This window comes from Lontra canadensis, unplaced genomic scaffold, assembly GCF_010015895.1.
Source record: "Lontra canadensis isolate GAN:19392208 unplaced genomic scaffold, GSC_riverotter_1.0 scaffold15, whole genome shotgun sequence".
In the NCBI taxonomy this organism is placed as follows: Eukaryota; Metazoa; Chordata; class Mammalia; order Carnivora; family Mustelidae; genus Lontra; species Lontra canadensis.
Window position 1 is genome coordinate 21,035,515 of NW_022631009.1, and position 533,914 is coordinate 21,569,428.

General features: G+C 39.8%; 3 protein-coding genes and 1 pseudogene across 5 annotated transcripts; 2 read left to right on the top strand and 2 right to left on the bottom strand.

Moving 5' to 3' along the window:
• The first annotated feature begins 14,658 nt into the window (after positions 1-14,658).
• On the top strand, positions 14,659-290,150 carry STK3 (serine/threonine kinase 3). Of its 2 annotated transcripts, none has more exons than XM_032858619.1 (11): positions 14,659-14,884; positions 62,033-62,113; positions 72,746-72,874; positions 83,918-84,032; positions 108,703-108,867; positions 109,371-109,538; positions 170,626-170,763; positions 176,448-176,573; positions 210,918-211,110; positions 225,476-225,651; positions 288,752-290,150. In XM_032858619.1, exons 1-11 carry the CDS (start codon positions 14,859-14,861, stop codon positions 288,908-288,910), a joined length of 1,476 nt encoding a protein of 491 aa, XP_032714510.1. In that variant the 5' UTR covers positions 14,659-14,858; the 3' UTR covers positions 288,911-290,150. The 2 variants fall into 2 exon arrangements, with proteins under 2 accessions (XP_032714510.1, XP_032714511.1); XM_032858620.1 differs by lacking the exon at positions 14,659-14,884 and adding an exon at positions 56,198-56,240.
• LOC116868361 lies at positions 37,818-38,259 on the bottom strand (annotated as a pseudogene).
• Positions 290,151-308,527: 18,377 nt separating the features above from the next.
• Positions 308,528-315,540, bottom strand: KCNS2 (potassium voltage-gated channel modifier subfamily S member 2). The gene is made up of 2 exons (XM_032858622.1): positions 315,184-315,540; positions 308,528-314,541 (listed from the first exon to the last, which is right to left on the bottom strand). Exon 2 carries the CDS (start codon positions 314,496-314,498, stop codon positions 313,065-313,067), a length of 1,434 nt encoding a protein of 477 aa, XP_032714513.1. The 5' UTR covers positions 314,499-314,541; positions 315,184-315,540; the 3' UTR covers positions 308,528-313,064.
• Positions 315,541-432,216: 116,676 nt separating this feature from the next.
• Positions 432,217-502,523, top strand: NIPAL2 (NIPA like domain containing 2). 2 transcript variants are annotated; one of them, XM_032858623.1, is made up of 11 exons: positions 432,217-432,433; positions 451,904-451,972; positions 453,001-453,172; positions 470,425-470,484; positions 477,857-477,978; positions 485,752-485,848; positions 493,113-493,248; positions 495,100-495,188; positions 499,684-499,747; positions 500,871-500,965; positions 502,312-502,523. In XM_032858623.1, exons 1-11 carry the CDS (start codon positions 432,326-432,328, stop codon positions 502,422-502,424), a joined length of 1,125 nt encoding a protein of 374 aa, XP_032714514.1. In that variant the 5' UTR covers positions 432,217-432,325; the 3' UTR covers positions 502,425-502,523. The 2 variants fall into 2 exon arrangements, with proteins under 2 accessions (XP_032714514.1, XP_032714515.1); XM_032858624.1 differs by lacking the exon at positions 432,217-432,433 and adding an exon at positions 441,693-441,731.
• The last annotated feature ends 31,391 nt before the right edge of the window (positions 502,524-533,914 follow it).

Below are 533,914 nucleotides of genomic sequence, written 5' to 3' on the forward strand. Positions count from 1 at the left end.
TAAAACTTTCAGCATAAAGGAAGTGTCCAGTTTGTGTTGATGATGATGGTGGTGGTGATAAGGGTGATGGTACTGACCGTGGAGAAGCTTTTAACAATAAAATGGGGGCTTTGAGGGAAAAAGTGATTATTTTCCATTTCAAAATATTTCCACTTTCCAAAATATTTAGACTATGCCTGAAATTTCTTTCTCCTTAAAGAAAAAAAAAAAAAAACCTATGATGTATCCGTAGTCTGTAATGATACCAGAGATAACTATAACTGTAAGAGTACTCAAATCTTTCTTAAATCTATTTATATTTTCAACCTACATGATTGCCTGGATTTGTGAATTCCTGTTATAAAACATTAGCACTTTCTTTTAGTAATACTAAAACATTGCCTCTTGAAACTTGAAGGGGCATCCTCTCTTGCTAATATTCTTGTATTTGTGGAGTAAATTTAAATGAACCATATCCATCATATCCATATATCTGATGCTTGCCATGACTTTATAAATTAAAACATATGAGGCTGTTTGTTTCCTTCTAGGCACTATGCCTAGAATTTGGTGCCCTCAGGTAAGTCGTTGAGCTTGGACACGGCTGTGTGCCAAAAATGAGGTTTCCTCCAGCTGTGGACAACTAAGGCTTACAGCCTAAACTTTTCCACAGCTGTATTTTTCCTGCAAAAATAATCACCCCACAAAGTTAGAATTGATATTAACTAGCTACTAATTACCAGATCTTAGGTTTTAAGGAAAGATGAAATTCTACAGAAGTTTTTAAGATATGCCTAACTGTGACACCATTCAGTGTCTCCCTGAATATACATCAATGGCATGGTGGTCAAATCTAATTGTTTTGTTTTAGTGCTCCACTAAGTCTTTCCTTGGAGTCCAGGGACATTTGGAACTTATATACATTTCCAAATCTGATTCCAACTCTCTCTGTTTTCGTATTGCCTCTTATAGAGCAAGTCTTGGAGTGCCACCTTTCCAGCCCAAAGAAGCTTATCAAGATGTTTCCCTAAACAAAGGTGTGATTGTTTTCATTCTACCTCACTAAGTTCTCTATGAAGCTTTGCCCCACAGTTTACAGCTTGTCTTTCATTGGCTTCCTGAAGTCTTGAAGCAGACGTACATTTTTTTAAAAAGTTTTTATTTATTTATTTGACAGAGAGAGATCACAAGTAGGCAGAGAGGCAGGTGGAGGGAGAGGGGGGAAGCAGGCTCCCTGCTGAGCAGAGAGCCCAATGTGGGGCCCTGAGATCATGACCCGAGCTGAAGGCGGAAGCTGAAGGTGGGGGCTTAACCCACTGAGCCACCCAGGTGCCCCAGATATACATGTTTTAATCTTACACATTTGATAAAGCGAAGTTGCTCTCAAGGTCCATCATATCCTCTCTCTACTGCTGTTCTTCCTTCCTCCTTCTACTTCCCCCTCCACTCCCTTTCCTTTCCCAAATGGATGACTTATTAACACAACTGCTTTATCTGCATGGTCCTGCTTATTGGTAGAGTTGAGCATCTATTCATGTTTACTAACCATTTGCATTTCTTCTGTGATTTTGCAAATTTAGATGTTTTGCCCATGTGTTTAGATTGTCTTATCCTAATTAGTTTCTTTATGTCTCATTGTATTCTAGATATTAACTCCTCATCTCATACATATGAAAATAATTTTGTTTCATTCTGTTAGGTTATCTGCTCACTTGGGTTATTATCTTTCTTCTTATGAATGTTTTCTTTTTCTTTTTTTTTTTAAAGATTTTATTAATTTATTTGACACAGAGAGAGAGAGAGAGATCATAAATAGGCAGAGATGCAGGCAGAGAGAGAAGGGGAAGCAGGCTCCCCGCCCAGCAGAGAGCCCGATGTGGGGCTCGATCCAAGGACCCTGAGATCATGACCTGAGCCGAAGGCAGAGGCTTAACCCACTGAGCCACCCAGGCGCCCCTTTATAAATGTTTTCAATTCTTATGTAGTCAAATCTGGTCAGCTTTTTCTTTCTGCTTTCTGAGTTTTGCATTTTTCCTATTAGATCTTCTAGCTTGTGATTACAAAAATACTCTCTTTGTTCAATTTTAATTTTACTTAGTTAACATACAGTGCCATATTGGTTTCTGGAGTAGAATTCTGAGATCCATCACTTATGAACCTCACCCAGTGCTCATCACAAGTGCCCTCCTTAATACCCATCCCCCATCTAGCCCATCCCCCACCCACCTCCCTCCCTCATTCCTCAATTTGTTCTCTATTATTAAGAGTCTCTTATGGTTTGTTTCCCTCTCTCTTTTTTTCTCCCCTTCCCATATGTTCGTCTGTTTTCCTTCTTAAATTCCACAAATGAGTGATATTTGTCTCTCTGACTGACTTATTTCACTTAGCATAATACAGCTCCATCCATGCTGTTGCAAATGTCAGGATTTCATTATTTTTGATGGCTGAGTAATATTCCATTCAACATCTTTATTCATCAGTTGATGGACATTTGGGCTTTCTCCATATTTTGGCTATTGTTGATAATGTTGCTATAAATATTGGGGTGCATGTACCCCTTTAAATCTTTTTTTTAAAGATTTTATTTATTTATTTGACAGAGAGAGAGAGATCACAAGTAGGCTGAGAGGCAAGCAGAGAGAGAGAGGGAAGTAGGCTCCCCGCTGAGCAGGGAGCCTGATGCAGGGCTTGATCCCAGGACCCTGAGATCATGACCTGAGCTGAAGACAGGGCCCAATGAGCCCCCCAGGTGCTCTGAAACTGTATTTTTGTATCCTTCTGGTAAATACTTACTAGTGTAATTGCTGAACAATAGGGTAGTTCCATTTTTAACTTTTTGCAGAATCTCCATACTGTTTTTCAGAGTGGCTGCACCAGTTTGCATTCCTACCAACAGAGCAGCAGTATTCCCCTTTCTCAGCATCCTTGCCAATGTCTGTTATTTCTTTATTATTTTTAAATTTTTTTTCTTTATTATTTTTTTAAAGATTTTATTTATTTACTTGACAGACAGAGATCACAAGTAGGCTGAGAGGCAGGCAGAGAAGGGGGAGGGAAGCAGGGTCCCTGCTGAACAGAGAGCTGGATGCAGGGCTCTATCCCAGAACCCTGAGATGACGACCTGAGCTGAAGGCAGTGGTTTAACCCACTGAGCCACCCAGGCACCCCTCTTATTTCTTAAATTAAATATTAAAATATTCTCTTATGTGCTCTCCTAAAACATATCTTGGAGGTCTTTAATGTGTTTTAAAATGTTTTTAAAATAAACTTTAAATCATAGAATAATTTTAGATTTATAAAAACATTGTGAAAGTAGTACACAGTTCCCATATACCCCAACACAATCTCCCTGTATGTTAGATGTTATTAACATCTTACATTAGCATGGTATATTTGTCACAAATCATGAGCCAATATTGATGTTATTATTAATTAAAGTTTATCTTTTATAAACTTTATAAACTTTATAAAGTTTATAAACTTTATTTGGATTTCCTTAAGTTTTTACTTAATGTCCTTTTTCTGTGATAAGATTCCCAATGTATTTAGGATACCTCATTGCATTAATCTTTATTTCTCCTTAGCCTTATCTGTCTTGTGACATTTTCTCAAACTTTAATTGTTTTTGATGATTATCTTAATAGTTTTGAGGAGTACCAGTCAGAGATTTTGTAAAATATCCCTTACTTGGAAATTGTTTGATGTTTTTCTCATAACAGGACTGGGTTTTGTGGTTTTAGAAGAAAGATCACAGAGGTAAGGAATACTTCATATCACATCAGATCAGGGTACATACAACCAATATACCTGTTATTTATTTATTTATTTTGACAGACAGAGATCACAAGTAGGCAGAGAGGCAGGCAGAGAGAGAGAGGAGGAAGCAGGCTCCCTGCTGAGCAGAGAGTCCGTTGTGGGGCTTGATCCCAGGACCCTGGGATCATGACCTGAGCAGAGGGCAGAGGCTTTAACCCACTGAGCCATCCAGGTATCCCATGGCCTGTTATTCTTGATGTTGACCTTGATCACTTGGCTGAGGTTTTGCTTCTCTATTGAAAAGTAACTGTTTCCCCCCGCTTTTCATACTGTTCTACTCTCTGGAAGGAAGCCACTATGTATAGCCCACACTCAAGGTGTGAGGAATTCTGCTTTGCTTCTTTGAAGGTGGAGAATCCCATTTGTCTATTTTTAACCATTTGGCTCTCTAGTGCATCTGGAATTTATTCTGATGTATTATCATAGTGGACATTGAGCTATTTCTCTTTTCCCTCTTTTGTGCAACTGGCATATCTTCTCATTTGGGGCTGTCACAGTGGAAATTGATAGATTCCTAGCTCTAAGAGAGGGCACCGCTATTTTAGACCAAAACAGGGAATTTCTGTCCAGTTTTCCTCACTGACTTAGTAAGATAAGCCAATCGTTTGCTTCAGCACAAGCCAAACCATTGCGTGTTAAGGAATGGTCAACCTGAGCGCTTGAGCCAATGTGACGAAAAGGGAAGTTGCAAAAGCGTTCTGGGAAAGGAGATTTCTCCCTCTTCAATGGGGGATACCAACAGATGGTGCTTTTTCTCCTTCTGGGCACCTGGTGTGTAGATTCGAAGCTGGGAACTTTGGCAGCTACTTAGCCTCAGGACAAAGGTAATGTTACAGAAGTCAGAACCCAGACACAGAAAAAGAAATTGAAAAACAAATAAACAAAAACCCTCAGTGTCTTTCATGTGAGCACTGAGTTAAATGAGCCCTTTGTTGAGTGAGGCAGTTTGGGCTAGGACTTCAGTTGCTTGCAATATAAAGAAGCCTGACACAGAGGGATATAAAGAGAGATGTAACAATATGTACATATGTATGTATATATTTATTTCATTTTTTTCTTTCAAGTCATCAGTTGTCTCAATACAGTTTATTGAGTCACTCATTCTTCCCCCTCAGAGGTAAAATGTTGTTTTATCATGAACATTTCCACATAAAAATGGCTCTGTTTGGGCTCGTTATTCATTACATACATTAATTTTTCCATGTCTGAATTAACACCACACTGTTTTAATTACCATAATTCTTTTGTTGAGGTATAATTGACGTATTAGCTTCAGGCATACAACATAATGATGCCATATTGGTATGTATTGTGAAATGATCACTGCAGTAAGTCTAGCTTATCTCACATACGTAATTATAAAATGCCTTTCTTTTTATTTTATTTTTTTAAGATTTTACTTATTTGACAGAGAGAGAGATCACAAGTAAGCAGAGAGAGAGGGGGAAGCAGGTTCCCTGCTGGGCAGAGAGCCCAATGTGGTGCTCAATCCCAGGACCCTGAGACCATGACCTGACCTAAAGGCAGAGGCTTAACCCACTGAGCCACCCAGGTGCCCCAACAAAATGCCTTTCTTGCGATGAGAACTTTTGCAATTTTTCCTCAGCGACTTTCAAATATGCAATTTAATATTATTAACTCTTGTCACCATGCTGCACTGTACAACCTCATGACTTATTTATTTTATAACTGGAAGTTTGTATACTGTGATCCCTTCCCTCATCCCCTCTTCTGGCAGTCAGCAATCTGTTCTCTGTATCTACGAGCTTGCTTTTTGTTTGTTTTGTTTTGGATTCCACATGTAAGCAAAGTCATATGGTGTGGTGTTTGTCCTTCTGTCTGACTTATCTCACTTAGCATAGAGCTGTTAAGATCTGTTCATGTTGTTGAAAATGGCAAGATTTCATTTTTTTTATGGCTGAATAATATTCTATTGTATTTATACCACATTTTCTTTATCCCTTCATCCATTGTGGACACCTAGGTTTTTCCACATCTTGGCTATTATAAATAACGTTGCAATGAACATGGGAGTGCATATACCCTTTTGAGTAGGTGTGTTCATTTTCTTCAGTGAACTATGCAAAAGTAGAATTGCTGGACCATATGGCATTTCTGATTTTTTAATATTTTAAGCAACCTCTATGCTATTTTTGCAATGGCTGCTCCGATTTGCCCTCTCACCAACAGTGTACAAGGGATCCCTTTTCTCCCTATCCTCACCAACACTTGTTATTTCTTGTCTTTTCGTTACTAGCCATGCGGACTGGTGTGAGGTGATAACTCACTATGGTTTTGATTTGCATTTTGCTGATGATTAGTTAGTGATGTTGGAGCCTCTTTTCATGTAACTAGTTACCACAATTTATTAAGTGTTTTGCCATCTGGCAAGCAAATCTCTATATTATTCTTTCTTTCAAAAACTTATGGGTGCTTTTATGTACTTTCTCTTCGATTGGAACTTGACAATTTGCTTTTTAAATCCTATTAAACATTTTTTTTGAGATATTTAACAAATTGGGATTACATTAAATTTATAGATTAGATCTAGAGGTGACCACCCTTGACCAACACCTTGGCCACAGTCTTTTGAGAGACCCTGAGCTGGAGGGTCTTACTAAGTTGCATGAAAGTTCCCGACTTACAGGAACTAAGAGATAATAAATGCATGCTCTTTTAAGTTGGTATTTTGGGGGGAAATTTGTTATGCAGCAATAGATAACTAATATGGATAAAAATTAATGTTATGTTTATGTTTTCAATGCTCTTACTCTTGATTTACATTTTAAAAAATAATTTCAGTTTACTAGGCATAAGCCTGTGGTATCTAGAAACTTCTCTATTTCTCTCCCTCTCCTTCATCTGTGGCTAAATATAAAGTGGTAATCTAATAGTCCTCTGTCAATGGTGACTTAGTAATAAGGTGACTTTAAGATAACTTTTTCTAGTGCCTTTGACTCTTCGTTTCAAGAGAAATTTTAGAAACCACAGTCATCTTACCTTCTTTCTCAGTGAAGACTGAAATTTAAATCAGAGTTTAAATGCTTGAGGGAAATTAACCATGTAAAGGTTTTCCATGGCTAATTTTTGTAAAGTAATCAGCTCATTAAGCAAAAAATTATCTTTTGTAAAGTAATCATTCCCTTTGGAAAAGAATCCAAAAAAAGGAGTATGGGGAAGCTTATAATAGGAAAACCCCGTAGTTTCAGGGTAAGAGGTCATACCTCACTGTCTGTGCCTGGCAACTTAACAAAAAAAAAAAAAAAAAAAAAAAGTTGATTGAAAGAATGTTTGATAGGAACAAAAATATTCGTGTTTGAGTATTCACAGTCTTTTTCTCTTTTGCTTTCCCTGCCCTTTTAAGGAAGAATCCTTCATTTCTTGTTTCCTAGAACTATGTTGTGCTGACAAAGCTAAGTAGAGCTAGAACAGCTACAGAACTGAAGAGAAGGAGGTCAGATTATTCTCAGTATGAAAAGGCCCAAAGTAATAGCAAAGGGAGGTAAACTGCAGGAGAGAGGGAGAGGAAGTGTGAGCATGCCCAGAGAGGGAGAGAAAGAGGGAGGGAGAGAAGCACTGTAGGAGTTTGGTGAACAAGCGAGAAGCAAAATGGATGGCTGTCATGAGGACTTGGGAGAAAGGGAGAAAGACGGGTAAAGATTTTTAGGAAGTTGTGCTGTGTGAATATGCCATATATTTCTTTCCTCAGCATTTCCATGAGAGTTGGATTTGATTGTATCACATACCAAGACTGGCTTAAGGATGTCCCCTTTTTATCTATCTCCCCTTTTTATCCTGTTGCCCTAGGTCTCATTGTCCAGTTTCCCAGTAGTGTTAACTGCTGTCACCTCAACATATTGGGGGCTATTCTTGTTTTCTTAACTTTCCTGACCTGGAAGTAAGCACATCATCTTTCTGCTTGGTTCAATCAAGACCGCTTTAGAAAGTACTCAGAGACCATATGCAGGTATAGAAAGAAATTAAATAAATAAATATATATACATATATGTATACACACACACACACATACATAGAAATTATGAACACATGGAACAGAACTGTTTCTAGAGCTTAAGTTCCGGATATAAAGATAATGAAGTCCAGTCATGCAAAGACTCTAACTGATGGAGATTGCCAAGGTTCTTAGCATTGGCTCTTCTTTTCCTTAGTTCTGTCCCCATGTTCAGTGTCTTAACCAATCATGGCTGTAAAGATTTGAGATATCTTCAGCTTATTCTAGAGCTTATCTTTGTATATAACAGAAACATGTTATAAGGAGGGTGGATTTTGTAAATGGAAGGCATTATTGTTTGGCTGAGCTCTAGACCATATTAATTTGAACTATAGCACTTTTCTGAATGACAGAATTTATTGATCATATACTACATAAGGTTTAAATCGTTTTACTCTTTTTTTTTTTAAGATTTTATTTGTTTATTTGACAGACAGAGATCACAAGTAGACAGAGAGGCAGGCAGAGAGAGAGATTGGGAAGCAGGCTCCCTGCTGAGCAGAGAGCCCGATGCGGGACTCGATCCCAGGACCCTGAGATCATGACCTGAGCCGAAGGCAGCGGCTTAACCCACTGAGCCACCCAGGCGCCCTAAATCGTTTTACTCTTATACGAATATATACTTTATATTATCAAGGAAACTGTATTCTTAGCAAGGACCATATCTTCCATAGCTCTTCCCCCATAGATCCTAGGTATTGCATTTACATGTAGTTAATGTAAATCAGTGGCTTCCCAAAGTGTGATCTGGGTACTTCTGGGGATACTGAAGACCATTTCAGGGTTCTACAAAATCAAAACTATTTAAAAAACAATACTAAATGTTTTTTGCCCTTTCACTTTATTCTGTCATGAGTGTATGGTAGAATTTTCCAGAGGCTACATGACATGTGATGATGTCATTCCTCTGATGGCTAATGGAAAGTGTACTTGTATACTCTTGTGCTTTAAAAGTTTCTGAGTTTTAGTTTCTTAATATAGATAGGTGTAACCCACATAAACAAAAGTTCTTCAAGGTTCTCCATAGGTTTTAAGATTGTAAAATGGTCCCAAGACCAAAAAGTTTGAGAACTGTTGGTGCCGATAATTATGTATTGAATTGAAAATAGAATCAATCTGATTTTTATCATTTCTTTCCCTGAGTTTACAGTTGGCCCTGAAATTCTTTGCTATCATTCTCTGTATGGGTCAAGGTACAGTCTGATACAGAAGCCACAAGAGACAGAAACCACATGGTTACTTGAATAGAGAAAGTTTAATATAAAAAATTATTAACTGTAATGTTAATTACATTAATCCTTTGGAGTAGCAAAGGATTGGCTAGTAAGAGACAAAGAGAACTCTAAAGAATGTAGGAATAGTAGAAATCAGGACTAATCCCTCTGAGACTGAAACACAGTCCCCAAAAAGAAGTCCCCAGGGCTTGAGATATACACGTTGTTGGAGAGGACACAATTTTGTCTCGCTGAAGAGCAGAGAAGTTGCTGTGGTGCCATGCTGGTGGAACTTGCTGGAAATCTGCCCTCTGGAACTTTCCAGAAACCTTTCTCTTAGGTCGCTGGGGAAAACTTCTCATGGTGAGGTTTCTCACTGGAAATACTCTGCACAGAAACTGCTCAAGGGAGAAGCAAGTTTGGGTGGGGAGAGAGCCTGCTGACCACTGAGTGCTGTGGCTGCCTTGCCCTGCAGGAGCTCACTACGGAGAAGCCTTGCATCTTGCAGGATGCCGAGAAGCAGTTCTCAGGGCTGGAATCTGCCAATGGAAAACATACAAATCAGAGAAGAACACCCTTTTGCAATGTGTCTCCATGGCTCTCTATTGACAGAGCTTAACATTATTCTTTCTGATAAAGAAAAAGATTTGAAGGGTGTTTGGGTTATGGACATTGGGGAGGGTATGTGCCATGGTCAGTGCTGTGAAGTGTGTAAGCTGAATGATTCACAGACCTGTACCCCTGGGGCTAATAATACATTATATGTTAATAAAAAATAAAAAATTTTAAAAAATTAATTAAAATTTAAAAATGGAATCTTAAAAAAAAAGAAAAAGATTTAAAGAACCTAGTTTCATTTTAACAGAGCACCTAATGAAGGATGAATTTGGAGCTGAGAGGAAATAAAATGACAAATGGCATACTTAACTTTCACTTAATAAGTAGTTTATCAATTACCTATGTCCCTTAAAATTTCTGATGTTTTTGTTGCATGGAAAGCCATTCATTCATTCAACAAACATTTATTCAGTGACTATAATGTTCTAGGAACTTATAAACATAAGCAGAAATTGTAGGCTATTGCCTACTAACAGTTCCTCTATTTTTTCCCTCAATAAGAGAATCCCAGTTTTGTTCTTGTCCCTTGCCATAAGCTTCAAGGAAGTCCATTCCTTATCTCAGCTACAAGCCCAGCTCCATGGGGTGAATCACTGTTATTCTGAATAGATTTTTGTGGTCCCATTTCCTTTGCCAGCAATGGTTTTGTGACACAATTCTGACCAAAAGGACATGAAGGGACATCTGCAGAGGGGGTTCTAGAATGTTTTTTTCCACCGTCTTGAAAAATGGTATTCAGAAAGAAATAACCCTCCTCTGTTGCTGGGCATTGTCATGTCTTCATGTGATGCTTGGAATTTGGCAGCCATCATTTGAGGGGAGGGTGAGAGCCTGCTATGCATAGCAGAGCAGGAAACGGAAGTAAATGAAAGAATTAATCAAACCTAGAAACACCTATCTCTAGGCTTCTTGTTTTAAAATTCAGTTGAGGGGCGCCTGGGTGGCACAGTGGGTTAAAGCCTCTGCCTTGGGCTCCGTTCATGATCTCAGGGTTCTGAGATCTGGACCCGCATCTGGCTATCTGCTCAGCAGGGAGCCTGCTTCCTCCTCTCTCTCTGCCTACCTGTGATCTCTGTCTGTCAAATAAATAAATAAAAATTAAAAAAAAATTCAGTTGAAGGTGTTTCTTGTAGTTACTGGATATGCCAGACTTTTGAGACAACATATGCAAAAAAGATACTGTCCTAAATCCTAAGAGGCTTATGGTTCTGTCAGAGAAACAAGTAAGTGAAATAAAAGATTGCTATGATAAAAGAGAATAGTAGTTGAATTCAACTGTAACATGCTAGCTCCAGCTCACTATAAAATTAGGTTAGAAAAGAGAAACATTATCAAGGGAAAATGTTTTGTTAAGTTGCCTCTTGAAAGGAAATATTTCCAAGTTTCCCTGCAAATAGAAAGTTACATAATGTAATATATTTGATCAGAGCTTTGTCTCTGCCCCAAACTCTTCCCAGTAATAGTAGAAAAGATGAACAGTTGTCAAGTAGTATTATTTTTCAAATACACATAAAAATGATTAAAAAAAAGAGTAACATAAATCCAGTTTCAATAAAAAGCAGCAACAAGTATAACAAGGAAAAAATCTTTATGTTAATATTTTTCTACTCATAAAACATCATGGTATGTGTATTCGGTGATACAAAAGCAGTTTTGTTATTCCAAGGAACGAGGTCTCAAATTCCAGATTTCTCTTACATTTCTCTTGGAACACCTAGTTGAGAATTCCGGTGATCTCTTTGCTAGTTTAATTAAAGTGTGCCCTTAATCTCCATTCCAACTGGAACTGTTGGAATCAGAAACAAATTACGCTACTTTCATAATTAAGTGAAGCTGAGTGACCCTTTTGTACATCTCAAATTTTCCTACAGCTTTCAATTGTTCATAAAGGCTTCTGTCTTTTATTTGCAGGTTAAATGATAATCTCTATGCTTTCCTTCCTGGAATCTTCAGATTGGCTTTGCATAGACAAATTAAAATAGAGAGTTGAGGTATTTTTTTGTTTTGTTTTGTTCTCTGAGTAATTCAGGAGAAAAACAATTCTTTTTATTTAATAATATAACACACCAGGCACACTAGCCTCCAGGCCTTACCACTTACTGTTCACTTGGCCTCGGGTTTCTCTTCCCTTCCCATCTGCATGGTGCTCCCCTGACTTCCTCAGTCACCTTCTTGCTGATGCCTTTACCACCCACCCTATCTAAATTTCATCCCTTTTCCTCCACATTATTTCCCATTTCCCCATTTTTCTTTTCTTCCTTGCCAGTTTTTAATACCAAATCTTATGAATTAGGTACTTATTTCTTTTACTGTTTCCCCAACCAGAATATAAACCTCACGAGGACAGGAATTATGGTCTATTTGTTTTTATCACTGAGTAATTCCCAGCACCTCGAATAGTGCTGATATACATAAGAACTAAGTGAACATCTGTTGACTGATTTACAGTGGGATAAGAGAATAGTGCTGATATACATAAGAACCTCGAATAGTGCTGATATACATAAGAACTAAGTGAACATCTGTTGACTGATTTACAGTGGGATAAGGAATTAGAAAGGCCTGGGTTAGAATGTAGTTATTTGGGGAGCCTGGGTGGCTCAGTGGTTTGGGCCTCTGCCTTCAGCTCAGGTCGTGATTTCAGGGTCCTCTGCCTTCAGCTCAGGTTGTGATTTCAGGGTCCTGGGATCGAGCCCTGCGTTGGGCTCTCTGCTTGGCAGGGAGCCTGCTCCCTCCCCGCCGCCCCCTGCCACCCCCACCCTCTGCCTGCCTCTCTGCCTACTTGTGATCTCTCTGTCAAAAAAAAAAAAGAAAAAAAAAAAGAATGTAGTTATTCTATTTGGCCTGGGGGAGCTCCCTTTTACCCCTTTGAACTTCAGTTTCTTTACCTATAACATGGATGTGCTACCATACATGGTAGTTTTAAGGGATTAGTGAGATAATGTACAATTGCTAGCCCTCTTCCTTTTCAAAGTGAGGGAAGACTTCAGAGCTTTATTTTCTGATATTATTCCTCTTCCTTCCACAAATCTTCTTTATGGGTATCTCAGTCAGGATTCTAGTAGGAAACTCAAATTAGGATCATTTGAGGAGGTTTGAGGTCTAGGTGAACATAGGGAATAGAGGAGGAACCCAGGGAATAGCAGAGCGATCACTACCTGTAGGCCCAAAGGGATGAGGGGAAGAAAGGAGAGCTGGGCCCCCTGGTGACCTCACAGGAAGGGAACAGGGAGAATAAATAACCTTATACTCCTTTCTCCCTCAGATGATCTCTTGCTGGGTCTCCTTATCTTCAGACCCAATTATAAGCAAGAGAACTGAGAGCTCAGTGATGTCGGCCATACAGGTCAGCCCCTAGGGTACGAGCAGATGGGAAAGAATGGAGAGTGAATCTGGGGGGCCAAAGAAACCATCCAAACTTACTATATCCAAGATACTTGTTTTGTGAAGGATAGAGAGGGTAAAAACAAGGTCTAATTCTCGGTAGACTCATGGTTAGGATGACCAGAACTTCAGTTTAGTGCAATAAGCATCATACAAAAGCCAGCACAGTGTGTTATGGGCACATGGAAGAGAGGTATCTCTTTCACAACTTAAATGTCAGCGATAGTGTGTGGGGGGGTGTGTGGGAGGGGGTACTGGTGGTTTGACTCAGAAAGGCTTTCTGGAGATTAAGATTGGTAACTTAATTCAGAGACCATTTTAAAGTGTAACAGTTTTTTAAGAAGAGATGATGAAATGTTGTTCTCTGTAAGAAAATTTTCTGATGAAATATAAGAAGATGGGACTAGGGTATGGAAGTGAGGATGAGACTGAAGGATAGAATGAAATAATTTCAAAGGTTTTTCCTGGATTTTATGTTTTAATAATTAAGCTATTTGTTGTCTTGTTACTTCTGAACTGTTAGACTGTAGTTCTTTAATACATGAAAATGAGTATAAAATTTGTAATAATTTCTCTTGTTTGCAGAATTTGACTTCAGGTTTCAACCATGAATAGTCTTAAATTTAACATAACTAATTTTAGAAGGGAATATGGTGTTCTGAGAATAAATCATGTAAGTTTATTACATATTGAAACAATGCAAAAAAGAAGAAAACAATATTAATAAACAAGTCTGATTTGGGTTAATGTTCATAAGGTTCCTTTATTTAACATTCTCTTCATAGACTGTTCTAATCTTCAAGAAAACTCTATGACTCTACATCTTGATCACTTCCAATGAAAGCAAGCAAACTCATTACACATCACCTGCATATGGTCATAAGAAAGATATTTATATATGGAATTTCAGGTTCAATGATAACATAAAAAAGATAGATGCAGGCAGGGATCAAATGACAATGAGCTAAGGGCCTTGGGAACCAGTGCGAGAGAGAGGGTAACAAGAAGGAAGAAAACAAACTTTTCTTGAGTACTTTTCTGTGCACCATAATTTGTGATGGGTTTTCCAGGTTACCCAAGTGAACAGCTGGCAAGACCACAGCGCATTTAAATTGGTGCACTGAGAGATCTCACTGCGGTAATTATTTTCTTTGTAATTAGACGTAATTACAGTGAAGTGTAGTGAGGAGCTTGTCCACAACCAACATCAAACAAGAAGTTCCAGTGGTATCCCTAGTGCTATAGCTACAAACGTCAGATGGCGGGGGACAGAACAGCCAATAATTATAAACAACTAGAGAGGGAAGCGTGGGCAGTTAGTAACACTTCAAAAGGCTGCACAAGATGCTTGGGATGTTTGGGAAATCCAGAGAAATGAGTCAAATGGGATCGAGGCAAAAGCAATGGAGGCAAAAGTGGAGCGGCAGCTCTTGGCCGGCTCAAAAGAACGTGCCCCCGGCCCAAACATACAGGCTCTGAGTCCTAACTAGGCTTTTTTTCCACTTCCAGCTCTGTGGCCGGCGTGTCCCTCCGCCTCCGACCCCGCCCACCCCACCAGGGCCTGGCTCCGCCTACCAAGCCTGGCCGCGGCTCGCTCCGCCCACTCTCCCAGGACTGCGGCCCGCGGCTGGCGGCCGAGGGGCGGGGCGGCCCGGACCGGGAGGAGCCGCACTCCCGAACGGGAGGGGGATCCGCCGCAGAGTTACGGGAAAGTTGGTCCGAGTTCCTGGAGTTTCCCCCAGTGGTTCCCGGCGCTCTGCCGGCCGGTGCCCCGGCTCCTTTCCTCCCTCCGGCCTTCACCGCCCACCGCGTCCCTCCTTCTGTCCTCGGCCGCCATGGAGCAGCCGCCAGCGCCCAAGAGGTAACGAACGCTGGGAGCGGGGCGAAGGAGGGAGGCGGCGCCGGCGGCCGCTGGCGGGGGTGGCTAGGCCGGGCCGGACCGCGACTCCCTCCGCGACTGCCGGGCCGGGTCCGGGCGCGCCGGGCGTCGGGAGGCGGGATCGAGTGCTGGGCCGCGTCTGTCCACAGGCCGAGGGGCCCGCGGGGAGGCCGAGCCTCACCTCTCCCGCGAGCCGGGCCTGGCGGCGTGGAAAGTCGCGGGGCAGCGCCTGGCTCCCCGCGGCCGGACTCCCGGGCCGGGCGGACTTTTCCCTCCTGGCAAGTTCACGAAGCCCGGAGATGGGGAGCTGGGAAACAGCCATGTAGGCGTTCTTGTCAAATGTTTGTCATAATACTGCTTTTTATTTGAGAAGATGGGTTATTTATTAACAGTTTAAAGAATTCAATATTAATAGCTACACAGTGTGTAAAACTTGTGCATATACTGCACTGACAGGTGTTCCTCCCCTTACGCCCCTCAAGTTCAAAAGTATTTATGGATTTAAGACAGTAGGAATCTTAAATTAGAGCCCCTCCCCCATATAGGTTTTCTTTTTTCTTCTGGCATATAAAAATAGTGATGCTTTAATATTTACTGTTTATATTTAATCTTTAATATGTTGGAAGAGTAAGAATACACAGTGGATACTTTCAAAGTAGTATTTGAAATGGTCATCCTAAATCAAGGCTCTCCATAGCTTTAAGTTCAAAATGTTCATTATTTCCCCTCCAAGAATGAATCAACATCAGTTAAGGTGGTGTTTAAAGCATTTAATCTCAGTCTTTCATTTTTTTATGAAATAAAGGTACTACTCTTTCTCCCAGAGAGTGCTGTTGTGAAGATTGAGGAGTTCCCGTGTTCTGATGCTTAGAGATCTTTAGATGAAAGGTGATATATTCAGGGACATGGAATAATTAAAAAGGTAGGAACTTTGTGAGCTCTTGTGAATTGTGTGACTAGGCACATGAGCCTTGAAGCCTGGAAACCATCTGTTCAGGTGAAAAAGGGGGGGGGTTGTGGAAGGGTTTCCAAAAGAGACCTGCTATCAGAGACTTGATAGTTTTTATCTGGCATTTTGTGTTGAACTCTAGTATTGACTGGGCACCCAGTTTTCATACCTTAGAAAAAAACTGGAGACTTTTTTTTTTCTCTTCTATTTTGGAAGAACGGTAAGGGGGCATCTCTGAGATGATGCCCTAAGGTCAACTCGAACAACTCCCAATTGAAGTAGAAGCGGTCTGTTCTTTAGCTCTAAGTTATCAGAGTTTCTTATAGGTGTAAGAGATCCCCCCATCCTTGCAGGGACTTTGGAAAACCTAGAAGGGTCAGGGGGACATGTGGGTGGCACATATAACCATTCCATGTCCTTTATACTTTTTCAAAGTGGTGCTTGCACATCCAACAGGCTTATTTTTAGTTCTCTTTCAGAGAGACTTATGCTGATCCAGGGGGGCATTTCTGAAAAGCAAGATATGTGTCATTAAGCCCATATATTCGAGTATCACTTAAAATTTTTTCATAGCATTTTCATTTTCATAATATCATCACAGAAGCCCTGTTAAGTAGGTTGGATCACAGGTATTAATCCTGTTCTGTAGCTGAGGACACTGAAAGAGTTTGCCACATGGAAGGCTATGACAGGGATTACTGACCGTGAGTTTTTGTGTTCTCCCTATGGATCATTACCTTCTAATAATAAAATATAGATGCCATTTTTGAGGTCATTTTGGTTGCCAGGAATGTTGTATATACATTCCTTTATTTTATTGTCTTAAGAAACAGGAATCCTGGCTCTGCAGCTTATTATGCTAGTTCTAAATTTAATTTCTTCATCTGTAAAGTGTGTTGTGAGGATTAAAATGGGTCATGTGTAAAGCACTTAGCACAGGGCTCCGTAATGTGTTCAGTGATGTTAAATGTTAGTTTATTCTTTGCTTATTAAATGAAACTCAGAGAGGTTAAGTAAGTGGAGGGGATGCCAGAATTCTGAGTCTGATTGGCTGCAAAGGCTGTGCACTCACACCATATACCGTGCTACCTCTTTTTAAAGACTCACTTTCTTAGCCTTCTGTGATATGGTGGTTATTTCTTTGCACAATCCTCTGGGCCCTCTTCTTGTGCTTTTCCTAATCCCTGTAGGAATGTCGCTTTACTTTTCCGCCTTGAGTAGCACTTCCGTATGGCTCAGACACTTTTTTACATGGTCACATTTACGCTGCTCATGTTCAGATCTGTATGACCAGCAGCTGCTGTTTGGTTGGTATATTTGATTTTTTCATGCAGATCCACACTTCCATTATTCCGTCTAATTTGTCACTAAGGCCTATTGAATTCTCCATTAAAAAGTCTGGATTCATTTTCCTTTCCCTTTTTCATTTTTGATACGATTACCCCATTCTTGGGTTTTATGACCCTCATACTTGATTTACAGCAGTGCCTTCCAACTAGGTACTTTAGTGCAGTGGTTTTAAAAAATTTTTAGTAGAAAGGCTCTGTTTGGAGTAGAGGCAGGGGACTAGGACCTGGTTCTCAGTACCTTACCTCCTTCTGTTCCCCTTTTGCTGCCCTACAGAACCTCCTAATGATCCATAGGAAACTGTTTGCTTTTGTGTGTCTTGCAAATGGCTTCTGATTTGTCAAAACATCACTTCCACCACGGTATTCCTTTTTAAAAAAATTTTTTTTGGGGAGGGGGATTGGGGCACACTAGCCTACTTATTACCCAAGACCCCTAGCACTTGTTCTTAGATTTAATCCCCAGGCTTTTGTTACTCTTCTCCAAGATGAATCTGTCCTCCTGAAGTTTCCCTTTTATTTTTTTATTTAGATTGTAGGCCATGGATACTTCTAACTTTGCCTTTGTTAATGCTTTTCCTCTAGAGAAGTTTCTGTTATTTTTTGCTAGTAATCTGTGTTTTATTCTTCCTTTAAGGCCCGTTTCATAAAGTATCTTATTTGAGTGCTTTCTAGGCTAAGGTATTTCTCTGTATTCCTAATATGATGTCAGTTTGACTATATGCCATCTTCATATTGTTCTTTCTTCAGTTACAAGATTTTAGATATTCAAAAGATAATAGGAGCTAATTTAGTATTTATGTATCCCATTACCCAGCTTTAGAAATAAAATATTGTGAATATATTTGAATTTTCTTAAGTATATCTCTTCTCAGTTGCTTTCCCTCCCTATCCCCTGAAGGATTGTCACTATTCTGAATTGGGTATTTCTTATTCCCATACCATACATGTCTTTGTGTTTTTATCATGGTGTTCGTATATATCTGACCTAGTGTTAGGCTTGGGTATTTGTGTCTGCCTTTGCTCTTGGGTGTCATTCTTTTCCTCTGGGAGCTGGAGATTCCCCTTTGCAGCCAGATCTGAAAATCATGACTAGAGGATCTAGAAGGCCTTTCTTACCTCACATCATTGACTTGGTCTCACCAACAAGTCTGTGTTAAATACAGACAATGGATGTGATCACTTATAGTCACTGACTTGAGGTATCAGAATCGCTTTAATAGTCCTCAGATTTCCTTAACAGGTCTGTCACAGAGGTTTTCATAAGTCCTTATGAAAATAAGTTCCCTCTGGGAATGGAAGTCCATTAAGTAGTTGTTAATTATTAGTGTTTCGGTAAGTTGAGTTTCTCAGATTTCTTTGTAGGGGATGAAAGAAAAATGACCACACAATAGGTAAGTTTTAAGAGATAGAAGAGGAAGTGAAATGATCAAAGCATGAGATCCTCACCAAGTAGAACATTCATAAAAGGGGAGATGGGTCTCTGTGATAGGTGGTGGGTAGCATGAAAACTCTGGTTATTTGAAGATAGATTGTTATATAGATAATATTTTTAAAGAGAGGACAGAATATCATTGCTGGAGAGGTAGACTTTACCAGACAGGCCTTGTTCCTCGTTAGATTATAAGATTAATAGATACTTAAAATTTAAAATTCATTAAGGTATACTTGGAGGAAAAGTTGGGGTGAACAGTGAAAACACTGGAAGGATAATAAGGGAGTAAGATCCTGAAATTGACTCTCGAGACTGATAAGGAAAGTTCTTTGATTTAAGCCATGGTTAGAGTCTTTGCAAATTTCTTTTTTTATAGCGTGAAAACATAGTTGGGGGAAGTAAAATTGAAGATTCAAGTTAAGACGTTAGGGTTACAAAGTTCATTCACACAAATGGAAAGTGAAGGTAAGAAAACAGTTATTTCTCAAGGGAAAGTGTTGCTGTGAACAAATGGAGTGTTGGTCAGAAGGTAATTAAGGAATGAAAAATCAAAAGTAAAAGGACGAGGATATAGAAGGGTGAAGTAGAAGGTATTTATAGGTTCCTCAGCATGAACACCCCATATCTACCTGTAGTATCAGCAGCCCTGACCTTAGACCAGAAATTGGGAATGCAGGTAAACAGACAGCCGGGAACTATCGACTCTTAGAACTGAGTTGTGTGGGACAGAGCCACAGACCAGATAAGCAGATAGTAGGGTATGACGAAAATCATGAAGGCAGTGAGAAGAGGTGTGGGCTTCCTTTTGTGTCAATATTACTAATTCATGTGCCCTTGGGATCAGAATTCTGTGCTTACTGCTGGAGAGATTGACAAATGGGGAGCTAGAGTTTTCTTTGAGACGATGACCTGAGGACTGTACAAAACAAAGGCAGCAACCTCAGGTAGTAGAAGGCCCTAGGGGACGCTCCCAACTTCAGAGGCAGGCTAGGGGAGAGGTTCTGAGTATTTCAAAGGGCAAGAAAAGATTCAAGCAAACAGGAGCATCTTTTTGCATTAACCACTGGGTCCCTAAAGCATAGCGGTTCTTCTTTTGGCTTTTCTTGGTTAACTGGGGCTGGCACCAACTCCTTTAAAATTGATTTAGGCCCTTAGGATGGGAATGGTCAGTTGGTTCTTCTTCCTAAAGACAGGGAGGATGACTGTAACCTCTGGAGCAGGTCTGGTGAGCAAATTTCAGTTGCACATTAAGACAGGAGATAAGCTCAGTTTTTAGTCCACCCAAGGCAAAGATTAATTTATCTTTTGTTCTTTAAAGGACTGAGATATAGTATATATTAGTGCTAAAGAATTTGTTAGAAATATAAAGAAAAAGGTAAACATGTATTAAACTCGGCTAAGTTGAAACTTGTTTTTCTAAAGTAATCTAAATGTTCATTGGAGAAGTGTGCATCAATAAAGCTTTAATAATAAAAGGTTTAAATTGAGTATTTCTTGTTTGGATTATAAGGAGAGGGGGAAGTGCTTTGAATTTAATTTTTCTGGGTTCAGAGAAGTCTGTGTTGAACTAAAGGTCCCGTCACTTTAGGCCATCATGTATTAGTGGCTCTGAAAAAATTAAAAAAAAAAAAAATTGATGGTGAAACCCAGCACAGGCCCACATACATATAAAACTAAACAGAAGTTTCACACAATGTACTATGTGGGATGTTTTTGGTATTTTTCTCTTTTCCTTTATGTTCTGTTTCATTGAAAAACTGCTGGTCATGAGCCACCAAATTATTTCCATGACCTTCTAATGGGTTGTGATCTGCAGTTTGAAAAGACATTGTCAGCATATGTAGTAGTGACAGTTAAGAAACTGACTTCATTTCAAACTCTGTCCTGATCCACAAAAGCTCAGTGATGGCATTGACAGAAGGATCCAGATGGGTGTGAGTGTACCTACCTATACACACAATAGGATAGAGGTGAAGGGGAGAAAGGAAACTGTTCTCTAAAAACTACAGTATTTTGACTGTACCAGGACAGTATATCGTTCCCGATTGAAGTATGGGAAAATGGACAATGATGGTCTGTGATGTCTGACAGAATTCACAAAAGAATATGTGATACATAAGGGTTGCTATTAGGCAAAGGCTCGGGTCCCTTTTCGTGTGGAATGACCTCGTGCAAAGCTATCATTATGATTGCCTCAGCTTCTGAAACCCTCCCAGCTGCACCCTTTCGAAGGACCAAAGGTCTCTAGGTTTTTCTGCTAAAGAGAAAATTTATACTATCTGATAGAAACTTTCTTTTGTATTTGTCCCAAGTCTCTTTCTTGTTATGATTTTATTTGAATTGCCTCATATGTTAGGATTATTGTAATTTCAGTTCTTAGCTCTTGGAACAGAGTCTTTATTTCAAATGTCTTTTTATAACTGTTTTTTCCACAGAGTCTGACATTGAACAAATGAAAGTAACAAATATGTAAATAGACATGTATGAATATTAAAGATAAGTTCATTGTTTGCATGCCATGACTATTAAGGTGCTGATTACCTTGAACATCTTAAAAGTATATTAAAGGATGTATCTTACGAAATGACTTGGTAGCAAAATGAGAATTACAGAAAACTGTTAATGTTGCTGGTAATTAATATGTGTGTACGTGTGATAGTATATGTGAGTTCTGAATTAGTTTGTAAATTTTACATGAATCAGGGGTACCTGGGTGGCTCAGTTGTTTAAGCATCTGCATTTGGCACAGGTCGTGATTCTGAGGTCCTGGGATTGAGCCCCACATTGGGCTCCCTGCTCAATGGGGAGTCTGCTTCTCCCTTTCTCTGCCCCCGCCAACTTGTGCTCACTTGCTATCTTTCTCTTTCTCAAATAAATAAATAAAATCTTTAAACAAAATGAAATAAAACAAAACTTTATGTGGTATCAGACATCTTAGTAAAGAGGTCAAATAGAGTAACATTTTCAGATAGTTCCAGATATCTTGATATAAATATTAGTATCTTGGTGTCCAGACACAGACACACATGCATATGTGATTCCAAGGATGAGGTAGTTTTTATATTCAAAATATGGAATTTATATTCAATATTCAAAATATGGAATGTTACTCTCTGTCCAGATCAGTTTTCATTTTTAGGATTTTTGATTTTCTGAAATCATGGGACCCATAGTTGGAAAGGAATGCAAGTTAAAATTATTTTTGTAATTTGGGTGAACCCTCTACATATTTGAGGAAAGCATGAATTAAAGATAATAGGCAGCTAATTTCCTTGACTTTTTCTCTCTGGAGCCAGATGATCTCTCCTGAGTCTGCAGAGTTGCCCCATTTGCTGGTTTCTTTCTAAAAACTGTCTTTCTAAACCACAGACTCTTAACTGTAGAGAAGAAACTGAGGGCTGGTAGAGGGAGGTGGGTGGGCAGATGGGCTAAATGGGTGATGGGTATTAAGGAAACCACCTGTTATGGTCAGTGCTGGTGTTGTATGTAAGTGAAGAATCACTAAATTATGCTCCTGAAACCAATATTACACTATGTTAACTAACTGGAATTTAAATAAAAAGTTTGGAAGAAAAAAAATTAAAATTGGCTTTATTTACTCACTGATCATTAATCATGGCAGAAATTAGATGTCAGCTTTGAGTTCATTCATTTGCTCATTTATTAATACATTAAATTAATTTAATTGATCAATAAATTAATATTTATTAATTTATTCAGTAATTATTAACTGCCTTTCAAATGCTAAATGCTGGGTATGTTGTTGAAGGAAGCGGTTGAGATCTTTGACATCATAGGACATACACTGTAGTTGGAGCTTGAACTATGAAGGATAGGAGTAGCACATACTGATAGAGAAAAATGGTGGAACCTGTTTGATAGGGTAGTTGGACAGAACTTCTCTGAGAAGGTAATACTAAAACTGCGATATGGGGTTGAGAAGTTATCCTTGTGAGCAGCTGGAAAGAGTATTCCAGGCAGAGGGAAAGCTTTGAGAAGGCCTTCAGATGGAAAAGAGCATAGTGTGTGGGAGGAATTGAAATGAGGCCACTGTGGCTGGATTGTAAAATGGGAGAAAGTGGTTGGAGATGAGGTCAGAGAGACGGGCAGGGATTCAATGATGCAGGCCATGGAAAGGAATTTGGATGTGAAAGTGCAATGGGCTGTCATTAAATGGTTTTAAACAGAATTTTAAGCAGTTTGTTTTAAAAGATCATTTGGGTTGCTTTCGGAAGAATAGATTGTAGAGAGTTAAGAATGACAGGAGGGGAACAAGTTGGGAGGCCATGGCTGTGGCTCATGGTTAGATGGTGGAGTCAGTGGAGATGGAGAGAAGTGTGGACAGATGTAAGTTATATTTTGGAGTTGGAAACGAAGGACTTGCTGATAGACTAGATGTGGGAATTGGGGAAGAAAGAGAATTGTGGCTCCTGCATTTTGTGTTTGAGCAACTTGGGGGTTGGAGGTAGACTGGGAGAGGAACAGGGTGGGGTATCTCATAGTCTCTTTCTTAGAATTTCTCGACACCCAGGAAAGTGAATCTGTTGGGCCCTGATTGTGATATTAGGTGGTTCCCTTAGAAGAGGAAGTGGGTAGGAGGAAATGATGGGCACTGACTTCTTTTTTTAACCTCTTATTTTCACTGCATTAGTCTAGAGAATGGGAATCATACTAAGCCTTTGTTAGGTGTTTGCAACATTCAGGTGTCCTGATAACCTGCTATTAAAAAAATGTTTTTATTGCAAAATAAAACATCAGTAAAAAATAAACATATGGCGTGATGATTACCTTAAGGCAGACACCTTTGTAATCGCTAGTCAGGTTAAGAAATAGAACTCTGCTACCCTTCCTTCTTAGTGTTCCATCCTAGTCATAGCTGCCTTTTCCCATAAGTAATTCTTATACCGACTTCTATAGTAATAACCCAAATGTGCATTGCTAGACACTCTAGGTTAGTCTTGCCAATTAAAAAATAGTTTTTATAGGAAATGTCACTTTTCATTTTACATTAGTTCTCTATCCCTTTTCTTCTCTTTTACCTGTTGAAGAATGCAGGACGTTTGTAGTTTCCCACAGCTTGGATTTTGCTGACTACTTACCCAAGGTGCAGTTCTACTGTTCTTTTGCCCTCTGTACCTTTGCCAGTGAGTAACTGGATCCAGACACTGGAAGGCTCAATTTCGATTCCGTAGTCTTTGTGATAGGTGGTGTTTGGCAAGACTGTATCAGTCACTTAGTATGTAGTTATCTCTCTTTTTTTGTGTTGTTAGCAGCTGTTGATGGTTAGTGCTTATTTCTGGTTATTCACTGGATGTTGCAAAATGTTGAAATTCTAAATACATCATTTTGTTTTCATTTGTTATTTGGAATGTTTTTTATAGAGTCACCTCCCTCATCTTTTGTTGGATTACCCAGTGGTACAGTCTATAAAAGTAAGATAGGATAAATGCTTGATTCTTCCCCTTTACCTGTTTTCAAGAGAATGTATTAGTTCCTTATTTTTCTCCAAAGGGCACCAATTCTTCTTCTTCTTTTGTTTTCCCCCAAGATTTTATTTACTTATTTGATAGAGAGAGACACAGTGAGAGAGGGAACACAAGCAGGGGGAGTGAGAGAGGGAGAAGCAGGCTTCCCACAGAGCAGGGAGCCTGATGCCGGGCTCCGTCCCAGGACCCTGGGATCATGCCCTGAGCCAAAGGCTGGTGCTTAATGACTAAGCCACCCAGGTGCCCCCTTTTTTTCTTTTTTAAGTGCCATTATGAGCCAGTGGATTTAAACATATTTGGTGGATTTTAATCCATTATAGTTCTTGCAGCTGAAGCTCAAAGTGGCCCCCCATCTTTGGTTAGTGGGAGGCCTTTCAGGGACAATGTGACCCATAGCTTCCTTGTTGTCTGCTGTGAAAAGATATTCGGGGCCCATCATGTCCCTTTCCTATTCTGGATCTGGAATCAACCATTTCTCCGAGAAGTACTACTTTCTTTTTATGAGAAATGGTATTTCAGGACCCCATCCTGTATGCTAATTTGTTAGTGCCACTTTAATTTTAAATAGTGTTTTTTCATAGGTAGAAGAACTGACTCATTCTTTCCAATGGTGGGGTACTGTGTCAAAAAATGTGATGGCATTGACATTTTCTTCCTCTGGCTAATATCTCTATCATACCTTTATGTTTCTAAGTTTAAGTCAGAAATTGGGTGTATGTAGACAAATTCTGTGGTAGAGACCATTTTGAGTGGACTTTTACCTTCACATTCCCCCTCCCTTAACTTTGGTTACCCTTTGGTCCAGTGTTATCCTAATATCCAGCTTCACTTCTTTCTCACCTCTGAATGTTTCAGGTGACCTAGTTTCTTCTTAAACAAAAAGATACAGAAAATGAAAGAATCCGAGACAAAAAACACCACTAGTGATAAGATTAGATTTCAGGCCTTATTTTTTAAGGTAGACCTTTTAGCCTGCTTTGTCTTAAATACATAGAAGTGTATCTATGCATAAACAAAATTCAGGGGCATCTCGAGGCTGCTTTATAAATCCAGCCCTGTCTACAGTATGATGAATTGCAAAATGAAGCATATCGAAATCTTAAATGCCATATGTTATTCCTTTTTAGTTTTGATATTAGCCCCTCTTGTTAAGCTTTATTGTACTTTCAAATAAATAACATCAGGTTTGTCTCAGTGACATGGTTGGCACTTTACGTTTGATGCTATGTCATGTAACTTTAGAAGGAATTAGTTTTAGTGTAATTACTTACTGTATTAATTACTGCATTGGTTATATCTATAAACTGCTATGTGAATTAGTCCGTCATCTTGCAGTTAAACAACAAACAGTAGCCATTTTCCAATGATCAGCTATTTAAACATTTTTAGCAATCAGTGAAATTTGTATCATAGAGGTTTGGATCACAGAGAAATGATTGGTCTGAATAAAATCTATAGTTCATGTAATTTCTAAGAATTATAAGAAATAAGGGTCAAATTAAGCAAGGGAGCCTCATGAAATTCTAGGGGAAATTAAAAATATACAAATTAAACTCTTGAGAAGAAAGTATTTTGATGACTCTGTTTTCCCGGTAGAATGAATTTTCCTTCTATGAGCTTTGCTTCTCATTGTATACTTCTGAGCTTTTTGTTTTGTTTTTGTTTGCTTTTTCCTCATAGAAGAGAATTCAGGTACTAGGCAAATGATGACAATGGGATCCCCTCCCCGTTATATAGACTCTCAGCACTTGATTAGATAGCTTTAATTAATATACACAAAACACTCATGTGATTTCAGAGAGCCTGCCAAAATAGTGATATGGTTATACTTTATATTTAGCATCATTGGCCAGTATGATATACCATGTAATGGATTTTTCCAAGTAAATGAAGTAAACTACTTTAAGCATTATATTTTTAAAATATTTTACAAACACTTTTATACAGCCAGTTTTGATGGAAATCATTCCAAAATGAAGGCACTTGACCCAGTCTTCTGAAACTAATAAAGAAAGCAATGATCATACTTGTTCATGAAAGCAATCATAGAAACAGTTCATAGAATTGTTCATAGTTTTAGTTCATAGAAACAGTTATGGGTGCTTTTTTGATGTTTGAAGCTTTGTTGCTATATATATATGGCTGTTTTTTCCTTAAACCTAGTCTTGTCTTTCACTGTTACCTGTCATTCTCATTACTGTGTCCTTTTCTAAACTGCTACTTATCTTAGAAATAATTACCTGACCTGACAGTCGCTATTCCTTTTCGAAAGTAAACTACATGCTCTTTGTGTCAGTTTTTGCTTACCAGAGGTCTTTTTCTCTTCTGCAGGGCTCATAGTACATCTTGAAATGATCTTTTGACTTAAGAGGAGGAACATCATATGCAGTGAAGGGGAAAAAAATTATTTCAACTTCCCTGAGTTTCTAAGATTTAAGATGAAAATAACCAAAGTTTTTGCATCAAAAAAGGAACAGGATTTTATCTTAAGCCCGTGGAATTCCTAAGCTAAAAAAATTTTCTGTCATTTTGGAATATTATATTTTGAAGACTCATGGTATTATTACCAAAGTGAATTGGAGTCAGTTACACCTGTGCAAATACAGTAACACTACACTTATAGTTGTTTATTTTTAATTTCTATGGGTAAAGTATTTAGACTATTTATCTTTCATATAGTGATTACATTTTTTTTGTTAGATATAGTTGAAATTTTAAAAATTTTATTTTTATTTCTAAAAAGAAAAAACAAAACCAAACAGGTAAAATTCTCCAAATTTAAAAAAGCAAAAACATTTTCACAAAGCACTATAATCTTCTTAATTTGTTTACAAAGAACCACAGGGAAATACTGAAAGTGGCTTCATATGTGCTGTTACTGTGTAATAAAACTGTACTGAGAAATCAAGCAAAATAATGTCCGTCTGTGCAAATAGCTGAACTCAGCGAGTTTCCACAGCCCCCATCTCTATTTATGAAAACCTATAAAAATTAAGCAGAAGTCAGATCATGGAACTCACTGAATGATACACATGTTAATATTGTCAGTTTAAGGTTTCTCTGAAATGACACTTTTGTTAATGTACGTATATCTTTAATTAATGTATTTATGTTTGGGATTAATGCAATTAATTCTAGTATTCTAGGGATGGAAACGAGTTGTGAGTGTACAGAGACTAAATGCTCATATTTTGTCTTCAAATTTGAGATGTAGGGAAATAAGTGAAGAGCAAAATATATGAGTAAACCTAGTTATAAAGTGTAGGTAGTGTCTTTGGCACAAATTACGGTAGATTTTTCTGTATGGCAGGTACATGGGTAGACCTTGGCAAGTTTCCTCTTTTATTTTTAATCAATTAGAGATTCTGTTCTCTTTTTTAGTTCTCAAATCTAGGTATGGTTATTGAGTATTTAGAAATCTTTATAAGGACCTGAATTAAAAGTTACGACATTTATAACTGCATATTTCTTATTAGATTATTTTTAATCTTTATTTTAGCAGGAAATGAATATGTCAGAGCATTTTTAAATGTGCTGTTTTATGTTTGCATTTTCTGGATTCTTTTTTTTTTTTAATAGTTCAGTTTATTAAAAAAGTGAATGTAGTAACACGTCTTTAAAGCTAGGGAGTATGTTCCAGCATTTCTTAACTTTGAATAGGTTTGTTAGAAGAAATTAAAAGGAATCCTGTCACTTTCCAATTGAGGTAAAATTAAAAGATTCTTAGAAAATAAAAATGAAAGACTCTAAAGGGTGAAGGAAGGAGAAAAATCTCAGCTTCTTTTCCTTTAAAGCTCTTTGACAGGAAATTATAAGTTTAGAGTACTTTTGGGCAAAGAGCCCAACTTGAGAGGAAATGGTATGATAGAGCTGAAAAATAAGACTTTAATTTTAAATAGTCTTCTGTCTATTGTAGAGCATCTGTTTTCTTAGGTGGATTTCATCTCATTCTAGTGCCAGTAATTAACTAAACCCTCATACATTTTAAAACAGTTTTATAAAAAGTAAATCCTCTATGAGATCATGAAATCACATCTATTTTACTATTAAAACAGTGATACTTACAACCAAACAATTAAAAGCCAGAGCTCTAGAGTCAGACTTTGGTTCTTGTCTTACCGCTGCCATTTACTCAGTGCAGTGGTGGGCAAGATAACTTTTCTAAGTCTCCATCTTGCAAAATGGAGGTAGTAATAGTTCCTTTTCTTTGGGTTTTGTGAAGATTAGAAGAAATAGTGATTGTAAACCATTTGTCTTGGAAAATATCTTCTAAAGTGTTTCAGAAATGTGTCTGTCACTGTCAACATCTTCTGAAGAAACACATAGCTTTCCAAAGAGATAAAAGGACAGCTTTCACTTGGATAAATATGTTCTAGTTGAGTTAAAAAAAATGAGTTGTATTACTTTAGAGCTAAACATCTAAATATTTACAAAGTGTTTGGCCTTTAAAAAACAAAAGGGAACAGAAAAAAATGATCCTTAAATTTTATGAGTTTGAGGTAAAAATGTACTTTCTGTGGTTGAAGTAGAAAAGATGTTTGATCTTCCTGGATTCAAGACAGAGTCATTGTTGTATAAATTAAAAATATTAGTTAAGGGACACCTGGGTGGTTCAGTCAGTTAAGCATCTGCCTTCAGCTCAGGTCATGATCCCAGGGTCCTGGGATCAAGCCCTGCATCAGGCTCCCTGCTCAGTGGAGAGTCTGTTTCTCCCTCTCACTCTACAGTGCCCCCCTGCTTGTGTTCTCTTTTGTGTGCTCTCTCTCTCTCTGTCAAATAACTAAATAAAATCTTTAAAAAAAATTCTTTAAGGCTAGTATTTAGACTGACATTGCTTGATAGTGGAATTGAAAGACTGAAGAATGAAAACCTTTCATGTGTTTTAAAGATGTTTTACTTTTCTAACAGTATTCAAGATGAAACTACTAGGGTTGAAGAGAAGAACTTATTTTTATTTTACTTATTTAATTTTTAAAAAGATTTATTTATTTTAGAGGGAGAGAGAAAGAGAGTGTGTGGGGTGGTGGGGGGTGGCAGAGGGAGAGGGAGAGAGAGTCTTACGCAGACTCCATGGTAAGCATAGAGCCTTATGTGAGGCTCAGTCTTAATGACCCTGAGATCATGACTTGTGCCAAAACGGATGCTTAACCGACTGCACCATCCAGGCACCCAGAGGAAAATTTTAAATTTTTTTTTTAAGATTTTGTTTATTTATTTGAGAGAGAGAGCGAGAGAGAGAGCATGTGCACAAGCTGGGGAGGGGAGGGGCAGAGGGAGAGGGAGAAGCAGGAACCCTGGGATCATGACCTGAGCTGAAGGGAGATGCTTAACCCACTGAGACACCCAGGTGCTCTGAGAACTTAAACTTAAATGAGGTATTGCATGTAAGATGCAACATAGTGCTTAGCATATGGCAGCAATAACAGTATGTTAATAAAGGTTCTGACTTACTAGATAGCTACTATTAGTGGTAATAAAGCTGACAATTGTGTGATTAGTAAAATATAGGGAAATTTGCCATGAAAGAAAAACATACTGAAAATTACAGAGCCGAAATGAGGTGGAAGGATCTTTAAAGAGAAGGGTACCTCTGTTCTTGCAGAGTTGGAAGTTCTTTTCTTCTGCCGGACTTGCTCTCTAACTAGGTCCTCCTCTCCATGATTAGTTTCCCAAGAGATCTAGAAGGCATATCCTAATTATTCTTGACAAGAGAGCTAGGAGCAGCAATGTAGAAAGCCTTCATCTGTGTTCTTCTTTAAAAGTATTTGGCCAAACTACACTCCCCCCCCCCCCAAAAAAAATGGGCAAAGGACTTGAATAGACATTTCTCCAAAGAAGATATAGACAGTAAGTCTGTGAAAAGAACCTCAACATTCCTCCCCATTAGGAAAATGCAAATCAAAACCACAATGAGATCATGTCACACTGTTTAGGATGGCTATTTTATCTATATATCTATAACTATATCTATATTTATATCTATATCTATTTCTAGAAAATAAGTATTGTCTTAGCTTCTTTTCCTTTAAAGCCAGAAAATAAGTATTGTCTAGGATATGTAGCAATTGGAATTCTTGTACCCTGGAATGTAAAATACTACAGTCACTGTGGAAAACAGTGTGATGGTTCCATAAAAAAGGAAACGTACAATTACCATATGATCCAGCAGTTCCATTTCTAGGTATATATCCAAAAGAATTGAAGGCAGGGACTCAGAGATGTCTGTACACCAGAGTTTATTTTCAGAGTTTATTTTCAGCATTATTCACAGTAGCTAAAAGTGTCCACTGATGAATGGATAAGCAAAATGTGATATATACATTCTGGTATATTACTCAACCTTGAAAGGAATGAAATTTGTCATACATGCTACTTACAACATGGCTGAATCTTAAAAACCTGCTAACGGAAAGAAACCAGACACAAGACACATACACTGTATGATTGGAGTTCATCAAGACACAAAGTTGAAAGGTGGTTAGTTCCAACTAGGGGATGGGAAAATAGGAGGTCGTTGAATGGATAAAGAGTTTTAGTTTGGGATAATGAAAAGCCCTGGAGATGAATAGTGGTGATGGTTGCCTAACAGTGTGAATGTACTTAATGCCACTTAAGTGTACACTTAAAAATAATTAAAACAGTAGGGGTGCCTGGGTGGCTCAGGTGGTTAAGCATCTGACTATTAGGTTCAGTTCAGGTCATGATCTCAGGGTTATGAGATCAAGGCTTGGGTTGGGCTCCATGCTCACCGTGGTCTACTTGAGGTTTTCACTTTCTCTCTCCTTTTGCCTGTTGCCCCGCTCGCATGCTCTCTTTCTCTCTCTCTTTTTCAAATAACTAACTAAATAAAATCTTTAAAAACATAGTTAAAATAATAAATTTTATGTTATGTATATTTTACCACAGCTAAAAACAAAACAAAATAAACCTTTAGCCCGTCATAAGCAGCTAGCTGTGCCTTCTTTCTTCTGAAGTTTATTTCCGTCTCTTCAAAGCTAAAGAGACGTCCTTAGCAGAAGTTACAACCTGTCTACAAACTTGTAAACCGCTGCTCCAAAGCTGGAAACAGAGAAAAGAAAGAAGGATTAAGTATAGTCCTTTCTTTCTTTCCTTCTTTTTTTTTTTTTTTTTCCTACCTTAAGTCTTTTATGACTGCTCTGTTTCTTGCAGGGAGCTAGTTTGGTGTTATCAGACTTTCAGAAAAAGCTGTTAACTCCTGACTAGCGTCAGAGCTCCAGTCCCCTAAATTTGCACTCTCTTTTTTTGTCCTACACTTATATTTTCACGTAATATTGCACAGATTACTTCATCTACTTTGTAGAGAAGGTTGAAATTCTGTGACTGGCAGGCAGAAGAAGTACCTTACATTCGTTCATCCTCATTTCATGTGATTATTGTTCCTACATAATTTTTCTTGTATTATAGGAGGGCAATTTCCTCTCGTTCTAACTTTCAGGTAACCATTGAACACGTCCCTTCTTATATTTATATATATTTATTCTTATAGTCACATTTTTGTTCCCCAATTCTAGAATCTTTAAAAAATCTCTATTTGTAAGGCTTCATTTTGTTGAAACATGCTCAGGCCTTGTCTGTCTAATGAAACTGCTTTAAGGTAGCACGTTTTTAGATATTGCTTGGGGAGATCAGAAACCTTTTTTCTGTTCTTATCTCTCTTATCTATCTATCTATCTATCTATCTATCTCTCTTTCTTTCTTTCTTTCTTTCTTTCAAGGTTTTATTTATTTGAAAGAGTGGATAAGAGAGCAGGAGCAGGGGATGGGGAGGGGAGGTAGAAGCAGACTCCTCACGGAGCAGGGAGCCCAGACTTGGGCTTGATCCAGGGACTCCAGGATCATGACCTGAGCCCAAGACAGACCCTTAACGAATTGAGCCATCGAGGTATCCCTATATGTTTCTGAAAGCTTTCTTTCTCTCTGGCCTTCTGATTTTTCTATTGCTTCTGTTTCTCCGTTTTAGTGCTCTTCTTTCCAATTCATAATTGGCACTGACCTTGCATTGACATGGCCTTCCTCCTCTTTTTTTTAATGTAGTTATTTCCTTGGTGAGTTTATCCACTCTTAAGTTTTCAACTTTGATCAAAATGACCCACAAATACATACCTTTAAGAATCAGTCTTTTGTGGTCAGTGTTACTCAGTATTTTCAATCTGCTAGATAACAGTTGACTACTTTGCTGTCTCTCAGAAGTAATGTGTTCACAACGGAATCCCTTCCTTCCATCTAACCTCTCTACTGATGAGTGTCGTCACTCTTGTACCAGTTTGCATTTGGTGTGTGTGTCTTCCTTCTGCTTAGTTTCCTGTAGTAGTTACTCTGCTCCTTAGGTCCTTTAAGACCAAAAGGAAGAGAGATACATAGATTGTCTTCAGTGATAGAATTTTATTGCAAGGATAACTCAGGAAATGTGCATGGGAAGCATGGGAAGGTGCATAGTCAGCTGCTTGTTCCGTATGAGCTTCAGTGTCTCTGATACTGGCTTGTGGAATTTGCTCCAAAATAAAGGAAGTAGCAGCTTAGAGTCACTTGGAAAAATGACGTGAGCTCCCATGGCCTTTGTCATCTTTGTTCACGTATCATTCATACTTTCTGAAACCTAAGGTGAATTGGGCCATTTTGCACATGAAATTTGGAACATCCCTCTTCCAAAGGTTGGCCATTTCAACCTTTGGGTGGATGTTTTTGGCCTCTGGATCAAGTCCTAGCTATATTTAGTTTTTATTGCTGGGGTGGTAAAGCTGATTTAGTTTGAGGTAGCATGTGATGAACCGTAACAACTTATACAGGAAGGTAGGTTTTTCTCTTTAAGGGCACTGTGTGACTGGCATTTTGAAGTTCCATAAGGTCTCTAGTAGTTAGCATATTTTTTTTTCATTTGTTTATTCTTTTATTTGTTGAAGAAAAGTAGTGTGTGATTCTGCAGATATGAGGCTGGATGAGACATGATCCATATCTTCATGGAATTCCCATTTTAGCTCTAGTGATTAAACTCATACAGTAAATAAATAATGAAAGGAATAATGATTCAGTGTGCTAAGTGCTATGGGACCATAGTTGACAATGGAATTAGTTCTTTGTGTTTGGATGCGTAGGTGGGTAGGGATGGTGGTAGAGGACAGAAGGCTATCTCTGACGTCCCAGAGAAGACTTTTGAGTGTATCTTTAAAGAAGTGGTTAAATGACAAGATCAGGTAAGAGAGAATGGACATATAGAAGTATTACCTCTGTATCTTGCATCATGTACAAATAACTATACAAATCTGTCCTTTGTAGTACAGTGATTATGTGATTTTTGAAAAATGTGTGATGTGAAAATTCAGGATCTTGAAGGAATAGCCCATTGGGTCTAGAGTGTAGGTTATGGAAATTAGGTGATTGAGTGGATATGTTAGGTTCTGTCCCATCTTTTTATCTTGTATGCAGTAAGAAATGATGATTCTTTCAGAATTCCTCTTGAATTTGTTCTTTCCTGTCATTTACACTGTTAACTTTTTAAGCCCGGATCCTTGTGACCACATTTCTCGGTTGCAAGAAACAAAACCATGCCCTAGTTTTACAGTTTTTTAGTTCTCATCTCCATTATGGAATTTGGCTTGTAGGACATTTAGAAGATTGGGAAGAAATCTCTGGAGGAAGAGTATGTTGTTTATCTTACACAGTTTGCAGTATTCTACCGTTATCATAATGACCATAATGTACTTCAGAACTTCCTCTCTTTGGTTCCCCCATACCACATTTCCTAAAACATAATTTAAATTGCTATTTGCCTAGACCATCTATCATCTCATATAATATGGTATGGTGATTTGGAATTTAAGAAGCACAAAATAAGCTAAAAGTTTATCTGTTTAATCTCTTGAGTGCATACTGTAGCTTTGGGAGAAAAAATGAAATTGCTAAATCCTGTTCTAAGAGATCATATTTCGTGTCTGTAATAGTACATTTCAAAGTAGAAATAACTAATTAATTTGAGGATGAGAAATTCCTGGGAACACTTATAAAAGAATATTCCCCCTTAAAAATATGGTACTTGAGGTAGTAATAAATGGGAATTAATGAGTGTGCTTTCATATTTCCTAGCTTCCTAACAGTGAGAGGCTCCATACTATCTCTTGGACAGATGTTGGTTTGATTTCGTTTTGCTATTTATTGACTTAGTGCCTGGCAAAGTCACTTAACTTCTTATTTTCTTATTAGTTTTCTTATTAAAAAGTTTTCTTATTAAAAACTTTTAGTTTTTAGTTTTCTTATTAAAAACTGAGAATATTTTAACAGCTACCAAAAAGGTTGTTACAGAGATTAAAGGAGAAAATGCTTGTTAAGTGCTCAGCATAAGGCCAATAAAAGCCCTAATAAATGTTAACTACCTTTATTATTACATTTCGTTTAGCTCTTTTTTTTTTAAGATTTTATTTATTTATTTATTTACCAGAGAGAGAGAGAGAGAGGGAAAGAGAGAGGGAGGGAGGGAATGCACGTGCGTGCGCTCGCACAAGCAGGCAGAGTGGCAGGCAGAGGCAGAGAGAGAAGCAGGCTCTCCGCTGAGCACGGAGCCCAATGCAGGACTTGATACTAGGACCCCGGGATATGACCTGAGCCCAAGGCAGTGGCTCAATCCACTGAGCCACCCAGGCATCCCATGTTTCGTTTAGCTCTTATGTATCTGTCTTTCCTACTTTATTAGGAGTTCTGGGTTGTCATGGGCTGTATCTTAACTTTCTTTGCCTTACCCCAGCATGTAGCTTATTGTCTACAAATTCAGTAAGTGTATATTAAGTGGATGTAAATGGATGAATTTTTAAAAACAGTTTGGTCAGTTTTTTACCCATTATGAAGATGCACTTTAGAAAGTTTAGTTTTGGGGGATGCCTGGGTGGCACAGTCAGTTAAGCAACTGACCGACTCTTGGTTTCAGCTCAGGTCATGATCTCAGGGTTGTGAGGTTGAGCCTTATGTCAGGCTCCACACTGAGTACTGAGTCTACTTGAGATTCTCTTTCCCTCCTGCTCTGCCCCTCCCTCTCATGCTGTCTCTCTCTCTCTCTCTCTCTCTGTCAAATTAAAAAAAAAAAAGATTATTTATTTGGCAGAGAGAGAGAGAGCAAGTACAAAAGTACAAATGGGGAGTGGCAGGCAGAGAGCAAAGCAGGCCCCCCGCCGAGTGGGTGGCCCTATGCAGGACTTGATCCCAGGACCTTTGGATCATGACCTGAGCCAAAGGCAGACTCCCAACCCACTGAGCAACCCAGGCATCCCAATAAATAAATAAATCTTAAAAAAAAAAAAAGTTTAGTTTTTCTAAAGATGGTATTTTGTAAGCAGTTGCAAAATTCACTCACAGGAGTAAGACTGATTAACAGATACTGATTTTACTAGTTCTGATTGTCATGGTTAGTTTATTAGTTCAGCCTATATAAAGAGGCCTTTCTTTTTAGTGTATAAAATGATTTTATGGAATGCATTTCATGAAACAATTGTTGAGTCATGCAGAAAAATTTTAATTTTCTTATAAGATACAATTTTAAAAATTTCCCTCAATTATATAAAAAAATGAATATTTATTTTAGAAAACTTATGAAACAAAAGCATAAGATAGAGTGACACCCCCCCCCCCCCCAAATCAAACCTTGGTGCTTGGAATCCTAAAAGATTTACCTGCAGCAAATATTTGAATTCCTCTTATGTCCAGAGCACAGTTTTTGGTGCTGAGGATTATAGCAGTGAACAAATCAAAGTCTACTGGTAGTTTGGTGCCATTGTGTTTGTGTGAATGGATGTATGCAGATACACCTGTGCTTAAAAGAAAACATGAAAATGATTTACTTCTGTGCGCATTATTTTGTAACCTGCTGTTTTTTCTTTTAGCAATATATTTTTCAATTGTTTTGTTAGTGAGTTTTCTACAGATGATTTTTAGTGGCTACTTGATAATCTCATGAATAGATGTTCTATAGTTAATTAATAACATATGTTCAGGCATTTAATTTACTTCTAGATTTTATTATAATTTACAAGGAATATAAATTTTTTATTTCCTAGACCAATTCATTTAATTCCTACCATTTACTCTTTTTTTTTTTTTTTAAGATTTAATTTATTTATTTGACAGACAGAGGAAGATCACAAGTAGGTAGAGAGGCAGGCAGAGAGAGAGGAAAGGAAGCAGGCTCCCCGCTGAGCAGAGAGCGGGATGGTGGGGCTTGATCCCAGGACCCTGGGATCATGACCTTAGCCTAAGGCAGAGGCTTTAACCCACTGAGCCACCCAGGCGCTCCAACCTACCATTTACTCTTAAAAAATTTTTTTTTATTATGGAAAACTTGAAATAGTTTTGTAAAGAAGAGAGAATAAACCTCTGTACCCATCACCGTTGTTGAACAATTTAGTACATCTGGCCAATCTTACATAATTTATGTTTCCATACATGTCCCTCACCCTTTGGTATTTTGAAGTAATCTCAAGATATTATATCTTATCTTTTTTTTTTAAAGATTTTATTTATTTATTAGCATGTGAGCAGGTGTTGGGGGAAGAGCAGGGGGAGAGGGACAAGCACAATCTACACTGAACACAGAGCCCCAAATGGGGCTCAGTCGCACGACCCCGAGGTCATGGCATGAGCCGAATCAAGAGTTGGATGCTTAACCAACTGAGCCACCCAGGCGCCCCTCATAGCCTTCTTGACTAATTCAGTATGCATCTCTAAAAGACAAGCATATTAGACAATATATCACTGTAAAACTCTTATTTGAGGTGGAATTTTTTGCCAAAGGCAGATGCTTAACAACTGAGCCACCCTGGTGGCCCTGGTGTAATTTTTTGTAACTTATTCTTGAGTGATAAAATACTGAGGAGAATGCGGAGAAAACTGAAATTAGTGAATATAGAATGATTCCTCCACCCTCCCATTGAAGATGTAAAAAACTTTGTATTGGGACCTTGGAAAAAATATTAACAGAAATTCCGGAGTGAACAGGAAACACAAAAGTGAGATAAATAAATTTGTAGATGAGGGTAAGATTGAAGTGGGCATTTGCATACTGAATTACTAGAGAAGTTGGTTGTAGCTAAAAAAAAAAAGAATTCTAATGTCTGAAAACAATGTGGGAGAAGACTGCTTTTCTTTACGGTATTAGCAACAGCAGTATAATAGATTATGTTCTCTCCTGCTTTATGAGATAGAAGTCAAATGACAGGAAAGGAAAAGACAGTATTAGCTACTTGTTTGTTTTTTAACTGAAACAGTTGACAGTTTTATTTTCACATTTCACAGTAAAATGAAAATCGCCTTTTTTTTTTTTTTTTTGGTCACTACTCCCCTGCAAAAACTATTCTCTCTTTGATAGGAAGGGGGAGCAAGTTTTCCTTGTCATGTCATTAGAAAACACCCAGAGTCTCAGCACCATAGTCTGCTGGGGAAGTAGAGCGAGTAATATAAAATGGATATAAAGAAGTTCCTGTCGGGGCACCTGGGTGGCTCAGTGGGTTAAAGCCTCTGCCTTCGGCTCGGGTCGTGATCTCAGGATCCTGGGATCGAGCCCCGAATCGAGCTCTCTGCTTGGCGGGGAGCCTGCTTCCCTTCCTCTCTCTCTGCCTGCCTCTCTGCCTACTTGCGATCTCTGTCCAATGAATAAAATCTTTAAAAAAAAAAAAAAGAAAAAAGAAGTTCCTGTCTCTCCTTATCTGTCTGGTCGAGTCATTCCTGGCCGCATGGGCATCGTCATGGGATGGGCAGGAAGTCTCATCATTGGGGGCCCAATTGTCATTGGCATGTGGCCTCCTATAGGCAGTCTCATTCCAGGAGCAGGTCCCTCCGGCATCATCCCAGGAGGAGGAGGGCCCCCCATATAGGATGCAGGCATCATCCCAGGGCCAGGAGGACTAGGGAGACTGGGGGGAGGTAGGATCATTGCATCTGCAGGAGGAGGAGCAGAGGTATTTTTCCATATTGAAATGCAGGGGTTGTTTTGTCGCTGAAGCTCTGAACCTACTCTTCCATCAATTTCTGACAGTAGTCTTCACATTATCTTTGTGTTTCCTGCCTCTGCGTGTGTCTTTCTCAAAGACAGAAAGTCATGGGTGAGGCGTGAGTTATCAGTAGTCACAATAAAGCTTAGGCATGTTGCTCTGCAGGCCAGTGACCACTCTGTCCCATGCCACCAAGAAATGACTGCCACTGACTTGTTTTAATAAGACAGTTCTGGGGTATGTCTGCTTACGTATGTAATAAACCCTATCTAGCTAGTTCCATAAGAGAAATCTCTTGTGCATTACTTGTTCTTCACAAAATTCCCTCATACCTGGGATAGTGTGTGCTCTAAAGGCACTAGTTAAGAATTTTTTGGACCTCTGGTTAAAAACATAGAGTTAAGATGAAATCCCAAGATGTTAAAAACCACAGTATGTCAAGTTTAGATGAAATTATGCTCATTATATTGTGTTTGCCAAGGCAATAAAATAGGAAAATGTGTGTGTATGTGTATATGTATTTTAAATTGGCTTTTAATTATGAGGTTTTTTTTTTTTTAGCTGTAAGGGTTTTCAAAGCAGACAAATAAAAATTATTTAAAATTAAACCATTATTGAAATGATTAGTTTTCACTTAAAACACCAGAAAGGGAAAGAGGAAATAAAGACAAATGACATAAAACAGGAATTGTTTACCAAAGTAAATCATGTGTTTTCACTTGACAAACACCCCAGAGACCATCTTTTTTCCTCAGTTACACTGGTAACATTTCCATTGTCCAACATGTTGAGAAAATGAGACCTGTGAAGTAATAGAAAATTCTTATTAAGTGTTTACTGGATTCGCTTGGAGAACCTATGACTTGTTTGTTTAAATTAAGCCAGATTAAGAACCTGCTTTATAGAAAACTTTTTTAACTTCTGAGGAAGTATGTAGTGGTTGGATTACCTTTTGGCTTAGTATTAAAGAGAGTTGTTAGTGTACAGCTGTCTCCCTCACTGTGTCTTGTGCTTGGCTCCTTTTGAGTTCCTTGTGCTTGTTCAGCCGTGAAGGACATGAAACACCTTTGCTTTCTGAAGCATAGTAGTGAATATTTTTGAAAATTTAAGAGATTGACTCTTTTTCTAGTAGGAATATTATATGGTTTTTGGTTCATAGTATCTACTTTTCTCTTTCCCCCTGCTTATTAGCCCCTTCGTATTTTTCTTTTTTTTTTTCTTTCTTATCAGGTCCATGTCTTAACCATTCTTTCACCAGTATCTTTAGTTCCTTTATGTCATTGTTCTTCTGCAGCATGTCTCTGGCAAAATGCCTGATTCCACTATTTGCTTTTTCCTTACATACTTTAAGACTTGTGAGCAGTGCTGAAGAAAATACGAAACCTCGACGATTGCCATTTTATTTATTTATTTTGTTTTTTAAAGATTTTTATTTATTTGATAGCAAGAGATAGCACAAGTAGGGGAAGCAGCAGGCAGAGGAAGAGAGGGAGAAGCAGGCTTCCCGCTGAGCAGGGAACCCACTGTGGGGCTCGATCCCAGGACCCTGGGATCATGACCAGAGCTGAAGGCAGATGCCCAGCTGACTGAGCCATCCAGGTGCCCCAACAATTGCCATTTTAAATGGATGTTTCTCTAACAAGGCCTCAAAAAAGCCTGCAGTGCTATCTAGTAATCCTTTTAAACTTGGTGAGGTGTTTTGTTTTGTCTTGTTTTGTTTTTTTCTCCACTCTGGCTATTTCAAATACAGTCCTGTATTCTCAAATCTTAGATTTTAACTTCCTCACTCACAGTAGATGAATATCCCTCTGGCTTCCTAAAGCAAATAGAAGTCAGTATCTAAGAGCTCCCTTAGATTTCTGCCATTAATCTACTGTTTAAGTCTGCTCATCCTTTTGTCCTATTATAATGAGAAAGGTGTCCCCAACCCTTTGAGGTTAAGTCAGTTCCGACCACATGTGCTTTGGATCTCGTTCCTTCCAACCTTTTCAGGGACATGCTTTGGTAGTTAACTCTTCTTGTCACTTGTATTTTCAGTTTTCCTTTACGAATTCATTCAAAACAGCATCTATAGTTATTCAGGCATTTCCAGTGGGTTTTTGTTTGTTTGACTTTATCTTCTTTCTTAAACTCCTGTCTCCAGTCACTTACCCTTTCCAGAAACTTATAGTGGAGGGTGATACGTAATTGTTGTTACTTATCCTTCACTTGATTCTGTTGTGTCATACCATTGCAGTTTGGCTTCTGCCTTTACCATGCCACTAAATTGCTCTTGCTATAATCACGAATAATTTCCTTACAACTACATACATACATACATTTATTTATTTAGTTAGTTTTTAAAGATTTTACTTATTTATTTGTCAGAGAGCTCATGCAGAGGGAGCAGCAGGCAGAGGGAGAGGGAGAAGCAGATTCCCCACTGATCCAGGAGCCTGATGTGGGACTCGATCCCAGCATGCTGGAATCATGGCCTGAGCCTAAGGCAGATGCTTAGCCGACTGAGCCACCCAGGCATCCCTCCTTACAACTACATTTAGATACTTTTTTTTTTTTTTTTTGGTAATTGTTATTGAGATGTAATTCACATAGAATAACATTTACTCTTTTGGTTTGATTTAAAAAAATTTTTTTTTGGCTCAATAATAATCATTTTGAGATTTGTTTGGGATCTTTGTAGAGGTTTTTGTTTTTTTTTTTTTTTTTTGCCAGTGAGATGGGTGGCAAAGAATTGCACAAAGCACATAGCAACAAGCAGGACAGAATTCATTCACTCTCAAAGGGAGGAGAGAGGCCAGACATCAGGAGAGATGTTGGCCCTACGTTTCTATTAGGCTGGGCCTTTTAAGGGGTTTTAAGGATGTGAGAGGGTTGTAGCTGTGCCCCTGGGGGAGGAGGGTGTGTGAGGAGGTGGTCAGCTCTTGGCCAGGTAGAGCGGGAGGTGACAGGTTTTTTGGGGGACTCTGTTCGTGGCTTATCTGGGGTGTGGGTTGTGGTCCTACTAGAGAAGAATGTGTTTTGTGATGGTCTATTTTCTGAGAAGGAGGGGCACCATGACCCGGAAAAACAAAGCATTAGGGCCAAGTGCAGACACCTATGAGTTTTGTCTGTAAGCTTGGCAGGGGAGGGGGCTTTGACTAGAACCCTTTCAGTATTCTCCTCTAGTGTATGGATTTACCATAGTTTGTTTATTCACCTACTAATTGATGGACATTTGGATTTTTTTTTTTCTAGTTGTTGGTTGTTTTGAATAAGGCTGCTATGAATATATGTGTACAAGTCTTTGGTGGACATTTTGTTCTTTTCTCAGGTAAATGCCTAGAAGTAGAATTGTATAAGTGTGTGCCAATAAGTTTAGAAGAACTGCTCATCTTTTTTTTAAAGTGACTAACTTTTCATTTCTAATATCAGTGTATGAGAGATCCTCTTGTTCCATATCCTTACCAATACTCAGTATTATCTTTTTAATTTTAGACATTTTGGGGGGTGGTGGTATCTTACTGTAGTTTTATTTTTTATTTCCCTCATGAGACAATATGCTCATTAGCCATTTGTTGGTATTTTTTCTTTTCATGTGCTTGTTAGCTATATGTATATTTTTTTGTGAAATGTCTGCTCATATTTTTTGCCATTTTTATTTTTGGATTTTTGTCTTACTATTGATAAGAATTCTTTGTGTATTAGGACACAATTCCTATATCACGTATGTGCCTTTTTTGTTCCCCCAGAGGCACTTAGACTAGGCAGTTCTATATCAGTTTTTGTGTTTGTGGTTGGGGAGTGGGAGACTGTCTGCGATTCAAGTGGAAATAATACAACATCTCCAAAAGCAAGAAAAGTGATTCTTTGTCAAAAGATAAAATAGTCTATCAAACCAGACCCAGAGATGGTCCAGATGCTGGAACTATCATACAGGGACTCTGAAGTTACGATGATTACTGTGTTAAAAGTATGTGGTGACAGGGGAACAACACCTGTGAAGAGTTAGGAGAATTTATGAGAGCAATGGAAATTATTGAAAAAAATTATATAAATAAAGAAGCTAGAAATAAAAGATATGAAATAAAGAGCTTAATTGGTTGATAGTATTGTTTGTCTTCTATATCCTTACTGATTTTTTTCTAAACTTACTGTAAACTTTTTTGTAAACTTACTGTATCAATTATTAAGAGAGGAGTTGAAAGCTCCAATAATTATTTTGGATTTGTCCTTTTTTCTTTTCAATTCTTTCAGTTTTCCATGTTTTTATAACCTGTGTTTTAGGGTTCTTACATGTGTAGGGTTGTTATATATTCTGGTAAATTGATCCTTTTATCATGAAATATCCCTCTTTATCTGCTGACATTAATTTCTCTGCAGTCTTCTTTGCCCGATATCAATAAAACTACTTCAGTTTTGTTTTGATTAGTTTCACATGGTATGCATTTTTCCAGTCTTTTATTTAACCTCTTTGTGTCTTTATTTAAGGTGAGTTTTTTGTAGATACCGTGTAGTTGGATCTTGCCTTTTTAATCCAATCTCACAATCTCTTTTAATTAGAATGATTTGACTCCATAAATATATATACTTTTTCCTTTTTCCTTTTGAAGTCTCTTCACATTTATTTTTCACATAATTTTATAAATATTAAACAATAGCTTCAATTTAAAAGTAAACATCCTGTTATTTTTTATTTTATAGGATTTTGTATGTTAACTATCCATTTAGTTTTTTCAGATCTTCACAGTTCCTTTAATACAAAAGAGCTTCTGAATCATTTCTATTCCAGCAATGCATAAGTTGTAGAAAAGTTTGTGGCAACTGACATTCTATGATTTTTTAAAATTACTCATTAGTTTATGGACAGTTTAACTTAATCCTTAAAAGAGAATTAGGAATGTATTATTTGCTTCCATTTGTATGCTAATCACAGCAAGCTATGAATTCGGGTTTAGCATAAAGTGCTCAATTACAAAGTAATGTGATAAGAATTTAAATTCTGATCTAAAAGGAACTAGGAAATAGGAACTAATTATCTGCTTTCCACTTAACAGTTCTTACAGTGGTGTTGACAGTAGCTGAAGTCACAGGGTGGAGGGAAGACTGTCCACTGAATTTTACAGAGTAAAATAATAAATTAATTACTCTTTATAAAACACTGGGGATTTTTGCTTTTATAGTCTCTAAAAGAAATCTGGGTGAAAGATTCCTTTCAGGTGAATAGATCCAAACTTGACAAACAATTAAATTAAATGTCCAATTCAATTGATAGAAAGTTCGAGATTTTTTTTCCACTGAATTTATCATACTTTGTTTAAAATTATTTTTTATTTTTTCTTTAAATTCAATTAATTAACATATAATTTATTAGTTTAAGAGGTAGAGGTCAGTGATTTATCGGTCCTATACCCAGTGCTCATTATATCATGTGCCCTCTTTAATGTCCATCCCCCACCCACCTCCCCTCCAGCAACCCTCAGTTTATTTCTTAGGATTAAGAGTCTTATGGTTTGTCTTCCTCTTGATTTCATCTTGTTTTATTTTTTCCTCTCTTACCCTATGATCCTCTGTTTTGTTTCTTCAATTCCACATATGAGTGAGATCATATGATAATTGTCCTTCTTTGATTGACTTATTTTGCTTAGCATAACACCCTCTAGTCCCATCCATGTTGTTGCAAATGGCAAGATTTCATTTTTTTGATGGCTTAGTAGTTGTCCATCACATATATATATATATTTGTACCACATCTTTATCTATTCATCTGTCAATGGACATCTCGGCTCTTTCCATAGTTTGGCTGTTGTGGACCTTGCTGCCATAAGCATTGTGCAGTGCCCCTTCAGATCACTACATTTGTATATTTAGTGTAAATACCTAGCAGTGCACTTGCTGGGTCATAAGGTAGCTCTATTTTCAACTTTTTTTTTTTTTTTAAGATTTTATTTATTTATTTGACAGACAGAAATCACAAGTAGGTAGAGAGGCAGGCAGAGAGGGGGATGCAGGCTCCCTGCCAAGCAGAGAGCCAGATGCAGGGCTCTATCCCAGGACCCTGGGATTATGACCTGAGCTGAAGGCAGAGGCTTTAACCCACTGAGCCACCCAGGCGCCCCTATTTTCAACTTTTTGAGAAGCTTCCATTCTGTTTTTTAGAGTGGCTGCACCACCTTATGTTCTCACCAACAATGTAGGAGGGTACCCCTTTCACTGAATCACCACAAACATCTGTTGTTTCCTGAGTGGTTAATTTTAGCCATTACTGACTGGTATGAAGTGGTATCTCACTGTGGTTTTTATTTGTATTTCCCTGATGCCAAGTGATGTGGAGGATTTTTTCATGTGTCTGTTGGCCATTTGGATGTCCTTTTTTGAGAAATGTCTTTTCATGTCTTCTACCCATTTCTTGATTGGATTATTTGTTCTTTGGGTGTTGAGTTTGATAAGTTTATTATAGGTTTTGGATACTAGCCCCTTATCTGAAATGTCATTTACAAATATCATCTCCCATTCTGTTAGTTGTCTTTTGATTTTGTTGACTGTTTCCTTTGTTGTACAAAAACTTTATCTTGGTGGAGTCCCAGTAGTTCATTTTTGCTTTTGTTTCCCTTGCCTTTGGAGACATGTCTAGTAAGAAGTTGCTGTGGCCGAGGTCACAGTGGTTGCTGCCTGCATTTTCCTCTAGGATTTTGATAGATTCTTATCTCAGTTCGAGTCTTTCATCCATTTTGAGTCTGTTTTTGTGTATGGTGTAAGAAAAGTACAGTTTCATTCTTCTGCATGTGGCTGTCCAATTTTCCCACCAACATTTGTTGAAGAGACTGTCTTTTTTTCCTTTGGATAGTCTTTCCTACTTTGTCCAGGATTGGTTGACCGCAGAGTTGAGGGTCCGTTTTTGAGTTCTCTATTCTGTTCCATTGATCTGTGTGTCTGTTTTTGTGCCATACTGTCTTGATGATTACAGCTTTGTAATAGAGCTTGAAGTTAGGGATTGTGATGCCACCAGTTTTGGTTTTCTTTTTCAACATCCATTTGGCTATTCAGGGTCTTTTCTGGTTCTTTACAAATTTTAGGATTATTTGTTTCAGCTCTGTGAAAAAAGTTGATGATATTTTGATAGGAAATGCATTGAATGTATAGATTGCTCTAGGTAGCATAAACATTTTAGCAATATTTATTCTTCGAATCCATGAGCATGGAATGTTTTTCCATTTATTTGTGTCTTCCTCAATTTCTTTCATGAGTGTTCTATAATTTTCATGAGTACAGATTCTTTCTTTGCCTCTTTGGTTAGATTTATTCCTAGGTATCTTACAGTTTTGGTGCAGTTGTAAATGTGATTGACTCCTTAATTTCTCTTTCTTCTGTCTCATTGTTAGTATATAGAATTGCAGCTGATTTCTGTGCATTGATTTTATATCCTGCCACTTTGCTGCATTCCCGAATGAGTTTTAGCAATTTTGGGGTGGAGTCCTTTGGGTTTTTCACAGAATATCATGTCATCTGTGAAGAGTGAGAGTTTGACTTCTTCTTTGCCTATTCGGATGCCTTTTATTTCTTTTTGTTGTCTGATTGCTGAAACTAGGACTTCTAGTACTATGTTGAACAACAGTGGTGAGAGTAGATGTCCCTGCTGTGTTCCTGAGATTTGTTGTGGGCTTTTTATATATGATTTTTATGATACCGAGGTATGTTCTCTCTATCCCTACACTGTTAAGAGTTTTAATCAAAAAAGGATGCTGTGGGGGGAGGAGTCAAGATGGCAGAGAAGTAGCAGGCTGAGACTACTTCATGTAGCGAGAGATCAGCTAGATAGCTTATCTAAAGATTGCTAACACCTACAAATCCAACGGGAGATCGAAGAGAAGAAGAACAGCAATTCTAGAAACAGAAAATCAACCACTTTCTGAAAGGTAGGACTGGCGGAGAAGTGAATCCAAAGCGACGGGAAGATAGACCGCGGGGGGAGGGGCCGGCTCCCGGCAAGCGGCGGAGCAATGGAGCACAAAATCAGGACTTTTAAAAGTCTGTTCCGCTGAGGGAAATCGCTCCAGAGGCTTAACCGGGGTGAAGCCCAAGCGGGGTCAGCGTGGCCTCAGGTCCCGCAGGGTCACAGAAGGATCGGGGGTGTCTGAGTGTTGCAGAGCTTGCAGGTATTAGAATGGGGAAGCCAGCTACAGAGACTGTGCCGAGGAGTGAGCTCACAGCTTGGGGTTACCTTGAACCGGTTGCAGGCTCGGTCAGCTCGGGGCGCGGCCAGAGGCCAGGGTGACGGGAGTAATTGGGCGCTGTTCTCTGAGGGCGCACTGAGGAGTGGGGCCCCTGGCTCTCGGCTCCTCTGGGCCGGAGACTGGGAGGCCGCCATCTTCATTGCCGTCCTCTGGAACTCAACGGAAAGCACTCAGGGAACAAAAGCTCCTGAAAGCAAATCCGAGCGGATTACTCAGCCCGACCCCTGGTAAGGGCGGTGCAATTCCACCTGGGGCAAAGACACTTGAGAAACACTACAACAGGCCCCTCCCCCAGAAGATCAACAAGAAACCCAGCTAGGACCAAGTTCACCTACCAAGGAGTGCAGTTTCAATACCAAGGAGAGCCGCGGAATTCCAGAGGAGGAGAAAGCAAAGCACGGAACTCATGGCTTTCTCCCCATGATTCTTTAGCCTTGCAGTTAATTTAATTTTTTTTTCTTTTTCAATTTTTTTCCTCTTCTTCTGCTAAATTTTTTTTAACTTTTACCCTTTTCTTTTTTAACATTTTTTAACTAGTTTATCTAATATATATATTTTTTCTTTTTTATATATTTTCTTTATTCGTTTTCTTTTTTTAATTTTTTTTTTTTTTCTGAACCTCTTTTTATCCCCTTTCTTCCCCCTCACTATTTGGGATCTCTTCTGATTTGGTTAAAGCATATTTTCCTGGGGTTGTTGCCACCCTTTTCGTATTTTACTTGCTCCTTCATATACTCTTATCTGGACAAAATGACAAGGCGGAAAAATTCACCACAAAAAAAAGAACAAGAGGCAGTACCAAAGGCTAGGGACCTAATCAATACAGACATTGGTAATATGTCAGATCTAGAGTTCAGAATGACAGTTCTCAAGGTTCTAGCCGGGCTCGAAAAAGGCATGGAAGATATTAGAGAAACGCTGTTGGGAGATATAAAAGCCCTTTCTGGAGAAATAAAAGAACTAAAATCTAATCAAGTTGAAATCAAAAAAGCTATTAATGAGGTGCAATCAAAAATGGAGGCTCTCAGTGCTAGGATAAATGAGGCAGAAGAAAGAATTAGCGATATAGAAGACCAAATGACAGAGAATAAAGAAGCTGAGCAAAAGAGGGACAGACAGCTACTGGACCACGAGGGGAGAATTTGAGAGATAAGTGACACCATAAGACGAAACAACATTAGAATAATTCGGATTCCAAAAGAAGAAGAAAGAGAGAGGGGAGCAGAAGGTATATTGGAGAGAATTTCCCCAATATGGCAAAGGGAATAAGCATCAAAATCCAAGAGGTTCAGAGAACCCCCCCCCTCAAAATCAATAAGAATAGGTCCACACCCCATCACCTAATAGTAAAATTTACAAGTCTTAGTGACAAAGAGAAAATCCTGAAAGCAGCCCTGGAAAAGAAGTCTGTAACATACAATGGTAAAAATATTAGATTGGCAGCAGACTTATCCACAGAGACCTGGCAGGCCAGAAAGAGCTGGCATGATATATTCAGAGCACTAAATGAGAAAAACATGCAGCCAAGAATACTATATCCAGCTAGGCTATCATTGAAAATAGAAGGAGAGATTTAAAGCTTCCAGGACAAACAAAAACTGAAAGAATTTGCAAACACCAAACCAGCTCTACAGGAAATATTGAAAGAGGTCCTCTAAGCAAAGAGAGAGCCTAAAAGTAGTAGATCAGAAAGGAACAGAGACAATATACAGTAACAGTCACTTACAGGCAATACAATGACACTAAATTCATATCTTTCAATAGTTACCCTGAATGCTAATGGGCTAAATGCCCCAATCAAAAGACACAGGGTATCAGAATGGATAAAAAAACAAAACCCATCTATATGTTGCCTACAAGAAACTCATTTTAAACCCGAAGACACCTCCAGATTTAAAGTGAGGGGGTGGAAAAGAATTTACCATGCTAATGGACATCAGAAGAAAGCAGGAGTGGCAATCCTTATATCAGATCAATTAGATTTTTTTTTTTTTAAAGATTTTTTATTTATTTATTTGACAGAGAGAGATCACAAGTAGATGGAGAGGCAGGCAGAGAGAGAGAGAGAGAGAGGGAAGCAGGCTCCCTGCTGAGCAGAGAGCCCAATGCGGGACTCGATCCCAGGACCCTGAGATCATGACCTGAGCTGAAGGCAGCGGCTTAACCCACTGAGCCACCCAGGCGCCCCGATCAATTAGATTTTAAGCCAAAGACTATAATAAGAGATGAGGAAGGACATTATATCATACTCAAAGGATCTGTCCAACAAGAAGATCTAACAGTTTTAAATATCTATGCCCCCAACGTGGGAGCAGCCAACTATATAAACGAATTAACAAAATCAAAGAAACACATCCACAATAATACAATAATAGTAGGGGACTTTAACACTCCCCTCACTGAAGTGGACAGATCATCCAAGCAAAAGATCAACAAGGAAATAAAGGCCTTAAATGACACACTGGACCAGATGGACATCACAGATATATTCAGAACATTTCATGCCAAAGCAACAGAATACACATTCTTCTCTAGTGCACATGGTACATTCTCCAGAATAGATCACATCCTCGGTCCTAAATCAGGTCTCAACCGTATCAAAAGATTGGGATCATTCCCTGCATATTTTCAGACCACAATGCTCTGAAGCTAGAACTCAATCACAAGAGGAAATTTGGAAAGAACCCAAATACATGGAGACTAAACAGCATCCTTCTAAAGAATGAATGGGTCAACCAGGAAATTAAAGAAGAATTGAAAAAATTCATGGAAACAAATGATAATGCAAACACAACGGTTCAAAATCTGTGGGACACAACAAAGGCAGTCCTGAGAGGAAAATATATAGCGGTACAAGCCTTTCTCAAGAAACAAGAAAGGTCTCAGGTACACAACCTAACCCTACACCTAAAGGAGCTGGAGAAAGAACAAGAAAGAAACCCTAAACCCAGCAGGAGAAATCATAAAGATCAGAGCAGAAATCAATGAAATAGAAACCAAAAAAACAATAGAACAAATCAACGAAACTAGGAGCTGGTTCTTTGAAAGAATTAATAAGATTGATAAATCCCTGGCCAGACTTATCAAAAAGAAAAGAGAAAGGACCCAAATAAATAAAATCATGAATCAAAGAGGAGAGATCACAACTAACACCAAAGAAATACAGACAATTATAAGAACATACTATGAGCAACTCTACGCCAACAAATTTGACAATCTGGAAGAAATGGATGCATTCCTAGAGACATATGAACTATCACAACTGAACCAGGAAGAAATAGAAAGCCTGAACAGACCCATAACCAGTAAGGAGATTGAAACAGTCATCAAGAATCTCCAAACAAACAAAAGCCCAGGGCCAGATGGCTTTCTGGGGGAATTCTACGAAACATTTAAAGAAGAACTAATTCCTATTCTCCTGAAACTGTTCCAAAAAATAGAAATGGAAGGAAAACTTCCAAACTCATTTTATGAGGCCAGCATCACCTTGATCCCAAAACCAGACAAGGATCCTATCAAAAAAGAGAACTACAGACCAATATCCTTGATGAACACAGATGCAAAAATTCTCACCAAAACACTAGCCAATAGGATTCAACAGTACATTAAAAGGATCATTCACCACGACCAAGTGGGATTTATTCCAGGGCTGCAAGGTTGGTTCAACATCCGCAAATCAATCAATGTGATACAACACATTAATAAAAGAAAGAACAAGAACCATATGATACTCTCCATAGATGCTGAAAAAGCATTTGACAAAGTACAGCATCCCTTCCTGATCAAAACTCTTCAAAGTGTAGGGATAGAGGGCACATACCTCAATATTATCAAAGCCATTTATGAAAAACCCACTGCAAATATCATTCTCAATGGAGAAAAACTGAAAGCATTTCCGCTAAGGTCAGGAACACGGCAGGGATGTCCGTTATCACCACTGCTATTCAACATAGTACTAGAAGTCCTAGCCTCAGCAATCAGACAACAAAAGGAAATTAAAGGCATCCAAATCGGCAAAGAAGAAGTCAAAGTATCACTCTTCGCAGATGATATGATACTATATGTGGAAAACCCAAAAGACTCCACTCCAAAACTGCTAGAACTTGTACAGGAATTCAGTAAAGTGTCAGGATATAAAATCAATGCACAGAAATCAGTTGCATTTCTCTACACCAACAACAAGACAGAAGAAAGAGAAATTAAGGAGTCAATCCCATTTACAATTGCACCCAAAACTATAAGATACCTAGGAATAAACCTAACCAAAGGGACTAAGAATCTATACACAGAAAACTATAAAGTAGTCATGAAAGAAATTGAGGAAGACACAAAGAAATGGAAAAATGTTCCATGTTCCTGGATTGGAAGAATAAATATTGTGAAAATGTCTATGGTACCTAAAGCTAATCTACACATGTAATGCAATTCCTATCAAAGTACCATCCATTTTTTTCAAAGAAATGGAACAAATAATCCTAAAATTTATATGGAACCAGAAAAGACCTCGAATAGCCAAAGGAATATTGAAAAAGAAAGCCAAAGTCGGTGGCATCACAATCCCGGACTTCAAGCTCTATTACAAAGCTGTTATCATCAAGACAGCATGGTAGTGGCACAAAAACAGACACATAGATCAATGGAACAGAATAGAGAGCCCAGAAATAGACCCTCTACTCTATGGTCAACTAATCTTCGACAAAGCAAGAAAGAATGTCCAATGGAAAAAAGACAGCATCTTCAATAAATGGTGTTGGGAAAATTGGACAGCCACATGCAGAAAAATGAAACTGGGTCATTTCTTTACACCACACACAAATATAGGCTCAAAATGGATGAAGGTCCTCAATGTGAGAAAGGAATCCATCAAAATCCTTGAGGAGAACACAGGCAGCAACCTCTTCGACCTCAGCCGCAGCAACATCTTCCTAGGAACATCGCCAAAGGCAAGGGAAGCAAGGGCAAAAATGAACTATTGGGATTTTATCAAGATCAAAAGCTTTTGCACAGCAAAGGAAACAGTTAACAAAACCAAAAGACAACTGTCAGAATGGGAGAAGATATTTGCCAACGACATATCAGATAAAGGGCTAGTGTCCAAAATCTATAAAGAACTTAGCAAACTCAACACCCAAAGAACAAATAATCCAATCAAGAAATGGGCAGAAGACATGAACAGACACTTCTGCAAAGAAGACATCCAGATGGCCAACAGACACATGAAAAAGTGCTCCATATCACTCAGTATCAGGGAAATACAAATCAAAACCACAATGAGATACCACCTCACACCAGTCAGAATGGCTAAAATTAACAAGTCAGGAAATGACAGATGCTGGCGAGGATGCGGAGAAAGGGGAACCCTCTTACACTGTTGGTGGGAATGCAAGCTGGTGCAACCACTCTGGAAAATAGCATGGAGGTTCCTCAAAATGTTGAAAATAGAACTACCCTATGACCCAGCAATTGCACTGCTGGGTATTTACCCTAAACATACAAACGTAGTGGTCTGAAGGGGCACGTGCACCCGAATGTTTATAGCAGCAATGTCTACAATAGCCAAACTATGGAAAGAACCTAGATGTCCATCCACAGATGAATGGATAAAGAAGATGTGGTATATATACACAATGGAATACTATGCAGCCATCAAAAGAAATTAAATCTTGCCATTTGCGACGACATGGATGGAACTAGAGGGTATCATGCTTAGCGAAATAAGTCAATCGGAGAAAGACAACTATCATATAATCTCCCTGATATGAGGGAGAGGAGATGCAACATGGGGGGTTAAGGGGATAGGAGAAGAGTAAATGAAACAAGATGGGATTGGGAGGGAGTCAAACCATAAGTGACTCTTAATCTCACAAAACAAACTGAGGGTTGCTGGGGGGAGGGGGGTTGGGAGGGGGGGTGGGGTTCTGGACATTGGGGAGGGTATGTGCTATAGTGAGTGCTGTGAAGTGTGTAAACCTGGCGATTCACAGACCTGTACCCCTGGGGATAAAAATAAATTATATGTTTATTAAAAAATAAAATTAAAAAAAAAGGATGCTCTGGGGTTCCTGGGTGTCATTAAGCATCTGCCTTCGGCTCAGGTCATGATCGCAGGGTCCTAGTATTAAACCCCACATCAGGCTCCCCACTCAGTGGGAAGCCTGCCTCTCCTTCTCTGACCCCTCCACCCCCACCCTGCTTATGTTCCCTCTATTTCTGTGTCTCTGTCAAATAAATAAACCAAATCTTTAACAAAAACACAAAACAAAAGCAGAAAGGATGCTGTAGTTTGTCAGATGCTTTTTCTGCATTTATTGAGAGGATCATATGGTTCTTGTCCTGTCTTTTATTAATGTGTATATCACATTGGTTGATTTGAGGATGTTCTACTACCCTTGCAGCCCAGGAATAAATCCTACTTGGTCATCGTGAATTATCTTTTGAATGTACTGTTGGATCATATTGGCTGTTGACTTGGTGAGAATTTTTACATCCATGTAAGTCAGGGATATTGGTCTGTAATTCTCCTTTTTTGTGGGTTCTTTGTCTGGTTTTGGGATCAAGGGACCTCATAGAAAACGTTTGGAAATTTTCCTTCCATTTCTATTTTTTGAAACAGCTTCAGAAGAATAGGTATTAATTCTTCTTTAAATGTTTGGTAGAATTCCTTTGGGAAGTCATCTGGCCCTGGACTGTTGTTTTTGGGGAGATTTTTGATTACTGCTTTCGTTTTCTTGCTGGTTATGGGTGGGTCTGTTCAGGTTTTCTCTTTCTTCCTGTTTCAGTTTTGGTAGTTTATATGTCCCTAAGAATGCATCCATTTCTTCCAGATTGCTTAATTTGTTGGCATATAGCTGCTGGTAATATGTTTTTATAACATATTTGTGTTTCTTTGGTGTTGGTTGACTCCATATATATTTAATGTAATTAACCAGTAGAATTTTGTTAACTACTTTTCCCCCAGTTTTTCCTTAGTAATTGCTTTAGGGATTTAGAGTAACTATAGTTGTCTAATATAGTATATCTCTTTATTGTGATCAACTTTGGGTTGACTTAATTCCAGTAAAATATAACAAATTTGCTTTAATACAGCCCCATTTCTTTACTCTTTCTTTTATATCTATGTCTATATTTATATATGTATATATAAATATATCATACCTAAGTATGTTGTAATTTCAATAATATAATACTATAATTATTAATATAATCTTATGTTTTCCAAGATAAGTATATCTTTTATGTTTATGTAAATATTTGGCATCTCCTTTAATTCAGAAGTTCTTTATTATTTTTTATAAAGAAGGTCTGCTAGCAACAGATTTTTTCAGTTTTTGTTTATCTGGGAATGTCCTTATTTCCCCTGCATTTGTAGAAGATAAATTTGCTGTATTTAGAATTAGAGATAGAATTAGCCCTTTGAGTGTTTCCTTTCACTATCTTTGGACTGGCCTGGTTTCTGAGGAGAAGTTGGCTGTTAATCATATTCTTGTTCTACTGTTCATGAGGAGTCATTTTCTCTTACTGCTTTCTTAAGACTTTTTGTCTTTTAGCAGTTTGACTACAGTGTGTCTAGATGTGGATCTTTTTGTGTTTATCTTACTTGGGATTTGTTTTTCTTCTTGCATGTTGTCAAATTTGGGAAGTTTTTTGTCTTTTAAAAGATTTTATTTTTTTATGGGAAGGAGAGAGTGTGGATGTGCATGGTGGGGAGGAGCAGTGGGAGAGAGAGAAACAGCCTTTGCTCTGAGCAGGGAGACTGGTGTTGGGTTCAGTCCCAGGACCCCGGGATCATGACCTGAGCTGGAGGTAGAGGCTTAACTGACTGAGCCACCCAGGTGCCTCCAAATTGGGAAGTTTGCAACCACTGTCAATTTTCTTGATGCACAAACTGGTTGATTTTTTTTTTTTTTTGAAGATTTTATTTGACAGAGAAAGCACAAGCAGGGGGAGGCAGAGACAGAGGGAGAAGCAGGCTTCCCACTGAGCAGGGAGCCCAAAGTGGGACTCATTTCCAGGAACCTGGTTCATGTCCTGGGGCAAAGGCAGACGCTTAACTGACTGAGCCATCCAGGCGTCCCAAAATGGTTGATTTTGATGATATTATTCAGTGTTTTTGTTTGAGGAGCATTTGCCAACCTCTTCACACTATCATAACCAAAAGTGGGGAGTGTCCTGATGTATTATAGTTTAAATCTAAAGTCTTGTCATTTTTTTCTACTTGTCACAATCTGTTTTTTGTTCCTCTCTGCACTCCCCTCCCCCTTCTTGCCTTTTTGGATCAGTAGAGTAATTTTTACTTCATTTTATCTCCACTGTTGATGTATTCATGTTACCTCATTGATTTTTGTTTTTAGTGATTTCTCTAAGGTTTGCAATATGAATTTTTAACTTATCAGAAATCTTTCTTAAATAATTTTCTATCACTTCACATATAATATGAGGCCCTTATAAGAGTACAATTCCATTTTTCATCTCTTTTCCTTTGTGTTGTTTTGTCCTATGTTTTACTTATACATATGTTATTTAGCTCCTCATTAGTTTTTATTTTTGATTTAAACAGTTTTAAATAAATGAAAAAATGGGGAAAATTTTCTTTTTTTCTGTTTTAAGTCACTAAGACCTCTTTAAAAACTGTGGTAAAAGAGGGATGCCTGGCTGGCTTTGTCTCTAGAGCTTGTGACTCAGTCTTGGGGTTGTGAGTTCATTAGGCATGGAACCTATTTAAAAAAATAAAATTGTGGTAAAAGAAACATTAAATTTTTTGTTAAATTCATTACCTTTTGATAGGCGCCATCCTAGTGGGTATAAGGTGATATGTTGAATAGTTTTGATTTCTGATTTGTTGAGTGTTGTTTTATCATGGAAGGTTGTTGCATTTTGCCAAATACTTTTCTGCATCAATTGAGATGATGATGTGGTTTTCATAATGATTGCTTTTTTTTTTTTTTCCGAGAGAGAGAGAGAGAGAGAGAGGAAGAGAGAGTGAGTGTGAACTGGGGATGAGTGGCAGAAGGAGAAAGGAAATCCTAAGTAGGCACAAGCCCAGCAGGGGTCTTGATCTCAGTGACCCTGAGATCATGACCTGAGCAGAAATTAAGAGACAGATGCTTAACCGACTGAACCAGTCAGGTGCCCCTAAACTATTACTTTTTATTTGTTGAACTATTATTACGTTCCTGGTATAAATTCCACTTGGTAATGGTATATAATTCTTTTAATGTGCTGTGAATTTGGTTTGCTAGTATTTTGTTGAGGATTTTTACATCAGTACTCATTAAGGATATTGATCTGTGCTTTTCATGTTTTATTTTTGTATCATAGTAATGCTGGCCTCACAGAGTAAGTTTGTAAGTGTTCCTTCCTCTGAAGTTTTTTGGGAGAGTTTGAGAGTGTTGGTGCTAATTCTTCCTTAGACGTTTGATGTTTGATAGAATCCTCCAGTGAAGCCCTTTAGTTCTGGGCTTTTTTGTTGTTGTTGTTGTTGAGACGGTTTTGATTACTGCTTCAGTCTCCTTAGTAGTTACCGGTCTGCTGAGATTTTTAATTTTTTCACGATTCAGTCTTGGTAGGTTATATGTTTCTAAGAATTTAACCATTTCTTCTGTGTTATCTAATATGTTGGTTTATAACTATTCATAGTAATCTCTTATAATTCTTTATATTTCTGTGACCCACGAATTTTTGATGTCCCCTCTTTCATTTCTAATTTTAGTTGAATTCTTCTTTCTCTCTCTCTCTCAAGTCTAGCTAAGGGTTTGTTAATTTTGTTGGTCTTTTCAGAAAACAAACTGGGTTTTTGTCTTAGTCTGTTTAGGTTGCTGTAACAAAACACCACAGACTGGGTACCTTATAAACAACAAATTCGTTTTTCACAGTTCTGGAAGCTTGGAAGTCCGAGGTTGAAGGTGCTGGGATGGTTATATTAAGGTAGAAGCTTTCTTTCTTGTTCATAGTAGATACCTTGCGTGTCCTCAAATGGAGGAAGGGGCTAGAGATCTCTTTAGCACCTCTTTTATGAGGCAGAATCATGAGGGCTCCTTAGTTGTTTAAGGAGTTAGACTTGTTCTGGTATGCAGTTTAAGTTACCTTGTGGATTGGCTCAGTGTTTGTAAGACTTGTTTTTAACTTCCTTTTTGTAGAATGCAAAGTAGAATTTATGTTTTGTTGATGTAGTATCCTTTCTAAAACAAGGTCATTGAGGGATCTCTGTTGGTGACCTTTGTATTGTGAGAGTTCTCTTAGCTTCTCTTAGTGGGAAAGATTCTCAGCCGCATGGGTTCTCCGGGAGTTGTTCTTTTTCAGCTCCCTTGTAATTTTTTTTCTTAAGAAATTGATTTTGTTAGGTTTTTTAAATGATGCAGAGATTGGTATTCAGCTAAATAGCTAAAGGAGTTCCCATGTAGATTGCTAGGGATCTTTTTCTGCTAGCTCTCTTCTCACAGGTATTCTGTGATGCAGATTTTATTTGCATTACCTCCCAAACTCCCATCTCTGTTTCTTCATCTCAGCAAAGTTATTGGCCTGTGTTTGAGTTTACCTTTCCCTGTGTTATAATCTGGGCATAGCCTCTAGATCTAAAGCATGGGTGACAGTAGGGCTTATCTTACATCTTTCCCTTTTCTTAGGAATCTCAGTCCTGAAATGCTTGATATCTAATGTTTGAAAATAGTTGTTTTCTATGCTTTGTTGAGTTTTCTAGTTTACTGCAGATCGATAATTCTGCATCCTGCTACTTGCTTATGGTTGGAAGTGGAAATTCTGTATTAGACACTTAAAATCTTGAAATTGTTTGAATTTTCAGTAGCCTTTAACATGGCTGGTTACTACCTTCTCGTTCTTTGTGTCCGGATTTTGTAAATATATTTTCCTGAGATCTGTTTTCTCTTTGACCCTTGTTTCTTAGATATTTCATAATCAAATGATACTTAATCAAAACCAGTTTCTGTTGATAATGTCTCTTTAATATGTTGAATAATTTCCCTTCATTCTTACTGCTAATACTGTATTCTATGCATCCATATTTTGAATCTGCTCCTAACTACAGTTTCTCTTCTCACTTTAGCTTACTGTATATCTTTCCACTGCATTAGAGGAGAAGTGATTTTTTTTATTTTTTTGGATATTGTTGACACATAGTGTTACATTATTTCAGGTGTATCCATAGTGAACATAGTACACATAGGTTCACATAGTGGCTCAGCAAGTTTATACATTATGCTGTGGCTACCACAAGTGTAGCTATCATTTGTCTTATATCACTATTATATCATCAACTATAATCCTTATGCTGTGTTTTTTATTCCCATGACTTATTCATTCCATAACTAGAAGCCTGTATTTCCACCCTGTACCACCCATTTTGCCCAGCCCCCCACTCCTGTCCCCTCCAACAGCCATCAGTTTGTTCTTTGTATTTATAGGTCTGATTTTGACTTTTATTTATTCATTTTTTTGGAAGATTCCATATATGAGTGAAATCATGTGGTATTTGCCTTTCTCAGCCTGACTTGAAATAAGTTAGCATGATAACCAGTAGGTCCATCCATGTCATCTGAAATGGCAACATCTCAACTTTTTTTTATGGTTATGTGATATTTCTTTGTGTGTGTGTGTGTGCACACGCGTGTGTATAACACATATTCATTACCCATTCAAAAAGTTATAAACACTTAAGTTGCTTCCACATTTTGGCTATTGTAAATAATGCTGTGATACACATAGGAGTACCTGTCTTTTTTTGTTTGTTTATTTATTTGTTTATTTATTTAAGATTCTGTTTATTTATTTGACAGACAGAGATCACAAGTAGGCAGACAGGCAGACAGGGAGAGATAGGAAGGGAAGCAGGCTCCCCGCTGAGCAGAGAGCCTGATGAGGGGCTCCATCCCAGGAGCATCCCAGGACCCCGGGATCATGACCTGAGCTGAAGGCAGAGGCTTTAACCCATTGAGCCACCCAGACGCCCTGCTCTCTTTTTTTGAATTAGTGTTTTCATTTTCTTTGGGTTAATACTCAGTAGTAGAATTACTGGATCATATGGTATTTCGGCCATATTCTTTCCAGTTCTCATTATTTCTTAAGTTTTTGATTTTAGCCATTCTGGCAGGTGTGAGGTGATAACTCATTGTGGTTTTGATTTGCATTTCTCATGATTAGTGATGTTGAGCATCTTTTCATGTGTCTTGTTGGTCATCTGAATGTCTTTGGAGAAAGGGCTGTTCAGATACTATGCTCATTTTTAAATCAGATTGTTTGTTATTATTGTTATTTTTTGGTGTTAAGTTCTTAAGTTTGTATATTAATACCTTATTGGAGACATCATTTGCAAATATCTTCTTCCATTTAGTAGGTTCTCTTTTTTTGTTGTTGATTTGTTTCCTTTGCTGTGCAAAAGGTTTTTTATTTTGATGTAGTCCCAGTAGTTTATTTTTGTTTTTGGTTCTCTTGCCAAATTGACATATCTAGAAAAATGTTGCTATGGTTAATGTCAGAGAAATTACTGCTTATATTTTCTTCTAGGATTTTTATGGTTTCAGGTCTCACATTTAAATCTCAAATCCATTTCAAATTTATTTTTTTGTATGGTATTAAAAGGTGATCTAGTTTCATTTTTCACATGTAGCCATGTGGTTTTTCTAGCATAAATTTTTGAAGAGACTGTCTTTTCCCCATTGTGTCATTTTGCCTCCTTTGGCATTGATTAATTGACTGTACAATTGTGAGTTTATCTGGGCTTTCTGTTCTGTTCCACTGATCTATGTGTCTGTGTACTGTGCTGGTACCATTATTGTTTTGATTACTACAGTTTTAAAATGTATAATTGTGATATCTCTGGCTTTGTTCTTCTTTCTCAAGATTGTTTTGGCTATTCAATGTCTTTTGTGGTTCCATACAAATTTAGGATTATTTGTTCTAGTTTTAACAAAAATGCTGTTGGCATTTTGATTGGGACTGTATTGAATCTGTAGATTGCTTGGGATAGAATGGGCATTTGAACAATATTTGTTCTTTCAATCCATGAGTGTAGAATTTTTTTCTATTTGTGTCATCTTTAATTCCTTTAATTAATGCTTTATAGTTTTTGAAGTATAGGTCTTTCACCTCTTTGGATATGTTTGTTCCTAGGCATTTTATTCTTTTTTGGTGCAGTTATAAATGGTGTTTTCTTAATTTTTCTTTTTGCTACTTTGCTATTAGTATATAGAAATGCTACCAATTTCTAGGTATTAGTTTTGTGTCCTGCAGGTTTACTGAATTCATTCTTACTTCTATTAGTTTTTTTATGGAGTCATTAGAATTTTGTATGTACAGTGTTTATGTTCCCTGCAAATAGTGACAATTTAACTTTTTCTTTACCAATATGGATGCCTCTTATTTCTTTTTCTTGTCTGATTGCTGTGGCTTGGATTTCCACTACTATGTTGAATAAAAGTGGTGCAAGTGGATGGATATCTTTGTCTTGTTCCTGATCTTGAAGGAAAAGCTCTCAGTTTTTCCACTATTAACTGTGATGTTAGCTGTGGATATTTCATAAAAGGCCTTTATTGTGTTGAGGTATTTCCTTCTAAGCCCACTTTTTTGAGAGTTTTTATCTTGAGTGGGTGGTGAATTTTGTCCCATGCTTTCTTTGCATTGGTTGAGATGATCATACGATTTTTATCCTTTGTTTTGTTTATGTGGTGTATCGTGTTGATTGATTTGTGAATATCGAACCATCCTTGCATGCCTGGAATAAATCCTACTTGATCATGGTGAATGATCTTTTTAAATGTATTGTTGTATGTGTTTAATATTTTGTTGAGGATTTTTACATCTGTGTTCATCAGGGACATTGGCCTGTCATTTTCTTTTTTTGTATCGTCTTTGGTTTTGTTATCAGGGTCATGCTGACCTTGTGGAATGTATTTGGAAGCTTTTCTTCCTCTACTGTTTCTTGTGATAATTTGAAGAGAATAGGTATTAACTATTCTTTAAATGATAGAACTCACCTGTGAAACCATCTGGTCCTAGACCTTTATTTTTTGGTAATGTTTTGATTAAATCAGGTCAGTTTTGTTCCTAGTAATTGGTCTGTTCGGATTTTCTATGTGGGAAATGATCGTTTTTAATAGAGCTCTTTAACGGGTTTATAAAACTTTTTAAAAACCTGACCCTGCTTACCTTTATATTCTGATCACTTTTTCTTGTTTATACTGAATTCTTTTGATTCTTCATGCATGGTGTTTTATTTGTATTGAATTAATTTTGTTCTATCAAATATACTGTGATTATTCCCTTTTACCTCTTGATTCCAGTTATCTGCATATGCCATACATGTAGATGATTTTAAGAAGGCAAAACAAAATGAAAACACATTTTTTTACAGCAATCAGTCAGATAGAGTATAAAACTAAAACCTCATAAATGAAGTCAAAATACAAGTGAAAATATTTGCAACTTAAACAAAAGCCAATATATCTTATGTACAGATAAGAAAAAGACCAAAAAAAAACAGTAGAAAAATGAGCAAAGGAAATGCATAAATGGTCTAGTTTCATGGTAATGTTAGAAGATACTGTTTTACTCATGATAAGAGAGATGAAGATTAAATTTATTCTGAATAACAAATTCTTAGCTAATATATGACTAACACCCAAATATATAGTTAAGAACTTTGTTGGTGGAACTGTAAAAAAGAGGCTCTCTCATCTACTAATGGTAGGAGAATAAATTGGTATGAGCCCGCTGGAGGGCAGTTTGCTAATATTATCAATATACATATATATTTATATAACATACTGTTATAGTAGATAAAATGTAGAATGTAATCAATAACTTCAGTAATTATTATATAGTTATTATAGTGATTTTGTTAGTTACATTGCATTATTTGTTATGACATACGATTATGCCTATAGTATATATACCTATTTGTCAACATATATGCTTCTGTATTTTTTGTGTGGGTGTATGGTGTGGTCTCTGGACCTCACAGTTTCACTTCTGGGATTTTATCATGCAGATATACTGACACATGTGTGAACTGACTTATGTACACATTTATCTAGTACCGTGTTGTTTATAATAGAAAAAGGAAACTTAGATATCCATAAATAACTGATTGGTGAGTAAGAGATGCTACATCTTTGCAATAGTATAGCATATAGATGTAAGAAAGAATGAGGATGCTTTCTATGTACTTCAACATAGGCTACATGTTGTTAAGTGAAAACAGCATAGTATTTAATAGTGTGGATAGAAAAGAGTGTGTATAAAATGCCATCTTGTGTGTTAAGGGAGAGAAATAAATATATATATTCATATTTGTATAAAGATTTCACAAGAAGGTAATAAAACTAGTTATTTCAGGTGTTTCTGGGCAGATTAAGAAGAGGCGTTGAAAGGGGCTTATTTACCTTATTTTTAAAAAATTTGGGGTGCCTGGATGGCTCAGTGGGTTAGGCCGCTGCCTTCGGCTCAGGTCGTGATCTCAGGATCCTGGGATCGAGTCCCGCGTCGGGCTCTCTGCTCAGTAGGGAGTCTGCTTCCCTCTCTCTCTCTCTGCCTGCCTCTCCGTCTACTTGTGATCTCTCTCTGTCAAATAAATAAATAAAATCTTTAAAAAAAAATTTATTGTTTATTTTTGAACTATGTGAACATATTGCCTCTTAAAAATAAAATCAAAAATTTTACAAAAGGTCTTAAGGAAAATATTTTCTTTCTATTTTTTTTCTCATCAGTAAGCTGAAAAAGCTGAGTGAAGACAGTTTGACTAAGCAGCCTGAAGAAGTTTTTGATGTATTAGAAAAACTTGGAGAAGGGTAAGTACAAAAAATACAAAAGTAGCCTTAGGTAATAATAAAAAATTTATAAAATACTATATAATCTTTCATTAGAGTATATTTTCTTGAGTTGAATATTAGTAATATAGTGGGAAAACACCTCAACATCATAAAGGTCATATATGACGTGTTCACAGCAAACATCGTATTCAGTGGTGAAAACTGAAAGCTTTTCTCTAAGATCAGGTGTATGATATGGATGAACACTCTCACTGCTTTTATTTAACATAGTATGGGAAGTCCTAGCTAGAGTAACTAGGAAAGAAAAAGAAATAAAAATATCGAAACTGTCTCTATTTGCTGATGTCATGATATTATATATAGAAAATCTCAATCCATCAAAAAGTTGTTAGAATTAATAAAATAACTAATAAATGCATTATAGTTACATCAAAAAGAAGGAAATACCTAGGATAAGTTTAACCACAGAGGTGAATGATCTGTTTACTGAAAACTGTAAGACGTTGATGAAGAATTTGAAGAAACAAATAAATGGAAAGATACTCTGTGCTCATAGATTGGGAGGATTCATATTGTTAAATATCACTGTTACCGAAAGCAATGTATAGATTCAGTGCAATCCCTAACAAAATACCAATGGCATTTTTCACAGAAGTAGAACAAACGGTTGTATAATTTGTCTGGAACCACAGAAGATCCCAAATAGCTAAAGCAGTTATGAGAATGCAGAATCAAGAGTGCCTGGGTGGCTCAGTGGGTTAAAGCCTCTGCCTTGGCTCAGGTCATGATCCCAGGGTCCTGGGATTGAGTCCCGCATCGGGCTCTCTGCTCTGCAGGGAGCCTGCTTCCCTTCCTCTCTCTCTGCCTGCCTCTCTGCCTGCTTGTGATCTCTGTCTGTCAAATAAATAAATTAAAAAAAAAAAAAAAAGAATGCAGAATCAAGCTGGAGGTATTATGTTCCCTGATTTCAAAACTATATTATGAAATTCTGGTAATCAAAGTAGTATGGTATTGGCATAAAAGCAGATACCTACATTAATGAAACATAATAGCCCAGAAATAAACCCATGTTTATATAGCCAATTAATTTAGGACAAAGGTGCCAAGAATATACAATGGAGAAAGGATAGTTTCTTTAAGAAATGATGTTGGGAAAAATGGATAGCCACATGTAAAAGAATGAAACTGGGCCTCTGTCTTATACCATACCTAAAAATCAGCTAAAAATGGATTAAAAGAGGGGCATTTGGGCGGCTCAGTGGGTTAAAGCCTCTGCCTTCAGCTCAGGTCATGATCTCGGGGTCCTGGGATTGAGCCCTGCATTGGGCTCTCTGCTCAGCGGGGAGCCTGTTTCTCTCTCACTCTCTCTGCCTGCCTGCCTCTCTGCCTACTTGTGATCTCTCTCTCTGTCAAATAAATAAATAAAATCTTCAAAAAAAATGGATTAAAGACTTGAATGTAAGACCTGAAACCTAAAACTCCAGGAAGAAAACATAGGCAGTAAGCTCCTTGACGTTGGTCTTGGCATGACTTTTTGGATTTGACACCCAAAGCAAAGTCAACAAAAGCAAAACAAAACAAACAAGTGTGACCACATCGAACTAAAAAGCTTCTTCACAGTGAAGAAAACCATCAGTAAAGTGAAAAAGCAGTCTCTGGAGTGGGAGAAAATATTTAAAAGTGATACATCTGTTAAGGGGTTAATATCTAAAACATATAAAGAACTCATACATGTTAATAGCAAAAATCCAAACATTTCCAAAAAATGGGTGGAGGATCTGAATAGATGTTTTTCCAAAGAATACATCCATATGGTGAGCAGGGACATGAAACATCACTAATCATCAGGGAAATGTAAATCATAACCACAATGATATATCACCTCACACTTGTTACAATATTAGTATCAAAAGACAAGAAATAATAAGTATAGGTGAGAATGTGGAGAACAGGAAACTGCTGTGCACTGTTAGTAAGAATGAACATTGGTGCAACCACTATAGAAAACAGTATGGAGGTTCTTCAAAATATTAAAAATAGAACTATCATATGATCAGTATATAAAGGAAACAAAGTCACTGTCTTGAAGAGATATTTGCACCTATGTTCACTGCACCACTATTTACATGGAAACAATATAAGTGTTCTGTTGATGGTTGAGTGGATAAAGAAAATGTGGTATATACACATAGTCCACAACTTACATGGTTTGATTTATGAGTTTTCAACTTTATGATGGTGCAGAAGTCATACACATTCAGTAGAAACCATATGTCGATTTTGAATTTTAATCTTTCCTGGGCTAATGATCTATAGTATGATACCCTTCTTGTGGTAGTGGGCAGCAGAAATATGCCACTTCTCTTATTTAGCCATGCAAATGAAGGTAAACAATTGATACGCAACAATTTCGTGCTCATATAGCTGTTCTTTTTTTTTTAATTTTTAAAATTTATTTTCAGTGTAACAGTATTCATTGTTTTTGCACCACACCCAGTGCTCCATGCAATCTGTGCCCTCTCCAATACCCACCACCTAGTTCCCCCAACTTCCCACCCCCCGCCCCTTCAAAACCCTCAGATTGTTTTTCAGAGTCCATAGTCTCTCATGGTTCACCTCCCCTTCCAATTTCCCTCAACTCCCTTCTCCTCTCTAACTCCCCTTGTCCTCCATGCTATTTATTATGCTCCACAAATAAGTGAAACCATATGACAATTGACTCTCTCTGCTTGACTTATTTCACTCAGCATAATCTCTTCCAGTCCCGTCCATGTTGTTACAAAAGTTGGGTATTCCTCCTTTCTGATGGAGGCATAATACTCCATAGTGTATATGGACCACATCTTCCTTATCCATTCGTCCATTGAAGGGCATCTTGGTTCTTTCCACAGTTTGGTGACCGTGGCCATGACTGCTATAAACATTGGGGTACAGATGGCCCTTCTTTTCACTACATCTGTATCTTTGGGGTAAATACCCAGTAGTGCAATTGCAGGGCCATAGGGAAGCTCTATTTTCAATTTGTTGAGGAATCTCCACACTGTTCTCCAAAGTGGCTGCACCAACTTGCATTCCCACGAACAGTGTAAGAGGGTTCCCCTTTCTCCACATCCCCTCCAACACATGTTGTTTCCTGTCTCGGTAATTTTGGCCATTCTAAGTGGTGTAAGGTGGTATCTCAATGTGGTTTTAATTTGAATCTCCCTCATGGCTAGTGATGATGAACATTTTTTCATGTGTCTGATAGCCATTTGTATGTCTTCATTGGAGAAGTGTCTGTTCATATCTTCTGCCCATTTTTTGATACGATTGTCTGTTTTGTGTGTGTTGAGTTTGAGGAGTTCTTTATAGATCCTGGATATCAACCTTTTGTCTGTACTGTCATTTGCAAATATCTTCTCCCATTCTCCCAAATATCTTGCCTCTTTGTTTTGTTGACTGTTTCCTTTGCTGTGCAGAAGCTTTTGATTTTGATGAAGTCCCAAAAGTTCATCTTCGCTTTTGTTTCCTTTGCCTTTGGAGACATATCTTGAAAGAAGTTGCTGTGGCTGATATCGAAGAGGTTACTGCCTATATTCTCCTCTAGGATTCTGATGGATTCCTGTCTCATTTTATCCATTTCGAGTTTATTCTTGTGTATGGTGTAAGAGAATGGTCGAGTTTCATTCTTCTACATATAGCTGTCCAGTTTTCCCAGCACCATTTATTGAAGAGACTGTCTTTTTTCCACTGTATATTTTTTCCTGTTTTGTCGAAGATTATTTGACCATAGAGTTGAGGGTGGTCCATATCTGGGCTCTCTACTTTGTTCCACTGGTCTATGTGTCTGTTTTTATGCCAGTACCATGCTGTCTTGGTGATCACCGCTTTGTAGTAAAGCTTGAAATCAGGTAATGTGATGCCCCAGTTTTATTTTTGTTTTTCAACATTTCCTTAGCGATTTGGGGTCTCTTCTGATTCCATACAAATTTTTGGATTATTTGCTCCAGCTCTTTGAAAAATACCGGTGGAATTTTGATCAGAATGGATTAAAAGTATAGATTGCTCTAGGCAGTTCATATAGCTGTTCTGTTTTTCACTTCCAGCACAGTATTCAACAAATTGTATGAAGTATTCAATACTTTATTATAAAATGAGCCTTGTGTTAGACGATTTTGCCCAACTATAGGCTGGCATTAAGTGTTCTGAGCACATTTAAGATGGGCTAGATTAAGCTACCATGTTCAGTAGATTAAATGTATTAAATGCATTTCTTTCTTGTGATAGTTTGAATTTGTTATGGATTTAGCAAGACCTAACTTTTATAAGTCAGGGAAGATTTACATATATAGTGGAATATTATTCAGTCATAAAAGGGCAATATGCTAAATGAAATAAGTCATAGTAAAATTCTGTATGATATCACTTATGTGTAGAATCTAAGAAGCCAAACTCATAGAAACAGAGAACAAATTGGTGGTTGCCAGAGTGGTGATAATGGGTGGGGGAAATGGGTGAAATTAGTCAAAGGATATAAACTTCTAATTATAAGATAAGTAAGTTCCAAGGATGTACATGTATAACATGGTGACTAGTTAATAATAGTATGTTAAATATTTTAATGTGGCTAAGAGAGTAGGTCTTAAAAGTTCTCATCATAAGAAAAACTTTTTTTCTGTTTGCTAGTAGATGTCAACTAAACTCATGGTAATCATTTTCTAGTATATACATAAATCATTTTGTTGTACATCTTAAACTAATAAATGTTATATGTCAGATCATCTCAATAAAAGTGGAAAGAAAAAATAATAGTAGTAGTAATTAATATACTTTGTAGCAGTCAGTATGGATTTAAAAAGACTGGATTGTGTTAGATCTGGTAATAGTGTTTTTCAGGGAAGTAGGATATATATATGTATATATATAAAGAAAGGCAGGAAATGTGTTGTAAAGTGATTCACAAGAAGTTTATGAGTTCATTCTGTATGATATTAATAAGCTTGAAAGATTTTGACTTTTTAGGCATGTGAACATAAGGGCATCTTTCAGGACATTGGGACTCATTTTACTTGGGGAAAAATGAATAATAGATTTAAATAGAGTGTCTCAGTGAGACAGGAATAGTTGATACGATTTTAAAATATAATTTAAAATAAATTATGAATATGAATTTAAAATGTTTCATTTTTAGCACATAGGGGCATTTAATAAAATGGCAGAGTATAGAAGAACATTCAAAACAATAAAAGGCATAAAACAGAATTAGAATGGTGTAAACCAACAAGAACAAGGAAAAAGAGAAACAAAAGTGTGAAGTAATAAGCTGAACATAAATTGGAAGGAATAAAATGAAATATATTTTTCACTAAATGTCAACTCTCCCATTAAGGGCTCCTGGGTGGAGCAGTCTGTTGGGCATCTGACTCTTGGTTTTGGGATCTCGGGGTCATGAGGCCAGGCCCCCTGTAGGGCTCTGTGCTTAGCATGGAGTCAGCTTGGAGTTTCTCTTTCCCTCTCCCTTTGCTCCTCCCCCTGCACTCTCTCACTCTCTCAAATAAGTGGATAAATCCTAAAAAGAAAAAAAAAATTAGTAGGGTCAATTAAAATGCAAAATCTAACAATATGCTATTTATAAAAGATGTGTGTAATACAAAGGGTGGAAATGTAGGGACATTTCCTATTAGAGATACCAGATAAGAAAGATAATCATACAAATAAAAATAAAAAGAAATAGGAGTAGCAATATTTATATCCAGTAAATTAGTTAAAGTTAAAAGATCTCAAGTGAATAAAGAGGGGTTAATATCCAAAGAATAAATAGGGACATAAGATAATGACTTAAAAGATAATTTATATGAAATATGTAAATGTCAGTCACCGGGACAGTTAAATTTGTGAAGGAAAGTTATTAGAAATGTTAGGAGAATCTAATAAGAGTTTATTCAGATGGAAGATTTTCATATATTGCTTTCAGAATTGGATAAGATTAGCAGAAAAAAAAGGACAAAGAGGGTATAAATATTATAATTGATAAACTTGATTATATATATGTATATCTATAACTACACATATTTTGGCATTCCTTTTTTTTTGGTATGTTCATGGAGCATTGATTAATGAGTTCTAGAAAAAGATTTTGCATGTCTCATTTTTGATTATATTCTTAAATGAGAAAGGTAATTACAATATGATAAAATCCATACTTATTGGAAATTAGGACACATAATCTGAGGTAACTTATAGACTGAGGAGGAAATTACTAATTATTTAGAAAATGAAAAAGAAATCATACCAATATCTGTGCAATCCATAGAAGCTATAATTAGGGGGAAATATTTAGTCTTAAATAACTTCATCACTAAAAAAGACCAAAAGAAAAGAACTTAGTCCTTATAAATGAACTTAGAAAAAAAAATAAAATGTACTAAAAAAATTAGGAAGAGAAAGTTCATAAAAGAAGACTTTAAAATTAATGAAATGGAAAATAAAATTTAAACATGATAAATACAAAAGCAGTTTCTTTTGAGCAGATCAATGAAATAGTTAAATCTCTTCTGATTTTGATTAAAGAAAAAAGAGCAAAAATAAAAGATTTGGAATGAGAAAGAAGATACAACCAATGATAAACAATTTGAAGAATTAAGAGACCACTATATGCTGCTGTAATGATGACTCATTTAGTAATTGAAAAGTTGATGCTTTCATAATAAAACTTAAATTGTATAAATTGACCCCCAAAGAAGTTAAAACTTAAATAGAGCAATTATCATGGAAAAGATGGAAGGACAGTTAGATATCTGTCTATGACTTAAAAGGATAGCATTTCGAGGTGCCTGTGTGGCTCAGTTGGTTAAGCATCCTTAAATCTTGATTTTGAGTTAGGTCATGATTTCAGGGTCATGAGATTGAGCCCCGTGATGAGCTCAGTGGGAAGCCTGCTCAGTGGGAAGCCTGCTGGAGATTCTCTTTCTCCCTCTCCCTGTGCCCCTTCTCCTGGTTGTGTGTGTGCACACACACTCTCTCAAATAAATAAATAAATCTTAAAAAAAAAAAAAAATAGATACCAGCTCATAGCACCAGTATTCACAAGAGCCCAGTGTGGAAAAGTCAATCAACGGGTGAATGGATAAAGTGTGATATATCTGGACAATGGAATAATATTTAGCCATTATATGAATGAAGTACTGACATATGATACAGAATGGATGAACCTTGAGAAAATTCTGTTTAGTGAAAGAAGCCAGACACAAAAAGTTATATTATTACATGATTCCATTTATATGAAGAATCCATATAAATGTATCCATAGAGACAAGAAAGCAGGTTCCAAATGATTTGGAACTCAACAGAGGTAATTGTTCTACAACATTGAGAATGCCTAAATGCCACTGAATTGTATACTTTAAAGTGCTTTAAAATGGTGAATTTTATGTTATATGCATTTTACCAAGAAAAAAACCCAGCAAGTCTTTTAGGACGCATCATCGCAGTTATTTTTATGAAGCCAGAATAACTTTGATATCCAGACCTAGATGTATAAAAAGAAAATTCAGCCTTACTTGGGTACCCATGATGATTACCATGCCCTTTTTATCTCTGGTGGAAAGATGCTGCTAGTTCTTTGCACTGCCTTATGGTTCTCATCCTTCATTAAAATTGAGGAGTCCATTGCACTGTTGGCTTCCCCAACCTGCACTGCAGAACTTCCAGTAGTACTAGGAAAGGGAGTATCCTCTGGATCCTCTCAGTGAAGATAGTTAGGGGTTTGGTGAGCAATGATGTATCCATTACAGTATTCGATCTCCTTGAACCTTTGGTCTCCTTCCTCTAATGTATACCAAGGATCAGTGGCATTTCTACATAGGTCACTGTAGAGTCCAGGTTTCAGGTAACTAGCTGGGCATACTGTGAGGGACACTCCCAACTGTTTGAGATAACACAGAGTCCAGAATTTCTGGTCTTACGTCCCTATCAGTGAATTCCTTTCTCACTGGAAATCTTGGAATCCATTCCCACATATATTCTTTAGAATTTGGTGATAAAAACTGACAAAATCTTCTAACTTTTTTGGTATGAATAGTAGGTGTTCTTGCATCAGATTTTCTATTCATTCTCCTGGTATCTGGGGATTTGAGCGCAGTTCTAGGACTGGAAGCAATGCAAGGTGGTGGAGGAGGGGTTTACATTCTCCTGAAAAGTGACTGCCTCAGGTGAGGTCATTATGGAGTCTTCAGGCATTGTGAGGTTCATCTTCTTGGACTGGGGAATAGGGTTGCTTTTGTTGGCAAGGGATGCTTATAGGACTTGGGGGATTCAGGGTATTCAGATTAATAAAAATCTACTTAAATGTCCCATTACCAGTTCTCTGGGTACCTCTCTTTATAGTTAAAAGCCTAACTTTAACAGAATAGAGCTGGAGATGTGAATTTAGCTTGCAGTATAATTCAGCTTCCAGCTTAGATTAGACCTTGAGCTTGTTTTTGGAAGTCTCAGCCCTGTGCCTACAAGAATTAAGAAACTCAGCGGAGAGCCTGCTTCTCCCTCTCCCTCTGCCTGCTGCTCTGCCTACTTGTGCTCTCTCTCCATCTCTCTAATAAATAAATAAAATCTCTTACAAAATTAAAAAAAAATTCTCTTGGGGCATTCAGAAGTTTTCGGTTTCTCAGTCTTGAGCTGGAAGTTTAAGCTCTGAGTTTGTTATTTTTGTTACATAACTTTTCTGGTGTAGGCCAGAGCAGCTAGCCTGTTCTATAGTATTCGTACTCTTATTTTCACCATAGCATTCCTTTTTTTTTTAATTTTTTAAAGATTTTATTTATTTATTTGACAGCCCGAGTGAGAATGAGCACAGGCAAGGGGAGTGGAAGAGGGAGAAACAGGCTGCCCACTCCCCACTGAGTACTCTGTGTACCTTGGATATATAGAGTTTATTATAAAATTAGGAGCTCAGGTGACTTATGGAAGGGCCACAGAAGCAAAGGTCATGAAATGGGCCGCTGAAGGTCGCGGAGAAGCCAACAGTGAGTATCTCAGCCTGAAACACTGAAGTGTTGTTTCTTAAAAGCTCACTGGGGGTCTGCTGGAATCCTTGAGTCTTTGCAAAGCTCCCGCCAACTATCTCATTCTATAGCAGCAGTGTGGTTATCAAAAGCTCAGCAGGAGGCCTCTGTGTCTGTCATCCCCCAGTTCATCTGCTACAACCACATCTGAAGAATGATGGTTCTCCTTAACTTTTTGCCATTGAGATTTCATGCATATTCTTCTTATTGTCAGACTCTTAACTAGGATCCATTCAGGGAAAGGAATCTTCTCTTTTGCTGTGATGAGGCTTTAGAAAGGAGTGATGGTGTTGCTTACTTCATGAGAGAGAATCCAGCACTGAATTCTTTATTGACTTTTGAGGGAATACACACACACACACACACACACACACACACACACACACACACGGGTTTATATACATACATATGTATACTTACACACATGACTTTTAAGGGGATTTATGTGTGTGTGTTTATGTGTATAAATCAGGACTATACACACAGTATCTCTGAGTATCAAACTAAATTACTCTGGAAAGTTTAAAGAACAGGATGGATAAAATTCATTTTGTTACGGTAGCTGTTTTATTACTGATTTTTCACTTATTTTAAGCGATTATAAATGTGAAAGTAACTTTGCGTGGTTTTCTAATATTAGGAAACATTCCATGTCTTCCAATGGCTTGCTCTTCTTTCTCTTCTGTAGAAATGATGTAGTGAGACGTATATGATCCTTGGAATCCTTATATGTTTAAATTCTGTCCTTGTTTTGTTACCACTATTGAATCTCTGTTTCCTCATCTTAGAAAATGGTGATGGTAGTATTTTACCTCATAGTCGAGAGGGTTGAATTTGATAACACACATAAAACACCAGTCCTGGTATCTGACTGACAGAACAGTAAGTGCTAGCAGGGTTTACTTTGTCTTCTAATTCATACCAAAGTATACATGGCTTCTCTCTCTCATTGTTTCTGCTTTTTAAAAACACATAAACATTTACTTGGCAAAGTTTCAAGAGCTATAGCAGAGATGCTTTTTGGGCAAGTGGAAGTTAGATCCCATTACTCATTTTATTTACCTGTCATCATGTGGTCTTGCTCTTGAGGAGGAAAAGGAGTGTTTGAGAAGATCTTGGATGTGTGATTTAGGGGAACCACATTCCTTGCTTCTCTAACTTTGGTAGGATGTGGTCCTCAGCTGAGGGTTTCATGTGCTTTTATGTAGTCTGAACAGGCCTGGGACTTTGATATTCTGGGGATGATTTTGCTTAAGGTGAGATAAGCCTAACTTGAGACTTTGGCTGTTTTTATTCTACATTTCATTCTTTTAATTTTCATTTATATCTTCTTAATGCTGCATTTGTTTGAGTTGACAAACCGTAAGTCTGTTTCTTTCATTCATAAGAAAAGAGCAAATCTTTATATATTAACTTTTTGATTTTAGTAGATTTTCAGTATATATTTGAAGCATTAAAGCTAAGGTATAATTCACTTTTCTTATTTGTTTACTTTGATTTATCACCGTTAAGTGTTTTAAATTGGAAACGACTACATGCAAAAACTTGTAGATTTTTCTTTAATACTTTTGATGTTTGAAAGGAAAAAAATAAATGTCTTGGTTTCTTTTAGGTCTTATGGAAGTGTATTTAAAGCAATACATAAGGAATCTGGTCAAGTTGTTGCAATTAAACAAGTACCTGTTGAGTCAGATCTTCAGGAAATAATCAAAGAAATTTCCATAATGCAACAATGTGACAGGTATGAAGAGATTTTCTTTCTTTATTTACCTTCATTTTGATGAATTTTGCTAATAATGTATAAGAAAATATATTTTTTGGTCATCTGGTTAGTTTTGTGACTTTGAATCTGAATTGAGACTAATCTTTCTTGAAGATGAGGATAGTTTTGGAAGGTTGTCTTTAGGACTAAAGCAGAAATGATGTTTTAAAGCAACATGCAGTGATAGAAAGCACTCAAGCTGTTTTCCCATCTTGGGGGCAAATTTATGGGTGGAAATTATTTTTTGATGTTAAGGGGGGTCATTTAACAGTCTTTTTTATATAACTCTTTCCACTAATTAAACACAGCCATGTTTTATGTAACTCTAATTCATTCAACAAACATCTACTGAGCTTTCCCAGTGGGCCAGATACTGTACCAGGATCTAGGAATACCAAGAGAACTAAGATACTGTTTTTCTTCTTGAGGAGCTGCTAACCTAATTGGGAAGACAGATCCTTAAAGAAATAGCTGTGCCACAGCACAGTCGCTCTGCTTACTGTTTGCAAGGGTTAATGTGAGAGCTGGGAGGCAGGGCACCTCCCTCAGCCAAGAATTACGAAGTCTGGCATGCTGAGGAAGAGTTTATTAAAATTGGGTAAAGAAATGGAGGGACCAGAGAGAGTAAAGAGAATTACAAGTAGAGAGGTGAAACAGCACACTGGTATATGCTGTTCTGACAAGGTTTAGAATTACTAGAGTGGAAGGTGTGAGATGGAGTTTGGTGTGAAATGATTTGGGATAGGTAAATAGAGCTGATCATGAAGGATCTTTTATGCCCTATTAAATAGCCTGGCCAGGGATGCAGAGTTTATACATTAAGACTATGTTTAGCCTCTAGTTACTTAATTGAAAAGAGATTTTGTTACTCTCTCTTTACAGAAAGTCTACAGGTAGCAGCGACAAAGTGACAACTGTCTAAGGCTTCTTTTCTCACACTGTGCTGTCCTTACTAAGGCCTGCCCATGCTTATTGTCTCATGGTTATAAGAGGGCTACTCTTGCTCCAGCCTTACGTTTATGTTCCAGGCAGTAGGAAAAGGGAAAAAGCAATAAAGGGCTTTCTCAGAAACCCTCAGCTTATGTTTTATTCATTAAAATTGATTGAGTCACATGGTGTCTTATAGCTGATGACTTAGGGGATCTGGACACACTGTCACCCCTAATCGAATCAGGGCCCCATTAGTAAGAGATCTATGAAAAACTTTCCTTTCCAAAAGTGTATAGAATCCATATATTACATGTCCTTTGGCTAATGAGGTGACTGAATAGTCCTAGAGGAACTTTTTGTTTCTTGAGTTTGTTCAGTTTTGCTTTTCTTTATTGTATGCTATATATTTAGATTATATTACATATTTTTTATAAAGATTGTATACTGGAAATTCAAGTGGTTATAGAAAAAAAAATTATACATTCATCAGCTCCCAGATCAAAATATGTCATTCTGAGATTTTCCCAGACCTTGCTGTTGATTTGGTTAATTTGATAAGAATGTGGTTCCCACAGTTTGATGTAGAAAAGGAAAGACTAAGATAGAGTAATGTTAGACCTATCAGGTACTTAATATTTGTGTGTTGTTATTACTTTGTTATTATCACTAAATGTAGTTTAGGGACTGGTGTTGTCCTCTAGAGATTTTAATTGAGTGTGCTCTAGGAAAGGCAGAATCTCAAGTACTACTTACTATACATGTCTTCCTCTGACCTTGGTTTGTCTTGAGACCTATCAGCTCTTGCTCACATTTCTTTCTCACCTTCCTATTTGTTCACCTTCCTTTCATTTTTGACTCCTCCAACTCATTTTCTGCCCTGAAGCTAGAGTGATCACTCTAAAATGCAAACCTAAAGAGGTCATTCTCAGTTTCAAACCTTAAGTGTCCCATTGCCTGGAAAGATCCAATATCCCAAGGATGGCATATAAGACCCTTCATATTTATGCTTATGCTTCCAGTCTTTTCTCTTACCTGTGTTTCTCTTTTAATCACATGTTTACTTGCATTCTGTATCAGCTGACTTAAATTCTTTGAATTTGGGATTATATTTTACGAAGTGCCTTTGGGCCTTGCCACGTAGTGGTTATTCAAATACAGGTATTACTGATTCTTGTCTGGGTGACTCAACTGGACCATATCCAGAAGGGACTTTACATTTAACATTCTTAGATCAAATTTTTAATTGTTGCAGGCAAGCCTCTCAAATTCCTGCTCTGTTCAGGGCATCATCATCTACGTAGTCTTTCCACAACTAAACTGAGAGTCGTCTTTGTTTCTTTTTCTGGTACTTCTGATGACACTGTGTTTTAGATTCTCCTTCTGCAATGTCTTCACTATCTTTATCCTTCCTTTCATTCCTTGAGAAAAGGAATCCTATTTCTTACCACATATGCAATGCCTAGCACTGTACTTTTTTATTGATTGAGTGTGAATGGATATGGTATGAATATGGAATATGGAAGAGCATTATAGGTTGAGGAAACCATTGGGAAAATTGGTCCTTGTTCTTGTTACATACTTTAAATTACTAAGGGGAAGGAAAAGGAAAGAATAAAAGGGGAAGAAAATGTGAATGTGTTTTTAGAAATTTGTACCACTTTATAGCAGAATGCTTTGTAGGTAGTAGGGATATCTCAAGTATTTGTTGAATGAAATAAGTAGATGGATGAAACAATTACTGGTAAAAAATGGCTTATGCCTTTTGGATTTTACTTTCAGATTCACTATTCATATGAAATAGTGAAGGATCAGAAAAATTAGTAAGTTAAAAGATCCTAAAAATGCTAAAAGATAGGGCGAGTGAAAAATAAACTAGGAAATGACAGAAGCAAGCATTACATTTTAGCTATGAATTACTAGTGTTAATGTAGATGTGTTATTGGGAAACTGGCATAAAAATGATTTGCAGGAAAACAAACAAACTGAAAAATTCCCACTTACAGCAGTGGAATTTGGTTAGAGAAAATGAGATTTGCATTTCTGAAATTGAAAAAAACTCTATTTGGCTAGTTGGGCACTTGGCAAATTGTCTTGCTTTCTACACTCCAAAAAGAGACCAGAGGGTGTTTAAATTTTTTTTGTTCATTTTAGTAAATATTAAACATGTGTTTAATACTGCATTTTGGCATAAATATTTGAGGAAGCCCATCTGCGTTGTTTATTACAGAATCTTTTGTGTCTAGTCCAGTGCTTGGCACAGAGTAGACACTTAATAAATATTTGTTGAATATATAAATCATAGAATGTTAATGCTAGACTGGATCTTATTAGTTTAGAGTTTTGCAAACGTACTCTGCTCTAAGGAGGTGGGGGTATTTTCCTCAAACAGTGAAGAATTGAGCAGAATGAGAAACTGTAGTCATTGCTTTCATCTTTTTTCTATATTGGGACTCATTCTAAAATTTTATTTGAGGAACAGGCTCCTGGTACTAAAGCATATTTTAGAACTATTTTACAGGTACAGAAAATGAGACTTAGAGATTTTACGTGGTTGTTCAGGATCACACAGCCAGTTAGGGCCCGGGATGCTGAAAAATCCCACATTTGCTGACTTTAGGGCCAGTGCTAAAGAAAGCAAAGTCTACAGAAAAGATTCCAGCAGTTCAAACTGAAGCACTCTCAACGCATTGCTGGGGGTAGAGGCAGGAGCTAGTCAGTAATACTTGGGAATACTGTGTCCTAGATAATGTGGATCTAAGGGAGCCACAGTTGACACAGCCCCTATATTCCTGGTCCCTACACTCCTCAAGGAACTTCTCATATGTTAACCAGGAGAAATGTGTTGTCACCATGCGTCAAGGCACACGCTTACCCACTTATTTATTCATTCAACTAATATATATTGAGTACATACGCCGAGGGCAGCCTTTATGTGTTGTTCACAGGAGATGCAACGGGGAGTGAGTCTTAGACTTAGAGGGACGTTCAGTCAGGTAGAAGAGGCAGGTGACTGACTGTGCTGTTTTAATGCAGTGTGGAAATCGCTGTGATGAGGTAAATATGGGGAACTCTGTGGGCTGGAGGACATATCTAACATCTCAGCATTGGAGACTCAGGGAAAGCTACCGCGGGGAGTCACACTCAAACTGAGTGACTTTGGATGGCTTAGATTTGGGGGGCAAAGAAGAGAGGAGATGCATGTGTTGGGGATAGCACATTTTTAGTGGGTCTGCTCAGAGGCTTCTGCCAGTATCGTTCCTCTCCTACCCGTTCTATTTGCTGATGTTTCTGGGTAAATTCCATTTAAACATGGTTAGTGAGATGCGCAAAAGTTTGAAAATCACATCAAAGGATTTGTGATGAATTTTGGCAATTTGTATCAGTTCATGTATATATATATATTCATTTTTGGATGGACCAAGAAGTGACTTGCTGTGATTGAGGTTTCTTTCTTTCTTTCTTTCTTTCTTTTTTTTTTTTTTTTTAGATTTTATTTATTTATTTGACAGAGATCACAAGTAGGCAGAGAGGCAGGCAGAGAGAGAATAGAGGAAGCAGGCTCCCTGCTGAGCAGAGAGCCCAATGCAGGGCTCGATCCCAGGACCCTGAGATCATGACCTGAGCTGAAGGCAGAGGCTTAACCCACTGAGCCTCCCAGGTGCCCCAGTGATTGAGGTTTCTGTTGGGGAGAGTTCAGTTTCCATAAGAGAGTGTTCATATTGCCTTTGTGAAAGCATTGTGTTACCCCCTCAAGTTTAGAACACTATTAAGGTTGTAGAAGGATGTTCAGAAAACTTATGTAATGAAAAATAGCCATTTCTTAGTATTGTAATTATCACATGCTCATAATGGGAAGACTTTAGAAAATGTTTGCACAACGTTTCTGTTAAGGACTTTTTTCCAAAATATACAAAGAATCCTTAAAACTTAACAAGGATACAAACAACCCAGTGAAAAAATGGGCCAAAGACCTTCACAGAGACCTTACCAGTGCAGATTTGCTGATGGCAAATAAGCACAGGAAAAGATGTTTCACGTCCTGTGTCATCAGAGAAATGCAAATTAGCACAGCAGTTAGATACCACACTACACACCTGTTCAAATGGCCCAAATCTCGAACACTGACAATGCCAAATCCTGGAGAGGATGTGGAACAGAAGGAATTCCAGTCATTGTGGGTGGCAGTGCTGAATAGTACAGCCCATTTCGAAGTCAGCCTGGTTGGTTTCATATAAAACTAAACATACTTTTAACCATATGATCCAGCAGTCATACTTCTTGGTGTTTACCCAAAGGAGCTGAAACTTATGTTCACATAAAAACCTGCACACGGATGTTTATAGCAGCTTTATTCATAATTACCAAAAATTTGGAAGGAACCGAGATGTTCTTCAGTAGGTGAGTGCACAGACTGTGGTACATCCCAACAGTGGAATATTATTCAGCACTAAAAGGAAATGAGCTATCAAACCACGAGAAGACAGCGAGGAAACTTAAATGCATATTATTAAGTGAAAGAAGCCAGTCAGAAAAGCTACCACTCTATGGTATTCTGGAAAAGACAAAACTATGGAGGATCAGTTGTTGGTAGGGGTTAGGAAAGTGGGAAGGATGAATAGGCGGGGCACAGAGGATTTTTAGTGTAGGGAAACTACTGTGTATGATGTCTGTGTAGAGTAGATTCTCAGTTGTGTGCTCAGGAGGGGCATGTTGGTGATGGGCAAAGCTATTCTTGTGTGGGGACAGGGAGTGTGTGGGAAGTCTCTGTACCTTTCCCTCAATTTTACTGTGAACCTAAACCTCTGAAAAATAAAAACTATTAAAAATACCTTTAGCAATACATGGTTATCTTCAATTACAGTGAAATTCAACTTAGTATAAAAATGTTAGTTACCTTTTTGGCAGTAAAAATTAACATTTGAATTTCCATAAGAAGCTTAAACATAACAATTCACTACAAATAATTTGTACCACAAGTAGTGTTTATTTAAGGTGCAAATAGACCATAAGAGTTTGTAGTGCTGCTTCCACTTTTCACTCTGGTTTTTCTCATTTCTCATTTTATACTCTTTCTATTTTGAATTGTGATACTGGCAGAAGACTGGCAGGATAAAGGGTGTAGAGGAGGTGTGAAAAGGAGACAGGAATGGAGATGATATGGTCATTAGTCATGCAATGAGAGGGAAAACCCTCCCCCCGCAAAAGTGGGGAAAGATGATACGTAGTTTCACTGGGTTGAAGGTGTTAAACAAGGGAAGGGAAACGAATACATAGGACAGGAGAAGGAGGTGGTGGGAGATGGCCTGGGAGAAAGGAGTGGAACACGGCTCATGATTGCCACCCCAGTTATCAAGGCATCACATTTCACCTTTGCTTCCTGGTGTGTGCAGTAATTTGACTTATATCTTCCTTGTGCCTCCTCCCAATGGAATTTTCTAAGTCATATTGAACGATTTAGCTGTGCCAAAAATATACAGAATTGCTGGGTTCTCATATGTCCTGTAAGTCCATACAGTGGCTTAGTCAAGATTCTTAGGAATTACGGCTGAATTAGAATTTTGTGTGTTGCTTAAAATATGCTTATAAATAACATAGAGCTTGTGTCTTGAAGGAAACTCTGCCTCCTTGCTAGCGTTCAAGAATCAGTGTGTGGTTAAAAAATAGATATTAGGATATCTAAATAACCATACAGTTAGTTAACTGGCCTGCTGAAATGAACAGTGTTACCTTTGGCCCCTGACAGTCTCGCATGTGATAATCCTCTTTAAATGCTATTTGATTGTATTATTTTCTTGCATGAATTTCTTCAGGGATTCCCCATTGCCTTGACTGACATTTCTTGTCACTAAAGTCTACCCATTTTTCTCCCTAGCTTCTGTCATTAGGCCATAATATGTTGTTCAGTGAATGCTGATTATTTTAAAATGATACTTGAATGAATGATGAATGAATTTGAATGAACGATGTGTGTCAGTGGCAACAGCCTGAGTCAGAAATCCCAGGTCTTGTACTCTCGCTGAACATATTTGTATCTGTGTATGTAATTTTTTTTAATTACAGCTTTAAATTTTAATCTTCATTGGCCAGTCTTAAGCTTATGTTCAGTGTGCAGTTGAAGGGAGACACAGTGAATAAAGCCCTGAAGACTTGCTTACTAGCTTGCCAGTCTCTGTTGTTATCAGTTTCTGCTGAATGTTACCTTGCAAATATCTCTGGAATTTGTTCTCTTTTCTGGTTTTTTTTTTTCCCCACTCCCACTCCAACTCACCACATGGCGTTTTACAAATGTAGGTTTTATTATTATTTAGGTATGGTGAGATAAATTGTTATACTTCCGGATCCCAAGAGATGCGAGCCTATCATACAAGATCTGGTGAGAAGAGGAGGGAAGGCTTATACAGGGAAGCACCAGGGTCAGTTAGGAGTCAGAGGAAGAGAGCAGAAAACATGGGCAAGAGCCTTTGTTATAGTTCTGTGGGAAGGAATGGATGAGATAGGGTAAACAGGTTTTGGATTGGTTAGTTCGAGTGATTTCAGTGGGGTCAGGGGTGTAGGGCAGTCCCTCCTTGTCTGGTATTTGGCTCTGGGTTGATGAGGTTAGGGAAATAGTGGCTCTGGAGGTGGTGGTGGGGGTTTTGGACTTCTAATTGGTTTGATTGCATATGAAGGGAGCACTGCAGGTGCTGATCCTGATGAGCGACAGTGGAGGCCTTGTCAGCAGGTCTCAGATGTCAAAGCATCACAAATACAGAAAATAAAAAGATAGTCCCAGAATGCAATCTCTTGCATGCCTATATTAACATGATTTTCTAATGTTCTACCTGTGTCCATATTTGCTTTCCTACAATCTAGCTTTGATGCAGCAGCCAGAGAAATCTTAAAAGTGTAAATTAGGTCATCATACTGCTCTGCTTAAAATTCTCCTCAGATCTTCTTTTACATATCTAATAAAGCCCAATTTCCTTACCTTGGTTCTGAGGCCCTTCATTATCAGGCTCCTGCCTCCATCTGCAACTACATTGTATTCAACAGTAGTCTTCAGTCACTTAATTCTAGGCAGACTCATCTTTTGACTTCTTAAGGATGATTTGCTCTTTCTCTCCTCAGGGCCTTTGCACAGAAGTTCTCGGTGCCTGGATGCTCTTTATCTGGTTAACTTCCAGCCAACCATTGAGTCTTGCCTTAAATATTATTCTTTTAGGGAGGTCTGCATTAGGTCCCTTCTGTCAGTTTTTCTGTGATTATTTCTTTGCTCACTTATTCACGGCTTTTTTGGGTACATACAAGAAGGGAGCTACTGAGGCTAAAATGGAGAGCAAGCCAGACTGGCACCTAACCTCATGAATGCAAAATAAAGTCTCAGCCAGTTTATCTCATGGCAGCCCCCTCCCCTTTTAAAACTACAGTTAGTAATTGTATTTTTCTGTGGGTTTACTTCTCTAATACCAATGTATTTCATGCTGGCGTGTGCTCTTTGAGTCAGAATTGTGTTTATGTGGTTCACCACTGCATATTGAATATCTGGCTTAGGCAGAGGGTCAGTGAATGAATGCTGAATGAATGATAGAAACTGTATCATGTATGCATCCTTCATGTGGCTGTCTAGCCCTATCTGCTTGAATACTTCTCTAGGTTACCATTATTGAGACCATGTTTTATGATACAGAACTATTGGACCTTGATCCATGGACTTGATTATGTGTTAGAATGGACCACAAAGTATTTTTTTAAGAGAATTTTACCTGTCCCCAAAGCCATTCTCTTGACTCACCCCTAAAGAGAAATAGAGTTGCTTTTTCAGGTAGCCACCCAAGTTAGAATCCCTAATTTTCATAAGGGCTGTCAGTCCTACCCTTAGAACTGCTGATTACTCCACTGTATTGCAAGATAAAATATATGTTTTCTGTGTGCTTTTCAGTGAATATAATTGAATTTATTGGTACTTAATACTTTCAAAATTTTGAATGAGAACATTAATATTGAAAGAAGCTCTTTGAAGACTGTTCTTCTGGAGTGAGGTTAACTCTGGGTCTATATCAGAGTCACCCATAGAGCTTTTAAAAGACCTGCTGGATTAGAACCCCTAAGGTGTGGGACCTGGGTCACAGGTGTTTCTGAGAGCAGACTCTCTGTAAGGTTTCTACATAGGGACTCATACCCTAAAGAAATGTATGTAAAGAAGTCTTTTTTATGTTTCCCGCAAATTGAAGTTCTGGGTGTGTAGATTGGTTTCATTTGCTTGTAAACAAGCACTTTTCTTCTGTGGTCCAGTGAATACTTGGGAACTCCTGGTATTTACTTTCCAATCTCAGCACCTACCGAAGTTGAGTGTGTCTGCAGAATAAAGGTGTCAGATGGGGAGTAATGAGCGATGTGGGTAGAGAGATAGATTTGGAAAGCCCTATATGTGATATGAAGCATTTAAGATCTTTTCCTTTCAGTAATGGAGAGCCATTGGAAGTTTTGTGGGTTTTTTGTTGTTGTTGTTGTTGTTGTTTCCTAATGGGAGAGCAATATGATCAGTTTATTTTACTTTTGTTTTAAAGGAAGGTAACCTTGTCAAAAACACAGATTAGAATGGGGGAGAAAACTGTGACAAGGAGACCAGTTAGGAAGCAAGTCTGTACTAGGTAACGAGGAGCAGAAGGATTAGAGGAGTGAATTCCAGCCTTGTAGCTTTCTTTTTAGTGTGAGTCCTTAAGCTTCAGTCTGCTCTACCCTTGATTGACAAGTTGGCTAAAATTAAAGTGAGAAGTCTTCCCTGACTGTCCTCTTTGACCTCTTATTTTGGTAGTCTCTTTATGTAGTCTATTACAATACTTTCCATTTGTTATTTTTCTTGCTAATTTGGTTCTTGTGTCTTATTTATTGCCACTTTTCGTGATAACTGCTACTGGATAAAAATATCTTTTGAACAGGTTGTCCTCTAATTATGCCATTCGTATTTTGTCCTTTCTATTTTGTGGCCTTGCTCATGGCCTTTCTTTTTTCTAGAATGTTCTTATCTCTTCTCCACCCATATTTTGAAGTTTTAACCTTTCTTTCATAGCAAATCCCTCCCTTTCTACAAATTCTTTCTGCTGGCTCTACCATTTCCTTATTTTAGTGCTTATAGCATTTAAACTGTCTACTACATAGTTTATGTTACCTTGTTTTTATTTTTTATGTATTCTGTGAATATAGATACTCTGCCTTTTTGAGTTGGGCAAGATGTTTTACATATCAGTATATATAGCTTGCCCTTAATAAATATTAAGTAGTATTAAATATTAAATAAACATGTGACTATTTGTCTCTAAGTCTTCCTAAAAACAGGCTATAAACATAGTTTATTTTGCTCTGAAAGGCATAAAACTTCGGTTCAGAAATATTTTGAATTGTTAATTTTACTTATCTGAATTTAAAGCAAAAATAGTTGTAATCGGGGTGCCTGAGTGGCTCAGTTGGTTAAGCAACTGCCTTCAGCTCCGGTCATGATCCCAGGGTCCTGGGATCAAGCCTCACGTTGGGCTTCCTCCTCAGTGGGGAGCCTGCTTCTCCCTCTCCAGAGCTTTGCTGCTCTGTCTGCTTGTGTCTCTCGTGGTCTCTGTCAAATAAATAAATAAAGTCTTAAAAAAAAAAAAAAACACACAAAAAATTTCTGGAATTTTAAAGGTCCAAATAAAAGAGAATTAAAAATAAATTTTTTGGCTTCGTTGAATTAGAGTATTTTTAAAGTTGAGTAGTTGTATTTGACTGAATGCAAACTCCTTGAAGATTTATATTTAAAATGCTTTATTAAAATATCTTCATTTGTTCCTTATGTTATATACTAAATCCTTTGCCAAAACAAAGCCTTATTTTCTTGGGAATCACTTAAAGCATTTGGGCCTCCTCTGCTTTGTAATCCTGTTAAATTTCATCCATGAATTAAAGCCTAATTACACACTGTTGCTGAACTCTACATATAGACAATTTGATGTACAAAGATATTTACTCATTAAGTTAACTTATTGGGACAGTATGAAATGTTGGAAATACTTTGTATTGGGATTAAGAAATAATTTTCTTTGGGAATTAACTAAGTTTAATTGTCTGTGTATTTTTCTTTAGCCCATATGTTGTAAAGTACTATGGCAGTTATTTTAAGAACACAGACCTCTGGATTGTTATGGAGTACTGTGGAGCTGGCTCTGTCTCGGACATAATTAGATTACGAAACAAGACGGTAAGTATTTTTAAATTGTTTTGCTAATCTCATTTCTAAAGATTCATACTTTAGAATCTGACTAGGTAGTATTTTGTTACAAAGGAAATATCAGTGTGAAAAAAGAAGAGGTTTTACAGTGTAAAAGGATCTAGTACGAGGTGTGAGAACCAGCCATATGTCTTTGTATGGCAAATTTGAGAGTCATATAATTGTTTGATTTATTTGTTAGGAAATTTTTGGTAAATCACCGAGAATCTACCATAGTACTCCACTTCTTCATTTAGAATCAGTATGTAAGTTATGGCTAGAATTTTATTTAAAGTTCATAATATTTAATGGTACTTCTTTAAGTTTTTTGTGTTATAATCTATGTTTGGTAAACACCTGGAGTTTTATGTTTCTGAATTTTAAAAAATAATTGAAAACAAATTTTGTCTTTATTTTCCCAAATATTGTCAGGAAATTGGGAAATGATAAAGCTAGCTCGTAATTGTGTGTGTGTGTGTGTGTGTGTGTGAATTCAAATTAGTGAAATGTGTTATTTAATAGTACCTTTTTATGGTTATGCTTTAATTCTAAGTAAAAGTTATTAACAAAATTGTTTAATTTATGCTAGAAATGCATCTAATTTACTTGGATAATTCATAAGGTCAAAAGTGACCTTTTTATCTGTGAATTTAGAGTAAGAATGAATCAGTGAAATAATTAGTAATTCTGTAGAACAGTAACCTAATTGCTATATGACATTACTGTATGATGTCAGACGTATTTCACTGAAATACATTCAGAAAAATATTTAACTACTTGAGTCAATTTGTGGTTAACCAGAATCATTTTAAAGTTTGGTGAAATATGTTGTAAGTTTATCCTACTAATTTTTTTTTTCCTGTTAGAGAAAATAAATAGGATTTCTTTTAAAAGAAGTGAGATAGAAATTAAAATAATCCCTGTTTTGACAGAATGAATTAAGTGATTTGTGACATTCTAATTATATATTTTAGAATTTCTATGGCACTTAACTAGTATTTATGTAAATCAGATGATTCTTGAGTGGCAGAACAATGCTTTAATTAAAAATAATTATACTCCAGTTAGAGAAGTGTTTTAAAATTATTTCAGAGCTAAACTCGGTGCATTTGGTATTTTAAATTGCCAAGTATTAGAAATATGAAGTAAAAGTGTGTGAAATGGAAAATCTGTTTTTTTTGATTTAAAATTTTAATATTACCGTTGTGAATAGATAGGAAACATTGGATTCAAGTACTTTATTATCTTGTTGCCAATAATTACAAACTGTGAAGGTATGCTGTATTTCTAAAATACAGATATGAATGAGTCATTATCCTCAGGAATCTCCTTTACCCCTTATCAAAGGGAATATTTTACCCCATTCACATTCTTTTTTTTTTTTTTTTTTTTTTTGGAAGACAGAATCTCCTGAATATACTGGGGAGTCACACATTTGGAATAGTTTGTTATTCTCACAGAACAGTTGTCCTTGGGTGTGGGGTAGCATGGAAGAATCTGATTCCCAGATATGAAAAAGAACTCAGAGCAGCTCGGGATAGGATCAGGAGCTGTAGGTTTATTGTCTCCGGATACTGCCTTCGATAACAGTTCCTGTTAAATCTCTAGAATATTTGCATCCTGCTTTTCTTTCATTTATGTAGTATCAGAAAAGAGTTCCACTATTGGGAGGATTAGTAATATAAGATTTGTATCCTTCCTTTTTTTTTTTTTTTAAATGCCTGGACGTTGTAAATATTTGATCATTTTATAGGAATGATCACTGGAGTGATAATCCTAATTATCTGAATTTCAGAGGTGTGGCTGTTACCAATTAATTGGCTGGCTTTCAAAAATGTGACCAGTGAAACAGTTGTCCTTGATCCATTAAAATTCACTCTAGTAGTTAATTGTTTTCATGGTCACAGAACAATCACTTTTTTCCTAAGGGTATGGGAACTTTTTTTTTTTTAGAGTTTATATTCTCTTTTGTTTTTTGTTATATGCTTTGTTGTTTCTTTTAATTTATTAATTTAATGTACCTATTCAGTACATTTTAAACAGCACAAGACATTCTTATTGCTTATATTGTCAGTGTTTATGCTTTTCATCGTTCCTTATTCTTTTCTGCATTTCTCAGTTGCTTGAAGAACACATCCTTTAGTGCTTTTATGTGGGTATGATGGCGATAAGTGAAAATGTTATTTCACTTCATTTTTGAATGATGTAATTACTGGGTAAAGAATTCTAGGTTGGCAGTTTCTTTTAGTTTTTGATTTAAAAGGATTGACTTTTGGAAGACCACCTAAGTAACGTCTTTTTGTAGAATTGTGCTTGTCTTTGAAAGAGATCTCATTAGGGATAAAGTATTGCTGATTTTTAATTATCAATTGCTATCTGGTTTTGATCAGATGTTTCCTTGAAAATTAAAGATACAGGAAAAAACAAATCTGATTAAGTTACATACTTTTTAAAAAGCACTTAAGTTTAATCTGTTTAGCTTGAAGTATAACATTGTTTGTGCCTTACCTCCTTCTTGTCTGTACAGTTTTATAACTTGTCACTTTTATTATGCACTTTAGAATAGAGATGGCTCCTAGAATAGAAACTAGATTCATATATTGGTGTTTTTGTAAATGTTACTGCCTTATCCTCTCCTCCACCTTTGAGTGTTTCCCTTACCCTCAGGCTTTGCCTAGTGAATTTTCATCCATGAGGGACCATCTCACCTATCATGTCCTCTTTGAAACTTTTCCTGTTTTCCTGAATAGTTTCTTATCTAATTGGTTCATTAATTAATTAGGTAAGTCTTTACTGTATATTTACAAGCATAATAAATTCTAACCGCTGTTATTATTATAATTTTTACTATTGTTATTGCTTTTTTACATATTTTAACCAGTAGGTAGACTTTGCACCTTTTTTAATGTGTATTAGCTCTTTTATTCCTCTTTGTGCTTATCTTTTTGTTATTGTTGTTGGCATTTTTCTTACCAGTTTTCAGGATTGCCTGACAGTTTGCTAATAGTTAAATGAGCCCTTCATATATTTTAAAAGTCATGAAACCAATTATCTTATTGTCAGAATAGATAATAAAGAAGGAGCTTCGAAATACATCTTTCAGAAGTTTTATACCTTGACCTATACTTTTTCTTTGGGAAACATCTAGGAAAAGATGAAGGCATAGATTTAGGTTTAAGACTTAATTAGGCATATTCCAGTGACTGGAACTGAGGCGGAGCAACAAAGGGTTAGGATTGTATCTATTTAAATGTTCCTCCTTAACATGGGGCAGATCAGAGAGTTGGCATTTGAGCTGATAATGAATGATGATTGTGGTAATTGCTTTTCCTCTCCCACACCCCTTCGTTGTGTTCCTGCTAGAAATAGGATGAAGTTGAAGCCTATATTCCAGTGTGTGATTAGAGTTTCTCTGAATCTCCTGGTTGCATTTATGAGTAAATGAGATGTTAAGTAGATGTATTCATTAAATCTTTGCTATATGAACATATAGTTAGTATTCATTGAATCTTTCAACTTCTGAGTGTTGGGGCATCTATAAATATATGTGAGTTAAATTCCTGATTTCTGTGATCAGACTCACAAACACAGCTCAAGCCCTAATGTCATGTATTTTAGTAATTGACTATTTTTCAAAATAATCACAGTGTTTTGAACTATCTTTTAAGTGTGATGAAACCTGTGTATAGATAACTCTGCTGTGGTATCTAGAAAGCACACTTAATTGGTCAGCTGTTGGTGTTTAGAAGAAGAATAGTTGCAGTTGCCTTTTCTTAGTGTAAACCACTCAAGGACTGACATTTTTATGTATTCATTTTGGAAATATAAGTGCCTGGAGTAGCTTCTGGCATTTAGCAAAGATTTGATAAATGTTTGTTGAAGTGAAACAGGATCCATTCCTTGGCTGCTTGTCCTATGTATATAAAACAACTCTCTCTATTCAGTGTTGTATTTTTGTAGCTAGGTTATAATTTGCATGGCTACTTCTATTTAGTTTTAATATTACTGGTTATTGAACAGATACATTCATATAACAAAGAAAGGCCATAGAAACTGTGTTTACCAGTAACCTTGGAATGCGTGAAATAACAGAATCTATTGCATTGGTTTCCTTATTTTTATAGAACTTATGTATGTATGTGAATATAATTTTATGCTTTAATTTGCAAATGTGTATCTTGATAACTTTAACCTTAATACGGTTAAAGTTGGCTGATGAAGAAGAAGCCTCTTGCCTTTTTTTTGTTATTAGTGGAAGTTCATGTAAGCATTACTTATTTTTAGTGTTTTCAAGTTTAAAAAGAACAAAAAGTCTAATATTTATGGGAATCTATAAAATACATTTATGGGAATAATTTTGAAGATTTCCTTGTCAGGAAACATTTAAAAATGAGTATATTTTATATCAAATGTCATCTAACATCTAAACATTTATGTGTTTCAAGTATTATATACTGCAAAGTAGAAATACACAACTCTATGAGATTGAAGCTTTTTAAAAATAGATTATATTTTTGGTTAGAAGCTTTCACAATGGTCTTTATGTAATTGTGAAGCTATGGCTTGACATATGGAAGAAAGAGAGTCCATGTCTTAGACATTTGTTGTGTACTTGGAAAAGTTCTGAGAAAAAAAAGACCAAAAGTTATTCTCTCCCATTTTGGCCCATTCTTTTATATGGCCGCTAAATACTTAACCTAAGACTGTGGATTTTAGTTTTGGCTCTTTCACAGACTAGTTTTATGATCTGAGCAAGTCATTTACCTGACAGGGACTTTAGCTTCTTCATCTGTTAAATAATAGTTAACATCTATATTGCTTTACATTTTACTTGGCAGTTTTTATTACATTTCAGTTGAATGGAAAGGTTAAAACATTTGTTGATCTAGGCACAGTGCTCTGCAGTAGAGGTACAAATAACTAATAAATTTTCTGTTGTTACATTGTTGAGGTAATAGCTATATAAAAACTGAATTCAACTCTATGAAGAGTTAGAATTCTTTAGGAGCAGTAAAGGAGAAGATCTTAGCTGAACACAGAAGTTCAGAGAAAGCTTTGTTGGAGATAGAACCCAGTAGCAGATTCTTAGAAGAGGGGTTGTCATCTCTTGTTAGAAGGCAAGTTCCACCAGGGCAGGGTTTTATCTTCTTTGTTTACTGCTTTATCTCCATTCCAAGCACAATGCCTGGCATGTAGGATGCTCAGTAAATATTCGTTGCATGCATAGATGGATGGATGAATGAATGAATGAATGAATGAGTGAATGAATGAATGAGTCAGTGAATCAGAGAAGGGAGGGCAAAGGACATCTTGGAAGAGGAAACAATGATATGCTAAAATTATATTTCCTTCTCTAAAAGTTCAGTGTCATACTTCTAGGTCATCTGAAGGAGGAAGGTCCCAACATCTGGTTTAAATGGATTTACTTTTTTCACACATAATTGCGCAGAATTGATGCCACATTGTACTTTGATGGATCTATGTTAGGATCATGTTGTTGCTATATAATTTTTTGTTTTTCCTGGAGGTATTCCTTTTGTTTTCCCCCCACCCCCCACCCCCCACCCTTCGTGTTTAGAGAAGCAGCATATGCCATCTTTATCATTTGCTAATGTCTTTTGCCTTCTTATTCATTTTATCTGTTTCCTGGAATTTATGTGATTCTTCTTTGAGAAGACATTCTTTGGAGCTTCCTGATTTCTTGTTCTAATGTGGACTCATTGCTTTTTAGGTCTGCTGTACAGCTGCATCCTTGGAATTTCTTTTCACTGGACTTTTGGGTTAGTGCCATCATTTTCTTGTATATTTCCTATTTCCTTGGTTTTCACCCTTGTTTTGTAGTCTTCCTAAACTGTCTTCTTCATGGTACAAGAATAAGAGGTCAACTATTTGAGTCCTTGCATGTCTGAAATGTCTTTATTTTACTTTCACAGTTGATTGATAGTTTGCTTATGTAGAAATTTGCATTGAAAATTAGTTTCTCTCAGAACTTTGAGAGCTTTCGCCTATTACCTTCTAGCATCTGGTGTTGCTAATGTTATAGCTAATGCCTTTAAGAGTTTTATTTATTTGTAGGTTTTTTTTACCTGCCCACTTGCCACTCCACCACCCCATATCTGGAACTTTCTAGATGTTTCTGATACTGCATGTGCCTAGGTGTGAGTCCTTTTTATTAGTTATGTTCAGCACTCAGTTCTTTTCAAGTAAGCACTTGTGTCTTTCTTCAGCTTTGGAACACTTTCTCTGATAAGCTCCTCATCTGTTTTTTTCACTGGATGGTAAATCTCCTGAATATTACTCTTTTTTTTTTTTTTCTCCTAGATTTTTTTTTTTTAATCTTTTTGCCTTTTGGGGAGCAGGTAGGGGATGGTTTCTTCTACTTTGTTTTCTAACTCTTCTAACTGAACTTATTATTTCAGTATTTTTCATATTATTATTTCATATTTCATATTTTAATTTACAAGAACTCTTTCATTTTTGATCATTCCTTTTTTGTAACATCTTTAGACTGAGACATGGATGCAAAAGGTTTTCTCATCACTCTGAGAAAAATAAGCTTTTCAAAAAGTTATTTTCTATTTCTAGAATCATCTCCACTTTGTGGTGGTTGTTTCACTTGTTTTCTTTGTTCTGGTCTTGCCCATGACAAGGCTGAGCAGGAGGAAAGCTGAGCGACTCTAACTGGAAGTATTGGACAATGCTTTTTGACTAGCAGGTATAATTTTAGGGTGAATGGGCTGGAGCTGTCTTTTAGGGGAAGGGCCTACAGAGGCAGTTTGTTCAGTTTCTTGTTCAGTTTCTTGAGAACCACTCCCATGTGGGGGTCAGTGCCAGAATGCATGTTATCTGCATATGGGCATGGGGATAGGGGTAGAGTAGGGATTCTATTTTCTTTTCTTATTCCATTTTCTTCTTTTCAGCTTCCATGGAAAAGCTAGCCACCATTTCCATCCCTTTCTTACTCCTGCCCCCCCAACCAGTGGTGCTAACTGGAGCCCCCTGGGGTTTACCTGGCAATCACTCCTTTTGTTGCAGAACCCTTCTTTGCCTGCTCTTGGCTGTGGCTCTTTCTATAGAATGCTTCCATATTCATTCTACTCTCCTGTGGTGATTGTTTTGTTATTAGCTTATTTATTTTTGAAAGTCTCTATCAGCTTAATGAGGTTTCAGGAGGAGGAGAGGCAAGTAACTAAAAGTAATTACAAATTTAGGTTGGCTTTTGAACTTGAGTCAGTGATAGTCCCCCTTCGCCTTATGTATATTTTATGTAACTTTCATATTCTTAGGTATTTGTTACAACTACTTTGAGGAGTAATTTGATAATCCCTTATAAGTTTGAATGCATATGCACTCTGGGATCCATCCAACAATTCTCTTTCATCTGTACTTAGAGAAATCCTAGCACAATTGTACAGTGAGACATAGACAAGAATGTTGTCACAACAGAAAATTAGAAGCAAATTTAAATCTTGACCAGCACTAGACCTTGGACTAGAAGATTGCTATTGTTCTTTCTGTTTCCATAATTCTCTAGCTCTTTAGGAAAGGCAACTGTGAGAGTAGTAATCTGGCTGAAACCTTTCAGAATACCTAGTACCCAGCTGTCCAGATGAGAATGACATTAAAATATCAAATAAATTTTGAGTCTTGAAACGTATATAAACATTTATCTTGGTATATAAGAGAAATTTTTAGTATTTATCTTTACCTGAATGGTATTCATTTTTGTGATACTGTGTGTGGGGGGTGGGAGAGCATTTGAGGGAACAAAAATAGTGGAGGAAGTTCCAGACTGTAGAAAATCAGCTCCTAAGTTATGTGTATGTGTTTTCCTCAAAGCTTGTGTGGGGTTTGTTGTTTTATAATGGAAAGAATTGGGAAAGCCAAGTTTTATTTAGACATCACTTCTTTAGAAGTGTGAAGGCCACATGAAGACCATTCTGCCTGGTAAATTCTCACTGTTAGTTTTATAACCGTTATTCTCAACTCCAGTGATAGATTTTTGTAAGATATTTTATGAATAGTTATTTATATAGTATTGGTATGTGTCAGGCACTGTTCTAAACACATTGTGTATGTTTTTACATTTAATATATATAGATATATATATATGGATATATATACTATATATATAACTATATTATATACTATATTATTACTTTATTACTATATTATTAATAATAATAAGTAAGAAATATTAATTCCCATTCAGATGGGAAACTGAATCGTAGAGTGGTCAATAGATTAGAGGAAAGGAGCTTTTGAAATTATATCTAATTACTGGGATGAATTATAGTAGTTAAGAGCACAGACTCTGGAGGTGGGGTATCTGGGTTTGAATTCTGGTTCTGCTGCATACTAGCTGTGTGAACTTGGGCAACTTTCTTAACTTCTCCGTTACTCATTTTCTTCATCTGCTAAATGGGATAAGAAGACCACCCTATTTCTTTGAGTTGTTCTGAAGATTAAATATATAAAGTACGAGGAATATCACCTAGCACATAAAAAGCCCACTATGTATTTGCTCTTGCCACTGTCATCATCAGCCTGTCACCTCACTCACATATGTAGGAATGTGGTTGAGCAGAATATACTAGAGGACTGTGGAACCAAGAACAGAATCCTAGTATTTATCATGGGTACTTCGAATTATCTTTGTTAATAAGGGAGGTATAGACTTGATAAGAGAGCTGCATTTTTAGGTACAGTGAAAAGTTCTTTAATAGAATCAGACATTGGCTATTCACAACTTACTAGGGTGTGTCTTATCTTAGTTCCCTTTGAATTAGTGCCTTATACGTAATAGTCTTTTTAGTAAATATTTGATTTATTGTATTTAAAAAACTATGTTCTGTCTTTATTTGTATTTTGTATTACTTCAAATAGATTTTTTTTTTCTTGATGAAGGCATACCAGTTTCTTACTGACTTAAGATTTATTTGGAGTTTCAAGTTTAATATTGTTTCATTGCTAATAATAGACATCTTTTCCATTTGTATGGATTTCTGTTCCATAAAGTGCTTTTCATGGGTTTATATTTGCCTCTGTGTTATTGAACTAATTCATGTTTGACTTCCCTAATCACTTTGTTGCATGCTCCCCCTTTGTGTAATAGATACTGGTTCATACAGGATTTACAACTCCATATATATTGAGTGCTTTTCTGTTGTCTTCTGATCTCTTTTTCAGGAATCTTTTCATGTGGGAAAGGATTTTAAAATGTCTGCCCACTGACCATTTTCACAGTAGAGTATCAGTTCTCTTTCTCTTCAGATCAAGGGATTATAAACAGCGTGTATATATGTATATTTACATATGGTGTAAGTAGTGAAAGCTTTCATTTTGAATCACTAGTTGTGGGACTTTGTGATAGATTATTAATCTTTTTTTTTTTTTTTTTGCCAAACATCTGCAAACCAGATTTCATAAAAGACAGCCTCTCTCTTCCCTTTTGTATATAATAATGTCTAAAATATTCTAGTTATGTTTTCTAATGTATGTACTTTGTGTTAAGCAGATTTGTGTTTTTCTGGAAGAATCCCATAAATTTTTTATTATTTAAAACCGTGGCTATTTTATACCCTCACTCCTTCTTTTTTGGGTGGGATGAGATAGAGTGGTGAGGGGTGGGAGGGAGTTACTGAGTTGCTGTGCTGTTTTTCTCAGTGTTTTTCTCATGTTGAATACCTAAGAGCCCCATTAAATGTGTGTATTCTTTCTCCCAAGAGAGAAGGAGTAAGAGGGGAAGAAATTTTGATTGTAAAGAAGTTGGAATCTGAGGCTTGATGGATGTTCAGATAAACTCTTACATGTAAGCTTCAATATTACGTTTGAGACTTAGGTATTTCAGAGATCGCTGCTTAACTCCTCAACTTTCTCTAAATTACTGATTTTTAGCAATGTGTTTGGTTACCATTTTATATGATTATATCATGTATGCCATAAAAAGTAATGGGCACTGAAACATTCAGGGAGTTCTGTAAAAGAAATCTAAATGTCATATTAATACGATTTGGAGTAAGCATTTATTAGCTGAGGGAAGTGGTACTAGGAAATGAAGGCAAAAAAGACTTGAAAAACTCCGCATGCTCCTTTAAAAAAAAAAAATGCTTATATTACTTTCCCTGCTCCCGATAGCGTATTCCTGTTTGGGGGCAGAATATAGAAATCAGCTTCAGAGATCTCATGCAGTTAAATATCTAGAATAACCTTTAATATTTTTAGAGTGGGTCAGTGGTTTGTGCTTTATACAAACCTTTTTTCTAGGAACGTCTCCACTTTTTGGTATCAACTTCAAGTTTACTGTGTCAGTTTTAACTCTTGGTTATAAGTTAAAGAAGACCCAGCCTAAACTGGCTTAAGCCAAAATGGGAATTTATTTGTCCACATAATTAAAATCTTTGCAGAGCTAGTTTCATGCATGGCTGATTTAGGATGAATGGAATTACTTGAATTCATCTTTTTATTTTGATTCTTCTGTATTGATTCTAGTCTCACACAGATTTTTTGCCTCATAGTTGCAAGATGGCTGCCAGCAGCTACTGGGTTTTTTATACTTTCTAGTCAAAATCCAGCAACCAGTCTCGTGCCTCACTGTCTGAATGGGTGAGGTGCCTTTCCCTGAGCGTATCATTGTGGCCAATAAATGTGATGTGATGTGATAATTGGATTAGATCTTGGTCTGTGTCTGACCTGGAGCTAGGATAAAGCTGACTACTAGAAACACATATTCTGAAAACAGGGAGGTAGTGATTTCCTAAAGGGAATCAGAATATATTAGCAGGAGAAGAATGAATGGTGTTAGATTGGCAAAATATAACAGATAATTCTATATATTTACTAAAACTAGAAACAGAACAAAATATATCAGGAATAAAGTACAATTTAAGAAAACCCTCCTCTAAATAACTCCAAAAGTGTTAGGAGAGGTATTTATTGACATTGGGAGTGGAAACTGGGGGTCTTCAGCCTTTCTGCTTCTGTCACAGTAAGGGATGGAAAAGCTGGTATCTCTGGGAACCTGTTTCTGTGGTGTCAGCAGTGAATGTTTGCCGTAAGACTTCTCCTGGAAAGTCTGTTCATCAGGATAAAGACCCATGGTTCCTTATTAGACCAGGTGGCCTGACCCTGGTATTAGTTCTGGTATCCAGGACGTCTTTTCTTGAGAAGAATTTTCTCAGCCTCAGCAGTACTACTGTTCAGAGCTCTACTAGAATCTTAGGAGAATGGGTCCTTTGGTATGGAAAGTAATTCTTCATCCTTATTTGGTGTATTCCACAGAGTGAAACTGAGTTCTAAGTATGTCACACATGCTTCTTAAAGTTCCAGGCCACAGCATTAACATGACCATGCACTATAGGATTAGACCTTTCAAATTTTTCATAGCAATTATGTGCCAAGTCTTCATCTCTGATTAAATACATCATACACATTACGCTCCATTACATCTTTCCTAAATCTTTTGATTGGATTATAAACTTTTATTTATGATTTTTTCACATTACAATATAGTTCCTCCAATAGACTTTCTCTTCCACCTTAACTAAGTAAATTAACTTTACAAAGGTATTTCCTTGGCTGCCCTTACTGGTAAACCACCCAGTCTTCACCTTAGTTGCTGTTCTTCTTGGCATTTCTCCCAGTTCTGTTTCCTTTTCATCAGTCAGGCCCACCTTCATACACTTGATTTTTATATGGTACATTCCTTGCCTGGTGGACTGCCTGTTAGTGCCAGATGGACCGTAAGCCCTCCCTCCCTGTCTTAAGTCTGACCTTGAGCACACGGTGACAATAATTATTTGAAGTGATAAGGTTTAGTGGAAGAACTCTTGGACAGGGAAACAGAAGTCCCAGCACTGATTCCTGCATTGTTACTTAGTAGCTGTGTGACCATGGGTACATTGTGTAACTACTCTAAACTTAAGATGCCTAAGCCTAAAATGGACCTAATATCATATTACTTGGTTTACCTACCTCAGTGCTTTCTTGGAAGGAACAAAGAGGATGAGTGTCAGAGCATTTTGTAACCTGGAAAATTCTGCACAAACTTAAATTGCCATTTTACTACTATCAAGGCAAAAAGTTTAAAAATGGTATATAATTTTTAATTAATGATTTAAGATATTTGTTGAAATAGTGAATATTCTCTAGCATTAGAAAAATATATGAGAAGATTTTTGTGTCTTATCCAGTAAAGTCTTGGTTAATCTTAGGAAATCAAGAGATGTTTGTAAGTTAATTTTACAGAAAATGGGAATTTAGCTCCTTAGGTGGCAGCTCTCTAATTTTAACAGTTATATTTTATTTCAAGATTTTATTTATTTATTTGTGAGAGGGAGTGTGTGCATGTGAGAGGGAGAGTGAGAGAGAGAAAGAGAAAGAGAGTGTGCGCAGGAATGGGAGGGACAGAGGAAGAGGGAGAAGCAGATTCCCCACTGAGCAGGGTCCCTGGGATCATGACCTGAGCCAAAGGCAGGTGATTAACTGACTGAGCCACCCAGGCACCCCTAAATTTAACAATTTTAGATAATTTAGATTCTTACTGTATATAGGTGTTCTATACCATGTCTTTTTTTTTTTTTCCCCCTTAACTTCTGATATATCTTAGTTAGAGATCTTCCTATACTGTACATATAGGTCTATGGGTATGTAACAAAATACATTTTTTCTCAGTACTTTGGATAAAATGAGTCCCAGCTTTTCAGTGTTTGTTAATATAATAAAAGCTGCAGGAACTTTTGTATTGGTTTATTGGCAAACTTATGTTATTATGTCCTTTGGAAATATTCTGAGAAATGGCATTACTGGGTTAGAGGGCAAATTCATTTTTAGTAACAAATTTTTTTTTTTTTTTTTTTTTTTTTGGTTGAGAGGCTGCTACTTAAATCATACACGATTTTTTAGTGCTGAGGCAATTTCAGCTTGGATTATGAAAGAAGTATGGATTTTGTTTTCAGTGCCTTCCTGCTTCTCTCCATGCTCTGATTCTTCTTCATCTTCCCTACTTTTGTCTCATTTTGCTTAAGATGTTCATTATTAATTTTACCACAGATCACCATTGGAGTGGTAAGCAAGTTTGCATACTTGTTAGCTGCTATGGCTGCTGCTCCTGTTCTATGACTATTACAAGTGATTTTACTACTTATCTCCCCCCACACTAGCTTTACACACTAGTAGACTGAGCATCTGCCATCAGAGTTTTCTTTCTGAAAGTTCAGATATGTTCAGATCATCTTACCACGTAAAAATCTGTGAGTATTCAAGCAGAGTTTGGCCCTAACCTATGTTTGCAGCTTGCCCTATTTTTCCGTACACATTACTTCAGACACAAAGGAACCATTCCCTAGTACGGGACTTCATATATTTTTATGCCCGTTGCCTTTACACATAGCTAGTATTTCCTTCCCTCTTTGGTCACCTGACAAACTTTGTTCGTTCTTCAAGAGTCAGCTCAAAAGTTACCTCCTCTGTGGAGGTTTCTTGGAGTAGGGAGATTGTGTGGTGAGATTGGCAAGGCTGGTAGGAACTGTATCGTTCAAGGACTTGAGGGTTAAATGATATGGTTTGGATTTTATTTTAAGAGTACTGGTTGTGATGCATAATCAACTTTAGGAACTGCTGTCTTAGAGTGCCCCTATAGGTAAGCCTGTTGCTACCGGCATTACCTAATGTCGTAATTACTTATTCCTGTGCCCTTCCCTTTCTACTAAATTTTGAGCACCATGAAGGCAAGAGCAGTATAACAGGCCCTCAATAAATTCTTGTTAGTACTTCCTCCCACAGTTGTGTTTGGTTATTAAGTGAAATTATGGCTGTAATATGGCCGGCATAGTTAAATCTCAGTAAATGTAAGCTATTGTCAATATTATCACTATCATCATTGGGTAGGCAAACCCTGACTTGGGGAGCATAGGGTGGTTTCTTGAAAGAGGTGAGATTTGATCCAGGACTTAAAAGACTCTTAAAAGACTGGTGAGTTTTCATCAAATGGTGTTCAAGACTTTATGAAAAGTCACTGTGAAAGTTGAAACTTAAAATTTTATAATCAAATATAGTTAGCTGTCCCTATAGTCCTTGAAAGGGAGAACTATGTCTCATTCTTTCTCATTTTCTAAATAGATCATAGGAACTAAATAGAGAATTAATGCATTATTTTATATAAATAATTATGTCAAAAAGGTAAGGTATAGGTAAGATTGTCAAGATTCATTTTTAGAAAATTAAAATTCTTCATTTTGTATGAACGTACAAAAGCTCACTTAAATTTGTTTTTACTGACATAAAAACATTAAGGCAGTATGTATATTTTAAAACAGCTTGTGCATGTGCCCTTGAGACAATTTGGTGGGTGCATTTTTATCAAAACCATATATGCAGTGACATATTAAATGTATCATATTATTATACTAATCATATGACTTCAGAAACAAAAGTAACCAGAGGACTAAAGCCTATCAAAACCATCTTTTTGTTTTTGTACAATGAGATTCTTTTTAAATTTGCCAGTGAATTCATACGAGTATTGAAACCAGATGTAGACTTCCGTCTTTTAATGTATTAGCTCAGCTATAAAAGTCTAATTTCCATCCCTGATTACTGAGTATTTCATTCATGGTTTATGATATCTCTCCCACCTTCCTTTATTTATTTTTTAAAATAGACTTTAAAATGTGATTCAAATGATTTTAAAGTGACATTGCCCCATTTACTTAGTGGTAGAGATAAAATTAAACTTGTATTAAAGATAACCTAATTAAATCCACAGATGAAGGACTCTCTTGATAAAATTTTTCATTGGAAAGGATTTTGACCGATACCACTAAATGAAGTGTCAGCTGTGGTTTGAGAAAGGATCTAAGAGTTTTCCATCTTAGAATTGAAATCTTAACATAGCTACCTCCTTCAGTATAAAGTAAGATCCTCTTTCCTGTATGGCGTGTGTGTGTGTGTGTGTGTGTGTGTGTGTGTGTGTGTGTGTGTTTTAAGTGTTTTTAAAATAAAACTGACCATTTTGAAATAGATGGATGTGGTCTCTCTGAACTGATGAAAAGTCTTAATTATAGAAATGAAAATGATGTTACTTTAAATTTTATATAGTTCCCTCTGTTGCCAAATAGAATTCTAGTCACTTTGGTAACTGGCTATGTTTATATATAAATGAAGTTTCTTATACTTAAAGGTTGTTTGAGAACAAAATGCTATTTAAGAAAATGACTATCAACTATCTGACTTCCTGCCTTCTTTCCCTACTTTATAACAAAATAGTGTGTTTAAAGGACATGAAATAAACATTTTGTTCAAGATCTGTTGTATAGTGTCCATTAAATAAACACAAGTTCCTATCTCATTCTTCTTTATTAGTGCCACAAAATGCTTGTAAAATGTTGGTATAGATACTGCTTTTATCCAGAGTTCATTTGATACCATTGACATTTATTTAAAAGAGGCCAGGCAATCATTTATTCCTTCAAATTTCTAAGATTTACCTGCATTTTTATACTTAGAAGGCTGAAATTTGGCCCTTTACTTTTTTTTTTTTTAAACCATTTTTCTCATCTTAATAGAAGCAAGAAAAATAGGCCTTACTTGATTTCTGGGTGCCATTTCATAACTATTATACTATTCTCCAGTTAATTTTTTGAATTATTCTTTTGAAATATTTTTCTTGATTGTGAACTACTTTTTTTATTCAGAGTCTAATTTTAATGCCAATTCCACTTTCTTCCCTAGTTAATTGCTCTCCACTGTGATCCCATTTCACTTTGAAAAGTGTTTTTTTATAATAGTTTGTGAGTTTTTAAGTCTGTCTTTCATGCTAGATTAGAGCCAAATAAGGGTAGGTTAAAGATTTTTTAAATTCAATGTAGAGCAGGTGCTCAATAAAGTGTTTTTCAGTGCCTGAATGTTATCTAGGGCTTTTTGGAAAATACTTGTACATTCTTAGATCACTTTCACACATGCTTTATATTCTTCCTGTCTGCCACACATGTGCTCTTATCCTCAGCAACATTGTGATCCATATGGGATAATTTTATAATTGATACCTCATTGTTTTAATTTGCTTTTCTTTGATAATTACTGAAGTTTAATATTTTCTGTGTATGTTAACAGCTTTTTTTAAGTTTTTGTATATTTGTGAATTGTATATTTATTTCTTTGCCTATTTATTTGTTAGGTTTTATTGTTTTTCTGAAGGAAGGATTTATGTGAGCTCTTTATGTTCTAAATCTATACACTAAATATCTTACTACATTTTCTGTATTTTTCTGTTTTCTAAGCTTATAATTTTTTTTAAAGATTTTATTTATTTATTTGAGAGAGAGAGAGAGAGCACAAGCAGGGGGAGGGGCAGAGGGAGAAGCAGGCTCCCTGCTGAGCAAGGAGCCCAGTATGGGACTCTATCCCCGGACCTGGGATCATGACCTGCACTGAAGGCAGACAGATGCTTAACCTACTGAGCAGACCAGGGGTCCTGCTTATAGTTTTTATGTAGACAAAGCTAGCAAATTCACATAGTTTTTTTGTTTCCTTTCTTTGATGAGAAACTATTCTTTTCTGCCTACTGATTTGATACTTTGATTTTCTTCTATTTTTATTTATGTCATTTAAAAATGTTTACATTGTTGATCTGTAGGTTTGTTTTAATGGTATTAAGCACATATTTTCTTTTTTTAAAAAAGATTTTATTTATTTATTTGACAGAGAGACACAGTGAGAGAGGGAACAGAGGCAGGGAGAGGGGGAAGAGGGAGAAGTAGGATCCCCGCTGAGCAGGGGGCCCAGATTTGGGGTTCAGTCCCAGGACCCTGGGATCATGACCTGAACCTAAACTAAGGCAGATGCTTAACAACTGAGCCACCCAGGTGCCCCTAAGCATATATTTTCAATAAAATACTCATGAAGTCACTTATGGTGTCCTCAGTTAAGAATACTTTTCAAGCCAAGTGAGAGTGCTTATTTGCAGAATTTAACAACAATATACTTGTTTTGTTTGACTGGCACACCATTTAAAATAATCTGCATTTGAATGCTGGGATGAGGCAGGCATTCTGCCCTAATACTCAGCTTTACTGCTTGTTTATGTCTGATAACTGTTCTTAATTTAACCACTGGTATTATGGCTGGCGACTCTTTTGATTAGACATTGCCTTTACTAATTGTCAGATATTTTGAATATCATCCTTGGAGCAAGCCTTGCAACTCTGTGTTTTCTTATATTGAGACCAATTCATATATGCATGTTTGTGTAAGCTGGAAGACGTGGGCTTTGCCAGTTAATATTTGTATGATATTTGACAGACCACTTTATTTCTTTGAATTTGTTTCCTCATCTAAAAAAGGGATGATGTGTTTCAGTTTACTTCACCGAGTTGTTATGAGACTCATAAAATACTCCTTATAACCATGAAGTAGTATAAAAATTTAAGATAGCACTATATCTCTGTTCTAGAAAATGTTACTGTTTATTGTTGTTTAAATGAATTTATTGAGGGATAGAAACCTTTCATTTCATAATTGAGTTAAAAGTCTTAATGTGTAGATACCTTGTTCGAGCTTTAGTATTCAAATGGAGTGTTAAAATAGTACTGTATCACAGATAATTTTAAGATGTATCCGTGTACTAATATGAATGATTGGATATTGTGTCATTTTTTTATTAGGGCAAGATATGAGGTGACCCCTGAAGTGAGGGGAAGAGTTAATTACAAAGAGAGAAAAGCATAATGAAAGAGGGACTTTATAAACTTTACACATTTGCTTCAGGTGTTCCCTCTCCACTTTTAATCATCTGGGGCCAAATACAGGCCTTGCCCTTGGTATTCTTAAAAGCTTCATAAGGACTGAGACTGTCTGTATCCTCACCGTCAACATGTAGCACCTTTTTTTTTTTTTTTTTTTAAGATTTCATTTATTTATTTGACAGATCACAAGTAGGCAGAGAGGCAGACAGAGAGAGAGGAGGAAGCAGGCTCCCTGCTGAGCAGAGAGCCCGATGCGGGGCTCATTCCCAGGACCCTGAGGTCATGACTTGAGCCAAAGGCAGAGGCTTAACCCACTGAGCCACCCAGGCGCCCCAACATGTAGCACCTTTAACAGAATCTGTATTGAGAGAGTCAGTGACGTAGATATTTGTCAAAAGAATAAAAAAATGGATGTCCAAATTAGTGTGAATTTATTTCTGTTACAACTGTTATGAAGATCTTTTGTAAATGTAGAATCATAGAATTGGAATGAACCTTTGAAATCATCTAGGAAAGCTAGACAGTTCATGAATCAGTGTAATATCTTTGGCAAATCTTTAGTCTTGCTGTGGATTTGTCTAGTGGCAAATTTTTTACAGCACTAAGTCAGATCTTGAGACTTTGAAGTATACCAAGTCTATTTAATCCTGAACTTTCTCTAGTATAGCTCTGTAATACAGGGCACAGATGCAGAGGTAACAAGTGAAAGAGTAAATGAAGGATTAATGACTTGTTGGTTGGAAATAATGGAATGTTAAGAGGATGAAAATTGAAGTCTAGGTAACTGAAAAGGTCGGTATTGAAGTAATTAAACATAACACAGTTTTATAGACTGGTGTTGCTTTTGTTGCACCCCCATGTTCTTTAATTTTTATACCAGGAGTGGGGGGAGGGAAAAAACCCGGGCGCTCAGGACAGCACCACCACCTTGCACACCTTCTGTACTGGTGCATCGCGGTGGCCCTTAACAGCACTCCTGTCTCCCACTCTCCCACCTTGGCTGTAAACCGCTAATTTAGGTGGTATCGCTTCTCTTTTCATAACTGCTGTATCTATTCACTTATTATTTATGAAGTGCTACCTATAGCCAGGCAGAGTTCCAAGCATTGTGGGTAATCAGTGAACAGAACAAAGATCCCTGCCCTTGTGGACCCTTTCTCAGTGCGGTGTTGTCCGACAGAAACATGAAATGAGCCACAAATGTAATTTAAAATTTCCTGGTAGCTGCATTAAAAAAAGAAAAGTGATAGGTGAAATTAACTTTTCACCTCAGTGGCTTAATAAGCCTCTGCCTTCAGCTGAGGTCATGATCTCTGGGTCCTGGGATCCAGCCCTACCTACATCAGGGCTCTCTGCTCTCTGCTCAGCAGAGAGCCTGCTTCCCCTCCCCCCTCCACCTGCCTCTCTGCTTACTTATGATCTCTCTCCCTCTGTCATATAAATAAGTAAAATCTTTAAATATATATATATATATATATAATATATTAGTATATAGCACCAATATTCTATTAAATAATATATCTAATACTTATGTTAAACATTAATACATTTTATAATAATATTAATATATAAATATCATTTAAAGGTATAATCAGTTCAAAAATTATTAATGAGGTACTTTATCTTCTCTTCTTAGTACTAAGCTTTGAACTTTGGTGTATATTTTGGATTTATAAGCTAACTCATTTTGGGCTAGCTCTGTTTCACATGCTCGGGAGCTACTGTATTGGGCAGTGCAACTTTAGAACATAGTGTCTTCTTCCTATGGACCATCAAGTCAGACCATCTGGTCTAAGGCAGAGAACAAGTTCCTCATAGGACTAGAATTTTCAGATAATCCAGGCTCCTTACCCATGGTGTGAAGCCTTGTGTGATCCGGCTCCCATGTGTCTCCCAGATCTCATCTGGAGCTAGTGTTTTCCTGACTCACTATACTTGAGCTTTCTTTCTTGAACTCAAATATGAGAGGCTTTTTTCTGAATCATGTTTTTTTTTTTTTTAATCTTGTTTCCTTTGTGTAGAATGTCATGTTCCCAGATAGCCAATTACATGGTTAGCTCTCTCGTGTCATTTAAGACTCCAGCAAAAATGGCTGTCAGTCCTTCTTTGATGGCTTTTCATTCTTGGTCAGTAGCTTTCTGTTTTATTGTCCTGATAGCAGTCATTACTGTTTTCTTGCCTTGCCCTATTTTCTATTACATTATCATCAAGTTGTCCCTTCTTTGTAGAATATACGCTCCATGAGGGAAAATACACTTCTCGTTTTATTCACTGTTGTATCCCCAGCAACTGGGGTAATTCCTGCCATGTAGTTGATGCTTGATAAATATTTATTGAATGAATAAAAGGCATTCTGGATCAGGGATCTTGTACTAGAGTGGATTTATCAGGTAAGTCAGATCCTTACATTACCACTGAGGAGTGTAGGATTAAGAAATGGTTTAGTCTTGGGGTCTTTTAATTTGGAAAGGATTAAGGGAAGTTGGCACCTCAGAGGTTAGGAGAAGGAAGTCTGGGTTGTTAGTTTGTTTCTTTTTTCCCTTCCTCCTTCTTTCTTCCTTTTTAAGTTCCTTCTTTCCCCTCCCCTCCCCTCCCCTCCCCTCCACCTTTCCTTCTCCTTCTTTCTTTTATAAAGAAAGCAGACTTATCCAAAGCCAGCACATTATTCAAGTACAAATAAACATGTACAATACATTTATGACAAAATATATTAAGGTTACGTGTAAATATAAACCACCTTCCAATTTGTTTAGGAATTTTAACATGGTTAGGATTTTGTTTTTTTTTTAATGGAGATGAAATTCACACAACATAAAATTAGCCATTTTAAAGTGAACAATTCAGTGGTTCGAGTGATTCACCACATATAATCACCACCTCTAATTTCAAAATATTTTCATCACCCCAAACCGATTAAGCAGTTAGTTGTACCTTGTTTTCCCCATCCTGCTTCAGCTCCTGGCAACCACCAGTCTGCTTTCTTTCTCTAAGGATTTATCTATTGTGAATATTTCATATAAATGTGTGCTTTTGTTCTGGCTTCTTTTACTTACGTTTTTGAAGTCCATCCACATTGTAGCATGTGTCAGTGCTTTATTCTTTTTTATGGCTGAATAGTATTCCGCTGTATGTTTATACCATATATTATTTATCCATTCATCATTTTTTGGGGGGGTTACTTACATATTTGAGAGAGAGACAGAGGGAGAGGGAGCATGATGGTATGAGGTAGGGATTCACCTTCATTTTTTGGCATGTGAATGTGCAGTTGTCCTAATGTTGTTTATTTCCCATTTTTTAAGATTTTATTCATTCATTTGAGAGACAGAGATCACAAGTAGGTGGAGAGGCAGGCAGAGAGAGAGGAGGAAGCAGGCTTCCCGCTGAGCAGAGAGCCCGATGCAGGGCTCAATCCCAGGACCCTGAGACCATGACCTGAGCTGAAGACAGAGGCTTTAACCCACTGAGCCATCCAGGCACCCCTCCCCAATGTTGTTTCTTTTTTCTTTCCTTTTTTTTAAGATTTTATTTATTTATTTGACAGACAGAAATCACAAGTAGGCAGAGAGGCAGGCAGAGAGAAGGGGGAGGAAGCAGGCTCCCCGCTGATCAGAGAGCCTGATGTGGGGCTCGATCCCAGGACCCTGAGATCATGACCTGAGCCGAAGGCAGAGGCTTAACCAACTGAGCCACCCAGGCGCCCCATCCCAATGTTGTTTCTTTTTCTTTTCTTTTTTTTTTTTTAAGATTTTTTTATTTATTTGACAGAGAGAGAGAGATCACAAGTAGGCAGAGAGACAGGCAGAGAGAGAGGAGAAGCAGGCTCCCTGCCAAGCAGACAGCCCGATGCGGGACTCGATCCCAGGACCCTGAGATCATGACCTGAGTCAAAGGCAGAGGCTTAACCCACTGAGCCACCCAGGTGCCCCCCAGTGTTGTTTCTTAATGAGACTTGAGCCACTGTGGCATTGGTGGCAGTTGAAACAAACGTCTTCCAGTAATCACTTTCACATTCTACAGTCTTAAAGCAGTTTTTTGTTTGTTTCTTTTTTAAAAAAGATTTATTTATTTATTTTAGAGACAGAGATGCATGTCAGGGGTGGGAGGGGCAGAGGAAGGGGGAGAGTGAGTCTTAAGGAGACTACACGCTGAGTACAGAGCCTAACACTGGGCTTGATCTCACAATCATGAGATCACAACCTGAGTCAAAACCAAGAGTTGAACACTCATCTGTGCCACCCACATGCCCCTTCATAGTCTTTATATATGTGTGTCTGTTTAAATATATATGAATAATTATTCAAGTGTAATTAACATAGTGTTATATTAGTTTCAGGTATGCAATATAATGATTCAACAATTCTCTACATTTCTCAGTGATCAAGATAAGTGTACTGTTAATCCCCTTTACCTATTTCACTGATCCCCACCCAGCTCCCTTCTTAGAACCACCAGTTTGTTCTCTATATTTAAGAATCTGTTTCATTTGTCTCTTTTTTCCTTTGCTTGTTCATTTGTTTCTTAAATTCCAGAGATGAGTAATTACTCATAATGGTATTTGTCTTTCTCTGACTTATTTTACTTAGCATTATGCCCTTTAAGTCCATCCATGTTGTTGCAGTTGACAAGATTTCATTCTTTTTTTTTTAATGGTTGAATAATATTCTTGTGTGTGTGAGAGAGAGAGAGAGAGCAAGAGAGAGAGAATGTGTAGATGAATGGACACTTGATGCTGCAATAAACATAGGGGTGCATATATCTTTTTGAATTAGTGTTTTCATTTTCTTTGGGTAAATATGCAGGATTGGAAGTACTGTATCATGATAATTCTATTTTTAATTTTTTAGAAGACCTGTCATACTGTTTTTCACAGTGGCTGTAACAGTTTGCATTCCCACCAACAGTATATCAGGGTTCCTTTTACTTCACATCATACCAATGCTTGTTGTTTTTTGTGTTTTTGATTTAGCCATTCTGACAGGTATAAAGTGATAATCTCATTGTGGTTTTAATTTGCATTTCCCTGATGATGAGTGATGTTGAACATCTTTTCATATGTCTGTTAGCCATCTGTATGTCTTTGGAAAAATATCTATTGAGCTGCTCTGCCCATTTTTAATTGGATTATTTGGGTTTGTGTGTGTGTGTGTGTGTGTGTGTGTGTGTTGAGTTGTATAAGTTCTTTATATATTTTGGATATTAACCCCTTATTGGATGTATCTTTTGCAAATATATTTTCCCATCAGTAGTTTGCCTTTTTGTTTTTTTGATGGCTCCTTTTCCGTGTGAAACCTTTTTATTTTGATGTGTCCCAATAGTTGAGTTTTGCTTTTGTTTCCCTTGCCAGAGGAGATATATTTAGGAAAATGTTTCTATGGCTGATGTCAAAGAAGTTACTGCCTGAGTTTTCTTCCAGTAATTTTATGGTTTCAGGTCTCACATTTAGGTCTTTAATCCATTTTGAGTTTATTTTTATATATGGTGTAAGAAAGTGGTTCAGTTTCATTCTTTTGCATGAAACTGTCCAGTTTTTCTAGCACCATTTGTTGAAAAGACTGTCTCTTTCCCATTGTGTATTCCTGAGTTCTTGGTTGTAGATTAATTGACCATAAACATTTAGGTTTATTGCTGAGCTTTGTGTTCTGTTCCATTGATACATATGTCTATTTTTACACCAGTACCATATTGTTTTACTATTTTGATTACTACAGCTTTGTAGTATATATATATATATTATTTTTAATTTACACTGTATCTTTCTATTATCCCCTTGTTGGGTATTTAAACTAACTAACTTTCTTTCTTTCTTTCTCCTTCTCTTACAGAAGAACTTTGCCCTTCCGTCAGCTTATCTTAGGGTTATATTTGCTTGTGGTCCTTAGAGCAAAAGTAGATGTACTATTAGGAACTTCTAATATCACTTGGGTATATTTAAAAGCTAAGAGGGTGCTTTCAATAAAAATAGAGGCTTTCATAGATGGCACTTGAACAAGGTTTGTCAAGAGAGGCAGTATACAATAGTGGTTAAAAGCATAGATTATAAGAAGACAGAATTCACATCTTGGTTCCATCTTGTTTGTGAACAGAGGAATTTACTAAACCTCTGAGCAGTAACTTTCTCATTTGACAGATGGTGGTAATAATAGTATCTCACTTGTAGGGTTGTCTTCAGGATAAATGAGATAATGCATGCAAAATGATTAGCACAAGGGCTGGCACAGATAACAGTCTCTCTATTTCCATAGCTACTAAGAATGTTTCCTTTCCTTCTTCTCACTTTGGCTGCTTTTCTCCCTCCTCCCCCTTTTCCTTCCCCTGACAACCTTTGTTTGTGTTTCCATTTTCCTAGTCTTTCTCTGGAATTTTCATTTTTGAGTTTTCATTCTCAGGGCCAGCAATCCAGGATTTGGGTGGGTTAGGATGACCTGGCCAGAAGAGAAGTGGTATGGGCATAATCGCTTCATGCAGGAGACTCTTGGCAAGCCATCCTTGTTTCCTTTCCTTTGTGTAAAACTTTTGAATTTCATTTTCATCAAGAATTAGTGAAATCTCAGGGAAGAATGTCTGAATTTACTTTCAGGATGGATAGCTGTGATGTTACCTCAGCGTCAGAAGATGTGGGAAATAGTGATTTTGGGGGGTCGTGTTGATTCTTGGGATGGGTTATGTGCTTTAGGAATGACATTGATAATTTTAAAGAAAGAAGTTTAACACTGAATTTTTTTTTAAATCAGTAAAATGTGTCATAAGAGTGACACATAATATTTGTGAGGAAAAAGAAGTTCTCAGTTTGTTATCTTTTTAGCCTTTTCCTAGAGGTTTAGTGGTCATTAGAAAGAAATGTTTGCTACCAGAGCTCTTTTGTTAAGAGTTTATCTAGCATGGTTTTTCAATCTAGTTTTAAATCTATTTCTTTCCAGTTAACAGAAGATGAAATTGCAACTATTCTTAAATCTACTCTGAAAGGACTAGAATATTTGCACTTTATGCGAAAAATACACAGAGATATAAAAGCTGGAAATATTCTCCTCAATACAGAAGGACATGCAAAATTGGCTGATTTCGGAGTGGCTGGTCAGTTAACAGTAAGTGTAATAATTTTGGACCTACTTGTGGGCTGTATGTCCAGGTTTGTGACTGAATGTTGATAACCTTTTGGAGGAGGTGATAGGAAGAAATACATAACTACATTGTTCTTGGAGAGAAGGAGACATAATTTCGTATTATTTATTATTTTTATTTACAATTTAAGAGACATTAAATGAATATGAAAAAATGTTATTGAAATGCTTAAGTGTTTAAAAAAGAAAGCTGTCTTGATCCATTTCTGTAGCTTTTATTGTTACAGTACTATTTTTAATGACTATCTTTAATGAAGATAGTGGAGATAAGTTACTTGTGGGCTCTTGCTTTTTACGGAATTCAGAATTCTGAAATAGGTCATCAGTTGGGTTGTAGGAAAATAGTCAATATTTTATATAATCTGTAGTATTTGAGGGTTTCACTGTACAGTTTAATGAATATGTTGGCAAACAGAGTCCCTTAGTGTTTTTGTAGTATTATTTATGTCAGTGTAATGTTTTTGCAGGATACAATGGCAAAACGCAATACAGTGATAGGAACTCCGTTTTGGATGGCTCCTGAGGTAATTCAAGAAATAGGCTATAACTGTGTGGCTGACATCTGGTCTCTTGGCATTACGTCTATAGAAATGGCTGAAGGAAAACCTCCTTATGCTGATATACATCCCATGAGGGTAAGAAAATGATGGTTTGCTAAAAACGTTGATGTTATGTAAGTTGCAGTTTTGTAATGTCAGTGTAAATAAATAAAGTAAATTAAATAAGTTGATTTGAACTTAGGTTCTGTGCAAAAAAATAATAAAATTATCTGTCAGAGGTTAGTGATGTTAACTTTTTTCCTCCCACATCCTCAATTATGAGAAAAGAAGTGAAGGCTGTATTTCTCTTTATAGTCACTGTTTTTCTCCCCCCAAAATATACCTGTAAAATTTCCCCTTGCTTTTCAATAGAAGAAAGGATTGGTAAAGTCACTGTATTCTTCAGTTTATCCATCGTTTTCTCAGTGTGGCTGTAGAGGCCTTGGGAAAAAAATCAATTCTCACTTTTCTACCCACTTTGTAAATTCTACCTTTCTGTGTTTTCGTTTTCCTTTTTTTCTTCTCTCATCCGAAGCTAATATTTTAAAAGCCTGACTTCTAACATTGGTACATACCAGTAGGCAAATTAATTCTATTTCTTTAGTTGGTGCTTAGTGAGAAAATCAAATTTGCATTTTGAACACTATCATACACTTCTACGAAATCCTTTTTCCAGAATGACGTTTTTGAGTTTGAAGTATGTGCCTTACATATTCAAGTCTAACTGCCTCTCCTTCAGAGTTTGTGATGATACAGTTTTTAGGTTTCGTAGTATGTGAATCTCAATTCATCATAGATAAGGACATCTGTCTTTGTGAACTTATTGCCCTCTAGTGGCTAGAGCCACCTCAAGAAGAAAAGAGAATTCAGAGAGGAGAGCAAGCAAGCAAGCCAGCGAGCCAGGGGGTGTGTGTGTGTGTGTGTAGAAGAGAAGATGGTGTTAGGGTGACTGGAGAAATGTGTGAAGTAAATTTGGGAGGAAGGAGAATGCAGTATTTTGGAACATCCGAAGAAGAATAAATTGGAATTCTTTCTGATAATGCTGTTGTGGATTGAATTTCAGTAATACAAGTAATGATGTACTCTACTGAAAATATTCAAAAATCTGCCTGCCACTTCAAGGAGAATTCCAAGTTATACAATTGAGTATAATATGTATCATCTTCCTTGTGTATATAAATTCTTTTTGCTAAAGTGAAAAATAACAATGGCATGAAATTTTTGTTTGCAAAATCACATGAAAAATCTTAATGTCAGCATAAAACCAGCAACACAAATTCTTATTTCTTCTCTGATTATTACTTAGCTTTGGTATTTTTAGTTATAATATTTTAAGGTGATCCTCAAACTAGGTGTATTTGAATTTGAATTAGTGAGGTTAACTGAATTATCCAAGGCATCGTAGCCAAGTGCCAGAGCCGGAATTTAACCCAGGACTTAGATTATTACTCTTCTGCTTCCTCCTTGTGTTAGATCTTATTTTTCCAACCACATAGATCAACATATTAAATTTGACCCTGAGGTAGTCTCTCAGGTAGTCAAGAATTGTAGTATGTGGTTCCCAACTTTCAGAATCTTAAAATATCACTTGACAGTTTAAATTCACACATATGAAGTAATAAAAATATACTTGAAGATAGTATTTTTCTTTAAAATTCTATCTATCAATTATCTATCTACCTCTCTAGCAGCATCTTTCTATCTCACTCTTTTTTCCCAGCCTAAATCCTACTCATTCAAGTCTCAGGTCAGATATTATTTCTACATAGAGTTTTCCTTGGTAGCCACCACCTAAGTAAATTTCTTTTTTAAAGATTTTATTTACTTATTTATTTAGTGAGCAGGAGGGGGAAGCAACAGAGGGAGATGGAGAGAAGCTTAAGTCTGCTGAGTCTGTGGTGAGCGCAGAGCCCAATGTGGGGCTCGATCTCTTGACCCTGAGATCATAACCTGAGCCAAAATCAAAAGTCAGACACTTAGCCGACTGAGCATTCCAGGGGCCCCTAAGTAAATTTCTTTCTTTCCTCCCAACTTGTGTATAGGCAATTCTTAGCCCTGCAATTCTTTGGGCAGTTTATCAAGTGTTGCCTTCTGCATTTCCAAATACAGTAAAGTTTTAAGTTGCTGTTTAAATTATGTTATCAGGGGCGCCTGTGTGGTTCAGTTGTTAAGTGTCTGCCTTCAGCTCAGGTCATAATCTCACGGTCCTGGGAAGGAGCTCCACGTCTGACTCTCTGCTCAGCGGGAAGCCTGCTTCTCCCTCTCTTCTCCTTGCTTATGTTCCCTCTCTCGCTGTGTCTCTCTCTGTCAAATAAATAAATAAAATCTTTTAAAAAATTTATAAAAAAATAAATTATGTTACCATTATTTTTCCTTTCTCATGTTTGTGAACTGCTTTATACAAAGTCGAGTATGAACTGCAAGTATTGGGAAACTCTTGAGGTCATGTGACATGTTATACAATTTTCTCTTGAAAGCTCAGATTTTATCATTGGCAACAAATATGATGGTGTTCCTTGGAAAGGCAGAGTCACTTGGTTCATTTTTGAGAGAATGTCAATCAAATGCCCATGTCAGAATAACTACAGTTTTTCTGACAGTCATTCCTTCAAGTGAAAGTGCTGTTCCTTGAAAAACGAGGTGCAGCTTGGTCAGCTGGCTGTTCAGTCACACAGGTGCTTTTCCTTGAGATAATCCTTGCTGTTCTGTGTGCAGGGCATGTGCTTTGTGTGTGTTTCTCATTTTATCATAGAGAATGTTAAAAAGATACGCATTCCAGGGTGGACTTTTAATAAAATTAATTATATTTCCTGCTTCAGCAAGGCTTACATTCATTTGGCGGGTGGTTAGATGGGAGGATAAAAAAAAGGGCTGTCCAAGAGAGAAAAAAAGGGAGTTGAGGACGCGGCTAAAGGGAGGACTGTGTTGTCGGCAGGGGCAATTCTTTGCTCTAGCCCTGCTCTAGCCCTGCTCTAGCCCTGCTCTAGCCCTGCTCTAGCCCTGCTCGGCAGTGGAGCGCACTATTCTGGCCTTGATCTCGGGACTGGGTTTAAATGAATGTCTCCGAACGACAGGGCTACGACGCATTGAAGGATGCTGTCGAGAGACTTGTTTGGCGGTTACCAAGGGGGTATAGCCTGGAAAGAAAGGAGAGGCTATAAGGAATGGAAGATCAGGGAGCTAGGAGAGCAGTCTTCCTTCTTGCTGCATAGCAGTTACCTGGAAAGCTTTGAAAAACATTGTGGTGACAGAGCCCTCCCCCAGACCAGTGATTTCAGAATCTCAGTGTTTTCAGTGAGGTTAAAGAGCCCATGGAGTGGTAGTAAAGGTATGACGGTATATCCCAGGGATGAGCTGGGAGTATGTGAAACTCTGATTAGTGAGTGAAATAGTGAAGTTTTCTTTTTTAGTTTAAATAATTTTCTTACTTTAACCACTCTGTGATATAAATATTTCAATCTCCATTTTAGTGAGTGGATTGGGTGAAATGGATATTTAAAGAATTATGTTTTCCACAACTTGGAAGTGGCAGAACTGAGTTAGGAACTTGTGCTAGTCCATTTCTTGTCTTGACAAAAAAGAAATCTCTTTTGTGTTTATATGTCAACTGTATGTAAGTGAAGGAGTGGCTAGCAAAATAAAAATTTGCAGGCATTTTAATCTCATAATTTTAATTATTAATTTAAAGTACAAACCTAAATTTTTCTGTTGGGAGAAATATGGACAATTTTTTTTTTTTTTTTTTTTTTAAGAGAGAGAGCACGTGTATGCATGAGTTGGCAAGGGGAAAGGGGCAGAGGGAGAGAGCGAAATAGAGAGAGAATCTTAACAGTCTTCACACCCAGCGTGGAGCCCAGTGCAGGACTTGAGCTCATAACCCTGAGATCATGACCTGAGCTGAAATCAAAGTCGAACGCTTAACTGACTAAGCCACTAAGGCACCCCAATATGGTAGAATTTTTTATGTTCCACTCATTTTTTTGGTGGTTGGGGGGGAAGAGTATACCTTATGAGATAACCGATAGTTTACAAAGTTGTCACAGTGGAATGAAGATAGGAATGATGGAAAGACCAGTATAACAGATGGAAGTAAAGAATGCTAGTTTTTTTTTTTTTTTTAATATTTTATTTATTTATTTCGCAGAGAGAGACACAGTGAGAGAGGGAACACAGCAGGGACAGTGGGAGAGGGAGAAGCAGGCTTCCTGCTGAGCGGATAGCCCGATGTGGGCCTCGATCCCAGGACCCTGGGATCATGACCTGAGCCGAAGGCAGATGCTTAATGACTGAGCCCTCCCCCAGGAGTCCCAAGAATGCTAGTTTTTTTAAAGTAAAGGGTATTATATAATTTACTGCATATAGATGGCTATCTGGAAGAGGAGGCTAAGTTAAGATGTGGTGGGCCAGCTTCCCTAGCCTGCCTTTTTACATTCTAATCCTTCTGAAATTCTCTTTGGCCAGTGTTACAAGGTTGTAGCCCTTCTGGCCATGCCTACCCTCTAGATGTATGTAAGAGAAACAGCCCCAGAACAAGGAAGCTGACTCCTAGACTGAGTTTCCTAGTCATATTCTCAGATATACTTCTTCTTGTATGGCCAGGCTTCAGGCCTGCTCCAGACCTATGTTTTGCTTAGACCAGCGAGAATTAGGGTCAAGAAGAAATGCATCAGGCTTGGATAATTTAGAATGGGGTTGCTCCTGCCTAAATAGTTACAAATTAGTATTGTGAATTTCACTGACAAGCTTTTTGTTGGACATATACTTTGAGTGTCATTAGAAAATGAAAGTGATTATATTGGAACTTGGCAGTGAATTGAAAATGGGTCTTTCGAAAGTGTTAAGGCTGAAGTCATTTGTTTTAGTTTATCATTTATCAAAGATTGATACTTTGTTTAATCATTCCTCAGAGAGAGTAAGAGGTATTTGGAATATAGATATTCAAGGAGGAATTTCCTAATAAAAAGAGCTATTAAAAACACTCGATTTGTTTGATGGCAAGGGATAAAAAATTTTATAGTTTTTTATAGCTTTCTCTCTCTCTTTTTTTTAAGAGAAACTTGTGGTGTGTGCAAACTATATCTTTGCTGTGGTGAGAGTAATAATTATCTGTCTAGTAAAAGGCAATCATGAAATACACATTAAAACATGTAAAGCTTTGTGAACAGGAGAGGGATGAAAATGTGCTTATAAATTTACATACAGCTAATAGATTAAAATAGATTAAGGAGTAATGACAAAAAGATTAAGGAATAATGACAAATTGAAGTAAGTCTGCTCAAAATGTTAAAAGAAACAAGTTTTATCAAAACCCAATTTATTTTAAATGGTTAAATATAAGGTACTGAATTAATTTTGGTCAGTTAAATATAACTAAATATAATATGTAACATATAATATAAATATAATTTTGAAGTCAGTTAGCCACGCACTTTTTTAGAGATCTGCCTGTTTCTCAGCCCTGTAGGAAATAAAATTACCAAAAAAAAAAAAAAAAAATCAGGAAATGAGTGAATAGTATCATTTTTCTAAGTATCTATCCCTGTCCCTGCCATCAAACCCAGACACATTCTTTCTTAGCACTAAGACCGTACTGATTCTTTTATTTATTTATATATTTTAAAAAGATTTTTATTTTTATTATTTATTTGTCAGAGGTAGAGAGAGGAAGAACGAGCAAAAGCAGGGGGAGCGGTAGGCAGAGGGAGAAGCTGGCTTCCTGCTCAGCAAGAAGCCTCATGAGGGACCTGATCCCAGGACTTTAGGATTATGACCTGAGTGGAAGGCAGATGCTTAACTGCTTAATTGCTTAACCTACTGAGCCACCCCGGCGTCCCCCCTATTGATTCTTTTGAAAACAGTTTTTGTTCAGTTTTCTTTTATTTTACAAGCTTTTGTGTTTGATTACACATTGCCTGGTGTGGTGGAAGGGATAAGGACAGAAGTGTTTGAGTCAGAATAAGGACTGTTCAAGACAGCCAGCACTGTGACGGATTGTTTGGCATCAGCTGAAGGAAAGAAAATAAAAATGAGACTAAGAATTTCACTTCTGAACAATATAATATGAATGTTTATTGCCTTTTAAAAATAAGATGTTGAAATATATTGTATATTTTGGGAAGATTTATGTCAAATGTGACTTGAGACGATTGGAGACATGTAAGTGGCAATTTTCTGGAAATTCAAGTTCTATACAGCTTGACAATCTCTGTTTAAGAGTAAATTAGGAGTTCCTTTAAACTAAAAAAAAATCTCTGTCTGTCTGTCTTTATATGTCCTCACATCACTTACTTATGAAGAAAAGAACCCTGTAGATATTTTCAACATGGAAAAGGTATTTTTGATGAGTGTTTTTGAAAGTGATGTTATCTTTCTTTCCTGAAGAACTTTTTCCTTAACCTTGCTGTTTTTTCCAGCTAGCCTCTTCACCCCCATCCCTTTGGGGGAAACAATGCATTTTAATAAGTGAAATAAATGCTTCAGTACATGCAAAGTAAACACAGGCATTAGAAAAAAAAAATCACTCTTTGTACTGCATATTAAAAAAGTAAAACACACAGTAGCTTTCCCCTATCTCAAATCACATGGTGCTGCTCCTTTCACAACCAAATGTATTCCTAATCCAACAAGGCATTATATCCGTGTCTAAGGAGTGAAAATTGAGTTATCCATTTTTTTATCAACTAAAACTGAATCAATGACCTCCTTCCTGCCCAGTTAAGGATAAGATTTGGTTGAGAAATCCTGGAAGACTGGGCTTGAGTAGAGGTGGTAGTGGAGTGATATCACAGTCAATGTAGTTACATGTCTTCCAGCTCCTTGTCCCTACTCTGTATGGCTTGGTAGACACCTGGCCTGTCTTAGTGTGTGTGCATGCAGTGCCTCTTGGAAGATTCCTCACAGGCATTTAACATGTAGGACAATAGACAAGTATCTTTAGTTTGTCTGGGGGTGGATGAGGGGATGTGGGGGTATTAATTCGCAGAATTAATATTCACTTGTAGGAACATCCTGGATGAAAGCCTCTGTCTACAAGCCTAAGATTACAGGGTACTACCTTCTCTGCGGTCTGCCCTATGGACATGCTGGCCCAAATTCCCCATTCACTGGGCCAAGAGCCTGTAGGCAAACCTCATACTTACCCTCCCCTGAATGGGGTGGGAGGGCAGGTGGCTTCAGCACTTTGCCCTCAGCTCTCGTGTTCGTGGGCCTCATGTGGGGCCAGGGACTGCTATGGCTTAGTGGTGAAGCCCAGATCATCTTTTTCTCTTGGGTTTCATAGATAAATTTCGGCTTGAATGACATCTTCTCTGATTATAAGGTCCACTTCCTTACTTTTTATCTTTTTACCTCCATAATAGATTCTTAGGGCTGTCGTAACAATTACCACAAATTTGGTAGCTTTAAGCAACAGAAATTTATACTCTTACAGTTCTGGAGGCCAGAGGTCTGAAATCAAGGTGTTGACAGGATTGCAGTCCCTCCTGAAGCTCTAATGGAGAGTCCATTCTCTGCCTCTTCTGGCTTTTGGTAGCTTCTGGCAATCCTTGACATTCCTTGGATTGTAGCTGCATTATTCCATCTTGGTCTACATCTTCACATTACCTTCTCCTCAAATTTCCCTCTGCCTTTCTCTTAAAAGGACACTTGTCATTGGTTTTAGGGACCACATGGATAATCCAGGGTGATACCCTCCTTTCAAGATCCTTGACTTAATTACATCTGCAAAGACCCTTCTTTTCCTCAAATGAGTTCACATTCAGAAGTTCTGGGGATTAGGACATGGCTACAACTTTTGGGAGGCTACCTTTGAGCCATTATACCTTCCATAATCTATTTTGTCCTTCTAAATTGATGGCACGTGATGTGATGAGCACTAGATGTTATACACAACTGATGAATCATAGAGCCCTATATCTGAAACTAATGATGTACTATATATTGGCTAATTGAATTTAAATTAAAAAATAAATTATCTACAGTTTAAGATTAATAGTGACTAATATTAGGACATATCTCTGCCTTTATGTCCTCATTTTTTAATTGTGGTAAGATGTGCAGAACATAAAATCTGTCATTTAAACCATTTTTAAGTAAACAGTTAAGTGGCATTCACTCACATTGTTGTGCAACCATCACACTGTTTGCAGAAATTTTTATCATCCCAATCTGAAACTGTGCCCATTAAACAATAATTCTTTGTTATCTCCTCCCCACATTTTGTCACCATCATTCCACTTTTAGTCTGTATGAGTTTGACTGTTCTAAGAACCTCCTATAAGTGGAATCATACAATATTTGTCCTTTGTGTCTGACTTCTTTCACTTGGCATAATGTTTTAGAGGTTCATTCATGTTGTACCATATGTCAGAATTTCTTTTCTTTTTAAAGCTGAATAATATCCTATTGTACGTGTATACCTTACTTTGTTTATCTGCTCATCCATTGACTGACACTTGGGTTGTTTCCCCATTTTGGTTATTATGTATATTGCTATTGTGAACATGGATATACACTTATTTCTCCAAGACTCTGATTTTTTTTTTTTTAAATAAGATTTAATTTCTTTATTCTAGAGAGAGAGAGAGCTCAGGGGGAAGAGCAGAGGGAGAGGTATAAGCAGACTCCACACTGAGCTTGGAGCCTGACATGGGACTTGATCTCAGGACCCAGAGATCATGACCTGAGCCGAAACCAAGAGTTGGGCACTTAACTGACTGAGCCACTGAGGTCCCCTGAGACTCTGCTTTTAATTCTAATGGGTGTATACCCAGAACTGGGATTGCTGGATCATATTGCTTATATACAGTTTTGGGGGGAACCTCCATACTGTTTTTTCACAGTAGCTGTACCATACCACCAGCCACATACATGGTTCCAGAGTCTCCACATTCTTCCCAAAACTTATTTTATGTCTTTTTGGTAGTAGTCATCCTGGTGGGTGTGAACGGTTACCTCATTATAGTTTTGATTTGCATTTCCCAAACAACCAGTGACGTTGAGCATCTCTCCATTGGTATGTCTTTGAAGAATTGTCTATTAATTGGGTTGGTTTTTTTGTTGTTGTTGAGTTTCTTTTCTCATTTTTGTTGACTTTTCTCTAGTATTAATCTGCGTTTTTCTATTTGCTGATTTAGATCTCCTGGTCCTTTGATTTTATACTGCCTCTGTTTATTATAGTTCCAGCTGTCCCCCATCATTCTTGGCACCCCAAGCCCAATACTCTAAGTCCCTTTGTAATTCTCCCTTTATAATTAGTCCATTGGGAGGTCTTTGAGTCAAAATGTTTTTCACTTCCTGTTTATATGCCAGTGACTTACTAGTCTACAAGTAGAGGATTGTTTATTTGTATTTAATTATATATTACTTTGCTTTATGCAGTAGGTATGTTCTGAAGAAGTTGTGTAAATATTTAATAGCTGCCAATCAGCATTTAAAATCTCTGGTTTTGGGGCGCCTGGGTGGCTCAGTGGGTTAAGCCTCTGCCTTCGGCTCAGGTCATGATCTCAGGGTCCTGGGATCGAGCCCCGCATCGGGCTCTCTGCTCAGCGGGAAGCTTGCTTCCCTTCCTCTCTCTCTGCCTGCCTTTCTGCCTACTTGTGATCTCTCTCTGTCAAATAAATAAGTAAAATCTTTAAAATCTCTGTTTTTTTTTTAAATAATTTTTAATGACTCCTTTAGTAATGAGAGTAACACTTTTCAAATTTATCTGCCTTGTAATTGCGTATATTTTTTATGATGGGACATACCCATTTTAGCAGTGATACAAAATTTAATTGTTAATATTAACGTATTTTTGATTTGGTATTAATCTTAAAATATAAGAGGTGCTTGTTCTAATGTGGAGACAGGGAATTCAATTTTTGGACCAGCTGGAGAGTATATCCGCTATACTACATTGTTTATATTGTGTCAGAGAAACTAAATGTTGTCTAAGTGTGGGTGTTTGTTTTTTGAAGAAAAGTACCTTGGGATTTTCTTCCTGTATTCTTTTATTTCTATTCTCTTTTCCTCTTTTTCCTTCTACAGATATTTAGTGCACATTTATCACTTACTGGTTGGACTTTGAGGATGTAGTGGTAAACAGCAGAGGCATGTTTCTTATTCTCTTGGAACTTCTGGTCTAGTGGAACTAGCATTCTAATGTTAGAATTATTTAGCTTTCTGGGGTGGTAGGAGAGGGGGAAGTAGATAATTATATTCAGTTTAGAGTTTAAGACCACACACTGTAATAACTTTATTCACTTACATATATGGATATTACAAATTATATAGGATCGTGTAACTATAAGAGTTTTATTGTCATTACATACATTGCTTGCTTTTCTCCTTTGAACTCATCCTCATCTTCCTGTTTTTCTCACTGTTGCCTTTACTTCCTTTGACTGTTCTCTGTCCCTGACAGTACATGCACTCCACTGCTCACACAGTCCCTCCCACCTCTGCTTTGCTTTTCCCTGCTTTTCTTTTTTTTTCACATTACCTTTCTTCCTCCCTGTCTGTTCCCTACATTTTTCAGAAATAGCCAAGGATCTGGAGGAGTGGGGCAAATTGGATCATTGGAGAATTTCAGTGCTACTTCCAGGACATATGGTTTTTCACTCTATTTGAAAGTTCGAGTTCTTCTGCCCTATGGTTGTATCCATGTGGGAGTACCAGGCATTCCAGCCCCTAAATTGGGGATTAAGGTTTATTACAGTGACACTTTCAACATATTTCTGTCCAGTCAGTTATTATTCTTGAAGAGATGAACAAGCAAGGAGAACAGAATAAACAGATCTCAGCTTTTCTTGGTTAGGCCTGCTGGGATCATCCCTGAGGGCCTCCCAAGGAAGACAGATTCCCACTGTTAATTGACATTTAAATCTTGCTGTTGGTGTTGTGTTGCCAAGTGCTCTGTAAACACGAAGGGTTCAAAGGGCTCGGTAACTGTTGAGGAAGTTTTCCTACTGACATACGAATTACCTGAATATGAATTGTAGTTTTGGGGACATGTTTACATTAAGCGTTGCTTAGAGAAGGAATCATGGAGAAAGACTTATACTAGAAAGAATTATGTGAGAATCCATCTTTTTAAGATTTTTAAAAATTATTTTTATTAACATATAATTATTATTTACCCCAGGGGTACAGGTCTGGGAATCATCAGGCTTACAAAACTCTCTTATGTACTCTCACCATAGCACATACCCTCCAATGTCCATAACCCAACCACCCTCTCCCTACCCCTCCAACCCCCCAGCAACCCTCAGTTTGTTTTGTGAGATTAAGAGTCTCTCATGGTTTGTCTCCTTCCTGGTCCCATTTTATTTCATTTTTTCCTTCCCTACCCCCCACAACCCCCTACCCTGCCTTTCAAATTTAAGATTTTAATATATGATACTGACAAAGGCAGTATCTCTCTGTATTTGTATAGGAGTGTTTACAGGACACAATTTAAATTGATTTACTAATAATTAAAAGATGGCATTTACATTTGACACTTTTCTTTGACTGTGATCCAGAGGATAAAGTGTATTTTGCATTGTGACCCGTTTTGCACATGCATAGGTAAGTACTGGTTTATATAAGGTTTGTTTCAGTTGTGTGGGTCTTCTCTTCTACTTCCACCTTTCATTCAAAAAAAGAATAGGTAGTCCAAATCCATTACATTGGTTTAATGACTCAGAATTGGATTGCAACTTGTATGTATAGAGCAAGAATCACTGTAGCAGATTTTGGATGCCAGATGCTTCCACTGTTGCCACGTAGTAGTGGGTGTGACCTTGTGTTGGAGAGACCTTGTGTTGGGGACTTGTGAATCCTGACGAGTTTTGTTATCTATGATTAGTAGAAATGGACTCTCATCTGTCTACTTTACATTTATTGTGAAGATCAGATAAGATAATGTAAATGAGCAATACGTGTAAAATAGTAAATACTATAGAAATATTAGGTAGCATTATTAAATTAACTTTGAAGTCTCATATTGAGACTCTAAGTTCAAATTCTTGCAGGAGGTGCTGTATAATAATATTTACCAATGTCACTTAAGGAGCTTTGGCTGTGGAAAGGCTCAGACAATCCTGGCTTTATTTTAGGGAATCTAGTAGGGTTGGAGTTATTGGGGGTCTTACACAGTACCCAAAGGAGTTTACTACCAGCCGGGTAGGTTCCAGAAAGCTTTTAAGCCCTTGCCGAGAAGACCTTTGCAGCCTCTACTGGAAACCATGCAAATGTAGGGAGCCCATGAAAGCTGGGGTACATGTGCATCCTCCTTTCTGCCCTCAAGGTAGACTGATGTTTTCTTCTTCATTTTTACTATATACTAGCTCAGTCATGGAAACCATGATTTGTAAGAGCATAGAATGAGCTGCTTTTCTGGGGCAGGGAATTCATATCATCAGTGGACCCCCTGAAATTGCACTTAAATATTGATGTTTGTTCAGATGTGTGTTTTTCTGCTGCAAGTTCATAATTTTTAAGTGACCCAAAAAGGTTCAGAACTGTGGGTCTCAGTAGTAGTATCAGTGCCTCTCAAGCGAGTTTGTTATATTGTATATTTAGGATATGATTTTGTTTACTATTCATCACAACATATCACTGTTCTGTATTTTAATCTGGAGCCAGTAAACAGATCTGTATATGATTCCTCCCCCCACCATAGTCTTTTATTACTAGAAAGGTTTGTTTTAGGTATGTCTAGTTACTGTCCAAATTTCCTCATCACTGACTAAAAAGATATTTTATTTCTCTGAATTCTCATCACCTTTTCAATGACCATCTTGTGGAACTTTTAACTTACTTTGTATTATCATAGCTAGTATGTAATTGTCTTATTCCCCCTACCAGATGTCAGTTTGAAATGCGAGTGTGTTTCATCTTTGTGTGTCTAATTGAACCTAGCAGAATGACTTATACATGAGAGCATCCAATAAATATTTTTGTTGAATATGTGTTCAGTTCCATTTCCTATCTCAAAGGTACTTCTGTGGTGTAAATACTGAAATCTGGCAGGCTCAGATTCTACTTTCTTACAATAATAAATGTACTTATAACTTAGAATCTAAGATTCAGTGAAATAAATTAAAAAATGAAACTAAGTAAATGCTAATCAAATGCAACTTGAAAGACTTATCATTACTTATAGCTTGCCTTAGTAAAAGCACAGTTTATTTATTTAAAATTTAAATTTTAAATTGTAATTTTTTTGGTACTTTAGATCCTGTTTCTTTGTTGAAGGAGATCAGAAGGACTTAACTGAGCACGCTTAGCCTTGGCCTCTGAACAGTAGTTTTGGTTTGCTAATGGGAACGTAATTGCTAAGCCTTATTGAAGACTTATGTCTTAAAAGCAGTCATATAGATATACTGTACAATTATAGTAAGTTTTGTTTTGTTTTGAAACCAGTCAGAGAAACCATTTAGGCTAGACACCTGAGCTAGTATTAATTTTAGAAGACAAAAAATGTAGGGGGGGTGTTTGTGTATGTGTGTGTGTTGGGAGGTTGGGAAATATCTGAAGGGGGGAGGTATTGACTCTGTAATTCAAGTATATAATACTTTAAAAGTTCATATTTTTGGAGAAAATGCTATCTATAGCAAATTTGCTTTCAGAATTATGACTGGACAGACATATTTTTGAAAAATGAAGATAGATAAGCTATAATTGACTTAAAATATATGTTTTTTAGTTAAATTCCTGCAGAATGGAATTCTTCAGCTGTCCTAGAGGATTGATTGCAGATTAGATTTTTATATTAACTCATACTAACTTTGTTTTCATTATAACTTTTACATAAATAGAATCATCTTCATTACATCTGGGATCATTTAAATAGCAGAACTACATGTAGTTGTGCTATATATTGAAAGGTAAGGGATAAATGATCAGAGATAACTTTATAAGCATTGTAGTAAGTGACTTACAAACTGAAGGTCACCATCTTAATTGGAAGGTTTGTGAATCTCTTAAATTCTGTGATCAAATGAGTGATATCAAAGAAAGAAGCAATTTAACATAACAATTGCGGCTTACACTGAGCATATGTTCCTGTTAATAGGTTGCATTATGGTCTTTAAGGACTTGTATGTAGTTAGTACATTTTGGTTCATTTGATACCCACAGTTTTTCTTAATTTTTATTAGTGAGTTGTTACAGTGGTTAACAAGAAATACACAGATTTAAGTTGCAATAGTTTTCCCAGGGTTATATGATCTAACTTCACAAGCTTCCTGGACATATGTAGATGCTTTTCTATTTTGCTTTAGTTATGACATACAATTGATATAGGCAAGCATGAAAGCTTGGGCAAATTTTCATTGCTTTTTCTGGATCTTGCTCGGGTTCTGTGGTATTTATGTAAAGCACAATTTTGTTACTTGGGAATGCATGTTGAAATTATCATGTGCACTATTTTGCTGTAGGCCCGTTGGCACTGCCACAAAGGTAATACACTGCCAGTAGGCCATTTCCTTGTCGGCTGCATTTACAATTTAATAGAAATATTACATGACTTTTTAAACAAGTGTTTTGGCAGGGAGGAAATGGCAGATTCCATACAAACAAGCATAGCTTCCTTTCCTTAACCACACTCCAGCTACTCAAGAAATTGTACTCGGTTTCACGTGTAGGGGTTTGGGGGTAGAATGGGAAGTCAGGTTGAAACTGGAATGACATTGATATTTACTATAAAATAGTTATGTATTTTTAACTGCTGGATTTTATTACTATGTAGTTTCAGTGAGTAGCAACCAATATATTTCTGAATTAGAGCTGAGGTTATTTTTATGTAGTTTACCTGGCTGGGAATGTCTGGTTTTGATTGGTTGAAAAGATCAGGACCACCGGATAGGCTCTAAGATGTTAGTATTGCTTTTTATAGGTTTTTATTGGTGTGGGTTTGCTGTGTAAATTGGGCCTTTATGACATTTGCATAACCACTACTTCTTTCATATCAACTGTGGTTGTGTCCTAAAGATGAATCAGTTTGGGGGTTAGAGAATATTGAAAGAAAATTTGGGAGACTTCTTAGTGCTGATATAAAACAATGGATTCCCCGCACATCTTTTGGTCCATTTATTTTAGTTCTCTGTTATGTGTTTCAAACTTGAAAGGTCACATTTACAATTTTTTAGACTTGCTATTCCATCCTATTTTTTTTTTTAACATACCACTCCACTCTTATTTTATTTAGTTTTTTGGATTTTAAATCCCTTACAGTTTTGGATAAAATGCTGACCTCTTTAATTCTAAAATATTTTATACTTTTGGAAACTGTCTATATCAAAATAAATTAATTAAAAAATTTATAATTTTCAGCACTTATTGTGGCTACCTTCTATATTTTGTGTAGATCCCAGCTCTTTTTCTGTAGGGAAAGAACAGTTTATAGTTAGGCCTTTCCCCTTTTCTTATTGCTTCCTACTTCTTAGCCAGCCTACCCTGGCATCTGTAGTAAGTTACGCCCCTGTGGTGTGGTAGAGACTGGCATTGGGTGTGTTCTTACAGCCATCACAGCATTGGCTTTTGCTATTTTCCATGTTTCAGTTTGTTGGTAATGGACATATGGACATCATATGTTCCACAGAGTACTGTACGAAGCCAATTTGAACTGTTTCCATTTGCCTCAAGTCCAATCATGATATTTATTTTTCCATGGCACTTACCCAGATTATCCATACCTCCTGCTTAGCTTGTGTCACTGCCACCACTGTATTTCTTCTGATTGCCTCCATTTTTTCACAGTATCTAATTGCCTACTCCCTCTTAGCTTTCTTTGCACAGCATTGATTGATGTTTATGGAATACCCAAGATCTTTTAGATAATAGATACTCAGGTGCATAGTAGTACAATATTCACCTTGTTTTTTGTTTAAACATAAGGAAAGTTTTATATGCAGCCTCATTGACTGGAATTGAATATTCTAGTGGAAAATTTAGAAGAGTAACAGTATGGTTTCAGACAATATTGCTTGCTTTTTTTTTCTAATATCAACAGTAACAGCAATATGATCTCCCCAAGTCCCTTTAATATATTAATTCAGGCCATAATTCTATTCCTAAATTTTGAAGGGAAGATCCTAGATGCTTCCTTTTAGGCTTGAGAAAATACAACTATGTTATTGTTTACCATAGCTGTTCTGCAGCTCTCTAGCCCTCTGTAAAGTCATTTTAAGTGTTGATTTTCAGAGTATGAATAAATGAGTTGCTGTCATTCGTGACATTTAGCACACCATTACTGCGACTGGGAAGCTTTGCTTTTTACAGGAGTGCATTTGTTCATTCATTCAGATACTTATTGAACACCTGCCATGTACTGGTGACTGTTCTAGGTGTTGAGGATGTAGCAATAAGAAAAAGATGAGGGACACGTGGGTGGCTCAGTGGGTTAAAGCCTCTGCCTTCGGCTCAGGTCACGATCCCAGAGTCCTGGGATCAAGCCCCACATCAGGCTCTCTGCTCGGCAGGGAACCTGCTTTCTCCTCTCTCTCTGCCTGCCTCTCTGCCAACTTGTGATCTCTGTCAAATAAATAAAACCTTTAAAAAAAAAAAGAAAAAGATGAAAATTTCTCCTTATTGAGCTTATATTCTAATGAGGGAGAGAGATAATAAAGAAGAGAAACACAGCATCTATTATGTTAGATAGCAAGAAGTCCTACAGTAGAAAAAATAAAGAAGGGAAGTGAGAGAGGAAATCTCAAGCGTGGTTGATGTGTTAGGTTTCCTCATTGAGAAGATGACATTTGAATACAAACATGAAGGAAATAATGATATCTGGGTGAGAATATACCAGGTAGAGGCAACTAACTGCAAAGTTAGTGTTCCTCAAGTGGGAGTATCCCAGGCAACTCATGGCACAGATTAGACACTTGAAGATTCCAGTAAATACTTAGGCTTTCTTTTGAATGACATGAGAAATCACTGAGGATTTCTGTGTACAGGAGAGACATAAGGATACCTTGAAGAGTTATGAGGGTGGAATCACATAAACTAGTTTAGTGGGCTTATGTAAACCAACCAAGAGGTGGTGGTGGCTAAAGAGGATGGTAGAAGGAGTGAAGATAGTAGGAAGTCGCTGGTTTCTGGTATATTTTGAAAGTGGATGAAGAAGATTTGTTGATAGATCAAGTACATGAGAACATTGGCAATGCTAAAAAGCCACTCTATATAGCTTTTGAAAATGGCCCTTTTCCACTCTGTCAAAAATGGCAGAAAATTGGATGGAATAGAGAGTTTATTCTTCCAGGAAGCTCAGCTACAGCTGTAATGCACACGTCTGTCGTAGGAAAGAAAGAAGAAAGAAAAAGGTAAAACACGTACACTTGTTACACGTACAGGTTTACAGTTAACATTTTTATATATGGTATTCATATTGGCTTTGCATATATATATATATGCCCATGAGAACATACTGTTTTTTAACTGAAATTGAAATCATGAGATCATGTTGTTTTGTTATTTTCATTTTCCATTTAGTGCTGTGTCTTGGTAACTTCCCCATATCCCTAAGTTTTTTGAATCTTAAAATATTTGAAAAATTACTTAAATACTTTCTATACATTCTGCTTTTGTGATAAAGCTTTAAAATGAGTGGTTTCTTTTTTTAAGGCAAAAGGGAACAACTTAGGTGAAGAAGCCATCCTCAGTCAATAATCCTGAAGTGGGGGGCGCCTGGGTGGCTCAGTGGGTTGGGCCTCTGCCTTCAGCTCAGGTCGTGATCTCAGGGTCCTGGGATCGAGCCCCACATCGGGCTCTCTGCTCAGCGGGGAGCCTGCTCCCCTCCCGCCTGCCTCTCTGCCTACTTGTGATCTCTCCCTCTCTGCCTACTTGTGATCTCTCCCTCTGTCAAATAAATAAATAAAATATAAAAAAAAAAAGAAAAAAAATAATCCTGAAGTGGGTAGAAATGTCCTTGGTTTAAATTTTTCATACTAATATTATTATCATTAATTATCATATATTACACTTTTAAAGAATGTATTATGGCAACTTTTAAATTGAAGTATAATGTGTCAGTTCTCCATGGATTTTGTTTTTCTGTTTCTTTTTCTACAAGTATGATTTCTATATAGAATTTTTTAAACCTCTTTTAGAGGAAATTATTTTTTGAGTTAAGAAGCTGATATTTATATTGCAATTTATAATACTGTCTTTAACTTTGTATCAGTAAGCAGTCTTAACCAGCTGGATGATTGTATCAAGCCTAAATAATTAACCATATCAGAAAACATGCAATTAATAACGAACAGATTGTTAGATACTTCCTGCTAGCAGTACAATCATTTAAAAAAGAAAACATTCTAAATGTTTTTTTCATTTAAAATGTATTTTACCTGCCAAAAAATACAAATGTGGTTTTCTTAACCTTGAACACTGATCCATGCATGTGCAGTAGGGAAGCATTACTCTTATAGCCAGCTAATTAGTTCTTGAGGTAAGTGGAATTATTCTCCAACTACCTGACTCCTTCTGGTATCTCTTATGTTTTTGGTGTTCTGCATTTATAAAATATTCTGCAAAGTTTTGAGAAGAAAAGTTTTGAAAAGTTGAGGAGAGAGGGTAAAAAAGTACCCCTACTTGGGGATTTCGGGGAGGAGGGTAAAAGAGAAGTCAGGGAATAGGAGAAGAATTAGGAGTTTATGGTATCTCAGGTAAGGGACAAAGTTTCAAGAAGGTGGTGATTGATGACTTTTTACAAATTCTTGTCTTTTTTTTTTTTTTTTTTGCCAGTATGTTGGGTAGCATGAAAAGGCTATTAGATTGGAGGTCATGATTAACTTTCAGGAATGTGGCTCAGTGGAGTGATGGGGCAGAAGCCAGTTTCTAAGAGATCACAGGATGGATGGGGAGAACAGAAGTGGAAGCAGCACCAGTAGGAGATTCTCTTTGAGGTATTTGGGAGTGAAGGGGGAAGAGAGAATTTAGAGAAGATGTTTGAGGGTGTCAGGGTTATAGAAGGTTTTAATAGGATGAAGGGGCTTAATCTGACTTCAGAATGAGATGGAGGATCCAGGGAGAGCATTAAAGATGTAAGGAGTGGGGCCAAGGTTGATAAACAATGAAATAAGGCCCTTGTGAAGATAGAAGGGGATGTGATTGAAGCTATAAAAGCAGCCATTAGCCATGGGGAAAATGGATTGAAAGTATATTCTGTTTAAAAGTTGACCATCGGGGTGCCTGGGTGGCTCAGTGGCTTAGAGCCTCTGCCTTCGGCTCAGGTCATGATCCCAGGGTCCTGGGATCGAGCCCCGCATCGGGCTCTCTGCTCAGCAGGGAGCCTGCTTCCTCCTCTCTCTCTGCCTGCCTCTCTGCCTACTTGTGATCTCTGTCTGTCCAATAAATAAATAAATCTTAAAAAAAAAAAAGTTGACCATCAAGTGCTATATTTTTAATAGGTCATCACTTATTGCTGCAGGAGCAATATAAACATTTTGTAAGGTTGCCAGACTTGGGCAAGGCCAGTAGGCTGAAGGGCAGTAATATTTCTGCTAAGCGTGCTTGGTTTAAGAGTGCTGGTTAGCTGTCTTAATGGTTTAGTTGCTTACAGAATATTCAGAAACCTCTTAGCAGGTATATTCTGACCTGCTGTGAAAGTCGATCAGAGTGAAACCAATTTCTGAAGGACATCTCCCAACTTTTTTTTTTTTTTAAGATTTTATTTATTTATTTGACAGGCAGAGATCACAAATAGGCAGAGAGGCAAGGCAAAGAGAGAGGAGGAAGCAGGCTCCCCGTGGAGCAGAGAGCCCGACGTGGGGCTCGATCCCAGAACCCTGGGGTCATGACCCGAGCTGAAGGCAGAGGCTTTAACCCACTGAGCCAGTCAGGCGCTCCACATCTCCCAATTTTTGAAAAAACAATTATTGGAGAATATACAGAACATAAAATTTACCATTTTAAGCGTTCATAAGTGTACAGTTCAATGACATATATATTCACCTTGTTGTACAACCATTATCACCATCCATTTCCAGAACTTTATTTTAAAGTTTGTTTCCTTTTTTATACCTTAAAATCCATGTAACATAAAATTCAGCATTTTAACCATTAAAAAAATTTTTATTTAAGTAGGCTCCACACCCAGCGTGGAGCCCACTGTGGCTTGAGCTTACAACCATGAGATCAAGACCTGCACTGAGATCAAGAGTTGGATGCTTAACCGACTGAGCCACTCAGGCGCCCCTCATTTTAACCATTTTTATTTATTTTATTTTATTTTAAAAAATATTTTATTTATTTATTTGACAGAGAGAGAGAGCGAGCGAACATGAGCAAGGGGCAGCGGCAGGCAGAGAGAAAAGCAGTCTCCCCACTTAGTGGGGAGCCCGATGTAGGGCTTGATCTCAGGATCCTGGGATCATGACCCAAGCTGAAGGCAGCCATTCAACTGACTGAGCCTCCTAGGCGCCCCATTTTAACCATTTTTAAATGGCTTTAAATATGTTCACTTTATTCTGCAGCCATCACCACTGTTCACCTCTAGAACTTTTCATCATGCCAAACTGAAGCACTGTACCCATTAAACTGTAACTCCATATAACTTTCTCTCACCAGCCCTAAGTAACTACCATTCTGCTTTCTCTTTCTAGGAATTTGACTATTCTAAACACCTCATATAAGTGGAATGATATAATATTGCCTATTTGCATCTGGCTTCTTTCACTTAATAGAATGTCTTCTTCAAAGTTGATCCATGTTGTAGCACTTGTCCAGATTTTGTTCTTTTTTAAGGCTGAATAATATTTCATTGTATGTGTATACCACATTTTGTTTATCTGTTCATCTGTTTATGAATGCTTGGTGTGTTTCCCTCCTTTGGCTATTGTAAATAATGGAGCTATAAACCAAGAACATGGGTGTACAAATACCTGTTTGACTTTCTGCTTTTAATTCTTCCAGATATATACCTAGAATTGCAATTTCTAGATCATATGGAAATTAATTCTGTATTTAACTTTTTAATATTGTTTTCCACAACTAACCCAATTCTTCTGGTATTAGACATACAGGTTGGAAGGCATGCAGAATGTATAATTTTTTATTCAAATTTCACAGAACTCCATGTTTAGGGTAAATCATATTTAAATAATTCCAGGAAGTTAGCTGACTTATTTTCATAAAGATAACATTTAAAAAAATAATAATCTTTATAGTCATGAAGTTCTTTCTCATAGCACATGCGGTGTAATGCTGTTAGCAATGTTGATGTGTGATGAAGAATGTAGAATGCTTTATTTCCCACAAACCTTGTTCATTTGAACTATTTTTATTCATAAAGCACTTAATATGTATTTTTCATCATTTGTTAAACTTTAGCTATTTAAAAAAGCTTGACCTAAACTCTTCCTTTTGAACAAGTAAAGGTCACATGTGTGATGTCCCAGTTCTTTGACCAACCTCAAAGTATAATAATTGAAAGTTTATTCCAATAATTTAACTTCATATTAAAATTATTTATGGCAGCTTTCTTTTGTGTTTATAAATGTATTTTTGAAATACAGTTGTCATTCTCAACAGAAACCTTTTGTAACACATTGAATGGAAATTTGTAAGATAAACATTAGGCATGACAAAGAAAACAAAAAGCCTTCTAACCGTAAAGAAAATATGTGAGGCAAAGAAGTGGAAAATATGAACTATTCTCTTGCTTTTGGAATATTTTATGGTTTTTCTTTAGAGATAGATTAGAAAGTGCCTCATAGTTTCTCCTAGTAGCTTTTTATTTGAGATGAAAAGTTTTCAGACTTGATGTCTTGCTGCTGTTATAATTGATAGTTTGGGAGCTGACTCTAATCTCATTTATTGACATAGTCTCCCTAAACTAGCATAGATCCTTTAAGTTTGGAACATAGAATGCTTTTTTTCTCTACTCATATCTTTTTTTTTTTTTTTCTTTTTTGCGTTTAAACAAGAACGTGAATTAGTGATCTCTGATAGCTACAAACTACAGCCTTATGAATTAATGTCCTTTTTAAATTTGCTTTCCCTGGGCTGATCTAGTTTTTAATTCCCATTTTGTCTTCCATTATGAAGAATTTTTCTGATTTATTGAAAATAAATTGAAAAAATGAATTAAAATAAAATAAATTGAAAATTCCATTGAGTTTGTAAATATATGTGTGAGTCCTTCAATGGCATTTTACATATAATATTATTTTAACATCTTGGGTATAACAATATATTTATAATTTGTGGGCTAAAATTTACAGTATGTTTTTTCAGTTGTCATTTTATGTGTATTTTCTTACTAATTTAGCTCCTTTTTCCTAGATAGTTAAACATAAAAGTACTGTATGTCAAAAATTACACTTGGGACACCTGGGTGGCTCAGTTGGTTAAGCAGCTGCCTTCGGCTCAGGTCATGATCCCGGCGTCCTGGAATCGAGTCCCGCATCGGGCTCCTTGCTCTGCAGGGAGCCTGCTTCTCCCTCTGCCTCTGCCTGCCATTCTGTCTGCCTGTGCTCGCTCTCTCTCCCTCTCTCTCTCTGACAAATAAATAAATAAAATCTTAAAAAAAAATTACACTTACAACTTGGATAACATGAAATAGTAAATATCCACAGTAATATTTTAGTTTCCTTTTTTATATATGTATTTTCTGTGTGAGTATATTTTTTGGCAGAAATAAGTTCCTGATAGATGAATTATATAATTTCATGCTAAAATTAAATGCAATAAAATTGTTACAGTGAATACTTAAAAATAAACATAAAACTCTAAGCCAATATATATAATTTGAATTTTTGGAATATAGCATAGTATCCTATATATTTACTAGTTTTTGTGGCATGGATAATAATTATTATAGCTGCCATTTGTTGAACTTCTCAATGCCTATCAGTTTTAAAGGTATAAATAAATAGTTTATTAGGGCACCTGGGTGGCTCAGTCATCAAGCATCTGCCTTCGGCTCAGGTCGTGATCCCAGGGTCCTAGGATCGAACCCCACGTCTGGGACCCTGCTCAGTGGGGAGCCTGCTTCTTCCTCTCCCACTGCTGCTCCCACTGCTTGTACTCTCTCTCTGTCAAATAAATAAAATCTTTGGGAAAAAAAATCATTTATTAATTATTTTTAAATACAAATTTATTGAGATGAAATTCATGTAACATAAAATTAACCATTCTAAGTCGAATGGGTCAGTGTTTAGTATGTTCACAGTGTTGTGCAACTACCACCTCTGTGTACTCTAAAATATTTTCATCCCTCCAAAACAGAACTCAGTACTCATTAAACATTTTGTCCTCATATACGCCTTCCTCCAGACCTTGGCAGCCGCCAGTCTGCATTCTGTCTCTGTGGACTTACTTATTGTGGACATTTCATGTGAACAGAATTGTGCAATATATGTAGTCTTTTGTGATAGGCTTCTTTCATTTAGCATATGTTTTCAAGGTTTATTCGTGTTGTAACATGTCAGTACTTTGTCTTTATGGTTGTGTTCTAGATATTTTATATGCACTCATGTTTAATCCCCACAACGATCCTATGAAGTAAGTGTTATGGTTATCTACAGCTTCTAGATAGTAACATTAAGGCATTGAAAGATTGAATAGTAATTGGAAGAACTAGGATTAGAATCCAGGGAGTGGACTCTAGGTCCTTAACCTAGATGTTAGATAATACTGCATTCATCCTTGCATGAAGTAGACCCTAAGTATTTACAGAACTAAATTGAAAAGGGAATTCTGTGACAATTGGAAAAATTTAAGTAGTATAACTGAATGTGTGGGCCCTGAGAAAGCTTAGAAGCCATACATGAAATTCAAACTTTAATTATGGATATTTTCTTCTTGATACTTTGGTATTTGGGGAGCTAAATAATACCCAAAGTCAATTATGTATTGTGGTTTTTTGTTTGTTTTTTGTTTTGTTTTGTTTTCAAGAAACACAACAAAGTGTGGTAGCTGCCTCTTGGAACTCTGAAGCATTTTACAATTATATGGCTTCTTTTTATGTAAAATTTAAGCCTGCATCAAAAGTTCTCCAAAAACGTCATCCCTCGCCCCCTGCCCCCCAACAGTAATAGTTTGGTGATCAGAATGTGCCAGAATTTGGCAGTTTCCTGGAATTCTGATCACTAACCTTGTTACCACCTAGCTTTCCACTTTTTTGTTTGAGAAAAGTTAAATTATCTTAAATAACCTTTTACTCTTGAATTATATGGTTTGGCTAGTAGAGAAAGCATTCTTTTGATCTACTGAAGTAATTGCTTGAAACCTTTGGAGAAATAAGGATTTCTTTTATAGGTCTTTACTCTTAACTGAATTTTGAGTACAAGAAAACAAAACACAACTCAGACCTTTTTCTTTTCTAAATATGCTAGAGCCTGTGGAAGAGATGGTGACATTGTCTAGGTAAATTAGCTTTTCTTTCCCCCAGATGAATTTAAGTGATTGTTCTAGGTACTAAGTAAAGAGCCCTTCTATTCTTGCAGACCATCTTCTAATTTCTGAGGTAATGTTTCTGAAAGTCAAACAGTTGACAGAAATTTTTTAAGACATGCTTCCCATTCCAGAGAACTTTATTATACAGTTTCTAATTTCATTTACCTTCTTGATAATACATTTTTTCATTTTGTACATATTCTTTAATATTGACTGATTTTTTCACATATTTATTTAAACACAATGTTGACTGGCTTAGATTTATTAAGCTTCTAACTGAGGCTAAGACTAAGGCTTTGACATTAAAGCTTATGATTCCTATTTGCATCTAGATTGTTACTTCTTATCACAAGTCAGTACTTTTTATTTTTCTTTTTTCATTTATTTTTTATACATTTCAGTAAGTAATAATTTTCAAATATTTGTCAACATGAAACCCTTGTAAAGGGTTGAGACATCTGTAACTACAGTTATCTATTAGAGATATAGATGGAAGGACTTAATGGTTGAAGGATGCTGGGATCTAGAGCCTTCTCTGAGCATCTGTTTTGCCAGTGACTTATTTCTTCTCTCATGTGAAAGGCATCCTGAATCTTTTCTGTCTTCAGATGTCTTTGCAGGGCTAAGCCATAAAAAGAACAGTGTATGAGGAAGGAGATAAGTGAAGGAAAGGAAGGAGTGGGAGATTTATTTGACTCATGTGTTATAGAGAGTGGTACTGAAAGTTCGGTTGTGCAGACATGTTCCTTGATTCTGTTGTAGGCTCTATTCTCCCTTACTTACTCATGGATTTTTGGGGTGGTTCCACTTGATTATCTGTGTGAAGCACTCTAAGAAGACATGGTAGAAAGTTCGAAAAGTGTTCTAAAATTTCTATCATCAATTTTTGGAAGATTGCTGCTTTTTTGGCAAACAAATATTTTAGTTGAATTTATTTTCTTTACCTTCTTACTTTTTGAAAGGATGTACAGAAAAATGTTAGGTTATACAAAGGACAAGTGTTCCTGCATTTGAACCAACCAAATACACACATCTGAAACTTAGCTAAGGGTATTTTGTGAATTTGACATTATGGTCATTTACTACTAGAGGAGTCTTTCTCAGATCACAGAACTTTAGGATACTTTATGATTGGGTTGCTGTAACATACCCTGGTTTTAGAAGGAAGAGTTACTTCTAACTCTTTTGGGAAAGTAATTCAAATCAGAAATCTAGGCCAATAGATTTGATGTGTTTTTATGAGATAGTAGAGAATGTGAGAAAAAAAGTAAAAAATTAGATCTCTAAAATTTGAAGAATGAAGTTGAAGTATTTTTCTTAGGTAATGCATTGCTTAAGAGATTAAATAAACCATTAATGAATTGAGGCTACTTTGTTTATGGTTAATTTTTTTTTTTGTTAATGAGCTCAGATTCAGAATAAGATGTAAAATACCAACTAGATAATCAAATATCCAAGTCTTGATTTTAAGTCTTCTTATATGAATCATAAGAGAAGATTAATTTTAGCACGTGTAATCAAGTAGCAGAAACAGTTTGAAAGCTGGACACAATTGAAATATAATTGGAATTAAATAGAAAACATTTACTTCATATTTCTAAATGAGGTTTTAATTAAAGTAAAATTGGCTCATCTTTTTTTGACATTTCTCTGAGAAGGAAATTTGAAACACACTTCAGTTGATGGTTGGCTTTCTCTGACTTTGATTAATCACTTCCAAAGTAAGCAGTAGACCAGTACAGTAATTTTATAATTATACACAAGTGAGATTATTTGAAACTTTAGCTAACATAACTGTAAAGGAAGTTTTATATTGGTCAACTTTATATAATACTGTGTATTTTTCTTTTATGATTCAAATACAAGTGCTGATCTAAAAAAAGATTCTATTATTTTTGCATATAATTTCATGGGGGAGAATTTTAAACTAGAAATACTAGTTTCAGAGACATTTAACTATTAACAGTGAAAACTTCAAGTTTTTCAGAAAACTAGCTGATAGAATACTCAGCGTGGTTAAATACTGGAAAGCATTCAACTAATGAAGCTCACTGTAAGCTGTGTTTACACACTAATAAACCAACTTATGTTTCTGCAGAACACTGCTAAAAATAAAATGTTCTACTATCTGGAAGATTTGAAATAACAATGGCATCTGATTTATTTATAATCAGAATAAAAGAACTCCCATCCATGCACGATGACATGCCCCTACAAGTTTAAAAACTTTTCAAGTGTCAAGACTGATACAAAGACAAATTATTTTCTACTTAATACTTTAGAATGTGTATCTCATCTTACCTGTATATCGAGAGTTGTATTTGAGAACAAAACACTTAACTCTTTCTGAAAGGCTTAGCGATTCTTATCAAGCTCATCCATCTGTATGCAATATTACCTATCTAAAAATTTCTTACAAGCTCATTTCTTAGAATAAAACTTTTAGCAAAATAGGGGCACCTGGGTGGCTCAGTCGGTTAAGCATCAGACTCTTGATTTGGCTCAGGTCATGATCTCAGGATTGTGAGCCACCTGGGTGGCTCAGTTGGTTAAGCATCTGTCTTTAGCTTGGGTCATGATCCCAGGGTCCTGGATTGAGTCCTACATTGGGCTCCCTGTTCAGCAGGGAGTTTGCTTCTCCCTCTCCTTCTGCCCCTGCCCCCTGCTTGTGCGCCCTCTCTGTCTCTCTCTTACACTCTCAAATAAATAAATAAAATCTTAAAAAAAAAAAGAACTTATCAAACGCAATACTCAAAAAACAAATAATCCACTTAAGAAATGGGCAGGAGATGTGAATAGACACTTGCCCAAAGAAGACTTCCAGATGGCTCACAGATATACGAAAAGATGCTCAGTGTCACTCATCATCAGGTAAATACAAATCAAAAACACAATAAGATACCACGTCACGCTTGTCAGAATGGCTAAAATTAACAACTCAGGAAACAACAGATGTGTGTAAGGATGCAGAGAAGGGGGAAACCTTTTGCATTGTTGGTGGGAATTCAGACTGGACTGGTACAGCCACTTTGGAAAACAGTATGGAGATTCCTCAAAAAGGTAGAACTAGAACAACTCTATGACCCAGCAATTTCACTACTAGGTATTTACCCAAAGGATTTATAAATGCTGATTTGAAGGGGTACATGCACCCCAATGTTTATGCCAGCGCTATCAACAACAGCCAAATTATGGGAAGAGCCCAAATATCCACTGATGGATGAATGGATAAAGATGATGTGAGATAGATATGTGTGTGTGTATATATATACACACACACACATATATATATGTATACATACGTACACACACACACACACACATTGGACTATTACTCAGCCACCAAAAAGAATGAAATCTTGTGATTTGCAATGACGTGGATGGATCTAGAGTATATTATGCTAAACGAAATAAGTCAGAGAAAGGCCAATATCATGATTTCACTTGGATATGGAATTTAAGAAACGAAACAGAAGAACATATGGGAAGGGAAGGAAAAATAAAATAAGATAAAAACACGGAGGCAAACCATAAGAGACTCTTATATAGAACAGACTGAGGGTTGCTGGAGAGGAGGTGGGTGGAGGGGGCGGTAAATGGGTGATGGATATTAAGGAGGGCATTTGTTGGGATGAGCATTGGGTGTTATATGTAAGTGATGAATCACTAAGTTCTACTCCTGAAACCAATCTACATTACAAGTTAACTAACTTGAATTTAAATTTTATATATATATATAAATATATATATATATATATAATTGGATTTTTTGCAGAGAAAAACTTCATTCAGTTCTTAACAATAAAGCTTATACCACAAGTAGGTTTATGAGGAAAAGTTAAGCTTTTCATAATTTTATTAATTATGAAACTTTTTTCCTTACATGTTATGAATTTAATTTTTTTGTGCTTAATTTTTAGTTTTTAAAATCGAGTAGATTCAAAACAAGGTAAAATCTTTCAGAAAAGACTATCCAAGTTTATACTTGCTCTGTTTCCTTATTTTGACTTGCCTTTTATTATATATTTATTCCATTTTTTAAATGATACTGCATATTTAATGAAAGAAATTTTTTTTAAAGGAAGTGTTGCCAATCAGTCTAAATTTGTTACAGTTAAAATTTGATGGTCTACAGACAATTTATAATCCTTTTCTTGTTATAATATATTGTCAAATTTATAGTAGTATCAGTTAGAAAGTTTATGGAAACATTGTTTAAGGTGGTTTAAAATAGAACTAAATCTTTAATTTGAATTTGATGGCACCTGTTTTCATTTTGTTCCCCCGGCAACACCACTGGTACCAAAATTGCCCATAGACCACCCTGGTTTTTGAGAAGAATGAAATCATTCTGAGTTTTTTTTTTTTTTTAATTTCATCTTTTTACTGACTAAATATTTAAACAGAGTTATAAAACATCTGTCAGAGTTTGTGAACTCACTTTGGAGTAAAAGAGTTTAGGACACACAATTGGAAGTTTTGGGTAAAAACCCCTGAGTAATTTTAGTTTGTCTGTCTTAGTTATGGTAAAATTTTTATTAGAATTAGAAATTAGAAAAGTAATTGACAGCAACAAGAAAAGAAGTTTCTGGACTTAAAAAATCATCTTGGGAGGCTATTCTTCCTTTCGTTTATTTACTGACAGTTGAGTTTTTTGTTTTTTGTTTTTTAAAGGCAGCGTGATTTTTTTTTTTTTCTGGTAAGTTCTGAGGAGTCAAGGTATGTGAATTAAAATTTATACTATTGAGACTCCTATGGGAGTGAGGGAAAGCTGACACAAATGTTACCTTTTCTGATAGGGTCTGCATTATTTTTTTTTTCCCCACAGTATTGTTAATTCATGTGTTTGGGGTGTCATGAAATATCATTATTCTATCTGTTTTGGTTGTGAGTAGTTGAGAATTACATGCAGTGAAACAAGGGGCTGAAAGGAATTAATTTTATATGTTCAGAGAGCAGAGTTAAGTGTCTTATAATAGGCAAACTAAACCAACTATGTTAGTTTAACGTGTATTCTTTTGGCAATTTCCTTGATCAAGTGGGATTTATTTCTGTATTTTCCAAAGGAAAATTCGTATGGGAAAATTTTGGTTTGCTTTGAAAGAATTGGGTGTACAGACCAGAGAATTTTTGTTTTATATAAATTTGTCTTTTTTTCTTAATAGGTTCTATCTGGCCATGGAAATAATAGAATTTCATAATAATTATAGTAATAATAATTAGAATTTTTACTAGCATGAAACATGAATTCTAGTCCTTTCAACAGTCTTATGAGGGGGAGCTATTTGTGCACTTTATTTTGTACGTCAGGAAAAATTGGATCTGAAGGAGAAAGTACTACAGACTAAGGAACGTTACCCCAACCTTAGAAATACAACTGGGGATATTATACATTATACATTTTTAGGTCTACTGGAAGTTTTGTGGTTTCAAGGCCTTTTTAACATATTTGCAGGCTATTAATAATTGAGTGTTATCTCAGCTTTATGTTTGCAGTTTAAAAAGTTCAAGTTTCCACTTTTTAATCTGTAACTTTAAAAAATCCCCCAAATATTGTTAATTTGTACCGTAAGATGATACAAGTTTAGTATATCTCTCTTTTCTACATGTGGAGTAGAGGAATCATAGGTCTTGCTGTTTAATTTACTGCAAAGTTACTTGCAGATTCTGTGTCAGAATATGAAAGAAACTCATTTTTTGATTGTAAAACTTTTGGGACCAGTCTCCATGTTTTTTCACTGGGCCCTGCTTTATTGTAATAGAAGAAAATATTTTGGAGAATAAGCTACGAAAGTTAAGAACTATATTAAATTGTTATTTACTTATTTTTCTAAAGATTAATGTTGGCATTTCAGTTTTATTAGATTATTAATTCAAATATTTGATTTGGTTTTAGAAAACACAAATTGAATGGCTTCTCCATAGTCTATTAATCTACAGTGTGCTTCATCCTTTAATACATTTTTCACACGTTTATTAACCACTAATTGCCTACTCCATGCCAGGCACAATGTGTAAATGGAGGGATAAAAAGAATAAAAAGACAGTCCTTGGGCTTATATAGGAGTGGTTGTAGGTTTAGTTGTTGAGTCTTGAAGAAAAGGAGGTCTTTGCTGGAGTGGAGATGAGGTAGTAGTATAATGTCTAATTAGTTTTTCTAATTAGAAAAGTAGCATGTGTAAAAGTAGAATGTGTAAAAGGAACCATAGAACATTCCAGGGTGCTGAGAAGCTCCCAAGGGCTATAGTAATGGAATGTGGGTATAGATCATTTATATATGTGGTGGTGCTAATGCTGGAGAGAAAAATAGTGATCACGTCATGAATTTTATCATGGGAACTGCATTTTATCCTGGAATATTAGTTTCTTTTTCCTATTATGAGGAGCCATTGGAAAAATTAAAGCAGAGTGATAGGATCTGATTTTTTTGTTTTGTTTTGTTATATCACTAATGGTGGAAGTGTAGGAAGTGGATTAGGGTAGAGTGGGACTAGATTTAGGAAGACCAACTAGGAAGCTCCTGATAATCAAGGGGAGAAATGATAACAACTGAGATTAAGCTATTAGCTGTGGTAATGGAGAAAAAGGGACAGATTCAAGAGATGTAAAATGACTAAGACAGGTTAGTGTTTTAAAACCACATTGAGTCAAGGGGCACCTGGGTGGTTCAGTTGGTTAAGTATCTGCCTTTGGTTCAGGTCATGATTTTGAGGTCCTGGGATCAAGCCCTATGTCAGGCTCCCTGGGGATCCTGCTTCTCCTTCTCTTTCTTCAGGTTCTTCCTGCTCCTGCCCTCTCTCTGTTTCTCAAATAAATAAATAAAATCGTAAAAAAAAAAACCCAAAACACTCAAAATATCAAATTTTAAGTATAACTGTATGTCTGTGATATGTAACACATAGAAGTATAGTTCATCCACTGCATGTTTTAAAGTATTTTATTTTCAAAGTGCCTTTATTATATTTTCTTTATCTCTTCATTGTCTCCATTTTAGAAGTGGAATAGAAAACCCTCAGTGGGTTAAAGCCTCTGCCTCCAGCTCGGGTCATGATCCTGCGGTCTTGGGATTGAGCTCCACATTGGGCTTTCTGCTCGGTGGGGAGCTTACTCCCCTCTCCCGCGCTTCTCTCTCTGCCTACTTGTGATCTCTGTCTGTCAAATAAATAAAATCTTTTAAAAAAGTAAGTATAATTAATATACAGTGTTATATTAGTTTCAGGTATGCAACATGGTGACTTGACAGTTCTATACATTACTCAGTGCTCACCATCATAAATGTCACCATCTTTCACCATACAACATTATTACAATATTCTTGACTATATTCCTTATGCTGTACTTTTCATTTTCATGACTTATTTATTTTATAACTGGAAGTTATAAAATAATAATACCTCTTAACCCCCTTTATGTCTCACCCATCTTCCCATCCATCTCTCATCTTCCCATCTTCCCATCCATCTCTCCTCTGTCAACCATCAGTTTGTTCTCTGTACTTAAGATTGTTTATTTTGTTTGTTCATTGCTTCATAGATTCCATATATAAGTGAATCATATGTCGTTCGCCTTTCTCTGACTTATTTCACTTAGCATAATACTCTCTAGGCCCATCCATGTTGTCTCAAATGGCAAAAATCACATTCTTTTTTATGGTTGTGTAATATTTCAGTGAATATATATCGCACCATCTTTGTGTGTTAGTGGATACTTAGGTTACTTCCGTTTGGCTATTGTAATTAATGCTGCAGTAAACACAGGGTACATCCTCTTTTTGAATTAGTGTTTTTGTTTTCTTTGGGTAAATACCCAGTGGGGGAATCATTTTTAGAAATACTATTTTCCACAGTGGTTGCACCAATTTACATTCCCACCAACAGTGTGTGAGGGTTCTTCTCCACATCCTCACCAACACTTGTCGTTTCTTGTCTTTTTGGCACTAGCTATTTTGACTATTGTAAGCGTAATATCTCATTGTGGTTTTGATTTGCATATCCCTGATGATTAGTGAAGGAGAGCAACTTTTCATGTGTCTGTTGGCCATCTGTATGTCTTCTTTGGGTAAATATCTTTCCTTCTCTCCCACTAAGTTTCTTTATCTCTAGAGTTTAGCTTATTTAGGGCTATAAAGCATTTGTCTGATTTGTTCTTTGGAAGTCAGATTAATGGTTATGTTTTATACCTGTTTTGCTGCTATATTGCTAATTTATGTATTGCTATATTAATTATACATTTAGAGACCTTTGAGTTACTAGTTTCTTTAGATATTTAACTGATTGGACATTTTAAAAGAACCTGGCACTTTACCAGCTTAGTAATTACCAATAATGAGGCCAATAAATTATTTTCCAGTGGCATACAACCTACACTGTACTGGTTTAGATTACAGCACCTAACGTCGCCTCAGGGCTTATGACATTATAACTTTTCAACTGAGCAATGCTTAATTTGTTATGAAAGTGAAAGAAAAGTTAACTAATTCCATCAAAATGTGCTGCTGACATCTGTTTCTGATAAAATTTTAGTAATATGATAAGAATTAAAAGCACTGTGTGATTATTGGTATCTGATTCCCACGACAGTAAACTGTCAATGACTTGTCCTTACTTTGTAAATCATTTATATATGTGAGATGTTATTAAATCCAAATGGAAAAGAAATATAGTGCTTAGGGACACTAAAGCAATAACTGAGTTTCTTTCTGACGCTAATTTTCTTGTTAAATTTCTTAAGCTATATATCATTCCTTGAATTTTGTAAAATAATTAAAATTGTATGAAAGAATTTTAATATTTTATTTAGGGCATGATTTTTCCGAAACCACATAATATTTTAACATATATAGATTGGTATTTTCATCCATTTTTCACTCTATAACATATGCTGAGTTATTTAAATCTTCATTAAGTTACTGGTATTGGAAGAAGAGATAATACAGCCTTTGAGATCAAAATTTATTTGGAGATAATATGATAGAGATGAATATTCTTGAAACCAGGCTCTGAAGAAGAAGAAAGCAGTTTCAAAGGGAGGTACTTGATAAAGGTGATGGAAAGAAGAAGAGCACTATTAGGGAGTAATCAGAAAGAGAAAGAGTCAGATAGAGAGGGAAGAAAGATGAGTGAGGTGGTTAACAGAGGATGAAGGTAGTTTCTGTTGAGAAAGGAGAAGAGAATGGGAACCTAGAGGGAGTCGGGTTCTCCGCTTCTCACATGGTTGAGACGATTGCCTTTGATCTGTCAGAACCAGGAATAGCTGTTTGATCAGGCATTTTAGGATTGCTTTAGATTGCTATTGTTGCTGAGCAACTTTGTCATTGCTGTGTCCACTAGGGTTATCGTATATATAACCCTGTAGACACTGATCTCAGCAACACATGCTTTTCAGTTAACTCCTTAGCTTGGTCTGCTTGACTTGAATTAAACAAATTTGGCTCCAAAGCCCATTTTCTTTCCATCGCACAGCCTAGCTTCCATTGGAAAGCACTTTCCTGGATTTATCTTATATCCTACAACTCTGCTGAATTCATGTATCATCTGTAGTAAGTTGATATTCATGGCTTTGTCAGTTTATGATCGTGTTGTTTGTACAAATTCATCTTTTTATTTCTTCCCACTTTTTTCCTATTGTGACTTTAGGTAAGATATTCTCTTAAGACTTCACTTTTCTCAGATATAAAATGGACAGAGTAGACTTCCTGGAATCACAGGCTTACTGGAAGAATTCAATGAGAGATTGTTTGTAAAGGGGGCAACATATGGACATTTTAGGCTTATTTCTATTTCTGTTATTTTTAAAGATTTATGTATTTATTTGAGAGAGAGAGAGCGCATGAGCTGGAGGGGTAGAAGGAGAGGGAGAGAGAATCCAAATCAGACTCCGCACTCAGCGTGGAGCCCAATGTGGAACTTGATCTTATGACCCTGAGATCATGACCGGAGCTGAAACCGAGCCAGACGCTTAACCAGCTGCACCACCCAGGCACCCTTCATTTCTATTTTTATTGAGAATATGTCTGTTTCTTCATTTTGTGTAATTCTGGTGTTTAGTTTTAGAAGCCTTTTTAAATCACATTAACATATTCTCAATACCTTTTTTTTAGCATTTTATTTCTGAACACTTTAATTGATCAATTCTTAACATTTTAATGAAAACATTTTTCTATAGATGTGTAGAATTGTTTCAGCCACATATTCTAAGATTGAATCTAAGGCTATAATACAATTTTTATTTTAATACTAATATTCTCATAGAGTTGTTTAGAATTAGATGAGTTGATACATGCTCAGTTAGCACAGTATCTGGTGCTTAGAAAGCATTGTATGTAGATTAATTGCTGTCACCACCATCATCATCACTGTCATCATCGTTAGAGGTCCTTTCCGAATACTGTCTTATCTGTGTGTGTGCATGTGTGTGTGTATATGTACACACATGAAATAGCACTTACTCTACTTCATCATTTTCCTTTCCCTGCCTTATTATTTTTTCTTAGCTCTTAATAACCTTTATTTATTTATTTATTTACTTACTTATTTTCTGTCTCCCTCAACTGTAATGTACACCCTTTAAGGCAAGGACTCTGTTTTTTCCGTGATTTATCTCTAATACTGACAACAGGGCATGTTCCACAGTGTAGATTTTTGACGAATGAATAAGTGGGCCAATCAATATCCCATTTGCCTGTCAGAGTGGATGATATTTCAAAGATTCACAGAACATAAGTCTGTGAGATATGATAAGATATAACATATGAGGTATAACGTATCTCTCATACTGCACTTGAAGAAAATACTTGAGGAAATTTTGCCAGAGAGCAAATGAATCAAAACTGAGCTCTCAAAAGAATATTATAAAGAGAAGAGGAAACAGTTATAAGCAGTGAACATTTCAATATATATTATCAAGTGACTAATGGTGAAATGACCGAAAGTATGCTAAATAAGAATTCTTGAAATGCAAAGGACATATTAATTAATAGCTTTTAAATAATTATGAATGAGTGAAAAGAAGATTCATCAGATTGAAATCATAAGATTCATCAAATTGAAAAAAGAAAATTAGTTATATCAATTGATGCTGAAAAGATATTTGCTAAAGTTCAACAGCTTGGGGCACCTGGGTGGCTTAGTTGGTTAAGCATCTGCCTTTGGCTCAGGTCATGACTTCGGGGTCCTGGGATCGAGACCCACATCAGGTTCCCTGCTCAGGGAAAAAGCCTGCTTTCTCCTCTCTCTCTGCTGTTTACCCTGCTTGTGCTCTCTCTGTCTCTGACAAATAAATAAAATATTAAAAAAAAAATTCCAACCGCTTTTCCAAAGTGCATGCATGTAACAAAGTGTATAAAAAACAATAAAGCAAACATTATTTTAACATTTAGTGAAATGCTAAAGCTATCTCTAATAACAGTTATTCCATCTATAATTATTATCCAGTGTTTTGTATGTTCTAGCATTATGAAATAATAGGATAATTATTATAAGTTAGAAAATAAGAGAAAAATGCATTTTGCTATTTTGGCATTATTGTATGCTTAGGAAATCTGAAAGATACTAGTAAAAGATTAACAGAATTCATAAAGGATTTGGTAAACAGCTATATAAGATACACAGGAATTAATAGTCTTTCTCAATTCTGGTAATCTTAATGAAGGAAAATTGGAAAAGATAATTCAGAGTAGTTTTAGAAACTAGAAAATACTTAAGAATGAATTTAATAAAAGAAGTACAGTTCTATATAGAAGAAAGCTATAAAATCTCACTGAAAATCCTGTCCTTGCTGCCACATGTATTGTTTAATTTTGGCCACCCTAATATGTGAGTAGTAGTGTCTCATTATGGTTTTAATTCATAACTGAAATTTAAAAAGCTCGCTGGTTTTATAAAATACATTCCCAATTCTTATTGTAATGTGTTGCCATCTAAGAACTATGTCATAATTCCTTTTTATCTAAAAGTAATAGAAAAACATTTATTGTTCTTCTAATAGAAATTCCATCAGTCTATGTAGGAATTGATTAAAATAATGTTAATGTTTGTTGACCGAAAAAATGAAGAAAAAAGGAATAAGGAATAAATAGCCATTCCAGGTATGAAAAGATACTGTGAAGTCACTATAATCAATATAGTTTGGTACTGGTATATGTCTTATGAATATAGAGGTCAGAAATAGATTCCAGTATAAATGGGAATTTCATTGGTAAAGGTAAAAATTTTAATTCACTGAAAAGGTGATAATCATACTGTCAAGACATATGTATACAGTAGAAAATGGAATCCTTGGTTGTTTTATTTATTTTTTTTATTTTTTAAAGATTGTATTTATTTATTTATTTATTTATTTGATAGAGTGAGAGAGAGGGAGCATACGAGGGGGAAGTTCAGAGGGAGAAGCAGACTCCCTGCTGAGCAGGGAGCCCAATGTGGGACTTGATCCCTGGACTCTGGGATCATGACCTGAGCCAAAGGCAGGTGCTTAACTAACTGAGCCACCCAGGTGCCCCATCCTTGATCTGTTTTAATACCTAAATAAATTTTAGAAATACTAAAGACTTAAACAAATGGAAAAATAATAATTCTACATTGTATGTATAATTTAGAAGTTGGGAAGAAAGTTCTGATTAACATAGGAAAACCAGGAGATATGAAAGAAAAGATAAGTCTAATCACATACTAATTAGAAACTTTTGTGCGAGATTCCCTAAACAAAATCAATAAACAGAAGGTTGGGAAAGAACACTTATACCTCAAATGACAGACAGATGGTTGATATTTAAGATATAGGAAAATTTACAAATTAATAACAGAATGATAATCCAGTGTAGACAGAAAACATAAGAGATGTGAATAGATTGTTCACAGAACAGCAAATCCACATAGCCAAAAAATACAAGATCAGTAGCAGTTAGGGAAATGCACATTGAAGTAACCATGAGATATCATGTTATCCAAGTTAAAAAGACATGACAGTCAGTGCTGGTGAGAAATTAGAGAAATGGGTATTGGTGGAAGAAATGTGACGTTTACAACTTTTTTTTTAAAGCGATTTGTTAGTTTCACTCCTGAGACTATCTCATAGAAACAAAGGCATCAGTATGAAAAGATATGTATTTTTTTAAAGATTTATTTATTTGTTTGACAGAGACACAGCAAGAGAGGGAACATAAGCAGGGGGAGTGGGAGAGGGAGAAGCAGGCCTCCTGCTGAGCAGGGACCCTGATGCGAGGCTCAATCCCAGGACCCCGGGACCATGACCCAAGCCTAAGGCAGACTCCCCAAAATGAGCCACCCAGGCGCCCCAGGATATATGTATTTTTTATGTAAGGATCATTTTGCAGTATTGTCAATAGTGGTAAAAAACTAGAAACAAAGAGGGGAAAGTTGAATACTTTTGATACATTTCAGCCATGTAACATTATGCAGTCATGTAACATGCAGCCTTCAAAAAAGACTAAAGTTCTTCTATACTAGCAGATGTGGTTGTAGTCCACTGCCTGCTATGAAATGAGAAAAGTACAATGTAGAGAATTGTATGTGACCTTATCCCCCAAGAAACAAAACAAAATCCTTAATCCTCTGGTATGTTTGTTTGTGATTATACAAGGAAGGGGAACAAGGTATGGAGCACTACACTTAATGTTGTGGAGTAGGGTAGGGGAAAGATTCGAAAATGGGAAAGTAGCATCTAGGGAGAAGACTCACTTAGTTCCAGGTTCATTTTTGAACAAAGGCTCAATTAGAATACTACCAGTGCAGGAATAAAAAGGCTTGAGGCAAAGAGCAGACCTCCTGGTATACAGTGGATTTATGGGACACACATAAAAGGTTTGGAATTGCATATACCTTTTCTAAGAATGTTAGCCATAGTTTATTACAAGTTATTAACAATTAGGAAGAAGACATTAGAAAAGGATATCAGAATGTACCTATGTTCATTTTGAAGGTGCTGTGGGAGTGAACCGCACATAGACCTGGGGAGCCCATTCCAGACAGAAGGAATAGCCAGTGGAAAGTCTGTTGTGTTTGGGGAATAGCAAGGAGGCCACTAAAGCTGGAGCTGAGTGGTGGAGAAAGAAGCAGGAGATGAGATCTAAGAAGTAAGAGAAATAAGGGAGGCGATGGTGATGGTAGATCAGATTTGGGGTAATGCCTTGTAGACATTTTTAGGCCCTTGCCAGTTATTGAGCAGCAAAATGATATGATCTGACAATGTTTTCAAAGGATACCCTGGTTTGGTTGAGCGTAGACTGTGGTGAGGGGTGAGCGTGAGGGGTGGGCGAAGGCAGACCAATTGGGAGGCTATTGCAGTAATCCAGATGAGGGATGGTGGTAACACACACTTCGCTTTTCAACATTACTGTGCCTTCTACCTTTCTTTCGTCAGTATTTACTGAATATCAGTGCTTTCTTCAAGTATTGGTAATTCAAAGATGAATGAAACAGACACACTCTCAGGCAAGCCTAAAGTAGTTCATAGTTTATAAGTATGACATTATTATATCAGTACTTGAAAACATTCACTTGAAGTTTTTTTTTTTTTTTTAAGATTTTATTTATTTATTTGACAGAGAGAGAGAGAGATCACAAATAGGCAGAGAGGCAGACAGAGAGAGAGGGTGAAGCAGGCTCCCCACCGATGCGGGGCTCGATCCCAGGAGCCTGAGATCATGACCTGAGCTGAAGGCAGAGGCTTAACCCACTGAGCCACCCAGGCGCCCCTAAAGTTTTTTTAAATTAGATTCATTTATCTTTGCTACAGTTTATATGTAATTTAGTATTTAGCAAGAAAATGCTTCTAGTGTACTGTATGTATATTATTTAGCCTGTAACATACGCTTGAAAAATGCTCTTATTTACTCCATAGTATCTGACATATGCAATTATTTCTGGGACCTTATGTGTTCTTTTATTAATTTTTTTAACCATTTTTAAAATTGACATATAATATGTTATTTGCTTCAGGGGTACAGGTCTGTGAATCATCAGTCTTACACAATTCGCAGCACTCACCATAGCACATACCCTCCCCAATGTCCATCACCCAGCCACCCTATCCCTCCCCCACAACCCCCCAGCATCCCTCAGTTTGTTTCCTGAGATTAAGAGTCCCTTATAGTTTGTCTCTTATGTGTTCCTTTAAACTGAAAGTCCAGGTTTAACATGTTTTTGCTAAGTAGAATATTTTTTATCAACATATTTTTGTATAATCTAAAAATGTTTTGCCCCTAATACCATTTTCCCAGAATCTCTGCATCTTTAAAGAACTCTTTAATGAGCAAGAGGATGGCCACCCTGCTAAGACATTAGTGGTGATTTTTGATTAGAAGTTGATATTTAAATCTCTGCATCTGGTTCTGTTGTTTAAATGAGACTCTCTGGTTCAGTAGAGCAAAACAAAAATTGAAATGTTTTAAATAATCTCAGTACCTGTAATTGTCCATAAACAATCAATTCCAATTTTAGGAAGTCCCAAATCTTTGGTACACCAAGGGTTGTGCTAATAACTGTTGTAGCTGGTCTTTGTGGCTGTGTGTTTAAATGTTGGAAATGGGACTTTAATATGAACATGCAGTAAATCTTAACCACAGAGGCACACACAGGTTCCAGTATAATAGAGAGCAGGAAAGAGACACATGTAAACAGACATATTCCTCATCTTAATGTGTGGAGCTATACTTCCATAGAATTGCGTTCCGTGTTTACATAGAGAGAGCTGGCAATGAAAAACTGCTGTTCCTATGGTTTGACTGTGTATTTTGATTTCTAGGTTATTTACTTTTTCCAAATGTGTAGGGGTGATATTAAAAGATGCTGGTATCAGTTAATTATTTAATTGAAGTAATAAAAAGTTACATAATAAGGGGTATCACAGACCTTGTTTATCATAGGAGAAGAAGGTTATTGTTGAAAAGATTTTTAAATAATAATTTTGGATGAGAGATTCTTTGTTAAACATGAGAGAATGAAAGACATGGATATTTTAAAGCTTAAGTGTGCTGTGATATTGTAATTTCTCTTGCATTTGAGATGCTTTAGCCATATGAATGTCTTATAATATTTGGTGACAGCACATTTCTGTATGACACAAAGAGCTCAGTTTTCTCAGAAGCTTTTCTACTGATTTAGAAATATTAAATATATTCAATGTAATGGATGTTGATGCCCATTTAATATAAAGGGTGCCATAAAACATCAAAATCTTAATTTTATTTCTTTATCTGTAAGTTCCTCTCCCCTGAATTATGTGTTTATTAATAAGTTTATAAAAGTGTGAGCTAATAAATGTGTTTACCAGTTTTTAGTTTTATTCAGACTTTGACTTTTAAAATCAAAGTTTTTGATTTCTCATGTTAAACATCTAAAAAGCAATGAAAAGATGATTATTGACCAGATTAAGGAAGAATAAATATTTTATAAGATGGGGAGGTTTAATTTATATGAAATAATATGGAACTGTACTTCTGAAGAAACATTAATTGAATTCCTTAGCGGTAATAAAATCTAACTCATATTCTCTCTAGATTCTAAGTAAGAAGTTTGTTTATTCAGTCAATAAATATTTACTGAGTGCTGGGCACTGTTCTATGGGCAGGAAATAGAGCACTTAATAAAACAAAAATTCTTGTCTTCGTGGTGTTTATATTCCAGTTGTGTTAGATAACAAATGAAATGAGTAAGTACAGCATAGAGTATTAGATGGTGATTAGGACCTAGGAAACTGCTAATGAGGAATGTCATGGTCTGGTTGCACTTTTAAATAAGATAGGAGAGGTCTTGTAAGGAGATGTTTAGGCTGAGGTGAAGGACACAATGGAGGGAGCCATCTGGGTATCTGGGCTAAGACCTCTTTGGTTAGGGAGTACAAAATCAAGGATATGGAAATATGCCTAGCACTTAGGGCCTTAACTTGGAGGCCAGTCAGTGTGCCTGAAGTGAGCCAGTGGGATAGTAATAGGAGATGAGGTAATTGAGGTAATAAAGTTATTATGAAGATCTCAGATATGCTTATTTTTTCTTTAATTGTGCTTTTTGAAATATGTCAAATAGTCCTTGTACTTGGCACTGGAGACTGATAAGAATGCTACAGAGTAGATTTAAACAATTTTGGATAACATTATACCTGAGGTTTTGTTCTTTCATCCCTCTCTCTTATTTTCAACAAGGACATTAACTGTTTTAGATCATTTCACATATGTATCTATATATATGATGGTTAAAATAACCATAAGAGGAGAATTAGTAGACCTCAATACTAGATTCCCTTTGGGAGTGAAAGGCTATGAAATATAGTGAAAGATCCCTGATATCCTGTTCAGAACCCTGTGTTCAGGTAGATTTGGTTTATATTCCAGCCCAACTCTTTACCAGCTTGGGCAAATTATATAATCTCACTGACCCTCAGTTTTCTTATGTACAAAATAGGGGAATAAAAATAGTTACCTTCCAGGGTGCCTGGGTGGCTCAGTTGGTTAAGCATCTGCCTTTGGCTCAGGTCATGATCCCAGGGTCCTGGGATCGAGTCCCGCATTGGGGCTCCTTTGCTCAGTGGGGAGTCTGCTTCTCCCCTGCCTGCTGTTCCCCCTACTTGTGTTCTCTCTCTCTCTGACAAATAAATAAATAAAATCTTAAAGAAATAGCTACATTCCAAAGATATAACCCTTAGAAATAATGTATGTGAAGGGTCTACACAGTTCCTCTCATGCTGGAGGCACTTCATAAGTGATCGCTGATGTCTTCTTCCTAAGAATAAGAGATAAGGGTGGTATGGGTTATTGAGGCCCATTTAACCTAGAAATTTTACAGAATTGTTTCCGTTGTCATCCCAAGAGAATCTTTTTCTTGACTACTAACAGTTGGCAAAATGGAGATACTTGAATTTTCATACCTTTTCATTTACCATTGAAGATGTTAATGGGACGTAGATTATGAAGGTAAGGAAAGGTTGCACCTTAATTAATTTGTGGAAGAGCTTTTCATCGAGTTGGATGTAAAATTTTGTTGTTATCCTAGGAATTCCTTTTCTCAGGTGGAATGCTTATATTTGGTTAATGTAAGCAGAGAGAATTGTAGTCTTTGTGGTGGTATACCCAGTAACATCTGCGCAGAGATGCTTTCCTCTCTAGTCCCATGACGCTTTGTAATGCTTTTGCTACCATTTACATTTGTGTTTTGTAGCATTATGTGATCATTTGTATTGAGGATTAGTTGTTGCTGCCGTAAGTAGCTTGATTATTCTTTAAGGAGAGGACAGTGTATTCTTTGTATCAAGAATCTTTGTATTCTTTGTATGAAGCCCAGGGATGGTATATTAGTACTACCTATTACCACCTAGTCAGAGCAGGAAATTTTTATTTCTTTCATTCATTAATGTGTGTTAATACTAGAACAGTGCTAGACACATAGTAGGTGCTTAATAGATATTTGTTGAATGAATAAGTGTTAAATGCCAAATTCTTAATATTTGGTATCAGTAGTCTCAAATACAATATTCTTAATATTTAAGAATAATTTTCTGGTATTAGATTAGTTCAGATTTGACCAAGTGGTCTAGAATGGATGCTTAAATTAGTAGAAAAGCTCCAACAGAACCTGACACCTTTGCTTTAGAGTAGCTCCTGCTTTGGAGGGCAGAAACTGAACGAATTTGGATCTATAGTTTAATAAGCAGTGAAGTGGTCGAAAGTTAATTAGGAGAGAAAAATGAAAAAGTTCTAAATATTTTACAAATTCAATAACCAATTTATTGTTAAGTAATACTTAAATATTTTTTGTGAGTATTCCCTAGTAAGGGAAATCCTCCTGTGAGAAAGTATAGTGCTGGGAAATTCATGAATTGTAAACTTCAGGGTTAAAGTCATAAATGAAGGAAATTAGGAAATGTATTTGGAAAGTATGTGACCAAATTTATAGTATTGCTCTTAAATATTTAAGATTAGTAAATAGTTTAGTTGTCCTTTTTGTTTCATGTTTTTACAGTGAGCTAGAAAATAATTCTATAAATTTAATTGAATACCTGTATTTTCATAGAATAAAAATATTTTTAAAAGTTTGATAATATACAATACTATATTTATATAGGAATTTGTTAGGTATAGTATATTTATAGAGAAGGAAACATGAGCAACTGACCAAGAATAATTAACTGAAGTAAATTACGCCAGACCATTCCTTTCAAGGAAATGCTCTTGGGCTTTTTTTATTTGATACTTTAAAAGAAATGTAGGTTAATTATGTTAATGTCAAAAGTAAAATTTTATGAGAAAAAAAGTATTATAAAATAGATTGGGACCAAATCTAAATTTGTTGAAATTAATACTAGGAATCTTTCATTAGTACATTATTAAATATTATATTTTTTATAACATATTTGTTTCACTAAATTATAGAACTACAAAGAAATACTTTCCTTGAAGCCTTGTCACAATTTTGAATAAAAGGAATATGTAATAACGTAGGAAAATTTTAAAGAGGGAAGATTGTTAAGAATTTTTGAAGATTTGAAAGCCTTCAGCAAGATGTATTCTTTCTCCTCTAAAGTGAGGAACCAAAATTTGGGAATTGAAAAAATATAAACCCTACTTTATTTCTTGCTATGTAAAGTTAATAAAGCTTTAGTTAACATGGAAGAGCGCTTAAAAAGCCATCAAAGATATCAGTGACCTTAGATCAAACGTGGTTATAGAATCATAAAGAACCATTATATACCATTTGGTTTTGAAAAGCAAATGAAGTGCAAAAGCATACTTTCTCCCAAAGCCTTAGCAGTTGTGCAGCTGATTGAGAGTAGTAAACATATGCAAATTTATTATGTGGGAGTTAAAAAATTCTATGTTTAAATTATTTATTCACAGTGCCATGTCATTTTCAAGAAAGGAAAGGCAAATTTTAACTTGAAACTGAGGCAGAATATTGTATTTTAAAACCCCATCTATTTTAGGAGGATTAATAACAGCATTGTGATTTTTAGAATATTGTTTCTACATATTAGGGTGGCTATTTGCATTTTTATAGTTCTGTGTGTAGATTTTATAAAAGTAACCTCCCTTAATATGCAATGATATATTTTAGACCATAAACCTATTTTACCTCTTGTTAGTTTTTATTCAATATTTGAAACATTTGGTTTTCCTAAAAATATAATGACTACTTTGAATAAAATTTTTACATAACCAACATTTTGCTGTGTTATTTTTTATTTTTTATTTTTTATTTTTTTTTATTCTGTTAGTCACTGCATTGTATGTTATTTTTAAGTTTTTGAGACTAGTGCTTATTAATTAATGATGAGCAAGGACTCTTTAAATATTTGAGTGAAACTGACATTTTTTCCTACCTCTTCTATGCTCCATGTTTAACTCCTTTGGCTATTTGATAAAGTTAAAGTGTTTAGTTTGATAATATAAGTGTGTCCTGCCTAATTCTATTCTGCTTTTCTCTTTAGAAATACTTACCTGAGCTGTTCTCACACTCTAAAGTCATTACTGCCTCTGTCTTTGCTGGTGTTATTCTCCTCCATCCCTTGTCTCTTGATTATCTTCTTAGTATGAATAGCATAGTAAGTGCCTGCTGCTACTACCATGAACCACACTATTCCCTTGCCCCCAGTGCCAGTATACACCCCATTTTCCTAGTCTGGTTCATCATCTTTCTCTTTATGAAATCTTTCTGTCAGCTGTTGGAAGCAGATACATGAAGTAAGCTCTTGAGTTTCTGTTTCTCTCAGAGGTTAAACATCTCCTATAAATGATTTCACGAAAGCGTGTTTTTCATACTTGTAAAGAAGAAAAGAGGGATAGTGAGTATTATTAAATGGCACAATCAGGATATAGAAAAATCTTGCAGGATGAAGCAATAGGTTGTAAGTCCAAGAATGTATATTAAATTTGAATATTCTCCACCCTCACCCCCAATAAATGAGGACAGGCAGGGAGGTCTGTCCCGGGAAGAGACGTGGATTAAGAGCAGTGGATGTAAAAAGCATTTAGGAATTTGACCGTGAATTCCATATGCAGAAAAGTTTGTGATCTAGGGTTGCTCTAGATACATTTTTATGTGTGTGGATAATAATACAGATTTGACTTAGGGATACAAAGTGAATAAATAAACATCTTGACCTACTTTGTGTTAATGTTTATGCCCCAAGGCACTTACAGTTGCATTTCTTTAGAAAAGGAAGCAGTTATGTTGAGGAAATTTCTGATAGTATACTCTGTTGTCAAGAGTAGAAAAAAGAAAGTTCAGCGATATGTTCTAGGATATAAATTGCTTTTCACTGTGCTTCTTTCTCGTGGGTTTCTAAATTGGTAAGGTTGGGCTTCCTGATCTTCAGCTGGACTGGATGGGCCCATTCCACTAACTCATTCATGGGACCACACATTTTTCCTATACCGGCTAAACATCCATCACTTGGCTGAGCTCTTTCCTTGGGGTGGGCTTGGTCCCTTGCCTGTCTGGAGTAGTTCTGCGCTAGAGATGGTGCCACCGTTTCTTCCTCCTTAGTCACCAGCTAACCTCTGCAGGCTATTGTGTCTGCTAATTCTCTGCAGAGAATATTGACTTTGCTAAAAGAAACTTTATTATCAGAGAATTTGTTATTACTGAATTATTTTATACATTGTGGTTTTTTCTGTATTGTTCTATGTATTGAATATAAGATAGTATCCAAAATTGAACCTACATTACCGAACACCGAAGAGAGTAGGAAATAACTCTTTAATCTATAGTCGATGGCTACTTTTTTAACGTGAGATGGTGATAGTCTCTTTTTTCATTTTATCTGTTGTTTAAAGAAGTCACCCTTATTCACCAAGTGCTTTCTATTCCCATTCTGTTTCAGTAATGACTTGATTGATTGTGTCACCTGTGCAGTAGTTGAAAATGGATATGAGTACACAATTTCAGGACCTCCCTGCTTCCTTGTAGATCATTTGGCCGTATGTAAGTGATTTAACAGTCATGCAGTCAGGATTTTCAGAGTAAATAATTTCCATCTCCATTACTATATCTTTCTATTCATGAACACTTGCAGGAACATAATATTCCTCAGTTAAATTTATACAAGTTAAAAAAATCAGGCTAAAAATAAATAACAAAATTTTTTAAAAATCAGGCTATTTTAAACATTTGGAGACTTGAGTTTTATAATAATGGTGAATGGTTTTTGACTTAAAACACCAGCAATTAATAAAAGGTAAATATAGTGAAGAATTAATTAATGTAGTTTTTTTAGGAGTGCAATCTGATTTCAGATTATGATTTAATGTAAATTTTAACTTAGAGTTATATTACAGCTTTTTAAAGATTTTTACTTTTTAAGCAAAATACATATTAGTGAGCAAAGTTTAGAAGGAATAATAAACCACCTTTCTTTATACAATAGACTCTAAGAAAATGTTGAGTTCCAGCTCCTGATAAGGCATTAAGAAAATTATTGTTTCCTTAGTTATGAATATTTCTTCCTGTTACCCAGTTTGTCATGTGCCTAATTACATGGTGATGTAGCTTGATTCCAGAATACAAATATTGCTGTTTGAAGTTCAAACCATAGGGTCTCTTTTTTCCTGTGTGTCAGCTAACTCAGCAGTGTTACTTACTCATTTATAACTGTGATAAGCAGAAAAAAAAATTGATTTTAAAAGAATCAGACATTTTTAGGTAATATGCAGCTCATTCATAACTGTGATAAATTTTAAAAAATGAATTGATTTTAAAAGAATCAGACATTTTTAGGCAATATGCAGAGTCCCTCTCTAGTAGCTCCAAAATAAGACATTTGAGTTTAAGGAAGAGAAAACCAATATTGTGCAGCAGTCCTGTCCTTACTTTCACCAGAGTATGTATTTAAATTATAATTTCCAAATGTGAGAAATCTGAAAGAAATGAAAAATGCTAGTCCTGCTAGTCCTTAGTTAGTGTATGGTTGGTGTTAGCCGAAATGAAGTTCAGGCCATGATACTCTGTAGCCACTGTATGACCTACCCAAAGGCAATCAGAACGCTCTTTCTTTTTCTCTCTCGTTCTCTCTTTTCTTTTCTCTCTCTCTTTCTTTCTTTTCTTTTTTCCTCTTTTTTAAAACTAATTGGCCCATGTTTAGTTTACTGAATGTCATCTGGACTCAGTAAAAAGCAAGTGACCTGCATTGAATTAGTGTAATTGTAATACAAACAGAATATCGCATAGTTTTGGTCTTATACAGGAAAGGAGAAAGTTGGAAAGATTTTTCTGTTTGATAAATAGAAACTGAAGATATGGGGATCCAGACCTGGTTCATACTTGATTTTACCTTTCATGTCTTTTTGTAAGATCAGTATTTGGACTTTCAGGCATTTTTCCCCTATAAAAGAATATTGATTTTCCCTTTGAAATTTACTGTGAAGGAAATTTTTTTTGATTTTTGTTTTTTTTTAATCTTACAAATGAAGTATATTAAGTCATGGATCTAATTCCTCTTTAATCTTAAGAAAGTTAGCATTTAGCATAGTCCAAAATAGAAGTTCTTTTCCACACTACAGGATTGTCAAGAACTTGGCATGTTATTTTACCTTTATCATGACTAATATTTGCAAGACCCCTTCAGATGTCATTTTATTAGTTTTTTATATTTATTACACTCTGTTTCAGTGAGGCAATAGCTACATTTAACAGAGGAACAAACCTTGTGACTTTGATCTTCTAATTAAGTCACTTAAAATGTAGTTTTAAAGTGTCACTTAAAAATGTCACTTTAAAATGTCACTCTAAAATTCTGAAAGTTATATTCTGCATGATTTATACCCTTGTAGTAGGACACTGAAGGTAAAGAACAATAGCTTTATATAGGTTAGATCTGAGAACCTTGTACTTTTTGTCTTTAATGTTTGTTTATGGAAATATTTATGTGATTTTTGGTTTAATACTTGTCTCAAAGGAGCAGACACTGGGTTTTCCTTCTTTTTTTTTTTTTTTTAAATCTGATACTCCTTATTGTATAATACAATGCCTGGTGTGTAATAGGCAATAAATACTAGATAAGTAGTATGAAAATAAAAAAGGAAATTATTGATATTAATATTTACAAAAGATCTATTATCTAAACAATATTCAAGTACTATACAATCTAGCAATTGTTAGTATAATTTAATTGCAATGGTAAAATCCTGGCTTTTCTCCTTGCTGGTTTTATCACCTAGGGCAAATTTGTTTCCTCCATATCTCATTTTTTTCCATATATAAACTGAGAATAATTATAGTCATTATCCTGAGTTGTTTTGAAGATTAAGTGAAATGATTCATGTAAAACCCTTGTGAGATGTCCCACAAATGTTGATTGATAATATTATTGTTGTTCTCTTATTATTTTTGAAGTACTTTGGAATCATGGAAGGAATGTATGGCTTTATTGAGAGATTTGTGTTAGGGAAACCTTCAAAGAATAGGTAATGTTCCAAAATCATATTGAGCAATGAGTAATTACACGATATCTCATGGGCAAAGAGATCTATCTATGTGCCGTGCCAAAAAGATTGTACCTTATTTTGCAAGTAATGGGGAAGATTGGTTTGCAGTAAGTGTTGATATGCAGATTTACATTTTAGAAAGGCTGTTTTGCAAGTATATACAGGAAAGACACCAGAGGTACATAGAGCCGGCATTCAGAATATTGTGGTCTTAAAATGATATGTCAATTTTGTATTGTCCTTGAATAAAAATTGATACAAAAATTGAAGTAATTTAAAAAACCTAAGTTAATTATGCAGATAATAGTAATCATATTTGCTATTATTAATAATAATTGCAAATACCACTTATTGTCTACCATCTACCAGGTTTTTTTTTTTTTTAAGATTTTCTTTATTTATTTGACCGAGAGAGAGAGAGATCACGAGTAAGCCAAGAGAGGCAGGCAGAGAGAGAGGGGGAAGCTCCCTGCTGAGCTGAGAGCCCGATGAGGGCTCAATCCCAGGACCCTGAGACCATGACCTGAGCCTAAGGCAGAGGCTTAACCCACTGAGCCACCCAGGCGCCCCTACCAGCTGTTTTTATATTCATGTCACTTACCTGTTATATAGAGCTACTATAATGAGGTAGTAGTTCTCAAAGTGTGGCCTCAGACCAATAGCATTAATGTCTTCTGAGCACTTGTTAGAAATGCAAATTCTTGGGCCCCCACATCAGGCTTACTGAATCTGGAACTCTCCGGGTAGGTTTCAGCAATCTGCATTTTAACAAGCCTTCAAGGAATTCTGGTGCATGGTGAAATTAAAGATCATTGCTCTATGTATATATTTATACATATGAGAAGACTGGGTTCAGTGATGTTAAGTAAGGGGTGAGATGTTTTTAAAAATATACTGTAATTTCTCTAGATTTTTAGACTTTAGTATAGTAAGTGTAGTTTAGCAGGTTTTTGATCAGTGAACTCCAGTTTTCTTCTAAAATCAGAAGTCTCTCCTGAGAGAAAATATGTTGTTTTAGGCTCATTTAGTGAACCAGAAGTATTCTTTATTTGTAGAGTCAGGATAGCTTATTGGTTCAGAACTTTAGCTTTGAAGCTATAGTATCTGAGTTCATTTTCCAACCCTGTCCTTTATTGCTGAGTTTTTGAGGGCAAGTTATTTGACCTCCCTGTGCCTTAATTTTTTTGATATATAAGTTGGAGTTATAGTTCCTTCATTGGGTTTTGGTGAGGACTGAGAGAAGTAATTTTTGTTAAAACTACTCAGTACATTGCCATACACATTGTCTGTATAAAGTAGATAGTATACTAACAACAGTGATCATTATGATGTATAATCTGTAAACATATCAAAATTTACCTAACAAATTTTTATTTAAAACTGTGCCAAGATAGCCTCAGCATGCAGGATATTTATCATTAAATTATTATTTTTTTTTTTTTGCTTAAATGGCTATTTAAGTGCCTGAACTTTAAGGGCTTATTTCTCTCTTTTCTGGTTTAAGTAGAAGGGCATGCTCCTCCCATTTTTGGCTTCTATCTTCTACCCATCACTTATCTCTTCTCTGTTGTGGAACTTTACAGAACTCCTCTCTGGTTCTTCTCATTTTAGGAAGGAAACTTCTTTTGGGCGCATACTGTTCTCGACTTGCTGCTCTGTCTCACACCTTCCTTTCAGAGCCATGTGTGAAAAGATGTGCTGCCTCAGTTTCCTCACTTCCTTCCCATTTACTCCTAAACGGATTTGGGCTGTTTTTTCCCACCACTCTACTAAAATTTTCCACAAACTTTTACTTCTGTCATTGGTAATCATTTTCTTCTCCTTAAATCTCTATCTGACTTCTGGGATATCTCTGTTTCTCGGCTTTCCTTTTATCTGTCTTGAGCCCTAGACTCATTTCTGATTACCTACTTAGGTAATTTTTTTCTATACGGTCATAAGAAATTTCAGTAGCTCCAAATCTCTCTTCACTGTTTTCTCATTATCCTGGTTTTACCGTTGTGTTTTCTATCTTGACTAATGGCACTACCATCTAACCAGTTGCCATATTGAAAATCTGAAGAATGTACTTCATCTCTCCAGTCTTTTACCATTAATCAGTCACCAAGGCCTATTGATGCTGCCTCCTAAGTTTCTTGCAGTTCCTTCCGTTACTATTTATTCCTTGGCACTAAGCTAATTCAGATTCTCACTATTCACCAATTTCCACCTGTGTTGCTTCCTTAATATGTCTTGAATATATCCCCTTCTTTCCATCTACATCTTTATTTTTTTATTTCAGACCTCATAATTTTTCTTCTGGATTTCTACAATAGTCTCCTAGTGTTTGGTTTCACCCCCCTTTCCAAAGTGTTCTTCATGATCCTGCTAGATAGATCATTCCAAAATGAAACACAGATCATGTTACTCCCTCACTTAAAATCCTCCCATTAAAAAGCAATTTCTTTCATTTGTCTCTAGGTTAAGAGCCAAAGTCTTAGGGTGTTATACAAAGCCTTGGGGCTCTGCCTACCTCTTTATTTATGTGATATCCACTTTCCTTTAGCCATACTATTACTTGCAGATACTTTAGATTCTTACTGCTGCTTTCCACTCATTGTTATTTCTCTATATGTGCATTTTCTCCCATCTCTCTTCTGTAGTCCAACCTGGAAACCTTTATTCTGGGCTTCCTTAGCACCCTGTCTAGCCCAAGATCATAGAATTTATCAGACTCTATTGTACTTTGTTTGGCTATAAATTATTGAGAACAGCATGGGTAGCTTTTATCTTGGGACTTTAGTGTCTACCCAGAATACAATGCTTTGTGACATAGGTATAAAATAAATGGTTATTGTATATATGTGTATATATATATATATATATATATATATATATATACATACATACACATATATATTTAGTTGAAGCACATAATTTTTATTTGCATTTTTTGATAACTAGGAAGTTTGAGGTGGGCATGTATATATTGTATATCCCTAAATCTGAATAAACTTTGAGAGGAAAGAAGGGAATTATCTCATCAGCTTGAGTGCTACCATGTGTTCAGACCTGGGTGAGACACTGCATGAATGAAATCAAAAGAGGGGAGGACTGGTGTTATAATTTGCTTTTTCTTTGACAAAATGTTTCTTTAAATAATCCATTTTATATTCATAATTCATCATATTTTATTTTTAACCCACTTTAGTTTTCGGGAAACAAAATATAAGTCCTTTAGGTTAGTATCTAAAATGCTAATTTTGAACTTTACTGAGTATAGTGTGGCACTAGTCCAACACAATCTGTTAAAAATTTTCCTCTGGGTCAGATCTAAGTTGAGAAGAATGAGGTAACTTTAATGTGAACCCAGATTGTACTTCAGTCTTTCTCTCCAGTGACTTGCCAAATTCACAATTCCATTTGTATCTGGAATTGGGGAAGCTGAGTTTAATATGGATTTTTGCCAATGATAGCAAATCTTGGCAAGATAGTCTTGTTCTCTGTGCTTAATTATATAGTTTTATTATAAAGTCTTTCACATGTTTATTTGGAGGTACCTCTCATATATACGTTACTCTTTTGGTAGTTAATCATTTACTGTCAAATCTTCCTTCGTTTCTTAGAAGGCCAGCTTACATTTTTATACGTTACCGTTAGCTCTCTAGTTCCATCTCTTCACTAGATTTGTAGATTTTTTAAAGCTGTACAGGTGCCTTAGGGGTCATTACACCTCAATCCCACTTTCTAGAATCAGAAATCTCAGTGAAGCTGAGAGAGACTGAGTTGTTATATATTATTAATTCATCTTACATTTTTGGCATTGGAATACAGCAGTGAATGAAACAAAGTTCCAGCCTTTTAGGTGTTTATATTGCAGTGGGAAGACAATAGATTATACTCAGAAACTGTAATATATCAGGTGCCACTGTACAAGAAAAAACAGCAAGAGAAGAGGGATACAGAATGACGGGGTGGCTGTGATGCTACAAACAAGAGGGTCAAGAAAGGCCTGTCTAATAAGGTGACTTGTAGTAGAGGTCTAAAGGCAGTTAGTAAATGGGACACAGAGATTTCTGGTGAAAGAGTGTTCTAGTCAGAGGAAATTGGTGTGGTAGTATGTTTGATGTTTAAGGAGCAAGGTAGAGGTTTCTGTGGCTGGAGCTGGCCAGGAGGGGGAGAGAAGCCGGCGATGGGGTCAGAGAGAGCAGAGGAGCAATCATTTATAGTCTTTGTAAGCCATGGGGAGCTCTTCAGCTTTTACTCTGAGTGAGGCAGGAAGCCATTGGAAGGTTTTGAGTAGAGGACTGATGCGGTCTGACATATGATTTTAAAGACTTACTCTTCTTTTTTGTATTGGGATTGTAGCAGGGCAAGGGTGGAAGCAAGGTGAACAGTGAGGTTCCTTCTTTTGTAGTGCAGCTCAGAGATGATGCTAGCTTGGGCCAGGGAGGTAAAGGTATCAGTGTTGGAAAGTGGTCAGATTCTGGATATAGTCTGTATTTTGTGTTATACATGAATTATGGCTCAGTTAAGCTGTTACATAACAACTAGTGAGTTAAGTTGGATGGTTTTAAAAAATAACAAAACGATACTGCTACAACCCTTATTTTGTGATGAAGACTTAAGACTTGAGTCTAAGCCACATAGACATTAGGAGTAGAGCTGATAATGTCCTTTTTTAAGCCTTTTTTTTTTTTTTAATTCTTACTGTCCTTTAGTAGGATTTTTGGAATGGAGTTGAGGTAAATCAGTATGTTCAAATAACCATATTTTACTGGAAGTCTTTATATCAGCACTTTCACTATAAATTTAAGTTTTAAGTTGAGGCACTGTGCCTTTGCTTTTAAGTAGTTTCCATGTTATCCAGGGGATTTAGAATGAATGTATAACTAACCAGAGTACAACTTCAAATATGGGAGGTACTGAAATTAAGGTATATGGAGTGATAATACTTGCCTTATATTTTATTTTCTAGAACATTAGATTTACTTGGGAGACAAAAAATACTGTGGCTGGTCCTTGCTTCAAACTAAGTAAATCAGAATCTTTTATGGGTAGATCTAAGTTCTCTATGTTCTGAGCTTCTTTTGACATAACTTGATTGGTCTTTGGTTCCTTTCTTTAAGGGCCAATAAGATGCTTCAGGCTCACCTTATAATTTCCCTGCCCTATGCATAAAACCAGTCACTTGCCCTCATAGATCCCCCTGGTGTTTCAGACCTCACATCTTGAACATGCTGTTCTCTTTTCTATGACTCATTAACTCACTCATTCCTTAGGACTCAGTTTCAGTCTCATTTTTTTTTAAACATCAGTTTGGGCTAAAGTCATCTTATAATGCCCAGTATTCACATCTATTTTAGCACTCACACTATTTTATTGAAATGATCTGGAGTGCATTTTTCTTATCCCATTAGATTCTAAGCTTCTTGAGGAAATTTCTTTTAAAGCAATTCTTATAATGCAGGTATGGATACATTTTATGTGCTCCAAGGTTGAGCTGGTAACACACAGGAATTCTAATTTGGGAGACGCGGAGAGAGTAGGGCTATAACATTCCTTAAGTCTGACTCTTGTTCACTTCTGATTTCTTCTGTAGCCATGTTTTATGAATACTTCAGCATTGTATTAAAGGGACATTATATTTCAGCCTTGAAAAATGGAAGCCATAATGGGTGTTGGAGTTTAAATTATACTTGTGTGAGGTGGTTGTGGAGGCCAACTGAGGTAGGCTGTAACTTCAGCAGTGGTTCTAAAAGCAAGTACAGTATTTAGAAGTTGAATATATAGTAGCCTTTGTAATAAAAAAAATGTAAAAAGAATCTTATGCAGTCTTGTAGACAGTTGCTGTTATGAATTGGTATTTTGAATTTTTGACATTCTTTACCATCTTTCAGTCTTTACTGGTACATGTCATTTTTATGTGAAGGTGATCACACAGTACCATTGTTTTATTTTCTCATTTTTCACTTTTTTAAAAAATAAGACATTTCATTACAAAAAAAATTTTGTAATTCACACACTTGTCATTTTGATGGCAATACATCACTGCATTTTATTAATATGTAGTAGTTTAGCCATTTCTTAATTGTATATATTTTTTGTTTGCAGTGTTCCACTGTTACAGAAAGTGAACTAGAGCCATTTTTATATAAATAGCTTTCCATTTTCTTTTTCTGGAGACTGAATATGCATATTATAGAGGCTTTATCTTAAATTGGTTATCTATGGCAGAAATTTAATAGAAATATAGAGGTAGTGTGAAGTAACTAAGGGGCCGGGTAGATCTGAGTTCCAGTTTTGATAGCTGGTTACTAGCTGTGTGACCTGGAGAAGCTAGTTTACCCTTGTGGGTCTGGGTCTCAGTGGTAAATTGGGCTTAATAAAATAGCTAGCATCATTGTGCATTTATAATGTGGTAGATGCTGTTGTGCATATATTAGCCCATTTAAACTTCAGAACAGCTCTGTGCAGTAGGTACAATCATTCCCATTTTTAATATGTGAAAATAGGCATAGAATAGTAAAACAGGTCAGATAGCTACGTACAATGGTAGCGTTATTGTCCCCAGTGCTATCTAGAGCTGCCTCAGACCTCTGGAGCTGGTCCTCTTACTTGGTTCTGGGGACACCAGCCACATCCCTTCCCTTAATTTGCTTCCTAGGCAGGCAAATTGCCCTTTATTGGGCAGATTAATAATTATCAAAGTTCCTGCCACTGGAGTTGGAGTGAATTGTGAGGTCATGCTTGCAGTACTTTAACCCTGAACTTACTGTAGAAGCTGCACCCTAAGAGCAAGGTTCACTGTGGGTTTTAGTATTCTCTATTTCCAAGTTGCATTTGAGGGAGTGGTAATAAAGATGTAGATTCGTATTTTTGTATTAACATCTCATAGGTCTTTTGTTATCCTTCCCTCTCGTTCCCCACTTCTGTCTGCTTTCCTAACAGTATTTGTCTAGTGAGGATTGAACTCCTCGAGTGCTAGGCAGGTAGAGTGCCAGAGTCTTTCAGACCCCAAAAGGAACCTGAAAAATATCCAGTCCAGCATCCTCACTTACATGAAGAACGTAAAGCTGCACAACCAGTCAGAGGACAATCGAGAGCTCAAGCCTGTTATTCTGATTTAGGTCCAGCATTGACTTCATTCCATTGTACTCTTTGCCCTCTTATTTGTGTAGTCTTTTTTTTTTTTTTTAATTTTATTTTTTATAAACATATAATATATTTTTTTCCCCAGGGGTTTGTGTAGTCTTTTAAAAATTACTTTTGTTATATATCCATTTCAGAAACTGTCTATTTTCATTTGATTTAGTAGCTTGTTGCCTGCGTATTATGTTTGCTATCAGGAAACAGCTATGTTTGTTTAGTTCTTTGAAGTTTTATAAAGTGCTTTCTCATTCTTTATCTCATTTATTTGTTAGGAAGATAACCTTTTGTTCCTATACCTGAGGTTCTTGAATAGTGGCCGAGATCTCTTTGTTATTCCGGCATGTCCGTTGCTTCTGTGTATTCACAAACGCAGCTACCTTCACTTAAGGCGTCTGTGTTGACTCACTCCACGGGGATTATAAAGTGCAGGGAATGTAGTTTCTCAGCTCCAGCTCTTTCCACATCTGGGTGCTCCTGGAATCCGAGGGCGTGAAATTCCAGACTTCGAGGCAATTAGTTGTTTTGAGGCACTTGCATTTCTTGGCTTCTTTAGACTACTTGTGATCAGGGAAGTTCTTTTTAAAACTTAATCAGAGGTTCAATATGTAGTTAAGCAACACATTGTATAGAAACAAACACAAGGATAATCATATCATTTATTGTACTAACATTCTTCAATCAAAATGGTGTTAGAGATAAGATAAATTATATGGCTGTAATGTGTGTCCATGCGATTTGGTTGGTGGCAAGGAAGGGAGTGAATTGTTAGTCTAAGGCTAGCCACTGATTGCCAAAACTTTCTACAGCAGGGGCATATTACCTAATTAGCTCATACAAAACCTGGAGATTCTTAAGAGGATGTTTTATGATTCGTGATTAGGTTAAATTAGTTGAACAAAGTTAAGTCTATGAGAAAGTCCTCCCATTTGTTATTGATTATCTAACCTAAAGAAATGAAGGTGGAAATAAAAGGGTATAGTGGTTTTCCTGGAGACTTTTAGAGTCTCTACACTTGGTAGATCGTGTAATAAGACTTACTTGTTTGAACCGTACGCAGTTAATTGCTTGTTTGAGAATAGAATGTGAACATTTTAGGATCGCTTTATGATAGTCCTGGGTAAATAAGAGTTAGAGTTAAGTTTTTTATCCTTGAGCTTCTAATAGCTACTGCCGAGGTGAGCCTTATATGTTAAGATTATCTGAAGATAAGACTGCAACTCATTGGCTCAAAGTTCAAAGGAGAGCATTAGCTACAAGAACATAAATCACTAAGTTGTTATCCATCAATTTGTAACAAGTGCAGATGAACAACGTTTATCTAGACAATCTTGTATCATTTACCTATAGTTTGAGGTCAGCCTGTATAGGGGCTTATGGGGTGCTTTGAACTGATTTTGCGGAGATGAGGTTCAAATATATTTTTCAATTCTTTGATTTGAAGCAGCAGGTGCTCCTGGGTGCCCTTTCCAGCAGCTGATATTAACCCCATTTTGCCCATCAAAGCCAGATTAGGTTCTGCTTCAACTATGGAGCTGAGATTAATTAGGTTGTTTACAGAACTTTATTTTCTAGCACTTCACTCTTTGCTGTTTGTTTTATGTGTAGTTTTCTACCCCACAAGTTAACTCTGGGCTCCATGGCTTTGAGATCTTTGTCTTATTTTAAAATCGGTGATAGCGGGGCTCACAAAGTTAGATACCTGAAGGAACCATCAGGTAAAGTAGGTAATTGAGCCAGGCTAAATGAGGCCTGTGACCCCAGGAGAACATACATCCTGGGTAAAGTCAGCCTAATTGCAGCAGATTCTCACCTTGTAGAAATGTGGACTTGATATTGCCTGAACAAAGTATGTCCACTGATGTTACTTAGCCTGTCGCCTATCAGTTTGCTACTTTATTAGAACATAGTTTTGAACACAGGGAGTACTTCATAGGTGCTTATTGTGTCATAAAACTGGCTGCACTGCTTTTGAAGGACTATCTTAGATGTAAATACATGTAATATGATGTAAGATGTTTAAGAATGTTCTCTTCTATTAAAGGCTTTTCCCTTTTTTGAAAGAAGATGAATACACTAATAAAGAGATTAACTCTTACCCTAGAAGCAACAGGCTCTGACATTGAATCTTCACGGGTTTGTCCACTAATGTCCTTTGGATCACCCTCCAAGTCAGAAATCAGTGTTAACACATTGTAGCCAGTTGTTGCATATTGCAAGGGCTTTTTCAAAAGAATGATGTGGTGAATTGTTAGAATACCTGAATGCCTTGCAGCTAAAGTATTGGTTTTTTATTTCTTGAATTCTAGAATAATCTTTCATTCTTTTTTTTTCACCCCTCCCAATCAGTGTTAAGATATATTCTTGGTTCTTCCTTTCTAGTATCTCCTACCTTATTTCTTCCATTTCATTCCTGTAGAAACCATCCTGGTTTGATCCCTTCATTACTCATCTTGGGGCATCTATCCTAGCCCCTAATTGCCTTTTCTGTTCCATATTTAGAGCATCTCCAGGGTTTTTGTTTTTGTTTAATCTATTTCTTGGGTCATAAGCAGTCCAATCAAACACATAAATACATACACACACCAGAAAAAAAACCCTTCTTTCCAGATGTGTGCTTTCTTGATGACCAAACTTCATGTCCTCCATTCCTCTTCTGATCTTCTTATTTCCTAGTCCCTTACTATGCAGTCAGTTGTTCTCTGCTCCTCCTGATGGCCTGTTCCACTCTCTTGCTTTTCCTTACACTATTATTTCTTATTAAGAGAATGACCTCTTTTCTATGTGCCTTGTATCATTTCTCTTATTATCATACTGTTATTAATTCTTTTATTGTTTGTGCTTTGATTGCTAGACTAGGTTAGAAGTTTGTTAAGGGTAGTATTTCCCTGCTGTATTTCCTGCTGCTTCTTTGAGCTCCTTTTAATGCTTAACACCATGCTTTGTGTTTGGCAGTCACTTAACATGTACTTCTGAACTTGATTATTACTTTATGTTTTCCTTCATCTATATATTTTTTTACTGTAGTAAAATACACAGCATAAAATTAATCATGTGAGGCATATAGTTCTGTAAAATCATGTACATTCACATTGGTATACAGCAATCACTATTACGCATCTCCAGAATTTTTCCATCTTTCCCAGTTGAAACTCTCTGCCCACTAAACACTAACTCTTCATTCCCGCTTTCCCACAAGTCTTTGCCACCACCATGTCACTCTCTGTCTCCATGAATTTGACTACTCCAAGAACCTCATATTAGAAAAATCATATAATGTTTGTCCTTTTGTGACTCAGCATAATGTTTTCAAGGTTTATTGGTGTTGTAGCATGTGTCAGATTTTCTTTTAGGATTAAATAATATTCCACTGTGTGTGTATTTACAGTGTAAACACGATGTTTTGTTCATCCATTCATCTTGGATTGACACTTGGTTTGCTTCCATCTTTTGGCCACTGTGAATAATGCTGCTGTGAACATGGGTATACAAATATCTCTTCTTTCCTGCTTTTACTTCTTTGGGATACATACTCAGAAGTGGAATTAGGGAAACATGTGGTAACTTTATGTTTGATTTTTTAAGGAATCACCATATTGTTTTTCAAGCAACTGCACCATTTTCCATCTCCCCCAGCAATGTATGAGGGATTCCAGTTGCTCCACATCTTACCACCACTCGTTATTTTCTCTCTCTTTTTTTTTTTAAATAATAGCCATGTTAATGGATGTGAGAGGTATCTCATTGTGGTTTTGATTTGCATTTCTCTAATGATTAGTGATGTTGAGTACCTTTTCATGTACTTATTGACCATTTGTATGTTCTTTGAAGAAATAGCTCTTTGAGTTCTTTGCTCATCTTTTAAGTTGGGTTCTTTGGTTATTTTGTTGTTGAGATGTAGGAGTTCTTTATATATCCCAGATATTAACCCTTTATCATACATACTATTTGCAAATCATTTTCTCCCATTTTTGGGTTGCCTTTTTACTTTGTTGATAGTATCCTTTGATGCACAAGTTTTAAATTTTGATGAAGTCCAGTTATCTATTTTTTTCTTTTGTTGCCTGGATTTTGGGTATGATATTTAAGAAATTATTGCCAAATCCATTGTCTAGAAGCTTTCCCTCTATGTTTTCTTGTATGTTTATAGTTTTAGCTCTTACTGTTACTGTCATTGATCCATTTTCAGTCAGTTTTTTTGTATATGGTATAACTTAAGAATCCCAAATTCATTTTTATTGCATGTGTATATCCAGTCTTCTCAGCACCACTTGTGGAAGACACTATATTTTCTCCACTTAATCGTCTTTCCTCATTCATATTTCATTGAATGACCTTGAACTTCTTTGACTGTCACAGTTGTGATTGTAGTAGTAGTAGTAGTAGTGCTTGATACATTTGTTTTAACTTTATTATGTTCTCATTTTTTATATCTTTTCAAAGAAAATGGTGTTTTACAAATAGTATTTTATCAGGAGCTATTGTAGATACCCAAGAGAGAAGTTAATTCATTACATACAGTGATTTCCTAAGAACATTAGGGATTGATTCTCTTGGTTGAAAAAGGGTGGCTGGATAGCTAGGAGGACAGGGATGATAGGAAGACTTTTTAAAACTTTCGAATTTTGAACTATCTGAATGTATTTAATTAGTTCTAAGATAGTATTACTAATTTAAATAATTAGTAATAAATGCAAGTGTTACATTACCTTTGAAACTTTTTATTTGGAATCCTGACTCATGTATTTAGATTAGGAAATAAAATTCTTGGCTCTATTAGTATTATTTCAAATCACAGTAGTAATTTTGTTTATACTTAAATATTATGGATTGCAGAAGCACATTGGGCTGCTTCTACCCATTTTGAGTAGCAGTACTTCTATAAAACTGAAATGGGAAGTAAATCTGGCACGCAGTAGCAATATTAGGGAATCCATCTGTTTAATTAGAGAATGTCCTTAGTTGGGTAAAAGGGTTAGAATTGCAGTCTTCTTTGGAGACTGAATAAAAATAATAGATAAAATAAAGAATGATGTGCTCAATGAGCTACAATTCAAATAGAGGAAATTTAATGGGAAATGATTACATTAGTAGCAGATGGACTTGCTTCCTGAATTGCAATCTTACTGGAAATCCTAGACCAGTTTAAATTTGTTTTTCAGATTTAGAGTCTGATAGGAAGATAGATTTGTTTATTTGGTGTGCTGTTGTGATTCTTACTGTGTCTTTAACTGTGTCTTTTGGCTATTTGGTTTTTGCTAGGCTATTTTTATGATTCCCACAAATCCACCACCAACATTCAGGAAGCCAGAACTTTGGTCCGATGATTTCACCGATTTTGTTAAAAAGTGTCTCGTGAAGAATCCTGAGCAGAGAGCTACTGCAACACAGCTTTTACAGGTCAGTGCTCATTCACCTAAGGGAAAGATGTTTTCTCTGTACCTGGTAGCTGTCTCACACTGACCGGAATTGTGGTGGGTTTATTTAACTGATTTCTCAAGATGTAAATCTTCGAGGATATATGGATTGACAAAGACACACCATTCTTCTCCTCCATCTTTTCTTTGTCTCATTTTTTTCTTTTCTGTTTTCCAAATTCAGTCTTCTGTCTTTTCCCTTTTTTCTGTTTCTTTGTTGTTGTTGTCAACTCTTTCTTCCAGAGTTGTTTAAAACAAAATTTCCAAAGTGTTCTCATTTCAGAAATGAGTTATTTTCTCCACTATTACTATTTTTCATGTTTTTTCCCTGATGTGTTACTTGTTGACCCAGCAATTATTCTTTGACTTTTTGATCTACCATACAGAATGGTACTTGAAAATATCTCATGTTATTGAGAGCTCCTTGAAAATATCTCATGTTGTATATACATACTGGTTACAAGATTACTTATGTCCTTTTAGTACTCCTGTTATGAGTAGATTTTATATTCAGAGTGCCAGGAATTTTTTTTTCTCTTAATCTGCCTTGATATCTAACACAGTCAGAAATAATTTAACATTTTAATAGGTTTTTGTGTCTTTATTTTCCCCACCAAATTGGCTTAGACCTCTAAGCTAATAATAAGACTCGATATTTGGAAATTAATTCTTTTTTGACCCAGCAATTACATTCTAGAAATTTGTTTTACAGAAAAATTTAACCATGTGTGATATAACTTATGTGTAAAAGTATTCATAGTACCTAGTAATGGCAAAGGATTGGAAACAACATAAATATCTGTCAACAAGTTGGAAGCAATCTAAGGTCCACTGAGAGGAGTGATTGGCAGAATACACACACCTACACACACATATATGTATATATCATTGTAATTTATATTATTATATTCATTATAATATTCACTCAGTCATATATACCCACCAATATGTTATATTAACATATAAATGATAAAGAATATAATTACATATTTCATTATAATTTCTTTTTTTTTTTAAAGATTTTATTTATTTGTCAGAGAAAGAGCAAGCATAATCCGGGAATGGCAGGCAGAGGGAGAAGCAGGCTTCCTGCTGAGCAAGGAGCCTGATAGAGGACTGGATTCCAGGACCCCAGCATCATGACCTGAGCTGAAGGCAGACGCTTAACTGACTGAGCCACCCAGGCGTCCCTATAATGTCTTTCATATATAAATCATGTGCATATGCCCGTGTCAGAGCTTGTAGTAGAGTAGCTCTGGAAAAATAATCAAGAAACTGGCCTCCAGAGAAAGTAACTGCATGGCTGAGAAGCAGGAGTGGGATGGAGACATACATTTTTCTGAATGCTTTTTGAGCCTTTTGAGTTCCATGTTATAGGTAGGGATTACCTTTCAAAAATTAATTAATTGAAACATTTATTTTGAAATATTGTCAGCATTTCAAAGGAATTTAGAGCACATAACTCAAGGGTTGATTGATATTGTTGAGTATCTGAATTAGTCAACCCCAAGGAAGGCAAGAAAGGAATGGGGAGAAAAGAAAAACAGAAAAAGTGGGACAGATAACATAAAAAATGATGGTGAAAATAAATCCAAATATATCTGGTAACTGATTTTTAGATAATGTAACAAATATTTCTTTGTAGACTTTGGTCCATAATCTTTTCTGATCTTAAGAAAATAAATTCTGGGTTTTTGTTTTTTGTTTTTTTTTTTTACTTTGAGTTTTTAGGATAAAAAAGAATTTAAGAAATATTCCAGGGGCACCTGGGTGGCTCAGTCAGTCCGTCAGTTGAGTGTCTAACTCTTGGTTTTGGCTTAAGTTATGATCTCATGGGTCACGAGATTGAGCTCTGTGCTCAGTGGGGAGTCTGCTGGAGTTTTTCTCCCTCTGCCCATCTCCCCGCTCTCTCCCTCTCCCTCTCTCAAATAAATAAATCTTAAAAAAAAAAGAAAGAAAGAAAGAAATATTCCAGTATAATTCCTTAATTTTTGTGAATGATGGTCTTGAAGTCCAGAAAGGTTAAATGACTCACTGAAGATCACACCGTGAACGTGACTGTGGTAGGTTTATTCCATTTGTACCCTAGCTCCACTCTTTCTCCACTCTGTTTTCTGCCCTAGAGGTTGACCTATATGGGCTACATTAACAAGCTCTCTAGTCTCTAGTTGGGTTTGGCTCAAACATCTTTCTTTATAATAAGAGTAAACTGTGCAACTAATTTTGTGTAGTGCTTATGAGCCAGTATTTGCTTTCTTGGTTTTTTTCTCTATTGAGCTACTATTGACTGCTCAAGGCCCTCCGTTACAATGTACTCTTCCTTGTCTAGCTTTTTTTTTTTTTTTTTAAGATTTATTTATTTGAGAGAGAGAGAGCATGCACAATCATGAGCAGCAGAGGCACAGGGCGAGGGAGAGAGAATCTCCCGCAGACCATGCTGAGTGTGGAGTCTGCAGTGGGGTGTGATCTCATGACCCTGAGATCAAGACCTGAGCTGAAACCAAGAGTTGAGAGCTTAACTGACTGTGCCACCCGAGCATCCCCCTGGCCTACCTTCTTAACTGACCCCTTGCTACCTCCTTTCTTTTCCTGTATAAATTCTGAAATAATAGACTTGTAGTTTCTTATACAGACCATGCTTTTTCAATCCTCTATACCTTTTCTCACACTGTTTCCCCCACCACAACCTAGTTTAAAAACCCCATTCACAAACAGACTCCTTCTTACTCTTTTAATTGTTTCTCATTCAAATTAGGTATTCCTCCAGGAAGACGTCTTCTCATCCTCATTTAGGCTAGTTGTCATTCCATGGTGTTCCCATAAGTGCATATCATATATTGGTATCTGGTGCTTAATACATGTATATTGGAGGGGCTCCTGGGTGGCTCAGTGGGATAAAACCTCTGCCTTCGGCTCAGGTCATGATTTTGGGGTCCTGGGATTGAGCCCCACATTGGGCTCTCTGCTCAGTAGGAAGCCTGCTTCCCCCTGTTTCTCTACCTGCCTCTCTGTCTTCTTGTGATCTCTCTCTCAAATAAATAAAATCTTTTAAAAAATTACATGTGTATTAGGTAGAATAATTATCTTGAGTCTCATTAGACTCATTTGAGTCTTATTTTGCTAGATGCCTAGAAGCCATTCTGTCCCTTAAAGGAGTTTTGCACGCCTTACATATTATGAATTGATTTATGACTCTCAGAGGACAGTCTTACTATGAAGTTTTAGTGGACACATCTATAGCCTACCTGGAAGGTGATACCGTGTTGATTTCTAGACCCTGAAAAAGAAACAGTTTTTAAAAGGAAATTCATGCTGAATTTGTTATGGTGGTTTATTCTCCATGGCACATCATAAATAATTGCTTAAATTTAAAGAATCATACACTGAAAGGATCCTTTGAAATTGTTAGGTAACTCATAGTCGTTTTCAAAAGATGAGTTAATTGAAACCCCAAAGATGTTAAAGGACAGGGTTCAAGTTCAGCCTAGTGGCACTAGAGTTGCTGGTAGGCAGCCTCCATCCTAAAGTCAACTTCTGCCCCAGGAAGTTCTTCTGTGATCATGTGAGGTTGACTGAGATCTGCCATTATTTGAATTGACCCCTGGGCTTGGCTGGAACAGATGGTGTCCTGGGTTACTCTGCACTCCTGTGGCTTGTGACTTACTTTTCATTTCACCAGTTCAGCTGAGTAGTAGAAACTATCTACCTTGTTGTCCCTCCCATTTACAGTAGTCAAAGTACTTTCTCTTCATACTTTAAGATCTTTATCAAACTGTGTTATGGTGTTTGCTCTAAGCTTTAAACAATTGAGAAAAGAGAATAAGGGAAATCTATTGTATTTACGCTATTTTTGCTCTTTCCATTGTTCTTTCTCCTAATGTTTCACAGTCCTTCCTTCTATTACTTCCTTTCTATCTAGAGGACTTCCTGTAAGCCATTTTTTTAAGGTAGGTCTGTAGTAACAAATTCTTAGTTTTCCTTCATCTGAGAATGTCTGGTCTTCCTCTTCTTTCCTGAGGAAATACTTTTATGTTCTGTTGATCTTTATTACAATAACTGTCTATTGACATATAATTATGAAAATTACATTTTGAAGCTGTATTGCTGCCTCAAAGAGTTGTCTGTCTCAAATTGTACTTGTCCCTTTACTTTCTCTGACCCTTCCCCAGCCCCCCTCATAAAAAAGTCATCGAAGAGGTGCTAGGTGGCTCAGTCATTTGAGCATCTGACTCTTGATTTCAGCTCAGGTCATGATCTCAGGGTGGTGAGACTGAGCCCCACATCGGGCTCCATGCTCCAGACTCCCATGTGGAGACTACTTGAGATTCTCTCTTTCTTTCTCTCTCTCTTTCTCTCTCTCTCTCTGCCTCTCCTCCTGCTAACTCAAGTGCTTGTTCGCTCTCTCTCAAAAAAAAAAAAAAAAAAAAAAAAAAAGTCATTGAAAACTCAGGCCTATTCTTTTTTTTTTTTTTAAACATATAATGTATTATTAGCCCCAGGGGTACAGGTCTTTGAATTGCCAGGTTTATATACTTCACAGCACTCACCCTAGCACATACCCTCCCCAGTGTCCATAAACCTAGGCCTATTCTTGTGGTTTCCCTTCTGTTTATCAGAATCATAGTAGCAAACTCAAATATTTTAGCAAGATCAGGATAATGCAAAAAAAAAAGAAGTTAAAAGTTTTATACGTAGTATAGAAAAGAGACAATTATGTTCTGAAAAGTATTTTTCTTCTATTGCTGTTATTTTGCTATTGGGGATGATTATATTATTTGAAAGATAATAGAGTAAAAAAAATATATAAGAGAAGTAATGAAGTAGTTGCCCTCCTTTTCACCACTGTCAGTTTATTAAGGTTAATTAAAATTTGTATGTATTACCAAAATAATTTTATTTTCATATGTAATATCACCAATCTCTTATTTTTATGGCTTTTAATTAATTACTTTTTAATTTTTAAAAGTTTTTATTTAAACTCCAGTTATCTAACATACTGTGTAATATTAGTTTCAGGTGTACAATATGTGTTTCAGCACTTCCATACAACACCCGGTACTCATCACGACAAGTACATTCCTTAATCCCCACCACCCACCTCTCTCTGGTAACTGAAGATCACCACTCGTTAAAAAGTTCTTCTTGGGCGCCTGGGTGGCTCAGTGGGTTAAGCCGCTGCCTTCGGCTCAGGTCATGATCTCAGGGTCCTGGGATCGAGCCCCACATCGGGCTCTCTGCTCAGCAGGGAGCCTGCTTCCCCCCACCCTCTGCCTGCCTCTCTGCCTACTTATGATCTCTGTCTGTCAAATAAATAAATAAATAAAATCTTTAAAAAAAAAAAAAAGTTCTTCTTATCTTTTTCACTATCTAATTTATACTTCCTTTGGACAATTATATTTTTAAGGGTAAGGTAGTTTTATTAACAGGATTGTGTTTTTTGTGCCTGCTTTAATAGTTTCCTAGAATCAAGTTAAACCTAAAAACAGAATCTCAATTTCTAAAGCAGCTGAAATATTCTCTTTTCTTAATGTATACATTTAATTCTGGTTGAAAGAACAGTCATTGAAGCCGATGATACTGGTTAGCATTTTTGCCTTTTTTAAATGTATTTTAGTTATCACTCAGAGAAATCTTTTGAATTTATACTATTGAATTTTACTTTTCCAGCATCCTTTTATCAAGAATGCAAAGCCTGTATCAATTTTAAGAGACCTGATCACAGAAGCTATGGAGATCAAAGCTAAAAGACATGAAGAGCAGCAGCGAGAATTGGAAGAGGAGGAAGAAAATTCGGTTCGTAAATACCCTCAAAAAGTCTATTTCTTTTCTTCTGAGTCATTTTTAATAACAAAATAACATAATTATGTATCACATTTTATGATGTCTAATGCTTCTCTTCTTCACTAATGATGTTTTCCTTCTTTTAAATTGTACAATTTTTTCTGGTTTAGGATCCAGAGATGAATACCTCTTGGTATTCAGATAGTTGTAAAATTTGAAAACACAAATATTTTATTTTTTTACTGATTGAAAATGTCATTGATAGTATTATATTTTCCCACAGAAGTTTGTTTTAATCTTATAGTTACACAAATAGTATTATTTTGCTAATTTACATTTAGTTTTAATTTCAGAGACTAGTTATCCAATGGGGATTTCTTGAAATTCTTTTACCCTTTTCACCAATTATTAAACCTTGTGTCATAAGGTATCCCAGGACAAGAACTAGTGTGCATCTTGGCAGAGTTGATTTTTGATCAACTTTGAGACAGATGTTTTAAACTTATTTTATAGATGTAAGATTTTTACTAATGAATCCACCATTCAGAATTTTAAATAACATCTTTATAAAGATGGTTTTATTTGTAGCTGTGGGATTGTGTATTAATTCTATAAAGTTAAATAAGTGATACGGAATGAGGTAAAGGCCTTGGTTTTTGCATTCAAAGGGCTTTATACTTCCCACCCTAGGTTCCTGTGTGTTGGTAGGTACAGTTATTGATTTCTCATTTGTAAATGTTGATTTTTTTCTAGATTTTTTTTTGTAGTTTTAAAAGCACTTTTATCATATATTATCATATATTATTTATCATATATTTATCATATACCATATATATTATTTATCATGTATTATTTTATCTTTAAAAAAAAAGATTGGTCACATATATATGTTATTATCCCATTTTGCAGATGAGTGAAATTAGGTTAGGAGAGAAGTGATTTACCGAATTTCACAAAGCTAATGAGGAACCAAGAATAAAAATAAAAAACTTGTAAAAGATCCCATGTTCATTCATTAATGCTTTATGCTCACTTTTCAATCAAATGTTTACCAGTACTTCAGAAATAAACAATGTTGACTTAGCAGAGTTACATAATTTCTGATAAGTTTATATTCACAAAAATGTCTAGTTTTTGCCCTTCTGTGGTTGTACCAATCTGCCTTGCTTTTACCTTATGCAAGCTTCATATGAGTGCTGGGCTGGTAAACTATCTTCAGTTAGCTGTCAGTGGCGTTTGATTGTTTTGCTTTGTTCTGTCTTCCCTACATAATTATAGGCCAGTTTCCATTTTTGATGGATAAAGAACCATTGATGACTCCAGAGCTTACCAGTTTTTACTAGTCTTAATACCTTGTTATAGTCACTTCGGTGATTTTCTGCTGCTTCAGTGATCTCTTTCTTCACTATTTTCTTCTCCTCTGCGGAGCTCCAGCATGACTGATCTTCTTTCAGATTTTTTATTTTTATTTTTTTTATTTTTTATTTTGATTTCTTTTTTTATTATGTTCAGTTAGTACATCATTATATATAGTGTGATATATATATATATATATAGTATAGTACATCATTAGTTTTTGATGTAGTGTTCAAAGATTCATTAGTTACGTATATAGCCAGTGCACATCACAACACATGTCCTTCTTAATACCCATCACCATGTTACCCCCTCCCCTCTGAAACCCTCACTTTGTTTCCTGGGGTCCATATCCATAGTCTCTCATGGTTCATCTCCCTCTCTGATTTCTCCCTGTTCAGATTTCCCTCCCTTCCCCTGTGATCCTCTGTGCTATTGCTTATGTTTCACATATGAGTGAAACCATATGGTAATTGTCTTTCTCTGCTTGACTTACTTCACTTAGTATAAACCCCTCCAGTTCCATCCATGTCGATGCAAATGGTAGGTATTCATCCTTTCCAATGGCTGAGTAATATTCCATTGTATATAATATATATACCACATCTTATTTATCCACTCATCTGTTGAAGGGCATCTTGGTTCCTTCCACAGTTTGGTTGTTGTGGACATTGCTGCTATGAACATTGGGGTACATGTGCCCCTTCTTTTCACTGCATCTGTACCTTTGGAGTAAATACCTAGTAGTACAATTCCTGGGTTGTAGAGTAGCTCTATTTTTAACATCTTGAGGAACCTCCATACTGTTTTCCAGAGTAGCTGTACCAGCTTACATTCCCACCAACAGTGTAAGAAGGTTCCCCTTTCTCTGCATCCTCACCAACATTTGTTGTTTCCTGTTTTGTTTATATTTGCCATTCTAATTGGTGTAAGGTGGTATCTCATTATGGTTTTGATTTGTATTTCCCTGATGGCTAATGATGTTGAGCACTTTTTCATGTTTCTGTTAGCCATTTGTATGTCTTCTTTGGAGAAGTGTCTGTTCATGTCTTCTGCCCATTTTTTGACTGGGTTATTTGTTTTTTGACTGTTGAGTTTGAGAAGTTCTTTATAGATCTTAGATATCAGCCCTTTATCTGCAGTGTCATTTGCAAATATCTTCTCCCATTCCGTGGGTTGCCTCTTTGTTTTGTTGACTGTTTCCTTTGCTGTGCAGAAGCTTTTGATCTTGATGAAGTCCCAAAAGTTCATTTTTGCTTTTGTTTCCCTTGCCTTTGGAGACGTGTCTTGAAAGAAGTTGCTGTGGCCAATGTTGAAGCGGTTACTGCCTATGTTCTCCTCTAGGATTTTGTTGGATTCCTGTCTCACATTGAGGTCTTTCACCTGTTTTGAGTTTTATCTTTGTGTATGGTGTAAAGGAATCATCCAGTTCCACTTTTCTATATGCAGCTGTCCAGTTTTCCCAGCACCACTTATTGAAGAGACTGTCTTTTTTCAAATTTTTTTTATTTCTGATGTGGCCAAAAACCTTTCCTTCCTTTGCTTGAAACATTTCTTCCTGAGTACTGGAGTCACTTGGTTCTTATCTTTTGAGTCTCAGCTTTAAATACCACACGCTCCAAAATTTAGCAGCAATACACATTACAACTTATTACAACTTAACAATACACATTTATTATTTCATGATCAGTTATATATAAGATCAGTTATTTCAGAAGTGGCTTAGTTGGATGACTGTCTTCTAAGATAGCTCACCCATAGGGCTGTTGGTGTGCAGCTTCCTTTCCCTGTCATGTGGGACTCTCTTTAAGGCTACTCGAGAGTCCTGTCAGCATGGCAGCTGGCTTCTCTTAGAGTAAGTGATCCAAGAGGAAATCTCAGTGCTTTTTATGACATAGTCTGAGGTTGCACACTGTCCCTTCTGCCACATTTGATTTGTTAAAAGAAGTTACTGGTCATGGACAGTGGTGGAGTGGGGAGCTCCAAGAACCTATGCCTTCACAGATTTACATGCCCGCCACCTCCCATTTTCTAGCTTGGCAGCAGCCTTGGGAACAACAGCAGAGAGGGGTGGTGGGGGGAGCGGTAAGAACCTTGTTCTCAGAAAACTGTGGCTTTGCATTTTGTCCTGCCTGGTCATTCCCTGAGGGACCAGCACAGAGACTTGCCTTTGTTTTGGGCCCCTGAGCTAGAGCAGCTTCCTGGATGGCGTCTTTCAAAAACATCTAAACTTACTGGAGCTAATAAACAAGTTCAGCACAGTTTCAGGGTATAAGATCAACATACAAAAATCAGTTATGTTTTCATCAGAATAAATTTAAGCAAGAAGGTGAAAGATTTGTACAGTGAAAAAGTACAAAACATTTCCAAAAGAACTTAAAGAGTACCTATGACATCAGCAGAAGGATATCCTGTATAAAGTGACTGGTAGACTTAATAATGTTAAAATAACAATATTTTCCAAAGTGATTCACAGATTAATCCAATCCCTATCAAAATATCACTGATCTTTTTTGCAAAATGGGAAAAGCCAACGCTCAAATTCAGATGGATCAAGGGGACCCCAAACAGCTAAAACAATATTGAAAAAGAAGAACAAAGTTGATGTATTCACCTCCCAATTTCAAAACTTAACATAAGGCTGTAGTAATCAGATGTGGTACCAGCATAAGGATAAATATACAGACCAATGGAATAGAATTGAGAGTCCAGAAATAAACCCATACATCTGTGGCCAGTTGATTTTCAACAAAGGTATGGAGTTTCTTTGGTGAAAAAACAGATGGTACTGGGACAACTGAATAGCCACATATAAAAGAATGAACTTGGACCCCTGCCTCTCATCATATACAAAGGCCTTTTGATATAAGATCTGATTGGATGGATCAACAAACTAAATATGATTTTAAAACACTTAGGAGAAACCAGAAGTAATCTTCTTGACTTTGGATTTTGCAATGGATTCTTAGATGACCAAAGCATGAGTAGCAAAAGAAAAAATTGATCATAATATAAAACTCTATATGTTAAAGGATATTATGAAGAAATGAAAAGATATCCTATGAAATGGAAGAAGATATTTACAGATTATGTGTCTGGTAAGGATCTAGTATCCAAGACATGTAAAGAACTCTGGCAACTCAACAAGAGAAAGACCTAATTGAAAAATAAGGAAAGGATTTAAGTAGACATTTCTCCAAAGGTATACAAATGGCCAACAAGAACACAAAATGAGGCTCAGCAACATTAGTCATTAGGGAAATGCAAATCAAATCCACAATGGGATATTACTATACACCTACTAGGTGTGCTATTACTAAACAAACAAAACCTGGAAATAACAAGTGTTGATAAGGATATGGAGAAATTGGAGCCTTCATACACTGCTGATGAAAATAAAAAATGGTACAGCTTTCATGGAAAACAGTTTGGTAGTTCCTTAAAATGTTAAACAGAATTACCATATGATCTAACAATTCCACTTATAAGTATATACCCAGAAGAATTGAAAACAGTCCTTAGCACTATTCACGATAGACAAAAGTAGATAAATTGTGGCATATACATACAATGGAATATTATTCAGCCATAAAAAGAATTAAAATAGTGATACATGATACTATGTATAAACCTTATATCATGAAGTGAAAGAAGTCAGACATAAAAAGTTATATCGTATAATATGAATTATCTGAAATAGGTAAATCCTCAGTGACAAAAATCAGATTGGTGCTTGCAAGAGACTGGAGATAGGGAGTAACTGATGAGTGAACTCTTTTCTTCTAGGGTGATGAAAATATTTTGATACTGGATCGAGGTGTTGGTTTACAACATTGTGAATGTACTAAATGAATCACTTTACACTTAAAAATAATATTGTGTTAGCTGAAGTTCAACTAACAAATCAAAACAAGTCACATAGTCTGCCTCACACTTAAGCAGAGGAGAAGTGGGCTCTACCTTTTCAGGGAAAATTTCAAAGAACTTATGGGCATGTCTTAAAACTAACAGGAACTGTCCTATAGTTGCAAATGGTTTACATTCTTTGCACATGCACAGAATGGGTATACTCACTACCTCTCAGGAAATGTCTCTTCTTTACTATTAAATTTTATCCCTTTACATTACCAGCTGTCAGTCCAGGATTTCATCTTCTAAATCACATTCAGAAAGAGATGAGAATCCTTCAGTCTAGTTCAACTCAGTTTGAAGATTTACAAGCTAAAGAGTAGTTACCTGCCTCCACATACCTAGTATACAGTGGGACTCAGGCATAAGATTATCACTATAGATAGTTCTGTTCAAAAAGAATGAGGACAAGAGGCACATTAATTAGTACTCCATGGCAGTTTTGGAATCCAGCCAAGAAAGTGTTAGAAGTTCCTTGATTATTTCAGTTCTATTCCTGCCCTGTTTGTCTCCAACCTTTTGCTGTGCCCTCTTGAGTTCTTGATTCTGCTCTCTGTCATTCTTCCTTTTTCATGGAAGCTATTCTATATTTTGAACTAAATCGTTTTCTCAGCCTGCTTCCTACCTGTAGAAAAGTCTAAGGGTCCAAAGTCCTCTTTTTTTTTTTTCTAAGATTTTATTTATTTATTTGACAGAGAGAGGGAGAGAGAGAGAGATCACAAGTAGTCAGAGCAGCAGGCAGAGACAGAGAGGGAAGCAGGTTCCCTGCTGAGCAGAGAGCCCGATGTGGGACTCGATCCCAGGACCCTGAGACCATGACCTGAGCCGAAGGCAAAGGTTTAAACCACTGAGCCACCCAGGTTCCCCCAAAGTCCTCTTTTCATTTTGTGCTGTCTCTGTTCTACTGAGACATGCTGGTGATGTTTTGGCTAAAAAACAAAAACAAAAACCCATTGTGGGTGTCCTGTAAATCTTACTGTGGTTCACTCCATTAGAACAGATGATGCTCACACATTTTGTTTAAATAATTGCTTCTTTACCTTGGGCTCCTGCTAAGATTGCTATGGGGCAATGCTTTTAAGCTTCTTAAAAACCCTGTTACCCATCTTGACTCTTTCTGAAGTCTTAACAAAGGATTTTCCAGTCACTTCGGAAGCTCGATTTTTAAGCACTGTTTTTTTAATGTGCTTTGGATTTGATGTTTGCGTAGAAGCTTTTTCATAATTGTAGCATTGTTTGCTGTCTGAGAGGCTAGGAATTTACAAAACCAGTAAGTCCTGATTCCTTTTTTGTTTAATTATTCTTTCTTAAGCTTTTCTTCTCTCCGTTTGCATTTTGTTGTAAGTAGCAGGAAGAAACTAGGCATCACCTTAAACACTCTGCCTGGAAATCTCCCAGGTTAATAGGTACATTTTTTACTTCCCTGGTTATTATTACACAATGTCCTAAATTTTCAGCCACAGCATAATAAGAATATCCTTTTTTCAAGCTTCCCATGCAGTTCTTAAAACTCTAATTAGCCAATGATTTTTTAAAAGGCTAGTTTTAAGTTAGCTGGTATGGTTTATTGAAATATTATACAGACACTTGAATGAATGTTTAAATATTTATACAGTAAAAGAGTTAGTGCTTATTGTTTTTAAGTAAAAGAATAAGGCAAACATTCCACATGTGGTATGTTGGATGATTACTTAAAAGCAGAATGGATGGTGTTAATAAGTTGAATTGATGAGATAAGGCACCCAATGCACCATTGACAAGCAGTTATTTTTAAAGTAGATTAAAAGATTGATAAAGAGTTTACAAGAGTCGCTTTGTCACTGGAGTTTAGGCTTTTCCCATGCAGATCACAGTGTTCAGTAAAATACAGGGAGTTGAACAGATGTAGAAGAATGTTACATTAAGTGAAATGTTGAGTAAAAAGGTGGGATACTTCTTGATGTTACATGCATGTGTGTAATATGCATGTATATTTTGCATGCTTGTGTCAGGCCCTTTAATTTCACTTCCATATAAAGAAAGTTATTTGATTTCCTATTAGTTCAGTAATGACTCAGAGAAAAAGATTTTGCCTATTAATTGGCCTGGGACTATGTCTTAGGGGTTCTGTTTTTGGAAAAGAAATGGGGACTTTCTGGTGATTTCTTTATGGTTTGAACTCGAAGCTTCTCAGGCTGTGGTCCATAATGTCTTGAGGTAGCATATCCCCTTTAAATGACTCACTGAAGCAGTGATTCTCAGCATGAGTGTGGGGAGAAATGAGGGGTGCTTTGAAAAATTCACTCCTGTACAGGTGATGATATAGCCTCCATATGAGCATTTCTCAAAACCTTCCTCCTCCTCCCTGCCCCTGATTTACTAAGGGAACTTCATATCTGTCTACCTGGTGAGAACCTTTTGAACGAGGTGGAGAACAGAACTATAAAATCAGCAGCTTTAGTTAGTCCCAAGCCTGTCATATACCTAGTTGGTTAAGTGGGTAGAATTGATCCAAGAGCAGGACAGACTGCTTGAGTTAAGTCCTCATTGTGTTCCCATAGAACTCTGTGTCTTTGGGCAAGTTGCTAACCTGGCCACTTCACTTTCACCACTTGTAAAAGGGAATTAATGATAGACCACACTTCGTAGAATTCCTGTGGGAATATAATTTTTAAAAAATATCTGAGCACTTAGAACTGTATTATACATAGTCTGCTCAGTAAAGTTTAACTTTCATATGTATTAATGTTGCTACTTATGCCAGCAACATTGCTGTTAATTATAACATTTTGGCCAGATTTTGTTTTTGTTACTATTTGGTTTGCTTCATTTTTGGTTCCTTTGGTAGTAGTTGTTGCTGCTGCTGGTTTTGCTACTCAAAGGGCCACCAAGATGATGTCACTAATCACATTTGAACCAGTATTTATATTCACAATTTCTTTTTAAGTATTTTAAGACATACTTTAAGTGGCCAAATATGTTTGGAAGAATTGATAGAGATTTTTGGAAACCTGCTTTAAGGTTATAAAAAATATATTTGAAGAAAAACAGTAAAGAAAATTTATTCTCATTCCTTTACTTCCTGAAAGTAAATTAGTTTTCATGAGGAACATTTATATATGAGATAAAATTATTGGTCAGAATGAAAATTCTTTAAAAGAATTGGTTTTTCTCAAATGCTACATTCCTACACTCTTTGTAGGAGCAGTAGACTCTGTGTATGTTCAAACACAGATCATTTATTAGTTTCCTACTTTTTTCCACTCATTCTTTCTCTGTCCTCTCTCCTCCTCTAATCTGTACTGGCTGTTTTCTAGAGTCTTGAGCAGCAGCACCCTAAGACCTCCCTTGAGCATCATCCTATGACTTTCCTTTTGTTCTGTTCTATAGTGGATCCTTTGTTCTCTGTATCTTGTGTTTCTTGTTTTACTTCCTCATTCTGATGGACCCTATCTCCCAGGAGCTTCCAGACATTAGCAGGGTTGTTTGTTTGTTTTGTGTTTTTGTTTTTGTTTTTGTTTATCCAGATCTTGTTTATCTGACCTCGTCTTTATTCTACCTTTACCCTTGAGAGATTGAGTATAAAATTCTGGGTATAAAATTCTGGATTGGAAGTAACTATGTTCCCTTAAAATTTTGAAGGCTTTGTCCTGTTTTCTGACTCATCAGAAGACAGATGACAGTCTGATACCTGATCTTTTGAATGTTTTATGGAAGATTTTTAGATCTGAGCTTTTCTATGTTATTTTTAAAGCTTTCATGATAACGTGCCTTGTAGATCTTTTTTTCATGCGTTGTGTGGAGTGTCTTTTAGCCCTTTCAGTTTAGAAATACCATTAAGTGCTGTGTAATTTTATATTTGCTTTTTCATGGTACTTTTCTTCCATCTCTTCTCTCTGCTCTTGTATATTCCCTCTTTCTCTCTCTGGCACTCCTTTTATTTGGTTATTGGACTTCTTAGATTTATCAATCAATGATTTTTTCTGTTTTGTTTTTTTTTTTCTCTTTTTGTTTTTTTCTTCAAGGTCTCATCAAATTTATCTTCTAAACCTTCTATTTTTTTCCCATGTGAAATAATTTAATTTCCAACATGTCTGCCTCTTCCTCATTGTTCTTATATTATCACTTTGAATTTTCTTTTGCTTCCTACCTTGTCTCTCTTTTCTTTGTTTTCATCTCTGACTTTTCACTTTATGGACTTACTTCAAAGGTCTAGTGATGGTATCATAAGCACTAAAATTGCCTGCTGGACACTCTGTATGTAAGAGTAGAACTAGGTGACTTGCGTACCTTACTGTAAAAGATATTAGGATCCATTGCTCTGAGGCCTGAATGTGCTTGCTTCTTGTGACTTCTCTCCTTGCAAGCTTAAGTTTTAGATTTCTTTGGTCTGGTGAGTTAGCTGCTACTTACAGAATTATCTGCTTTCTAGCTTCCACATTTTTGGACATCTCCTGTTTGCTGTTTTCTCCTCTCTTGTGATCTCTGTCTTTATGAGTTTTCCTTTACTTGGCTTTTATAATTTTGGAAGCGTTTTGGGAGGGATAGGCTTAAACCCATATGTTCAAGCCTCCATTTTAATGGAAACTCTTACCATTTGTCATTTCTTGGCTGTTCCTGAAATTGTAATTTGAAATATTGAGTTTTTAATATGATATTTAATGTAGATAAATAAATCTATAAAACTTCATATATTATAATGTTTATAAACTCCTTGAATACTCATAAATTATCACAATTCAAAGAAAAATTTTAGCCTGTTCAGTTCTGGTTTAGTTGGACAGTCTGTAATAGTGACCTAAGAAGGGAAGGGAAGCTTCTAAAAGGTAACTTACACAAAATCAGGGCAATTTAAGGCAGATTAGTAGTTGTTAACCATAGAAGTAAATGGATATTTCTCTTCTTTTTCAACTACTGTGTCTGTTACAACTAATTTTAGATGGTGGACTAAAGAAAGGTATACTCTTGGACCCTTCAGCCCCAGTGTTTGAGAATAATTATAGAATAAGGAACCATTCATTATCTGATTGATGCTACATTTGTCTTAACATTTATATCTGTGATGTCAAGGTTGTTGCTTTGTAACCTCTCCTTATTTTCATTTGTAACTCATCTTGGTTACCTTTGGCTAATGAAACTTGCTTTTTAATTTACTCCAGTTTGGGAGATTCATTTGACCAGTATCTGCTAGTTATAGTTCTGGAGACTGGTTACCTTTTAGGATATGCCAGGAGCTTTGGGATAGATACTTTGATATCCTAGTTGTTTTCATTGAGATTTTCCCCATTCATTTTTCTTCCCTTTTGATTATTTCAAAGAAGAATTTTTTTTTTTTCAACATGGAGGGAGATTTGTTCTGCCAAGTTTTATTTCTGCATTGATTTTTATCCTGGAGGACTGTATTCTTTGACAACCTTATAGTAGCTATCTTTGGTCCTGACCCTGGATTGTTCCTTATCCAGTGAATGGACTAATGGGACACAGAGCCATGTTGGCCCTGGACCATTGGAAAATTTTATAAAGCTAAATTTTGAGATAATGTAGATTGAATTCTTTTCCTAATTCTAAAAACCTAGAGCTGTGAAATTCACCATATTGAGTTGCCACATTATAAGAGACATTTATATTTGATATTCAGTATTAATACTTGAACTCATTGTGGATCCTGCTTTTTCCATTCTCAGTGAGTGCAATTTCCTGAGAATTTATGAGTTATACCAATATCAACTTATAATTTTTCCAAATTTAATTTTCTTCTACATAGTTCAGCTTACTACATATGGAGAAAAATTTGTGGCCTAAAATTAAATAGATATTTCCATCAACTCTCAATGTGACTTTGAAAAGGAAACAGTTTATGATAACCATTTCAAGATATGTTGTTTTTAAAAATTTTAGTTCTGTACACCTGTGTCCTGGGTAACTATTATAAACAAACCTCCTTAAAATATTTTTTTATTCAAGAAAGGTATGGGACGTGAGTGGAAATAGTGCCTTATGAATTTGATTTTTATACCTATTATAGAAAAAGCTAGTCTGATGAGAATACATCCTGACAAATTGACATGTTTTGATAGGTGTTGAGGTAATTGTGCAGATTTTAAAAATTAAACAAATTGCAAACAGAGATTTCTGCAGCAGGTTAATCCCAATATCAAGGTTTTTGTGTTAGTTTAAGCATTGCTAAACATGACAAATTTTTTTTTTAGCATTTCTGAGCATGTGATATAAATTTGGTTCTGAGATGGGTCAACTGTATAACATAGTAAGAAAGAATTTGTTTCCTAGATGTTAGTGGAAGATATTCCCAAATCTGTAGTGCGAGATGATTAAATAACATAACTGTATTTCTTCATATTTACTGTAAATACTTAAATTGCCTATAGAATGTCACCTTTTTAAAGAGTATGTGCGATGAGAGTTGCTCTATTTAGTAGAACTTTAAAAATGGAACATTTTGTTGTCACCAAGGAGCATGAGTAGCAGAGTATAAAGCAAAAGTATGTGGATTGTTTCTGCCATATGAATTTTAAAAAATCTTGTCCAGTAAAGGATGCCATTTTAAAACTAGGACAGACTTCTTTGCATTCTTTTTTTAATTAAACCATGTACATATTGAAGTTTGCTAAGTATATACTTCTTGTCATGTCACAATATCACAAATACATTCTGTCAATGTGACATTTTACTCTTCATGTTACCCATGGTCACCTGGCTGAGGTAGTGTTTATTGGGTTTCCTCACAATAATATTGTTCTCTTCCCCTTTCCATACTTTACACTTTGGAAAGAAATCACACTATACAGCCCACAGTTAAGGAGTGGAGAGTAATGCCCCTCCTGTTTGAGGGCAGTGTCTATATAACTTATATGGAATCTTTCTACACAGGGAATTTGTCTGTTCTTCCCATTTATTCAATAATTTATGTCAGTGATTCATGGTTATTTAATTTACACTTTGCATTTGAATTTAATGCTGCTTTATTTATTTTGTTCTCAAAGTGTTCTAGTTTTGACCGTCAGGAGCCTTTTCTAGTTGGCACCTTTGTGTCTTTGAAATACCCCCATCATTGTGGGTTTTTTAGGGTTTTTGTTTTTAGTATTTTCTTACTCTCTGACACTGAAAGATACTTATATATCTTGTATATATCCTGACACGATCCTAAAATCCTAGGAGCCCAGTTCCTTTAATTAGAGAATGGCATTCAAACCTAAGAGCTGGACTTGGTGTGCTTATTGCCACTCTGGGGTATTATAAACCCTCTCAGTTGACAAAGCAAATGTGTTCATACTAACCTGTGTATGAACACATACCTATAAACTATATATCTATATGTATGTATGTGTATGTATCTGTATCTGTGTATCTCCATCTGTATCAATGTTAAGCTGAACATGAGTTTATACTGATATCTCTGACTCTAACACATCACCACATGGATCATCTATGTGCCTCCTCTTGCTTGTTTATTACCTCCCACTGCAATGGTGAGAAATCTGGCTCCCATCACCTACTACTCCTTTGCTAAATATTTCAGTTCCTGTATACATGTATAGTAGTTTCATAATTGTTAATCCATAGACCCATGGAAACAACTTTATCAACTAGAACAATGTTCTTACGTACTGTTCCTTTTATTTTTAGTCTTACAGACTTACTCATGTCCAGCGTTACTCAGATTAGTTAGTACCATTTCTGCCTACTTCCTTCAGTGCCATTCTTTTATACATTTGTAATACAATTAGATGTGTGTGTGTGTGTGTGAGAGAGAGAGAGAGAGAGAGAGTGAGCGAGCGAGAGAGAGAGACTCTGCATCCCATTCTGGGATCTCCTGACCTCTGAAGTGATTTTTAAAAATTCGTGTGCTTTAATAAAGTTCAGTTTTTACCGTGTAAATTTCTATAGGTTTTGACAAATGTGTGGTGGTACGTATCTACTATTTTAGTGTCATACAGAATAGTTCCACCACCCTAAAAAATCCCCGTGCTTCACCTGTTCAACTCTTCCTCTACCCCTGAACCCTTTGTAATCACTCATCTGTAAACTATCTGTAGTTTTGCCTTTTCCATAATGACATATAACCTTTTCAGACTGGTTTCTTTCACTTAACCAAATGCATTTACAATTCATCCATGTCTTTTTGTTAGCTCATGTTTTCACGGAATAGTATTTCATTGTGTGGATGTACCACAGTTGGTTAACCATTCACCTACTGAAGGACATCTTGGTTACTTCCAGTTTTAGGCATCTATGAATAAAGCTGCTGTATACATTTACATGCTGACTTTTATGTGGATGTAAGTTTTCAGATTAGTTGGGTAAATACCTAGGACCATAATTGCTGAATTTTATGGTATGTTTAATTTTCTAGAACTTGTCAAACTGTCCATTGTATTCTCACCAACAATGAATGAGAGTTCATGTTGCCTAACGTGTTCACCAGCAATTCATAGGAGTTAGTGTTTTTGCACTTTAGCCATTCTAATAAGTGTTTAATGCTATCCCAGTGTTAATTTGCAATTCCTCATTATAGAGATGTTTGGCATTTTTATATGCTGATTTGCCAATTATATAGCTTCTTTGATAAAGTGTCTGTTCAGTAATTTCTCCTGTTTTAACATTTGTTTTGTTTGTTCTTACTGTTGATTTTTAAGAGTTCTTTGAATATTTTGGACAGAAGTCTTGTATAATATATGTGTTTTGCAAGTATTTTCTCCCAGCCTATGGCTTTTCTTTTTATTCTCTTAACAGTGTCTTTCACAGAGGAGAAGTTTTTAGTTAATATCCCCCATCAGTTTTTTTCATGGATCTTGCTTTTTGTGTTTTATCTATAAACCCACCGCTAAATTCCAGGTCACATAGATTTTCTCATATGTTTTCTCCCAGAAGTTTTCTGGGTTTGCATGTAATGTCAAGGGTCTATGATCTATTTCGAGTTAATTTTTGTGAAAGCCATGAGGTCGGTGTCTTGGTCCTTTTTTTGGCCTGTGGTTGTCCAGTCGTTCCAGTACCCTTTATGTAAACGATTATCTTTTCTGCATTGAGTTGCCTTTTGTGTCTTTTCACAGATCAGTAGACTGTGTTTTTGTGGGTTTGTTTCAGGGCTCTATTCTCTTCCATTGATTTATCAGTGATACATGTGTCAATTTTTTGACAAAATTATACTTTCTTGATTATAGTAGTTTTATAGAAGTCTTAAAATTGGATATTGTGAGTCTCCCAACTTTATTTTTCTTCCTTAGTACTGTGTTGGCTGTTTTAGTTCTTTGCCTTTCCATATAAACCTTAGAATCATTTTGTCAACATTTACAAATTAGCTTGCTAGAATTTGTATTGGGATTTAATAGAATCTATACACCAAAGAAGAAATGACATCTTAGCAGTATTGAGTCTTTTAATCCACAAACATGGAGTGTCTCTCAACTTATTTAGAACTTTGATTTCTTTCATCATTACATACAGATTCTATACATATTTTGTTAGAGCTAAGTGGTTTAGGATAAGTTTTGTTGTTGTTGTTGTTTTTTCTATTAAAACTGTTGGGTTTTGTATCCCTGGAAAAAATCCCACTTGATTACTGCATATGATCCTTCTAATATAGTATTGAATTCAGTGTGCTAATATTTAGTTGATGATTTTATCTGTGTTCATCAGGGATAGTAGCCTATCATTTTCTTTTTTTGTGGCATCCTTGTTTGGTTTTGGTATCAAGGTAATGCTGGCCTTGTAGAATGTGTTTGGAAGAGTTCCCCCTCTTCTGTTTTTTTTTAGGAGAGTTTGAGAAAGATTGGTATTAATTCTTTGAATGTTTTGTAGAATTTACCAGGGAAGCTCTCTGTTCCTGGAATTTTGTTTGTTGGTTTTTGATTACTGAATCAATCTCCTTTCCAGTAATTGATCTCTTTAGATTTTCTATTTTTTATTTTTCTGTTTCATCATGATACACATTTGGCAGGATGTATGTTTCTAGGAATTTATCCACTTCCTAGGTTGTTCAGTTTGTTGTATAATTGTTCATAGTAGTTTCTTATGACCCTTTGTATGTCTGTGTTACTAGTTGTAATATCTCCTTTCATTTCTGGTTTATTTGAGTCCTTTCACTTTTTCTTAGGGAGTCTAACTACAGGGTTGTCAATTTTGTTTATCTTTTCGAAGAACCAGCTCTTAATTTCATTGATTTTCCTATTGTCTTTTTAGTCTCTGTTTCATTTATTTCTGCTCTAATCTTTGTTATTCCCTTCTACTAACTTTGGGCTTCTTTTGCTCTTTTTCTAGTTCCTTGAGATGTAAAGTTAGGTTCTTTATTTGAGCCTTCTCTTGTTTCTTGAGGTAGATATTTATTCCGATGAACTTCCCTCTCAGAATTGCTTTTGCTGTATCCCATAAATTTGGGTATATTATTTTTCCATTTTTGTTTGTCTTAGGTATTTTTAAAATTTCTCTCTTGATTTCTTTGTTGACCCATTAGTTATTCAATAGCATGTTGTTTAATCTCCACATGCTTGTAAATTTTCTAGTTTTCTTTTTGTAAGTAATTTCTAGTTTCATACATTTGTGGCTCAATACCCACAAATCAGTCTATGTGATACACCACATTTACAAATGAAGGATAAAAATCATATGATCATCTCAGGGTACCTGGGTGGCTTAGTTGGTTAAGTGTCCAATTCTTGATTGTAGTTCAGATCATGATCTCAGGGTTGTAGGATCAAGCCCCTTGTCAGACTGAAATGCTAGGCATGGAACCTCACTTAGCAAAGTTCTCTTTCCCTCTCTCTCTACCCCTCCCCCCTCTAAAAATCATATGACCATCTCAATAGATGCAGAAAAAGCCTTTGACACAGTTCAACATCCATTTATGATAAAAACTCTCAACAAAGCAGTATAGAGGGAATGTACCTCAACATAATAAAAATAAAATAATATATGACAGAACCACAGTTAACATCATACTTAACTGCAAAAAGCTGGAAGCTTTTCCTCTAAGATCAGAAATAAGACAAAGATCCACTGTCACCACTTCTATTCAACACAGTATTGGCAGTCCTAAGCAGACATTTAGGCAAGAAAAAGAAACAAAAGGCATCCATATTGGAAAGGAAGAAGTAAAACTATCACTATTTGTAGATGACATGATATTATATAAAGAAAACCCTGAAGATTCTGTAAAAAAACTATTAGAACTAATAAATAAATTCAGTAAATTTACAGGATACAGTATTAGTATGCAAAAATCTATTGCATTTCTTTACACTAATAATGAACTATGAGAAAGAGAAATTAATAAAACAATTCCATTTATAATTGCATCATGGAACAAAACATCTATGAATAAATATAACCAACGAGGTGAAAGACCTAGATATTGAAAACTATTAAGACATTAATGAAAGAAATTGAAGAAGACACAAATAAATGGAAAGATATTCCATTCTTATGGATTGGAAGAATCTGTATTGTAAAATGTCCATACTACCCAAAGTAATCTACAGTTTCAGTGAGATCCCTATCAAAATTCCAATGGCATTTTTCATAGAAATTTTTTTAAAAGCCTACAATTTGTATGTTATTACAGAAGACCCTGAATAGTGAAAATAATCTTGAGAAAGAACAAAGCCAGAGGCACCACACTCACTGATTTCAAACTATATTACAAAGCTATAGTGATCAAAACCATATCGTATTAGCATAAAAACAGATGCATAGATCAATGGAACAGAGTAGAGATCCCAGAAATAAGCCCATCCTTAAATGGTCAATTAATTTACAGCAAATGAGTTAAGAATATACAATCTAGAAAGGAGAGTTTCTTCAATAAATGGTGTTAGGAAAACTGGACTGCTACATACCAAAGAATGAAACAGGAAGGGGCACCTGGTTGCTTCAGTTGAGCATCTGACTCTTGATCTCATCTTGGGTCTTGATCTCAGGGTTGTGTGTTCAAGCCCTGTGTTGGGCTTCATGCCCAGTGTGGAGCCTACTTTAAAAAAAAAAAAAAAAAGAATGAAACAGGATCATTATCTTACATCATACACAAAAACTAACTCAAAATAGATTCAAAGCTTGAACATAAGATGTGAAACCATAAAACTCCTAGAAGAAGAGATAGCTCCTTGACATTGGTTTTGGCAATGCTTTTTGGAATCTGATACCAAAAGCAAAGGCAACAAAAGCAAAAATAAATGAACAGGACTATATTGAGCTAAAAAGCTTATGCACAGGAAAGGAGACCATCAACAAAATAAAAGGACAGCCTACTGAATGGGAGAAAATATTTATAAATCATATATATGATAAATGACAAATAACCAAAATATAGAGAGAACTCACACTACTTAATACCAAAAACCAAACCATCCAATTAAAAAATGGGCAGAAGATCTGAATAGACTTTATTTAAAAGAAGACATACAGGTCTTCTTTTGGCCAACAGGTACATGAAAGATGCTCCATATCATTAATCAGTAGGAGAATGCAGGAAGAGTTAAGATGGTAGAGTAGTGGGTGGCTGGGTGGCTCAGTTGGTTAAGCGACTACTGTCAGCTCAGGTCATGATCCTGGAGTTCCAGGATCAAGTCCTGCATCGGGCTCCCCATTCATGGGGGAGTCTGCTTCTCCCTCTGACCCTCCCCCCTCTCATGCTTTCTCTCTCTCATTCTCTCTCTCAAATAAGTAAATAAAATCTTAAAAAAAAAAAGATGGTGGAGTAGTAGGGGGACCTGTTGCTTGCTTTGTCCTTTGAACACAGCTAGATCAACATCAAATCATTTTGAACAACTAGGAATTCCATCTGAGGATTAAGAAAACAATCTGCAAAATTGGAGGAAGAGAATATGACAGATGCAAGGTTCAAAGCTATGAAGGGAGGGAAAGAAAAGCCAAGGTGTTATGAAGGGGAGAGAGCCCTTTTCATGGAGTAAAGTCAGGGAGAAAGGGAGAGAGCAGGAGAGAGAGTGGCATGTATGGTTTGCACAATATGCTGCAGTGAGGGGATCCCCTGGGTTATACTGAGAGAGATTGTTCCCCTTCTTGGAGTACATTTGGAAGAGGGTATTTTGCCTCTCCAAGAACAAAGGGCCCTTCAGGAGCCATGGAGCAGCCGTTCAGCAGTAGGGGACAGAGGCGCACACAGAGAGCAGATAACTTGGTCACAGCTTTTCACTGTGTGTCTCAAGATTCCCACCACCATGCATACCATGCAACTGCTTTTCTGGGACAGAATGGTGCCCGGTGTGCCGGGGGGCTCTTTTCTAGGGGAGGGGAATGGGTCTGTGCTTTGGTGGGCCCTTTAAGATTTAGAGTTTTGAATCCCAGCCCCCAGCCAGAAATAAAATAGAACTATGGTGCTGCATGCCACCGACAGGTTGAGGGCATCAATCTGACAAAAGCCTGGGACACAGGAAAGAGATTGTTCACTTTTCTGTGAGGGCCTCCTAAATAGTGGTGGCCATGAGTTCCTCTCCCCAGAGACCAGAAAGGGGGTCCACCCTCCCCCCAGCATAGTTAGACTTCAGAGTGGAAACAGCAGCAGTGGAGGCTGGAGTCATGCGCTCCCCCTCCCCTGGGCCTGGCATCTTTGCAAGAGCAGGTCTGACTGTGAGCCAGTCCAGTGGGCCTCTCCCTCAGAAGAACAACACAGGCGCCCTGCCCCCCACCTTGTCCCCCTGCGTGCCAGGTCTGCTGATAATAGAGTGTTCCAAAGGGTCAGCTTCAGTTCTGGTGGAAATAGGACCAGGCTTTCTTTTGTTCTTTTTTTCTTTTCTATTTATTGCTTACAAGAGACTCATTTTAGATCCAAAGACACCTCCAGATTAAAAGTGAGGGGTTGTGTCTCATGCTAATGGACATCAAAAGAAAGCCAGAATACTGATATCAGACAAACTAGGTTTTAAACCAAAGACTATAATAAGAGATGAAGAATGGCACTATATCATAAGAAAGGGGTCTATCCAACAAGATCTAACAGTTATAAATTTTTATGCCCCCAGCGTGGGAGCAACCAGATTTATCAGTCAATTAATAACAAACTTAAACTCATTGATAACAATACAATAATAGTAGGGAAATTTAACACCCCACTCACAACAATGGACAGATGATCTAAGTAGAAGATCAGCAAGAAAACAAGAGCTTTGAATGACACACTGGACCAGATGGATTTAACAGACATAGTCAGAGTATTTCATCCTAAAACAGCAGAATATACGTTCTTTGTGAGTGCACATGGAACATTCTGCAGAATAGACCACATACTGGGTCACCACTCGGGCCCCAACCAGTACAAAAATATTGAGGTCATATGATGCATATTTTCACACCACAACACTATGAAACTTGAAGTCAAGAAAAAGAAAATTTTTGGAAAGACCACAAATACATGAAGGTTAAAGAACATCCTAGTAGAGAATGAATGGCTTCACCAGGAAATTAAAGAAGAAATAAAAAAAATACATGGAAACAAATGAAATTGAAAACATGACAATCTAAAACCTTTGGGACACAGCAAAGATGGTCCTAAGAGGGAAGTATATAGCAATACGGGCCTTCCCTAAGAAGCAAAAAAAGTCTCAAATACATATTCCAAACTTACACCTAAAGGAGCTGGGAAAAGGACAGCAAATAAACCCTAAAACCAGAGAAGAAGGGAAGTAATTAAGATTAGGGCAGAAATAAATGAGACACAAATAAAAAAATCAATGAAACTAAGCTCTGGTTCTTTGAAAGAATTAACAAAATTGTCCTACCCAGACTTATCAAAAAGAAAAGAGAAGGGACCCAAATAAATATAATCACAAAGAGGAAAGATCACAACCAACACAGCAGAAATGCACACAATTATAACAGAATATTATGAGCAATGATATGCCAACAAATTGGGCAATCTGGAAGAAATGGACAAATTCCTAGAACTATAAACCACCAAAACTGAAACAAAGTAAAAGAAAATTTGAACAGACCCATAATCAGCAAAGAAATTGAATCAGTAATCAAGAATCTCCCAGCAGATAGGGGAATGCAAATCAAAACCACAATATATCACCTCACACCTGTTAGGATGGCTGTTATCAAAACAAGAAATAACACGTGCTAACGAAGATGTGGAGGAAAGGGAACACTTGTGCACTCTTAGTGGGAATTTAAATTGGTGCAACCACTATAGAAAACAGCATGGATGTTTCTCAAAGAATTAAAAATAGAACTATCATATGATCCAGCAATTGTATTTACCCAAAGAAAACAAAAACAGTAGTTCAAAAAGATAATGTGCATTCTCCCATACTCATTACAGTATTACTTATAATAGTCAAGATATGGAAGTAGCCTAAGTGTCCCATCAATGGTTGAATGGATAAATAAATAGCGTTATTATATATACAATGGATTATTACTCATCCATAAAAAAGTGAAATCATGCCATTTGTGACAGCATGGATGGACCTTACGCTAAGCAAAATGTCAGAGGAAGACAAACACCATGTGATCACTCTTATATGTGGAATCTAGTAAATAAAAACAAAACCAGAAAGATCGAGTTCATAGATACAGAGGACAGATGAGTTGCTGCAAGAGGCAGGGGTGGGGGATGAGGGAGTGAGGGAAATGGATGAACTTTTTTTTTTTTTTTCAGTTTAAATAAATTGCAAACATTTTTTTAAAGAACAAGCAGGAAAGAAACCAACTATCTTTAGCTCCACTGAATACCCAAAGTCTACTATTGTTCCATTTGAATACAGCAAGATACAAACTACCTTAACAAAATTATGACACTACAGACTCCATCAGTTGGCCTAAATTCCAAGTTGCTTCATTCAGAAAACTAAGGATTTTGAGTTGGCATTTAAGATAGAAAATTTTTAAATTCCAAATTCCAATTTTTTTCTTGCTGGAATATATGGGAAGCAGATAATTTTGTATTTTGTCCTTGCATCCTGTGACCTTGTTGTACTTCCTTATTAGTTCCAGGAGTTTTTTGTAGATTTTTTGAAATTTTCTGCATAGTCATGTCATTTAGAAATAAAGGTAGTTTTATTTCTTTCTCTCCAATCTTTATAACTTTTGTATCTTTTTTTTGTCTTACTGCACTAACTAGACTTCAGTATTCTTCTAACTTTGATGTTTTGCATCCTCACTAGGTTTCTCTTTCTCCCTCTTTCAGAGGATATATCTTTTTTTCCTTCATAAAAACTCATCTAGAAGAAAACTAAGACATGATAATTTGCCTACAGGAAGATTGCAGTCTGATGGTGAGACTCCAAGGGAGTTGATGACTGATCACAGTGCGCTATGCCAAGCACTGTGATAGAGAGATGTGTAATGGACAGAAATTGTTTTATTGCCGCCTGATTTTCTTTCTACCTCCCTTGAAAGGTGTCTTCTCTACTTGCCTTTTCTTTTCTGTCAATCACATTATCTCTTTCTTCTAGACCCTTTTTCTTCAACCTAAACATGTAGCTATATTTTGACCTTTAAAAAAAGTGGGGGGGGGCGCCTGGATGGCTCAGTGGGTTAAAGCCTCTGCCTTCGGCTCAGGTCATGATCTCAGGGTCCTGGGATCCGAGCCCCGCATCTGGCTCTCTGCTCGGCGGGGAGCCTGCTTCCTCCTCTCTCTCTCTCTGCCTGCCTCTCTGCCTACTTGTGATCTCTCTCTGTCAAATAAATAAATAAAATCTCTAAAAAAAAGGGGGGGATTCAACAAATTATTCATGAACAAACTTTATGATAGAATAGTCAAGAGTCTTAGTTTCTTCACTTAACCACATTTTCTCTCTACCCCTTATACTGTGGTGAAATATTCCGCCCGCAGTCCTCTCTCCAAGGCCACTTTCTAGGTAAGATGGGGTCACTTTAGCACTTGTTTAATTTGAGGTGCCCTGGCTCATCCAAATCACTTTGGGTAGCAGACTGTTGGATATAGAGGCTTGACCCCTAAGGGAGAGCACGGGCAATTAGGAGTGAGCAGGCTTTTTGTAGTTGGTAGTGAAACCAGAAGCAAAAGTAGGATTGCTCAAGAAGTGTTTAAAGGAAAATTTAAGTTGCTTCTTCTTTCTAGACTTCTTACTTCACCCTCTTTTGATGAACTCTTTATCCTTCAGGAGTCTTGTTGGACATTGATTCCTCTGGGAAGGGGGAACCTTTCATGTTGCTTCTCTAAGCTTCAGATGAGCAAGTGCTCTATTGTGGTCCCTATATGGTATCCTCTGTTTAATTCTATGAGAATATTTACCTGACTTGTCTGCTTTCTGCTTCTTTTCACTAAACTGCACATTTCTCAGGGACAAAGACTATTTTATTTTAGCACACTGCCTGCATACAGTATTATTATATATTTAATTTTTGAATCATCAGCTATATATATAATATATACTTTTCCTTGTAATAAAACCTTTATAATGGCTCCTACATGACTTTTACTCCTTATTATGTGGCATAGTGCCACGTGATTATCACCAGCACAGGATGTATTCACATTTAAAATGAAGAAGGTACATAACGGTACTGAATATTTTCCTTTAGCAGTTCTTTTTTTTTTTTTTAAGATTTTATTTATTTATTTGACAGAGAGAGATCACATGTAGGCAGAGGGCAGAGAGGCAGGCAGAGAGAGAGGGTGGGGGAAGCAGGCTCCCCGCTGAGCAGAGAGCCCAATGCGGGCCTCGATTCTAGGACCCTGAGATCATGACCTGAGCCAAAGGCAGAGGCTTAACCCACTGAGCCACCCAGGCACCCCCTTCAACAGTTCTTAAACCAAATGTGATAAATACTTGGTTGGGGGTGTAGAGGAGGATTTCTTGGGGGTTTGTTGGCTTCCCTAACACTCCTCTGCTACAGAGTTTCATTTGTATCAGTAATGTAAATTACACATTAAAATTAATCTTATGTTAGTGTGCTTCAGGTAGTCTTCTGATTTAATGCTTCAGAGGGTGATTTCTCAAAACCATTTCATAATATGTTATCATTTCTAAGCTTATACAGTGATACTTCTTCTGTTAAGTGTGTATTTAAGTTTTTATTTGCTATTAAACAGTATCATAAAGGAACAGGAAAAAGTAAAGAAAGGATGAGGAAAAGAAAAATTTCTTTTCAAAGACAGAGTAGCCGTTATATTTATTCTACAAACATAAGGTATTCAATCATAAATATTTTAATATAAATCAATTTAGAATGCAGTGATAAATATGAATGTTTGATATTTCCTGTTGTATGTTTCTGTCAGTTTTGTGGTGGAATCAACAACTGTTCATTGGCCTTCTGCTATTATATGGAAGTTATTGGGGAGATTACTGAATGTAGGCAACCTGTCCTTTAAGAAACAGAAATACTGTTTACTTAAAAATATAACTTACAACATGGCTGTGCTTATGATATTTTGAAATATATCAACTTAAAATAATTAGCCGCTTGTCTCTTTCTGAAAAGTATTGATAGTATGTTAGTAAATAGAATAACCTGTTTTATGAACCGGTATTATCTGTGTAAATCTCCAATTAATGGAATTTGTTCCAGTGTTTTGTCTTTGGTGCCCTCTTGTGGATTTTTTATAAACTGCTTGTGACAACAATTTTTAAAGGTGTTATTTTTTTATTTTAAAATATTTGATTTTATAATCTTCATATTTTGTCAATCTTTTGACATGCTTTTGGCTGGAGGAGAAAAAAGAAAAATCATGGTTAAGGTTGCTTTTACTTTTTAATTTACTCTATTGTATGTCACTATTGTGCACAGGGGATGTAAGATAATCTTTTGTTTGGAAACTTTTAATATAATGCCAAGAACTTGTGCAGTCTTGCTTCATGGAGCCTCTGAAGTCCTGCCCACACGCCTTCTCACCATTTAGGCTTGTACTGATGAACAAGTCTTTTATGACTTTTGGAGATCTTGAATGCTTTGATGTAACTTTAAAACATGCCTGTGAACATGCAGAAAGTTAGGATCCATGAACGCAGAAATTTCTGTTTGTTAAAGACAGGTATGTCAAAGACAGCAGCTGTATAAGCTCTTACACTGCTCTCGCAGTGAAATAGAAGGACCACCTACTTACAGCAGTGGGAAGAAAGTTCACTCTTTGTACAGATTTTCAGATACTGTAAATCTTAGTAGCTATAAATTGGTATTTATAATAGTAGCTTAGTAGCTATAAATTGGTAAATACCAATTTATTACTTTTTTTTCAGCCTGGCAGACACTGAAGCAGTGCTTAAGGGCAGCTGTTTGAAGGAGAGTATTTTTGATGTCTTCCCAGTAGTTCTTAGCTCTGCTGGGTTGAATGTGGTCCTAATGAGACCAGAGCTAACCAGCTGATTCTGCTGTGGGCCATTTCATTGGTAACAGAAACAATAGACGCTGCAGGGATAATTGATGAAGAGGTGGTGGGGTGAGCTCTCCCCTCTGTTGAATTTGAAGTTAATGCTGTGTGGTTCCCATCAGCACTTTGACCCTGCTGGAGCAGAGAGCTATTTTTAGTGCATTCGTACATCAGGCTTTTCCTTGCTGTGAGACTTACAAGCAAATGATCAGTGGTACCCTTTGATTTTTGCTTTTACTAATTCAACTAATAACTCAAATTTATTTGTTGACACAGGTTAGCATGTTAGCATAACCAACAGCCCCAAATTTAGTTATGCCCAGGGAGATAAGTGAAAGATTCCTGCCACAGGTTTCTCCCAGTTTTATGTCCAGTCCCCTGAACTCACACCATACATGCCTTGTTGATTTCTTATTTGACCCTTTACCACAAATTGATTGTAAGATTTCAGTACTTTAATCATGTGATGAAGTAGCAAATTCTCTTAAGTCGTGTTTTAGTTACAAATAGCTGGCATTATCTGTTTTCTCGGCTGTCTTCATCTATTCAGATTAGAACCTATCACACTTTTCTCTTTAGAGTCAGTTTCATCTCTTTATGTTCAGAGTATTGGAATTATTTTGATATTTGACTGTCCAGAGTTTCCTTACTATATTGATCTTCTTTCATGATTTCTTTCAGATTTGACTTGTAGTTTGTTTCTATAGACCTTTTCAGTCGAATCTGGATTTCAGTAATAACCTTCTGATTCCAAGCTCTTTCTCCATTCTTCTCCAAGTCATCCTTTAGTTTCCAAGGTTCTTGTCACTTCTCTGCAAGCAACTCAAGCAGGTTCTTAGTGTTTAGAGCACTCTGTAAACTATAGATCATTTTTTAATGCAGTCAAACTGACTTAATGCTTTCCCTTCTAGCCAGAATATTTCTATGTTTGTGCTTGTTTTTTTTTTTTTTGCAGTCTAGAATGCCACAGTATACTCCTAATTTTTGTCCTAGAAATTTTTGTCTTAGAAAGATGTAACTTTCTAAGATGACTAAGTTAATTTTAAGAAGGGAATCTTAATTCTGTTGTTTGCTATTCCTACCCATTCTCTGTAGCTTGTCTGTTCATTGTTTATCTTTTGAATTGTGAGCTCAGCTCTAGCTGTTTTATTTCTGAGAATGATATGTGAGTTCTGGGTTGAAGATTGAGTTTGAGTCCCTACATTGGTGGATTTTTATTTGTTTCTATCAGGCACCCCAGGTACTTCCATAGTAGGACTGCATTAGGCTAATTTCTCAGCATGGGGTTCCCCAGACCTTGTAGGTCATGTTCGAAAGGACTGAAATTGTGTCTCAAGCTTCTAAAAAGAAGCAACCCCCACTTCCTGTCTTTACCTGAAGCCCAAGTGACAGAGACAAGTTTGCATGTCTTACCTTCTTTGCATGTGAGTACATTTTTTTTCTTGTTCATCCTTTCACTGGGGTTGTAGACCTTCAAGATCCCCAACTTTATGCAGGGGTTTCAGTTCCACTTTGGAGAGAACCCAAGGACTTGTCGCTTGTCCCCCTTTATCCATTAAAATCCCCATCACCACCCCACCCCCATCATCTTATACCCCTAAAGCAGCCCTTAAGTTCAGATTTAGCTTACTCTCACTGTTTTCCAGCTCTTTTGGGGGCCCATGTGGATTTCCTTTAACATCTTGAAAGCTCACTTATGCATTTAGACTACGTTTGTTCTCAGGGTCCTGGGATCGAGTCCCGCATTGGGCTCCTGCTCAGCAGGGAGCCTGCCTCCTCCTCCTCCTGTCTCTCTCTGCCTGCCTCTCTGCCTACTTGTGATCTGTCTGTCAAATTAAAAAAAAAAAAAAAAAAGACTACGTTTGTTACATTGTTTGCTGTTTCATTGTCATCCCTGATTAGCACCTGTAACAGGTTTCAAAGATATCCAAACCACTATAGTATTGCAACTTTTTGTATAATTGGTTCACTTATATATTTTACATATTCATTTTTTTCCTTACAAAATAGTTTTGGAAAAATAAATAAAAACAAATTTTTTATGTTGTAACAGATTATATACTCAGTGGAATTGTCTAGTTGAATCAACACCATTAAGAGCACTGCTGTATGCTGTTAATGTGCTGTTGCATATTGTACTAGTAATAGAGATGTATTTAATATTTCAAGAAGAAATAATTAGAATATTTCCCATTAGAAGGACACCTATTAAGAAATATTTAATATTTAAGAAATGGTTTATCTCATTGTTACATTATAGCAAATGCTTTCTAAAGTATTTGTGTGAATATCTTTAAAATCAGTCAGAGTAGCTGAATATTTAGAAAATCCTTTAAAGTAGTAAATAGTACATGTGTGAAGTTAGCTAATGCAAAGTCTGATTATTTCTCAGACTGTTATAGCATAAATCTGTCTTAGCAATGGAGTAGGATTTCCTAATAATGTTTTCAAATATTTGTATTCCATGTGGATTTTATGATTCATAACCTGGATTATCATCAGTACTCTGTTTTGCATTCCTGGCACATGATGACCACTGATTGAAATGCTATTGTATTCCTTACTGGAATTGGCTCCTTTCTACAGTGGAGAAGCATCTGTTCCGCAGACCTTTTTCTATAAAGTATCAACATGTTTTTCTTCTGCTTTTCTTTTGTGAGGAATAATGGAGTATCTATAAATGAAGTATAACTCTGGAAAAACATAAAATAACTGTTTTATTGTAAAAATGCTAGAAGTACCAGATGAAATTTTAGTAATAATCTGAAATATCAAGAACAATTTCAGAGTTCATGATTTTTTTAAAGTAAGAAGTGTTGCTGAAAAGTTTTTACCACCATCACCAAGTTATTAGTGTTCAAGCCTTCAAATGTCATATAAACTAGTTCTTATTCCACTTGTACTTTATTAATTACTGTTTGGGTACCACCTTTCATGAGTGAGTTGAGTCCTCTGTTTTTTGCATTGCTATTTTTTTACTGCCAATTTGTAAATTAGATTAGCATCCTTTAGCAAAGTGACTATGTAAGTGAAATTAATATGCTGTAAAAGCAGTCCCTTCCAAACTTGGTTCAATGTTTTTATAATTTTATAGATTGCCTGAGCCAGTTGTATGAATCCGGAGGTCCAACCCTCATTATCCCCTGTAGATTCAACTCTAATATGGCATATAGGAAGACTAAAAGTATTATTTCACTCCAACCAAATGGAATGTTTCTTGTTAAGTTTAATTGTCACAGCACTGACTCTTACAAGGATAAGAGACAAATGACTCACACATATAAAAATAGTTTAGTGTTTTGGGAATTAAACTGGTTGCAACCATGATAAAATATGAAACTAGCAGTCAATTTTTTAATAGAAATGTTTTCTATTCAGTTCTATTCTATTCAGCTTTTTTAAAATAGAAAATCAACGTTTCCCCTTCCTCCTCAGTGGTGTCTACTGGAAAGAATAAATTCCAGGTTGGTTTTTTTGTTTGTTTTTCAACTTTTGGACCAAGTACAGATCTGTTTATATATGTGTATGTCACTTTTTTTCTCTTAGCAAAATGAAACATGCTCCAGCTAACCTGTAATATAAATTCAGCCAGACTTGAGAAATGCTGTAAATAATTTTAAAGCCTTATAAAATTGGAAATTAGATCTTGGGCTTTAGAATCAGAGTGACCTAGTTAGAATCCTTATTTCCTTACTTATTTGTTGTATCACCTTAGACAAATTATTAAACTCATTTGAACTTCATGTTCATCATTTGCACACTTAGAGTTAATAATATTTCACAAGATTAATAAGAGGATTAAATGGGAATATCCTACAAAAAGTCCTTAGCATAGTGCTTCTAACTCGCTGGTAACTGTTTTTATGATTATTAGAAAAATGATCAACTAATAATTCTAGTTAATAGCATTATTGTCCCTCTCAAAGTTTCTTCAGTAGCCATGCTGTATTTTAAAACAATACATTAGTTTAAATAAAATTCTACTCTAGAACCTAATACAACATTGTCCTTTAGTTCTGTGTTTTGGCACTACCTCATCATATGGGCTTTAACATTAGTTTAATAGCTTATGTAATAAGAACAGGCTTTGTACTGGATACCAGGAGTATAACAGTTAAGATTTGGTTATTGTCCTTGTAGATTTGGGAATCTAATGGGAGATTTGGACAAGTCAAGTGTATAGACAATGATATATTGTGTAGTAAGCATATGAATGGCATAAGCATATGACAGTACAGAATAGGGCACCTAATTCAGTCTCAGGGTAGCTGAGCCGAGTAGGGATGGCTGAGTGTAGTTCTGTTAAAGAAAGAAGCTGTCAGATAAAGCACTCACCCAAATTCATGTATATGTGTGACTTATAATAGTATGTATCCTTTAAGACCTAATTTAAGGGCAGCTTCCTCTGTGAGGCTTTCTTCATTTGTTATAGGCAGAGTTGAGGCTCTATTCTTGGTTCTCCCATTGTACTTTGCCAGTACTTTTTTTTATAGTACTTAACAAATTGCCTAGGAATTTATTGTTCACATGTCAGTCAGTTTCTGTTAGACACCGGACTCCTTAACAAAGCAAAGTGGAACAAAGCTCTTTCTTATTTATCTTTGTATCTGCAAGGCCTGTCTGCTCCTTGATATATTACAAATTTACAATAAATGCTTATTGAATGAATTAATAAGTAAAACTATAAATGGATCCATTCATTAAATACATTTTTAATAAGTACGTGTTACGTGCCAGGTGTCTGAGGCATTAGAGATTGATCAGTAAAGAAAGCCTCTGCCTCCATCAAACCATTCTAGTGGTAGAGAAGGCGAGGTATAGGCTATGAAGAATACAGAATGATAGAAGATTGTTGGAGACTTCGATTTTAACTTGGTCAGAACAAGGCTCACTAAGGTGGTGACATTTAAGTGGAGACTTGAGATAAGAAAAGGATAAAGCTGTCTTGTGGAAGAGCATTCCAGGTTGAGAGATCAGCCAGTTTAAAGGCTTGAGGAGGAACATGCTTAGAATGCTCAGGAAACAGCCACGGGGAGGCCAGCATTGCTGGGACTTGGTGAGTGAGAAGGAATGTGATAGGAGATAGGTTTGGCAGATATTACTGAGCCAGATCACATTTGGCTGAGAGAGATTTTGGATTTTATTCTGAGTGTGATAGGAAGCCAAATGCAGGGTTTTGAGTAGGAGAATAACACGATGTGATTGATTTATCTTTTGAAAGAATCAATCTGCCTATTGTTTGGGAGACTGAAGTGGGTAAGAGTGGAAACCGTGAAAACTGTCAGAGACTGTTTTTTAAATAGTTTTTAATAGTTTATATTTTTAAATTATTTGTATAGTTTACATAGATAGCTTATATTTTTTTAACACTTTTAATAGCTGTTTTGAATAGTATAAATAAGAGAAGATGGCGGGTTTCACCAGGATGGACCAAATAATTTGTATGAGACCCTTTGGGAATAGGAGATGGTGATATAAGCTGTTAAAATTGTAAGCCTGTACCTCTAGCTCAAGCTTTCAAGTAGATCAGAATTTAAATGTAAGTAAGGTTCATGCATCTAGTGGAGTAATGGACTAAGAAATATAAGAACTAGGTCCGTACTTCTGGCTCTGCTTTTAAACGGGTATGTGTCCTTAGGGAAGTCTCTCCCTTTCTATGAGCCTCGTTTTTTTCAAATATAAAATGAGGTGTTAAATATTATAGGTTCATGATTTTATCATTCTGTAAAAAAGTAAAAATATAATGAATGTTTACTGTATACAGAATACCAAATGAAAAACTTGAGTAGATTCAGAGGTACTATAAGGCATTCTTATTTATAAGATACTTGTATTTATAAAAGATTTTACAAAACAGTTATTCACAGTATGAGATCATAAATTTAAATGCAGGAGTGTGTGATGCAGATTATAAATTCCATAGAAGTTTGGAAAAGAGGATAATTAATAAAGACTGAAGTAGCCAGGAAGGTAACAGATGCTTGATGGGGGACTGTCCCATTTAGTGAAAATGGTTAGAGAGGAAAGAGCATTCTGGATAGAGAAGAAGACATAAACAAAGAAGAGGTCTTAATGACATGGCATGACATGGGTTTATAGCAGCTGGAGATTCAGTTAAGGTCAGCCTGACTAAATTGGAGGATATGTGAACAATAGGAAAATAAGATTAGCCAGAAAACATAAAGTAATGTAGAAGACATTAAAATCTAGGCAGAAATGTTTAGCTTTTACTACAGGGAAGAACTGTGGCCATTAGAGATCTCAGTAAGATATGATAACAGTAATATTCAAGAGAGCTTGGTATGGTACACGGACTTTGAAGAAAGTGTGAAACAACTTTGTTCCTGGTAACATGTAGGCATTTTGCATGTCTTTTCTCATTGATCATCATAACTCCAGTGAAAGAAATTAAAATCTAGAGAGTTTAAATAGCCTGCCTAAACGTCTCATGTCTATTAAGTGATTTGAGCCAGGACTTGAAACTCGTATCTATCTGATTCTAGAAGGTCAGGGTGGAGAGACTGTTCAGTCAGGGAGCTTTTCCTGTATTCACCCAAGTATGAGGTAAACAGGAATTTACTCAGTAGCAGTAGGAATGAAAAAGAAGGGGTAGAGCTGGGAGAGAGATTTCTGAAGAAGAACTTGCTCACTGATTGAATGTGGGACATCAAAGAGAGAATAAACCTCAGAAGACCTATTGGATTTTTACTCTCGGGTAGCTAACGAAGATTTCTGTGCTTTATAATAAGTAGCTGTTGGGGATTGTGGCAGACAGGAGAGACCAAAGAGGTGGATGGAATGATATCTGATTTGGAAATGTCGAGTTTTAAACATCATTAAGCATTTAAGTAGTAAGTAAAGTCAAGAAGATTTCAGGATTTGGGAGTCTTCAACATCTTAGATAGTTGAAGCATAAGAATGAAGAAGTCTCCTAAAAGAGACTCATGAAAGAAGCACAAAAGACTGAGAGGTCCTGCTGACTTCATCATGCAGGTTTAGGAAGAGGAAGGGCTATCGAACAGCTGAGAACAACAGGGATGCTCCTGTTCTCTGTATTTGTATTTGACCTCTGTCAGAATTAGGTTTTGCTTGTTTGCTTCCACTTAAAGTGGAATCGATGTAAATGAATTTCACTGCAGGGTCAAGTTTTTCCAAATAATGGAATGTTTGGTCTCTCAAACAGAATTTGTTAGTTTATTTTTATGGCCCTGTTTCAGTTTATCTTTGGTTAACATTCTAAAGAGCAATTTTTTGTTCGTACTTCTATTACTGATTTGATTGATCCTTCTGTGAATTTACATTAAAGAACTAATGGCTCAGATGTGATAACAAAAGCAATAGAAGGCAACTTAAGTTACACAAGCAACAAAAGAAAGTAGATAAATTCAACTTTATCAAAATTAAAAACTTTTGTGCATCAAAGGAATCATCAAGAGAGTGAAAAGACAACCTGCAAATGTGGACAAATATTTGCAAAGGACTTGAATAGACATTTCTCCAAAGAAGATACACGAATGGTCAGGAAGCACATGAAAAGGTGCTTAGCGTCACTGCTTGTTAGGAGTGTGCGAATCAAGCCACAGCAAGATACCACATATCCACTAGGTTGGCTGCTATCAAAAAAAACCAAAAAAACAAAACAGAAAAGAATAAATGTCAGTGAAGAAGTGGAGAAAATGGAGCTCTGAGCACTGTTGGTGGGAGCATAAAATGGTGTAGCAACTGTGGAAAACACCTTGGTGGTTTCTTAAATTAAAAAAAGAATTATCATGTGGTACAGAATTATACTCCTTAGCATAGACCCAAAAGAATTGAGAATAGGGACTCAAATAGATAACTTGTATACCAGTGTTCATAACAGCATTATTCATAATAACTAAAAGGTGTAAACAACCTAGTGTTCATCATCAAATGAGTAGGTATACAAATGTAAATATGTGTGTATACACACATATGTACATATATATTCCATTACACACACATATGTATATATTCCATTGCATATATATGTATATATGTATGTAATGGGATATAATTCAGTATATATATGTGTGTGTGTGTGTGTGTGTGTATATATATGTAATAGAATATTATTCAGTCTTAAAAAGGAATGAAATTCTGACACATGCTATAACATGGATGAATTTTGAAGACATTATGCTAAGTGAAATAAGCCAGAGACAAAGACCCATATATTACTTGATTCTCCTAATGTGAGGTACCTACAATAGACAAATTCATCATATCAGAAAGCAGAAAAGAGGTTACCAGAGATTGGGGGAAGGGAAGAATGAAGAGTTATTTTTTAATGGGCACAGAGTTTCTGTTTGGGATAATGAACAAGTTCTGGAAGTGGATGTTGATGATGACTGCATTAATACTGTAAATGTACTTAATGCCACAGAAGTATACATTGACAAATTATTAAAATTTGGTAAGTTTTTTGTTATATATTTATCATAATTTTAACAAAAAAGCCAATGGCATTTGTATAAGGTTATGTAAATGTTACAGCTGTTAGAATAGTGCCAACATATTCCTTCTTTAATGTGTTCTCTTGTATTTGTCTTGTCACCATATTATATGTTCTGCATTTGTTGATAATTTACTTTTCCTTTATTTTATTTTTTTTAATTTAAATTTTAGTAACGTATAGTGTATTATTAGTTTCAGAGGTAAATGTCGGTGATTCATCAGTCTTATATAAGACCCAGTGTTCAGAGCATCATGTACCTTCCTTCATGTCCATCACCCAGTTATTCCCCTGCCTTCCAGCAAGCCTCAGTTTGTTTCCTATGATTAAGAGTCTCTTATGGTTTGTCTTCCTCTCTGGTTTCATCTTGTTTTATTTTTCCATCCCTTCCCTATGATCCTCTGTTTTGTTTTCTTAAATTCCACATATGCGTGAAATCATATGGTAATTGTCTTTCTCTGATTGACTTATTTCACTTAGCATGATACCCTTTAGTGCCATCTGTGTCATTGCACATGGCAAGATTTCATTTTTGATGGCTGAGTAGTATTCCATCATTTATTTATTTATATATATATATATATATATACACACACACACACACACACACACATACCACTGAACATATGTATATATCTGTGTGTGTATATATATATATACACACACATATACACATACCACTTCTTCCTTATCCATTCATCTGTCAGTGGACATCTGGGCTCTTTCCATAGTTTGACTATTGGACATATTTGACTAGTGGACATTGGTGCTGCAAACATTGGGGTGCTTGAGCTGCAAACATTTCTGTGCTTGAGCTTTAATTATTTAAAATAATGATTTAATTATTTAAAACTTTAGATTATTTTGGATAACTTTGGCTCTTACAGTAACATTTGTGTGTGTGTCTTTATATTAAAATTAGTAGTTGTAATAGTATTTTTTCGTTATTAAAAGTAAAATGTTTTTATTATTAAATTATAAAATATTTCTATAAAATTAAGACAGGGATGGGCAAAATAGGTGAAAGTGAGTGGGAGCTACAGGTTTTCAGTCATGGAATAAAAAAGTCATGGAGATGAAAGGTGTAGCACAGAGAATATAGCCAATGGTATTGTAATAATATTGTATGGTGACAGATGGTAGCTACACTTATGGTAAGCATAGTATAACATAGAGAGATGTTGGATCACTATGTTGTACACTTGAAACTAGTGTAACATTGTGTGTCAGCTCTACTTCAATTAAAAAAGTATAGTATGCTTGTCATGTTGTTAAGAATGAAGAAGTCTAGCTGTCTTAGAAAGGACTTCCTTCATTGCAGTATTTCTGCTTGCAGGACGAAGATGAGCTGGATTCCCACACCATGGTGAAGACTAGCTCAGAGAGTGTGGGCACAATGAAGGCCACAAGCACGATGAGTGAAGGCGCCCAGACCATGATCGAACATAATAGCACGATGTTAGAATCTGACTTGGGGACCATGGTTATAAACAGTGAAGATGAAGAAGAACAGGATGGAACTATGAAAAGTATGTGGCTTTTTCCTGTTGAATATTAATTTTCTATTTTAAAAGCACACTTCTATCAAAACCAGGCTAGTTCTGTCTTACTTTTTATAGCCAGTTGTGGAAAATTTTGTTTCTGGGCATTATTTAACAGTAAAAAAAGTATGGCATAAATAAAATTTTTTAAAAAAATTTTAGTATAGCAGAAAGCAGCACATCTCTAATTGAGGGTTATGGAACTTTTTTCTGTTAAAAGATGCTAACCCATAACTTAATTTAATTTGTAAACTATTTTAGAGATAAAAAGATAGCATTCCTAACATTTACTTTTCCAATAAAAAAGTGAACATAAAATTCTGTTCCAGTAAATACAACATTGTATTATTTCATGTTGTCTAAATTATCAGTTAAGCCGCAGATGACATGGGGTGCAAGCCTAAGAGAAGAAATAAGGGCTTGGTTGGGAAAGGAAGAAACACTAAGAGGAAGGATCAAGAGACAGGGATACTCCTGGAGAAAAATCAGTTCAGCGCATACTTATTACCGTTTGTCAGGTGTGAGGCACCGTGCCAGGCATGCTTCGGGGGCTAGAATGACGATTAAGACATTTTCTCTGATCTCTTGCTTACAGAGCGATGAAAACAGAGATACTTTCACAGACTAGCATTTCTTTTTGTGTATATGTAGATTTTTAAAGATTGCAGTTAACAAGGCAGGACCTTGTGATGTCACAGTTATAGGCCAAAGCAGATTAAGTACCTTTTGATACCCACTGACCTTCCTCTTCTCCCTATTACCCGAGTCACGCGTGGTCAGTGTCAAAGTCTAAGCACTAGGCTGTTTTCCACTACACAGCACTGCTTCTAAATGGCACAAAAGCAGTAATACATGATTTCTTGCATTATAGAGCCTAGAAAGTTATAAATATTCAGGGATTTGTTTCTATTATAAAATGAAAACAGGAAGCAGTTTCCTCTGTGACATTTTTGTTTTCTTTTTGCCATTCCCCCCAAGGGGCTGCTTAGGAGGTCTTACCTCATGGCTTTAAGCCATTCGTTCACTGCTCTTACTTTCTTCCCATTTCCTAGTACATACAGTGCATTATGGTTGTATACTTTGAAAGGGAGGGTCATGAAGCACAAAATGCAAGCAGATTGCCATGTAGTTATTCTTGGGTGGGAACTGGGAAAGGGATATGAATTTATTTTTAATCTCCCACAACTGGTGAGTCTTCTGAGCCTTTGCTATGGAAAGCAGCCTGAAACATGTATTCCTAGCAAGGCTTCTGACTACAGTAGGCATTCTGCATCCAGAACTTGCTTACCCAGCTGTATTGGATGGTCTTGGAGCCTCCAAAGCCAGCCAGTGTTAGGGTACAAGTTATGTGCCCTGTAGATCAAGAAGACCCTATGATAAGACACTTTACAACATATTACCCATTAGCATGGAGTATCACTTTTCTGCAGCTGATAAAATTCTTTTACTCAAACTCTGTAATTCTTAGCAGACTGGTTAGATGGCCATTGAGTGCTTTGTTGTATCTTCTAGAGAGCTACTGATCTCCCTACAAAACTACATAAACAACTTTTTCTGTGCAGTCACATAGATGAACATCAGCATATAATCACTGGTTATTAAAAACAAGTTTTTATACAGTCAAATTCATGTCGGATTATATTTCAAGGACGAAATATGTGATGATGATTTATCAGACATCATACTTGAAAATTACAGTGCAGATTTCCACGTATTTTTTTGTAGTGAGTTTTAGCTTTGACAGCCACAGAAATCATTCAATATATGTTATAATTTTATGCCCTAAATATATTTTTTGGTCACAGAGATTTTACTGAAAGCTCATTGTTAAGCTGAGCAGATAGTGGCTTATATACTTGAATTTGTTTATGTTCTTTAGCAAATTTTAAATCCATGAACCAACTTTCCATGTATTTTAAGTATCTGTAATTTAGACATCATTTTGTAATGTGGGACTTCTGTGTTCCCCAAAATCTAATCAAGTGATATTAGTGTAACCTGCAGGATTATTCATACTGTAATATAGCAATAGTAAAGAAAATAAAGAAGTTATTGAAGCAGAACTTACTTTCCCTGAAACTACATAATTAGTTGCAGGTTTTTTTTCCATGATCTTAATCTTCTTTAAAACTTCTTATATTAGTTGATATGAATTCTCAGGTTATGTCACACAAAAGCCCCATTTGCGAATTTGTCTTTAGCATTTTTGGCCCCCCCAAAATTATAGCAACATATTATTTTTAATTTTCTAAAATATACAGTGTTATATTGTACACTAAAGATCCTGATTTCCATAACCTTTTCCATTGGAATCTCAAATGAATTATCATATTCTTGTCAGTTTAAATTATGTTTACATACTCTTTATACCTTTATTCATGAATCTCAAAATTATGGACCTGTTTCCCTTAACTCTGAGAATTGTGGTGATATGACTATAGGAAGCAAAGTTAGTAAAAGATCTTTTGAAGGGAAGTAGAGAAAAGTGACCAAAAAATGTTCAAAATTTGATCTGTTTTTTAAAAAAGTGGGCCTAAGAGCATGTCCCCAGAAGAGCTCTCCAAACCTGTTTTCAGCATCAACAGCCTTCCTCTCAGCCTTCCCCTCCCACTGTTCCCACTCACATCCTCCTCAGAGCCCAGGGGATGTCCAGGCTTCTGCATGGCAACCCAGGTCTTTCATACTCTGACAGCAGAGTTCAGATGGGTCTCTCCATCCTTATATATTGTCCTTTTATCCAGTTGAATTATGAATATTTGATAGTAGGTATAAGCAGGTTAATTGTCATTAAGGAAATCCACATTTGGGACTTCCCATTCTGAAGGTGTAGATGAGGAAGATCAAGAATTCATATTTATGAGATAATAGAGATTCTTTCTTTGGGAGTGGCTCTAGGAGAGTGGTTGTTTCAGTGAAGAGAAGACTAGGGTCTTTTACCTTGTTCAGTTTAGATCTACACAGTTTTGTTTTGTGTGGTGGAACTTTCCGGTCTTACAGAGGTGGGGCTGGATTGGTGGGTCTGGTTACCCGGAGGGGAAACTATCTCTGTTGGTATCTAAAGAAGAGCCATACTCTCCAGTCAGGTTAGAGTTTGTTTCATGGCTTTAGCCACTCCCTCATTCATAGCCTTAACTTCTCTGCCCTATTCCCTTTCTCTTTTTCCCTCCTGGCAAAATGTGACTGTGGGTCAGTCTGTTTGTCCATCTTCCATGCATCTTCACTATGGCTGCTGAGTGCTGATGGAGACGATCTCAGATCCGTACAGATGAGGATCACCACTTGGGCCCTCAAAACTTTCCTATAAGCCTGTATTTCTCGCCCTCAGCTCTTTCTCCTACAAAGTGGCTATTTTAGACCTTCATAAAATTTCTTCCTGCCACTTCTCTCAGTTTCAATAGATGACCTTGCTTTCTGCTTCACAGAAAAAAAAAAAAATTAAACATTATCCTGTGAGAATGTAGAGAAGCTATATAGGTGTTTGGTGTAAGATGGAAAAAATAAGTCATCCTTGACTCCTCTTTCTTCCTCACCCCTCACTGAATGAACACCACTTCATGAGTTCCACCTCCTGAATATCTCTGTCTTCTTCCTACCATCTCCGCTTGCCTTTCTCTAGTGTAGATCCTCATTGTCTCTCACATGAAAGGTTTCCTAATTGATCCCCTGCCTCTATTGTTGGTCCCTACACTCCTCACAGATACAGCATCTCTCTCTTCTGCTTATGGCTCTCCAGCAACTGCCCACTGCTCTTAACTTAAAGCCCAATGTGGGTTAAAAGCCAGTAGACACTCCGATGTCTGCTCCCCTTTCTCTTTTCTTGGCTCACTGTTCCGTGTCCAGCTCTTTTAAGAGCTCCTCAGCTTTGAAAATGCTCTTTTATGCCTTTAGGCTTTTGTTCTGCCCAGTCCCTCTGTTTGGATTGCTGGTTCCTTGGCTAATGCATATCATCCTCTTAGGCGCAATTAAAGGGTTGCTTCCCTTACTGACCCAGGTTGGGGATGTTGCCCCTCCCCCCATAGGCTGCTGCCTCACTTCATGCTGTTACTCTGAATAATGTTTGTCATACTGTGTTCCCATTGCTTGTTTCTCTGTGTTCCCAATGCTTAATGCAATATTCAGCACAATAGTAAAAGTTCATTAAATATTTTCTGACCAAATGATTCGGTGTTGTGAAAAAAACATGGGATTTGAAGTCAGACCGCATTTAATTGTGTTCCTCTTTTTTGAGCTTCAGTGGTGTGTATTTGTATCTCTGGTTTTTGTGTGTCTGTTTGTATGTGTGTGAGTGTGGATTCATTTAGGTAGATCCATAAGGCACCTAGCAGGGTAGGTCATTAATAAGGGATAATCTCCATCTGCTCAGTCTATCAGTTTGGCCTTCGAACAGCGTGGAAAGCTGGAGCATCTGGAGAGCCCAGCCCTGCTTCCTGCACAGTGAGGGAGGCCTGGTCTATCTGAGGCTGCTAATGTTGAGCCATTCTACTCAGTGGCTCTGTCCTTTTCCTTCCAAAGGCAGACTTTTGCTCCCACCCTCCCCTGCCTCCTCCAAGACCTTGTGCCATCTCTAGTTACTCAGTAAGATATCCAGAGGGGATTCTATAGAGAGTAATGACTTCCAAAATGAGCGAGGTGGCATAGACATAAATGTGAGCGATTTGAATGGCAAGATGAGGAAATGGTAAGGGAGCATTCAGCTGGTTTGATTACCTCCTCAGTAGAAGTATGATTGCTAATGCGTGTTGAGATAACTTGCAGGTGGGAGAACTGTATTATACTGTGCAATTTGATGTCTCTGTGAGAAAAATGGGGTAAAGTACTTCAGAAGCATGAAAGAGTCTCTTGAAATTTGAATTTCTAATGAAATTTGAATTTCATTATTATTATTTTTTATTTTCAGAAAAGAAAAATGGGTGGATTTCTCAAATTATAGCTGTCATGAGTGGAGGGTCTGGCATGTGCCAACATTGTGCTTAGGACTTTGCCTACATGATCTCATTGACTCCCCACAAGGACCCTATAGAATAGCATTGTTACTACCATTTGCCCATAGGGAAACTGAGACTTGGCAATGCAAAGTGACTTGTTCAAGGTCTTACAGCAAGTAAGCAGTGGAACCAGTCTATAGACCCAGGTTTGGCCCCCAGATCATATCAGTACTCAGGGGCTGGTGGACTTGACATCCCTCTTGGGCAGGAGTCTAAAACATCTATGAATCCTTTAGAAAAGGAGACCTGGGTCATTATAACTCCACACAGGTTGCTGGGAACAAATCATATCAGAATATTACTATTTCCTTTTTTAGACAGCATTGTTAAGCTTCTCAGTCAGAGGAAGTGCTGGGTTTGGATATTGTGTTTTAGGAGTTTGGGAAAGTATTTGACAAGGTCTCTGTAGAGGTCCTTGTAGACACTATAGTATGAAGTAGCTGATATTCTGCTCTGAGGTTTGAACAGTTGTACCTAGATAGGCTTGTATCAGTCAGGGCTGATTGGAGGAAACAGAAACTTCTCTAGGTGTTTTAAACATAAAGAGATTTAAGTCAGAGATGGGAATATTAACAAAATCAGTGGAAAGGTTGGAGGAGAGGGCTGTTTAGACTAGACCTCTAGGAATGACTCCTCCCATATCCCAGAAGCGACCCCACATGGGACTGACTACTACTGCTGTCGTCAAGAAGGCAGTGAATCCAGAGGCTGCCGTTAGCCTCTGGAGTTCCGTACTACAGACTGAGCTCAGTCCTTGTTGCTCTTCCAGGATGCGAATGCTCCCACCATCCCTGCCCCCGGGATGCTGGCGACTGGTGCTGGTATGCTGCTGGGAGACCCTCACAGCTTCATAACTGTGCTTGCCGGAGGCTCATGGCCTCTGCCTCCCCCGTTGCCTTCCCACTCATGAAAAAGCGCGCTTATCCAGATAAGGTGCAGGGAGTTCTGGGAAGTGCAGTGTTTAGCTCTCCAGAGGCAATGCGGCAGTGGCTACATTTCAGTCAACCATAGTGTTAAATCATAAATTGTCAACGAGAAGATTTCTCACTGATGCCCTAGGGCTTAGGCCTCAGTCCTGGCTAGGCTCAGCATTTTTTACAGAAACTTGGATGAAGCTATAGAATGAAAGTCTGTTAGAATTGCAAATGACAGGAAGTGAAACAAAATAAAAATATATTCTAAGACACAATCAGGATCCTCTGAGATCTCCGCAGGCCAGGAGCAGTGGGCTTGATTTACCAGATAAACCCTGCTCCTGGTTCCGTGTAACTAACCTCACAAGTGCCCATCATAGCAGGAGCCCCTCAGAGATGCCAGTTCTGCAGACCAGAGTGGGGCCTGGGCAGCTCTGAAAAATAAATTTTAAAAAATTGAAAAAACAAAACTGTGCAGATACTTCTGAGGTGTGGCTAGGACTGATAACCATTTTTTTGGAACATGGAAATAAGCAGCTTCACTCTGCTCTCAGCACCTAGAACTTCTCTGGAGTATTTTGGAAGGATTGAGACACAGTGGGGCATGTCCATCAGGGAGTGAGCCAGATGGTAAAGGAGAACGGAGGCCGTGACGTATTAAGAGGGGGTGGAGGAGGACGCCTGGGTGGCTCAGTCTGTGAAGTGTCCGACTCTTGATCTCGGCTCAGGTCGTGGTCTCAGAGTGGTGAGTTCAAACACTGGGCTCCACATTGGGTGTGGAGTCTGCTTTAAAAAAAAAGAGCAGGTGGAGGAATAACTGGTCACGTTTAGGTTTTGCATCGTTTATTTACATTAACCTTTCATAACCAGTTTAGCAGTGATTAAATATTGGGTTAAGTGATTGTAGTTGAAGAGATTTTTTTTTTGAAGATTTTATTTATTTATTTGACAGAGAGAGATCACAATTAGGCAGAGAGGCAGGCAGAGAGAGAGGAAGGGAAGCAGGCTTCCTGCTGAGCAGAGAGCCCGATGCGGAGCTCGATCCCAGCACCCTGAGATCATGACCTGAGCCGAAGGCAGCGGCTTAACCCACTGAGCCACTCAGGCGCCCCTGAAGAGATATTTTTTAAATGTCCTTTTTTCATACACCTGTAATATCGTAGTGACTTTTAAAATATATCACGCTTTATAGTTTCATTTTGGACCGTACAATTATGTCGTTTCATTTAATTACTAAGAGAAAGAAAAGTGGGTTCTGCTTCAGATTTGTAGGAATTTTAGCCTGGAACTAGGTTCTAGATTGATTTTAAAAGGGTTTAGGAGAGTACCAAGAAGGGGAGACTGACCATTGGGTACTCCTGCTCTCTCATTCATCTAATGTCCCTAGACGAAATTGTGAGAGACCATTTGCTCTGAGCAGCAATGTCCATGTCCCATTCTTTGCTTAGTGACATCTTCTCTTTAAGCTCTGGTTCAGTTCCTTTCCTTCCTTCTTCCTCCCCAAACCTATTTTAGGAAAGTATCAGATATATAGTTATAAAATGATTAATAATGTTTTATGGTCATTAGTCGTCCCCCCCTGCCAAATTACAGAGCTTTGAGCCAAAGGAATAAATTGCTAAGGAAGGAATTTGATTGCCAAAAAACAATTAACCAGTGTGGCAGACTGTGTAGGGGATATCCCATTCCCACATCAAGAGCTGACCATTCTTTCATGAAAAACTGCTGTATGCTTTTTGAACTGCTAAGATTGATCTAGTGCATGACATGACAATAAAAGTGACACAGTGAACTACAGCTCCCACTTGCAGCTGGGTGTAAATACCCCTAATAATACTGAGTATCGAGCAGCCCTTGGTTTTCCCTTACAGAGGTACAAAATGTCCAGTGAATGTGTGGCTACAGTGGTTTGGAGTTAGTTAGTTACCTGTGGGTACTGAATATGTTCTGCTCTACTGTGTGCTCTTGATCCGTGGGATGTGGAATGTTTAATGATGTGTGACCCAGCTTGGACCTCTTAGTGTAGGTATTTTGGTCATAGGATACCTCTTTTACTAGCAAAAGCACTGACAAGCATGGAAATAGTAAGTCTTTCTTGTAAAAATGAAAATTTGTCTTTCTTGTAAAGGCCTCTGAAGAAAGGGTTTCCATAGACACACAGTGGCCATTACAATGGTCATTACTCACACAGGAAATCATCCCTTTTATTTAACTAAAATCCTTGGGCTTCAATCTGTCTGTTTCCCTTTATTCTGCCCTCATTGAAGATGGAAAACAGCTGGTCACTATTTTCTGTGGAAGAAGCCTTCAAATACACTCGGATACTTATTAAATTGTATCCTCAGACTTTTTCTGGCTGAACAATTTCAGTCCCTATAACCTTTGTGCAGGTATTATTTTCTAAGCTTTTAATCTTTTTTATGAATAGCCTCTGGATCTTCTCCATGTTGTCCGTATCCTCCTTTGTTTTAAAATAGCCTGATGAAGTTAAGAAAAAGCTGATGTCAGTAGCTTCTGTATTAACATCCTCATTTTTATATGTATTCACCATACTCTTGGCAACAAATTAAAGGACAGATTTCCAAGATCATTAATCAGGTGGAACACCCACATCTTAAAATATTTTTAGAAGAACAAATTGGGTAATATTCATAAATCCCTTTGATGTTGAAATATCTAATGCTAAAGTTGTGATTAATTGTTGTTTCATTCCTATACTTAAGTGTCTGGGTCATAATCATGTTAAGAAATTAAAAATTAAACAAATTACATTTTGTTAAAGTATTTTAGGAATTCCTTTCTATATTTAAATTTCCATGAAGGCATTTTACCTGTTTAGAAGACATGTGCAAATTAAGAAAGTTAATGACTAATTGTGGGTAGACTGGCATATTTGCTCAAGGTGTATTATTTTCACACAATTTAGTTTCCTTGCACATGTTCTGGGGAATGTGTGAAGGAGAAGGAAAACAATTTTTTTCTTTAAAATCTCACATGCACAAAGGGATTGAGTGATGATTATTTTATTCTCTATTGCTACAGAATTTTTAGTTCCACAGCAAGTAGTTGAAGGAATTGGGGCCAAAATTGTGGAACGAGGTCATTTGGAACATTAAATTTATTATTAAAATAAAAATATATTTTTATAAGTTAGGGTCAGAATTCAGCTGCAGCTAGAGAAATTGTTGTCAGCTTAATGTGATTATTCTTTCTGTGTTTAAAAAAAGTATTTGCCATAGCAACCATAATCACGTAAGACAGAGCTTACAGCCCCAAGACTTTGTGCTTCACTCTCCTGTTAAAGGATCTACTATTTCTTCTTCCCTGTTTAAAAAAATAAAGTGTCAGAATGTCATTCTGTCTGTCCCACACTTATGTGAACATGCATCTCATTGTGGACCCCGTTGCACACAGTAGGCATGTGTTCAACATTGTGTAGTTAAACATTACTAGGCAATTAGAGCTGTCCCCCAACCCATAACTTTTAAAACAAACCTAACCTATTTTTGTCCTTAGGAATTTTAAAAAGTGATTTTTAAAATTTTCTTTATATATAACACAGATATGTTCTAAATGTTAATACTGTTTTAAATTAAATAATGGAAAATATTTGGAACTATATGCACATACATTTGTGTAAAAAATTATGTATCTGCATATCAAGTTGTAAAGTCATCTGAAAAGAAAAAGCTAATGGAATAGACTGCCTTCTTTTATTTAAGTTGGGTGTTAGGTTTTTGTTAACTCTCTGTAGGAATGCTTATTTCTAACTTAGGAATGGGTTAATTTCCAAACTTTGAGTGCAGAGCCCGACAGGCATTTTACCATAGGTTTTTAGGCCAGCCTGTAAAAGACACTTAAAAATTATAATGCATCTGAAATGCAGTGAAAATTAAACCACAGTGTAGAGTAGTAGATTTCACGTTTCACATTGGGGTATTCCTGTCATAAAACAAGATTGCTGCTCCTACCACTTCCTACATCCTCCACTTGGGAATAGAAAAGTATCAATTAGGGACTGAATTTGGCTATATGTACCCAAAAACCCAAATAATATGGCTTTAACAAAATAGGATTAATTTCTTTTCTCATTTAACAAGAAATCCAAAAACAGAGTGTCCTGCATTGGTAGAGTGATTTCATGCTGTCATTAGAGATCCTTTCTGTGACACCAATTTAAGGTATTAATCTTCCCTTGTCCTACTGCTTACAGAATAACTAAATCTTCAGCCATCAAGTCTGCATTCCAGGCAGGAAGAAAGAGCAAGAAGAAACAGGGTGGGGTAGAACCCATATCAAGAAAATAGAGCTTGCCCAGAAACCCTTTTCTTTTGTGTCATTGGCCAGAGTTGTATTACCTGGCCATTCCTCTCCCCAAAGAAGGGAGCATCTGTAGGTATTAGGTAGGCAGATTTTTCATTTTGAGGCACTGGGACACTATTGCTGACTCATATGTCTTGGGACAGAAGCTCCTGATGAAGACACAGTTAGGACCAGCACAGGACTGTTGGAATGTAAGTGTAGATTCCCAGAATGAAATTTCTTAGGGATTTTTTTTTTCCTTTTGGTCTGTCTCCTCCCTTTATATCATCACTACTCATTTCTGACCATGTTTTTACTCTTCTTGAGTCAGTGTAGACAAGAATACTGTCTGGCTTTATCATTTTTCCTTACTCTGCATCTCTAAAGGAAGTGCCTACCCAACCCATCTTATTTTTTGATGTGAAAGTTCTTATAAAAGACTTAAGTTTCTGCTGCTTTATTCTCTGCATTGGAAAAGCAACTCAGATATTTTATTTTTCTCCTCCCCTTTCCTGCGCATGTTGCTGCTCTTAAAATGTAGGCTGTTTTAGAATAGCTACTCTATAAATATTAGTTTCCGGGGCACCTGGGTGGCTCAGTGGTTAAGCCTCTGCCTTCGGCTCAAGTCATGATCTCAGAGTCCTGGGATCGAGCCCCTCATCGGGCTCTCCCTGCTCAGCAGGAAGCCTGCTTCCCCCCCTCTCTCCTGCCTGCCTCTCTGCCTACTTGTGATCTCTGTCTGTCAAATAAATAAATAAAATATTTATAAATAAATAAATATTAGTTTCCAATAAGAAAAGATTAATCTTGTATTTACTCAGATATAGAGGTCTGAATTAAGAGTCACTGGTATATCCAGAGATCCCTGACTGCTTCAGTGCAGCACCAGGACATTGGTGAAGATGCTGGGATGAAGAGTTTCATACCTCCTGTGAGGAGAAAACAGGGAGGGCTGTCTGGAGTTTCTGTGCTGAAGCCAGTGTTGACTGGAGGGAAAGGCACTAAGCAGTGGGAGCCTGGCCTGGTGGGGGAAGCCAGGCATCAGGGAGTGCTGTTTTCCTCAAGGGATTCAGGATGTAATAATATGTTTTGGGGTTTTTGATTTGTTTTGTTTTTTGTTTGTTTATTTTGTTTTTCTCAAAGCACCTCCATGTACGAAATTTATTTTTTTAAAAGAATGCTGTCTAGGAGTTTGCTTCAGTGAAACGTTCTCTGTATTTGTCATATGCAGTTAGTAATTGTGATCCTCATGGATTTCTTACCGTCCCAAGAATTAGTTCCCAGTGAAACCATTTTGACTCTCTCGGATTCTGATCTTACTATATAAACATTGATAACCCTACAACCTAGTACCAAATGTTGAAGTTTTGAGATCTTTGTGCATGTAAGCCATCCTAAGACTGGCTGGTTCAAAGAAGAACTTACAACACCAATAAATAATCCTGTTACAAAATTACTCTTAAAGAAAGAAAAGAATATTGAACAAAGAAAGGTTTTATTTGAGGGAGTATCGTTCTTCCCTCAATCATTTGATTTACTCAGTTATTTTATGGAAAATTTATTGAGCTACACTTGTAATATTTTATTTTTTATTCTCATAGAAAGGGCACAGGTGGAGGATAATTGAGGTTAAATTCCTGGATTTATTTTGGAATAAAAGGTTGCCATAGGAACCAAATTTCAATTCTGAAGATTGAAAAAGATGTCTTATCATGATGAGGCCCAGACATGAATTAAGGGTTCTTAAAAGTTGATGAAAATGTTAATGGAATGTGTATGTCCCATCCAAATGTCAGTAATTTAACCTTGTCAGATGAACCAATTTCTTTTTTTAACAGTAGGAGATTTTAAGGAAGAAAGTTGAAGATAAAGTATCATAAACACAAAATCTTTATATTACATGTATTGATCATTAAAATATATCTTTTCTCCCATATTTTGGTCCTTCTTAACATACAACTAAAGTTTGCTCTGACAGGAATCTAAAGGCAGCTTTGGCTGTTTTCTTGATACACTGTCCCTCAGGAGTTCTTTTTTCATAGATTTTGTATTTGAGATATGAGAGTGTTTTATGTCCTGAAAGTTTACTATGAATATTGATGTTTTATACTATCCTAATTTTTATGGAATGCCTCAGTATCTTTTCTGGGAGTACCATTTGGGTCCCAGATGTCTTGTCACACTTATTTTCAAGCCTTCTAAAGCCTGAGCAGCTCTAATTAGAGGATGAGTCTTTAGATAAACAGTTTTTGGTTCCTTTTTTTTTCCACTAACACATGCATATTCTGAATATCAGATTCCTTCTGACTTTACTGGGACAAATCAGTCTAAAAATTGTAGTAGTCACAATAATTTCTCAAGTTTATTATTGCCAGTACACAGTTGCTAGTAATGAAATACTAGCAGCCTCTACTAATTCAAAAGTAATGATGTTGAAAAGCCACATACCATCCCATTAGCTCTTCTTCATGCCATCGATGTTGAACATCTGGGTGGATAATCAAAAACACTCATTGATGATCATAGTTATCTTATTTGTGAAGTTATTTGGGTAAAGGATTTGGGTTTCTGCATTAGGAAACTTATAATTTAATGAAAAGGTAAACTCAAAAACATATATAAAAGATATAATCCATAGGCTGAAAATAAAAAATAAACATTACTTTTACTAATAATTCTTCTTGTTTGCTTACATTATATCATAATGACTCACTTGATCAGGGATTAAGTTCAACCATCATCATCAAAACACTTGTGAGAAAATGAAAAAGGCCTCTGCATAGGTATTAAAAAATAAGATCACTTGCAAATAAAGATCTGCAGATGTATAGAGAAAAACTTGGTTAACTTAAAAGAATAGTTACCTTAAAAACATAATCAGCAGGGTCTTGAGATGCTTGTACAAGCCACATTCATTGTATCATTATTCACAATAGTCAAAAGATGGAAGCAACTCAGGTGTTCATTGCCAATGAATGGATAAACAGAATGTGACATATACATAAAATGGAATATTATTTAGCTTAAAAAGGAAGGGAATTCTTTTTTAATTCCTTTCTTTTTTTTTTTATTATGTTAGTCACCATACAGTACATCATTAGTTTTTGATGTAGCGTTCCAAGATTCATTGTTTACATATAACACCCAGTGCTCCATGCAATACGTGCCCTCCTTAATAACCCATCACTGGGCCAACACATCCCCCCACTCTCTGCCCCTCTAAACCCTCAGTTTGTTTCTCAAGAGTCCACAGTCTCTCATGGTTCATCTCTCTTTCCAATTCCCTCCCCCCTTCATTTGCTCCTTCCTTCTTCTAATGTCCTCCATGCTATTCCTCATGTTCCACAAGTAAGTGAAACCAACACATACTACAACATGGATGAACCTTAAGGACATTGAACTTCAGAACTTAGCTTTGGCTCTAGAACTGGTAGGTTTGAGGTAACAATAACTCACCTCAGATGGCAGAGTCCAATAGTAAGCAGCAGGGAAGTCAGAAGTAGAACTTAGACATGAGCTTTAGAACTAAAAAATTGGTTTTCTGACTTAAAAAAATATGTCAGAACTCTAGAAATAGAACTTAGAAACAAGGTCTGGGCTGAAGTGAGAGTTAGGAGTTAGATATAAATATGGTAGGTGAAACCATGGGAGTCTAGGATGAGATGGAATCAGCTAGAAAGACTAGAAGGAAGACATATAAGACAAACCTGGGTAAGTTCTTATAACTTCTTTAGTTTATAGTGATGTACAATGACAGTAACAATACAGGCTTACATATTTACAACTAAACACTTAGGTTTTAAAATTTTACTTCATTTGACAAATTTCAAATATACTGAAATGATTTTTAATGAACTTATGATAAAGATTCTTGCCAAAATTCTGAAGTGTTTCTACAATCTAAGAATATTATAGATCTTTGCCTATAGATCTTTGCCTAATCATGAATTCTTATGTGGTCTCACTAATTTTGTTTTATTCCATTATTTCATTTTCCTTTGTTCTTCATTAAATTGACAGTGTTGGCTTTGAATCTGACCAGTGCAAGTGTATTATACTGCTGAATAAAAAAAAAGTTTCATACTTCTTTAAGAACCATACTTCTTTAAATATAAGAACTTATACCCTCCCTGTGTTCTTTGTTTACCTAAGGAAACGCAACTTCACCACAAGTACAAAGACCATCTTTCATGGACTACTTTGATAAACAGGACTTCAAGAATAAGAGTCATGAAAACTGTAATCAAAACATGCATGAACCCTTCCCTATGTCCAAAAATGTTTTTCCTGATAACTGGAAAGTTCCTCAAGATGGAGACTTTGACTTTGTAAGTACATTTTAATTCTTCCATTTGTGTTTTATTCTTCTTCATTTTACCATCACATTGAGAAACACAGTTTTTTGTCTTTATAAAATTTAGACTATGTATTAATATTCAGCATATACCTATTTATGTGGGTAAGGGAACGGTGGAACTATAGTTGGCGTATAGACAGGCACTAGGAGAGAAATGTAAATAATTCCTTAGATCGGATCCCAAATTTAGAGAAATGTGTAGGATTCTTTAAATTGACAACTATGTTAAAAATGTTTTTAAGTAATGCAAATATGAGATACTCCGACAGTTAGTAAATTTAGTTTCCAAAATAAATGATGCAAAGGTATTTATGACATAGACTTTTAGATATTTGCCTCAACTTTGAAAAGTAATTGAATTAGTTTCTACTTGAGTAAGTGTTAATTCCACTTGGTTTGTCAGAAATAATAGTTCTGTTGTATATCTAGTTAGCATACAGATTTCAGGGTAAAACTGTGCCTTATTGCTTCTTTGTTATATTTTCTCTTTATTTCTTCTGCCCTATTCCATGTTGTTCATTTCTTTTTTTTTTTAATTTAATTTTCTCGTATGTGTTCCACAATTCATTGTTTATGCACATCACCCAGTTTGTTATTCTTTTCTTTTAAAGAACGTGTAATATAGGTAAACAGTTCTGACACAAGTATTTCCATATCTTGAGGAAGCAAATTCTCTCTTTGAGGAGTAGAAGTTTTTTTGGAGTAAATTTTTACTTTAGCATGTTTTAAATAATGTTACTTTTACACATTCTGTAAGATTTTTTCCACATAAAATAACTACAATCCTTTATAGCTATAAATATTAACAAATGCATTTATTTGTAAGTAAATAGAATTTTAGATATCTATATCTTCAAAATTTTTAGGTAATAATAAGCCATTTTGCTTTATCAACATGCTTCTGAATGCTTTGGGATTATAAATATTTTTCACATTAAGTACTTTTCTCCTAAATATTGTGATTATTTGCATTTTTAATTAATCAGATACTAATGTTTGAAAATCAGTCCCCAGTATAGTTAGTACAAATTCCTAGCAAATATTAACAATGGCACAAATTTGCCTGAAAACATTAATTGTAACATCTACTTATTTTTGTTTTTTCAATTTTGAAGTTAGATATTAGGAAATAAAATCTGTAGTTCTGGTAAGATTTCATTTTAAGCCATCTACTTTTTAAAAAATCATAAAATATTTAGAATGCTGACATTCAAGCTTTAAATCATTCATGAACATGAATTATGTAAAGTGTTTAGCTTCAAAGTACTCTGTCTTGTCTCAGTTGGAATAAATCTTTAATAGCCTCTGGGAAACAGTTTGAAATGAGCTACAAAGTAATGAATAAGTTATCTTGGTTAAGAAAGAGCAAATAAAATGATTTAATTCTGTTACAGTTAGTCTTTGCTACCACCCCCAAAACTTAATGGCCTAAGATAGCAACTTTTTATTCACAATTTTGTGGGCAAGCATTGTAACTAAGTTCAGCTGAGTGGTTCTTCTGCTGGTCTCACCTGGGGTCTCTCAGGTGGCATCATCTGGAAGTTTGGCTGGATCTGAAAGACCTCTCTAATATTACCTCACTCTTGTGTCTGGCGGTGGTACCCACACTAGGCGAGGCCATATGATGCGATCAGGCAAGCCTGGCATTTTTCTGTGTCAGTAGCAGCATAGCAGGAGGGTGGCAACAGAAGTTGTAAGACCTCTTCAGACCTATGCCTAGAACCTGCACAGTGTCCATTAATAATAGCATCAAAAAGAATGACTACTTAGGAAGAATCTTAACCAAGGAGGTGAAAGACTTATACACTGAAAACTACACAGCATTGCTGAAAGAAATTAGACACCGATACACGAAAAGGTGTTTCATGTTCATGGATTGCAAGATTTAATATTATTAAGATGTCAGTATTGTCCAAAGCAATCTATAGATTTAGTGTAATCTCTGTCAAAATCCTAGTGACTTTCTTTTTTTTGCAGAAATAGAAAAATCCATCCTAGAGTTCATATGGAATTTCAAGGGACTCAAATAGTCAAAACAGTCTTGAAAAGGAGAAATGAAGTTGGGGGGTTTCATACTTAACTGATTTCAAAACTTACTACAAAGATACAGTAATCAAAACAAGATAGACATACAGACCAATGGTATAGAATAGAGAGGCCAGAAATAAATTGTCCCATATATAGTCAAATGAGTTTGACATCCCCAGTCAATGGGGAAAGGACAGCTTTGTCAACAAATGATGCTGAGGAAAATGGATAGCCATGTGCAAAAGAATGAGGTTGAGCCCTTACCTTACTTATATCATGTATAAAAATTAACTCAAAATGAATCAAAGATCCAAACATAAGACTGACTATAAAACTCTTAGAAGAATATACATAAGAGAAACTTTATGACATTGGTTTTGGCAATGATTTCTTGGGTATGACCACAAAAGCACAGGGAACAACAACAACAACAAAAAAAAAAAAAAATAGAGAAACTAGGCTATATTAAGATGTTTGTGCACCTAGCAACACTGTTAATGGAGTAAAAAGGCAACCCATGGAATAGGAGAAAACATTTGCAAATCACATATCTGACAAGGGATTAACATTCAGGATGTATAAACAGCTACTACCACTCAACAGCAGAAAAACAAACACCCAAGTTAAAAAATGAGTGAAAGACTCAAATACTTTTCCAAAGAAGATACACAAGTGGCCAATAAATAAAAAGATGCTCAGTATCGCTAATCATTAGGGAATGCAGATCAAAAAACCACAGTGAGATATACCACCTCACAGTCATCGAGATGGATATTATAAACACAGAGAAAGAGAGAGCAAATAAGTTTTGGTGAGAATATGGAGAAAGTGGAACCCTTCCTTATGCACTGCAGATGGGAATCTAAAATGGTTCACCTGCTGTAGAAAACAATATGGCAGTCCTCAAAAAAATTCAATATAGAATTACCATGTGATCCAGCATTTCACTTCTGAGTATATACTCAAAAGAAGTGAAAGCAGGGAGTTGAACAGAGATTTGTGCATTCATGTTCATAGCAACATTATTCATTGATAGTCAAAAGGTGGAAGCAGACATTCTACTAGAAATTATCATTATTAAAGTTCAACAGTTATTAGAATGTTGAATTTAGGAAATGGGAGGTCATTTGTGATCTTGGTAAGGACCAGTTCAGTACCCTGCTTTTTAAATTTTCACACATAGCTTTTGACATATAATGCTTTCCACTGTCACTTTTAGGCTCATTCTAGTTTTGTGAATTAGAGCCTTGAGTTTCCAGTGGCCAGTTCCTACAAGTAAACTTTTGGTAACATTATCAGCCATCAGATTTTGGAGTCCTTCTATCTGAAAACTCCAAAATTTGTTAGAAAACATTAAACTAATTTAACAAATATTCCCCACTCTGCTTTAGATTGTACTGAGCACTCTAGGTAAATTAATTTATAAAGTTAAGATATAAATTAATTCTAACCCAGAGCAATAATTCAAGTATCATGTGGTTTTGCATAAGCGGGGACTTAGAAAAGGCTGAAGTAGTTTGTGAAATTATATCGCAGAAGGGAACTGTAAGCATTGAAAGATGGCTAAAAGAAGGAGGGAAGGCAGGCGCCACAAAGAATGATGTGTGTAGTAAAATATTTAGAGGTAGGAAACCACAAGGTGTATTGGATGAAAATGAAGTTGGGACTTTCAAGTTCATTTGGAGTGATAAAATAAATGAAGTAGAAAGGTGAGTCTATCTCAGATGGTCGAAGCCTTCCATGGAAGATAGTGAAGTGAATTTTTTATTTCCTAGACAGTAGAAAACCACTGAAGATTTTTAAGTTGAAGAGTGATATGATGAAAGTGTTTTAGAATATTAATCTCAATGGTAGCATCCAGGATTGACTGACAGGAAAAGACTAGAGATAAGGGAAATCAGTTACATGAAGCAGGCTTGAGATAATATGGTAATAAAATAGAAAAGAAACAACAGAAACAGGAGTAAGTGTAAGAGAAATGAGAAAAGATTAAAAAACAAAAATGGCTATCTTACTAGATTAAAGAATTTGCTTTTAGTTAAGGTGAGGAGCTGGATAGTAGAAGGCAAAAGTTTAAAAAAAAAAAAAAAAGAAAAGGAAAGGAAAGGAAAAAAGAAAGGAAAATGCCCTCACAGTAGGAAAGAGGCTTTAAGAGGTCATGACTGGATCAGTTTGTGCAGAATTATTTCTTTTCTGATATATATGGGACATGTAGCCTTAAGAGGGGAGTTGGGGGGCAGGCGGGGACAGAGTGACTAGAGCAGTTCTTTCTTCTCCAGCATTCATGCACCTGTCAGCTGGAACTACTCAACTCTCTCATCAGTTTGAGGAAAGTGGAAATGTTGTCAGAGCCACTGAGGGGAATGTAAATGGGTATAAAGAGGAGATGAATAAAGGAAGGATTACCAGGGATGAATAAAGAATTGCCAAGAGTCTGGTGAATGTGGTAGAAGACAAAGACGAGTGTGTGAGAGGGGCTAAAGGAGTAGGAAAAGAAAGTGGAAGGGGTTTGATGGTATCCTTTGCTTACAAAGTAAGGAAATGGACTCAAAGCAGACAGATTTCCACTTAAAACACCAGCTGGTAATGATAAGGGAAATCTGGTCTTATTCATCCCATCATACATTAGATATAGAATGTTAAAAAATGTGACTCATCAAAATATAAAGTGTGCTAAGGTTTATGTGTTTATCTTCCCTTTTTATGATGTGTCTCCAGGCTACATTCCAAAAGAACTAGAGTTTTACATGGTTCCTATGTCTATTAAGTAGCAGTTGCTTTAAACAACCCAAAGTTGTTTTGACCATATTTCCAGCACATAGAAGGCTTATGCTTTTGCTTTGAGGAAAACAGGTTTCAAGAAAGAAAAATCAAAGATGATACTTCATTGGTTTTTGTAGTATTGAGGGCACATTCCTAAAGGACACAACTTAGAAAGGTATTTGCTAGACAGATGTGCAGAGTAAGGGAGGAAGCACTATTTATCTTAAAGCCTATATGCAATATAATTTGTGTATTTTCTTTAAGCATTTGTCTTTTGGATTTTCTGTGAACTATTGTTTCATATCCATGTTCCTGGATGTAATGAGATGATGGGAGTATTAATTTATGATTTCACCAATTTGGAGGTAGTATTAAGAGAGGATAAACTATATTTGGGCTAATTGAACCAGTTCTTTAACTCTCCTAAAAACATTCTGTTTATAAAGGGTGTGCCTTTATAAAGATTCCTAAACAAATGTAAAGATTCCTAAAACAAATGTAAAAGGCAAATCTGTTTATTATAGCACTAGTCTGATGTTTCAGTTTTTGTTAGAATTATTTCCAAACAGCCTTAGCATCCAGATTGTTTAGTGTTAAACAGAGAGCGTGTAGATCATGTTTTGCAGAAATTACAGTATCATACTTAAATAGATATATTTTGAGTAACGTAAAGATTTTGGAATAAGAACAAAAACTTTAAAAGCCATCTGTTAACCTACTATATTGGTTCCAATTTTTAAAAATGAAAAAAAAATTGGATTGACAATAATTACTAGTATAAGAGGGATTAGGTAAATCAGCCATTTTCTGGTCTTTGACTCAAACTCAAATGTAAGTTAACCTTTCTTGATTACGATGATTCTTAAATATTTGTTCAATTTGTGTTATTCTTTTGAGCTAATGGATATAAGAGTCATCCAGAGCAGCAATAGAGAAAAAGTCTCAATAATGGTAGCAGAGGGGGAAAAAGAAAAGTCTTCCCTTCCAAGTATAAATTTGCCTCAGACTTTCCTAAGTGTTTTTGCACCAGTTCCTGGATTGGCAAGTTTGTGTTCTAGGGAAACAAATAGTGTTTGCAAACGAGCACCTCACTGCTGCACGACACAGAAAGCAGCAAACCTAGAGAAGGTATTCCTGGAGCCGCCATGTGCATTTTAGGAATCGTCCCTTGTTGTGGAGAAATGTTTCTTTCTCAGGATCTTTTCACCCTCCTCGAGCAGCCGGCAATTAGGCAGGGTAATCAAGAGGAGACAGCGGTGGAAGATGCAGACACTTGTAGCAACGCCAGCCTTCTGGAAAGCCGACAGCGACACAGGCCTTGTCCACAGCCAGGAGGTGAAGACTGAAGCCGGCGGCATCCCCAGTTTTTACCAGAGTAGTACCCCGGTATCATCCGCTTTATCTTTTCAAAGAGATGTTAGCTAGAAGTTTCCCTTGCAGTGGACTCCTTTAGTCAAAGAACTTCTTGTTTTCTTCAGTCCCTAGTTGTGTGGATTGAGGAAACCGCTTCAGTTGAATGAAGTATTTAAGCATATTGTCATCGATTAGCTTTGCATTAATTAAGTGATTATTGTCAAGTATTTCCAGATGTTTGCAAAAGTATTAACAAAGTATGAAAAGATAACTGTAGATATTACAGATTTATTTCTTCTGGGGTAAAGAAGAAATAAACACGGGCTCTCCACTGTTTTCGTGGATAGCCCTGGATAAGAGTTTATGATTACAGGTGTACATGTGGCATGAACTGGAGTGTATGTGGCACATTGTGCTTTCGCTATGCACTCCTTCCTTGTAGAGCCAACAGGAAATTAAAATTAATGAGAAGCCTGCACTTTGAAATACTTGCAGAATTCTTGACTATTTCAGTCCTTTGCCAGCTCACGAAATCTGTGCTGGCAGTTGTGTCCAACAGATGGTGTGGCTGTGCACAGTTCTATCATGTGATTGTCTGGGTCCCCGTAGAATTTTTATAAGATTTTGACCATCAGTATCCTGAGGTATTTCAGACAGTCATAACCTTTGTTTTGAAAGGAGAGTGGCCTTCTTGAAAGATAGCTGTTTGTATACAGGCAGGAGTAAAATGGTAATAGTTATAATTAGTCACTGGGCAATTAAACTGAATTTAATTGATTCTATAGTAGCTAAATTCAACAAAAACTTTAGTGTCTCTGACCTGCTGCATTGGTTCCTCAATATAATTTAATCCATTTGGCCACCTCAGGTAGAATGAGCATTTTGCTTCCTTATTCCCAAATACGCTGTTTAAAACTTCCATAATTGTAGAAATGTTATTTAGCGGTTGTATCTGGGTAGGGTCTACTGGAACATTAAGCTAATTCTGCTTATTTAGATAATTAATACCTTAAGTTAAAACTGACTATATCATCATTTCCTTTACAAATTAAAGTGAGCAGGCCTGTGCTTAACTGGATTAATTAAGACAGAAAGTGCAGGTGCACTGTGTGGTTTCTTGTCATTGTGTTGGAATTTATTAAGATGTTTAAAGCACATGGCAAAAAGAGAAATGGCTTACCAAGAAGAGTTCTAACAAACATAAACTTGCCTCATAGTAATTTGTTCTTTTTAAAATGTCATTTGTTTAGAAGATTGTGTTGAAAAATTGACTACTTTACATTCTAAAACAAAGATATTATACTCCAAGCATATGTTATGGCTAATCTTGATAGCTGAGGAAGTTATTTTGACTGTATGGGCTTTCTGTTCATAACCTCAGTTTGAATGTTTGGTCAGTAAGCAGTGGGACTGTTGGGATCATTACATCAAAAGAGATGTTAAGAACCAATCATGGCATTTAGGATCAAAGAGTGAACAATGTAATTTATCACCTTTTAATTTAAGACTGATGTCCCATAGTGTTTACTTCTTAAATAAACCATTAGATTTCAAATAAGTTGTTAGGGCTAACTGAAGTTCCTAGTAATACATATATCAGGTTGTGTTGATAATAAGAGTTCTTTTCTACTTTACCTGACTCAAATGAAATTTCTTTAAATCTGAAATTATTTTTGTACGTTAATACTTAATTCAGATTTTCAGAATGTGCATGGAGTAGCTTAGTGTCAGAACCCTTTACATAAGTAGCTTTCATTGTACTTCCCGACATAATCTTTGACAGTTTAAAGTATACTGTTCTTTTTGGGTTTATTAAATGTGTTGCCCTAGTTAAACTAATAATGACACCATTCTCTCCCATCCTGACATTAGGGTGGCAACTTTTTCCTATAGTACTTAACTCATTAAAATAAAAGTTTCCTTAGGTTCAATTCATGATGTTGGAAGACTTTCCAGTAGATAACAGGTTTTGTTTTGTTTGTTTGTTTTTAATTCAAAACCTAGTTGTCTTGATTTAAAACCAAACTAGTTTTGGTTTGTAATTTTATCTGTCAATAGCAGAAAAATCTTCTTGCTATAAATATAGACAGATCTTGAGATAAATGAAAGAGGGTATCAAAATAATATATAGTTGCAGATAAAAGAATTTTGGGAAACAGATATCTTAATTTCATTAATTTATTTTGAAGAGACATTTTTCATGCTTCTTAATAAAGAGCGTATTTTTTTCTTTATGAATTAAGTAATAGTGCATGTTTAATTTGATACACAGTATACAGTATAATTAAAGTTGTTGTTAATTATTAAGACTTATAAAAGGCTCAGTAACCTGGGTTAGAGTATCAAGTTGTAATTGTACAGGCCTTCAGTTTAATTTTTAACTTTCTGTATTAATGTGAGAATGCATGAAGCTACATAATAGTCAAAGTTATAAATGTATAAATGTATAAAAATCTAATAATCAGCCATACTCTTTTAGTAACTAGTCAAACGAAATGAGAGTCAATTGTGAATTATTTCTGCTAATGAAAGAAAGATCTAAAACAGCTAATCATTTTAGTGATTATATTTTTGATGAAAAGAAATTTACTCTTTTATTAGAACTGCAGTGATGGTACAAAATTCCTGAAATTGCCTTACTTTTGATTTTAAACATTTAATCATTCTTTCCCTGACTCTGAACAGTGAAAGCTTTCCCTTAGCATATTCATATAAGACACAACAGAAACAAGATGCAAATGAGTGCCCCCCTTAAGTTGCAGAAATCAGTTAACTACAGCTAATATCTGCAAGCAAATTCTATTTTTCCATTTTCCTTTATTATAGTATTGTAAGTAGAGTCTTACAGAAAAATATTCTTTAAATAACTGAGTTAAGGAAATTAAGTCATTGTTCAAGTCTTAACAGTCTAAGAGACAGCATTTAACAGCAGCTCTTTAGATATGGTATAAATTCACCATTTTATTGTCGTTTTTAAAATTTTTATTTAAATTCTAGTTAATATACAGTGTAATCTTATTTTCAGATGTACAATATGTGATTCAGCACTTCCGTACAACACCCAGTGCTCATCACAAGTGCCCTCCTTAATCCCCAACACCTGTTTCACCCCCCACCCCCAGCTCCCCTCTGGTAACCATCAGTGTGTTCTGCATAGTTCAGAGTCTCTTTCTCGGTTTGCTTCTCTCTCTCTCATTTTTCCCCCTTCGCCCATTTATTTCTTAAATTCCACATGTGAGTGAAATCATACTGGATTTGTCTTTCTCAGATTGACTTATTTCACTTAGCGTTATACTCTCTAGCTCCATCCATGTTGTTGCAAATGGTAAGATTTCATTCTTTTTGATGGCCAAGTAATATTCCATTGTGTATATATACCACATCTTCTTTATCCATGCATCAGCTGATAGATACTGGAGCTGTTTCCATAATTCGGCTAATATAGATAATGTTGCTGTAAACATTAGGGTGCATGTATCCCTTTGAATTAGTATTTTTGTATCCTTTGGGTGAATACTAGTAGCACAATTGATGGATTAGAAGGTAGTTCTATTTTTAGCTTTTTGAGGAAGCTCCATACTGTCTTCCAGAGGGGCTGCACCAGTTTTCATTTCCACCAAAAGTGCAAGAGTGGTTCCTTTTCTCCACATCCTGCTAACACCTCTTGTTTCTTTTGTTGTTGATTTTAGCTATTCTGACAGGCTTGAGGTGATATCTCATTATAGTTTTGACTTGCATTTCCCTGATGATGAATGATATTGAACATCTTTTCATGTGTCTATTGGCCATCTGGATGTCTTCTCTGGAAAAATGTCTGTTCACGTCTTCTACCCATTTTTTAATAGGATTATTTGGTTTTGGGGTGTTGAATTTTATAAGTTCTTTATATATTTTGGAGATTAACTCTTTATCAGATATGTCACTGGCAAATATCTTCTCCCATTCTGTAGGTTGCCTTTTAGTTTTGTTGATTGTTTCCTTCACTATACAGGCGTCTTTATTTTGATGAAGTTCTAGTAGTTTATTTTTGCTTTTGTTTCCCTTGCTCAGGATACATACCTTAGGAAAGAAATTGCTATGACTAATGTCAGAGAAGTTCCTCCCTGTGTTCTCTTCTAGAATTTTTATTTCAGGTCTCATGAGATCTTTCATCCATTTTGAATTTATTTTTGTGTATGGTATAAGGAAGTGATCCAATTTCATCCTTTTGGAGGTGACTGTCTGGTTTTCCCAACATCATTTGTTGAAGAGACTGTATTTCCTCATTGGATATTCTTTCCTGTGTTGTTGAAGATTAATCGACCATATAGTTGTGGGTTTATTCTGGATTTTCTGTGCTGTTCTGTTGATCTATGTGTCTATTTTTGTGGCAACACCATACTGTTACATAATACAACTTTGTACTATAACTTCAGTTCCAGAATTATGATGCCTCTAGCTTTGCTTGTCATTTTCAAGGTTGCTTTGGCTATTCAGAGTCTCTTCTGGTTTCATACAAATCGTAGGATTGTTTGTTCCAGCTCTGTGAAAAATGCTGTTGGTATTTCGATAGGGATTGCATTAAATGTGTAGGTTGCTTTGGGTAGTATAGACATTTTAACAGTATTTGTTCTTCCAATCCATGAGCATGGAGTGTCTTTCCATTTTTTTGTGTGTCATCTTGAGTTTCTTTCATCAGTTTTATAGTTTTCAGGGAACAAGTCTTTTACCTTTTTGGTTAGGTTTATTCCTAGGTATCTTACTGGTTTTGGTACAATTGTAAATGGGTTTGATTTCTTAATTTCTCTTTCTGCTACTTCACTATTGGTGTATTGAAATGCAACAGATTTTTTTAAAATTTTATTTATTTATTTGACAGAGAGAGAGAGCACAAGTAGGGGAGCAGCAGGCAGAGGAAGAGGGAGAGGGAGAAGCAGGCTCTCCTCTGAGCAGGGAGCCTGATCGGGGGCTTGATCCCAGGATACTGGGATCATGACTCAAGCTGAAGGCAGCCGCTTAACCGCCTGAGCCACCCAGACACCACTGCAATCGATTGTTCTTAGACTGATTTTATATCCTGTGACTTTACTGAATTTATCAGTTCTAGCAATTTTTTGATGGACTCTTCCAGGTTTTATTTTATATATAGTATCACACCATCTGCAAACAATGAAACTTTTACTTCTTGCTGATTTAGATGCGTTTTATTCCTTTTTGTTGTCTGGTTGCTGTGGTTAGCCTTGCAGTACTATGTTAAATAAAGTGGTGAGAGTGTACATCCCTGTTTTTTGTTACCCTTTTTTAAAAGCATTTTCCAGAACTTAGTCAACCTGTGAGCTTCCTTCTGTATTTTATAAGTTGCTCTCATCTGTGAAAATTTCTTCCTTGTTTAAAATCATGCTAATATTAAATGGGTACCGTGCACATATGACACATATTTGCCTATCTGTTTAGTTCTGGTTTCCACCATCTAGAATCCTATAATGAGACTTCAAAAATTATATTCATTTGGCATCTCCAAGATAATACTTTATAATTGTCTGTTTACTCTATAAACATTGAGTTGAAATTTTAACTGATAATAAATAGAATTTGTGCAAAGGAGCTTAGAAAAATTCAGGCCTAACACCATCATCTCCATTCATGCCTATTATTTTGAAAGATTAAAAAAAATCACATCCATTTGAAAAGCTAAAGGCTATTTTTAAATGTGATACATATGGAATTTTTCATCCTAGTGTCTGTTTCATAACTAAAGCATTAAAAAACAGTATCGTGTGTCAGTCTTGCTATTGGTAATAATTTAATGTGTATACTCAGAATTAAATGAATATACCTCTAATGTCACCTTTATTTTATAATTTAGGAAAAACTTGTTTTATATTAATACTTAATATGAAAATCTAATGGTAGGGGAAGTACTTCTAAAACATTGGAACTTTTCTTTTCAGGCTTTGTGTTCTATGTTCAGATATGTAATATATTTCCAGGGGAAAGTGGATTATATTTATGTGCCCATGTATTTCTCTGGATCATAGTTAGGAAGCTATTACTTAAGTTCATGATAAATTCTAAAAAGAAATGATAACAGTTCAAGAGAATGCATTCAAGAAATATAGTAGTTAATACTCGTACTCAATTTCATATTAATATATCTCACAGATTTGGCTTCTTGTAATTAGGGTAGGATCAGTTGAGCTTTCCTTTAAAGGAAAATGTTCTAAAATGCTTAAACAAGATTCTATATTCTCTTTCTGATTCTTAGAATAGAAAGAAATTTCATTTAATTTTTTGTATCTCCAATGAATAAAAATAATCACAGGCATTATATACAGGTATATCACAGGTAGCTACTTCATATTTTTAAAATTAAGTATCGTACATTGTTATATTTTCAAATTTGCTAGATACATAAACATTAAATTACTAGATATTGCATTTGAAGTGATTTAAATTCAACACATATGAATAAGCACTCATCTCACTAGACTTTGTTCATTTACCTAATAGGAACCAATTTTTTAAATAGTATTTCCAGAGCATGGGAAAATATTAGTAAGGTTAACTTTGAGGTTAGAACATGTTATTATTTCTCTTTTTTGAGACTTGACATGGGATTACTTGGTTTAATATAAATTAATATAATTTTTATATATTTAATATATAATAATTTAATATAAATAATATATAATATATTAATATTGTGTGTAATATATTAAATTATATTGATATATTAATATAATTTAATATATAATAATTTAATATAAATTAATACATAAGGTTCTCCTTTTACTTACTATTTTTAGAGTAACATGCCAACACTTAAACCTCTTTTTTTACCTTTTAATCTTTTGTTTATTCAGCAAAAGTATTTTAAGTACCCTCTCTGTGCCTTTTTATTTCCCTTTAAAAACTATAGTGTTCAGTCAAGGGAACCACTTGCAAAACATCCCTGTACTGTGATCTGCTCTTCCCACTTTACTCAGAATGAAGGGCCTCCCACTTTAACTGTATGTAGCTGTTAGACTTTAGATCCTAACCCCTAGTCAAATCAGATGCTTGCAAAATTGAAGCAAATCACTGCTTGTGACTTTATTAAACTTAACAAAAATTAGTTACTTATGAAAGTAATAGTACATCTTTAGATTTACACTTACTCTCTTTGGGGTTTGCTTATTTGTTCAAATGTGAATTCTGGCTGTAAAAAACTAGATTTAAATGTCTTATATAAATCATTCATAGTTCAAAAGGATACTAGTTCATAATATTATTGAGAGTACCTACGAATAAGTCTTATAACTAGTTAGGATTTATTTACAGTTTAAAGGAAAAAGGAAAAAGTCCTCTGATGTTACAGGGGCTAAAAAAAAAGGAAGGAAAAGTCTGTGGGTGGGGGTAAGGAACATGGGACCATTTGGCCTGGTAAAACTTTTGTAATTATTTGCAAAACCGATTAAGAATTAGCAAGGAGAACAATAGCATACATAACCAACTTTTGACATAGACAAAAATAGGACTTGCATTTTTGTGGGGTGGCTCTGGATTAGGCATTAAATTGAATTTGACTGTTAAATGATACTTAATAGCAGTATAAGAAAATGGCATCGAGTGTCCCTGGTAATCCTTTTTTCATTATGGAAATTCATTATGTATTAGAATGATAAGTTTCAAAATTATATTCTTTCATTATGCCAGTTTCTGCTGTCTTTTAAAAAATATTTTTGTGTAACCTGAGCACCAGTATTGACAGGATTCTTCTTAGAGCCTAGTGCTTTTGTTTTTTAAACCGTTCTTTTGAATTTATTCTATGTTGCTGTTTAATAAAATACTTTGATATTGAACCCTATAAAATTTCAAGGTAAAGAACTTATTTTTATTAAGTAGTGACTTTAATAAATGTTAATGAGGAAAAGGTAGCTTTCAAATGAAAGCTTAGCAAGTGTTAGAAAAGTATTAGACTAATTTTTATGGTTGAATTTTATTATTTTATAAGTAACTTCTATGAGTTAAAAATAGGATTTTTGATAGTATAGGCAATACTAACTAATTTTAATATGCAGATAAATTATTTCATATTGATAAACTTTAGGTTTGCTTACAGTCTTGTTAAAAGACTATTTGTTAGAGTATGACTATGTTCCTATTTTTTTTTAAAGATTGTATTTATTTATTTGACAGAGATCACAAGTAGGCAGAGAGGCAGGCAGAAAGAGAGGGGGAAGCAGGCTCCCCACCAAGCAGAGAGCCGGATGCGGGGCTCGATCCCAGGACCCTGGGATCATGACCTGAGCCGAAGGCAGAGGCTTAACCCACTGAGCCACCCAGGCACCCCTATGTTCCCATTTTATATTTGTTTTATTCCCCAGTTTGTACTTTGATTTATGGTCAATTGAAAGTTTGAAAGTCTTAATCTATAATAAATCTAAGCTTAGGTTTTATGAGATTGGTCTATTTTATGCCATTGTTGCTGGAAGAGCTGTTTGATTACTAGGTAAGAGTAATCAAATCAAATCAAAATTTAAAGTATGTTAAAGTAATTTTCCTTAATAAAATAATTTCATTAAGATGTTTTCATTAAATTCACCAGCCTATTAATAATCTGCATAATCGTAATCAAACTGAACACAGTGTTCACAAGGTAGCTTATATAAAACAGCCTAAGTATTTTAATACTATGAATCTAGATTTTTCAAACAAAAATATATTTTGCACACACACACATATAGACACAGCCCTCTATCCGAAATTGTTATGAGCATGAGTTACTTTTCAATTTTTAAGAGGTTTAAAAGTAAAACACAATTTATATTGATGGGCCAGCCATAAGAGTACTTAGAAAAATCTTAGAGAACCGCCTCAGAAATTGCTATTTAATCCTGTCTAAACATATTTTGTCCAAGTGGAGAGAGGGAAAGGTATTTTGTTCCTATAATTATTTTACTTTCTGCAAGTTCCCTTTCATCATATGCTGAATCTCTATCAGGTTAGATCATTAGACAAACTTCTTAGATTAAAAAAAGTCAAAGGTAGATGATTAGGAAAAGACTTGATTGGGCAAATTTGGGATGAGTTTTAGAAGGCTTTTTATTTTTTTAGATCAATTTCCCTGAGCTTTTGTTTATTCATTTTATAAGGCATATAAGAATACATCATTAGTTTTTAACTTGACCTTTCCTAATTCTTTTGCATCTTAAAAGAGATCAGGACCATATGTTTAAAACATTTACTGGAAAACTTTCAGAAGACATGCACCAATAATTTGGCTTACTTTAATTAATTTCTGTCATATTGTGATAGTAATTCTTAGTTCTCAGTTGTTAAGAACTTTATTTTAAATTCATTTTACCGTAGTATTTTTCTAAATTATGTCTTGCTTTTAAACTAAAATATCATCAACAGTAACTATTTTTTAAAAATTTATATCAAGTTTATTGAGATATAATTCACATGTCATATAATTCTCATTTAAGATATACAATTCAGTGGGGTTTTTCTTAGTATATACACAGTTGCACAGCTAACACCATGATGAATTTTAGAATATTTTCATCGCCCGTCAAAGAAACCCTCTACCCGTTAGCAGTCATTCCTCACTTCCCACTGACATCGCCCTCCCCCAGCCCTAGGCAACCGTAACCTCCTTTCTGTCTCTATGGATTTGCCTATCTTGACATTTCACATAAATAGAATCCAACAGTTTGAGCCATGACTATTTTTTCTACCTCTCTGCTAGATAGGGGATTATAATAGCAGGATGACAAGAACATCTTTTTGACTTAGAAATTTACCAACTCTCAGAATAATAATGGATAATACAAAGTATTTCTTAAGGCAGCTAGATGTAACTTGAAGTCTGAAATAAAATATTTTTAAGTGGACTCTCAGGACCTTAAATACTAGGGTAGTGAAATTTTCTGTATATTGAAAATCAGTTGTAATACATATATAATTATGCCCCAAGAGCCTGGCTCATCCAGTGTGGGAGTCTTGATTTTTACACTGTTTTTCACCTCGGGTCTGGCGCAGGATAACTTCCCTAGATAGTCTCTGTTAAACTTGCCTTACAACAGAACCACCCTGATATCCTTGTAACCTGTTTGCAGTGACCACATAGCTTGGGTTTTCCTGGAGAGTTTCTGATTGCATATATTCCATTCCAGTGTCAAACCACGTGTTGGGATTTTTTTATTTTAAAAATTTGTTGGGAAATTTGTCTCCACCCATCTTGACCTAGGAAAACATTATTTGTAAGTGATAAATACAGTGATTTTTTAAAAATAAATATTCTGCCGGAATATTCAGTGAATTTATTGTGGGTAACCTTTCAATTAGCTTTATTGTTATATATGTTTCCCAAGCTTTCTGTTCTTCAAAACGATATGTAGTCGCTGGATATTAGGTGATTTTATAGACTTACCAACCATCATCTTGGGCACAGTAGTAGTAAGCAGTGATATAGGAAAATGTACTTATTCTCAGAAGATGTGTGCTGAAGTATTTAGGTATGAAATACCAGGATGTTCTGCATATACTTTCCAGTGGTTCAAAATAAAAAGTAAATGTGTGTGTGTGTGTATAAAAAGCAAGCAAACAAATATAGTAAAATGTTAATCACTGTTGAACCAAAACAGAGGGTATATAGGTGTGTTCATTGTACTATTATTTTAACTTTTGTAGAGATATTTTAAATTTATCACAAAGGGTTTGGGAAAAATATATACTTCCTTTCCCTTTCTGTAAGTTATATTACTCTCCTTTTGTTGAGATATGTAAGATTTAAAAAATATTTGACAAGACAACACACTGAATTATATTTCTAAAGTTACTTTTATTTTTTTTTGTTTCCACCTCTACTTTTTTATAATTCTTATTATTTGTATTCATATTCTTAAATTTTGTGACCCAGATACTGTATTTACAGTTTAAAGAATAATTACACACATGCCCAAATAACCCACCACCTAGGTCAAGCAATATCAATTCCAGTTCCATAGAAGCCCCGTGTGTCCTCCTCCGCTCCCCGTAGAAATATCCCCTATCCTTGCTTTGTGGTAATTCTACTCTTTTCTTTGTAATTTTCCCGACCAGGTATGGATTCTTAAATACACACACACACACACACACACACACACTTTTTTTAGTGACTTCCCACAAATTTATTCTTACTTTTCTTGTAGTTGAAGTCCAAATGAATTTTGTTGTTGTAGAGTAAGACTGTTGACTGTGCCACAGCACCTGGAGGATGTTAAAACAGGATGTTTTGGGGATCATTCATGTTGATGCGTGAAACCCTAGTTCATACACTTTCAGTGTTATATGGTATTCAGTTAAATGATTATTCCCTAGTTTTGTATGTTCATTCTATATTGACTAATATTTGAGTCATTTCTCTCTCTTTTTTTTTTTATCGTCACAAACAGCACTGCTATGAAGGTTTTTGTACATGTTTCCCATTGCTCAGTACTCTCTAATTCTTGCTGTTGCCAGATTTTTGAATTTTTACCAATGTGGTAGCTATCAAGTGGTCTTCTGTTACAGTTTTAGTTCATGTTTCCCTGAATCACCAGCAAGACTGAATATAGTTTTATGTGCTCTCATGAGTTTGGCCATTCTGATTTCCTCTTCTGAGCGGTGCCTGTTGAAGTCTTTCAGTTTTCCACTAAGGTTGTCCTTTCTTACTGATTGTAGGAGCTATTCATACATTCTGGATTTTTTTTTTTTCAGTTATATTGTGCTACAAATACATTTTCCCATTTTACGGCTTGTCTTTTCACTCTCTGTAGCATTTTTTTAATGACAGAAATTCTTAGTTTTAGTATAATTGAATTCAATATCCTTTCTTAAAGTATGTACTTTCTGCATCATATTTAAGGGAACATAAATATATTCTATTTGTTGACCCCTAAAATTTTATAGTTTTACCTTCCAGGTTGTTTTATTTTAATTAATAGACTTTATTTTTTTTTTTGAGAAGTTTTAGGTTTACAGAAAAACTGGGCAGAAAGTCGTTTTCAGATATTCCCTCTAACTCCCTTTCATCACCACCCCCCCATATCTCATATTAACAAGTTATGTGAGTATGTTACATTTATTACAACTGAGAAACCAGTAGCAGTACATCAGCATTAACTAAAGCCCATAGTGGATGTTAGTGTTTACTTTCTGTATTATACAGTTCTGTGGATTTTGACAGATACATAATGCCATGTACCCACCATTACAGTTTCGTACAGAATTGTTTCACTGCCCTAAAAACTCCCCTGCACGCCACCCCTTCATCTCTCCATCTCTTCCCTCAAACCTCTGGCAATTATTCATCTTTTTTTACTGCCTCTGTAGTTTTTATTTTCTAAAATATCACGTAATTGGAATTATGTACAATATAGCCTTTACAGACTGGCTGCTTTTACTTAGCAATATACATCTGGGGTTCCTCGTTGTCTTTTCATGGCTTGATAGCTCATTTATTTTTATTACTGGGTAATATTCCATTGTATGGATGCACCCCAGTTTGTTTACACATTTACGTATTGAAGGTTATCTTGGTTGTTTCTAGTTTTGGAAATAATGAACAAAGCTGCTTATAAACATGGTGCTCATGTTTGTGTGGACTTAAGTTTCAGGCACTTTGGTCTGTGAGTCAAGTAGGGGTCTAATTTCATAACTAATCCCAGTACCATATATTGAAAGGATTGAAAAATCCATCCTTTCTCTATGAAATGTTATCTCTGTCATAAGTCAAGTATCTATATATGGAAGATTCTATTTGGAGGCTCTGTGGTGTATTTTATTAGTCTATTTGTTTAATTAAACAAATACCATACTGTCTTAAATATTATAGTTTTAACAGAAGTCTAATTTTGTGGTAGAGCAAGTTCCCCCACCTTGATCACCTACTTCCAGAGTTTCTGAAAAGATGAAGAGGGTGGAGGGAGTGGACCATCAAAAGGACTATCAAGGGACAATCAAGGAGGCAAGAACCCAGGAAAGCATGGTATCCTGGGAGTCATGTGAGAATAGTGTTTTAAAAGTAGAGCGCTCTGAAATCGTTCCCATTCTATTCAAGCTCAGGAAATGTGAGGACTGATAAGTTACTCTTGGGTAGTTAGCAACAAGGAGGTCATTGGTGATCTGGAGGAGCAGTTTGGGTTCATAAATTCTTTAAGTGCAAAAAGTCCTCCCTAAGTCTCCAGATAATGATAAAAATATTATTACAGTAACATGAAATAATGATTTATTTTGTGAACAAAATCTCTTGAATCTCAGAGCCACGTCGTGCTTCGTGATACCTACCAAGGGGGCGGGGCGGTTTACCTCTCCGGTTCTGTTGCTCACCATGGGGAGACCCATGTTGCTCTGGAATGGAACACAAGAACTAGTGTCTGGGCTCTCTTCTCATTAGCTGCTTTCTTAGAGTTTTCTCTCCTCCTGCCCCGCCCTGAGGGAAGAACTTGGTAAGACATTTTCTCTACTCCTGAGTCAGTCCACATCACATGGGGATTTAAAAACAGAAAGATTTGGGAGACTTTCTTTTTTTTTTTTTCATGTATTTTTAAAATTCCATTCTAAGCCAGCTCTCCCTGCCTGCTCTAATGAGAGCTTTAGCTCTAATTACTGTTCCTTCCCATCTTTCGCCTTCATCTAGGCTTACTCTTTTGTGAATTCTCTTAACTTTCCAGCTAACACTTTACTGGACACACATCTAATATTTCATTTCTCCAGGCTGACACCCCTTTCATGGCAGGCTTATGGCCTTCTATTACTCAACAACTCTTTTTCTTTGGTTGCTGCTGCCATTTTCTGTATGAAATTTCTAATCCTCTGTTGTATCTTCTTACTTTCTAATTTTACCTAATTGCTTTTTAAGAAAACTTACTTTGGAATTTGAATGGCGCCTTCCTTAACTAGGTTATTTATGAGCACGTTACTGGCCATATATTCTTTCCTGAGAAGGACGGTGTTTTTGTGTCTGTGTTGTAGTATATCTAAAATGTAAATAAATTGCTTATATTTCTAGTAGTTTTTCTGTCAGGAATCTGGAAACAGTTTAGGTGCAAAGACATTGTTTCAGTCATTTGCAGCGTGTGCTTTCACATCATTGTTTGCTGCTTTCCCAGAAACATACTTCAGTCATTTCATATTGTAGGCACCGAGTATGTATGTAACATCTTTACTGAGATACAACTCACGATTCACTTATTTAAAGTATACAGTTCAGTTGAAATATCACTATATTAGCATCATCATGGAGTTGGGCATCCATCACCACAATCAACTTTGAAACATTCTCATCACCCCCAAAATTATACCAGCACCCCCAGCCAGCATCCCCAACTCTCCCCTACAATTCCCTGGCAATCATTAGTTTACTTTCTGTCTTTTCAGTCTCTATATATTTGCCCATTCTAGACATTTCATCCAAATGTAATCATGCAATATGAGGCTTTTTGTGTCTGGTTTCTTTCACATAGCAAAGTGATTTCAGGGTTCATCCATGTTCCAACATGTATCAGTCCTTCATTCCTGCTTATGGCTGAGAATATTCCATTGTAGCAATGTACCACATTTTGTTAATCCATTTGCAAATTGATGGGCATTTAGATTCTTTCCATCTTTTAGTTATTACAAATAATGCTACTCCGAACCATATTGTACCAGTTTTTGTGTGGACTTTTCATTTCTCTTAGGCATATACCTAGGCATGGAATTGCAAATCATATGATAGTGCTAGATTTTAATCATTTGAGGAATGGCCAGACTGTTTTCTAGGCTGCATCATTTTCCATTCCCACCAGCAGTTCATGTGGGTTCTAATTTTTCCACACTCTCACTGATACTTGCTATTATCTAGATTGATTATGGCCATTCTAGTGGTTATAAAGTGCTATCTTACTGTGGTTTTGATTTGTACTTCCCTAGTGGATAATCATGTCAATATCTTTTCACATGCTTATTTCTCATTTGCATATATTCAGATCCTTTGCCCATTTTTAAAAATGGTTATTAGTATCTTTATTATTGGGTTATCAGGGTTCTTTATATAGTCCGTATTACATTGCTTATTAGATATATGATTTACAGGCATTTTCTTTTGTTGTCTTTTTACTATCTTATTGGAGCCCTTTGAAGCACAAAAGTTTTTAATTTTGGTGAAGTCCAGCTCGTTGGTTTTGTCCAGCTTGTGTTTTGGTGTCATATCTAAGAAAGTTTCGCCTAATCCAAGATTGTAAAGATTTACTCTTATGTTTTCTTCTGAGAGTCTTATAGTTTCACCTCTTATATTTAGGCCTCTGATCCATTTGCAGATAATTTTGTATCTGGTGTGAGACAGGAGTCCAGCTTCACTCCATTGCATGTTGCTCTCCAGCTGTCCTAGTACCATTTGTTGAAAAGACTGTTCTTCCCCCCATTGAATTGTCTTGGCACTCTTACAGAAAAGCAATTGATCATAAATGTGAGGATTTATTTTTGGACTCTCAGTTGATTCCATTGCTATATATGCCTGTCCTCCTGCCAGTACCACACTATCTTGATCATTGTAGCTCTGTAGTCAGTTTTGAAATCAGGAAGTATGTGTCGTCCCACTTTGTTGTTCTTTTCAAAGATTGCTTTGGCTGTTTAAAAAAAAAAAAATCTTTATTGTTTTTGTAAAAAACATAACATAAAATTTACCATCTCCATCATTTTTTAAAAGATTTTATTTATTTGAGAGAGAGAGTGTGCATGCATGCTAGGGAGCACAAGTGGGGGGAGGGGCAGAGGCGGAGGGAGAAGCAGACTCCCTGCTGAGCAGGGAGCTCCAGACAGAGCTCAGTCCCAGGACCCTGGGATCAGGACCTGAGCCAAAGGCAGACTCTTCACAGATTGAGCCGCCCAGGTGCCCCCATCTCAACCATGTTTTATTGTACAGTTCACTATCGTTAAGTACATTCATATTATTGTATGACCCATCTGCAGAACTCTGTTCATCTTGCAAAAGTGAAGCTCTGTACCCATTTAACTGTCTCCCTATTACCCCTCCCCACAGCCGCTGGTAATCATTATTCTACTTCTGTTCCTATGAATTTGATTATTTTAGATATCTTATATAAGTGGACTCATCTAGCATTTGTCTTTTAGTGACTAGCTTATTTCACTAGCATGATGTCCTCAAGATTCATCCCTGTTGTAGCTTGGTAGGATTTCCTTTCTTTCTAAGACTGAATGGTATTCCATTGTATGCTTTGGCTATTTTGAATTCCTTGAATTTCCATAGGAATTTTAGGTTTAGCTCACAGAAACCGAGATTTGCAGGGTACTATATTGAATCTCGCAGTTCTGTAGATCAATTTGGGTAGTATTTCCATCTGAACAACTTTAAGTCTTCTAGTCTGTGAACATGGGATATCTTTTCATTTATTGGGGTCATCATTAATTTCTTTCAGCAGTATTTTGTAGTTTTCATAGTCTGAGTGTTGTACCTCTTTTGTTAAATTTATTCCTAAATACTTGTGCTTTCTGATGGAATTTTTTTTCTCAATTTTGCTGTTGGTTTGCCCATTGCTGCTATATAGCTATATAGTTGATTTTTGCATGTTGATCCTGTATCCTTACAGAATTCATTTATGAGTTCTAGTAGTTTTTTGGTAGATGCCTTAGGACTTTCTATATATATATACAAGATCATGTCATCTGCAAATTGAGAGAGTCTCTATAGTATTGTGTTAAAATACATTAATGCAACAAACATGTATTGAGGACTGGCTATGGGGTCAGGCATCGTGCCCCGTGTTGGAAATACAGAGATAAAAGGCATACACTCTGCTTTTGTGAAGTTGGCAATCTAGTCAGGGAACAGATCTTTAAACCAGGAATCACAATTCAACACGATAAACACTGTTGGTTGAGAGATACGTAGGTGCTCTAGTAGCGCTGAGGAGAAGCACTGCTGCACTGGGGGAGTTCGGGAAAATTCCACAAATGAGTTTATATAGAGTTCTGGACCATTTCGCAAATAAGTAGCCATGGTTATAATAACTTATCATTTCAAGGCCAAAATGACCTTGAGTATGTAAGAATTGTTGTGTAGTACTTCAGCTTTAAGACTTTAGGTCTATCAAAATTTAAGCAGATTTGCATTAATAGTGAGACAACACATTGAGATTTCAAAGTATATACAGATGTTTGATTATGTAGTAAATCTGTTTCTATAAAAGCGTATGATCACATTTGGAAAATTGCTATTGCATGTCTTGGCAGTTTATTAAGAACCGAAAACTTTTAAAACTAACTGGTGTTTTGATAGATTAAGTTCAAGGTCACCTTTTGTTTAAATGATGTTTTGTTTTCTGTAATTAGACCATGCTAGGTGAATTAAGTACGTAATTAAAAACAGAGGTTTGGCTAATTCAGAGTAAATGAGTACAAAATACAAGGTCATTATCCATCTCTAGTGAGACTCCAGATGAACAGTGCACATGGAACTATTTATAAAACATTTTGCATGGTCAGAGCTCCTCTAGGTTGCTGTCCATGGCTTTTAAATTAAAGTGTTCACAGACTTTCCAAAAAAAAAAAAAGTACCTGTATTATGGAAGTATGATCCCATTTACTGTGCTCATCTGAATGGAAAACCAAAAAAGATTAGGATCTCATGTTCTATCCCAAATAAAAAGGTAAAACACACTCTTACTGTTTCAAAAGTGAACACTTAGTATGTTGTTTGGCCCACTGAGTTCATGGTTAGAGCTCTGTTGATAACTTTTGAGAGTTCCGAGTCTCAGTTGTTTTTGTTTTCCCACACCCTGGAGATGTGCAGGTAAAACATCTCCAGCCTAATCTGTTTCCTCCATGCTTAGTAACAGCGGCTGCCGTGGGATGGGAAGTCTATGCAGAATTTTATTTGGAGTATTTTTTCTTCTGATGGCTCAAGAATGTGGTGCTTTTAGAAAACAGGTGTTTAATTTAGTGGCTTGATTCACGGAGACCTAAAAACCACTTATGTGAAGCCCAAAGCTTAAATTTCTCTTAGAAATCCCTTCACAGTTCGGCTCCAGGGCCTCTCAGCCCTTTCCTTGCTGTTTTCCCGTCTGCAGTATCTGTGCTTCTGTCTTCCTGGATTTCTCAAGCATCAGCACTCCTGTCTATCTTGTCATTTGCCTGTCTTTCTAGGCACTGTTTAAAGTGGATTCACTCAGGAGAAAAGACGGATCTGGTCTCCCAATAAATGTTTCTGTAGTCTCTTGTCAAGCACTCATCATATACTTTAGAAATATTTTTTTAAAATATCTGTCTTCTCCTTCACATTTTAAATTCCTCTAAGGTAGAGATCTTGACTGTCATGTTCATCCCTGTGTCCTGGCACCAAGAATGGTTTCTGGCTAATAACAGTTGTCCAAACGATGTTTGTCCAATGAAATTCTCATTGAATTCATGCTACAGAGGTTTACCATTCTGTGCTAGATCCTGTACTCGGCAGTGTTAAACAAAAGTAATAAGAAGTGGTCTCTTATTCCTTAATCTCTGATAGCTTAAAATAATTAAAAGACCTTTCTGGACATTTGTTGTTACAAAGCTTTTTAGGTTAGGGAAATAGTTTGATAACTACTGTTCTGGGATAAGAGATCTCTTTTAATATCCCATTGTAAGCCAATTAAGTGCTTAAGATACCCCTGCAAACAATTATAATGCAGTAAGGTGATTGTTTAATGGAAGAATTTTCAAAATTACAATTAAGAATGTATATAAAAAAACACTGAAGTCTACCTGATAGAGAAAAGAGCTGCTGTTAAGGAAATTAGCCTTTAAACAGATACCTAAAAGTAAGTAAGAATATATCAGACAGACAAGTGGAAAAATGGTGCTACAGCAGGTATGGAAGGATTGGATGCAGGAAGACACGTTCAGTGCTGCTGGAGCATAAAGTTGAGCTGGGAAGTATTGGGAATGCGGAAGGAGGGTGGACAGGTTCACTGATGCCATACAGAGTTGAGAAGGTAGCTTGTCGATGACTGAGAGGCACTGAAAAATTAGAACACATCTCCTCTAGGAACTAGGTTGCAAGGATTGAGATTAGAGACCGAGAAATCACTAAGGAGACTTGCATTATGATGTGGTCCAAATGAGAAATGAACAAAGGCAATGGAAAAAATACAAAGAGACAGGTTTGGGAGAATCTTTAGTCCTTAGTGATTCGATCTGGGAAGTAAGGAAGAGGGATGAATCGCAGATGATTCCCAGATGTTTTACTTGAACAACTGGGTGAGGGATGGCTCCATTCACTAAGGTAAGAAATAATGAGCGACTTTTTTTAAGGAGGGACATGCTGAATCAGTTTGGGACATACAAGTATTGTCAAACATTCAGAATCAGAGCTCCACAGAAATAACTGCCTGGGCTAGAGATTCAGATTGCGGGTAATTTTGGACCCGGCATCCCTGGGGTCGTGACTTGTGAGGGAGAGTAACAAAAGGCGGACTGAGATGGGAGTCCCTGTGGGGTATCCAGAGAAGAAAGAACGGAATGTCTTAGGTACTGAGGGAGGAGTTCTTCTCAAGACAGAGGAGGTGAATGTATAAAAAGCTTCAGCAGGATTCATTCATAGGAGGACTAGTAATGGAGATTAGATTTGACACTTAGAAGGTCATTGTCACTTTAAAGTGGAAAAGCCTTAGTGAGATGGTGAGGCCTAAAGCCAGACTGCTTCAGGATGAAGAGAGAATCAGAAAGAAGTAGACCTCTTTCCAGGAGTGACTGGTGAAAAGACGAGAGATCAGATACTTTAAAAGGGTACATAAGGTTAAAGAGACTTTTTCTTTTCTTTTGGTTTGGGTTTAGATATGAGAAACTTGAGGATTTTTATATGCCAAAAGGGAAGAGCTAATGGCAGGAGTTTGAGGGTTGACTAAAGATAATCTTCCTAAGGGAAGAGGGGAAGGGACCCAGAGCATTGATAGAGAGACCAAGTCTGATGGGAAGAGAGATGTGTTATTCAGGGTCGGAGTAATTAGGGAAAGAGGGGGAGCACTGGCTGGGAGATGAGGGGAGTAGCAGTTGGAAATGCTACCTAATCATTAGTCCCCTTTCCAATTACCAGTTCTACCAATTATCTAATTATTTCAAACTTGAACTACCATTGTAGGTTTCCCTGACTTCCCTATCCACAAAATCCACTTTATTGCTGGCGAAAAAGCAAAACACCATTCTTACGATCTCTTCCTTTAACCACCACAGTGAATGTTGTTCCCTTTCTCAAAACGGTTAACTTTGAAAATTATTATTCTCAACGTACATAGCACTAGAGTTTTAGGTCTTTCTCCAGTTTCATGCCTCTTTTAGATTAGTTTCGTTCCCCCACTGTGTTCTTTGTCCCATTCCAGCCTAACAGAATCAGATAGACTTCTAACAGACACCTGACAGGAAAACATCATTGTCTTTCAATTCTGCTCTTAAAGAAGGACCCTTGTGCAAGGAAACAGAAATTGCAGTTTAGCTCACTTTTGAGAGAGGAAGATATCTCACTTACTTTGGTGCTTTTGTTTTTTACTTTTCTCTCTCTCCTCTGCCACTCCTACACTATCTTCTCATTTTCCATATTGAAGAATTTAGGAATATTCATTTGCACTGTTTCACACTCATTAAGGTGTTTCATTGAGTTTCTTAGAGAAAAAAAACTTTACGAAAACTTAGTAATAACAAATGAATAATAATGTAGAGATTTCACCACAGTCATGACTTTAGAATAGTCATGACTTTTAGAATATAATCGTTTTGTCTTAGCCAGTAATTTCTATTCTTTCTTATTAGCAGTTCTATTTTAGAAAATTTAATTTCAGGCATACAGTTGAGTGTTACCCTTTGTGTTTTGTTAAAGCATATTAAGTGGAGGTCAGTTGAAGCTTAATTTTGCTTGTGCCTTTAAAATAGCCTTTGTCTACAAGATGAGTAATAACTAAGTGTAAGTAACATCTATAATAGGATTTCTTTTTTGTGGTTTTTAATTACCTTATTATCTGTGTAGGAAAGAGAGTTTTATTTACCATTTTTAGCCTTCCTATATTAATACTAACCTCATGGTTTTAAGATGCTGTTTTGATTTATGAACCCCATATCCTTTGGTATATTAACTTTAGTTTTAATTTTTTGATTTATTTGCTGAGTTTTCTACAATTTTCTATACTTGCTAATGGATTAAAAATTTTAAAAAGAATTAAAAATGAAGTTAAAATGTTTTTATACTCATTGCTATTTTTAAGTCTGTAGTAAGTTAAGAAAACATATTTGTTTTCATTTTACTAATAAGAATGCCAAATGATCTTGAGAGACTATTATTGTAATATATTTGCAATAACATATTTTCAATATACTATACCAAATCACAAAGTAATGGGTTTACTATTATTTTGTTTTGGTGTTAAAACAAAAAGAAAACCACACACACACATACATATACACAAACACTTTTGTGTTTATCTTGTGAAAGGAAGGAAAAGGATGTGGAAGGATACGACTAGCAATTATTATAAGTGGGTACTTCAAGGATGTAGAGATGGGAGATTATCTTTTTTTTTCTATATCTTGCTCCTTTTTTCACTTTTGTATATTAAAAATATAAAATGCAGAAAGCACAAGAAAAAAGAAAAAACAACTCTGATTCCTTCTATGGATTATAGTCCAAATAAGTAATTTCCAATCCTGCCTCTATATGGATCTAGGAATATTTCATTAAAAATCAGATCCCTGACTCTGAAACAGAACCTCTAGACTGTTGGTTCTCAAACCTGGTAGATCATAAGAACAACCTAGGAAGCTTTTTAAACATCTAGATTTCCTCCCCTATGAACAGAGAATTTGTAGTCTGTAAATTGTTTATGGAACTTACAGGGTTTTTTTTGTTTTTTTTTTTAAAGATTTTTATTCATTTATTTGACAGAGAGAGATCACAAGCAGGCAGAGAGGCAGGCAGAGAGAGAGGAGGAAGCAGGCTCCCTGCTGAGCAGAGAGCCCGATGCGGGGCTCAATCCCAGGACCCCGAGATCATGACCTGAGCCGAAGGCAGCGGCTTAACCCACTGAGCCACCCAGGTGCCCGGAACTTACAGTTTTTTAAAAAGCTCCCACGGGGGCACCTCAGTTGTTTGAGCATCTGCTTCTAGGGAGCTCCGCTTTGGCTTTGCATGTTGCCTTCGATTGGCTTCTGCTCCGCAGAGAGTCTGCTTCTCCCTCTCCCTCTCCCTCTCCCTCTGCCCCTCACCCATTCGTGTGTGTATATGCATTTGCTTGCTCTCTCAAAAAAAAAAAAAAATTAAGTTTTAAAAAAAAAGCTCCCATGTGATTCCAGTGATCTACAGGTTTGAAAACCACTAATCTAATGATTTGTTTTCTCTGTGCAAGACACTGTGCTAGGTGCTACGGTTATTTTAAAGATTGCTAAAATACAGTTTTTCCTTCAAGGAATTTGCAGTACAGTTGGGGGTTGGGAGCAGTGTAAAAAGGGGTGGAAAAGACTGATACATAGCAAGTATATGTATTTCTCAAAAGAGCAAAGTGCCTTAAGATGTAAAGTCAGGAAAAAGAAAGGTAAGAGTGTCAGCTATTACCTTTATTAACTCTATTATTTAACATTGTTTTCAAAGTTCTACTGCAGTAAAACAAGAAAATGAAGTATATATTTTGTAAAGGAAGTGAGAAGTACTCTCTTTAGGAAATGTAAAATATTATTGACTAGCTAGAAAACCCAAGATAATCAGCTAACATTTATGAACATTATTAAAAGTTATGAGCTGGGGTGCCTGGGTGGCTCAGTGGGTTTAAGCCTCTGCCTTCAGTTCAGGTCATGATCTCAGGGTTCTGGGATGGAGCACCGTGTTGGGCTCTCTGCTCAGCGGGGAGCCTGCTTCCCCCTCTCTCTGCCTGCTGTCTACCTACTTATGATCTCTCTTTGTCAAATAAATAAATAAAATCTTAAAAAAAAAAAAAAAGCTATGAGCTGACCAGTAAGAAGTCAGTTACAAAATAAAATTTAAAATTGTTTCCTCTATACCAGTACAGAGAAACATATTTTTGAAAATCTTATTTATAATAACATAGAGAAAGAAGAACTATAACCATACTTAGAAATTTGCATAATGAAGTAAGCTATAGAACTTAGGGAAACTATAGAACTAAACTATCAAACTATAGAACTAAGGGACATAAGAACAATTTAATAAATGGAGAAACATCTCACATTTGTGAATGCGAAGAGTTAATGTTTTTAAAGTTATGTATTCTTCCTCCCCCTCCAAATTTCTCTTCATCATTCAGTACAATTCCAGTTAAAATTTCAGGGATTCTTTTTCTTTGTTTGCTCTGCCAGACCTAACTACATATTTCTAACATTTACCTGGAAGGATAAACCAAACAGACTTCTGCCAAAAAAAGGAAAAAGAAAAAAAAATATGAGTTATTTGCATGAACAATAATTAAAATAGTACTAATTCAAAAAATCGGAATATAATAAAACTGGAATTTGAATTATTAGGAAGAGATATACACTAATAACTGTTATTGAGTGAGTTGAATTTGGTGTTGGTACAATCAGTTAAATGTGTAGAGAAAGTGAATTCCACATGGATTAAAGATTGAAGGAAAGTAAAAAATTACTAGGAAAATGTAGGAGAAAATATATGTAGTTTTTGACATGGGGAAGGCTTTTTATTTTTTAATTTTTTGGGGGGGTGCTTTTTAAATGTATGGTAATAAAGGGATACCTGGGTGGCTCAATCAGTTAAGCATCTGACTCGATCTCAGCTTAAGTCTTGATCCCAGGATTGTGAGTTGAAGCTCTGCATTGGGCTCCATGCAGGGTGTGGAGCCTACTTAAAAAAAAAAAAAAAAATCAGGGAGGGGCCTGGGTGGCTTAGTCAGTGAGGCACCCACCTTTGGCTCAGGTCATGATCTCAGGGTCCCGGGATTGAGCCCCATGTCTGGCTCCCTGCTCAGCAGGGATTCTATTTCTCCCTCTCGCTCTGCCTGCCACACACCCTGCTTATATACATGCATATGCTCTCTCTCTCTCGAATAAGTAAATAAAATCTTAAAAAGATAAATAAATAAAAATATTAAAAATGTATGATGGTAAAGGCAGGAACCACTTTTTAAAAGGGCTTTATTTGACTACATAAAGATTTAAATTTTCTGCACAATAACCAACTAAATGAGAGGCAAGTAAGTTAGAAAGAAGTATTTTTAATATGGTGCCCATACTGTTAACATGAAAAGAGCTCATAACAATTAATCTTAAAAAGATTAACTGAGTATTGGGCCAGGAAGGAGGGAAACACATGTAAACTTAAACTTTCAGAAGAGCAGTTTGGCTACATGTATCAAAAACTTGAGAATGTTTTTTTATCCTTCTACCCACTTCTAGAAATGTGATCTAATGAAAGAGAGAGGTGCCAAAGATAGTTTCAAGGGTATTTTGACAGCACTGTCAAAAATTTTGTCAGAAATTGTCACCACTTGCCATTTCTCGGGGGCTGCTCTCATTTTCATGGTCGAAGGTGCAGGCATCTCCATTCCAGGCAGCAGGATGGAGAAAAGGATGAAAAAGGGCATGCCCCAGCCATCTTCTGAGGAAGGTGCCCAGACACCGCTGTTTAGAACTGGGCCGTACTTAGTCCTACAGCTACACCAAGCTGCAAGAGACACTGGAAACTGTTCTCTTTATTCTAAATGGACCGTGTGTCCAACAAAAAATGTTATTCTATGGAAGGAAGATAGATACTGAAGGACAGCTCCCTCTCCTCTACATTTTCATCTTCCATTCTTTGTTTAGCCCTTCTTTTGAGGGCACTGACTCTTTCTGTTTGCTTCCACAAACTATGTGTCCAGTCTGTAGATCATCTATGGTGAGTCCTTGACAACTTTCTCATACCTGGGAGCTACGTATCTACCTTTAGTGGCCGTCACTAAATTTCCTGTCAGTACATCATTCTTGGAGACATGATACTTTCTTCCTTCCCAAGTACGGGAAATTAATTGCAGCCCCTAGCAGATGAAATTATTGCTACTAAACATTACCAGCTGGTTTGTAACATTTGGAAGTCGGAAAAGAACCAACTCTGAATCTTCTGTTCTTCCTTTCCATTCCCTCTGCACCCTACCCACAGTCAGCTTTGCATTCCATCGTTTAGAAGTTATGAACATAGAGGGAGCAGTCCTTGCACCGTTTTCTGTCCTATAATACATTGGAGAAACTGTATAAGTTTGTATCTGAATCCCACTTTTGAGGATCTTTCTAATTTAAAAAGGAAAGAAGCATATTTGTGCCTTATATGATAGGGAAATATTTTAGTATTTTATCTCAATAAAACTTCTACACTTTTGCCACCAACTCCATCTGCATACATCCTGTGATGAAGCCATGATAGTTCCCTGCATTTTCAGTATTTCAGAGCTGTCCCTCATTAACTGGCCTGTGCCAGGGAAGAGCAAAATGGGAGATGGGAGGCGAGGGAGTGAGAGAGGGGATGACTGGAAGACTGCCATATTTTTTCAGTTTTGTAACTTTTCTCCTCAAGTGACTCCATGCTAGCTTAATGTATGTAGAGAAACTCTAGTACTCTTAGTTATACCAAACATTGAACCAATTCTCCATCGTAGCTATGAGCTTTTACATTCCATGGGAAGCATGAAGGATAACAGACATCCCATTTTCTACATGAAGACACAGATTATATAAACTAAGTAACTTTGCTCATGACCACACACCTACTAAATGTTGAAGCTGGATATTCCATACCCAGATCATCCTAATTTCAGTGGCCACTCCACAATCCCAGTGATATACTGCGTCTGTAATAATGCAGACCCTGTCGTCACATTTGTGAGGGATGGTCATAGGCCATGGGATTGTGTGTGTTCTCTGTAGCTTCAGAGGGGGCCACTGGTTAGAAATAAAGGTAAGGGTTTTTTGTTTTGTTTTGTTTTTAAAGATTTTATTTATTTATTTGAGAGAGAGGCAGTGAGAGAGAGCATGAGCGAGGAGAAGGTCAGAGGGAGAAGCGGACTCCCCATGGAGCTGGGAGCCCGATGCGGGACTCGATCCCGGTACTCCAGGATCATGACCTGAGCTGAAGGCAGTCGTCCAACCAACTGAGCCACCCAGGCGTCCATGTTTTGTTTTGTTTTGTTTTTAAGATTTATTTATTTATTTGGCAGACAGAGATCACAAGTGGGCAGAGAGGCAGGCAGAGAGAGAGGGAGAATCAGGCTCTCCGCCGAGCAGAGAGCTCGATGCAGGGCTCGATCCCAGGACCCTCGGGTTATGACCTGAGCCAAAGGCAGAGGCTTTAACCCACTGAGCCACCCAGGAGCCCCAATGAAGGAAAGTTTTAACCATGAGTTAGAGGAGGCATTTTACAACAAGTTAGACTTAATGCAGAAATGGGGATGCATTTTGAAATAATGATTATCCATCACAAAATATTCAGACAGGGTTTTGAAGGAGACAGAACAAAATAGTAGAAAGTACTGGACTTGCAGCCCTGAGATAGCAATTCTAATTTTACCCCTGCTTATGATGAGCCTGAATTGTCCTGTTTGGGTCTCTGAACTCAGGGAAGAAGCTGGATTCCATCACCTCACAGTCTCACTGCCTTTTAGGTGAGTGGCTTGAGTATTATGTACGCTTATTAAATATTTGTCACATGAATGTCACAGCAGAGTTTCCTGTCCTACTGCCAGTACCTCTCCTTGATCTTCTCGGCTAAAAGTACTGCTTCCCTCCATTCTGCTGGGATTTTACTTCTCTTTACCGCTCATTAAATATATTACTTTCTACTTTATAGTGAACTTACTTGGGAGAACCTGAGCGGCAAGATCTGTATCCTCTCCCCCCCGCCTTTGCCCCACCGTGTAAGGAGGAGACATTCAGTCAGTACTGACCAAGCAAGTTAGAGAAAATTACCTGAGACATGAAAGAATTGAGGCCAGCATCTTTGCAACCGTGTTTTTCTCTTACTTTCTTGACAAAAAAATTATTTGGGTTCTTAGCAGCAGTAGACAAATGCATGCAAACAGTCTAAACCAAAGTCTTTATATCTGTGCCCTGAAGTTAAATTAAAAACTTGTTCGGATAGGACATTGACAAGTGACAGCCACCTCAACTCAGCTTCGACCTCCCGGAAAAAAAAAAAAATCTAAACTGCCACCTGGAACTCGTTAGATTTTTTTCATTTGAGGTTTGCTGCCTTGACATTGTAGCACACTGGGAGTCTAAATACTGTTTTCTTTCAAGTATTGCTTCCTGAGAAGACTTTTGCCTGAGATTCATTCATAGTCCTCTAATCTTTCTCCCTTTCCCCTTCCTCCCCTAGCTCCATTTCTACTAGTTATTTCTAGTTATTTCTACTACTTTCTCCTGACTTGCCTTTCACCTTCTAAAATTCAAATGGCAAGTGTCCCGGGGGTTAGAAGTGGAGAACCAAGTGGGAAAGTAGAGGACCTGGTAATTTAAATTAAAACACCTCAAAGTCGTGAGTAGCCTGAGTAGCCTGCTTCAGCGGTCTCTTCTATGAGAACTTCCTTGAGTCTCCACCCTTTTTAACCATCTTTAAGCCCTTTACATAGACTCTCTCTGTGTTTATATATGTTTACCTGATATGCGCTGCATTTTATTCTTCTTCGTTATTTTAAGGTGTTGAAAAAAATAACAGATGTGATTTATCTAGCCAACTTCCTGTGTTTTTCTGATAGTTTTTCACACAGGCAGATACATTATTCCTGTTTTATAGATGAGGAAGCAATGGCTTAACAGTCAAACTTGCCCAATGCCAGAAAACAAGTAATTAGAGGAGCCCACATTCAAATCCAGCTTCCTGAAGCCCACGCTCTTTACCTTTTTCATTTTGCCTCCAAAAGGTGTCTTTCACTCTACTCCTTTCTCCCGGTTTCCGCTGCTACTGTCCTTAGTCTGCTCTTCTTTACCTTCGAGCTTTGTCATGGTCCCCCTATTGGGTCTCCCCATTTGTGTCTTCTTTCCCATTCCTCCTCAGGCAAGATTATTTTGATGATTTCATTTCCTTTGAGGTGTCTGTGACAGCTCCTCACTTCTACAAGATAAAGGGCAAACTTCTTGATATGTAACTACTCTGCTCCAGGGGTCTGCGCCCATTACCTCTTTAGCCTTATTTCGCACTCCTGCTGAGCTCCCAGCCTTGCCCACTGCTTCACTGTCCTCCACCATGCACACGGCAACATCCAGCTTCTTGGTTTTACCTGTGCCTTTCTGCGTGATTTGGGAGTACCCTTCATCCCTGTTTTGCTAGGTGAAATTCCACCTAGCTTAAACCTAGGCCTTCCGTTAAACATTCTCCGGTTCCCCAGTTGGAACTAATCTCTTTCAGTGTGTGCTGCTTTTGTATTATATGGATTTGTGGTTATGTGTGCCCCTGATAATGCATTGGAAGCCCTTCGAGAGTAGGGACTAGAGCTTCAGCTGACTATATTCCAGAGCTTTGTACAATAATTTGTCCATAAAACACACTCCATAAAATTTTGGATGGCTAAAATGACTCTGACTTCTAGGGCAACAGTAGAGGTTCTATGTAAAATTCAAATTGACTGGTTGAATATGGGTTGTTTCTTGGCCTCCCTTGGCCTGTCACAAAAGCACTGGATTTTTTGATAAAAATCTTCCAGAAAAATCAAATGACTAGGTTTGCTTTTGTCAAGAATACCCAAAGACAGATTTATTTTATTCTTCAATATTTAATATGCTATAATGTACAGTTTGTGTGTGTGTATACATACATATGTATATACAAAAAAGAGGATCTTAAATTTTAAGGCCTATATTTTCCATTATATAAAGTATTTTTTAAATGAATCGTTACTAATTGCACTATTGAAAATTTACTTTCATTTATTTTCTTTATATTGACTTTGAAAAAAGAATGATAGAATATGGTAAAATAGCTTATTCACATGGAAGTACATATATTGGCATAAAAAGTTCATGAACTTGCATTTTTACATTCTAATTTATTTATTTTAATTATTTTTATTAACATATAATGTATTATTTGCCCCAGGGGTATAGGTCTGTGAATCATCAGGCTTACACATTTCACAGCACATACCCTCCCCAATGTCCATAACCCAACCACCCTATCCCTACTCCCCCCACCCCCAGCAGCCCTCAGTTTGTTTTGTGAGATTAGGAGTCTCTTATGGTTTGTCCCCCTCCCGATCCTATCTTGTTTCATTTTTTCCTTCCCTACCCCCCAAACCCCCCGCCCTGCCTCTCAAATTCCTCGTATCAGAGAGATCATATGATAATTGTCTTTCTCTGATTGACTTAATTTAATATGGACTGTTCACTTCTTTACCTAGCTGTTATCTTCTCTTTAAGACTAATCTTAGGTGTACCTCCTCTAAGAAAGCCCCCCCCATCCCAATTCATATTAGTAGCACCTGTAGTTGTTTTTTTTCCCTTTTGGCAATTATTATGTCCAGCCTAGCACTGTACCTAAAACTTGGTAGACATCCAGTAAAGGTTTATAGAATGAATGAATAAACGATTGAAAGAACTTTGCAGTTTGTGTGTGTGTGTGTGTGTCTGTCTGTCTGCCTCTACTGAAAGCAGAGTGGCAGATTCGCATATACAGATACAGAAGATTGTTCATGATACACTCTCTAGTGCAATGAAAACAAGTTGTGAGAAAAATGATTGTGTTTTTGTAAAAATATTCATGTGCGTGTATGTTAGGGAAAAGACTGGAAGTTATACAACAAATCATAGTTTTCCTTAATGAATTGAGTGGTTGGGAATAGAGAGTCAGAAGTGGACTTTCACTATTTAGTACATTTTCATATTGATACTATTTGAACATTTTCATTAAATGTGTACTATTTTTGTAATTTTTAAGTGACCAGTCATGCCTCTGTTAATAGTAATAAATGATACTTTCAAAACTGAACTATTTTTAAAGACAAAATTTGGCACCCACCCTCAGCTTTTGTAGAAGGAAATTCTTGTCTTTTCTCTTTTGAGAGAGAGACAGTGTGTATGCACAAGGGTGGGGGAGGGATAGAAGGGAGAAAGAGAGAGAGAGTTTCAGTCAGGCTCCACGCTGAGTTTGGAGCCTGACCTGGGGCTTAATCTCAAGACCCTGAGATCATGACCTAAGCCAAAATCAGGAGTCGGACCCTTAACCAACTAAGTCACTCAGGCACCCAGAAGGGAATTATTTTCTTTGTGTAAATATTTCCTGATCCTTTTGAAAACCTGTGGGACTTAGAATAAAGTGGGCTGCATTAAGTAAGCCGTGGTGGCACTTGCTTTGGGAAACTAACTCTTCCTGTTCAGTCTTACCCATCAAGGCCAGATCAGTAGAGGCAGCTTTTAAAAGGTATTAAGAAACTAACTAATATTCACTTAACAGAAATGGCAATCTTAGTTTTTTTGGAACTGTCTTACCCTCTGTTTTCAAACATACTCCTGGGTTCTTTTGGATAACTTAATTTCCATGCCACCAAGAAGCTGTTCTTAATGGCCATGGCAAACCTTTCTTCTGAGCCCAAGCCCAAATTGAAAGTACCAATTAAAGATACCCAAGATAATTTACCACACCCTAAATTAAATTGGTTATCCCACACCTTACTTCCTTATCTTTTTTATGAACCAGGGAAAATGGTCTTATTAAAACAAGTTTTGTTGAGACTTCAGAGGCTTGGTTATTTTAAGGTCGTTCCTAAAATTTTTTCACATGGTCCAGCTGCCAGACAGATTGTACATCAGTTTCCTGCAGCATTTGGCAGGCCTATGCATTCACCGCCTTAAAAACAATTTGAATTTATTGATTTTGAAATTTGTGATTGCTTTCTAAAGTTTTTCCCCCATCTAAATTTACTTTGGAAAAAAATAACCACAATAGAACACATTGGCCCATTTTTGTGCCAAGACTTTCAGGGAAATATTTCATATGATTAATATTGTGTGGCTAATCTGGTGTAAAAAATCAATTTTATCCATTTTAACTTATGAGAGCATGACCATCCTGTGTGAACTATTTAAAGAGCCTATGACTTCTCTAATCCAAATTTAAGTGTTTTTTGCTGCCTTCATCTATATGTGTTATATTAAGCACTGTTGATTAATATTGGGCCACATTTCTTTTAAGGGTTGAAGCATATTTTGTTAGCAGATGCATGTCTTTTCTTTCCAGAGCAGTACCTTACTCTTGCCTGGGGCAAGCTGAAATTAGGGGACTCTGGTCTTGGCTCAATGAAATACATAGTTCATGGTACCAGGCCATTATAATAGGTCTGGATTCAGTTAGAAGCCTTCCATTCCTCCTTATCTATTTCTTTAAACCCGTTTGTCCTGAAAGATTGGTGTACTCTCCTTTATTAATAGTCAGAAGAGAAACATTATAAAGTCTGTTTGATGACTTCATTCCACTCAACTCAAACTTTTTTATAAAACATTGGACCATTTGTTACTTGGTGAGTGCATTATTCTGAAAGCATTAATGTAAACACTTTGGGGAATCAAGAATAGCTATTTGTAATGCTTGTACAACGGTCTATTATCCTTAGAGTTACAGCACCTCACAAATAACATTGCTTCCACCCAGGGAATAATTGACTCACCATGGAGGTCTGGCTCCTTTGTCTCGTTAAATCTTCTAGAATTGCTGAGAGGTGGCTAGCAATTATTCTTCTCTGTTTGACATGTGTGGAGAGTTAGGCACTAAGCAGTTAGAGGTCATGAACAGGGCTCCTAAGGAGGTGTTATTTGAGTGTTAGTCCTTGAATCACTGCTGAGCAAATGTTGAGACTTAACTCCTGAGGGCCATCTCCTAAGGGGAGGCAGCGACCTCCCCATTCTAGGCATTGCCAATCCCTGCCCTCATTTACAAATTGTTATGTTTTATGGCATATTTCATTTTGATCTTTTTATCATTTCCTCAAAGGATTTGTAAAAAACATCTGAGCTGTCTCTTATTTGTCATTCTTATTTAAAATTTAAATGGAGAACATTTTAAAAGAGCAATGTAGAATTGTTTTGAGAACATTCAGATTTGACCTTAATTGCTGTTAGGATTCAGAACTCTCTGATTTATTTCTATTCAGGGAGAAATGATGTTTTCAAAGTACATAACTGATCTGAAAGAATGCGATATTATTTTATCTGCAAGATCTGCATCTCAGAAATCCACCTGCAGGGTGTTTTCTTTTAGAGCTGCTTGGGAAGGTGAATGCTGTAGAAGAAGTGACATTGGGATATGTTTACATTTATTTTAAAATGTCGGGATGGGGCAGGCAGGAAAAACCTTGAATTTGAATTCCTTCATGACCTCTTAAGTTAATCTTTGAAGCCTGCTCAAGGGAAGTATGAGAAATGTATGGAACTAGCTTCAGTTGAATAAATATTACACTTTAGTGACTTTTTTATTTTTTAGTATGGAAGGACTAGCTGACAAATACAAAGGAAACCCGATTTTCAAAAACTTCATTCGATTATTTAAAAAAATGTTAAGTGTATTTGCACGAATAATTCTTCCAGATGAAGTTCCCTTCCTTAATCAAACCAACAGAGACCCATACTTGAGCCTTAGTAATTGATAAATATACAATATTTACTCTCTACCCTTATTTATTTTCCTGCCTTTGAAGGGGGCGGGTAGTTAAAAGAAGTTCTGTAGGTTTTTTCCACTCACAGTGGATTATACTTAGCAATACCCAATTGATCTCCTGATTTTTCTCCCTGACTCCCCACATTTTGTCCTTCTTTCCAGAGTCAGATTGATTCATTTTAAATGTACATCAGATTATGTCACATTCTTGCTTAAAATACGCCAGAACCTTTCCATCACAAAGTAAAATCTGAGGTCTTTACTATGGCCTCTTGGTTCCATTCAGGTGCTGGCACCTGGCCGTCCCTGGCCTCATTCCCGACCACTCTTTGCTCACTCTGCTTCTGCTGTGCTGGTCTTCCTGTTGATCTTCAAGTCAAGTCAGGTTCACGCCTTCCCTGAGGCCTGTGCTTTGGCGGATGCTGCCAGGATGCTCTTCTTCTCACAGATACTCCCTCACTTTCCTTCAGTCACTTTACAGTCATTCCGTTCCCTTTCCCCACTTGGTTTTCTTTCTTAATTAGTACTTATCACTGCCCAACAACATCTTGTATATGTTTGCTTATTGTCTCTTTTTCGCTGGAATACGGACTAGGACTTCTGCTAGTTTGCCAATGGCTACATTTGTCACATAGTAGCTTTCAAGGAATATTTGTTTAATGAATGCATGCTAGCTATCTTGGATAGTCGTCTAAGACTCCTAGACTTTATAACCTTGAGACAGAAAACTTTTAACATAAATTCTAGCTGTTTTTATCTGTGTGGATTTTTTTTTAATTTTTTTTAAGATTTTGTTTATTTATTTGACAGAGAGAGATCACAAGTAGACAGAGAGGCAGGCAGAGAGAGAGAGAGAGAGAGAGGGAAGCAGGCTCCCTGCTGAGCAGAGAGCCCGACACGGGACTCGATCCCAGGACCCTGAGATCATGGCCTGAGCCGAAGGCAGTGGCTTAACCCACTGAGCCACCCAGGCGCCCCCCCCCCCCCCGTGTGGATTTCTTTAACAATGGTTGAGATAGATCCAGATCATGTGGTTGGTTTTTTTTTTTCCTACCAAACATATAGCCAGTACCCTGCCATTCCCATCTTCCCCAACAAGAATATATCAAGAAGTGCCTGCATGGCACAGTCAAGTGTCTGGCTCTTGATTTCAGCTCAGGTCATGATCTCAGGGTTGTGAGATGGAGACCCATGTCAGATCTATACTAGATGTGGAATCTGTTTAAGATTCTTTCCCATTTCCTCCCTGCCTTGCCCCATCCCTTTCTTAAAAAAAAAAAAAAAAAAAAAAAAAAAGTATATCAAAATATGGAGAAATGACAGGGGAAGGTATTTGGAATAAGGTTCTTCCAACTAATTTTCCTTCAACATTTTTTTCATTGTGAAACTTTATTTAAGCTGAAAAATAGTACAGTGAACATATACTAACCACCTAGATTCAAAAAATATTAGCATTTTTCAATATGTGCTTTATTTGTGTGCATGTGTGTATGTGTGTGTGTATTTTCCCCCAGCCAGTTGTGATGTGAGAGCACAGCCTGAATCTTTCCCCCAATACAGAATTTCTGACTCTGTTGGTTTCACTGTGCAGGTGGGGAGACAGCAGTGGAAAGCATGCTAAGGTTGGATTTGTCTGGGTGGCCTCTGCAGTGATTACGATGTCAGATTGTTATAGAGAGACATTGTCATCTATATTATCTGATATGGCTTGAATTCAGTGCTATGGTGCATTTAAAGTGGCTTTTTGTCTGCTCTTGGTTAATGTTTTCTTTCTTTCTTTTTTTAAATTATATTGTATCAACTAGGCAGGTGATACAGTTTTTGTTCCTGATACTAATGTAGTCACTCTAGCCTTCTCATGTTTCCTGTTTGCATGCTATTTATTTTTATGTCCCTTTACTTTAACCTGACAGCACCTTTATATTTAAAGTGAAGCACATCCCACCCCTCTCACCCCTCCCCCGAACATTTAAAATGTTCCACTTGTCTCTGATCTCCATATTTTTTAGAGAAGTCTGATGATTTAAATTGTCATATACAAGGGATTAATATATCACCTGTACATGTCATTTTTCTCTGTCGCCTTTCAAGATTTTTTTCATTATTTTTGTTTTTCAGCAAACGTAGGCATGTTTTGTGATCAGTTGTTTTTAGTCCTCTTTACAGTTCATGAGCTTCTTAAATCTGTAAATTTACATCTGTTGCTAAAACTGGAAATGTATTCAGTTATTTCTTTTTTTAAAACAGATTTATTTATTTATTTATTTGAAAGAGACACAGAGCAAGGGGAGAGGCAGAAGGAAAGAATCTCAAGCAGACTTCCCACTGAACACAGAACCCAGTGCATCAGTCAGTCTCATGAGCCTGAGATCATGACCTGAGCCAAAATCAAGAGTCAGATGCTTAACTGACTGAGCCACCCACATGCTCCTTCAGTTATTATTTCTGTAGATTTTTTTTTTTTGCCCCATTTTCTCATTCTCTATCTTCTGGGACTCCCATATACCTGTTAAATCTTTTGATATTATCCCCAAAGTCCCTGAAACTGTTTTCTTTTTCAGTCATTTCCCTCTGTTTGGATTGGATCATTTCTGTTGATCTTTTTCCACAGTTCTTTTGTTCATTCTATTGTTAAGCATACCCAGTAAACTTTTATTTCAGATATTCAGTTTTTCAGTTCTAAAATTTCCATTTGGTATTTTGTTATGTTTCCTATTTCTCTGCTGAGATTTCCCATTTTTTCATTCATTATGAGCATATTTTCCCCTTACCAAGTTTAATTACAGCTGCTTCAAAGTCCTGTCAGTTTCTCTGTGTGAGTCATATCAAGGTAGATCTCTGTTGATTGTCTTCTCCTTTGAGAGTGGATCACATTTTCCTGACTCTTGAAATGTCAAGCAGTTTTGGATTATATCCCAGACATTGTAAATGTTCTGTTGTAGAAGGGAAAGTGTTTTTGTTAACTTTTCAGAGCCTTTAGTAGTTGCTTTTTCTATTTTGTCCACAATTGAAGTTGTTATCTGTGAAAGAATTAGTCTATTAGGAGCTTACACTAATAACCCAAAAGCTGAACTCCTTATATGCTTTTTGACCCTTTAACTGCCTGCTGAACCACATGGCTACACTACCACACAGACAGAAAGAAATTCCTTTTTTTTTTTTTTAATATTTCATTTATTTATTTGAGAGAGAGTGAGAGAAATTCCTTTATGTCTTCCCCCAGGTAGAGTTAACCAGAGCTGCCAAGGGTAGATCAGTCGTAAAGATGAAGTTTGTCATTCTCACAACTGGCATTCTTGTGTCTGTATCCTCCTCATTGTCACCCTGACAGGCACTCTTATCAGCAGAGATGAAAGAATTTTGATGTAGTTAGCAACAGGTACCACGGCCACCCATCCGGAGTCGGGAGAGAGGAAAATCCCAGAACAAGGAGACAACAGAAGCTAGGAAGTAGAGTATGTAAGAGTGGACGGAGGAGAACTCTGGTAGTGCAGGCTGGAATCGATGTGGGCTGTGTGCATGAGCTGAAAGGGAAAGAGAGTTTAAAAGGGGTCAGGGAACCAGCTGTGCCCACCTCTGTGCTTGGCCTTTACCATGTGGTTTCACGTAATCTTCAGAAACAACCCTCTGAAATGAGTTCTAGTATTTACATTTTATTTGAGAGGCTTTAAAAGTGAAAGAACTCAGGTGATTTTCTTCAAGTCACACAACTTAATAAATGATCAGGCAGAAAGTAAAATGTCATTTTGCTTTCCTAAGGTGGTTTTACTCATTTGAAGTCCCTTTGGAAACCCTGGGAAGTGGGAAGAGTTTTTCGGGGTTCTGCCAGCTTCCTCAGTGAGAAGCCCAGGCATCCGGCCTGGAAAAATTGCCTAAAAAGCTGCACTATGATCCTCTGAGAGGTTTTAGCTCCTTACTCTCTGCTCAGACAGCAAACTTGATTTGCCTTAAGCTACTTTAGCTTTGGTAGGCCCTTCCCCACTTCTCGATTCCCCTTCCCTTTCCCCACCCTACCCCCAGGTTTCAATCTCAGTCTGCTTCTTGATGGGCTTTATAAGCCAGATCCTTAAGAGAAAGAGTTTGAGTAATCTTACAAAGATACGGGGTGGGGTTGGGGGGGGTCTCCTTGTCAGTGAGGAGCAGATTATTTGAGGTTGGAATTCTCCCTTAGAGATTTCTCTCACTTCTCCGACCTCTAGCGCCCTTGTCCTTAGGCTCACTCTGAAATTTCTATTACATTGAATAATGTTCTGAGAGAGAGAAGCATATTCCAAGAGGCATTAACTTCTTCCACATAAAGCTCTAGGGTCTGAATTCAGGTCCTTGTCTTGAATTTTTTTCCTATACCTCCTGTGTCCAAGACACTCAGAGAAGTTCACTGGTTCTCAACCAGGACTCTAGGACCTCTCACTGTAGGACCGTTTGGTCATGTCTGAAGATATTTTTGGCTCTTACAGCGGGGGGAATACCAGTGCCATCTAGCTGGTAAAAGCCAGGGAGTTTTACTGCTGCTGAACCATCTAGAATGCACAGGACACCCCTCTATAACAAAGAAGTGTCCAACCCCAAAGGTCAATATTGCCAAGGTTGAGAGACCCTGGAACAGACTCCTAGAGCCTTTTCCCTGTGTCCCTTCCTTTCCCCGTGCCTTTCCTTTCTTGGTTAAGGCCATGCCTCCTGGTCCTGTGCTAGGCCAGTGTGGCAACTTCGAACCCCAGAATTGCAGCTTTCCTGTCTGGTGGCCGGAGCTGCAGGGGAGGGGGCATGGGCAGAACTGAAGGGACTGCAGATGGACTTTTGGGAAGGAACACGTGTGTGGGATCTGTGAAGAGGGTGTAGGAAGTGTCAGTCCTTGGCCATAGCTGTTGTACCTGGGCTGCTGTGGCGTTGGAGTTAAGACACGTCTTTTAATGGATATGTATGTGGTGGTAGAGGAAATCATCAACAGTGATATAATTTATAAGTCTTAGGGAAGTTGGAAAATCTCCGGGTTGACTGTAAAAATAGTTTGGGCTATGGTTATTTTTGAAATGAAATCAATTATGAATAATTATCACTTGCCCATGTCATTAAAAATACCATGTTGATTTTTTTGGTAAGTTTTTTTTTTTTTAATTGCAACTCTAAAATCTATTCCTATATTTGCCTTTTTCATTTGCCAGTAACATGATTGTCAGTTCTCAACTTCAAAAAAAAAAAAAAGAGAGAAGCAACATTGTTCCCACCTGGAATCAATTTTCCCCCCTTTTGTATTGGAATGAATCTCATAGTTACAAGGGACCCACACAACCAGAACATTTACCCATAGTCATTTAAGACTGCTGATGAATATAAAGTATAACTCTATTCCTGCAGCTTCATGTCAGTGCCCTTTACAATTCTGATCGACCCCAAAATTACCCTGGCCTTTTTCATCACCTAACCAGTGTAATCCCAAATCTGCCCATGTTGGAGTTTGTGGGAGAGCAAAGCTCTCTGCACTGGACTGAGGTGCCCCCAAGTCTTCACATTTGCAAGAAAATCACTGCATGATTCTTATCTTCCTGCCATACCATTGGTTTTGACAAATTATCTGGAAAAAACTGAGGACATTATTATCTTTCATACATGTGGAACATGTAACTACCAGCCCCCCAGTCATTTGAATGAAAACTTTGAACTATGTTAAGTACATTGGATTAAATGTCACATATCAGGTTCTGGTGTTTTCTCTGCCTGATTTATCTCCTTTGCCCTCAAACATATCTAAGGTGTAGATGGTGCTTGTAGTGCTTGACAGTTCACTTTAAAACAAACTAGAACGTCATGCTACTCTGTCTACCATATTTAATCATGACCAATATGTCATGAGTAACTGTCATGATTAAATAACAATTCAATCAGCCACTTGGGGGTGAGCTAACATCATTGGCACATAGAACAAGAAATTCTAGGGGAGCCGTTGTTCCAGATTTGGGGGGATTATTATTGTTAAATCTGCTGTTTATAAGATCCTTAGTTATAGCCCATAGGGCGTAGTGGCAGCTTGATGCTTAGTTTTATCACAGTATAGCTGTCAGGTGATGCTTTAAAAGACCTTAAGAGATTTGTTCATCTTTATTTTTAAGTATTTCAGATGCACACTTTTTCTGCTCAGACCTCATTTTTATAATATTGCATGGAGTATTTTCTTCAATGAATAGTATTTAATCTTATTGTAGATTAATGTTTCTGATACTATGATTTTTTTTTCTTTTAACTTTCCAAAACATGGCAGCCCTCAGAACAACCTGGTAAAAAAACCTATTGCAGTCAGCTCTAAAACTGTCTCCACTGTGCTTGCGAAACAAAGACTTTGGAGGAAAGCAAAGATAGGCCATTTCTGCTAGGAGAGTCTTTTCCCTCATTATTTCTTGTGCAGATGGGTCCTACATTCTGCCTCCTTTTCTGGCCACTCTGGTACATCTGACCAAGCTTATATTCACATCTTAAGCAAAAGCCTTTCAGGCACAGGAACCTGAGAGTCCACCAACCTCTGGCCTCTACGCAACATTAAGATGTCAACAATTTGAATTGAGGTTCCTAATTTGAGAATTGCGCTAATACATTGATGAAGACACTTTAGCTCATTGAATGTGGATATACAGATGAACTCTGATTTCAGGAAATTTCATCACAGTAACATCTTGAATGATTAATACTGAATCGTTCTGAGTATCTCTAAATGTGCCGTAGTGGTGATAAACACTGATAAATTGATAAACAGAATCTTCCACAGTGGTTTCTGAAACATAAAATGGCTCTTGTTATTAATGCTTCACAGATAATGAATCATCCCTTGTTAATATCTACTATTAGCAGATACTACTAAAATAATAATACCTACTCTTTGTCTGTAATAACCAGCTCTTTGGAAAAATTACACACTGATTCTTAGGAATTCAAGCTTTTCGGTCTGGCCAAGGCAAAATTCCACCTCAACAACTAAACAGAATCAAGATGAACTGCAAACCCTGAGAAGATATTTACAAGGCTGGGAGAGCTTTCAGACTATGATGGGGATATGTTTATGCTTAGTTGTGTCCACTAGCTTATTTAACAAGCCTTTGTTAGGCACCTGCTAAATGCTAGGATCTGAAGGAGAAAGAGGGAGTAGACAACAGTGTAAAGTGCAGCTTGTTGGGGGAGGGGATGGGGAAGTGGGAAGAAACAAGATAAAAACTATGAGAAGAATCATTTGAATCTGGTGACCTAACGAGCAGTTTGGAGAGCATGACCGGGGTTAGAAGCAATGTGGAGTGAGTTGAAGTGTGATTACCAGTTTAGAAAGTAGACCCATTTGAGAAGTCTGATTTTCAAGAGGAGAAAAGAGAATAAAACTATGGCAACTGTAGAGGGGTGGTTCGCTTTGTTGGCGATAGGGTATGTTTGGACAGTGCTTCAGTTTTGATACTTAAAGAGTTTGACGGTGCACAAGAAAAGAAAGAGAACCATATAGTTAGTTTCTAAAACCAGGGCAATCTGGTCTTATATCAGAGGGAGGTATAAGCCTCCCTTAAAACAGAGCGTGTGGAAGATGGCTGGGCAGGCATGTTTCTAAACTGCAGTGCTTTATATTCAGAAAAAATTGGGGATTTTGACTTGTAATGAGAATCACAAGTTATTTTCTTTTAATCAAAAGTAATAGCTTGCTTTTTATAATACTTTGAAATGTTCTTTATCTGCCATGTACAGGCTGTTATGCCTCAGAATAATCTCTCATGGTTGTAAAACAGTAACAAATTTTTGAAGGTACTTTATAACGAAAGAATTTTAAAATGCTAAGGACTTTGTATGATTGTTCATCTTAACCTCATAATTCGGGGGCCATTTTGCTCCCAACTTATTTTGGATTTTTATGATCCATAGCTAATTTTTCCTCTATGGCTTTTTACTTTCTGATTTTTTTTCCTTCTTCTGTTCAGCAATAGTAATTGCTATTGAATTATTAATTGTAGAAGTAAAGCAGAAATAATGTGAAACCAAATCTGGCGTAAGTAAACTATCTTTTGGTGTATCATGAAAATTTTCATTTTTTGTTTTGCAGTGTAATAGAGGATAAAGATTATAGATTTAGCCTAATTCCTTGTACATTCCATCATTTGAGACATCTGAGATTTTGAGGAAATTGTGTTACTTAAGGAAGTCACTTAGTCATTCTAAACCTCATTAGTCTTATCTATAAAGTAAGAATAATGCTTGTTTCCAGACTGTCTATCCCATTTTGCAGAATTATTATGAGGTCCATCCAATACAACGTCTGTAAACATGTGTTGTGAGCTGTAAAATAATTTAAAATATATTATGATCTGAAAAATATTAGATCTCAGGGTCTCCTGCTCAGTTAGAAGCTCCCCTTTGACCTGAAGCGCACGGGAAGAAATGTTCTAGGAAATGAACACAGCCGGCATGGGGCTTTCACTTACCGTTTAAGCATCATTGACTGGCGTGTCTCTGTGCTGCTCTAGAGCTAACTTAAAAATCTCTAAGAAACCGTCTCTTTTGGGGGGAAAATTACTGCGGCTGGTAAACTGTGTATCGTCTGTCCATAGTGTAATGTTTAAAAGTGCCAGCTCAGAAATTAGGCTGTCTTGACTTTAAATCCCGGCCACACCTCTTAGTAGTTAAATGTCTTTGGTAAGTTTAAAATCCCAGTGCCTCTGAACATTTTAACTCAGGGAAATGTTGTTACTAATAGTACTATTTTGGAGAGCAGTTATCTATTAAATGAGATAACAACATAGTGTCTGCCAGTTCTAAGGACTCCAGTGATTAGCCTTGATGAGTTAGCTATTATGTGGATGGAATTTACAGTAAGATAAATCCATATAGAAAATAATATTTCTTTAAAAAAATAATATTTCTTGGGGCACCTGGGTGGCTCAGTGGGTTAAGCCGCTGCCTTCGGCTCAGGTCATGATCTCAAAGTCCTGGGATCGAGCCCCGCATCGGGCTCTCTGCTCAGCAGGGGGCCTGCTTCCTCCTTTCTCTCTGCCTGCATGTGATCTCTCTCTGTCAAATAAATAAATAAAATCTTTAAAAAAAAAAAAAAAATATTTCTTGTAAAATAGTACCTTCAAGGAATTAAATGTTAAATAACTAAGGACTAATCAGATCTTTTCATTTGAGTAGCTTCACCCATGAAATTTTAAACACCTTGGGAGGAACCCTGAATCTCTTTGAATCATTATAATAGCTTACTTTGGGGGGGGGTACCAAATTTATACCTAATAAGTAATTTCCCACCTGTATGTAGCCCAGCAGTGATATTAGTGATTCTTTCTTTAACCAAAAAAGATTTCAAAATACTGTATACTATGCTAAATAAATAAATAATAAATAAATGCAAGCATAGCTCTGCTCTAAAAAGGCTGAAAGCCTGTGGTGCCAAATGGCCACTAGAGGGTGCCGGATAGCCAGCGACCTACCTAGACCTTCCTTAAAGGCTGAGCCCTTGCCCCTGTGAGAGGGGTTCAGGAGCTGCCACTAATTTTACCTGTGGAGCTCAGTGATGTCCTATTTTCTCGGTTCCAGTCACCACTGATCTGAGAGTGGCCCGTCTTCCTTCACAGGAACCAGGGATTGAGCTGGAAGCCTATTCCCCTCCTTTGTAAAACTGTTCACACTTTGAGCTGGTCAAGTTTTCACATCCCCCCTGCCTCTTTCAGGAGAGGTTCGCCCATTCAGAAATCTCTTTGGTTACAATTCAGTGGATTTAGGAGGATTTAATTTTATTCCATCCTACTGCTTATGCTTTTGCTGCTTTCAGGTATTCTAGAAGTTAATTTCTTAGTGGGATGTAAGAGATTTTTACAAAATAGTTACCAATTATTCAATACTTGGTCACTCTGCATAGTTAAAAACCCACTGCCTAAAAATCAGTAAGCACTGCCTTCTTTTTTACACTCAGAGCAGAGGTTCGGCAGGGACTGGGGAAACTTCCACTGCTGCTGACCCAGCAAAACTTACCTAATAGGCGATCTGCCTTCTTTATTAGTAGTTGGTATAATTCAGGATGACACTCATTAAAGGCCAATAAAAAGCAAAATTTCTGGTGATCAAAAAAACCATAGAAAACTAGGAGCTAGCTAACAAAATCTGCAAGTGCCTTGGGATTTTAGCGAGAGTGTCCTCTCCCCTTTCCTTGGACAGCTTGGTCCAGCACATTCGGCTGTTGTGACTGTCAGGTGGGCTGAGCGAATGAGGGCAGTCTACTTAGAAAGCTGTGGAGTGAGTAAGGGTGAGAGGAGGCTTTGCATACACCTCTGAGGAGGGGCCAGTACCTGTTTCATCCTACTGGGTGAGTGGGAGAGATGTGCAGGGCGGTCACCCCAGGACTGCGGTGACCCTGCTTGAGACTCACAGGATCATACACTTTGGTTAAAAGAACTATAGCAGGAACAGGTTCATTCACATGGATGTTCCCATCTAAAAGTGGCTGGATGTCATGGGAACCCGGAAACGGACAGTGTTGTATGGACCAGACTGCAGTACTTACAATAGTTAAGTCAGTGGGAAGGTAATTCCTTTGTGTACAGTATTTTTCAAAATGACTTCATCCTTTCTGGTATCGTACCTCTACTCTGAATCTAATAAGGCAAGGAAATTTCACTCACAATATTGTATAAAAATGCTTGGCGGTGGGGAGAGGGGGAGAAGGCTTTGGAGAATTCTGGCATCTCTTGGTACCAGGTACTCATCTTTAGGTCTGTTAGGTCATTTATTAAGGATTGGAAGTCACATGATATTGTATGTTAACACAAAATAATGGCAGGGACGCCTGGGTGGCTCAGTCAGTTACGCATCTGACTTCTGGCTCAGGTCACAATCTCAGGGTTCTGGGATCGAGCCCCATATTGGGCTTCCTGCTCAGCCAGGGAGTCTGTTTCTCCCACTGCTCATTCTCTTTTCTCTTTCTCATAAATAAATAAAATCTTAAAAAAAAAAAACAATTTCAGAATAATTATCCAGTGGATTAGCTACTCTTTGAATAACAGCATATGCCAGTCACTTGTTAAAAACATCTTATGGAAAGTTCCTCAAAAGCACATTGAATTTAACAGCCATATACTTTTTTGTTACTTTTCCATAGGAGGTAAACCAACAGTATGTCTTTCATTTGATCCGTAATTAAAGATGCATTTTTCCTTTTATCCTTATTAAAATTGGACTTTTTAAGGCTGAGCTGAAATTTCATCCTGAAGAAGAAAATGTTAAGACTTACTAGCAAAACTACCTCATATAAAATGTATATTATTCAAGCCAGAGCTCACATTCTGATCCCCAAGTTTCCACTAGTAACCACAATCTCCTGGCTTTCCCAGGAGATGGAGAGTGAGATCAGCCAGCCTTTGTGAAGTCCCTCAATCTCGGTTCTCTGCCTCTGCTTTCATGTCCGCATTAGTGGTGAGTGCAGTCAGAAAGCAGGTGTTTGGCTCAAGGAAAGATCTTGCCAAGACTCTTGTGCCTCTGAAAGAGGTGCTAGCTTGTTCCAACTCAGTGCTGGAAAGTTCTGGGAACATTTGGGAATGCACTCATTTTACAAGGTGGTATTACAAATACAAGTTTGATGCCATGTTCTCTATTAAATTAGTTGATACCAAAAACAATTTTTAAAAATCTAATTTGGTGCCTTTCTCAGACAAAAAAAAAAAGAATAAAAAGCTTTCATGGAAAATTCATTTTACTGTAGTCTCTAAGTGTAAAAAAATTAGTTTGCAATAAATTTTTACTCTTATTTTGTTTGCAAATGACACTGGCATATTACTTTGTCATCTTACTTTTCAGTTATGCGTATTAGGTGTCTATCTAAGATGATGACATACCCCATAAACACTTGTCCTCTCCCTAAACCAGAAGGTTGAAAGTTTGAAACATTTACATTTGTAAGTTGATGCCTCCCCATAAGACATATTTAAGTTAAATTTCCCAGTTCTATGATACTTCGTCTCATTTTTTATTTTCTTTTAGATTAATAACATTTATGAACATATTTTAAAACAATTTTTTGTGAAAGGACAAGGGCAGAAGCCGTCAGCTTCAGTTTTATTCAGTTAGTGGTTTTGCTTTTAAGTTTGCATAAGACTGATTATTATTAAAATAGGCAGGAATTTTTAAAAATATTTCATAGGAGCCCTTCTATGCTTTTTCTTTTCCTTTTTTTTTTTTAAGAGAAGAAGGAAGTGGGGGAGGGGCAGAAAGAGAGAATCTTAAGCAGGCTCCACACTCAACACAGAGCCCCAAGCGGGGCTCGATCTCATGACCCTGAGCCGAAATCAAGATCAGATGCTTAACTGATTGAGCCACTCAGGTGCTAACCCTTTATTCTTTTAAATCCCTGAGTATCTTCATGGGGTTTTAATTGAATTTGTAGATTTGTCCGTTAATGTCTGGGAAATTTAAAATACTGGTTCAGCCACAAATCATGCCTATCTAAGAATAATTATGATAAAATGTTACTTGTTTAGTGAGCTTTTGTTTTCTCAGGCTCATGTGGCAAGTAAGGATGAATAGCTTGGATCAAATTTATTTTTGCTGGGCGCCTGGGTGGCTCAGTTGGTTAAGCATCTGCCTTTGGCTAAGGTCATGACTTCTGGGGTCCCGAGACTTCGGAGTCCGCTTCTCCTTCTGCTCCTCATCCCCACTCTTGCATTCTCTCTCTCTCAAATAAATAAATAAAATATTTTTAAAAAATTTTTATTTTTGTTCTCTTTTTGAAAACATTTTGCTGTAGTTTGAGTTCATACTGTTTTATAAATAGCTATCAGACCGTGATTGCTAGTCTGTGGTATTTTAAAAGAACTACAGATACAGATGCCTCAAAACAAAAGTATTAGGAATCCTGCTCATTGTAGGTGTTGCTTCACTATTTAAAAAATTACTGCAATCTGAGTTTCATGATTTCTGGTTTTCAGCTGACCTCTCTTTCATTTTAAAACTTTTTATAGATTTGGCAAAGCAAATGTAGCATTTTATGATTCAAAGATGGTCATAATTTGAATCATCAGAATAAGTATTATGATATTCCCACAGTAGAAAATTGTATAAATGTTTATACTTGGTGGTATTAGTAAGAAATCTGTCCTCCCAGAGCACTTCGTTCAATGCACGTTTGCCAAAAGAGTAAACTATGGTATTTATTATCATTTTGAAAAACTTTTTCTTGACAGAAGCCATTTTTCTAGAACAAAATTAGTCAAAATCAAAATCTGCAATTTGGAGCATGAGAATGTCTGGTAGTGGAATGAATGAAATATGACAGAAAATAGCCTGATTTTCCCTGATACTCTTTATTCTTTACTTAAGTTGTAAGTGCTCCCACTTGATAACACACACACATTTCACACTTTTTTTTCAAGAGTTATCAGCTCTGTGCCACAATGTTGAAAGGGACTTTTCCTGTTGCCACACATTAACACTGGAGGCCCTAGCAGGAGACTGCAGTATCCATATTCTGAGGAGAGCCACCAACAACTGAAACCAGACACCTTTCTCCAGAGTTTACTAAGAATGCCACCATCTTTCTTTCAGTTAGTAAATATTAGGTACCTGTTGCAGGGAATATTCTAGGCACTGGGGATGTAGCTCTTGGCAGAAGTTCCTGTCCTTATGGAATTCATAATCTGGTGGTCTAGTGGAAGAAGAAGGTAGCTCTCTTGTTGCTTAGAGTAAAGCTGGGTGTGGCGGGATGTCTTCCAGAAAGCCTGTCACGGAAATGTAGGCAAGGGAGGCTGGCATCTACTCTCCCAGCCAGCAGCTTGCCAGGCTGGTTGAACCTGCAAACCCAGCAATATGCCGCTAGAGCCAAGCTCGTGAGCAAGTGGCTGGGAGTCTGGGGGTAGACAGAAAGAAAAGGTGTCTGAAAAAAAAGGAAAAAGAGAGAGATGATGTCTGTTTTTCTCCCAAAAAGTTGTGTAGGTAGGAGACTTTAGCAGGTAGAGCCAAGGCCTACGGGCTAACCGAGGGCTACGGTGGAGTGTGCTAGGAGGGAAGAGACTAGGGAACCTCTCCCCTTGGCTCCCAGGGTCTAGAGAACAGACGTCATAATACTGTCAAGGGGACTTCCAGGCCAGAGGAGACAATACCCCATCCAGAGAGCTGCCCCCGCTCCAAGAGGTATAAGCACCAGAGTAACACCAGCCACCACATCAGGCAGTCCACACACACACCCCTTCTGCACAGACCACCAGTAATCCAGCAAACCAGAGCAGAACCAAAACCTCCTGCCTCTGACAAGTAACCATGTCCATCACAGGATCCTGGTTTCCTTCCCAGCTCCCAGCACCAGAGGAGCTGGACCTTGAAAAGAGATGGGGAGAAGGTTCTAGATGCAAATAGTATCTCTTCCCACTGCAGCCCTCTTGGTTTCTCTGTGCAAGATCATACCGAGGGAAGGGACAAGGTTTATAATTCGTCTGGACTTTTAACTAAAAGTGACCAGAAATCAGTGAGATCCGCCCAAGATTCCTTAAGGGATGTGTCAGGGAAATTTGGCATAGCACAGCTGAAAGAGTATGACTGGAGAAAAATGAAACTCTTTTAAGTTTATATAATAGTTACACAAAGACGTGACTGCCCAATAAGCTAGTTACAGATATATTTTAGGAACTGTCTTTCAAACGTTTATTATGTTCCATAACTAGTATATAGTTCATTTTTAAAGAAACAGAATATATAAACAAAGTTAATCACTTAACTTGTTCATCTCATTTATAGCTTTATCAATGTCTTAAAATATTCCAAGTATTTATCAGTATCACTGAGAGAAGACTCATCTTCCCCTAATAGATCTAGAAAGACTTAATTAGTAGTTTGGTTTTTGAGTTACTCAGATCTTGTTGTGTTGGACCTAGAATTTTAGAGCTGCTTACAGTGTAGCAGAGCTATGCATGAATTAACTTTTTCCTGATATTTTTAGCAGGCAGAACTACTACTAGAAACTGAAAAGCATAAAGGGAATGGGTGTTTGACTGCTATTGAGGAATGCAACTAAAATTTCATCATTCCTTTTCCCATATGGATGGCTCAGATTTCTCCAGGTCAGGGTCATGGTAGAAATGCTCCTCAGCTCATAGCTCATCGCTAGATCCAAGCTGAACACGACACCAAAACAACTATGGGACAGTCTGAATGGGCACAAGTCTTGCCTTTGAGGCAACGGGGCTGGGGGGGGGGGGGGGGAGGGGGAACATGTCTTGTTGGTTTTGTCACGGCTTATCTCTTATTGATTAAATTATAGCACCTGTCCCACATTGCTATGTAGAAATGTGTTTATTTTGCTAGAGAGCTGATTAAATTAAATGCTTAAACATATATGTGCTTATTTTGTAAGACCAATTGTAGCTAAAATACATTAATAACTTATAAATACTCCACTGGGAGGAAAGATAGTGTCTTTAAAAGCAGTGTGTCCCTATTTTTAATCTATAAACAATCTGTTAGGAACTGTTTTATGTGCTATCTGGATGTTGAAGTGCTTTTAGTTCTTGGAAGACCTAAGAAACAGCTCTTGGTAGGCTTCAGTCCCAATTTATATCAGTGGGTTCGATGTGGTCTGTGAGGACCTGCATCAACACCTCTAGCTGTGTGACCTCGCGTGGATCACTTGGTCTCTCTGGGCATCTTGACCTATAAAATAGCGTTGGTAATATCTACCTTATAAGGTAATTGCTAGGATTAAATGACTTAATGCCCAGGACCTAGGACACTGTCTAACACATTGTACATGATTAGTAGTTGGCATTTTTCCCTTCTCCTCCACTGATACCACAAGAAATGGTTTTCTCCCTTTTCTTTGGGAATGCAAAGAAAATCGAAATGTCTTAAATTTACTCTAGATGCTCCGAGGTTAAACAGATGCTTCATGGCAGTTTCTAGTTAGAGTCCCAGGATATTTACGGTCATTTAGTCAATCAGCAGAAGACAGGGGCTGCTCAGCTCAAATAACCTTGCGTGTAATCCACCATCCAGGTAGGTAAATAGTGTCTATTTTGGGAAGAAGGCCCTGCCAGTAGATTAGTGTTAATGCAGCTTTTAAGGGCATGTTTTACAAGGGATTTACAGTGAAGAATTCCATTTTTAGTCTATAGCGTGTCAAGTATCTGAAATTACCACCATCTTCATTGTTTCTGTAAATGTGTATTTTAAATCTTTATGTATGGTTTTCTTTAACAGACTTCATACTAGTTTGGATTGACTTGAGAGTTCTTTTATTGTCTTCTTCTCAGCCCAGAAACTAAATCAGGAGATGGCTTAATATATTGGTATTTTAACTGTTTTTAACTTTTAAGTGTCCTACCTGTTATCCTTGTTGTTCAGTCTTATGGAAGAAGGCCCCCTACCTGTTTATATATATATATCTAAACTAATCAGTGAACTTGACTGGATTTTTTGCTAGTACTAACCTTGGTGCGTTTCCCACTCCCATTGTTAGCAAAATGAGTGTGGCAGCCTCCATGAACAGTGTTTTGTAAAACCAAACCAGATTTTGTTCAACACAGTAAAAATGTGAGCTCAAATGAAATATTAGGGGGAAAAGGAGTATGTTGCTCCAGGCCACAAACAACTCAAAACAGTCTGAGGCACGCACTGGTAAATCTTACAAAATGCTATAGGCAATTCAGCATCAAAATTGCCATAGAAAATTATTGTTGTTAGCCATTCTGTTGATAGTTCATATTGTTAGAATTGCTAGCAGATGGGAAAATAGATGAGTCAGGATACAGTATTAACAATCCATATTTTTTTAATCACAAGCCACTAATAAGGTCTGCAGCATCTGTGAGATTTATTTAAACAGTTGCTAGGAAGAGTTTGTTTTCCCAGTAAACACAGCAAACCTTGTACAGGATTTTCTTGATTGACTCTTTGACTAAATGTGTTAACTTTAACATATCAGACCACTTGCTTCATTGTGATGGTGTCTGGTTTATTTTGACAGACTGATTATACCAGCCACTCGTGGACCCATTCAGTCTTAAATGTTATCACATTTATGCATTTAAAAACTTCATAATCTTGTTTCTGCTACTTTTTGAGAGTAAGACTTTTTAAAAAGTCTCGTGTAGTTAGGACTACTTTTGACAAAACAAAATAATGTGAAAATCTAAGTATTTTCCTCCAAGAGCTTTTAAGACAATGTTATTTTAGAAAGTAATTTGCTTTTATCGCTTGAATGTGATATTTTAGGTTTTTATAGTAGATTGGATATATAAGCTTTCAGAAAGTTCTAATGTTAGCAGCAACTCTTCCTGATCCCGTAATTAGCAGCTTTTCAATACTTGTCACAGGGTTCGGAAATAATTCCAATGGCTAAAAGTATGACCTGTCAAAATTATCAGTTTATAACATTCAGTCTTATTTTCTATCTTCTCATGTCACTGAGTTGTTTATGCTGCTATTTTATCCAAGAGCTAGTAAGTGAGTTATTAATTTGCATCTCTTTTATTTGGGTTTTCTTTTTTCTTTTTAAGGAATACTGAGAAATATAATTTTTTTGGATATTGACCTATAATCTTCTTACTCCTGGATGAAATGTGATAATCCAGGACAATTATTAACAAAATGGGCTGCACAAACTGTTGCTTATGTACCAAACTATTCCAAGTTTCAAACAAATGTTGACTTCTACTGAAGAGTAGTTTTGACTTTTTCATTTAACTTACAAACAATTCATCCATCTACTCATCTATCTAATTATTTTTGTTTAAAACTTGAGGTTTTTATTTAAAGGCTTTCACTGTTTTAAACAAACTTTTTATAAGAGCAGGGAAATCCTAGTCTACCAACTGTCCTGAAACATAAAGAGGATGGTAATTCTACCTCTGGCTAAATTTCTGCAGTTTATTTCATTCTAAAAAACTGCTCTGTAAAAATTTCATCTGTAGAATTTTTTTCTTCACTGTGGCCTTCATAGCTGAATACTTAAAAACCATTTTTCCTTACAGCTCAGGTTGAAGACCCTAGAAATTTCTTAGCAGCACACCCTCACTATTCATGATGACTCAACATTTAGAACACTCTGGCAGTGCTAGATTAAAAATATTCAGTTTGGTATAATGAAAAAAATGCATTGATCTCAATCAAGGTCAGGTCGTATCGTATCTCTGCCATCAACCAGGAGTGTAATTTTGAGCAACCTGGCTCCCATTTTCTCAGCCAAAACAAGGAAGCCGGAGTAGATCATCTCTGAGGTTTGCTTTTGCAGTAAGATTCAGTGAGGTTTACCTCATAACCCAGCCTTGTAGTTTCTGCTCCTGTTAAACAACACTTTGCTCGTATGTGGTGATGTTTAATAATCCCAGATACCAGTGTGTTTCTCTGAGGCCCATATGATTCAATTTACCTGACCTCAGTTTAAACTCTTTTTATGGAAATTGATTTTATTCTGTGCCCTTAGGATGCCTTGCCCCCTGGTGTTTGTCATTTCAAATATCCAAGAAAAGCAAAATTTCTTGTTAATAGAAAAACATTGCCTCAGGTTGTAAAACCATATTGTTCGGATGCTCATCTCCATTTCTGTGACTGTGTATTTGAAGAAGTTCTGTCTTTGCTTTCAAACCCTTCCTCTTCTGGCACCTCAGCTCATTGAGTCACTTAATCAGGTCCCACATCCTTGACGTCTCAAATGATTGTCAGACTCTACAGTATTCTTTCAGAATGTTAAGACCTGAAAATTTAAGAATGATTGTTAGTTGTATGAGTTCTGTGTTATCATTAAATTCAAAACCAAATTTCATTAAATAGAATTAGCCTAGAGCATCTTAAAAGCCATTTCTGGATGGATTATTCATTTTTGCACATTTGTTCACATACAGTAAAAACCACAAAGTATGCATATCCTAAAATTCTCTTTACTGACTTCTCTTCTGGAACTCTAAACTGACAAATGTAGACCCAGACTTGATATTCCAACTCTGGTTTACTCTGCATTTATTTTGGACTTAGTCATCTGGCAGATGGCTTTGGTAGTGTAGCTACTTCGTGTTCCTTGTATTGTAGAAAGATGGTTCATAAGTAACATTTCTTCCCTAGATTTAAAAATATATAAATTCAAGTTAATTTACCACAAGCTCTGCTGATCCATACATGTAAAAATTATGAAGTGATTTCCCTTCCTTTTTATGAAGATTTTCAAGAAACCTAATTTTAGTGAATGAAACTTTTGTCACAATGATATTGGTAATAATTCAGGAAGCTTAACTTTCCCTTCTAATATTATCCTCATTAGCCCCCTAAATTGTTTTAATTTGGATTAGTGTTTTATAAGGGTGATAGTGGCATTGTTTAATATTATAGGGCCATTTTTATCATTGTGCGTGTCCATAAAATGTTACCTGGTTTGCGACCCTATCTACTACTAAGCCATTTAGCAGTTCTGCTCTCCCAAGAGATTGGAAAAGCTGCTTCTGCCCACATTTTCCTCCCCAAATCATTTTCATATCTGTGGGAGGCTTGATAGCTACAGAAATACAGAGTGCTAAATATATGTTATTAGGGCTTAACATGAGTCAAAACCCAGCCAGAAAATCATGTCTATAAATCATAACCACTGTATAAAAAGTGGAAAGTTCTACCAGTTAACCTCACTTTTTTTTTTTTTTTTTTGGTCTAGGTGATAACAATAATCTAGTTATTTAGAAATCTGCTGGCATTCCTCTTCTGTTAACAAAAAGAGAAGAACCTCTGATCACAAAAGCTAACATTTGGGGATGATTTTCTGTTGGATACCATAGTTATAAGATCAAGGAGAAAACGTTCATAATCTTACCCTCATCAGGGGCTTCAGTTACAGCCTAAATGCTGATGATTCCCCAAATCTGTAGCTTTATTCTCGTTCCTGAGCTTCAAAACTCCAAATTATAATCCATATCTGATGTCCCCACCTTGATGCTTTATCTCTCAAACTCAACAAGACTAAAACTCAATTTGATTTACTCCCCTACCTTATTAATGATAACAATCTCTACCTCATCACCATAGCTTGAAGCCAGAATCACCCTAGCCCTTCCTTCTTCCTGATTTTTCTTATCAGTCAGTCAACAAAGAAAGCCCTATCAGTTCTACTTCCAGGTCTCTCAGATCCCTCCCTTCTTCTCAGTCTCCACTTCCTTTTTCCTGGTCCAGTCCTCGCCTTTTCTCTAGACAGTTGCAGTGACCTGCTCACAGGCCTTCCTGCCTCCATTTCCCCCCATGCTAATCCATTTTCTATACCTGCTTGTTGGATATATTTTTCTATCTCACGTATGGTCATGTCACCAGTTTTGTTCAAAACTATCTAGCATTTCTTGGCTACCGAAAGTCTGTAGCAACATGCTTAAGGCCCTTAGCAGTCTGATCTGTGCTCTCCTTCCTGTCTCTTTTCCTGGTCCGCCCCAATCCCAGTGGCCACCTGCAGTCTCCGAGGATGCCAGACATTTGTGTACCTTACACCTTTCTACTCATGCTGCTTCCACGGTCCCCTGTCCTATTGCCCATCTTCTCAGCGTCCCCATCCTATGGTGCATTAGCTGTGCGTGGACCTCTTGCCAGCTAGATTGCAAAGTCCTTGTGGGCGGTAGAGTGTTTATTTATCTCTGAATCCGCACTGCTTGGTCCAGAAAAAAGAATAAATATTTTAATAAGTGAGTGTTTTGGAGTTCTCAGACAGCCCACCTGAAAACGTAACTATATATGTTTGTTATATAGGTGTCCAATTTCCTGTAACCTTGATCTTATAGAGCCACAAATCTGAAATCATATTAAAAACAAAAAACAAGTGTTACAAGCTTTAGCACTAAAACCATGTTCTGTCTTTTCCAAAACAGTCTGAAGCTTTCATTAATATATTCATTCTTATTTAGTTTAATGCCTTATAAGATTAATTGCTTTTCTAGTTCCCAGGAGGCAAACAAGTTTGCAGTAAAGGGAGAATGACATATGTCTAATGAGCGCCATGAAAAGGAGCTGACAGCTTTCTCTCAAATGAAGATAAAAAGCCAAAAAGGAGAGAGAAAATTAGCACACAGCACAGATTAGTGATAGAAACTAATAATGGTGATTTATCATCAAAGGAAGGTTGCTTTAGGTCCTGGGTCCTCTGCTTTAGAAGGCAACATATTTGTAAAGTACTTTATAAGGATTTTCTTTTCAAAATGTGTGAAACAAAGTTTTTAATCACTTAAAAAACTAAGATTTAGATACTTCACGAATTTACTCATGTGAAACGCCTAATTCCCTAACAATGCGAAGTAACAGTTCTCCAACATCACAGACCTGTTTGTCATTGATTTTACATATTGAAAATATAAAAGTCTATTAGAAGAGGGAAACTTGTCTTCTGAGTAGTTTCTTTCTCTGAATTCAGTTCACTATTGTAATATAATATTTATAAACTATTGGTAATTTGCCCCAGTAAAGTAGCATACGATATTTACAGGAATATCTTAATGCAAAAATTGTTGGCTTTGTTATGTTATTTCTCCTAATCTTAGAGTAACCCATTCCTTTGAGTCATTTTTTTCTGTATTTCTGTTTACCCCCGCTCAGGCCATGATATTTAGAGCTACAATACTGTTTCATAGTTCCTTTTTTTTTTTTTAAGATTTTATTTATTTATTTGACAGAGATCACAAGTAGGCAGAGAGGCAGGCAAAGAGAGAGGGAGGAAGCAGGCAGGCTCCCTGCTGAGCAGAGACCCCCCCCCCCCGATGCGGGGTTCAATCCCAGGACCCTGAGATCATGACCTAAGCCAAAGGCAGAGGCTTAACCCACTTAGCCACCTAGGCGCCCCACTGTTTCATAGTTTCTAAGTGTGTGTACAGTCTCTAAAGTTTAAATAATTTTTGGACTGTCTGGCATGGAGACATGAAACTCTTGCATAAAAATCAATTATGAAATAATAAATGGCTCTAGAATCAATCAAATACTAAATTGTGTTGTTTAAATTATAAATGCCATATAGAAGTTCAGAAATGGGAAGATTAGCATGGGCTAAAAAAAAGACAGTGAAACGGGAACTTACGCAGACAGCACCCAGGCGTGTCTTTCTTGGGGAAACATAGCCATGTGTTTTCTGTATTGGCCCTTCTTCTCACTGTCACCTGTTCATACAGTTCAGAAAGTTCCAAGGCCCCCTGTTGGCTTATTCTTTATCCCCCAGTGATTTGAACAAATTTGACCACATTATAGATATATGATTAATACTTGGTTTAAAATTAATGAAGAAAGAATAGAATAGAACACAGTGCACTGTGTATATATGTAACGCGTATAGTGGTACGCTATCCTCAGCTAGCTCCTGTCCATGATAGGGCATAGTTTACATATATACACACCAGAACTTCTCATCCACCAAAGCAAGTGGTGCTCACTTTCAGAGTCCCCATCCTGGGAGTCCACATACTCCTTCCCGTAACACTGTCCTGCCTGTATTTTTGGAAATCCTCTTTTGAATTTCCTTCAGAGTCTGGGACTCATTCTTTTCAGTATCCTCAGTGGTGATAGATCTTTTTCAATTGAGAATGGATTTGATTTTTAGAGCCAAGAGTGACTGAAGGCCAGGTAAGTTGAGTAAAATGGAGAATCAACCCGAAAAGTACTATTTTGGATTAAAATCGACACGTTGACTCTAAAGTAAGGAGAGCAATTTCTGATTTGGCTCATAAAATAACCAAAGTTCCCTTATTAAAACAAAAAAGAAGCTGCAAGTTTTATCATATTAAAATGAAACCTGGATTCTTCTCATAGAATTTTCCTGCTCTGGAGCAGATTGTGACTCCCTGCAGTCCAAACCCTGCTCTGCCCAGCTCGGAACCCCACCAGCCCTTGGTTCTGCATTGACTTTAGTGCTTCCTCAGAATGGTGGTGCTTCCTCCCCAGGGCCTTGCTCATTGCCCTGAGATATCCCCCTTTGCACAGACCAAAACGGGGTCTGTTCCTTAAAGGAAATCTACTCTCCATTGAATTTATAGTGAGGCTTCTCTTTTTTTGGTTGGGAATCTGTTTTTTAAAAAACACCAAAAAACCGTGGCTGCTCTCCTCAGGAAAGTGTACCCATGAATGTGCCTGTGAGAAGCTTCTCGGTGGACTTGAGAACCTCTCGCTGTAATCCGTAGTGCCTGTGGTAGGGGCTTGTCACTGTCCCTCACTGTTTCTAGTTCCTGATCTTACCCTTCTGACATTTTGGGAGTTTCTTAGGGCCAGGAGCTCAGTGGGCTTCTTTGCTCTTCTTACAGTACTTACCAAGATGCTGAGTCTGTAATAACATTCTGTAAATCACTGGTTTTACGTGTTTTTAAACGACCCACCTGCTGCCATTGATTTAATAGTATCTGAAGAAGACCGAGTTTTAGATTTTTTTTTAATATTAATAGATAAAAGCCCAAGTATTAGCTTATATATTTCAGGGCATCCTAAAATATATTTCTAGAGAGATAATCCATGTCTTGCTATTGTGACGTATGAATAATTATGGTAAAGCTCAGGATGCCAGAGATCCCGTTAGGTGGAATGGCTCTCATCCCCTGTATCTGAGAGGCTTCTCTCACAGAAAACCAGTAAAGGATGTGCTAGTGTTGTCTCCAGAAGGCAGCAGAACTGAACTAAATCATTATGGTCAAACTATATATCATTTAGTCAGATCTTATCATTATTGTCAAACTATAATGTATATGGTGAAAATTTGATAGACAATTGGCCAAGCCCATGTCAGAATTTATAGAGCACTGTTTACATCAGGCTTGGGATATTTTGAATCACAAGTTTAGAACCTTACGGTATCAAAATGTTTGAGACAGAAATATTCTAGATCATTTAATTTTCTGATTAACCCAAGTACTTCAAATTTAAGCATTTGGCAAAATGCAGGATAGAATGGTTAATTTAACCTGACTCAATCTCATCGCATTCTTGGGTGACTCTGCAAGTGTTCACAATTATGGCGGTACCCCAGAGCTGGCAAGGATGTGAGAGATTAGAGTGAAATATATCCGGAACATATCCTGAACGTTTGTGTGTTGGCGCTGGTGGATTGGTCTTTCTGTCTTTCTTTAAACAAACAAACAAACAAATACTTTTCATCAGCTTATTTTTTTCATTTGCTCTTTCCTAAAAGCAGAGTTTTGTGGTTTTTTTTTTAAATTGCTTTTGTTGCAAGATGACTTAAGGTTCTTATAAGGTGTTGTGGCTTCTTGGTTCTTCAGGGAAGGAATTCCTGTTTTAATTGTTGAACTGCATTTCAGAGATGATGTAAAGAGTTTGCTGAAATATTCATACTAAAGCCTGTTAGATTTTAAGCTATTGTAGATCATTTTATTATGTTGATGTCTTCATTTTTTTTTTCTGTTTCTAGTTAAAAAATCTAAGTTTAGAAGAACTACAGATGCGGTTAAAAGCACTAGACCCCATGATGGAACGAGAGATAGAAGAGCTTCGTCAAAGATACACTGCAAAGAGACAACCCATTCTGGATGCAATGGATGCGAAGAAAAGAAGGCAGCAAAACTTTTGAGTCTCACTTCTTCTCTGTTTGTTTCTTTAACTATTCTGGAGACCAAGAAACCACTAAGAATTGAAGGAATATTATTATTATTGTTTTTTTTTAAATCCCTAAGATTTGTGCTCTACAGCTAGGCAGCAGTCCAGAACTGATGATGGTACTTACCTAGTCAATTCCCAAAAGGCAGAGTTTACAGCTGTAGCCACTATGTTTTCATTTTTAAATAATGAAAACAACAGACAAGTATTCCTCTTAGATCTGTCAGATGCGTACCAGCGCTAACAGTGTGTCCTAGGACAAATGCTGTGTTTAGAGACCTTGGAAATCTGAAGCTATTGTTTAATTGTACAGCACTGAAGGGCTTTATGTTACAATATTCTTTATTCTTATTTCTAGTAGCTTATTTATTGTATCCCCAGGTAAGCTTATTTATTTATGCTGTTTCACTTTGTTTTGTTTTTAAGGACAACATCAGGATAGCTTTGGTGAAGGGAGGGGCGTATTAATAGATGATAATGTACAGCCAAATTATACTTTCAGCAGGGAGCTATGGGGTACATTCCTTGATTTCCAGGATAGTTTTCCAGTAGAAACAAAGCAATAATAGCAATAGCACCCAAATGGGCCAGATATTTTTTTTTATACTGAAGCAATAATTCCATTTTTACCTTTGGAAATTTTGTTTAATGTTTTTATTGATGTTTGGTACAAATAGAACTATATATATTTAGGTCACACAGAGCTATAATGTTTGAAACCAAAGAAATCAATGGAACCTTTGCACCAAAAATGTGCGGTAAATATTTTAAAAGAAATAAATCCTTAAGACAGATGTAATTTGTTAATATTGTTTCGTGTTGCATGGATAGGTCTGATAGCCGAGCTGTATCAAACTGTAATAAGCTCATCAAATTTATTTCTGTGAAAATGTGCTCAATCATCACAGGACTTTTGTGTTGATTTCATTGATTTCCTGGGAATGGGTAAACATCATGTGCCTGACGATAACAAAATAGCAAAAACATTTGTACTGAACTGTGTAAGCCTTGGGGACTGAAAAAAAAAAAAAAAGATTAAAACCATTAAAAAGAAGCTCATTTCTAAGCTGAATGATCGTTTGTGTGATTGAACTGGGACCAGTCAGTTCCTAAGCCACACACATATGGCCATCTTGACAGTGTTTGTTCTTTTGTGTGTTTAATTACTATGTGTAAATCATAAAGACAAATAAATTTTATTGTGCCACCCAGCACATTTCATCTCTATGTCTTTTTTTAAAAACTCACCGCCTGGATTCTTTTTCTGGCACAAAGGTATGTTAGGACAGGCTGGCCAGTGCAGGGATTACAAACGTGAATGTCAGTGGCTCAGAGTAACACAGGTGATAGGTGATTTCTCCCTGGGGCTCTGCCCATCCCACGACCGTGAGTCACCCTGCCCCCACCACCCACTCGCAGGACTGTCGCCATGTGCAACACTGTGGTCACCACATCGAGGGAAGGAGTGCGGATGAGTCTCACACGAGCTCCAGCCTACTGTGACATCTGTCAGGGGGCCACAGCCAGCAGTCGCAGCTACTCACATGACCACTCCTAATTTCAAGGGAGCGATGAAATGCAACCTTACCACGCACCGGCGGGCCACCAGAGAAGGGAGATGCCAGCAGGTTCACTGAGGACCGCTATGGAAGGTGGAGGTCTCTGGAAAGCTTCAGTTCCATTTTAAAATGACATTTGCGCCCCAGGCCTGCTTTGGAGTAATACTTCCCTCTGCTCTGTTGAGTCCTTACAAATAGTAAATTGTGTAGTTAGATAGGAATTGTAAGATTGTTAAAGCAGCGGTGAGTGTTGGAAAGTTTCTTAAGGTCGTTAACAAGGAAGACTGAACTTACAATATATGCCTCAGCTGCATCCTTATGTAGTCTACTTGGCACAGCAGACTGAGTCAGTCAACACAATCACCCGACCCCTTTTTTCCCCTTTCTTAAGTGTTTTTCTTTTCGGTAACCTGTCTAACACCTTGCCGATTTGATGGAATCAAATGGCTGACTTGTTATCATCCAAGTAAAACCACCTACATGAAATGTCAAGAAACCTATGAAGATGATTTTTCTCCAGTTTGCTAAGTTAGAAAATTTATGCAAATTAATTCAATGAGGCCTGTTAACCACTCTTACTAATTCAGTCTCAACAAGAATCCTCCTTTTAATAGTAAACACTGAATGTTCCAATCACATTGTAATTTGTATGTAAATAGATTTTATACCCTATTGTTATTTTTTTTTAAAGATTTTATTTATTTATTTGAGAAAGAGACAGTGAGAGAGAACATGAGCGAGGAGAAGGTCAGAGGGAGAAGCAGACTCCCCATGGAGCTGGGGAGCCCGATGTGGGACTCGATCCCAGGACCCCGGGATCATGACCTGAGCCGAAGGCAGTCGTCCAACCAACTGAGCCACCCAGGCGTCCCCCCTATTGTTATTTTTATTCTTTATACACACACACATACACACACATATATATTTAAGAGAATTAAGAACAGTGAGCATATTTTTATTTTAGAACCTCAGGAAGCTCCAGAATATTTTAGGATGATCTGTTCCAAAATTCTTCCAGTCTTCTCAGTCCCTTCCCCCCACCAACCAAATAAAAAGGAACTTATGGTGAGTTCTGAAAAACCAAAAGCCATGAAAGAATGCTTCAAGTCTAGGTAAGCCTTGATTAGTCATGGTGCCGAGGAAAAGAGTTTTCTAGTTATTTTAATGAGTTTAAGAAGAAGCCTCTTATTATCTTAACCTTGGCTTCTGAGAACATTCCAAAAATAGGTAAGTGTACTTTCTGCACACCCCAGTCCTTTCATAAATGCAGAATTGTAAATGTAATTGTAGCTAATGAGTGAGGATTCTGTCTTGCTGAAAAGCCAGCATCATTGTATATGTTGTCCTGTAGAGAGAAAGTTTTTTTCTTTGATTTAGATGACTCATTTCTACAGACTTAGAATACAGCTTAGCTTATTTTAACAATAATATTTTTATGTTCAGAATATGAGCTCATTTGGCCAATATACATTGGAGAAGGAAATGTTTTTATCTAAATGGATTTCAAAATAATAACATCTATTATTTGGGACACTTCCTATTTGTCGGACACTATGCTAAACAACCTAATATGTATCATTTACATGCTTTTGCATTTCTTTCCTTTCCTTATTTACTGAATCACATCCCCAAGGTTTAAAATCACTCTCTACTCACTGAAGGATACGTAGCTTCTTTAGCAGAAATTATATAATACATTAATAAGATGTTTTTAACTTAGTTGCAGGATATCTTTTCAAATTACTGACACATTAGCTTTCAATGGGAATGCTATTTTGGTTTCCTATCCTGTATGTTAAAGATTAATGATTAAATCCTGAAAATAGTAATGATACAACACTCTAAATAGAGCATCCTTTAAAAAAATAATCGGAGTTACATTGCATTACTAAATCATTATCAGGCATAGGCATTTAATTAGGTATTTCATCAAAATGCTATTTTGGAGTACAAGCTACTTTTTTGGTCCCAAAGCCCAAGAATCAGGGGTCTAAAGAGGAAACCATTCTTCTTTGCTTTTTGAGCAATCTGATGAGATGTGGACTCGAGTTGTATACCTTAGTTGGCTAGTCTGGGGATTGGTAGCTTGTCCTCCAGGGAGTCAGCCAACTTCTCCCTGTTCCATGTCCACAAAGAATACTCAAACCTTAACCAGCCACTTCCTGAGTCATGAAAAGACCCCAAGAGAGAAAGCAAATGACCAGCTCAATTCTTCTACCAATCTTGGAAAAACAATTTCAAGGCCATGCTCTTCTCATACCAGATCTTATCAGTAGCCAGACTTCCTGCCACCTTTTTTTTTTTTCCCACTTTTTTAGCTCTTTAAGATTTTGAATTTTGGGGTCGCTCGTCTACCTGCAGAACTTTGCCTACCCAGTTAGGAATGAACTCCGCCTCTTGGCATTCAGGACCTGCATTGTGCCCCAGCTGACATGACCTCATCTTCTGTTAGTGCCTTATTTGAGCCCTTTCTTTCACCAAACCAAACTGCTTTCAAACTCTATTATAGTTATGTGACTTATTATTGGATTTTAAGTTTCCCTGGGAGCAGAAACTTGGAGTTTATCCATCTTGTTTCCCCACAGTGTTTTCTGGGATGTTAGATAAAATTGGTAGTAAATAAAAGTTTCATTGAATACTATTAGCTCAAACAAAAAATTGTCATCATTAACCATAAAGGCTAATCTCTCTCCTTACATCCAGGTAATCATGGTTAACAGCAGTAAAACTAGTATCAAAAACCAGTTTTTGAGCATCTACTAAGCCATGCACTTTTGATAACATTATCTCAAACCTTCATAACAAGATGTAGTCTTTTTCTCAGAAAGGAAAGGACAGGAGAGATTAAATGAGGTCAAAAAGCTAGTCAATGCCAGCATCTGTCTCCAAAATCTTTGCTTTTTTTCCACTAGACCACGTTGCCTAATAAACAGGAGGTCTGGCTTTAGAATGTTGGACGGAGTTGTTAAGACTGCTTGCTGATCTTAGAAAGAGAAGCTTTTCAATTAAAACTTAGAAAAGGACCTTTGTTAGCTAATGTGGTCCTTTTCTCCATTTCATGGGACCTACATTTTCTAAAATGGCATCCTTCTTACCTGTAGAGGGAAAAAAAAAACAGAATGCATTAGGTTTCCAAGATGAGTCATACAAAGATTTATTTCTCCTTTGTTATTAGGGTGTATTTGGAGTTCTTATGCCTTGAAATCTCTGTTTTTTGGTAAATGGAAATGTGTTCTAGTCTTTCCCTTATAAAAGTCTGTCCTGGATAATAAGTACTTTGGAGAAACACTAATCAGCAAGGTAGAAGGTACATGGCCTCAGAAACTAAATTATCTGGGTTCAAACCCCAGCTCTTCCTTTATACTTCTGTTGCCCTGGGCAAGAATAACCATGCAGCTGATCTGTGTTTCAATGTCTTCATCTGTAACAATGCAGCAGTTATGAAGATCAAATGTTCTAGTACATGTAAAATATTAACAAAGTTCTTGGCTTGTGGCACATAGACAAGAGCTTAAAAAATAAACTTAATCCTTCCTAGTTTAGTGCATTGTTTTTACAAGAATGAAGAAAAAGGCTCTGTTCTTCATTGATGAGCAAATTTATGGTAATTTCTAAAGTGCATTAGAGTCTCCTAGAACCCAGATATGTGTTCCTTTAAGGGCCTGGCCTGCTCTCAGGTAGTGATTTGCACTGAGGAAAATCATATTCATTTTTTAAAAGTATTTCCATGCTACATAAAACAAAACAAGTCATAAACTAAACATTTCCCCCTTGGCCCCCACACACTCTCTTTAAGACTTTCCCTTCTATTTTAGGGATATTGTTAAGGCCAACACCTATGGCCACATTTATGAAGACCCATCTGGAAATGTCAAATTTATGCCCTTAAAGTTTTGTTTCACTAAAGTTCTAGCATTCTTGGTTCTTAAAATATGAGTCATGCCACTGATGATTTCCCAACACGCTTTGGTCCCAGGAAGCTCAAAATCAAATTGACAGTTCATAGCCTTATGGGATTCTGTGATCTGCATACTTCCATTTCCATGATCCTATATTTATAAAAACCAAAAAGATACTTAAGAAGAAAAAGAAAGAAAATATCTGGGGAGGTTTGGGTCCTTCCACCATACTTAGAAGGATCTGGTTCCCTATTATATGCAATTTTTCTATCTTCTCATAGTGTTCTTATGGGTGTCAGATACGGTACCGGCTGTCAAGCGGGTTTGTTGTTGAGGTCCTGCACCTAGAACTCTTCTGGAATCTTCTACATGTGAGTATTACCACATGTATAAGGGAGAGAGGGATCTCTAAGGGATGAGATTCCTGGAGACTGGGATAACCCCTGTCCTTCCTCTTTGGGAAGGAGACAACCTAGAGAACACCCTAATGCCCTTGGTCCCTGCACTTCTTGCCCCCAGTAACCTGTTCAAGTCACATTTACACAAAAACTGATTCAGGATGACCACACAAGCACCATACCTTCCAGCCCAGTGTCTGCCAACAGATCAGCTTTGCTCAAGAAGCTTATCTACCTCTCAGTATTTTTCCATTTTTATTCTATTCATAACCCACTTCATATTCACAAAGAGAAGGATATGAACCAAAAGAGAGAGAAGAAGAGAGCAAAGGGAAACAGATTTTGCATGATAAAAAATGCCAATTGTAACCGAAAATTTCAAAATGTCATACCCCACATTTCCTTAATAGAGAAACAAGTCTATTCTATTTTATGAGAGAGCCCTCAAAGCTAACACATCCTAAAATTTTTCTAGAAGAAAATCCGGTGCCTGCCCATGTTTAAACCAAGCAACTAGTTGTCTTTTACATTTGTATAGAATTTTCCAAGGTGAACTATAATTAGTTGAATGGAAGCTAAGTGATGGTTGATACTAAAGCTCTCAGTTTGTCAATATTCTCTTTCTACTTTCTTTCTAGTGTGTTGGGAGAGTGTGGGATGGGGGTAGTCCTATTGCTGTGCATTCAGTGCCTCCATTTACTCTGAGACACCTTTCTTTCCTGGTTAAAAAGAAAATACTCGTAGCAAAAATATTCAGATGAGAAGATATAATAGCACTTGGAACTAAAGTCTTTGATATGAAAAAACAAAATGCACTGAGAAATCTGAAAATGTAGAGCCATTCCATTATTAATGAGTCAATGTGCAAATGCATGAATTCATGTTCTGTTGACCTTTCATGAAAAATATAGTTTTTTTTTAAACACACCAGCTGATGATCATAAATCAGTTTACATGCTTAGGAAATTATACCTGATATTAATAGGCTAATGAATCTGGGCCTTAACAAGTTGCAGCAAGGATTTCCAGCTTTGAGAGTAAATTAATTGCTTTAACAAGCAAGTAGCCATTTGGGGTATGATTCAGAATCTTGAGAGTGGCAGACAATACAGAAGTCCGAACACAATGTTTTTAACATTCTTAATGCATGCACACGAGTGCAGTGAGTATAAGAAGGATGCTGGCAAACCCTTGTGGCAGCAGGAATTGAAGAAGTCTCGAATGCAGGGTTATTTGAACTGGGCGTTGAAGTTTGGGAAGGCCAGAGAGGGGGAAGGGCACTGCGGGGAGGGCAGAACATGTAGGATGACAGAGAGATGAGAAATACATGGCCTACCTTTCAGTGCCTAAGAGAGTCCATTACACCATGGCAGCATGGAGTGGAAACGCATCAAGGACCATCTGTCTCGCTCACTCGCTCACCGGCTCGCCTGTGGATTTAGGAGGTCCAGAATCATGACACCTGTTTTGTTTTTGTTTTATTGAGTCATTGAATGTTTTCTAGAGAAATTAATTCCAAGTATTGTCTGGCCCATTTCCTGGTGCCTACGTTGGCCGGTCACACTCAGCTACACTCATTTCCGTTATTTGGTAGTTTCTGAAAGTTTTATCTATGGCAGCTTGCTGCGGTTGAGGGTTGGGGCAAAGGGGCCAGAGAAATGTGGATAGAGGGATTAGCAGCCACTTCTAAACGAGTAGTCTTGTGCTCACTTCCTCAGATCAGTTCACTACCTGTTTGCCTCAACTGAAACATTTATCTTCTTTCTGTCAGTGGTTCTCTTCTCAAGACCTTGGGCATGTTCCACCTTCAATTAAAGCAATTTACAAAGGAGGGGGCGTAAGTGTAACCAAGTAGCATAAATTAAAAGCAAATTTGGAAAGATTAAACAAAAGGAAAACAAAAGTAGAGCATCAGTCTGGAGCCGTGAATCTCATTAACAAGAAAAATGTTTACCATGAATTTGGTTCAAAGCTTCCTGGAAGCCAGAGTGAAGAAGGAAACCAGACACAGTATGGTAGCCACTAGTGCTTGAAAAGAAGCTAGTCCAAACTGAGATGAGTCCTGAGTACAAAACACACATTGTGTTTCAAAGACTTAGTATAAAATAAAATGTAGACTACCTCATTCATAATTTTTAATGTTTATTACATATTAAAAATCTATTTTAGATATATGGGGTTAAAATATCTTATTAAAATCAGTTTTACCCATTCCTCTTTACTTTTTTGAAAATAGAGCTACTAGAAAATTTAGAATTACATTGGATATGGCTCACATTTGTGATTCTCATTATAAATCTCTTGGACAGGACACCTGGGTGGCTCAGTGGGTTAAGCTGCTGCCTTCGGCTCAGGTCATGATCCCAGGGTCCTGGGATCGAGTCCCGAATCGGGCTCTCTGCTCAGCAGGGAGCCTGCTTCTTCCCACCCCCCTCTCTGCTTGCCTCTCTGCCTACTTGTGGTCTCTGTCAAATAAATAAATAAAATCTTTTTTTTTTTAAATCTCTTGGTCCAAAAAAAAAAAAAAATCTCTTGGTCAATGCTCGTCTTTAAGATAAAAGTATTCACTGACTGACGAATGGATAAAGTGTGGTATATCCATGCCAATGCAGAGTTCAACGATTAAAAGGGAGTGAAATAATAGGTATAGAGTTTCTTCTGGGGATGACAGCCATGTTCTAAAATTGATTATGGTAATGGTTGCTTAACTCTGTGAATGTATTATACATCACTGAACGGTAAACTTAAAAAAATGAATACATTGTATTTAGCTTTGTTATAATAATAAAATAAAAGTTTTTGAACTTCCCAGGGGCGGGGGAAGGGAGCAGATAATAGCATAGTTGGTCACTCAGAAGAAACCCAACTCTTCTTAGTACCTAGGTAAGAAGTATCTAACAGCAGCCATTGGAAGACATACCATCCATATTCAAATAAACATCAATATTCATTATCAATATTCTCAGAGTAAACACAGGGATGACTTTTTCAGGTCTGCTTTGTATGCTGTTTTCAGTATTTCTCAGGAGGCATCACACTCCATTCAGTAAACACCTGTATGCTAATGGCTCCCCAAATCCTCACTTCAAATCCCACAGCCAGGCATTCTCGATGTCACACACATGCCTTGAGTTCAACATGACCAAATGCTATTCCCCTGTATTTTCTATCCAGTCGGTGCTACCATCTGTCGTCTAACCACCAGTGTTAGAAACCTGGGATTCCCTGAATTTTTACTGTCTTTCAACCCACACCATCCCTCTGCCAATGCAGACTTCCAGATAGTTCTCAAATCTGTGTCCTCATCTCCATCCTCTCTCCACCACCCCTCAGCACTCATTGCCACCAGCCTACATGATTGCTGCATCCCCTTAATCTGTGCTCCAGGTTTAGTCTCCTCAGATCACTCCCCGTACCCCATTTGCTGGCATGATCAATCCAGAATGCAATGGATTCCCATCACCTGCAGGATAAAGTTCATTAAAGCGAATAGGGCCCTCTAAGCCCAGGGCCCTGGACTCCTCTCTCTTGCCTGCTCTGAATACTTCTTCAAATGACCCATGTCTGCTGCTTCCCACCACTCCTGAAACTCACCCTGTCAGCTCAGCTCAGGGAGGCGTCCTCTGTACTCCCAGACATAGCTCACCATCATGCGCTTTCCATATTGTATTATTATAGTATCCACTTATCCCTCCATCCCACCATCTAAGCTGCCGGAGAGCCAGCACTGTGCCCTGTTTTCCTAATCTCTGTAGCACCAGCACAGACCCTGATGTGGTAATGTTTAATAAATACTTCTGGAATAATGAATGAGCCACAGATAAAAGAAATGCGATTAAATTTTGGATTTAAGCAGATGGCTAAGAAATCTTAGAAACCCAAACTTTAGGTACTAAATACCTTTATTTGTCTCCATGAGGACAGATCGTGTCCATTTTGCTCATCACTGTGTCTCCAGTGTCATTCAGTACTTGCTGGATGGCTGGATAGGAAGATAAATTAATGAATGGACAAAGATAAAGGTAGAAAAATGAACTGGAAACAAACAGCTTTCATGAGAAAGGCCTGATTCACAAAGCTGTATCTGTGTCACCTCCCAAACCAAGATTGCTCAGTATCCAATACTTTGGAGCCTAGGGGACCATTTATTTTGCTCCTGAGCAAATAATTATTCTAATGAATGGGAAACATATGACAAATACTACTGTATTCCCTGTACCCAATCATATTATAAGGCCTGAATGAATTTTCTGCAGGTTCTAAAGGGGGAGACATGAAGAGCTGTATTGTCATTGCATAGTGAAAGTGGTCACATCTCCAGAGTTCTAGACCCTTGGATTCATCAAAAACAGACTGATACATCACCTATGTGTCACAAAAACACAAAAAAAGGAACCGAATCTTTTTTATTTAGCTCTGAGACTGTAATTTTTTTACTATAATTCTGTTGTCAATGGTACAGAAATCTGTGTGAAGAATAATGGATATCTGTGTTTCTCCAAATAGTCTCAGGGTTTCCTGCATCATGAGGAACCAACCACAGTACTAAAAACTACTTTATAAAAATGAAGCATTCAGTTGATGTGGTAAGAAAATAAAAATGTACTTGTATGCAGTAAAGTTAGAGCAATACTATATATTTTGCAACCAGTTCTATTTCTTATTTTATAAATTTGCCATGTGTGTGATTAATATGCAAAATCCAAGGATTGACAACAGACTTGCAGTCACCTGGTAAGAAATTCTCAGCTTAATGACACATTCAGGTAGAGGAGCTGGAAATTCTGCTTTGTCCTTATTCTTACCACTTCTCCCAAACCATGATGTAAACATGGAAGGCCTTGAGGGGAGCACCTTGGTGGTCTGATCTAGCATTACCGGTGACGTCATTAGTGCTGACGATTCATTCAGCAAACATCCAGGGAACAAAATGAGTTGCAGACACTTACGTAGCAGAGATATTCAGATGATTGGAACATGGTCCATGCCTCAGTATACCATGCCTCAATATACTCAACAGAGTTGAGTTGAGGGCAACAGAAAAACCAGTGGTGTGCCTTTGGGAGCTTGGAGAACTGGAGAGGGGTAAGTTTTTGTGCTAGTCCTGGGAAAGAGGGTGAAGGCTTGAATTCTGCCAGGACTGGTGATGGGAAAGAGAGGGCAAATCCAAGAACTATGTGGGAGATTGGACCAGTGGGGCTAGTTGGTTAAATGGATTTGGGGTAGAGAATATTGAGGAGTCAAAGATGGCTTTGGGGACTTCAGCTTGAGCTGCCCCCAAAATAGTGATATGGTAAATTAGAACAGGAGTGGATTTGAGGGCTAGGAGAATGAGCTCAGATTTGGACATGTTGAATTTTATGTGCCTGTGAGGTACGCTGCAGGCCTCCTGGAGGCAACAGGAGCTTAAATCTGAAGTTGGATGAATCTAGAGCTGGAACTGAAGACCACTGTTGTCAGGTAGTGGAGTAGACAAAAGATCCATTGGAGATGGGGCCAAGTGAGGGAAAAGGGGGGATGACCAAGGGTACAACCCTGAAGGATAGACAGAACAAGAACAAGAGGAAGGGCCAAGGGATTTTTAAATAGGCAAGAAGGTCTGAGGGGAAGCTGAAAGTCAAAAGAGGATAAACTTCGGGGAGGATATTCGCCACTACTTGTTATGAAACATAGTAGATACTCAATAAATGTGTATTGAACAAATAAATATGGTCAGTAACTAACGAGTTTCCATTTGACTTTAAAGCAAACTGTTATGTTTGTGTTCATTTATACTCTAGTGGTGATGACTGTTGGCTTTGGAGTCAAATGGGAAGTGGGCTAGAGCTCAGTTCTGCCACTTTCCAGTTGGGTGGTCTTGTATACGGCACACAGCCCCAAATGAAGATACTAGTACCCAGCTCATTAAATTGATTATCAGAGGACAGTGGCTAAAAATCTGGTATAACCACAGAATGGAATGCTAGGAGCAGCTAAAAAGAATGAAGTTAATTTTTAGGAACTGATGTGGAAAAAATTCTCTGATATTGAAGCGTTTTCAGAATGAGCAATTTACAAAACCACTTCAATACTCCAGGGATACAGTTCTGTCTATAAACCAACAGGGGTTCCAGGAGGATATACACCAATGCAATAATAGCAATAACTCTGGGGAGGGGAGGTTGGAGGGTCATGTGGATTTGAATGCTTCCTATAAGGTTTAATTTTTTTTTTTTAAGTAGGCTCAACGACTAGGAAGGAGCCCAACATGGGCTCAAACTTATGACCCTGACAATGAGTCCTGAGCTGAGATCAAGAGTCAAACACTTAACCAACTGAGCCATCCAGGCACCCCATAAGTAATTTTTTTTATGACAAATGTCTTCAACCATTACTTGTATAATCACAAAGTAATTCACTTTTTTAAAAAAGATTTTATTTATTTCTTAGAGAGAGAGTGTGAGAAAGAGAGCACAAGCATCAGAGATGAGTAGAGAGAGAAGCAAACTCCCTGCTGTGCAGCGAGCCCGATGCGGGGCTCCATCCCAGGACCTTGGGACCATGACCTGAGCTAAAGGCAGATGCTTAACCAACTGAGCCACACAGGCACCCAAATTATTTCACTTTCAAAATACATGTAACAATTATCTACCTGCTAGTGCTGTAGTGAAGCGTTAAATGAGACAATGACCATAAAACTCATTTCCTGGCACAAAGAAGCTCTCGTTACACAGACTACACACCATACCTTATAAGGACTCCCAGGAAAGACAAGAGGATATTTCTGATATTTCTGAGCACTGACTCTGAGCCTTGCACTTTCTTTCCATGACATATCCTACAAGAGAGTTGCTTTGTGTGTCCTTGGCCTACTTAGTTATTTAACCCCTCTCTGCTTTAGTATCCTCATCCATGAAATGAGAATAATAACAGAACCTGTTTTATAGGCTGCTGGGACAATTCATGCATGAATATATATCAGGCTTTCCGAATAGTGCTCGCTATTAACATCATCGTCCTCCTCCTTATATTTTAGCTGAGAAGACAGATGTTCGAAAGATGAGGTGGTTTAACCAAGTTCCCACAGCTAGGAAATGTCTGAGCTAGAATGTTAACACAGATCTATGGAAGAGTTTTCCTACTATACCGTGTGGCAGACCCTCCCCCACTCTACGTGGGGGTATGAAAAAAACAGACACAGAACTCAACCGACACCAGGGGCCTGGGGAGAGGAGAGGAATGGGGAGTTGTTGTTTAAGAGGTATGGAGTTTTAGTTTTGCAAGATGAACTCTAGAGATGGATAGTGGGGATGTTTGCAGTACAATGTGAGTGTACTTACTGCCACTGAATTACATACTTAAAATGGTAAATTTTTGTTATGTGTATTTTGGCCACCATTTAAACAAATAAATAGCAAACAAACAAATAAATAAAGCTAAACATGGAATAAATTTGCCTTAAGACTGCCAACATAGCAGCTGGGGCCGCAGCCAAAGGCCCTTCAAGGGCTTGGAACAATCAAAGCCTCTGGCCACGGCCTTCCCCACACCTGATCTGAATTCCTCCCCATTCCGCACCAAGCATTCATCTCTGCATAGACCCCAGAGTAGCTTCCTATCGCTCTGCTCAGCCCTCTTGGTTTGGTCCCAGTCCAGTGGAGCAGGCTGTATGCTAGGCTCAACTGTGCGTCCCGGGTCCTGCCCCCAGGAGCCCGGGCCCCGGCTCTTCTCTCTGGTGTCCCCTCCTCACTGTCAGACCCTGCTCAGAGGTCACCTGTCTTCTGGAGGTGCTGCGCCATGCCCAAGCCTGCAGCCAGGGTACGGCGACATGTTCTCATGACCCAGCTGGCCCAACACATGGCCCAGCAGCTTCATTCGTGTTCCAGCCAGTGAACCGCAAAGCCCACTCAGCATGCAGACTGCATTCTGCTTAGCTCGTGGCGAAGAAGACACATCTAAGTAAAAGGCTCAGAGATTTTGGGTTTTGGTTTTTGTTGAAGGATCCGCAATGAAATATTAATGTCAAGACCGCCCCTCCGACCAGTACCAAGTGATACCTGCCATCCCAATAGCAGGCACGTTCAGTGTGCTCCGTTCCAGAGCCTGACAACAGGGACGAGCTCTAGAGGACCCTGCCCCAGAAGAACAGGGTGCTTGTGCGTTGATCTACTCTGACATTGTTCACCTGCACACGGGCTCATGCATTAGTCATTACCCAGTGGGAATGTCTCAGCAACCCTTCCTCCGTCCCCGAGTTCTTTCAGAAAGGTGCATCATAGGGAGTCTTTTCCTTCCCATCCTACCGGTGGCACTGCCTGACCAGCATGGCCCAGGTCTCCAGCCTGTGAGGCTTTGCTAAAGATGTTCACTGAATGAAAACCCTTGCTGAGGCTCCCAGCCCCGGTCCTAGTATGCGGCAGGTCAGATCTCCGCCCCAGCAACCTGCCATTTCTCTAGCCTCACTCAGGTCAAGAGGACCTGAACTCCACACGTTGCTCCAGCCCCTCCGCCCCCGGTTTCTTCATCACTTTCAGCATTTACTCGGTGCTAGGCACGGCGTTGAGCACCGGAGATGAACATCGCTGCCCTCCTGGAGCGTCCCAGTAGCGGGGGGACAGGCAGCCCCCGACACACAAAAATGACAAACTGCAATAAGAGCTAAGACGAAAAAGTCCTGGATGCCGTCAGATGTAACGCAGAGGCAGCGGTGGCAGAAAAATGGGATGGAAATGGGGCGGCATGCAAGGAAAGTCTTTCTGGGCAAACGACGTCTATGGGCGTCCTGGAGGGCGGCTGCTTCCACCTCCCTCCACCCCCAGGTTCACAGGCACTCAGAGGCGCGCGCAGACGGGCACACGGCCTCACACAGAGCCCCGCAGACACGCTCAGACCCCGGCGCACGCACTACGCAGGGGCACGCACATGCGCACATCGTCCCGTGACCTCTCAGCGCCGCTCCCAGAAGGCCATCCGAGGTGACTCTTCCCCGACGGCACACCTGTGAAAGGATTAGGGACTGAGGCCACGTGAAGAAGATGTTCCCACGGCCCTCAGCGCGGTGCTCCGCAAATGGCCTTGCACCCAGCGGCAGGACGGCTCTCGGCTGGTTTACCTCAGCCTCTCCGTTCCTCGCTTGGCGTTGTTTGCTGAGGCCAGCACTCCAGTCTCTCTGAATATGTGACATCTGCACATTCCAGTTTCCAGGCATCGGTTCATCCCTGAACTATCAGCTCAAGTGAGTCCTGTAGCATCTGCTAGTTCTGAAGCTTTGACAGTCATTTGCATATTCCCAGGCTGGGCGGAGGGGAGTTCAGGGAAATGTGAAGGTCAGGAGGGCATTTTGATTGGACGGCAATTTTTATTTTTTATTTATTTATTTTTTTTTAACACGAGAGGGCTTTCAAAAAAAAATGAGACCACTGAATAATCAGTGATCTCATGTTTTAAAATTGGCAGATTACATAGTAATATATTTAAACGCCTCCAGTCGTTGGCTCCCCAGAATCTCGGCAGAGGGAAGGGCAGAATGGCAGTGAGTGACTTCACCTGCCCTGAGAGAGAACCCAGAATTACTCCGGGGCCCCCCCTCTATTCTCACCAGCACCTCGTCCAAAAGCAGTAGTCAAATCTCAAATCTGGGAGAGGCATGAAGAAAGCTGTCTGGCATCTCTTTTAGCAAGCAGTGGGAAAGCCCAGGGATATCCTTGGTGTTCTGCATTGCGGTTTCCCTCAGCTCCTCCGCGGGTTCCACAAAAAGAAATACGGGCTACCACCCTCTGATGGTGGCCTTTGAAAGACCTGACCCTGAACACAGTGGGTCACAATTCAGAGGCTGCTGGTAGAGTCGGCTCTGGCAGACCCACAAAGTTTGCCAGGAAAATCAATACGAAGCTGACAGATCAAAAGTGAGTCATGGCAGCTTGCCTCTTAGGAAATGGTTAGATTGGTGTCTGACTGATAACACCTCAGTGCTTTTCATAGTAGGTCTGAAAATAGCTCAGAATTCTTTAAATGTCTGGAGATGTAGGCGACAAAAAGAGTTTTGAGTGGAAAAAACCTCCTGGAGAACCCCACTTTTGTTTCCACCATGTTCCCCCGTCTGCCTGCCTCATACCATATCCCTGGGTGTCCGGGGATGACTCAGTGCTGAACGGACCCACACAGCTCTTTGGGAGACCGTGAGTCTAGGACTCAGGATTGGCCATCTTGACAGGGAGTGAGCTTGGTCATTCAACATTCAAGCCCTTTGTTCTGCCAACTCTTGTGTCCCTTGTTACAAATCTCTAGGTCCCCGTCACCTGCCGCTCATTGCTCCCTTGAAATACCATTCTTTCTTAAAGGAGTGCTTTTCTCTGTCCTCGAGCCTAACTGGACCCATCAGGTTTTTCACTCCCTCAGCTGTAACTCTTCATATCAGTGGTGCTTATGTCTTTAATATAAGCAAGAGTTGTAGCCACAGGAGTCACCCGGAAGTATAAGATAGAGGAAGGGAAAGAGAAGCCTGGTGGAGGGTTGCAGGAAAGGATGGATTGGGGGGCGGAGAGGCTGGACATGTGTCTGTTGGAAATGACCAAAGCATGCATTAACAATGACGTGGGGTGGGAGGCTTTAAAGTGAGTACAAAGGGACCAATGCACAAGATGCAGGGAAGGAAGGAGTGACAAAACCTGGTGCCCACTAGACAGAGGCATGAGGGGGAGAGGGAGGATTGTCAAGGGTATACCTGAGCCAGTGTTGCTCCGGGAGGGTTCTGAACACCACTTGCATCAAAATCACCCGGGAGCATTGTAAGATTACGAATTCCTGGGGACCCAACCCCAAGAGTCTGATTTGACGGAGTGATGCCCAGAAATCTACTTTGTTGAAAGCTCCCCAGATGATTCCAGTGCACAATAAAGTGGCTGTAAAGGGCTGTAAGCAATGCCTTTTACATTTCCTTCCCTTCCATCTAATATGGTGCTTGGCAATTAGTCAGGTGTCAAGAAATGACTGCTATGGTGAGAAAATGTCTAAGTAAGTGGAGAGGACTGGAGGATGACTAAAATTCCAACCTGGGTGGCTGAAAGCACCGTGTCTCCATGGCCAGATGTGAGGGGGCAGGTGGAAGGAAGAGCGAGCTTGTGTGACGGTGAGAAGTCCAGTTTCAGACAGGGTGACACCCAAATGTGGGTGTAGCATGCCTGGGGCTCAGAAGTGATGCAAGGTCGGGCATGGATACATGCAAGATGTGTGCACACTAGTGGAGGCTGCTGCTTGGCTCAGGTGTGCTTCAGGCTGCTAAGGTCAGAGCTCTGGGGGAAATGCAGGACGAGGGTCAGAAGGAGGACCAAGACCCAGCGGGAATGGGAAATGCAGGATGAGGGTCAGAAGGAGGACCAAGACCCAGTGGGAACAGGAGAGGGAAAAGCAGAGCCCTTGGGAGAACCAGCTATGAGCAGTACCCAAAAAGTAACAGAGGAGGGAGTACAAAGAACTTAGAGGTTGGCCTATGGGGTCAGAATCTGGATGGAAGAGCCTGAGAGCTGAGGAAAGGGCCACCAAATTTAACTATCAGGGAAGCACTGGTGATCTTTAAAAGAGCAGTTTGGAGAGAGTGGGAGGAACAGACGCCGATCGCAGGGATAAAACAAGGAAAGGAATGGAGAGGACAGCTGAGGCTGGTAGCAGAGATCAGCCACTGGGAGTGTCTCAGGGGAAAGGGGAAACTAGGAGGGCAGCTAGAAGAGGAGCACAGAGGAAAGCAAGGTAGGGGGCCTCACTCATCCCTGTGGCAGTTCTGGTGCAGGGACCTTCCTTTCTTCTGTTCTTCTCACTACCCTTCCTGGGCTGTCTCACCCACGGCCTCAACCTCCACCTCTCAGTGAAGGAGTCCTGTCCCAGGCTCCCCTTGGCAACCCCCCCTCCCCACCCCTGACCTCCCACCTCCACCCCATCTGTGCGGGACACAGGCACTCAGGCAACACCTATCAACCTCAGGGACAGATCCAAGGATTCCTATCTCTCCTGGTGGCGCCACCATCGACCCCGTCACCAACCAAGCCAGACACCCAGCTATCTCACCCTCCCTCTTCCTCATCCCCACATCCTGTCCCTGACCTTGACCACATCCACTCTGGCAGCCCGCTCTGCCCCTTCCTGTCCAGCCCACTCCCTTCATGTCTGACCTCAAATAGGTCTCCTGGTCCCCTCCATACCTCCCAGCCGCTGTCAGAGTCATGTTCTGACAACACTGATTCGGTCAGATGTCCCACCGTAGTGACCGAAGAATGAAGCTCAAGCTCCTTTAGGGGAGGTGGGGGGTTTGCTTGAGACTGGTTCACACCACACTTCTATTTAGCTGCTCTGGCTTCCAAGTTCACCACCGTGCTGGCCGCATGTGGCAGGGAGCTTTCTTCCTTCCCCTTCCACCATCTTTCCATCTCAGACTCCCTTGGCCACCTCTGTCTGGCCAACGCCTGGCACTCTTTCCATTCGCACCCCAGAAGTCCCATCTTCAGAAGGATACATTTACTGCTCCTTTCCTTGTCTACTCACTCCCCTCACTCCCCTTCATTCAGTAGGCTTTTTGTAGCTTCCAGGTCTCTGTTTTACCAGACCGTGCACCCCTTTGATGGAGGCACCAGGTAGACAGAGGTGGAACTGGACTCCAGCGTAGGTCCTCCCGGGAGGCCAATGGCGGGCTAAGAACAGACTACGTTGAATGGGAATAAAAGGAATTCAAGGGAAGGCCTACAATAACTTCATCAAACTTAGCTTCTCCTATTCTCCCTTCTTCTGTCTGCTCTTTCCCTTCAGTCTTCTGTCTTTTCTTTCCTTCGCTTTCTCCTGCTGTACCCCCTTGTGTTTTTCCTCTTTTTTTTTTTTTCTGGCTTCTTTCTACTCCTTTTTCCTTCTGTGGGAGCTTACACCAGCTCCAAGGATGCCTACCCCTTTTCCTCTGTTGTATCTCTTTCCCCTGAGCCACATCTTTGAGGCATTTGTATCTACGTCCAACTAAAAGCATCGGCTTGTTACCCAAAGACACAATAGTTTGCTTTGGAGAATTTAGCCAGGTGGATAAGATTGACACATGAGGTCACAGAAGGAAGAAAACCTTGCTGATCTGCAGACCTACACTATCAATTGGCTGTAAAACCCAGACAAGGTCCTTGGGTAGAAATGCTAGTTAAAAGTCCTCCTAAAAATAAGAGGAGATAATAAGCATGTAAGCACAGTATTGAAGCTCTGCCCTCAAGAGGAGGTGTGTGTTTGCAAGGCAGGGGCGCCTGGGTGGTTCAGTGGGTTAAAGCCTCTGCCTTTGGCTCAGGTCATGATCCCAGGGTCCTGGGATTGAGCCCCACACTGGGCTCTCTGCTCAGCAGGGAACCTGCTCCCGCCCCCCCGCCATCGCCTGCTTCTCTGCCTACTTGTGATCTCTGTCAAATAAATAAATAATAAATAAATAAATAATCTTTAAAAAAAAAAAAGATGCAAGGCATCCTGGCCCCAGAATATGCCTGAACACACACATTTCTACCCCTGCGGGAGGGGAGACATGCACTTCACCCCACGTGGTGGGGATGCAGAGCCTCTGGGGACCTCCAGCACCTTCTCAGTGCTGCTCGAGGGTCCCACAGCCCCTCCCTCAGCCCCTGGGAGATGAGAGGCAGGTTCACACAGCCTGTTGCCCACTGTTCTGCCACTGCTCCACAGTGAGAATTAAATGAGGGGTAGGGGTGATCTATAAGCCCTAGTTCCCCGCAGAGGCCCTAGGACCCCTTAGTAACAGGGTGGAGGATCCACCCTGTTTCACAAAAGAAACACACATAAGTGGCCAAGAGTCCTGAAGCCAAATGGGATCAATGTGATTTTCCTCTGTGTCCAGTGATTTTTTTTTAATAACAGGAATTTGGATTAGGCGTATAAACAGTTTCAAGCCCAAAGGAGACACTTGTCAGTCATGTTAAAACTCCAGTCACCTGACACAGACACCAGTCCAAACATCTCTCTGGTGTCCTTGTCCCTGGAAGAGTTGTCTATCGTGGTTGACTACTGAAGGGAGAAATGAAGAGAGAAATGAAATCATCTGCTGTGCTTCAGGCTATCAGGACCTGCTCACTGCTCTACTGGGGATGCAGGGGGGCCTGCGGAAATTCTGTTTTGGCATTGAGATGGAGAACTGGCTGGGCTTTAAGGATGATCTAATCCAACCCTCTCACTTTACAGCAAGGGTGGGGGTGGTGTGAGGCTCAGAGAGACCAAATGATGTGTGTAAAATCACAGAATTGAAGGCAAAACTGTGAGTAGAGCTCAGTGACTTCCCTACAGATATGGCCTTTGCTATAGCTCATGGTCTAATCCTGGTTCCGTGTATCCCCCAGCAGTCTTCACACCAAAACAACCAGAGCACTCAGTGGACCCCAGACCCAAGTTATTGTCAAGGAGGTACCACTGCAGTGGGGACAATGGCACCTGGAGGGGGTGCGTTGGCACTGGTGGGCCCCATCAGTTGTGCTGAGCAAAGCAGTGTGGAAGGGGAAAATCCTGCAAGGGCTGTCTGTTCCACCAGGGTTCCAAGAATAAATGACCATCCTTTCTACAAAGCAGGCTGAAGGCTCTAGATCCTGGCAAACGATGGCCACCTCTGTATGCCAGCAAAGAATAAATAACAGCTTTTCCTTGCCAACAAATCGTCAAAAAGCCCAGTCTTTCCCCAGAACTCTGGTCCCCAGTGCTGCACACCCTTGTTGTGTTTGCCACTCCATAAGTAATTGAAGTGCCTTAAGGACACATAAATAATCTTTTTCTATTTAATCTTCAAGGCTGGAGTCCTGAGTGGGTCACTGTTCTTCCTCATCCCCGAGTCGAGCCGTGGAGACCGCCAGGGCAGCCACCAGACATAATGGTTCAGCAGGGCCCATGTCAATGCTTGCACAGTAGTGTGTTAATGAGTGTTGAAACTGACATCGCAAATACAGCTTTCTCAATTTTGCAAATTACAACTCTGTAACAAGTCATGCTGTTAAAACATATAAGAAATACCAGTTAAGCCTTCAAGTAGATAACACACAGCCTGTACAGATCACTGCTATCCCAAAGTGCAGAACAAATCATTTTCTTGGAAATGAGGCGAGAATTAGCAGGTAGTTCAATTATTTGAGTACTAAGAGAAGTAGAAATAACAGATCCAAATGTTAAATACCAATTACTACCTTAGGAGCTTCGAATCAGCTCAGCATTACAACATGCCCCTCCTCAGGAGCAAACCCAGGAAATGAAGGCATTTGGGCAGAAAACACAAATATATAACCAATGTCCATGCATTAAAGACACAGGGTCACTTCCAACTGGCACTTTTGAAATGCTCCTCATGTATATTGTCAGAAGGGCCTGGTCTGTACATGTGTCCCAGTGGCATTGAAAATAACAACCTTTCAATTCTGGGAGTGACAGGGCTCTGAAGCCAGAGCTGGAAATAAATGATCTGAAGCTTCTATTGTGTCCCCCTAAAGGAGGTTTATGGGTCACTCTGACAGCCTGGTGGCCAAAGACGTCACCTTGTAATTGTATTCTTAACTCCAGAAACAGAGCATAAAATTAACCTGATCCTCCCTGACTAGTTTCAGAGACCAGAAGACACTGCCACATAAGATGTCACCTGGACAGAGCCCAATGGAGAGCTTGGGAACTCCATACCTTGATGGTACTTTGAAGGAAAGGAAGGTTATTCCTCCCTAGGCCACTTTCAGGCACCATCCTTTGTGGGAATTAACTCCAGGGTTCAAGCCAGCTGGGTTGTTCTCTCTCCCTCTGATCTGAAACCACCACTTGGAGAAGTCGATGCTATTAGCAACTTCTCACTCTCAGAAGTGATCAAAGTTTATATTGTGTACAAGTGTATAAATATGTACAAGAGATGTTAAAAAGACAGTCTCTAAAGCACTTTGGGATTCCCCCAATGAAAGGCACCAAATAAATGCAAGTCATTACTAAAATGGAAAGTCAAGTTTTCTAGCTTTCGCATCGGCGAAGAGTAACCACTAGGGGTTATCTCTTTTTTTGGTGGTAAAACCTGCCTATTGAGAAAAATACTCATCAGAATGACTGAGTTATTCTGTCTCCTCCCTTTGTTTCAGCTTATCACAAACTACCGTGCTCAGTGACCCAAGAACCCTGATCCTTGCCAAACTGAACAGTCCCCACAAGTTTGTACCCTTGCTGGCCCATAGTGCAGCTGGAGATAATCTCATAAATTCTCTGCCATCCAGTGCTGGAAACATGAGCTAAACCTAGGGCTCCATGTGCACCATGTGCAAATTCTAAAAAACAGCCCTGCTCTTCTGACTGGCAGCCAGTTGCCCCCACGTCATCTCACCTTTCCTGATTCATCTACAAAGAAATGTGGATGGTAGACCACCAGGCACTGGGAGAGGCCACCTCCCTGCCCCCACCCCCATGAAGCTCCAGTCTCATGGAAGAATTTGACCTGGAGACTCAAGGGGGTAGGGGAGCAGTGCGTTCCTCCAACCAATTGCCCACTCTGTAGAAGCCACAGCAACTGTAAGTAACAAAGCCTTCTGACAAGACCCTGAGGTATATGTTTCCTTCTACCAGCATAGACACAAAATAGACCTCTGTAGAGAAGGCCCAAACCTTGGATAAAAAGCCTGCCTAATGCCTCACCTAGACTGGATTCAGCACCCTTTCCAAAGCCCAAACAATCATGGAAGCCAATTGACGAGCCACCCGATTACCTGGAGAAGTATGTCACAAAGGGCCCCGGGTTCCGTTCACCTTATTGTGGGCTAGTTTGACTGAAGAAGAGGAGAGAGGGCACTGTGGAGAAGGAAAGGGTTCTCAACGTTCAACCCAAGTTTGGAAATATAAAAATGTAAAAGTCTTTCAAGGAGCAGTAAGCTTTTCAAGAAGTTTGTGATTGACAACATTTTGCGAAGTAACAGTGTTGTGTTTTACAACTCTCTCCTTGCTTCTGGCCTCAACCCACCCTCTCCCGACAAAAGGTCATTGAAGTGGAAGTAAGCGCTGCAGTATTTCCACCCCAGAAGCCATTCAGACGTCACTCATGCATGTCTCTGTTTTGAGCACACACTTCCACACTGCTGGGTTTCCATGTCATACCAGGAACTCCAGGGCAATGAGAGCATCATATATAACCCACTGTATCCTAGAAGCAAAATGATCCAGGTAAATTCTGCTGGGAAAGAAAGGCGCCCTCATTTTATGAGCTTCCAGAGCCAGCAACAGTTTCTAAGCTATTGCTCTTGCTAGCAACACAGTAATGTTTGCCTCCAGGAGAGAAGACAACAGTAAACCTCTGTTGAGTTGAGAAAGACAACAGGACCTTATTTCTAAACATCTTAAAAAATAAATATTGCAAAAACATGCTTATATCTAAGACACAGCAAAGTTTCATCAAATGGCCTGGACCGGGAACCTCAGCCAGAAATAAATATCTCTATGACCCCCCTTGGAAAGATGAAGGCCAGGCTTTGAAAGGTGTTCAGGTATTCCATGATTTGGCCTACGTATAGCTGAAGGCCTGTCCCTAATGCTTCTCTTCTTAGGGGAAAAAAAATTCAATCATCACTACATGTTTAACAGAGTAACATTCTCTAAAGGCGACATTTATAAGATGAACATTAGCGTACATCATTCTAAAGGTGAACTGGGGTACCCATGCAAGCCACATTGCTACAGATAACTTGTAAAAACAACTCACGGACTTGCATCGGTCCCGTGTGCTCCACTTCGGATTCTTTGTTTTGGTAACAACACTAACGGAAAGGAATGGATAAAGAACTGAGATTTTGTTTTTGTATGACTGAGCAAAATCTCATCACAGCCTTGCTGACCTCTTGGATGGGTTTCCACCGGACAGACCTGTGGGGGCTTTTGGGACAGAACTCACAAGACAACCTCAGAAACAAGAGCACAGACAACTCACAAGACAGTACTGGGCCACGAGCACTAGAGTAGAGCACAGGATACACAGAAAAATTAGCATTCTAGGTGGTACTCATCTGGCAGAAAGGGGAACATTTTTATGCCCACGAAGCAAAGACCAGTGAGTATCATTTCACAGAAGGGTGCAAAGGCATGATGTCTAATGCAGCACCCTCTAAAAAAGATTCTAAATGCTGGGGAAGCAACATGGGGTGCATAGCCCATGCATCTCTCTCTCCCCTGTGGGGCTGGGCCTACTCCTTATGCCATAACCCTAAGGTGCCCGAACTGTGTCAGAGGCACAAGATGCAACCCGGCAGTGTGGGTTTGAGGGTGACAAGTCCTTTCGGCTAATGTAGGGAATCATTTAAACTTAGTTCACTCGGTGAGCTCCTGCTCATGTTTGTCAGGCTTGCCATGAGGGATTTAACTTTATGGGCATAGTAGTCCCTTAAATTGACAGAAGGGACCTCCTTCATTCCATCTCCAAAGTCACAGCTGCGCATGGCACTCTCCAGTTGCTTTTGGCGCCGGTAAAAGTGGGAGAACTTATTGAAGATTAAGGTGATGGGCAGTACCACCACTAGGATACCAGCCAGGATGCAGGCAGAGGCGGTCAGCTTCCCCGCCGTAGTTCCCGGGACGACATCCCCATATCCCACAGTGGTCATGCTGACGGTGGCCCACCACCAGCAGGCAGGGATGGTGGTCAGGCCCTCGTTCTCCTCCTTTTCAATGGTGTAGGCCACGACGGAGAAGATGGAAATCCCCACAGAGAGATAGAGCAAAAGCAGACCGACTTCTTTGTAGCTGTATTTTAGGGTGGCCCCCAGGGAGCGGAGGCCAGTGGAGTGTCTAGCCAGCTTTAGGATGCGGAAAATCCGCATCAGCCTCAGGACCTGGGCCACCCTGCCCAAGTTGGCCAAGGTAGGTGTGCTCTCCACCACCAGGTTCACCACCAAAGTGATGTAAAAGGGGACGATGGACATGAGGTCAATAAGGTTGAGGGCATTCTTAAAAAATTTGAGGAAGTCAGGGGCCACAGCGAATCTGGCCACCAGCTCAAATGTGAACCAGGCGATACCAAAGTGCTCCACGATTTCGAACCTGGGGTCCTCCCCCGGGTTGCCCTGGCTGTCAGGTATCTGGAAATCTGGCAGGCTATTCAGGCACATGGTGATGATGGACCCCAACACCACCAGGATGGACAAGATGCTGAAGACCCTGCTCAAGACTGAGTAGCCAGGGTTGTCCAGCGCCAGCCACAGCTGCCTGCGGAGGTTGCCCAGCGGCTGCCCATCGAACTTGGAGGCGTCGTTGTAGAACGCCAGGATCTCATCAAAGGAGGAAGTGGTGCTTTCTTGGTCGCTCTGCTCGTCCCACTTCTCCTGCTCTGGCTCCACTTTGCGGCCATGGTAGCTGTAGCTACAGCAGGAGTCAATGAAGAACTCGTTTATGCCCCAGTACTCGATCTCCTGGCTGAAGGAGAAGACACACAGCTCGGCCATGACGTGAAGCTTGCCCGTGTGGTAGAAATGCAGCACGTAGGGGAAGAGCTCGGGGTTGCGGTCGAAGTAGAACTCACGCTGGACATCGTCGTAGTCATCGCAGAGCTCCAGAATGGCCTCGCGCGAGTGGCAGAGGAGCAGCCGGCCCAGGCGAGTCTCAGGGAAGCGCAGCAGGGTGTGCGAGCGCAGCCGCCTCTTGAAACCTCCTACATTGATACGGATCTCTCCGTCTTCGACGTTGGCCTCAGACACGTCCCACAGACTCTGGCGGGTCATGCTGGAGACGCCCGAACGCCCGTGCCGCGCGGGGGCGCTACACCTGTAGGAGGAGGAAACCACGTCTTGTGAGCGCCGAGCGTCCGCAACCGGGGCGCCCCTTTCTTTTCTCCCCACCCGTCTCTGGCGAGCCCCAGTCCTCCCCGGGCGGGTCTCTAGGGTCTGAGGGCGCTGGGATAGGGGGAAGGTTCCATGGGGTTTGGCCCCTTCCCAAAGAAAGGTTAGGGAGGAGAGGGTATATTTTCAGTAGCATGGCCGCGCCTCCACCGCGGGGGGGGGGGGGCGGGTGTCCTGTCGATCGCTTTACGCTCGCGGGGGGTCGCGCCCTCCCCACCTTTCAGTGCCCAGTGGGGCTGAGAGCTGACCTTGCCCGTAGGCCGGCGTAGGAGACGCCCCCGCCCGCTCGCCGCAGACATGCGGGACTGTACCTGGGATGCGCACGGGCAGGGCTGGGCCGAGGTGGGGGGCGCGCAGCTTCGGGAGGGGGGGGGCGGGGAAATAACCCGGCCTCTGGGTAGGGGGCCAGCCTGGCGTCCCCTGCGTCCAGCCCTCAAGACTGGAAACCCCCCTCGCCCCCAGCCCCGGGCCTCCCCGCCCGCCTGGCGCGGTGCCCCGGAGCCGCGTGCGCCGCGCCTTACCCAGCGGAGCTGCCAGGGCTCGCCCTGCGCGTTCTGGAAGGGCTTACCTGCGAGCACGGGGGCCCGCGGCCGAGGCCGGCGGGAAACTTCCCCGACCTGCTTGTTAGCATCGCTGCGGTCGCCGCTGCTAGCTGGCTGTGCGTGTGCGCGCGGGTGCGAGTGTGTGTGCGCCTGTGTGTGCGCCCGGCGGGTCGGCGGGCGGGGTCCGCCAAGCGTCTCCTCCTGTCTCTGGCCGGAGATGCTGCCGCCGCCGCCCGCAGTTGCGGGAGGCTCACAGGTGGCTGCGTGGCCCCGCCGCTTGCAGAGCCCCCTTCTCTCGATCCGCAAGCCCTCAGCCCCAGAGAGAGACAACAGCCCGCGCCGCAGGCGCCAGCGGGAGCCGGAGCGGGAGCGTAGCCGGTGCGCCTCGACTTGGCCCTGCGCTGGGGCGCAGCGCCGTGGTGCTGAAAGGACAGCTCCACGCGCCCCAGTACCGGGCGCTGCCGCCTCCCCAGACTCCGGAGATGCAGCTGCCGCCGCGTCGGCTTCGCGACTCTCCTCGGGCGCGTCACCGCGACCCCTCTGCGCCCCCTGCTCGATACATGGCCGGCACCTTTTCCATCCCTCGGTGACAGCTGTTATTGCCACTCTCCCTCCTCCCAGGGTGCAGGCAGGGGACTGCCTACGGTGACCTTTTCCCACTGGGTGCCGGGCGAGAGTCTAGCTGGGGAAGGTGGGGCCGCTTGCCTGAGTCTGGGGGAAGGGCAGGGCTCGAGGAATCCCGGCTTTCCCCTTTTGGGGACCTGAGGCAAAGTTTCCTGAAGCTGGGGGTGGGCGTTGGGGAAAGGCAGTGGGAGGGAAGGAAAGGAAAGGGGCAGGGAAGCCTGAGGTCAGCTCATCTCAGCTTGCCAGGGGTGGCATCGCAGGCACCACTCCTGGGAGGGAGTCAAGTAGTTCTTTGGGGGAATTCTGTATGGGCACCCTGTGTGTAGTGTACAGGCTGGTGTGTTGTGCAGGATTTAGAGGATGATAGTGAGCTGTGTGTGTGTGTATGTGTGTGTGTAGTCCAAGGACAGTAGGACTTTTTAGTGTCTGCATGTGTAGCGTTGATAAAAATGGAACCTCTGAAGGGTGAGGAGGTGTGTACAGTACGCCAGAACAGGAGAACCTAGGGCATGTCAGTGATGCCTGTTACAACTGGTTACTGTATGCAGCGGGCTGTATGCAATGTAGTATTCAGTGGCACTGAGACGGGATCTGTGTGTGATAAAATGAGCACTGTGTGCCTGTGGACACAGTGGGGACCGTGCAGGCATGGATCTGGTGGAGATGTGCTCAGTATCTGTGTCCGCATTCCCTAAGAGACTTGTGGCCCAAATCTGAGGTCTTGGTCTTCAAAGATTGCTCCTTAAATCACTGCCTGTTGCCTGAGTTGAGACATCAACCCACAGTCTCTGGGGAGCCCCCTCCCCTTAGTCTTTCAGCCCTTTTCATAGACCCCATTTGCAAAGACTGGAGCACCATGTGAGTTAGCAGGGAGCTAGTGGGCTACAGGCCTGGGTCAGAAGTACTGGAGAAAGTCCTTGTGGTGTGGCTCTGGACCCACAGGAAAACCAGTCCAGCAACAGGGGAAGCACATCCTCTCTGTATGTGGGCCTGGCCATGCTGTCCCATCTAGACAGGTGCTCTGGGAAGCGCCAGTGCTTTGCAGCTCCCTGGATGGCCCGGGGAAGCCCCCTGATCTGGCTTTATAGGGGGGTTCCTGAATCCAAGCCTGCCTTCCCTTACAGGAGACTGTCCTTGTGACAGCCTCACTGGCCTCCGGGTATGCATGCGGGGGGTTGGGGGACTGTGTGCAGTGTGGGGCCTGCTGAGAGGGTCCCCTGACCGTGTCCCTGCACGATCTGCAAGTGCAAGGAGTTCCAGGGAGGCCAGCACTTGTGGTGGGGTAGCGGGGGGCGGGGAGAGTAAGGTGGTGAGGGCCTCATGAGCGTCCTTTCTCTTGTGTCTGATGCTTTTAAAAGAGGAGTGTGTTGTTGCTCAGTGGGTTAAGCCGCTGCCTTCGGCTCAGGTCATGATCTCAGGGTCCTGGGATCGAGCCCCGCATTGGGCTCTCTGCTCAGCAGGGAGCCTGCTTCCCCCTCTTTCTCTGCCTGCCTCTCTGCCTACCTGTGATCTTTCTCTCTGTCAAATAAATAAATAAAATCTTTAAAAATAAAATAAAAGAGGGGTGTGTGTGTGTGTGTATGGGGGAGAGAGAGAAAGAATCTGGTGTTTGTCCTCTTTGTCTCCATCTCTGTTTCTGTTGAGGTCTGCGAGTTTGGAGCATGCACACCTCATACACCCCCCTCCCCCATCTAGGTCTGTTGGATCTATCTTTTGAAGTCTGTGGCCCCCTCCACACCTGGCTAACTTACAGTCTGGAGGCCCCTGGGTCTCCTTTACCCCCATGGGAGTGCTGCTGAGAGTGTGCTGAGGGTGTGTGTGTGTAAGGACATGCGTGATTGCTGTGTTGTTGCCTCTTTTAATCTTCTTTCACCCCCTCCCACACCTTGGGGACAGTGGTGGCTATGAGATCTCCCTGCTGCAGGTGGCCTTCACAGTAGCACCTGTGGGCTGGCTCTTGTGCTCTGTGGCTTGCTCTAGCCCTTGGCTTCCATCCCCATTGGGTGCTGCCTGGCTTCTGGCCACCCCAAAGCTCACAGCCCCCCTTCTGCAGTGTGGTTTCTGCTGCATGGCCACTGTTCCCAGCCACTCCCATTCCCTTGGTCTCGCTACTGACTCTCCCTGGTTTAGCTTAGTGTTTAAATCACCTTCTCTTGTCGAATTAGGAGGTCCCCTCTCTCCGGAGAAAGGCTTGGGCTTGGTAACTCTGGGGTTCTTTTCCCTCCCCTGCTTTATTTATCTGCCTGCCTCCTTCTGTTCCTGTTTTTGTTCTTGCTCATTCCTTCTTCCTTTATGTTCATGGGAGATTTCACTCCATGGGCCCATGATGTGAGAGTCCCCTCTGCCTTCTTTTTCTCTTTGTTTCTCCCACACCCATGACCACCCTACCTGTGCTCTGCCCAGGCCCATTGGGCTTTCACTCATCGTGGTTATGTACCCGACTCCCACCTGCTCCCTTCCTCCTTCCTCCTTCCCATTCCCCTTCCTTTCCTCCCTCTCCACCACTCTCTTGTCCACTTCCTTAGCCCACAGAGCTGTGCCAGTATGTCCCCAGCTTCTTGCCAGCCTAGTGCTCATTCCTGCCCTCTGTTAGCATTTGCCTGGGGTCAAGGACAAGCCCCCATGCCCACCTTTCCTTAAAGGGAAAATGAACTTGAAGGCTGCAGAGAGAAGCCCAAGTTTGGGCATCTCAGTTATTTCTTGGAAAGGCTGAGGCAGGAGCTCTGCCTGTCTGACAGATGCCTTTGCAGAGGGTTAAGTGTATGTGACAGGGAGAGCCACTTGTTTATTTCCCAGCCACCGTGCTGAAGAGAGATGGAGCCGTCTGCCTCCTTCCATACCAGGGAAGCTGGCTGTGTTTATGGTTTATTTAGAGGTCTGAGCCCTGATCTTAAAATATAGCCGCCTGCTCCAGGCACACATCAAAGCCTGCCTCTGGGCTGGCCTGCTCGGGAGATCCTGAAGGGGCGGAGGGGAGGTGGGAGAGGCACCCTGGGAAGGGGGACAAAGGGACCCCCAAGCAGTGCCCTAGATCCCTGCACCTGGGTGACTATTATCTCTGCCTCCCCTGCCAGCACTGATCTCTCAGTTGAGCCCACACATCTCAGAGTCGGCTTTTTTCTCTGACAGGCGAGGGGGCTGCTCGGGCGGCTTGGCTGAGGAAGCTGGGCTGCCTGACCTACATTCCCCACTGCAGAGGAGCTGAGCACTGCTCCTCTCCCCGGGGTGCCTGGCATCCCCCCTCCACCCCCAGAACAGACTATTCACCTGTGTCCATCCTGCCCCTTACCAGCCACCCTTCCCGGCACAGGCTGGTTCTCTTAAAGACACAAACCGTGTCATGTCTTTCTTTCCTAAAAACCTTTCAGGGGCTCCCTATCAAACTGAAAACAAGAACCCCTTCCTTACCACAGTCACCAGACTCTCCATGCTTCACCCTTGCCCAGCTCACAGACTTCATCCCACTGTTCTTCTCTACCAGTTACACTCTAGCCACATGCCCCTTTGCTCTGTGCACAGGGCCTTTGCACCTACAGTTCTCTCTGCTTGTCACAGCAGCTTGACACAGCAGGCTTCTTGTCACTCAGATCTTGCATTAAATGTCACCTCCTCAAAAAGGCCCAACTGCCTGATTCAGACTGGATCCTGCCATCAGTTTCTATTGTTTCTTACACAGAATTTACATTAAACTTTTACTGAATATGTGATTGAATGATGAATGAATGAGGCTTTATCTCCTACGTTAATGTTGTTCTGTGCTAGCCTGAGTCTAGGCCCCGCCTCTTCTTCTGATGGATCAAGAAGGCAGCTGGAAAAGGAGATGGTTTGGGGACCCCAGACTCTGGGGTGCTGTCCCAAGTAATTGGTTAGACTAATGGGTCTCATCCCTGGCTGCTCATTCGAATCACTCAGGAGCTTTTAAAAGAGCCAAAGCTCCCAGATGCCTTCGGTCCCACCCAGACCAGTTAAATCAGAATCCCTGGTGTAGGACCAGGGAATCGGTGTTTTCTTAAAGCCCCTGAAGTGACAGCAATGTGGAGCCAAGGTTGAGAGCTGGAGCAGCATGTCTTTGGGGGCGTGAATACAGAACTACGAGCCTAAGTGCAGCCCACTGGTCAGCACCAAAGGCTGGGGGGTGTGTCTTACTCAGCTTTGTAAACACCCACACCCACCCCAACTGTAGAGTCAGTGCCTGCCCAGAGTAGGGCACCATAAATGCGGGTAGATGTGGGCCTTTCAGAATCACTTAAAGAGGGGCGCCTGGGTGGCTCAGTGGGTTAAAGCCTCTGCCTTCTGCTTGGGTCATGGTCCCAGGGTCCCAGGGTCCTAGGATCCAGCCCCACATCAAGCTCTCTGCTCAGCAGGGAGCCTGCTTCCTCCTCTCTCTTTCTCTCTCTCTCTGCCTGCCTCTCTGCCTGCCAAATAAATAAATAAAATCTTAAAAAAAAAAAAAAAGAATCACTTAAAGATAATTTGTGATTGGGAATAGTGAGGATTTCTTCTTCATCTAGGGAGAGGATCCGTTCCTGGGCCCCTACGATGCTCACAGCGGTAATGAGGACCAGGAATGCGGGGGCCAGCAGGCCTGTCTGGGTGGATTCACAGACAAGCTGCTAGGGGTGGAGGCAGACCGAAAAGAAGAGGGAAGCAGGAGGGGGGCGTGCCCTGAGCTGGGCCTCAGGCCAGAACCTTGGGAAGGAGGGCACCGGGAGGGGAGGACAGAGACTGGTGTGCGAGATTAAGAGAAAAATCGAGGAACAAAGGATTTTAAGTTTTGCTGCATTCCAAATGCAATTCCTCATTAAGTGTTTTCTCAAGAGGCTATGGTAAATATTTCTATTGCTCTTGTGATATTCTGGTTGCATAACTGAGTGTGTTATATGTGAGTCTTGGCCTAGGCCCTTTGGCCTTATCCCCAGAAGCCACCCTCCTCTCCTCTTGCCCCTATCCCTAGGCTCCTCTGGAGGTCAACAGGGAGGGAAGGTTGTTTCTGAAGGGCTCTTTTCTGAGTCCCTTAGGAAAAAGAGATGCCCGGATGTCCCATGGCTGGCAAGATCAGGAGATGGGGCCTGGTCATCTTGCCTTCTGCCCCTCCGCTCTGAGGCCCTTCTCCTTGGGAGGCTTCCCTAAGAGCTCTGCTGGGAACAGCAGCATGGGGACCCCTCCCCGATTTCCCAGAATGTCCTGCAAAGAGGGTAGAATAACTAAGATAAACTGGATTAAATTTGGACTTAAGGTCACCACAAGGGAAATTACTCAGAGGACAACATGGCACCCAGCTAGGGGTCCTCCCCATCTTCCTGTCACCTGCCTCTCAGGCTCTGGCTATCTCTCCTCTACCTGAGGCCTTCCTGAGAGCCCACAGGATGGAGTTTGAGCCCCAGAGACCTCTCCTTCTGCCTCAGATGTGTCATTTCTGTTGTCCTTCCTTTCCTGACCCTTCTCTGAGTGACTGTCAGCTGAACTGAAGCCCCCAGTCCTCTCCTTGGCCCTAATCTCTGAGCTTATGGAGACACTGGGTCAGGACAAGTCACCCGAAGGCCCTCACTTGGGTTCAGGGAGTGTCTGGCATCTCAACTGAGCAAGTGGCTGATGGAGAGAAAGGTGGTGGAGAAAAGGAGGCTGAGTGTGCTGACAATGAGGCAGCAGCAGAGGGAAGTTCCATGGCTGAGTCCATGGCTATGAGAGTCCCTAACTCACAAGACTATTGTGAGAATAAAAGAAGTATCAAAGAACTGTAGCAAGGCCTGGCACATAGCAAGGGCTTCAAATGTTAACCATGCCTAGTGCCAATGACTGAGTGCTCGTGATGTGATCTGCCCTGTGCTATGTTCTCTGCTTGCCTCCTGCCCTCACTTGGGTACTGTTATTAACTTCATTTTACTAGTGCCCAGCAAGTGGGGTGTTCAGACTCAAACATGACTCTCTGGCCCCGAAATCTGTCCTCTTAACCATCCCATGTATGTGCAGAATTAATTAGGGTAGGCAAATTGCTCTTACAAATAACCCCCAAATCCTTAACATGATGAAAGGATCATTTTTCACTCCCGTTATAGTCCAATTGGGTGTTTGGGAGCAGCCTTCCACATCATGATTCAAGGACCTAGGCTCCTTCCCTTTAGAGCTCTGCCAGCTTCCAGAGCTTTGGAAACCTTCCTTGGGATCCTCTTCCTCAAGATGGCAGATGAGGGGAGAGAATGTGGAGGATGGCACGAGATGTTTTCAGGGCCGGATCTGGAAGTGGCAGACTTTATTTCTGCCCACGTTCCTTTGGTAGAACTGAATAACATGGTTCCATGAAACTGGAAAGGCAGAGGAGGTTTCAGGAAGAAGAAAAATTGGGGGTACCACCGTTCTCTGTTGCCAATGAGTGTTTTAGAAGCTGGTAGACATCCTGTGTCCATTTCTCCTAAGGTGGGAAGAGAGAGATGTGCCCACTCACTGTCTTCCATGAGGTGTCTGAAGGTGTCCCCGCTGGGACTTTGTTTCAGGATCCAGGCTCAGGATGTTCTGTCTCCCTAGGAGTCCTGAGATGGCCCCGAGGAATGGTTTTGCCTCAAATAAGACTTTGTTTCCCCTTTTCTCAGGACTCTTCCACACCACACATTTGAAGAGATGTGTCAATCCTGGTTCTTGGTTAGAAGCTGAAGAAAACTAGGCAGAAGATGTGTGTAATAAAGGATATTAGGTAGGTCACAAACTCTCCAGGTGAGAAACCAGACTTGGAAGCTGCAGAGGTTAAAAGCCCACTCCCTTCCTCCTCTTTTGATCTCCACTCCTTCCCTAGGCTTGGAACTTGGGATAAATGTCTCAGGGAAAGATTCCCTTTCTGCCCTGGTCTCCTTACCCTTTATCATGCCCAGCTGTCTACCTGGGACACATTCCCTTCTCCCCAAACTTCCTTCAGCTCAGAGGTGCTCACAGCTGCCGCTACGAGGCCCTCCCTCTTCTGTGAAAGTGACACTTACCCAACTACCCATCTATCACCCATCGATTGATCCATCCATCCACCCACTTCCCCATCCCACACCCTGGATGCCTCTGTAGGCTCCTGTTTCTATGGTTACTCCAGGGCCTGAGTTTGCTTTGGGTTTGCTTAAAGATTCTCCATTCTAGGCTGTTCCCAAAACAGCCTTGCTGAATGGCTTATGGGGTCCCGCCCTTCTTACAGGGCTCCCTCCCTACAGATCCCACATTGCTTGCACATTGGTTCATCAAGATGATCAGCTTCCTAGATTTAAAATAAAAGCTCTCCAGTATTTGAACGGAGAGGTGCTCTGGAAGTATAAGTTCTGGGAGGCTGCCACAGGAAATCAAGTGGAATAATAATAATAATAATAATTTGTAATAATAATAAAAGCTAATATTTACTGGACACTCACTATAAGCTAGGCACTGTTCTAAGGATTTCATGTCCACGAACTAGGCTAATCCTTAAAACAATCCGGTGGGGTACATTTCCCGATTATCTGAGAGGAAACAGACACAGAAATATTGAGTAACAGGTTCAGGGTTACAGAGCTAACCAGCAACAGAGCTGGGATTCACAGCAAGACAATCTGACTGTAAAGATTTGTTCTTACACACTGTATTCATGACCTCTCTATAGCCATTCCTTCCCACTCTGGGATTCTGGAAGCTTCCCTGATTCATTTTTTTTCAAGATAGGAAGTAGGTTTCTGAACACCTCCCTAGCACTCAGCTCTGCGTTGGGAGTGACAAATGCCCATATATGAGAACCCCTCCTCCTTTCCACTCTTGACCCACTTGACAGCAGCTTTCAGTTGCTCAGAAGCCTGGGTGGGCCACAGCTGTTCTCAGAAGGAGCTCTCTGACCCTTCCTACCCTGAGCTGGTCTGTCTGTGGGCTCTAGAGGTTTCCTCGGGTCAGAGACAAGCTGCAGCTTGTCCTCAGAGGCCTTCAGGAGGGTGGGAAGAAGCAATCCCATCTGAGAAACGCAGCTGAGGGAAGACACAAGATGTTCCCCACGAGTGACAAAAAACCAATTCACACTCTTTCCTGCAGCCAAAAAATTAAGCTAATTTTTCACTTCTCTGCTTACGTGCAACTCAACTAAACATAGACATCTAAGAATGCAAACAATGACTAGATTTTCTTAATTTAGGGCAGTTTTAATTAAATCTTGTTAAGATGACAGAGGGTCTGGATATTTTTATCATGGTAGGAAGCAATGTGATTGGGAATAGGTGGGGAACACAACGCTAGGAATGCCTCCTCTCTTGGCCATTTCCCACCCTGGACCGACCTCCCCAGCCTGCACCATTAAGCACATCTCCTGAGAAAAGTTGCAGTCCTGTTGGGATTCTTGTTTCCTTTGCTCTTGTTTTTATTCATAGAAACTAGTTTCCTTATACTGCACTCTTTCTAACTAACTGGAGTTGAAAAATCCAAGTAACTTAACAACAAAAAAAAAGTTTAAATTACAGAATTATTTTTGAGAAAAATTTGGACTTCCCAGAAGTTCCTAGCATAAATATTAAGAAACCAAATCAAAAGTTTCAAAGGTAGAGTCTTCTAGTACATTGTGCTCACCCACATCCAGTTCTCCTTTCCCTTGGACATATGGCAGGATGGCATTTCCCCATCCTCCCTAAGTTTGAGGGAGCCATGTGACTTGTTCTAGCCAATGAGTTGTGTCTGGAGGTAATATGTCATATGTGGGCCAGAGCGTTCAATGGCCAGTGCGAAAGGCTGTGGTGATTTCTTCCCCTGGTGTTAGAGTACATATTGCCATGATGGTGCTGCAAGATCAAAGCAGCCTGAATCCCTGAGTTACCCCATGGAGCACAGCTGCCCTGAATACTCCTGGATCTGAAGCTGACTTTGTGTGTTTGAGAGAGACATTTTAGTTGGGCTATATCACTGATCTTGGAGGAGAGTTGGTTGTTTCCCACAGCAGAGTCTCTTCTCTCCTGATGAATACAACAAGTAATGTTTTTCTAATAATCATTGTATAATAGCACCACATTATTTTAATTATTTTATATTAGATTATTTTGGAACTTCAAAAATCATCAGTCTTGTTTAGTCTGGAGCAGGATGAAGTTTACTTTTGTTGGATCAGAATAAGATTGCTGGAGAACATGTTTAACTTATTTAAACAAAACTTATGTGTCAGCAGGGGGTGTTTAAATTTATCAAAATTCCAGGGTAAGGTTAAAAGCAGCCCCTCAAAATAAAAGTAGTCAGACTGAGAGGTAGACTCATTTCTCAGAGAATTATGGGTGTGGGCAGGTCCATGAGTGAAAACATTGACTTGTAAAGAAGACAGTAAGTGAGTCGTTGGGAAATACTGAGGTGAGAAGATGTCTGAAGAAGAATTTTAAGAAGATTTTCTGTGTGATGTGCTGCCCCAACAAGAAAACCCCTGTTAAGATATATTAGGTAATGTAATGCCAATCAGTATACATGTATTATGTTTCAAACATGATAGAAGTTTACTTCCTATTCACATAAAGTCCAAAATATTAGTTCTAATTGGTGGGCAGTTCTCTTCCCAGTGGTGACTCAGGGAATTGGCCTCCTTCCCATAGTCAACACACCCTTCCAATGTTACAGGGCTCATCCACATTCAGCCAGGAGAAGGCGAAAGAGGACGAAGGTGGATCTGGGATGTTTCTAAAACCTAGACCTACCAGAGGTGGTGCACCAGCATTTCATTGGTCAAAATCCAGTCACACGACCATTCCTAATTGCAAGGGAGGCTGGGAAATGTTATCTAGCTGTGCCGCCAGGGGGCAGAGTGATCAGGCTTGAGAAGAACCTGACCAGTTCCTGTCACAAAAGAACTTCATTCTTTCAAAGTTGGATTTGAGTATGCTTTTAGTACGTAACCCCATATAGAAAGAGCCAGAGGTGGACCAAACTTCGTGCAGGTTATATTTGGGGTTCCTGAGCAGGCCCTAAAGCACAATTTTCTGCATTTTAGATTAAAATAATAATCATAGACCTGAGCCAGATATATAACTTTTGGGATTACCAAATTGTAGGAATTATGATACAAGTATAGGTGAATCAGGTACAAGCACTAAGAGCACAGGAAAGCCTGAGAGAAACAGTGGAACCTACTCTGACATTTAAAGACAATTTTAGAAAAGAGTTTGCAGCACACAAAGAATTAAATAAATACGGGGCCCTGTGAATTGATCAAATGGAGGATGCCTCCAAGAACTCTCTCTTGAGATTGAAAACTGGACATCAGCATTTCATCCAATCCTCGAAGACACCCAACTGTTGTAAGACACAAGTGACAAGGAGTGAGGAAGTTAATGCAAGGAGTGAGGAAGTTAATGCCAAACACAGTTGGACTAGCTAAAAGTCGTTGCCCTCCTCTAGCTGGGGCCAGCTCCCCTGGAGCACGACTGCTACCGTGAGGCTTGCAATCAAGTTGGCTTTGAACTGTTTATACAAACTGACTGCTACTGGAAACATAAGAAGCTCACAAAAAGTTCTATGCAAAGAACCAGAGAAAAGGACCTTGAGTTGTGTTAGCGGTTCTTGGAGGATTATGAGGATGGCAAGCCCTGAAGGCAGAGACAAGACCTTGTTAAATGAAGTACCAAACAGCAGAGATCATTTGCAGTTCTCAAGCCACCGGGCACCCGACTTAGTGGCTGGCCACTTCACTACCTGCCTGCAAGAAAAGGGTAGTGTGGAAGCTAGGATTGATAATATTGAGTTTGTAATTAGGAATCTACCACCAGCACAGATGTTCTCCTATGCTGCAGTAGGAGGAACCGCTATAGCAAGTCATCCCCGAGGGAGCCATAGAAGCAGGCTTGGATAATGAGAAGCACTTGGATCAATCCTAGTGGGAGAAAGATCAGCAAGTTTTAGCAAAAAGTGGCTGAGCAATTTGAGATCTGATCTTAAACTTGGAGAGACTTCCTGAATTCCCTCTGTTGATATGCCTCATTGAGCCCGAGGAACAAAGAAAAGCAATACGGCACTTTCTGGGAGCAAGGTGGCATAATGGAATTCAAACTAGGGCAATCAGGATAATTTGGGGGGCCAGTGTGCCTCAACTTGAGAAGCAAGGTGGATGGGAGAGCAGTTTCCCTCGTCCCATTCAAGAGACACCCAGATTCAGCCCAGGACTTAGGTCGAAGACAGTACCCCTGAATTTGCTCCCAGAGGGGGTATGTTGGTCACACAGAAGCCATTTTTCAAGCTCTAGCATGAGTGAGACAGTGTCATCCTTAGGCTACCCTGAGCACTGGAATAAACGACATATGTGTGTTTTATTTGTGGCCAGAAACAACATCTCAGCTTGTAACTCTGAGGAAATATGGTCTTGGGGACTGCCAAGGGGCAGACAGTCTGGTGGAAGAGACTGGGTGGGTGGGCTCAGATGTTAATAATGCAATAAGTAATGGGGAGGGCATGCTGCAGCAGGGGGCATGCCCACCACTTTAAATCCCCACATCTCCAAACTGTCGAGAAAGAGAAGAAGGGGAAATATAGGCTGAATGAGGGTGTAAGTTGAATGTAAAGAGAGGACACATTGGTCACAAATTCATATGACGTTTTGACTGTGACTGTGTACTTCTGAAAGGGAGTTATGCAGTTAATTTGTTGGCTCTGGAAGAGTTGAAGGATTTTATTACATTGCCTTCAGAGGGAGTGGAACTTTGGTTGGTGGCTTCTCATAAGCACCGAATCTAGAATAATGCAAAATCCTTGTGCTGCCTCATTTGGAAAGTCCATCCCCACATCTCCATTATCCCTCAAAGATTTAAGAGTTGAATGTTTATTTCTTTTGACTTTGAAAGACCAGAAAGGGCCATGAGGATACTCAAATTTATGTGGGTTCCACATAAAATAAGCCTCATCTAAGTAATAAAACCAATTGGCCAAGCTTTTTGGGAAGGTGGTGGTGGATACTCTGTTAGTATGCAATTCATTGTAATAATGAAATGCCATCATAAAGACTATACTGCTAGAAATTTAGCTCCCCAGTGTAGGACCTTCAGATGTACCAAAGCTCTTATGGATCTGAAGATAAATGACTACATGAGAACCATGTAGAATCTGCTCCCCACCTTTTCTCTTCCTCCTAGTGCCTGTACCATTTGCAAATGGCTTTGCCTTAGTAAACATGTGAATATGTGTGTGTACCTGGAGAAAGATCTTATTGGAGGTAAGGTAAGATGTAAGAGGGATGGTAGAAAAGAACACAGTAAGGTCATATCAAAGACTCATTTAATATTATTAATTAAGTTACACATTGTCAGCAGAGCAAGATGTTGATATAAATGATGCAGATATTTCTATCAACCATATCATTGAATGAGCAACAATTCAATTGTTTCTTTATTTACCTATATATCTAACCATCCACACCTATAAACCTAATTCTCCAAAAAAAAAAGGAAAGAAAGTAAAGAAAAGCATTTGAGATAGACAAAATGTATCCTATCTCAGATCTTTTTCCTTCATTTATTTGACAAATACTTATTAAGTAAGGTTCTTGAGCAGTGCAGACCAGTAAAGAAGAGCAATAAGATCATATTGTAAATGAGTTCCACATGTTAGGGATGCCCTGGGGGACCCCCTAAGCAAAGGGCAATCCCTAGCTCTCTATCCCATTATTTGTAGAGCAATGTGGAAATGAGAGAACAAGACTCACGTGTCTCCACATGTGTTTTCATAAGAGAGGGAGACAGATACTCAGCGTTTCAGCCACTCCTTGGCCTGTGCACACTCCCAGCTCTGACTTGTACAGAGCTTGAGTCAGAGACAGCCTTCTAAGATCTTCCAAAGCCATTTTAGCCAGCTGGTTTTTAATGCAATAACCACCAAGATATTCCATTATTCTCTAGATCAGTGGTTTTTAATTTATCCCCTTTTCTAACAGCCCAGATTATAACTAATGTGGAAAAACTTAGGAAACACAAGTGCAGAGAAAATGAGACTGATTCAATGGCCTCCTATCCCAACAAAATCTCATTGCTGGGCCTCTGACTTGGGTCAGTTCTTTCCTTCTGGATGTGTAGCTCTCTCTGGCCAACGAAGGGACCAGTGAGGGAGTCTGAAAGACACAGGTTTGCCCTTCATCCCCCAGCCTGGCCTAGAAGGCATTTGGCAGAATAGGTGGGGGGCATTGTCCTGAGCTTGAAGACAGCTGTGGATGAGTCAGAAAGGACTTCAGGCCAGTACAAGGTCCCAGAGCCATGTTGACCATGTTTTTTTTAAGCCTTAAATTGAAACACATGGTTTGACATGTGAGTTACAATAGGACAGAGAATCTGGAATTAGAAAATTCACATTGTAGGGTGATACAGCAGAGTCCTAAGGAAGATTGGGAGGTTGGCTGTTGGTTGACTTAATGGTCCATATGTCCTATTCAGAGCACCTATCTACATGAAGTGACATGCACGGGGTCTTTGTTGGCAGGAAGACCCTGGCAGGGAGACCCTGGCAGGAGAACATGGCAGGAAGGGTGGCTGTTTCCTTGGGAAAGAAGAGAGAGAGATTGAAGGGTGCAGGGAACAGTAGTCATGGGCCCATGGTTGTCATGCCGCCCACCCCCCCATGCGGACAAGGGGCTTAAGAAGAAAGCTAAAGAGCCTGTTTTCATGAGGAAGCTGAGAACAGTCTGGGAGCAAGCCAAAGTGCTTTGGGGCCTTACCCACCAAACATGAGAGATGCTGTTTTTCTCACTTGTGGGGAGCCCAACACTGCTCTTGCTTCTTGTGGCTTGGTGACTCCACATACCCCAAGAAATGATGCCTTCCTTTCACCCAAAACAGTGTTCTCCCCAGGCCCCATTAGCAATGGATTCCCAGAAAGCTTCGGCTGAGTGAACAATTTAGGGATGAGGCTTAGTAGACAACTTAGGGATGAGAGGTCCTGAGTGAAACATTAAGATAGGTAGAGGAATTCTAGGTCACTGATGTTTATGAAGCTTACAGAAGCCTAGCCACATTACAGGAAAAAAAGTAGACCACAGAACAGGGGACGTTTTCTTCCAAACACAAAATTGGGTCATATAGTAGGAGACATATTTGGATAATAGGATAAAGGATATGAATTTGGGGCTGGTCTGGAAAAATTGTCAGGGCAGTATCAGATTAAACTGATTGAAGGTTTCATTTGATTACCTCCCTAAACTCTGGTCAAATGCACTTATGTATCCAGATTATTGTCTCAGCAGAAAGGGAACCCACAGTCGACTTTATAAAACCAGGAGAAGAATTGCCAGCCAGCCCCTGGCTTTGGCTTTTTTGTGTGTGTATGTGATCTTACATTTGAAAGAGGCTGTGTCAGTGAGAACTATTTAGAATATAAATGATTGCTTAAACTCTCTTAAAGGCTCTAAGAATATATTTTAATCATTGAATCTTCCCCTAAGCCCAGCAGAGTTATTCATGAATAAATTGTTGTGCCTTTGAGTCAACAGGAATTGTGCAGACTTACTGAATTAATGGACCTTTCTCCTCTTCTGGTCCTTTTCATGGCTATGGCAATCTGCGTTTCCACTAGCTTTGTGAAATGCAGATGGAGTATAATTTTCCCTAAAGTGATCTGTTCTACATCATTGAATTTCAGCTATTTGCATTTTTATCCCAGAATCAAATTTAGCTTATTATTATTGTTGTGGAAAACAATTATAATCCTTTAATTGTCATGGCACTTGACAATTTAAAAAAAATAGTCACAAATACTATTTAATTCTATCCTCACTATAACACGGAGGATGAAACAGAGTAGGAATGATCAAATGTGCCTCCAACTCCGAACTGCTCCTCTTTTCCAGATGGTAAATTGAAGCCTTTACATGTTGGGTGACTTGCCGACAGCCACAAGGATATAAATGGTGGAAGCAGGGCTAGAACCCAGGGTAGGCAGCCAGTCAGTCCTGAGTTCGGGTCTAATGGAGCCCTGTCTTCAAAGTCCATGGGGGGGGAGGCTTCAATTTCTTTGCCCTGTGGGCACCCTGTGGGTGAGGTACATGTAGTGTCTGATATAAGGTGAGCACTTCATTGTCTCCCTTCTCCTTCAGGCTTTGAGGGATTTCAGGTGCCCTTTGGAGGTCCTGCACCCACCAGAGCTGAGATGGGAGGGCATAACATCTTTCTCTTAACCAGCATGGAGGCTAAGGGGCCAGCAGTCATAGCGCACACGCATGCGCATGCATACATACACATGCCCACATGTGGCCGCCTCTTCCATGCTGGACTCCAGGGCTGGAGCCAACCTTTGCCCTCATTGGTCCAACCCCCTTCTTTTTCAAATGGGGAGTTCCACACTTTGTTCATTTGTGGCAGGACAACTAGATACACCACATCTTATTGACCTCCTCAGGGGTCAGAGGTCCCCCACCTCTATTTCAGTGAAGAATCGCATTCAGGTGTAAGTAACGGGAAGACTCAGCCAGAGCCATTTTCACAGATAAGAGGCAGCTGTCTGGGGCCAACTTCTGAGCCACTGTCTCGGTCTTTTCCTCGGGCTGTTTCCTGAGGGTCGCACCAGGACTGCTATACCTCCCAGCCTGAGTCTGCACATACACCTGGAGGAAGAAGGAAAGAGAATGGGACACTGCTAACCAGCTAATGAACTTGTCCTTCATCTCTTTGGCCTGTGCTGAGTCCAATGAAGGGCTGCTCTGGAAGCAGGCCCCAGGGACGCCTGGCCAGCCCTGACCCTCTCCCCGGGGGCAGCTATCAATGAAAGGAACTGATGGATGAACACCCGGGCTCCTTTGCCCCTGTGTGTGTGTGGGGGGGTGGGGGGGCATAATTCCAAAACATTTGTTCTGTACTATGTCCAAGAGCGCCCGGTGGGATTAAGCTTCAATCTGGCCCACTTGCTTAATATTGCGTCTCTTGCTGGCTGCTTTCCTTCCTTGCACTGGCCTGCTGATGCCTTCTGGTGCTGCGTCCCAATTAAACTACTTTCACAAGAACCATTGTCTTGGGGTCTGTTTTGGGGGGAACCAAACTAAGGTGATGGGGAACCCCACAGTCAGAGAATTTAAACAAACTGGATGGTTGCCAATGAATATGTAGGCCCCCAGGATTCCAATCCCGAGCTGATGGCTTCTTACCTCCTCCCCTCAACTGTGAGTGTCTGGCAGCCCCTGGCGTCAAATGGGGAACTGCAGCAAGACGGGGACCCACCTTCAAGTGGGGGACTATGAGTGGTCGTGGGGAGGGGAGGGGAACCATTTGGCTGCCGTCTGCTTCCCTCAAGGGTCAGCAGCTGTGGGAACAGCTGGGGGGACAGGCTGATGGCTCCGTTTTGTGTTCTCCTTCACTATTAGCTCAAGGCCATGAAAGCTGTCAGAGAAAGGTCAGGACCTCCCTGGAGGCTGTCCTCCTCTTCTGGGCTGCAGTGCTCACTGCCAAGTGAGGTCTCCTCCTGCAGCCTTCCACCCAGGGGCCCTCTGGAGGGGAGAGAGCAGATGCTGGGCTCCTAGGGCTCTGCTGGGCAAATGTGCTCATCAGGGAAGATTTACAGAGAACGTGCTGCGTGTTCCTTCCCTGGGGAAGAACAAATCCCACCTGGCAGCGTCTCTTCTAGGGCTCGAAGGAGGAGGCACACACTGCCCCTGGGCATGTCCTATTCCCGCAGCTGGCCCTACACGGATGCAGCCCTCCTGACTTGGACGTGCAGTGCTGAAGCTGGGCGGGGGGGGGGGGGGTAGCAGAGGACACACGCTGAACTCAGTGGAGGCTGCTGTCATACCCAGGAGAGCAGGGCCCGCTTGATCCAGCAGACAGAGAGGCAGAGGGGGCCCCATCTGGCTGTGCCCTGTCCCTCCCACCAGACTCAGCCCCATTAGGGCAATGAGCCAGACCCCAGTGCTGAACACTTTGGCTTTCTGAAAGAATGGATGGGAGTTGGTTAGGGTGCCAGATCTGGTTTGAGTTACGCATGGCCAGGATCATTCCTCTGCAGGGGTAGGTGGGTTTGGAGAAAGGATTCAGGAGCCTCTGATTCAGTGGAAGGAGTGCAGGCTTTAGGGTTAGGTGGGCCTGAGCCCCCATCCCAGCTCTGCCTCTCACCAAGGCCCCTTGGGAGAAAAGAGACAATGATAATGAGCCTGCACTTCAGGATCATGGTAAAGATTGGACAATGCCACATCTATGCAGCAGTGAAGTACATACTGGGTGCTGAATCAGTGGTAAAGCTATTATTAACAATAATGATGTCTGGGGAAAACAGAACAAGGATAGTGTGGTGCCATTTGTGTGAAGTTGTGTGGTACTGATAGGAGGTTAATCGAAACATTAATAATAATTATTTCTGTGGAAGGAAAACTTCCAAACTCGTTTTATGAAGCCAGCATCACCTTGATCCCCAAACCAGACAAGGATCCCATCAAAAAAGAGAATTACAGACCCATATCCTTGATGAACACAGATGCGAAAATTCTCACCGAAATACTAGCCAATAGGATCCAACAGTACATTAAAAGGATTATTCACCACGACCAAGTGGGATTTATTCCAGGGCTGCAAGTTTGGTTCAACATCTGCAAATCAATGTGATACAATACATTAATAAAAGAAAGAACAAGAACCATAAGATACTCTCAATAGATGCTGAAAAAGCATTTGACAAAGTACAGCATCCCTTCCTGATCAAAACTCTTCAAAGTGTAGGGATAGAGGGCACATACCTCAATATTATCAAAGCCATCTATGAAAAATCCACCGCAAATATCATTCTCAATGGAGAAAAACTGAAAGCTTTTCCGCTAAGGTCAGGAACACGGCAGGGATGTCCATTATCACCGCTGCTATTCAACATAGTACTAGAAGTCCTAGCCTCAGCAATCAGACAACAAAAAGAAATTAAAGGCATCCAAATCGGCAAAGAAGAAGTCAAACCATCACTCTTCGCAGATGATATGATACTATATGTGGAAAACCCAAAAGACTCCACTCCAAAACTGCTAGAACTTGAACAGGAATTCAGTAAAGTGTCAGAATATAAAATCAATGCACAGAAATCAGTTGCATTTCTTTACACCAACAAGACAGAAGAAAGAGAAATTAAGGAGTCAATCCCATTTACAATTGCACCCAAAACCATAAGATACCTAGGAATAAACCTAACCAAAGAGGCAAAGAATCTATACTCAGAAAACTATAAAGTACTCATGAAAGAAATTGAGGAAGACACAAAGAAATGGAAAAATGTTCCATGCTCATGGATTGGAAGAACAAATATTGTGAAAATGTCTATGCTACCTAAAGCAATATACACATTTAATGCAATCCCTATCAAGATCCCATCCATTTTTTTCAAAGAAATGGAACAAATAATCCTAAAATTTGTATGGAACCAGAAGAGACCTCAAATAGGAATATTGAAAAAGAAAGCCAAAGTTGGTGGCATCACAATTCCGGACTTCAAGCTCTATTACAAAGCTGTCATCATCAAGACAGCATGATACTGGCACAAAAACAGACACATAGATCAATGGAACAGAATAGAGAGCCCAGAAATAGACCCTCAACTCTATGGTCAACTACTCTTTGACAAAGCAGGAAAGAATGTCCAATGGAAAAAAGCCTCTTCAACAAATGGTGTTGGGAAAATTGGACGGCCACATGCAGAAAAATGAAATTGGACCATCCTTACACCATACACGAAAATAGACTCAAAATGGATGAAGGACCTCAATGTGAGAAGGGAATCCATCAAAATCCTTGAGGAGAACACAGGCAGCAACCTCTTCAACCTCAGCCACAGCAACTTCTTCCTAGGAACATCACCAAAGGCAAGGGAAGCAAGGGCAAAAATGAACTATTGGGATTTCATCAAGATCAAAAGATTTTGCACAGCAAAAGAAACAGTTAACAAAACCAAAAGACAACTGACAGAATGGGAGAAGATATTTGCAAACAACATATCAGATAAAGGGCTAGTATCCAAAATCTATAAAGAGCTTATCAAACTCAACACCCAAAGAACAAATAATCCAATCAAGAAATGGGCAGAGGACATGAACAGACATTTCTGCAAAGAAGACATCCAGATGGCCAACAGACACATGAAAAAATGCTCCATATCACTCGGAATCAGGGAAATACAAATCAAAACCACGATGAGATACCACCTCACACCAGTCAGAATGGCTAAAATTAACAAGTCAGGAAATGACAGATGCTAGCGAGGATGCGGAGAAAGGGGAACCCTCAAACACTGTTTGTGGGAATGCAAGCTGGTGCAACCACTCTGGAAAACAGCATGAAGTTTCCTCAAAAAGTTGAAAATAGAGGTACCCTGTGACCCAGCAATTGCACTACTGGGTATTTAACTTAAAGATACAAATGTAGTGATCGGAAGGGGCACGTGCACCCGAATGTTTATAGCAGCAATGTCCACAATAACCAAACTATGGAAAGAACCTAGATGTCTATCAACAGATGAATGGATAAAGAAGAGGTGGTATATATACAATGGAGCCTATGGTATGGTGATATATATACAGTGGATATTATGCAGCCATCAAAAGAAATGAAATCTTGCCATTTGCGATGACGTGGATGGAACTAGAGGGTATTATGTTTAGTGAAATAAGTCAATTGGAGAAAGACAACTATCATATGATCTCCCTGATATGAGGAAGTAGAGATGCAATGTGAGGGGTTTGGGGCGTAGGAAAAGAATAAATGAAACAAGATGGGATTGGGAGGGAGACAGAACATAAGAGACTCTTAATCTCACAAAACAAACTGAGGGCTGCTGGGGGGAGGGGGGTCGGGAGAGGGAGGTGGGGTTATGGACATTGGGAGGGTATGTGCTATGGGGAGTGCTGTGAAGTGTGTAAACCTGGCGATTCACAGACCTGTACTCCTGGGGCTAATAATACATTATATGTTTATAAAAATTTTTTTAAAATTAAAAAAAATAATTATTATTTCTGGGTAATGGGATTGAGGGGCAATTTTTACTTTCCTTTATTTATCTGTGTGTTCCTTGAATATTTTTACAATGCATGATCACATAAAAAATTGCCCATCTATAACCTCAATGGATTCCAGTAAAGGTTGGATTCTTGATGTACTTGAATATGGAAAGTTTTGGATTAGGAGCATGGAGGGAGGGGAAATACTCTTCATAGCAGAGTGGGATTTGGGCTCCCAGTGCAACCTGAGGCTCAGGCGAGAGAGGAAGAGGTAGGGGGCTGGGGGGAAGGCAGCTAGTTCACAGAAGCCCATGTGGTCAACAGCGTGTGTCTGAATTTTCCATGACGTCTACTCAGTCAGATGCTCGGTGAGAGTGATCCTCACTGTGGGCACTGAAACTGAAACTGGGGCCCAAATTCACATAAGAGTTAGTGCAGGGGAGGGGGAGCCTAGGTAGCACAGTCGGTCAAGCCTCTGACTCTTAACAATCACTCAGGTCATGATCTCACAGGTCGTGAGTTCAAGCCCCATGTCAGGCTCCATGCTCAACAGGGACAATGCTTGAAGATTCTCTCTCTGCCTTTCCCCAAATTGCATGCTCTCTCTCTCTGTCTCAAATAAATACATATATCTTTTTTAATGAGCAACCCATTCAGTTCCTCCAGAATCAGCAGAAATCTCTGGAAGCCTTTTGAGCTCCCTGGAGCCTAGACTTGCTCAGGCTCCAGCTGAATCTTCCTGGTTCTCTCTTGCTGCCTAACAAACCATCCCACAATGAGTAGTGTAAAGCAATGACAATCATTTATTATCTTCTCTCATAGTCCTGGGGTTGAGCAGGCTTAGCTGGCTGGTTCTTGCTTGGATCCCTCCTGTGGCTGCATGCAGACGGCGTTGCTGACAGTCATGCCAAAGCCTTCCCGACTCGTGCAAATGGTGCCTGGCCTAGAGACGCTCAGGCAGTTGGGCTTCTCAAGGATTTCTCTCTGTCTCCATGTGGTTTCTCCACATGGTGTCTCCAGCTGGGCATATTCAGGGGGTCGGGACTTCTGACCCAGCCCTTCGTGGCTCCGAAGGCATGTGTACTGGGAGAGAAGGAACCAGGTGGAGGCTGTACGGCCTTTCTGACCCAGCCTTCAGAGTCTCACAGTCACTTCTACTGCATTCCATTAGGCAGAGCATTCAAAAGGCCCACCCAGACTCCAGGGGTGAGGACACGGGCTCCATTTCTTCATGGAGGGATCGTAAGGTTTTGGAATGGGCATGTGGGATCAAAAATATCGTCCTGGACATTTTGGGGAAAATACAATCTGCCACAAGACACCTGATAGATTTTGAGGGGCACGATGGTCCCCAGCTGATCTCTAAGTTACAATCAGGAAAAAAAAAAATTTCTTTCTTTCTTTCCTCCTTTCTTTCTTTCTAAAGGCAAAATATTAACAGAGTAGACTTCAACTCAAATCAAAGATTATTTAGAAGAACATGGATGATGAATAGGGACTTTTAGTGTAGCAGATTTACTGGAATTGGCTGTGAAAATCATCATGAAAATGAACGAGCCAGAAAGAAAAATGTTACTCTCTTGTTCAAAACTTTCTGGATGGAGGTCACAGTGCTGGAAATGGAAGAGGAAAATCCTGAAAGAGGGCCCAAGGGTCAGAAGGATCAGACCTTGGCTGTTGGCAGGGATTTCATGGCTGAGCGTAAGAGATTGCTGAGTTGAAATGTTCAGGATGGAGCCTGGGGTGGGTATGTGGAAGAGGGACACCAAAATGAGCACAGTAAGCCCATGGGTCCCCCCGTGGGGATTCCTGGGGGGCATGGTGTGGAGGTCCAGAATCTTCTAGCCCACTCTGGACTCCTGCCCATGAGTCAAGGGTGTATAGGGCTTGAACTCTGTTCATTGTTGGACTCCCCAGATTCCCACCTCACTGAGCATCTCCTGCCAGGGAGAGCCCTTCACGACAGGAAAATCACTGCCAGTCTCTTGCTCTGCTTCTCACTGACTCTGCATTCTGAGTCCCCATTGTCAGACCTGGAATATCTGATCCTGGCCCTGGAGGAGCCTCAGGGTCATTTGGGCTGAAAAGCAGCTCTCTCTCACCTTCAGATCTGATGGGTAAGCATTGATGTTGGTGTTGAGAAGGACTCTGAGGTTGCCTTTGCGCTCAAAGGGAAAGAGGACCTACCTCAACTGGCAGTGGAAGGTTTTCTGCAAACAGCTCCTGACTGTTTTTAGCATTGGGCAGCAGCATAGCTCTCCAAGCAGTTGGCCATCTAGCTTTTCCTCCCAGATTTTCAGGGTTAGCAGTCCATAGCCTCCTGTACCCACCAACGCCCTCCTAGGCCATACCCACACTCCCTTTACCCTATTCTCTGCAGACCTTAGTTGATGACATTTTGGTTCTGATTCCTTTTTAAACAAGTTGTCCCTTTGATCTTCTTCGTAGACCTTGGTAAGCCTTGAAAAGACCTTGGCGAACATGTAATTCTCTGCCCTTCTTTTACCAGTGAGAAGACTGAGGCCTAGAAGAGGGGAAAGAAGATTTTCCTGCCTGTCTCCCCACTGGCATCTCAAGCAGAGCTTGCAAAGGGGACCCCTTGGGGCAAGCTTCCTTCCCCACTGCCAATATCACCCTCTAGTTCCTTCCTTGCAGTGGCCAGGCAATGTCGAAGACCATGCCAAGGAGTGTCAACCAGGAACGTGTCTTCTTTCTTGAAATACATTGTGGATCAGCAGGCAGGCCCCTCAAGACCCCAGCGATGCAGCTTGCTGGGTCCAGCACACAGTAACCCAGAAACATATGTGGTGAGCAATAACAGTCATAAATTTTATGAGATTATGTGTTCCTAATGTGAGATTTCAGGCTGATCTGTTTGTTGAGCTATGCCAAGCTTCAGCATGATTCAATCAAGTTGTGCTTAATCTTCCCTTATTTACTCTGGGTGAGGGTGAGTCACGGACTATGTCTCTAGTCCAGTCTGCTGAACTAATTTACCCCAAGGATTTTGATGGACCGGTGATTTGTTTTCTCTGAATGTCCAGAGTTTATTTACTTATATCATTAGATGGGGTCTGGGTTATATACAGTGAGTATCTGGAGCCACGCTGAGGACCAAGACCTCTCTGGAGAAGCCACTAGGGACGGAAAACGTCTTGGAAGTGATTATGGCTTCTTGTCTGTCCTGGTCACATCATGCCAAGTGTTTTGTCACCTGTACATTAACTCAGAGGATTTTTAACTCTGTGGTCTCTTTATCATAGAGAAAGGCATTTTGGCCAACTCCCCAAACCTCTGACCCTGAGCCTTGTGGATCTGGAGTGAAGGGGGAATATATTGACATCTCATCCAAAGATGTAAAAGCCTGGAAAATTTGCCCGAGGCCGGGAGTGACTCCAGCCACCAAGCATCTCCATCTCCGAGTGTCCAATTTTTTTAAGCCTCTGGGGAGATGGGAACATGCGGATGGAATTTGGGGCCTGTGTCCTTAATGCTGGTTTCTCTGTGCTCTAAGGGGATGCCATGTCCTCCTCTATGGAAAGCAGTGAAGACCCGTCTATAGCCTGATTGTGACAACTTGGGGAGCTCCTGGCTTCCCTGGATGAGGAGAAGTGTGGGGTTTGGGCCTTCTAGGCTTGAGGCTCCAATGATGAGAGGTTCCTTGATTTCACCTTGGATCAGAGTATCAACTGTTGGGTTTGCTGGGAACCAAGGGGGTTTCCAAGATGTAGGACTTTCAGTACTGAAGTCAGGAATGTTCTGGGCAAACCAGATCAACTTGATCACCCTAATTTTGATGTCTTTTGTCTTTGGAAGTCAGGCCTTAAGATCAAGACAGATCTTTGATTGGGATGGGAGGGTAACTTTCAGAAGCAGCTGCTGTAGGGCCTTGGGGTCTGGAAAGACAGATTCCCCATGGCTTCCATTGCTGGAAGAATGAAAGTATAAAGCTGAGTCCCACCTAATTTCCAAGTTTTCAATGCACTTTCCCCTCTGCTGAGAGGTATTGGCAGGTTTTCCTGCCAGTTGTGGGGCAATGACAGCCTCTGAGCCTGCCTTAAAAGGTAGAATACTCTACAGTTTGTGTGGGGAGGCCAATAAGCAGAAGCAGCTGTCACTGGGAAGATGATGTGACCCTGCTGAGGAGGCAGGTTCCGAGGCTAGATGTCACCATTCCTGAAACCCTGATGGTCTCAAGCAGCTTCAGCCTGGCAGCAGGTTTTGGATTTATCTCTTGGGGGAAAAATGTGTTGTCTCTTTTCTTTCTTTTTTTTTAGGGCTGAGAACTCTGGCCACTATGGTGAACCCTTTGGTTATGAGGGTAATGCATAATTCTACAGCACCCTGATTAACAGTGTGGACCCTGGAGCCACTCTGCTGGGGTTAAGGTCCTGGCTACCATTTAATTTGACCTTGGGTAAGTAATCTAACCTCTCTGGACTTCATTTTCTAATCTTTAAAATGGGCACACAGATACAGTGGCTGTATCAAAAAATATTATCAAAATAATATCAAAAAATATTATCTATGGACCTGGACTGAGATGGCTGAGTCAACCTGTTCAATCACCATGTATGGTAGTGTACAAAGCTATCTTGGTGGCCGTCAGCATCGCACACCAGTGGGAAGCTCTGCACCAGGAACCATGGTGGCTTTTCACCTCTGCCAGGTCTTCTCACCATGTCCCCGACTCTCTCTTGCCACCTGGTCACCACCTCCCAGGCTGGTATGGACACGCTGCATAGAATGTGGACCTAGAATTTGGACCTAGACTGAGGCTGTGGGGTTTGACAAAATCTCACTGAAAGTTTGCACGAGAAGATCATTGACCACTAGCCGGCAGACGTGAAAATTCTGAGGTGTCAATGGCAAAGACCCTTCCAGACAGATCCCTCCTGGTCAATCTCCTGCCTACCATCAGGTTACAAGGCAGGCTTGCCTCCTCTTAAAAGATGCCTGTGACCTGCCTTCTCGTGCAGAGTCCAGACCTGAACAACTTTCTCCAGGCTCCAGCAGGAAGAAACCCACATGTTTTCACCCCAGCTCCCAGTCCATGCCAGGAGCATCTGCAGACACTCATCTCTCCCTCTTTCTCTGGATGCTTCTTAGGGCAATATGTTGAATTTCAGCTCCTGTATTATTTTGGATATAGCTCTAATTTTACCGAAAAAATCTTGCCAAATTAGCTCTGAGCAAATAAATGTAATAGTGGATGTTTTTGAAAGCCTACCTTTGGCTTGAATTCCACAATCTTTGTCTTTATTATTATACTATTCTCCAAAAAAAAATTGCTTAGAGTATCTAATTGAATTTTTAGGGCCATAATGGCATCAACTTAACCTTCCCATCCTGCATTTGGCAACGTTTCAAATTTATGTTTGATAAATGTGCTTTTAATACACAAATCTATACAACTGCTTTTCAGCTTCAGGGAAACATTGTGTATTAAATGTAGATAGTAGATGGCATAAAAAAAAATGCAGTGGTGTCAGAAGAGATTTTTACTGCACCATTCACTGCCAAGATTAAAATATCCATAGTCAAGGAACAGAAAATGCCATAGAAGAATTTCTTTGAATCATCTGTTTCAATCTGTCGTGTTTTCCGTGGATATTTGCAGCATCGTGATAGCCGTGGCCCTGCAAATTATTTTATTCTTGATTGTTTTTGTAGTTACTCTACTAACACTGCTTATAATCCTTTTCCAGTTGTGTCATCTACTGGAAAAAATTCCCAAACATGTTTACATATAGAAATATTTGCATTTTGGGAATCCACGGTCTAACAAAATTTGTTATCTGTACCATATTCATCAAGGGTTGGGTCTCAAATACAACAAACTTAAAGTTTGTAGCCGAAATATTGAGTAACATTTAGCTCTTCTTACCTTATTCAGACGGATTTTACTCATTGCATCTGCTGCAATTTTAATTATTTAGTTTAATATTTCATCCCCTAAATAGGTGCAATATTATTTGGTGTAAATATTTATATTATGCACAAATGCTCTGCCACGATATTATCAAATTTTGCTCTAACTTCTGCCAAATGGATAAAATTCCCATTATCATGTTCATGCTCATAAAGTTTTTTGGATGTTCCTCTGCACACTAGACCTTGCTTGCCAAAAGTTAAACCGTGTATAATCCGCATTTGACAACAGCACAAAATTTTTTTCTCATTTTTGTAATTTATTTGCAGCATTGATAATTTTTTCTTTTCATCAGATTTTTAAGATTTCAGCTTTTCAGTACTCTTAGGCCAGGTCAGAGAAGGCTTTGGGAAAAAGCCATTCTAAGACTTCATAACTGGACAGACCAAGGTTGAGTTCACATTCTTGCAATACCCACAGCAGGACCAGGTGGCCTTCTAGAGCAGGTGCTTCCTACAGGGTGACTCAGTGATCCAGGCAGACAGAGACGTCACCATCCTGCAGCTTTACACCTGGGACACATGGCCTCTTTATTCAGTGCAGCAGGTGAGGATGGTGGAGGATCTGAGATGGACAGTCAAATGCTTCGGTTCAGAAATGACGGGATCATGGCTGTTCACTACCCATTGGCCAGACCTGGTCTTGAGGCCTCTCCTGGCTGCCAGGGGAGCAGAGATGTGAAATTCTCACACTTTCTTGGAAGGGACAGAGAACCAAATAGGAGTAAGCCTCAGACTTCTGTGCCACAATATCCTACTATTTGTTCTTGTGCCCTTTATTTTATTCGTTTTTATTAAAAAAATGTAAATGCTGCCAGCCTTTGCACCCATATCTCATTTTTTCCCCCATTTTTAGCTATCCCCAAAGAATTGGCAATATAGAGAAAAACCATGAGTAGTAACTTTCAGAAGAAGTCATGCATTATAAGCTTAGGAAAACTTCCTATTTCTAATGTCTTTGGGGAAGTTGAAATTCTTATTTGAGGCTTAAAAGAAAAGTGCAACAATTGTACCCTCTTATATAATATTCAAATTATGTGGTCTCTTTCGCTGTAACTACATCCTCTCTGTAGGTCCTCCAGCCCCTTCATATTTCTCCTACTTGTTTCTGGGAGTCCCTGGATATAGTCTTGAGAGTGCTTCTCCTGCTGACTCTGTGGACTCCTCTTTATTCCATTTTCTTCCTGCTCTGCCTACTCCCATCACTGCTGAAACCAGAGTAATGTCCCCAAAGACACAACCTGCACGGCTATCACCCACTATACCCATTCTTTCCTGTCTTGGTCTCTTGACTGACTCATATCATTAAAACACTGCACTCCTCTGCATTGGTTAGCAAGCGCTACAGAATCAACTACCCCCAAAATACAGTGGCCTGCAAAACAACCACCATTTCTTTGGCTTATGAGTCTATAGCTTGACACGTTAGGCTGGAATTAAATGGGCAACTCTTCTGGTCTTAGATGGGCTTCCTCTTGTCTGTGGGTCATCTTTGCTGATCTTGACTGGTCATGTCTGGGGTCTCAATTGGGATAACTGGGCTGACTGACTCTGGTTCACAAGGCCTCTTATCCTCTAGTGGGCTAGCTCACACGGATGGGGAGGAGACCCAAGAGAAAGGGAAGAAGTGTGTAAGTCCCATTAAAGCCTGGGATCAGGGCGTGCCTAGGTGGCTCAGTGGGTTAAAGCCTCTGCCTTCAGCTTGGGTCATGATCCCAGGTCCTGGGATTGAGTCCCACATCGGGCTCTCTGCTCAGTGGGGAGCCTGCTTTCCCCTCTCTCTCTCTGCCTGCCTCTCTGCCTACTTGTGATCTCTGTCTGTCAAATAAATAAATAAACTCTTTGAAGGAAAAAAAAGCCTGGGCTCAGAACTGGAAAATGTCTGTTACACTAGATTCCATTGGGCAAACAAAGTTATAGGATCAACCCAGAATCAAGAAAATGGGAAATAACCACCTCTTGATGGGAGAGCTACAAAGTTACATTGCAAAGTGTATGGCTACAGGGAAGAGTAATGGGCTACTGCCATATTGGTTAACACTTAACAGCCGCCCCTTAGAATTGAGGTGAGAGTCCATGGGGATTGGACTAAAGGATATGTGAATGACAGGTCCAGACTCGCTCTGAATCACCCCTCCTACCTCTATTGGTCTTTTGACTTTGAACATGTTCACACATGCCAATACCATGGCAGTTGGCGCAGCCTAAGTTCAAGCTCAACACAAGCCATGCGAGGGGGACCTGGGTATGGCTGTTAAAGCCCACCAAAAACTGGGGGCAGGGGCTGTTCAAGAAGTTCCTTTAGTAACTCTCTCTTTTTTAGCCTCCTGCTTGTTGGTGTCACTTCCCTAGGACTACCAAAGGCAGTAAGTAACTCTTAGGTGGACACCTTCTCAGGGGAAGGTGGCTGCAATCTGTGCCCTCTGACTCTGAGAAAGGGAGAGAGAGAAGGAAAGAAGAGAGGCTAATCCAGGCTCTGGGTCCAGACTGGTCCTTCTATGATCAAGGCCACATTCTGCCACTCCTTTTGAACTAAAAAGGGAAGCCATGGGATATAGATGAATATGTTGTGACAATTATCCTTCACCTATGCCAGGAGGTCAATTTCTTTGTCTCACCTCTCAGTACCAACCCAGGAGGGGTTCGTGGACAGGAATAGGAGCGGAAAACCCACTGAGTAGACAGGTCTTCCCTGTTCAGGGATGAGTCCCTCCTTATTCTAAGTCAGATGGAAGGGGTAGAAATTATTATGTTCCCTCAAGTAACATCAAACCTTCAGCATCTCTAGGGGGGGGTTCTTGAGTCCAAAGGGGATAATTAAACCAATTGTGAGGTGGTCTGAGAAAAGAGGGCTTGGTGGGGAAGATCCTAGCCTTGGAGTTCCTGAGGTGTGGGGTCCCAGAGGATGTCTGGAACTCTCTCAAGTTGTTTCCAAACTGCTTTTAGCCTTAGTGCAACATTCAACAGAACACAAAAATGTAAAACAGTTTATCACTGTTGAGTAGGAGGGTTACCCAAAGAATCTTCAAGTCAGCCTGTCTTGGCTGTGCACCAGCTTCCTCTTCTGTAGATGAGGCTCAGGCTACCTTTTCTCTTTCACTCTCTCGGCTATTTTTTAGGATGAAATATGGAACAGGTGTGAAAGCAGCTTTGGAACTATGAAGCATTCCATAAATACAAATTTTTTTCATTTATTTGTTCATTTATGGCTTGGCTACTTTCAAACAGAATTGAGGCAGCTCACAAGATTAGCATGGTGAAAATAAGTCCCCAAACTACTATCGCAGAACCACAAGAAAAGCCAAGTAATAAAAAGAATGGGAATGAGGAAAACTCTATCCAAAACGCAGACCAAGAAAGGTTTCTTCAAATGAGCATAAAATTTAGCTCTGGAGGGATAACAGGATAGACAGATAAATATAGAGATCACTGATGTTTACTAAGCACCTCCTGTGTGCCAGACACTGCAGTTCAATTACATGAGCCAAATTATTTTTTTCTGAGCTTTTCAGGAACCAGGGTAAAAGAAAGGAATTAGGAATGGAAGAAAAGAAATCTACATAAATTTATCACTAGCTTTTTTCTAGCTTGAGTTCTGAGATGAGTCTTTATATAAAGCACATCAAGGAACATATTGAAGAATATCTTCTAAATTAGTATATTGTGTTTAGGTTCTAGGTAAGATGAAGTAAACTCACTCTACCGTATCTCTCCCAGGGAAATGCAGTTATGAAACCTGGACAGAATTCATGGGACACTATTTGAGGACTCAAAACAAATAGCAGTAGGCAAATTGGGAAAGAAAACCAGAATTTGATGTACCATTGAACTGGCCATGATTCACAGCGTCGACTCAGATGTGAGTGCAGGTGTGGGAGGTACACAGCGGGTGGGGTAAGCAAAGCCCCAGATTTCTGACTAGGGAACTGAAAAGGAGAAACCCAGTGAGTTGAAAAGTACCAGAGAAAGTAACCACATAAAGGTTTTGTGAGCTAGAAAGCTCGTGCTAAGCTGCACATTTGTGGATCTGATCCCAAACAGCAGATCAGATAAACTAGCAGGTAGACAGTAGTCTGTCTGCCTACGTCCCAGACTAGCTAGTGTAGAATGCATATATATGGACAGATCTGATAACACTACAAAGAATTTAAAAGCTGAACAGACATTGGAATCACAGCCCACATAACACAAGTTGGAACTTGAGGCCTGAACTTAAGCAGGTTCTTTGCCTCCTATGGGAAAAAAAAAAAAAATTCCTCATAGGATTTAAACAAGACCCAAAGTCTCATAACATAATTATCAGAATGTCCAGGATATGATTCAACATTACTTGGCACATAAAGAACTAGGCAAATGTCAGTTTGCATGGGGAAAGATAAATGCTAGATGCCAATGCTTAGATGACACAGATATTGGAATTATCTAACAAAGACTTTAGAGCACCTATTATAGAAATGATCCAAAAATAAACATAAATTCTCTCTCCCTCTCTCTGGTCTCTTTCTCTCCTACTCCCTCTCCTTATTTGTCTCCCTTTCTCTTCTGGTCTTACTACAATAATAATGTTTTATTTATTTTATATTTAGTCATAATTTTTAATAAAAAAGTACTAGCATCAGTCTAAAAAATAAAGGTGGATGTTTAATGAATAATCAAGTACTGACTTTCCATTTCTCAAGAACACTGATGGTGAATATGTAATTTACACAAAACTGTTGCTGACATCGGGGCTGTTGTGGTTCACTGACTGTAGGAAAACAAAAGACACATCTGCTAAAGAAACATCAGCTTTTGTTGGTTATCAATTTCTTGCCTCTCAGCTCCAGATTCACTCTTTTTTTCCTGCTCTGTGATAATGGATATGGAATATAAATATTTTTTTCTTTTGTCAAGTGGCATTCTGTTAGGCTTTTAGAGTAGAGGGAAAAATTCTCTTGACGGGAATGGAAAACTAGAAAATCTCAGCAAGGGAATAAAAGATATGAAGGAGAACCAAATGGAAGTTTTAAAACTGAAAAATATAGCAATAACTGAAATAAAAACTCACTTACTGGGCTCAACAGCAGAATGAAGGTGTCAGAGGAAAGATTGAATGAACTTAAAGATAGATTAATAGAAATCATAATCTGAAAGACAGAAATTTAAAATGTTGGGAAAGTGAACAGACATTAAGAACCTGTCATACAATACCAAAAAGTATAACATTTATGTTATCAGAGTCCTGGAAGGTGAGGAGAAATTATGCAGTGCTGAAAAAAATACTAAAAAAAAAAAAATGCTTGAAAACTTCCAAGATTTGGTGAGAGACATAAACCTATAGATTCAAGAAGGTGAGTGACTCCCAAAGAAGATAAATCCAAAGGACTCTTTCTCAGCCACTTCACAAACTACTAAAAACTAAAGACAAGATAAAGTCTTGAGTTCAGAGAAAAATAACACAGTCCTTGCAGTAGAACTACAATTCAAATGACTGAGAACTTCTTATCAGAAATACCGTAGGCCAGAAGGAGGTGGCATGACATTTTCAAAGTGCTGAAAGACAAGAAGTGTCATCCCATAATTCTAGTGAAAATATGTTTCAGGAATGAAAGTGAAATAAAGACATTCTCAGAGTAAGCAAAACTAAAAGAATTTGTTGCCAGTGGACTTGCTCAAAAAGAATTGCTAAGGAAGTTCTCCAGACAAATGAAAAATGATACCAGATGGGAAATAAGAACATCAAGAGTGAAGAAAGAGCAACAGAAATGGTACATAGCTGGAAACAGTTTTATTGAAAATGCAGAGGTTCTGGCTATTTCTGACATCAACCCTGAGGATGCTCCAAGGGTATGTATTAAACTGCAGTTCCAAAAATCAATGCTGTGGGGGAAACTGGGAGCCATGCAGAATATAAGATCATGTCAAATCATGTCACTCCTCAATTCAGTGGTGTCCCATCTCACTCAGAAAAGTGCCAGTCCTGACTCTAACACACAAGGCCCTATATGACCCGGCCCCTTATTACCTCTTTGGTGTCTTCTCCCACTGTCCTCACCTCTCATGCTCCTCTGTAGACAAACTGTCTCTTGTTTTCTACCTCAGGGCCTTTGCACTTGTTCCTTTTCTGTCTGGACATTTTTATTCCTCAGATGTCTGTATGGGGGGCTGACTCTCCCATCTCCTTCAGGTCTTTGCTCAAAATGTTACCTCCTCATTGAGAATTTCCCTGGCTATTCTATTTAAAACTGAAAACTCCTCTAACTACCCTGCCTCTCTCTTTCCTTATTGCCTATTTTGTCTTTCTTCATAGCACTTACCAAAATCATCATACCATCTAATTTCTTATTGGTTTATTTATTGTCTCTCATGTCCCGCTTCATGAAGACAGGGGTTTTTGTCTCTTTTTTTACTGCACAGTGCCTGGCACACATTAGGTAGACTCAATGTCAGTTCTCTTTGACTTAATAAAAGTTTACAATCCATAGGAATAGGTAGTTAAGTATTTCTTAGGAAAAGAGCATAACCGTTGTCTCAATTGGCTCACAGAGCAAACGTTAACTCATATAGTGAACACTTCAGGGTTTTTATGTTCAGCTCCTCTCCTTCCTTCTGGTGGCAGTTGGCCCATTTTGGGGGCAATTGTTCTCCCCATCTCTAACAAATGGTCTAATAGGAGTTCCATCGCACTCCCTGGCTGTGGGGGTCGGTATAGATGAAGCCAGACCCATCAGAGTACTTTCCCAGGACTCTTGAATCAGAATTAGGCAGGGAGATGTGTGGTAAGAATCTATGTCCCTGTCACATGGAAAAGACTGTGTGAGGGAGTAGAGAATGAGATACAGGGAGTCCTACACATCTAGCCTGTGGTTGCAGTGGTAACAGTCATCCCATGATAACAGTCATCCTTCAGGCTCACATCACCCATAACCTTCCTATAATTTGACTATATAAGATAGTTAATCTCTTTTTGCTCAAGCTATCTTGAGTTGGGTTTCTGTCCCTGTAAAAAGATTTCTGAATAATGCAGTTTATTTGGCACTGCAACTATCATCAGCAGCAAATACATTATATGTCAATATTGTGCTAGGATCTGTGGCAGGGGGAAGAATGGATAAGTGAGACAGAGTCCATATTGCCAAGAGTCCTTCAGTCTAGATGAGAAGACAGTTCTACCCCAAAATGTCATTTCAAAGTGCCAAGTCAGCATTACGGATAATATATATGGGCCATGAGAGGGGAAAAACCACTGTGGACTGAAGTGGTTAGAAAAGTTATCATGGAAAGAAGATGTGGTATATATATACAATGGAATACTATGCAGCCATCAAAAGAAATGAAATCTTGCCATTTGCGACAACGTGGATGGAACTAGAGGGTATCATGCTTAGCGAAATAAGTCAATCAGAGAAAGACAACTATCGAATGATCTCTCTGATATGAGGGAGAGGAGATGCAACATGGGGGGTTAATGGGGTAGGAGAAGAGTAAATGAAACAAGTTGGGATTAGGAGGGAGACAAACCATAAGTGACTCTTAATCTCACAAAACAAACTGAGGGTTGCTGGGGGTAGGGGGGTTAGGGGGGGTGGGGTTATGGACATTGGGTAGGGTATGTGCTATGGTGAGTGCTATGAAGTGTGTATACCTGGAGATTCACAGACCTGTACCCCTGGGGGAAAAAATATATGTTTATAAAAAATTAAAAAAAAAAAAGAAAAAAAAAGAAAAGTTATCATGGGAAAGGTGAAACTTGGGCTGTGAGTAGAAGGAAAAGTGAAACACCCATAAGCACACTAGATAGAAGAGAATACTCTGGGTAGGCGGAAATTCCATGAACAAAGGCAATGGCTCAGGTATGCTTAAAGGAATCATGTGGGTTAGTTATGGAGATGGTTTATATGGTTTATAAAGTGCTCTCACATTCATTATCTCATATTTTCACAAGAATCCAGCAAGGTGGTTCTGAGCCACCCAATGACTTCCTTAAGGATATATAGCCTAGTAAGCTGGCACATCTAGAACTTAAACCAAATCTTTTGATTCATGTGTAAGGCACTAAATACCAGGTCAGAGTGAATTTTTATCACACTGGCAAAAGACATCAGCTAATATTTAATAATTTCCTATATTATTAAATAATAAATTTTCTCAATTGTCTTTTCAAAATCTTTTGATGTGTTTGAATCAAGATCCAAACAAGGTTCACAAACTGAATTTAGTGAAGAGGTCTTGTAGGTCTCTTTTAAAATTTAAAGGCTCCCTTCCCACTGTTTTTCCTTGCAACTTGTTTGGAACATTCTAGATTTGGCAAACTTCATCGATCAGTGTCAGTTCATATGTTCCTTTGTCCCTTTTATACCCTGGTAACTGTGGACTGTGGTTGGATCTTGAAGTTTGATGAGAGGTAGTTTGTTTTGGGGGAGAATATTGCATCAGTGGTAATGTGTGCTTCTAGAGGTATCACATCAGGTGGCATGCCATTCTTGGTCATTTTTCTTCTTGTCATCTTAAGATTGATCATCGGGTTCAAGCGTTATCAGCCTGAGTCATTCATTTGAAGTCCCCCTCAGTTTTTCACCTAATGGCTTTAGCAACCATTGGTTGAGCTGGTGTATTGTCTAGCAGCCATTGATGTTACCTAGTTCCATTGCAACATTGGTAGCTGCAAAGTGCTGTTCTGATTCTATAATTCCTTCTTCAGCTATAGGCTAGAATTCTTCTGTAAAGACCTTTTCTATACCAACTATTTGACTGCCTGAAAAGGTTGAATAAATGTTTAATTCTTTTTCTTTTTTTATAAGGTTTCAGAATAATGAGTTAGTTCCCTAGCATACTCCAAAGGTGACCGATTAGTTTATTATTATGATGAACTTGTGAACTTTAATATTTTTGATATGTTAAGTCCATTACAATTACTATTCATTTTGAGGCTCTGAAATTCCCATCTTTGATAAATGGAAGCCTCTTCGATTTGGCTCCTGGGTCGTTTTTGTATGATCTCAACAATCTTTAATATTTTCCTTGCTTTCCTGGCTCATCTTATACATTTCCTGGTCCAGATCCGAAATCAGCCATTTCACAAAAAGCTCTAATTCTTTTTTGTGGGAAATGGTATTTAGAGACAACTCTCTGTGCCCTAGGGGTGTACATTATTCCTAGGTAAGTCTCTGTATCTAGGACTTTTCAACAGATAGAGAATGGAAAGAAGGAGGTTTTTCTTGTTTTTTTGTCTTTAAAGAGAAAATGTATCCTGGATTCAGGCTGAGATTTACAATTCAAATTTAAAATCACATGTTTTTTACTTAATTTTAATTTTATATTTGTATCTATTTTCTCTTGTTCTGAAAATCTTGAATTCTAAAGTGAATTGTTTATTTGCTTTATCCCATTTTATGTATATTTCAGAGTAACAATAGAATATTATTAACATTGTAATTACTGAAAAACAGTTTAATCTTTCTACTTAAAGTTTGGTGTTTTTTTAATCCTTAGGCTATATCTCACTGAGTTATTAATCAAATTACTGTGTTTTAAAGTCATTGGAGAGCTACCTGGGTGGCTCTGTTGGTTGAACGTCCAGTTCTTCATTTTGGCTCATGTCATGATCTCGGGGTACTGAGACTGAGCCCTGCACTGGGCTCCCTTTTCTCTCTCCCTTTTCCTCTGCCTATCCCCATCCTGCTCACATCCACTCTCTCTCTCTCTCTCAAAAACAAGCAAACAAATAAATTAATTAAATGAAAGTCATTTGAGATAATTCTTCCTTATGTGATTAAGCCACCAAACTGATATACAGGCTTCATTGTTTTATCTACTTTCAATTCTTAAGGATTGCATTTTTCTATTTGATTAATTTTGCTTTATGGTTATGTAAAGCATTTCCATTGTTCCAAGGTACAAAATTATAAAATCAGGTACATTCAGAGAAGTCTTGCTTTTAGTCTTATCTTCTCCATTTTATTTCCTTTCTCATCTATAAGAAACCATTATTAATTTTTGTTATCTTGCATTTTAAAAATATGTAAGGAATAGTACATATAATCAAATAATCTCCCCTTTCTCAAATAAAATGGAATGTACTCTACATAGTATTCTGTACCTTTTTCCCCCATTTAATAATATGCTTTGGAGATCAGGACACAATAGAATGCAGAAATATCTCTCATTCCTTTTCATAGCTGCTTGGTCATCTATTGTGTCTTCTAATAATAATAAACTCCGTAATTCACTTAACCAGTCCCCTAGTGATAGACATTTGGGTTGCTTTCAGTTCTTCATTAATATAAATAGTGTTGCAATTAGTAGTTTTGTACGGACATCCTTTCCTACTTTTGCCAATATTTCTTTGGTGTAGATTCTTACAAGTGGGCTAAATTGTGCAAAATGCAAATGCATATGTAATTTTGCTTAGATATTGCCAAATTGCCTTTCATGGGTTTGTACCATTTTGCATTTCTAATGACAATGTTTGAGTGATTCCTTCTTCACGGCCCCCAACAGTATATTGTGAAACTTTTGGATTTTTGCTTGAAAAATTGCATCTTGGCTTAATTTTATTTTACATCTTTCTTATTATACTCCATTTAAGGTTTTTAATTCCCTAATACAACTCCTGGCTCATTGCAGCTATTCAATAATTATTCTTTGAATCCATAAAAGTATTTTAGGAAAATTAATCTAGCTGCAGAATACAGAGGCATTTAGACTCTGGAGAGAACAGAGACAAGGAGCACTCATAAATTTCAGGACAGAAGATAAACATAAGAAATACAGCTTCATTTTTCTACAATTCCCACATTACATTTCCTCTTCTCAAGGGTGGGAGCATTGATTTAATAATCTCTGTCAATTCAGACTTTGCCCTATTCCTCAACCACTCAGGTTATGTCTGAATTCCAGGGTCTTGGGTCAATGCTACAATAGGCAATGTTGGGGAGCAGGGTGGAGGGTTATTTGGAAAGAGAGTCAGGTTCTTGGTCATCATTTGCCCGTCTGACCGCCCACTGAGATGCCCCCCCCACTCCTGGCAGGTCCCTAGTCATGGAGCCAAAAATGTTACAGCTCGTATATGACCTTTACTTTCATCCAGAGGGCTTCTATTGACTGTCACTTAGCTCTTTCATTCCTCTTTTGGGAACCTAAGGAAATCTGACTATGATCCCACATGTCTTGGAGTTCACAGGAGAGAGACTGGGAGGACAACTGAGGTCTTCCAGAAACCCCATGCAGCCATCTCTAGTGCTTAGCCCTTCTAGTCCTCAGTCACACAGAGCATCACTGTGGGAGCTGGGTTCCAACTTGAGCCTCCTGACCCCACTTGTCTCCTCTGAAATCTGTCTAAGGCTCAGCTTGGGTATGGAATAAAGGCACAGCATTTCTTCTTAGAAACCCTCTGGTTTTTCCCCTTCCACACCTTCCCCAAGGCCCAGCATGGGAGTATTTCTCTCCTGAGGAAGAGGGTGGGATAGGGAACTTTCTCTGACTGAGCTCCTGGTCCTCAAGACTGGTAAAAGCCAAGAATGTGACTGTTCAGTTTTAAGCTCTAATAATGCTTTCTCATGGGTGGATGCCTCACAGTCAAGTTTGAATGGGAGAGGGCCAACGGGAAGAAAAGGAATGGTATGTGTGTGTGGTGGGGGATATTAACGGAACATCTCCAAATATTAATATCTCCAAATATTATCCCAGTGACATCAGTTAAGAGCATATAGCGATGGCCAGGTATGACATGGTGAGAGGTGGAATGAGATATTGGCTGAAGTTTTGGGGCTGATTGATGAAGGAGGGAAAGAGAAAGAGTCAAGAAAGAGGCTGGGATTTGGAGCTGCCCCCACAGAAGAGCGATAGTGCAGGGACTGAAATGAGGCCAGCTGGAGGGTGGGCACGCTGATTCTGGGAGAAAGATAGTAAACTTGGCTCCAGGCTGGGGTGAGATGTAGAGGTGACAGTCAAGCCCTCAAGGAGAGAGGTTGAGATCACTGTTTTTCTGGAGGAAGAGATAGAGATAGATAGAGAGCATTCCTGAGGTCCCAGGGCTGAGTCTTAGGCTGCTTTCACAGGTAAGGAGGATGGGGGGGGCAGAAGGAGGACCGCTCAGAGGGGCCAAGCTTTTGTGGGGCCAAGCATCGTGTAAACATGCCTTTCATCCCAGGATGTGGTCTCACCCTGGACACCTGAGAGGAGGATTCATTCTGGAACATCTCATGAATATACCAGCCCAGTCTATACGTGCATCTGACTGTCCATCCACAGCCCCAGCATACAATCCTGGAGCCATGTCATTTGCAGTTAGGCAGCCTAAGGAATACATGAAATTGTACTTTTTCCCCCAGCAGTTACAACTGTCCCCAGAAGTAGGACTGGTTTACTTTCTATTTAATGTGACAAACATTTGCTGTGTAGCTCACATGCACAGAGCACGGGATGGTGCGATGGCATGGAGCTAAATTTGCAAACTTTGGTTCACAAGCTCTATCTGGCCCAAAGCTTTCTATCGTTCAGCCTGTGTGATGCTGTTGTTTGTTTTGCTTTTACTCTAACTAGTTGCCAAAATACATAAATCAAGACTTAACAGGCAGGCCCCGCCCCTCTCACGAGAGACCCACCTGTTCCGCATCTCTCATTGAGTCTTCCCGCCTAACTCCTGTGGTCCTCGGTGTCTAAAACTCCCAGCTTGTGGCTTCAACCCACTGGCTTGGGTAATAAACAGACAGAGGCTCTACTCTTGACTCAGCCACCTACCCGTGACCTTAGGCAAGTTTCTTTATTCCCTGGAGTCTCAGTCTCCCCTTCTTCAGGATGGTAGTGATAATAATGCCTACCTTCGGGGGCTGGAGGAGGTAAGATAGCGCCTATGCAGAAATTGCTTGAGGAGTGGCCGCTCTCCCTATGAAAGATAGCTGAGACAACTTCCCCGCTGATGGGATTCTGCTGGGTGATACGAGGCAGAAAGTGGCCTCAAGGAGGGGAGGGTCAGTGCCAGGGAGGTTGGCAGCAGGCAAGCCCCTCTGGCTGTGGGAGGGGGAAGGCTTCCTGGGGGAGGAGGAGGACTAGAGGCCTGGCTTTCTTTGTCTTCTGTGGGAGGCAGACAGCCCAGCCTGGGCCTGCATGGCCTTTGAAACCCCGCCACGCAGGACAGAGCCCAAGCCCTGGGAAGGCTAGCCCCCACCCCGGCCGGCCGCCTCTCTGCTGTGATTCCAGGAACTGGGCCCTATCAGTTGGGCCCAGTTTCAGGAGCTCTTTCTTGCCATTTCCCCTCAGTCATGTGGCCGCTGGAGTGGACAAAGTGGGAGGGAATGTGATTAAGCTCTCAGGCTGCCTTCCAGTCAGGGGGAGTGGGAATGTGTCTCAGATTGGAGAATGGTTAGAATGTGGGTTGGGAATGTGGGAACCCTGGGGAAACTGGGCAGACCCCACCTCAGTGAGCCACATGGGCAGGCCTCTCAGGTCAAAGAGCTGAAAAGTGGCCTTCTCGCAGGTCCCTGACCAGAACTCCTCCCTCACTCATCTCAGAAACACAGACTGTCCTGGGAAGGCTTGTTTCTGGGCTGGAAGAGGCAGCCTGTACCCTGAGGCTTTTTCTCACACCATCCAAGCTTGGGAACTTTTCTCCTGACCAACCCTGCCTTCTGGGGGCCTGGGCTGGGAAGAAAGTGTACCTTTTAAACCTAAATGACATGTAGACCATGATTTAGAATGCTGCTCATCACCAAATGTCAAAATCACGTTCATTTACGTGGAACATCTTTCTTATGTTCAACGGGCATAACTGAGCACCATGTCCATTTTCCCGCTTCGTTTCTGAGGCAGAGAGAAGCGATCTGCTACTGACAGGGCAAGAGGCACAGAGAGGCCAACATGCCTCTGAGAGCCACCCAGAAAGCCCCTGCGGGAACTGGGTTCGAACCGGGGCCTCCTGCCCCCATCTGCACTCAGTTCATCAACCTTCCCTCTCCTCCAGTCCACACCTTTATTTCTTTGAAAAGGGTGGAGGTTCTTCCCCTTGACTGACTGATCGACGTCAGTGAGGTACTCACTTGGGGACAAAATTTAAGGGGGAGGAGCAAAAAAACGTAACACTGAAGATAAATGATATTTTAATGCAATATTTTTAAAATAAAAATTAATGCAAAAAATTAAATCTCTAGGTAAAGGCAAGATCTGACTCTGCATGACTAGCTCAGTTGCCTCTCCTGGTCCCAGCCTTGCTGAGTCCATCATTCCCAGAACTGACATGGAACACAGGAAGCGTGGGCTACAGTGCCCAGCAGACAAAGATTCCATTCTGCTGTTTACCAGCTGACTTTAGGGTAAGTGACTGACAACTCTTTGAGCCTCCATACCCTCATCTTTAAAATGGGGGCAATCAGTTAGTGTTCCCCGAGAAACATAAACAACAGGATGTGTGTGTGTGTGTTGGGGATGGTGTGTATTATACATGTTATATAATTATATATATGTTCTATATTTTAAAATTTCACATATATAAATATACATCTATGAATATATATAATATAATATATACATTTATGTATATGTAATTTATATAATTATATATTGATGTAAACATAATTTATGTATGTTTCATATATAAATTTTACATATATAAAATTTCACAATATAAATATGCATATATGTTCATACAAATTTAGAGATTTCTTATAAGGAATTGGCTTATGTGATTGATTATGGAGGCTGAGAAGTTCAGACCCAGGAGAACCAATGGTATAGAGCTCCCATCAAAATCCAAAGGCCAGGGGTGGAGGGCACCTAGGTGGCTCAGTCAGTTGAGCAGGTTTTTCTTGATTTTGGCTCAGGTCATGATCTCTGGGTCGGGGATCGGCCCCATGTTGGGCTCTTCATTCAGTGGGGAGTCTGTTTCAGGACTGATTCTCTCTCTCTCCCTCTACTCCTCCTCCCACTCACTTGCTCATGCATGCACATGCTCTCTCTCTCTCTCTCTTTCTCTCAAATAAATAAATAAATAAATCTTTTTTTTTTTTTAAATCCGAAGGCCTGAGAACTAAGAGAGGCCATGGTCTAAGTTTCAATCTGAGCCCAAGTCTGAGGCAGGAGAAGACCAGTGTCCCATTTCAAAGACAGCTCAGCAGAGAGAAAATTCTTTCTTACTCAGCCTTTTATTTTATTCAGGTCTTCAATGCATTTGGTAAGGCCCAGCCACATGGGAGAATGCAATCTGCTTCACTCCGTCTGCTGATTTAAGTGTTAATCTTCTCCAGAAACAGCCTCACAAACACACCCAGAAATAATATTTAACCAAATATATGGGCATCTCATGGCCAAGTCAAGTTGACATATAAAATCCATTCTCACAAATACCTAACTAAAAAGTTGTTGTAAGGGTTAAATCAGGGATAGTCCCCAAATACCCTGTACAGACCTGGCACACAGGAGATAATCAATAAATGCTAGTTCTCATCTCCATAATTTCCCACCAGTTTTTTTTTTCTCTTAGTTTCACAGGAGACAGTATAAACCAGAAACTATTCACTTGAACACCTAGCCCAAGTACCTGCACATGCCAGATGAGCTGTCTATTTTTGTTGATAGCAGACTATGGACTAAGTATGGGAAGCAAACTGATCCAGAACTCTTGATGAAGTGATCAGTGAAGAAGATGGGATTGGAAAAAGTGGCAGGAGTTCAACCAGAAGCCAGAATGCAGCTCCCAGGGACCCTGGGGTAGAAATGTGGGTCAAAAAGATAGTAAAATTAAAAATACATACAACAGTCTGAGGGAAGTATTTCCAACTTATACAGTAGACAGGAGATTGATTTCCTTATTATGGTGTGCTTTTAGAAACTTACAAGGAAAAAAAGAATACCCAAGGGGAAAATGAACAACACGTGCAGACAGGTAAGTCACAATGAAGAAATGCAAAGGACCAAGAATGCCATGAAAGCATGATCAGCTTTACCAATCATCAAAGAAATTTTTCATGTATCTAAATACAACTTTTTTTTATTAAAAATTATAATTCCTGGTACTAGTAAGTGTTGGAGGGAACAAGCAATCTCGCATATTGCTGAAAGGAGAATATACAGATAGGATTTTTCTGGAGGTGAACTTGAACAAAAAGCCTTAAAATCAAGCAAACTCTTTGACTCGGTAATGACATTCCTAGAAATAATGTCTGTGCTGATGTAACAATACAGATGCGGGCAAAATGATAGTAGAAATTCTTTAGCAGGACATATAGCAAGGGATTGTTCAGCAGCCCACTGAAAATAACCTAAGTGTCCAATAATAGGGGAAAGATAGGTAGATGATATCAAAATATTAATGGTGATTATCACTGGGAGATAAGATTGCAAGTTGTATTTTCTGCTTTTTCTGGATATTTTAAATATTCTATAGTAAACATGTGCTATCTTTTATAATAATTTTGCCTTAAGAATGAAAGAATGATGGGTCTGATTATCCTGGGGAATAGGGAAATACAGTGTGAGTGACCCTGCACCTGTGACTTCTGGAACTATTGTGTCCAGTTCTCTAGTCCTGGGGCACTTGAAGGAAGAATGAGGGTGGAGGCAGATTCCCAGGGGAACCACAGGTTCAGCTAACCAAGGTGGCCAGAGTAGTGTGGGAGGGATTCATGAGGCCTGATGCAGGTTTCGGCAGCATTTGCTTTACTTCAATGATACTAGGAAAGAACAAAATTTTGGAGTAGAATAACGGCATTGTCTCATCCTCCAGGGCCTGAGAGGAAACCTACTAATAACTATTCTGAGCTAATTATTCCCTAAGGGTCAAACCGTGCTTATGTATCTTAGTGGCTGCATTTAGGGAAGTTCTGTAAACAGACCAGCCCAGTGTTTGGGGAATATCAAATCAACTTTTGAGTTAAACATATTTTCATGAAGTCTTTTTCCTTGTAGGAATTTTTTAGCCGCTGGGAATCGAGATTCTAGAGACCCCTCAGATATTAACCCCTGAGCTATTTGGCTTACCCAAACCATGCTTTCTCCCGTACCCATACCTGAGCAAGGTGAGGAGCAGACCAGCGGAGACCAACACCCAGTGAAGCCACATGCCTGGGCTCAGTGATACTTCCAGCAGCCAGGGCTTGGAGCCTGTGCAGGCCTGGTTATTTCCCAGCTTCCTCTTCTCGTCTACCCCACCCCAAAATACCACAGGGCTCTTGGTGGTGTTTTCATGCCAATCTCTGTGCTTTGATAGGATTAAAAAAAGGCCAATGCAGTCAAGGAGGCCAAAACCCACTGGTGAAGAGATGTCCCATCCTCCCCATATTGTGGGGAGCTGTCCTTTATAGCTAGGACAGGTGTTGGCAGGTAATGCTCAATTCGTGGTTTTTCCAACCTGGGCTCTCCCAATACTAAATAGGCCAGGGAAGGAAGTAGAGTCTCTAGAATCATAATCATGATGATTGATGATGTTGAGGAGGAGGATGTTGATAAAGATATCTACCATTCACTGAGTGCACACTCCCACTATGTGTCAGACAGTTGGTTGAGGGCCTTATACATATTACCTCATATTATTCTCATAATCTGAGCGCTATACTTAGATCCATTTTAGGGGTGAGAGAACCAAAGTTTAAGAAATGTAAATAACTTGCTTGAGGCACAACTAGTAAGTGGCAGAGTTAAAATATAAACCTATATCTGTCTGACTCTGGATCCAAGCTCTTAACCATCTAATGATACTGATCTTGAAACATGCAAGAGAAAACCAGTAAGGAAGGGAGAATGAACAGAGCGCTCTCTCTCTCTCTCTCTCTCTCTCTCTCTCTCACACACACACACACACACACACACACACACAACCAAGGAACTCTTCAGGAAGCCTAGTGCTGGAGATCTTTATTTAGCTCCTAACTACTAAGAAAGGCAGGCCCTTTTGTAAGCCAACAGACTGTTCAGGATGGTTGTTTGGCTGGATACGATTAGGGGTTGGGAGATTGGCTCCTCTAATCCTACCATACCTCCCACCCTCTAAATACATTCCCTTTCCTTTCCTGGACCACTTTCAGTCAGTGAAGCACTGATCATTCTTGAATCTGTGGCTTCTCTGGAACAGACCCTACTTTTCTCCTCACCTTCCCTCTGGATCTGAAGGATCTGTGTGACTTCATGCAGTCCTTCTGTGGAAGATTTTTCTGAGGAAGTAAGCTGGGCACCCAGCAGGTGTGCTCACTGGCCTGACCCTTACATTCCTAAATGAATAACTTCCCCACAAGAGGCTAGGAGAGAATCCATGCAACTTGAACCTTATCAGATGCTAAAGAAAGACATTTTCCTCCCTGAGACTTGCATTGTCCATGTTCTGCAGAGAGTCAACTGTGGGGATGTGGCAGAGACTAAGAGTCTCCTGAGGGCCAAACCTAACCAATGTCCCTACTAATGACTCATGGTCAAGAGACCAGAACTGCTTTCAGCCTGTGAAGTGGAAGGGGAAGCTACTCAGGACAGCAGGGTTGGGGATGGGCCTTTTAATCTCTTGGTCCACATGAGGGAGATGCCACAAATCACCTTCTTCCAGGCCTCACAGTGCCCGTTGGTATAACAGCATACATACATTGTGTAGAGAGTACATTTTTTAAAATGATTTGAGGATTTCTTAAATTTAAGCTTTCAATAGATAATCTATTCATACGGCATATAATTATAAATATGTTGGGCTCCTGCTCCGTGTGACATGGAGGAAATGTGCTTCACCCTTTCTCTTGCACTGACCATGACTATAAAGCCTGAATAGAATACGCAGAGGGTGATTTGATGACAGAGAAAAGTAACTAGCAGCAGGCAAATGGAGGAAGAACGTCAGAATTCAGAGTATCATGGAATCCCACTGATGGTGAGCTCACATTTCTTCCCCTCGGTAACTTCTGCCATGAATTCGAAGCATCCAGAAACCCAGAAGTAAGCACTGATTAGCAGAGAATGCTCCAAGAGAAGCTCTTGAGCTCCTCTTCAAAGACTGGGCAAAGGGACTTCTAATGCTCCTAAGAGGATAGAAATAGCCCATTGTATTTTCTCTTATTTCTCTTCTCTTGTGCCCCAGCTCCCCCCAGCAATCTGGTGATTCCAACAGACGTAACGACCCACCAGAACTCACGACACTCAAAACTCTGAGGAAGGGGAGTTTTCTTCTCTGGGACAGCTACAGTTCTGAGAGGATGGGACAAAAAAAACACAACAGGAAATAATAAGTGTAGATGAGGATGTGGGGAAATTGGAACCCTTGTGCACTGTTAGTGGGGAGGTAACATCATACAGCTTCTGGGGAGAACACAATAGCAGTTCCTCAAAAAATTAAAAAATAGAAATTCTATGTGGTCCAGAAATTGCACATCTGAGTCGATACCTCAAAGAACTGGAAACAGGGTCTTAAAGAGATGTTCGTACTGGCAGGACTGAAAAATGGTCAGCCCCAGTGAAAAATGTTTCAGTTTTTCATCAGGTGGCATCCATTCCTAAGATCCAATAACCACACACCAGCATATCTACCCTAAAGAAGTAAAAAATGTATGTCTACACAAAAACCTGTACATACATATTTATAGCAGGTCTATTTATAATTGCCCCGTGCTGGAAACAAGCTAAATGTCCTTAAATGAGTGAAGGCACATGGGGAGGTTGTGAATCTGTGTTACATCCATACATACAAAAGGATGCATTTTTGATCCGTGCAACAGTTTAGATGAGTCCCAAAGATAGTATGTTGGGTAGGGGAAAAAATAGTCTCAAAAGGTTACATACTACATGATTCCATTGACATAACACTCTTTTTTTTTTAAAGATTCTTTTGCTTATTTGGCAAAGAGAGAGCAAGAGCAGGGGGAGCAGCTAGCAGAGGGAGAGGGAGAAGCAGACTCCCCCTTGAGCAAGGACCCCAATGCAGGACTCGATCCCAGGACCCTGGAATTGTGCCCTGAGCCGAAGGCAGACACTATACCACTGAGACCCCCAGGCATCCTGACATGACATTCTTGAAAAGACAAGATTACTAGGAAGGGGAATAAATGAGTGATTGCCATGGGTTAAAGGTAGTGGGACACAGTGGCATTAAAGGGATAGCATAGTATTTTGTGGTTATGGAATTGTTTAGTATGCCAGTTATGTTGATATTATATGAATCCATATATGTATTAAAATTGATAGAACTTTATTTTCTTGTTAACATATAATGTATTATTTGTTTCATGGGTCCAGGTCTGTGGTTCATTAGTCTTACAGGATACACAGTGCTCATCATAACACATACCCTCCCCAATGTCCATCGATCTCTATTTTTAAAAAGTTTCTATAAAGGGTCAATTTTACTATATGGTAATTTTTAAAATAAAATTTAAAAACTATGACATGAAGTCTTCTTCCCACCCTACCTCCCCATTCACCCTATTCCCACCCACACCCTCTCCAGAGATACCCACTCTTATTAGTTGTGTACACATCCTTCCAGAGTTTCTTTATGTATATATAAGCAGACATGAATATTACTTTCATTTTCCTTTACTTTCTCACAAAAGTGACACAATTTACACAGTATTGATTTTACTTAATAATATATGCTGCCCCTCTCCCCACATCAGATGTAGAGAACAGCTCTTTGGCTCCTAGATTCTGGGAGAAGTTTCCGTTGCAGCCTTGGATTTGGTTTAGCATGCAAAATCCTTGAGGAAGAAGGATTGGTTCTCTAAGACTGACTGCACCCCAGGGGCAGGGAGGGCCTATTTACTGAAGTGTTCAGCCAGGTACAGGGTGTGCACAGGCCCGCTGCGCTGTGCCAAGGCTAAGTTACTGCCAGTAATAAATGCTCAGATTCAACTGCTATTGTCTCAGACTGCCTAGCTTATCTGGTAAATATTTGTAGAATAAATGGGTTCACTTTAGTGCAGGTTGGAAGGGAACGCAGGCGCTCCCATCCAAATTCTGGACCCTGACTGTCCGCTCTGCAAAGCCACGAGATACCAGAGGCTGGTGTCTGGACCCCTGACTCAAACAAATTGACAATTCCCATGGCCAGGCTACCTCGGCCCCCTAACACCTGCCCCACAGTTGGTCATACCAGACAATCCATGTGTCCTCAACATGATTCTTCCAGGTGCTTTTTAATTCCAGTGTTTGACCTTCATGGATCCTCAACCTTCGACTCCTGCTAAGACTTGTAATACGTTTCCTTCCTTGTGCTCCCCAGAATTACTGGATATTTGAAAAATAACACATATTTTTGGTTAACACGAACTCTTGAGCCAACCAAGCCACGATCGCTGTTGTTCTCAGCACACTCCTCCAACGTGGGTAGAGGATCTTGATTCAGTTCTTGATTCTCAATGCTGGACTGATTATTCCATTTTAGATCTAGAGCAATGGAGGTCCCCATGACTTACTAATATGCAGAGATGACACAGGGTGGTAGAGTGAGAAGAAAGAAAGAGTACAGCTTTCAACATCAGATATTCAAGATCTGAGGTCAGATTCTAGCTCTGGTACTTTCTAACTATGTGACTTTGACATGCAGCTTAGGGTTTCTGAGATTCAGTTTTCTCATCTATAAAACCCATGGGGTGGTTATAGGGCTGGAGGGACAAGATGTATAAAACACGAGGTTTGGTACCTGGCACATGGCTGGTGTTAAAAAAAAAATGCAGATATTGCCGTTTTGCTTCTTTAGACAGGAATTTCTACCAACCTTTTTGGGCTATGACGTGGCATGGTGGAGTGTAATGGTCAAGCATGTCAGACATCCCGGGTTCACTGTGAACGCATAATAGTGTAACTGTGAGCAGGATACCTTATCTCTCTTGGCCTCAGTCTTCTTATCTGTGAAGCTCCGCATGAAGATAGTATCCCCCTAACAGAGTTGTGACAATGCAGTCAGATCCTGAAGAGTAGTGCCCAACACATACAAAGTAGTCAATAGACATCATCAAGAACGCGAGAGAAGAAACAAGATGAGGAGCGAGACAAGGAGTCTCTGTTGATGTCCTATCTGCCAAGGACCCACTGGCTAAAACAGTCACACAGAAAGTGTACTCTATTCAAAGTGAGAGGAAATGCATCTTGCAGAGTAAAGGGTATAGATATATAATCCTATTTCAAGGGAGTCAAGATTGGGGGTAACTTACCACAGGTCCCTGGGGCTTTGACCCTGGCTGTTAATGGCACAGATGTGGTTCAGACACATGACCTCATAAACAGCCATAATACAATAAATAATACATAATACAATACATAAAACACATAATACAATACATAATAATACATAATACAATACATAAAACCCCTGCCATTTATGGAGCTCCAACTATGGTGGGAGGGGCCGTTCTCAGGAAATAGGAATATAAGCTGGGCAGACAATTCATTTAGGACTCTCTGTCTCTCCCCTCATGTACTTCTGTAATTCATGGTGTGGGCGGTTCCATTTCAGGGACATACAGATGAAATAATAACAACAATGATGATAAAAGTAATCGTAACAATATTTTTGGTTACTTTCTACTGTCAGGCATTTCATGCATATTATCTCATTTAATCCTCATAATAACCCCACAGTCTGGATGCTATCTTTCTCATATTGTAGATGAGGACACCCTCTTTGAGAATGAGTGGCTTTCCTGAAGTCATATAGCTGGTGGGCAGGAGAACAGGAATTTGGACACTTTGAATCTGAAATCTTTCTTCTCATTGTCTCTCTTCCTCTTCCCCACACACCACACACATTCTCAGGTAGCTCTGTTTTCCAGACCTAGAGCAGAGCCAATGTCCTAGACCCTCCATCTACACTGGGGAAGTGTATAAATATAGCAAGGATATTGGTACTTACATGAACAGGAAATTTTATTGCTCAGATTTGTGAAGAATGTTCTGATCTAAGAGTTGAATACAAAGACCACGTGGGAGATGGGTGTCCACAGGCTGAGCTCTGTCTTGTCTCATAGGATGGGGGGTGGAGGTTGGGAGGCCAGTGGAGCCTTGATTGATGAATCTAGAAGCCTACTCAGCTGATGGCTGAGGTGCCAGGCTCTGGAACTCAGAGGCTGCCCAGAAGAGCTTCTGTATTCATTTCCTCAGGCTGTAACAAACTAGCACAGACTGAGTTTAAAACATCAAACATTTACTCTCTCATGATTCTTCTGGGCAGAAGTCTGAACTCAAGGAGTCAGGAGGGCCTCGCTCTCACTGAGATGAGCTAGAATCCTTCCCTGCTGCTTCCGAGAGTCTGAGGCTGGCCGTCCTTGGTGTTCCTTGACTTGCAACTGCATCACTCTGGTCTCTGCTCCATCTTCTCACAGTGTCCTCCTCTTTCTTGGTGTCTGTGTCCATATCGCCCTCCCTCACAAGGACACGGGTCACAGTGGATTAAGGGCCTATCCCCATCTTAACTTGATTTCATTGGCAAAGACCCTGTGTCCAAATAAGGTCACGTTCACAGGTACTAGGCGTTAGAACTTCAACGTGTCTTTTGGGAGGACACAATTCAACCCATAACATGCACCGTGACCTACGACTTGGGTGGGGTAAACATATTGCCTCAAAGTATTGCCTATGAGCCTTCACTGCAGCTGAGACAAGGGTTCTTCCAGGTGGCCCTTGGACAACTTACAAAGCATAATCCAGAGAGGTCAGGCGATAGAGTTCCGTTCTCCTGCAGGTGTGGGATCATCCCTCAGTTTGCGACTGAAGACTTGCCAGGTCCTGGAAACATCTGGGAAGTGTTTTTGTTGAGGAGAGCTAAACATCTGAAGGAAATAATAGAATGACATTCCTGCCGGTTGGCTCCCCTCTAATGCACTGCTCCTGCCCTGCCTCCTACTGCACCATGGTCTACTGGCCTAGAAAGAACCTGGGCTTTAGAGGGAAAGGGCAACCCCCATCACTCACAAGTTGTTTAGCTGTAGGGGTATTATTTCACCTCCTGGAGCTTCTCTTTCCCTCATCTGTCAAAATGGGATCTTCAAGGGACTCCTGGGTGGCTCAGTCAGTTAAGTGTCTGACCCTTGATTTCAGCTCAGGTCATGATCTCAGTGTCATGAGATCGAGACCCTCATCGGGCTCCATGCTCAGGGTGGAGTCTGTGTGAGATTCTCTCTCTCTCTCTCTTCTTCTGTTGCTCCCTTCACTCAAGTTCTCTCTCTCTTAATAAATAAAATCTAAAAAAAAAAAAAAGCCCCTTCAATACTTACTCAGAGTTGTAGTGACAATGCAATGGTATAATGCACAGAGAAGTGTGCATAGTAATTGTTCAGTGGAGTGTTTGTTTCCTTCACCCCTGTCCTTAGTAGATAGGATCAGAAGAAGGGACATACCAGTTATCACTTCACTAGTTCAATTCAATAAATATTTATTGAGCACCTACTATATATCTGGCTTTGTGCTGTGTCTGGGACTACAACAAATATCATTTCTTTTTTTTTTCTTTTTTTTTCTTTTCTTTCTTTCTCTCTTTTTTTTTTTTTTTTTTTTTTTTTTTTAGATAGAGAGAAAGGGAGTGCCCAAGTGTGTGCAGGTGGGGAGAGGAGTAGAGGGAGAGAAGCTCAAGCAGACTCCCAGACTCTGCACTGAGCGTAGGGCTGACCTCATGACACTGAGATCATGACCTCAGCTGAAACTAAGAGTTGGGCACTTAACCAACTGAGCTACCCAAGTGCCCCAAGCTCAGTTCTTAAGATCACACAACCAGGTAAAAATACAGTAAGCTCCCTCCTGTTCTCTTTAGCATATTTCAATTTTTCAGGCACAAAACAAGCACTTAACCAACTGAGCTACCCAAGTGCCCCAAGCTCAGTTCTTAAGATCACACAACCTTGTAAAAATACAGTAAGTTCCCTCCTGTTCTCTTTAGCATATTTCAATTTTTCAGGCACAAAACAAGCCAGTTTTGATGAAAGGACCCAGTCATTTCATTATATAAGACTCTGAAACGTGGGGTGAGTATTAAAGCCAGTATTCTCTAAAGACACACACACACATACGCTGTAGGCCAGGAAGTCTGTGGTCTCAGAATATATTTTAACAGGCTTCCCTAGTTCTTGGAAGAACAAAAGTTCCCGGTCCAGTAACCTGAGAACACTGAAGTGAGTCTGGTCCCGGCCTAACCCTGAAGACCTGGAAGACCCAGGGCTCCTGGGAGTTAGTAGTGTTAGGGAAGGTCTTCATAGGCCATGGAAACAAAGAGAATCTATTGCTTCTTCCTGGTCCGTAAAAAAAATCAGAATCCCATTTTTTATTTTGACGGCTGACAACTTTCAAGCGCCATCACCCTCTTTCCCCTTCTGTTCCACGCTGCGGCAAGCTGTTAAGATGGGTCAGGCACACAGGTGTGGTCCTTTAGCATCAACGGGAAGTTCAAGATCCACAAGCCCTTGCTAGCACGAGCCCTCCCTCCCGCCCCACCCCTAACAACCACAAAATCCAAGCCTTTTTCAGATCTTCTTGGGAACCTGCCCTGCTCTCCCTAGAAGCCTTCTTTATGTGAGTAATAGAGTAATAACCTTTTAAATACCCCCCTGGTGCATGTGTGGTGTCATCCGTCTCAACATTTGAACCACGTTTTGGGTGGGGGTACATCCCGTCTCTATGGAGTGACTCAACACAGCCTTTTTGTTTTATCTCTAAGGCCTATGCTGCTCTAACAGGTCTGGAATTACTTCTGATTCCTGCACTGGGCCCCTCCACCTCCCTGCAGGGAGTTTCTGGGCAGAACAGGCCCTCGCCAAAATTGTGTGGTACTTGAAGTTTATTTGTTGGGGTCCCAAGCCTGCCCTTTGTGTCCCCCCCCACCCCCTTAGGACATTCCTCTCACATCCCTCAGCTTCTAAGCCCCTTAGCTTCCTGCCCCACACCCATTCCTTTATTTAAAAGGGCAATGAAAAAAGGATCTGAGTAACTCCTTTCCACGAAGGTCTGAATGACTTCTGAATTCGAAGACATTTCTTTTGTGGGAGGTAACTTTCATTTGTTTCAGCAAAAGAACTCACTTGCTAATGGTGGAATTGTAGGCTTCAGCAGTAGGATAAGCATCTGCATGGTTAGACTCCTCACTCAGCTCTCAAACACCTTCCCCTTCAACTCTCCAGATAAAATTTCACAATTAGGGCTTCACTTCTTTGGTTCAAAGCTTCATTCTTCTTCCCAAAGGCAACTCCTTCTCCCCCTTTAGTAACTGACACCCAGTGTACACACAATTATCGTGTCCTTTCTCGAGGGCAGAATTTTAGGGGAGGAGATGAAGACCAGGGGCATGTTTGTTAATCTAAGATGGCAGGAACTAGGCAGAAACTTTACTGGGGAAAAGGTTACAGGGCCAGTAAGAATGGTCAAAATCCTGGAAATTCTCATCTGTCCTGATTTCCAGGGACCTTAGGCATGCCTAGTGACACAAAGCACAAAAGAAATTTGACCTAGAGAATGTTAGTGCTGCCAATGTCCTTAGAGGCCACCAGTCCAATCTCACACTTTCACAGATGAAGAAACCAACATTCAGAGAAGTGTACTCTCTGAGGTCACTGAAGGTTAATACTGGAAGTAGGAATCAGCTCTCCCGCCTCTAAAGAGGGCACCATCAGGATTGAAGTGCATCACAATTAATCTGTTCCAAGCTATCAAGAATGGTCTTTGTGAGTGAGTTCTTTTTCGAAGACATTACTTGACACTCACTTATATTCTGTTGTGCTATCGTGAATGCAGAAGAAATGGGTGTTCTACTCCCTGGAACTGGCCTAGCCGTGGTCATGTCCGTGCAAGTGTGGTGTGCATATAGACATCCCAGTGTTTGGGAGTGTGTGTGGGTGTGTGTGACAGCAGATTACAGGGTGGAAACCTGAGTGCTACCATGTCAGCTTATCAGGGAATTGGGGGGCCCTTTGTCCCCCTCTTATGGACAGCTTCTCCCTCAAACCTTGCAATTTAAACACAGACTTAGTGTGCTTCTTTCCTCTCAGCCATGTAAAAAGGTTATGGGGGCTCAGGCTAAATCCTTACTTGATTTAGGAGAACCATAGGATGGCTTAAGGAAAAAGTCCTGCTCTTTCCAAATCAGTCACGTTCAGAGGGAGCCATGGAATTAAGTTTGTGCCTCAACACCCCAAGCCAGACCACCAGCAAAAGGAAATAGGCCGTCGCCCTTTTGGGTTTCTCTCTCAGCAACCTGATGTAATTTTCACCTCTTTTAGTTCCCAACATATTGAGTCTCGTAAGACTCAGGCAGGATTTCCAAGTTAAACAAGGGAGAGAGGGCACCGTCCTCCCCGCTGTTGTTTTCCTGTTATTCTGACCCCTATGGTGTGTTCTGGGGCCATAGTGGGAGCTGTCAATGACACAGCACAGATGTGGGGGGCGGACTCAAAGAATAACCAAAGTGTACAGCCCACTACTTCTGAAATAGAACCAGCATGCAAATACATACCTACATGTGTCTATATGTGTTTGCTTTCCATACAAAAACTCCAATTAGCAAGAAAATTGCAAGTGACCATAATCCTCCAGCACGAAAGAGAGGCTGCATGCTGGAGCTGGATTTTTCAAGTCAATCAGCTTCCTTTGCCAATGTGGTTCCCATTAGTCCGAGAGCTGCCCGTAAGGGATGTCTCTTTCACCTGCTTCCTCTGATGAAGGTCTACAGTTGCCTTGTTGTGGTGGGAATGACTATGGGCTGGCTGGCTCCAGTTGGAACCGAGGGTGGAAGGTGCCCCGCTCCAGTTCTAAGTGCCTGGAGATGTGACACCTGGGTCATGGCAACCCATTCAATAGCCAAGTTCACTCTGTATGTCTGGAGCTGCAGAGCAGCTGTTGACCCTCAGCCCTGAGGTTCAGCAGGAATAAATAAGATTTCTAAGGGTTTACCATCCTTGTCAACTTCCTCTTGTCAATTTTCCTGTTGTTCCTGGGAGTTCCTAGCCAAAGGAAGCAGAGTGGGAGGGAGAGCTAGCCAAAATCTTCTACCCCTATTTTCTCACTCCCGCCAACTCTTGCCCAATAGCCTCCACCCCAGGATTATTCTAAAGCAGGGATAATGGGATGGAGTAAACTTTCTTTTTTTTTTTTTTCTGTAAACTTTGGCAACTGCCGCCTACTTTTTATTCAAATTTAGCTAATGTCTATTGAGTACCTGTTATGTGCTAGGCACTGTGCTAAGTGCTGTCACCATTGTAATCTCACACAATCCTTATGACAACCCTTCAAGGGAGGATTATTATCCCCATTTTACAGATGGAAAGATTCTGAGATCAGGTGGGGACCCAATTACAGAGGTCTTGAAGGCAGAAAATGGAAATGGAGGGCCATCAACACTGTTGAGGACAAATAAACATAGATTCTAGCCATGGCTTTGTCTTTTCCTGGCTGTGTGACATGGGCAAGTTTCTCAACTTCTGAGCCTCAGTGTCCTGATTAGCAAACACAGGTTGCCTTATAGGGCCATGAGGATTAACTGGATAGTACACACATAGTTAGCACACTGTCTAGCACCCAGTAGGTGCTAAACAAATTAGGTGATGATGATTTTTGGAAAGAGGTCTAAAAGATGAACACACGATGAAATTGAGGGGGGAGATGCTGGTGATGGGCATTGGAAATGAAAGGCTATAGGTTTTGTCTAACATTTTCAACAGAATTGAATGAGAAGGGGGTGAACAGGGATAGATAAATCTATCAATAAAACAGAGCAGAAAACCCAGAAATAGATCCAACATAAACTGGACTTTAGTTTATGATAGAGGAAGCATTATAAATTGGTGGAGAAATTATGAGCCATTCAATAAATATATTAGAATAACTGGCTTCCTACGTGGAAAAAAATTACATTAGATTCCTACCTCACACCACACCCCAAAATAAACTCCAGATGGCTTAAAGACCTAAATGCTTGAGGGAATGTTTTTATGATGAGGAGGTAGGGAAGGGTTTATTTTACAAGACATGAGAATCAGAAATCAAAAAAGGAAATGTCAAATTTTAAAACTTCTGAAAAAGTTACAAGGCAAGTCATAAAAAATTGATATTTGAAATACATCAATAAATTCTTTAAGTCAATTAAAAAAATCCTTTAAGTCAATTTTAAGCCCAACAACACCAAGAGTAAAGACTTTAAGTCAACAATTTACAGAAAAACCCTGAATAACCAACATATATGGGAAAAGATATCTGGGCCTCACCAGTAAACAGGGATATTCAATCTAAACAACAAAATTCAATTTCATGTTTTTAGCTTGGTAAAAAATGAAAAATTATGGCAATACCAAGTATTGATTAAAAATGCAAGGAAACAGGAATTCACTGGGTAGGTAAAATCATTTTGGAGAACAATTTTGACAAACTCTAATAAAATTACAAATACACATACCCAACTGAACTAGATGAGCACCCACTTCTGGAATATATTCTCGAGAAAACTTTGTACTTGTTTTATAAACACTCCCTACAGAAACCAAAAAAACCCCTGAAACCACAAAATGCCTACCAGTGAGAATTTGGATAAAATGAGTAAATGGTGGAGGATCCATGTGGAATATTACACAGCAACCAGGATGCATGGATCCCATCTATATGTAGCAGTAAAGCCAGATCGAGACAACACAATGTTGAGAGAGAAAGGCAAGTTGCAGAATATATGTAGAATATGATACCAATTTTCATACAAGCTTGAAAGTATGGAACGAGGTTATATCCTGTTTATCAATACTTGGATGTATAGTGAAAATGTAAAGAGAAGGACCGGGGACACATAGAATTCATTAGAAAGGAAGGGAGAGGAGTAGGCCTGGTGTGAGGACATAGGGTATTTTAACTCTGTAATGTTTCAATTCTTTTAAAAAAGATCTGAAGTGGGGTGCCTAAGTGGCTCAGTTGGTTAAGCCATGGACTCTTGAATTTGGCTCAGGTCATGTACTCAGGCCTATGGCATCAGGCCCCAAAGTCAGGCTCAGCGGGGAGTCTGCTCTAAATTCTCTCTCTCTGGGTGCCAGGGTAGCTCAGTGGGTTAAAGCCACTGTTTTCTGGCTCAGGTCATGATCCCAGGGTCCTGGGATCGAGTCCCACATTGGGCTCTCTGCTCTATGGGGAGCCTGCTTCCTCCTCTCTCTCTCTCTCTTTGCCTGTCTCTCTGCCTACTTGTGATCTCTGTCTGCCAAATAAATAAATAAAATCTAAAATAAATAAATAAATTCTCTCTCCCCGTCTGCCCCTCCCTCCCCTCCTCTAAAAATAAGGAAGTAAATCTTTTAAAAAGAGCTGAAGTAAATTTTTTAAAACTAAGCATTTGTTCATTTTGGGTGGCAGGCACATAATTCTTTTCAGGGTTTTATTTTGTTTGTTTGTTTGTTTTCCTTAAAAATAAGCAGATCTGGGATCACTGTCCCTCACTTCTTTTCATCAAGGAGTAAGGGTCAGGAGTCCCACCAGTTATGGGAGAAACTTCTCTTATCTTGTCTCTGAGAGTATCTTTTCTTCCCAGGGCTCCTAGCTTTATCAAGGAATTTTACCTGTCTAGAGTTCTTCTAGAACTTCTAGTAGGCGTCATGTTAAAAGCAAAGCATCCATTCTAGTGATCTTGGTGGAAAAATTATATAATTTTAAAAGTGCAGTGAGTCAAGCTCTGAAATTAAAACTGAAGGACTATTGCGTCAGTATGGGCACAACAGGAAACAGAATTCACTCCCAGAAGGCTCTGAGACTATTACAGAAGTGTGGGCAGGAACCCACAGGGACGGTGAGGCACCCAGAGATCAGCAGTGTGGGAAGTCATTATCAACCCAGGGCTTTGGGGAAAGGGAGTAGAAGGAACAGTGTGACTGTGTCCCATTGAAAACTGAAACTACCCAGGAGGGACTGCCTGGTGGAAGCCTGAGTCATGAAAGCCCTCAACAAAAGCCAGAGAGAAGAGCAATTGGGACAGAACTATGAAACAGCTGAGAAATACCCCATCTTTCTGCCCAGCCTCTAACCTCTTCCAGGTGCCTCTCATTGGCTCAACCCCATTGGAACCAGTTACAAGGGATTCTGGGAGATGTAGTCCACAGGGGGTCAGCACCCTGAGGTGGAGTAGGGAAGAGCTGGCTTGGGGATGCAAGCAAATGGTAACTAACCAAACGAAGAGCTAGAAAAATCCCAGTTACGGAATTAGTGAGTGATAGTCACACATTTTAGCTTGGAAGAATAGAAAAAAGAGACCTGGGCCAGCTGCCTTTGGAGAGAGGTCAGTTAAGGAAGTAGGAAAACAGTGCTTATCCTACTAACCAGGCTCCAGAGGGGCTAGAGAAACTTCAGGAATCCAGGCTGGCTGTCTCCCCCAGGAGCCCTTCAGCGGACAAAGTGACACCCACCTACTCATTAAGGAGATTTCTCTCCACTTCCATCTCTTCTGCCAAGGTTGTCTTGGCTCAAATGAGACACAGAAGAGCAATGGGGGACAGCTCAAGCCAGGGCCCCATCTGAGACTTTCCGTACTCCTCTCCTGTCCCCGTCAGCACTTTCCTAGTGTCTGGTGGGGTGTGTGAATTTAGGGGCTCCATAGTTTAGCAATGGCCCGTAGTGGTAGGAGAGGAGCCTGTGGGCTCCTCTCTTGGCCGTGACATTTCTGTGGTGTTAGGACTTCCATTCACCCCACCCAGAGGCTGCTGTAGTCAGGGAGACAGAGTATCAGTCTCTTAAATGTGGAGGGGTGGCTCTCAGCCTTCTTGGGGGCCCCAAGTCCTAACCATGAAACGCTATAGTTATCCATCCACAAGACTCTATGGTCTTTAAGGACTGAAGCTGAATTTGGGTTTTTAAAAATATTTTTTCATTCCCACAGCATATATCCAACTCAGACACCACTTAATTTAATCTGGTCCAGCTCCTTCTTTTCAGAGATAAGGTGACAAAGGCTCAGTGAAGGTGAGCATATTTCCTAGGGGAACACAATGAGGACAGAGCATATACTGGAACCCGAGCCCCCATTCCTTGTCTACTGCTCTTTCTCCTTGGGCAGCATTACTCTGTCCTCCTTGTTCTAAGTTGACTTCCTGAGGGGAGGCTTTCCTCCAGGTGAGGGGAAGAGCATCTGGTCTCACAGGTTTCCTGACTGATGGCTTCCCCGCTCAACACAGATGGGCTCTTCCTGGCATCGAGCTGGGTGCCATGGAAAACTCTGAAGTCAATTTTTTACAGGAAAATGTGTGCTGCCAACTCAGGCTCCCTGGGGGACATTTTAGCTGCATGACTCATGGGATATTCAGAGATCCTGCTCCATTTAAGGGTGATCTATTTACAAGCATGTGTAGGTTTTTAGAATTTTACAGTAATTTGTGGGGAGGGTGGAGTCTATATTCAGAATGTATGGGTCTTTCCTGGACTGTAAATAAAATGTGTGTGTGTGGGGGGGTGGGAATCATGTAGGAGCTTTCTAGAAACAGATAGCTCTTTTCAGATCCAAAAAAATATTCTACAAATTAGACCTTCAGAGTATCCTTCTTGATTTGCTGAGGTGCTGGCTGAGGGTGCAGGCACAGGGAAGAGACGGGGGCTCAGTGAAGGGAGCAGCCTCTCCTGCACAGCCCAGGCTTAGCCATGATTCTGTGATAGTAATTCAGGCAGAAGCATCATACTCTTTCTCTCATTACCCCAATCTCTAAACTGCCCTGCAGGACTCTCTGTGGGAGGCTGAAGGACCTGATGCTCCCTTCCTGTAAGTGCCCTTTGCCCTACATCTGGGAAGGGATGGACATCATCCCAGCAACCCACATGGTGAATCAGCTTGATGCCCAGAGATTTTGCTGGTTGGAAGCAGACTTCATCCAGCAAAGGTACTTCCAAGTGCCCCTTCATCTCCCTGGTTCCTCTAAAGGACAGTGGGACTCTCCTGACCTCCAGGGAGGGGAGTTTTATGAGCAAGATGATGGAGGAAGAAGGGCAGGCCTATCACAGCCACCCTAGCTTAGCCAGGAAAGGAGATGTGCAGATACTCAATCACTCAAAGAAAAAAGCCTTAGAGCCATTCTCTCTCTCCCCCACACCAACCAATCCATCAGAAGTCCTGTTAGTGCTAGGTCCCATGAAGATCCCAAACTTGTGGGTCTCATCTCATCTTCCCACTGAGCTACCTTCGGTCAAGCTCATTTTGGTATTCTCCCCAAAGGGACCTTTTGACTGTAAAGGGGGTTCTGAATTCCTTCCAAACCACTTGCCTTTCTTCTCTTCCAAGTACATCTCTTCCTGGGCCAACCTGCCTTCAAATAGCCTGTGGGAAGGAACACTTTTGCACGAGCCTCCCCAGAGGACTTTTGCCGCCCAAAAGCCAGTCTAACTGGCTCCACTAAGGGGCTCACGTGGCCTCTGCAAAGCCAACTCCAGGTCACAGAGGACTCAGACTGCAAGCAGGGACCAAGCTGAGATCACCAAGGGCTTAGGACTGGCTGGAGTTCAGAACGCTCTGTTGCTTGATCAGAGAAGGAACAGAGCTCGCCACACTCTGAAAGCCTCTTGCCACAGCTCACTCCAGCCTGGTCAGACCAGCAAAACCACCTCATTTCTAGATCTCTTCTACAACCAGCACACCAGGGGTCAAACAGCCAATGTCCTGATGAAATATACAACATTTACACAATGTGTACATAAGTCATCACAGCAGGGAAGTAGAGGTGGGCATCTTAAACTCTTAGGACTTTTAGGCAACCCAAATAGATCACCCTTCTTGTTCACCCTTCTTGTTACAATCCTAATTATAGCTCACATTTATTGTGATGCTTACATTGTGTCAGGCACTGTTGTATGTACCTCATTAGCTAAGTTATTCTTCTCAACAACCCTGAGAGATAGTCAGATATTGCTACTGTCCCCATTCTACAGATGAGAACACTGGGCCACAGAGAGGTGAAGTGACTCTCCCAAGTTCCCCCGAGTCAGTAAGTGGCAGGCAGCCGAGCACGAATGTGTGTTCTTGTTTTATAAATATGGAATGCCTAGTTGAAAAAAGGAACATTGTGTCCTTCTCTTTGAAGCCTTTGCTCCCAGCACTGGGGACAGGAGTCAGGGCTTAGGCTGCTGTATATGTGGGCCTTAAACTCCCAGTAAGCACTCTTTAGCCTCCAAGGGCTTCATCCAGTGCTGAACATTCATTAGAATTGAATGTAAAATCTCTCTGGTGTCCACTCCGGTGGGAGATGGGGTATTTAGTGCAATCTAATACTCCACTTGGATGCATCCTGCAGGCTTCTCTATCTGCAGGAGTCAGACAACTGCAGAGTATCAGAGTGATGAGATCACACGCTGACCTGGTGATTGGCTGTCCTGCAGAGCTCAGGTCCTATGGACGTGTAAGGTGTAAGAAAGTCAATGGAACGTTCATTTTCGTGACCCTCTGATACTCCTGGAAAATGTTCTAGCAATTCCTGATTTCCAGTTGCCTCTGGGTCCTTTGGTATAAAAGTAGAGTTGAGAACACCTAACCACATAGCCTTAGCCCCAGTAGCCTGTTAACAAAGCTTTCTAATTGCCAGAATGCCAAGTGAACCACTAGCCTTGAAGACTCAACTTTGCCATTCAGTGAAACAGCGAGGATTCCCCTCTAATCTTGAAAAACAGCTACATAATAAAATGTTACGGTAAGGGAAGTGCCTGCAAGGGAGGGCTCTTGAGGAAAGAGGGATATTCCTTACAGCACAAACAGAGGGTCAAGTCCATCTGTCAACGGATGTACCATTCACAGGCCAAACTGTGGCATCATTAACGATAGATCTTATTTGATCAGAGAAAGTTGGCCCAAAAAGCCAAGGTAGTCTTTTGATAGTCTGGACGAAAGGAACGTTTTCACCGAGAAAATATTATTTGAGTTCCTACAGGATGACAGACTAGGCCCGGGAACATAGCAGGGGAAAGCTTGCATTTCTGTGGAGTTCACAGTCTTGAGGGGACAATGGGCAGGTCATCGGGTAATTACAGTGTACAAAAGGTGCAGCAGGGATAAGTTTGGGTGGCATGGGAGGGAGATAGCACAGGTGTCCCTCTGAATCTTGGGGCGTCAGGAAAGGATTGCCTAATGAAAGAATGTTGATCTCAACATTTGAAGGGTAAAACAGAAGTGGGAGTTGTGGAAAAGAGAGCCTTAGGTGTGTGCAAAGATCCAGAAGGAGAGTGGAAACTATTGGGGGCAGAGCAAAGGGGAGGAGAAGAGAGCACACACTCAATCTGTGGGGGCCCCTCAGAGATGTGAGTCTAGACAACTTCTACCTTATGTCAGGAGAAACGACCAGGGTACACTGCAATGCCCCAGAACCACTTACCTTTCCTATGCCACTGAAAACATGGCCCATTCAGGGAGCTACAAGATCTCCTGAAAGGGCAAGAGACAGGATTTAGAGGTTAACAAGAGTGTGGAGGGCATCACCACTTCTATCTGAGGTGGGCCCTTATCCTGAGGGCAGTGGGGAGCCACTGAAGGATTCCAGGCAGGATCTAATTTAGAAAGATCTTCCTGGAAGCACTATGGAAGGTAAATTGGAGTAATAATCAAGACCAGAGGTGCGAAAAACCACTGCCCTCATTCTGGAGGATGATCACAGTGGCCTAATTCTGGTATAAAATATTCAAGACAACACTCGTTCTTCATTTTCATCACTTCCCCTTCGGTGCCTATGCTTTTTGGAGCTCTCTGAAATCGATACATTTGCTTTTATTATCAACATTCAGCAGGAAGAAAGGGATGGTGCCCAGTTCTTGCTCTCCGGAGCTCGCTCACGTCTCTCTCCAAGAATATCGTGACTTTGCTCCCCAGCACAGGAAGGAAATACCATTTCCCCAGCTCTTTTCTTCCCCCCCGGAAAAGTCATTCTTCATTTGCTGCCATGAGATGTTTGTCTCTAGACAGTGTTTGGATTCCATGAGCGTGTGCGTGTGTGCATTGCTGTCCAGCTAACGGGTGGCTCTGCTTTTCTTGGTTTCCTAGATTCAGGCAAACTTCAAACAGTGCAGTTTCCTCCTGATGCTTATCTCCACAACCCATTTCTCAGAATGTCTTGCCCATTAACTTTCAAACAGCACCATTTTCAGTGCCAAGCTGCTTGCTTCAAGGTTTGGAGCGCCACTGGAGCATAAAACAATAGCATTTCTTCCTCCACCTCCCTTTAATTCCCCTAAACCTTGCCTATCATTCCCCTAGCTCCCAACAAAACAAAACAATGCTTTACACTTCCTGAGAAACACCCTTAATCTTGAACCTGCCCTTGGTCCCTGAAAAAGATTCGTAGGTCACCATATAATGCATTTTAAGAAGAGTGGAAAATGCAGGGAACAACCTTCTTGCAAATGTGTTCCCCAAAGACATCAGAGATACTGCGTAAAAGAGACAGGATAATTCGGGATAATTCCACAGATCTCTGAGAATTTTTCTGTGGCTCCCCATTGCCTTCAGGATAAATCACAGACCCACTGGGTATCTGTGTTCTTTTGGACAGTGACTCCACGCTCTTAAGCCCTAGTGGGCGTTTTATTGGGTAAAGCGTGGGTGACTTGGAGACCTGTTGAAGGTTGCCTGAACCAGGGGAAGAGCTCCCCCTGCTGGCGGGCAGCTCCCCGGTTGCCCATATACCAGACTGCACTGGGTGTGTTCTTGGATGTTTGTGCATTAAATCGAATCACAAGATAAGTGCTCTTGGGGTGTGCACTTTTAAAAGGAAATCCATGGCAAATCCTTTTGTGAGGTGAGAAATCCTTTTGTGATGGGTAATAATCATCGTTCTTCTCCAGCCCTTCATTTGTTGATGCTGTGAATTGGGGGATTTATTGAAGGGGTTGAAGACCTGTTGAAGACCCTGAGCATGGTTCCTGGGAAAAGCCATGGCAGCTGAAGCTGAGCCCTACATGCTGGCACACTGGACATTTCCATGGTTTGCTGAGGCTCCTTGTAACCCAAAGCTTGTCTTGGTGGAGTGGTTGGTGCTTCTCAAAGCCTGACTGGGGGATGTCATCAGCATCCCGAAGAGTCCTCCACTGGCAGATTTAGCTGGACCAAGGCACACATTTGGAAATGGGTCAGCTCCTCCTGTGGGCCTTGGCTATAGAATGATCAGGAGGGAGCAGGAGGGAGAGGGCAAAGAGAAACACCCGCTCCATCAGAAGGGTATCAACCTTTCCCCAAAGGGATTGTGCCTGTCACAACTCGGGCTGTTTTTCCTCGCTCCAGATGTTGTGTGTTACAGAATCCTTTGTTGGTAAGCACACACATGGCAGCCTTGGCCGCAGCCAGTGCCAGCCTGAAGGCTTCAACAGTGGGGGCTGTAATTGAGCATGAAGTATGATGTACCGTGCACCGAGGTCTGAATGTTGTGCTTCTGAGAGCACCAAGCTGTGCTGTTCCCAAAAGCGCAGACCCAGTTCTGCTGTGAATTCTTTGTCACCAGGTATCATGAGGACCCTGTTTGAGCCTGGAGACTGGGCCCAAGGGAACAAGTCATGGGATTAAGCTTTAAGGCTTGATTTCTTCTGCGATTTGAACTCTTGCTGTGAGAACCCACCTTCAAGGCCAGCCTCATGATTTCACCTGCAGCTCAGGGAGATGGGCCGGGTCCTTTCCCAGACTCCACAGAAGTCAGAAGCCTAGAGAGGCCAGGCTGCTTTGCTGTAGTTGATTGGTGTACTGGAAATCACCAAGGAGACTGTCTTGTGGGATCCCTGCTAACCCAGCCATCGAAGGGGGCCAGAAACCACTGGACTTGAAAATTACGTTCCCGGCACCTTGAGCTCTGAGCGTGAAGGGAAACCCAGAATAAAAAGCATAAAGACTCTTTCCTTCTTCAATCAAAAGGGCAGACAGGCTACATGCATTTGAAAGTAGTTATAAACACCAGACCCACCAACTACAATTTAGGAGGCCTTCTATGTAATCTGCCCGGTCCCAGATATTTTAATTCTATGTTGCAGGCAAGTTAAGTGCCAGCTGGCCGCTGACCGACCACGCTCAGGGTTCAGTTCTAAACAGCACTGTTTGGGAAAAGTTCAATCTAAAACAGACAGCTCTGGATGTGTTTAGGTTTTGCTTTCTTTCCACTTTTAAATATTAAAAATTGACTCCAGCTGTGGGGTAGAAAGTAACGCCTAACCTATAAAAACATTGACAAATAAATCACAATGCAATTTGCCGCGCATTTTTGTGAGGTCTAAACACCAGTTCTTGAAAGGAATTTTCCATTATTACATTTTGGGAAGATAACTTCTTCATGAAAAATTCATTTGACTTTTATATTTCATAAAATCATCACATCGCATTCCCACATTTGGGATCTGCATGTGGGCTGGAGCACCCATGGCGTTTAGCTTGGCTTTCTAGACTCCTAAAGCTCTCCTCTGTGACTTTTGCAGGAAGGGGGAGAACTTCAGGAGCCTTGACTGGTTATGCTATATCCCCTGCTTGGGACCCTGTCCTTCAAAAAAAAAAAACCAAGCTAAGTCTCAACAAAGGACAGCTCTTTTTGAGCTGGATTGAAGGCCAAACTCCCCTAACTGAACTGTCTATGTATGCACACCACGACGCACCACCCTCATCCAGGCGAGAAAAGCTGTCAAATGCTTTACTCCTTGGTGGTATCACTATGAAGACATGGCACTTTTACTTCTGAGATAAGATTTAAAAATTGCATGGGAGACTCAAAACAGAGGAAGGGAGAGGAGTCTGTGTGAATTAGAGACTTTAAGAGACTTTTTTTCAGAAATGATGCGGAGCCCAGCCCAGTTCACATGGTATCTGTCAGTAAGGTAGGCTTGCTGCGTTAACAAACAACCCCAAATTTCAACGACTTATTTCTGCTCATATTACCTAACCACCACAGGGCCATCACACTGTAATAATCGTGCCAGTGTCCAAAGGATGGAACAACCACTGTCTGAGACATCGCCAGGGTTCATGGCAAAGGGAAAGGACCATCTTGGAAGGCTGTTCATAAGTCATTAAATGCTCAAAGCCAGTTGGGCCTGTGAGCTGGTCACATGGTGCCATCCAACCTCGGAGTATGCCCGGAAATTAAATCTTACCTGTCCAGCAGACAGAGAGTTGGAAAGACTTGGAGTGTGGCACTGATGGATATGACATCCAACATGTCTAGCTAAATGTGGAGGTCCTTCTGCAGTATCTGTGTTAGTCAGCAACCCTGGCCTCAATAAATAAACCCTGGGAGTAAAGCTGTGGGATCCAAAATGGGTCAACTACAGTCAGGCTCATAGTGGATACCTTCTTGGTGTGTCTGCCCTGTCCCTCCTCTCTGACCACTATACCCAGCCTACCTACTCACTGGGGTGGCTCCAGAAGCTCCTGTTGGTATTACACAGGCCAGTCCTAGATCCAACTGATTGGATAAAGGGAATGCACGTAACCAAAGCTGAACCACTAGGACCCTCTGTCCCATTTAGAACTATGGTTCAGGAACAGCACATGTAAATTTGGAAGCTCTGGTAAAGGCTTTTTCTGCCAGAGGCATGGAAAAAACTAATGAAATTGAACTGCGGGGCAAAAAGAATGAGTCAGGCGACATGCAGGGAGAAGTGAATACAAGAAAGCCCACGGAGAGAGAGAGAGAGAGAGAGAGAGAGAGAGAGCATGTGTGAGAGCAAGAGTGGAGGGTGAGGGAGGGAGAACCCCAGCCTACGTGCCTTGCACATAGCCACTTGATGTAGCATAAATTAGCACTTGGTTGATAAGGAAGAATGAATGTTGTACAGGCCAATGAAAGTGCCCACCATAAAAGACAATTACTTAGACCAAGGGCATTGAGTGTCTAGAACATTCCTGTTAAAATACTGACAGTCATGGGAAAAATAAACCTGATACTATTACCAGCCATAGCCATTTTATGGTGGGTACATTTAGTGAGTTAGCCCTTTGGTGTTGTCCTTAGGGAAAAGAGCCCAGGATTAGTTAAATATATATAAAATAGTCAAATATATATAAAATAGTCAAAACATGTATGTATAACTATCAAATATAGAGAGCAACGGGGAGGAGAAGAAAGAAAGAGAACATTGAATTAGAGAGCTTTTATTAACCTCTTAAATCTGTATTCTTTTCTTTCATGCCAAGAGTCCTGGTTCTCAAGGACACAGGGAATGATAGAATGAGAATATTCCACAATTACTTATTTATTTTATCCCATAATTCATACACAGCAGCCTCAGCCCTTTCAGAATCACAACATCAATCCTACCATCGTTATGACCAAGAACATTTAAAAATGTTTTGTATATGATCTCTTTCTCCATTTCTCCCACCATTAAAAAAAAATGTACTATATCTACATTGTCAGAGCATAGAGCTATTAAATGCTTTCCTCTCCCTCCTGGCCTTCATTTAGTCTTAGTGTGACAAATAATTATAGTCATCCCCTCCTCTTTTTTTAAAATATTTTATTTATTTATTTGACAGATAGAGATCACAAGTAGCCAGAGAGGCAGGCAGAGAGAGAGAGAGGAGGAGGAAGCAGGCTCCCTGCTGAGCAGAGAGCCTGATGCAGGGCTTGATCCCAGGACCCCGGGATCATGACCCGAGCTGAAGGCAGAGGCTTTAACCCACTGAGCCACCCAGGCACCCCCAGTCATCCCCTTTTATCTGCAGTTTCACTTTCTGTGGTTCTGGTTACCCATGGTCAACCTGGGTTTGGAAGCAGATGATCGTCCTTCTGATGTATTGCCAGAAAGTCATGATGCCCAGGTCATTCCCTTCCAGCATCTTGTCATGTAGGTATTTAATCCATCTCAGATCATCACAAGAAGAAGGGGGAGTACAGATATTTTGAGACAGAGACCACATTCACATAACTTTTATTGCAGTGTATTGTTATAATTGCTCTATTTTATAATTATTGTTTGTTACCTACTGTGCCTCATTTATAAATTAAACTTTATCACAGGTATGTATAGGAAAAAACATAGCATATACAGGGTTTCATACCATCCTCAGTTTCAGGCATCACTGGGGGGTCTTGGAACATGTCCCCTGTAGATAAGGAGGACTAATGTATATACTTAATGCTCCCCACAAACATCTTTCTTTTTATTTTGATTATTCAAAGTTTGTTCTCTAGTAGATCCTTCAGGGTGGTCTATGGGACCAGTTCCCTAAATTGTCACATTCTGATAGCAGTATGTCTGTACCCTTTGCTGTTGAGAGGAAGTTTTATTGAATGAAAGTTCTTGGCTCCCATGTTCTTTTCTTGATTATCTTACACATGTTACTCTATTTCCTTTTGGCACAAAGTGGCACTATCGAAACCTGATGATAATCTAATTTATTTTCTATTTTTATGCCACATGTTCTTGTTTTCTATTCCCCAAAATATTCTTTTCTTGTTCTTTAAAGTCTCATGATTTTGTTGAAATATATCATGGAATTTGAGTCAATTTGAGTCAAATTTGTCAAATTGAGTCATTTGAGTCAATATTCCCAGGTACACAGTACGCTTTTTCCTCCTGATGAAATGACCCCTTTGATGTATGAAGATAGCCTTATTTCTCTCTGGTAATATTATTTGCTCTGAAGTCTACTTTGTGTGATATTAATATACCAGCTCTAGCTTCCTTTTTTATTATTTTTAATTGTGAGACAATATACCTAGTATGAAATTTACCACATTAACTATTTCTAAGTATACAGTTCAGTAGTATTAAGTACATGCACATTGTTTTTACAACTAATCTCCAAAACTCTTTTCATCTTGCAAAACTGAATCTTTATGTCCATTAAACAAATTTCCCATTCTCCCCTCCCCCTAGCACCTGGCAATTACCATTCTACTTTCTATTAATTTGACTGCTCTAGGTATCTCATGTAAGAGAAATCATATAATATGTCTTTTTTGACTGGCTTATTTCACTTTTCTTAGTGTCTTCAAGGTTCATCCATGGTGTAGCATGTGTCATAATGTCTTTACTTTTTAAGGATGACTAATATTCCATTGTATGTATATAGATTTGTTTGTCCAGTCATATTTATATGTATAAGATTTTGTTTATCCAGTCATCTATCAATGGACACTTAGGTTGCTTCCATCTTCTGGCTATTGTAAATAATGCTGCTCTGAACATGGGTGTCTAAATATCTGAGACCTTTTGAATATATACCTAGAAAAGGAATTGCAGGCTCGTATGATAATTCTATGATAAATTTTTTGAGAAACTACTATTCTTTTTTCCATAGTGGGTGTCCCATTTTACATTTGCACCAGCAGTGTACAAGGAAGGATTCCAATTTTTCTACATCCTCACCAACACTTGTTATTTTCCTGGGTTTTTTGTTTGATAGTAGCCATCCTAATGGGTATAAGGTAGTATCTCATTGTGATGTTCATTCACATTTCCCTAATGATTAGTGATGCTGAGCTAATTTTCTCTTTGGAGAAATGTCTATTCAAGTTCTTTGCTCATGTTTAATCAGGTTGTATTTTTCTTGTTGTTGTTATTGACTTGTGAGAGGTCTTTATATATTCCGTACATTAACTACTTATCAGATATACAATTTGCAAATATCTTATCCTATTATGTAGGTTACTTTTTCACTCTGTTGGTTTTGTCCTTTGGTGCACAGAAGTCAAGCTTTCTTATGATTACTATTAGTATATCTTTTTTCATTCTTTTACTTTTTACCTATTTGCCTTTTTAATCCATTCTGATAACCTCTGCCTTTTAATTGAGGGTGTTAAGACCATTTACATTCAATGTGATTATAGATATGAATAGGTTTAAATCTATCATTTTGTTTGTTTTTTATTCATCTCATCTGAATTTGTTCCATTTTTCTCTATTTCTGCCTTCTTTTTGGATTAATTGAATATTTGGTATGATTTTATTTTATCTCCCTTATTGACTTATCAGCTATGATTCTTCATTATTTAGTTGTTGCTTTAGGGTTTATAATTTATGTCTTCAGCTTATCACAGTCTACCTTCACATGACATTATAGCATTTAATGCATATTATAAGAGCTTTGCTTCTACTTCTCCTTTCCTGGACTTTATGCTATTGTTGACATACATTTACTTTTACATAGGTTATAAATTCTAAAATGCATTGCTATTATTTTTGTTTAATAGACAATTATTTTTAAAAGAAATTTAAATAATAAAAAAAATTGCATTATACACATTTACTTAGCATTTTCTGTGTTCTTTGTTCCTTTGTATAAAACTGTATTTCTATCTGGTACCATTTTTCTTCTGCCTTAGATGTCCATTTCTAACAATGCAGGTCTGCTGGTGATAAATTCTTTCAGCTTTTTATGTCTGAAAAAGTCTTTATTTAACACTTTTTTTTGAAAGATGTTTTTGGTGGATGTGGAAGTCTTGATTGATGTGACCTTCTTACTTACATTGCTCCCAAAAAGAGATCTGTCACCCTTATCTTGTTCCTTTGTGTGTTGAGTCTCTTTTATCTTTGGCTGATTTTATGACCTTCTTTTTATCATTGGTATTAAGCAATTTGATTTTGATGTGACTTCCCGTAGTTTTCTTCATGTTTCGTATACTTGGGATCCATTGAACTTCCTGGATCTGTGAGTTTATAGTTTTTGTCAACTTTGGGAAAATTTTGGACATTATTTCTTCAAATAATTTCTTCAGCCTCTCTCTCCTTCGTCTCCTTCAGAGACTCCAATTACATGTCTATTAGCCCATGGAAATTGTCCTAGAGCTCACCAATGCTCTGCTAACTTTTTAAAATTGTTTTTTCTCTCTGTTTCATTTAGATATTTCTATCTAAATTCTATCTAAATAAATAAATATCTAAATGTCTAAAACTAAATTTCATTTAGTTTTCAAATTCAACTAATCTTTTTTTTTCTACAATGCCAGTCATCTCATCCAGTGTATTCTTAATCTCAGACATTGTAGTTTTTGTCTTTAGAAGTTCAGTTCAGGGGCGCCTGGGTGGCTCAATGGGTTAAAGCCTCTGCCTTCAGCTCAGGTCATGATCCCAGGGTCCTGGCATTGAGCCCCGCATCGGGCTCTCTGCTCAGCGGGGAGACTTCTTCCTTCCCTCTCTCTCTGCCTGCCTCTCCGCCTACTTGTGATCTCTGTCAAATAAATAATTAAAATCTTAAAAAAAAAAAAAAGAAGTTCAGTTCAGATCTCTCATATTTCCCATGTTTCTATTAAAGTTTAAAACATATAAAACATCGTTATAAAAGTTGTTTAATGTCCCTGTCTGTCAATTAATAGATGTTAATGCTAACATCTGTTGGTTCTTGGTTGGCTTCTGCTGAGTGATTATCCTCCTTGTCTGGGTCCTCCCTCTTTGCAGTCATTATTCCCAGTCCTGTGTGAACATCAGTTATTGTTTCCTCCAATCCTCTCATGTGGTTCTTTCCCAGCCTTGGATGTCATTGATCAATACTTTGCTGAATGCCGTACATGGCCCTCATCAGATTTCAGGCTTCTTTCTCAGTATTTCATTCTGCTAACTCTAGCTCCTTTTGGTCTTCTTGGACTCATAACTTTGTCTTCTCGGCTTGAAGAGTCTGCCAGATTCCTCCTGCCAGATTTCCTTTCTTGTGCCACAACCTGGAAACTCTCACAAGGTAGCGAGTTGGGACAGTCATAGGGCTGGCCTCAAATGTTTTCTCTATCTCAGGAATCATTGCCCTTCATTACTTGATGTCCAATGCCTTGAAACCATTGTTTCATACATTTTGTCCAGTGTTTTAAGTTGTTTCATACTGGAGGGTAAAGCCAGTCCCTGTTACTCCATCTTGGCCTGAAGCAGAAGAGCAATATGCTTTTTCAATGTATGATTTCATTGTTTTTCAGGAACATTTTCTTGAATTATACATGTTAGTAATTTTTCTCTATTCTCTTTAATTTTCACCTTCAGAAATTTCTATTATCTGTATATTTGCCTGACTTCAATGATCTTTTTTCTCAAATTTTTTATCTCATTCTTTATTTTTTTATTTTAAAATTTTACTTCTTTTCACTTTGATTTTTAAGGCATTAACTGTTGTGCATTTTGCTCTCATTGTTCCTTATAGTTTTGTCTTTATTTCTGAAATAATTTTTTTCTTTTATTTTTACATCTTTCCTGAGTTGTCAGCTCAGTTATGAGTTTTTCCTTTCTTTTTTTTTAAGAATTTATTTTTAAGCAGTTTCTTCACCCAGTGTAGGGCTCAAACTTACAACCATGAGATCAAGAGTTGCACGTTCCACTGACTGAACCAGTCAGGCATCCCTGAATCTTTCCTATTTCTGACTTCTGTTGTTCTTTCAAGTCTTCAGTTACTTTCTTAATGTCTTTTGCTTCATTTTGAGGTAGTAAGTTACAATTTTGATCTGTCTTATGGACACTTCTTTCCAATGTTTTTATTGTTTGCAAGGATATAATTTTCATTGTCTTCTGCTTTTAAGTAGTAACTTTGTATGGGCTTTAAGCATTGGTTATTTTTATGTGACATTTGTTTTCCTGAGCATTTAGAACAAGGAGGAAATGAGGTTCAGGAAAGCTTTTCTGCTCCCTTTTCTGTTGTTGTGCAGTGTTAACACATACATGAGCTTGTTTTCTGACCCTCTGGAACTCTGTTCTTTCCCTCCACATTGGAATGGACTTCTTTTTTCCTCCTTTACTCATCTATGTTCTGATCAATTTTTATTCCATTCCCATAGGTTTCTCTTAGCTGTGGGACTCTGTTGTGGAAGGGAGCTCTGGATTGCTTTTGAGAATTCAAAGGGTGAGACAGATCCAGCCTCTTCAGGCATTCTTATCATGGGCACTTTTCTTAACCTGGTGTTGGAAAAATCAATACACTTCCAGTTTCAGCTGCCCCTCTCAAATTGGCCCACTAGTGTACACCTGTGTACACCTGTTGTCTGTTCTCTAGCTTATCAAACCATTCCCAGTTGCCTCTCTCTCCTTCCTCCTGTACAAATCTTGCTACCATGCATATTTTGTGGCTGTTAATAGTCAGTCTTCATCTGCTTGTATTTGGGGGTTGGTGAGGATAATTTGTTACCTAGTTGTGTTTAAATGTTGTCCATGGGTTTCTCAGCTCTTCTATCTAGTGGCACCGTCTGTTTTTATGAGGGCAATCAGACAGATCGAAACCTCTACTGTCATCACCACCATTTTCTGAAAATTCGGTACCATTGTCCAATATTTTGAAAGAGCTGCTTGCTCACTGACAAAGCTCTAGACAGACTAAAACCAGTAAAGGGAGGTGAGAGACAGGATTCCTACTAAGAAAAAATGGAGAAAAGCGTGAGATGGTTATCCAAAGCTTTCAGTTTAGGTGCTGAGTGTAAGGAAATGGTGTTGATATTTGGAGAGCTGCTTTGTTTACTTCTACTCAGTAAGTATGAGCTCATCTTTTCATTATGAGACTCAAGAGGCCCTGTGATAGTTAGGGCACATACTGCCTGTTCTCGTATCCATAGATCTCAAACCATTTCAGGCTCAGTAACTTGTAGTGTTTTGTCTCATTTTTAATGAAAATGGTCTATTTCCACATTCTCACTGACACTTAAGACTTCCAGCTCTAATATTCTGTGTTTCTAAGGATCTCAAAATCTTTGACAGATATTTCATTGTATGGCTCCTTTTCTGACCTTGGAGATGCAATCCAGGATTTCAACTGCCCTATATCTTGCTAATATTAGTGATGGAATTAGCATCACAGGGTGATAAATTGGTAAGAGTCCCAGACTTCCAACTCATGCTTTCCTGCTTTAACCATGTTGCATTCCCACCTGAGTTTGCCTATCCCACTCTGCAAAATAAACCCAGGTCATTTGTCAAGGGGACAAAAAGGCACTGGGCAATGAGTATGCCTAAATTATACTGGGCATATTGCTTCATCTTTCTCCTTTTGAGTTGTTGGGCTTTCCTGGTAACCGGACATTGTGGAGGTGCTCAGAGTATTGGCTATAGGTAACTGCCCATGTTTCATTTGAACCAGAAATATAGGGAGCCAAGGAAGAAAATGGGATAGATTCCCAGACGTGAAGAACTGTGACATTGGAAAACACAGTGGAAGTAGGGTAAACTTTATCTCCAGATGGAAACAGTGCCTTTCTACGATGTCAAACTATTTACAAAACTATTATGTTTTCTTCCGTGGTTTGGAACAATGTCTAAATAGGTTTTTTATGGTTCTAGGGTCCCACGTAGCCCAGTATCTTCTCAAAACTACATTCAAAAGAAAATGTACTTCAGAACCTAAAAGCAATTTTTAAAAGCACACTAGTCTTTACCATACCTCCCTAAAATGGGGATCCAATTTCTAATCCTAAACAACACAACGCTTGTTCAGTTTTTCACTTATCTCCAATTCTTTCACTTCACAGCTACTCTGTAGCATTTAACTCTCAATTTTCTCCAAAACTTGCCCTGACATCCACCCTACAGGTCTTCATGCATGAATTTTTTCACTATCATTTTTCCCTGCTCTGATGCCTCACCAGAAGTTACGCAGGGATTACCATACCTGCCAGACTTCTCCACCAAAGGTGGGAGACCCTCTGGCTCCATACTCTTTGATCTTCTTTTGCTGCCTGCAGAGGGAAGCTGGCAGGACCACTGGGTATTATATTCTTTGCTTGCTCTGAATGCTTTTCTTACAAAGTAAGTCCAGGAGAAAATTGATGAATAGAGGCCCCCTTATATGTTTAATCAATAATGGAAAATACACTTGAGAAAGCTTCCAAATGAGACCCTGGGGTTGGTGATAGTGGTGAAAGGGGACCTAAAAGGCTGGGCAAAATTAATACTAGCCAACCCAGTGGGTGGACAGAGCTTCCAAAAGGCAGATTTCTAAGGAAAGACTGAGGTATGACCCTGGGTATTGCAGAAGCAGAGTATGTGGTCCAAACTCCCTGGCACCCCTCTGGGAGAATTCAGGTTTACTTAGTTCTCTTACATATGCTTCAGTTTAAACCTAGGGGATAGATGGCAAAAGTGAGGAAGTATTACACAATGACCAAGGGCAGTCAAAAGCTTAAAGTGGGCCTAGAATATAGGAGTCTATGGAAGTCAAATAGGGACAATGTGGCTCAATTAAGCTGGGGTCAGCAACAGGATGGTCGACCAGGAGCAACAAGAAAGTAGCAGTTCCCATACATCTAGAAGGTCCTGGGGAAACCAGTAGCTCAGATTCATATGCGGTGCTAGAAAGATCAAGGCAAATATTTTGTTCTGGGAAAGGAGAGATCCTGGGTATGACAGGCATTCAATGCTGGGGAATTTGATAAGGATGCAGTGACCAGAAATGGACCTAAAACTAGGAGACTGGTTGCTGAGAACAAAACAGAACCTAGTTTTTAGAATGAAGGGACAAGATCAGAGATGGTCCCTGGGAAATCTGAGTGAGGCTGAGCCCCCAAGTACAAAGTGTAAGAGCCAGGTGCTGTGTAGAATATGTTGCCTGATGTTCATTAAGAGCATGGGCTGTGTTCGAATCCTGACTCTGTGACCTCCCATCTTTATGACCTCAGGAAAGTTAGAGCATTCCAGTCCAGCTTCCTATCTCTGAAAAGGAGTTAGTAATTCTTACCTCACAGAATAGTCCTAGACATTATAGGGCACAGTCATTGTCAAGCACTGGTACTACAGCGTAGGGCTGGAAAACATGTTAGGACTTCTTCTCCTCCTACTAACACCACCATCACTGTCATCACTGTATCTTACTCACCCTGTCAGAACAGGACTGGCCCCAGAGCCTGGGCTGCTGATTCTGCAGACGAGTGTTGGGAAGATGAAGGCACAAAATGCACATACATGTCCAGACAAGATGGCCCCAACTTACTCGAGCTTGTTTGTAAGTCAGTTGTTTGCCACTTAGAATCCCTGTCTCTAAAAGCTATACTTTAAACAATGGTTGGGTTTCCAGGTTTGCCTACCCATGGCTTTTTGCTCATGAGAAAGACGTTAAACATTGAGTCAGTATGAGGTGAGCCACCATCTTCTCTTAAGCTTTTACCGCTGACCTTCAAAGGAGAGGACTTGAGAGCAGAGTAGTGGGAATTCACTTGAGATGAGATGAGCTTACAACGGCTACACGATTCCGGTCCCAGAGATTCATGTCCCTCTTAGAGCCACGCTATGGTCCTACTCCTGGCGAGCTGCACCAAGCCTGCCAGAGTGGTGGCCCAGGTGTTCCAGGGTTGAGAGCTGGGGAGAGGGGGGATGACTGGGCCTTCTTTGCTATTATCCATTATCCTCATTCATCTCTCCTGCTCTGCTAAAATAGCTCTAGGGAGTGGGCATGTCTGTTCCTGCCAGCTGTTGTAAGAGAATTAAAAGTCTCATGTGAGGCTACGATGAACAATTTAATGATGTGACTGTGAATTAGGGCATAACCGCAGAATTGTCACTTCATTTTTGGACTTAGATTAGTGGAGCTGAATTTATGCTGCCTGACTGGCAAATGGGTCCTGTGATGTAGCTCTGAGCAGGGATGACAGAATTCACCAGGAAGGAGAAGAAGAGGAGGAACAACAACAAAACTTGATCAGATTGTTCTGACCAGAGAAGAGCAACAGAAATTCTCAGATTAAATGGGAACTACAGCAATACCCAACTTATCCCAAATTTCTGGAGAAGAAGGAGCTCTAAATTAATGCATTTTTTAGACAACTGAAAGCAAATACTTTTTCCCAAAAATGGAAACTTCTAAAAGCACTTTCATCATTGCTCCATGCTGTAATGGACTTCTGTCCCAAGGAGCTTTTGAGGCATGTAGGGCTATTTTCCCTGGCACTGAATGACTCCCAGCTGATGTGTTTTTCTATTTGGAGACTCTTGCCTCTTTTTTGCTGCCAGCTACCACTTCTCAGTATATAATCTCCCAACATCTCCCACTCTACTTCCTTGTCTTTAAATTCTGTAGAAACTAAAGTTTACTAGGGAAAACGAGATCAATCTGTTAGAGCGGGATCCATCAATTTCATTTGCTTCTAAGGCAACAGAGTTCTATCAAGGGTGGTTCTTCTTCTTTACCCTCTATTTGTCTTCACTGCCACCCACTTGCCTAAAACATACAGAGAAACACACACACACACACACACACACACACACACCCCTTGTTGAATACAAAGGTCCTAACTCAGTCTTTTCCTCTATCCTAATTCTTGCCATTTCTGCCCTTAGGCACAACCCATCAGGATTTCTATTCTGGGCCCTATCTTTTAGAGGACCCTGCTCTAGCCCTTCTATAAACTTGTTCCTTCCCAAGGATCAAGGAGTCCATGGGGCCAAGAGTAGAGCCCCATAGGGAACATATGCCTCCTCTTTCAGAACCATGTTTTGGGTGCCTAGGACCTGGGGGTCCCTACCACATGGCTCTGAGCCCCTTTCCAGGGCCTCTTTCATGTCTTTGTCTTCTAGAAGGTGGACTGTGTTACTGGCATGTGCACTCTTAGGAGTAGCCAAGTCTCCTGTGGTTGAAGGGGTGAGGGCGGAGGTTGGCTGTGCAGGTTGAGGTTGCACAAGCAGAAGAGCAAGCCCCCAACTCGGAATGGAACAGGAAGAGAAGAGAGGCACCTCTATTTGTACTCCTGCCAAAGCAGCACAAATCTTAGGGATGAATTGAATCCCTGCTTGATTCTAGGACTTCCCAATGGCTTTTGTGGATGGCCCATCTAACACACTTCTAGCTTTGGGGGTTCTTGGCCCCCTCAATTCTAAGTACCTTCAACTGTACTCCCTAAACTTTGCAAGTACTCCCAAAGTTGCCAAAGAACATCAAATATAATTTTCTGACTCAGGACATTCTCCTCCTAGCCTCTGCTAGAAAACAGTCCTCCATTCCTTTCAAAATCTGGAATCCCATTCCTTCCCATTTTTGCAGTGCTACCCTTTGGAGAAACCAGCTACCCCCTCTTTAATATCCAATTTTATTTCTTTGATGAGCCTAGAGAATTTTAAAAACAAGTCCTCTATAAGGAATATCTATAAGACAGATTATCTTCTCTAGCTAAAAAAAAAAAAAAAAAAAAAAATCCACAAAATTCTGAGAGTGAGCAGTATGGAGGTGACAGAGAAATACTTTTCACATCTCAACAGATCAGACACACCTCTCAAAGGGGCACCCAGATACCCATAGGCTCTCCCTGGCTCAGAGGGTCACTATCTATAGTTTAGTCTTTTGGGGACATCCTGCTCCATTTCTTGACTCTGTACCTCCCCTCCTTCCATCACCTAGAGCACCTCTTTCCTTGAGTGTCTTGTTAGTCTCTCATCTGGCCTCTGTTCTTTCTTTAAATATTCCTATTTTATTTGTTTTTTTTTAATTGTGGTATAACTGACATACAATATCCTTAGTTTAGGTGTGCATCCTAGTGATTTGATATTTTTACCCATTATGAAATGGACTCTATTCTTTAAATCCTTGCTTGATGCTGCAGGAAGACAAAAATCAGAGTGCCTCGCCCTGTGCTTGAGACATTGCCCTCACCATGCAGAAGAGGTCTCCCACTCCAGGTCCTCTATGACCTGGCCTCTCCATTTTCCCAGACTCACGTCCAATCCATCCCAACCCCATCAACATCAGATCATTCATAATTCCCCACACACACATCTTGCTAGGACTTGCTTCTGGAGCTCTGTTTATGCTATTCCTCTGCCTGGGTGACCATGGCCATCATCCTACCCCTTCATTGACCACCACCCTTCACATGACCAACTTCTGGTTGTCCCTTCACACTCAGCCCACATATCACACTTTCCAACCTTGCTCCTCTCTCCTACCAGCAAAGACCAGGTAGTGGCCCTCAACTGGACTTCCACAGCTCTGGTAAATCCCCTTTACCTTGGAATGTACCATACTCCATTGAAATTATCCACCCCTGTGCCCTTAAGTGACTTGAAATGTCTCAAAAGTGGAGACTGCATCTTTTTCACCGCAGAGTCCCAGCCCTGCTGCACCAAGCACTCAGTAAATGTTTACTGAACAGATCCAAACTGAAAAGAGTATGTGCATTTTTGTGATACTTAGTTATTTCTTCACTAGTGACTCACTCCAATAAAGATACCAACCGAAAGTTCTGTTCACTTGCTCCTGGGCTAACTATGACTAAGGCTGCCAGAAGTATAATTATTAGATGACAATTACAATTAAACAGTTAATTATTATACATTTATTGAGCATCTACTGCTCAATAATTGTCCAAGCTTTGTGGACAATAACACAGTTCTACTCAGAGGCACAAAACACAGTGCCTGCCTTCAAGGAGATTATAACCTTGATGGTTTCTCTGGAAATTAAAAAGAACATCATTTACAACAGAGTATTTTTAATTGAAGGGACATTTAAAAATTCTCTTTTGCCTTTCAGTGTCTGAAAATGTTTATCAGTTCACCTAACATTCCCAAGCCACAGGGCCTCTGTTTGGTAGGCACAGTGTACCTGAGAGGATGGAGAAAATCAAATAAACTATTATAGGGGAATGTGTATTTTCAGGCAGTAAAAGACTCTGGGAGTTAGAAAAGCAACTACAGACTAAAAGGAGGAAAGGTGAAGACCTGTTTCTTTTCTTTTGGGAAAAAAATTAGAATGACCCACTTAGAGAGACTTTTTTGGGGAATAATTTTTGTTCTATAGCAATGATCGTGTGACCCTGGGTCAGTGGCTCTCCAACAGGGACAGTTTTGCCCCCTCCAGGGGATATTTGGCAATGTGTTTAGACATTTTTTGGTTGCCACATCTTGGGAGAGGGGATAGTCTATTAGTATCTGTGTACTGGATGAAAGCCAGGGATGCAGATAAAAATCCTATAATGTAAGGACAAAGCCCCCAGCCAAGAATGATCCAGCTCAAAATGTCAATAGTACTGAGACTGAGAAACCCTGTCCTATGTTATGGGGTGGGATGGACACTAACTGCATTCCAGAATTCCACAGAAACAACTAAATCCAATAACAGCCCTTGGTAGTCACAAGCTTGACCCCCGGCTGCCTCTGACTCATGCATAAGGGTAAAGCTGGGTCTTTGACAGGCCGGAACAGAGATCTTGAATGATTTTTATGCTGTAATTAGTTTTTAAAGAGTCTCACTCTCCTTTCCCTTCCCCACCCCCCAGCTGCCTTCTTTTAAAAAAGGAAATTAAATAAACAAGAACAACCTCCCCCCCGCCCAATGCCCGTTGTTTATGTCGCTGGCTTTTTCTCGTTTGTTTTTTTTTTTTTTTTTTTTTTTTTTTTGCTGATGAAATAAAACACGATATAATGGACAAGGGAAATCATCAAAGGCTGCTGCTAAGGCTTGGTGGTAGCTCCCCGAGCTCAGCAAAAGCCCTGCTTACGTGAACTGCTCCAAAAGGCAAACACCTGAAACAGAGAAGAAATGCATAGTTGGAATATGATCATCATAATTTGTTAATTGTGCTTTCCCCACGGTTGATATTTCTTCGTTATTTATTTATTTAAATACAGTGGTGTACGTTTGAAGTAAAAATATCCCCATCCATATTGTTCTATTTTCCCCTGTGAGGGTCATGTTTCTTCTGTCAATAACACAAGCTTGGATCTCCTTGAGCCCCAAATTACACTTCCTCATAAGAGATGAAAATGTCACATTTTCCTTGAGATCTTTATTCCACATGACTTCGCTAATGACCAGGGTAAAATTGAGAAGTTCAGGAAAAGGAAATCTCTCCCTCCATCAAAGTGAGTAAACAAACCAAAGAAAAACAGGACGCCAGAAGCTAAAATGTGTAGAGCGTTTAAAATATGTTCCATAGATCTGGAGGATAGCCTAGGTCTATTCGTGGCCCTCCTTGCCTGTCCACCCAATTATCCTCATGATATACAACCATGTCATATGGCCAACACTAACAAAATTTTTCCACCATTTTGTTGTGGGTTTTTGTCTCTTGGCATTGAAAAGACATGAGGCGAACACTTATCCAATCCCTTCAGTCTCACCTTGCCCCTTGTTGCCTCAGCACCACTCCCTGGCTCAGGGGTACCCAGGTATCCGCATTAGCACACTGACTCCCATCTCCAAGCCCTCATGCAGAATATCTTCCTGATCTGAAACACTTGCCCTACTTTGTCCACTTGGAGAACTTTTCACCTTCAGACATTGCTAAGACAGCGCCGGTATGGAGATTTTTCTGACCTAAAATATTCTCTCCCTACACACATATTTCTGTGTCCATGTAGGGGAGGTGGTTGGTGCCTCACTCATACCTTCTGGGACTCCCCCAGAAGCCACCTGGAGATTCAGTAATTCCTGTGCATGTCGATGGCCTCATTTCTCAAGCATCTGCGTTTCTCTTGACTTGAGGGTTTTCTCTGACCACAAGAGCACATCATCCCCATGTGGAGCAGGCAAAAGTGCCAGGAAGTTAATGTCCCAGAAGAAAACCCTAACCATCGAGAGGCAGGAATTCACTGATAATCACCCCAGCTTCTTACTGGACAACAGGACCATTCTGAAGGGTGCTCTCCACCATGTCTCAGAGGGTTCCAAGGACGTCTGAGCACCCTCTGACCCCCAGTCTTTACCTACTTTTTAATACACTCTTTTTTTTAAAGATTTTATTTATTTATTTATTTGACAGACAGAGATCACAAGTAAGCAGAGAGGCGGGCAGAGAGAGAGGGGGAAGCAGGCTCCCTGCTGAGCAGAGCCCGATGCGAGGCTCGATCCCAGGACCCTGGAAGCATGACCTGAGCTGAAGGCAGAGGCTTTAACCCACTGAGCCACCCAGGCACCCCTTTTTAATACACTCTTGATTGCCTTTTTCTCCTTCTCTGTTTCACTCTTTCACTCCCTCATTGTGCTCCCTTGGATCACCTCTCAAATAAATGAATGACACTCAAATCTGAATCACAAGGTTTACTTCTTGGAGAAGAAAATGAAGACAGTCCCATGCAAACTTCTGTTTTCATGTAATTGCTCTGTGTTGTATTTCTTCCTTTCTGTATGTCTTGGATAATTCCTTCAAGAGCAAGCACTCTTTGTTATTTATCTTTAACCCCAGCGCCTAGCAAATGCTGGACCTTCTGTAAACATGTGTTGAAGCAAACAGAGGGTGAAACAGTCTAAAAGGCATAAGGGACCACCTGCAGAAGACCTGGAAGGCTGGCTCAGTGAGAGTGCAGAAGCAGCAACAACAAAAATGCTCAGTTGAGGGGAATCTTCCAAGCAGAGCAGTGGTATAATAAATAAGTGGAAGGTGAAATCGAGGGTGGGAGAGAATCCATACTGGCTTTTGGGTGGCCATGGACAGGGGATTTCCAGCTGTATGGAAGGTGTAAACTGGACCAGACACAAATGAAGGGGTGGCCTGGCTTCTTTGGAAGAGACACCTTCTTGGGTGGTTGAGCCCCAGGCTCATGGGTCACATGACATCAAGGTTTAGCCCTCTGAGCACTTGATGCCAGCTCTCATATAGTTTCTGCTCAGCAATGAATGCTAACAAGGTGGAAAACACACAATTTGCTTTCTAAATGGCAAAGCATGTGCTGGGCTGTAGGTTTACTGTGGAGGAGTCAGTAGAGAAGGGAGGGAAGAAATATGATACTCTTGAAACAGGGTGTTCCAGGTGTCCAGGTGGAGGAAGCAGAAAGCTCCAGGAACAGAGCACTGGGTTTTATTTGGGGGTGTGGTGGGAGGAGGGTGCATGGTTTCATCACAAGCCTGGATCTTCCCTTAATTTTTTTTTCTTTTTATATCTTCTATTTTTTCCCCATTTGTAATGATGGGATCCTAATGAATATTCTCAACTGATGTGAATGAACTAGGTATCAGGCCCTATGCCAGGGGCTAAGCTTGAAGCAGACAAAAATATCATCCCTACCCACAATGAACTCAAAATTTAGCAAGGCCATATTCAAAGACTTGCTAAATATATTATCTGTATTACAGTACATTTCCAGAAGAGCACAGAGTAGGGTATGTGAATTCCACAGAGGGGACAGGGCAAGCTCAGCTCTAGAGGAGAACTGAAGTTGGAGCCAGTTTTTGAAGCAAAGCAAGGATTTCATCAAGAAGTGAAGACAGGGAAGGCATTCCAGATATTCATTCATTTGTTTATGTGTTCATTTTCTTTGCTGGATATTTATTGAATTCCTATTATGTGACAGGCATTGGGGAACAATAGTGAATAAGATGACAGTCCTGCCAATTAAGGAGTGCATAGTCCAGTGCTAGAAGCTGACAAGAACCAGGCTGTGACCTGACAGTGGGGCAAGGACAAAAGGAGTAATTGGCACATTGTGTAAGGATACATTGGATGACACTATGCTTCCAAGCCTGGAAGACATTGGTAGGGGCAAGAGTCAAGGATAGTGTTCCAGAAGAGATGGCATCCCATCTGAGGCCTAAAGGTTAAGAAGGCGTTGACCAAGTGAGGACTGATGCAGAATATTCTGGGCAAAGTGGCTTTTCTGTGCAAAGGCCCTTTTCTGTGAAAGGGCCCAGGCATGCCATGCTCAACTCTGAATTTTAGAAAGATTATTCTGGCTACCAAGTAGAAAATGAACTGGAACAGAGAAAGAGGTAGAGGCAGAAAGACCAGTTGGAAGGTGGCTGCAGCAATTCAAATGAGAGCTAGAGGCCTAGGAATGAGTGGTGCCGGTAGGTAGGGATGGGGAGAAGTGACCCAAGTAGCACACGCACGTGACCATAGGCACCAAAGAATATAGTGGAGCTGCAGCCCATAAGGTGGGTACAGCCTGGAGTGAGTGGTAGAAATTGATGGGAATCAAGACCATGCAAATGTTGGTGGACGTCCAATGCCATGCTAAGTTTGGAATTCACTCTACAGGCAGCAGTAAACCATTGACGGATTGAGAGGAAAGAAGATTGTAACTTGAATATCTCCAAAGGATGGACTGGAGAAATAAAATTGTCGCCACCTTGGAAATTAATAGAATAGTCCAGATACGAAATTGAGGAATTTGAGGAGTTTGAAACCTGCATGTAGCAAAAAGAATCTAGGCTAAAAAAAGAAATGTAAATTCAATTTTCTTCTACCTTTTTGTTCTCTTCAAGACCTCAATGGATTGAATGATGCCCACCTACATGGGGAAGAGCAATCTGCTTTACTATGTCTACGAATTTGATCATTAATCTCTCCCAGAAACTCACAGACACACTCAGAAGTCATATTTAACCAGATATCTGGGCCTCCCAAGACCCAGTCAGGTTGACACATAACATTAACTATCATTCATGGTAAACACTTTATATTAACCTATTTACCATTGTGAAGATTAAATTAAATAGTGCATATAAAATTCTCAGCAAAGCAATGGTCCATACAAATTAAGAAATAATAGCTATCACTATTAGTTCTATAATTTTATTGTTAACATTGAAAGTATGAGCTAGTGCTATGACAGTGGAGAGCCAGAGGAGGGAATCATGTCAGCAATGTCATGCTGAATATAGACTTTGATAAAAACACTTTCCAAAAATAAAAGACAGAAAGAGGTTCTTTTTTCATTGTATCTGAGCAGTTGGAGGTAAGAAAGTCAGCCAATTTACTTCGAAATATTATGATATTATTAAGAAAAACAGGCATATGGTGAGAATGATTTGATAGGTTTCAAATTCCTCAAATTCTTATATTGAGTATCCTAAATTTTTTTAATACAAAGGCTATACTGTCAGTGCAGATCTTCAACAAAGTCAGTCATTTCTTTCTAGCCTAGATTCTTTCTGTTACATGGAGATTTCAGAGCTTGCCCATTTGGGGTCGGTGACATGTCAGTTGGTTATTTTTATCTTTACCTGCGGGCAGAAGTGAGTTTACCCTACAAAGAAAACAAAGCAGAAGACGTGCAGTATTGGGCATCGCTGGCTCTGCTCAGAGATGCCCTCTGACAGCAGCTCTGCAGCCAGACTTGGGAACAGACATCCCTTCCCAGGGAAGTCTGGGTCCTCCAGAGTGATGCCAGGACTATGACGTGGGCTTTGGGCCATTCATAACTAAAGGACTTGCAGAGGGATGAGCCAGAATAAAGCTTCATCTCCTACACAGAATATGCAAATACACAAGAACCAAGAGCTTCTCTTCCATTGTGTCAGGACAGCTGGAATTTTATGAGCTGACTTTCCAGGTTATGGCTGGATGAAGCGCTAAATACCCATCAGGGGCCAGCTGGTAAGTGAACACCACCCAAGATGGCACCCTAAACTCTGTGAACCTCCCCAGCAGAAAGCAATAAATAATACCTGTGCAATCCTGGGAAATTGCTTTCCTTCCCACTCCCCCTGCTTACACATGTTCTCCAAGCTCCCAAGAACAAAATGGTGGCTGTTAGTCCGTGAGCGTTTATTCAGCAAGTGCTGGTGTCCTTAGGAACCTCTCTAAGATTCTGTTTGATCTTTTCAGGGCTGGCTCCGAGCTGGCCCCACAAAGGATCTTATTATTTTTCCAAAGCAATGGAGATCATCATTTATACATCAGAGTAAAATTATTTGGTTAAAAACAAACAGAGCTAACTGGTTAGGAAAGAGGTTTATTTCTCATTGCTCCCTCTGTCTGGAAGTCTGCTTAAGAATTTAGAAGTGAGTTGGGGGAATTCAGAGGGGGAGACAAACCATGAGAGACTGTGGACTCTGAGAAACAGAGGGTTTGGGGGGGTGGTTAGGTGAGCCTGGTGGTGGGTATTATGGAGGCACATATTGCATGGAGCACTGGGTGTGGTACATAAACAATGAATTTTGGAACACTGACAAAAAATTAAAGTAAAAAAAAAAAAGAATGTAGTACCATGAAACAAGATGAAAACAGAGAGGGAGACAAACCATAAGAAACTCTTAATCTCAGGAAACAAACTGAGGGTTGCTGGAGGGGAGGGCACTGGAAGGGATGGGGTGGCTGGTTGATGGACATTGGGGAGGTCATGTGCTATGGTAAATGCTGTGAATTGTGTAAGACTGATGAATCACAGACCTGTACCCTTAAAGCAAATAACATATTTTATGTTAATTTTAAAAAATAATTTAGTACCACCTAAGTCTGTTTAAGACCCATGTTGAATAAACAAGACAGAATTTTAAAATATGTCCATTTTTTTACCGTAAAGTTATCAATGAATATCAACCTCATATATCTTGATAATAAAATCATCAGGGTATAGGCATTCTTGTTCTTCTTCTCTTTCTCTTCTGTTTTTGAAATACTGTTTTAAATTAGAAAAGACAAATGAGGGTCAGCAGAGCTACAGAGTGAGAACAGAACATCTGGAGAACTGAGCCAATATGAGGGTTCAGAGTCCACCTTCCTTCTTCATGTGCCATTCGAACTAACTCGGGAGCACACAGAAGCCTGGTGACCATATCCACGGCTCATAACTGTGCTTAAAACCACTTTCAGTGGTAGTCCTTGCTAGGAGTTTTTTATATTTCATTTCCTTGATAATATACAAACTGACCTTCTCGGGGGATTTACGTTTCAAGAGAAAGCAAACCTGTGATTTAGTTAAGATATTGAGTGTGAGGAACAATCAGGAGTAGCAATAAAAGAGAGAGAAAACTCTAGGACATTCTTGGTTAGTTGTGAGGACTCTGTTCAAACATAACCCAGGGCATTGGCACTGAGATTTGTGTTCAGTTCTATTAGTGCTCATCATGTAATTTTGGATAAGTAACTTAAACAGAAACATCTTAGATTGGACAGGACATGCTTTCTGGAATTGGACAGATCTGGTTCTAAATCTTGGCTTTGCTATTTAACTAAATAGTGACCTTGGGTACATTAAGCAAGAGCTCTGAACCACTTTCCTCATCAATCCGATGGAGAAGGTGATCCTTACCTGACACTGTTTTATGAACAACGAATGAGATTTTTGTGTAAAATGGCTTCCACTTTCTCTTGTTTTTTCTTTTTTTAATCCAGCTTTAAATGAAGAATTATACCTGTGCCTGCTTGTCTAATGATTTTGGGGAAGAATTAGTTAAGATTAGTTAATCCCTAGAAACCAATTTTAATGAATAAAATAAATTAGTTTGTAAAAAAGCCATTATTATTTAGAACTAAGTAGTGCACATGCCCAGGGGCCTGAGGAGTGGGTGGAATTCACAAGCCAACTCTCACTTACGAGGCCTTGGCAAGTTACTCCTCTGGGCATCAGTATCCCCCAGAGCACAGTGGGGCTGGATGGAGCAGCAGATTATAGGATCACTGTGTGAACAGGAAAGTCCTCCCAGCTGTCATGATCTTTGATTCAATCAATGAGTAACTTTGTAGTTTGTAAAATGTATTCCTATAGGAAAACATTCAAGGATAAGTAAGAATTATCTTAGAGTAACTTCTATAGCATCTTCCTTCTGTGCGATTAGATAAAATTTTCTGATTTCGAAGGCTTTGTGATGGTACATGAATCCAGATATTCAAACACAATGACTTGGTGAGTTGATTCATGAAATATATGTCACCAAGTTAAAATTCCCTATTTGACATTATCCAATAGCGAGTCCTCAGCTGTTTATTTCAATAACTTCAATGCACCAAAGAAGTAATACACATGCATATGCATTTTGGGGGAGAGGGAGCTCTTTTTGCAGCGAATTTCACAAACATTTTAACATCAGAGGAGATAAGCTTTGAAAAAAATCAGTTATGTTCTCATGAACGAAACTGCAGGAGTATCAATGTTTTTATAAATAGAGTCCAGGGGTGCCTGGGTGGCTCAGTTGGTTAAACATCTCCTTTGGCTCAGGTCATGATTCTGGGGTCCTGGGATCGATTCCTGCACCAGGCTCTTTGCTTAGCGGGGAGCCTGCTTCTCCCTCTCCCTCTGACTGTACCTCCCCCTTCTTGTGCTCTCTCTCTCTCTGTCAAATAATAAATAAAGTCATAAGAAAAAAAAAAGAAGAAGCAGAGTCCAAAAGATTCTGTCAAACTTAACTTCCTCCTGTCATAAATGACAAGACTATAACAATTTTTCTCACATTAAACATTCATATTTCAAAGGATTTCTTTCCAAGGGTAAAGCCTACAGCAAAATCAACTTCTGGGATAAAGGAGGACACTTTCATTCCTAAGATAAAATGTGCACTGTTCATTATTCAGCCAGAAGCCTGGAGCTCTCTCACAATGCTGTCCCCAGGGACCATGCCCAGGATGATGCCACAATGAGACTTTATAATGCGAAGTTTCATCATGGACGTCGTTCATGCAAAATTCATTCTTTTCTGAAAACACAGCAAAGTGCCAAGGACTTCAAACATTTCTAGGGCTTACAGTTATCAAAATGCACATGTATTTCACAATTAAAGATACAATGTTAAATAGCGTTTAAAATTTTACCCTTACTGCTCACAGAAAACCCTCCCCCATCTATCTTTTAAAGAACAGAGCAGTTGTTTAATAACAACCTACACATTAAAAATCAGTTTACCAAACGTTTACATTTTTGACCACCGACATCACTTTTGTTATCTGAAATAACATCTCCGAAAGGGGTGAGTGCTCAATTTAGGTTCTTCCTCATGTCAAAAAGAAACGCATGTTAAACTCTAAACTTTCTTTCTCAACTTTTTATTGTTTCAATAAGATAATACAGGTAAAAGTCCTAGCACTAATCTACAATAAAAGTTAGTTATCTTCTCCATAAATAAAAAACCCCTTTATCTCGCTGATAACTCCTTTAAACAGCAAACGCCAGTAAGACATTTCCTTAATGGAGAAGTCAGGTCAATAGGCAAGGGAAAACACAGGAGAGGTCCAGGGTTGCTTGGCGGTGGTTGTACTGAGTTCCTCTTCTCCAAAATGCTGCTTGAGCTCTCTGACCACACATCGTTTTCAGAGTAGGGCATTCCTACTTTTAAGATCCGCAGTGCCGAGATTTATTGGGAACTTGGGAATTTGGATCTAAACTGAGGGGCCTCTACCATAACATAGTTGATGTTGAGGAATAGGATTTATAATCCTCTTGAGAGCCTTAATTATTTGGCCACTACTCGTCTTTCATTAACTAGAATGAAAACTCTGGATGGCTTTGAGAACTCCGTGGTAATCGTACAGGATATACTGACATCTGGTGGTATTGATTAAGCAAATACTCGTGAATTAATAAGCAGGGTTGTGATGAAAATTATTGACCACATTGCTTTTAAATACCCAGAACTCCTTCAGAACTTTTCCAAACTCTGTTTTCAAAGGCTTTGCTTTTCCTCCCATAATATTTATCATCTGGCCTAGTCCGTTCATTTAAGCCTTCAGTAAAAAGTTATGCTTTAACTCAAGGTTAATTGATCCTAGATTAATGATGATTGGTGTGAACTGCTGACTAATTTAGGACTTCAGTTTTAATAATAAGGTCTAAATTGTAATCAATTTTTATGGAGTTATTTGGTTTGAAGGACTATTTTAACATGGAATAAATGTGATCCTTCTAGTTTCCTCCTTAGAAGCCAAGAGTGGAGAGCTGCCCACAGTAAAAATAGGGTGTGGTGTGTACAATTTCATGCTACTAAATCATTTGACCTTTTAAAAATACATCTAATCAAATCGAGGAGAGAATTACCACTGTCTCCTTATTAGCATGATTCTCTCCAGAGTTGTCCATCAAAAGAAGTAAAACAATAGTTTCCACCCTGCTTTTCAGAGTAAAAAATGAAGACAGATTTTGACTTGTCCAAAGTCAGTGACAAATCCATGAATAGAATCCGGGAGTTGCTAAGTCTTGGTTCTTGCCACCTTTTGATGTGTGTTTTCATTTAAGATGAGTGACATGTCGTCAGTTGTCATGGTTTTTAAAAGAGCTCTGTAAGGTCTGGCTTTTGCATCAGATTCTGGACTAAAATCATGTTTAAATTGTGTTTCCTCTCATCTTTTCCTGGTTCTGATTATTTTTTAAGAGTAGTTGATGGTCTCATGACATGAGCCTTCTATTTTGTATTTTGTGTCTCGTGTTTTGAATTTTATGTGAAATTGTGGGTTTGATCTTTGACCTCTGTTTACTATAATACTGATTTGCCACTAATTTGATAGCAAGCCAAAGGGATCTACTATAAACACGCTGCTCACTTTACACAGTTCTGTTTTACTCTTAAGTGAAGAAATATGTGTGTAGAATATAATTGAGAGGCTCTTGCAGAAGTAATAAAAGCCACATAAGTTTTCAACTTCTCAGGTAGCACGCAGATTAACATAATCACTTTCTGTGATAGAAGGATCTGGTAAATTGAGAGGAAGTCATCAATGTAAAGAGGTATAACTTCACATTTAGTTTTACCCGGTCTATGCTCTCATCCCCAAATGCGGGAGATGTAGCATAGACCCCACAGCCCTACCTAGCTCACTGGGGCTCTGAACCCAGAGAATGCCAATCACAGGTGTGGTCAGCACAGGAGGTAAGATTAAGCCTAAATCATTATGTGCGCTAATTCTGGGGTGGAGAGAGCAACTAAGCAGGAAATACACAACACAGAGACATAGGGGGAAAGCATTGCCTATGAGTGAGAAGGGCAGAGAGTGGACATCATTAAGGCTTAGTCAAGCCTCACAAACCGGGAAGGTGATACTTTCATGAATTTTATGTCCCATTTATCAGCTTTCCAAAGGCAACCATGTTTAGTTCTTAATCCGACAACCAAAGAGAGATGAGAAGACTTTGGGAAAGCTCCAAGGATGGTTTATCTTGTAGCTGCACCCCTGGGCCCCAAACAGGAAACCATAGGGCAGCATCGGCCTCCAGAAGGTAGAGATATGGCAAGGTCAACATTTTGGGAGGAAAGCACTATCTTTTCTCTTTCCTATTATGGCAACTACCTGGAGTTGCTGGCATAAAGAAGAAAAAAGTACAAGAGTGTTGTGATATCAGTGTATATTCCAAGTTTTAATTCCCTCATGGGCTGGTTTACATTATGCCCAGTTTAAGATCACTCAGCCCTTAAGACTCTCCGGGCTTCAGCTAAACATGGCGCATCAGTGGCTGTCCTTGGAAAGTCCTTGGAATACTTTCATTCAATAGAAAAGAATTTGCTATTAAAAACACATTTGTGATATTCAACCCGATCTCCTTTTCTCAGTTTCATCTCTTTTCTCATAATCATATTCAGAGATAGCGTGAGAATGCAATCATTTGTTTGTCCGACAAATATCTATTGGGCCCTGCCTTCTTTACGCGCCATGCAAGGCATGGTGGAGGAGAAAAGAAATACAGGCACTCCACAGATGGTCCCTCAAAAAAAGCATACCTTTTTTTGACACACGGGGCAGTCAATTGTGCAAAGCTAAAGAATCAAGAATCTCACTCTACCATGAAAATATCTAATAAGGCAAGAGGCACCACAAAGGCATGGTGGGATTCTGAGGAAAAGCAACGGTTGTCTACAAGAAGTGTGTGGGTTCAGAGAAGGAGAAAGAGAACACTAAATACTAGAGTTCAAGAAAGGTTTGCTAGCAGAGACAGGAAAGGAACTAGAAATCAAAAGGTGGCATTCCACAGGGAGCCGTTCCATGAGCCAGGAGCAAAGACGAGGTAGGCAAGCACAGAGCATGTTTTGGGAACAAGTCTAACGTAGAGGAAAGGATTCAAGAATATGCTGCATGTGCACCATGCATGGAGACCTGGGTTCCAGCCCTAACTCAGCCCCTTGCTGCTGGGCGACCTCCGGCCCATCCGCTGAGCCAGCTCTCCCAAAGCCTGTTTATCCGAAAACTGAAAACTACCTCCTCCCTTGATGGGCGTGAGGGGTACTGCACATATCAAATGAAATAGACATGAAAATACATTGTGATACCAGCATAAGGGACAGATTAGAGAATGCCTGAAATGCCAGCCAGCCTTGACTTTAATCCTCTAAGTAATAAGAAGTCACTGAACATCTTTGAAGAAGGGAGTGAATGACACAATGAACAAGGTGTAAGGAAGCTAATTCCTTCTCCACCTCCCTCCCGCAGACGGGCAATCAGTCTCTCTTCTGTGCTGACAATTTTCTGTGATGTCAATTCAACATCTTCTGCAGGTGCAAGGATGAAAATCCATCCCAGCTCTTGGGAAGGGCTGTGCACGTCTTGAAACAATCATGCTGTGTAAATCAAAGGCCTTGCTGCAGCTGAGTCTTCCCATTCACTTGAGCATATCTATTGTTTTTGGAACTTCATCCAATTTATTCACATTTCAAGATGCTTCATACTGTGTACAGAGCATTCTTGTCCTGTATCACCAACAAGCATCCTTGTTTTACGATGTGCGGTCTCTGGCGAGGCAGCTCTAAAGATCATTAGCCCTTTTCTCCCATTTCTCTGCCTTGCTAAATCCAAACACATTCCTGAGCTCCTATAATCTTTTTAATATTATCCACCTCTGGAGAGGAATGGGCTTGCTTTTTCTTTTATTTGAATATCACTTGAAACGCTGCTAAAATTCATGATATTACCAAGTTTAACTTAGGGATGAGTCATTTTGCAGCAACAAATTAGAAAAGTATTACATTTCCAAGATATCAATCAAATGCAGTTAACTTTAAAAAAAAATACTATCCAACTTAGTTTTTCCTTTCTTTGTTGGAAACAACTAAAAGGTTTGAAGAAAATTAAAAGGCAATATCTACAGCCCTTTTTAACCCCCCCATGAGTGTTTCTATGATTTTTAGTTCTTACCTATTTAGATGAATGAATGAATGGGAATCATTAGATCTGGAAAAATGTATTTCTTTTTCTATCATTTCAGCTCATTTAGGAGTCAGTAAAGATTTCCTATAAATCTTTTCAGGTTTGTGGGGATGGTGGCCTTTGCCACAACTAATCAATTCTGCCATTGTAGCATGAAAGCAGCCACAGACAATACAAAAATGATGGGTGTATTTTGCACTGTTAGTGGAATGCAAACTGGTACAGCCACTCTGAAAACAGTACAGAGTTTCCTACAAAGAATTAAAAAGAGAGCTTCCCTATGACCCAGCAATTGCACTATTCAGTATTTATCCAGAAGATATAAAAATTTTGATTTGAAGGGACACATGCACCCCAATGTTTATAGAACTATCCACAATAGACAAATTATGGAAAGAGCCCAAATATCCATTCACTGATAAATGGATAAAGATGTGGTGTGTGCATGCATGCACACGCGTATGTGTGTGTGTAATGGAATATTACTCAGCCATCAAACTCTTGCCATTTGCAACAATGTGGATGGAACCAGAAGGTATTATGCTACATGAAACAAGTCAGTCAGAGAAAGACAAGCATCATATGATCTCATTCGTATGTGGAATTTAAGAAATAAGAAACAAGACAGGTGAACATAGGGGAAGGGAAGGAACAGTAAAGTAAGATAAAAACACAGAAGGAGGCAAACCATAAGAGATGGAGGCTTCCCGGAGATGGATAGTGGGTGGTGATGGCCTAGATGGGTGGTGGACATTAAGGAGGACTCTTGTTGGGATGAGCACTGGGTGTTGTATGTGGGTGAGGATCTCCGGATTCTACTCCTGAAATAAGTACTACACTATATGTTAACTAACTTGAATTTAAATTTTTAAAAAAGAGATGAATTGAAAAACAAATGATGAGTGTGGTTGTATTCCAATAAAATGTTAGCTACAAAAACAGGCAGTGGGGGCGCCTGGGTGGCTCAGTGGGTTAAAGCCTCTGCCTTCGGCTCAGGTCATGATCTCAGGGTCCTGGGATCGAGCCCTGCATCGGGCTCTCTGCTCAGCAGAGAGCCTGCTTCCCTCTCTCTCTCTCTCTGCCTGCCTCTCTGCCTACTTGTGATCTCTGTCTGTCAAATAAATAAACAAAATCTTAAAAAAAAAAACAAAACAGGCAGTGGAGATATGTGGCCTTTGGGCTGGTGTCCTTCATTTGTTTTCAAACTATGTGTATCAGGATAACCTGAGTGACTTGTGATCAAAGAAGGAGGAGGAGGAGGGGGAGGGAGAGGTGGAGGAGAGGAAGAGTAAGGGGAGGGGGAAGGAGAAGGAGAAGAAGAAAGAAAAAAGAAAAGAAAATATGCCCAGACCCCAGATGCTGATTCCATGGGTTCAGGCTCAGGTTCCCCAAGTTATTCTGAAGTCCCAAAGTTTGAGAACCCCTGTTCCTTTTCCCTACGAAATGCAGCTCCAAAATGTTATGTTACTACCAAAATTTTGATAAGAGACTCATAAGAGACTCATAAAAGGGAGGTTTAGACAAGAGAATCAAAGTTGGCCCAATGAAGATTAGTATATTTTAAACTGAAAAAAAAAGACCAATTTCTGCATTTCTAGAAATTTTAGGAACCAGTAATTTTGATCCATAATTCTAGCTCACATCATTTTCTATAAATCATCTAAATGGTGGCATTCAATAAGTTATGGAACTGTAGCTATAGCCAAATAATATTTTGGATTTAGTCCTTAGGGTGTAAATTGAATTGAAACAATTTCCACTGATTTTAAAAGGTTCATCATCAGCCTTCCAGCGTCTCAAATAGTTTATTACTACTATTATTAAAATTATCACAACCAAAAAATTATTCAATAATAAGAGCTTTACAGCCCATAAAATACCCCCATTGTTCTAGCGTAGCATCAGCTGATACTTTATAAATCTGGATCCAGACTTTTTCCAAAAGCTTGTTGAAAGCTACTCAGCAAAGCAATGAAAAGATAGAAAATATTTTTTTCCATATAGAAATTGAGAGGAGCATGGGTCCCGCCCTGCACAAAAGCATTTCTCATACAAAGAAAAGACACTCAAATTATAAACAGATGGCCAATCATATGACAATCAATTAAAATACAGCAGGTGAGGTCTGGTTCCAAATTTGAATTCCATTTTTGTTGGCTAATGCCAAGAGTTTCCTTCACAGTGGGATGAACTGCTACGTGGAGCTGTAGGCTCTGGCCACTCCCTGTCCTCCCTCCCTGAATGGCAAGGACAGCCTGCTGCATAGCGGAGAACTTGGCATTGGTGGCAGCTTGCATTGAGCCCATCTGCCAGCTGGTGGTGATGGATGGGGGAGTGAACAAGAGCCCTTCTTGGCTAGTGGATGAGTTTCCATTTGGTGCTCTTTTGTTATTCAACCCAAAGCTAATAATTTTTATTATCTTATTATTTTCCTTCTTTTGTTCTTTACAGTATGCTCTCTGCCTGACATACTGTACAAATATTCACTGGGTTTAAAAAAAAATCAGAGTTCAATTCTTGAATTCTAACACTGGATTGATGACTATATATGTACATATTACCTAATTTCCCCACACTTCGATTTTGACAAAGGAGAAAATTACACTTTTTAATATATTTAATAACACCATTAACAGGTTAATCTTGCTGGAAGGCCGTTGGGTATTAGAACAGTGAAAATTCAATCATCTGATATTTTAAGTTTTTTTTGTAAGTGATACCAAGCTGTTTTAAATATGTGGTTAATGATGCAAGACTTTAATGCCTGTATAATTAAGAAATGATTTTTATATTTGCATTTGGCAAATATAAACTAACTTATAAATGCTTAATAACATAGTAATGATCTCTGTATGTGTCCAAATCCTCTTAAACCCAAAGCACCCCCTCCCAATGATGACACATTTAGTACTCTCTGATTTTTATTTTGAAAAGCTGCTAATCCTCAGCTTGTCCTCACTGAAGTGAATGCCCGTGATCTCATTGCTTTCGTTCAAAGCAAGGTGAACCACACTGAAACCCTTTCTGAAGCCTCTGGTAATGCCTAACAAAAACTCTCAGCCATGAGCGATTGTCTGTCACACACCGTAACTGCCACTCCAGTTCCAGGGGCATGGTCAATAATAAAACCCATCGTATTCTGGAACTGATTCTTAGAGGTCAAACTTGTAACTGTATTTTCCCCAAACTTAGTGGAATAAAATGTCTTTATGTTTGCTTGATTGAATTCCCCCCACCAAAGAACAAGCATCATGGCTCAAGAATGTTGGTTTACTACCAAAATGATATTTTATCTTAAAGTCACAATACTCTTAAACAATTCATCCCTCTGGGCTGTATTCCCTGTGTCTCTCTTCAGTTTGAAATCAACCCCTGTACTTCTCTCATCTTGTGATCCAAGAAGACGTACATTCATATCACATCCAATATGCATCTCCCAGACCTCCACTGTATGACTTTCCCTTTTGATCTCTAAATTAAACAATGAGTTGCTTATTCACACCGCCTACTTGTAAAGTGGAGGGATCTTGGAGGGGTTTCTTAACTTTCTACATAAAGTGCTACAACCTCCTTAAGAATAACATTCTTTTGTTTGTTGAAAACTTTCAGGGTATATTTTTTTTCCCAAAGATTTTATTTTATTTATTTGAGAGAGAGAGAGCACGAGCAGGGGGAAGGGGCAGAGGAAGAAGGAGAAGCAGGATCCCCACTGAGCAGGGAGTCCAATGCAGGGTTCGATCCCAGGACCCTGAGATCATGACCTGAACTGAAGGCAGGGGCTTAACCCACTGAACCACCCAGGCTGAACCTCACTTTTTAAAGTCAAATATTCTCTCTCTACATAGTGTCTTCTGAAATCCTGTTCATCCTCCAACACTTGACTCAAGTCCTACACACTCGGAAGTGTTCTCTAACTTCCTCAAACCAGGCAGCTACACTCTTTCTAACCTGGTCTATTTCTGACAGTATATTAGCTGCAGACTAGCCTTCAGTTGTCCTCTCATGTTTTCATACTGTGCTTTGTGGCTTGCCCAGTCATGTAACTAGTAAACTCCTCTAAGAATATGAGACGCCATGGCCGCCACTCCAAGTTCTAGGACCTTTCTCTCTACATCATGCATCTCCTTGAACATTGTCACTCTTTACTCAGAAGAATGAAGAAGTTGTTCTCTCCCCCAAAGGACTGTAACTTGGTATTTTATGTTTCATCAAACTACTTTGTCTCCACAGGTTGCACTCTTCCAACTGGTTCTCTACTCCTTGGATTTCTCCTTCTCTGTCTCCTTCAGGGACTCATCATCTTCTTATTGCTCTTACCAATCTTGAAGTTCCCCAAAGTTTATGCTCAGAGTCACCTTCTCCTTTCATGTTCTCTACATTAGTGACTTCACTTACACCCGTGAGTTCAGCGACTGCTCAAATGTAGATTACTTAGTTCGAATCTCTAGCCCTATAATCTCTCAAATTCCACTACTATATTTTCTGGTACTGGTTTAACATCTGCAGCTTGTTGTTGTTGTTGTTGTTGTTGTTGTTGTTTTTAAATGATCTCATCAGTTTTCCTTTAACAGCTCTTCTGCCTATCCTACCAAGTTCTCCCCAGAGAGAATCTCAAAGTTATCTTTCCTTTCTCCTACATCACCGCTCCAATCTCTAAACAAATCATAGAGGTCTGTCCTCCTCTTCCATTTCCAGTGGCATCTCCTTAATGAGGGCCTCTTCATCCTGCTTCTGAACAAGTACAATAGATACCCAACTCTTCTTCTCACTTCCTATCTGCCCCAGTCCTTCCTACATGTTGCGTAAAGCCATGGGATAAAGGATGCCAAAGCAGAGAGGCACGGCTAGACAAGTACCTTGACCTGAAACAGATGGAAAAACAATATTTCGAGATCAAGGCAGGATAGATCAATAGATCAATATTTTTAAACTACTGGAAAATATAGGCAGAAGGAGAGAGAAACAGAGAGACAGAGACCCTGAAAGGATATCCTGAAAGGCAAATAGGAGAAGTAGGGAGGAGCCAAGTACCGAAGGGGTCAAAGAAGATATTTCATTATCTCTCATACATTCTACTTCCTTACCATCTATCTTCTTATCATATCCAACAGGAAATAATAATTTACATTACAATTTACATTAAAGCAAAATAAAACATTGATAGACCATTCATTTTAATTTTAACAATTAATTGCAGCTGTCAGAGTAATGAGTCCAAAGAGACTTGACAGAGTATGAAGTCAGAGTAGGAAGTTAGTATTAAATAGGATATAAACCTAGGTCCTGGGAAAGTACCAGTGTTCTTTTTGTGGGAATAATTTTACAACTGTATCAGTCTCAATACAATCTCGTTTATAAGGCTGTATTGTATAAATTTATCCACCAATGCTGAAGAAAAAGTTTTATTTTAGTAATTTATTTGTTTATTTATTTATTTAAGCTCAGGTATACATTTAGACTTTATCAAAAAAAAATCAAGGAAGTCAAACATGTTGCACCCTTGAAACAAAGTGTTTCTCATTAGACCATACCTTAAAATTATTTGCAACTGAATCAAGAAATGACAGAATAACCAACCATTAACAACTCCTAGATACCTTTAGTCTCCAACCAAAGTAATCAGCCCTGAGGAGGATTTCTAATGAAAGCATCTTTATGTAGAACAGATTTTTGCCACTTGTGGTTTCCAACCCATTAGTGAGTTGTGAAACCAATTTAGTGGGGGTATGATCAATTTTTTAAAATTTATTTTTATTTATTTTTTATCCTTTTCCCCCATTTTTAAAAAATTTTATTTAAATTCTAGTTAGTTAACATACAGTGTAATATTAGTTTCAGGAGTAGAATTCAGTGATTCATCACTTACATACAATACCCAGTGCTCATCACAAGTGTCCTCCTTCATACCCATGCCCCATACCCTTCATACCCATCCCCCATCTTCTCCGACCCACCTCTCCTCCATCAACTCCCAGTTTTTTCCTCTATCCTTAAGTCTCCTATAGTTTCTTTTCCCTCTTTTTCCCCCTTCCCATATATTCATCTGTTTTGTTTCTTAAATTCCACATATGAGTGAAATCAGATCAACACTTTTTTAAAAATATGAAACACAATAAAATAAAAATGTTAGAATGCATCACAAATTACAAGGATGTTGTTTCATGAAACTTTCGTTTCAGTAAGTATATTTGCATATATGTATGCACTAGGTTACAATGTAAACATCTTCTTGTGTGTTACAGTCGAAAAGGCTTGAAAAATTTAGGGCGGTAAAATATGCTTCCTGCTGCCTAAAATCAATGCAGACAATTCCATCAGATTATACTGCCTTCCATTATCCTAGCTAGTTCCGAAGACGCTGCTTTAAAACCCCTCCCCTCTGCCTGCCGCTCCCCCGCTTGTGCTCTCTCTCTCTCTCTGTCAAACAAATAATAAATCTTAAAAAAAAAAAAAAAAAAAAATTCCCCTGACTCCTCAGCAACACCTTCAGTGCATTCTTACACACGTGATCCTCAAAGTGCTGTCCATGAGTGCCTGGTGGTCCCTGAGATCCTTTCAGAGAGTCTACCAGTTCAAAACTATTTCATTGTAAGCCTCAGACATTATCTGCAACTTTTAAAAGATATTTTATTTATTTGTTCATGAGAAACACAGAGAGAAGCAGGCTCCCTGCTCAAACCCAGGACCCTGGGCTCAGGACCTGAACCAAAGGACAAAGCTTAACTGACTGAGCCACCCAGGCGCCCTGAACGTTGTTTGCATTTTCAGTACGTGGACACCTGCATTGGTGGAGCAAAGGCAGGACGACTGACGCTGCTTGGAGCGCTAGCACCAGCCACAGCAGCGGCCCCAAATCGCGGCAACCCGTGTATATGGCACTGCCGTGCCCTTGCAGATTTGTCTTAAAATGCCAATTTCACTTAACAGTGACCTTGATGAAGCAGTAAAAAGTATTCACTTTATTAAATGTTTACCCTTGAGCACATACCATTTTCATATTCTGTGTGAGGAAATGGGAAGTTGTCACAAAGACCCGGACGCAGACCGATTGTGACGGTTGTGTCAAGGAAAATCATTTGTGTGGTGAGCTGAACGAGCTGTTTGTCGGTGGAATGGCATTTTTACTTGAAAAAGCTATGCTTATTCAGATGTCGGTATTTGGCAATGTCTCTAAAATGAACAAAGTGAGACTATCACTTCAAGGAAAACAACTCAAAGTATTTATTGCCAATAATAAAATTCCAGCTTTAGAGCAAAAATGAAAATTTTAGAAAACTGGACAGTATACCAATACTTAAACAATTTTAGGATGAAGTCCGTGGTGATATTGATAAAAGTGAGTGTTTGATACTGTATCATGAAATATTTGGAACATTTGGAAGATCTGCATAACTCAGTGAACCAATACTTTCCAAAGGACCAATGCGTGGATTCAAGTAGGAGATAGACCCTTGGATTTTAAAGTGATGGGATGCAAAAAGTCACCAATATTGTTTTAGAATGCACCAACGTTGAAGAAACTGAGCTTTAAGACACTATCACTTGCTGAGTTCTGGTGTCAAATCAAAAGGGAAAATACAATTATCTAAAAGGGTTCTTAACATATTTCTCCCTCTTCCAGCTACATAGTTGTGTGAGGCCAAATTTTCTTCACCTCCTTCAATCAAAAACGATGTATCACATCAGATTGGACACAGAAGCAGAAACGGAGCTACAGCTGTTTTCCATTTAGCTAGACATTAAAGAGGTTTCTAAGAATGCAAAACAGTGCCACTCTTCTCACCTCTTCTCATTAAACGTCTCTTATCTATGTTATTATGCAATGAGCTTCTCCGTTTCAGTGAATAAAATAAATTTAAATTTTTTTCCTGGCTTCCATTTTTAAATACAATAAACACTGGTAAATATAACACACATAAACAAAGCTCTCTGGGGTCCTCAGTGATTTTTAAGAGGAGAAAGGACCCTGAGACCAAAATGTTTGAAAACCACTATCCTGGACCTTATTTGATTCCTCTTTCAAAAACCACCAAATCCCAACAAATGAATGTATATTTGAGCTTCTGAGTCAATAATCAATTATACTCGGCACCTGGGTGGCTCAGTGGGTTAAGCCTCTGCCTTCAGCTCAGGTCATGATCTCAGCGTCCTGGGATTGAGTCCCACATCGGGCTCTCTGCTCAGTGGGGAGCCTACTTCCTCCTCCTCTCTCTCTCTCTGCCTGCCTCTCTGCCTACTTGTGATCTCTCTCTGTCAGATAAATAAATAAATTCTTTAAAAAAATAATCAATTATGCTGAAAAAAATGATAATCAATTATACTGCTCAAGACCAGCTTGCTAACAGGTATGGACTGGGGGTATTGAAAGCCACTACCAGATTTAAAAAATGAATTTCCTAATGGAAGAGTGTTTAATGTACATGTCAAATAGTAGGTAAGTTTCACATAGGGCTTCCAAAAAAAACCTTTAATGTTCTCTCTCTTGCTGATCTTGATTTTAAAGTGTTTGCTTTTAATTACTGCATTATCAAGCTGGGTATCATGTAAAAACATAACCTTTATGCATTAGTAGAAGCCACAATTCTAATCTGGCACTTTAAATTCCTCATCTTACCTGAGCCGTGTACAAAACACGATGCCAAATGCCTGTCACCGGGCTCCAAACACCACGCTCAAGAACCCATTCCCCCAAACGTCTCCAGAGCACTCCAGAACAGACGTTACCCTGCAATGAAGGTTTGTATGAAATCAACATGACTTAATTACACTCATCATACTGAAAATCAAATTCTATGCCAATGATACATGGCACTTGGAGCTTATTTTACAAACATTAACTAATTAATCTGCAAAACATCCCTGAGAGGCAAGGCATAATGATATGTGAGCTGACAACCTAATTATGTCTAATTATTCATAAGATTTTCTCCCTTCCAAGTGTTTTCTATTGCCAGTTCAGAGAAACAGGCCTGCTACGTGCTTAAATCAGATGTGGAAATCAGCTATCACTTATTCCATCCAGAATACTCTTGCTACAGAGTGCCCATTTCCTTTTAGAACAGATCATCCTGCACCATTTTCCACTGGAACAGTTCGTAGAAACCCCAGAGCCCCCAAACATTAATCTAGTGCTGAACTCACAGTTCTAGGTTGTACATGGCATTCTTTGCTCCAGTCTTTCCCCCAGGCAATTTTGATCATTATCCCAATTGCTCTGACTAGTTTTGCTTTACTGTCCTTTCCTCTCACGGCATCTTTTTCCACCGTGAAGGTACTCGGAGACACGGGACCAATCATCCATGCACTTTGTTTCCTCCAAATTTTGTCAACAGAAAGCCAATGCTGCCTTCTCTATCATTTCCGTCACCTGCTTGACTTGAACACTTGGGATTTCCTCAAGCTCTCTGCATTCCCCCTTTCTCATCCCACTTGAAATTAGGCAACTTTGTTCTAGTTGATAATTCCACTTCGGCTTCTAAATTTTCTCTTTAACAGCAAGTTGGGTCTTGAAAGTCAATGCCATATGTTTAAAAACATTGCTAGAAGACATATTTGTGAAGTGGGTTGTTACGATGTGTGTGTGGGGGGAAGGTATTATACAATTCTGAACATGCATAGATTATCTCAGGAGTGGGAAATAAATAACAATTCTTATGAGAGCTGTATTGGGGTTCTCCAGAGAAACAGAACCAACAGGATATGTGTGTGTGTGTGTGTGTGTGTGTGTGTGTGTACAGAGAGAAGAGAGACTTATTTAAGGAGCTGGCTCACACGATTGTGGAAAGCAGTAAATCCAAAATCTGCAGGGTAGGCGGGCAGGCTGAAGATTCTAGCAAGAGCTGGTATTGCAGTCTTGAGTCTGGAAGCAGACTTTTCCTTTCTTGGAGGGATTTTCAATCTTTGCTCTCAAGGCCTTCAACCATTTGGATGAGGCCCATCCGCATTATGGAGGACACTCTACACGAAGTCTACTGATGTAAATGTTAATTGCATCTAAAAAATACCTTCACAGCCCCATCTAGACTAGTCTTTGACCAGACAGCTGGGCATCATAGCTTAGCCGAGTTGACACATAAAATTAGCCTCACAAATGTTTCAGGAAGCATTTTAGGCAACCGTCTATATTTTTCATCTCCGTGACTTTACCAGCTACCAAAGTACCCCCAATACGAGGTGTTCACTATTCAGTGGCCAAGTAAATAAATGTGTTGGGCTTGTGTTTCCAATAAAATTATAAACTTGAGGGATGATACTTATCTTACATTTCCTATAGCTATGGAAATCATTTGACCCCCAATTTTCCAGGGTAGTACTGATTTCAAATCTCTGTCCCCATTGTCACTCCAGTGTCCTCATTTTTAATTATGGAAAACATGGTTACCATCCCTCGAACAAGTTGTTTCATGCAGAGCACAGTCCTTAAATCTCACTAAATACTGACTGATTAAAATGCAATTTCGAGTCAGTGGACATTTTGCTTAAAATATGACAAAATACAACTGGGGGAAATTATCATTTCTCTTCTCATTTATTCATAAGACACAAAGTGCAGTCTGGTTCTTGTGTTTTAAATTTTCCATGTCCAGGGGCACCTGGGTGGCTCAGTGGGTTAAAGCCTCTGCCTTCGGCTCAGGTCATGATCCCAGGGTCCTGGGATCAAGCCCCACATCGGGCGGGCTCTCTGCTCAGCAGGGAGCTTGCTTCCCTTCCTCTCTCTGCCTGTCTCTCTGCCTGCTTGTGATCTCTGTATGTCAAATAAATAAATAAAATCTTTAAAAAAAATTTTTTTCCATGTCCAGTCCAGGGTGTGGTTATAATGAATTGCCGAGCCAATATGAAGTAAGATATTTGGTAATCAAGGGCAAGTTTAAACAGTATTGAACATTTTTCTAGGGTGAATGAACATGCAGGTAATGGATCCAGGAAAGGGCTTGTGTGGAAAGGGAGGGACGCAATTAAACAAATAAAAAATCCCTCTTTATGGATTCTCTGTGCGGGTAATACAACCTTACAACTTCAGAAGGAAGGTTGATGATTTTTTTTAAAGATATACCAAGACATTAGAATCAAAAAATAAATAAAACATTTTTTCCAATAAAAGTTGCTTGGGGCATTTCTGGACTGCTGGAATTATTTTCCTACTTTATAATCTGATGTGATTTTAAAAACTGCTGGTTTGTTCCAAAAGGATATCTCAAAGGAGTACAAGTTATACCACTTGGAGTTTGGATAGCTCTGGTGAAAATTTAAAGCTATTATAGAAAAATGAGTGATGAATGATCTTCAAGGAAGCCAGAAAGTGCTCGAACCAAAAGCCTTCAGATATGCAGTCAAAAAATTAGTGAGTTTTAGTGATGGTTTGGGTACAGGGGTGAAGATATAGAAGGGGATGAGAGATGTCTCAGCTGTGGCGGGAGACTGGAACTACACTGATCTCATTATGAGAGACAGAGAAATTAAGGGAGAGAACCGGCTTGGAATATTTAGCAGAGTGAAGGTGATGAGTGATTTGGAGCGTGCTGAATTTAAGGGGAACATGGAGATACCCTGTAAACAGCAAGCAAGAAATCAGAACCAGAGCTGAGTTCCCAGGATCTTTACAATAGAATTTAAATAAAGCCCTGACTATTAACCATGGTTAATCCCTTGCCTCCTCGACATCTACCCAAGTCACAAATGTACCCTTCCATCCAGCTAGATGGGGTGATTTGCAGGCCCCCTACTTTGGACCTTCTGGGACATGGGATGGTTCTCTCCTTACCTGGAATGTTCTCTTTCTTTCTCCAGCTCCACTCCCACAACCCCCTACTCCAATTTTATCTCAAACTTCAGATTTTATTTTAGATGTTGCTTCCCTAATTGCCCCCTTACACACACACACACACACACACACACACACACACACACTACTGTGTTAGGTTGTTTGCCCTCCTGTGAGCTTCCAGAGTACTTAGTATTTATTTTCCCCATTATACCATGTAAGATCCTGCTTATTCACCCTCCCATCCCACTCAAGTTTAACGTTCCCAAGGGCAGGCACTGCATTCCTCCTACTCATTACAGCATTCCTAACTCCATTACACATTGTAGGCCCTCGCTAAATTGAATGAACAAATGAATTACTGGAGAGGGTTAAGCATAGGGCAGATCGCAGTGTACAAAGCCCTCCAAAGGCATGACTGAAAAAAGAGGATGATCGTGGATGGTCGGTGATAGTTGATATTTCAAATAACAAGCTTGGAAGTGCTTTGAACAATCAACTCCCTGTTGTATGTGTGCATCTCCTGGAATGGGTGTCGAGGTTATGGTGTTGTATTCTGATGTGGTCTTTCTAGTGAGACAGGACACCCGTGTCGGGAGTGGGTGTATCTTCCAAGAAGCCCGAAGACTTTCCCTAGAGCACCCACCTGGAAAATCAGAGGGTCCTCTGACAGGAAGTGGAACTGAGGGGTGGGCTTGAGGGTGGATGGAAGGAGAGACTTGATGGTGCTTTCTTGGCCTGGAGCCATACCTTCCAATATAGGGGCCCCTCTACTGGAACTGGGTTCCTTGAGGCTGCTGAGAACCTGAAATTCCCTGTGTGAGTTGAGATACGCAGCAAGTATAAAATACACACCAGGTGTCACACTTAATACCAAAAATATTGAATAATTTTGATTTTGATTTTGATTGCGTGTTGAAATGATCTTATTTTGTATAGAGTGGGTTAAATAAAGCACATTATTAAAATTAATTTCGCTTATTTTTTTTTTACTTTTTTTTTTTTAACTACTGGGACTTTTAAAATTCCGCGTGCGGTTCACATTATATTTCTTTCGGACAGCGATGGTCTAGAGTGAAGAGGAGGTCTCGACGTCTCCAAATGCCCTCCTGGGTGGTGTTGTGAAGGCAGCAGATGGAATAGGTCTGAAGGCCTGAAAACTAAGCCAGGTCTTGTAAAAGCAGAATGACTTACAAGCATCTCTCTCTTGTTTCCACTCTCAGTAAAGGCTTTTTTTCTGGTGCCTGAATGTGCCGGACATCACGCTAGAGGATAAACCAGGTGGAGAGGGGCCTGCTCTCACGAAGCGTGCCGTCCAGCTACACAATTCAGTCCGTCTCCTCAGTCTGGAGATTTCCTTCCACTACTGCTGACCTCGGAGGAAAGCCTGGGGTGGGTCAGGGGGAGGGATGGAAGCACAGCAGTTATTATTACTTTTGTTTATTTGTGGTTGTGATTAAATTTGTTGAATGTTTACTCTGTCTTGTGCCCGCTAAGTGAATGCCTTGTCTTACTGAATCTTCCTTCAGAATTCTACAAAGCAGGAACCATTTGGATTCCCTGTAAAGAGGAAGAAACTGAGGCTTGAGGAAGTAGAATCGCTCACCCAAGGTACACGGCTGGTTAGAGGCAAAGTCCAGACTGAAACTCAGATCTGCCTTGATCCGGTATGCGCACCTCACCACCGCCCCCCAAACCCCCACACCCCCGCTCCCTCCCACCACCACCACCCACCCCCCCACTAACCACCATAACACCACACTTCATCTCCTCACGGCTACACAGATGACAGCCACACTGTGTCTCCGGCTTGTGGATATTTACTATGGGTAGGCACTGTCCTGAGGACTTGATACTTAATAGATTTAATCTTCATAGTTACCCTAAGGACTGTGGTTCTTTTTGTTGTTGTTGTTGTTGTTATTATTCTCATTCTACAGATGAGGAAACTGAATCCCAGGAAACTGAAGTATCTGGTTCAAGATCATACACCTACTAAACTGTGGCATTATTTGAATCTTAGTTCTCCTACATAGAAAGTTCTCTAAGGGTTCCATCTCTCTAAAATGCCCGTAAAAGATACTTTTTTAAAAAAATGTGTCTCAGAGTGGGATATTTTTTTAAAAATGTGTCTCAGGGTGGCTCAGTCGGTTGAGACTCTGACTTGTGATTTCGTCACAGGTTGAGACTCTGACTTGTGATTTCGTCACAGGTTGTGATCTCAGGGTCCTGGGATGGAGCCCTGCATGGGGCTCCGTGCTCCGTGGGGAGCCTGTTGGAGATTCTCTCTCTCCTTCTCCCTGCATCCCTCCCCCCTTCCCCCTGCTTGTGCTTTTTCTCTCTCTGGCTCTCTTTCTCTCTCAAATACATAAATACATCTTTTTAAAAAGATATGTCTGGTAGGTAAAGGCCAACGCTCTTTGACTAGACACCAATATCTCAAGACATTTTAGGGGGAGGAACTAGTACCTTCTAGAGCTGCCCTCTCCTCCCCTAAGTAGCCAGGGGAGAAAAACACTGTCTGATCTAATTCGAGGAAAATATAATTCCTCCTAGACTCAGCCTTCAGAGTTGAAACATGCCAGAAGGTCATCTACTCATTTTACGAATGAGAAAATGAGCCCCGGGGGGGGTGGGGTGTGAAGGGACTTGCCTACAGCCATCAGCTGGGTCGTGGCAGAGCAGGACTGGAGCACAGTGGGTTTCTTACAGTGTTTTACTCTCAGTGACCTACACAACCTCCTGAGGACCAAGGAAGGTCTGGAATAACTGTGGGGAGGAAGGTGAGCTGCCCTACTGGCTGATGGGGGTGAAGCTTATACTGTCTCCTCACACGCACAAGGTTTCCCTGTTGTCCCTAAAGCAAACCAAGTCCAACACTGAGCAGGGGCTATGGATCCAGACGAACAGGACAAACCATATAAAAACAGCATTCACGGGGTGCCTGGGTGGCTCAGTGGGTTAAAGCCTCTGCCTTCGGCTCAGGTCATGATCCCAGGGTCCTGGGATCGAGCCCCGCATTGGGCTCTCTGCTCAGCAAGGAGCCTGCTTCCTCCCCTCTCTCTCTGCCTGCCTCTTTGCCTACTTGTGATTTCTCTCTCTCTGTCAAATAAATAAAATCTAAAAAACAAAACAAAAAAAAAAAAACAGCATTCACTGCACGTGAAAACAGGTAGAGGCTTTTTCTTTCATTGCTTTTTTTTTTTTTTTTCTTTAATCATGTGCAAATCCAGCCTTTGCCAAGGGAATAAATATAACTGGGAGAGTCAGGGATATCTGACCGGCTAGACAGGTTTTCAAAGTTGTGCTTTGGGGGAGGCGGGTAGGAGGGGGGCAGGGAGAGAGGTGGTGGAGATGCCTCTCAGAGATGCAGATGACTCTCCCTGCTGATCCTGGAAAATTACACACACAGTGAAAAAGTTTTAATTAGCAACATGGCCCTAAAGCTGTTCCTGGATGCTACTCTCCAAGCATCAAGCTGTTCGGTGGCTCAGGAAGGAGCCCACCCAGCCTCGCCTCACTGTCTCTGCACACACTCACACTTTCCACTGTCATCCAGGGGGCTCTCCATTGTTCCTGACAGTCTCTCTCATTTTGGATACACCCTTCCCTCAGGCCCTGGTCACAGATGCCTTGAAGCTTTTCCAGACCACTCTGAGCCTACTAATCACTCCCTTTTTGTGACATCTTAAGATGAATGTCCTCCCGCACTTACCCCTAGTTAACTCGTTCACAGTCGGTTTGCATTTATTTATCTCTTTATGTGTCTGTTCTGTCTCCTAGACTATAATTAAGCCACTCAAAGCAAGGGACAGATCTAGTTTCCCCTGTGAATTCTGAATTCCTTTCTGGTACAGAGCCATGAGAGCAGAAGGCACTCGGTAAACCTCGGATGCTGCCGATGACGGCATGATGGTAATGATGGCGGGGACAGAGAGAGAAAGTAAATCCTATTCGAGTAAAGTGGTCACAGAAAAACTACAGCACAAATCGGATTAGAACAGAAACTAAACTCCAAGCTAAAGAAAAATGGTACAAATAATGAAATTCATGTCCGTGAAACTTCTGCCAGCCACATCTGGTTCCATGGGGCATTTCATTGGTATTCAATGCAATACAGGATTATCTTTTTATTTCCCTCTTTGAGGCACTCACTGTGATGGTTCATTTTGTATATCAGCCTGAGTGGGCCACAGGGCACACAGACATTCAGGGTACTCAGACACTATTCTGGGTGTTTCTGCCAGGGGGTTTCTGGACTCATCCCGAATCCAGAGTCTACCTAGTGCTTGCATCAGTAGACCAAGTAATGCAGATTGCCCTTCCTAATTTGGGGAGGCCTCCTCCAATCAGTTGAAAACCTGAATAAAATAAAAGATTGAGTAAGAGGGAACTCCTCATCGCCTGACCAATGAGCCGGAACACCAGTCTTTTCCTTCCTTCAACCATGAGCTGAAAAGCTGACCCTTCTTAGGTCTCAAGCCTTCTGACGTTGAGACTAGAACTTCCATCAGCTGTCCTGCATCTGCAGCTTGCTGGCTACAGATCTTGGGACTTCTCAGTCTCCATCATCTCATGAGATCCGTCTTCATACCTGTATCTACATCTCCTATTGATTCTCTCTCTCTGGAGAACCTTGATTCATTCTCCCGCAGAGCAGCAGAAGTCCTAATGCCACCTCAGACCAGAGTGAACATTAGATGAGCACTTTAGCTTCCCTAAGCTGAAATCTTTCGGGTTTTTTTTTATTTTATTTTTATTTTTTTAAGATTTTATTTATTTATTTGACGATCACAAATAGAGAAGCAGGAAGAGGGTGGGGGGCGGGGAGCAGACTCCCTGCTGAGCAGAGAGCCTGATGTGGGGCTCGATCCCAGGACCCTGAGATCATGACCTGAGCCAAAGGCAGAGGCTTAACTCACTGAGCCAACCAGGTGCCCCGGTTTTGTTTTTTGAAATGACTAATTTTTTAAATGCTTTTAAGAAACACAAATGCCTCACCTACTTCACAGAGCTTTTGTGAGAATCAAGTGAAAGGACAGATGTAAGCCCGTGGGAGATATGAACTGGAAGAAAAAGGTTAATACCAGGATATGGGTAACTGCACCTTGACCTTGGCGGCCATTCAGCTAACCCTGTAATTCTCACATCAGGGCATTTTCATTTAGCAATTACATCTAAAATCTGTCGTGTTGGGGCCTAAAATTAAATATTTTATTTCTAAAATTAGGGTTCTTATTTAACTTCCCTCAATGCCTTCTCCAGTTTGGGACAAGCCTCATCACTGACAAACTTATTATGAGGTAAGATCTGAGAGGCAATTTTGCACGCCCTATTTTCATCTGCCCAATTCTTACTCCTTTGACAGAAATACTCCTTTGGGTTAAGACGTCATGTTACCAGGAGAGTCCATTTGGAAAGCAAATAATCATGGAAGAAGTTAATATCTTGGCATGGATCCATTCCCAGATGCCTCCTTGAGAGTGGAGAGCAAAGGAATGAGACATGAGACAATACAGTTTAAGAGGAGGCAGAGGGAATGATGTTGGGGGTACCGTCTGGGGAGGACCAGCCTGGGCAGGACACAGCCTTGGGAAGTCATACATCGTCAGACGTCAGTAAAGGCAGGCAGGATAGGGTGGGACATGTCCCCATCAGGGAGGTCAGGAAAGAGGACAGGGGCTAAGGAAAGGGGCCTGAAAGAAATCAAGACAAGGTCAGAGTCCCAAAAAGGGGTGGGCACTAGATTAACCTTTTGCCAATTGGATACTTGGCTCAGTTATTGTTTCTCCAGGCCTGAGACCAGATATTCTTATCAGCTCTCTCCTCCCTTGGCCTCTCCCACCTCCCTCGTGACCTCTCACTAAACCCTGCTATTTTAATTTCCACGTTGCTTGGATCCGGCCTTCACATCTGGTTCCCAAAGATACAATTCTGCGGCTGCAGGCCCTGAGGGTCACTCCAGGACTGTGCTCCACCTTTCACCCTGGTTCCCCCCTTAAGGGCTGCATCTCCCCCTTCAAGAATCTTCTCCCTCTAGTGCAGATGATCCCAGTACCCCCTTTCCCGGGAGGCCTCCCATGGCTTTACAGTGCTCTGCTAATTAATGAAACTCCTGACCCCCAGCTTGCAGACCCCTAACCTGCTCCTAATCTAAGGTCCTTCTTAGGACTGGCTAATGCTCCCATAGTGAATTGGAGTTTATTGAAATATAATCATCAACCAGCATCTGGCAGGCACCCCCAATACTCAGCTGGAACTGCTCAGGCAAAGATCACTAAAGACTTTTATTGTCATTATTGCCAAAGCACGCGTGAACACCTTTCATTTATTGTCACAGTGTCCTGTTGGCCATCTGTGGCCCTTGATCTTGCCTGTGTCCCTGGCACGACTCCCCACGGCGCTGACTACTGCTTTGGTCTGCTCAGCCTGCCTCTCCTCGCCTTGGTAACTGCTCCCACCTCCTTCAACGAGTGAGCACAGGATCCAAATCCCTCTGCCCTTGGTAACTGGTCCTGAGATGGGTTACACGTCCCCAGATCAGGCTAGTTTTCCACCAGGACTTTCTAAATGCAGCTGTCCTCAGTGGCTTTTAACAACCAATACATATTTTCTTATCCATAAGTCCTCAGGCCAGATGTGGCAAGGGTTGGCTTCAGGTGGGCTCCGCAGGTGTCTTCATTCTCTCTGGACCAGTGGCTACTTAAGGCCCCCTCTTCTCAGGATAGAGCCCAGGGATACAGAGCAAGCAGAAATATGGGATACCTCTTGAGGTCTCAGCCCAGAACTGTCACATTTCCAAAGCAAGTCATGTGACCAAACCCAGCATCACTGAGAGGCTGTCTCTGGTGGGAGAAACTGTAGTCATTTGGCAACTGGCTGGTAGGGGGGTAGCAGGGAGAAGTTGGGGTGAATAATACATATATTCCTGCATTGAGGGTGGGGGGGCATGAAGACCTGGGAACAATAAACCATTTGTCACACACTCTTTACCTTTCTGAACCCAGGCTCTAAGGATGGACACCAGGAGTTGCTGTGGCCATATCCCCACCAGGTGAAGCTGCCCTGAGGATGAAGCCCATACCCAGAAATCAGGTTTCTGGATCTAGTGGTCTGGCTCCATCCCGGCCGTCCCAGGTTTTAGTTACGAGTTACTGAACTTTCTTTTGGTTTGGGACCTGTCGCTCATGTGCCAAGAGGCCTAGCAAACATACTCTTACCTCTCAAGTGGTCCTTGTTGGCCTTGGGTTCTGCACTCAGCTCTTCTCTCTCTAGAAAAGGGGTCAGCAAACTATGGTCCATGCCAGCCACCTGTTTTTGTAAATAAAGCTTTATTGGAACGCAGCCACACACTAATTCACCTGCGGTCTGCAGTTGCTTCTGCATTACAACAGCAGAGCTAAATCGTTATGGTAGGAGACCATATGGTCCACAAAGCCTGAAATTTTTTTTTTAAAGATTTTATTTATTTTTTTGACGGACCGAGATCACAAGTAGGCAGAGAGGCAGGCAGAGAGAGAGAGAGGAGGAAGCAGACTCCCTGCTGAGCAGAAAGCCCCATGCAGGACTCGATCCCAGGATCCTGGGATCATGACCTGAGCTGAAGGCAGAGGCTTTAACCCACTGAGCCACCCAGGCGCCCCAAAGCCTGAAATATTTACTCTCTGGTCCTGTATAGAAAAAGTTTGCCTAGTCCTACTCCAAAAGACGGGGACTGTGTGCTCTCCCTGGTCCATCTCATCCACCTGCATGCTGGTGGCTCCTAAATCTCCCTGGCCCAGGGTGTCACCCCTGCATCTTAAGATAATCCAGCACATGCTTTCTGCTCAGATGCCCCACCAGCTGCTCAAATTCAATGAGTCCTTAACTCAGAGTGAACTCGCCCTCTCCCCCTAAATGCAATCCTCTTTCCTAGTCCCCATGTTGGTAAGTGGTGCTGCCGTAGCACACATTAGTCCAAACTGAAACACAGCTTAGACCCTCTCTTCTCTCTCTCTACCTTGCATCACACCTCCTCCCCCTCCTTCCCTCTCCCTTCCCTGCCCCATCCACCGGTTGTGCTGGTTTCACCTGGAAACATTTCTGAAATCTCTGCACTCTCTAGCCTTTGTCACGTGTCCTCACTTGAGCCATTGTTGGCTCTTGGCTTGGCTCTCCCTCTCTGGTGTTTTCCACCTAAACCATCACTGCTCTTCCAACGGGAATCTTTTAAAGCACCTGCCCTGGGCACCTGGGTGGTTCAGTTGGTTGAGCAACTGTCTTCAGCTCAGGTCACGGTCCCGGAGTCACGGGATCAAGTCCCACATCGGTCTCCCAGCTCCATGGGAAGTCTGCTTCTCCCTCTGACCTTCTTGCCTCTCACGTTCTCTCTCACTGTCTCTCTCTCAAATAAATGAAATCTTAAAAAAAAAAAAAAAATAAAGCACCTATCCTGTATGTTGCCTAATTGAACATAATAAATAAATAAATAAATAATAACACATCAACCCTGTCCTCCTGTTCCCTTGTGTAAACTTGCTCAATGGCTCCCATTAAGAGTCAACTCTGACCTTGATAACCCAGCACACAAATTCTCTATTCCCTGGCCCTATTTGTCCTTCTGTCCTTATTCTCCAGTAGATCTCATCCCAGCCATGACTAACATGGAAACATGCACACTGTACTGTTTCTGGCCTCTGGCCTTGGTTTCTGCTCTTCCTTCAGTCAGCCCTGCTCACTCCCACCTCCCTTCTGCCGTGCCTAACTCATCCTTCGGGATTCGGGACACTCAGCACCCACTTCTAGGTGGCCTTCACAGGCTGCACTTGCCTTTGCAAACTGAGCTGAAAACAGCTAGTTTGTTGTCTCCCCACTCTCAGGCTAAAGTCAGTTGGAGTCTACCTGTTTACCTTTCCGTCTGCTCATGTTGGTGTCAGCCGCTGGACTCAGAGCCCAGGCTTCATTCGTCCCGGTACCTTTGGCTCCTGGCACCAAGTGCTTGGGGAACAGAGCTGAACGATAAAGTGTTTTTCACTTACATTACCCTGTAGTGAATGTTTACAATAGTTTTTGAAACAAAATTACTATTCCCAACTTTATGAATTAGGAAACGGAATCTCAGAGAGTTTGTCCAAAGCCACGCAGCTGATAAGGAGCAGAAGACCGAACTTAAATCCGGGTCTACCAACCTTGAACTTTCAGAAACTTTGACCACAAAACCTTGCATTTTATTCTTCATTAATCTTTTGTATTAGTTATAAAATACACTACAATTATAAAAATTATGTCATGTGAGACATAAATGCATATCTTTCATAATAATAATAAAATAAATGCCCACGTCCATGACTTAGTTTAGGAAGTAGAATATTGCCAATACCTTTGAACCGCTATCCAAATTTCGTGTCTATCATCCCCTTGCTTTTCTTTAGATTTTCCTACATATGGATGTACAGTGTATTGTCTGATTGTGCATGCTTTTGAATCACACTGTATATAATCTGTGGAATTGCTTTTTTAAGTCAGTATTATGTCTATAGGACTCATACATGTCAGTGTGGACACTGGATAGCTGTGGTGTAGGCAATTTCATTGTTGTCTAGTAGTTTATTGTACAAGAGTATCAAAGTTCACTTGCCCACTGTTTCTGTGGATGGACACTTGAGGTATCTTCAATTTTTTGTTGTTGTTTTGTTTTCACAAAGAGCATTATTATCCTTGTACATCTCTCCTGCTATCCATTTTTCTCTGGGGCATATACCTAAGAGTGAAGTTCAGAGAAGCACTTTTATCTTTACCAAATCATGTCAAATTGTTTCCAGTATCAACAGCATCAACAATGAAAAGGAATTTGATACTCCACATCCTTACCAAAATTTGTATGTGCTGTGATCTGAATGTTTGTGTCCCCCCAAAATTCATGTGTTAAAATCCAAACCTCCCCAAAGGTTGATGTATTAGTAGGTGAGGCCTTGGGAAGTGGAGCCCTCATAAATAGGATTAGTAACTTCTAAAAGAGCCTCCAGAGAGATCTCTAGCTCCTTCTACCATGTGAGAACATTGCAAGAAGGTGCTGGCTGTGAACGAGGAAGAGGGCCTTCCTTGAATGTGGCCATGCTGGTGCCTTAATCTTGGACTTCCCAGCCTCAGAACCGTGAGCCATGAACTTCTATTGTTTATAAGCTACCCAGCTGGTAGTATTTTGGGGATAGCAGCCCAAATGAACTGAAACAATATATAAATTTAAAAAAATTTTTTTTTGCCAACAAGTGGGTATACATTTATTCTCAATGGGCTTTTTAATTTGCCTCTTTCTGATTATTGGTGAGATGGAGGCATTTTATATTTTTATCAGCCATTTATACTTTATCTTATGAAATATGCTTGTTTATATTTTTGCCCATTTTTCTGCTGGGTTATCTGGCATTTTCTTATTGACCTATAGGAGTTATTTACATGTTTTGGATGTGAACCTTTGTCAGTTACATGTCGTGACAAATCATGTTCCCACTTTGTGACTTATCTTTTTATACTTTATGGTTGACTGATATGCAAAAGCTCTTAATTTTAATACAGTTGTATGTATTAATCTTATCGCAGTTGTGTGTATTAATCTTATCCTCTTTGTACTTTTGTGTGTATTTGTTTGTTTAAAGAATTCTTCTCTCTCCCATGGTCATCAATAGTGAAAGACAGCACTGACTGAGTACTTTCTATGTTTCAGTACTCATTAGCTCCCTTTCTCAGATGATGAATGCAAAGCACAGAGAAGTGACGCACCTTGATCAAAATCACACAGCCAATCTGCAATGGAGTCAGGATTTAGCTTCAAGTGATGTGGCACCAGAATGGAATTCCTTGAATTAACTGCGGAACAGACCTCCACCATTTCAGTGCTTAAAACAGGCAGTTGATCAAAGGCTTTTGGCATCCTGTAAAGTGAACAGGATATCCCCTGAAGAAACCCCACAAGAGGCAGAGGCCGTCATAAAGCCCTGAACAGCCTCCAGCAACTCCTACGCTGCTGGGACCAAAATAGCTCACGAAGCATTCCTGCCGCCTCCTTGTGAACTGTGTGGAAAGGAACACTGGTCACGAATTCTTTGTTCCAGCCACCCCCACGCACGAGGACAGCCACAGAGACTGCGGTGGCATCTTGGAATCTGGAGAACAGCATGTCACAGGCTACACATCATACTTCTTCTGTACCAAGTGTTGTCTTCGTCCAAAATTAGAGCGTTTTAAACAAATGCAAAGAAACAGAAAACGGTCTTTTTAATTAAGAGATAAAATGAGAGTGATTTGAGCTTAGCAGAGTATGGGGGCCAGATCATAAAATATCTCATATGCCAAGCTTAAAAAGTGTGAACTTTATTGTGTCCGTGGGGAGGTTTGGTAGTGTTTGAAACAGGAAGGTGACACGATCCACTTATTATCTTGCTTGTTAGAGACCATATGACTAGTTACAATCTGGCTGATAGAATAGACTGAGGAGTGGTGGTGCCAGGCTCTGCTGATAGTACCCTCCCACCCCATCCTGGTTTTTTCTTTGCTGGTAGAGCTCTCCTCCCACTCTGAAGGCTGGAAATGCCTAAGAGTCACTTTCCCTGCTTCCCTTGCATGTAGAGCATGGATGAGCATGTGACCCAGTCCTGGCTAGTGGGACCTGAAGGGGAGTCTGCTGGGGGAGTCTGCAAAAGGTTTTCCTCCAATCAAAAGATGCATAAGAAGAAATCCCGCTTGGGCACCTGGGTGGCTCAGTCTGTTAAGCGTCTGCCTTTGGACTCGGGTCATGATCCCAGGGTCCCTCCCGCTGAGTAGGGAGCCCACTTCTCCCTCTCCCTCTGGTTCTCCCCCTGCTTGTGCTCTCTCTCTCTCTCTGTCAAATAAATAAATAAAATCTTTTTAAAAAGAAGAAGAAGAAATGCCTCACTTCCCCCCAACCTCCTGCCCCAGATGTGGTCCTGTTTGCATGCAATGCCTGGAGCTGCCACCATGAAAAGGGAAAAGCCTGATACATCAGGCATGGTAGAGCAGAAAGACGGAAGTAATGACACCATTGAGCCACACAGAACAAAATTCCCTCTGGGGATAATAGATGCTTGTTGTCTAAGCCACTTTTACTAGGATACTCTGTTACTGGTACCCTAAAGCCGCTCAGCTGAAGGAAGCATTAACAAAGTCACCAACACAAGTTAATGTGATATTATTAGAAGATATTTAAAAAGGCACTTTTCCTTCAGATATTTATTTGAAATAAATGAGCCTCTTAAAATTGCGAATAATTAGCTACCATATTAACTGTCCATTATGCATTTTGGATGCTCAAGCAAGAAACTACACAGCTTCCCAGATGGCATGTCTTATTATTTCTCTACTTAAAATGATATTTTTCTCATTGTCTTCTCGCATTCTCACGCTTCCCCTAGTAAACACTGAAAACTTTCTCCCAGTTTTTCACTAGGCGGCAATTCTCTTTTGGTGTAGGTCTCTCTGTAATAAAGTCCTGACAGTCAAAATACATTATGTAAGGAGAATCTTGGCATTGTGTAAACAGAAGAATTGCAAGTTCTGGGGCTTCAGACAACAATATAGAATCACAGGATTCTCAAGGTCGGTGATCCCTTACAAGCCATCTGTGTAGTAACAGTAGAATTTGAATATAGACAAAAACAAAACATCTAGAGTTCTCTAAGGCCATTAACAATTATCTCCCGTTCCAAAATCTGATATCCAGTAGTTGGCAACGTTTCAGCAATTCCTTCTGGTTCCACCTGAAGGAAACGCCGTTTCTGAAGGAGACCTTGGGGTCCTCCAGCTACCACCAGGAGATTCGTTCCTTCCTTGCGGGAATGTTTTACTAAGGATCTATCAGTCGTTGACACTGAGATTTAGTGGATCCACCTTTGTTCTGGAGTTGCTTACAATATTTTCGGAAACACTCAAACAACTTCGCAAATTCAAGTGAGACACACCGAAAGCGTGATGGAGAGCTGGAACTGCCAGATCCAGACGGGGTGAAGGGGGCTGCTCTGGGTTAGACAGAGGGGGTTCTCTCCCATTCCCTTCAGTGCGTACCGACCGAGCGCTCCGCGGCCTGCAAGCGCCTTTGGAGGCACCGCCCCCTCGCCCCAGCAGGTGCGGCCACCCGCGCGCACGGGGATCCGGTCTGGCCGGCGAGGACGCCGAGCGCCCAGGCCCCGCGGCCCCGAGGATGCGCAGCGAACCGGGCCGCCCCGGGAGGCCGCAGACGGCGGGGGTCCCCGCGTGTCGCTGGCGCGGGAGGAGCGGGGTCGCGCCGGGGAGGCCGAAGTGGGCGGGGCGTGCGGGCGCGCGGGAGCCGCACCTGCGGCCGCGCGGGGGCGGGAGCCAGGTGCCCGCGGCGATCCCGCCGGCCCGGGCGCGGAGCAGGAAGTGGCCTCTGCAGGGCGCGCCTCCTCCGCGGCGCCGGGCGGAGCGGAGGGCCCGGGAGGCAGCCGGAGCCTGAGTCCGCGAGCCGGGAGCGAGCCCCAATGGCCGCCGCCTCGCCTGCGGTGGACGAGCTGTCCCGGAACTTCACCTACTGGGCGCAGGGCGCCGCCAATGGCTCCCTGTCGGGCGCGTGGTACCGCAGGAACCAGGTAAGGGGCCGGCCGCCCCCGTCGCCCGCTGGGGACACGGGCGGGGCCGCGGCGCCTCCTGCTCCTCGGCCGCCCGCCGGCCGGCTCTCAGAGCTGACGTGATGTTTCCACACGTTCACTGAACTGCCCCTCATGTGCGACAGCGCGGGGCCCCCTCCGCCGGCCTAACTCTCCCCGGCCTCCGCCCCTGGGAGTGGGGCGCCTCCGACCTCTGCGGGGTCATTCCTGGGCCTCTGGGTCCCGCACGATCCCGCCTCTCCGGCCTGAATCCGCCTTCTCCCCGAAGGATTCTCGGAGTGTGGGGTGACTCCCCTCCACCCGTATTCAGTCCCCCTCCATCCCGATCGTTTTACAGTGAAAATAAGTGACACCCCGTTCTCTGAAGCAGGGAACTTGTTAAGGGCTCGCAAATGTCACCTCCGCGCTCCGCAGATGCTCTGCGCGCGCGTGTGTCCCCGCTGGCTCAGCAGGGCGCTTCCATTTCCGTGCAAAGAACACCCGTATTCTTGGGGCTGCAACTGCATGACTCTCTCCTTCTGTTTCACGGGTCCTCTGGAGGAAACATCGTCAGCCTAAACATTGCCAGTTTATGCTGGAAAGATACACCGAAGGAGCTCAAAGGGGAGCGGAGCTGCCCATTTATTTTTGTCTTGGTTTACGATCAGAAAAACGGCCCTGGCGAGCCCTTCCTCTAGCCGCCTGTATATTCTTTTAAGTGGGGGCTAGCGATCTGCATGGAGTGGACCCCGAGCCTCCTCCTGGGTGCATAAGTGTGTTACTTTTTTCTTGCTCTTTAATAAATCCGTGGGCCTTTTTGGTTCACAACAAAGTAATCGTAAAATATTTGTTACTGTTGAGCTAAGTCGTCTTTAACCAATAATCAAAGGTCTAGAATTCCTCTAAGAACACTTGAAAAGTGTTTTGAATGCTAATTTCTAAAACATCAAAATATTGTTTTCAGAAATTTAACACAAAATTATTTATATAAAGACAAAATAAGCATGTGTCCACCTTATTCGTTTTCAACAAAGGAGAGGTTATTGCTTTAAGTCTGTTTTGCCACAAAACGCACTAACATAGGAAGAATGAGGGGACTCAGAGCCTCTTGGTGGCTGTGTGTAATCTAGTCCACGTCTTCCTTGACAGGATTTACGAAGAAAAGAATTGCTTCTTATGGAAAGCTCTTTGAGTCTATCTGTTAAATTATGTTTATGCTAGTATATATTATAAACATGCTCTAATGTGCTTATGCTAGAAGCACTCCCAGGAAAGGTTTAAGAATGAACTTTTTTTCTTTTGGTAAAGAAATTAGAGGCTTAGTAGTTGTGACTTACAATGGCATCATCTGAAACAGGAGAAAACATTGTTCTCATAGTTGAAACTCCTGTAGTCAGTTTTCCTTGCTATTTCCTGGAATTCAAGATTGTCTTGGCTCTCTTAACATCAAAACAGATTACCACGTGACATAAATGTGGGGACCTAATTTGACGTTTGCAAGGCCTAACTTGCCTTTGACAGTATATATTTGTACAGCTTTAAAAGGGTGTATCCAGGATATGCTAATTGAAATTACTCAGCGGACATATAAACTATAGCTAGTTTGAGATGAGATTGTATCAACTTTTCCCATTATTCTGCAAATTTAGGCCATCTTATAAGACTTAGAAGAGTGTGAAAATTGATTTTTTTTTAAATTCACTCAGCAAACATTGTATTGACTGCCTCTAGTACGGGCCAAGCCAGCAAAAATAAAATGGACCCTAATTTTTTTTTTTTTTCTGCCAAATGTAGATGACTGAAAATGGGAGCAGCTCCAGAAAAACAAAGTTTGAGGTATCAGTTTAGGACTCTCACACTCAAAATTAGCCTGGGATGCTGGGTAGTCATGGTTTAATCTGTTTTATCACAACTGAACTACTTGATGACAGTGTGTATTCACCCGGAACCCAGCTCTCTGGATCTTTCCACGTGAAACCATCAGACTGATAAATTAGCCTTACTCCTAGAGAAAGACCAATCCTCTCACATAACAGCTGGATATTTAACAGTGGTCTCTTAGAATCAACATTGTCCAAGGCAAAGGTGTGAGTGCTTCTATAGGAAGAAATCCTGAAGCAGATAGAAAGTGGGAAAAATGTTTTGGGAAGCCAGAGAAGTGAGGCCTTTGGCCCTTTTTGTTACTCAAGCGTCTGTCTATGGAAGCACAGGTACAGGGGAGTTCTGCCAGCATATTTTCTTCATGTTTGATCCACAAGTTTTCAGTATAAAAGGGTAACATTTCTGAGATGGTTATCAAGCCCCCTGCCTAGTGTGAAACACATGTATATATTCACTCTTTTTTCCAGGAGTGTTATTAGGTGGTTGGGTAAATGAGCTATGCTGATACCTTCAAAACAAGGTAGTATGTTTTAAGTATCATGTGAGTGATATAAAGTCCTGTGGAAATTTGCAGCGAGGTGGCTTTGCACAGGGGCCATCAAGGATGTTTTGTGGACAGGTGGTGTTTCAGCTGGGCGCTTATGGGTGGACAGAGTTTCACTCTGGGAGTGCACAGGTGGAGGAACGTCTGGAGACCAAGGATAACCCATGTGGCCTGGAGGTGACTTTCTGACTATTTTGTATCTAATGTGGAAATTGGGCCATTCTGGTTGCAGTGGAGAATGGAGACTGTAAAGTGGAAATATAATTTGGGGTCTTAAGTGTAGTCATGGATTGCCTTGAAGGACTGGTTAAGAAGTTTGGACTTTTATCTTGTAGGCAACAGTGAGCCCTTTTTGTTTTTTGTTTTTTGTTTTTTTTGTTTGTTTGTTTTGTTGTTGTTGTTGTTGTTTTTGACAAGCAATGTGAGAATCAAATCAAATTAAATAAACTTAACTTAGGGTTAGCAAAGCTGATTCAGAGGCCTCTAATTGGCTAAATCCGGCCCACAGATGTGTCCTGTTTGACCTGCAGAGAGGCTTAAAAAATGTGTAATACATTGCCAGCATTTAAAAGCAAGTAGATCTTATATAAAGTTTCAAGTGCCAGTGATGTCTTTAAATGTTAAAAGTTCTAGGAGCACTTGGCTCTCTCGCCCACTGGTAACTGTGCTGAAGTTCAGTTTAGAACAGCTGTGCTCCCCACCTAAGCCCCTCCCTTTACTCTCATCTCTAACCTACTAGTCTCTGTAGGCACTTAATTTGCAACCAGTGTTAGGAGCTGTAGTCTAGTCTCTGCTGTGAATTAGTGTGTTGCTTGGGCTTCAGTTTTCTCTCCAGGAAAACAGGGTTGGAATAAAGGATCTCGGGTCTGCCTTTTGCTATCTGATTGATTAAATAGTGCCAAACCAAAATTGTGGAGAGAATGGACAGGATAGGATGAACGTGGGAAATATTGTGAAGAAGGGGTTTTGTCCCTGGTTCTTAAAATTTAAGGATATTGCTAAGTATCTAAATTCACAAGGACATTGTCAAAATGGTTTATTCTGCATAGGGTGAAATGAAAATTTAGAATTTTTTATCTCCCTTATTTGAACTTTTGATTTTCAATGGTTTGAGTGTTTAAAGTCAATGTATTTAGAAGAACATTGATACAAATTTGGCCAGGAAGAGGCAAAGTCAAGAGACCACATTTGTTATACATTTACTATGTAAATAACACTTTGTAACTATTTATGTAACACTTTGTAGCTATTATCTCAGTGGAGCCCCCAACAACACCTCTTGTAAGGTACATATCAGCCTCACTGTTCATGTAAGGAAACCCTAAATAACTTGCCCCAAGATCAAATAGCAAGTAAGAGTAACTACACAGCTCTCCTTTTCCTAGGCCATTGCTTAGAAACTATGGCTTGAAAGAATGTGGTGGTGAGAGAAAGGAAAGAATGTGGTGGTGAGAGAAAGGAATGAGTGTATCTTATTTCATTGCACTAAAGAAAATCGTATTGAGTTTTATATCGCCCGTTTATTGATTTTGCTTTGCTATGCTACTATCTATTTCTTTTCTGCTGGTAGCTGCATCTCTGTCTCTTGAAGAAAGAAAAGTGCCAAAATTTACAGATAACTAAAGTGCTGGGTAGAGATTGCTGGTCCTTTCCATTTCCTTCCCAAGGAAAAAAAATCCCTTTTTTGTTTCATTTATGCTTATTGATTTTTTTTTTCCTTCCTTATATATCCAACATGGCATTTTCCTGTTACGAGATTTTCTACAAGATGTATGTATGGGGCAGCAAGAGGAAGGAAGAAACAGATTACCTCAAAACAACTATATCAAAGCTCTAAAAACAAAATAAATCATCATCATCATCATCATCATCATCATCCTACAGTTTTTGTTAGAGGCAAAGAGTCTTACTGCTGCTGTGAATTTGGCAGACAAGATGTTTGCATGTCATTCTACCTGATCTCCTCCTTATGGCTTGATTTATACTAACTAGTTATAATATTTGTATTGATGCAATCCACAAAATTCAGGCCATGGGAAACTTTGCCATTTTACAGGTTGAAATGGCTCCATTTCTTTAGAAATCATTTTTACAAGAAAGAAAAGGGAGAGAATGGAGAAGTTGTAAATTAAGAGACCTAAAAAACCTATAGATTAAAAAAAAAAAAACAAAAAACCTTCAACTATAGTGTTGAAGGATGCCCACTTGGGTGATGAAACTATAAGGGAAGGCAAGAAAATGATTGCAATAAAGTTGAGCCAGTGGTTTCTTGTGGGAACGGAGCTGGTGTGATGAGATGGGTGAAGGGAGGGCTTTGGGTGGGTGCTTCATTTCTTTTAGTGTCTTGATCTGGATGGTGTTATAAGGATGTTTGCCTTATAATAATTCATTTTAGTGATTTATTGATCTGTATCCTTCTCTTTGCAGTTTATATCTATTTTCTATAATTTTTTTACATTTTATAAATATTATTAGCATTGCAATAACTGTTCAACTTGCATGTTTTACCCAGGTAGATAATGGTGTATACCATATTCACCTTGTGGGAAGTCTGCTTAAACAAGCAATTGAGAATTATTTAAACAATTTCTTTTAAAAATGATGATGACTGTTCAAGTTGGCATTTGAGAGTTTTACCATGGAAAGGACGGTGTTTCCCCAAAGCCCTCTTTCTGTTTTTGTATAGTGCAGTTTTAAAACTCAGCCTTTTTACCAGAGGTGTTGACAAGTTTCTTAATTTCTCCAAATCTTGGCTGTCTCTATTGACATGGTAATAATAATACATACATACATACCTTGCAGAGTTGATGTAGGAATAGAATAATGTGACATATGTCTGAAAGTTAGCAAAATGCCAGACACAAAGAAAGTACTCGAATAAATAGTAGCTATTATTACTAGTAATATTACAGTCAACCTATTTTATAGGAAGTGTCATAAAATAATATTTCTGATAATTAATAATTATTGGACTTAGCTCATTGCAAATGGAAATAAGAGGAATCATGTCAGATGTTTGATGTAAGCTTTCTTTTTTTAACCTAAAGCTGTGATTTCTCTGTATCTAGCACCTTCCTCACTCCCTTTGGTGTTTCCCTCCCCGTCACTCTGCAAACACATTCACATTCTGGAGCACTTCTTAACTGCAGTACTTTCCTAATTGGAACACTTGTTATTTTGTAGTACTAAGGGAGGGATTCTTCCTCTGTCTTCTGCCACTTCCCGGACTACTGGGCTGGGGAGATGGGTGTGTGGCACTGGGAACCATGACAGAGGGCTTAGGTAGCAGTAGTGTGATCATATTACAGACACTGATTGTAACTTAACCAGCAAGACCAGCACTCCCAGCCTGGGAGGGCTCAGATGCTGTTAATTTTGAGATTGCAATGGCATTTTATTTTAGCTTGGGTTTGCCTGTTTGTTTATTTGTTTTTTTCCTGAAGGTCCAGTATCACTCTATTCCATTTACACCTCTTTATAACTCATCTCCCACTATGTTCCACATAGACTTATATTTTTCCGTAAAGTCAGAGCTCATCTCCCAGTCCTTCCTGGTTCTCCAGAAAGCCCTGATGGCCTGGCTGCTGACGGATAACATTCCACTTCCCCTCACACAGTTCTTAACATATGCCTTTTCTTGTCACTTGTCCCGCCCTTGGTCATTCTTCCAGTGGCCTCCTGTCATCTTTGGCACCTGTCAAGAGGTGTGGACTGTCTCCTTATGTAAATACAAGCTAACATATGCTTAGTCCTGAGTGCCACACCTCATCAAAGATTGTGTTTGTCCTGGCCACACTCCTTCAGAGATACTGGCCTTGACATGTCCTTCCAAGGTCTGCCTGCCTGCAGCCTCAGCCCTGGTTTCCGAAGTCCCCCACCCCTCCTTCTTCACACCTCTCCAACTGGCTTCTTCTTGCAGTAATTTGGACCGCTGGCCAAACTAAGTTTGCTATAGGAGTCTGTCTGTCTCCCAGCTTAACTTGGTTTCCCTAACCAAGAATGCTTTGTAATTAAGAGGCATTAGTGTGCAGGTCACAGGAAACCTGACACTAACTGGCTTACACAACGAAGGAAATTAATCAGCTTAACATGAGAGTCCAGGAGAAAGCCGGGTTCAACCAAGGCCTGACCCAGAGGTTCTGACGACATGGTGCAGGCCCAGTACCTCACGGTCCTCTTCACCTTTTGTTCCTTAGAGTTTGTTGTTTCCACTTTTAGAGACTCACCCCACTAGCCCACGTTCTTCCTTCCACTTCCAGGAGAGGAAGCTTGACTTTCTCCACCAATGAAAATAAATGGGCGTTAGCCTGACTGGACAAGGTTAGGTCCGTGGCCTTTCCCATACCAGTCATGAAGGCCAGAGTTACTGGGTTTGGCCTCCCCAAAGAACATGGGCACCTTTAGGAAGGGCTTGCCAAAAGAGGGGTCCTGTAACTAAGAGAAGGGCATACCACGTGGTCCTAACAACAATGTCCTCCTATGGATTATTGTTGACTTGGGCAACTCTCAAACTAACACCCTTCTCAGCTCATGTAGGACATTCCCTTTTTGTCTCCTGCCTCACATGGGCAGCCCTGAGAAGCTGCCCACTATTTAGCCTGCCTGCCTTTGTGGGTGAGACCTAAACAGGATGATCTCCTTAAAAACTCAGATTATAGGATGAACTTCTGAAATATTTTTATTAGCATCATGTCAAGTAAGTGGTGACTTATTTCTAAATTCTAGATTTACCCCCTAAGACATCACCCCAAAAAATAAATAAATAAATAAATAAATAACCTGAAAAGTAAAAACCAATAAGCAATCTTCAAAGAGTTCCTGTCTTTCCTACCGATGGAAAAGTCAAAGGGAGTCATCTGGCAAAGGTAGTATCCCTTCCTTTATCTCTATCTTGCCTATACTTGCTTAGAAATTTCTTTATCATCAATCACCTCTTCAGTAACTTGGAAACTCCTAAAAGTTTAGTGGATTTAGATGGAAAAGGTATCGTGTATGAGTGCAATGTTATAGGGGATCCTAGAAGCCGTGTTAGCATTTCCAATAGTTTATTCAAGTTTAAGGTGAATCCTGTGAATTCTGGTGTTGTGGCGGGGGGGGGGGTCTTTATTTCTTCTTCAGCCTCTGGGCTTGCAAATCTCTGATTGTTCCAGGGATGTTAGGGACATAGCTGCACTGTGTCCCCTGTTGTCACAGCCCATGTTAAGCTCGATCAGCAGATCAACAAATGAAGACCTAAAATGCAATCAGAATTTCAGACAATAAAAATCACAAGCAGAGAGCTGTTCTTAACAGATAGTGTTAGACAATGACATCACAGAAATCAGAAAACATGGACTGTGTCCTCAAAATGTAGCTATATATATGTGACATACATTGTGTGTGTGTGTGTGTGTGTGTGTGTGTGTGTGTGTATGAAAGAGGGAGAGGGACAGGGAGAGAGAAAATTCTTTATAATTACTTGATAAACAATATTTGGAGGACTGGCATGAAGCTGCCCTCGCCTATACTATCTGATAGACTATTTCCATTAAGCTTCCAGACTAACAAAGCCCAGGTGTGTAATGGTAAATAAGAATGCCAAAGCAGAAGAGGAAACTAAAATGCACCTTTGGATATGTGGCTGGCTGAGTCACAGCAGTGGAGAAACGAGTGGTTCTTTGTGGGCAAGGTACAAGCAGACCTCGTGTTATAAGCAGCTGCTGCAGCCATAACGTTGAGAATAATCATGAGTTACATGTAGTGTTTTATTAATCTTTGGAACAACATTTGCACACCCAAATCACCGTCACCATCATTGGCCGGGAAGGTGGAGCTTGCGGATAGGGGAAATTATCTGGGCTACGAAGAGTGGCCCTTTGGAGGCTATGGAGAGTGCAAGTCACAATGCCTAAATGGTGTAGAAAACTTGAACTTGATTCCTGCTTTGCTGTCAGAAAGATCTGGTCTAATGGGTGGCAAGGGCCACAGGCGTCTTGGCAGAAGTCTGTCAGAGAGCAGCAATGTCATTATCTCTCCCTCCCACTGAGGCAGAAACTCACCCATTGGCTGATACCTGACATAGACCATAGAGTTCGGTGTCCAGGGGGGATGCAGAGCTCAAGGCAGGCATCGCTCTTCAGAAGGACAGATACTCCAGAAACCTAGGCAGGTGTGAGGGAAGGATTTAACAACTACAAGAATTCTCAGGTTCCCAGCCTTCGGGTAGGAAGCCTCTTTCAGCCTGGGCTAGCCCCACAGAAGGCAGACTACAATCCTGCTTCTTCAAAAACAAGGGATTACAGAGTTTTTAAATTATTATGAATATGCTCTTGCAAAATTTGAAAGTTATGGGACCTTAGATCTATCTGGATAGAAAAATAGCATTCTTTGTGTTTAGCATGTCTGCCATTGTTTCAAAATTCCCCTCACAACCTTCTAGGGGGTTGATTTGTTTTATAATAGAACCAAATTTTAAGACTTCCTGAACCAGTATCTCACCTTTCTTGACAATTGTTGCTCTCCTTTTAACAAAGTGTTAAAAGTCTCCAAAGGATGTGTTGTTAAATATATTACTTTTCCCATAATTTTTTTCTACTGAAACTTAAATTTCTCAAAGGCAAAAGGTTTATCCTTAATGGAGTTTATAAAAATAATGAATGTACAATTATGTAAGTCAGTGTGTTCCCAAGCAAAAGACAAGATGTAATAGTTCTTAATTGTATGGGAAGGCAATATGTTGGGCTTTTTCTGCCTAGGTTTTAAGGTTGATTACAAATTGGCATGGAACCACTTGTAAGAATAGCAACGATAGACTGTGTTATGTAACCCAGATCTATTCTGTGGCTTTAAATCACCAGATTTGGATCCAGTGTCATGAGATTTTCTCAGGATGGAAAGGTAATAGCCTTATAGCATACAACAACCGAGATAACGAATTAAAAATCTGTATCTGAACATTTTCTTTCCTTCTTTCTTTCTTTTTTTTTTTTTTCACATATGGTATTATGGTTTTAACTCAGTTTGGGTTAGTATTGCAGACAACTCAATTATCTGCAAGGGCAAAGGAAATTAGTGGTAAGAATAGCCAACCCATTCAGTAATCCAAAAAGCATTCCATGTTTCAGGTTGTCTCCAATGTTTAACCACGATGAATATGAATATTGATTCTCCATGGCCCTGTTGTAATTAACTCTCCCATTGCCCCTACTTCTCTGAACTCCTGACGTTGTCTCCTAAATGGTTTTCCTGTTCTTTGGTCTTGCTCCATGCCAGTCCATCCCTCACACTGTAGCCAGGAGGAATCTTCTTCCAAGTCAAATCTGGATCTGTCCTCTAGTTTGGAGTCTTTTGTGCCTCTTATAGATTCATGGCAGATAACAGCTCCTGCCTGCCTCTCCGGTCCAGCTCTCCTGGCATCTTCTACTGGAAGGCCCTACAGGCACCCTGTTGACTGCAGATTGGATTAAGTTAAAGATCTTGAGATCGGAAGACTATCCTGGATTATCTGGATAGATGGTAAATGCCACTTTAATATAAGAGGGAGACAGGGAGATTTCATACAAAAAAAAAAAAAAAAAAGACGGTGATGTGGCCATAGAGATAGAGATTAGTGATAGAACCATAAACCAACGATAGGCCAGTAGCCACCAGAAAATGGGAAAGGCAAGAGACAAATTCTCCTCTAGAGCCTTCAGAGGGAACGTAGCTCTGCCATCTTGATTTCAGCCCAGCGAAATTGATTCTGGGTTTCTTGCTTCCCAAACCGTGAAAGATTACACTTCTGTTCTTTTAAACCACCGAGTTTGTGGTAATTTGTCATCACAGCCATGCCTGTAGCTAATATACTCTCCAAGCTAGGTAGATTCGCACTCTGCCCCTTCCGTTCCCATGGGCTCTGTAGAGCATCTACCTCTATGACATATTTAACAGGTAGTAGTCTGTCATCAGGTGCTTTTTCTTCTTCTGAGCTCCTCAAGGATCCTTTGCATCCTCAGGTCCTGACATAGAACCCAGTATTTGGCCGTTTGCCGAATAAACCCCAAATGGAGGCATGACCGAATGAATACCTCTGTTGTGAGCATCCTCGAGTTGTCTCTGCCGAACTTGCCGTTTTCTCTCCGACCCCTTGCATTTCCTGTCCTTTTCCTCCACATTGTGTGTTTCTCCCAAGCAGTATCTGCATGTGGTTTTCAGTCGTGCAATTGTTTTATTTTCCCCCCGTTTAAGATCGTTCCTTGGTTTGGCCGGCTTGCTTTATATTTCTTGCTTTTCTTATTATCATCTCCTCTTTTAACTCTTTTTAAATGAATCCATACTCCCTTTAACATCATTGAGTCTGTAAAGCAGCTTTTTTTTTAACTTTTTAGTTTGAAAATTTTCCAACTTGCAGAAAGGGAGGAAGAGTAGAGCAGTAAATACCACGTGTCCTTCAGCTGCGGATTCACCAGTTGTTAACACGGGGAAATATTTGTTTGTTCTTTCTCTCTCTGTGTATTTTTTTTTCACCTTGTACTGTAATATACCATTTCAAAGTAAGTTGTATACACTATGAGTCTTCACGCCTAGTATTTAGTATTTAGTATTACAAAGTATTACCAAAAATTTGGATGTCCTCCTGTCCCTTCCTGACTGTTCTGGAGGTGAGGGAATTGTCTACCAGTTTACAAGATGCAAATGCAAAACAATCCCAGCTCATTCCTAAGAGTTTCCCGTGACATGGGGTGAACTGAACACCCATTTCTCAGACATGCCATCTCCTTACAGATTGAGGTTCTTAGGGTCATTCCCGCAGGGACTAGTTGACCTAAATCACTCAACCTGTGGTATTTCCAGGACTAAAAACTAAATCTGTCACTTGCGTGCTCAGGCCTATTTTACTGCCTGGAACAGGAGACATAGCATTATTCCAGTTGCAAGGTGAATACGACAATTACAGCATTACAAACTAGCTCTGAATCTATGGTTCTTTTGAACCACACACTAGCTCTATTGGGGTAGAATTTATGTTCTGAAGGCAGAGCCAGGAATATGTTTGAGTTCAAAGTCAGAAACAGGACAGACTATTTGCAATTCCACATACCCGTGTTATACCCCACCTCCATCTGGCCAAACCACCCCACCCATGGATTATAGGTCAATAACTTTATGCAAAATATCTAAAGAACACTCTGGCACAAAAAGTAGGATAGAAGATTGTTATTCCAAATAAAACAAAAATATCCTTGATACTTATCAGTGCTGATATTTTGAATGTCATTCCAGATAAATTGTTTGCTCTGGCTCCCACCATCTGTTTGCCAAGACATCCTGAAAAAGTCAGGAATTAAGCTACAGTGGTGACAAGAGAGAGCACTGAACAAATTAAGGGCATCTTTCTGTGTGTCCGGCCTGTACTTCTAACTGCATTATTGAGCAGTGGAGAAACCTTTCCTTTTGATTATTATCTTTGCTTTATTTGACTTGTACTGAGAAAAAGAAACAGATTTTGCGATTTTAAAATTGTAGTAAATTGACAATGACTAGCCAGAAGGTTACTGATTGCAGTCGGCGAAGACATAGTGATTCAGACATGAACGGGGTGCCTTGGGGCCAAAATTTGCCTGCTTCTAGCTATGTGAATTTGCACAAGTCCCTCTCCTTCTCCAGCCTTCTATTCTTTCCTGAGTATCCAAATCAGCAAGGGGAGAAAGGGAGTGGGGGAAGGAGAGGAGATCTAAACTCCCACTAATTCTAAAATGCTAGAAAACAGAAAACACTCTGAGTAAAGTAATGATGTAAATGAGACATCTTTAATTTAAATGGCAGTTTATAAAGGTCTTCTCACTGTATACAAATGATACTCCTGACTACAGATGAGGATTTTTGTAGTCATTAAAGTACATTTACCAGAGCCTCTAATTGGAAACAGCGTTTAATACTGGTCACTTCAAGTTACTGTGCGTTCTTGAAGGTAATTAAACCATCTTCTTTTAAAAACATTGCAAATTTGAAGTATCCCTCCCCTTCAGTTAGGGGTATTAATGAGGATTTACTGTATTACTACTATTTACAATCATGTGTGAAATGAATTTAATGAGTATGCAATTAACCTTGAATAATTAGGGAAAGTTTCAGAAAAATGAGAATAAGATATGCTGAGTTTATCAGGAAACTGTTTCTGACACCTGCTTCAATACTATATATTACTTGTTGTTTGTATGATACAAATTAACTAGATTTTAAACATTAACAAGCACCTTTTTATTGCACACTAGTGGAAACTCTTCATTGTCGAAATCTGATTTCTGGGACAAGCTTGCGTTCTCACAAAAACGGAGAGCTTGGAATATTTAAACTCCAGCTGATTACAAAGTATTTCCTTTGAGATCCTCCTAGGACCAAAGGCCAAAATGTACTATTTCTAGACAGTTTATAATCAGTTCAAATAGCATTTAATAAGGAACTTCATTCTGTCAGGTCCTATACTAGTGATTAGGGTTACAAAAATGAGTTGACAAGTAAGTCACAGCTCTGCCCTCAAGGAGCTTGTAGTCTGGAGGGAAAATGAACTTGTACAAAATCATCACAATATTGTAGAGTATATGTAGACATAGAAGTATATGAAGACTCAATTCAGAGGAGGGAAGTCAGAAAAGCTCATTTAGAACAGGTCTTCTGTCAGAGGGAAGTCAGAGGAAATTGTCTGGAATTCAGTATAAAGAGATAAAGAGTTGGAAATATGATATTAATAGGAAACAAGGAGGATAGTATTTAAGGGTCTAACATTACTAATAACAGGAGTTCTATGTGGAGAGAATAGAACAAAAGGGAGAGGACATTCAAAGAGATAATAGTTGAGAACTTAACCAAATTGGTCAAAGACATGAATCCTCAACTTGAGGAAGCATGAGTCCTAAGCAAAATGTAGTTCACACACCGAAAAACTGTAGTGAAACTGCTGAAAACCAAGGACAAAGAAAATCTTAAGAGCATCCTGAGAAAAATGACAGACCATTTGCAAAGGAACAACAATTAGGTCAACAACTTACTTCTAACAATAAGCCGCACCAGGAGACGATGGAATAATATTGTCAGAGCACTGAATGAAGCAACTGTCAGCCTGCACGCTCAAGGGGAAAGGTGACATAAAGGTATTTGGAGAATAACTGAGAACTAGAATTCAATGATTTCATTGAAAGAGCTACTAAAGGTTTCTTCAGAAAGGACACCGAACCCAGAAAAAAAATTAAGATGTCAGAATATAATATCCAAAAAATAGGAACAACCCAAATAAATGTCCACCAGCTGATAAATACATAAATAAAATGTGGTATACCTTATCATGGAATATTCCATAGTCATACAAAGGGATGATACATTCTACATACTTGATACATGCTAATACATGTTACAACATAGTAAGCCTTGAAAACAACATGCTAAGTGAAGAAAACCGGACACAAAAGGTCACATATTGTTATGAGTAACTTAACATAACATATAGTTATGAGTCAATTTATATAAATTGTCTACAGTAGGCAAATCCGTACAGATGGAAAGTAGTTTGGTGGTTGCTAGGGACTGAGGAGAGGAGGGAATGGAAAGTGACTGTTAATGGGTATAGAGTTTGTTTTTGGGGTGATGAAAATATTCTGAAATCAGTGGTGACAGTTGCATAACTCTGAACATTTTAAAAACTATTAAGTTTACTATTTAAGTTTTAAAGGGTGATCCATGACGGTATGTGAATTGTATCTCAATAAAGCTATTTTTTCAAAAGAGCAATGACGAGCAAAGAGATAAACATGGATGAATAAAGCAAGTATTGATTGTATGACACAATCATAATGATTAATTTGAGGATATAAAAGCAAGGTGGAACTAACATACCATCAACACCCTGTAGGACAGGAGAGGAAAGAATGTAGTTAAAGCAAAATGTTTATAATGTTCAAGAGGTTAGAAATATTAACATTAGAAGTTATATCAAGAATGCAAGATAAATTTAATAGAGAAACTGAATTACTCATATATTGCTTTGGGGGTTGTAAAATGGGACAGTTACTCTGGAAAATAGTTTGGCAGTTCTTTTCAAAACTTAAAATAGACTTACCCCGTGGTCCACCAGTTACACTTTTGGCATTTATCCCAGAGAAATGAACTTACTTTCATACAGAACTTGTACACAGTGTTCATAGCAGCTTTATTTGTACAGCCCAAAACAGGAAACTACTCACAATGTCATTCAGTGGGTGAATGGTTAAATAAATTGTGGTACCTCCATACTGTGAATGCTACTCAGCATTTAGAAGGAATGGACTGTTGATCCAACAACTTGGATGAACCTCAAAGCTAATGCCAATTTTAAAAGTATATAAACTGCATGGTTCCCTTTAAGTAGCACATGTAAATTAATATAATTCTAGAAATGGAGAACAGATTAGTGGTTGCTATAGGTTAGAGATGGGGAGGGGAAGAAGATGGGTATATCAATAAAAGGGTAACACAAGGGAATCTTAGGGTGATAGTACAGATGAGTATCTTGTTCTCACATACATCCACATACAAGTGCTAGCATAAATGGTAAATGTGAACAAGATCTTTACAAATGCCGATTTCTTGATTTTGACGTTTCATTATAGTTGTGGAAGACGTTAAATTTGAGGGAAGGCTGGGGGAGGAGTACACAGGACCTACCTTTACATTTCTTTGCAGCCTACTGTGAGTAATTATTTAAAATAAAAAGTTTTTAAGACTTACAGTAATTACTAAAAGAAAATAAATAAAATGTATAACTTCCTAGCCAAAAGAACAGGGGAAGGAAAAAAATAAAGAACGATCAACCAAGATCCAACAAGATTGAGGAAAGGAGAAAATAGAAAGCAAAGAAAAAACAAAATAGCTACTAATACAAAGATGGTAAAAACAAACGAAAGTGTATTTATAATCACAATAAATAAAATGGACCAAACTTCCCATTTAACAGAAAGTCTCAGGTTTTGTTTTTTGAGTTTAGTTATTTTCAATGTGTAAGAGGCCTGACTAAATATAATGACACAGAAATATTAAAAGTAAGTGATATGGAAAGTGGCAAATATCTAAAGAAAATAGCCATATTATGGTAATATCAGATAAAAGAAACTTTAAAGTGAAAACGTTATTGATATTAAAAGAGTCAATATATAGTGATAAAAGGAACAATTAACGGAGAAGATAAAACAATACTGATCTTTTATATACCAATACTATAACACTTTACATTTTTTAAAGCAAAATTCAATATATGTAAAAGGAAAATGGATAGTTAGATTTTTAATATACCTACATTAGTATTAAGAGTAGAAAAGATCTGAGCAATGAATTGATGGAGATAAGTAGATGGATAGATGGATGAATAGGTAGATACCAAAATATATAGAGAATGTATTAGCCCAACATACAAGCATACATGGAATACTTATAAAACTTGACCATTCATTATTAGGTCACAAAATAAATTTCAGCTTATACCATATAGTAGGTCAAAAAGCAAGTGTTACTTTACACACAGCATGTTTTCTGCCCACAACTCAATAAAATTGAAAATTGGTAACAAAGTAATAACCAACACCCCTATTCATTTCGAAATATTAAAAAAACAGACCTTTGAATAAGATCAAAGAAACTTGCATGCCAAAAGTTAAGCATGAAGCTAAAACAAGAGCGTGTACTTATGGAAAATCGTAGCACTGCGCTTGGATATATTATTAGATAGGAAGAAAGAGGAAAAGCTAATGGGTTAAGTGTCTAAATGAAGATGAAAAAAAAATTCAGTAAACAAGGGTAGAAGCAAATCTAGGAAGGAAAAAAATTGATCTCTGTCAACCTGAGAAGAACATTATCTCTGGAAGGGAGAAGAGACTGTAAGAAAACGAACTACATTGGTGGTATTTTATTTCTTTGGGCCAAAAAAAAAAAAGTGTATATACTTTGTGTATTAAAAATAATTCTTTGGGGATGCCTGGGTGGCTCAGTTGGTTAAGCGCCTGCCTTTGGCTCAGATCATGATCCCAGGATCCTGGGATCAAGTCCCACATCGGGGTCCCTGCTCAGCGGAAAGCCTGCTTCTCCTTCTGTCTGCTGCTCCCCCTGCTCATAGATACACTTGCACTCTCTCTCTTTCTCTCTCTGACAAATAAAATCTTTATTTATTTATTTTTAGTTTATCTGACACAGAGAGAGAGATCACAAGTAGGCAGAGAGGCAGGCGGTGGGGGCGGGGAAGCAAACTCCCCGCAGAGCAGAGAGCCCAATGCAGGGCCCGATCCCAGGACCCTGGGATCATGACCTGAGCCGAAGGCAGAGGCTTAAATCACTGAGCCACCCAGGTGACCCTAAATAAAAAAAAAAAAAAAAAAGAATCCACGGCCAAATCCACGATGATGTAGATTTATTCCTATGTTTCTTCCTGAGAATTTCATAGTTTTAGCTCTTAACTTGGATCTTTGATTTGAATTAAATCTTATATATAGTTTATGATCAGCAGCTGTACCATTTAACCTCCTCTTCAGCAGCGCACATGGGTTCCAATTTCTCCACATCTATTCAACACTTGTTACTTTCTGTTGTTGGTGGTTTTCTTAAATTGTAGACATTCGAATGGGTGTGAAGTGGTATTGTGATTTCAGTTGGCATTTTCCTAGTGATTAGTGCTGGTGACTGTCTTTTCATGTGCCTTTTGGCCATTTGTGTACCTTCTTTGGAGAAATGTCTATACTTGCCTATTTTTAATTGGGCTTTTAATTTATTGTTGAATTATAGGAGTTCTTTATGATGGATATCAATCTTTATGAGATACATGACTCGCAAATATTTATTCCTATTGTGTAGATTGCCTCTTCACTCTATTAATAGTGTCCTTTTAGATTTTATTTATTTATTTGACAGACAGAGATCACAAGTAGGCAGAGAGGCAGGTAGAGAGAGAGGGGGAAGCAGGCTTCCTACTGAGCAGGGAGCCCAATATGGGGCTCAATCCCAGGACCCTAGGATCATGACCTGAGCCAAAGGCAGAGGCTTTAACCCACTGAGCCACCCAGGCACCCCATATAGTGTCCTTTGTTGAACAAAAGATTTTAATCTTGGTGAAGCCCAGCTTATGTGTTCTTTCTTTTGTTGCCTGTGCTTTTGGTGTCATATCTGAGCAATCATTGCCAATTTCTAAACACTTAGCCTGGTGGTGTTTAAACTACTCAGTGAATGATTTAAAGAACTGAAGTAAGTTATTTCTATTCTACGATTTACTGTTATAATTATGGAAGATTTCATCATCATCCATTCAATCCCAAACTTCTTCTGAATCTTTATTTTCCTGATTACTGCCAAATGCATTCGATTATAAATTGAAAGCATGGAAATAGCACAATTGATTATGATACAGTTTTTCCCCATGAGGAATAGTGATCAAAATTATTGCCAAGTGCCTTTATTAGGAAAAGAAAATTCTTAACTGATTAAAGGCTATGGATATTATATATCAACGATTAAATGGGTTTTCAACTTTTCTGCTTCATTTTTTAAAAACACTGAATTTCACTTCAGCACATATAATAGAGTTCTAAAACTTCAAAGACATTTTGCATTCTGAAAAGGGTTCCTTGTGGTTATAATATTCATTTGAAATTCAAATAACTCCTTGGAATTTGAAGCTAGCTAGGAGTTTTGTATTGTTAAAAAAAAAAAAAGAGAGAGAGAGAAAGAGACAGGGAAGATCCCTGATACCATTGCTAATTAATACTGCTATAAGATGTGACACATTTGTACCTAGATAGGAGCAGCAAACACATCTTCTGAAGTCATCAAATAATACATGCATTCTCTATAGTAAACATCTTAGACAATGTGTAAGAACTTATTTTTAAACCTCTTTTTGTTCTGCCTTTAAACCATTATATACTTTTTCCAGCAAGTATTTTTCAAGAGCTCCTAATGTTGTAAAGTAGATGATGTAGATGATCCAATAGAAGCCTAAGACTTGGTCCTCTTCCCTCAACTTGACATCCATCCATCCCTAGAAAGTAATGATGCACAAGACAGTATAAAAGAAGAAATACAAGCATTTACCATGTAGAGTCTCAGAAAGTAAAGACGGACTGCAGTGGTATGAACGGGTGTCAAGGAGGTGGACCTCAGCAGGCCAGGAGGGTGAAGTAGGCTGGATGGACTGAGGAAGGGCCTGTTCTCTCTAGGTAAGAGGGAAGATAGGAGCCAAAGGGTGACAGACTGGAGAATGTTGTGTGCTGGGTACCTGAGGTAGAGGGTACATTAAATAGGCTGTGGCCAGTTGTCAGGGCAGAAAGAGGACAGATTATGGGGAGTTGGTATGGAGTTTTATATTCGATGCAGCTGACTGCGGAGAAACACTGAGTTCTTGATCAGAGGAGTGCTGGGAAGATGTAGTCTCTCTCCATGGAAATCACAGAACTTTAGAAGTAAAGGGATTTTGGAAACATCTTATTCAACATCTTATTTCCTGAGGCCAAGGAGCTGAAATAACTTGCTCAGAGTTACCCATTAGAAAATAGCAGATCTGAATCTCAAATACATCCTTTCTTCCAAGGCCAGCAATCTTTCCTTCATTCCACACTCCTCCAGAATATAGTCAGAGAAAGGAGCGAGGGAGACCAAATGGGCAACAATTATGAAGTCCACACTCAAGGCAGTGAACACCATGATCAGAGGCGTTGCTGAGGAAAGTCGACTGAAAGGGCAAATAAGAAGCACCCTAGTGAGAAAAAGTCAGAACCTGGTAACTGTTTTCTTTATTTGAGCCAATGAGGCAAAAATCTACAGAACTCAGTAAAGGATTGTGCTAGTTCTAAAAAATAATATTTGACTAAAGCGAAAAAGACAAATCCTAGTAAAACTACTATTCATAACCCAAATGGCCCTGGCAAATGGGTGCTAAGTAAATATTTGCTAATGAACAAATAAATAAATGTATCAAATTTTGTTGGTTTTTGTTTTGTTTTGGATTTTGGTTTGGCGGGGAGATGTTGTTTAGGAAGTAGCTTACAAGTGTTATTTTAACAAGAAAACATTTTCTTTTACAGATTCACCTGTTGGGAGTTTTGCTAGCCATTTTAGGAAATTTGGTAATGAGTATTTCCCTAAATATTCAGGTAAGAAGTAGTTTATTTTTCTGACTCTGTAGTTTGATCCAGGAACACATTATGACTTTAGGAGGCCTCGGGTACTTCTTGGGATCCTTCCTCCACAAAAATAAACAAGTATATCTTATAACCTCATTGATGTAAAGACAAATAGAGTCTAGGCAAATTGCATTCACTTTCTTCTTCTGATTAAAAAAAAAAAATCAAATGTTTCTGTGGACCTCTTAATAATATTACATGGCCAAGGCAAGGTGCTTCAGTGGCTTGTGAATATATACCACAAATTTGTACCTAAGATGTTCACAATCTTGGCACAAACCAAGATTTATTTTTAATGTTCTGTGTTTTCTTCTAGTACTCTTATTATTTTTTTAAAGTTTTTAAATGTAATGTAGAGTGGTACATATGTATTAATAGAAAGTATGTTCAGCCATCATCAAATCAGTAATGAAATAGAGCTTTATTTAATGGCCAATTTTCCAGGAATGTAGATGTTTCAAATACAAGGAAATATTCCAACCATGTGTAAACAAGGGTCTACCACCAGACCCCCTACTAGCAAAGCATCTGCCCTGCTGTGTTACTGTGGTAGCTGTTTGACTCATCCATTGAAATCCCTTTTCCAAGGGGTTTTCTTGAGTAACTTGTTATTTTCATTTCATCAATGTTTATTTTGGCATCTGGACTTTTTTTGACCTTCTAAAGGAAGTGTTGTGGTGTGGTGGACTAAAAGGGCACTTAATTCTTTAGCACACTGCTCATCTTTGGAGAGCAATTAGTAATGCTAATTTTACAGTTATGAGAATTAAGCAACATTCCTATATAAGGAAGGCCCTTTCCACACAAAATCCCCCATCAATGGCAGTGACTTCTGCAGTTAATATGTTTGGAACAAGCAGAAAACCAGAATAATTGTTCTGTAATAATATGTAAGTAAACTTTAAAAACCATGATGCAAATGCATAGGACCAAAAATGTTCAAGACAAGTTTTAATTGGATAGAATATGTTCTTACTTACTTTCTGATTTACTTCCAGAAATATTCTCATGTCCAGTTGGCGCACCAGGAACACCCAAGGCCCTACTTCAAGAGCGCGTTGTGGTGGGCTGGGGCTGCCCTCATGGCTGTGGGCGAGATGGGCAACTTCGCCGCCTACGGATTTGCTCCCATTACTCTCATCGCCCCATTAGGCTGTATGTCTGTCACAGGTGAGCCATTTCTCTGTGTTTTAACAAAAACAAATGTTTAGAGATCAGAATAATTGGCAAAAAAAAAAAACAAACACATATAACATGAACAACACATAAATAAGAGAAGAGAGTCGACTTCCTGTTTTCTTAGCACTTTAACTTAGAACAATTACCCTGACTTCACTGATCCCCAGTCAGGCTGCCCCTTACCCATGAAGGAGCCTGCACTTTGTAACTGTAGTATTTATGTTTAAAAGCCTGATTTCCAGGGGCACCTGGGTGGCTCAGTGGGTTAAAGCCTCTGCCTTTGGCTCAGGTCATGATCCTAGGGTCCTGGGATCGAGCCCCACATCGGGCTCTCTTCTCGGCAGGGAGCCTGCTTCCTCCTCTCTCTCTCTGCCTGCCTCTCTGCCTCCTTGTGATCTCTGTCAAATAAATAAATAAATATTTATTTAAAAAAAAAAAAAAAGCCTGACTTCCAGTGTCTGCATCTTAATAAATTAACAGGAACAGCAAATGTTATATCATGCTTTTTAAATTATCAATGAATTATCTAAAAGCGTGTGTGATACATCATGCTTTATTCATATGTGAAACTGACATTACATGTACTTAGAGTGTTTGATGCCTGATCTTGACTCCATAGTTCAGTATCTCTTTTACGTTAAGAATTAAATATTGGTGGGAGTGGGGGGACACCTGGATGGCTCAATCGGTTAAGCCTCTGCCTTTAGCCCAGGTCATAATCCCAGAATCCTGGGATTGGGACGCATCAGATTCCCTGCTCATGGTGGGGGATGGGGGGTCTGCTTCTCCCTCCCCCTCTGCCCCTCCTCTCTGCTTGTGCACCATCTCTCTCTCTCTCTCAAATAAATAGATAAATAAAGAATCCTTTAAATAATCCTTTAAAAAGAAAAAGAATTAAATATTGGGGCTCCTGTGTGGCTCAGTTGGTTAAGCATCTGCTTCTGGATTTAGACTCAGCTCATGATCTCAGGATTGTGGGATGGCGCCCTGTGGGCTCTGCGCTAGGCCTGGACCCTCTTAAGATACTCTCTCTGCCCCTCCCCCTGCTTACATGCTCACATCCTTGCACACTCTCTCTCTAAATAAATATATCTTTTAAAAAAAAGAATTAAATATTGGTTATTCTACGTTACTATAAGAATGTAATTTTATAGTACTGTTAGAATCAACCTACTTTCAAAATTTATGATTTACTAAATATATCTAGAAAAGAGAATATGAGATGTTGCTAAAGACTAAAAAAATAAAAGAGCAAAAATCACTGCTAAAAAGATGAATAAATTTTCTAAGCCTTGTTAAAATCAATAAAATCTTTTTAGATTTACTCTTTATTTGCTGCTATGGCAACAGCATGTTTTTAAATGTGAATTTGAAGCCTCCAATGAAGTAGAAAGGAGTTGATGGTTATTGTCCGCTAACAACTAGATCAAGTGTGAGATGCACTCACACGCTCCAATTTAATATTTCTCCTTTAAAAAATATGTTATTCATAAAGGAAGCATAGTTTAAACCAAAATAATATATATTCGAAAAGAATGTAATTTATTTTGATAGTAGTTTCCGCCTCTTAATCACTCAAAATATTGTATTTAAAATATTTTCATGGTATACTGTAGTAGAATATCTAGCAAAGAACACTTTTTCAGCTTTCTAGGAATTGCTCAGTTAACATTGCCATCCTGTTATTACTCTAAATAGGCACCCCATTTATGTAATCATTGCTGTTTTTAACATTCTAATAAAATGAACAATTTTAGCATATCTTCTCTTTGCTATACATACCATGTACATAGACATTGTGGATTTCTTCTTTCTTCTCAAAATCTGAGAAATAATAGATAAAAGTTCTAGTTATATTGTAACGTTGGCACCTCTACAGACCCCAATTATTCTAAAAATGTTGTATTATTCTTCATAATGACTGTATGTTTAGAGCTAGTTTTCATTTTTATTTCTTGTTTTGCTTCATGCTTAGCTTCCATGAAATAGGCAAAAAAGTGTCCAGGAGTATAAACAGACACCTGGGGGAGGGTTGAGTGTACCATATGATAATGAAATTTTCCATTTATCTCGAGTCTCCCAGGTACTGGTAATCCTTTTTTCTGGGAACAAGAAAAAGAGAGCTATTCCAACTAGCCCAAAGAAAGGGGAGTGTGGCTGGATTTACTGCAATGATCAGGGATTTCACAGAAATGAAATACAGCCGGGCCCTGTTGGGACCTAAAGTGAGAATTTGGAAGTTGCCAGAGATTAAGGGTCCCTTGATACCCCTCACAGACCTTCAGGGAAGCTGCCTATGAAACTGCTCATCTTGGCCCGACTTGATCAAATCTCCCATTAATAGTAAGAAGCTTAAGTTTTCTCACTCACCTTAGACAGTGTCCTGTCCTCCCCAAGTCCCCATGGGTCCAGTCTACCTACTATCAAACTCTGAGCCCACTGGTTTGACAGATGGGACTTTCTCAATGTTACAGATCATTTTTCATTCTGTGCTCTTGGCCCCAATTAATATTTCAATGTTAGAACCTCCCTCTCTGCCCATAAAATGATTCAAAGAAGAAAAAAAAAAAAAAAACAAAGACAAAAAACTTATAGCCTCAAATACAAACCATTTCCTACTTTACAATCTTTGCAAACAGCAATATATGCTTGTAATATTCCCACAGCATTCCAGAGCCAAATTTAGGTTACTGTGAAGTGTTTTGGGTAGGTTATGGGCCATTGGTGACTGGCAATATTCCCCAGAACAAACCACTACCACCCTGAGATTCTTTATAAAGATTCTAGAAATTCTAAAGGACCTGAAGCAAAAAAGGAAAGTATTTTTAAAATAGCCATATCATATGGCTCTGTGTACAGATGAGACAGAAGAGTGTCCATGTTTTTCTGTGCTGGAATTTTTCCTCTTATTATTTCTTGGGAGATTCATGAAAGAAATCAGACTTCCTTCTGATTTTTAAGAAAACAGACCAAAAAAGATACTGTATTTTGGATGGAATGGGAGTTTGCATATTCTTTTCTGGCCTTTCTTCTATTTTTTGTTGTTTTTATTTTTAAAAAAAAAAAAGAAAGAAAATTTTAAAAAGCTGGACCTCCTAAGTAGGGTGTTTTCTTTCGTCTTCCTTCCTCTGCTTAGGTGATCTGATTCACACCAACCCTGTTCTCCTTTCACCCTTCCAGAAGTAAGGAGAGATCCCATGGAGGTCATCCTGTGCTCTGATCTCACTGCACACAACATGCCAGGCCTGCTAATATGTCAGACCCGCTGTCTTGTCTTACATCATCAAAATTCTTTTTCCCTTTGTAACTTCAATTGAACAGATTGTTCTCAGGACTAGCGTAGAAGAAACACTATGATAAGCATTATGGTTCTTTCGGTTTGGGCTCTTCCCACGTGGCGGTCTCCAGCCATCTTCCTGTCTATCCTTTCTTTCCCTTTCTATGTGCGTGTGTTCTGCTGACCCCGCTGCCACACTCACCTTGAAGCAGCCAATGCTCAAACACTATTTTACCGGTGGCTCCAAAGGTGTTCTGAGAAACAAAGAGCTCCACGATCAGAAAGATCTCTGCCGTATTGGATTTTCAATGTTAGCCTGGTTTCGTGAGGGCAGGGCTCAGCGGGGCGCAGCCCAGGACAGGCCCACGCACACTGTGAGTCTCCCAGAGACAGACGCAGTAGGCCGGGTTTCCAGAACCTGCTGACCACACAACATTTTTACATGAAGCACCGCAAAGGACAGCAGTTCTGCAGAAAACCCTGTAAGGAATTCTTAAAGCAATGCCACGTGAGTAATTACCCAATCTCCAATGCCTGGCTTGGGCAAGTTATCCAGCCTGCCGGAGTCTCAAGGATTGGGTAACAGGCCATAATCCTGGCAGATTTGAACGCCCAGGCCTGGGTCTGGCTTTTGGAGAATATCAGAGCCCTGGTATCCTTGTGTCACCTTGCTCTTTGAATCTGTTTTTCTCACTGAAAAATAGGTCCAAAGGCTCATTCTGACTAATATGCTTGTTATGCTGGCAAGGTGGTTAATTCTGGATGTTGACTTGTGTTTGTGTTTCCATTAATTAAGAAAGCTTAATGGATGTTTTTCCTTTTCCTTTTTTTTTTTTTAAGAATTTATATATTTATTTTAGAGAGGGAGAGAGAGCAAGTGAGTAGGGGGAGGAGAGAGGGAGAGGGACAAGCTGACTCTGCATGCACTGAGCATGAAGCCCAACACAGGGCTTGATCTCACAACCCTGAGATCATGACCTGAGCCGAAATCCATACTTGGACACTTGCTTCCCCGACTGAGGCCCCCAGGTGCCCCTTAATGGATGTTTTCAATTTCGTCTACAGCCTAGGCTGGATATTTGTCCCAATAAAACAGCAGTTAAGTGGTCAGGAACACACGCTCTGGGGCCACACAGCCAGCTCTAGGATTCACATCTCAGTTCTGCCGCAGGAAAGCTCTGTGACCTCACACAAGTCGTATAAATAGGTTGAAGCCTCAGATCCCTAATCTGCAAAATGGGGAGAGAAAAGAGTTCTTATCTCAGAAGTTGTCCTGGGGGGGAGGTGGCAGGAACAGAATAAACACAAACACCTAAGAATGGTGTTGGACACAGACTACAGTGTTTGACATAATAACAACTCTAGTGATTGTCACTGTGACTTACAGTAATTATGATCACTCAGGAACAAAGCACGTTATTCTTTCTAAGGGCATCTGTTCCCCAGCCCCAAAAGATGGCTGATGATTAAATTCTCTAAAATGGAGGAGCCAGTTTAAGAAAAGCTCTTTATTGTTCTTACCCATGTAATAGTTAGTTTTCAGGGAGTGGAAAAGTAGGATCCTCGCAGCTCGTGGGCTCAGTCATTGAACTGCAATTACCCTTTGACTTCTCCACATCCTACCAACCAAAACATGTTGGAAAATACCAGAATTTCTGAATAACCGACCAAGACAAAATACATTAAACACACACAGATATTTGTCAGAGGAAAAGCATGGCAGCCTGAAGTGTGTGTGTGACTTCGTGTCTTTTCACTCTGGCTTCATAGCACTTTTGTGTACTTGCTAATTGACTTCAGAGAGGTTGAAGGACCGGTTTCTTTCAGGCCTAACTGCAATTTGGGAATGTGTGTTTGGAGAAACTATTATACCAGAAATCGAGTAAAAAGAAGTTGGATATTCTGTGCAGTTTGTAATAAAATTTTAAACTACTGCTAATCCTTCCCTCCTCAGAAGGCCTTTCTTGGCTTCTAGACTAAATTAAACAGGCTTATTCTCTATTCCCTTAACATCCCACGTGGGTCCTCTTCTTGTCTATGTGGTGCCTTTTTGTGACTAGAAAAAGGTAGCCTTTCTCGTGCTGCTTTATTTGTTTGTCTGGAAATTATTATAGTATGGTGATGTCATTAGTACAGGACACTTTGGTACCACCTGTCATAAAATTGTCCTGAAAAATACAGAAATCGACAAAATAGGCAATGTGCTTCCTCAGACATTGTGTCTTTGTGCACTCTGCCACCTGCTCAAACACACACAGCAGTCCTGGTCCTACATTTCCCCTCCGTCGACTTTCATCATTCTCATGATGACCTGCTTAATGTCTTTTCCTCACCATTTAACTGAGACCCAAGGGACATGACTGTATATGTCTGCTTGCATTCCATCTTTTTTTCTCCAGGAAAGCAGAGTGCAGGGAAATCATATAACACAGCTTTGTAGACCTGGTTTGAATCTGAAGTTTGATAAAATGAGGATAGGATGTTCTGTTCTAGGGTGTTAGAAGACAAAAACACTTACTTAAAAGCATGATAGTTGAGCATTTCATTGCAAGGAGCTCATGGAAATTCACTTCTGTACATGCTTAACAGTTTATAAGCTTGTCCTCTGGGGGTTAAGTTAAATTATTTGTGCATCTACAAAGTCCAACCTTACATTTAATGTTTTCCTTTTTCCCTCATCCTCATGATGTATCTATGCTCTGCTTAAGCATTGAAAAAAAGGATGCAGCCATCAACAGTCAAAAGAATTGAAATCCCATGGAATTAAGGAGATTCATGGTAGACCTTAGTCAATATAAAATTAATTTTTCTGGGGGTGGCAAGGGAGATTGTTGCAGGGACAAGGAGGGTAGAAGAAACAGAACATAATGAAAACACCAATGACAATTTTCAGTTCTATACCCCTGAGTGTATTGACTTAAAGTAATCAGAAGAGAGTTCACAGAATACACCACCTTCTTCCAAGTTAAATTCAGGCAGGACTTTAGAAATAAAGGTAAGAAACGAGTATGGAATGAGCAGCCGCTATGTCGATAATGTATAAGACACATAAACTTGCTATTTTACTTCATTCTTGCCCAGATGACTAGAAGCTGGTAATGAATAGATTAGGCTTGAGATGAATTACATGAGATCAAACACTTGGAATTTTACATGGAATGATAGAATCAATAGCAGCAAGATCTCCTTGTCCCTGGAAAAGTTTCCTAAGAGAAGTAGTCACCGTGTGACTGGACTAATTCAGATGACGGCTGGAGAGCCAACTGCACCGAGAAAATGAGGAGAGAATGAGACATATGACCGATAAGTCTTTTCCATCTCCCATTTTCCCCCAACATACTGGCTTCGGCTCAAATGGAAATTCATGATGTGAAATATATGTTGTTTCATGTATCTGTCTTATGCTGTGATGGAACTCTGAGCTGAAGTGTGTCTGTAACCCATTAGGCGATGGTCATAGTGTAGCCAGAAAACCCTGGTGAGGCCTTTGGAACTCTAAAGAAGTCATCTCAAGCAGAAACTTCGGTCTCCAAGATTTTTATTAGAAACAAATGAAAGGAAACATAAACAGACCAATAAGCAAGTGACCTGTAGCATTCCACGAACCTAGATGCTGCGAATTCTCCCAGACCTCTGGAGCCCCGTGCTTAGTGCCAGGCTGGATGAGATCACTGGAGCTCCAGACCACAGGGGCTGCTTGTGGGCGCTGCACATGGGCATTTATTTTAATGTCGGAAATATACAGAAAAAAAATTCCTTTTTTTGGTGGCTTGCTGGGTTGTCTGCTTTAGCAGATTTGTCCCCAAATTTCAGAGCACAGGATGAAGCCCTGAAGTTCTCATTTTATGTCTGCTCATACACTCAGCTAAAAGCATCCCTAAAACCCAAAAAGCTCAATTTGTAAGGTCTTTCCCACTCATGCTGATTTTTTGAGGACGCCATAAATATTTCTAGAGAAATTACTCCTGCTGAAGTAATATGCTATTATATAAATTTATAATACAGAGTTAATCTTCTCAATAATAGAGTTTTTACTTTTTTGGAGTCTTTTCAAGTGTAATCACTAATGTGTGTCAAGAAAAATGTAGAAATGAAAGAATGATTACTCTTAATCCCAGTGAATTTCCTTATTTGAAATTATACAAATTACCTATGAACTATTTCTGCAGTATCTTCAATAAATGACAATAGCAATTTTTTTTATTAACATGAATTACTTGACACTTGTATTCCTGCCAATATGGTAGAGCAACCTTTTTTCTCTACAAAGAAACATTTCTCAAACTGTCACATCCTCAGACTTTCCAATCCAAACTCCATGGAGTACGTTGTAATTGACATACATTCCCCCTACAATGCTACAACTAAGAGGGAATAATAATTTGGGGGTAGTCAATACCGCCATACGGTTATAGTTGATTGAGCCTGGGAGCTCGCTGAACGTGTCCACATGTTTGAAGCTTGATTGTGAGTGACGGGAAAGTGCTGTAGTGGTTCGCTTTTTAGCAGTGCAATAAAGTTGCCATTATAAGTGGTCAGAAACCACAAGCCAGATATTTACATGTGAGGATCTGTTTGTAGCATTATTATATAAATATGTTCTTTTCATGTCAGGGACTATTTTTTTACAAAAGGGTTTCCTTTACTGCTTTGTCTTCTGCTTTCCCATTGTGTAAAAATATACCCCAGTTTCTCTTCAGATCATAGAGGTTAAACAAAAATTGGATGACACTAAATGAAAATTGATGAAACGTTCACTGTGGGCTAGATGAGATTCCAAAAACTGGTGTCCTGTAGGTCAGATCTGAACTTTGCTGTGTTTTGTTTGGCTTAAACAGTGCTTTGAAAGACTATAAACTAATTTCCCATGTTTAAAAATTGGACCATGACACACAAAAAGTGGTTTGCCTTAAAGAATCAGACGTGGTGGGACGCCTGGGTGGCTCAGTTGGTTGGACGACTGCCTTCGGCTCAGGTCATGATCCAGGAGTCCCGCATCGGGCTCCCAGCTCCACAGGGAGTCTGCTTATCCCTCTGACCTTCTCCTCGCTCATGCTCTCTCTCACTGTCTCTCTCTCAAATAAATAAATAAAATCTTAAAAAAAAAAAAAAGAATCAGAAGTGTTAGTCCTGGACTTGCATTTGGCTAGGGCTAAATTATGGCTGTCACCTTTCACTGGTCTTGTATAATCTAGGTCACTAGTCCTCATAGCTACAGCAACCCACCCTCATCACACCAGTCTACCATCCACAGCCCATCCCCCTTCATTGCCCCAACCCACCACCTTCATTATTTTGCCCTCTGTAGAGGATTGCCTAATTGGCCCCTAAACATTTGAATTCATAACCCATGGACCAAAGGTTTTTTGGTTTTGTTTGGTTTTGTTTTTTACAACTGAATCAGATAAAAATATTATATCCATAATAAGAGTTGAATAAAGTGTAATCAGTCATTTTAGTTCAGGGTTAAATTTGCCTTTTGAGGAGTAGTCACAATTGCATAAAAAAGAATAAAATACCTAGGAATAAATTTAACCATGGAGGTAAGAGACACATACACTGAAAACTATAAGACGCTGATGAAAGAAATGGAAGAAGACGCAAATAAATGGGAAGATAGTCTGTGCTCATAGAATTCATATTGTTAAAATGTCCATACTACACAAAGCAATCTACAGGTTCAATGCAATTCCTATTAAAATTCCAGTGGCATTTTTCACAGAGCTACAAAAGACAAATCTAAAATTTGTATGGAACCACAAGACTCCAAATAGCCAAAGCATCTTAAGAAAGAAGAACAAAGCTGGAGGCATCATGCTCCCTGGTTTCAAACCACATTACAAAGCTATAGTAATCAAAACTGTGTGGTATGTCATAAAAACAGACGCAGATCAATGGGCCAAAAGAGAGAGCCCAGAAATATACCCAGGCATTTATGTTTAATTAATTTACTACAAAGAAACCAAGAATATACATTGCAGAAAGGCCAGTCTCATCAACAAATGGTGTTGGGAACACTGCACAGGCACATGCAGAAGAATGAAACTCGTCCACTATTTTACACAAAAATTAACTCAAAATGGATTAAAGACTTGAATCTAAGACCTGAAACTATGAAACTCCTAGAAGAAAATGTAGACAGTAAACCCCTTGACACTGGGCTTGGCATGTTTTTTTTTGATTCGACACCAAAAGCAAAGGCAACAAAAGCAAAAATGAACAGCTGGGACTACGTCAAACTAAAAAGCTTCTGCACAGCAAAGGAAACTATCAAGAAAATGAAGATGCGAGCTACTCAAAGGGAGAAAATACTTGCAAACTATATATCTAATGAGGCATTAGCATCCAAAATACATAAAGAAGTCACATAACTCAATAGCAAAAACAACAAATGACCCAATTTTAAAATGGGCACAGGATCTGAATAGACTCTTTTCAAAGAAAACATGCAGATTCCCAACAAGCACATAAAAAGATGCTGAACATCATTAATCAGTAGGGGATGGCAAATCAAAACCACAGTGCGGTATCACCTGACCTGTTAGAATGGCTGTCATCAAAAGATAAGAAGTAACAAGTGTTGGCAGGATGTGGGGGAAAAAAGAACACTTGTGCAGTATTGGTGATAAGGTAAATTGGTGTAGTCACTTTGGAAAACAATATGGAGATTCCTCAAAACTTAAAAATAGAGTTACCATATTATCCAGCAATTCCACTTCTGGGTATTTATCTAAAGAAACAAAAACAGTGACTTTAAAAGATAAATGCACTCCCATGTTCATTGCAGGATTATTTACAATAAGTAAGATGCAGAAATAATCCAGGTGTCTATCAGTGGGTTAATAAAGAAAAATAAGGTATCAATACACAATGGAATATTATTCAACCATGAAAAAGAATGAAATCTTATCATTTGTGACAACATGGATGGACCTTGAGGGCATTGTGCTAAGTGAAATAAGTCAAAGAAAGACTAATACCATATGATCTCACTTCTATGTGAAATCTAAAAAAAAAAAAAAAAAACAAAAAACCAAGCTTATAGATACAGAGAACAGACTGGTGGTTGCTAGGGGCAGGGGGGTGAAATGGGTGAAGGGAGTCAAAAGGTACAAAGTTCTAGTTATAAAATAAATAAGTCATGGAATGTAACATACACCGTGGCAACTATAGCTAATAAAACTGCATTGCATATTTAAAAGTTGTTAAGAGTAAATTTTAAAAGTTCTCATTATAAGAAAAAAATATTCTGTAATTATATTTGGTGACTGTTGGTAACTGGACTTAATGTGGCGTTCATTTTGCAATCTGTCGAATATCGACAGAAGTAATGCAATCCTTATCAAAATACCAGCATTTTTCATAGACCTAGAATAAATTATCCCAACATTTGTATGGAGCCACAAAAGAACCTAAAAAACAAAGCAGTCTTGAGAGAGAAAGACAAAGCTGGAGGGATCACAGTCCCAAATTTCAAGATATACTCAAAGCTGTAGTCATCAAAACAGCATGGCACTGGCACAAAAAAAGGACACATCAATCAATGGGACAGAACAGAAAGTCCAGAAATAAACCCATGCTTATATGGTCAATTAATCTATGAAAAGGAGGCAGGAATATACAGTCTTTTCAACAAATGGTGCTGGGGAAACTGAACAGCTGCATGTAAGAGAAAGAAATTGGACGCCTTTCCGACACCACGCACAGAAATAAACTCAAAATGGATTAAAGACCCTAAGTGTAAAACCTGAAACCATAAAAATCCTACCAGAAAACATGGGCAGTAATTTCTCTGACATCAGCTGTAGAAGAAATTTTCTAGTTATGTCTTCTAAAGCAAGAGAAACAAAAGCAAAAATAAACTGTTTGGACTACATAAAAAACAAAGCTTTTGCCCAGTGAAAGAAACCATCAACAAAACAAAAAGGCAACCTACCGAATGAGAGAAGATACTTGCAAATGATATATCCAATAAAGGGTTAATATCCAAAATGTATACAGAACTCAACAACCATAGCCCCAACAATCCAACTAAAAAATAGGCAGAGGATCTGAATAGACATTTTTCTGAAGAAGACATACAGATGGCCAACAGACATGAAAAGATGCTCAATATTTTTAGGGATACTTAAGGGAATCCCCACAAGTAGAATCTAAAAAAAACAAAATGCATAAACAAAGAACAAGCAGAATCAGGCCTATACATAGGGAGAACAAACTGGTGGTTCTGAGGGGAGGGAGTGGGGGTTGGGCAAAATGGGTGAAAAAGAGCTGGAGACGTGGGTTTCCAGTTATGAAATGAGTAAGACATGAGAGTAAAAATCACAACATAAGGAATATAGTGTTTATTGTAATAATGAAGTAAAAGGACAGATGGTAGCTACACTTGGGGTGAACATAGCATAATGTATAAGCCTGTCAAATCCCTGAGTTGTACACCTAAACTAATGTAAGATTGTGTGTCAGCTATACTCAAAAAATTAAATTTTAAAAGAGTACACTAACCTTGATGAGCTCTGAGAAATGTGCAGAATTGTTGAATCATTACATTGTGTCCCTGAAACTAATATAACACTGTATGTAGTTATACTTCAATAAAAAATAAAAACAAAAACAAAAAACCATGGGTGCCTGGGTGGCTCAGTCAGTCAAACATCTGCCTTCCACTCAGGTCATGATCCCTGGGTCCTGCGATCAAGCCCCACTTTGGGCTCCCTGAGCAGCAGAGCATCTGCTTCTCCGTCTCCCCCTCCCCCACTCGTGTGTGCACGCTCTCCCCCTCAAATAAATACATAAAATTTAGAAAAAGAGGGAAAAACCCAAATACAAATATCAAATCATTATATTGTAATGTCTGTCAATTATAAAGTATTTTAAAAGATTTTAAAAATGAAGTTGTCATAAAGGGTAAAAATGAGAAGTAGTAAATGTGAACAAAATATTTTTAAGTGCCATAGTATGACACATTAAATAGTAAACAAACTCTTCTGTACTGTTAAACCTTTAGTAAAAAGAGAGTTAAGGGGTGCCAGGCTGGCGCAGTGGGTTAAGCCTCTGCCTTCGGCTCAGGTCATGATCTCAGGGTCCTGGGATCGAGCCCCACACTGGACTCTCTGCTTGGCAGGGAGCCTGCTTCCTCCTCTCTCTCTCTCTGCCTGCCTCTCTGCCTACTTGTGATCTCTCTCTCTCTGTCAAATAAATAAATAAAATATTTAGAAAACAAGAGCTAAAATTACACATATAAATGTAAAAATGGAGTCCTCAGTTCTCTCTTCTGCAGACACAGAGATCTAAACTCACCTGTGAAAATCTACCTATGATTTTTATTGTTAACATAGAAATATGATGCTTAACTTCTGATTTATTAATCCCTAGGATGGCTATTACAGAAGAAACCCAAATCAAGTTCATATGACCTTTCTGAATTCCCATGCCCCAGATTATTTTATAGTTATGTTTTTCTTTCACTTGTGGCCTGCGATGGATCTTAGAGCGTCAACCCTTGACCACGTTAAGTGAAATAACTCTTCTAAAATAACAGCCAGTCCTTGGACCAAGTCTCTGAGATGTCATAGAGGAGGCAGAGAAAAGACAAACTTGGCGTTCATTTCAGGGAGCGTTATGAAGCTCAGCACCAGGGCACGTGGCTACTGCTGGAACTGGCACCCTCCCCCACATCTAGACTTGGTTCAGCAGAAGCCACCAGAATCTTGCTTGGCCTTAATCTGTTTTCATCTGGTAACCTGAATCAGAATTCCCTCATGTAAGCTTCTGCGTGTCAACCTTGACCAGAAAGGACCTCTATTCTTTTTTTTTTTAATTTTTTTTAAAGATATTTTTTATTTATTTGACAGAGAGAGAGAGGTCACAACTAGGCAGAGAGGCAGGCAGAGAGAGAGAAGGGGAAGCAGGCTCCCCGCTGAGCAGAGAGCCCGATGCGGGGCTCGATCCCAGGACCCTGGGATCATGACCTGAGCCAAAGGCAGAGGCTTTAACCCACTGAGCCACCCAGGTGCCCCAAAGACCTCCATTCTGATTGCTGATCTGAGTGACACCTGAATGGCTAAAAATAGAATAGTTGACTGTCCTATGATAATTGTTGAGAGTCTTCCTGACAGTGAAGCATTAGAACTTTAAGGCCTAGTGAATACATTAATAAAATGCCTCATGGGAACACCATTTTGTACCAGAGAAAGTTCTAGAAGCTTTCTTATTTTTTCCCCTTACAGAAAATATTCCTGCTGTCTTTTTTTTTCCCACCATAAGTTCTATATAACCACTGTTTAAATTTTGGTATATTATCTTACAAATGCTACCTCTCACTTTTTCTTTTTTAATGCATTATGCTCATTTAGATTCAGTGTCTGGCTCTGGAGTCCCTGTGTGACACCGTGTCATGAATTTAGCCCCAAGTGCCCACAGATACACTCTGTGTAGACTTGTCTGTGAGCACTCTGTTTCAGTCTGCATCCATACGAGGGCCAGAACGGAAAAGGGTTCTTGAACCTCTGCCCAAATACGCCCCCAGTCAAAAATCTACACAAAACCATGAGTGCTGAAGTGAATGCTCAGTAGTTACTATAGTTTAATCATACTTAGTACAAATCTGTTTAATTCACAACTGTGCTCTGTGTTAATGCTTTTTAAACTATTGGTCTTGAAATGCTTTATTTCCGAATATTAACTTTTACTATAGGAGTAAAAGCAGAGTAGTTCTTTCCTCTTCCTAGGTGTTTACTAGGCAGTGGTGATTGTTACAGCAGCAACAAGACAGGGTTGAGCTTGACAAATCTCTGATTGCAAATATGTATATGGCACATTTCAGGTTATTTATTTTTTCTCATTTTAAAAATTTACTGCTCCACTTAGAAGTCATGTTATGAGCTGTTGCTCAGATACTGTCTTTTTGCACAGCACAGCTCTCATTTTAACCATATTTTGAAAGATAAATGAATTGTGAGTGTTTCTTAACAGAATGTTCTTTTTTATCACTTCCTTTGCTAGATAAATAAAACTAAAAATCTTATTCTTTCATCTAACAATTTTGTAGAAAAGCTCACATTCTCTTAAACAAAAAATGAGTACAGAAGTATATTAGACATAAGATCTTTCAGAGAGTAAAAGTAGCATATTGATGTTCATAAAACACTGACAACTTTTATGGCAATTGATATCATTTCATGCCTATGGTATATTTCAAATTTATTGTTACCAATCCTGTCCCTTGTTAGCAATGAAATTGTCCCCTACAGAGCAATTCCCCCATCCCTTCTAAAAGTGAAATTATTTACGAAACTGGTTTAGCAGCAAGAAGAGAAGAGCAATGCTGTTCTACCTTCCAGGGAGGCAATGGAGTGTAGTGTCCGTGCAAGAGCCCAGGACCAGGGTTAAGGAAATGTGAGCTTTGGTTCCAATTGTGCTATAATACAAATGTTTGTTAAATGAATGGATCAATGAATAAACAGACCACTTCTGTGGACCTACCTTCCAAATACCATGTTTAGGACCTGGAGTACATTGTCTCTGTATTTCTCGCCAGCTCTAAGTTGTCCCCATTCCGGGTAAGCCATGTCTCCCTTCTCCCTGGACTCATTTGCTGCGAGACAGTCGTCTTAAGGATTGTTGTCATGGAATGCTTGTGGTATGTGTTAGTAGTGACTCTTCACCTATTTTTTATCAATCTACCTCTCTCTACTTGGACACATTCCTTATGTAATCACACAGGGAGTCAATGATGGGATGGGAATGGGGTCTTGGTTTTTATACCTTCTCTAATTCCCTAACGTATGAAACTAGTTTCCCTGAATTATTTTGGTTCAAATATGAAATGGAAAATTTTCCGATGTTTTTACACCTGTCCCAAACTCAATTCTTAATATAATGGGCTATGTGTCTGTATGAAAAACATTGCTTTAGTGTTTGTAAGCCACACCACCCAATTAAATTCATTCTTGGCGAATGTTTTCCATGCTCTGTTTATTCTGTGTAAAACATCCATTCCAATAAATAACTCGCCCAGGAGAAGTTTGCAAGGACATAGCTCAGCTTGAATAAGAGAGCTAGTTGAGAAAAAGATGGAGAAAACATGAGAGAATCCCAGCTTATCTTGAATGGGGGTTTCTGGTGTGGTTTTATTTTGTTTTAAATCAGTTGTTAGAATACCAGATATAGTGATATTCAAATTTAACTGATTTAATGAATTATTATACAGACTCATTAAAATTTCTATCTATATAGAATTTTAAATGACATGGCAAGTGTAATAATATGACAACTAAGGAAACTGAAAAAAAATTTGCATTACAATTTTATCTCAGCTAAGGTAAAATAAACACGCCAACATATTAACAGCAGTTTTCTCTAGATGATGAGTTATTTTTATGATGACTTTTCTTCTGTATATTTTTACTTTAAAAAATAAACTTAAAAACATCGCTAACAATTTCTGTTAAAAATTTAAAATACAGGGGCGCCTGGTTGACTTCATTGGTTAAGCATCCTACTCTTGACCTTGGCTCAGGTCGTGATCTCAGGGTCGTGAGATAAGCCCTACATTGGGCTCCATGTTGGGTGTGGAGCCTACTTAAGATTCTCCCTCTTCCTCTCCCTCTGCCCCTCCCCCAAATTTAATTAAATTTGTATTTAACTTAAAAATTTAAATACAAATTATATTGTGTATTATTTTGTATTATTGCAAGTTTGGATTTTCCCAAGCCTCTACTCACAGAGGAATGGCTCCATGAGAGGAAACTCAAAGAGATTCAACATATCCTGTATAACCTGATGCCATAGTAGAAGGTCATGGCTCACTGAAGTTTGAGGGTTCAGTAGCATCAGTCATGGGAAAGAGGATCTTATGCCATGAGGGCCAGCAAATAGCAGGGCAGAGATCCCACAAACTCTCTTCTTTGTGTGCTAGGTAGACCCAGGAGATCTTAGAAGAAGACATATCTCAGAGTCAAAGGAACTGATGGTCTTTGAGGGGAGATAGGCAAATAAAGCTTCGGTGTAATAAGAAAGCTATATTGCAGGGGGTAATTACACAAAAGGGTGGTTTGGTCACCTGGGTCTAGGGGAATCCAGAGGTGATCCTTGAGTCCAGAGCTGGTCACAAGAATGGAGGCAGAGTTGCAAAGGGGATAACACAAATGAAAGTCCTTTAGAATGAAACTAAACAGTGTTTCTGGGAATTCTGATGATTTGAGTAAGGATGGGTATAGAATATAAAAGAGATCAAGAACAAATGTGGTGAGTAAAGTGGTAGGAGACTGAGGTCTGAGCCTGAGGTGAAGCTGGCCTGAGCAGCCCAGGGAGGGACACTGGACTGAAGAAAAGGGGATGGGCTGGACAGATGGTGAAATTCAGATCCAGCAAACCCGAGATCCTGTTGGATGTGTGGTGTGAACAGGGGGGATGGAAGGAGTCCTAGGATTCTGGGGCTCCTTAGAGGTAACATTAGAATAGGAATTATCAGAGGAGATGAAGGCAAATCATGAGTTTCAGTCTGGTGTAGATTTAAAGTTAAAACTTTCTTTCTTCCACTCTTTTGTTCCATCTCTTCTCGCTCTTTCTGCCTCCATCCCTGACTCCCTCCCTCTCTTCCTCCCTCCCTCCCTCTCTCTCTTCTTTCTCTTTCTTTCTTCCTTCCTTCCTTCCTTCCTTCCTTCTTTCCTTCTTTCCTTCCATTTATTCATTTAGTTACTTCGTAAGCTTTTATTATGCCATTGCTGTCTGCAGGGCACTATCTCAGCCAATGTCCTTGGTCCATTGTAAACCAGGCCAGTTTCTATGTATCCTCAAGCACAAGGGGGGAAAAGTTGTTTTCACAGCCACAGCTACTGGGTGTCTCTGACCAGGACATAGCTAGTCCAGGTATAAGACGCAAAGTGCTTAACTCCTTTCAAATGGCACCGCATAATGTATGTTTTTATATTGGAAAAGCCACTAATGGCCATTTTCTTTCTAGGTAGTGCCATTATTTCTGTTATGTTTCTGAAAGAAAACTTAAGAGCTTCAGATTTACTAGGTAAGTAATTGGTTAATTCATGTAATTGTAGCACTGCTTAATCAGGAAACAAATAATACTATCCATAAAAAAATAGGTGCATTAAAAACTGGGGACAAATTACTGAAATGGATAAATCTGGAGATGAATGGTGTTTTCCTGGAGCTGCCTTCTGCTCCTTCTCATGAAATAGTTCAGTTGTCATTGTGCCCGCTGCTCATGCTGTTGGCCACAGTGAATTATTATTTTACATTACTATTATTATGAATGTTATGAAATTTTCATGAGCACAATAAAATCCAAGAAAACATCTGTGTTACCTAATAGAGGAACTCCACTTCAAAGGCTGTATTTGTTCGACTGTTACATGGAAGAACTGCATAAAAATGAAAACCACACAAAAATCAGATGCACCAATTAACTACCTAATTTGTATTTTGCTCTTTCCAAAAGTAACACAGAACATTCCCCTTCAAAATTTTATTTAGAAATACAGCTACTAGTGGAAAAGAACAGTAGCCTTCCTGACAGAAAGATTGTTCTTATATAGCAAACCCATCATGTGTTGGTTGTGTCTTCCTCTTCTTATTGGAAATATCCCTTGTGAGAAGAGTTCTGGAACTTCATATTTTCTTCTTTGACAAAATGCTCTCTGAATTGCTGCTGACATCCAATAACAAATATGATACTTTAGGCACTTTAAATAAAGGCAATGTGTGCTCACTTCCAAGGAGATCAGATTTTTTGTAAAATCTGAGCTTTAAATGTGACACCAGTGTTGGTATGTTGAGAATTCGTTTTCCCTGATTGTGTTTCCCTTGAGCCCAGTGTCTTGAACGTGTTTCCACTTCTTCTTCCTCCTTGGTTTGATTCTGCTAATAGAGTTTTTAGTCAACATCATCAGATTTGTCATAATTACAATGTTTTCCCAAATACACTCATATGTGCATTGTATCTCTTCACATATATTATTGTTCTGTACTCTTTTTTAAATATATCATGGCTTATGGAATCATTTGGGGAAGAGGCATGGAATCAGAAAGGAGAATGAGCATTTGTCTGAGTTTTACAAATTAAAAAAATTAGGTCCTGAATCACTTTTCTCATTTAACAAATGTCTCCAGAAAACTAAATCATTTTATCTAACATATGTCATCTTTTGTAGTTAACGATTACTTAAGTTTAAATGAAGCTGAGGTATTTAATGAGGTAGTACAGGTGGATATGTAGGCAGACTTGCTAATTATTGTGAACATTGGCGATAAAAAGATGATGGCAATGGCATCTCTGCCCTCAAATAATACAGTCAATGATAAAATGTATACAGTAGTAAGTTTTTTAAAAGCAGAAAATAATATGTGTCCTAATGCCTTGAAGCTTTAGTTTAGAAGAGGGTTTCTCAACCTCAGCACGGCTGCCATTTTAGGCTGGAGAATTCTTCACTGCGGGGGGCTGGCCTGTGCATTTCAGGGTGTTCAGCGGCATCCCTCCTCGCCTTTACCCGTCAGATGCCACTAGCACCGTCTGCCCTCGTTACGGCAACCAAAAATGACGTCACATGTTGCCAAATGTCCCCTGGGGGACGGAATCAGCCCCAGTTGAGAACCACTGGCTTAAAATAAATAGAGGTTACTCTAGCTGAGAAACTCAGAGAGGACGTTTTAGAGCGGGAACATTTCAGTCAGTTCTGCTGGCCGGATAGGACAGCCATGGGCCATTCCTAAGCATTTGGAGGGTGATGTGCAGAGGAACTAACATGAGAAGTATTAACAAAGGTGTACAAAGGCAGGGTAAGTTTCTATTTAATTCTGCACTCTAACTGCTGCCAATCAGCTTAGGGAAAAAAATCAAGTCACAACTATGGAAAAGGAAGAATTAGAAATATCAATGTGTGCAGATGATTTGCTTATGTACTTGGAAATCCCAAGACCAACAAAACATTACTAAAACTAGCTCAACATCAAAGGGTATAAATTAAACTCACTTTCATAGGTTCAAATCTGGATTCAACTTTTTCTGTCAACCATGTGGCCACGTAATACTACGTAACTTCCCTGGGCCTCAGTTTGTTGACAAATACAGAAGACTATTCAAAGGATCAAATTGGATAATTTGTATAAGCACGTTGAGAAACATAAAGCCTTGTTACTATAATTGTCATCATTTCTGCGATCAACTTCATTCCTGAGAGGTAATACTAAAAATGTAATATTGGCAATAAGAAACACAAACACACACATATACACATATACCAAAAGACAACGATAATATAAAGAATTAAGCCTCTATTAACTCTTTGATTCTTTGCTAATTTGTCTTATTTTGAGAAGAGCTAACATTTATTGAATAGTTCCTCTTCCTAGGTGCTATTAGTGTTTTACATGAACTATCTCATTTAAATGTAGGAGCAACCTATCTACAGAGCTGATACTTAGAGAGGTTAACTAACTTGCCCAAGGTCCTGTAACCAGTGAGTGGTAGACTAGTATTCTAATAGTGGCAGTCTGATACAACCATAACGTGATGGCTAAGGGTGAGTCTCTAGTGACAGAGAGCTGTGTGACCTTTTGAAGTTACTTAATCTCCTCTTTCTCCTCACCTTTCAAATGAAGATGATATTACCTACTCTGTAGGATTAAATGCGTTCACAGAAGCAGAACTCTTAGAACAGAGCCTGTCACATAGTAAGCGCTCCCTGTTATGACCGTTATCACTGCTACCTCAATCCCCACCCCTACATGTCTTCCTGTGGTTCATCGGAGGAAACCTTGATTAAGATACCTTTGCAAACTTTAGTAATCCAACTAACATTTTCCACAATTCCCGTTGGGTATTTTTGCTTTCCTAATTTAATGCTTTTTAAGTAGGGCTGTATAACTGATGTCACATTCGTTTCATACTGAAATTACAAGTGATCGATTCTTAACTTTAGTGGTGTAGGAAGAAGAAACAAGGGAGCCATCCATCCCATACCCACACCTCCCACAGCAATGTCACAACATTATCGTGACCTGAAATGCAATAACCCACTTCAGACTAGGGGAAAAGGACTTCTCCCTAACCTCACTCAGTAATCTGCTAAGTCACAGGTATTTTCTTTGGGTCTGTATTGCTGTTGCCTTGAGAAAATTTTGCTCTCTCTATAAAGAGCTAAAAATGCAGGCTTTTTTTTTTTTTTCTTTACAGAGACTAAAACCAAACAGGGAAAAGAGTAGTTAGTGGCTTTAAAAATAAATAAATAAATAAATAAGATTAACATACAAGCATGCTAAAAATTAAATTCTCAAAATGTGCAAAAGAAAATAATTTATTTTTCCCTGCTTCAAGCAAATGAAAGTTTGTTTTTCATGATGGAACAAATGAAGATTTGGGGGCCATGTGGAAACAAGCTGAACTAATTTATTGCCAAATGTTGCTCTGTGGCTATGAAGCTTTTCACCACTAGCCTCAAAAAATGACCTCACAAAAGCTATGTCTGAAAGGAATTGCCAACTATTATTAACTCAATGACAGGCTTTGGACTGTGCTCTGATTCTTAGTGGACTAATAACTTTAAATTATTTTAATGATTATTTTTCCTTTAAAAAGCTCCAGATTTCTCTCACCTTCAATCAGCCAAAACCTATATAGTACTTTCCCCTCTCCTCTCCCTTAGTCATCAAAAGTACTAAATCCAATAGAATGTGAGATCCTAGTTGACATAAATCCAGATAGTATCATCGTTAAAAAAAAAAAAAAGTCAATTCATCAGTACTCTCCAGAGACCAGTAACTTGATTACTTCAAGTGACCTATAAATTGTTTCCCCAGATAGAATGTCAAGAGATTAATAGTGACATGAGGACCATCTCTTTCCTTCCTTCTCCCACACCAAATGGTCAGCTTGGGTAAGGGCCAGTATTGAGAATACTGAGCTGGCCAAAAAAAAAACGTCATTTCTGGTTGAGAGAACAGATTGGCTCTTTTGGTTTCAGACCTGCCTCAAGCAAAAAGGTGCTTTCACGATAGCGCAGGACGGGACCCAGAAAGAGCTGCCAATGCTCAATTAAATTTTAAGCGTAACTGAGATAGTTTTGGACTCCGAGTGGTCAGTATCCTGAGGTAGCTCTGTGTCAGCGCCCTCTGTCACATCAGGCCTCCAGGTGAACCTTCAAATCCAGTCAGCTCTTCTTGTCCAACCAAATTCCTGGAATCTAGCAGGTGTGGCAATTAATTTGTACCTGGAGAGGAAGAGACTAAGTCACAGAGAGATAAATAACATGCCTAAGCCTTTCTAGCCGGCAAGCAGCAGTGAAATTTAAATTCTGTGGGGGCAGTTTCAGCGTGGTTTAGACTTTCATGATCCAAGTTTTGACCTGGAATTTAATCATTTATGTGGGCAAAGAGCAGACCAAGTGCAGCTTCCCCTCCTTGAGTATCTTAATGTTTCCAGATGACTCTCTTGGGCAAACGGACCAGTAGAAGGTAAACTAGCAAGTTTTCTAATGTAGGGAGACCTGTGTTTTTCCAATGAAAGAATATTTGTGGCTTTACTGAAATAAAAATATTAGGAAAAGACATCTCATGCCACTTTTAGAAAAATATGGGGTATAAATGCATTTTAAGGAAATTTATATAAGAAGCTGCTAATGAGCATCTTCAACACTTTTAAACACTCAGGAAACCTGGGCACATGATCCATAAAGGATTTGAGTCACACAGACAAATACAAACGACACCCCGTAAACAAACATGTAACAGCCGTTCTCTGGAACTACCTCTGTAATTGTCAGAGGAAGCTGAAATTAAAGTTACTAAGAAGAAACAATGGGTGACCTACTGATCTGCCCTAGAGTCATTAAGTAGACCCACAGTGACATGGGGCTCCGGTGATATAATGCACATGCAGAAGGATTTTAAAAGTATAATTGCAAAATCGTGAGTCATTTTATTTGTTTTCAAGGAGTTTTGAAACACACTGAAGATCTACATTGGTAGAAATGGGCAGAGTATGCAAATGTGGAAGCAGATGGGAAACAGGGACCCTGTAGGAAAGTTAAGTTAAATAACACTCCCTCCAGAGAATGGGACATCATGCTGATTTAAAAGGAATGAGGCTGCCCTAGATACACTGATGTGAAATGTTCTCCAGGATGTTCTGCTACATAGAACAAAAGCAAGGTACAGAAGAGTGTATGCAATATGCTGCCATTTGTGTAGAAAACTCAAACATGTGCCCTCTCTCACACACCAGTGTAAAACACCTCTGAAAAGGGAAATCAAAGAATTGGTGGCAGTATTAACTTCCAGGAGGGGAACTAGTGGGCCATGAGGGTGTACGAGAGATTTACCTTTTTACTCACCACCCTTGTGTGTCTTTTGAATTTTTTACCATATGCTCATGTTACCCAATCAAAACTAAATTTAAAAATAAAGAAATGTAAGGACACTAGATACAGTTAGTGGAGATTTTTTAAAAAATCACTGGCAGAGGATCTCAATAAAAATAAGAAATTTGGATTTCACAAAAGAAAGCTTGGAAGTCTCCAAGATTTGAATTGAATCCAAATTGTATTCAGTCCATTTATTCTACATCACTATACCAAGTTTAGAAATCTGGGGGGTTTTTTTGTTTTGTTTTGTTTTGTTTTTTAGAATCCCATCCTCCTAGCAACCTAATATTGAACAATTATAAGATCTGTTTTTCTTTTCCAAAGAAAAGGTGGGGCTGACCAGTAGTTTTGCCCAAGTTCTTGGGTACCTGCAAAGTTTATTATTTTCCTTTTATTGCAATGCTTAATAATATATATTGGATTTTTTCATTTTTAAAATTCTCAGTAGAAGTAGCTTTTAAAATTTTGTGTATACGAAGGAATATGCTGGACAAACGTGAAGATGTGTGAGCTGTTCATTTATGTATTCAGGGGGGAATGTATTCGGGGGAAAATGCATTCGGGGGGGAATAACAATGCTAAAAAAATAACAAAATAGTATTGAAGTGAAAAAAAATTTTTTGTGTATAATTTCTGCCTTCATAAGTATTACAGAGTAAGCTCTTACATTAGAGGAAGCTTATTTTATAGCTTCTACAATACCTTGAAAGCTATCATCTAGCTTTTGTGAAAAGCCAAAGGCTGTTTGTTCTCAGAAATAAGAGTTCAAAACCCTAAATCACTGGTTAAGAGGAGCAGGAAGTTGGTGTCTTCCAGTTATGCGATTTTATAAATAAAACAGATTGCTTCAGGTTGGAGTCAATGCTGGTTGTAAATTACACACACAGCAATGCTGACCTTAGTGATGAAACAAGTTGAATTCGGTTTTCAAGGGTGCTGTCTGAAAAATGCTACTTTCCTCAGTTTTTCTCTGCCAATTATTAATAAATAAGCAGTTTTCAGTGTTATTTGGAATGTCAAGGACCCCCTTACTCGTCTTTACGTGACCCCTCTTTCCACACAGATTCCTTTCCATTAAGTACTGTGAAAGGGATGACAGTAACACATTTCTTTACATAGGTTTATAATGTGGATATTTTACTAAGTTACCCCTAGAATTCTAGATTCTACATGGGATGAAATATATCTTTTAGCAAAGCCAACACTCACCTTTATTATTTCTGCTAAAAGGACTTCAAAACATGGCAGTGATGAATGAAGGGGATCTTTTACCAGTTTCAAAGTGTAAAATCGTGTGTGTGTGTGTGTGTGTGTGTGTGTGTGTGTGTGTGTAAAGGCTTCAAAGATGAGGAAGTGCAGAGTAGATTATCAGGTCATCAAGTGGTGGACTTCCCCACTCTCTGGGCTCTGATGGATCTAGATCTATCATGTACTTACTGGTCCACATAGAAACAAACAACCAGCTTGCATATGTTTTCATGTGTCCAAATGCACGTGTTCTGATCTTTCCCATCTTTGAGAAAGGTTTTCTGAAGAGGCTAGGATTCATCTGGAACAACAAAGAAAAATCAGAAGTTATGCCCTACCCCATCCTTTCCCTGGCCCTTATCCTCCTTTTAAAGACAATGCCATCAAGTGAATGCACGATGCTAGCTAGGGATGGCTTGATGAATCGTATTTTATTTTATTTTTTTTAAGATTTTATTTATTTATTTGACAGAGAGAGAGAGAGAGAGACACAGCAAGAGAGGGAGCACAAACAGAGGGAGGGGAGAAGCAGGCTTCCTGTCAAGCAGGGAGCCTGATGTGGGGCTCCATCCTAGGACCCTGGGTTCATGACCTGAGCCGAAGGCAGACACTTAACAACTGAGCCACCAAGGTGCCCCTGATGCATCGTATTTTAATAGGGAGGGACTATAGGCAGTTTTATAAGTAATTCTCAGTCTGCAAGTAATATTTGCATTGATGAAAAGCTCAAATATCCCTTTTCAACTTGGTTTGTCTTTTCAATTTTATTTAAAGGTATGACATTGGCATTTGCGGGAACATATTTATTGGTGAACTTTGCTCCAGATAGAAATCAGTCTATCTCTGCAAGAACAGTCCAGTATTACTTTGTTGGCTGGCAGTTCCTGATCTATGTGGTAAGAATCTTAAACATTTTACTATCCCAGAAGTTATATTATCTAGGCCACTGGTAATGCAGATGTTAGCAAATGAATAAAGTCTTGTCTTCTCAGCATTAATAATCTCATTAAATTGTAAATATATTTGACCAAGACCAAAGTATTTGAGACACTAAATCAACAATAGAACACCCGCAGTTTCCTGAGTATCCTATTCCTGGGGGTGACTTGTCACTGAAACAATTTCCACAATATTTAATCCAGCAAATTCCAGAGCAGCATGTTTTAGGACAACTCAAAGTAAAAAACAAACCCAAAAAACTCTCTTCCTAGGTCAAAGGGAAATGCCTGAAGACACATTTAACTTCGCTGACTTTTATTCGAGATAGAGATTTTCTTCCAAAAAAGAATTCATTGAGACCAATGCAACAGGTTGTCTGGGGAGAAGTAGACAGCAGTAGGATAATACTGGGAGATGTGTAAAAGAAAGAATGGAATGAGCTGATGTAGAAATTTGAAGGCACTAATTGGGGTATTTTATTTGACTCAGTGATTGTATTCAGTGGGTATAGAGAGGATGTGCTAGAGGTAGTTGGTGTGTAACTTGTTACAGAAGTTGGTTTAGGGTGAAGAATCAGTATGTTCAGGAAGGGCAGGTGGTGAGAAGAAAACTGGGGTAGACAACGTGAGCATTTAACCAAGAACCATATTAGTAAAATAATTGTGAATTCAACAAAAAGAATCAAAGCACAGAGAATCACACATCTTTAGGATTAGAAGAGACTTCAAAAAGCTATCTGTCTAGTCCTCTGCCACTGTAACAGGAAACTCATATGACCCTACTTCATACACCTATTGTTCTAGATGTGACATTGGGATTTGTAGGGACATGTTTTTTTTGTGAAGTTCATTCTAACTGTAACCCAGAATATTACAGTGGAGACTATGTGGCACTACATTATTATCTGACAGTCTTTAGTCTGTGTGACACGAATTCTATGTATCTTGCCATCTCTGATATAGAATTCTGACCACTGGAACACAAATGCTTACAGGTGTTTTCTCTTTCTAGCCTCCCACTACGCTCCTTTCTTACTCAACAAAGATACTTGGGTTTCTCTGCTTTAAAAAAAAATCATTTAAAAATCCTCATCTTTACACATTCTGTCTTAAACTGTCCTGTTTCCCCTCATTCCACTCTCCCCTCTGCTTTCCCAGCTCCTGGTCACTCTTCACTCATTTTAATCTGGTAGATTTCCCCCCGCACCCACGAATTGCCAAGTGGAATTGCTTTTTTGGTTCTGCTTCTTCTTGAACCTTGTGCGGCATTTACTCATGACCCAACATCTCCTTGACCCCCTCTCTTTCCTAGCTTTCTCTGTTTGTTTTCCCTATTTCTCCTCTTCCTCTCTGACCATCCATCCCATACTCTTGGTGGGAACCTCCTTCTCTTGTGCCAGTCACTCTTAATCTATTCACGCTACATACTCTTCCAGGGTTTTCTTGGGTGATCCCATTGCCAACCCCATCATCCTATAGGAAGACCTCTAAATCCAGATCTACACCTCTTTCCCAGTCCTCTTCTGAGTTGCAGATCTATATTCTCATCTGTCCACTTATTACTCATCCTGCCTGGAGGTCTCATAGGTTCCTCAAATGTATCATCTCAAAAATTGAACTCAATATCTTCTCCCCTGGACTCTCTTCTTTTTTGTATTAGAAGCCTTCCCTTCCTCCTGCTCTCCATCAACCTTTAGGATTAGACTTTCCAGCTCAGATTAGCCTTCCCTGGGCCTATCACACTTTGTGCCTCCCCTCTGCCCCATTGTAATCCTCCTGCTTATCCACAAGACCTAACCTTTGAACAGATTTCATCAATCAAATCCAAGGCTCTAGAAGCACTTATCAAGTGTTTCATAGTAGCCTAGACTTGAAGTCCTACTAATGTGTTATTATTCTTTGCCTACAAGGCAAAACAAATTCTTAAGCCAGTAAGAAAAGGGTCACATACTCTGTGACCAGAAAATGAATAGCTTGAGTTGAATCCTTTGGAGATTAAAGTTGCATCAAGACTTAATTTCCTGAATAAACAGCCTTGTTTGATGATGACATATCTTGTATTGTTTTAATAACAGAGGAAACATTGAAAAGAACAAACCAATTTTTATTAAACCTTAAATTTCCATTTTTAAAAAAAGCCTCTGGCATTACTTGCATTTTTTGCAGCTTTCCAAAGTCAACTCTTAAATTCATTCATTCATTTATTCACTAATTCATTCAACTGATTAGACACCCAGGGTCTAGAAAAGAATTCCTGTAACAGGGATTTTAGAGTCCTGGGAGAGGCCCGTATTCCTATAAAATAATGAAAGTATATTTGAAAGTAAATGTCACCCAAAAATGTAACTAATTTCAGATATTTATAAGATAGTATAAAATAAATCTGTAATAAAGTCACATTTGATTTAATTTTTTTAAAAGATTTTATTTATCTATTTGAGAGAGAGAGAAAGATCACAAGTAGGCAGAGAGAGAGGGGGAAGCAGGCTCCCTGCTGAACAGAGAGACTGATGCAGGGCCTGATCCCAGGACCCTGAGATCATGACCTGAGCCGAAGGCAGAGGCTTAATCCACTGAGCCACCCAGGTGCCCCAATAAAGTCACATTTGAATAACTCTATTGGCTGTAGATTCTAAAGGGAATTATCTACGTTATCTTAATTTGGAATTTTAATCCATTATATGTTGCATCTCTAAAGGCTCTAGAAGTTATCAATTATATGCTAAGATCTTGAGCTGAAGTTGGATTTGAATCTGTTAAGCATTGAAGTAATTAATATTTAATCCTTGGAGGTGGCAGTCTCTGTGCTGTTTCTCCCAACCATGACTGCAAAGATCATAATTATGGCCATTAAGGCTCTTCTTTGAAGTGTCATTCATCTAGCTGTTCTTGGATTACACCAAGGATAAATGCAGTACCTGAAGTGCTTTTCAGGACGGATCAAATAACTAATACCATTAGTAAAAATATTTTAAAGTCTGGATAAGTTTTCCATTTCTTGAAAGGGGACCATAAAATCGTAACCCAGCAGGCCGATAGCATCTCCTTGATTCGTGGGCTTACCTGTCCCAGGTGGATGTCCAGGTTACCTTTCAGGCATGCACGAGCTGGAAGCCTCAGAAACAAGAGCCCAGGAGCCTATCCTCTGAGCTCATTCTTTTTCTGGAAGGAAGAGGATTTGGGAAGCCCGGTGTCAACTGGCCAGGGAAGAATGACGCATCCTCTGCTCACCCACTAACATGGCCTTTCCCGGCCTGTATTCATAGATGGGCGGCCCCACCCGCTGCTTTGTCAAAAACCAAAAACAAGTTCATGTTGGAGCTTAAACTTGCTAGGGAAGCGGCTGTATAACATGGCCCTGTCTGAGAGATTCACCTCTGTTAACATATTCAAAGCCAGAAGTCCTTTAGGAAGGGAACAGACTTGCCGACCATGGTGTCCTTTCCTCGAAGGACCTCAACCTTTGGTTGAGTGACACCCATCTATGCGGGATGCAGAGCCGGCATGAGGAAATTCGGCCCTGACCCTCATTTACTTCGTGTTCTTTGGCTGGCTTGGTTGTGGCCCTTTTGCCCACCCAGACTTTCCAGCAGAGCATTTGGGCGGAAACTTGGGTCATGAACATAAGATCCTTCACAAAATAATCTCCATGGTGCTCACTTTCCCTCCACCGGACAAAAAACTAAATCCGCAGAAGCAGCGGCGAAACCCTGTTGTTTGGGGTAATTCTAGACCCTGAAGTTGATTATTATTAAGTCAGCCTTTCCAGCAGAGTTGCTTCAGAACCCACCACCAGGTGTCAAAAACCTGAAGGGAAAAAGAGCTGTTTCCCACAGACGTCACTCTGTATCTCATGAGGTTCATTTGCTTTGCCGTCGGAATACATACAGCACTTGCACGTGAACAGTAGCTGTAGGCCCCGCTTACGGAGCAGGCCGAGCTCTGTGCGGAGCTCTGACTCCCTTCTGTCCTTTTCCTCTGCAGTAGATCGGGAAACTGAGGCAGATAATTTGTCCAAGGTCCCATAAGTACTAAGTGGCAGAACCAGAATTCAAAACCAGGGAGCCCACCTCCAGGGTGCACGCTCCAGTCCATTTCAGTACAGACCCCTCTATGCAGAATTAGTAAAAGCTGACCACTGAGGATCACATCTTTGTCCTCACTTGATCCTAAGGAGAGCCTTGGCAGAGCTCTTTCTTCTTCCCCCCCAAGGAAGTCTTCTCAAAGTCTTGACTTTCAAGAAAGGACTTGGTGAGAGAAGATGAGGTAAACATGGGGTCAGATTTTTGTACTGCAAGTGGGGCACCCAGTGGTGTGATTTTGTGTCTCTCTTTTGTCACATCATCCCATTGGCCAGTGCTCTTTTCACTGCCGAAAACGAGGAGGTGAGTGCCTTTAAATCTAATGAGATTAGAGAATCCATGCAGAAAGCCCAGAGTCAACTCAGAAAATTCATCCCGAAGATTCTATTCCCCTGGAAAGATGTCAGATACCAAAACCTCAGTTAGTTTCCTCTTACCTCCGTAACAAATTGTCACAAGCTTAGTATCTTAAAACAATACAGATTTATCGTCTTAGTTTTGAAGGTCAGAAGTCCAGCGTGGGTCTCACTGGACTAAAATCAAGGTATTGGCAGGGCCATATTCCTTGCTAGTGCCTCTGGAAGAGAATCCGTTTCCTTGCCTTTCCCAGCGGCTTGAGACCACGAACATTCCTTGCTTCTATTCTTTCTCACGTTACCTCTCTCTCTGACCAGGCCTGGGAAGTTTCTCTGCTTGTTAGGACTCATACGATTACTTCAAACTCACTTGGATAATCTCCCCCATCTCAAGGTCCGTAGCCTTACTCACGTATCCAAGGCCCCTTGGCCACGGAGAGTAACGTACACACAAGTTACAGAGATTAGAACGCGGGCATCTTTGGGAGGCCATTATTCTGTGTACCAGACCTACATCACTTAACCCCTCTAAGCCTTGGTTTCCTCTTCTGTCAAATGGGGATAATAGTACCCGCCTCCTGGAGTTGTGAGGATTCAACAAATTAATGCAAGTTTAGCAAGTGGTAAGCCTGCTGTCAGTGCTATTGTTATCTCTGACCTCTGAGGTAGCGATCAGCAAAGCAGCCTCCTCCTGGGTCTCACCAGCCTGTGGAAATCACAGCTGCTTTAATATTGGTATTTTCAGAGAGGGGGGAAAAATGTTGCGTGCAGGAAAAAAAACTAGCATGAATTCATGCCGCTTGAATATTTTATTCCTGGGAGCTCCATGACCTCTTGCAACAAGACAGAACATAGGGCAGCTACAGTCATTCTGAGTCACAGGAGCTCATGTTTTATTTATTTGGAGCCACAGAGATGGAATTTGGAAAAATGTCATATGTGATATTTGAACTGATAACCACCCTCGTTTTCCCCCACCTCCTCCCAAAAGTAATCATCCTCTTGCTAATAGATTTAACTAATACACTCTGTGCGTTAGGGCAGGAAGATCCTCCTTCTCTCCAGCAACGAATATGGGGTCCCTAACTCTGCTGTGAGTCGTTTGTGATCATATCACGTGAGAAATGGAAGCCTGCGGTTGAAGGGGGCGGATGAAGCCAACAGGGATATTTCTGTTAACAGTTGGTGATCTGTACAGACATTGAGACATCCAACGTTTTGATGGCAGTTTTGGGGAAGGCAAAATGATAGGAGTTTAATAGCTTTTGCAGCATGATTTGATTAAATTAAAGGCCTGGCAAATAAGTCCTATAAGAAAAAGTTAAAGTAATTAGTTTAATTAACCAGGAAAAGACTGAGGAATGACTTAATCTCCCATATGAGATGAAAGGTTTTTAAATGAGGAAGATATGGTCCTGCTGCTTTCCGTGCCTACAGAGGATTAAAGGGAAAAACAAAAAACAAAAAAAAACAAGCAAACCTTGAACTGAAACAGTAGAGATTTATGTTGATTTAGAGGGGGCTCCAAGTAAAATGCAGACCTAAATGTAGTGAGGTCCCTAATTCTAGTACTTAAAAAAAAAAAAAAATAGCGGTGGTGTTTTTACTTGTCTGACATCAGAAAAGTAAACATTCATATTTATGATTTCAGTCCAGGGATCCTGCCTTCTTGAAAAAAAAAAAAAGATAGCTTTGCTTCAGGTTATCTTAAGGACTTCAAAAAAGAAAAAACGTTAAAACAAAAATAAAATTGAGAACTCAAAACTACATTAGAGTTTTCTTAAGGGTAGGAAAATTTTAGACATTCAGTCAATTAATATTTATTGAACACTCAGTTTATTAGACATTAGGTCTGTTTTTCAGCAAGTTGCTCATAATAAATATGAAGTGTAATTTATTCATTAATTCCATAAATACGTATTGGGTGACCGACAGTGTCCCAGCACTGAAGACCATGGTGAAGAGGACAGATAAGGTCCGCGTTCTCACAGAACCGGTGTGCCGGTCAGAGAGACCGAAAAGAAACACATAAATGGATGAACAGGAAATAGTCCAGATGACGATAAAATGCTCTACAGTAGATGAGGGGTGGCTCTATTAAGTCAGAGTAGTCAGAGAAGACATCTTGGAAGAGGTGATCTTTAAGCTGAAATTGGAGTGATTGGAAGGAGCCATTGTAGGGAGATCGGGGAAGGAGTATTCCAAGCAACTCCAGTAGCTAGTGCAGGGGCCCCAAAGGCAGGTGCCATCTGAGCTCTGCAGAGAACTGGGCAGGGTGGGGGGAGAGGCCTTCTGTGGCTGGATCATGTGGGCCATCCTGGATTTTATTCTTAGTGGGATAGGAAACCATAGGAGGTCTGAGCAAAAGAATGACTGGATTTAACATATATTTCTACTACATGTATCATCCTGGACAGACCTCATAAACAGTGCACTGTGAAAAGCCAGGAAGTGAAAACAAGTATGATTCTGCATGTATGAAGTCCGAACATATGCAAAAATAAACAGGGTGCTATTTGAGAACACATAAAAGGTAGTAAACTATAAAGAAAGTGACAAGTATACACAAAAATTCTTTGTAGTTGTTGCTGGAGGGATCCTAGAAGGAGGAGAGTACAACTGGGGAGAGGTGTGCAGGAGACTTCAAAGGCTGTGGTAGGTTCTCTGTCTCTGGCTGGATGCAGGGCATGTGACTACTTGTCACACTATGTAAATACCTTATGTGTGTATCATATATGTTCTCTACGAATGTCATATGTCATTATTCAAATTCTGCTTTGAAATGATTCCTCTGGCTGCTTAATGGCTGGATGGTAGAGGCAAGAGTAGAATCAGAGACAAAATGGAAACTCTTGCAGTGGTTAGAGAGAAGGTGACAGGGAGTCGGGGAAAGGAAGGAGTTACCAGCTGGTGCAACGAGGTATGTATTGATGCCATTCTTTGGTGTAGGTGAAGGCCCCAGGAGGCACAGGTAGGAAAGGAAGGCACTCAGGAGTTTAGCATTGCCCATATTTGTGTGATATGGCTATGAAACACGCATAGGGAGATGCCTAGAAGATAGTTGGATAAAAGAGACTGGAGTGGCCCATCTCAGGGTCACTGGCATATAGGTGAGGGGAGAGCTCTGGGTCTGGATGGCTGAGGCTCTTTATGTTGTTCTTGTATGTTTATGATTGTCCTTAGGAACGCCAGGCATCCTCAGATCTCACAAAATCAGAAAGAGAAGTGTGGCATTCTGAAGACTTCGCATAAAATAATTTACAGCTTACTCTTTACATCTTTTTCATTTCTAGATTTTAGAAATATTAATTTTCTGCACTCTGCTGTATTTCCACAAGAGAAAGGGAATGAAGCACATGGTGATTCTGCTAACCCTGGTGGCACTTCTAGGTAAGGACGTGCGCGGTTTCCTAATCCTCGAATCGCGCCTCGCAGAGTCAGGAAAGAGACTCAAGCATCCTATTCCTTTCTCATCGTTTCTGCTTTTGAACTCTGATCTGTTAAAAAGAAGCCCAGTCTCAACTATGCAAGTTCTATTTTGAGTGTCACATGGCTAGAATTGGTATGTTTAATTCTTTTAAAAACCTATGGAAGGGTCTTTACTTCTTGGTAATTTTATTTGCTCTCTAACAATTTGAGGATTGTTTTTCTTAGTGTATAATTGAAAATTATTAAAAGAGGAACATATGAACCATCCTAACTGAAATTTTTGTATCAGGAATTACTTATCAAGACCTATCTTAAAAAAAAAAAAAAGACCTATCTTGTTTATAGGTTTAAAAAAAAAAACTTTAATAAAATATGGCTAATAAGAAATGTAAATGTCAGCGGTATGATTTTCTTAACTTCAACATTTCTTTCATTTATTGTTGATCTGCCCATCTCCTTTTCTTTCCAGAGGCACCTTATAAAATTTGAAAACCGTTGCTTCTATAAGCCCACTATATATTTTTAAATCTACGTGCTTTCCTCCTCTCTCTCTCTCTCGCTCTCTCTCTCTCTCACACACACACACACACACACACACACACACTATATAAATCAACACTAGGAGTTTTCACTAATCATTGGAAAATTGCCTTTTAAAAAATTATTTATAATTCTTCTTTTGCCTCTTCTTTGGAGAGAAGATGACCCATGTGTCATGTGTTGTTTGCTATGACTCTATGATTGTACTTATACCACTGGGAAAGGTAGCAGCCCTCATGTTAAGGAAGGGCTGGAGCTTGCTTTTTTTTTTTTTTTTTTTTTTTTTCCATTTCATGAACTAGTTCACTCCTTTGAATCGGAAGATTTGTATTTCTGATAGTTACTTGTAGAAACAAATTTATACTATGTTTAGGTATGCTGTTGATCAAATGAAAAGAAAAAGAACTCTATATTTGTTTCTTTCCAAAGTACCAGATGGGGAGAACAAAAGCAAACAAGAGACAAAATGTACATTATATAGGAAAATATTGAAAAATCAAGGAAATTTTATTTATTTTTTAAGGAAATTTTAAATAGGAAAGTAAGATAACCATATTAAGATCTGACACATCAGTTATGATCATAAATGTAAATGGGGTACATTTACCTAATAATAAAGAAAGATTGCCAAATTGGATTTTAGAAAAATTCCCAGATTGATTTTGATAAAGATTCTGAAATTGGATTCAGCCAGTATTGTCTGGTTCAGATCTGTGAGAGATATAGAAATAGTGCCCTTTCTAATTGCCCCTTGCTGGTTGTGAAATATTTTGGCTTCATACAGAACAATCATCTAAAAAAGTAACTCAGTTTGAAAGTAAAAGAAAGCAGAAGGCCATACTATGATGATCTGAGCTAAAATCAAGGTGGGAGCATTAAATGCAACAGAGGCTCCTGGAGGCCCCACATTAGTATTTAGGGGCTCAGCAGGGTGGGCCTGGGGCTTGGGAAGGGGAGACGCCAACACCAGGAGGCGTCAGGAGACTAGAACAGCAGCTCTTTTGAAAACTACATCCCCAGAAATATGACAGGAGTAGGAGACTTCTCTTAGCACATGGAAGGTAGGTAGACAGAAAGGTATGTAAAAATAGAGGAATGAGTCCTTAATTTTGATCTAATGTTGAACTCTAAATCCTGAAAGCAGACCATACACCTGCTTTCAAATGCCTGTGTGACTTTTACAAAAGTTAATCGTATAATTGGCCACAAAGAAATCCTTGATGAATTCCAGGAAGCTGAAATAGCACAGACCACATTCTCAGATCACAGTGAAAGAAAAACAAAATAATAACAAAAATAGAAATGAGTAAAACCGTAACATCTGGAAATGTTAACACTACTCTTAAACTGCAGCTGGGTCCAAGAAGAAACCAAGATTTCATTGCAGCATGTATTTTTAAAATTATTATGAAAACACTTACTATTAAACCTATAGTTTATGATGAAAGCTGTATGCAGAAGGAAATTCATAACTTCAATGTAAGTCAAGCATTCCACTCAAAAATTTAGGGAAGAAAAACACTGAAATAAAGCTGAGGCAAGCAGAAAGGAGCAATTAATAAATGTAAAAATTAATGAAATAGTGACTAGAAAAGCAATGAATTGATAAATAAACCCAAGAATCTGTTCTTAAAAGACATTAAAATAGATCCTCCATAAGACCAAAAAAAGAAAAAATCTCGAATACCCAAAATTAGAAATAAAATTGAAAACAGATATGAAAACTTGGTTAGATTGTTAATTTTTTAAAGGAAAATAACTATGGAGCAAATAGAAGCTACATCCGGAAAATAACAGGACTATGTACTTTTACTTTCAACCTAGATGGTAACGCCTTTAAATCTTTTTTTTTTTTTAAGATGTTATTTATTTATTTGTCAGAGAGATAGAGAGAGTACAGGCAGGCAAAGTGGCAGGCAGAGGCAGAGGGAGAAGCAGGCTCCCTGCTGTGGGACTTGATCCCAGGACACTGGGATCATGACCTGAGCTGAAGGTAGCCGCTTAAGCGACAGAGCCACCCAGGCACCCCAGGCCTTTAAATCTTTAGGAAACAGATTATTCTGATGTTGTTCACACTACTTGAGAACCTAAGAAGAAAGTTTGCACCTTTTTTTTTTTTTGTATAATCAGTATAAATACTGATCCCAAACAGCACACAAAAAGAATACCGTGGACTAATTTCCCTACTGAATATTAATGTAAAAGTCTCTAATAAAAAATTAGCAGGTAGAATCCAGAAAGGAAAATCATTCTTCACTTAACACCAAGTGGTCTTAATGTTCTTTTTCTTTGAAAAGTTCTTTTTCTTTGAAAAAAGTTCTAGTTCTTTTTCTTTGAAACACTTATAATAATTTGTACTTGCATAGTCTACTCATATGCTTATATTCTAGTTATCTTCCCCCACCAGATTAGTTCTATGAGGACTCAGTCGTGTGTTATGCTGTATATAATTATTTAGAACTGAGGACAGTGAGTACAAAGTAAACATTTTGAGTTAACTAAATTAATTATGGGAGTGAAAGGATGGTTCCTTAAGAGATCCATTAACATAGTTCATCATGTTAATGACTCAGAAGGGAAATACCATGTAAATAGATGCTGAAAAGACATGCTGAAGTTTAATATCCATTCCTAATAAAGAATTCGAAATGCAATCGGAATAGAGATACCTGTGTCTTAAAAACATATTTCTCTCTTTTTAATAATTTTCACTTTATTGGGAAATAATTGACACATACAGCATATACTTATAAGGTACACAACATGATAATTTGATGTGCATCTGCATTGTAGAGTGATTACCGAGCCCAAGGTAATGAACACAGTTATCACCCCATTTCGTTAATATCTCACTGTTTTGTGTGTGTGCAGTGAGAATGCTTAAGATCTCCCAGCAGCCTTGGAGTACACAGTACCACAGTATTAAGTCTAGCCACAGAGCTGTGTCTTAGGTCCTCAGAACTTTCTAAGCCAAACATCTGGGCCCTTTGACCTACATCACCCCAGCTGGCCCTGCTCCAGCCCCCGACCATCACCATTCTCCTCTCTGCTTCTGTGACACTGGAAAAAACCTATTTCTCTTAACCCAGAAGCTGGAGCACATCCATTGGTGAAAACCAGGAAGTGTTCTCATTACAGTAAGAAAAGGGAAAAAGACACCCACTCTTCTCTTTCTGCCTACCTGTGCTGGCTGGGCATTTTGCAATGATCAGCAATGACTTTTACAAGAAAAAAGTGATTGTGAAAATCCTGCAGCTGCTTTGAAAAATATGTAGAGTGTTGGGTTAAACGAAAAAGTGGCACACAGCTGCATACCTACCTCTGTTGTGATTAAAAGCACGCATGAGGCGTACGCTGGAAATGAATGAGAGGCCGTAGGCAGGTGGATTTTTTTTTTTTTTTACTTTATTGTCATTATTGTTTGTGTAACAGGTTAAAAAATGAACTAAAAAAGAAAAGAGAAAGTGAGGGCTACTGGGAAGAAAGAGATCTGGCTTCTGGTGGGTAGCACCCAGACCCGTGGCTGCAGTCTTCTTCCTTAAAGGAATCTTAAGACTCCAGGCAGAATGCTTTCAGCTCATCAGGAAGCTGGGAAAGCTTGGAAGTCCTTCTCTCTGCTCTGCATACTCAGATGTAGAGAAGCCAAATTAATAAATGAAATGTTAATGGCTCTAATAAGGAGACATTGATGGCAATTTGGGAAAGTCTCTGGAAGGAGCAATTGATGAAGTAGGAGGGAACGGAGAAGGCCAGGTTTCAAACACAGGTCAGCTATGTCAGGTAAAGATGGCACTGCTGTCATGTCTATTGATGAGAATTAAGAAGACAGAGAGACACATCAAGAAAACATATAAAAATTCATGTAACTGAGCACTGCTGCACAGTATGATGGAGTGTGACTGGTATTCTATAGAAGACAGAATATTTCAGTATATTTCAGAGGAACAGCAGCTGTTAAAAAAGTCCCCTTTAGGTGATTTTCCTAGGCAGTTGGCAGAGTGGTATGCAAAATTTATGTTCAGGAATATTCATCACAGCCTCATTTTTAATACCAAAAAAGAAAAAAAAAGATGCAACCTAAACATGCAAAAATAGGGAATTGCCAAGATAAAGTATATATTGATGGAAAGATATACTCCACAGCTAATGAAAATCATGCTTTAGAAGAATATTTAATGACATAGAAAATACTTAATGGCAATGGAAAATAGGTTCCTAAATAGTATATACTGTATGATTCATATATTACAATATATTCGTACATAGAGATGGAAAAATAGCTATGAAGAAATACTCCCAAATGTTAAAAATGATTTGGGGATGAGTGTTGAGATTGCAGGGGATTTTCATTTTTCTTTCCAGGCTTTTCTGCATTTTTCCAAATTTTCTTAAAGGAACATGTAAACTTTTATAGCTTAAAATAATGAGGGTTTTTTTTTTTTAAGATTTTATTTACTCTTTTGACAGACAGAGATCACAAGCAGGCAGAGAGGCAGGCAGAGAGAGAGGGGGAAGCAGGCTCCCTGCTGAGAAGAGAGCCCAATATGGGGAGGGGGGTCCAATCCCAAGACCCTGGGATCATTGCCCGAGCTGAAGGCAGAGGCTTTAACCCACTGAGCCACCCAGGTGCCCCCAAAATAATGAGTTTAAAGATTATTCATAATCCAAGTGCCTAGGGATAACCACTGATAGTGTCTGGATATAGTTTCTTCTAGCATTTTTCCTAGCCTCTTTTTCTGTATATAAAAAGAGAAGATACACAAACACTTTATATTTTTATATATATATGCATTTAAATTTTGTATTTTCACCTGTCCTCATTAACCACATGCCCACCCGAAACTAAAACGGAAATACTTGTGACCAGCCTTGAAGTAACTTGCAGAGTTACAATAAAGAGTGATTAATCAGTTGATGACTGTACATGCTTTGAAAATACAGTGATTAACTGTAGCAAACCGATAGCTGGTTTGGCTGTTTAATAAAGAAGTCTAGTTTTGTTTTTGTTTTACAGTTAAGTATAATTTAACATCAGATGGTAGTTGAATTAGATGACCTTGAAGAGCCTTTGCAATCCAGAGGTCATGAGGCTAATGGAACAGTGTGTTCAACTTCTTCTCATTAATGATCCCTTTGGGAAACCTGGCTGTTCAGAACACAAGACCATACCCACATTGTGCTCTAATTTTAAGCAAAATTTTGAGGAGGAAATGAAGGTCCCTCAAAAGCCAACCTTACAAACTTAAACCATCAAATGACACACATCACAGTACATATTTCAAATTCCTGGATTAGCTAAAGTATGACTATTGTCATAATCTGTAGAAAACATGTAAAACAATGAGGTCAAAAGACATTTTAAGATGAAGAGGGGCCTGGATGGGAGGGCCTCTTTGTTCAGACTAGGGGTTTGTTTTTAGAATTTATCACCTATTCTCCTCTGTTAATTATGACTTTTAATGGAAAGAAAATGCCTAATTTGGAAGTATGACCTAGTACTCTCCAAATTAAAGTATATTTTCATTTTTTTGAAAAGGATATGAGAGGCTTTCCCTTGTTAGCCATCAGCTGCTATTTTAACACACACACACACACACACATGTATATGCATACATATGTGTGTGTGTGTGTTTATATATATATATATATACACATATATATATATATATATACACACATATATATATATATAAAATATTCAAAAGCTTAAAGGGATAAAGCCCAGATATATTATGACCTGGTAGACAAACAGCACCAAAGATAATGTTTCTCCTTCTCATTGCCTTTGTCTTACAGTTATTTGATTTCATGTAAAAAATCATTTTTTTACTTTCTGTAGGTTTCAGCTAAGTTATGGAATTACAAGCAACATTAAATGACCAAAAACAAAAAGAAAACACTATTTTCTTCCTACAGAGACATGGTGCTTCTAGAAAATGCTTCATTGCTTTCACATTATAAACTTATCAAGTCATTTCATTGCTATTTGGAACCTATGAAAAATTTTTTCTCCTACGGGTAGCTTCCTCTTTAGCATAGAGAATAGACGCTGCTTATGTAAATCTTAGATTTATGGTTGACTTGGAGAAATGCATACTCAGCTCTGGTCCCTCTTCCTATCACCATCTTTGTCAAAAGAAAAAAAGTTTTTTCATGAAACTTCTAGACATTTATGAACAAAAAGGCTCATATGGAGACTCAGTACAACTCTTAGTAAACTCACAGAGTGAACTGACTTCCACGTTCCAGTTTTTCTCATCTGTTTGGCTTTCAATTTTTTCAGTATAGTTTAATAGTTATTTTCCCTTCCGTGTCACAAGGACTGTCTGACTTTTTTTCTCTCCCCACTTCATTGTTTTCTACTATCCCATCTCCTAGTAATTATAACCTCTGCGGCATCCTTTCAACAGTTGGGGCTGGAAAATAAGCATCTTGCTGCAAAGATAAAAAGCACCCCTTCGCACAGCCCATCTTTAGCTGATTTAAGCAAATTCAGAGTCCAGCGCGGCTTCTAGAGAGAGCTACCCGTCATCTGGAGCCCCGTCCTACCACCGCCTCACAGGAGCCTGCATTCCGAAAGGCTAACGGGGGTTCTCGACTGCTCCACTGTGTGAACTGGAGATATTTCTGTGTCATTCTCTCTCAACGATGTTTTTTTATTTGTGTTTCTTGTTTTCTTTTTCAGCCTCGCTAACTGTTATTTCGGTAAAAGCCGTCTCGGGCATGATCACTTTTTCTGTGACGGAGAAAACGCAGCTAACTTATCCCATCTTCTATATCATGTTTATCATCATGATCGCGTCTTGTGTTTTCCAAGTCAAGTAAGTTAGCTTCTGCAGATTCACTCACCGTTCAACCTTCCAGGGCTTCTCTGAGCCTTAATCTTTATTGGGGTCCGTTGATAATTAACATGAGGTGTAACTGGTTTCTAAGGGTGAGGGGTCTACAGCTGATCCTCAGCCAGCATGCCCTGTTTTCTCCTTTGTTCCCAATAAGAAGCTTTTACTGAGCCCTGCCTTCATGTCTTGTGAGTTCTAAAGTATGGCCGTAATCTAGCGAAGTGCACTTTGATACTTTCCTGATGCTCTTCTGCTTGTAATTAATATCCATCGTATGCAGGTTGTCATTAGCAATAAATCAGAGGGGCAGGTCCACATCCAGGATTTCATTCTAAATATAGGAAATGCATGAACCCTTCACCTTCATCTCTAGCTCAGGCTCATTAATTGCCCAGGGATGGACAAAACCAGACATTTGGCCGGGAGGGAAATCCTTTCCCCAGAACACTGCATGCTTGGCCAGAATTTTCTTTGTACCCCTGGGATCGCGGAATGATTGTTTTATTTTTCTCTTGGGGCCTAATAGTGGTGACATGGAACTTTTGAGATTTCTGTTATTCTCTCCCCCCACCTCCATCTGCTCTAGTCACTTCTCTTCCATTTCACTCGTGATTATGCCTTTGCCTGCAGAGGCTGTCCTCAGTCAGCCAGGAATTTTTCTGTTTATCCCAAAATGCTTTGCAACAGCACTATCCTGGTGCCAGGAAACCAGAGCCTACCCTCCGGAAGAGAGAGCTTCCCTCCATGGGCACCCGCAGTCAAGTCTAACCTCCACCAGTCGGACATGGGCAAGGACTGAAGAAACCCAGTGTTCGGCCACTGTTTCATTTGTCGTTTCCTTATGGGAATGAGTGTGTTTCTCATGCTTGACCCTTGCTACTTTGTTTCATCTCCCTTTCTTCTTCTGAGTTCATCAGCTGGGCTAGAGTATCTTTTGGAGTTTCGTGACTAACATCGTTATCTTTCAACTGGCTGTACGAATTTCAGTGGCAGACAGAAGGGAGGGTACCCCGCACTCCCATCCCCCTTCTTCTAGTCCCTGCCCCACTGGAGCTGCGGGGAACACACTCCAACTGTATGACTGGCCACCGAGCGAAACCGCCCGAGGCAGTGTTTGTTCATAGATTTGTGCATATATGTAAGTGTGTGCACATGGGCACCTGTGTACACACATCCCCTCAGGCACACCTGGGCTCTATCCACAAACATTTTTTTTTCAGCTGTGCTACAATAGGACCTAAGCATTTTAGTTTTTGTTTTTTTTTTTCTTTTCTTTTTTTAATTGTCCAGTTGGTGTCAGTGACAGGGCAGCACGACTTCCTGGTGGGGGCTGGAATCACGCTGGTGGCTGGAGAGAGACGGCGAGCTCCCACATGTGCTCTGCAGCTGGAGCCCTGAGCATTGTTTTCGAAACGTTAAACATTCCCTCACTCCTCCATCTTCTTTCTTGGCACGTGGCATGTCAATGGATAGCTACACTATTCCCCAGATATGATATTTAACAGATTCTAGGGTCTATCCTCATGAATCAGCTCCAGTGTGATACTGGTCCAGCAGCTTGAACCACTTCCAACTCAAACTTCTGTGGCCTCAGAATATGATTAATTGCTTTTCATTGTTACTGTTGTTGGTTTAAACAGACCATAAAACCTGACATCTGATCTCATCCATCAGACGCATATAAGCTATGACTGCTGATTGGAAATGCCCTTTTACTGCACTTCCTCTCCCTTTGTAGTTGTAGCTTAAGGACATGCGTTTCTTGATGTTATTGTTAACTTATTGCTGAGCGTTCCTTAAAGCCAGAGCTCCAGTAAGTGCCTTCTGCTCTAGGTTCCTGAGTCAAGCCACGAAGCTCTACAACACAACAATGGTGGTGCCAGTCAACCATCTTTTCTTTACGACCAGTGCCATTACTGCAGGTGAGCCTTGGTTTCCTACCCTTCGGTGACTCCCCCCACACCAGGCGTCCATCAAGTTTCTCTCAGGGTAGACGACACACTCGAGGAATCTTCAGGTTATAAGGAATTGAGTAGCCCACATCTCATGATCCTCCCCTCTGCCCAGGACCGAATTTCCTCCATGACATTGTCTAGGACAGTCACTCTGCTTTGTGTGAAGGCTCCCCGGGGCTCTCTGTCTCCGGAGATGGCACAGTCCTCTTTTGGATCACGCTAATTATCTGGAGAGCTCAAATAATTGGAAAGTGTTTCCTTATCCTGGACTTGAAACTACCCTCCCTGTGAATTCAAGACTCTCATCTTAGTTCTGCTTCCAGGAGTCTTCTCCTTGCCAGCCCTTCTGATAATCAAAGCAGCTGAAGGGTCCTCTCGTGTCTTCTCTCTGGACCAAACATCCCTATTCCCATGAACTCTTCCCTCCATGTCCCTCACTGCCCTGATCAGAGAGAGGGGTCCAAAACTGAATCCAAAACTGAATCTGATGTTCCAGGGCAGGCCAGGAAGATGACAATAGAAACTGCCATCATTGCAGCTCTGGCCTCTATTTCTCTACTATTATAGTTCTTTCATATTTACTGACAATTTACTGACAATTGGTATTACTGACATATATATATATATATAAAATTTTATTTTATTTATATATATAATATATATAATATATAAATATATAATTTTATTTTATATATATAAATATATATTATATATAAATATATATAATTTTATTTTATATATATAAATATATATATTATATATAAATATATATAATTTTATTTTATATATATATAAATATATATATTATATATATATATAAAAAACACAACAGTGTTCTTAAAAAATCATAAATTTGAAACTTGATCCAAATCAAAATACAGTAGATACCAGTATCTCACTCCTAAGTCTAGTACTGATGTAGCCTAGTTTACTGGCTTATTGGATGTATTTACTACCTTCTCAGATTGGACGTTCATTTCCCAAAGCAAAATGTATGCATTTTGGAAGCAGTTAAGAATTATGTCTCCTAATTGGCACATCTTTCTTATTTCATGGCAGACAATGTGACTGCTAGTGGGCCGTTTTTAAGAGTAATTGATGCCTTCTTTTATTTCCTAAAATTGAAACTTAAAAAGAAAGATCATATAGCAAGACATCTGATTTGTTTTTAGCATTTGATGCTTGTTGACAGAAGAAAGTAATAAAAGATTGCACATTTGTGTGCCCTAGAATTACTAGAAGAAAAAAAACAATAGGGCCAAAAAGAGTTACAGGCATGACAGACAGCCTAATAGTTAATATTAATGTTGTAAAGATGTGTAAAAAAATGTAATTCCCTTAAAAAGAACATTTTGTAGGAGGACCAACAGGGTTGGAATGTCAATACTCAGCACACCAAGTAATTGATGAGTCAGGGAGGCTGGAACTTTCTGGGAACAATCACTCATCTGCTGTTGCTGAAGTGTGGAATGGAGGTGAAGCTTCTTGACTAACTTTCCCTTTTTGCCCCCATCGAAAAGTCTAGCTTAAGATTAAAACTCAGTACCATATTTTGCCTACAAACTGTTCTTCTTATTGCACTAACTGATACCAGCAAGCTATCACAGGTGCACTCGTGGAGCTCGGTGGCACGGTGCCGCCCTCCCGGAGCTCCGTTTCACAGTCTTTACCGAGAGTCCGAAAAATGTTTCTAGTCTCTGATCCTACAGCTCACCACCAACAACAACCCAAATAACCCAATCTAAAACTGGGCAAAGGACTTGAATAGACATTTCTCCAAAGAAGATGTACAAATGACCAATAAGCACATGAGAAGATGCTCGACATCACTAACCACTAGGGAAACCTAAGTCAAAACCACAAGGTGATACCACCTTAACGCCCATTAGGATGGCTACCAGCAAAACAAACAAAACAAAACAAAAAACAACAAAATTAACAAGCATTGCTGAGGATGTGGAAAAATCTGAATTCTGCGCACTGTTGGGAGTGTAAAATGGAGTAGCAGCTATGGAAAACACTAGGGCAGTTCCTCCAAACATTAAACATAGAATCACCATACAGTCCAGCAATCCCACTTCAGGGTGCATATCCAAAAAAATCGAAAGCAGGGGTGTGAACAGGTATCGGTACGCCAGGGTGGTAGCAGCATTATTTACAATAGCCAAAAGGTAGAAACAACTCAATTGTCCATCAGTAGATGAGTGGAAAAGGAAAATGTGTTATGTCCTATGAGGAAATATGATTCAGCCTTAAAAAGGAAGGAAATTCTGGGGCGCCTGGGTGGTTCAGTGGGTTAAGCCTCTGCCTTCGGCTTGGGTCATGATCTCAGGGTCCTGGGATTGAGCCCCACATCAGGCTTCTGCTCAGCAGGGGATTCTGCTTCCCCCTCTCTCTCTGCCTGCTGCTCTGCCTACTCTGCATACGCTGTCAAATAAATAAATTAAATTAATAAACCTTAAAAAAAAAAAAGAAAAGAAAAGAAATTCTGACCCATGGCGACAACATGGATGAACCTTGATGACATTATGCTGAGTGACATAAGCTGGTCACAAATAGACCAATGCTGTATGATTGCTCCTATATGAGGGATCTGGAGTAGTCAGACTTACAGAAGATGGAAGCAGAGCAGTGATGGCCAGAGGCTGGAAAAGGGGCAAAGGCAGAGCTGTCTGTTAATGGGTATGGACTTCCAGTGTGGCAAGGTGAGAAAGTTCTGGAGATAAGTCGCTCAACAGTGTGAATATACTTCACACAATGACTGCAGACTTAAAAATGGTTATGATGATAAACTTCAGGCTATTTGTATTTTACTACAAACTTTTTTTTAAAGATTTTATTTATTTACTTGTCAGAGAGAGAGGGGGAGGAGGAGGGTCAGAGCAAGAGGGGGAAGCAGGCTCCCTGCTGAGCAGAGAACCCAATGTGGGGCTCCATCCCAGGACCCCGAGATCATGACCTGAGCAGAAGGCAAACACTTAACCAACTGAGCCACCCAGGTATCCCTTTACTACACATTTTTTTTTTTTAAAAAGAGTCATTTCTACTCTTTACAAAAGAAATTCTTCTTTAAGCAGCAATAACAGAAAACAAATCCTAAAATACTGAGGAAGAAAAGAAATATGTACAAGGAAGTTTATTGCTACTTGACTAAAGCAAAAAAAAAAAAAATTCAAAACAGCTTAAAATGCTCTTAGAGAAATGAATATTATGGTGCATCTGCTTAGAATAACATGGAAACATTAAAATGATTACAAGGAAGTATGCCATAACATGGAAAAATGCTCTCAAAATGTTCATCCACTCAACCAGTATTTCTTAGATCTGGACATGGCTTCTTCCTGGACGAAGTTTATTCTCTAGGTGAGGAGACAGGCTCGTGAGAGCACTCCTGGCCATAGCACTCTGTCTTGTCCATCATGGTAGGCACAGCACCTCGCACAATGGCCGGCATGTAGGACTCAATAAATATCTGTTGGCTGATGAGTCAGGCTAACACCACAAGCACACAAACACACACATGCACACACAAATTCAATCCACATGATACATAATTTAAAGATAACTCTATTTTTTTAATTGAAGATTTTACTTATTTTTTGACAGAGAGATAGCAAGAGAAGGAACACAAGCAGAGGGAGTAGGAGAGGGAGAAGCAGGCTTTCCCACTGAGCCAGGAGCCTGATACGGGGACTTGATCCCAGGACCCTGGGATCATCACCTGAGCCAAAGGCAGACGCTTAATGACTGAGCCACCCAGGCACTCCTTAAAGATACCTTTAAAAAAGAATAACTCTCTGAAGGCTTTGGAACCTTAGACCAAGAGGTCGTCATCAAGATCAACAGGGAGAGAAGACAAGTTTATCAGAGTAAATAACACATCCAAATTTTCCTTCCCCCAAAAGGGAAGACCAGAAGGAAGCAAAAGGAGAGGGTGTTGGCAGTGAGAAACAAAGCTGGGGAGAATGGCTCCCATGTCCTCCAGGGCATAAGTGTGCATGGAGCCTTGCCAAGAGTGTCAGCCTGGGCGGCCAGCCGCTGAGCTGGAGAAGATGCTGTGTCCCAGGCCCCAGAGTCTGCCCAGACCCTCAGGTCAGGCCTGCTGACCCCTGGCCTGAAAGTGTAGGTGGGAAAGGTCACTAGAGTTTTTTTTTTCTTGCCTGTCCTGGTGGGATTAAATCCTAGACTGGATAAGAATTTTCTATTTCCAAAAGTTATGGCAACTCTGTTAATTTTAGAATAATAATACATCATATGAAGTCTATGAATCTATGTTCTTTTTGAAATCACTGAAAATGTAAGTGTGGCATGCACGTATTTTTAAACATAAGCTACTGAACGTGCATTTTAAGGGTAACTATCCTTAGAAAAAATAATACATGAACATAATTTGAAAAACAATGTAGCTAGTATATATGTATTCTTTCCCTAAAATCACATTTGTCTTTTATTCTGGTTACAGGTATAATATTTTATCAGGAATTCCATGGTGCAGCTTTTCTAACTGTATTTATATATATTTTTGGGTAAGTAGATGTCTCATAAGTAAGGAATGTGACATCCTATTACTTTTATGTGGGTTTTTGGCATTCTACCTGAGGTATAGAAAATTGAAAGACAATATAAGAAACATTAGTTTCCTGAGCTCTTAAAAGAAACCTAGTTTTCATTTAACATCCTCCACAGGACTCTATGTCTTTTACTTGTTAATTTGGGTCTCTCTCTGAGGCTTCTGAACCTGGGGATTTTCAATCCCAGCCACAGTCTAGAAAAATCCACCACTGGCTGTTATAGCTACTCCATGATGTCTCTCTGCAAAATCAGACCTACCTCGCTCTTGGAAATTTCTAGGTTAGAACCCAGCCAGGAACCACAGATGCCTGTAGGATCCCCTAGAATAAAGCTTAAGTCTAGGGCAGATTATTAGCTTTGGACCTAATAACTTCGGATTGGAAGTATCCCTTTCTTGTGTCTGAGTGCCCATCTTTAACCCTTCCTAGAAATTTGGTAGGCATCGTTGCTGACATTCTTGCAAACAGAGAGCAGACCTTGGACAGCCTATCACCAATGTATCAGATCGTCTGCTGGATCTGACTGGCACTCCATTAATGCTTAGCTGCTTCTTGATCTCGTGTTCTGCATGGCCATTATGCAGACTCGAGCCCAGGCTATTTTCAGCATAGAAAACCATCTAGCTTGAAAATCCAATTTCATAAGATACTTGGGCAAGCCTAAACTTCTAGGATCTGGAAACTATGACTATTCTTATGGCCAAGGACAATTAAATTTCTTAGAAAATTAAGATATATATATATATTTTTTTTTTCTCATGTTGCATGCCAGTAATGGGTCTGGGCACGCATGGAAAGAAAATGAGACCTAGTGTCTACCCAAAGGGTTTAGAGCTGGAATTAGCCTCCAGATGGTAAAAACCTGGGGCAGAGATTTATTGGAAGCTGCCCAGGTCTTGGTTCTGGGGAAAAAGTATAATTGGCTGCAGCAATTAAGACAAGTTCTAGAAGCTTACCATGAGAAACAGGAAAAACAAAACCAGTGGAATTTATGTCATCATGTAGACTATGGAGCTGGTATTTAACACCACGGGTTGTTTCAGTGTTCTTGTGTTCTTTATTAATATCACTCTTACAGGTGTTTTCTATCATTCCTTGGTGTGTTTTTGGTCACAAGAAATCGAGAAAAGGAGCATCTGCCACAGTCCTACATTGATTTTGGAAATATTCCGGGTAAAACTGTATATCCTTTAATTTATGATGGGAAACTTTATCCTTATAAATTAGTAGTTGCTGGTATTATTGGGGTGTTAAAATTAATATAAAACATAATTTTTATCCTCAAGAAAATGTCTTTTTAACAATGAAAACAGAGGCAACGTTTTAACCATCAGTGTTAATAATCATTTATTTGAATGTCAGTTTTGCACAGACCACTGGGGATATAAAAGAACTGGCCCCAATTTTCTTGATTTGGGGGATGTTGCAAATTTCTTTTTGTGTTTCCTTAAACTGAAAAAGGGTGGGGATAGGAGTAGGGAATGGTTACCAGGAGAGTCTTTGAAGGAACATCCCAGGAGAGGAGCTTAGACTGGTAAGGACCATCGTTCTGGAAAAGACTGCAGAAACCTGTGCACGGTGGGGCCGAAAGGGACATCCTTCACAGTCACCTGAACACGGAGAGCTTCTCCCCCTCCACTTTGCCTTCTTCATCCTGATCCACTTCACATCCCCCTCTTTGCAGTCCTCCAATCTCCTTGGGAAATAACTTGCTGTTGTCATGTAGACAGCAGAAGCGATGTTCAGAACAAAGCCAAGAGTTGGCTGTATCTTCACCTCCTCCCCGGCCTACTCAGTAGGTCCAGCTTTGCTAGGGAATCAGGGCAACCTACAGGTTTCTAGACAGAAGTAATGATGATCTGACAGCTTCCTCTCCCATTCTGTTAGGTCCCCAACTTTGAAGCAAAAGCCATTAACGCCTCATCCCTACAACTGAGAAAACATGACCTAAGGAGCTCTGTGTTCTCTTTCCCTCTTGGGCCCTCTTATCCCCTAAGAGCGTTCCAGGCCAGAACTGGCTCTGGTGGAAAAGGTGGGCATTGTGAGTGACTTGTGTGGTCAGAAGCTCTTGGGTAGAAAATACCATTTAACTCGATTTTCCAGTTCATAAAGCCCCATACACAGGATCAGCAGCAGCTTTTAGTAGCTGCTATGGAAGTCTGCTTTTCTTTGTTGTTACACGCATTAGATCAAACACAGAAAAGGGGAAAGGACATTGGGAAGGAAGGTGTGGAGATGAGTGGACGCTTCACGTTCATCTCTTGACCGAGCCAGCCCAGTTTCCATGCCCCGCACAGGAGGCCCTGTGTGGCAGGGAGCCTGCTGTCTCCTGCGGAGACAAGGGACACAGAGTTCCGGGGCCCTTTCTTCCTGATGTTGGTCTCTTCTGTGTAGAGGGTAACCACAGAGCACTATAAAGAGGGACTAAAATGTGGCCTAGAGAGAGGAGAAACCGTTATTAGACGTATTCCTTTCTAAAACCACAGAAGATTTTTTGTGTGTGACTATTATCTCCACAGGGAAACAAATGTTGGACAAAATACAGCCAGATTCAAATGGCTTATCCTACGGAACCCTGCTTGATGGAAGTGACTCAACAAAGAGCCAAAGTGGAGAGAAGAAAGAGGTCTGAGCTGCCAAGAGGGATGGCCACTGGCCTGTTATTCGATCCCACCTTTAAAAACCCTCCCCTTGTGTCCCAGCTAGGTCGCGCTGACGTGCACAAGCATCGCCATCCGCCTGCCCTCAACACCACCTCCATCTGCATGGACAGCTGGGGCCTTCCTAAGCTTTGACAGTCTCATGTCTTCACAGAAGGGGATTTGAAGTGTTCCCACACTCTGGATGTCCCCCCTCGTGAACATTGACCCAGCTAGATCTTAATTAGAGCCTGGCTTCCTGAGCAGGACCGTCACACAAAAATGTGCGTTCACGATTTGGCTACAGAACATGCACAGGCTGCTTTTCCCACACAACTTCGAGCGTCGGCTGCTTGGCTTTAAAGAGACACGTTCATCCCCCAACCTCGCTCCTGTACCAAGGGTTTGAGAGGATCCGTTTCTCCTACGACGTCTTTTACGAGCCTCCCCTGTAAGGATCTCACCTTTCTAGTCCTGAGTTAGAACGGTGAATCATCTTTTTCTGAAAATGAGCCCTGTTCTAACTGCCCTTTGAAAATTAAGACTATCTTCAAAATGAGAGTCTGTAAGTGGCCTTCCGTGATGTGTATACCTTGACTGGTGAACTTTTTCAAATGAAGAAAGAACAGTTTAAGAATTAAGACCAGTTTTTCAAAAAATATAGAATGATGAGCATTTTTTCAGCTACATGATCCAATCATACTTGAATTGAGACTGAAAACTTCATCTCCTATGCCGGTATTTCTGTGGGTCTTATGACTTACCTAGCAGGTTTATTGCACGTTTTAACTCTTGACGCAAGTCTCAAAAATTGTATTTAAGTTCTAAGTGTTATTTTCATGAGCACACCATTTCCTCCCCCAAGTTATTATCCCAAGCTTTAAATATTCTTCTAGGCAAGAGTACAGCTATGAGTAGAGAATTGGATTTTAGCCATTTAAGTCTGTAGATGTAGCCAGATGGCCCAACCTGTGTCTAGAGAGGAAGGCCATGTGCTCCTGGACCTGAATGGCTTTTCTGCTGTGACCGGTCACTTATCTACCAAGATTCATTTGCAGATAGAGTTCATAATCCTATATGTTAGTTATGATCTACTAATATATTTAAATGACAAGAAAAGAGTTAGCCTTTATGGTAAACAACATCAAGTCAGAAGCCCTATCTTTAATGACATGTCAAAAGCTTCCCCTCACTTCTGATGTGCCAGTCCAAGGCTCTTCCAACCAGCTGTCTTACATTTGTGAAGGTTGTATAACTCAGAGCTCTTGACACTGTAATCTTAACTGCTTTGGGTCTTTGAGCATTGTTCTTTGTCATAACCTATAGTGCTGGCCAAACTGAGCCGCAAAGGCGAGATTCGAATCCATCGCCAATGTATGAATAATAACCTAGAGCCCATGTCTGGCTTTTGAACTCCGCTATTGTGGAATGTATCCCCTAATTCAAATAAAGCAGTCATATAATTTATGGCATGTTTTACTGAATTGGTCCAACATGTTGGCACCGGAAGGCTCTACTAAGAAATGCGTCTGGTGTCTTAAACTGCAGATTTTTGATGACTCTCAAAACTGGTTTCAAAGATGGCAAAAATATTTAGACTAAAGAGTTTCACTTGAAGTAGGACTACACTTATAGCTACAGCACGTGGTTTTGAGCATTGTAGAATTTTGTGCAGACACAAGCGTGATGCCAATATTTTAGTAGTTGCCAACATTCGCATCTTTTAAAAGTTTTAAGAAATGACATCGACTTATGCACTTTTAAGCAATCCAGCAGTGTTTTAGAAGTCCAGGCAACATATAAAATATATTGAGACCTAATTTTACTTTCCATACTGCTTCTTCAAAGCAAGGTGAAGAGGAGTTTTAGTTGTACTAGCTCATAAGATTTTTTAAATTACGAAGTGCATGACAACCACCAAAGCCAACCCAGTACTTCTCTTGGCATTGTGAATTGGGGACCTTTAGCCAACAACTTGACTCATTGGACTATTTGTCTAGACGAGGGCTCTGCAAAATTTTCCTGTAAAGACACAGAGAATAAATATTTTTAGGCTTATTGGCCAGTGTTGCCTGTCACAACTACTCAACTCTGTCATTCTAGCATGAAAGCCAACACAGCCGATATGTAAACGAACGAGCATGGCTGTAAGCCAGTAAAGTTTTATTTACAAAAAACAGGTGGTCAGCCCTAGGACTGTAGTTTGCCAATCCCTGATTTAGATTCCTTCTCTTGCCATGCAATTTTGTTCTTGCTCCTTGGGCATTCAGGAGTTGAAAAGGTGACACTTCATGATTCATGACAAACAAGGATACTATGGGATTGTGGAGCTGTGTCTTGATATCTACATTAGGATCTTGTTGTTTACATAAGATACAGATGGAAGTGATGAGTTTGTTTCTCTTGTAAACAATGGTTCAGAGGTACCTGGGTGGCTCAGTCGGTTAGGTGTCTGCCTTTGGCTCCGGGCATGATCCCAGGGTCCTGGGATGGAGCCCCATGTTGGGCTCCCTGCTGAGCGGATGGGCAGCCCACTTCTCCATCTCCTCCCTGCTCATGCTCTCTCTCAAACAAATAAATAAAATCTTAAAAAAAAAAAAAAGAAACAGTGATTCTTTTGTGAGCACCCTTCCTATATTGGAAGAGCCTTTCCAATCCCACATTCCAAGTTGATAATAGCTTTGGAAATGAATACTAATGACCTCTCATTAAAGCAGAGGACTTTACTACCTAATTGTTTTCAGTTTAAGTGTTTGCTTGTTCTATACCCATAATACTTTCACTACCAGAATCACTTGGGGAAAAAAAACACAATAAAAACTTCTCAAGCGGTGACTCAGAATATATTTTTCAACACCCCCTTGCCACCCCCACAAGCTCCTGGAAATTCTGTTTTGTGGCAGAGAAAGACTGGGAAAGGACAGATTTCATAGATTATTGCAATTTCAGTGCTGTTGAAGAGTAATGGTGATAATGTGCAGGTCTGGCTCCGAAAGGAGCAGGTGTAATGGTGGACACGACTCAAAGGGGATTGAAACCCTGAGCCACATTCCTGAAAGCCAAGAACCCTCTTTACGCTCACTCCTCGTTTCCAAGCACACAGCTCATCCAGGAGTGTATACGCTCTGCCACACTCAAGGCTGCTTCATACTTGCCAATTTAATAATGATCTTGTGGACACAAATTTAGCAGTTACTAAAATGAACCTTCCCAACACCCCTCCAGACTGCTTTACTTAAATTCCGTGGCTAGTTATAGGGACAGTCTTTGCACCGGGCAACCACAATCGTCACACACGTGTCTGGCACTGGTGGCTATGAGTGCTTCCATGAGGTTGCTAGATAAACACCACGCATTTTGAACTTTTCAAATAAGATCTCAGAATTGAACCTACCATGATTGTGTGGGAAGTTTAGGAGCTGTTTCTAATCGTTAGACTCATCAACAGTCTGGCTCTTATTATGGCCATCTTGAAATTAAAAAAAAAAAAAAAGTAGAATTCCACACAAACATGGTTTCCATGCAAATATAGACCAGTCTTGGGCTATTAAACCTAGTGTTTTAGCAATTGTGGTAAGCGCAGGGAAAAGCCTTCCCACCCAGGAATTCTTGATCCTGTCTCCCTTCTTACCAGCCTCGGGGTACCACACAACACGCAGCCCTGTGCCAGGAGAGCAAATCAGTCACAGGAGCTGTGTCCCGTCCAGGGAAACATTTTTTTACATTTATTTTTTATTTTTTATTTTTTGTGAGAAAGGGAAGAAACTCCTCCTTCGATGTCGGTCCTTATTGGGAATTAATGAGTCCCAACCACAATGTAAAAGAGGACTATCAATTTCGATATCAAATAAATGTGGTGTTTCGGGATGCACCCAGTTGAGCCGAAAGCTGCCAGCAGTTTCGTGGCGTTCTAGGCAAGATGCAAGATAGTCTCCGTGTTCCAGGAAAGAATCTCCTTCCCAGGGAACTGGCAAATGCCTGATGGAGAAGGAGGCCATCCTTTCCCGATGTGACCGGCCCGCATGAACCCAGGCCACTTTGCACATATGAGCTGCTGCTACCCAGACGCGAGCTAATCCTTCCAGCGCGCACGCATCCCGCTTTTGGAGCCGTTTCCTTCATGGTTCTAGTTTGAAAACCAACCTCAGCAATTTTCTGAGGTTTGGGCTCTACTCCTTCTGTCCAAAGCTCCTCACCTAAACGTCCTAAATGCTCAGCGTGGACCAGGAAATGACCCAGCTCAAGAGCTAACTCGAAGTTGGAGCTGGCTGCCTGGTTACTGACCCGGTCACCACATGCCTCAAACTTAGCAGCTATTAATTCACTTCAACATAATTAATCACATACTATTTTCAATGCAATGTGTTTAAAGTTATTAGGACTATAAAAATGAATTAGACATGAAGACCAGCTGCCCAGGCACTTACGGTGTGGTGGGAGAGAGCATTGCTGTCATCTCTCGAGCCCTTCTAATGTGCCAGGCACGAGGCTAAGTGGCTAAGTCCCGTACTTGTATGAGTTATTGAGTCCTTACACTTTCTCTACCAGGGACGTCACTGTCCCTATTTTAGAGATTAAAAAACCAGGACAAGGGGCAGGGAAGGAGAAGAGAGGCATGGAATTTAAGGAAGCTCATGGAAACGTCCCTGTCAAGGTAGTGAGAGGGCTGCCCCTGTACCCATTGGACCCCAAGAGTGAATAGCTCCTAACACGTTGTGCCCTAAGCACCTCATGGCATCCTGGCCCTAGCCAGAAAAGGAAAATGGTTTGACCAGTGTCATTCAGCTGGCAAGTGGAGAGCTGGGATTGGAACCCAGGACATCTAACTCTGCAACCCTCACTCTTACCACCAGTACCAATACGCCTACACTACACAAGAGAACATCAAGAGTGCCCTGGGACACCTGGGTGGCTCAGTCAGCTAAGGTCTGACTCTTGGTTTCGGCTCAGGTCATGATGTCAGGGTTGTGAGATCGAGCCCCAAACTCAGCTCCATGGTCAGTGTGGAGTCTGCTTGAGATTCTCTCTCTCCCTCTCCCTCTGTCCCTTCCTCTGTTCTCTTAATTAATTAAATTAATTAAAATCTCTAAAAAAAATTTTTTTTGGCGGAGGGTGCCTGGGTGCCTCAGTTAAGTGTATGATTCAGCTCAGGTCATGATCCCAGGGACCTCAAGCCCTGTATCAGGCTCTCTGCTTGCTGGGAAGACTGCTTCTCCCTCACTCTCTGCCCCTCTCCCCTCCGTTGTGTGCTCTCTCTCTCATGTAAATAAATAAAATCTTAAAAAAACATTTTTTTTTTTTTTTACTTTAGGTGCCTTCAAAGACTTCAATAAAGGGCATGGAAGCCCTGAGGAGAAAGAGGTCATTTTTGACCAGGAGGCAGTCTTCAGAAAAGAACTAGGGATTACAGTAGGTTAAGGCATGCTCCCCCCAAAAGATATGTTCACCTCCTAACCCCCAGAACCTATGAATGTGATCTCTTTGGCCAAAGGGTCTATGCAAATGTCATTAAATCAAAGATCTCGAGGTGATACCATCCTAGAGTACATCCTGGATTACCCGATCCAGTAACAGGGGTTCTTATAAGAGATGGAAGAGGGAAGGACACAAACACACTGTGGTGGGGGGCGGGGGGAAGCCACATGAGCATAGAAACAAGGATCAGAGCCACGAAGCCACAAGCCAAGGAATGCCGGGAAGAGGCAAGAAAAGACTCTCTCCTAGAGCCTTTGGAAGGGACACAGGCCTGCTGACCCTCTGACTGCAGACTTCAAGTTTCCAGAACTGTGAGAGAGCACACTTCTGTTGCTCGAAGCCAGCCTGGTTGTGGTACTGTGGTATCTTGCTGTGGCAGCCCTAGGAAACGAATGCAGATCCTGAGCTTGTCTCTGACGCTCATGTAGAATTTAGACATAGAAGAGAAGCTGAATAGCTCAGAGTAAGCCTGGGGACATCTGCCACATGGGGTCACGCAAAGAGAAAGGCAACTGGTGGAACGAGAAAGGTAGGTTAGAAAGACTTGAGTGGTCAGCTCTGACACAGAATGAAGAGTTTGGGTTTGGTTTGGGAGGTACATGATGGCATTAACTTTAGTTCTGGGGGCTGGGGGAAGGGTGGACCTAGGCACATAATAAAAAAAAACAAAACTTGCCAGTCAGAATTTAATGATATTCCTCTTTCTCTTTCTTAGTTGTTCACCATGGCATCATAAACATTCAGAAAGTCAAGGCTGAACTCAGACTCTGCATCTGTGGTACATCACAACCTGCCAGAAATGTCCTGTGCAGCCAGGCCATAAGGCTGGGCGGTGCCCTCTAGGATGGCTTCAGGCAGAAAAGCTGGGCCCCGAGAAGGATGCACTGGGCCAGCCGGAGCTGCACTCCCCAGAACCTGAGCTGAGAGATGTGGAGTCAAGGGGTCAGGTGGGGAGCGGAGACTGGAAGTTTCCTGGCGGGGTGGCTGGGGGGAGGGTGTGAAGGTAGAGGGGGCAGCAAAGGCATAGCAAGCCATGATGGGCGGGAAATTGAAGTAGAGGGAAGAAGGAATTATAAGCATTAAAGAGTCACATTTGTTGGCAGTGGAAGGGGAGTAAGTAATATTGTAAGAGAAGGAGACACACAGCGGGGTTGACCAGAGAGCTGCGGGGACAGACTGCCACAGCCCCGGCCCGTCCTGGGAAGGCCTGGATGTGTGACCTTACCTCCCTCCATTCGGGGGCTTACAGTAACAGCCAACGCCTTCTCCAGCTGCCTGGAGAGACTGTGTGTTCCTGGTCACCAAAACAGTCTGATTTTCCCAAGACTCATGGGGTTTATAGAAAACATCAGTTAGATGTTTGAGAACAGTAGGAGACAGTGTTCAGGTAGGAAAAAGGAGAAGGTGGGCCCAAGAAACAGACTACAAGTGCCTGGGAGATCCTCGGCTTAATCTTAATGAACACCAGAAACTTGTTCTTTTTTTTTTTTTTTTTTTTTTTTAAGGCAGAGCAATCCTGAATATACGGTAATTTAAGGATGGCCGAGGCATCTGCTGAGATGGAGGATGAAGACAGGTGTTCAGGGGAGCCGGAGACACACTGGGAAAACTTCTCATTGTGGAGAGAAAGATCAGTCACCTCTAACCATACAGACAGAGGAAATCCTTGGAGTTCAAGGGCAAAAGAAGCTTATAAACCCCTCATTCCCTGACTCCAACAGGGAGAGCAGATGGGAACAGGGAACCCATGGCCACAGCAGAGAAGAGGAAGTCGTCTGTCCGAGCAGTACACCTCAAGGCAAAACAAGCTCATGGTGCATGGAGCCCGTCTTGTGTGCAGGACCTGCCTGCATCCCTGCAGACCGCAGAGCCACAACCACCCTCTCTCTGGGGCCCGGAGGTCTCTGGCCACAAGCCCTGGGGCTGACTCGGGTTGGGGGTCGTGGGGGGACAGGAGCTGGGCGCCCCCCTCTCTGCGGCTGCCAGGAAATCAGGCTTCTGCGGGGAAGACCGCGATCTGTCACCCGGGGGGCGCCCCTCACTGGCCTTCTCTAAAGCAAGCCACCTGCTTCCTGCCCTGCGAGGCCCCAGCCTCCAAGGTCTCTGCAAAGAGGAAACGGGTCCAAGCCACCACTGAGGAATGAGGGTCTTGGCACTGCCTCCGTGTATATTTGCTGTTCGCTATGGAGTTTTGTGGAATCCAGACTCATTTTCCACTGAAACAAGGGAAAGTAAAGACAGCACCAAATAAAAATAGATTTCTGGCGTTTCCTGTTTACCCAGGGCCGCTGCTCTCTGCAGGCTGGGGGCTTCTCCGGACATCTGGAGAGAACACCCCCCTCCAGCCCCCCCGAAGAACATAAAAGTGTTGACTTCTCTTCTTCCATGTTTCTATTTCCTGCTCTTTGGTTGCTAATAGGTTTACGGGGCCGGCGGGGGGGGGGGTGTGTGTGTCTCCTGGGGGAACTCCCAAATATCCTTTTTCTAGCCCTATTTGGAGGAAAACAAATTTCTGGGTGCCTGTCTGCCTCTAGTGACCCCTTCTCCCCGTTTACAAAGTAGAGCTCATTATTCTGGCCTGCTGGGCCTCAGCGAGAAGATACAGGAGGAAGAGGGGGTGACCAGAGGAAAGGGGGACATAAGGCCCCGGCACAAAGACCTCAAGTTCTGCTTCAGGATAATGTACACAGGGCCCAGAGTCCACAGCAAAGGCATAAGGTGACAGGACAGGAAAAGCTCATCCAGAAGGACCAGGCAGAGACGCTGTGGATATCAGGCCTAAGGACACATGTGCAACTTCATGTCCTTTCGGAAAACCATGGGGACGTCCAACATGTTTGGGGAAAAGGTCTGAGTGGTGAGGCAGCGGTTCCCGGGTGGGCTGGGGGTGACGGGTCCTTGCTCCAAATCGGTATGTGGCCCCTTCGCCCAGCCCACGTGCTGCACATGTTTTCTCCATCCAAAAAGCAGTGAGAGCGGCCCCGCTTCCCTGACTTGAGTTTTGCATCACAACAATAAAGTTAATAATAGAAAAAACATTTCCCCCGTGGCCAGGGGCGCTCTCCTCAGGCAGAGCGTTGGCTCTCCAGTCTACCAACATCAATTTTTCAGAGCAAACCAGAGCCTACTCACTGATTTTTATGAATGATTGAAACAGCAAAGCAGATTGATTTCATTTCCGTAATTTAGCAATTGACAATTACATAAATATCTTTCTAAAGCCATCAGGAGGAAAGCCGTCCTGTTCTTCAGAGCATGAGAAATGAAGTTAGAAGAAAGCCAAACGAAGACGCTACTGGAGGGAACCGTTTGGACTGAACTGTTTGCCCCCCACCCCCCGAATGTGCACTGAAGTCCTAACCTCCACTACCTCAGAATGGGACTTGATCTGGAAACTGGGTCGTTAGATTACCCCCTATAGAGGTAATCAAGTTAAAAATGAAGTTGTGAGGCCAGGCCCTGCCCCAGTATGACTGGTGTCCTTTTAGAACCGGGAAATTTAGGCACAGAGAATCATGGAGGGAAGACGATGTGACAATGAAGGGAGAAGATGGCCAGCTACAGCCCAGGACACACCCGGGGCTCCCGGAAGCTAGGAGGGAGGCACGGAACAGAGTTTACCTTACCTCCCTCAGAAGCGACAGCTCTGCTCAGACCCTGATCTTGGGACTTCTAGACCCTGGGACCGGAAGCGGAGACATTTCCGTATCCCGCACGTCCAGCCTGTGGCACTCCGTTGCAGCAAAACTAGCCACAGGGACTTTTGTCTCCATCGATTCCCAGCATGTGGTGCCCATGACTGGGGCAACTCCGTGGTACTAACCTGCATGGGAAGCAGAAGCGCCCCAGCACCCCCCACCCCACATTCCCATTATAAAAGCCGGAAAAGCAGGAGTCCCTGTTCCCAGCCTGAGAGTTCACGCTTCTTCCCACAACATTGAGTCTGGAACTCGAGGCCATTAAGCATGGATTCACTGTCCCCATTAGGGGGCGTCCAGCATCCGGTTATCACCCTGCGCTCCCGTAGGGGTGATGCCACTCGTTGTTGGCCAAAACCCAGCCATTTGGTTTCACTTGGTTCCTGCCCCCTCTCCAAGCCCAGCCCTACAGTCTGCCCACTGGTGCGAGCCACTCAACGAACAAATCAGCGCAGAGCTGCAGAGAGCCGAGTGTAGCCACAGCGTCTTGACCTGCATTTCCAAGCCCTGCTTGACCAGTGTCCCTCTGACAGCTTGCTTTCAGTATGTCCAAAAGCAAATCCTCTCCTCTTTGCTCCAGCCCTGGCACCAAACTGCACCCCTGTTCTCCCTGGGCCCAAGCTGGGCCTCAGGGCCATTTCTGACACATGTGCAACCTCCCTAATCTCCCCCCTAATCACTGGACAGATCAGGTTTGACCTCTCTCCCAAGCATCCCACTCATGCCTCCCCTTCTTCCCAGACTCCCAGCTTTTGCCTTCATTTTAGGTCCTTCTTCCCTCCCCCAGCTCTCCCACCAGTCCGCCCCATTATCCCCGTCCCCTCAGATTCCGCCGCGTGCTGCAGGCTGGGACCGAAGGGCAGGCGTGGAGAGAGAAAAGACTCAGCCTGCCCCTGTCTCTCTCACCTCCCCCTTTTGCCCAGGCTGTGACTCCTGCCCTAATTGCCTTCCCACCCCTTGCCCTGGATGAAACCTTCCACCCTGCAAAGCCTAAATCTAACACAGAGATTTAATGATTTTATCAGCCAGATGTACTCCTTCCCTCCTTAGAATCCCTTCTACTTTTGTATGTGGGCAGCTCTTGGCTTGTTCCACTCTGACTTACTCACGTGTCTGCCCATCTGATTCCTGCTGTCCAATTACAAGTCTTTGTGAAACAAGATGTGCCCTAGACTTGTCACCACCTCCACTGCCATGACTTCTGTCTCACACTGGATCATTGCTCTATACTTCTAAGTGACCAATCAGTAGAAAAGCCCAAGTCCAAAAACCTGATGTGATCCAACCTCCAGGAGGTTGCCCTGGAAGGCCCCTCCTACCTCCTCTCCTAATTCCTTTCCAGCTTCATTGCCCCCTTGAACATACCACATATGCCCCTGCCGTGGGGCCTTTGCACATGCTGCTCTTGCTGCCATGTTAACCGTGAAAGTTCTCTAAATCTTTGCTCAAATGTCACTGACCACCTTATTTAACATTACAACCCATCCCACCTTCACCCAGCACTCTTAGGCCCCGTGACCTTTACCTCGTCTCCCTCTTTCTTTCCATAACATTACTCACCCCTACAATACTGTATAATTTATGTAGTTATTATATTTATTATTCACCGTCTGCCTCTCCACCCTTACCTGCCACAACAGGAACTCCCCCAAAACAGGGATCTGTGTCTGTTCTGCCCACTGGTGCCTGGTATGTGGTAGATGCTCAGAAAATATTAGTTATATAAATGACTCTCTGTATGCTGCATACACAGAGCTCTGACAATCACTGGGTTCCCAAATCATACTACTTTTTTTTCAAACATAACTGCCTGGTTGCTTGGCTGTTCTGCCTGGTGCTGCCATGGAAACCAACAGCCCAGGGACAAGTTGCTTCCCATCAAGTCAGGCAGTGTGTATCACCCCCCGCCCCCTGCCCCCGAACACACAGAGGTGTGCCGTGCCCCCCACAGCCTGGGTACAGGATGCCATGGCCAGCCAGCTGAAAGTATCCAGGATGCAAATGACCTGGGACCAGTACCTCTACTGCTGGGGCGGCCTCGGGCTTTCTCCAGGACCCCGAGCTGTGAGCCGTGGAGGATCCCAGGAGGACTCACCCCTGGCTGACATCTGCCCACACAGACCACACATTCTGTTCTTGGGAGATTCTCCAGTCCGAAAGTGCCCATCGCCTCCCCCAGGAATTGTTTTTTTTTTCCCTCTATTCCCAATAATAGCAGACATTTATGAAGCACTTTCTAAGGACAAGGCACTTTACGGGTATTATCTCCACGCCTCAAAGCACTGCAAAGTAACCATTATTATTTCCCCATCAGAGCTGAGGGGCTGAGGCTCAGAGAGACTGAACAGCGTGCCCTGGGCCACAGAGCAGTTCTGTGATGGGTGGGTCCAAGGCAGAACCCTGGGCACACTGTTCCCGCCCTCCAGGTTTACTCCCCTCTGCGGCCACTGTCTCAGATGGCACACCAGCGTGGGAGGGGCGGGGGGCAGAACCCCTGGAGCATGCGCATCCCACACACATGCACACACACGCATGCACACACGTGCACAGCGCAGCAACACGGCCTGGGGAACACGGTATCACCGGAGGGTTTTCCGAGGGAGGCCCAGCTCTCTCTGGAGGTCTTTAAAAACTAACAACAAAGAAAAGATCACTCCTTCTCTCTGGAATGACTTACGCGTGGTCGTGCCTGAGAGCAGAGATGAGCTGACCCCTAATGGTCCCGCTTGGCTTTATGACAATGACAAACCATTACTGGACAGGCGGACTGACTGCCTGGAGCATTACTGAATCTGTTTTTAATAACATCACCAATCCAGGGCCAAACCCTAACCCGGCACTGCAGTCAAGTCCATCATCGCTGGAGAGAGAGAGAGAGAGCACTGGGTCAGGGAGGGCAGAGTCGGGGAGACTGGGGACAGCCTGTTTGTTCTGCAGAATGGATGGGGCTTCTTGAGTCATAGACCAGCTCCGGGAGGAGAGGAGGGCTTGAAGATTTATCTCAGATGAGGGCTGAGGAATGAAAAAGAAAACAATGGCAAGGAGAACATGTGAGAGCAGCAAGGAGAACGGCCTGCCGGGCTTGAAAGTGGCCTAGGGAAGGGGCTTAGAGACCGTGCGGTGGGCAGACACACAACACGTAAAATGTGTGAGTCAGGAGCACACAAGGAGAGTACCAAGTGTGTCTAAGATTATCAGGCAAGGTGTGTTTGAAGAGCTGATCGCGTGAGTCCGACGTTAAGTACTGCCTTGGAGGTCCCCCGCGGGTCAAACCCGGTAGGTGCTGAAGAAACCGATGGGCTTTGAGGGGAGGGTGGGAGCCAGTCCCCAACCTTCCAGGAGCTGCAGAGCAGTCATGGGGACCTGGAAGGTGACAAGGGGAGAGGAGGGCAGATGGGATCTCAGGGCAGTAAGGCCCGCCTCCTAGGGCATCTGGCCTCTGGCCCAGGCCCTCGGACACCGCTGGTGTTGACAGCCCCGTCTCCTCCCATAATGCCAGCATCTGGCCTTTTTGTGTCAAAAAAGAAAAAAAAAAGACAGAGTTCATATTGGGCAAAAAATGCCAGACTGAGCAGGAGAAGGTCCTGACTCCCGCGTGTGAGCTCTCAGAGAGAGCTGAGAGCGAAGCTGCGGAGGCTGCTGGTGGGACACTGAGCTGCCCCTGTCCCCCAGCAGTGTGGCTGGGCATTACCACAGGTGACACAGGCGGGGCAAGATGGTCTCCTTTCTGCCCCAGCACAGGACCTGCCCTTGGCTGACTCTAAGAATACAGGGACTGGGAACATTTGCATCGGTGTCCCCAGCCGACAAACCATCGGTGTGGCTCCTGGTGGCTCCTGGGAGAGCGCTTGTCCGCGATCCGGGCGTGCGTGCAGCCTTGCAGCCCTCACCAAGGGCTCAGAGTGTGATACACCTGATGTCCCCTTAGGAGGGAAAGGTGAGACCCTTCATCAGCAGGCAGGGGCTGGAATTTTAGATTCCTGTCCCTGTCTATCAGAGGACACCCAGGGACAGGGGACACAGGTGGAGGCCACACTGTGGTAAGGAGCTCTGGTGCTCAAGATCCTCCCATGGCTGCCCAGCTTGCTTGGAGTAAAAGTCAACGTTCTTGGTCTACCCCCTCACTCTGTGACCTCGGCCCCCACTGCCCCTGCTGGTTCCCGAGGCAGCCACGCAGCCTTCCGTGGTCTCTCAAAAATTCCTGGCCGCTCTTGCCTCAGATAGGATGCTGGCTGCTCAGGCCTCTGCTGCCACTGCTCCTCCGTCTAGAACATTCTTCCCTAGGAGTCACACCCCTCCGCCCTTGCCTCCTTCGGGCCTCGACTCAGATGTCCCCTGCTCTGCCAGCCCTTCCTGACTTACTCACTAGAACAGCCGCCCCTCCTGACACTCACGCTCCCCCTTCTTTTCCCCACAGTACCTCTTGCCACCAAATACCCAGCTGAAAGTCTTTTATTTTTTGCTTATTGTCTACCTCCCCAAGCAGAACGCAAGCTCCCTGAGGGCCAAGATTATTGTCTGTTTTATTCCTGCCCCTCTGTCCAGGGCTCACCAGGATGCCTGGTAGCTAGTATTAACCTGTGCGTTGTCGAGAGGAGGAGGGAGGGCAGGGAGGGAGGCGTGGACAAACCAGAAAAAGAAGAAAAAGGCACACAGCCCCTGCTTCCAAGGCCCTCACTGTCGGGCTGAGCAGATCCTTTTGCTTAGAACATCTTAGGAGCAACACAGCTCATTTCTCTTATCCAGTGTTTAAAAATGTCACTGCCTTTGCAGCCCTGCCCTGCAGACCCCAAGCAGAAAACCCTATCCATCTCAGTCCTTTCCTCCAAAACGGTCATGACCCCTGCCTGAGACTCTGAAGGGAACGAGGAGGAAAGTCATCTGCTGCCTTGTGGTCCTCGCCCAAACCCGCCGGCCTGGGGGCTGAGGCAGAGCGCTGAGCACGGGGGCCTGCACTGAGGAAGGCGGGTGCCCCCCGGGGGTGTTGAGCAGCACCCAGGCTGCAGAAGGGGAAGCCCGGCAGTGGGGGCACAACCCGGAGCATGTGATTTTAAAGCTCTCCCGGGCTGCACAGCTCCACCCTTAGTGCCGAAAGTACGCGCGGTTCAATTATAGGAAGGATCTTGAGGTCTGAAATCCCACCTTCTGCAGCCTATCGGTGTCATTTAGCAAATGCTGTGTAACAAGTCAAGCCGGAACTCAGAGACTTAAACACCAATAAGCCTTGATTATCTGCAGTCATTTCTGCAGGTCAGGAGTTCAAGAGCAGCGTGGCTGGGCATTTCCCTCTCGGGGTCTGTCACAAAGTCTTGGCTGGATACCAGTGAAGGCTACAGTCATTTGAAGACAGAGCTGGGCTGAGAGTGCCCTTCTAAAGTAGCTCGCGTGCGTGATTGGGAAATTGGTGGAGGCTGTTGGTGTGCGCCCTGTGCTCCTGCCCCCATGGGCCTCTCTGTAGGACTGACCGCTTGAGTCTCCTCCTGTCATGGCAGCTGGTTTTCTCCAGAGCAGGTGATTCAAGGCCCAGGGCAAAGGCTGCAATGTCTTTCTGACCTATCCTTGGAAGCCACCCACTGTCATTTCTGCAGTTGTCTGTTCCGCACGCAGGCCAGCCCTGATTCAATGTGGGGAGGGGCTTCCCAGGGCAGGGATGCCCAGAGCTGAAATGTACTTGCAGCCTTGGAAGTCAATGACCGCACTGTCTCCTGTGACATCAAGTCATGGCCCACAGTTGGGTTACAGGGCCTCTGGGAGAAGCAGCAATTAAATCTTGTCAACCCACTTCTGATCCTACTGGAACTGACTTTGTGAGGTTCCTTCCAACCAGGTCTTCTTTTCCCTCAGGCCGGAGGCAAAGTCTTAAGAGGAGGCTTGATGAACATGAAAATGAATGCGGGGTGGACAGTGGGAGAGGCAGGAAGGGAAGTGAGAGCACGAGAAGCAGAGAAAAGCTGGATAAGGGTCTTCTCCCCTGCAAGCCCAGGGCTCCCCTGATTATTCATTCATCTCTAGAACAAACAACGATGGTACCCTTGCAGTGCTAGGGATCCGGCAGTGACCCAGCCCTCCCATCCGAAATTCAGAGTTCCGTGGGACTTATGTTCTTATGTGGGGATGTTCAAGGTCCAACAGGAGCACAGAGAAAGAACTACATGGTATCTGTAGTGGGGGGTGGGGAAGACCAGGAAGGCTTCACAGAGGAGGCATCACTATACACACCAGTGAAATGAGCTTTCCCAGTCCTTGTCAGTTAGAAAAATAGGCACAAAAGACTGAGTATCTCATTCATTGTCAAAGCGGGGTCGCAGCCAAGTCTCCTGACCTCTAGCAAACATACCGCACATTGGCAGGCTGTCCCATTTGACACGGCTCTCTGGCTGTCACCAGGGGCGTGAGGCTGTTACAACAGAGCAGGCAGAGGGCTGGGAGCGAGCAGAGACCCCATGGCCATTTACCAACATGAAGCCCAGCAGGACCACAGACGGGCGGCTGTCCCCGTGTCACCTCCGTGACCAGGGAGATGAAGCTCAGTAGCACCTTCGCCTGACTCCATCTGGGCAAACGGCCCTCGCTGAGGTGACAGTCTTCCAAACGCCCGGTGCCAGCCTCGATGGCTGGAGGCGGAAGCTAATTCTTAGCATGAGAATTGTAATAGTTACTATACAGTGTTTGCATTTTTGTGCTGACTTGTTTCACTCCCCCAAAAGTCTTCAGGGTTCATTTCGGTGACAGCGGGTGGCAGAATTCCCTTCCTTTTTAAGGCTGAATAATATCCCATTGTATGTCCAGACCACATGGCGTTTATCTGCTTATCCCTTGACCGATACGTGGGGTTGCCTCCCCGTTTCCACTGCTGTGAATCATGGCGCTTGACTCTGTTCAAGTCCCTGTTTTCAGTTCCTTTGGGTGTGTCGGGCAAGTGGAATTGCTAGGCCCTGTGGTAATTCTGTTTTTACTGTCTTGAGATGGCACCGTATCATTTTCTGAAATAGTTATTACATAACAGCTATTAATAATAGAATCATTAGTGAAAGCAGCCCCAGGCAAAGCACCTTCACTGGGTCTCTGTCCCACAACTGGTCAACTAGGCTCAAATCCCAGTAGAGAGCCTTTCCTCACTTGCATTCAGAGCTGCTGCCGTACCTTAAGCTTTCCCAGCTCTGCTCACTTCTCACATGAACAGTCTGAGGAAAGGGGACTTGCCACGGGCAGGAGGGTAAAAAGTCAGGATTCAGACAGAGGCTGGCACCTGGGTGACTCAGCGCTCCCCTGGCCCAGGGAGGCACGGTTCTGAGCCGGGGTTAGAACTGGGGCTGGTGCGGCTATGCTGCCCAGGTCATGTCACTAAACTTTGCCTTAGTTTTTCATCTAGAAAATGGGTCTCATGGTACCGACCTGGGCATTTAAGGATTAAGTTATGTAACTATCTTATCCCTAACAAAATACTACATCCCGGGTGGCTTCAACAACACAAATTGATTTCTTATCATTCTGGAGACTAGAAGCCCCAGATCAAGGTGTCAGTAGGGGAACTCTCAGTCTGAGGCCTGTCCTCGGGGCTCCTACGTGGCCGCCAGCTCACTGTGTGCCATGTGACCTCTTTGTGCAAACGTGGAGAGACCACAAGCTCTCTGGGGTTTCTTCCTAGGAGGAAACAAATCCCATCTTGGGGGCCCAACCCTCATGAGCTCATCTGAGCCTAACCACCTCCCAAAGGCCCCAGCTCTAGAAGCCACCACGTTACAGGGTAGGGCTTCAACAGATGAATTTGGGGGCAGGGACAACATACTTTCGTCCATCCCAACATCTCACCCCGAGGTGTCCCTGTATGCCAGGCGCGGCACTGAAGGCTTTTCCCCATTACCTCACTCTGCCCTCACCTCACACGACTGCGCAAGACAGAACTTTGCGGCTGGCTAACAGACCCAGGAAACCAATAGCTGGACAGAGGGTAAGTGCTCAACCAGGATTTGCCATCACTTGCCGCCACTTTACAGATAAGGACACTGAGCCTGAAAAAGTCTACAAACTTGGCAGAGGGGGTGCTGGGCAGAGATCCAGGCTCCACGTGGATGGCACGCGGTAGGCTTCCTGGCCCTAGGTAAACGCTCAGGGGACAGTTGGCCTGGCCCCGGATGAGGGTCATGTTGTTTCCTTCCAGTTCAGGCAGCTGTCCTGGCCGCTGTTGCCTGGGTGTGGAGGGGGTACCCCACACGGACAATCCCCTGTCCCCAAGGCCCATGCCCCCTTCCCCACACTGTTTTCTCAGCCTCTGAGCCTTCCCCCCTCCCATTAGCCATGACCTGACTGCAAGATGCAGCTTCCTCCGCTGAACTGGAGCTCATGTGGGGATGTTTATTTTAGAGAGAGAGAGAGAGAGCATTTGTGAGGGCACGAACAGTGAGGGGAGAAAGAGTAGCAGGTTCCGCTGAGCAGCGAGCCTGACACAGGGTTCAATCCCAGGTCGCCAGGATCACGACCTGAGCCAAAGGCAGATGCTTAACTGAGTGAGCCACCCAGGCCCCCAGTGCGGGCTTCTGATGGCCAAGAGAAGTCATATGTCCCAGCAGCCATGGCCAGTGACTCCAGCTTCCTCCCCATCCTTCCCTTGAACTTGGCTTCAAGAGTCCCCTGCACCCTGCAGTGCTTGAGAGAGCTTCTGTGTGCATGTGCGTTAGTCTGTGCTCTTCCCAGGTCAGAAGGGTGAGTCATAGCCCTGCTCGGAAGCCTGGTCTGAAGACGCCCACACACCCTCCCCTCTGCGCGTGCACACACACGCGCACACACCCTGCGGCCACTTTATCTTAGTGCGTGTGTTATCTTTCTTCCAAACTGCAAGTTCCCTGCGGGCAGAAAGCAAGAGAACATTATGTCCTGAGCCCCCTGGGAGGCACCAAGCTCCAACTGTCACTCCAGGAAAGCAGATCAAACCAGATTGAATTGCTGGAGTGAAACCCGAAGCTCCCCGGGCATCTCATCATCACCAGCGGGGCCAGAAATGTCCTGGTGAAAGAATGTCTTTGTGTCCCACTCATTCCAGGCCTCCCCCGAGAGGGAGAGGGAGAACCCAGTCAACAAGAAGGGCTAGAAACGTTTGCTTTTTTTCTCTTTTTCCTTTTAAGGCATGTTTGTTGTTATAATTGGCCCAAATATTTTAATTCCCACAAAGACATGTCACCTCCAGGCTCCATAATGTCAAAATGTCATCGGATAACCTCCCTGAGGTTGCTTTCCACCTCCCCCGTCAGCCATCAACAGTCCCCTGGAGGGCACAGCACAAAGCTGGGGTGAGGCGGGAGGGGTAGGTCCCTCTCCTGCCACTCCTGCTTCTAGATATATGCAAACTAGGGATACGCAATAAAACAACTGTCTCAGATGCTCAAGCTAAATCTTGCAAGGATTATGTCTTGCTGTTCTCTGTAAACCGAAGAACTGCTGTCTCCAGAACTATTGTCCTCAGACATAGAGAGAACATCATCCTCTCCCCACAGCATCACCGCTTTCGCCTGCGGTTCTAGGAGTTTTCTCCCACGGCATCATTGTGTTCTCAGTCCTAAGCACACTCTGCTAAATAATGGTGCGGGGTGGTGGGGGGGGCGATCTTCTTTAAGAGACACAACCCTTTTAATTTCCTGGCATTGCAGATTGTTTTCACACATGTCCTTTCTTTTTATTTTTTTGGACGCGTGGTGTTGCGCAGGATCTCTGTGTGGCTAGGAGGGGTTTCCTATTCCGCACTTGTGTGGGTGTGTGACTCATAGGTGTGTGTGCTCATGGATGTGTGTCCGTGTGTGGATGTGAGCACATGTGTGTGTGTGTGTGTGCACGTGTGAGTGTGCATGTGTGTGGTTTTCTGGCAGGGTTTCACCAAATATGCACGTAACGTTTCTCAGCTGCCCCTGGTTTTATGGCGGGGTCAGAGGGCTAGTTTTGGTCAGTGGATCGTGAACAAAGGTAACTTCTAGGCCAGGACAACCCGTGTGCCCCTGTGGTGGCAGCAGTTACAAACCGAATGTTTGTGTCCGACCACCACCGCCACTGCCCCCGAATTTCCACAGGGAAACCCTAGCCTCCACTGTGAGAGTATTTGCAGGTGGCCTCTGGGAGGTGGTGAGGGTGAGAGGCCGGCATGGCGGGAGGGAGATCAAGATGGGATGCGTGTATTTATAAGAAGAGAAAGAGAGACCAGAGTTCTCCGGCTCGCTTGCTGTCAGCCATGGAGGACGTAAGGAGGAGATAACCATCTGTCAGCCAGGAATAGGGCCCTCAGCAGGAGCTGACTATGCCCGTACCTTGATCTTGGACTTCCCATCCTCCAGAGCTCTTGGGGAAACAACGTCTAAGCCCCCCAGCCTGTGTTCTTCGTTACAGCAGCCTGAGCAGCCTAACAGGCCTTGGAGAGATGTACTCGGGATGAAGTAGCTTCCAGTGGAAGACGACTGTCCACCTGCCCTCAGACCACAATGGGAGATAGAACTTCTGAGTGCGCTAAGCCACTGAGATGTCAGGGTTCGTCTCTTGCTGCAACTAGCATCATCTCACCTATAAAATAGTGCCAAAAGTACCAAGTGAACCAAGTACCAAGGGTCGTTGCTGGGTTTGGATTAGGTAAAAAGTGGTTTTTAAAATCCTGTGTGGAAAAAAAAAAATCCTGTGCGTCAGGCGCCTGGGTGGCTCAGTGGGTTAAAGCCTCTGCCTTCGGCTTGGGTCATGATCTCAGGGTCCTGGGATCGAGCCCCGCAACGGGCTCTCTGCTCAGCGGGGAGCCGGCTTCCCTCTCTGTCTCTGCCTGACTCTCTGCCTACTTGTGATCTCAATCTCTCTCTCTCTGTCAAATAAATAAATAATAAAAATCTAAAAAAAAAAAAAAAATCCTGTGTGCTTTCTCTCTCAAGTACCTCAATTAGCTATTTGTTAAAATTGAACAAATGGGCATGCCACTTGCCCAGCACTGTGGTGGGTGCTAGGGATCCAGGCCCAGGGGCCCTGCCCTCAGGGACATTTTAGTCTAGCAGAACAGATGTGAAAACAGATTACACACAATGTGACAGATGCCCTAACTGTAGGAGGGTCCGAGATAGAGGACAAAGTAGTTCATTCTAGAGGGTTCAAGAAAAGTGACACAGAAAGGGTTGGGACAAGCAGTGTTTTGAGAAAGAAATAGAACTTGCCAGGTCAAATGAGGCAGTCTGCCCCAGGTGAGATGCGGAGACGGATGTGTTAGTGAGGAGGGCCTTTTACTGCTCTTCAGAACATTCATCTAAGCCCTAGAATCCTCAAACACGACTTTCTTTTTTTTTTTTTTTTAAGATTTTTTTTTCTTTAAATTTATTTATTTGACAGACAGAGATCACAAGTAGGCAGAGAGGCAGGCAGAGAGAGAGGAAGGAAAGGAGGCTCCCACTGAGCAGAGAGCCCGATGCGGGGCTCGATTCCAGGACCCTGGGTTCATGACCTGAGCTGAAGGCAGAGGCTTTAACCCACTGAGCCACCCAGGTGCCTCTCAAACACGACTTTCAACTGGGGATGACCCACCCTCCGTGAGTAGTCAGGGGTGGACGAGGGAAAGCATCAAGTTTTGGTCTTGGTAAAGAAAATTCAGGTTGGGTTTGTTTGGGCTTTTTTTTTTTTTTTTTAAGATTTTATTTATTTGAGAGAGCACGCAGGCATGAGTGGGAGGCAGAAAGAAGCAGCCTCCCTACTAAGCAGGGAGACAAGGGGCTCCATCCCAGGACCCTGGGATCATGAACTGAGCCGAAGGCAGATGCTTAACTGACTGAGCCACCCAGGTGCCCCAAGAAAATATAGGTTTTTGTTCTTTTTTAAGGCTGTGAAAAACTGTCCTGCTTTCTTCGTATTCATTCTGAAGAGAGCGACAATGTGCTCCTCTGCCTCCGAAGGTGGGGTGTGTGCCCACCCCGGGGGGGCCAGGGACAGACCTGTTCCCACAAGCCCCTGGGCTCCCCAAGGCCAGGGCCCGGTGTGCGATTAGAACTCCACAAACACCTGCTGAGTCCAAAGGAACCTAAGGCTCAGCCAGTTCTTGGGGCTGTGGCACTGAATTACAGAACCCAACGCCCCTCCAGGGGCTACTTGCCTGGGCCTCTGGAAATCTCTCCGGCCACAGTCCACCGCAGTCCCGGGACTGAAAGGAGGCTCCTCTCCGTGGGACCTACGAGGTCTCCTGTGTCGGTCCACAGCGCCACCCCGCGGCCAAGCCTGGGAACTGCGCAGAGAAGCCCCCTCTCCGCTGTCATTGCATCATCCTCTGGGGCCCTGGGTTTGAAGAAAACCCAGATCCGGAGCTGCTCATCCTCAGCCCCACCCTCTTCCCCTACGAGGTCTCTGACACTGGACAGGCGCTGCTTGGACCAGTTATTTTGATCCTCATACGTTAAGCCCTTGTTTAACCAGATACTTAAAAGGGGTCACCATGAGAACCCAAAATGTATGAGAGAGACACAGGGGCAAAGAAAGGGTGCCGTGAATCCTTACCAAAGAGCATGTCGGGTAAGGATGCTGACAGATGCGGGCTCAAGCCCAAACAGCTGTGTGACTCTGGGCAGCTCTGTCACGTCCCTGAGCCCTCAGCTTCCCTCTCTGTAAAATGGGGACGGTAAAGCTCATAGAATTGCCTTGAGGACGAAGGGCAGATGCCAAGGCATCGTAAGCAGCAAGTGCTCCACAGACACAAACATAAAACACGTGTGCTTCTCTGACTGCTCTGAGTCTCGACTTTGAGATGGTGAGGTGGACAGCAACTTTAGTTCCATTTTATGGACAAGAACACTGAGGGTCAGTTTGCTTAAGTGATCTGCCTGTTGTCTTTCAGCCAAGGAGGGACAGGAGTTGAAGGCAACTTCGGTTCTTGTCTCCCTTGAAAGAAGATGGGCAGAGGGCAGAGCTCCTGAAGGAAAGTCAGAATGGTCGAAAGACAGGACGGAAGAGGAGACGCAGAACTTGCACCCAGCAACCTCCTCTTTTCCTTCCTGGATTTTAGACTCTTTCTGGAGAATTCTTTCTTCAAAAGTTGGTCTTGAAGAAGCCCAGTCAGGAGACGTGCGTTCTGGTGCCAGCTCTGCTGAGGGGCAGCTGTGGGACTGGGTGAACTTCCTCACCGGCTGGTGGGATTCGGGACGTCCCCCCTGCTCCGGGCCTCTCAGCTTTCACTCAGTCACTCGTCAACGGCCTGTGCCTTGCAGTGGGAAAGCTGCCCAACAGTCACCCTGCACTGTCCTTGGGCAGGAGTGTCACCATTTGCCCTCAGAGACCTTGGGAAAGGAGGAAGAAAGGACACAGAACTCTGGCCTGAGGGGCGACAGATGGAAAGAATAACTCTTCACTCAATCACATGAACGGGAGATTAGCATTAATCCTTGCTGGGCCTGAGTGACCGCCCGAAGAGGCCGCACCAGCAGCGGGGGGAGCAGCAGGCTGAGCGCGATGCAGGCCGGGGAGCTGGGCCCCCTGATTTATGGGCAACAGTCAGAAAACGAAGTGAGCGGAGGCTTTGGAGTCCAACACGGGGCAGAGCGGGAGTAGAGGTGAGGGCTTCGTGCAGACTTTTCCGGGTTCAGAAAGGGAGGGCTCCGTGGTGTACCCACTCCTTTCTGGGGGAAGGGGTGGCCGTGTGTGTGTTTTCGTGTTTTGCTTTTGGCTGATGTTTCAAACATGAGCGGGCCAACTGGGAGACGTAATCACAGGCCTTTCATAACTGCCTAACGATGGCAAGATGAATGGTTTGGGTGGTGCCGGAGTCATAAATAACAGCAGCATATCAGGGCAAAACTAAAGAGCGAGAAAAGGGAGTGAAATAAATCTACTGGGATTCCAGGGCCATCCTTCCCAGGAAAACATCGGGATGAGAGACTCGGTTCCTGTGCCAGACCGAGAGCCAAAATCCTCAACACTCTTCACATGGCACCAAAGGAGCACGGCATTGACCTTGAAGCACTTGAGGGCAAGTCCAGGCCTGACTGAGGTTGGGATCTAACCCCTCGGGTGCCCGGCCTGGAACAGCAGACCTGTTGTGCCTAGATGGATGGCAGGAGGCGGCACGGCCTCACGGCAGACCAGGATGAACTCAGCCTTGAAGTCAGCTGCCTTGTGCCCACACCCAGAATCTGTGTCTTTCCAGCAAATGATTAAGCCTCTCTAATCCTCACTTTCTTGGTCTGTAAAATGGGGGTAATAATAGAAGTCTGGCTTCCAAGTTTAACTGGAATATTGCACACAAAGCCGAGCATATAGCGGGGTACCCAGTGTTCCCCCTTTGTCATTACTAATGACCGCATGAAGTAGCTGGAAACTAAAAGAACCATTCCACTGGCCAAACTGGTGAAACTAATTTTTCTTACACCTCGGGGAGATGCAGGCTGAGGAGCCATGGCCACGATAACGGCGGTGTCCTGCTGGGGTTTGGGGCTCCCTAGCCTTCCCTGTTCTTGGCCTAACTCTGTGGTTAACGCAGCCCCCCCCCCCCCCCCGTCCTCTCAGCCTTGACGAGGGGAAGTATCCACAGATCAGGACTGGGAATATGGTGGATACCGTGTCCACAGCCACCCTCATCTCTGGCCTTTGGGGAGGGCCGGGAGGGACAGAGCCCTCTGTGACGATGCTGCCCCAGGAAAAACAAAACCCCAAATTCCAGCCCTCACTGACACGGCCCCCACCCGTGTCCTGAGAGAGCTCGTTACCACTTCCTTCCCCAGGGGGAGTACCCAGCCCTGGTATGTTTGACAAGCTTTTGCGGGAGCCAAGCTCTGCCCTTGGTAAGAAGCAATTCCCAAAATTTCCAAAAGGACAGCTCTACAGACCCCTGACAGAAAACAATGAACGATGCATAAAGGAATTTCATGGCTTTGCACAAGAGCCCAAGTTCCAGGCCTTTCTGAGGAAATCTTTCTTTTGGTCTGGAGCCTCTGGCCAGCTTGTCACCTCTCAACCTGGTGGGGGTGCCCCGAGGTCTTCGGCCTCCCTTCTCTCACCTCCCAGGGCTCAGTGCTCCCAGGGCCAGCTCAGGCCAAGTGCCCACTCAGCTTTTCTCCTCTCATAACAGTGGGCATCCACACAGACGTCCCAGCCACGGCTCCCAGGGCAAAGGAGAGGAATGCTCCCTCAAAGGCCACTCAGGCTTGCGCGGGCATGATGTGGATGGACAGGAATGACTCGGGGCCATCCAAAATGCTGGGTGAGACCAAATGCCAACACCCTCTGACCTCTCTCTGGACACTCTTCGGGCTCTATCTCTCAACAGGGAGTCAGGACCTGTTGAGACACATCCCTCCAGTGCCTAACAGCTGGGTGGCGGAAGCAAAATGCCATCCCAGGCGCCACTGAAGGATCCCCGAAGTGCGAGGTCATGGGAGCTTGCAGGGCCTGGCAGAGTACCCACAGATGGCTTAAAGGGACATCTATTAAATGCTGGAAGAAACTCAAGTTCCTGATAGAAGAGTCAGAAACTAGGCCTCACTATTAAACACACACACACTTCGGCCCCACGAATACCTAACCTCCCAAAAGGGTAACATTCACATTTGTGAAAAGTCAGTGTCAAAAATACCTTTGGGGGCACTTGAATATCACAGTCCGTGAAGTGTCGCACTCTTGGTTTTAGCTTAGGGTCGTGAGATCGAGCTCTGCATGGGGCTCTGCGCTGAACACAGGGTCTACTTGAGATTCTCTCTCCCTCTGTCCCTCCCATTCGTACACACATGATCTCTCTCTAAAATAAATAAATCTTAAAAAAAAAAATGTTAGGAGTAGGGAAAAAAACCCAGAAGATGCCTATCCTGGTGATCCTCAAACACGATCCCATGAGTGACCTGTGTTGGAAACATGTCGGGCACTTAATAAAAATTACAGATTCCAGGGCCATGCCGCAGATGCTCAGAAATTTGTGTCTGTAGCAAGTTCCCCAGCTGCTTTGGGTGATAACCAGGTTTGGAAGCCACTGACTCAGTCCACTGCTCCTGCAACTTTTCTGTGACTAGAAGCCCCTAGCCGTCTTATTAAAATGCAGAACTGTGGGGCGCCTGGGTGGCTCAGTGGTTAAAGCCTCTGCCTTCGGCTCAGGTCATGATCTCAGGGTCCTGGGATCAAGCCTCACATGGGGCTCTCTGCTCAGCAGGGAGCCTGCCTCCTCCTCCTCTCTCTCTCTGCCTGCCTCTCTGCCTACTTGTGATCTGTCAAATAAATAAAAATCTGTAAAAAAAAAAAAAAAAAGGCAGACCGGTTTCAGGTCTGGGGTGCAGGGTGAGAGGCCGCATTTCTCACACTGATGAGGCTGGCGACAGGCCCACACCGTTCCCCAACCTCCACCATCCCACCGAGGACACAGGTAGACTGAGTGGCAGGCACAGTGCGGGGCGTGCTGGGTGGGGGAGGGGTTAGAAAACAATGAAGTGGGCAGGGGGCACGCACACGTGCCCCTTGGCTCCTAGAAAAGTTGCACCAGGTAACAGCCTGTCTCCTGAGGGCTCGGGTGGAGGTATCTTTTATTCCGGCCCACGTTCCCTCAGGACACTTCTTGTCCAGCCCTCTCTGCAGCAACCAGCCGGCCGCAGGTGTGGCCCCAAGGCACCTTGCCTTCACTGGTCCTCTTGTTTCTGCCCTTGGGGCTTCTGGGGGGCCTTCCCTGCGGCGCCCACATAGCAGACTCAGCCCTTCTAGCACCTGCGCAAAGATGCGAGGAAACGAGCACTCCCTGGGGCAGCCCTTGGGCAGGGGGCCTGCAAGCTGGTAAATACAGACTGTCTTCTCTCTCAGAGGTGTGTCCCCTGTCCCCATAGGTCAGCAGCTGAATAAAGCTTGCTTGGATCGCCTTCCACACCTTCTCAGTTTGCTCTGCCAGTCTCCACATTCCCATCTCCTGAGGTCACCTGAAATAAACTACCTGCAGGTCCGCTATCCGGGCTCTGATTCTGAGAACTACCAAGCTCACGCTTGCCTCAAGTAGTAGCTGCGAAACCCTGCAGAGCAAGGGAAGAGGAAGCTGGAGACTTCAGAGAGGGTCCCCAGTGACCCAGAACATCTGAGACTCCCTGAGGCCAGAGGCCCTGCCCGAGGCTCACGCAGCTGTGCAGGATTATTCATGGAACAAATTATGCTGTGTCCAAAAAGTAAATTGAAGATCCTCTGTGAGATGTTGGAAACCAGAAGGAAAGCTAAAGAATGAGGATTGTTTCGTTCGCCCGGAGAGGAGAAAGCAAAACCCGCTTCCTAAAATAAGGGGCTAAGGGGCACCTGGGTGGCTCAGTGGATTAAGCCTCTGCCTTTGGCTCAGGTCATGATCCCAGGGTCCTGGAATCCAGGCCTGCATCCATCCAGCTCTCTGCTCAGGAGAGGGTCTGCCTCCCCCTGCCCCTCTGCCTGCCTCACTGCCTACTTGTGATCTGATAGCGCTTTCTCTGTCAAATAAGTAAAAATAAATAAATGAATAAAATTTTTAAAAATAAGGGGCTAAAAGCCCTAAGAACGGGCTGGCTCTCCGTCTGAGCTGACAGAAGTAAGGATGAGGGGAGATAGGCTTACGCTGGGGCTGAAGGGGCCGTGCAACCATTGTACAGTGCCGAGGGGACACTGTCTCCCTGTCACTGGTGGCATTCAGCTTGGAATGGAGGGAGAGCAAACTTACCAGGGATAATGATGAGGGGATTCATTTTTCGGAAAAGAGCTGAGAAATTGTTTCTTATCTAGGACCCTCTTTTAAAAATCCTGGAGACTGGGGCGCCTGGGTGGCTCAGTCGGGTAAGTGACCGCCCTGGGCTCAGGTCATGATCCCAAGGTTCTGGGATCAAGCCCTGCATTGGGCTCTCCGCTCAGTGGGAAGCCTGCTTCTCCCTCTCCCTCTGTGATCTCTCTCGAGTTCACTCTCTCAAATAAATAAATACAATCTTCTTAAAAAAATGGAAACATCTCAAACCAAGTCTTCTTAAAAAGATTTTATTTATTTATTTGACAGAGAGAGCTCAAGTAGGCAGATCGACAGGCAGAGGGAGAGGAAGAAGCAGATTCCCAACTGAGCAGGAAGCCTGATGCAGGGCTCCACCCTAGGACCCTGGGATCATGACCTGAGCCGAAGGCAGATGCTTAACTGAGTCACCCAGATGCTTAACAACTTGCCCCTCAATCCAAGATTTTTAACAGAATGTTTCTGCCCCAAAAGAAGGAATATTGACTGACCCATAACTTCATAACCCCCCCAGACCCGATTTACACAATGATATACACAACTGAATTGTATTTTAGTTCTGATGTTTTTCCAGAGCGTCTGTTTTCTCATGAGGTCTTGGCACCACCTAGTGGCGCATTAGTCCATTGCAACACACACCTGGGTTAAAACAGGCTCATACAATTTACTATCAACATGCTCTTTGATTAGCACAGCAATTCAACAAAAATAAATGCCAGGCATGGGTTAGGGACTCAGCTAGAGCCTGGAGTGCAACAGTAGTCAAATAAGACATAGTAGCCACTTCATGAGGCTCACAGCTGTAGACAATGAAAAGTAAATAACCAAAGCATTATTATAGGTTGTGATGTCCTTCAAGAAATAAACCCTTGTGATAGAAAATAATGTAGGCAGGAGGAGGCCTCTCCGAGAAATATGAAATCAACTAGGAAGGATGGGATGAGAGGGGACAGGGGTGCTGCGAGCGGGGAGGAGGGGTAAGAACGTTCCACAAACACGGCACAGCATATGCTCGGTCTTCCAAGTCCTGGGGGCACCAAGGGCTTAGCTGTTCAAGAAGCCAAAAGAACAGTGATTGGAGGGAGAAACTAGGAGGATCCTGTGTTTATAAACATTTCCTGAGGTGAAAGCACACAATGGTTAGGGTAGATTCTTCTAGAACAGTACCTGACCGGGTTAAATTTTCATTTTAAAAAAGCAGGGGAGGGAAATGCCATTACGTGACCTTGGTTGTTCATTCCGACCCTGCAGGACCCTACTCACGGCCATCAGTGTCAGCCAGGTGCCTCACTCAAGACAGCCTATGTCTGCTCCCACCCTGCATGTTTCCCCGTCACTGATAGGCTTCTGTGCTCTTGCCTAACTGCATGGGACCCTCACGTTAGAAGTCTAGAACAGCGGTTCTCTATCGTGGCTGCAAGTCACCTCGGGGAGCTCTTTAGAATCCCAGTGTCTGGGTCACACCCCTCACCAGTTAACTCAGCATCTCTCGGATGCGGGCCCCAGGCACCCGGGCTTGGAAGACTCCGCAAGCGACTGCCAAGGTGGAGTCAAAGTTGAGATCAGAGGCTCTGAAAGGGAAGAGAAAACAAAGACCTCATTTTGTACCCGGTCGTGAAGGTTATGCAAGTCACGAGCCAGGCTGTTCTCTCTTTCAAGCCCAGGCCTTCTCCCCAGATGGAAGCCCCCACTCAGGGCCGCCCGGGCCCACCACGACAGTCCCATGAAGTTCCCACCTGGCTGTTTGACAGTGCAGTCCACAGACCTGTGAGCTGGGCCTGGCCCAGCCACAAGGGTGGTAAGGTCCAGTCATACCTTCCCAAGGTGCAGGGGCTCAGAAGAGCCAGACCTCCCACCCCACCCCTGCAGCCTCAGCCCACGTCACATGTCAGAGCAGCCTTGGGGTTTTTAAAGAAATACGGCTGCTTGGGACCAACCCGAGATGGCTTTCTGGGCGGTCAGATGATCCTAACGAGCAGCCAGGAGTGAGAGTCCTGGTTGTCCAAAGGACAGTACCCATACCCCTGGGTTCTGGACAGGCCCTCCGTGGCAAGGATAGCTGTGTAACAGGGGGTGTGACTCTGAGGACCCCCAGGTGGTCTTTGTGACGTACTGTTCCCTGCTGAGCAGCCCAGTCCTGACCAGTTAAGACCACCCAGCTGTCCATCCAGCTGTCACCCGTCCACCTCCCTTCCCACTGGCCCTCCCTAGGCCTGCAGCAGCTCAGCCAGCAATGCTGCGGTGAGTTCCCAGCAGAGCCGTTACCTACAAACTTCCTCCTACCAGCCAAAGAGGAGGAACATTCGGGTTCCTCCATAAAGCTCCGTAAGGAACTGGCAACATGCTCTCAACCTGAGAAGTACCATATGGATTCTTACATGAGCAATTACTGATGCTGTTTTTCTTTTTCCTTTTTTTTTTTTTTTTAAGATTCTATTTATTTGTCAGAGAGAGAGAGCACGCGCACGAGCAGGGAGGGCAGCAGGCGGAGGGAGAAGCAGCCTCCCCTCCGAGCAGGGAGCCCAATGCCGGGCTTAACCCCAGGACTCTGGGATCATGACCTGAGCTGAAGGCAGACGCTTAACCGACTTGAGCCACCCAGGCACCCCTGACCCTATGTTCTTAAAAGAAATCTACTGGCACACATCTCAAGGTCTAGAAGGGTATGTGCCAGAGAGATAACATAGGTTACATGTGGGTGCTGAAAACCCTGTGATTTTAACTATTGTTGCTGTTGCTTACCAGCATATTCTAGGTTTTCTATGATGAATATTAATACAAAAATACTACTTGTGTGTAATATTTTTTGAAAAGCTGAGCATCATCTTACTGAAGGAATCAATTCTGTCTTACACCACTCAGGTGGTGTGTAGCTGGTCTCCAGGTGCTGAGCTCATTGCGCTGCTTTCTGGGACACTTCCTGACTTGGCAAACTCCGGAGGCTTCACCCCCATGACAAGAGGCCAGGGGCCACGTCGTACTTTTTTGGTAGTTCTGCAGCACCGGTAGAATCAAAATAAACACATTTATTCATTTTTTGCTGTGGACAGTAACACCTTTCCTGTGTCTTTTCACAGGAGAAATGGATTCTTCCCCACATATGTGCGGATTTTGTCAGTGATTCTGCGAAGTATATTCCCCGAAACTCATGTTCTCTGGACAACAGGTATGCCAAAAGAAGAACAACAGGGGAGAGGGGGAGGTCTGTGAAAGACAGCTCGATTTCCTTCCTGGAATCTGCAGGGGCTTGGCGACACTCGTGCGGTGTGAACCCGCGAGAGGAGAATGTGGACTGCAGCCCTCCCAAATCTGTTTGGCCATCACTTTCCAGGAGACAGTTCCAGGGACCAGCACTCCCATGAACCAATTTTGGGAAACGCGAGTCTATCCTTTCAGCACATAGTTCTTGGGCCTTCTGACACAAAGCAGAGTAAGTGTGCCCTGTCCTGTTGTGAGGGTAGGGCGGCAGGCCCCAGGCGGGGTGCTAGGCAGAAAGAGGTTAGGGGACTCGCGGCATGCTCAGGCTTCTGTCATCCAGTGAGCTGAGCCACAGATGGAGTGGCCTAGAGCCAAGAAAACCAACGAGGAATGGCCCAATAAGCACTCACAATTGAACACCAGGTGACATTTGAATTTATTCTGTTTACAGACACCACTAAGTCACACTGGTGTTTTTCTTTCTATTTATTTATTTATTTATTTTTGCAGTCTCATTTGGGTTGGACACAAATACATCCAGAGGCATGGTGAGAGGGAGACACATGGGACAGCTCAGTAGCCACTGGAACACCTGCTGTCTCTCCCCGCAGCCCATCTCCCCCAGAGACATTTCTAACGACTGCTACCGCAAAACCCAATACATTTACATGAAATAACGCCTAACTGTACATTTAAATTAAAAAACAAACCCCACTCGGGCTCTGCTAGAAATGGGGGGGCGGGATGACTAGGGTCTGAGGGTGTGAGACGCACAGGGTAACGAAATGTGAATGAGCACCCAGTTTCTCCACAAGTGATAAAAGCTATGACGGCACTCCTGTGTGGGACAGGACAAGACCTCTTTGACACCCTGCTCCATTGTCAGGTGGACATCGTGACTGCATGAGTGTCTAAAAGAGGCCGTCCTTTTAATCATCCCCTGTCAGAGAGGTAAGTACTGCATGGTACGGCCACGTTCCCCAAAGTGTGTCCCTAAAAACACTGGTCCTACAGAGTGCTCCTTGCAAAAGGAGTTTGGGAATCAAAAAGATTTAGAAAATACTGTAGGCTGTTATCTGCTTCCTGGAGAGGCACAATGCATATTATCACATGGAAGGTTCTAGAAATCCCTTAAAAAGAAATGCTTAGCTTCCTTTAACCCATAGTTTCCCAAATCAATGAAGTTAGAATCTTTTTTTTTTTTTTTTTTTTTTTAGATAACACACTTCATAGAACATATTTTGAGAAACCAGCCTCCATGGCTTTGAAAAATTTTTTGCAGAAACAAAAAGCACAGAAGAACCAAGTAACTTCTAGGATCATGTATTTGTTGGTCAACAGCAAAGGGCACAATGGGTCCTAAAGACCAGAGCCCCATTCTGATTCCACCCCAACCCCTCTGCCATACACCGAGCCTGCC

Excerpts from the sequence above, each read along its gene's own strand:
- NIPAL2 (XM_032858623.1), top strand. The coding sequence starts at position 432,326 with ATGGCCGCCGCCTCGCCTGCGGTGGACGAGCTGTCCCGGAACTTCACC. Across the intron at positions 493,249-495,099 it reads TCTTGTGTTTTCCAAGTCAA|GTTCCTGAGTCAAGCCACGA; the intron begins GTAAGTTAGCTT and ends CTTCTGCTCTAG. Across the intron at positions 499,748-500,870 it reads GTATTTATATATATTTTTGG|GTGTTTTCTATCATTCCTTG; the intron begins GTAAGTAGATGT and ends TCACTCTTACAG.
- STK3 (XM_032858619.1), top strand. The coding sequence starts at position 14,859 with ATGGAGCAGCCGCCAGCGCCCAAGAG. Across the intron at positions 109,539-170,625 it reads CTGATATACATCCCATGAGG|GCTATTTTTATGATTCCCAC; the intron begins GTAAGAAAATGA and ends GGTTTTTGCTAG. Across the intron at positions 225,652-288,751 it reads AAGATGGAGACTTTGACTTT|TTAAAAAATCTAAGTTTAGA; the intron begins GTAAGTACATTT and ends TTCTGTTTCTAG.
- KCNS2 (XM_032858622.1), bottom strand. The coding sequence starts at position 314,498 with ATGACCCGCCAGAGTCTGTGGGACGTGTCTGAGGCCAACGTCGAAGAC.